A 576716-nucleotide genomic window follows, 5' to 3' on the forward strand; every position below is an offset into this window, starting at 1 on the left:
TGGATTTCATGCAACTTTCTCATCTCATGGAAATAAGTTTGTGTTAGTCAATGTGCCTATGTTATCTCACTGGACCACAGCTTTCCCTTGTAGAAAGGCCAATGACTCTTGTGTGGCTAAAATCCTGTTAGAAAAAATTCTCTCTCCGGGAAAAGCTCTCTTGAACAGCACAATGACCAGAAAACCCATTCTACCGTGCAGGCATTTCACTGAGTTTGTGATCTTTGGCCGGTTTTACAATACTTTCATTGTACATTACTATCCCCTAACCTCACAACTGGTCCAACACCATAATGGCAACACTGGGGACCCAATTGGCAAAATATGCAGAGACTTTCCAATGACCTGGGCCAAAGGCATTGCCAATACTTCTTCTAAATCTCAAGGCCATCCCCTTTGGAGCTCTGACTCCCAACCTTGGAGATAGTCACTGGATATCCATGCATTTGACCTCTGCCCCCTTTTGACCTGGAGTTGAGAAAAGGGGATATATTTCAATAATGCAAAGATCTAGTTGCTTCTATCAAAATGAACATTGTTGTAGCAGAGCAATCTTTTCAGTGTCCACTCCCAGGGGATAATTATCTTGACCATCACACCCTGCAAGCTGGGGATTCTTTCTCTTGGGAAAGACACTTCCACAGAGATTCTCTTCAACCTCCCTTGAGAGGACCTTATCGGATACTGCTAACCAAACCTTGTGCTGCCAAATCCCAGGGAATGGGCTCTTGGGTCCACGGGACACATTTAAAGAAGGCACCAGACCCTGACTGGACCTGGACACCATCTGGTCACGAGAACATAAATACTTCCCAAATTGAAAGAGAAAACATCTGGGGAGACAGCTTTCCCCCACATGTCCGGACCAGGCCTGCATTCCTTTTCTCACTGTTGCTCCTCCTACCTCTTTTGTGCAAGGAACATGCCTTTTTCTGCATTTCCCAGTCTCTTGCAAAAGGAGGAAACCTCTTTGGAGTATGACCTTTCCAGAAATAGCCTCATTTTTATCTTGTGAGCATTTCTAGAGTTTTAGAAGTTTCAGAATTCAAAAGTCTTTCTTTTACCTAAACTATTAACTGCACCCTGATTCCTTTTGTTTGTTTTGTTTTTGTTTGGTTTCTTTAAAGAAACAGAATTTTTAATTTATTAAAAACATTAAAGACAAATGAAAAAAAAAAAACCATGCCGTGTTTATAGACAGAGAAATTCAAAATCATAAAAAAATGTCAATACTTTTCCAATTGCCTTGTATATTTTATGCAGCAGCAATTAATATCCCAATATGAGTTTGCAAGAAATATGACAGGCTAATTCTAACCTTGATACGGAAGAGCAAAGACCCATAGACAGCCAAGATGCTTCTGAAGAAAAAGGAAAGGGGAGGGCGCCTGGGTGGCCTCATTCGGTTAAGCATCTGCCTTCGGCTCGGGTCATGATCCCAGGTCCTGGGATCCAGTCCCACATCGGGTTCCCTGCTCGGCGGGAGCCTGCTTCTCCCTCTGCACCCCCTCCCATGTGCACAAAAATAAGTAAATAAAATCTTTAGGGGGGAAAAAAAGGAATAAGGAAAGGAGAACTGCCCCACCAGATATCAAGAATTATTATGAAGCTGTAAGATTTAGGATAGGGTGTTATTCATGCTGGGAGACTAATGACTACCACTAGTGCACCCAGACCAGAATCACAAATGTATGAGAACTTCATCCATGACACAGGGGGCACTACAGATCACTGGGGAATGGTGTATGAAATACATGATGTCAGGACAACTGGTCATCCACATGGTAGATCTCTATCTCCTGCCATACACAAAATCTAATTTCCAATGGATTTACCGACTTCAAAATGAAAGATAAAACTGGTTAAACTTGCAGAAGAATATATAGAAAGATATCTTTATGATCCCAGGATAAGAAAATACTTCTTCACCAAGGCAAAAAAGCATTCTTCAGAAAGAAAATTGGTAAGCATGACAACGTTAAAATTAAGAATTTTTGCTGGGATGCCTGGGTGTCTCAGTCATTGAGCGTCTGTCTTCAGCTCAGGGCGTGATCCCAGAGTCCTAGGATGCAGCCCCACATCCAGCCCTGCATCAGGCTCCCTGCTCTGCTGGGAGCCTGCCTCTTCCTCTCCCACTCCGTCTGCTTGTGTTCCCTCTCTCACGGGCTCTCTCTTTCTCTGTCAAATAAATAAATAAAATCTTAAAAAAAAAAGGAAAAGAACTTTTGCTAACAAAAAGATACCTTAGAGAAAAATTAAATTAGAAACCAGAAAAAGATACAGGCGTCCCAGGAAACAAGAATATTTGAATGAAATCTTTGAATTATACTTTATCATTCAAACTCCAGCTAACTTTTATATGAAAATCAGGAACCAAACAGATTCTGAAATCTAGGTAGTCTTCATTATTTTAACTCAGCTATCTGAATTCAAAAACTGATAACAAAGAATGTTTTATTCATAACACGCACAACCAACCACAGATCAATATCCAGAATATTTGAAAAGCTAATTCCTACATAACAAAAAGAGAAAAGCAAATAGCCCAATGGCAAAACTAGAATTTTATGGAAGAAAAAAATCCTAGTGGTGAATAAAAACATGAAAAATGTTCAACCTCAATAATAATCATAAAAATTCACCTTAAGGCCACAAAGAGTAACCCTTTTACATTCATCAGGTTGGCAAAAAATTAAGCTTGGCAAGACCAGTTATTGGTGAAGATAGGAATTCTATGCAGTACTGGGACAAGTACAATTGGTACAACTATTTTGAAAGATACTCTGCATTATCTTACAAAACTCTACGCGTTCATTCTTACAAACCAGAAATTCCAATACTAGAAAATGTATATGCCCTATTGAAAATCTTGAACCTACACACCAGGAAACGTGTGAGAATGTCCGTTGCAGCATTGTTCAGAATAACAAAAAACTGGAAACAATTATTCACCAAAAGCAGAATAAATAAATGGTGCTATACTTATATAATTACATAGTTTGAACATCCGGATTCTAATCCAAATGCATGGTTTCTGAATTTATAACATAACAGACCATTACTGATAACACATGGAGTTTTAAACAGCTCTTTTGAGATAACAATACTGTTTTGAAATGTCCCGGAAGTATTTCTATTCTTGCAACAAGTTCTCTAATGCTTCATGTTCCCCAGTGTATCTGTATTCCCAGATGTACTCAGTGATTTCATTTAGTGCATTCTCGCAGTATTTCACTATTTTGCTCCCAGACACTTGAGGAAGACACTTCCAGGAGGCACACGTGACTCCGGGTTTGCCTTCATAGGGAGAAACCTGTCTTCAGGTAAACAACTGCCAATAAATATTTTCAGTTGACTCCTTTCAAACCTAGGGTCCTGGGTTAGAACCAACACATGGTTTGGAATTGTCATCTTGCTTTTGATTCTGTACTTGCTGTCTGTCAATCCTTTGTAGAAACAGTGTCCCCAGTGAGGTGATGCTGGCTCACTGGTCTCAATCTCGAGCAGATACAGACTTCACACAGGAAGTACATGAGAGTTTCTCCCTTCTAACCTTCCCAGTTCTTCAAGTGTCACTTGAGTAGTTTACAACTGTGATGCACATTTCCTCCAACATGAGACACACCACCAGAAAAAGACCTTGCTGGCACTGAAACACAAAACCACTAAATACAAAGAACTTGACTGCTGATCAGAAATTCTTCCAGGGACACCTGGGTGGCTCAGTCGGTTAAGCATCTGCCTTTGGCTCATGATCCAGTGAGTCATGATCCCAGTATCCTAGGACTGAGTCCCACACTGGGCTCCTTGCCCAGCGGGGAGCCTGTTTCTCCCTCTGCCTGATTCTCTCTCTCTCTCTCTCTCATACACACACGCACAAATAAAATCTTTAAAAAAAATTCTTCCATGGAAACTTTTTTAAAGTTTTTTAAATTACAATTACCTCACAGTTATATTCATTTCAGGTGTGCAGTCTAGTGATTCAACACTTGTAGGCAACACCTGGTGCTCATCACAAATGCATGACTTAATCCCTATCACCTATTGAACCCATCCCCCCAAACATCTCCCCTCTGATTACCAACAGGTTGTTCTCTATAGTAAAAAGGCTGTTTTCTTGGTTTGCCTCTTTTTTCTTCTCGTTGCTCATTTGTTTTATTTCATAAATTCCACAAATGACTAAAATCATATAGTATCTGTCTTTGACGGACTTATTTTGCTCCTCAAGGCAAATCTTGATCAGAACGGGGAAATGTGAAAAGTCGTAACGGGAAATGCCACAAAACAGTCAGGAGGTTTTGGCAGGGGGAGCTCGGACACACTATCACTCTGAATAAACTGGGGACCCAACAGGAAGACATGGACTTGACCTCGCACGTGAATACTCCACTATTCCAGCTACAGGAACTCTATTCTCATCTCTCCATCCCCTCCCCCCAGCCCCCACCTCCCAACAGGACTCAACCATGAGAAGCCACAATGATTTGAACTACCAGATGCCTCCAATGGACTTTTGGTTCCTAACAGCCTTCTAAACTGCCCCCTTTTCGCCTGAAAACAGTGAGCCTCTCTGATGCTCCCCAATGTGCCTAAGGGTTAGTCACTGCTTCTTTGTCCTACATTCTATTCTTCTTCCTTCCCAAACAAAACCAACTTCGGCTGATAAATCCCTCAGAGTTTCTACCTTTAAGGTTACAAAATGGAGGGCAGTTTGTGTTTCTACCTGGGTCTCAGGTTCCAGCAGAATTAGGGAAGTGGGACCCCAGCTCATTCTTTTAGGAAGTCCTGAGAGTCAGCAGTTAGTGCATTCAAGTCCCCACTGAAAGCGGCTCCCATTCCTCTGAATTTGGCTCAGGATTTCTCCCCAGAAACAAGCCTGCATCTGTAACAAGCCAACCACAGCATCTCTGATGTGGTGTCGCGGGACCCCTCAAGCCACGGATCCCTGAGTAAAACAGGTCTGTTCAAATACCCGCAGGGAAAATGAGGACTGAACCAGGGGAACAGCCCTCAAAATGCAAGCGACTGTGCTGCTCACTTACCAGCATGTCCTGGGAAGCCGCCCAGAGCCGCCCCCTCAGCACTCAGCCAACAAGGCAGCTTCTTCCTCTACCTCGGGAGGCGACAAGTTGCTGCAAAGGCCCCAGGGTCTTCCCAGGGTGGGGGCCGAACCTACTGAAACCGCAGCTTTGGCGCTCTATCCCCTGCAGCCAGAGAGGGGCCAGATTCTTGGGAGGCTTCTGGAGCCCTTCCTGCTCTGAGGCGCCTTGGGTCAGAAAAGGCCATTGGCGCGCCCTCTGCTGGCCGTGGCTGCGCACGCAGAGAAACCGCCCCCTTCCTGTTGGAGGTGCGCGCGCGCCCTCTGCTGGCCTTCCTGGTATTCCCTGCAATGCTCAAAGTCATGACCCCTCAGATGGAGGGACTGAGTGTGCTCTGGTCCATCCAAGCCATCTCTCTCCATGACAGATCGTGAGGCTCGGCCCCACAACGCCATGAAAAGGAGGGGTGCCCATCTTCCCAAGTGAAATGGCCTCTGCACAGCTCTGCCCCAGAGAGGTCGGAGCTTTGGGCTCAGGGAAATCTGACGTCCTGGATTCCCGCCTTCTCCGGTCCCAATGCTCAGAGCACCTACCTAGACCTCCACCCCCCTGGTCCATGGTCCACCTCCACACACCTAGACCAGCAACTGCTTTTCATCCTTCCAACTCCTCTTTGTCTCTGCTTTTCTCTACCCCCTCTCCCTCTCTTGGTTCCTCTCACTTTCCAGGACTTGCCCAATCCCCCCAACACCCACTCAGTGTCCCTCTCCCTGACAGTCTCTTTCTCTATCTCTCCCCAGGCCCTCAGACCTTCTGCTCTGTTCAGTCCTGTCCAGGACCACCACAGGGGACCACCTCTCCTGTCTCCCCCTCTCTCCTGCCATCATTCGGCCCAGTCCCTGCGCACAGGGCATGACAATCCCATTTACGAAGGAAGCTCAGGCTGACCTGAGGCGGGTAACTGCCTCTCCAGGGCAGAATGTGGACAGACAGACCTTGACACCTTGGCCCAGCCATGACCCCAATGCTTCTGGAGGATGGCTGCTTCAACAACCTGGGAAGAAGGAGGGCTTTGCATGATCCAGGAGCTCTGGTGCAGAATGGACTGGAGTAAAGGACCTAAGAAGCAACAGACACATACACCCAACTCCTCCTGCGTGGTGAGGGAGGAATGGGTCTCCTGTCACTGGCCTCTTCCCTGCCCATCCCTCAACATGGAAACTGTGGGGGATTATGGGGCATCAGGGGTCTTACCAAGAAAACTGCCACCATCAGCGCCCCTCAGAGCCCACCCGCTGTTGCGAGGCAGCTGGTGAAGTGAAACCAGCGCACAAAACCTGGATTAATGCAGGGCCTCCTCACAGGTCTCCCGGGGCCACTACTGACCATTCATTCCTCACAATCACAACTGACCACTGCCTGGGGACAGACACCTGTCCTGCTGATCACCACACACCCCTGAAACTAGCAGACACCATGTACTCAAGGGTATCTATCACCAGAGTTAATACAACCACCAACAGATCTAAATACAGGGTGTGTCCACCTGCCCAGAAGGACTGCTTGGGCCCCTTGCAGTAAAGATGCCACAAAGGGTAATCTTGCTACTATCCTCCATCACCACCACTGCTGCCAGTTTGTTTCTGTGTGTACAGGATTCACACTGTGCTCTTGGAGGGGAGTGACTGTAGGTCCTCGTGAAGGCAGACGTTGACACACAGACAGAACCGTGAAAGGTTTATTGGGGGGATACGAGGAGAGACAGAGCACAGGGGACAGGATGGGCAGGGAAGGCATTCAGACCATTAGGCTCATCTGACACCTTTACAACATATATACTCTGCACAGCCTGGTTGTTACCGCTCAGGGAGATCTTCAAATTTCAAACTGACTGTCCTGTAAGTCAAACAGATTTTGGATTATTTCAATGGGATCTTATGTTCTGCCATATGCAATTTGCCTCCTATAGTATATCTGAGGCCTTGGATGAACACCTGAGTGTGTGGCTGCCTCTGTGAGTCCATATGTAATAGAAAATAATTGTCTTCACATCTCAGACATCAATGTCTGAATGTACCCATTCTCAAAAGTATCTTTTATTTCCTTCTTGGCTAGGACCTGAAATTTAATAGAAAAAAAGGAGGTCATGGCTTTGTCATTGAAATGAGGATCCTCGCTATCTGGGCTGAGATGTTCTACTCCAAGTGCAATTTCAAGGTCTTAAATGAACACCTTTTGATGATCATCTGCATGGAGCTATTTTTTTAAACAGTGAGTAGGGTGAGTGGCCAAAATCCCAGATATTTGGCACATTTTTTTTTTTGAAACAGAGAGAAAAAAACAAAGACAGAGAAAGGGTAAACTTGTGAGCGAACAGGGAAGGGGGAAAAGGAGAGGGAGAGAGAGAAACCCTAAGGGTCTCCACACTCAGCGTCAAACCCGACTTGGGGCTCAATCTCAGGCCAATAGTACCTTGATCCCCAAACCAGGCAAAGACCCCTTCAAAAAGGAGAATTACAGACCAATTTCCCTAATGAATATGTATGCCAACATCTTCAACAAGATCCTGGCTAATAGAATCCAACAGTACATTAAAAGGATTATCCACCATGACGAAGTGGGATTCATACCTGGGATGCAGCGTGGTTTAACATTTGCAAATCGATCAGCGTGATACATCATATCAACAAGAAAAGACTCAGGAAAAATATGAGCCTCTCAATTGATGCAGAAAAAGCATTTAACAAAATACAGCATCCTTTCCTGATTAAAACCCTTCAGACTGTAGGAATAGAGGGTACATTTCTCAATCTCATAAAAGCCATCTATGAAAAGCCTACAGCAAATATTATTCTCAATGGGGAAAAGCTGGAAGCCTTTCCCTTAAGATCAGGAACACGACAAGGATGCCCACTCTCGCCACTATTATTCAACATAGTACTAGAAGTCCTTGCAACAGCAATCAGACAACAAAAAGGGATAAAAGGTATCCAAATCGGCAAAGAAGAAGTCAAAATGTCTCTCTTTGCAGATGACATAATACTCTATATGGAAAACCCAAAAGAATGCACTCCCAAACTATTAGAAGTTATAGAGCAATTCAGTAACGTGGCGGGATACAAAATCAATGCTCAGAAATCAGTTGCATTTCTATACACAAATACTGAGACTGAAGAAAGAGAAATTAGGGAATCCATCCCATTTACAATAGCACCAAAAACCATACGTTACCTTGGAATTAAATTAACCAGAGACGTAAAGGACCTATATTCTAGAAACTATAAATAACTCTTGAAAGACATTGAGGAAGACATAAAAAGATGGAAAGATATTCCATGCTCATGGATCGGAAGAATTAACCTAGTTAAATGTCCATGCTACCCAGAGCAATCTACACTTTCAATGCTATCCCGATCAAAATACCGAGGACATTTTTCAAAGAACTGGAACAAATAGTCCTTAAATTTGTATGGAACCAGAAAAGGCCCCGGATCGCCAAGGAACTGTTGAAAAGGAAAAACAAAGCTGGGGGCATCACAATGCTGGATTTCAAGCTATACTACAAAGCTGTGATCACAAAGACAGCACGGTACTGGCACAAAAACAGACACACAGACCAATGGAACAGAATAGAGACTCCAGAAATGGACCCTCGACTCTTTGGGCAACTAATCTTTGATATAGCAGAAAAAAACATCCAGTGGAAAAAAGACAGTCTCTTCAATAAATGGTGCTGGGAAAATTGGACAGCTACATGCAAAAGAATGAAACTTGACCAATCTCTCACACCATACACAAAAATAAACTCCAAGTGGATGAAAGACCTCGATGTGAGACAGGAATCCATCAAAATCCTAGAGGAGAACATAGGCAGCAACCTCTACGACATCAGCCAAAGCAACCTTATTCATGACACATCTCCAAAGGCAAGAGAAACAAAAGATAAAATGAACTTGTGGGACTTCATCAAGATAAAAAGCTTCGGCACAGCCAAGGAAACAGTCAAAAAAACTAAGAGGAAGCCCACGGAATGGGAGAATACATTTGCAAATGACACTACAGATAAAAGACTGGTATCCAAGATCTACAAAGAACTTCTCAAACTCAATACATGAGAAACAAATGAACAAATCAAAAAATGGGCAGAAGATATGAACAGACACTTTTCCAATGAAGACATACAAATGGCTAATAGACACATGAAAAAATGTTCACAGTCATTAGCCATCAAGGAAATTCAAATCAAAACCACACTGAGATACCACCTTACGCCAGTTAGAATGGCAAAAATAGACAAGGCAAGAAACAACAATTGTTGGAGAGGATGTGCAGAAAGGGGATCCCTCCTATATTGTTGGTGGGAATGCAAGTTGGTACAGCCACTCTGGAAAACAGTGTGGAGGTCCCTTAAGTAGTTAAAAATTGAGCTACCCTATGACCCAGCCATTGCAGTACTGGGTGTTTATCCCAAAGATACAGACGTAGTGAAGAGAAGGGCCATATGCACCCCAATGTTCACAGCAGCATTGTCCACAATAGCTAAATCGTGGAAGGAGCCGAGATGCCCTTCAACAGATGACTGGATTAAAAAGATGTGGTCCATATATACAATGGAATATTACTCCGCTATCAGAAAGAATGATTTCTCAACATTTGCTGCAACATGGACGGCACTGGAGCAGATAATGCTAAGTGAAATAAGTCAAGCAGAGAAAGACATATATCATATGATTTCTCTCATCTATGGAACATAAGAAATAGGATGATCGGTAGGGGAAGAAAGGGATAAAGAAAGGGGGGGTAATCAGAAGGGGGAATGAAACATGAGAGACTATGGACTATGAGAAACAGACTGAGGGCTTCAGAGGGGAGGGGGGTGGGGGAATGGGATAGACCGGTGATGGGTAGTAAGGAGGGCACGTATAGCATGGTGCACTGAATATTATACGCAACTAATGAATCATTGAACTTTATATCGGAAACCGGGGATGTACTGTATGGTGACTAACATAATATAATAAAAAATCATTAAAAAAAAAACAAAGAAAACAAAGCTGAGGCTCTGAGTAGGCCCCACGGAGAGCTGGCATTCGGGCTGAGACATCAGCAACACAGGCAAATCCGCAGGATACTGTGGCAGAAGTTCTGGGAGATGCAGGCGGGGAGGGGACTCAGATGCAGAGGGTGGTGACAGGGCTCGAGCTAGGGCGGCTCCTGGTCAACCCCGAATTCCCCACTAAGAGCCTCACTCAGGCTGAAGCCAAGGCAGCAGCTCTCTGATCTCAGTCCTGTCTTCACTTTCTCACACGGGGGCACACAAACTGAGGCAGACAAGAATCCCCAAAGAACCAAGTTAAATTTCCCACATCTCCACGGCATTCTTTCACACAGTTCAGAACCTTCAGAAATTTAGGGAAACAATATTTTTATAGATTATGAATGAACAGCTTTATGCCAACAATGACATTTTCATGCAAATAACTGCATTATTCACACTGTGTGACAGACACACGCAGCAACTCGGTGTGGACCTCACTCTGCCTTCACACTCACTGCTTAAGCTGCTGGCCTGCCAGGAATGGCCTCCGCTCTACCTGAGAGAGACCATCCACTCCCCTGAGCACCTCCATCCTGCTTCTCATCCACAGTCTCCTGTTTCTGTGTGACCCACGGCTCCCTCTCTTGTCCTTCAGATACATCGCTGGTGCTTCCCTTATACGGAACACAACGTCTGTGTGGTTTAATGAACGTGTCCCTCCCTTCTCTTAGACACCCTAAATTCCTAATGTTAAGACTAGACCTCATCCCTTCCAGAGTGCAGGATATGGTCTCTGTACAGCGTCCCTGCGCACACCTGCTGTGCTGAGCTCTCGGAGAAGAGAGGCTCTCCTTCACCGCAAAGGGACCTGCCAACCACCTCAGTAGGAGTGAAAGATGAAGTCCATCAAATGGATCTCCTGAGCAACTTGGAGAAAGTGATCACCTCCTCAGCAACATTCACTCCCCCATGACATGAGACGCCTGCATGAAGGACTGCTATTCCTTATGGGGGACGCACCAGCGTCTGTCTCTGACCCATGCCACAGAAAAGACAGAGGACGAGCCCATAGGAAGTGACTGAGCCACATTCCCACAAAACCTCCACACCTGCCTCCAGCATCTGCCACTGTCTCTCATTCTCACCTCCCTGAGCCGACAAGAGGGCTTCCCCCAAGTATCCACAGGCTGCAGAGGAAGGGGCAGACCCCAACCCTAATGATGAATCAAGGGACCAGAGACCTTCCTCAGTGGTTTATGTAACTAATGAAATGTCAGCTCAAACTCAACACACTGCACATGAAGTGAGAGGTGTTTCATCCCTCCAGGAACAACAAATGTGGACTCTGGACATGCACAACAGTAAGAAACACATGTCTGCCATTGTGCAATAGAGACACTTCCTTCACACCAATGGCACCTAACCCACTGCTCAATATATGGAAATAGTTAAGCACAATGCATGTATGACGTGAGAACTTCAGGATGTTACAGTGTCCCCAGCTGGGTTTCCCTTGCAATGTCAAGACATCAGCACAAACTCTGCATTTGTTCCATCCACACATCCCTAAGGTGATGATCTGGAAACACAGAAGCCTGTAGGCTCCGGCATGAAGACTTGGCATTTTAAATGGTAAATGGCACCACACAGATCCCAAGATATACCTAACGGATACAAGGCCACACACGGTGCTGCCCAGACAGGAACAGGATTCCAGAAATGGTTACAACTGGAAACAGCCACTGTATTTACCTCCTTGGGCGGCATGCCGCTGTTGTCCCCTTGAGCGCCACAGGCGTCTGAATGGGACCAAAGCCCTAGAAGAGACAGAGGTGGATTCAGATGGGTGTTGACCACACAGGATTCAAGCCAAGCCTCTACACCTGCCCCAGCCTGTTCCACTCTCCCACTCTCAGGTCCCTTCCAGATGCAGAGCGTTTCTCACAGGTCTCCGCTGACCTCTGTGGACAAAGGAGAAACCAGTCCCTCACTCTTGGGGATATGACCACTCCGCACAGTAGAGATGATTTCATAACTAATCAATAACGCTGGACAACTGGGGCCTCCACACGTGCAAGTGATGTGAAGACTGTGCTCCATTAAGCCCAGAGCCCAAAACATCATGTCTGTGCAGTGCACCTGGGCAATGCTTTTATGTCTGTCTATTGCACAATGTCACACTTCTTCTCAATGGCAGACCCCTGCTGCCCAGTTCTGTATGGTGAAACGAGACAGTCCACGAAATGGATGTCCACAGAAAGTTGAGGAATGTTCCTGTGTCCTCACTCAGGTTGATCCTTGCATTGCAAAGCCTCGTGGTACCTCCTCTACATCTTCTCCACCGACACATGTAGTCACACGATGAATACGCGCTACAACTCACATCATGCAATCCAGATCATCTTACCACATGGTGGCGGAACGAGGGGCAGGGGAGGCCCGCATGTCGACCAAGGTGGAGGAGGCTGAGGTGGCCCACAGCCAATGAAGCCTGGTAAAGTTTGGTCCATAGGGCAGGGCATGCAGGTGGGCCGAGGAAACCCTCTCACATCTGGACCCACCTGCAGACAGACAGGAAAATAGTTTGGTGAGACAGACAGAAGTTGTAACACCAAGAGATGAAACCCAAAGAAAGAGCTCTCAGCATCTGCCTCCTTCTCCAATACCACGTTCCAGCAGAGCCGCATCCGTGCTAGAGAACTTGACCCCTCCCCACTGCTGCCAACTATAACAAGGGGGGAGAGGGGAATGGGTATTACAGGAATAACCTACTGTCACCAAACATCACTAACCATGTCTGCCAATGGTCACTAGCAAGAAGTAGCATCTTCAAAGATGAAAAAGGAGCATGGCAAACTAGTGAAGGCAGGACACTCCAGACACGGAGGCATCGGGATCCTGGACAACACTTCATCTTTCCTCCTCAACCACACAGAATATTTTGGTTTGTTAACAAGAGAGAGAATGTGATGAAACTGCCCTTTCTTCTCAGGAATCCGAGCCACTCGAGGTGAATCCTTTGCCTACAAGCCCGTGACTGTCCCCACGCTGCCTCACTTCCTGACAAAGGCGTCTTTTGCTCTCTGCAGTTTCTGTCCATGGCCACAAAGACGCTTGAGGAATTAGGGGCCTGTGATCTGACAGGGGAATTGGAAAAGTGTTTTCTAAAAGACACATGATACCAATAACCTTTATATACACTCAGCAGCTGTGCTTATCTTAACACACAATAACTCAGACATTTCAGCACACTGAGTTCCAGGGTAATTTTGTTCAACAGGAAATTAAGATGGGAAGTATAAATAAGAGAATTCACAAAAATGTATACGCTTTCCAATGGAAAACTCCAGAACATGTGATGAGAGAAGAATCCTGCTCTCACTGTGACTTAGGACCAAACGACCTGCTCCTAGAAGCCCAACTGAAGGGCTTGTGGGGCAGTGGTCATAACATACCCCCTTCAGAACGTGTGTCAGAGTGCATTTGCAACAGGACACCGACAGGTTTGATTATTCAAAATAGTTGTAGAAGGGTATAAGTAGAGGGATTCTTTTTTTTTAAATAATTTTTTATTATGTTTTGTTAGTCACCATATACTACATCCTTAGTTTTTGATGCAGTGTTCCATGACTTATTGTTTGCGTATAACACCCAGTGCTCCATGCAACATGTGCCCTCCTCAATACCCAGGTCAGCCTATCCCAATCCCTCACCTCCCTCCCCTCTGAAGCCCTCAGTTTGTTTTCCAGAGTCTATCATCTCTCATGGTTCATTCCCCCTTCTGTTTACCTCCCGCTTCATTCGTTCCTTCCTTCTCCTACCGATCTCCCCGCTATTTCTTATGTTCCATAAATGAGTGAAACCATATGATAATTGTCTTTCTCTGCTTGACTTATTTCACTTAGCATAATCTCCTCCAGTCCTGTCCATGTTGTTGTAAATGTTGGGTAATCATTGTTTCTGATACCTAAGTAATATTCCATTGTATATATGGACCATATCTTAATCCAGTCATCTGTTGAAGGGCATCTCGGCTCCTTCCATGATTTAGCTATTGTGGACAATGCTGCTATAAACATTGTGGTGCATATGGCCCTTCTCTTTACTACGTCTGTATCTTTGGGGTAGTGCAATTGCTGGATCATAGGGTAGCTCAATTTTTAACTTTTTAAGGGACCTCCACACTGTTTTCCAAAGTGGCTGTACCAACCTGCATTCCCACCAAGTGTGTAAGAAGGTTCCCCTTTCTCCACATCCTCTCCAACATTTGCTGTTTCTTGTCTTGTCAATTTTTGCCATTCTAACTGGCGTAAGGTGGTATCTCAGTGTGGTTTGGTTTGAATTTCCCTGAAGGCTAATGATTTTGAACATTTTTTCATGTGTCTGGTAGCCTTTTGTATGTCTTCATTGGAAAAGCATCTGTTAATATCTTCTGACCATTTTTTGATTTGATTATTTGTTTCTCATGTATTGAGTTTGAGAAGTTCTTTGTAGATCTTGGATACCAGTCTTTTATCTGTAGTGTCATTTGCAAATATCTTCTTCCACTCCGTGGGCTGCCTCTTAGTTTTTCTGACTGTTTCCTTGGCTGTGCAGAAGCTTTTTATCTTGAAGAAGTCCCACGAGTTCATTTTTTCTTTTGTTTCTCTTGCCTTTGGAGATGTGTCATGAAAAAAGTTGCTGTGTCTGATGTCAAAGAGGTTGCTGCCTATGCACTCCTCTAGGATTTTGATGGATTTGTGTCTCAAATCAAGGTCTTTCATCCATTTGGAGTTTATCTTTGTGTATGGTGTGAGAGAGTGGTGGAGTTTCATTCTTTTGTATATAGCCGTCCAATTTTCCCAGCACCATTTATTGAAGAGACTGTCTTTTTTCCACTGGATGTTTTTTCCTGCTTTGTCAAAAATTAGTTGCCCAAAGAGCCAAGGGTCCATTTCTGGGTTCTCTATTCTAATCCATTGGTCTATGTGTCTGTTTTTGTGCCAGTACCATGCTGTCCTTGTGATCACAGCTTTGTAGTATAGCTTGAAATCCGGCAACATGATTCCCCCAGCTTTGATTTTCTTTTTCAACAATTCCTTGGCTATTCAGGGCCTTTTCTGGTTCCACACAAATTTAAGGGCTGTTTGTTCCAGTTCTTTAAAAAATGTCATTGGTATTTTGATCGGGGTGGCATTGAAAGTGTAGATTGCTCTGGGTAGCATAGACATTTTAACTATGTTTATTCTTCCGATCCATGAGCATGGAATATTTTTCCATTTTTTTGTGTCTTCTTCAATGACTTTCAAGACTGATCTGTAATTTCTAGAATATAGTTCCTTTACGTCTCTGGTTAAGTTAATTCCAAGATAACATATGATTTTTGGTGCTATTGTAAATGGAATGGATTCCCTAATTTCTCTTTCTTCAGTCTCATTGTTCATGTATAGAAATGCAACTGATTTCTGAGCATTGATTTTGTATCCTGCCACATTATTGAATTGCTCTATAAGTTCTAGTAGTTTGGGGGTGGAGTCTTTTGGGTTTCCATATAGAGTATTATGTCATCTGCGAAAAGAGGCAGTTTGACTTCTTTCCCGATTTGAATACCTTTTATCCTTTTTTGTTGTCTGATTGCTGTTGCAACGACTTCTAGTACTATGCTGAATAATAATGGCGAGAGTGGGCATCCTTGTCATGTTCCTGATCTTAAGGGAAAGGCTTCCAGCTTTTCCCCACTGAGAATGATATTCGCTGTAGGCTTTCCATAGATGGTTTTTATGAAATTGAGGTATGTACCCTCTATCCCTACACTCTGAAGGGTTTTAATCAGGAAAGGATGCTGTATTTTGTCAAAAGCTTTTTCTGCATCAATTGAGAGGATCATATGGTTCTTGATTCTTTTCTTGTTGATATGATCTATCACACTGATCGATTTGAGAATGTTGAACCACCCTTGCATCCCTGGGATTAATCCCACTTGGTCATGATGGATAATCCTTTTAATGTACTCTTGGATCCTATTAGCTACAATCTTGTTGAGAATTTTGGCGTCCATATTCATTAGGGATATCGGTCTGTAATTCTTTTTGATGGGGTCTTTGCCTGGTTTGGGGATCAAGGTAATACTGGGCTCATAGAATGAGTTTGGTAGTTTTCCTTCTGTTTCTATTTTTTGAAACAGCTTCAGGAGAATAGGTATTATTTCTTCTTTGAATGTTTGGCAGAATTCCCTGGGGAATCTGTCTGGCCCTGGACTCTTGTTTTTGGGGAGGTTTTTGATCACTGCTTCAATCTCTTCATAATTAATTGGTCTGTTTAAATAATCAATTTCTTCCTGTTTCAGTCTTGGTAGTTTATAGGTTTCCAGGAAGGCATCCATTTCTTCCAGGTTGTTTAATTTATTGGCATAAAGCTGTTGATAAAAGTTTCTAATGATCCTTCCTATTTCATTGGTGTTGGTCGTTATCTCTCCCCTTTCATTCCTAATTTTATTAATTTGGGTCCTTTCTCTATTCTTTTGAATAAGTCTTGCCAGTAGCTTATCTACTTTATTTATTCTTTCAAAGAACCAGCTTCTATTTCTGTTGATCTGCTCGACTGTGCTCCTGGTTTCTAATTCACTGATCTCTGCTCTAATCTTGATCACGTGCCTTCTGGTGGGTGGGTTAGGCCTGTTCTTCTGTTCCAGCTCCAGCTTCTTGAGGTGAGAATATAAAAACTGCATTCTAGATTTTACTCTTCTTTTGAGTGAGGCTTGGATGGCTCTGTATTTTCCCCTTAGGACTGCCTTTGCAGTGTCCCATAGGTTTTGGACCAATGTGTTTTCATTTTCATTGGTTTCCAAAAATTGTTTAATCTTCCTTCTTAATTCCCTGGTTTACCCAATCATTCTTGAGCAGGATGGTTCTTAGTTTCCAAGTGTTTGAGTTTCTTCCAAATTTTTCCTTGTGATTGAGTTCCAGTTTCAAAGCATGTGGTCTGAGAATATGCAGGGAATAATCTCAGTCTGTTGCTTTTGGTTGAGACCTGTTTTGGGACCCAGTATATGGTCTATTCTGGAGAAAGTTCTATGTGCATTCGAAAAGAATGAGTATTCTGTTGTTCTGGGGTGTAGTGTTCTGTATTTATCTATGAAGTCCAGTATATCATTCAAAGCTCTTGTTTCTTTGTTGATTTTCTGCTTAGGTGATCTCTCTATTGCTGAGGGCAGAGTGTTGAGGTCCCCTAGTATTAACGTATTATTATCTATATGTCTCTTTATTCTGGTTAAGAGTTGGCTTGTGTATCTAGCTGCTCCCCTGTTGGGGGCATAGACACCCACAGTCGTCATATCCACTTGTTGGATACATCCTTCAAGAATAATACAGTGTCCCTCTGCATCTCCAACTACAGTCCTTAGTTTAAAATCCAATCCGTCTGATAAGAGAATTGCCACTCCAGCTTTCCTCTGAGGTCCACTGGCATGAAAAATGGTTTTCCATCCCTTCACTTTCAGTCTGGATGTATCTCTAGGTTCAAAATGAGTCTCCTGCAGACAGCAAACAGATGGGTCATGTCTTTCCATCCAGTCTGTAACCCTGTGGCATTTTATGGGAGCATTTAGGCCGTTCACATTGAGAGTGACTACTGAGAGATATGATTTTAATGATGTCATGTTGTCTGTGAAATCTTTGTATCGATAGATTGTAAATTTCTTTCCTGTATCACTCTTGGGGTTTTTTTTTCTTTTATAGAACCTCCCTGAATATTTCTTGTAGGGCTGGCTTGGTGGTCACATATTCTTTCAGTTTCTGCCAGTCTTGGAAGGTCTTTTTCTCTCCATCAATTCTGAATGACAGCCTTGCTGGATAAAGGATCCTTGGCTGCATGTTCTTCTCAGTTAGAGCTCTGAAATACCTTGCCAACCTTTAATGGCCTGCCAGGTTTCAGTAGACAGGTCTGACATTATTCTGATGATCCTCCCTCTGTACGTAAGGATTTTCTTCTCCCTGGCCGCTTTCAAGACTGTATCCTTGAATCTAATATTTGCAAATTACACTATGATGTGACGTGGTGTAGCTCTGTTCTCATTGATCTTGGGAGGGGTCCTCTCTGCCTCTTGGACTCGAATGTTTGTTTCCTTTGCCAGATTAGGGAAGTTTTCAGCTACAATCTGTTCAAATATCTCTTCTAGACCTCTCTCTTTCTTCACCCCCGCAGGGATGCTGATGATTCTGACATTGGAACATTTCATCAAGTCAGTAATCTGTAACTTACATTCTTGAGATTGGATTTTTTTTGAGCCAAGTTTCCATTTTTTCCTTCTCTTCCACCATCCCATCTTCTAATTCACTAATTCGTTCTTCTGCCTCATTTACCCTGGCCGTCAGAGCATCTAGTTTAGACTGCATTTGATTCATAGCATTTTTAATTTCTGCCAGATTCGCTCTCATTTCCACCCTTAGAGATTCTATATTTCTTGTTAATATTTTCGTTAATTTTTTTTCAAGCCTACACATCATCTTGACCATTGTTACTCTGCACTCCATTTCTGACAATTTGGTTATATCCATATCCATCAGTTCTATGGCAGAGGCCACAGACTCATTATCTTTTCTTTGCTGGGGGGATTTCTCTTCCTCGTCATTCTGATGAGGAAAGGTTGCAGGGATGTACAGAACCCAAATTATTGACCAGGACCCAGACAGTGTGCACTTGTTTTATAGGGACCTTAGGGATGTGGGCTTCTTGAGTTTTCAGCCTGCCTTCAGGGGGGAGGAGCCTGCCGCACTGATATTCAGGCAACCCTTTTTGGGTAGAGTCACTCTGTCCCCTGTGAGGGGGGATGGAGATGGGCACAATGTGAACCGGTATTTCTGGGCTTTTATTTTCTGGTGGCTTTCCCTGGTGGTTTTCTGTGCCTCTTCTGAGAGTCAGAGCAGCAGTGGCCGTATCCTAGCCTCTGTCTCAGAACAGAGAGATCACAGTCTGCCCTCCACTGAGCTCTCCTGGCCACTTTAATTCTGTTTCTGTCGGTGCTGCTAAAAACCCCCGCAGCATCCCAGGTTGTGCGCCCCACAGCCACTCTCCCAGCCCTCGGTTCCAGGGCTGACCCATCTCTGTCCTTTGTGCTTTTAACACTGCCAGCCACCACCCCTGTTCCCAAGCGCACTCCCGAGTTTCCTGTTTCAGTGTGGTTCTCGTGCACTCCAGAGCGCCAGTTTTCAGTCTGGTTGTGTGCATGCGCTCCCGAGCTCCCGGTTTCATCGAGTTCAAGCTCCTGGTTTCATTGAGTTCGAGTATGCACTCTGGAGCTCTGGTTTTCAGTCTGGTCGTGCACGCGTTCCCAGGCTCACGGTCTCAGTCTGCTTTCCTGTGGGTGCCAGTCCACGAGTCCAGCCTGCTCACCAGTGCAGGTGGCTACTAATTCCCGGTGCCCGAGTGGAGTGGCTCCCTCCCCCTTCCATTTATCTTCCGATATCTGTGCACAGATTCATGGCTCCCCGCTTCGTACCTCAATACTCAGTGCTGGAGATGTTCGTTTGTAAAGATCCAGATGTATCTTCCTATGTCTCGGGCTGATTTCATGGGTGTTCAGGATGATCTGGTAGATGTCCAGCTCAATTCAGGAGACCAGCTGAAAAAAGGTCCCCTATTCCTTCGCCATCTTTTTCCAACCCCCCAAGAAGAGGGATTCTGTACAGCATGTTTACCAGCAGAAGTAAAACAGGGATGACTTATGAAACTTGCCCAATCTAAGAACATTCCAAATGGCAAAGCAGAGAATATAAAATGGAGAGAGAGTTTCCCCTAGTTTCCAGTCGTGAGGATGACCACAGACCTTGTCACAGGTTAGTCATCTAACCCTAACATGAACACAACACCAATCGCACCTGAACGTACCCTAATGGGAGTCAGGCTGGCCAGAGACTTCAGTGTGTAGTGAGGCGTCATCCTCCTTGAGTTATTTCCCCCCACATGCATTGTAGGCGGGCAGGGGAGCACACACACACGTGTGCACACACATGCACATGCACACACATGCACATGCACACACACATACACACACATGCACACACGGTGAGCACCCTGCCATTCTTCACCTCTAACCACCTGTGGCTTCAGGAGGGGCCCCTGAAGGTGATGATCTGTAACGGAGAAGCCTGTCAGTCCCTGCGTGAACTGCCTGTATTTTGAGAGGTGAACAACGCCACAGACAAACTAGAGGATCCACCCAACAGACACAAGGCCAGGACAGGGTGCTGCTCAGAAAGGGAAAAGTTTCTGGAACAACTGGAAAAGGCCACAGTAATTACCTTGCCCATCCCCGGGTCTCTATTGGGCTTGGTGCCATTGTTCCTCATGGGAGCCCCACCAGCTTCAGCATCAGACCAAAGCCCTAGAACGCATGGAAGTGGATTCAGACCGGCATTGACTGTGCGGAATTCAACCAACCCTCCAAACTTACCCCCACCATGTCCCACCCTCTCCCACTTTTGGGTCCCTTCTCAGACACAGAGCATTCCCACATGTCTCTGGTGACCCCTGACGACAAGGGGGACACCTGCCCCTCCCCCTCGAGGAAGGGACCACTGTCCCCCCACCTTGCTTCAGGTGTTTTCATAGCTAAGGAAATAGCAGTAGGCTGCTCTGGGAAAACCGGCTACAAATGAAGTGAGCGGTGTGCCTCAATCCTCAACAGCCCAAAATGTAGTCGCTGGAAATGGTCTGGCTGAAGAATGTTATGTCTGACTTTCTGTAAAATGTCTGTCTCTCTCTACAAGAAACACCTGCTACCCAGATCAAAATGAGAAAATGACATGCCCCACGGTGTAGTAACAGTGTAGAAACTAATGAATCTTGGTATGTCTTTAGCCAGGTGAACCCTTGCAACGCAAAGCCCTAGGGCCCCACCTCTACATCTTCTCCAAAGTTTCCTCGTGGAGAAAGATGGATATGCTTTGCAGGCCAAGTCCTACTGTTCAGATCACCTTACCAAATGTGGGCAGTGGAGGTGGTTGGTGAGGTCCATGAGGCCAGCAGGGTGGAGGCGGTGAATGTGGCCCATAGTACAGGAACGGTAATAAGGTAGGGTCCTTGGGGTAAGGCCCACAGGGAGGTCCTGGGAAATGATGAAGCCCCGGTGCATCCATATAGACCTACACACAAAAAATAAACCATAGGCTGACATGAGAGAGAAAGGTAGCAACACTAATGAAAGCTGAAAACCAAAGAAACAGGTGTCATTCCCCGAAACCTTCCCCACCACCAAGTTCCAAGACAGTAACATCAGTGCCAGAGGTTACCCGTCTCCTGCGTCCCACCTACAGCCTGTAGTGAACAGATGCCGTGGGGATAAACTACTGTTACCACATGTAATATATGCCTGCAAATCTAGAGAGGCAAGGAGTCTGCCCCAAAGTATTGACAGAGTTAATACTAAACTAATAAAAATGTCTATGCCAGATGGGCCGGCATCTATGTTCAGGACCACACTTCACCTGCCATGACAACCACAGCATCTTCTTCTGTACATTGAGAACAGACAAAATGAGAGGCAATGGGAAGCCCAGTATCCACAATGGAAGCACAGTCATTCGAGGGTCAACTGGCAGCCTACCAGCCCCCACCTGACCCTGCCATGCTTCTCTCCCTGACAAAGGGGTCTTCTACTCTCCACAAGTGCTGTCATGGCCTCAGACTCCACTGAGGAGACATAAATGTCTGGAGTCCTGCAGCGGACTTGGAAAAGTGCTTTCTGAGAAGAGCACCATCCCGGTGAGTTAGTGAGACCCAGCTCCGTGGGTCTGCGTCACTGACATTCAGATGCTCCTTGGCTCAGGCACAGAGCAAATGCATCATCCCTGGTGCCGAGAACCACTGAGCGGCCGAGTCGACATCCCCAGATGTGAACCAGCGTGTCTAAGGAGCTGGTGTGACACTCTCAGGATGGATCAGGAGAGACGCTATTAGCCTCACAGCCACCAAACCACATCAGAATCCGCTCACAGGAGCACAACTGAAACGTGTGTGAGGTGTGGGCCCTGCAGGGAGTCACCGGGATTCCCTCTTCGTGGCTGCTGCTCCAGGGGTGTTTTCTACTACACACCGGGCGCCTGGCAGAGCTATCCGTCCTCTCACCCAGGGCACAACTGGAGGGATTCTGGGTTGCATCTTTATTCACACATATGGAATGCACATGAGGTCACAACTCACCTTCTCTACCAGCATCAGAACTGCCCAGAGCACGGGGCACAAAGTGTGAGGCAGGGATGGCTTTTCCCATTTTCCAGTGAGGATTAGTGCAGACACTCTCCCAGGTTAGTCTCCTGTCCCGAACCAACAATGCTACCACTCCCACGGGAAAGCAAACTGCAAGGAGTCAGCCAGACTGGCCAACTTCAGTGTGGAGTGAGGTGTCACCCTCCTTGAGTTATTTACACACACACACACACACACACACACACACACACACATACACACACACACCGACACATAGAAGAGGGGAATGCTCTCCTGTCCTTCAACTCTAAGGGCCTGGGGCTTCAGGAGTCCCTGTCTAAGGTGATGATCTGGAAACAGAGATGCCCGTAAGCTCCTGCATGAACACTTGGCATTCTCAAAGGGGAGCAAAACCTCAGACAGATCACAGGACACACCCAACAGCCACAAGGCCAGGACCAGGTGCTGTTCACACAGGAATAACATCCAGAAACGGACACAACGGAAAATGCCCATAGTGTTTACCGTAGCCATCTCTGAGTCCTTTTTAGGGCTGGTGCTGCTGTTCATCCTGGGAACTGGTCTAGATTCTGGATCTGACAAAGGATGGAGGTTTATTGTGGTTTGTATACCCTCTATGCCTTCCTCCCCATCTTACACTTTCCCAATCAGAATAGAGGATTTCCCACATGACTCAAGCAACTCCTTTGCTAAGAGAGATACCAGCCACCTGACTCTTGCGGGACACACTCGAAGACCCTGGATCCAGTGTTCCATAAGTAATCAATCAACAGTGGATAGGTCGGGGTACAACTGGCTGGAAATCAACACTGAAACTGGGGTGCTCAATACACATCCAGCAAAATCAACTTTTCTTCAAAGATTAAAAATCTAAGTGAGAAAAGCCTTGGGTGGGTGATATCAATAAACCCTCAACAGGCAGAGCATGCATTCTTTTCTCAGGCCGCAGACTGATGGTTCAATGTTTGTGTACAGATGAGACCTAGCATGTGTGACTGGCTATTATGTAAATATTTAAGAGAAGAAATGCAGTAGATTAACTGTATAATCACAAGCAAAGGAAAAAAAAGGCATATTGAGCAGTAAAGCTGTGGCACTATACTGATAACATTAGAGGAGTAAAATGCACGAATTTCATTGACGAATGTAGTATGGTAGACTACAAATAAAACAAAAATAAAGAGTAAATCCAGATTAGGGTTCCAAGATGGCGGAGGAGCAGGAAACCTAAAGTTCATCTGGTCCCGGGAATTCAGCTAGAGAGCTACCAAACCATTCTGAATATCAATGAATGCAACTGGAGAACAAAGAAAAGAGTAGCAGAAACTCTATGAACAGAAAAGCGACCACTTTCTGCAAGGAGGAGAAAAGGTGGCGGAGGAGTAGGTGACCCCTTTCTCAGCTGGTCCCCTGAGTCGAGCTTGATATCTACCAGACCATCCTGAAAATCCACGGAATCAGCCTGAGATGCAGGAAGATACATCTGGATCTCTACAAATGAACATCTCCAGCGCGGAATACTGAGGTACGAAGCAGGGAGCCGTGAATCCGCACACAGATGTCGAAAGATAAACAGAAGGGGGAGGGAGCCGATGTGCTCGGGTGCCGGGAAGCAGTAGCCACTTGCACTGTGGAGCAGCCGGACTCACGGGAGCGGTGTGCACTCACAAGATAGCAGACTGAGACTGTGAGCCCGGGAATATGTGTGCCACCAGACTGAAAACCAGAGCTCTGGAGCACTCACTGGAACCGCACTAAAACCAGGAGTTGGGGAGCACGCGCACGTCCAAACCGAAAACCGGACCTCCGGAGTGCTCACTGGAACTGGACTGATACCAGGAGCTTGGGAGCGTGTGTGTGACCAGACTGAAAACCGGTGCTCCGGAGCACACGCGAACCACACTAAAACAGGGAGTTTGGGAGCATGCGCGGGAACCGGGGACGGCTGGTGGTGTTAGAAGCACAAAGGACAGAGACGTGCCAGACCTGGAAGTGAGGGCTGGGACAGCAGCTGTGGAGTGCACAACCCGGGATGCTGCAGGGTTTTTAGCAGCACTGACAGAAACAGAGTTAAACTGGCCAAGAGAGCTCAGTGGAGAGCGGACTGAGATGTCTCTGTTCTGAGACAGAGGCTAGGATACGGCCACTGCTGCTCTGACTCTCAGAAGAGGCACAGAAAACCGCCAGCAAAAGCCGCCAGAGAAAAAGCCCGGAAATAACAGCTCACATTGTGCCCATCCCCATCCCCCCTTGCAGGGGACAGAGCGACTCTACCCAAAAAGGGTTGCCTGAGTATCAGCGCGGCAGGCCCCTCCCCCCAGAAGGGAGGCTGAAAAATCAAGAAGCCCACATCCCTAAGGTCCCTATAAAACAAGTGCACACTGCCTGGGTCCTGGTCAATAATTTGGGCTCTGGGCAGCCCCGCAACCTCTCCTCATCAGAATGACGAGGAGGAGAAATCCCCCCAGCAAAGAAAAGATAATGAGTCTGTGGCCTCTGCCATAGAACTGATGGATATGGATATAACCAAATTGTCAGAAATGGAGTGCAGAGTAACAATGGTCAGGATGATATGTAGGCTTGAAAAAAATATTAACGAGAATATAGAATCTCTAAGGGCAGAAATGAGAGCGAATCTGGCAGAAATTTAAAATGCTATGAATCAAATGCAATCTAAACTAGATGCTCTGACGGCCAGGGTAAATGAGGCAGAAGGAGAAATTAGTGAATTGGAGGATGGGATGGTGGAAGAGAAAGTTAAAACAGAAACTTTGCTCAAAAAAATCCAATCTCAAGAATGTAGATTATGGGAGATTACTGACTCAATGAAATGTTCCAATGTCAGAATCATCAGCATCCCCAAGGGGGTAGAGAAAGAGAGAGGTCTAGAAGATATATTTGAACAAATTGTAGCTAAGAACTTCCCTAATCTGGCAAAGGAAACAAACATTCGAGTCCAAGAGGCAGAGAGGACCCCTCCCAAGATCAATGAGAACAGACCTACACCACGTCACATCATAGTGTAATTTGCAAATATTAGATCCAAGGATACAGTCTTGAAAGCGGCCAGGGGGAAGAAAATCCTTACATACAGAGGGAAAAATATCAGAATAATGTCAGACCTGTCTACAGAAACCTCACAGGCTAGGAAGGGTTGGCAGGGTATTTTCAAAGCTCTAACTGAGAAGAACATGCAGCCAAGGATCCTTTATCCAGCAAGGCTGTCATTCAGAATTGATGGAGAGATAAGGACCTTCCAGGATTGGCAGAAACTGAAGGAATTCGTAACCACCTAACCAGCCCTACATGAGATATTAAGGGGGGTTCTATAAAAGTAAAAGACCCAAGAGTGATACAGAAAAGAAATTTACAATCTATAGAAACAAAGACTTCACAGGTAACATGACATCATTAAAATTATATCTCTCAATAATCACTTCCAATGTGAATGGCCTAAATGCTCCCATAATATGCCACAGGGTTGCAGATTGGATAAAAAGACATGACCCATCCATTTTCTGTCTGTAAGAGACTCATTTTGAACCTAAAAATATATCTAGACTGAAAGTGAAGGGATGGAAAACCATTTTTCATGCCAATGGACCTCAAAAGAAAGCTGGGGTAGCAATTCTCATATCAGACAGATTGGACTTTAAGCTAAAGATAGTTGTTACAGATACAAAAGGACACTATATTATTCTTAAAGGATGTATCCAACAAGTGGATATGACAATTATAAATATCTATGCCCCCAACAGGGAAACAGCTAGATACAGAAGCCAACTCTTAACCAGAATAAAGAGACATATAGATGAGGGGCGCCTGGGTGGCTCAGTCGTTAAACATTTGCCTTCAGCTCAGGGTGTGATCCCAGAGTCCTGGGATCAAGCCCCACGTCGGGCTTCTCCGCTGGGAGCCTGCTTCTTCCTCTCCCACTCCCCCTGCTTGTGTTCCCTCTCTCGCTGGCTGTCTCTCTCTGTCAAATAAATAAATAAAATCTTAAAAAAAGAGAGAGAGACATATAGATGAAAATACATTAGTAGTAGGGGACCTCAACACTCCACTCTCAGAAATAGACAGATCACCTAAGCAGAAAATCAACAAAGAAACAAGAGCTTTGAATGACATACTGGACCAGATGGACCTCATAGATATATATAGAACAATACACCCCAGAACAACAGAATACTCATTCTTTTCGAATGCACATAGAACTTTCTCCAGAATAGACCATATACTGGGTCCCAAAACAGGTCTCAACCAAAAGCAACAGACTGAGATTATTCCCTGCATATTCTCAGACCACATGCTTTGAAACTGGAACTCAATCACAAGGAAAAATTTGGAAGAAACTCAAACACTTGGAAACTAAGAACCATCCTGCTCAAGAATGATTGGGTAAACCAGGGAATTAAGAAGGAAGATCAAACAATTTTTGGAAACCAATGAAAATGAAAACACATTGGTCCAAAACCTATGGGACACTGCAAAGGCAGTCCTAAGGGGAAAATACAGAGCCATCCAAGCCTCACTCAAAAGAAGAGTAAAATCTAGAATGCAGTTTTTATATTCTCACCTCAAGAAGCTGGAGCTGGAACAGAAGAACAGGCCTAACCCACCCACCAGAAGGCACGTGATCAAGATTAGAGCAGAGATCAGTGAATTAGAAACCAGGAGCACAGTCGAGCAGATCAACAGAAATAGAAGCTGGTTCTTTGAAAGAATAAATAAAGTAGATAAGCTACTGGCAAGACTTATTCAAAAGAATAGAGAAAGGACCCAAATTAATAAAATTAGGAATGAAAGGGGAGAGATAACGACCAACACCAATGAAATAGGAAGGATCATTAGAAACTTTTATCAACAGCTTTATGCCAATAAATTAAACAACCTGGAAGAAATGGATGCCTTCCTGGAAACCTATAAACTACCAAGACTGAAACAGGAAGAAATTGATTATTTAAACAGACCAATTAATTATGAAGAGATTGAAGCAGTGATCAAAAACCTCCCCAAAAACAAGAGTCCAGGGCCAGACAGATTCCCCAGGGAATTCTGCCAAACATTCAAAGAAGAAATAATACCTATTCTCCTGAAGCTGTTTCAAAAAATAGAAACAGAAGGAAAACTACCAAACTCATTCTATGAGCCCAGTATTACCTTGATCCCCAAACCAGGCAAAGACCCCATCAAAAAGAATTACAGACCGATATCCCTGATGAATATGGACACCAATATTCTCAACGAAATCATAGCTAATAGGATCCAAGAGTACATTAAAAGGATTATCCATCATGACCAAGTGGGATTCATCTCTGGGATGCAAGGGTGGTTCAACATACGCAAATCGATCAGTGTGAAAGATCATATCAACAAGAAAGGAGTCAAGAACCATATGATCCTCTCAATTGATACAGAAAAAGCATTTGACAAAATACAGCATCCTTTTTGATTAAAATCCTTCAGAGTGTAGGGATAGAGAGTACATTCCTCAATCTCATAAAAACCATCTATGAAAAGCCTACAGCAAATATCATTCTTAACGGGGAAAAGCTGGAAGCCTTTCCCTTAAGATCAGGAACACGACAAGGATGCCCACTCTCGCCACTATTATTCAACATAGTACTAGAAGTCCTTGCAACAGCAATCGGACAACAAAAAGGGATAGAAAGTATCCAAATCAGCAAAGAAGAAGACAAACTGTCTGTCTTCACAGATGATATGATACTTTATAGAGAAAACCCAAAAGAATCCACCCCCAAACTACTAGAAGTTATAGAGCAATTCAGTACTGTGGCGGGATACAAAATCAATGCTCAGAAATCAGTTGCATTTCTATACCCAAACAATGAGACTGATGAAAGAGAAATTCGGGAATCGATTCCATGTACAATAGCACCAAAAATCATATGTTATCTCGGAATTAACCTAACCAGAGACATAAAGGATCTATATTCCAGAAACTACAGATCACTCTTGAAAGACATTGAAGAAGACACAAAAAGATGGAAAAATATTCCATGCTTATGGATCGGAAGAATAAACATAGTTAAAATGTCTATGCTACCCAGAGCAATCTACACTTTCTATGCCATCCCAATCAAAATACCAATGACATTTTTCAAAGAACTGGAACAAACAGCCCTTAAATTTGTGTGGAACCAGAAAAGGCCACGAATCGCCAAGAATTGTTGAAAAGGAAAAACAAAGCTGGGGGCATCACGTTGCCGGATTTCGAGCTGTACTACAAACCTGTGATCACCAGGACAGCATGGTACCGGCACAAAAACCGATACATAGACCGATGGAACAGAATAGAGAACCCAGAAATGGACCCTCGACTTTAGGGGCAACTAATCTTTGACAAAGCAGGAAAAAACATCCAGTGGAAAAAAGACAGTCTCTTCAATAAATGGTGCTGGGAAAATTGGACAGCTACATGCAAAAGAATGAAACTTGACCACTCTCTCACATCATACACAAAGATAAACTCCAAATGGATGAAAGACCTTGATGTGAGACAGGAATCCATCAAAATCCTAGAGGAGAGCATAGGCAGCAACCTCTACGACATCGGCCACAGCAACCTTTTTCATGACACATCTCCAAAGGCAAGAGAAACAAAAGATAAAATGAACTTGTGGACTTCATCAAGATAAACAGCTTCTGCACAGCCAAGGAAACAGTCAAAAAAAACTAAGAGGCAGCCCACAGAATGGGAGAAGATACTTGCAAATGACACTACAGATAAAAGACTGGTATCCAAGATCTACAAAGAACTTCTCAAACTCAATACACGTGAAACAAATAATCAAATCAAAAAATGGGCAGAAGATACGAACAGACACTTTTCCAATGAAGACATACAAATGGCTAACAGACACATGAAAAAATGTTGGAAATCATTAGCCATCAGGGAAATTCAAATCAAAACGACCTTGAGATACCACCTGAAACCAGTTATAATGGCAAAAATTGACAAGGCAGGAAACAACAAATGTTGGAGAGGATGTGGAGAAAGGGGATCCCTCCTAGACTGTTGGTGGGAATGCACGTTGGTACAGCCACTTTGGAAAACAGTGTGGAGGTCCCTTAAAAAGTTAAAAATCGAGCTACCCTATGATCCAGCAATTGCACTACTGGATATTTACCCCAAAGATATAGATGTAGTGAAGAGAAGGGCCATATGCACCCCAATGTTCATAGCAGCATTGTCCACAATAGATAAATTGTGGAAGGAGCCGAGATGCCCCTCAACAGATAACTGGATTAAGAAGATGTGGTCCATATATACAATGGAATATTACTCAGCCATCAGAAAGAACGATTACACAACACTTGCAGCAACTTGGACAGGACTGGAGGAGATTATGCTAAGTGAAATAAGTCAAGCAGAGAAAGACAATTATCATATGGTTTCACTCATTTATGGAACATAAGAAATAGCATGAAGATCGGTAGGAGGAGGAAGGGAAGAATGATGACGAGGGTAAACAGAAGGGGGAATGAACCACGAGAGACTGTGGACTCTGGGAAACAAACTAAGGGCCTCAGAGGGGAGGGTGGTGGGGGAATGGGATAGGCTGGTGATGGGTATTAAGGAGGGCACATATTGCATGATGCACTGTGTTATACGCAAATAATGAATCATTGAACATTGCATCAAAAACTGGGGATGTACTGTATGGTGACTAATATAACAAAATAAAAATTATTTTAAAAAAAGAATGAATCCATAAAGAGTAACAAAAATAAAGAGCAAATCCATATTTACTCCATAAAGAGTAAGTAAATGCCTTTTTTCTCAAATGGTCTTTTTTTTTTTTCTTTTTCAAAAAAGTCTTCGCCAAGGCACTTGAAGGCTCAGATGGTTAAGGGTTGGCCTTCTGCTCAGGTCATGATCTCAGGCTCCTGGGATCAAGCCTCACATTGGGCTCCCAGCTCAGTGGTGAGTCTGCATCTCTCTCTGTCTCTCCTCCCCTACTCATTCTCTCTCTGTCCCAAATGAATAAATAAAATCTTTAAAAAACAAAAAGGTCTTCACCACTGAGTCAAAGTGGCAAGGAAGTTGGGGCCCATGACTCCTCCAGCCTCCTCTCTTCAGTAGGGGGTGGCGAAGGGGCGGGTCTGCAGTCAGGGGAGGGGTGTGAGCTCCACCTGTCACAGGGACAGGTGCCTTGCTGCCAGGGGCATCTGAGGAAAACACCCTCATGTCACCCCTTCAGACAACCTGTTGTCCTTAGGCAGTGCTTGTGATTTTCTCCAGGACACACAATGACCACCCACAGGAATGGGAAGGACACCGTGTGCTTTCCCAGCAGAAGTCAGGCTGCCCCGTTTCACAGCGCGCCCACTACCTCTCCGTGGAGGGCTCCACATCTCAGGTCTTCCCAGTATCGCTTCCTGTCTCATGCATCCTTCAGGCAGCATCTGTCCTTCCATCATGTGCAGTCTTGAATACAGAGAAAGAACAGACGTCTATAAGAATTACATCACCACGTCCTCTCCTGGACACCAAACAGTGTAGCCGTCACCCCTCAAGACACCCGTAAAAAGGCACATCAGACTTGCACACCTGTGTATCATGTAGGCGTTCTCCCTTCTCTGCTGCTGTATCTCCCGCTCCCAAACCCGAGCCTTGATCTGCGGGAGAAAAACCCACCCACCTTCAGTTGTGCGGGACTGTGCCCCAAACGGAGAGCAGGGAAAAGAAAACACTTACCCAGTTCTCTAGAGCATTCTTTTCATAAACTGCAATCTGAAAAAGCCAACACACCAAAAGCGCATGTTCAGGGATCTAAGGGCCACTTCCGTCCCCTGCAGGAGGCGCTAAGGGGCCTGTTGGGGCACAGCTCAGGTTACCTTGCGTTCAAAGGTGAGCTCTGCCTCCTGCAGCTGGTCTTGCATCTCTCCGATCTGTTGTCTGTCAGGTACAATTGCTTTCGTCAGATAAAGCCCAATATTGGGTGTGATTTTAAATCATCGGCCCATGTGGCCGTCCTCCAGTTATCTGTCCCCTCATCCAATTGATCCTCACACAGGAAACACTTCCACATGACTATACGTGGACAGCAGGATCAAAGCTATTGTCACATCCTTTCCTTACTCATTTCTCCACACATGCAGGGTTCAGAGTTGATATAATTTCCTTACCCGTTTTCAATCTTTCCCTAATTTATCACATGACAAGTATCTTTCGTCATGAAGCTCTATTCTCCTTTAACTTCTATCCTCGCCACGTTTGCCAGGGTTGCAAAGACCAGCGCCATCAGATGGCACCACCGTGTTTATGGGTAGGATTCATCCTACGACAAACTGCTTTCCTCAAGATGAGGACCGCTGACATCACCCCCAGGGATGCTGGTGTGGAAGAAGTTTCCACAGAGTCAGACCAGCGCTGGGAATCAGGACATGTTTACTAACATGGTTGTTTTGCTCTTTCTAAAACTTATCTCTTTGGGTCTGTTTTTTCCCTCTGATTATGTCCTGTGAATTTTTGGTTATATTACATGTTAATGGAGTCTAAACATTGTACAAAGGTGAAAAATACAAAGTGAACAGGAATTTCAGGAACCGCTAGTATGGAGTGTCTGAACTCACTTGTACTTGTCCATTTCTTCTTTGATTACTTTCAGATTTTCCTCGGCATCTGACAGCTGATTCTTTGTTGCCTCCAGTTCATAAAGTGTCTTTTCCAGCTTCCTAAAATGGGAAAGGTATATACATAGACCAGTAGCCAAGGTCCAGAATTTCTGCCATTTTTCTTCTCAGCACACTTGACGGCCTAGATTAGAGTGGTTCCCATAAATGCACAGACTGACAACACAATCGGAAATGAATTGAAGGCCCCATTTAGGGTTAAAGAAAAATCAGACTCTGGCTGCTGCCATGTCCCCTGCAATCGGAGCTGTCTTTATACTTCTCTACTTCAATTCATTCATCACCAAGTCACCAAATAACACTGCACTTTGTGTCTTTCTTTGAGACAGTGAAGGCTCATTTCGGTTCAAAGTGACCAACCATACTCATTAGGATGAAGCAGGAGACCATCATTAGTCCTACACCTCCATGGGGAGCCCCGATCCTCAGACCAAGGCTGTGCCCGACACGGACAGCCCAAAAGGAAGCCTTCCAGAGTATGGCTTCATCAGCATGGTAACTCACTCCCAGACATCTCTAGGGTTTAGAAGTACAACCCCTGCCTCCTCCTTCAAAGATCTCGGTGGAGGAAAAGGCCAATCTTAGCGCTGACAGTATGTCCTGAAGTATAAAATGATGTGAACTGTCACACAGTCAGGGTGTTATCTCCAGGCAACAGATGTCAGATGGACAACTATCAACTGCATGGAGTCAACCTACTTTAACAGAGTCCACTGATAGTGAAAGCAGCAAAGAGCGATGCTTAGAAAGGCTGGTTTCCTGTGTTGCCCTCAGACTCTTTTGTTCATGGTGTTGATTTAAAGGGTTTCAATGTGACTCTTGATTTACTCAAGAATCACATGCAAAAAGACTCTTAGAAACTGAGACAAAAGCTCTAGACAGAGAAGGACTCATGCATTTGCTTCTGGTCTCTCAGGCAATCCTTCAGCACATGCTCTGTGGAGTGCCTGTGATGTAGTGGCTTGGTTGTAAGGTGTTGAAGAGAGAAAGGTGGTCAGGACACTGTACCTCCCCCAGAACAAACTTACCAATGAACAGAACCAAGATGCCAGTGAGTCAGAGCGGCCCCTACCCCCGGTGTGGGAAGGAGTAATACAAAGCTGAGTCTCCAGGAAGAGAGGGAACAGTTTTGCTTTTCAGCATGAATGAGGGACTCTAAGGTCCTGATCTCCTTTTGAGAAAATAGAGGAAACACTGAACAAAATAGGAAACTCATGAGTAAATGCACCCAATTTCTAAAGAGCACATGAAGAAACACGAGAACCAGATGCAGAAGAAGGAAGCCCAGGAGAAAGCCAGCCTGGAAGTGGGGCCAAGCTCCCCAGGGCTCATCAATGAGTTCTGGAACAGGCAAGTGAACTGCAAAGAAACTGAATGACTTTATGAGCACAGTCTTAGAAGGAAACAAGTGCTGTTCAGGGTCAGCCAGCAAAGGTGAGTCCTAGTGAAACTGCAGGCTTTGCTTGGGACCCAGGAGAGTTACACGTAAAAAATCGGGTGGACAGGAAATACTCCGGCCTTCTTAGGGATTGGGCCGCAGTGAATGATCTCAGTTGTACACTGGATGAAGGGATCCAATATTGCTGGAGCCCCAACCCACTTTCCACAAAGAAATTCCCATTGTTTCTGCAGCAAGAGAATTCCATTTTTCTCTACACATTCTTGACCCAAATTTCATACTGAACAAAATTGACCGAATTCAGGGCTGATAAGAACATGTGATGAGACTGAAATCAAAAGGACAATGTAGATGGACCCAGAGGGGATACAGGTGTCAAGGTGATTAATGCTGGTACCTTCCCTCTTCTGCCCCAATGAATCACACCACAACGTGTGACAAGCAGTTGGAACAGAAACAAAAATGCAGGTTGCACAGATCAAGGTAGGAAGGGCAGGTACTTCTACAGAATGTATTTGGCAAAAATACTCTAGATCCAATTCCCAACGAACTACAACTATCTAGCCTGGCTGCCACATAAATTCATACAACAGTGTTTGTGACGATTAACACAGGAATAGCTTACTCTTCGGCAGCCACTTTTCTTCGTTCAGAGAAATCCACCACGATACCCAATTTCTTCCTTAGCAGCTTCAATTCCACTTCCTTAGCTGCTTTCAAAGAACTCAGGGCGTTGCACTTCTGTTCCAGGACCTTTTTGCTTTCTGTAAAGGATGAGTTTTCTTTTGTATGAGTGGGCACGTGACCTGAGAACTTGGTTTTGTTGGGGAAAGGAGAAGGGCAAGACCTTGAAGGCAGGAAGGCATTCTTTCCCTTCCCAATGCAAACTCATTGCCAGCATCTGGGGATTTCTTTCCCCAAAAATAACATACCCTTCAGTACATGTTTTTTGGACTCCAAGGCTCCCCACTCTCGATCTGCCAATGCATCTTGGGCCTTGAAGACAGATATGAGAAAAGACATTCAAGAAATCATGATCACAGAACAATGTGAGTGCACCTAACAGAACGGGATCATGCAGTGCAACAAAGAAAGCCCTTGAGGCATAAATAGAACAAGGAGAAAGTAAGGAGGGTGGAAACTAGTTCAAGAAAAGAACTCACAATGGCTTTCTTAGTGGAATATATATTTTAAAAAATCTTCCCTTTTTCACATTGAAAAGTCTCTGTTCAGCATTAAGAGTGGAAGGGACTGTACAATTTGGCTGGCTATCGCCCTTCGTCGTTTAAGTATCTTGTGGGATTTTCTGCATATCTTGGAGGGCAGGGCTGAACGATGTGATAATTACCTCGCTGTGAAATAAACCATACTTCCTAGTCCTTGAAATAGCAGACCTCATCGTGATGGTCCTAAGTGAAATTCCAGCTCACTGTTCAGTAGGAGTTTCAGTTCCCAGATGCCCACTCTCTACTGTGGTAAACAGCAAGCGAATACGCTGCCCTCCCCTCACCCAATGACCAAAAGCCTCCCGAGCCACATTACAGTAAAATGCAACAGTCAACTCTTTTTTAAAAATTTGATTTTATTTAAATTCATATAATTAATATATAGTGTATTATTAGTTTCAGAGGTAGAGTTCAGTGATTCATCAGTTGCATACAACACCCAGTGCTCATTACATCACGTGCCCTCCTTAATGTCCATCACTCAGTTACCCCATTGCCCCACCCACCTCTCTCTCCAGCAACCCTCAATTTGTTTCCTATAGTTAAGAGTCTCTTATGGTTTGACTCCCTCTCTGATTTCTTCTTATTTTTCCCTCTCTTCCCCTATGACCCCCTGTTTTGTTTCTTAAATTCTACATATGAGTGAAATCATATGATAATCTGGAGTTGGGGTTAAGGGTGGGTGCTGAAAGGAGGGGAGGGCAGCAGTAACACCTTACCCAAGAGGAACAAGGATAAGAACTACATCACACTTCTTCTCATAAACCATGCCATCAAGAAGGATGAAATGTTTAAAGTGTTAAAAAGAATCATCAAACTAGAAACCTGTGGTCAGTGAAATCACCCTTCAACACACACTACAGATTAAGGAAAACTGTCAGGCATATTTCAGTGGTAAAGCAGTCAGTTCTCTGAAAAGACAACAATTTCTAATGTGCGTGCATTAACAACAGAGAGTCAAAGTACATGAGGCAGAAACTGAAGGAATTGCTGATGGAAATAGATGAATCCATTACTACAGCTGGAGAATTCAAAATCCTCTTACTGGTCATTGACAGATCCAGCAGATACAGAAGTTCCATGAGAACACAGGTGAACTGAACAGCATCACCAATCTACTGCATCCATTAACATCTGCAGAATACTTCATTCAACAACAGAAGTACAGACATTCTTCTCAAGCTCCCATGGAACATTCACTGAGAGAGGCCATATTCGAGGCCATAAGATACATCTGAACAACTAAAGGAATAAAATCACAGGAAGTATGTTCTCAGACCACAAATGACTCAGACTAGACATCAAGAAAAGAAAGATAGCTGGAGAACGACAAAAAAAAAAAAAAAAGAAGATTAAACAACACACTTCTGAAGAACACAGGGGTTAGAGTGGATTTGGGTGGAGTGATGGGTGAAAGAGGTGAAGGAGATTGAGAGTACACTTATTGTGATGAGCACAGAGAAGTGTATAGAATGGTTGAATCACGTTGTATGCTTGAAACTAATATTACACTGTTTGCCAATTATGCTTGAACTTAAAAAAAAACATATGGATCACAGAAGGCACTTCAAGAAAAATTATAAAATATCCCAATCTAAATGATAATGAAAATTGAATATAATAAAGGGAAATTTGTACTACTGAATGCATATTAAAGGTCCAGTGACTATAAAATTTTCTGCTTACTTATGATTACAAGTGTATCTATAAGGTACTTTAGTATACTTACAGCAAGGATGGTTCTCCAGATGTAAATGAGAAAGGCACAAAGTCCCAGGGAGGCAGTAATAACGGGAAGGTTCCACATTATTCCAACACCATCAGGGCCAAGAATGAAATGGTCAAGCAAAATGTGGACAAGCTGAAATAACATTTGAGATAATGAGGAAATCTCAAAGACATTACAATATATCTGTCACAAAGAATCACCTTTACGAACCCTCACCAGCCTCTAAGAGGTAAGCACACCTCTCAAATTCCTCCTCATGGAGGAGGAGGACAGAGGGATTACAAAGGAGCAGGTGCAAACTGTTGAGAGTGAAGAATGTGTTTACCATCTTACTGTGGTGATGGTTTCATTGCTGCTTACCTATGTCAAATATCAACAAACTGTATTCTTTAAAAAGCTGTTGTTATCATACATAAATTATATCACACTGAAGCTGTAGAAAAAATTTAATAGGCAAATCTTAAGAGATTTTCTTTTGCCTACAAGCACATTGCAAATATTTTTTGTATGGCTAACAGAATTTAAGAATTTATAATCCAACATAAAATAGACAAGATAAGTAAATGTAAACTTAGAGCAGGTAAGAAGTCAGTGACTTCTATTGTACATCCATGAAGGACCTGGATAAACTCCTTTGGAACGTTTCCAAAAATACACCCAAAATTTATGGAAACACAAGAGAAAGCAAGAATAAAACATGTACTAGAGATACAAATGAGAATGTTATATGGACAGCTGTTTATAGATTAGGACATAAGTGAGACAGACAGGAGGCTGCTCATTAGCTCACTAATATAACATGGGATTGTTATTCCAACAAAAATAAATTATAGTTATTGTTTGGTTTCTGAAAACATTGACGTTTTCTTTCAATGCTCACTTTGCTTCTGAATCACAGCCCAAAATGTCAGATTTCTGAAGTACATAAAGATCTGCATCATCAGGTGATCTTGTATATTTTGATGAAATCTGTGAGATTTTAAGTTACTTGAACACTTATCTCCAAAAATCCAATGAAAGGAATTCATGCTCCTATTTCTTACTATTCTACCTAAATCTATCAGCAGCAACTATGAAATTTAACTTCTAAAAGAATACAAAATTCCTGGATATGGACACCAAAACAAAGAACACATCTCATTTTTAAAAAGCTAGACTTAGAAGTATTTTAGGAGACAAGACACTCACCGTACAATTCATACTCATTCACACCAAGCATGAATTTTGTGCAAACACAACTCTCTAGAAAGTAGCCCCTGAAATCTATAACATTTCCATCTTCAGCCTCATCACAGCTGAGGTCAGGAAAATGTGTGCTGGTGGAAACATACACTGTCTTTGAATAGCCACTGTCTGAAAGAGAGCAGTAGCTGTCAGCACTATGGTTGATCACGGGGATCAAATGCACAAAGGACAGAGGCCATCTTGTCATGAATGTAAAACACCCCCAGTCGTGGGCACTCGGTACATCTGGCAGCTGTCTGGATGCTGACCAGTAGCTGACTCTTAACTGGATGACATCCAATGGGGCCAATAACACTAGGTTTTCAGAGACAGTGGCCATGAGCAGGTGGGGGGGTGGAAATGCAAGACCAGTGAGTTTATGCAAGAGCCCAGAGATGAGGCAGGGTGAGAAAGCTGAACTGATCTATGAGATGCGGACTGGGTAGAGGGGAATAATTCCAATCAAGACTACTAAGAAATGTCCTCCTTTGAAGACTCAAAAGAAATGGAATAGAGTCTATTTTGACTGGAGGTATTCGTGTGGGATGATTCTGCCTCAATATAAGGATCCTTCCTGACTACTGACACTTTTCACATCCCTCTGTAAGAATCTGGTGCAAGCCGATCTAAAGAAGTCTACTTATTTCTAGGGGTGTTCCCTGTTTGTCTGTCTGTCTCTTTCTCTCTCTCCTGGGGGTATGGTTTTCACTTTTTAATGATAGAGTGAAACATTCACACTGGGAACCAGGTATTTCTGAATATTTGGACAATCCTAAGGACATTCAGGACCTTTTTACTTTGGGGAAATCAATACTCTGCACATACATGGCCAAAGAAAGGACAACAACTCATTCATGTCCTGATCCCACCACTCCTAGTGATTTTCCTATGACAAATGTCCCAGCAGGATGTGGTCACTTACTATCTGCTGGGCTTCTCAGGGCTCTCATGGACCTGGTGGGACACAGGGTCCCTGGGGATAGCCTCCAAGACCAGAAGGAAAGGGCTGACTCAGAACTTGTTAAAAGTCAACAAACCAGGAAGCACAGAGCACAAAGGACATTTCACTTTTTAACACTCTAGTCCCAAAACCAATGCTTGAGATACCACTGTTCCCAGGGCTGCCAAACTTCACAAATATGAACAATGTGCTGATAGGAAAACAAACTACCCTTAAGATGGACCCTAAACTTATAAGGCTTGAAGCACGAGCTTCACCAGGCTTCCAGAAGCTAATCTAATACCCATAGTTCCTATTAAATTCTAGTTCCTGACATTTTTAAAGACAATTTTAATGAGATAAAATGTACATATCATACAAGCTCCCAATTTAAGACAAAGAGCTCAATGGCTTTTCGTATCTTCACAAATCCTTTCTTCTTGACACCATAAACCTAGTATTTTCAGGTTTCCATCCTGCTAGCACTGCGGGTTTTGGACCAAGCAGCACAGACAGGATGTAGAACTTGGTGTGGATGGCCGTGGCCACAACCCCTTCAGGCTGACCTAGAAACCTGCCCTGTGGTGCTCGGTCTTCAGGGAAATGTGAAGTTCTTCTGAAGTTCCCATCGAGAAGCCCATAAAAAAGCTGTTATTTAACTACCATGGGGAAAAACCCCACCAGGAAGGAAGACACTACCAGCAGCTTTGGGGCACCTGGGTGGCTCAGTCAGTTAAGTGACAAAGTCTTGGTTTGGATCAAGGCATGATCTCATGGTCCTGAGATTGAGCCCCTCTTCAGGTTCTGGGCTCACTGCACAGCTGGCTTGGGATTCTCTCTCCCCCTCCCCCTCTGCCCTTCCCCCCACACCTGTGCCCTTTCTTTCTCTCTTAAATAAATCAAATCTTAAAAAAAAGAAAAGAAGGAAGACACCACTGAAGTGCCATGTTTACTCACATTTGTGTTTGGGTAACTGGGACATTGGAGCAAGAGAAGCCAGAAGAGCAGCCTCTGCATCTTCATCTCCTGGCCCTTTCAAGGGGTGCTGGGGCACCAGGGAGGAGGTGGAGATGGTGAAGGGGACGATGTGGGGATGGTAGGGGTAGGGAAGGGTGGGAAAGGGGACAGGGTGGTAATTAGGGATGGGAATAGGGTGGAAATAGAGGGTAGGATTGGGGAAGACGTTTCTCAGAGTTGGTCAGGGACAGTGCCAGTGTCAGATTAAGTACTCAAAGGAAGGGAGGAGGGTTCAGAAAGGTTAGTAGGTCAGCAGGTTAGTAAATCACTAGGTCAGCAGGACACATTAGCAGGTACAGGGAACCTCAGGAGCAGTTGGAGTGGAGGAGGATCCATCTTCCTCCAAGCCTTCCCCTGGTTCAACGTTTCCTTAGCAACCCAGAACCTTTATAATCTCTCCACCAATCAGCTGCCTTTGCCCCTAGATCAACATGGATGCCACAGGTAACCTCATTTTCAAAAAACACTTCCCCGCTGATGCCCCACCACGCGCCATCCCAACGACAGTTCCTCTCTAGAACTTTGGCAGACCTTCTTGTTTCTGCTCCCTCCCAACCCAGGTCCCTGTTCCCTCTTCTGGGCGCTCTGTCCTTCCTTTCCCAACTCCCGTCCTAAGGCCATTGGCTGAACAAAATATAAAGCAAAGGAGAATAGAACTGCAAAAACAATCAAATACACAAGCAGGATGGGAGGTTTCAGCCCCCTCTCAGCAACTCAGTGCAGATAGAACATCCATAAGATGTAGGTCCTGAAAGCAAACCATCTGAATCCCACAGCTATCTCCATATATCTGTCCACATCCATATACCACTGTGGAGGACACATTAACTGTAGGCACACAGATTGCAGTTACAAAAATACACCCGATTTATTTTGTCCACAGGGGAAATTTCAATGTTTCCAGGGAGTGAAATCACACAGAGTACATTTTGGTAATAAAATGGGCTAGAAATCACTATAAAAAGCTAACTAGAAATTCCCGTATGTTTAGAATTTGAGAAGTACCTCTGTAAACAAAATATAAGTAAAGAAATCCCAAAGAAAAAGAGCGATGTTGGAACTCAATGAAATGAGCATCATAAAATTATAATCAAATATGTCTTCTGGCCAGAAATTCCTGGAATATTGGTATGATATTGGTGTGGTCTCAAATCATCCCTAATTGACCAAGATATTTTAATACCGCAAATAGCGGTGGAACTGTCACTTATCTCTATGACCCTCCTACCCATTAGCTTGGGCTTTACATTATGAACCACACAGGGAATCAATCCAAGCTGACTCTCATGAGATCTCCTGGGACCTACAGGAATGAGAGCATTTTAAGAGAAAACGTTCACCAGCTTCTCTCCTGGGAGATCCAGGGACAACACCCAGAGAGCTGGCAGCTCCAGGTGTGCTGAGTGGGGAGAGCCAAGCAGGTGGGCAGGCCCAGGGGCCCAGGTTACTCGATGAACCCCTGTGATCATCTCTCCTGGGCCCTGTCCTGAGCAGCACTTCCTAAACTGTTTCTCTCTAGGACTAACACAATGTTTCCCCAACTCATTCAGGCCCAAGGCAGCTGAAAATCAGTGCTCTACAAACCACCACTTCATTATTTTGCAAATTTCTTGTAAATAGGAACCATTCTAGCTCTGCTAAACTAGGAAAACAGTATCTTTAACATAAATATAAAGAAACGATAAAAAAACAAGCAAACAGAAACAAAAGAAGGATCACAAAACATTAGTATTAAATTCTGTTTAGATGCCGCTGCCCACCTCAAGAGCCCCAGAGTTGGGCTGTCCTGGTTATAGAAGGAGAGACCAGCTACAGAAGGGGTGGAGTTAGACTAACCCAAAAGTGAATGGGAGAGAGACCCAGCCTATAAGGGGGACTAGGGAATTCCATGAAGGATGGCCAGGGTCACCCTGATTATAACTGGAACAGGGAGCAGGGAAAGAAGAAGCAGTGAACAGAGTTTGGGGGCATCAAACAGGTGAGATCACTCATGGTGGTGAGGAAGTGTCCCCAAAGCCAGTGTCAGCCTCCCATTCACCTAGCACACATCATCTCTCAGGCTCCAGATGGCAGGAGGAGGTCATGAAGTGTGGGGAGAGTTATGGGCCCCTGGCGAGCCTGAGGGATTCCTGGGCCCTGGGAAGGGTGAGTGAGTGGGGTCCCTTAGGGAGGGCTGAGGAACGGAGCTCCTGGACTCCTTGCAAGGAATGGGGGATTGGGCACCCCTGGAAAGGGCTGGAGGAGTCTTGCAGGATTCCTGGGTCCCCACAGGGCAGATCTCTCCCACACCTGTGCTGATACAGGGTGGGATCTGGAAGCAGCAGCAGTAGCAGCATTGAGAGGCAACAGAGGCAGCAGATCCATGGGAGGCTGGATGGAGCAGTGAAGAATGGTCTGGCAGCCAAGTGGACTCACCAGGCTGGGCTGCCCTCGGCCCCTTCCCCTTCTCCAGCCACCTCACTAGCTCTGGCCCTGACCTCACCCTCAAGCAGGGCATGGGCAAGCCAGGCAGAGGTGGACACCTGGGGCCAAGGAAGGGTCCCTCCCCAGATCTCTGTGTCCTGGCTGTGGAATAGACAAAAAGGAGTCACCCAGGGCCCCTAGAACCAGGAGGAGAATCTGGCCCGAGAGTCCTCTCTGCTGGGGCTTGGGGAGAATCATGGAGGGACAGCATTTGGCACTGGTTCATTCACAGAATAAAAGCACAACACAAGTCCCCTTGGATGCTGATGTCACTTTATTACCCCAGCCACATTCTGAGCGCTCACTCGGGGACTTGGAAGCAGGAGAGTAACTGATATTAATTTAAAAGAACAAAAATGCTGGAATGTGATGCTCTTACAAATCAATGTCCATCACTTCCCTCCTCATACTTTCCATAGTGGGGAAACTGAGGCAGCCAGGGATTTGGCGAAGATGACACAGTGGTTTCTGAGGGTTTTGCTGATTACATCTGACCAAACTCCTTTTTCCAAAGGTCACTTCTTTTAATCTTGCCTGATGGTTTTGGGCAGCTCTGAGACAAATTCCACCTGGTCAAGGATAAAGCAAACTCATCCTGACTTAGTCCTGCCGTCATTTCCTACCAATGCCCCATGCCCCCCCTCTGCCCCTGCACAGTCCCCTAGAGGGGGTGGCACCATGTGGTGGTCCCAATAGGCTCCACCAAGCATGTCAGTGTGTCATCTGACCCTGGAAGTTAGATGCATCCCTGTGACATGCTCTGGCCAGTGAGATGTGAGTGGGAGTGAGGGGTGCCACCTCAAACAGAACACTTGGGACAACTGAGTCTGGCATCCCCTCTGTCCATCTCATATAGCACCTGGCAGTTACCTACGGTGGGTCTGCTTTTATCCTGGTCCCAGGAAGACCATGTGGGTGTCTGGCAGGAGCAAGAAAGATACTTCCCTCATTAGAAGCCGCTAAGACACAGGGCTCTTAGTTACGCACAGTAACATCTGGCCCATGCTAACTGGCAGGCACCCTCCGGTCTACTCTCTATGAGGCAGCACAGCCTAACATGCGAAGCATGAACTCTGTTGTCAGATACACACGGCTTTGAGCTCCAGATCTGCTCAAATTTATCCATTTTTTTCTAGGTTGTCCAGTTTGTTGGTGTATAATTTTTCTAGTAGTCTCTTATGATCCTTTCTATCTGTGATAGCAGTTGTAACTTCTCCTCCTTCATTTATGATATTATTTATTTGAGCCCCTGTTTTTTTTCTTATGAGCCTAGCTAAAAGTTTTGTCAATTTTGTTTATATTTTCAGTGAACCAGCTCCTAGTTTCATTAATCTTTTCTATGGCCTTTTTAGTCTGTATTTCATTTATTTCCATGCTGATTTTTAACATTTCCTTCCTTCTATTAACTTTGGACTTTATTTGTTCTTAATTTTCTAGTTCATTTAGGTGTATGGTTAGATTCCTTATTTGAGATTTTTCTTGTTTCTTGAGGTAGGCCTGTATTGCTATAAGCTTTCCTCTTAAAAGCACTTTTGCTCCATCCCCTAGATTTTGGACTATTGCATTTCCGTTTTCTTTTGTTACCAGTCATTTTTTAAAATTCCCCCTTGATTCCTTCTTTGATCCAATTATTGTTCAGTAGCATGTTGTTTAATATCCACATATTTGTGATTTTTCTAGTTTTCTTCCTGTAATTGATTTCTTGTTTCGTACCATTGTGGTCAGAAAAAAATTCTTGATAGGATTTCAATCTTTTAAATGTATTGAGACATGTTTTTTGGCCTAACATATGATCTCTCCTGGAAAATTTCCCATGTGCACTAGAGAAGAATGTATATTCTGCTGCTTTTGGATGGGAGGTTCTCTGTGTCAAATAAGTCTACTTGGCTTAAAATGTCATTGAAGGCCAATGTTTCCTTATTGATTTTCTGTATGGATCCATTGATATAAGTGAGGTATTAGAATCCTCTACTATTGGGGCACCTGGGTGGATCATTCGGGTAAGCATCTGCCTTCGGCTCAGGTCATGATCTCAGGATCTTGCGCTCGAGTGCCGCATTGGGCTCCCTGCTCAGCAGAGAGTCTGCTTCTCCGTCTCCCTCTGCCCCTTACCCCCACTCATGCTCTCTCTCTGTTGCTCTACTCTCTCTCTTGCTCAAATAAATAAATAAAATTAAAAAAAAAAAGAATCCTCTACTATCATTGTTTGCTGTCAATTTCCTTTTAGGTCTGCTAATATTTGTTTTATATATTTAGGAGTTCCTATGTTGGGCGCATAAACATGTAATAGATTTTTGCTTTGTGATTAAAACAAGCTTCACATACAACATACTGCATATATATAACAGTCTGGAAAACTCTTTATTTCTCCTTCAAATAAATTTTCCACTCCTTTCTCTCTCTCTTTTCCTTCTGGAATCCTTATAATGTGAATGTTATTAAGATTGATGTTGCCCCACAGTTCCCTTAATCTAGCTTTACTTTTTAAAGTTCTTTTTTCTTTTCACTGCCCTTTTGGGTGTTTTCCCCTGCCCTATCTTCCAGGTCACTGATCCATTCTTCTCCTTTGTCTATTCTGCTATTGAGCCCATCTAGTGTATTTTTCAGCTCTGTGACTTGTTTGCTACTTTATCATGTTTTCTATCTCTTTACTGAAACTTTCACTGTGTTCATTCATTCTTCCCCCAAGTTTGGTAAACATCTTTATGACCATTACTTTCAACTCTTTATCAGGTAGTTTACTTAGTTCCATTTCATTAAGGTCTATTTCTTTCTCTTTTTTTTAATAATAATTTTTTGTTATATTATGTTAGTCACCATACAGTACACCCCTAGTTTTTGAAGTAAAGTTCCATGATTCATTACCTGCTGTGTTTGTTTCTATGTATTAGGTGAAACAGCAATTTCTCCCAGTCTTGAAGGAGTGGCTATAGAAGATGAAAGTTATCATTCAACCTTGCTCTGGGTTTTATTTCTTGGACCTTTGTAATTGTCTAAGTAACCTGATTGCTCTTGATAGATCCCAGTTGTTGAGGGTGTGCTAAGACCTGTCACTGTTCCAAAAGGAGGGATCTCAGGTGTCACCTAGTTTCCGGCTAATTGTAAGCCAGATCCTAAGGCAGCAGCTTTTAAAGCATGTGAATATATGCAGTCTCGTGAGTCCACAATTGTAAACCCTGATGACTTCCAGAACAGGAGTTCTGGGGGTGTCCTCTGGGCAATAGTAGCAAAAATTGTGGCTTTATACTGTGTATAAGCTCATTTCTGGGAGATGTCAGCAAACTGTGGCAAGGCCAAGGAAGGATGCTAATATGGTATCTTTCTACCCATGTTCCCTGGGAGCTCCTCCGGAACTTCTAGATGTGTGACACACCTAAAGCCTGCCCCTCACGCTGAAGCTTCAGGACAAGAAAATAGGCCTTTTCCACAAAGACTGGGGTATGTTTCTGTCTGCTGTTTGTGCAGTGCCCTGGGGAAGACAGCCGGTCAAGCGCTATCTCTCTGATTATTTCAGACCCTGCAATCCTTCCTGGCCACCAAAGCCAGGTGCCCAAGAGGCATCCCTTGTGTGGGTTGCATGTGCCTGCTGGCTGTGGCAGAATAGGCCATGCTGTGGTGCATGGGGACAGCATGCTCAGCCAGCCTGGTTGGGATGGTCGGCTACAGCTGGGATGTGCCAAGTAAGGCCCTCCCACTGGAGTTAGTGGGCTGGGAGTGTGGAGGTTGCAAAAATGGCCCAGAAGCACTGGTACCTACAAGGCAAGAGAATGCAAAAATGGTGACTGCCAGCACCTTTATCCCTATAGAGAGTCCCTATGAATTCCTGCCTCTCTGGTAGAAGCTTTAAGATTAACAAACGAGTCCCCTTTGCATTTGGTCTAGGCAACTTTCAAATTCTTGCTTTGGTGCTGGGTCCCAGGTGAATGTGCATTTGTATGTGAGCCCATTTAGAGCAGATTTCCTTTTCCTTAAAGCCCTATGGTTCTTCAGGAAGTAAGCCTTATTTTGTATAAGGTGAGATGCTTCAGAGGCTCATCTTTCTGGTGTAGGTCCCAAGAATTGGAGTATCTGATATGAGTCACAAACCCCTCACTCCTCAAGGACATCCTCTGTATTATGAGATCCTCCTGACTATGGGTCACCACATCTGTGGTAGGGTTTCTTGTGAGACCGTGTCTCTGCCTTTCCTACCTACCTACTTGTGGCCCTTTTATCCTTTGTTGTGGAGACACTGTTCAGCTAATTTTCAGGTTATTTTCAGAGGGAACTGTTCCATATGCAGCTGTAGAATTGTATTCATGGGAGGTGGTGAGTTCAGGACTCTTCCATGCTGCCATCTCGACCCCAGCTCCACAGTCCATACTTTTAACCACATGTAAAATAATACTTTTTTAAAATGTTTTTTTATTATATTATGTTAGTCACCATACAGTACATCCCTGGTTTCTGATGTAAAGTTCGATGATTCATTAGTTGCGTATAACACCCAGTGCACCATGCAATACGTGCCCTCCTTACTACCCATCACCAGTCTATCCCATTCCCCCACCCCCTCCCCTCTGAAGCTGTCAGTTTGTTTCTCAGAGTCCATAGTCTCTCATGCTTCATTCCCCCTTCTGATTACCCCCCTTTCTTTATCCCTTTCTTCCCCTACCGATCTTCCTAGTTCTTATGTTCCATAGATGAGAGAAATCATAAGATAATTGTCTTTCTCTGCTTGACTTATTTCACTTAGCATTATCTCCTCCAGTGCCGTCCATGTTGCAGCAAGTGTTGAGAACTCGTTCTTTCTGATAGCTGAGTAATATTCCATTGTATATATGGACCACATCTTCTTAATCCAGTTATCTGTTGAAGGGTATCTCGGCTCCTTCCACAATTTAGCTATTGTGGACAATGCTGCTATGAACATTGGGGTGCATATGGCCCTTCTCTTCACTACGTCTGTATCTTTGGGGTAAATACCCAGTAGTGCAATGGCTATTTCATAGGGTAGCTCCATTTTTAACTTTTTAAGGGACCTCCACACGGTTTTCCAGAGTGGCTGTACCAACTTGCATTCCCACCAACAAAGTAGGAGGGATCCCCTTTCTCCACATCCTCTTCAGCAATTGTTTCTTGCCTTGTCAATTTTTGCCATTCTAACTGGCATAAGGTGGTATCTTAGTGTGGTTTTGATTTGAATTTCCCTGATGGCTAAGGATTTTGAACATTTTTTCATGTGTCTGTTAGCCATTTGTATGTCCTCATTGGAAAAGTGTCTGTTCATATCTTCGGCCATTTTATGATTTGTTTATTTGTTTCTCACGTATTGAGTTTGAGAAGTTCTTTGTAGATCTTGGATACCAGTCTTTTATCTGTAGCATCCTTTGCAAATATATTCTCCCATTCCGTGGGCTGCCTCTTAGTTTTTTTGACTGTTTCCTTGGCTGTGCAGAAGCTTTTTATCTTTTTTTTTTTTTTAAAGATTTTATTTATTTATTTGACAGAGATAGAGACAGCCAGCGAGAGAGGGAACACAAGCAGGGGGAGTGGGAGAGGAAGAAGCAGGCTTATAGCGGAGGAGCCTGATGTGGGGCTCGATCCAGAACGCCAGGATCACGCCCTGAGCCGAAGGCAGACGCTTAACCGCTGTGCCACCCAGGTGCCCCAGAAGCTTTTTATCTTGATGAAGTCCCACAAGTTCATTTTATCTTTTGTTTCTCTTGCCTTTGGAGATGTGTCATGAAAAAAGGTTGCTTTGGCCAATGTCATAGAGGTTGCTGCCTATGTTCTCCTCTAGGATTTTGATGGATTCCTGTCTCACATCGAGGTCTTTCATCCATTTGGAGTTTATCTTTGTGTATGGTATGAGAGAGTGGTCAAGTTTCATTCTTTTGCATGTAGCTGTCCAATTTTCCCAGCACCATTTATTGAAGAGACTGTCTTTTTTCCACTGGATGTTTTTTCCTGCTTTATCAAAGATTAGTTGCCCATAGAGCTGAGGGTCCATTTCTGGGTTCTCTATTCTGTTCCATTGGTCTGTGTGTCTGTTTTTGTGCCAGTACCATGCTGTCTTTGTGATCACAGCTTTGTAGTACAGCTCGAAATCCGGCATTGTGATGCCCCCAGCTTTGTTTTTCCTTTTCAACAGTTCCTTGGCGATTCGGGGCCTTTTCTGGTTCCATACAAATTTAAGGACTATTTGTTCCAGTTCTTTGAAAAATGTCCTCGGTATTTTGATCGGGATAGCATTGAAAGTGTAGATTGCTCTGGGTAGCATGGACAGTAAAAATACTTTTTAAAAAAGATTTTATTTATCTATTTGAGAGAGAGATCACACACACAGATGGTTGGGGGGAGGGCAAAGGGAGAGGAAGAGGGAGAAGCAGGCTCCCTGCTGAGCAGGGAGTGCAACGTAAGGCTTGATCCCAGGACTCAGAGATCATGACCTGAGCTGAAAGTAGATGCTTAACTGACTGAGCCACCAAGGTGCCCTGTAAAACAATACATTTTAAAAACCACTATTTGGGCAAATAGCAATGATATAGGTTTTTCGTTTTTTGGGGTTTTTATTTTTTTGGGTTTTTTTTTTTTTTTGAGACTGATTAAGAGTGCATGAGTGGGGAGCAGAGGCAGATGGAGAGGGAGAGAGAGAATCTTAAGCAGGCTCCATGCCCCAAAGCTGGGCTCAATCTCACAACCCTGAGATCATGACCTGAGTGGAAATCAAGAGTTGGGTGCTTAAGAAACTGAGCCACCCAGGCACCTCTAATATGTTTCTTCTTAACACTTATACTGAAATGTTATCAAAAGTCTAGAGAATGAAAATCACTGAGCTAGATGCCAGTGTTATAAAGGTGAATGAGACAATGTTCTTACCCTTAGAGTGGCTGAAAGACCCCTAGGGGAGATGAGATCAATGAAGGAGCAATTTAATGCAATCAGGAAGATCCTAGATAAATTGCTAAGGAGTTCAGAAGGAAGAGAAACTTCTTTCAGCTAGAGAATCAGGAAAGAATTCTGTAAGAAGGTAGCACAACATTCACCTTCCCACCGCAAATAACTGGGGGAGGGCGGGGAGCCTATACCTTTGTTTTAACAGTATAGCTTCTGCTTAAAAATATTTTATGATAATTCTTTGGGAAAGGGTCACCAAGAAAAGCAGTCTCATTACTATAAAGTTTATTTTTGTATTCAAAAGTATATTCCCCAGTTGGCTATTTCAATACCCCAGTTTTATTAATCATCACTAGAACAACTAGACAAAAGATCAACAAGGAAATAGGAGAGTTGAATAACACTGTAAAACAACTATGTTGACATAAAATAAACAAACCTATTTAAAAATTTTAAAGAGAAAGGAGAAGAATTTTATTTGAGCCCAAGATACCTGTCCAGGATACATAATCTTCACAAAGAAGAAAATACTCCAAGGAAGGAACATTTGGTGCAGGGTTATATATGGGTTTTTTATATAAAGAGTTATAAATCATCATAACCAAGAACATTCCAGAAAGTTACAGACTTTATCTTATGTTTTTAGTATGTGCAGCAAGGCTGTAGGACTTTAATCTTATGGGGACTAGGGTTTTGCTTTGTTTTTTTTCTTTTTCTTTATGTTTGGAATTTTCCTTTTTGGTAATATTTTTAATAAAACAGATATACAATGTGTGCTGGGGACAGAAACTGAGCCCACGCTTAGAGGTTTTGCTTAGTCATTTTGACCTTGGTAAAAGTTAAGGTATAGCTTTCCTAGAAGCCCAGAAGCAGGGCCCACATACATGAAAAGTTGAAAATTTCCTTTATTTTATCAACTAGAATGAATAGATCTATAGAAAATTCTACCCCACAACAGCAGAACACACATTTTCCTCAAGTGCACAAAAAACATTCTCCAAAACAGACTATATGTTAGTAAGGAAGCAACTCTCAATAAATTTAAAAAGATTGAAATAATAAAAAGCATGTTCTCTAATCATAATGGAATAAAATTGGAAATCCACAACATAAAGAAATTTGAAAAATTTACAAATATGGAAAAATCAACGTGAACACACACTACTAAATGATGAATGGGTCCAAGAAGAAATTACAAGAGAAATTTGAAAATACCCTGAAATGAATGAAAACAAAATACAACATACCAGAACTTATGGTATGCTACTAAAGCAGTGCTAAGAGGGAAATTTATGGTTGTAAATGCCTACATTCAAAAACTATGAAAGATCATGAGTCAATAGCCTAATCTTTCATTTTAAGAAACTGGAAAAAAAAAGAGCAAACTAAATCCAAAGCAGCCATAAGGAAGGAAATTATAAAGTTCACAGTAGGAAATAAATGAAATAGAGAATAAAAAAACAATAAGGAAAGTCAACTACAGTACAAAGGAAAAAAAGAACAAAAGAAAATCAACTGAACAAAAAGTATTTCTTGAAAAGATTAACAAAATTGACTAATCTTTAGAAAGGATGATCAAAATAAAAAGAAGACTCAAATTACTAAAATCAGGAATAAAATAGAGATGCTGTGTTTATACTCCTACCACAGTGGAATTTGAATAAAAGTTGAATAGAAGTTCCATTTGCATAATTATGCTAAGTGAAATAAGTCAGTCAGAGAAAGACAAATATCATATGATTTCACTCATGTGTGGAATTTAGGAAACAAAACAAATGAGCATAAGGAAAAAGAGAGAGAGGCAAACCAAGAAAGAGACATACTACAGAGAACACACTGATGGTTACCTGAGGTGCAGGGATGGGTGGGCAGTTGGGTGAAATAGGTGATGGGGATTAAGGAGCGTACTGTTGTGATGAGCACTGGATGTTGTTTGGTGTGTTGAATCACTAAATCCTATACCTGAAACTAATATTATACTATATGTTAACTAACTGGAATTTAAAGAAAAACTTTTATAAAAAGTTCTATTTACTCCATACCCTCAACAACACTTGTTATTATGAATCTTTTAAACTTTAGTCGTCCTGGTAAGCATGCAGTATTATTTCATCATAGTTTTCATATAATTTTAAGGGCCATGTAGTAGTTCATTCTGTCAAGATGATAAAATTTTTTAATTTACTAATCCCTTATTGTTGGAGGTTGGTTTTTGTTTTGTTTTTCAGTTTTTTACTTTACAAAACACTTGGACAATCATCCTTCAACATAAAATTTTTTTGTGTGCCGATATCAGAAATAAAAAAAAGAGTTATCACTATAGATTTTACACATATTAAAAAGATATGGGCGCCTGGGTGGCTCAGTTGTTTAAGTGTTGGCCTCAGCCGGTTTTGGCTTAAGTTGTGATCTCAGGGTCATGGGATAGAGCCCCACGTCCGGCTCTGCACTCAAGAGGGAACCTGCTTGAGATTCTCTTTCTCCTTCTCCCTCTACCCCTCTACTGATCTCTCACACTCTCTCTCTAAAATACATAAATCAGGGAGTTAAGATGGCGGAGGAGTAGGAGACACCGTTTTCAGCCGGTCCTCCGAGTCGAGCTGGATAGGTACCAGACCAGCCTAAACAACCACGGAACCAGCCTGAGACGCAGGAAGACGCATCTGGATCTCTACAAATGAACATCTCCGGCGCTGAGTATTGAGGTACGAAGCGGGGAGCCATGAAACCGTGCACAGATATCGGAAGATAAATGGAAGGGGGAGGGAGCCGCCGCCTTCGGGCGCTGGGAAGCGGTAGCCACTTGCACAGGAGAGTGGGTGGGGCTCACGGACTGCACCCGCAAAACAGCAGACTGAGACCGTGAGCCGGGTGCGTGCCACCAGGCATCTCGCGGAACACCGGAATCCCGGTGCGCTCACTGGATCCAGACTGAGACCGGGAGATCCGGGAGCGGGCGCGGGGCGGCTGGCGGCTGGCGGCATTAGAAACACAAAGGACAGAGACGCGCCGGCCCTGGAAGTGAGGGCTGGGACGCCGGGTGTGGGGCGCACATCCCGGGACGCTGCAGGGTTGAGCAGCACCAACAGAAACAGAGTTAAAGTGGCCAGAACATTAGTAGAGAACGGGCCGCAATCCCTCTGTTCCGTGACAGAGGCTGAAATTTGGCCGCTGCTGCTCTGACTCTCAGAAGAGGCACAGCAAACCGCCAGGGAAAGCCGCCAGACAACAAAAGCCTGGAAATACCGGCTCAGGGAGTGCCCATCCCCATCCCCCCTCGCCGGGACGCCGAGACTCTACCCAAACAGGGCTGTCTGAGTATCAGCGCGGCAGGCCCCTCCCCCAGAAGGCAGGCTGAAAAATCAAGAAGCCCACAACCCGGGCGCCTGGGTGGCGCAGTCGTTGAGCGCCTGTATTCGGCTTAGGGCGTGATCCCGGCGTTCCGGAAAGGAGTCCCTCATCGGGCTCCTCCGCTGGGAGCCTGCTTCTTCCTCTCCCACTCCCCTGCTTCTGTTCCCTCTCTCGCTGGTTGGCTGCCACATAAATAAATAAATAAAATCTTTAAAGAAGAAGCCCACATCCCTAAGATCCCTATAAAACAAGGGGCACGGCCTGGGACCCAGTCAATAATTTGGGCTCTAGAAACCCCGCAACCTCTCTTCATCAGAATGACAAGAAGGAGAAGCCCCCCCCAGCAAAGAAAAGACAGTGAGTCCATGGCCTCTGCCACAGAAATAATGGATATGGATGTAACCAAAGTATCAGAAATGGAATTCAGAGTAACGATGGTCAAAATGATGAGTAGAATTGAAAAAACTATTAACGAAAAGGTTACTGAGAATATAGAATCCCTAAGGACAGAAATGAGAGCGAATCTGACAGAAATTAAAAATTCTATGAGCCAAATGCAGGCAAAACTAGAGGCTCTGACGGCCAGGGTCGCAGAAGCAGAGGAACGGGTTAGTGAATTGGAGGATGGGTTAATAGAGGAAAAAATGAAAATAGAAGATGGTCTTAAAAAAATCCACGCCCACGAATGTAGGTTACGGGAGATTACTGACTCAATGAAACGATCCAATGTTAGAATCATCGGCATCCCCGAGGGGGTGGAGAAAAACAGAGGTCTAGAAGAGATATTTGAACAAATTGTAGCTGAAAACTTCCCTAATCTAGCAAGGGAAACAAACATTCGTGTCCAAGAGGCAGAGAGGACCCCTCCCAAGCTCAACCACGACAAACCTACGCCACGTCACGTCATAGTGCATTTCGCAAATATTAGATGCAAGGATACAGTATTGAAAGCAGCCAGGGCAAAGAAATTTCTCACGTACCAAGGCAAAGGCATCAGAATTACGTCAGACCTGTCTACACAGACCTGGAATGAGAGAAAGGGTTGGGGGAGCATTTTTAAAGCTCTTTCAGAGAAAAACATGCAGCCAAGGATCCTTTATCCAGCAAGGCTGTCATTCAGAATTGATGGAGAAATAAAGACATTTCAGAATCGCCAGTCACTAACCAATTTTGTAACCATGAAACCAGCCCTAGAGGAGATATTACGGGGGGTTCTATAAAAGTAAAAAGGCCCTAAGAGTGATACAGAACAGAAAGTCACAGCCAATACAAACAAAGACTTTACTGGCAACATGGCAACATTAAAATCATCTCTCTCAGTAATCAGTCTTAATGTGAATGGTTTGAACCATCCCATAAAACGCCACAGGGTTGCAGATTGGATAAAAAGACATGACCCATCCATTTGCTGTCTACAAGAGACTCATTTCAAACTCAAAGATGCATTCAGACTGAGAGTAAGGGGATGGAGTACCATCTTTCACGCAAATGGACCTCAAAAGAAAGCTGGGGTAGCAATTCTCATATCAGATAAATTGGATTTTAAACTACAGACTATAGTTAGAGACGCAGAAGGGCACTATATTATTCTTAAGGGAAGTATTCAACAAGTGGATATGACAATTATAAATATATATGCCCCCAACAGGGGAGCAGCAAGATACACAAGCCAACTCTTAACCAAAATAAAGAGACATATAAATAAAAATACATTAATAGTAGGGGACCTCAACACTCCACTATCAGAAATAGAGAGAACACCCTGGCAAAAACTAAGCAAAGAATCAAAGGCTTTGAATGCCATACTCGACGAGTTGGACCTCATAGATATATATAGAACACTACACCCCAGAACCAAAGAATACTCATTCTATTCTAATGCCCATGGAACATTCTCAAGAATAGACCATGTTCTGGGACACAAAACAGGTCTCAACCGATACCAAAAGATTGAAATTATCCCCTGCATATTCTCAGACCACAATGCTCTGAAATTGGAACTCAACCACAAGGAAAAATTTGGAAGAAACTCAAACACTTGGAGACTAAGAACCATCCTGCTCAGGAATGACTCGATAAACCAGGAAATCAAAAATCAAATTAAACAATTTATGGAGACCAATGAGAATGAAAATACAACAGTCCAAAACCTATGGGATACTGCAAAGGCAGTCCTAAGGGGGAAATACATAGCCATCCAAGCCTCACTCAAAAGAATAGAAAAATCTAAAATGCAGTTTTTATATTCTCACCTCAAGAAGCTGGAACAGCAACAGAGGGACAGGCCTAATCCACGCACAAGGAAGCAGTTGACCAAAATTAGAGCTGAAATCAATCGAGCAGAAACCAGAAGTACAGTAGAGCAGATCAACAGGACTAGAAGCTGGTTCTTGGAGAGAATCAATAAAATGGACAGACCACTGGCAAGACTTATCCAAAAGAAAAGAGAAAGGACCCAGATTATTAAAATTATGAATGAAAAAGGAGAGGTCACGACGAGCACCATTGAAATTGGAAGGATTATTAGAAATTTTTATCAACAGCTATATGCCAATAAACTAAGCAATCTGGAAGAGATGGAATCCTTCCTGGAAACCTATAAACTACCAAGATTGAAAAAGGAAGAAATTGATTCCTTAAACAGGCCAATTAATTATGAAGAAATTGAGTCAGTGATAAACAACCTTCCAAATAACAAAACTCCAGGCCCGGACGGTTTTCCTGGGGAATTCTACCAAACATTCAAAGAAGAAATAATACCTATTCTCCTAAAGCTATTTCAAAAAATAGAAACAGAAGGAAAGCTACCAAACTCATTCTATGAGGCCAATATTACCTTGATCCCCAAACCAGGCAAAGACCCCCTCAAAAAGGAGAATTACAGACCGATTTCCCTAATGAATATGGACGCCAAAATCCTCAACAAGATACTTGCTAATAGAATCCAACAGTTCATTAAAAGGATTATCCACCACGATCAAGTGGGATTCATACCTGGGATGCAAGCGTGGTTCAATATTCGCAAATCAATCAGCGTGATACATCATATCAACAAGAAAAGACTCAGGAACCATATGATCCTCTCAATCGATGCCGAAAAAGCATTTGACAAAATACAGCATCCTTTCCTGATTAAAACCCTTCAGAGTGTAGGAATAGAAGGTACATTTCTCAATCTCATAAAAGCCATCTATGAAAAGCCTACTGCAAATATTATTCTCAATGGGGAAAAGCTGGAAGCCTTTCCCTTAAGATCAGGAACACGACAAGGATGCCCACTCTCGCCACTATTATTCAACATAGTATTAGAAGTCCTTGCAACAGCAATCAGACAACAAAAAGGGATCAAAGGTATTCAAATCGGCAAAGAAGAAGTCAAAATGTCTCTCTTCGCAGACGACATGATACTCTATATGGAAAACCCAAAAGAAGCCACTCCCAAACTATTAGAAGTTATAGAGCAATTCAGTAACGTGGCGGGATACAAAATCAATGCTCAGAAATCAGTTGCATTTCTGTACACGAATAACGAGAACGAAGAAAGAGAAATCAGGGAATCCATCCCATTTACAATAGCACCAAAAACCATACGTTACCTTGGAATTAACTTAACCAGAGACGTAAAGGACCTTTATTCTAGAAACTATAAATCACTCTTAAAAGACATTGAGGAAGACATAAAAAGATGGAAAGATATTCCATGCTCATGGATCGGAAGAATTAACATAGTTAAAATGTCCATGCTACCCAGAGCAATCTACACTTTCAATGCTATCCCGATCAAAATACCAAGGACATTTTTCAAGGAACTGGAACAAATAGTCCTTAAATTTGTATGGAACCAGAAAAGACCCCGAATCTCCAAGGAACTGTTGAAAAGGAAAAACAAAGCTGGGGGCATCACAATGCCGGATTTCGAGCTGTACTACAAAGCTGTGATCACAAAGACAGCATGGTACTGGCACAAAAACAGACACATAGACCAGTGGAACAGAATAGAGAGCCCAGAAATGGACCCTCAGCTCTTTGGGCAACTAATATTTGATAAAGCAGGAAAAAACATCCGGTGGGAAAAAGACAGTCTCTTCAATATATGGTGCTGGGAAAATTGGACAGCTACATGCAAAAGAATGAAACTTGACCACTATCTCACACCATACACAAAAATAAACTCCAAATGGATGAAAGACCTCGATGTGAGACAGGAATCCATCAAAATTCTAGAGGAGAACATAGGCAGCAACCTCTACGACATCAGCCAAAGCAACCTTTTTCATGACACATCCCCAAAGGCAAGAGAAACAAAAGATAAAATGAATTTATGGGACTTCATCAAGATTAAAAGTTTCTGCACATCCAAGGAAACAGTCAGAAAAACGAAGAGGCAGCCCACAGAATGGGAGAATATATTTGCAAATGACACTACAGATAAAGGACTGGTATCCAAGATCTACAAAGAACTTCTCAAACTCAATACATGAGAAACAAATAAACAAATCAAAAAATGGGCAGAAGATATGAACAGACACTTTTCCAATGAAGACATACAAATGGCTAACAGACACATGAAAAAATGTTCAAAATCATTAGCCATCAAGGAAATTCAAATCAAAACCACACTGAGATACCACCTTACGCCAGTTAGAATGGCAAAAATAGACAGGGCAAGAAACAACAATTGTTGGAGAGGATGTGGAGAAAGGGGATCCCTCCTACATTGTTGGTGGGAATGCAAGTAGGTACAGCCACTCTGGAAAACCGTGTGGAGGTCCCTTAAAAAGTTCAAAATTGAGCTACCCTATGATCCAGCCATTGCACTACTGGGTGTTTACCCCAAAGATACAGACATAGTGAAGAGAAGGGCCATATGCACCCCAATGTTCATAGCAGCATTGTCCACAATAGCTAAATCGTGGAAGGAGCCGAGATGCCCTTCAACAGATGACTGGATTAAGAAGTTGTGGTCCATATATACAATGGAATATTACTCAGCAATCAGAAAGAATGAGTTCTCAACATTTGCTACAACATGGACGGCACTGGAGGAGATAATGCTTAGTGAAATAAGTCAAGCAGAGAAAGACAACTATCATATGATTTCTCTCATCTATGGAACATAAGAACTAGAATGATCAGTAGGGGAAGAAAGGGATAAAGAAAGGGGGGGTAATCAGAAGGGGGAATGAAACATGAGAGACTATGGACTATGAGAAACAAACTGAGGGCTACAGAGGGGAGGGGGGTGGGGGAATGGGATAGACCGGTGATGGGTAGTAAGGAGGGCACATATTGCATGGTGCACTGGGTGTTATACACAACTAATGAATCATCGAGCCTTACATCGAAAACCGGGGATGTACTGTATGGTGACTAACATAATATAATAAAAAATCATTATTAATAAAAAAAAAATAAAACACATTAGCCATATACATTTCGGGTAAGGGACTTCATCAAGATAAAAAGCTTTTGCACAACAAGGGAAACAGTCAACGAAACCAAAAGACAACCGACGGAATGGGAGAAGATTTTTGCAAATGACATATCAGATAAAGGGATAGTATCCAAAATCTATAAAGAACTTATCAAACTCAACACCCAAAGAACAAATAATCCACTCAAGAAATGGGCAGAGTACATGAACAGACATTTCTCCAAAGAAGACATCCAAATGGCCAACAGACACATGAAAAAAGTGCTCCACATCTCCTGGCATCAGGGAAATACAAATCAAAATCACAATGAGATACCACCTCACACCTGTCAGAATGGCTAAAATTAACAAGTCAGGAAAGGAGAGATGTTGGCAAGGATGCAGAGAAAGGGGAACTCTCTTAACACGGTTGGTGCGAATGCAAGCTGGTGCAGCCACTCTGGAAAACAGCATGGAGGTTCCTCAAAAAGCTGAAAATAGAGCTATCCTATGACCCAGCAATGGCACATCTGGGTATTTGCCCCAAAGATACAAATGTAGTGATCTGAAGGGGCACCTGCATGCCAGTGCTTATAGCAGCAATGTCCACAAGAGCCAAACTATGGAAAGAGCCCAGATGTTCATTGACAGATGAATAGATAAAGAAGATGTGGTATACATATACAATGTAATATTACACAGCCATCAAAAAAACCAAAATCTTGCCATTTGCAGCCACGTGGATGGAACTAGGGGGTATTACGCTAAATAAAATAAGTCAATCAGAGAAAGACAATTATCATATGATCTCACTGATCTGTGGAATTTGAGAAACAAGGCAGAAGATCATAGGGGAAGAGAGGAAAAAAATGAAATAAGACGAAACCAGAGAGGGAGACAAACCATAAGAGACTCTTAATCTCAGGAAAAAAACTGAGGGTTGCTGGAGTGGAGGGGGGGTAGGGGAATAGGATGGCTGGGTGATGGACATTGGGGAAGGTATGTGTTGTGGTGAGCGCTGTATACTGTGTAAGACTGATGAACCACTGATCTGTACCCCTGAAACAAATAATTCATTATATGTTAATAATAATAAAAAAGATTTTACATATAAATAAATAAATAAATAAATAAATAAATAAATAAAATGTTGAAAAAGAAATAATATTCAAAGGTATTTCATAAGTTGCAAATGAGAAAATGTTCACAAAGCACCCAGAACAGTGCCTGACATCTGAAAAAAAGGAGTTCCATTTTCTTCTGCCCGTGTTTTGCTTGTGTGAATAAGGAGCCCTTCTTCAGAAATGAGCTCCAGGCAGGTTAATGGGGGTCAGATATTACAAATGAGGTATTGAGTGAAAATTCTGCAACTTATATAACAGACATAGATATATCCCTAATATATCCAGAGTTCTTTTTTTTTTTTTTAAAGATTTTTTTTATTTATTTATGTGACAGAGAGACAGCCAGCGAGAGAGGGAACACAGCAGGGGGAGTGGGAGAGGAAGAAGCAGGCTCATAGCGGAAGAGCCTGATGTGGGACTCGATCCCGGATCGCCAGGATCACGCCCTGAGCCGAAGGCAGACGCTTTAACGACTGCGCTACCCAGGCGCCCCTATATCCAGAGTTCTTAAAGAAGAAAAAAGACCAAACTTGGTAGGAAAATAGGCAAAATACATGAATAAGTTTATAGGAAAAGATAAACAAATGTTCCTTAAACATTAAAAAAAAAAATGAACTCAGGGTTACAGAACAGAGGGGATGGGGGAAGGGGTAATCGGGTGATGGGTATTGAGGAGGGTACATGTGGTGATGAGCACTGGGTGTTATACGCAACTAATGAATTGTTGAACACTACATCAGAAACTAACGATGTACTATATGTTGGCTAATTGAACATAATAAACAAACAAACAAACCACCCTTGGGCTCCTGGGTGGCTCAGTTAAACATCCGGCTCTTGATTTTGGCTCAGGAATGATCTCAGGGTCGTAAGAGCCCCACATCGGGCTCTATGTTCAGCAAGGAGTCTGCTTGGGATTCTCTCTCCCTCTCCCTTTGCCCCTCCCCCTGCTAGCTCTCTCTCAAATAAATAAATCTTTTAAAAAAACACAAAAATTGTAATGCTAAATTTGATTTGGAAATTGTTTTTCCCAGTTCTGTGTACTAAAAAGGTCCTCAAAACAATGGCATCTAACAGTAATGAATCAACATAGAGCCTAGATCATGACTTCTAAATACCATTTCTTATTCAAGGAGATCCTATGAGACACTGATGTTCCCAAGTATAGAGCAGAGCAAATACCAGGTAAGCCTGGGACCTCTTGTTAGATCAGAAAGTAAAGAAGTAATGAAATAATGATGGGGTCATGTCAGAGGGACACAAAAGTCTGTTAAAAGGGCTCTCATTGATCAAATTTGAGAAAATGTAGGCATCAAAAAGAATAATCACTGCAACTGGTTAAAACATTGAAGTTTTAAAATTCCATGACTCAATAGTGATACAGGGGGTAGGAGGAGGAAGGAAAGTTCTTTTTAGAGCAAATGGCAGTTAGTAAATGTAGAAAAAGGACAGAATTTGGAAATCAACATTTTGTAACCTCCAATGCAGCGATTGATTGAGATAAGGATCATTTTTGGACACTGTATCTTCTAAATGAAAGTTATTAGGAAATAGGATATTCACACAGACCCAAGTATTATCCCACAAATTACATGCTTACCTAAACATACCTTTAATTGAGAAATGTGTCTTACACCATCTAAACCAAGTAAACCCATTTAATATCATTAACAGAGGAACAATCTGACAGCATATGCCTAGTGACATGATGCAATGTATTGTATGTGGATTGCCTATGAAATGTTCTTGTCAAAAATATTGATTCTGGAATCTGATCTATTCCAATATAAACCTAATCTCCAATTCACATTAACAAGTTAAATGATACCATGAGGGTCTTAGTCCATTTGGGAAGCCATAATAAAATACCACACACTGGGTGGGCTTATAAACAATAGAAATTTATTTCTCATGGCTCTGGAAGCTCAAAGGTCGAGATCAGGGTGCCACATTGTTGAGTGTGGGCCCTCTTCTCATATCCTCACACAGTGGAAAAGGCAAGAAGGCTCTCAGGCCTCTGTCATAAGAGTGCTAATCCTATCCATAAGGGGAAATCCTCATTAAAGTAAACTATTAGCCTCAAAACTAGTAGGCTCAATTAAACTATTAGGTCATCCCTAATAACCTCCCCGAATTCCCACCTCCTAATACCATCACCTCAGGGGTTAGGATTTCAACATATAAATTTGGGGTAGGGGATGCAAATATTCAGACCACAACAATAAGGAAACAATCACACACATGCAGTATGTGAGATATTCAACAAGACAAAGGCAATGTCATGGGAATAAAAGCAGAAGAATTCCTCCAGGTTCGAGAAGACCGACAAGGCATAACAACAAAATGCATTACATGGATCTTGTTTGGATCCTGGATCTTAAAAAAAGACTATAAAAGATATTTTGAGATAACTGAAGAATTTTCGGTGTGGAATGGATATAAAGACATTCAGAAACTCTGGTTAATTGCCTTAGGTGTGAAAACAGTATTATTGTTATACAGGAGAATGTCCTTATGTTTTAAGGATGAATGCAGAAGACTTTAAATGTGAAGAAAGTAATGTCTACAACTTACTTTCAAATTGTTTAGAAAAAAAATGTGTGTGTATACATATATAAACATATGTATATATTCATATGTGTATGTTTGTGTGTATATGTAAATAATGAGAGAAATAATGTAAATAAGGTAACAAGTTAAAGTATGCCAAAATGATTCTGATTCTAAAGATCTCCAAAACATACTTTGAAAACCATTAAGCTAGGCAATGTTCAAACTGGATTCCCCAAATTAGTATTTGATGTAATTAATTAGATGGTGGCTGGTGGAAGCTCCTAGAAGCCAAAGTATAATCCATCTCTCCATCTGTGTCTCTCCTAGTGCCTCAATCATGGTAATATGTGAGCTTTCTTAATGCAGTTTCATGAATGGACTTGTTCCCACTGGTTCTCTTGTCTGGCACGTTGTGAAAGCTTTTATAATCTTAGCTCCTGCTTTATTTCTCCTGCTTTGTTTTTAATCTTACATTAAAAAAGACTTCCCTCATCCTGTATATCAATACAGAGAAAGTCTGATCTGCCTCAGAGACGTGTCTCAGGAAAATCAGTAATTCTTGACTGCAATTGAGGTGTGGGAGCAGGTGACTTTTTCCTTTGACTTCACAACCTCTCAAGGTAAATAGATTATTATTTCCTTCTCTTCTGTAAGCTAAAGGGTCTGGAACTCTGTGGTGCCCTCTACTTCTAAAGGTCCATCCCTCAACACCAACTGATTCAAGAGAAAACTGTACTACAATGAGAGAGCATGAACAACTTCCTGAAACATGAAAATAAAATACACACACTTTTATACAATATTTTAGAAGAGTAGGATGGTATAGTGGAAGAGATCAGAATTTATGTTTATGGCCCAGAGGTGGGAAGGATGGAGGCAGGGAGACTGTGAAGGAGTCCCTTCCCCCATTCTTATACAACAGCAAGAGGGACAGAAAGAAAATGGCAAATCTAAGTGGCATTTGAGTGGTATATTCTTTTTAAACATATTTGCTGAAATCCCACAAAATACAAGGTAATTTTACCTACGGCGTATCATTTTTTTAAAAAGATTTCATCTATTTATTTGAGGAAGAGAGAGCACAAGCAGGGGGGAGGGGCGGAGGGAGCGAAAGCAGCAGACTCCCCACTGAGCAGGGAGCCCAACATGGAGCTAGATCCCAGGACCCCGAGATCACAACCTAAGCCAAAGGCAGACGCTTAACTGACTGAGCCACCACCCAGGCGTCCCTCTCCCTTTATTTTTATACAGTTTTTTTGAGATAGGAGCTATTAGTGTCCTTACTTTGTTAACAGGCTTGGGGAGTTAAACGGTTTTCCCTGATAAGCTGCTGAGTCAGAATTCAAACTCAAACTTCTGACTTCAAGTCCCATACGTTTTCTTCTTAATGTTCATTAGAAAGAGTAGTTTAAGGGAAAGAAACCTCAATGCTTTCCAACCCAGATGCACTCCAGGCTAAGGGAACAGTGCATGCAAAGGCCCTGAAGTAGGAACAACTTTTGGCATGTTCAATGAACAAAAAAGATGCCTGGAGCATGGTGAGCAAGGGAGAAAATGTGATGGTAGGTGAGGCTCGAGAGGTGAGCAAGAGCAAGAATATGAAGAGCAGTGGTTCTCAAAACCTCTCTGTTCATTAGACTCACTAGAGGTGCTTTCTAAAAATACAGATGACTGGGTCCCCTCTCAGAGAATCCGATTTAATTGGTCTGAGGTGGGACTCAGACACAGGTGCTTTGAAAAACACCCTGGAGATTCTGATAGCTATCCAAGGTTCAGGCTTTAAAATACTAAGATTTCCAGAGAGTCTGAAGTAAAGAGAATACATGTGTAAGATTGAGGGTGGACACAGAAAATTAGTGAAATTTAAACAAAGTAAGCTGAAGAATCATTTCAAAAGAACTGCTCTTTCAAGAACATCCTCCACAGAGAAATGTGAACAATCTTAATTGCCTGACCTCCTGAGAACATAAAAGCATTGCCTGCCAAGAAAACTTAGCCCAAGAGGCACCAACTCATAAAATATCAAGGCATTCCAACTTTCAAGCTAGCTAACGTATATTGAATCTGAATGTGCCAGACGTGGTGTGCTTGGCACCTCTGTACAGAATTTCACTTTATCTTCACAATAATTTCATCCTATCTGGTAAATATTTTAGAGATGATAATACTAATCTTGGAGAGACTAAGTGTTTTACATAACGCCACACAGACACTAAGTGGCAGAGCTGAAATTTGAACTCAGTTCTCTCTGATTCCAAAAAGTCTATGATTGTCACCACTCTCCTCTATGTGAACTCTAGTTTGCTAAGGTTACAAAATGGTCTGTCTTTACCTTTTTTAAGTACTGCTCCTCTAGGAAAGTTCTTTTGGGTTATGTTATGAAAGACTTTCAGAAATAGAAAGAATCTAACATATTCTGGTAAAAGGACAACTATGGTAGTCATTACCCAACTACCCAACCCCCAAGTAATGCGAGAATATGCACTCTGGCCAAGTGACAAGTTCTGGCCAATAAATGGGAATGATGTCTATCATTTCTAAGCTAGAACACATAATTGCTCACTCTTCCACACCTACTGGCAACCCTTCAAATAATGGTTGTTCCATCAGCCAGGTCACAGAAGACCCACGATAGGCAAGTAGCATGCGCAAAAAATAAGCAAACCTTTGTTGTTCTATACACCAGGGAGATCTGGGTGGTTATTTGATATACGGCATAGCATAGTTTATCCTGGTACAAACGGGATTATCTCTCAGTTTTATCAGGGAGGATAAATTACTAGTCCTACTAGGGAGGACAATTCACTAGTTCTATTTATGTAAGATACAGGCCTGCGAAGACCATGTGTATGCGTGTATATGTATGTGCATGTGTGTGTGTGTGTGTGTGTGTGTGTGTGTGTGTGTATGTTGCTAATAAGTACATTCAAAATTAAAAACTCCAAGTCCATTAGTGGAAAACACTCCTATAAATATTCTTTCAGTATGATCAGTTATTCAACCTGACAAGGCAGTTGATAAATGAAAAACCAAATAACAGCCGCATTCAGACCACAAACACTTTCCTGGAAGGAAAATGTGTATGTGAGCCAAGCAAGGGGAAAAAGAAGGTCTCCCAAAAAAGAGCCTACCCATATTAATGTTTCTGTGGGAGAAATACATGAATTCAGTCAACAAATACTGGGAAAGCTACTATGTGCTAGGCATTATCCAAAGTGCTGTCCCTCCTTTCATGAAGCTTATATTCCAATGGAGTAAGGGAGGATAATGACATGGCTCCAAAGACACTTAATTGTGCCAGTATGTTCTCTTCTTATTTCTCATGATCTGAGCATCCAACCAAACAAATGAGAAATGTGGTCAGCCCAAAACCTCCTTCTTGACTCAACATTTAGGGAAAAGTGTGAAGCAATACGTGTGATAATCTAACCTACACTGTCTGGGGCCCTGAAATGCAGGTCACTAATTTGGCTTAAACTCTTAAATACTGGTTTTCATTTCCCTTCATAGGAAACAATAGCTCTTTCTTCTTCTGGCTGCACCTGGTGCCCTGCCCACTGGACTAGAGAAAGAAATGGAGTCAATGTTTTGATCATTACACCTGGCATCTAAGGTTCCCTCACCCCCTTGGGAATCCCTGAAGAAATGACTCTCCCTAGGGCAATTACCCACTCAGGCCAGAAGGCTCAGGGGGTAGAGTTTAAAGTCAATGTTAACACCATTTTTTACTCTAACTGGTACGTTTGCATGAAAATACTGCAACTCAAGGTCAGGTATGGTTTAATGTATGTGCCATCTCATCCAAGGGTGAGAAAGACAGTAACAAACCCACCTCATTTCTTTTATTCTACTCTGAGCTGTGTGAATCTGCAACACGTATATGCCCAGGATCCTGCACAGAGTCTGGTACAAAGTATGTTAATGAGTAAATATTTGAGGAATAAATGTATCCTAAATAATCGTAGGTGTGTGTGTGTGTATTTCAGTTTATAATCTTACTTTAAAAATTCGTTAGTCCAAAAAATTCATTAGTCACCATTACAGGTTGCAAGAGCACCAACTCAATAGGCTGACAATTGATGATGATAACATAGAGAAAGAATCAAGTATTAAAATACGTGGCCTGAGGCAACTACTTAAACTCTCTGAGCTCCAGTTTCCTCATTTATAAAGTAGTACTAGTTGTACCTACTTCATAGGATTTTTGTGAGGATTACCTGAACTAACAGCATATGAGATCTCAGGAAATTATAAACTGCTGTACACATGTAAAGGATAGCTGTTATTACCATGTAAACAGTTTCTGTGCAAAACAGATCTCTGAGGATTTTTAGACTCCTCACATTTGGATTGTTGTGCTTATACAACCCTGAGGAGTGATTCAACATTCCCAGCCTCTGATCCAAGCAGTTTACCTAAGTGGGTAAGTATAGCTTCTCTATTCTGATAGGATGTACAATCTCCCCCTTAAAACCTATGCTGGTGATCAGAAGGGGGAATGAAGCATGAGAGACTATGAACTATGAGAAACAAACTGGGGGCCTCAGAGGGGAGGGGGGTGGGGGAATGGGATAGACTGGTGATGGGTAGTAAGGAGGGCACGTATTGCATGGTGCACTGGGTGTTATACGCAACTAATAAATCATCGAACTTTACATCAGAAAACGGGGATGTACTGTATGGTGACTAACATAATATAATAAAAAAACATTAAAAAAAATAAAACCTATGCTGGATTATAATTACCATCTCACTTGTCAGGGATGAAGTATGCTCCCTAAAGGCCCAGCTAATGGTCCAAGCTGCATTGTTCATATAGTCCCTGAAGTCTTCTGCATAACAAGGTCCCTGGTGATTGTCAACACTGGAAGAAATCTTGGCCCTTCCAAAGGACCCATTAGAGGGCTGGTAGCAATTTAACAGTGGTGGCTTGTTATCTTTCCTTCCTAGCTTAAGTAAAAGGCTCCCATAGGACACCTGTGTAACCAAGTAAGAAAGCATAGAATACATAGTACCCCTTGTAGGAGGGAGAATTCAGCTCTTACAATCCAAACAAAGCATTCAAAGACCTCAGAGATGTTCAAAGAACCAAATGGATCCCAAGTGACTATGGCTGGATGACTGCACTCCAAATTTTGGATGAAAGCACTAAGGAGAGAGAATAACTAAGAAGTGGAATTCAGGAGTGAGTTGTCCGGGAATTAGTGATTGTTTTTCATGACATCCTTGGGAGAGAATACTGAGTACTATCTCATATCCCCAGGTCCTGGCCCTGATATTGGTGTATAACAAGGATTTAACAGGTGACACAGATAGCTAGGATTGTCTGCCTAGCAACCAACTTCTGAGAATAGCCTATCTCCTCAACTATATGACTATCATGACAGTGTCCATATGGAGAAACCTGAAAAACACTACCGCAGCCAAGTGATCAAGGTTAACATCATCAGTGACAAGTCACATTAATAGCACGCACCCTTGATATGATGCAATGAGAATGGCATTTCACTGCTCTGACCTTCTTCCCCAACACCAGTGACCCCAGTCTAACCATGGGAAAAACATTCCCTGCAACTCTCTGTACTGTCTTTGCAACTTTTCTGTGAATTAAAACTATTCTAAAGTAAGAATTATTATTACAATTTTATTTAGGGAAATAAAGAATGGATTAAATCTGTTTTTTAAAAAGTACTGTATGAAAATCATTGTGGAATGGGAAACAATGGTAGGTATTGCCAATATAATGCCAAGATTTGAGGAAGTTGTGCAGGGTCTAACAGGTAGATACCTCCTATCAGGAAATAATTGTGCTTTCTGAGGTATGGGATAAAATATTTTTCTTAAAAAAAAAAAAAGGGGAGCTGAGGAGGGGCACATGGGGGGGCTCAGTCGGTTAAGCATCTGCCTTCGCCTTAGGTCATGATCCTGGAGTCCTGGGATTAAGCCCCATGTCAGGCTCCCTGCTCAGTGGGGAGTCTGCTTCTTCCTCTCCCTTTTCTCCTCTAGCTCTGCTCCTCCTCCCTGCACCACCTCCTTCCTTGCTCATGCTAGTGCTTTCTTCTGTGTCTCTCTCAAACAAATAAAATCTTAAAAAAAAAAAAGGGAACTGAGGAAATGAAGATACATACAAAGTAGAGTAGAAAAGCAAGATAAAAAACTAGAGTAAGATAAGGCCATAAAACACATGCCACAAAGACCTCTCCATTTGCTAGAAGTGTGTCGGAAACTTGGCTAGCGCTTTCCGCCAACGAGCTGAAAGAGGGAAGGAAGCACGATTGGGCACAATGAGTGTCCATGCAACAAATACACACCAGTTGCCTAGAAAAATCCCACTTTTTCCTGATATTTAGGCCAGAGAGAAAGTTTTCTCCTGTATCTTTCTGTGAACATCATCTTCAATTATCATTCCCATGCCAAATTCAGCAATGAATTTCTGTTTGGTTCGTTTCTATGCCCAAGGCAATACAGCATTTCAGCAGTATACAATTTGATAAAAGCAAATTCTATGAAGGTTTAGGGGCAGAGACATAACTGGACCACATCGACAAAGTTCAGATAGTCTGCTGAGGTGGGAGTTGGATTAACATCCTCTTCAGAAAGTTGAGGAAACTGATAAGGATCATATCACCTCTACATAGAGACAGGCCAAGGGGGGGGGGGCGAATAATCACCGGACACTCCAATATTTCAGGCTATGCACTAGGAGCAGAGGTGTCACAGATGAATAAGACATGCACCTGTCCTGAAGGACATTACATTCTAGGGAAGAGATATGTAAAGAAGTTAGTCACCAAAGTGTTGCATGTGGCATGTGAATGGTTTAAAGAGGGAGTAGTTGTTTATACCCTGGCAGTGGTGAGGAAGGCGATATGTAAGCCAGAAACTGACATTCACAAAGGTACAAGCAGGCAAAGTTTAAGGGGAATCTCTTGCACTGTTGATGAATGCAAACTGGTATGGCCACTCTGGAGAACAGTTTGGAGGTTCCTCAAAAAGTTAAAAATAGAAAACCCTATGATCCAGCAATTGCTCTACTAGGTATTTACCCAAGGGATACAAAAATGCAGATTTGAAGGGGTACATGCACCCAGATGTTTATAGCAGCATTATCAACAGTAGCCAAACTATGGAGACAGTCCACATGTCCATCAACTGATGAATGGATAAAGAAGATATTGTATATATAATATTACTCAGCCATCAAAAAGAATGAAATCTTGCCATTTGCAATGACGTGGATGGAGCTAGAGTGTATTATGCTAGGTGAAATAAGTCTGTTAGAGAAAGACAAATACCATAGATCTCACTTATATATGGAATTTAAGAAAGAAAACAGATGAACATATGGGAATAGGAAAAAGAAAAAAAGGACAGAGGGAAACAAGTCATAAGAGACTCAATAATAGAGAACAAACTGAGGGTTGATGGAAGGAGATGCTGGAGGGTGGGGAAGATGGGCTAGATGGGTGATGGATATTAAGATGGGCACTTGTGAGGAACACTGGTGTTGTTACGTAAAGGATGACACACTAAATTCTACTCCAGAAACCAATATTGTACTCTATATTAACTAACTAATTTAAATCTTAAAAAATGAGGGGAAAAAAAAAGAATATATTGATCAGCCAAACCACAGGAAAATCCAGGTACAGCTGGGCTTCTCCATGTTGTGGTCCCTTTCTGAGATGCCTGTTAGCTCTTCTTTCCACCTACTCATAGTCTTGCCATCCTCCAAGGCCCAATTCAAACTTCATATCCTCCAGGAACATCTCTGCACCCACCCCGCACACCAGCTCAGCCTGTGTTGAGCTCTATTGTTTCCTGTAGGACTAGGGGAATAGAATGTCTGGGGTGGGGGGGTGGGGAAGGATGCCACCTCCTAATGAGCACTATTATTTGTTGAGCCTGTGCTATTGGCCAGGGGCTTTCTTCCCTCTTATGATTACATCAGACCCACCAAGATAAACTAGGATAATCTCCCCATCTCAAGGTCCTTAACTTAATCACTTCTGCAAAGTCCTTTTTCCCCGGATAAGCTAACATATTCACAGTTTCTGGAGGTTAGGACATGGATATCTTTGGAGAGCCTTTATTCAGTCTACCAAACTGGTCTTAGCCTCGGGACTTCATTCGTTAAAGGACCAAGGAGCCCTGTTGATGTCTGACCCCATGAGAGATACACTCTTCTGGATATCATGTGGTGTACCAATGAATACTGAAGGTGAAAAGTGTCACTGTCTGATCACTGTCATCGACAAGCAACACTTAGGCACAGACTTCACTAAACTCAATTCCTGTTCCCAGCAACTGACATGCACAAAGGTACAAGCAGGCAAAGTTTATGTCCAAACCAGTCAGCAACACGGTCTCAAAATTATTTCCAAATGAGATCATGTCAGGACGGACACCTTGTAGTGGCTAGCGCATAGTCAATGCTCAATAAAAGCCAGGAGTTTGAAGGATTTCTCATAATCTACTCTAATCAATGAGTTGAGACTTCAGTTATGATTCCATTAGCTGTCCTTTGCCAGGATGCCAGGCTATATCCAGCTATGCCACAGAGTCAAGCATGCCAATATTCCAGGCTACTTGAAAATCATGGGAGACTCTGATAATAGGCCATTGAGCAGTATGGATCTTGATATCATCAGCTCCATGGACAAGAATAATCCGCTAATGTGCTGGGGCTTAGCACTGAACCGTAAGAGGAAGTTGCTCCTGCATTTCCTCTCTCCCCTCCCGGCTGTGTCTTATAAATTGCTGTTGCTTTAACCACAGGCTGTCCAGAGAAACATCAACTCTCCTCCCACAGGATTATGATCCTCCCGACTGTGCACCAGAGACTCGGGACTATAATGGCATAGATGCCACCAAAAGAAAAGAAGAAAGGAACCAATTTTTTGGCAGATACGGAGCTGAGTCTTTGTGAAGAAGCTGAAGCCCTTTCGGGAGCAATAATACCATTTTTTGGTAAGGAAAAAATGCAATGTGGTAACATATAAGTGATTCTAGTGAATGAGAAGTTGTGAAAGTGTGTTTAAATGTATAGAACAGAGCACTAAGAGTCCCATCGTCTTGCCGTACTTGGATAACTGCTGATTCAACCCTGGATAAATGTCTCTTTGACAGGAAAATGGACTGTTCTATTTTACTAAAGTTGATAGAAATATAGCAAAAATCTGTGATAGCATTTCCTTGCATTGGCTTTGGAGACAACAAATGCAGGCTAGAATTTGTTCTGCGTGTTCCATGAATGGCTTTTGTTAACTTCTCACCTCTCAGAACCTCAGTCACTTTATAGGTAAAACAAAATGCCTAGGGTGCCTGGGTGGCTCAGTCTGTTAAGCGCCTGGACTCTTGATTTCGGTTCGGGTCATGATCTCAGGGTTATGATCTCAGGATTGTGAGATCAAGCCCCATGTCGGACTTGTCAGCCTAGCCTGGAGCCCACTTAGGATTATTTCTCTCCTCCCTCTACCCTCACCCCACTCCACTCACTCTCTCTTTCTCTCTCTCTCTCTCTAAAAATTAAAAAATAAAAATAAAACAAAATGCCTGCCTCCGAAGGATGTTGAGAGAATTAAACAAGATGGTGCATAAAAAATACAGTGTTGAGTGCATACCAATTGCTCAAACATCTTTCCACTGGTAAAGTTTCCCTTAACACACTGGAAATCACTAAGACTTTAGAAATCACCTACTGAAATTCTCTCACCTTTTAGATATCTTCAGGAAATATTTTGTTACATATGTGTATATACAAATTTCTACATAGATAATGTCTTGACCTAAGAGTCAGTAATTCTCATATTTGACCCTGGAATCATATGAACTTCCCACAGGATCCAAAGTCAGGAAATGGCTGTGTTCAATGCAAAATGGCAGCTCTTCAGAGTTTCATGGTCTCCCTATAGGCCTATCTGTACAAATCTACCCAGAAAATCAATAGCAGACCAAAGAGATAGAAAGAAGAAATGTTACTGGCAAAAAAAATTTTAGTTTAATTGAAAAATCCTACTCTGTGATATCTTGATTAGTATTTTATTAGTAATGATTGTGTTTGCATATGCAAGACCTATTTCACTGATTATGCACATAATGCAGGTAATGCTGAAGTGTATATTCAGATCAGGTCTATTTTATGATATTTAGTTTTAGATTTGTTGGTATGTTAATCTGATGATATGGCAAATTTATCTATGGAGGTATGGGAAATCAGAACAATTCATGAAAAATAATTTTTCAATTTGGAGGAGAAGATGAAGGAGATTTGCATTAAAAACTATCTGCTCTATTATCTGCACTATTCTCCTTAGGAAGCAAGAATGTTCCAGGTATCCCATGTCTTGATAATTTTTCCAATTCATTATTAAACCAGGACCAAAAAAGTTCAAAATGATGGAAGTGAAGACTAGAATGCTTCAGACTGATGGGGGCTGAGCCTGGAGCCTGGAGCACAGTGACAGGGCATTAAAAGAGGCAAAAATAAGTCACCAAAATGTTGGTGGCTCCAATCCAATAGCTTTTCTAGTTTTTTGGGATATCGAACAGTGAAAGCCTCTGCCATAAACAATTGTGAAGATTGATTTTTAACATGCAACGTTTACTGAGTCCTAGCTACCCACCAGGCACCGTGCTAAGGTGCTCACTTAAACGCCACAACTAGCCAATGAAGAAGGTACTACCATTACTCTTATTGCACAGATGAAATGAAACTTGGAGATATTAAGCAATTAGGCAAAGGGCATCCAGAGAGGCAAGTATGAATGCAAGTATGTGTGTTGTATAAGTGCACATGCACGCATGTGTGTGCGTGTGTGTGCGTGCGTGCGTGTGTGTGTGTGTGTTTAGGAGAGAAAGGGGTCTCACTTTCAGCAAAATGCTAAATTATAAGCATGGCCCCCACTACTTTCCCTCTCCCCACCCTTCTCTATTCTTGCTACTTCCACCACGCTTGCCCAGGTGGTCCTTCTTCTTTCTTCCTTGACATAATGGAGATTTTAATACCAATGGTATTGCTAGAAATAGCTCTTCCTGAGCTATGGTAAATTGCATTTGCACCAAATGGGCCTCTTGCTTCTCCAGATGTCACTCTGAGCAGCAAAGAAGGTTTGACAACAACAACGAGGGGATGGTACACCCTGCACCCTTTGTTTCGCTGTTTATGTTATTACCATGCGGCAGACTCAGGCACTCTTTGCACCTGCAGATTTTTCCATTCCATACAAGGCAACTAAGTCGGACTGAAAGGCAAAAAGATAAGGGTATTCATCTTCAGCAAGAAACCTTTATCAAAGAAGGCAACACAAAGGAGGCTGAATAGCAGAGAGGTTGAGTACACAAGCTCTGAGGTCAGACCATATGGGTCGAAACCTGGCCTCTGCCACTATGAGATTGAGGACCTTGGGCAAGTTACTTAAGTCTACATAGGTCTCAGTTTCCCCGTCTATAAAATAGAGATAATAATGGCACCAACCTCACAGGTTTGTCATGTATGCTAAATAATATCAGGAATGCAGAATGCCTGGTCTACAGCAAACACTTAATAAACCCTGGCCTCTGTTATTGAAGACAGCTCTGTAAGTCATATTAAGTGCTAAGGATGAAATGCACAGCCTCTACCCACACCATCTAGGTAGGTTAGGGAGACAAGGCACATATATTGAAAACGATTAATAATATAAGGTAGAAAACTGTCACGTGAGGAATATTGATGCATATTATGGAAATTCAGAGGAGGAAATAACAGTATTATAAAAAATATGTTAAATTACAGATGGCAGTAGGAAGGTGACTTTACCAATGTCACAAAGCTAGTTTTGAAGAGTTCAGAGTCAAGTCCAGGCCTCCTGATTAATAAAGTAAAACTATTTCATGAACCTATGCCACCATGGTACTAATGAAAATAATCTTAACAAAAGCATTAGTTAACACTTTGAGGGTACGGTCTACATGCTGGGCATTTTACACACATTATCTTATTAAATCCTCATAATAACCCTAGGAGATAGGTATTATATTCCTCCCCTCCCCCATTTTACAGATGAGAAAAATGAGGTGCTGGAAGGGTATGCGATTTCCCCAAGGTCCTACCATCAGGAAGTTGCTGAGGCAGGACTTTAATCAAGGTTCCTAACCAATTATAATTAAGAACTGAGGGGAAAGGAAGGCAGAGAAGCCAGAAGGAAGGGGAATGACAGACTAAATCTTAGAGCTAGAAATGGACATTCATGAAAAGTGAGTGGACTGCTTTTACTGGAAGAGGAAATTCAAGGAGAGGAGTTCGAAAATACAGTTAGAATAGAGCATGAGGCAGACAGAAGTGGGGCTTGAATGTCCATTGTGGCAGCAAATATTCTGTTTGTCTATAGTTTTGTTCGGGGAGAGGGTAGGGACACAAGATGGGAGCCTGACAATTCTATAGTCATTGGTTTTATTTTGTTTTTAAGTATAATCTGATCATAGAATGAAGAGGGAGAGGCCAGTGGCAGGGAAACTGGTGAAAAGCTGACTGCCACAGCTCTAAAGAAGAATGGGTCTTTTCCAGGTGTTCCCCAACTTCCCTGGGGGTGGGGGGAAGCACACAGCCACAATCCACTTCCCAATCTCACCACACAGCATCCGGAGAAACTAACGCTCTCCACTCATCTATCCCCACAGGCTGCAGAACTTCCACATCCATATCAGTTGACAAAGCCCTTCGGGAATCATGATGATTTTTTTCCGCTACCAGACATTCAGATTCATCTGGCTTGCAAAGCCAACTGGCCGGTACCTTCACAAAGATCACCAGCTTTGGGCACCTTTGACTCTTGCTGACTTTGAAGCCATAAATCGCTGTGAAAAGTCACTGCCTAAGAACTTTAACTTTGCTGGGGATGTGCTGGACCAGTGGTCCCAAAAGGAGAAGGTATGGCATGACAGGCTTCTATTAGATGCTTGGTATCCACATACATCTCAGGCTTCCATTTCTTGTTCCGTGGTCCATTTACCACTCTTAATTCATTTCTTTCATCCTTCTTGGTTTCCTTTGTTTGTTTTCCCCTTGCCCTCCTCTCTCCCCAGGGAAGATCTTTGATCCACAACTACACATGCTGTCTTTCTCTGGAGCCTCCTCGGTCTCCCTTACAGTGGTTACTTAAAGAATCCTGCCTCTTTTCCTTCATTTTCTCCAAGTCCCACGCAGCAGCTCTTTGCTCTCTATTCATCTGTCTGGGCTGGTCACAGGCTTATCCAAAAAACAGTAATTTGAACTTTGGTGTCATAATGATAGTCATCATTGGAGTGATTAGGAAAGAATCAGATGTTGAAAAGAATGAAGCAAAAAGCCTTGCATGTTTGCACTGTAGCCTCAGGTCAAGTCCCTGCTTACTGACCCCACCCCATGGCAGGCACGGAGCTAGATACTTACCTATCAGTGCTTACCAAAATTCACTGCAAGGACCTGTGCCTCAGAAGGTATACAAGGTTTCAAATAATGTTGAATCAATCTTTCCTATTAAATTGAGGGGAAAGTCTTCCTTTAAATCCATTTACATCTTTAACAGCTCTCTTATACTTGCTAAACTCTCTTTTGAACAAAAGAGCAGGTAGAAGTTGAAAATCTCTGGGCATATTTTGTTTTTAATATACTTATTTTTCAGTAACCTACTTTTAACAAGCAGTACTGGTTCTCCAATTATGGTGACGAGTAAATGCATTTTCCTTCTTAAGTAAATGTGTACAAGAAAAGCGAGTGAATGTAAAGAAAAATACAAAGAACAATAGCACAGGTGTAGACAGATCTGGCAAAAATCGTGATACTCCAATGACTAAAGATTGAGAAATATTGACCTATATTATTTCATCAAATCCCCATCGCCACCCTGGGGGGGGGTTGCAGATAAGGAAATTGACCTCACAGAAGTTAAGCTCCTTATCCAAGCTCACCAGTCCCAAGGGTACAGGAAACAGCCCCTGATCTTAGGGAGCTTATACCCATAGAGCAGGGCCTATGATACAGTGCAATGGAGTCATCTGGCATTTGAGCATAATGCTGGAGAAACACAGAGAAGTCAGAGAGGAGAAGAAGGGGAGCCTAAGGAAAGCTTCCTAGAGGAAGTAAAATGGAAATTAAGTTTTGAAATATTTTCCAACCAGGGAAGGTAAAAGGAGCATTCCAGATATTCCAGGTAGGGGAAGAAAGGAGAAGTAATTTTTTTCCCCAGGTAACACATAAAGCAAAGAGGTTCTGCAGCATAGACAGTGTACTTGTAGAATCATATGAGAAGTTTCCTCCAGAAATCAATCACTTGATGAACTCCCCCCAAAGGCCCACTATTTTGTTCTTTGTTACCTATGAAACCCATACTTCAGCCTTTTGGGTAAAAAAAAAAAGGATGTTAAGTTCCTAATCAACTTTAGCACACAAATTGTGGTTATTTGGATGGAACAGAATCTAAGTTAAGCAAGAAAAAAAATTTATTGGACAAGGGAGTGCTCACAAAACTGGGTTGCAAGCTGGACAGTCAGTCTCAGCAAGACCAGGAAATAAGGACAGCTTCCTGGAGATACGTAAGCACCAAAAGCCCATACACAGGTTTTGTTTCAACCATATTCTCTTTTGGTTCTTCTCAGAAAACTCAAAATCCGGGAGAGAAGGTCTGACTCGTCCAACATGAGTCACATGCCACCCACTGGTGGGTGGGCAATTACCCTGATGGGTTGCTCACCTAGGTTGTATTCAACAGGAGAGTTGTTCCCCCAAAGACAAACTGGGGTGCTCTTACCGGAATCCACCACCACGGGTACTGAGGGGAAGTAATGGCAGATGTCCCATCTATTTGGTAGACCAGTCATGTAAGCTTTTTTTCTTTCCCATGTGCCCATGGCCAGACAGGAGAGAGACCAGCCAACCCAGCCCTGTGGTGGGTGAACGGCAGAGGGGACGAGGTCAAATGGAGCTTTGAAGAACTGGGCTCCTTGTCCCGAAAGGCTGCCAATGTGCTCACCAAGCCCTGTGGCCTAAAGAGAGGAGACCGAGTGGCTGTGATTCTGCCTCGTATCCCAGAGTGGTGGCTTGTAAACATGGCTTGTATGCGAACAGGTCAGTGCCAATATTTAACATTTCTTTAAAAAAAAAAAAAGATTTTATTTATTCATTTTAGAGAGCACGCGCATGCAAGTGGTGGGGGGAGGGAGAGGGAGAGAGAATCTCAAGTAGACCCCGCACTGAACACAGAGCCAGACTTGGGGCTCCACCTCACCACCCTGAGATCGTGACCTGAGCGGAAACCAAGAGTCAGATGCTCAACCGACTGTGCCACCAGGTGCCCCAATATTTAACATTTCTAAATCATGCAGAAAGAAAGAATGAAATTTGAGGTTTTTCTGAACTGTTAGTTCCGACTGAAGCTATGCTTACAAAGAACAGAAAAATAAGAGTTGAGATGAAGAACAACCATGATGGAATAATAATAGCAACTATTATTATTATTATTAAGAGGTGGGTGTTGCCAAAAAAAAAAAAAAGAGGTTTGCGAGAGAGGAAACTGAGGTTCAGAGATGTTAAGAAGCTTGTCCAAAGTCACACAACTAGAAAGCTATGGAATTGGAATTTATTTATTTATTTTTAAAGATTTTATTTATTTGTTTTTTGAGAGAGAGGGGAAAGGGGCGGGGAATCTCAGCATGGAGCCTGATGGGGGGCTCAATCCCACAACTGTGAGATCATGATCTGAGCTGAAATCAAGAGTCAGACACTTAACCAACTGAGCCACCCAGGAGCCCCGCAATTGGGATTTAAACACAAAGCTCTATCAAAGCAAATGTGGATAGTAACGTCTCTTGGTAGAGTTGGTTATGATACATTTCTCTAGATGATCCAGAATTTACTTTCTTGAATATAGAATCTCTGAAGCCACTGATCTAAGGATCTCCTGGTGACCAGGGGCCTGTGGGATGTCCCTGGGGACAAAGACAGGAGTAGCTAAAGGCTGTATTCCTCACCCAAGCACGAAGCCTGTTTCCACGGTACATAATCTTACCAAAGGGACAAGAGTTCTATTTCAGCTCAGGGCTCTCTCTCCTTCCCAGGGCTGGTCTTCATGCCAGGAACAACCCAGCTGAGAGCAAAAGACATTCTCTATCGGCTACGAACATCCAAGGCCGTGTATTGTGGCCAGTGACGAGGTGGTCCCAGCAGTGGAGTCCATCATGTCAGAATGTCCTGACTTGAAGACCAAACTCCTGGTGTCTCCACGCAGCCAGAATGGGTGGCTCAGCTTCCAGGAATTATTTCAGTGAGTATCTTCTCCTGCCTCATCTGCAGTACCAGCAATAACATCAATTCCAACTGTATCTCGGAGTCTCCTTGCCTCCAAGGACTTAGCAATACTGTCAGTTGATCCAGACTCCTTCCCATAAAAGAATCACCTAATGGAAGCTTTGATTGGACTTAGAGAATGAAGGAAGGAGTCAAAGTTGATCTGCTTTTTAAGATGGGTGACTGAATGGGTGGGCAGTATCAGCTGAAGAAAGAGTTTAAAGTTGGACATATTAAGATTTGAGGGGTCTGTGAACATCCAAATGTTCAGCAGGTGGTCAATACATGAGTGTCAGACTTAAGGACCTAAAGATACAAATCTGGAAGTCATCAACATATAATCAGTTCTGAAAAATCCAGAAAGATAAAACTCAGGCGTCCAAAGAAACAGAGTCAGTCAGACAGTGAAATCACTAATTGAAAATCTCCTTGTCACCCACAGATTGTAATGTGTCCTCTTTTGGTAAAAGAAAAAAGAAAATTTAAAGCCTTACATTAAAGGGTTCCACACTGGATTGAGAAACATTAAAAATAATAGTATTTTCCCCCCCACAGTATTAGATACTGTGAAGAAATCCCCCTTTCTCCAGCCCCCACACACCAGCTTCACTATCTATAGATCTATCTATCTATAGATCTATATATATCTCTATATATATCCCATGAACATAGTTTGATGCTCTTTATTGATTGCTGAATTATAGAATATCTTTAAAAATAATTATTGAGGGGCGCCTGGCTGGCTCAGTTGATAAAGCATGTGAGTCTCCCGGTCGCCCATGTTAAAAGCAGATCAGCCTTGCCTCCTTCCTTCACCCTTCAAGTCCAATCAATCTCCAAGTCCTGCTAGTTCTTTACTTTGCCTCCTTCCCTCCATCCCATTCGCTCTGGTGAATCAATAAAATTCTTTTTAAATTCTAATTTTTCTTCTAATTTTTAAATTAGAAAAAATTCTAAATTTTCTTCTAATTTTTAAATTCTAATTTTTCTTCTCATCTTCAGTGGATTACCTTGCAGAACTCACTTTGGAGACCCACATCTTCTCCCACCTAGATTAGTCCCTCGGGTGGTTCCTCTGATTCCAATTTGGTTCTTCTCAAATTCAGTGTGTGTGTGTGTGTGTGTGTGTGTACACAATATACACATACATACACACACACATATATATATACACATGCATGCATATATATATATATATATTAAAAATATATATATATATACTGAAAAATATAACTGAGTGATCTTTTTTGGGGGGGAGAAGGCAAATTGCCAAGAAAATCATATTAGTATTTCATGAAACTATGTTTGACAATATAGTGTATGTTTATATATTAATCCTCATTGCTTTACCATTTTAATGACAATCTTATTCACTCATCATCAAGATGAATTAAAATAGCATCCTTGACCCTATTTCCTTAAACTCAGGAAATGATACACGAGTCTCCAAAATTCTCAGGTATTCTATCAGTTATCCAATACTGAGCTATAAAATATCCCAGAATTTAGTGGAATAAACCAACAATCATTTCATTTGCTCAGGATTCCGTGGGTTAGAAGTTCATGCAGGGTTCAACAGAGGCAGCTTGTCCTTCTTCACATCAGCTTGTCTGAAGCTGGAGGACACAAGAAGGGGTTCACTCGCAAGTCTGAAGCTTCTGTGTTAGCTGAAGCACCTCACTTCGCCTACACATGGTCTCTCTCTCCAGCAGAACAGTCTGAACATTTTTCTATGGTGGCTGCGTTCCTCCCAGTGAAAAGTGAAAACTATAAAGCCTAAGACCTAAGCTGAGAAGTCAAAGAAATTCTGTCACACTCCACCCATGAAAGCTAGCCTTAAGACCAGCCCAGAGTCAAGGAGAGAGGACATAGGCTCCATTCCTCAATGAGGGAGTGGCATGCTTACACAGGGATGGAAGGAAATGTTGAAGCTGTCTATACAGACAATCTTATACAGATACTGTTATTGTTATCTATTTAGAGAATGCTCTTGTCTTTAGTACTAGGAAACCCAAGCATAAGTGGCTTAAACAACACAATTTTATTATATGACAAATAAGAAGTACGGAGGTAGAGTGGAATGAGAGTTGGTTATTCAGTACTATGATGAAGTTAGCATGGACCCAGATTCAGTCATCTTTCCATCGTGCCATCCTCAGTGTATCTACTAATCCGTCCCTACCCTTCCTGCACCCCACGCCCTCCCAGCGATTCCAACATACCTAGGGTAGTTCCAGATATAATATACTTTCACAACAATATCCAAAGTCCAGAAAACAAGATGGGTGGGGAGGAGAAATGCAGCATTCCTTCCTCATGACTCTTCTGAGAACAAGAAAACATTTTCTTCCTTTTTGTTTTTTGTTTTTTTAAATTTAAATTCAATTAACATATAGTATATTATTACTTTCAGAGGTAGACTTCAGTGATGCATTAGTCTTATATAATTCCCAGTGCTCATTATATCATGTACCCTCCTTACTGTCCATCACGCAGCTACCCCAACCTCTCATCCCCCTTCCCCTCCAGCAACCTTCAGTTTGTTTCCTAAGATTAAGAATCTCTTATGGTTTGTCTCCCTCTCTGGTGTCATCTTGTTTTTTTCCTTTTTCCGCAATGATCCTCTGTTTTGTTTCTTAAATTCCACATATCAGTGAGATCATATAATTGTCTTTCTCTGATTGACTTATTTCGCTTAACATAATACCCTTTGATTCCATCCACATGGCTACAAATAGCAAGATATCATTTTTGATGGCTGAGTAGTATTCCATTGTATATATATACCACATCTTCTTTATCCATTCATCTGTGGATGGACATCTGGGCTCTTTCCATAGTTTGGCTCTTGTGGACATTGCTGCTAGAAACATTGGGGTGCAGGTGCCCCTTCGGATCACTACATTTGTATCTTGGGCTAAATACCTAGTAGTGAAATTCCTGGGTCATAGGGTAGCTCTTTTTTCAACTTTCTGAGGAACCTCCATGCTGTTGTCAGAGTGGCTGCACCAGCTTGCATTCGCACCAACCGTGTGAGAGGGTTTCCCTTTCTAGGCATCTTTGCCAACATCTGTTGTTTCCTGACTTGTTAATTTTAGCCATTCTGACAGGTGTGAGGTGGTATCTCTTTGTGGTTTTGATTTGTATTAAGGAAACATAAATCCTTTCCATAAAGCCTTTAAATTTCATTGACTGTAACTGTATGTGTGCCCATTCCTAAATCAGTCTCTGGCATGAGAATTACCACAATTGGTTTAGGATAATCAAGATTCAACCCCTGGAGCTATATAAGGAACAGTCTCCCCTGAAGCATATAACTGCTGATACCAGAACAAAATCAGAGTTTTATCAGTGCAAGGAAGAAGAATGGTATGCTATATGGTAAGCACCTAACTGTGTCTGCCAGTGATGAAGATGCTGAATAAAAAGTATTAAAAAGTTTGATTCAAATGCCAAAGGATCTTCCTTTAAATCATAAAACCTCCTGAAATGTTAATAAACAATTCACAGACTCATGACTGATTTTTAAAAATCACAGATTTAAAAAAAAGCACTTAGAAAAAAAATATTTAAGTAAATAAAATACACATCTTTTTGTCACTGATACTGAAAGTCATCTTGGTTATCAATGTGGCCTATACAGAGGTGGTGCTTAAAAAGAGAGAGAAATGAGTTGTTAAAGCTTTGCATTGATCTCCAAAATCCCTTTAAGATTTATTGAGAAATTCCTTTCAAGGAGGCTTTGGATTAGGTTTTGTTCTATTAACTGTTTTCTGATATTAAGAGGGCACAAGTAGCAAAGGAAAAGAGAAAAAAAAATATATATATAGTCTCAGAGTTAAACTTGTCTGCCATCTTCAGCCACCATGTTGGGTTGGGACCCATATTTTACAGATCTGCCTCTGCAGAGCATAGCTGTGTGGAGACAGGAAGTCAAGAACCAATGGCCATTTATTTCACCAGTGGGACCACAGGCTCTCCCAAGATGGCCCAGCACTCTCAGAGAAGCCTCAGAATTGGGTACACCCTCTGTGGAAGGTAGGGAAGAAAACCGTTTTTGCTAAACTCTCCCCTGAGCTGCCAACATGTATATTCAACTGCCTAGCTCACACCCCCACTTGGATGACTATTCGATTTCTCCAGTGTAACATCTATAAAACAGAATCCTTGATGCCCCTGCCCAGCCTTAGCTCAGTAAATGGCACCATCTCACCAGCGGATCAAGCAAGAATTTATGGGTTAAATAGGTCACGGGATTAAGGAGTGCACTTGTGTGATGATACACAGGGTGATATACAGGAACCAACCTTGACCCCATCTCCACAACAGCATGCCTGGTTCCTTCTCATTGCCAGGTAAATTCACCCACCTAGAAAGACTTTCCTAGGTATCCTAAAACTATCACTTTACCTTGTTTTATTTTCCTCAGAGCACTTATCACTATTTGAAATTATGATACTGATTTATATTCTTACTCATTTTATTGTGTGCTTATCCACTATCTGTCTTGCTAAAGTAAGAGCAGATATCTGGTCTATCTCACTCACTATGCTAGGGAGAACAGTGCCTAGCATATATTTGCACAATAAATATTTGTTGCATTAATGAACAAATATCATGTCAAACCCAGCCTCCCTCTCTACTTTCAGATTACCTAGATTCTGAGAAAGTCCTCTAACAAAAGTGGGAGATAGAATCACTCATCCTGCCTTTGGGCCTCTCTCTTTTGATGCTTCTCTGTAGCCATTGAGATTCTAGCCAGTTCTCAAAGATTCCAGTTTGTTTGCTTTTCTGCTTTTTGTTTTGTTTTGTTTTGGGGTTTTTTGGTCTGTCTTGTTGCTTCTCCATATCATTTAGGTATTGGCTAGACCTGAAGTCCTCAGATATCATATGGAATATGTTTGACACTGGTTGGATCAAGGCTGCCATTGGCAGTGTGTTTTCATCCTGGCTTCAGGGAGCCTGTGTCTTTGTACATCGGATGGCCCAGTTTGACACTGATACCTTCCTGGATGTAAGTCATGGTTTCTAGCTACATCCTTCCCTTGTCTTCCCCCCACCCCACCCCACCCCCTGCCAAAACCACAAAGAAATGATTCTTCAGAATACAGTTTCCTGGGCTTGTGGAAATCACTCCTTTCTAAAAAATGAAGTCTCTGGGGATTTGGCTCTTGAATGTATTTAACAGAGAAGGAACACCCACAACACTCTCATGCTTCAAACTATTCAGGACTCTAAAGGTTCTGAATAACAGATTACAAGACTCAAGTCTAAACAAATCTTTGATTTCTGATTCCGTGAAACAAAAACAATAGATGATAAATCCAAAACCCTATGTAGAGAAGACTGAAGGTGGGGTCACCTTTCTCCCAGAGTAGCTCCTTCCATTCTCCCCTCACCCTGTGCTTTTCACTTTGTTAATTCTCAGAACCCAATACTTGTCTTGAGACCAGGTATGTCCCTCCTTCTTAGCCAGACACAGCTAGACTGAGGTATCAGATTGCTCGATTTCTTTAGCCTTTAGAAAGATGTGATTCAGGCCAATTATTTTTCAACCATGAAAAACCAATTATGTTTAATGAAATACATATTAAACACCACACCTGTGTGTGAGTAAAAGCTATACTCACCCTGTTATTTTGCTAACTGGTCTGACAAGATGGCTTGAGGGTCTTAACAGAAATGGTGGGTAACATAAGAACTAGGATCCTTATGTCAGGTTTACAAAGTGCCCTGAGTAGATAAACTAACTTTGCAGTTCTAAATCCTGCATTTTTAAAAATAAGAATATTATTTTTTATAAAACAGTAAATACTATATAATATTTAAGTAATAAATATAATATATTCTTTTTTAATAGTCTTATTTAATATCATACTAAATAAGATATATTAAGATATATGGCATTTATATTAAATAAGTCTATTAAAATAAGAATACTCTTATTTTACAAAGATAGTATGTGTATTTTAAATGCTCTAAGAACTACACTATTCTTAGTTACATGCATTTACACTTATTAAGAACAGCTGGAATCCAGGGAGCAAGTACAGATAGTAGAAAGGCTCACTTATGAATCAAAAGTTTTTCTTGATCTTTGACAATCCAGATAGCCTAGAAATACATCTTGAAAATACTCTCTCAAATGCTTAAATTTAATACAAACTGTCAATTCATTATGTGACATAGTAGAATCTCTCTAGATATAGCACATCTAAAACATGAGTATCTCTCTAGATTTAACATGCCTAGGTCATTATTTTTCTGTGAGGAGCTGGAGGTAAAATGAGCCCATCAAATCTTAAACAGTTAAGGAAAGTCCTGAAAAATGGCCTTACTAATGCATTTAATCAATCCACTCAAAGGGATTGTTTTTGTTTTTGTTTTTTTAATTTTAGAGAGAGAGAGCACACAAGCAAGGGGAGGAGCAGAGGGAAGGGGAGAGGGAGGAGGAAAGAATCCCAATCAGACTCCGCGCTAATTGCGGAGCCTATGCAGGGTTCAATCTTGCGACCCTGAGATCATGACCTGAGTGTAAACCAAGAGTAGGAGGCTTAACCAACAGCACCACCCAGGTGCCCCGGGACTGGTGTCTTTTATAGATAAAGTGTTGGAAGGTTTTGGTAGGTTAATTTACATCCAGGGTGAGTACTGTGTAGAAATATATGGGCAGAAGGTTTCTTTTTTTGTTTGTTTTTAAGGTTTTATTTCTTTATTTAAGAGAGAGAGAGAGCGCACAAGCAGGGGAGAGAGGGAGCAGCAGGGAGCCTGATGCGGGGCTCAATCCTAGGACCCTGGGATCATGACCTGAGCTGAAGGCAGCCATCCAGACGCCCCAGGCAGGGGGTTTCAAAATTCCACCATGAAAGGTAATTTGCAGCCCTAAGGTAGAATAAACCAGTTCATACTTTGGGGCTGGTCTCAAGTTCAACAATTTACTTTCTGTTGAAGTTGATTGTGTATGTCTGTTACTGTAAGATACACATGTTCTTTCCAATAATTGGAAATTCCCAACAGACATACAGTCACTAGTGACAACTAATAAATACTTGCTTTCTTATTCCTAGTAGTGATCATATGATGGAAACATGTCAATGAAAGAGGATGAGGGGTTGCAGACGTCAGCTCTAGTTGTGGCCTCTAATCAACCGCTTCTGACAACTGTCTTTCTCCATCATCCAGACGTTCACCACTTATCCCATCACGACCCTGTGCAGCGCTCCCACTGTGTACCGGATGCTTGTGCAGAAAGATCTGAAAAGGTACTTGAGTGGAAATCTCCATTTGAAGCACAAACAAAAGCTGCAGTCCAGCATCACACATCTCCCCATTTCAGGCCAGGTTTCCTCAGTCTTGCCACTATTGACATTTTGGACTGAATAATTCTGTGCTGTCGGGAGCTGTCCTGTGCATTGTAGGATGTTGAGTAGCATTCTATGTGGCCTCCACCTACTAGATGCCAGTGGAACCTCCCTGGTGACCGTCAAATATGTCTCCAGATACTGCCTAAATCACCTCCCAGTTGTCCCTAAGGATAGCCTCTAGGGGCAACTCCATGTTTTCTCAGGGACAACCAGAACCCTACAGTCCGAGAACTAACTCCCCTCCATCCCAAAATACAACTGCACTTATACTGCCTTGAAGAAAAGCTAATGAAGTCTTATGACTTGAAGATTATAATCAATTTATTGAAATCAACTGAACCCCTAGAGGACTTGCAATGTACATTTACTTAACCAATATGAATTGAATACATGAGGACAGAAAGGAAGAGAGAAACAATGTAAGTAGTAACAATTTAAGTAGTGCAGACTGGCACATCCTCTATCCCCCCACGTGTGGATGTCCAGGAGGGAGAGTGCTATGAAACAAAATAAAGCAGATCTGAACCTTCTCTTATCCTAGTCAGGGTCAACGCCCTTGTGGCCCTCAATATATGAGCATCTTTTTTTTAAATTTATTTATTTGACAGAGAGGGAGAGAGGGAGCACATGGGGGGAGGGGCAGAGGGAGAGAGAAACTCAGACTCCGCACAGAGCATGGAGCCTGACATAGGGCTCGATCTCACGAACCCGAGATCCTGAGAAAACAACCCTGAGATCACGACCTGAGCCAAAAACAAGAGTCGGACAGTCAACTGACTGTGCCACCCAGGTGCCCCTCAAAATGTGAGCATCTTGCTTACATCTCAAGAGTAGTTCAAGGGCTTTCAAGCATTATTTTGAATAAGCACAATTCTGGTCCTGCCCATTGGACCCTCAATACATTAGAGCCAGGCTGTTCCAGACTTTCTCACTTGAGAAAGCGGGAAGCAGAGTAGTAAGGCCAGTGGTGAAAACAAGTGGGGCTCTGTACCTCAGACATTCGAGATGACTTTGCTAAGTAAGCCTCCCTTAATTCCATCCACAAGAGAGGATTAAGAGCTGCCTCATGTGTTTGTGTTGAGAATTCAATGTAAGTGGCCTATTTGATTAGACACCCAACAAATGGTAGGGGAAGAGTAGTCAGCTCAGGCCTTCATGAGGCCTTGGTCAACTTCTTTAAGTTCTCCCAGCCTCAATTTCCATATCTGTAAAATAGGGCGTGAGGATTATGAGAATGCTCCTAAAGCCCTCACAGTCCTGTAAATGCTCAATTAATGTTAGTTGTTTTATCACTTTGTTCATAATAAGTGCTTAAGATCATTATCAGCATTTTCTCTTACCTTCACCCCTCCTTTAACAGCCTGCTAAAATGCAAGCTCTGTCAGGAAATTTACTTTAATCACAAATATGCCCCACACAACCTACAACCATATCTGGTAAGATAGTAGGTGCTCAAAAATATTTGCTGAACAAACCTTCCTAAAACTTGCCTTTCCTAGCTCGTTTGCTTGTTGCTAGAACATCCTAATAATTTTTTAATGAAAGCCACTCAGATTTCTTCTCCCCAAAGACCCCATGAGACTCTGTGTCTGCAGATACAAATTCAAGAAGCTACGACACTGCTTGACAGGAGGGGAGCCACTCAACCCAGAGGTGCTGGAACAGTGGAAGGCACAAACTGGGCTGGAACTGTATGAAGGCTACGGACAGACAGAAGTGGTATGTTTAATGGGCAAAGTTTAAGCTTAGCATATTGGGGGCCTTTCTACCCCAGGAGGAGCCCCTAAAGAGCCCCCTTGGTGCTCTAAATTTTTATGTAGTTTCCCAGAATACCTTACCTTGCCAGTGACTACCAAAACCTCTGAACTGCCCAGTTTGGCTTGGCCAGAGGGGAATTAGGATTATTCACTGCAGTCTTCCTGTCTTCTACCCATGCAGAAGTCTCAGAGGTGTTAGGGGTTGGATAGGGTCAGAATCAAGTGGCTCATCTTCTCAGCAGCACTGAGGACCCCAGAGAGCCCCAGTGGGGAATTTATCCCAAGGTGCATTAAATGGGATCTTTAGTCTAAAGAAGTAGTTTTCAAAGTGTGGCCCCAAAACCAGCAGCAGCAGCAGCAGCAGCATGTGGGAATTTGGTAGCAACACAAATCCTCAGACACCCCACCCCACCCAAGCCAGAGCTACTCAATCAGAAACTCTGGGATGGGGCCTGGCAACCTGTGCTTGAAAATTAATGTTCCAGGTGATTCTGACACACATGTTTGAGAAGTACTGGTCTAAAATAGTGTGTGTGTGTGTGTGTGTGTGTGTGTGTGTGTGTGTGTGTCCAGAAGACAAGCATGGGAAAATCAATCCAGTCAAAACGGAGTCTTATATTGTCATGATATAAATAGCTACAGAAAATGAATTTTTACATTCTTATATAAAACATGTTCTCTCAATAGGGAATAATTTGTGCCAATCAAAAAGGACAAGAAATTAAACCGGGTTCAATGGGGAAAGGAGTACTACCCTATGACGTCCAGGTGGGTAATATCTGACTATTTCAATAAAGAAGAATGTTTTACAGTTTTCTGCTAGTCATTGTACAACTATTCATAACCTGTTTTCATTTTGTAAAAAGAAAATTTTAGAAACCTAAATTGTTTCTTTCATTCTAGATTGTAGATGAAAATGGCAACATCCTACCACCTGGCAAAGAAGGGGAAATTGCCCTCAGACTGAAGTCCACACGGCCCTTCTGTTTCTTCTCTGAATATGTGGTACAAAAACGTAGAATGAGCTCATCACAAGTTAATAGAAAGGCGGTATAGGGAGTCATACAGACTTGGGTCCAAATTTCATATCCACCATATGTTGCTGCGTAACCTTGGGCAAGTCACAAAATCCAAGTCTATTTCATCAACTGTAAAATGGGGAGAATATCACCTATCTCCTAAGAGTTTTGTAAAGATTAAATTCTATGTGTAAGAAACAAGTTGCTGTGCTTGTCCTCAGAAAAGACAACTAGGCAGGCTGCAGGGGGCAGGGAGGGGGCGATACAGGGCAGAAGAGGTGCAAGAGGGGTTTCCTTTTCACTATATTCTTGAACCTCTGGTATTCTACAGTAGGAACTACCTTTTTTTTAAAAAATGAATTTTTTAGAAATAGAATGTGCAAGGTACTAGTCACTTCATGGGTGTCATACACCTTTTTCTATCTGACCAAATTAATGTCCAAAGTCATCTTTGATTCCTAGGACAATCCAGAGAAAACTGCTGCCACAGTAAGAGGGGATTTTTATGTCACTGGAGACAGAGGAGTGATGGACAATGATGGGTATTTCTGGTTTGTTGGCAGAGCTGATGATGTCATCATATCTTCTGGGTTTGTACATCTGCCACTCTTAGAGAGTAACAGATTGCCAGGGGGGATCTCCTACTTGGGTGATGTAGTGATCAAGGGCTTCTTTTCCTCTTCTAGGTACCGTATTGGGCCGTTTGAAGTGGAGAGTGCGCTAATTGAACACCCAGCAGTTGTTGAATCAGCTGTTGTCAGTAGTCCGGATCCAATCAGAGGAGAGGTAGTGAATGTCCTTAAACTAGCAATTTCATATTTTCCAGTTCTATCCATTTGACTCCTCTGGAGAATCAAGTAGTAGTCATGTAATTCTCATGATGAAGCACACATGTGCCAAAAATGTATACTAGGCACGCAACTTTATTTTTTTCTCATTTTTTTAAAAGATTTTATTTATTTATTTGACAGAGATAGAGACAGCCAGCGAGAGAGGGAACACAAGCAGGGGGAGTGGGAGAGGAAGAAGCAGGCTCCTAGCGGAGAAGTCTGATGTGGGGCTCGAACCCGGAACGCCGGGATCACGCCCTGAGCCAAAGGCAGATGCTTAATGACTGAGCCACCCAGGCGCCCCTTCTCTTCATTTTTTTAAATTATGTTCAGTTAGCCGACATACAGTACATCATTAGTTTTTGATGTAGCGTTCAACAATTCATCAGTTGCGTATAACGCCCGGTGCTCTTCACAACACATGCCCTCCTCAATACCCATCATCCGGTTACTCAACTTTACAAATGAGTTGTGTTCCAATGGGGATGTATTAGGATTCATTTAGTGGTAAGTGACAGAAACTCAACTCAAAGTGACTTAAGTTAAAAAAAAAAAAAAAGGAATTTACTGGCTCACACGTAAGTGAGGTCTTCAACAGCTACATCCGAGGGTTCATGTGAAGTTAGCAAAACTTTTTCTTCATTTCCTGGCTGTTGTTCTTTAGGTTGGCTCCATTCGGGCAGGTTCTTCCTACTTGGTAGCAACTGATTCCAAACGTACATAGCTTCACAACCAGTAAAGGAGACAGTTCCTTTACCAACAGTTTCAAGCGACTCCCAGAATAACATTTGCCTATCTTAGATCACGTATCTAACCAATGTGGTCCAGGGAATCGTATATGCTCACTGGACAGACCAGGATCATATGCTGGTCATTGAAGGTAGAAGTTAGTGTCAACACCACCAGAGAGAGGTTAGGGTAATACTCTGTAGGAAAATCAGGGTACCATTACTAAAAGGGGAGAACAGATGCTGCATAAGAAAAAGCAGATTTTACTGTACGTATGATTGTCATGGAAATCAGAATGCATTTTCTCACAGAAACAATGCAAATAGGAGACTGTGGCCAGGTTCCCAAATAAGTCCCACAAGCCTACCCAGGACCTAATGAAAAGGAACTTGGGGAATGACAGTAACAGCCTCAGTTTTAGGAGGAAGCCATGTAGTATGGAAGGGAGATGTTTCCTTTCCTCATGGAAGTTTCTTACAGACTCAGTAATAGCAAAACTTCAAAAACAGTTTGTATATCAGCATCCTCCCACACCTCTTTCTCTGACACCTTTTTTTAAAAAAAGATTTTAGTTACTTACTTGACAGAGAGAGCACAGCAGGGGGAGTGGCAGATGAAGAGGGAGAAGCAGGCTCCCCACTGAGCAGGGAGCCCACTGTGCCGCTCGATCCCGGGACCCTGGGATCATGACCCAAGCAGAAGGCAGATGTTTAACCGACTGAGCCACGCAGATGCCCTCTCTGATGCCTTTTACACACCAGTGACCCTCTGCAGTGACTCTATGGACCCCATACTGAAACCTCCATTACCACCTCCACACCCAATGGATTCCATTCTCCAAAGTACTTTTCTCCTGCTACCATATTCTCATTCTCTCCATATAGTTGGTTTCATCTGAATATTAGAAGTAAATACCAATTGGAATCAATGTATGAGTAATTAATAACTTAAACTATAATTAACTAATCTCAATAATTATCTAATTGGTGGGTTTTGAATAGTATTCCAAAGAGAAGCAAGAAATATTAGGCAAAAAAGACCTTTTACGGGTAGATCGATCCTTCCCAAGAGTTCATCTCCCAGCATACAAAATCCCTCCACCAAGCCTCCTCAAGTCCCTTTAAAACCATATTCTCTGGAACCTCCATTTGTCTCCCTATTACACACATCTAATAGTGTAGGTTTGAGGGGTCATCTGCAAATCAAGGACTGCCCGTATAATATATAGGACTAGTCTGACTGAAATGTTAAATACATGTGTGACATGTAAATAAAACTCAACTTTTTAGCTTTATTGAAACACTGCACTCCTCACACTCACAAACCACTCAAACCCCACTTGTACCCAAGCTGTGTTCAGAGGTGATCTCTGGATTTGCATTCATCACTCAAGCTGCTGTTAACAAATAATTATAAGTACCTGTGTTCAGCATTGATTCCAAACTCCTGACGTGTCTGAAAAACAAACATCGATATAAATTGACTTTTCTCCTGCAGGTAGTGAAAGCTTTTGTTGTCTTATCTGCACCCTTTAAATCATCCAACCCAGAGAAATTAACTCTTGAACTTCAGGATCATGTGAAAAAGTCAACTGCACCTTACAAATATCCAAGGAAGGCAAGTATTTTTTGCCCAAAAGTTAAGTGTGTTACCAAACAAGGGTCTAAGCTATTGAGTACATAGATTTTATTAGCTTTCGACTTTATGGTAGCTCATTATATAAGTAGAAGACACCTATTCCAACTTGCTTAGCCCTAACAATTTTGCTTTAAAAAATTTATTTTGAGACACTTAGATGTTTGATAAACTAGTTTTGACCAGCTCTGTAATACTGAATAACTACTAAGGATCCTTATAAGACTAATCAGTCCCATTTCGTGAGGGAAAAAAAAAAAAAAAAAAAAAAAAAAAAACAACTGTGGAAAAATTTTAAAGACAGCCCCTGATTCAGCTATCGGTACTCTCAAGCCATAATACTCTTCAAAGCGCAAGCCTTTATGTATTAACTGACCAAACTTAAGGCTCAGAAAAAAAGATGTTATCCAAAAAAACGGAATCTTCCCTGAAAACTTCAAGGGAGGATTTAAGAATAATTCTGTATAAAAGAGAAGACACTGCAACTTCTTTCCTTCTCATCCTGGAATACTGTTGGTTGATATTGATCCTTAAGATGAGAATTCCATTTCAATTGGTATTGCAACCAAAAGGTAGTTAACTTCAACCTAAGAACTAGCTATATTTTCTCCATTAAATTTACTAAATCAGTCACCAGTTGATTTTCAGAAAAACGTTGTTTGAGAAAATTTTAAAATAGTAACATCTTGAGGGAGGGAAACAAAGAGAGGATTTTTACCATGGGCGTAAGGGGAAACTTGTACTCAAAATTAAGTATCAAAATTCTCCCTCCGAAAGGGGGAGGACCCAGCTCTTTAAAGCCCAAAACCCAAGAATTAACTTGTTTCTTTGTGCATTTAGGTGTGGCTTCTATTTCTTTAGGGCAGTAGAGGCCCAGGTCTAGTTTCAACTAGAAGCAATGGAGTAAGGGGTTTATTATATTCTTCTGACAAAGCATATAGCCTCTGCACTAAAAACTCCTGGTGTAGGTCCAATGTCAACTGGACGATAAACACAAGAATTTCAATGAGTTTAGACTAGACATCCCCAGACCCAAACTCGCCAGTTACATGAAAGCTCTCCCTATTGTACTGACAACTGGGATTGTCACAGTGGCATCAAGTGTCTCATAGTATGTTTCTCTATTAATTAGGTGGAATTTGTTTCAGAACTCCCGAAGACAATCACTGGGAAAATCAAACGCAACGTTCTGAGAGACCATGAATGGGGTCGAACATAGCCTGATAAGAAATTATAGCATTAAGGAGTTACAGGCTTACTTTTAGTCCTTGCTTCCTGATAATTTAGTGACTACTCTCTTACAGTGCTGAAGACTTTTCCTGGCTGAAAAACTCAATTTTTTGTTCTGTACTTAGCCAAAAATTAAATAAATAAAAATCCAAAAATATTTGGAAAGAAAACGGTTATGATGACCAAACTGACAAAGGCAATGATTTTAATGACTTGCAGGGTTCAAAACAGCACATGATTACTTAGAAAAGCACAGTGGACAATGAATTTATCTTGGGTCTGATTAACTCAAAATAAAGTTTAAAACTATTCTAAGGAGTGTTCAATACAGAATTTCTTCTGCCTAACATCTTATATTACTAGTTCTTTAAAGTGAATTAAAGGGGTGCCTGAGTGGCTCAGTCGGTTAAGCATCTGACTCCTCATCTCCACTCAGGTCTTGATCTCAGGATCATGAGTTCAAGCCCCACGCTGGGCTCTATATGATAGGTGTGAAGCCTGCTTTAAAAAAAAATAGAGTGAATTAAAATACTAACTTTAAAATAAGGAACATAAATAATTCAAAACCAGTAAGTGAATTTAATTAAGTACTGTATTACTATATCTTTTTTAAAAAGATTTATTTATTTTAGAGTGGGGGGGGGGCAGAGGAAGAGAGAGAGAATCCCAAGCAGACTCCCCACTGAGCAGAGCCCAACATGGGGCTTGAGCTCACAACCCTGATACCAAGACCCAAGCTGAAATCAAGAGTTGGACGCTTCACCAACTGAGCCACCCAGGCACCCCTATACCTCCTTTTGAAGCAAGTTCACTGTAAAATATCTAAAGTTTGGATTACTTAAGAGTAATTAATCAAGAGCAATTATTAAAAGTTTTATATCTGTACTTTTTTAGGACAATGTACATGATTTTTGATACATAATTTGGCATGTAAGTATCTTTTATGAGATATCTATTATAAAGCCAGAGATTTACTAAAAGGCAGGAAGAAAAGGCACAGAACACCAATCTTTAGGGAACAAATTTATTTTGATTTTTCTGAAAATATCAGTAACTATGAAAAACAAGCTAAATATTTGGCCATACCAAAAGCAAAATACAAGTAAAAACAACATTTAGAAATCATGTTTAACCTTAAACAAACATGTTTCAAGATACCAAGTTTAACACACTTTCCTCCACAGAGCAAAACAAGTTTACTAAACCACAACACTGGAGTTTTTTTTTAACTGACATAACTTTAAAAAAAAAAAAAAAAAAAAGGAAAGAAAAGAAAAGAAAAAAATCACTCAATTCCCACCCTGGAATCTTGTCACTTATAAAACAACATGCTCAAATGTCAACGACAATAAAGTTGGGAAACCTGAAAATACATCAATGAATGAATTCAGATTCCAACAGAACACAGTGCTTCACAGCTGGGGAAGAATAGCTTTTGTTGCACTCAGGTCTTACCAAATACGAATAAACACAAGATTAAAAACAAACTACTAAATCAAAATCTTTCTGTAGAGTAGCAGCTTCCACAAAGCAAAAGGAATCCAGTTTTGCAGAGTTAAATATTCGAAAAGCGTATGTATGGCCAACTTTATTCCCAGAGTCCCAGAGTCTTGCACTATCAAAATAAAAGTATCTTTGTCTTGGAGCAAGTCTGATGAAGGCACCAAAATCCTATCCTCCCTGTTCATGCAAATGACACTTAAAATGCTCTTATCATCCTTTCAAGATGACCTCAACACTCAAATACCTAAGATCTAGAAGAAAGTTCCAGCCTCATCTGCATTACCAAGGTCCAGTCCATAGCCTTTACCCCTCCCCCAAATCCTTCTAGTCTGGACCACTAGTTTAGGAGGATAAAAATATATTCCCATATTCCCTAGCCATTAAATAAACACAGACATTGGTGCAGGAAGACTCAACATTTATAATACTACTGAACTTTTCAAAACTTAGTAAACCTATGTCCAAAAGTGACTTTCACAGCCTCTTAATATTTATTCTCAATATGGACTTAATATGCAGCCCTCTTTGGTGTCTGTCTCTTCAGCTTTTTTCTGTTGTTTTACCCTGGAGGAAACCTTGAAAAAACTTCCAAATTAAGGGAACCCTCATTGCATGGGAGTGTGAGCACTAAGTTAAGGATATTCTTACTTCACGGAAACCCAGAACTATCAGACTATGACTCACAGAGTTCTTTTTCTTCTGGGGAAAATCTCAGGCTGAGATTCAGAGAAGAGGTTCCTCACCCAGTCATACACCAGTTTTAGGAAAAGGAGGGAAAATGCCATTTAATTTGGCGTTGCAGTTCTTCATGGAGAGTTTTAGTAAAGGCTTCAGACTTGTTGCTATCTTTTCTTCATTCTCAAGCCCAAGGGCTGTGGAAACATTTCAAAAGTTTGGCAAAGTGATAGTTCCAAAGAGACTGTTTCTTTTTAATCTGAGAATCTTATCACTTTCAAGAAAACATATTTTATCCAGGACCTTGCAGAAACTTGTTTTATTTGTTCATGTGAAGAAAAATGTCTACTAAATAGCCTAGTTTTTGTAGCCATCCTTCATCTCCAAAGCACTCAGCAAAATCTGGCCTAGTAGCTCCTTGTGTGTACTCTAGCAATTCACCTTTCAACTCAAATATCCTGTTGAGAACTCTTCCTCTGACAATCCACTGGATTTCTGTATGTAGATTTATGTGCCCTTTGTTCAGACTTTAGTTTTGTTTCGTTTGTTTTTTTAAACATTCTTGTATAAATGGGTCTTTAATAAAGTTAACAATTTCTGCAGCATTATCCAGAACTTTCTCCATTTCATCTCCAAGTGTTTTATATCAGCACCTCTCTGTGAAGAAACCGGTGTGCTGTAACATCAACATCAGATTTTCTTTTACCAAAATCAGCAAAACTGATGAGCACCAGGAGTACGGATGGCAGACCTTCAGTCTTCAGATATAAATTTATACTGCCTTTGTTTTGAGAGGCTCCTCACAGCAGAAAAAGCTTTCTTGAATTTCATCATCATTTACCAATCTTACTAAGGCTCCAGTATGACAAATATTCGTGAACTGCTAACGCATCAACCCAAACAAAGAAGCTGCTGCTTTTCAGTTAATTACACAAACCTCGTTAGCATCAGGTGGCATAAGTTATTAAACTGAAAGTGAAGGCTTTTCAATTTCTCGTACTGTTTCTTGCCCTAGCATTTTTTTTTTTTTAAAGATTTTATTTATTTATTTGACAGAGATAGAGACAGCCAGCGAGAGAGGGAACACAAGCAGGGGGAGTGGGAGAGGAAGAGCAGGCTCCCAGCAGAGGAGCCTGATGTGGGGCTCGATCCCAGAACACCGGGATCACGCCCTGAGCCGAAGGCAGGCGCTTAACCGCTGTGCCACCCAGGCGCCCCTTTGCCCTAGCATTTTAACATTATGTTGGTACTAGATTCTTACCGACTATGTGAAATTTTCTTTTCCTAGTATAAGTGCTGTTACTAAATAATTTGCTTCCTAAACCTTTCACTGAATGTGATTTTTTATTAAGATTTTATTTTTAAGTAATCTCTACACCCAACACGGGGCTTGAACCTACCACCCCGAGATCAACAGTCTCATGCTGTACAGACTAAGCCAGCCAGGGTGCCCCTGAATGTGATTTTTAAAACAAAACTTCACTGTTTTGATATTCCAGATGCCATTTAAAATAACGAACATCTTTACTCATCAAATGGTTATGATTTATAGTTACAATTGCTGGAGCAAATGCTAGGTTTGTAAGTTGCATTCCACCGACAATATATAATGCAATAAAATAGCTTGGATTTAAGTCCATATAAGACCACTGAAAAGTAGCTTTCACTATAAAGAAAGAATTTGTGTCTCTTGTTGCACTGGCATACTGAAGAAACTCAGAAGACTAATTCTTCATCACTAACCTTATCAGCAATGTCTATAGTTCTATGTCTAGAATGGTCCTCTTCTATCTCACACCATGCCTTCAAAAATTGCAGCACTGGACCATCAGATTTGTAACAAATGTTAGTAAAATATAACTGGCATAATAACTAACATAATCGCAAAAAATAGAAAGGTTCATAAAAACAATTCAATTCTAAATCTGTAAGACCCATGTTTTTGCAATGTTTACAACAAAGTGGGAAGGGACAGCTGAGTTGCAACACATAAAAATTCCTTCCTTAGAATGAAAATGTCCCTATGTGTTTCTCTTTTAGAGTTTGTTTGCTCCCATAAGTCAGATGGCAGCGCAGAAGGGGAGGCTGGGGAAGGTAATCAGGAAGGAAAGGCCAACATTATCTTCCTTCCACCCTCCCCACCACGAAAGTGTCCATCATTATCCACAGCTTCTCCTAGCTCAACCAAATGCATGTGGGCCTAACTGTACCTGGCACAGGGGGCTGAAAAGATCTCCAACAGAACTGTTAATGGGGCTGCTCAATCACTGTTCACTATTGTGAGGTCAGCATTATGCAGTGCAGAAAGGTCAAAAACAATATATTTTTAGTCACAATTTTATACGGAATCCTAGCAATATCTCACCGAACACCATCTGAGAAACCCACCTGCAACACCAAATGAATTTTTTTTTCTTATGAGATGTCATTTTCATTCGACTCAGATCTTTCTGTGACTTGACTTTCAAGTTCAGGTTTAGCTCCTCCGTCATTCACCACCTGTGTCTCAGATCTTGGTTTTATCTGCCCCAGTTCCTCATTATTTTCTGGTACCACCTGCTGGTTATTTTTTCCTTCTACTGGGTCATGTTGACTTGATTTGTCACCAGATTCCAATTTAGCTTCTTTCCCATTTCCTGCTTGCACTGGCTGCTTTGGGTTAAGTTGTGATGGGTCCTTAGCACTCTTCACCACCTCCTGGAGATTATATTTTCTGAACAACATATAATCTTTCACAACACTCAGGCAACAGACAGCTTTAATGATTTCTACTACCACTGTGTACTGTGGATTGGTAAGATCCACTTTATTTTCCGAATTGAGGCTGCCTACTATTCCTGTAACAAGAAGAGGGAAACACTTAGAGGGAGAAGGATACCATGAAGCTTGACAGATACAAATACAATCTTTCATCTTTCCGTTTGGGACTTTCTAAATCAATATATATACTAGTCTACTCTTCTACATGGACCTCAATCAAATTCTCTGGGCCCCTGGGTGGCTCAGTTGGTTAAGTGTCTGCCTTTGGCTCAGGTCATGATCTCAGGGTCCTGGAACTGAGCCCCATATCGGGCTCTCTGCTCAGTGGGAGTCTGCTTGAATCCCTCTCCTTCTCCCCCCACTCCCAGCTCGTGCTGTCACACTAATAAATAAACAAATCTTTTAAAAAAATTCTGTGAACGCTTTCAATAAATAAATAAAAATGAAATCCTGAGACATTTAATCAGAGTACTTTTTTCCCAAAGAAAATTCAATCTTGATGTGGAAGATTTCATATCTACCTACCAGAAAGTCTCATATCCAACATATCACAATCTGTTAGGTTTGATATTATTTTAAGGATTTTTTTTTTTTTTAAATAATCTCTGCCCCCAACGTGAGGCTTGAACTCACAACCCTGGGACCAAGAGTCACATGCTCTGCTTGCTAAGCCAGCGAGGCACCCCTATTTTAAGGACATTTTAATATACTTCTTTTACACCCAAAAATAAAAGCCTTAAGTTGTAAAAAAAAAAAAAAAAAAAAAAAAAAAAAAAAAAAAAAAACCATAAAATCAAGAATAAGTATTTAGTATTGCATACTAATGTAAAATTACTAAAAAAAACATACCTGCCAATTCTTTGATAACTTCTTCTCTATTCGTGTGACTGTTATTTCGAGATTTATACACAATCTGAAATGTCCCTTTGTTTGGAGCTTTAAACCAGGGTTCCAAAAATGTTTCTGCATATTTTTTCATATCTTCTAAGAAAGCCTTGCATGTGCCTGAAATGGGTAACATATGTAGAATAACCCGAGTCTTCTTCTTTTTGGTTTTGTACATACCCTGGAGAATATGATGTACCAATTTCTCAGGTTCTAAAGGAAAAAATAAAAGAGTCAGCACAAAGCAAACAAGTTAAGAATATAAACTCTCGGGCATTTTAGAACCTCTTCAAACTCTCTAAAATGAATTGTCATTGGCAGTGACCCACATCAACAGTATAGAAGAAATTACCATAATGAATATTAATAAGTCTAATCAAACATTTTTTCCAACTTTCTCCACTGCCTATGATGATTATTACTATATCTAATATGTTAACTCTTCAGCATTGTTACTGCTTTCACTAAAAACAATCGTTCATGAAGACACTGGAGTTAACATTTTTGTGATGTCTCATTTGTCCAACACCACCATACTACTTTCTTATAACAATAGCAACTACAAATGTAACATTAAACAGTACACTTTTTTACAAAACAAAAAAACCTGCAAGTCACTTTAAAAGATTTAATTCATCCACTAGTTAAGTTTGTACAATAATCTAGATCTCAGAACTCAGAGAAGCCCCAAAACCATGAATTACACAAGATCATGAAATGGTCCTTCAGCCATCCTCACTACCTACAAGTCTGTTTGGGGCCACTCAGTGTTTTCAATACTTTTAAATTAGTTAACAGCATTAAAAATCTAGAACTTCTTCAAATTTCCAACTTCTTTTGAAAAACCAGAAGATCTAGCCCTACAGGACTACATTCCAGATGGCTGGAGCCATTCCAAATTGGCTGGCACTGAAGAGCAGCTGCTCCTCTTAAACAAAGTATGTACTCTTGTCTCACCTAAAGTTACAAAGAAAATGGCAAAGCCAGGTTTCCACTCTTAAGCCAATGTGACGTTCACCACCCATTCTACCTTTCCGTATGTCTAGTGCTAGAACAGTGTGGAAAAGATCAATCAAATGATTAACTGAACCATAACCATCAAGCCATTTTGTAGGCAGTGTTCTGAGGCAAGGAGATGTCCAGATATTATAGGCTTAATAATCTTAAGGTTTATTAGTCAGACATACCTATTCCAAGTGTCCTGATGAAGACTACATTATTTGCTCCCCTCTCCACTGACTGGAATCTTCTTAGCTTCATCTCTGTTGATGCTTTAATGTCACCAACTTCTTTCTTCAAGGCAGCCTCCATATCATCATCTTCTCCCTCACTTCCAGAGGGATGCTGATCTTTGTCCATAAACTGCATGAAACAGATGAGCAGAAACGCAAAAATAGCTCAAGTTAAAAGGATAATTAAGTACCTATGTGAACTCTCCAGTGGCAGATGGATCAATACTGACAATAAAGCTTTTTATTAAGAAACTGACACATCGCTTCCTACAAAATGTGGAGGAAAAAGGGAGTTCCCTCAGACTGGCACACAGAATTTGAAAATGTTTTCAAAAACATCTTAACATTCTGGGACACAGGGTAATGTGCTCACCAGATGAATTAATTCAAGACAGACCTTAATCCTATCACTAGGTATCTTTGTGCCTAATAAGACCATCTCCTTTTGGTGAGATTATGATGAGGGAGCAGAAGGCAGACAGAGGACAAAGCCCAAGCTGACACCCCACAAACCCCAGCCCCCACCCAGGTGGGATATGTGTGACAAATCTCAGGCACTCCTGGCTGCCCTAAAGCTAAGGGAAGGAAAAACAAATGGTTAACTAACAGAGATCGCAATACAACAAGACATGAGTCTCCCTTGGTTTACAAAATGTCTGAGTGATTTACCAGAAAAAAAGCATTCTTATCAATAACTTAACTTCCAGAAGGAAACTCCCAACTGTCTTACTATTAACGCTTTACTAGAGGGGAAAAACCCTAACTCGATAAAGGCAAGGTCTCTAATCTTGTAGGTCCTCTTTAGCATACAAAAGCTCTTTTGAAAACCTCCCTTTTCCCTTACCTCCCCTCAACTCCCAAGTATATAATCAGTCACCCCTCACAGCCCCCGTGCAGCAACTCCTGCCCACAGGTCCTGTCCCCCTGCTTTAGTAAAACCACTATTTGCACCAATAACGCCTCAAGAATTCTTTCTTGGCTGTCAGCTCTGGACCTTACCTACATTAAAAAACTACATCAACTAGACCAAAGAGTTATGGCATAAAAAACCCCTTACCTCTAGTCTACTAAGGAACAGGGAACAGAAACAGTAAAGAATTTTATCAAAGTACCAGTGTTAACAGGGAACTCACTTGTTGTCCAGTTCTCTGCCCCACCATTATTAGTCTGCAAGACATGCACTAATTAATAATTATACACATTTATGGAACCTTTATGCCAGTATGTATTTTATATACATAAGCAACTTTTAGGCCAACATTCGGTACATTATCATTTTTCTTTTTTATTTAGCTCAGCAAAATGAAATAATACGCCCATGACCAAGCCCTAAAACTAGTAAATAATGGAACTTGAACCCAAATCCTCACTGTATTATCCTCCCCCTTTTAATTCATTGAGGTGTTTGTGTATGTATTAGTCCAGATCCTAAGCCAAGACTATAACGATTTCCAAACTGTGATGGGAAAATTAGGTTTTAGGTGGTATGAGTACAAAAGCTTTTACTTTTTAAAGTGTATTTACATGCGCATTTGAAAAATAACTAGCACTAGTACTAAATCCACTATTTCAGACACTGCTTAGGACAAACATCATTACAACCATGGTGTAAAAGTCGTGGTAAGATATGGCAAAAACTACGAGGACAAATTAAGTTTCCCTTACGAACTTGGACCGTTTACTTAACCAACTTGCGCTTCACTGTTCTGGTCAACATTACTTCACAAGTCTAGTAGTAAACGTTTGAGAGCTTCAGAAACACAACACGTGGACCGCAGAATCAACCTATAAATAGGAACCACTATGATTACTAATGGGGGGAACCCCAAAGCTCCTAGTTTTTCAAGCACACGACCCGGCAGGGGTCTGCAACCCAGATATGGCAAAGAGGCGGCAACACAGGCGAGGCCACACCCCTTAGCCAGCTCGGCCACAAAACGCGCGCACGCGTACGAGAAAGCCGGCCTTGCAGCATTCCCTCACTACTCAAAGGCTGCTTGCACTCTCCCGGGCGCGTACCTTTTCCGGCCCATACATGTCGTCGCCGTATTCGTTGAGCAGGCTGTAGGCCTCCTCCACGCACTTGAGCTCGTTCATGTTGCAGGTAATGAGAATACCCTGTAGCCCGGGTTCCAGCTGCCGGGGCCCGCCGCCGTCGCAGCGCCGAGCCCGCTTGGCCTGCACATATTGAGTTTTGCCTTTGCGCTTTCCGCCGCTAGACTGAGGAGGCTGCTGGACGGGGGTCAACATGGCGCGTGAGAACGGAGGCTAGCGAGAAACGTGTTTCTCCACTGTTCCCGGCTTCCTCGCCTCTGCCGGCGCGAGCTGGCTTACGTCATGCGTGCGCGACGGCCTCCCCTAGTCCCGCCTCCAAGTTCCAGCCGGTGCTGCGCGGGGTCCTAGAGCCGGTAGGTGGCAGGCTGTGGGGAGGTGGTGCGAGGCCCGCCTCTCGCGACGGTTGACGGGCACTTCTTACTGCTCACCAGCCCGTGCTCTCTGGAGTTCCTGGGAAAGCGGCCTTTGGGTGGAGCCGCTCTGTAAACGTACATGCTGGCCTCCAACTGGATGTAGATAGTACTTGTAAAGAACGGTTTCATTTACCATTCATATTCTCTGATTCCTTCAGTTAATGTTTATTAAGTACCTATGTGCTAGTTATGGACCTATTAAATACTAAGGTTGGCAAAGCAAGACACTTCATATACATCTTGTCCTTCTAGGCCAATGTTTCTTAGAAGTCACTGGGGGCCTTCCAAACCTATTCTACTTACTTTTTGCTCCTGGTGGAATGTGCATAATCAATAGACTTTAGTACTCCTGTTGAAGGACCCCCCCAGAGGTACAAAGAAAGGACAGAAAGTATAAGGAACTCCTAAGTCAGAGACTTGATTACCAGAATGAGAAATATAAAATACAGGGAAACCTGGACAAACTTCTTAGCATTAAATTGTCACTACGGGAACATTTTAACTTGTAAAATATATTTCCATTCATACCCAAGATATTGTCTGTATCAATTTCTTCACATACTTTTGTTTGACGCCGATGTTATAACAAGTGACATTTTGGTGAATTATGGTTCCAAGTGCACTTGGTTGTGGAGTGGATGGTAGCAGAAAGTCAGAAATAAAGAATAAAAAAGTCAGAATAAAGAGCCTGCGTCTCTCTAATTGACATTCTTGTGACTCCCATGACAAAGTAATGCTGATATGAAGTAATAGTCTAGAAATCCATATACATATAAAAGAATTTTTGCTACTAGTAAGGGGAAGTATTCATATTCTTTTCTCCAATGAAATATATCTTGCTATTTTCTTTTCTTATCTGTCCCCCAAAATGTTTAAGAATGCACTTATTAGTCCGGATAGGTAAGCAACCCCTTCATAGTTAACATCATAATATCCCCCATACCCGAAAGTCAGGAATCCAGCTCCTTATATTTCATGCAATTAAAAGTCAACTTGAACTTTATAAATCCCTTGTGTTGGTGTTCTGCCTTTGACAGTGTATTGCTTTGGTGAGCAAAGGCAGGAACACTGTGCATTTTGCTGACCTAGATATTTCAATCTCACATTCTGAGATTTAATTGTTATGTGTGAAACAACAAAATACTAGAAAGAGGAAAAGTAATTAGCCTGATGTTGAACTTGATGGTTAACTGGTTTTTTTCTTCATTATATGTATATGTAAGCACGTATGTATATGTATGTGTATAGTTGTATATATACATATATATGTATGTGTGTGTATATACATATTCTTTGTATAACCGTATCTTTCCTGAGGTTCTTTCCCTTAAATTACTAATATTAATACTACTGTTCCTGATTAGTGCTAGGTGTTAACTGCCCTATTCCACACTGCAGAGGACAAATGGAAAACATTAATCTCCCTTTCAGGGTGCCCCCTTCTGGCCAAATATGGAAGCGATTTCATAAGAAATGGAATCTGAGGAAGTGTTTTCCAATGTCTTTATTTAATACTGTTACTCTAGGGGCGAAGGTAGAGAAATAATGAGATTCTGTCACCAACAGGGGAAGACTGGGGTAGAACACATACAATAACCACCTATGACTACTTCCTCTTGAGTTTTTGTCTACATTATGGTTGACATTTATTGTTTTTGTTTGCTCAATAAATGAACCCCCTTCTGTAGAAGGAGGTAGAATCCATCTTTGGATAAATCTGAGTGGAAAGCAGGCCCACCTTGCATCATGGAAGCTTGAAATCTCAGGTATCCCTTCTTCCCACCCTGTAAAGTGAGCACATCACCACAGCTTCATCAACTGGATGCTTCTGTCTGGGACTGAGAATTGGAAGCAAATGGGTAAAGAGGCAGTGCCTGTTCAGAATTCATCCCGCCAACGGCAGCGGCATCCCAAATCCAGTATCAACAGCTTTGCAGCCACTCCAGAAGTGGTGGCAGTGCCAGACTTTCTAGAACAATGATCTAGTTGCAGCCTCCTAGCTCCCCCAGCCATCCTTGGCACCTGTTCCTTCAGCCTTCCCTATAATTCTGTCAGCTTCCCACAGGATTCCAATAAGTACCTTTCTAGCCTAAATGTGCCGGAATACGTTTCAATATTACTTACAACCAAGAATGTTGGCTTCTGTAAGTGTTTCACACTGCTTTCTCTGGGGTCTTTTTATCCATAACTTTAGCAGCTTCAAAAGTGCTCCCCGTACTCACCTGCAGCTACTCCTCAGACACAGAGTTGCTGCCAGATTTGAGTTCAAAGAAATTCTAAAAGAGGGAATCTAAAATTGCACAGGGGCACTGAAATAATAGTCACTAATCTTTGGTTCTAACCCTGGATCTACCACTATTTCCAAAAATCTTGTCATCATCTTATTTTTTCTTCCATCTATATAATCAGTACAGCCTTTACTTTTCAGAATGGAAATTTCATAGCATAGAGTTCTGGAGGTCCTCAGCTGATTATGAAGAACAGTTTCATTATGCTGGCATTGCTGGTGGTATTTACAGGCATAGAGCTGACTGAAACTCGTTCTTATTTTTCTTTTCATGTTCAGTGCCTAGCGTAGTGCCTGGTCTATAGTAAGTACTCAAAAAATGCTACTGAACATTTGAACTCAACCCCAAAAAATGTTCAGTAAAGGAAAAAGGTTAAGACTCATGCTGTTAAGAAGGGAAGTATACCAAATCCAGATCACATAAAGCCCCACCATAGGAGCTAAAAAAGAAGCTAGGAATTAAGAGAGAGATTTCCCTGACAATGCTGGAAACACATTTGTGTAAAGTTTCTAGTCATGTGAACTTTCACCTCCTTCGGTTACCAGTCATGGTCAGTGGTCTGGTGTCTATCACTGGGCACCAAGGGCTCTGTGATATGGCTTGTAATGGTTTAAGGAAGGAATGGAGGAATGGTTTAAGACATTCTAAATTCTCTTTCCCTTTCTCTTCCTAACCTTAAAAGTTACTGCCATGTAGTTTCTACTTGTATGTTGAGGACGGAATCCATCCTGGTCCTGAACACAAACAGCAGACACTCATAGATTTTGCTTGTGTTCTGACTGCACTATCCACCCAGCATTTCCTGCCTTATTCTCTTGTTACCCAGCATTTTCAGGGGATAGATGTCTTGACACAGTAACCCTGGTCACCTGCTGACTTGATTTTTCTACACCTGCCACCCTCAGAGTTGGTATTATGTGTTTAATCAAGAATCCAAATTCTAAAGCCAAACCAGGTTCAAACCCCAGTTCTGCCATGTTCTGGCTGTGGGACTCCAAGCAAGTTTTAAGTCAAATTTCCTTATTAGCTTAAAAAAAAAGTATTTATTTATGAGGGAGAAGGGATAGAGGGAGAGAATCTCCAGCAGACTCCATGCTGACTGCAGAGCCCAACATGGGGCTCAGTCTCACAAGCCTGAGATCATGCCCTGAGCTGAAACCAAGAGTCAGATGCTCAACCAACAGAGCCACCCAGGCGCCCCCCCCAATTTTTTTAAATTAAGGTAATAATAAAATACCCATTTTCTGGGTTACTGGGAGAATTCATTAAGATCAGGCATGACAAGTGCTTAGTTCATAGTCACAGTTCAGTCAATGTGGACTTAAAAACAGCTGGTTTGGGGCTCAGTTGTGACTCACTGAGGTCTAGTATTTTTGGTATTAGTATCCATTCCTCAACCCAACCCCCTGAATGCATTATTTGTCCCCTAATCTCTTATCTCAGTGTGTCACTTATTGAAAGCAAAATTTAATCCTTCTAGGAAGGAGGCCAGAAGGGAAATAAATTTTAAAAATAATATAGTGTGAAGTGAAATAGGATAAAATACATAACACCTGCATGCCCTTACCTCTGCCACCTGGCTCCTGCCTTCCATTTGATTGAATGACACCCCACACCTTTCACTGGTTCTGTGCCCACAGCACTTGTGCCACACATGCACTTTCATTACACCTCAAGTTGCACAGGAAACATGCCCAACAGCCTGAGCCCCAGATTGGAGCCTGACTCTCAAGCCACGTGAACTTGGGTCTATCCGTGGGGAAGCCACATTTGGTCTGGTTCTTTGTTCCCTCCTGCATCTTTGCTCAGCCCTGCTGCGTGTCCTGAGCTCCTGATCCCAGCGTCCCTCAATGTGCTTCATCCCACCACTGCTGGAGACTCATTTTGACAGGTATGCTTCTCTAAGGCAAACTTGGCATTTTACAGACATAGGTTCTTGAGGGCAAAAGTGAATAAATCTCTTTCCCTCCAATTTTCTTTTCCAGTTTTATACCCTACACTGCATGAGTCTTTCTCCCTAAAACTTTTCCTGAGGATTCATGGGTACTTCCTTCCTACTTCTCTGAGATTTGGTTAAATAATTTATGTCTATGTTAAAATTGAATTGTTTTACTATTTAGTTCCACTTCTTTGACCACTTCTAGATCCTCCTCCTGCTCCTCTTACTTTCCACTTTAGTCAGTGCTCCTAGAATGGATCCCTAAAGGTGGAATTTCGGACAGTTCAACAAGTTAGAAATATATCCATTTGGAACTGAAATCATCTATGAACTGCACACTCCACCAAAGCCTAACCCTAGCACTGGATAAAGTACAAATGCAAGAAATATAAATTTCAGAGTAGGTACAGTACACGTTTAAGAGTTCAGGGTGACTGAGGTTTAGAGGATCTTTCAGCACAGATGAGACCTACATAAGAATCTACATGAGTGGTCAGGCTGAATCATTTATATTTAAATTAAAACTTGGAGGGAAGTCAATGAGAATACAGCATTCAGTGTACAGATGAACAGAGACAAATTGATTAAGAATATACATTGAGAATCAGAGAGTTGGTTTTTTTCATTTGAGAGAGAGAGAGCAGGGAAGAAGAAGCAGACTCCCCACTGAGCAGGGAGCCCGACTTGGGGCTCTGATCCCAGGATCCTGGGATCATGAACTGAGCTGAAGGCAGACACTTAACTGACTGAGCCACCCAAGTGCCCCAAGAGAGTCAGATAGTCTTGTGTTTAAATACGAACTCTACCACTTTCCTAGGTCTCAAGACAGTCTTGTGTTTAAATACTGACTCTACCACTTTCTAGCTCTATGACCTTGGGCAAATTAACTGTTCTAACCTCATATTCCTCATCTGTAAAATGGAAATAGCTATAATATATATCTTATAGGCCATTGTGAGTATTGAATAAAATAATTCATACTAATCACACATGGAAATATTCAATAAATGTTAGCTACTGCTGTTTTGTTGTGACTGTTGGTAATTGGGAGGTTTGGTGAGGTTAATTTATAATCAAACAAGAGTTGAGGTGAAGACCCAGGCTTTTTGTGTTGCTCAGTTCGCTTGGAAGGGTCTCCAGCCATCCCTTATTAATTTCCAGTACCCAAGAGAAGCCTTATTTTATCTAAATGTGCTAATATGGAAAAATCTATAAGATACACTGGAAAATGAAGGGGAAAACAGTAAGGTATGCGTACTGTAAGCCGATTCATGTTTTAAAAGGGAATACACACATCCATATGTGAGTATACACATAACATATACACTAACATATATATGTTTTAATCCTACATGTATATAAAAATGATGCTTAGTAAGACTTCAGGTGTTTCTTCATATTTCTCAACTAAAGCCCAAAGCTAAGGATTAAGAGGCATTAAGGCACTGCCCTTTCCATTCTAAAGAGAGAACTATCAAAAAAGACTAAGTTAGGTAACTCTACCTGGTTTGTGAAAATGTGGCTCAACTGGTCCTGCAAACCTGACACCACTCTGCTTTGGGACCTACATCAGAAGCGTGGTAATGGGAGAGCAGAGAGTACTTTCACACCCTTTGCTGAGAAGGACACTAAGGGAATCCCTCATAAGGGTTACAGGTGCCTGGAAGAAGACGTTGGCATCACATTCCTGGGACAATGTCCCCTTCTGCCTGGACAAGTGTTGAAATGAGCCAGAAAGAGAAATAGAGACACATGGCAGAGCACAGAGAGAAAGATGGGGTGGAGAGACAACAGAGGAGAGGCCTGCAGCCCAACACACGGTGTTCTAAAGATGTGTGAGTACTTTGTGTGTCAAGTAGACTCCTAGGAGGTACCTGGGCTTGAACAGGTAGACCCAACAAAGGATTAAAGTCACAGCCAGCATGATAAATCCTCTTGCCCTAGTCTTTTCTCCTTACCCCAACAACAGAGTATCTAGAGCTTAGAAGTGGGAAGGGGAAAGGTGTCTGGGAGACAGACAAGCCATTTGTCTTTATTCGAGGTGACAGAGTGGGAGGAGTGCAGAAGAGTGGCCAGTGCTCCTGTCCACTGCTGGTCCCCAGAAGCACAGAGCAAGCCTATGTTGGGGAGAAGGGAACAGGTGCAATGTACATTGAGTTTGTGATTAACAGTTTTAAGTGGGCAAACTTTTGTAACTAAAAGTGATTGTGAATTGAATTGTGGGATCATCACAAGAAGTCACTAAGGGATAGAAAAGGGATATTGGATACAGCAGGGGGAAAACAGAAATTGGGAGGAAGAATAAAGTTTTGATTTAAGAACTGTTTGAAAAATTAGTTACATATAGATTCTACCCCTTCCCTGCATACACACAAGCCAACCCTTGTTCTGCAACACATTTGGTAACTACTCTTTTATATCATTCTCTTTTATTTTTATCCATATGCGTGTATTATTTTTATGTTAAAATAAACTGTTGCTTTCTTGATGTGGATGCTCACCGAAGTATTTCTCTTCATCCTGGGTCCACAGCTAGGCTAATTTCTCACCTCCCTATAAGTGAAGGTGGAGCACCGAAATGTGGGCAGAAGTGACTAAATTCATATGAGATCCTCCACAGTTCCAAGTAATGCAAGGAGAGGGAGGAGTGGGTGGGGGTATAAATGAAACAAAATTGGCCATGTGTTGACAATTGTTGGAGCAGAGTGATGGATACATAGGGATTCGTTATACTATTCTAGCTACTAGTATATATGGTTGAAATTTTTCCATAGTAATGTAGGAAGAGAGAAAGAGAATAAAGAAGTAAAGATAACAAGTTGGATAACTATTTTGAGAAATTTTGCTATAAAAAGAAGAGGAATGAAGAGGTGGAAGAGGACACGATATTTTAATAAAGGAGATATTACCATGTTTGTGGCTGACTCTCTTTACCACAATTCATAGTCCAAACAAAAGGAAGAAATGGATGGTACAGGAGAGAGATAGAGAGTAATGTTCTTGAGTAGAGGAGAGCAGATGATGTCAAGGACGCAGTTGAGAGGGTGGCCCAAGCTAGGAGCTTGACAATATTCATTGTCACAGGAAGGAATGCAGAGGATGTGGGCAGAGTTGTAGGAGTACAGGTTGATTAGGTGCTATGGGGTTGAGGACATTCTCTTCTGGCTACTTATAAATCTCAGTGAAATAAGGGGGAGAGGAGAGGTGAAGGTTACAGAAACAGAAGGTGTCAAATGGTTATCTCCAACTACAGATATGTAATGGGGTTATCAAGCAGTGAGGAGGGCCTGCTTGGATTTTTTAAGACCATTAGCAAGTGTGATCAACAGCCTAAGTGCAGAACCACGTTTCCGCAGAACCATTTCTCCAGAACCATGTTAAGCTGCTCATGTGCAGTCCCAGAGTAGGGAGATAGCAATCAGTTTTGCAGAGAACTGGGCTCTGCCAGATGAGTATGGTGAGGGAGAGCAGTGCAAAGTCGCTGAGTAGTACCTAGAATCCAAGATGGGCAAGAGGTAAGTGAGGGTATAAAGAAGGCAGTGTTGAGGTCAGTGGACTAAAGATTTTAGTGGTATCGAGGAATTACTGTGATAAAAACAGTAAAGGCCAACAAACTGGGAAGACAGGAAGAAGATACAATTAAATGTCCTTATAATCTGCAGCCTTCAGGAAGTTCCCAACTATCTTCACGTTAATTCCTTACTAGACTCCTAAACAACCTTAACTTGACAATGGCAAGGCCTCCAGTACCCTGTGAGTCTTCTTTAACATATGAAAGTATTTTCTCAACCCCCCTTTTTCCTTACATCCCCCAACCCCATAGTATATAATCAGCCACCCCTCACAACCAGAGGCAGCAGCTCTTTCTGCCCACAGGTCCTGTCCCCGTGCTTTAATAAACCACCATTTTGCACCAAAGACGTCCCAAGAATTCTTTCTTGGTCGTCGGCTCCAGACTCCATCCCACTGAACCTCACCTATATCCCACAACCTCATCACTTTGTGGGTCTCCCTTGTGCTCAAGCATAAGCCACAATAAGAGCCCTGCCTGGAAATTCCCATTTGGCCCCAATTTGTATTGCTTGCAGAGCCCTAGGACCCAAGTCAGTAACATTACCAACAAGAATGATGGAGAAATTATAATAGAAAATGACCATAAACTAGCACAACAGAGAAAGAATCTGCAGAACAATAGAACACATTTTGTTCCAGGTAAGACCTGATATAGTTCTAACAACATCAAAACATCTCTGGCTGAAATTAATTAATTTATGAATAAAGAAAGAATTACATAATTACCCAGGCAGAGTAAGTGAGGCTCTACAATACTACATTTGAATTCAGTTCTGACACTAACTGGCATTAGCGTCAGACCCCACAGCTTTAAAGGCACAGTCCCCACAAGACTTCCCTTACTTCAGATGTTAACTGCGAGTTCAGGGGTCCCCAGCCACGCAAACCTCTGGCCAACTGGCTACAAAATCAGCGAGTCCCAGAACTCCTACATGTTCCTTAAGTCACTAGAACTCAAAGAAGTGTTATACTTAGGATTACAGTTTTATTATAAATGACATAGATCAGGACCAACCAAATGAAGAGAAACATAAAGTCTGAGAGGGTCCCAAATGTAGAGCTTCCATGCCCCTTCCCTGTGGAATCAGGGCATGTCACCCTCCCAGCACATCCGACATGTTCACCAAACAGGAAGCTTCACCGAGTTTTTATCAGGGAATCATTAGCCAAGTGACTGCAGTCAATCTCCAGTCCCCCTTCTCTCCCCAGACACTGGGCTAGCTTCAAAACTCCAACCCTGTAATCACATTGTTGACCTTTCTGGTAACCAGACCCTTCCTCCTGAGTCACCTTCTAGCATAAACTCTCAGGTGTCATTTAAGGGGTTTCATGAATAACAAAGGCACTCCTATTACTCAGGAATTCTAAGGGTTTAGTCTCCTGTGACAGGAACCAAGGACAAAGGCCAGTCAAATTTTTTATTATGCAACAGACACATACCAGGAGAAAAGAAATTGGTTGACCTTGGGCTTCTCCAAAGTAATATTTAATGCCAAATAACAAGGTCCACAATTTTCTGAGGGAAAGAAAATTTAACATAAGAAACTCAAACCCAGCCAAGTTATTCCCTATATAAAGTCAGAGGATAGGCATTATCAACTAAGCAAGGGAACACAGTCATAAGCTCTTGTGAAGAAAAAAAAAAAAAACTACTAGATGTCAAATTCAGCTAATGAAGAAAAACAGTAAAGAATACAAGGAAAGAGAAGCTATGTGAAAAAGGCTCTTGGTGAGCATTGACTCCCACTTACACATTAGGTCAGGGTTTCTTAGCCATAGTTGCACTTAAGTTTGGGGCTGGGTAATTAATTCTTTGTTGTAGAGGCTGTCTTGTGCATTTTAAGTTGTTTAGCAGCACTCCTACTCTCCACCCACTAGATGCCAATAGCAGTCCCCCCAAGGTGTTACAACCCGAAATGTCTCCAGACATTGCCCTACATCCCCCTAGGGCACAACTGCCCCCAGCTGGGAATCAGTGACATAAACTAAGGCTTCATAATTGAGGAAGTTATGGTTACAGAAGAGAATGCACAGGTCTCCAAACCTGACAATAATATAACAAAAACCGAGGGGCTAGGGGAAGGGAGATAAGAGAAACAGAACATATCAATTGATTAATTTCTTAAAGTCGATATTGATACAGTTTAACTAGAAAAACGTAGTTTTTAAAATTACTCCAGTCACTTAACGTTTTCTTAACTTTGGTGGGATCTTTTAGGAACTAATGACATGTCTAGTTAAGAAACACCTACCTGGGGGGTGCCTGGGTTGCTCAGTCAGTTAAGCATCCGACTCTTGATCTCAGCTCAGGTCTTGATCTCAGGGTCGCGATTTCAAGCCCCGCACTGGGCTCCACACTTGGCATAGAGCCTACTTAAGCAAAAATAAAAAATAATAAATAAATACCTCCCTGGTATTTGACTATTTTTTAGTTTTACTTCAATTGTTTTTCCATGGGTTAAAGTTCAATATCATTTTACTTTAAATATTATGTGTATCCCAGATCCATTTTTTATCAGTTTATCTACCTACCTTCCATCTGTAAATATGCCTGGTGTAATATGTAAAATGATGTGAGCCCAGAGTTATGAACAGTTGTTTCTTCGTGGTGAGATTTGAAATTGTTTTTTACCATCCTCTTTGTATTTTTCTATGTTGTTAGAATTTTAAAATCAACATGAATTACTTACACGTAAAAACACTTATTCTCCATTGTTTTCCTGGTTTTTTTTAAAGTATATCATTTTCATAGATATGGCTTCTTCACTCACTCATTTAACAAATATTTACTGAATGCCTGTTATGTGTTGTGCCCTGTTCTACTATTTGAAATTCAGTCATGAGTAAACAGTTAAGTACTTGCATTCTAGTTGGCCTGGAATGGGCTGACAAAGACCTTTGGTATAATATTAATTAGGTATAGCGATTACAGCCTTATTCCTGATTGAATGAAAGGCCTCTAACATTTCACCATGAAATATTTCTAATGTTTCAATATCAAATTAAGTTGTTGATGTCCATTATTTACCACATACAGAAATTCCCTTCTATATGTATTTACTTTTGGAGGCAATGAGCCCCCCACTTAACTGACTGAGCCACTCAGGTGCCCCTCTTTTTACCTTTTCTTAGGATAAACTCAAACTGGTCGTAATGGATGTTTGGTTTTTGTACATTGCTGATTCCAGTTGTTAATAATTTACTTTTGACTTTTTACTTATGTTCACAGTTTTTCAGTTGCCTGTGATTTTCTTTTTAGCAGTGTCCTTGTCTAAAAAATGCTATCAATGGTATTCTAACCTCAAAAAGTGAGATGGAAGCACCTGGGTGGCTCTTGGTTAAGCATCTGCCTTTGGCTCAGGTCATGATCTCAGGGTCCTAGGATCAAGCCCTGCATTGGGCTCCCTGTTCAGTGGGAAGTCTGCTCTAGATTCTCTCTCTTCCTCCACCTCTGCCCTCCACCCACTTGTGTGCACGTGCACTCTCTCTCGCTCTCTCTCTCAAATAAATACATAAAATCTTTTTAAAAATGAGGATGGGATGACTTCTACTCTGGGAAGATTGAGTTGACAGACCTTTCTCTTTTCTCCTGCTAAGTACAACTAAAAGCGCTGGACATTATATATAAAACAAACATAAGAAGACTCTGGAAGGTATAGAGAGGAAGGCAGACTGGTTACAGACTTTGGGACCTAAGGAATGACACAGAGGTCAGTTCCCTGGGTTTTCTTTTGGCCTCACATACCCTAGACTTGGGAGTTGAAAAAGCCAAAAACCTGGAAACACCAATGGTACCAACAATAAAAGCCACAGAAAAAGCCTGCTGTCTTTCACCAAAGGACCAAGTAAGGAGCAGCCAAGCAAGACAAAAACTTTTAAACATCAACTGCTCTACTCTAGCCAAATACCACAGAAAAAAAATCATGGCTCTACTCATCTTTATCTATGCCAACAAAGGTAGAGTGGGAAGCCTAGACTTCTACTCTCATGAATCTGTAACAAGGTGTCCCAATACCCTCCACTGGGATAGTATCAGAGAATGCCAAGTAGGGGACAAGCCAGTGTCAGTAGAGACCCCATGAGGAGTTGGAACTCCTATCCTATCCAGCACTAAAAAGGAACTCCTCCCAATCCCAGTTTCATTGGAGACTTAGCAGAGAATCTGGACTTCTATATTCATCTGGCATTAATGAGGTGGTACCCTCTCACTTCCCCTGCCAAAACAGTGTCGAATAAAGCCAGCTAAAAAGGAAGCTTTAAATGAGATTGAGAATCTGTTTACATAATATAAAAATATCCAGGTTTCAAATGAAAATCACTCATCATACCAAGAACCAGGAAGATCTCAAACTGAATTAAAAAAATAATCAATAGATGCCAACACCAAGATGACAAAGATGTTAGAAGTATCTGACAAAGTTTTTAAAGCAGCCATGATAAAAATGTTTCAACAAGCAATTACAAATACATATGCTTGAAATATCAAAGCCTCAGCAAAGGAATAGACAGTATCAAAAAGAACCAAATGGAAATTCTAAAACTAAAAAATACAATTAGAAAATATGATAAGAGAAATAAAAAGCTGATTGGATGGACTCAACAGCAGAATGGGAGGAAGAGAAGAAAATAATCAGTGAAACTGGAAGATAGAACAATAGAAATTACCCAATATTAACAACAGAGAGAAACCAGGCTGAATGGAAAACAAAACAACAAATAATGACAGAAAACCCCCACAAAAAACAAAAACAAAACAAAACAAAACAAAAAAAAGAAAAGAAAAAAAAAGGAATAAAAAGAACGGAGCCTCAGAGAACTGTGGGGCTATCACAAAAGATCTAACATTGTGTCATCAGAATCCCAAAAGGGGAGAGAGAGAGGGAGGGAAGCCAGGGCTGAAAAAGAAATAATGACTGAAAATTTCTCAAATTTGGCAAGAGATATAAACTATAGAAGTCATCAATATATATAAAAATATATATACACAAGAACCAACAGGGGTTTATTTCAGGGAAGCCAGGTGGTTCAGTGATTAAAAATCAATCAGTGTAGGGGTGCCTGGGTGGCTCAGTTGGTTAAGCACCTGCCTTCAACTTAGATCATGATTCTAGAGTCCTAGGATTGAGCCCCACTTTGCATCAGGCTCCCTGCTCAGTGAGGAGTCTACTTCTCCCTCTCCCTCTCCCTCTGCCCCTTCCCACCACTCATGCACTCTCTCTCTCAAATAAATAAACAAAATTAAAAAAAAAACAACAGTGTAATCCACCTTACTGATAGGCTAATAAATAAAAATCACATGATGATATTAATCGATGCAGGAAAGGTATTTGCCAAAATTCAAGGCTTATTCATGATAAAGACTTTCAGAAAAACAGGAAAAGAGGAGACCTTCCTCAACTTGATGAACAGTATCTACAAAAAACCTACAGCTCACATAACCCCCAAGCATTAAAGACTGAATGCTTTCCCCCTAATATCAGGGAAAATGCAAACATATCTGCTCTTACCATTCTTATTCAACATAATATTGTAATTCTAGCTGATGCAATAAGGCAAGAAAAGGAAATGAAAGGCACATAGATCTGCAGGAAGAAGTAGGGGGAAGTGTTAAGATGGCAGAGAAGTAGGGGACTCTAATTTTGTCTGGTTCCTGAAATTCAGCGAGACACTTATCATATCATTCTGAACACCTGTGAAATCAACCAAAGATCTGAGAAAAGACTGTTAAAATTCTACAAATAGAAAAGCAACCACTTTTTGGAAGGTAGGAGGTGTGGAGACATGAATCTGAGGCAATATATCAGAAGATAAATGCGGGGGGAGGGAGCCTCCATAAGCTGGGTACTGAAAAGTATTATAAGCAGCAAAGCACAAAATCAGAAATTTTAGAAGTCTTCCTGAAAGGTGTTCAGGGTGTGAAGTAGGGGTGGAATCCCAGTTGAGATAGCATGGTCTCGGGATCCCCAGGGTCACAAAAAGAATGGGGGTGCCTGAGTGTGGCAGAGTTCCCCAAGCACTGCAGTAGGGAAGCTGGCTGCAAACAGTGAGTCCAGGTGCCGGCTTTCTGCTCAGTGTTCCATAAACCTCAAACCGCTGCACCTCTGGTGACTGCATTCTCAGCTGGGGCGCAGCAAGAGGCAGAACCCTGGAGAGCCCCCCCCTCCCCTGGGAGGACTGGCGCAGGTTTGTGCCACAGGAGTCTGTAAGTTTGGAGATTCTAAACAGGGTCGTGTGCCTGAGCTAAAAACGCTCAGTCACAGGCTGAGTGAACCCAGAGTTCAGACAGAAATCAGGGAGACTAGAGTGATTCACTGTTTTCTGTGAGGGCCCACTAAAGGGGGGTGCACAAACTTTCAGCTCTGGGGCTTGAGATCCAGGCACCGCTATTTTCATCCCCGATATTGGCTCCGGAGCTACTTGCACTGAGCCCACCCCCCTGGCAAGGTTGTTGCAATTCCGCACAGGCAAAGACACCTAAGAATCAGTGCAACAGGCCCCTTCCCCAGAATACCAGCAGGAACTTCCAGCTAATACCAAGTTTACCGATCAAATAGAACTGCAAAACTCTAGCTCTTGCAGAAAGCAGTATTAGCATTCATGCTTTTTTCTTATTATTCTTTAGTTTCTCAGTTTTATATTTTTTTTCCTTCTCAGCTATTTTCTTATTTTATCAATTCTTTTTTTAATTCTCATTTTTACATTTATGTTTTATATATGTATTTTTCATTTGTGGTTTCCAACATTGTATTCAATTTTATTTTTGTATATATATAAGTTTATCTTTCTTTCCTATTTTGGGATCTAGTTTCTTCTAACAAACACACCAAAATACACCCAGGATCTAGTTTATTGTTCTATTCTGTTCAACTTCTGTTTGATTTTTTAAAAATTTGGGGGGGGGGTTCTGTTCTCTTTTGATTTGTTTAGTGTATATTTTTCTGGTGTTGTTGCTATTTTTGTATTTTCTCTCTCTTCTATTCTTTTCTGGAAACAATGACAAGATGGAAAAACTCACCCCAAAAGAGAAAACAAGAGGCAGTACTCACTGCCATGGATTTAATCAATATGGCTATAAGATATCAGAACTAGAATTCAAATGATTATAAAGATACTAACTGGGCTTGGAAAAAGCATAAAAGACACTAGAGAATCCCTTACTGGAGAAATAAAACAACTCAAATCTAATCAGGTCAAAATCAAAAAGGTTATTACCGAGATGCAATCAAAAACAGAAGCTCTGGGTGCCTGAGTGGCTCAGTTGGTTAAGCTTCTGCCTTCAGCTCAAGTTGTGATCCCAGGGTCCTGGGATTGAGTCCCATATCAGGCTCCCTGCTACATGGGAAGCCTGTTTCTCCCTCTGTCTCTGCCTCCCTTTCTCTCTCTCTCTCTCTCTCTGTCTCTCATGAATAAATAAATAAAATCTTTAAAACAAAACAAAACAAAACAAAACAAAAAAACAAAACAAAAAACAGAGGCTCTAACTGCTAGGATAAACAAGGCAGAAGACAGAGTCAGTGATACAGAAGACAAATGATGGAGAATAAGGAAGTTGAGAAAAAGAGAGATAAACAACCACTGGATTATGAAGGGAGGATCTGAGAGATCAGTGATTCCATAAATCAAAACAATATTAGAATAATAGGGGTCCAGAGGAAGAGGAAAGAGAGAGAAGGAGAAGGTTTATTTGAACAAATGATAGGTGAGATCTTCCATAATCTGGGGAAGGAAACAGGCATTCAAACCCAGGAGGCATAGATAACCCCCTTCAAAGTCAATAAAAATAGTGCAACACACCTCAACATATAATAGTGAAGCTTGCAAATTTCAGAAATAAAGAAAAATCTCGAAAGCAGCTCAGGACAAGAGGTCCTTAATCTACAAAGGTAGAAACATAAGGCTGGCAGCAGACCTGTCCACAGAGACCTAGCCGGCCAGAAAGGACTGGCATGATATATTCAAAGTCCTAAATGAGAAAAATGAGCAGCCAAGAATATTTTATCCAGCAAGGATGTCAGTCAGAATAGGAGAGATGAAGCACTTGCAGGACAAACAGAAACTAAAAGAACAGAAAGGAAGGAAGGAAGGAAGGAAGGAAGGAAGGAAGCAAACAAACTAGAAGAATTTGTGATCATTAAACCAGCCCTGCAAGAAATATTAAAGGGGATACTTTAAGCAAAGAGACAGCCCAAAAGTAACAAAGACCAGAAAGAAACAGAAACAATAAACAGAAGCAGTGACTTTACAGGTAGTACAGTGGCACTAAATTCATATCTTTCAATAATTACTCTGAATGTAAATGGGCTAAAACTCCACTCAAAAGACACAGGGTATCAGGTTGGATACAAAAACCAAGAGTCATCAATATGGTGCTTACAGGAGACTGATTTTAGACACAAAGACACCTCCAGATTGAAAGTGAGGGGATGGAGAACTATTTATCATGCTATTGGATATCAAAAGAAAGCTGGGGTAGCAATCCCTATATCAGATAAATTAGATTTCAAACCAAAGACTGTAATAAGAGATGAAGAAGGACACTATATCAAAATAAAAGTGTCTATCCAACAAGAAGATCTAACACTTGTAAAAATTTATACTCCTAACATGGGAGCAGCCAAATATATAAACCAAATAATAACAAAACTAAAGAAACATATTGATAATAATACAATAATAGTAGGGGACATTAACATTCCACTCACAGCAATGGACAGATCATCTAAGCAGAAGATCAACAAGGAAACAAGGGCTTTGAATGACACATTGGACCAAATGGACTTCACAGATATATTCAGAACATTTCATCCTACAGCAACAGAATACACATTCTTCTTAAATGCACATGGAACATTCTCCAAAACAGATCTCATACTGGGTCATAAATCAGGTTTCAACCAGTACCAAAAGACAGGGATCATTCCCTGCATATTTTTGGATCACAGTGCTTTGAAACTTGAACTCAATCACAAGAGAAAATTTGAAAGGAACACAGATACATGGAGGTTAAAGAGCATCCTAATAAAAAATGAATGGGCCAACCAGAAAATTAAAGAAGAATTTTAAAAATTCATGCAAACAAACGAAAATGGAAACACGACAGTTTAAGACCTCTGGGATGCAGCAAAGGCAGTCCTAAGAGAGAAGTATATAGCAATACAAGCCTTTCTCAAGAAACAAGAAAAGTCTCAAAACACAACCTAACCTTACACTTCAAGGAGCTGGACAAAGAACAGCAAATAGCAAATAAAGCCTGAATCCAGCAGGAGAAAAGAAATAATAAAGATTGAGCAGAAATCAATGAAATAGAAACCAGAAGATCAGTAGAATAGATCAATAAAACTAGGAGCTGATTCTTTGAAACAATTAATAAGATCAATAAACCCATAGCCAGACTTATCAGAAAGAAAAGAGAAAGGACCCAAATAAATAAAATCATAAGAAAGAGGAGCAATCACAATCAACATCAAAGAAATACAATTATAAGAACATATTATGAGCAACTATATGCCAACAAACTAGGCAATCTGGAAGAAATGGATGCATTCCTAGAGATGTCTAAATGACCAAAACTGAACCAGGAAGAAATAGAAAACCTGAACAGACCCATAACCAGCAAGGAAATTGAAGCAGTAATAAAAAATCTCCCCAAAAATAAGAATCCAGGGCCAGATGGCCTCCCAGTGCAATTCTACCAAACATTTAAAGAGGAAATAATACCTATTCTTCTGAAGGTGTTTCAAAAAATAGAAATGGAAGAAAAACTTCCAAACTCATTCTATGAAGCCAGCATTACCTTGATCCCAAAACCAGACAAAGACCCCAACAAAAAGGAGAATTACAGACCAATATCCCTGATGAACATGGATGCCAAAATTCTCACCAAGATACTAGCCAATAGGATCCAACAGCCATTAAAAGGATTATTCACCACGACCAAGTGGGATTTATCTCTGGACTACAAGGGTGGTTCAATATTCTCAAATCAATTAATGTAATACACCACATTAACAAAAGAAAGGACAAGAACCATATAATCCTCTCAATAGACGCAGTAAAAGCATTTACCAAAATACAGTATCCGTTCTTGATTAAAACTCTTCACAGTGTAGGGATAGAAAGAACATACTGCAAGATGTTAAAAGCCATATACTAAAAGCCCACAGCGAATATCATTCTGAATGGAGAAAAACTGAGAGCTTTTTCCCTAAGGTCAAAAACACGGCAGGGATGTCCACTCTCACCACTGTTGTTCACCATAGTACTAAAAGTCTTAGCCTCAGCAATCAGACAAGAAAAAGAAATAAAAGGCATCCAAATCAGCAAAGAAGTCAAACTTTCACTCTTCACAGATGACATGATACTCCATGTGGAAAACCCAAAAGACTCTACCCCAAAATTGCTAGAGCTCCTACAGGAATTCAGCAAAGTCACAGGATATAAAATCAATGCACAGAAATCAGCTGCATTTCTATGCACTAACAATGAGACAGAAGAAAGAGAAATCAATGAATCAATCCCATCTACAAATGCATCAAAAACCATAAAATACCCAGGAAAAAAACTAACCAAAATGGTAAGGATCTGTACTCCAAAAACTACAGAACACTTATGAAAGAAATTGAGGAAGACACAAAGGAATGGAAAAACAATCCATGCTCATGGATTAGGAGAACAAATATTGTTAAAATGTCTATCCTACCCAGAGCAATCTACACATCTAATGAAATCCCTATCAAAATATCATCAACATATTTCACAGGGCTGGAACAAATAATCCTAAAATTTGTATGGAACCAGAAAAGACCCTGAATAGCCAGAGGAATATTGAAGAAGAAAACCAAAGCTGGTGGCACCACAATTCTCGACTTCAAGCTGTATTGCAAAGCTGTAATCATCAAGACAGTATGGTACTGGCATAAAAACAGACACATAGATCAGTGGAACAGAATCCAGAATCCAGAAATGGACCCTCAACTCTATGGTCAACTATTCTTTGACAAAGCAGGAAAGAATATCCAATGGAAAAAAACACAGTCTCTTCAACAAATGGTTTTGGGAAAATTGGTCAGCCACATGCAGAAGAATTAAACTGGACCATTTTCTTACATCATACACAAAAATGAACTCAAAATGGATGAAAGACGATGTGACACAGGAACCCATCGAAATCCTAGAGGAGAACATAGGAAGCAATCTCTTTGACCTCAGCTGCAGCAACTCCTTGCTAGACACATCTCCAAAGGCAAGGGAAAGGAAAGCAAAAATTAACTATTGGGACTTCATCAAGATAAAATCTTTTGCACAGCAAAGGGAACAGTCGACAAATCCAAAAGACAACCAACAGAATGGGAAGCCATATTTGCAAATATCTTTTCAGATAAAGGGCTAGTATCCAAGATCTGTAAACTCAATCCAAAACTTACCAAACTCAACACCCAAAAGAACAGAAAATCCAGTCAGGAAATGAAATTTCTCCACAGAAGACATACAAATGGCCAATAAACACATGAAAAAATGCTCAACATCACTCAGCATCAGGGAAATACAAATCAAAACCACAATGAGATACCATCTCACCCCTGTCAGAATGGCTAAAATTAACAAGTCAGGAAACAACAGATGTTAGCGAGGATATGAAGAAAGGGAAACCATCTTACACTAATGGTGGGAATGCAAACTGGTACAGCAATTCTGGGAAATAGTATGGAGGTTCATCAGAAAGTAAAAAATAGAGCTACTCTATGACCCAGCAATTGCAGTACTTGATATTTACCCAAAGGATACAAACATAGTGATCTGAAGGGGCACCTGCACCCCAATGTTTATAGCAGCAATGTCCACAATAGCCAAACTATGGGAAGAGCCCAGATGTTCATTTACAGATGAATGGATAAAGAAGATGTGGTATATATACACAACGGAATATTTCTCAGCCATCAAAAAAAAAAAAAAAAAAAATCTTACCATTTGCAATGACATGAATGGAACTAGAGGGTATTATGTTAAGCGAAATAAGTCAATTGGAGAAAGATATTTATCATATGATTTCACCCATATGTGGAATTAAAAAACAAAACAGAGTGGGAGGGAAAAATAGGACAAAATCAGAGAGAGAGACAAACCATAAGAGACTTTAACTATGGGAAACAAACTGAGGGTTGCTGGAAGGGAGATGGATAGGGGAATGGGGTAAATGGGTGATGGGCATTAAGGAGGGCATGTGATGTAATGAGCACTGGGTGTTATATGCAACTGATGAATCACTGAGCTCTACCTCTGAAACTAATAATATGCTATATGTTAATTAATTGAATTTAAATTAAAAAATTAAATTGTTAAAAAAAATGAAAGAAGTAAAACTGTCCCTATTTGCAGATTATGTGATTATCTACATAGAAAATCCCAAGTAATCAACAACAACCAAAAACTCACAGAACCAAAGAGACCAATATATTCCTCATTCTGTTTAAGTGACTCTAAATTGGGCTTCTGTCACATGTAATTGGAAGCGTCATTTATTTATTCATTAACCCATCAAATATTTATTGAATGCCTAAAATTTGCCAGTTACTGTTCTAGAAAGTAGTGATGCATCAGCAAACAAAACCAAGTTCTTACTCTTAAGGGTGGTGGTAAGAGATATAAAAAGTTAAAACAGATTAAAGAGAAAAATTGAGGGGTGCTATTTTAGAAAATGTAGAAAGAAAGACCTCTTTGATAGGCTGCCTCATAAAATGGGGATTTAGCCAAGGGGGTATCTAAGGTAAGTGCATTCCAGGCACCGGAAAAAATCCCAAGGCTGGAACATGCATGGTATGTTCAAGAAAAACCAAGGGTACTAATGTGGCTGCAGCAGAGTAAGGGAAGGAGGAGCAGGTGGTGGGTCAGAGAGGACCCTGTGCCAGATCACGCAGTTCCTTGTGGTCCATGTAAGGACTTGAGATTTTACCTGGAGTGAACTAGAAAGCATTGAAGGGTTTGAGCAAAGGAGCAACCTGAGTGCATTTATGTTTAGTCCTGACCAGTTCAACAGATAAACAAAGCAACTGGTTCTCTGAGACCTAGAGCAACCCAAACCTACCATTTAACTTCTTTCTTTTCCATTTCAAAACCCTTCTACGTTCTCTTCCATCCTTTTTTCTTTCTTCCTCTATCCCTTCACAGGACCAAACCCTCCTGCAGCTCCATGGGCACTTTCCTACTTTCCTTCCTGTGAATAAATCACTTTCCCAGCAACCCCCCCCCCCCCCAGCAAAAGGTTGCAATGTATTTAAATCATTAACTATGATTGGAGGGTGGCAGGAGATTGTGTAAACTTTCAGCGTGAACTTAGCCCAGCATTCCTGCTCCTCCCTCAGAACGTCTCCACCAATCCAGGAAAGGCCCTCTGGCTATGTCTTGCTTCTTCCAATTGTCAGACTACTACTTCTCCCTCTTTTGGCTACTACCAGGACTAAGCAGAAGTGAGAGTTCAAGTTTCAGGGCTGCTCTTCTAGGACACCGGTCTACCATCACCTCCAGCTGTGTCGGAATCTGTCACTTCAGTGAGTACTTCCTTATCTGTCTTCTCTGAGAGGTTTGCTGGTTTGGCACGCAGGCTTTTGAGCAAAGATAACAAACGAGCAACCAAAACCAACAGATCAATAATGCTCTCATGGAAGTTTTAGGCAGCCCAAGTGTTTCTATCAGAACTTCTCAGCTGTTGTGTAATCCTATCTAGTTAGTGGCCAGGAGTATGTACACACAAAAAGCTACAAACATAGCAGCTAATTTTTTCATTTTAAGTCTTTTGGTACCATGTAATTTTTTAAAAACTATGTGCATGTGGTAACTTGGTAAAATGTCCTGGGAAAAAAATTGAATTCGGTCCAAGGAGCAGCTGAGTTTTGCACTGTATTGTCTACTTCGCTCTCCACCTTGCTCAGTGGCAGATTGGAATCCATCTTCTGCATCATCTGGGAAGTATGCATATATGTCTAGGGAAATTTCGGGGAATATATACATGAAAATCCAAGGAAATAATCCTGGGGTAGCCCCTCTCTCCATGAAATGGTCAAGAGAAGCTCCAAAAATCCTGTATAGAAGTTTAGGGTAGGATCTTGTTAGGGCTGGGGGGAATAGTAGGGTCTTCACCTTGCTTTGAGGCTATATATACTGAGCCAATGTTATTACTTGGATTATTTGGTGGGAGAGATGTTTATGGCAATGTAAGGAGGCTAAAACTTCCTGTGCACTGCTGTTTATATGCGTGTAGAGCTTGCATTTCAGATGAGACCTTAAATACTTTCAAGCCCCACTGACCAGCAGTGGTACTTTCTTTCTTAGAAGAGTTTTCTGTGGCTCGGTACAAACATCTGGACTCATATCTCAGCTCTTTCACCTACAAAGAATATTGGAAACCTGGGAAATAGATGTTGTGAAGTGCTAAGATTACTGAAAAAAAAAGTTTTGTTGAGGAGAAGGCAATCTTATTTTCTCTAATCAGGAGGATGCTGATATCTTCTTTTCGGTAGAACAGAATGGTTAGGCTCATTTTAAGCTCCAACTGACTGGTCAATTTTCTTTTCAATGTATATTTGAAGGATTCTAAATGTGGTAAAGGAAATAGTTTCAAAATTTCATCTTAACTGCACAATAATGGAAACAATTCAAATAACATCAATAGGGGACTGGCTTAAGAAATTATGGTGTAGTTGTTCTTTGGAATGCTGTGCGGCTCTTAAAAAAAAAAAAACATAAAATAAAAACAAAACCAAAACAAAATGATAAAGATCCTCATGTATTGACATGGAAGGACCTTCAAAAATATGTTGTAAAAAATTTTTTTTAATGGGAAGAATAGTGTGTATTCTAGGCTACCTGTTGTGTCAAAGTGGTGGAGAAATAAGAATTTATAGTCATTGGCTTAAATACATGGAAAGAAATCCTGAAAAGATCCATAGAAGTAATCATAGTTCGTGGAGGGAGTAGGTTGGGATAAAACTGGGCTGCTGTGAGATGGGGGTGGGAGGGGGCAGATGTTTTTTAGAGAGGGTGGAGGGGCAGATGGAGAGGGAGAGAGAGAACCTTAAGCAGGCTCCGTGCCCAGTGTGGAGCCCGATGTGGGGCTGGACCTCACAACCCTGAGATCATGACTTGAGCCAAAATCAAGAGTCAGGTGCTTAACAGACTGAGCCACCCAGGCAGGGGGCAATTTTTCACTGTAATTTTTATGTTTTTGGAACCATTTGAAGACACTCTCTAAAAAATTAAAAAGAAAGAGAAAAGTTACAACACTAAAAACATGTTTTAAGTACTACTTAACTTCTTCCTTCAGTTGAAGGAAACCTGATGCTAATTCCGTAATAAGGGAGATAACTGCCAAATGGGTGGGCTATAACTTGCTGGCAAACAGCAGAGAAGGGTGGTTCCCTCTCTACTCAACCCCACTGCCAAACAAGACAACAGTGAAGGCAGTGCTTTACTAATCCTGAACCCTTAAAAAAATCTTATCTGGGAAAACCTTCAGCTCAATTTTCCTGTATTTTAATGTTTCATATCGTCCAGTTCTGAGCTGTTATCAGTATAGATCAACACTGTCCACAAGAATGTTTTGCAATGATAGAAATGTTTTGTGTCTGCAGTTGCCTATATGCGGTAGCTACTAGTCACGCATGGCTGTTGAGCACCTGAAATGCAGCTAGTGTGACTAAGAACTTACTTTTAAATAGTATTTAAATTAATTTAAATTTAAATAGCCGTTTAGGAACAGTGCAGGTAGTCATATAAATCTGGTTAAGCAACAGAGGCACTTCTCAGGTCTACTATAACCCTGAGCTGTTGAAAGAAACCATATACAAAGTTCTCCCTTCTGAAAACATCATTTATTCATTCAACAAATAAGCACATACTGTGGGCCAAACACTATGTTATTTCCCAGGGATAGTACCATGAACATAACAGACAAAACACCCACCCAAGTAAAACCTACACTCTAGCACCAAAGATCAGCAAAGTATAGCCCATGAGTTAAATCCAGCCCTCTATCTGTTTTTATACAGGCTGCAAACCAAGAATGGTTTTTATTTTACATTTTCAAATATTTCAAAAAGCCAAAAGAGGAATACTAATTCATGACATATGAAAATTACACATGGGGCACCTGGGTGGCACAGTCAGTTGAACGTCCAACTCTTGGTTTCGGCTCAGGTCATGATCTCAGGGTCAAGAGATAGAGCATGTGTGAGGCTCCACCCACAGTGGGGAGTATGCTTGAGATTCTCCCTCTCCCTCTCCTTTTGGCCCTCCCCCTGTGCGCTCTCTCTCTCTCTCTCAAATAAATCTTAAAAAAAAAAAATTACATGAAGTTCAAGTTTCAGTATCCATAAATAGGTTTTGTTTGGAACACAGCCATGCCCATTTAGTCATGTATTATCTGTCAATGGCTGCTCTCTCAACCAGAGTTGAGGTAAGCAGTTGCCACAGAGACTATACGGCCCACAAAGCCATATTTACTATCTGGACCTTTACAGAAAAATTTTGCCAACGACACCATCATAAGCACTTTGCATGCATTATCTCATTTAATCTTCAGGACAATTCTCTGATAGACGTTTTATTAGTCATTACATTGGTAAAATGGGAAACGAGGGTCTGAGAATGTGCATTTCTAACCAGCTTCCAGATGATGGTGATCTGCTGGCTCACAGATCCCCATCTCTGGATCAGTGATTCTCAACTTTCATTGACATTAGCATCCTCTGAGGAAATTTTTAAAAATATGATGCCCTGGCCTCCCACCCTCAGAGATTCTGATTTAATTGGTCTAAGCCCCGGGCATTGGTTTAAAAAAAAAAAAAAAAAGCTTTCCTGGTAATTCAAAGGTACAGCCAGGGTTAAGAATCACTGCTCTACTGAATCGAGAACATTGAAATGGGAATCCAAAGATATGAGTTCTAGTTCTAACTCTGACATGACCTATTGAAGCGAGCTGCTTCCCTCTCTGGGGCCCTATTTTCTTTGCAGGTGAAAAATAAGGAGCTCAAACCAGATGATCTCAGAGGGCTCACGCTCAGTGACTTGTCAGGTCCTCACATAAAGAGGTGGGCAGGTCAGAAGTACCGGGGTCTCCCAGTGTATTGGGTGCAGCAACACGATGCCCAAACACCAGGCCCATTTAGGATAAAACTCATGGGTGACATCCATTATTTGGCAACGCATCAATATCAATATAGAAACTCTTCCACACAGCCATGCTGCCTTACATACTACACAGAGTTGCAGTTAAAAATGATTTAATGATAGGGTGCCTGGGTGGCTCAGTCGGTTAAGTGTCCCACTCTTGATTTCGACTTAGGTCATGATCTTAGGGTTGTGAGATCGAGCCCTGCATTAGGCTCCATGTGTGGAGACTGCTTAAGATTCTCTCTCTCCCTTTCCCTCTGCCCCTTCCCCTCCCTCTATAAAAAAAAAATGATTTAATGATTGTGAGAGTAGTATTTCATTGTAGGAAATTTGGAAAATTACAGAAAGTATGAAGAAGAGAACTCTATAATCTTTAGAACCATGTTTTTAACAACCTTGTTTATGAGACCTCAGCCAAGTAAATGACATCATGATCAAATGATTTCCCACAGAAGCAGGGAGGGCTTTGTGGCCTGGAGGATCCTCCCCCACAAAAGTCCCAAAGGTTAAAGCCCTATTTTGACATCTCTGGTAAATGCAGCTCCAAGTCTGGACTCGAAGGTTGTGTGGGCTCCTATTGGGAGCATGGGAACCACAGCCTATAAACTAAATGATTTTTGACAGTTCTTTCATGCCTAATTGGTACTCAGTTACTCTATTAATTCACTGTGGATTACCCACTGTGGAAATTTCTCCTTAACATGTCTGTATGACTTTTGAAATGCAGGTGAAAGAGATTAGATATCTTTGCTTTCACTGAGAGTAACTGGGTGACCCAGATCTTTACTTCTTTAGAAATGCATAGGGGAAACAACAGCATGTAGTACATAGTCAGGAAAATGGGCTGGGACCAGACAGTTCTAGGTTCAAATCCAACCAATGCCTTTGTTGTGGACTGAATGTTTGTGTCTCCCTCCAAATTTATATGTTGAAACCCTAATCCCCAAAATGTCATGGTATTTGGAGGTGGGGTCTTTGGGAGGTAATTAGGTTTAGATGAGGTCATAGTGTGAGGCCCCAATGATGAGATTAGTATTCTAATAGAAGGGGAAGAGAAACCAGGACTCCCACATGAGGACATAGAGTAGTCATCTGCAAGTCAGGAACAGAGCCCATATCGGGGAACTGAATTGGCTAGCACTTGGTCTTGGACTTCCCAGCCTCCGGAACAGTGAGAAATAAATGTCTGTTGTTGAAGCCATCCTGTCTATAGTATTTTGTTATGGTGGCTGGAGTTCACTAAGACAGTCTCTTATTAGTCATTTTCTCCTTCTGTAAACAGAGATGATAATATCCACTTCACAGAGTTACTCTGAAGATTTAGTGATAATTTGTATGTAAGTAAAGCACTGAATACAGTGTTCAAAACATATTGAGTGCTCAGAGAATGGCACTTGTATGATGATTATAAAGAATAATAATAATAATAATAATAATAATAATAATAATAATAAAACTTAGCTACTTTGGGGTCAGGCTACCTTTAGGACAGAGACAAATGTATGTCCTTTTGCTTGTCTTTTAGATGGATTGGTTTCTGTGGAAATCCTGAGTGCTAACACATCCAGCAAGACTGATGCTAGCTCTTGTCACCATGGAGACATTACTTCGTGCCAGGTGTTTTTGGCGCCTAGCAAGCCCTGGTTCTATGACAGTACTACATAAAGATTATAGAACAGTGCCCCCTCAGAACTTTTCCAACTACGAATCCATGAAACAGGAATTCAAACTGGAGATTCCAGAGTATTTTAACTTTGCTAAAGATGTCCTGGACCAATGGACCAATATGGAAAAGGTATGGAGCAAGGGCCAGTCCAACTGCAGTTTCTCAGATGGAAGTGATTTTTGCCCCCAGGGCAAATGTCTGCAAACAATTTTGGCCGGGGATGCTGCTATGTATCCTCTAATACACAGGACAGTCCCCCATAGCAAAGAATTATCTGGCTCAACATGTTAATGGTTCCATAGTTGAGAAAGCCTGGGTTATAAAAATGTATGATTATAGGTTAACTTCTTTAAAAACCCAAAAAGTAGTAGTATGAAAGTCAGAAATGGTCAAAAATGGTAGGGAATGAGGCATAGACATAGCATTGAGAGAATATAAAGGGATGCAAGAATTCTAACTCTTTGGAAAAACAATGAGGCTAAATGAGAAATGACATGGCTCCCAACAGCTAAAAAATAAAGACCCCGGAGTTATTTTCAAATATCCCATGCGTGTCCTAACTAATGACCTGTGAATTTTCTTCTGAAAAAATATTCCACTGAATTCCACTTAAAATAGAATTAAGCTGCATAATGACCTTTAAATCATCTGGTCTGTCTTTCCTCAGGCTGGAAAGAGACTTTCCAATCCAGCCTTCTGGTGGATAAATGGAAATGGAGAAGAAGTGAGATGGAGTTTTGAGGAACTGGGATCTTTGTCTAGGAAATTTGCCAATATACTTACAGAAGCCTGTTCCCTGCAAAGAGGAGATCGAGTAATTGTGATTCTGCCCAAGATCCCAGAGTGGTGGCTTGCAAATGTAGCCTGTCTGAGAACAGGTTAGTAGTATTTGCAATCTGATTACATTTAAAGTAGGCTGGATGGGAGATCTTCCAAAACATCTAAGTAATCATGAGACATTTATTTGGGTAAATTATTTGAGGAACTGCACACAATATAGTATTATTCTCAGGAACCTTAGAAATGTGTTGGAAACATGCCATATCTTTTGACCTAAACTATGAGTTGCGTTTTTCATAATGAAATAGGTTTATTAACCAAATGCCAATCAACAATTGAATACCCTCATACCTACCACTTTTCTCTTCCTATAGACCCATGGTCATCTGAAACTCAGTGCAGCCACAAACTCAAAGTTCTTATTTCACACCTTTATTTCTCTCGTGGTCAATTGCCATTCATCTGATGCCCAAAGCAAGCAGCTGCTACTCCTCCTTCCAAATCAGTTCCTCCATCCTGTAAATTTGACTTCCTACATGTCCCCAGAGTCCCTCTTCTTCTCCAATCCCATTGCCATTGCCTTACTTCACGTTTACCATCTCCTGAATGGATTTGCCCAAAAGTCTCCCTAATTCTGATCTTGTGTGGGCCCACAACTTATTCCAATCCAATTCATCCTCAATATCTAGTTTTATTTCTAGAATGCACATTTTATCCTGTCAATATGCTGCTTGACATTATTTAATAACTCTCCATTGCCTACCAGGTAAAATCTGAGCTTCTTTAGGTGTATCATGGAAGGTCTGAGCTATCCTCCCTTCCTTGTTTTCATACTCTCTGCTCCAGCTATATCAAATGGTTTCCTATAAGGTTCACGATCTTTCTCATTTCCTGGATTCTGTGCACACTGTTTTCTGTGCTTGGAAAGCATTTCCCTCACATGTAACCACCTGGACAACCTCTATTAGATTTTTAGGTCTCAACTCTAATGTCACTTCTCAGGCAACCCCACCCTGACATCCCAATTCAGGTGCTTTCTTTTTTGACCTCCTCTAGAAAACATGTATGTATTTCTATGTTAACCTGTACTATATTATCTGAGTATATTATTTTTTTAAAATTTGGCATTCCCCTAGGACTTCGTATGTTTCTAAAAGCCAATGACTATGAGATAGCCATGTCTGTACCTCCAATTATTGGCATATCGTAAATGCTCAGTAAAATATTTGTTGAATTAATATCCCTACTGTTATAATCAATCATTATGTTGAATAAACATTCTTAATTCACCATAATTACTTGCATTTGAGAGTTACATGTTCTCATATCATATGTACCTATAAATTGTATACTGGAGTAGCAGAGCCCACTTTTAGAGTTTTATTTTAACAAAACGATAGCTTTCATGAATGCTGCTTAAGCTCACTTTCTTAGTAAAGGGGCAACATGTTGGACTGCCAGGACCAGAAATCCATTCATATTAGTTCAATAAGGAAGGAGAATTATTGAACGTCTACTGAAGAATCTACAGGGGAAAAAAAAGTGCAGACAGAGCAACTGGCTTCCTTCTCTATTTCTTTTGCTCTGAAGCCATAGGGCCTCTTGTCTCTGTCTCTCTTAAGCATCTGTTCCTTTGACTTTCTGCTGACACATGATTTCTTTGCTCCCCTTCATTTTGACTGACACATGGCTTGGTTTGCTACACAGATACCTTGGGCCCTAATTTTGTATGTCCCAATCCACTGAGTCTCTTAAATTAAATACTTGAGGCAGAATCTGACTGGCACGGCTTGGGTTAGGCTAGTCAGAAGTGGTCAGAGGCAGGTTCATTTGATAAAAAACATGGTCACTGGGGCTGCAGAAAGGAAGGCAGATTCTCTTAGATGGGAGAAAGAAAGGGAGAGAGTAAATGGTAAATCTAATATACTAACAATGCTGAAAATAAGCATTATCTACCACCTAGAGGGATGGGTGGATGGGCTAGGCTTTCAAATCCTGTTGCCAAATTGAATTATGAAAGTTACTTCTTTTGTCCACCAAACAAACTCCTGGAAAAACTTTGTCTTTTCATGTAGATCTGTTAACAGGGAGAGAAGGGGCTACTAGTGCCAGTCTTTTGACCCTTCATGCAAATGTATATGTTGGTAATATCATTTTGTACACCCTGTATTATCAACATGGTAATGAGAGGCCTCCCCCAAGATTTCAAGTAACATTTTAGAATGGAAAAAATTGACAAGGCAAGAAACAACAAATGTTGGAGAGGATGTGGAGAAAGGGGATCCCTCCTACATTGTTGGTGGGAATGCAAGTTGGTACAGCCACTCTGGAAAACAGTGTGGAGGTCCCTTAAGAAGTTAAAAATTGAGCTATCCTATGACCCAGCCATTGCACTACTGGGTATTTACCCCAAAGATACAGACGTAGTGAAGAGAAGGGCCATATGCACCCCAATGTTCATAGCAACATTGTCCACAATAGCCAAATCATGGGAGGAACCGAGATGCCCTTCAACAGATGACTGGATTAAGAAGTTGTGGTCCATATATACAATGGAATATTACTCAGCTATCAGAAAGAACGAGTTCTAAACATTTGCTGCAACATGGACGGCACTGGAGGAGATAATGCTAAGTGAAATAAGTCAAGCAGAGAAAGACAATTATCTTATGATTTCTCTCATCTATGGAACATAAGAACTAGGAAGATCGGTAGGGGAAGAAAGGGATAAAGAAAGGGGGATAATCAGAAGGAGGAATGAAGCATGAGAGACTATGGACTCTGAGAAACAAACTGAGGCCTTCAGAGGGGAGGGGGGTGGGGGAATGGGATAGACTGGTGATGGGTATTAAGGAGGGCACGTATTGCATGGAGCACTGGGAGTTATACGCAAACAATGAATCATGGAACACTACATCAAAAGCTAATGATGTACTGTATGGTGACTAACATATCATAATAATAAAAAAAAGTAACATTTTGCTACTTGGCAAGAAACTATGTAATGCTTCCCTAAATGATTAATTTGGACAGGAAGTAATTTTAATAGGTAAGACTGATCACTATTAATAGGTTCTTTTATTTTTTATTTTTATTTTTTTTTAAAGATTTTATTTATTTTTTTGACAGAGAAAGAGACAGCCAGAGAGAGAGGGAACACAGGCAGGGGGAGTGGGAGAGGAAGAAGCAGGCTCCCAGCAGAGAAGCCTGATGTGGGGCTCGATCCCAGGACTCTGGGATCACGCCCTGAGCTGAAGGCAGACGGTTAATGACTGAGCCACCCAGGCGCCCCTATTAATAGGTTCTTTTAAAGATAGGGTATGAATAATATATTAGCAGAAATTAATTATCTAAGGGTGATGTGTTTAAATAAAGTGCTTCTACTAGGCATGAAATGCTGGCAGTGGGCTTGTTCTTAGAGAGTGCCTCTAAATTATAGAAAACTGTTAAGCCATGGTAGGCTAATTACTTATTCCCAGATGGAACATCGCTAAGGAATAACCATTGGAATTAAGGACTATAAACATTGCTGCATTGCCTGATTAGAAAAGAAAGATATTCTGAAAACTTTGTGTTTTGGTCCTGGTTGTCTGTTTCTTGAAGAACTCCACTGGAGGGGGTTATCCTTCCCCAGATGGAAAGACAAGCCAGTGTCCAGGGATGACCAGGTATGTGTTCTTCAATCTTCTTTTCCTGAATTGTGAAGTGCATACCTTCCACCCTCTCTTTAGGGTCTGGACTTAACAATGGTAGAGCCCTAATGATGTACTGTATGGTGACTAATGTAACATAATAAAATTAAAAAAAAAAAAAAAGAGTGGTAGAGCCCGAGATATAGATATGGACACATATAACTATAGAGATACATATTCTTGAAAGTCCATTAATCCTTTGAGAAAATAATAGCTAAAATTTATTCAGCCTCTTTACACATTTTAACTCATTTACTCCTCATTAATCTTATAGAATCCCCAATATACAGATGCAGAACCTGAGACTCATGGAGATAAAGTGGCTTGTCCAAGGCGAAGCTATAAGACTGTTTGGCTCCAGGACAGACTCTTAACCATTATACTACACTTACAGTATAATTTATGGCAGGGAGAAGTAGAAGCACAGAAAAGATGCATGACTCAATTGTTCCCTTTGGAAAGAAATCATACAACATTTATGTATGTTTTAAAAGGTGCTGGACTGAAGTAGTTAAGTGTGCAGCTCTGGCGTCAGGCTACAGGGTTCAATCACTGGACTGCCACTTTCCACTCCAGTGATCTTTGGCAAATTATTCATAGATTTTATGTTTTTTTTTTTTTTTTGGTAGGGATTAAATAAGTTAAAACATGCAAAACACTTAAGATAGCATCTAGCATTTAGCCAATAAATATTGGCTAATATTACTCTTCAATAAAAACTCTCTTCCAAAGAAATGAAAGGAAAAAAATACCTGTCTTCAAGCTGAATGTTATGAATGGTCTCCAGATAGAAGAAAATTATCCAGCATTTAACATGCTTTCATATTTGGTCAAAAGGGCCACAGATATTGAGATGCCTTGAAAGGCAAAAGCAGAATAATGAAAGGAAGGCAAATAGACAACTAGAATAGTAAACTCATTCTGGGACATTGAGAGTACACCTGAGCTCTCTATTCTACTGTAACTAATATGATAAAGAAAATCCTTCCTTCTAGACATCGTTTCTTTTCTGCTCCTTTAGGGACAGTTTTAATTCCAGGAACCACTCAGCTGACCCAGAAAGACATTCTCTACAGACTACAATCTTCGAAAGCAAAGTGCATTATCACCAACGAAGTTTTAGCCCCAGCAGTAGATGCTGTTGCGCCTAAATGTGACAATCTGCGCTCCAAGCTAATTGTGTCTCAGAACCCCAAAGATGGGTGCGGGAACCTCAAGGAGATGATGAAGTGAGTAGTCATAACTGTTGTAAACAGCTTTCCCAAAAGAAAGGCAACATTGAAAAGATATTCAACCCAGAAGTGATCAGAAAAATGAAAATTAAAACAAGGCAAAGGGAACAACTGGTGATTATTACTGCACTAATCACCTGCAAAGCTCTGAGGCAGGAAGGAGTTTGGAGTGGTTTTTGTATGTTAGGATTTTTTTTTTTTTTTTTAAGATTTTATTTATTTATTCGACAGAGACAGAGACAGCCAGCGAGAGAGGGAACACAAGCAGGGGGAGTGGGAGAGGAAGAAGCAGGCTCATAGCAGAGGAGCCTGACGTGGGGCTCGATCCCATAACGCCGGGATCACGCCCTGAGCCGAAGGCAGAAGCTTAACCGCTGTGCCACCCAGGCGCCCCTGTATGTTAGGATCTTGAAGGAAGTAGGCCCTGAGATAGATATTAGTTGTGTAAGAAGTTTATTAAGGATTTGTCCTGGGGTCAACACCCGTGAAAAAAGGGGAAGGATGTGGCATTGGGCAAAAGAAGAAATTCATCTGCCATGCACTCCCAGAAAAACCTTCAGCTAATCCACTAGGACCTCTGGGGCTTGGATAGTCTTTCAAAGCTGTTCTCAGATAAAGCAAAAGGTCCTGGCCTTTATATATCCTTACTGATCCATAACTGAGTGTGGGCTTTCCCTAGAAGGAGGGGTGACCTTGAGCGAGGCAGCTCTCTTCAGCCAAAGCAATCTCCAAATAGGGCTCCCAGCACCTGTGGGGAGTAAGTCCTTTGTTCCGGCAGCAGGATCTAAGAGGGGCATTCACAGCACCAACCACAGAACTGTTATCATCTCCCAGAGAAACTGATCATAATCAATTCTTATGTGTAGGCTACATCATTTCCTTGCAGATAGCAACACTTCAGGTTATAAATAAGAAGAACACTTAATGTTAATGGATGCAATTATAAAACTAAGTTACACTGATGTTCAGCCCCTGCTATGGAATGCTTCCAGGGGTCACTTAGCACTCTTGCCAGGTATTGGTTCTACCTTAGCTTTAGGTTGGCAGCCAGTTTCCTCTCTAGAATGAGCTTCCCACCTTTACTCAAGGATTTGGGAGCATATCTGCAACTATAGACTTATTCCTACCTCCTCCAAAAGAGCTAACATTTATTGAGCTCTTACCGAAAGCCAAGTACGTTCTAATTAAAAATGTTATAATTGCAACTTGGGTAACATTTATATGGCATTCGTTATGTGCCAAAAACTGTCCCAAGCATTTCACACATATTAACTCATTTACATGTCACAATAACCTAAGAAGCGGGTACTACAGTAATACAGATGAATAAGGTCAAATGCTAGGATCTGGCAGAGCTGGGTTTCAAACCCAGGGAGTCTGGCACCTGAGCTCACGCTCCTAACTGCTATGTTTACTGCCTCTGATGGTGAGAGATTGGTATGATAACCTCGCCTTAGGCTTCTATCTACAATAGAAGTGATAGGTACCCAGCTATAGGTACTATTTTTAAGGAAGAAAATTATGGAATCATACACTAAACACTTAGTCTAGCTTTATTAGACTTTTAAAACAGCTTTTCTATAATTCTTGTGGCCTGGATGTTTTGAATTCTAATGTTTCATTCTCAGCCCAATACTCCCAGATAAAATCTCTATGCTTCTTAGGCACTGTGTGTGCGGAATTCACTGCCTCTCAAGTGCCCTAATGTATGACCTATTAGCAGCCCAGTTATCCTTTGGAACTACAGCTGATTCTTAAACAATGTGGGAATTACCAACCTGCCTTATACCATTATCCATGACTTCTATTCACATATTTACTCTCTTAAAAAAAAAAAATCACTTGAAAACATCCACAGTAACAGGGAAGGAGGAGTTCTCACATAGCCTTGATTCTAAGATCACAGACTCCTCATTCTGCTGACGGAATGATAAACCACTGGAGTTTTTAAAAATGCTTCAGCTCTTCTTCATCATACAATAAAAAGCTATGAAACCAACTATTATAAATGGGCTTTGATGATAAAATTTAGTGTAATTCCAGAAAGCACCTATGAAGATGGAGAAAGAGATGACTTTTACCTTGGAATTCAACCCAAGTCCCTGGGGCCTGAGCCATGAGGTGAAGATGTCCGAGTAGATGGTTTCTTGAATTCTCTTCTGGGGTAACAGTTTATGACGCCACATGCAATGGGCAGAATCATTGTAGTTCTTCCTTTGTAGACACGCCAGTGACAACCACACCTGTGTGAAGACAAAACATGATGAGATGATGGCCATTTACTTTACCAGTGGAACAAGCGGATCTCCTAAAATGACGGGACACACGCATAGCAGTTTTGGTTTAGGATTATCTGTAAATGGAAGGTAACTTCGCAGAACTCCAGCTTGACATGTCAAAACTACAAAGGGGATGATTCGTTTATTGGTCTTATAAATGTGTTTTCCTTGTACATATCATGACTATTCTTTGTTTTCCCAGGTACTGGCTGGATTTGACTCCTTCAGATGTGATGTGGAATACCTCAGACACAGGCTGGGCGAAGTCTGCATGGAGTAGCGTCTTTTCTCCATGGATCCAGGGAGCATGTGTATTTGCACATTATTTGCCACGTTTTGAGCCAACTTCCATCCTGCAAGTAAGGCAGATCACAAGAGGTCACCATTTAGGAATGCTTTAGCAGCATCCCTGATAGGACTGATGAACAAAGTAACCTGCAGAAATCAGAGTAGCCAAAGTGATTTAAGATATTTCACATCTGGAAAGTCAATTATCCTGAAAAGACATACAGAAGAAAGGTGTGAATGCATTTATGTTAGAATAAACAACGTTTAAGTTGTGCTGTGCCTACCATAAGCATTTAGGGACTTATTACAGTTGTAGGAAGACTAAGAGTTTACTTCTAAATTGCAGACCCTTTCCAAGTTTCCCATCACAGTCTTCTGTTCAGCACCAACTGCATACCGAATGCTTATACAGAATGATATGACCAGGTAAGAAAGGTTGGTAAAGAGGCACTTAGTGGGGGTAGGGGAAAGGAAGGGGAAGCCATAAAATAAAGGATCTTTCTGCCTAAAAACATAGTTCCACATTAGTAGGTATGGAATTTAACAATCTCTTGTCCCCCTTCTCCTTCTTGCTTTCATTCTTTAAGTCATAATTGTTACGTCCAGGGCAGGCTTCCCCAAGCAAGGAGAGGAAAGAGAAGGTTCAGCCATAGGTATACCCTTGAGCCCAGTGGTTATGGATAAAAAGGTGTTTAATCTTTTGGATGATGAATGTTACCTGAATTGAGGAACTACAGAAATGACCCCCTATTTGGAATCCTATCCCAGCAAATAGGAAAAAGGATATAAGTCTTTTGCTCTATTACTGATTCCATTTGAAAGAGTGCATTGGTAAATATTTTTAAATTGCTAAAACTGAAATTTTTTTGAATAGGAAATACTTCATATGACATAAAATTCAATAGGCATATAAGAATATAGAGTGAAAGGTCTTCCTCCAAGCCTTATTCTCAGTCTCTGTTCTCCTTTTCCATGAAATCTGTGCAAACACAAGCCAATATGCCAGTATTCTCACCCTTTTAAAAACATTAATGGAAACATAACATGTTCACGGTTCTGCACCTTCCTTTTTTTGCCTAACAATACATCCTGGAACTGTGTGCTATCCAATTCTATCCAATAGGGTAACCACTTGCCACATGTAATTACTTAAATTTAATTTTAATTAATTAAAAATTCAGTTCCAAAGTTGCACTAGCCATGTTTCAAGCACTCAATAGCCACACAGGGCTAGAAGATACTGCAGTGGATAGTGCAGATAATAGAACACTTTGTGGCAAAAATTTCTATTGGACAGCACTGTCTAGGAGCTCCCTTATTCTTTTTTTTTTTTTTTTTTTTTTACAGCTCTATAGTATACCATTGCATAAAATTCCACAGTCAATTTAACCATATAATTGATAAATTTTTAATCACTGATTTAAAATGTTATCATGCAGCACCTTCCCTGAGGATGACATGGCTTTTTTTTTTTTTTTTTTGCAACAGATCACACACTCCCAAAAAATAAAAGTGGAAAAAAATGGATGTCTTGGGGGTCATTTTATGATGTTAGAATTGTTTGTTGATTTTGTATTGGAGAGGGGAGAAAGGAGGGAACTAAAACACACTCTATGTTGAATTTCATTAGAAATAACTCTGATTTTCATTCCTCCCCATTTTTTCTCCTAAATTTAACTTATCTGCTTTCTGAGAAGCTATAAGTTCAAAAGCTTAAAGCACTGTGTGAGTGCTGGCGAACCAATCAATCCTGAAGTGACTGAACAATGGAGAAAAAGGACGGGTCTGGATATCTATGAAGGATATGGACAGACTGAAACGGTATAGGACCTCATTGAAAAGACAGGGCTGGACTTGACTTAGCTGGATAAATAAAAACTGATAAATAAATGTAAATAACTGATAAATAAATTTTAAAATAAGTATTTATTATATCCTTATGATTATGTGAGGGATAGGGAAGTAGATGAGTGGTTAGAAGAATAGTCAGGAAAAAAAAAGTTGGGAGAGAAGCTAGTTGCAAAAAAGCTCTGTAACAGACAGTTATTTCACCATTCATTGAGAAAAGCCACTATAGAGCTGATCAGAGTGAGAGCATTAAAATATATTTTAAGTGAAAGAATCTATAGTGAAAGATTTCTCCTTACGTAAGAGGGAACTCTCTTAGTCAGGGCTGCCTCAAAAATGGAAAATGCTGAGTTACTTGAAATATTATAAGTTCACTAGATAACTCCTTGGCAAGAATACTCTAAAAAGGGTTATTTAAAGAGCTTGTAGAAATAAGAATAAGAAGAAATTCTAGAGGAAGTGAATAAACTACTAACAAAACTGGTTATTATGTAAGGAAAAGGAGGCATACAATAAAGCAGATAAGGGAAAGGCTGAAAGAAATTTTTCATAGTTTGCCTTTTTATAGTGCTTCTATTTATAAACCACGAGAATGTAGTACCTGGTTAAAATTAAAATTGACAGATGTATTAAATAGGAACAGCATAACAAGTATCATGCTAATATGGGTACAAATGTTTTCATAAATATGGATATTTTAGTAATTATCAATTTATTAAGTGTTATCACTTTACTATATGTATTTATTTAGTGTCTCTCTCTACATTTCACGAGAGCAGAAAATTTGTTTTATTTCGAGCCTCGGTCATCATCATAATGATGATCATCAATAAATATTTGTTTAATGAATGCATGGTAGATGAACAGAATTTTAAGCTACCTGTAACGTTACTTTCTCCTTCTGAACTAGGTGCTAATCTGTGGAAATTTTAAGGGAATGAAGATTAAGCCTGGCTCAATGGGAAAGCCGTCTCCTGCTTTTGATGTTAAGGTTTGCACATCTCCTTCTAGGAGAATATTTAACAACCCAATCTGTTTACCATTTACCCCACTGTGCCCTCCCCTACACTCCTACTTTTGGTGATGACTTCATGCTACTTCTATGATATTTTAATTTCCATGTAATGGAAATGGATTAGGGACATTAGTTTAATGGTCTCCATTTTTTTATTTTTTGCAAAGTAGTTTCTTGTGCCAAGCAGTTCTAGGCATTTTATAAATATCAATCTATTTGATTGCCAGAAAGAACCTGTGAGAGACATACCAATATAAGAACCATTTTACAATGGCTAAAGGGAAGTAGGAGACACAGGCTTCCAGTTATAGAATGAGTAAGTTGCAAAGATAAAAGATACAGCATAGGGATATAGTCAATGGTACTGTAATAGTATTGCATGGTGACAGAGGGTAGCTACACTTGTGGTGAGCATAATACACAAACTTGTTGAATCACTATGTCGTACACCTGAAACTAATATAACATTGTATGTCAACTGTACTTCAATAAAAAATTAAAGAACCATTTTATAGATGAGGCACAGAGAGGGAAAGAATTCACCAGAGGTCACACAGCTAGGAGCTACTAGTGCTGGGATTCAATCCCAAGCAATCTGGTTCCAATATCTGTACTCTTAACCACAACACCACATTGCCCTCTCTGATAAGGGAGGTCAAGACCTTCTAAGGGGTTCAAGTAGGCCAAAGGAAGGTACAGTTTACAGTAGCTGAAGTATTTTTTTCCTTCCCCAGCCCTTCCTGGCCATTTCCTGGCTCTCTGTAACCATGGCTGTTATTACCACCTGATCCCTAGGGAGCATCCTATTATCCCATCTGCACACTTAGTACAGGGTTAGAATTGTTCTCAGATCAGCAGACCCAAAGCTAGGTATAGCCAAAGGAACTTACACTAATACATAAGAGAAAACCACAGCATAGCAACAAAAACACAAAATGGATGAATTTACAGAATGGAGCGCTCAAAATCAAACCTAAATGAAGGGTAATTATAGATGAAATCAATGTTCCCAAGGTTTTCTGATCATAAGGATTACATGGACACTTGTTAAAAAATACTAATTTTCAGGCCCCTTCTAGGTGGGACCCTGAAATCTGTGTTTTAAACAAGCATCCCAGTTCTTATGATCAGGTAAGTTTGAGAAAGTTAGAGTAAGTTTGAAATGGATTGCTGATATCAGTGTATAGAATAAGCCAGATCTGAGTTCTTTCCCTCACTTTAACTTTGCTGAGAACCTTGTCTAAAGATGGGCTGGCCTGGTGGTTCAGGTCTGGCTCTGAGCTTCATGAGCTGAGTGTCTTTGGCTGAGTGTCTTTGGGGAAGTTATTAAAGTCTCAGTTTCCTGATTTGTAAAATAGGGAATAGGGTGACCAACTTGTCTCAGTTTGCCGGGGACTTACTTGGTTTTAGCATGGAAAGTCATACATCCCAGGGACATTCTCCTGCCTCAGTCCTGGGCAAACTGATGGTTGGTTGCCCTAATAATAATGGAACTGATACCATAGGTTTCTTGTGAGGATTAAATAAGATAATATCTCTAAAGAGCATAACAAAGTGCTCAGCACATAATAAAGGTCTAAAAGACAGGTGTCATTATTATCATTCATTTCTCCCTTGCATTCCCTTCCTTTGAAAAGCTTTTCTAAGAAGAGATGGTAGGGGAGCCCTGGTTACATTCTGTAAAGAGGCTTAACAATAGTTCATTGGTTTATAGGCTGCCTTAGGTTGGAGAAAGAAAAATTAGTAATTAAGCATTATCATGTCTGCATTATAAGTAATCAAGCTGGCATTTCACAAAGCTGTGTTCCTTTCTTCCCTCTTAATGACAATTCCCAATATGCATTGCTGTGAAGGTCTCACAGGTGCAGCTGTACTCAGAGCGATCCAACAGCAGTATCTCACCACCACCCCACTAATTCAAGCCCAGTGGTTTTCTGGGGCAATTATATTTGAATGCAGAAAGGGTGTGGCCAAGAGGAGAACTGCTCTGTCATGCATTCCCAGTTAGCATTACTACCTTCATTTTTCCCCAATCTTAAATTATAATAAAATACACATAAAATGTACCATCCTGACCATGTTTACGTGCATAGTTCGGTGGTATTAAATACATTCATAATATTGTGCAACTATTACCATGATTTATCTCCATAACTCTTTTCATCTTATAAAACTGAGACTCTGTATTTATTAAATAATAACTTCCCATTCCCCAATGCCCCTAACCCTGGCAACCACCATTCTACTTTCTACCTCTGCAACTACTATTTATAAGTACCTCATATTAAGTGGAATCAGTGTGTGTTTGTCTTTTTGTGACTGGCTAATCACACCTTAGCATAATGTCCTCAAGTTTCATCCATGCAGCATGTGTCAGAATTTCCTTTCTTTTTTAAGGCCGAATAATATCCCATTGTATGGCTATAACAAATTTTGCTTTTCCATTCATTTGTCGATGGGTGCTTGGGTTCTTTCCACATTTTAGCTATTGTGAATAGTGCTGTGATCAACATGGGTACACAAATATCTCCTCAAGACCATGCTTCTAATTCTTTTGGGTATATGCTCAGAAGTTGAAATGCTGGGGCGCCTGGGTGGCACAGCGGTTAAGCGTCTGCCTTCGGCTCAGGGCGTGATTCCGGCGTTATGGGATCGAGCCCCACATCAGGCTCCTCCGCTATGAGCCTGCTTCTTCCTCTCCCACTCCCCCTGCTTGTGTTCCCTCTCTCGCTGGCTGTCTGTCAAATAAATAAATAAAATCTTTAAAAAAAAAAGAAGTAGAAATGCTGGCTCATATGGTAATACTATTTTTAATTTTTTGAGGAATTGCCATACTGTTTTCCACAAAGTGGCTGTACCATTTTACATCCCACAACAGTGCACAGTGCCCAATTTCTCCACATCCTCACCAACACTTATTTTCTGTGTTTCTGATAGCAGCTATCCTAATGGGGGTGAAGTGGTATCTTCTTTTGGTTTTGATGTGCATTTCCCTAAGGTAGCTACTTTCATTTTTATCTTTTCCCCCAAGGGCTCTTATTACTGCTCTTGTTTATGTAGCTAAGAGCATCTGCAATGACAGCATGGCATCTGGGGATGTGCTCCAACCAGCTGGATATCAGATTCTTGCAACTTCAAAGCCCAAAGCCCATAATTTTCATGTTTAAAGATTTTTAAGGCCACTTGAACAATAAAGAATGAGAATCTCTCCAGAAATAGAACATTTTGCCTCTTCCCATCTATTAAAGAGTAGTCTAAGTATCTGGAACTCTGAAAACATCTCCTTTCCATCAGTAATTTCTTGATTCTGGAGCCAAATGTTCTTTAGATGACTGGGCGGGAATTTATATTTTTTTATTTACAAGAACTTTAAAGTAAGATTTTGCATTTAGAATTCCTCAGCCTTTCAAGTTTCCCTTTGGGGACACAGCCCATTTCCATTTGGAAAGTGCCAAATAAGTATTACACCCTATTTTCCGCACAAGCCACATCTCAGGTTTGAAGGCTCTTGGTGGATGTATATAAAGGCAAAGTAGAGAGTTCATATGTAAAGACAGCTAAAAGTTATTTAAGGCAAAATCTGGTACAGGAGTTAAGTAACCAATCTGAAAAATGTTAATCTGGGTTTTTAAAAATTGGATTGAACTCCCTGGAAAGATTCTATAGAGAAGTTTAGTGATAAAAAGGGCAGGATCTGGAGTGTGATTGCTTGAGATTTGAATTCCAGCTCAGTCATATACTGTGTTGCTTAAAGTCTGCACCTTGGTTTCCTCATACGTAAAATGAGTGTAGTGATAGTGCTAACCAGATAGGGCTGTTGTAAGGACTAAAGAAAACAATACATGTGAAGTACTTAGAGCTGTAGCATTTATTACTTGGAATGCAGTCAGGGCCTATGAAATGCTAGCTGCTGGAAGGTACTTCACTGTTAGGTACTTCGGGGAACCAGGAAGACTGGGGAAAAGGTAAGAAAGCAAGGCTTCTGGCATACTCACCAGTGTCTCAACCAGAGAACATTCCCCTTTCTCTGCTTACTTATATTGGGCTCCTGAAGTAAGGTTTTATTTGTTCTACAGTTAAACAAAGTTTGAAAACCACTAATGAAATATTTACTTGAGAGTAAAAGATAACCAAGACATATTGCAAATTGTAAAAGAAGGTTGTAAAACAGTATATTATAAAGTGATCCTATTTTTTCCTATGTCTATATTGTCTCAAAAGATATCACCAAAAATGCGATTATTGCTAGATAGACTTAAAGACAATTTTTATTCTTCACATTTTGCTAACTTGCATTTTATAATATATTTTACACTAAGAATTTAAATAAACACATTTTCTTGGGAATTTAAAGTATACTTAATTTTTTTTGAAGTCTGCATTCTTAAATGGCAAAATTCAAAACAAAACAAAGTAAAATTTTAACATGTACCTTTACATAAAAATCTCCTTAAATAAATTGTTCTATTTTATCCTAGATTTTAGATGTAAATGGCAATGTTCTACCTCCTGGACAAGAAGGAGATATTGGCATTCAAGTTCTACCTAACCGACCGTTTGGCCTTTTTGCTCATTATATAGTAAGAGACTTATTAAATAACCTCTTATTTCCTATTTATTTCTCAAAAGTGCTTGGTAACTATCCCTATTTGCCACAAAACACACCTAGGATAGGTGCTTGGACTTTTCTTGAGAGATTCATTGTCCTGAATAGTAATGCCTCAGAGAGGAAACTGCAGAAACACCTAAATGCTTGTTCTCCCTGGGCTAGATCATTGCTCCAGGCTCATGAAGGTAAGAGAAGTGAGCCCTAGAAAGACAGCCCTTTTTGTATACACTGATCCTCTACATGATAAAACAGCACCTAATCATTTTCCTGAAATCTGATTAGTGGTCTTCCTTCTTGAGTGAAAGGTATAGAAAATGTGCAGTGAGATTAAGAAATGTTTTTCACTAGAGGCCTTCCAAATTCCCTACTGTTTGCAAACCCATTTTCACCTCTAATGGAAGTATACAAATTGTAACAAAGTTTACATTGATATAATCAAAGGTCCAGGTTCTACTCGTCAGTGAATTTTTTAAGTTTTTATTTTATTTTTTTTAAGATTTTATTTATTTGGCAGAGATAGAAAGAGTACAAGCAGGGGGAGTGGCAGGCAGAGGCAGAGGGAGAAACATGCTCCCTCCTGAGCAAGGCACCCCATGCAGGACTCAATCCCAGGACCCTAGGATCAGGACCTAAGCCAAAGGCAGACACGTAACTGACTGAGCCACCCAGGTGTCCCAACTTGTCACTGAATTTTACATAATGTAACAATACTTCCTTTTTCCTCCTGCCAAAGTTACAGAACCAGTTCTCTGTTTTTGTGTAAAACAACAAAATACAAAAACAAAGTTTATTCTTTGGTTTATTAGGTGCTGGTGCTTTCATTTAACTCTTGAGTATTCACCTCTCTCTTTCCCTACCTGTATTAAACACCTAAAAGACTTAATTAGCCCACACTCTGGATCTCTGAACTCCTGCAGTGTTTAGTGATCCATCAAAGAAAATTCTCAGGGGGTGCCTGGTGGCTTAGTTGGTTAAGCATCCAACTCTTGGTTTCCTCTTAAGTTGTGATCTCAGGATCCTGAGATTGAGCCCCGTATTGGGCTTTGCACTCCACATGGGGTCTGCTTGAGATTCTTTCCCTCTCCCTCCCTCTGCCCCTTCCCCACTCCCATTCTCCCTCAAATAAATTTTAAACATCTTTAAAAAAGAAAAGAAGGGCACCTGGGTGGCTCAGTCAGTTAAGCATCTGCCTTCAGCTCAGCTCGTGATCCCAGGGTCCTGGGATGGAGCCCCATGTCGGGCTCTCTGCTCAGTGGGGAGTCTCCTTCTCCCTCTCTGTCTGCCCCCCCCCACCATTTGTGTTCTCCCCCTTGCTCTCTCTCAAAATGAATAAATAAAATCTTTAAAAAAGAAAAGAAAATTCTCACGATGGCAGCATGCCTAGTCTTTGTAACTGTAGTTTACCTTTCTTTGCTTGGGCTAGCTCAATGCTGGAATTTCATCCTTATTTCATTTGCTGGCTCCTCTTCATTCCAAGGTTTCTCAGAAAAACCACTTTTTTTCCCCCTTGAACATCTAAAAATCCAACCAAACAGAAGAATCACATTCACAGTAATACAAACAAAATGCTATTTGTTTCACAGGATAATCCTACAAAAACAGCTTCAACCCTACGAGGCAATTTCTACATCACTGGGGACAGGGGCTATATGGATGAAGATGGCTATTTCTGGTTTGTTGCAAGATCAGATGATATCATATTATCTTCTGGGTAATTTTTCATCTGCGTATATGTCTACATTAATTGATCGTCGTGTTCTGGAGTGGACCTGCTGCTCACTTTTATAAATTCCTGTCATATGTTTTATTTCCCAGTTACAGAATTGGACCATTTGAGGTAGAAAGTGCCCTGATTGAGCATCCTGCAGTTGTAGAGGCAGCAGTTGTCAGCAGCCCAGACCCCATCAGGGGAGAGGTAAAAAAAAAAAAAAAAAAAAAGATTCATTTCCATTTTATAATTTGTTGGCAGTCTAACGCATACTTTTCAACAATTCATCGAAACAGAATTACCCAAATGATTCACTCACTAACTGCAAGCCAGAGTCATTAGTAACTATGCTAGTCAGAAAGAACTGCTAAAAATAAGACTGAAAATACGTATAAGGAATTTGAATCCTTTCCATAGAGGGATGGTGTGAATGCCAACAACCCAGGCTCACAACAGGATAGGATGCCAGATGTCAGCTAGATAGGATTAAGTTATTACCCAAGTCTGGAAACCAACATGGTCTCTACTGTAGCTGAGGAGGATAGGCTGGCATCAGATATCAGGGGTGGAAGGAAGGTCAGAGATAGGAACTGAGGTGACCAGAAGTAGGCTGGGTACGTAGACAAGTGGAAGATTCAGGAAATAAGCTGTGAATAAGACAGTCCTTAAAAGCTCATTCCTTTTTTTTTTTTTTTTTTTTTTTTAAAGTAAGCTCTATCTATGCCCAATGAGGGGCTTGAACTCATGACCCCGAGATCAAGAGTCACATGCACCCTTGAAAGTTCATTCTTATTGGGGCTGATCAGAGGGTAGTTTGAGTTTAAAGTTTCCACGCTACTCTTTGGGTCCCCTTTGCCAAGCAGGGCCTCCAATATTCCAGATAGATGAGAGAGAGAATTGATTCTGTGATTACTGAAGTTTATCCTTTCACTCTGAACTCCACCGGTAGTATCACAATGTTCTTTGGAATTTGAAGACCATAAGTCACTATTGGACTTACGCAATGATGGAAATGTTCTATATCCACACCACTCGATACAATACACACGGCTATAAGGCACTTGAGATGTGGTTGGTGTGACGGAGAAAATGTTTATTTCATTTTAATTAAATTTAAATAGTTACATGTGGCTAGTGGCTACCATATTAAGTGGCACAACTGTAGACTTATAAAAATGCAGAGTTTTGCAGAGAATTTTACAGAAACTTTGAAGCCGATTTAAGGATTTTAGTTAAAAGAAAAATCTTGTACTTCTAATACTACTACTACTAATACATAATATTTCTGATGACTTATTCTGATGTTCCGGGTATTATAAGCCCTACACAGGGCCTGTATAGGCCCTATTTAATCCTTACAACCTCTCTTTTTGGAGAAGGAAACAGGCACAGAGAGGTATCCTAACATTCCCAAGATTACACAACGAAGTGTGATTTGAACCCAGGCCATCTGACTCTAGAGTTCATGCCCTTAATCATGTTAGCGTGCTCCATATTAATTTATGACCTTCTGTAATGGTGTATAAACATTTTTATAGGGGCACCGGGGTGGCTCAGACAGTTGAGCATCTAACTCTTGATTTCAGGTCAGGGTCATGAGATCAAGTTCTGAGTTGGGCTCTGCACTCAGTGTGGGGTCTGCTTCAGATTCTCTCCCTCTGCCCTTCCCCCGACTCTTGCGCGCACATGCACTTGCGGTCTCTCTCTAAAATAAATAAATCAGGGGCGCCTGGGTAGCGCAGTCGTTAAAGCGTCTGCCTTCGGCTCAGGGCGTGATCCTGGCGTGCCGGGATCGAGTCCCACATCAGGCTCCTCTGCTATGAGCCTGCTTCTTCCTCTCCCACTCCCCCTGCTTGTGTTCCCTCTCTCGCTGGCTGTCTCTCTCTGTCAAATAAATAAATAAAATCTTAAAAAAATTAAAAAAAAAATAAAAATAAAAAAAATAAAATAAATAAATCATAAAAAAAAACTTTTATAAAGATACAGTAGACCTTATCCAAGGTGTAGAAGTCATCAATATGCAAACCAGTAAGTATAAACATTAGTTCTTAAAATAATCTGCCTCTGAATGATTCACTTATAGCAAGGTTACATTTTTTTAATTCATAAAAATGTTGATAAAGCAGAAGAGCCAGTATAAACACAAAAACATTTTATGAAATATTAAAAAATGGCTTTGATAAAATTATAGAAAGATAGTCCAAAAACTGGGCAGGGCAGGATTTCCCAAAACATTTCAAGGAATGAAAACAGGATTTGTGAGCATAAAGTAATGAAGTCCTCCCTGTCTCCCTGTCTCCTGCCAATTAGAGAGCAAGGACCACCACCATTTTCTACTCTTGCTCCTCAGGTTCAGGTAAATTGGTCAGAATAATAGCAAAGGGGCTGTTGGAATCTTCACAGCCTTATATCAACATAAGTATCTCTGAAATGAGGAGTGCACAGCATCAATGAACTGTTCCTTTCAATAAGAATATAGCAAACTCAGTGTGAATACTCTTTACAAGGGCCACACTGAGAGGTGGGGACCAAGAAACTAGGCTAGATCAGGCTAAGATGTTACCCAAGAGGCTGTGCTTAGTGCATTGTTGAATTTCTAAAAGGAATTTTTTTTTTCTAAAAGGAAATTTTCTTGAAGGAGATGAAAGATGAGGCAAGAAGTCAAGAGCAAAGACAGCTCAGAAACAGAAGGTCAGAAAGCAGAGTTCAAGATGTAGTTAGATGAGAAAGTTCTAGTTCACCAAGATCATTAACAAAGCAGGGTTCCCAGAAACCCTCTTGTATTACAGAACAGGAGTTATGGGACTCAACTGGCTGACTTAAGAGCACAGAGCTGGGATCAAACCCTATGAAGCCTTCTGGCCCACCCCAGCAGGCACTTAGATTCCCAGTTAGAGAAAGTAAAGAAACACACTAAAACATAAAAATATACAACTCATCTTCCTGGTGTTTCAAATATTTTTTTCAGGTGGTAAAGGCTTTTATAGTTCTGACCCCTGATTACAAGTCACATGATCAAGAACAACTAAAAAAGGAGATTCAAGAGCATGTAAAAAAAACTACAGCACCTTACAAATATCCCAGGAAGGTAGGTATTCTAATTATGATGACAATTTGCTTAGTGTTCTGACAAATTTCAGCTGTTTTTTTTTTTAATTTTAATGAACACTCTCCTCAAACATGCTACACAAAATATTCCAAACTGAACTAATGACATGGATAAGAAGCAGAATCTTTGAGATTAAAATGGAACTCTTGACATAATTTGCTGGGTCATTTGGCTTCTGGACTTGTAGTAAATACTAAATATCAAGCAACATCTCCTCAACAATACCCCTCTCCCTTTTTGGTTGCTACCAAAACCCACCAGATGGGTGTCCTAATTCTTTCACCTAGAGATAATAAAACTGCTATATAACTGACTTTGTCTCAAGATGAAAACTTCTGGGCTAATTTTTTCCCTTGATACCAACAGGTGGAATTTGTTCAAGAGCTGCCAAAGACTATCAGTGGGAAGATAAAAAGAAATGAACTGAGGAAGAAAGAATGGGAAACAATTTAAATCCATTCTATTATTTATCACAGTATCTATAAAACTAAGACTCTGTCCAAACCACAAGAGTATAGGGAGGTGATTAAAACTGTGATAATATACTTACAAATTGTTGATTTAAAATATCTTGTGGTTGGGGCACCTGGCTGGCTCAGTCAGTAGAGCATGCACCTCTTGATCTCAGAGTTCTAAGTTTGAGCCCCATGTTGGATGTAAAGATTACTTAAAAAAATAAAATCTTTTAAAAAAGTAAAATAAAATATCTCATGGTTATAACATCAGAGGCTGAATTGTGAAATAAAATATTTAGTAAATTCCTCTGCATTAGTGTCAATATTCTTATGATTTTGGTAATATAAAAAGAATGCCATCAATTGCTGAGAAATTTTTAAACATAAAGTATCTGAACCAAATTTCTGACTTGTTGGTTTTCAAATTCTAGTTGAATAATTCTTCTGATATGTTGATATACAAATTAGAACGAATCTTCAAGTTTTGAAATAAAACTAAACAACTTATTATTAAAGTTTTTAGAAAAACAAAAAGTTAGAAAATGATCATAATTCTCAAAGTTAAGTATCTACCTGAAAACAGGCCAGGGATTTTTATTAGTCACATTTTTATTCAAGGAACTTAAAAATAGCTTAAATTCATTTCGAGGTCTAACTAAAAGAAGAACATCATACTACTGTTGCTTGTATCTAATCAAATGCAGTATACAAAATATTTAATTTGTGGTTCTTCAAGAAAGTTATGATAAATTTGGCAAGTGTTCATATATGAAATAAAAATAAAACAGTGTACAAGTATTATCAGAATACTCATGATGTTTGGAAATTCAAGGAACAATCAGAATTCATACATGAACAGAAGACAAATGTTGGATAACTGATGAATGAAATTAGAAGCCTGTGAAATTGATTTTTTCTCTATCTTCAGTGTGTGTGTGTGTGTGTGTGTGTGTTTAATAGCCCAATACAGTCTACAGAACTCAGATATACTAAGTCCCCATAACTTGTAGCCCTATACACTTTTTCCTGTTTATCACACAAAAAGTCATATTATAGTAAAACCATAGTTTGGATGTACAGAAAGTTTATCAATTCCTCATTGAAGGTCTGAGTCTCAATGAATTTTTAGTAGAAAAATTTACATTTCTGTCACAAATATGGCTTATTTCTGGGGAACTAAAAGTGAGTCCCCCTGGGGAATGAGACAGAACTCTGCTGTTGGCTCTCTCCTTTTGAAGTGTTTGTTCCCATTTGAAATAACCACAACATTTTCTGTTTTCTTGGTATTTCCCAACTGGGCAACAATAGAAGACTTTTCCATGGTTTGGGCCATTATTAGAAACAACAAGTCTCTTAGATCTTCGGCCACACTTGCATAAAGGCGGTGTCATTTTCCCACTCTTCCAAGGCTCTTGCAGGTTAACTGTAGAAGCTAAGATAGAGGGGAGGACCTTCTGGGAACAACTTCTCACTGGGGAGCCATCAGATGATGTAGGCTTTTCTTCATGAACAGTGAGGATCTGTTTTTTTGCTGATGGGAAAGATAGAGGACTGGACAGACTCCTTTTAGTACTCCTTTTAGTACTATCTAAAAGGAGGGGATATTTCCCCAATACTGAAGGATGGGACATAGTGGCATTAACACTGTTGAAGCTACTTGGTTTGCATTCAGGTAATTTAAAGTCAGAAACATCCGAATCTGGATCTTTGGCTTCTTTCACGTGATAAATAGTAGTATGTGGACTCATATACAACAGACTTAGAGGTCCCATATTTTTGAGGAGTTTCTTCTGTGCCTTCTTTTAAAACCATTAATCTTTCTATAGAATTAAATGAAGTGTCTAAGTTTGAGTCACTAATGGAAGGTACATAATCTATACTTTGCTCAGGCTGAGATGCTGGCAGTAAAGCTACATCCTCCCAATCAGCCAACATAGGTAAACAATCAAGAGCATAACTCATTTCTGTATCAGAAACATGATTAACAGATGAAATGGTAGTTGATACAAGTACCAATTCTGAACCAACTGCTGAAGACTTAGATTTGGCATTAAACGCAAGGTGTTTGTTTCTTACGTGCTTCTGCACAGGTGTATTCAAGCTGGCAGATGGCAACTGCTCCAGAGAAGTAGAGGATTTTGTATTAAAAAAAGATAAATAGCTTTTGCCATTGTGAAGACCTGCTTTTACACTGCTCTTTAGTTGGAACTGATCTTGCTGTACCTTTATAGGAGAATTCACACCAACTGACCTCATTTGAACTTTTCCATGAGAATTTTCTGTATTTTTAGGCTCCCTATCATATGTGCTCAGACCCTGAATGCTACTCTTGCAGGCTGATCTTTCTTCAACTTGATTCGTATTCAAATTTCTGGCCAAAACGCTGGAATTCTTCTTAGTGGGCACCTATGATTCCACAGACAAATCCAATAGCTTTAGAAACTATGCATTTGTAATCTTTTTAGTACACAGTATATGATTTGACAAAAAAGAAAAATGTCATCATTCATTGATTTATCAATTATTCCACACGTGATATTTATATTTCAATGAACCTATGATTACTTCTGGAGTTTGAGGTGACAGAATAAAGAGGCAAGACACCACTAACCTTGTTCAAGAACCTTGTAATTTTCATTAAGCAACCATCCCTGATCATTTTCCAAGCAAGTAGGGCAGTATTCCGAGAATCATCCAACCCTGAGGAAACAGATATCAAACACGGAATTTGGTAGTACCAGTGTAAAGAAATATAGCAAAAATAAGAAATCACAATTTATTTTGGAACATACTATTAGTTTTATGATCATCTACTAATTTTAATCGTGATAAATTGGATTAGCACATGCTGTTGCAACCTTACCAATGAGAGACAAGATCTCCCACATTTACAGAAGAGATAAAAATTTGTTACAGTTCTCAAAAAGGTAAGCAACATTCTGTAGGGACCATGCTTTGTGAGTAATCCAATGGCCTTGTTCAGTTTTTTCACGAATTCGCTGTGTTGTTTGGGCATTTGTTTAATCTCCATTTGATTTAGCTCATTTTTATTCTTTTTTACAACTAGAAAGCCACTAGATGGCAGTCTTTATCTTATACTACTTTACAGTAGTGTAATTTTAAAGTCAGAAATCTTTGAATTGTATAGATTAGGAACTTTTTTTTTTTAAAGATTTTATTTATTTATTTGACAGAGATAGAGACAGCCAGCGAGAGAGGGAACACAAGCAGGGGGAGTGGGAGAGGAAGAAGCAGGCTCATAGCAGAGGAGCCTGATGTGGGGCTCGATCCCATAACACTGGGATCATGCCCTGAGCCAAAGGCAGATGCTTAACCGCTGTGCCACCCGGGCGCCCCAGGAACTTTTCTTAGCTTGAAAGGATAGTCCTTATTAATGACATCACCAAAACCATGAGATTCATATGAAAGACTTTATAGAAATAAGATGACTTACATAGTAAAATTATTTTCAATTTATACTAACCAGAATGTTCTCGTCCTAAGAATTGTATTCCCACTTCCTGCAGGGCACCACTAAGTCCTTTTGGTTTTCTTCCATAGAAAATCTAACCAAACGAAAGAAACATATGCAAAAAAAGGTTACTATTAGAAAGGTTATGTATTAACCATTTACTTTTCATAATTTTTTGTTCTATTAGATTTGGAATGTACTTATTTTATTGTCATTTTTCATAGTTTAAGAAATGTATTTATGTGAAAATTTAAAATAACATTCTATTTATGTAACCTATACCATGTATGGGATGAAGTTTAATCATTTTTCAACAGAAGGAAAGTGACCATGCCCCCATCTTTGACCCTTACCTTGTAAGTGACTCTGAGATCAATCCAAGAATTTAAGAACACGGGTTTTAACAGTTGTTTTCTCTTACACTCATACTCCAGGCAAACCCCCAAGTCCCAGTCTGCATTAAGGATATTAAAATAGAACAAATTCAGTGATGCCAGCAGTTTTTACTCATGCTATCGTTTATAAATAAAAGAGAGAAATATTATATAAGATTTAGAAAGACGTAATATATATAATACTATATAGTATACTATCATCACGTGCTATATACTGAAGTGTAATATGTACTATATATAGAATGTAAGCTATACTGTATTGTATATACTATAACAATATACTATATAAAACAAGACAGTAGGATTTAATTGCTGTTAATATCTAACAATTATCCACTTTACATAACTTACCATTAAGAAATTATGTTGGTAACTAAGTTTCTAAATGATTTCTTAAACACCCAATTAAACATACTGAGTATTTCAGAAAGAAGAGTACGGTCAAGTTACAAGGCCACAAGGAGAAGGTTATCTGCTTTTAACATTCTAGAAAATACTAATGTAATTGGAAACCAGACATCTTATAGAAACCTGAAACCAAAAATATGACTATCGATGGCACAGCATTGCTATCAACGACTATTAATGGCAATGCTATAACACAGGCATACAAAAGATCTACTTTAATGGCCCATTTTTCCTAGTGTGAAAGTTTAAAGCAAAGGATGTGAGTTGAATGAAGACTCTTTTTATTCAAGGTTGTAGAAAGTAGCATAAGAGTTTTCATTAAATCATCTTTGCCTGGAGTCAGAAGAACAGGGAGGAACAATCCAGAAAGATTCTTAAAGTTAAGTCTTAAAAAATTTTTAAGTATCCCAGGATGGTAAAATTTGAAAAATATGAATAAATTTACTTTCCTTGGTTAACATCTGTCAGGCACTGAGATTTCTCTTCGGGGCCTAAGAGGTTAACAAGTACAATTCTTCCTACAGATAAAGAATTACATAGTGGTAACTCTACTCATTTATGATTGATAGATATGACTTATTTTTTACCTGACCAAGTAACAAATGCACATAATTTTACTTCGGAATTAGGCAGATCTGGAATCCCAGTAGCAAAAATAATTTTCTTCTCTTGCTGAATCTTCTGAATCCATTTACAGAACTGAGATAAGCAAATCCTCAGAGGGACTCCTTCATCAACCTGAGCCTGAGTAAAGTCACAAAATCTGAATTCAACAATCGAATTCCATAATTATTGAACACATCATTAGCACATAATTAGGCACTATAGGGGGATATAAAAAAGAAGAGGTTCTGGGTGCCTGCGTGGCTCAGTTGGTTAAGCATCTGCCTTTGGCACAGATCATGAGCCCAGAGTCCTGGGATCACGTCCCGCATCCGGCTCCCCACTCAGTGGGGAGTCTGCTTCTCCCTCTGCCCCTCCCCCCACTCGTACACACGCTTTTTCTCTCGCAAAAATAAATAAAACCTTTTTTAAAAATTTACAAAAAAAATATACTAATTAAATCCTGACTGACAGAAATTTGATGTCACTTAATTTCCATGAAGAAAGTTTGATATTCATTTTTACAACACTATTTTATCTAATTTTTAAAGATTCCAACAGAGTGCTGGAGGGAACATTATTTCCAGCAGTACACAAATCTAATTCCAAATGGTATATACTTTTTATTTTCTTTTAAAAACTGATTTCTGAATTTTAATATTTGCATCATACTTTCTTGGGTTTTGTTTGGGGGGGGGGCAGGGTGAGAAGAGAGGTAGGGAAAAGAGAAGGGCATACCTGTTTTATGCCTGTGAGTTCCATGCAAAATTCAGAAAGAATTGGATGTTCTTGAGGCTGAACGTAAGCATGGAACTCAGATTCAATCTCTCCAGTTGATGTGTTCAGCAATACTGCTGGAAATTCAACTACATGAAAGAATTATCAATTGACACTTAAATACAAAATTGTTAAATTAATGCTGTAATCACTCTAAACATATTTCGCCATCAGATAGCATTATTAAACAATCATTATTTCAGTAAAAGCTTATTAAAATGACCAAAGCAGTGTGATATAAGTTATAAAATTATGCCAAAGAATAAGCCAGAATATTAAAGTTATCAGTATTTCTACTTAAAACTCTTGAATATATTTCCATAATTAAATATGAAGACCATATGGAAGTTAAAATATACTCCTTTTTGCAAAGGTATTTTTTCAGTTCCTATGCAATCGAGATTTTGTATGGAATTCTAAGATAATTATTTTATATGATACTTTTAGATATTAGGTTTTTGTTCTTTTTTTGTCGAGTCAGGTTTTACAGTAAACTACCAATTCACAGGGCATCTTGTTTTCTTTAAACTAATTGTTGACTATTAAAGTGACTCCTCCAGGGCTGGCTTTGGCCACTAGAAGTCCAGACATACTTATTTCTTGGCTCCGGTGGCGTTTCCCATCATTCCAACATGTGGACTCAAAATCAATGACAATTAAGTAGTCAAAGAACTGCTCTGCAAAAACAAAGGGTATCCTTATGCTTTATCAATGTTAAAAGTGCAAGGATACAAAATGTAAAGAAATGAAGCACACTACTTACTGGATTTGCTTCTTCCTAGATTTCCATTTGCTGGTGCAACTGACTTTCTTCTAATTAATCCAAGCTGCCTAAAAATGTAAAACAACCCAATATGTTCAACAAACTCAGTCACACTCCTGTTGGAATATGCTAACAAACTAATGGTATAACCCTCATTATTAATGTATTAATGTGAGTGACAGGAAATTGAACTAGGCTTTGAGAGCTGAAGACCTTGGTTCTTATATGGACTGCCACCCTCTCTTAATAGTCATTTCACCTGCCTCAAAGTTCATATTTGCAAACTTAGACTAATTCCTTCTGCTTTCCTTATTTTACAGTAAATACTGAGGAACTTGAGTGATTGCAGAGGTAAAGATGTATTGAAAAGCTTATTTTCTGCCTTTGCATTTTTCAAGCCCTTGCTACGTGCACAGCCCAGTTCTGAGGAGATACGGCTGATCCAGTCTTCCAGGAGCTCAAAATACGGCTGGGTAAAGAAACTAGACATCCATGGCAAACCACTGTAAGGTAATATATGACAAAGGATCCGCAAAGGCAATAGTTGAGTTCATAGAAAGGGATGAGCCTAATGAGGTGTTAAGTAAGACAACTATGAGGTACAGGTCCTAGAGGAACAGGTGGAGTTTAAGCAGACACTTCCTGTTGTCGTTTTTTGTTTAAAACGTGATGGGAAGTGCAAGGAGTTGGGAATAATTGCGAATATTTATTTGATTTCTTACTAAATAGCAGGCACTGAACTCTGGTGATCTCACTTAATCCTCAACACTGTACGAGATAATCACTTTTGCTACTTCTATATTATGGATGAGATAACGAATTCAGTAATTTGCGAAAGAACACAGATTTGGTATGTGAAACCCAACTCTGAAGCCCATGCTATTTACGAATACATTACAACAGTGCTTCTAGAAATCAGAAATGTGCACAGCGTGACCAGGAATCAGGGAGAAGGACACAATAAATAACATTACTAATTAAACGGATCACTAGGAAGTGGTGGCGTGTACAGCTTGACGGGTGAGGTGGGGGCTGCCTGAAACCTCGGAACGGCCTACGAGGTGCTGTCATGCCCAGTTCGTTTCCCGAGGCCTAGAACTGGCTGACAGTGGCTCAAGGCCACACAGCCCGAACCCCGGTTCTTCCACCCTCGCACAGAAAACTGCCTGAGGCTCGAGATCGAGATCCAAGCAGAGACCTTTCAGTCCGGCCACACAGTGCACGTCGGAGACGCCGGGGCCGCAGAGAATGAAGGCTGACACCGTGGATGCCCACTGCCCAGACCTACCGGGGGCGCCAGCACCCGACCAGGAGCCACCCCCAGCCCAGAAACCCCTCGCGTACCGACAAGCTCCTTGGTCGCCATTCCCGGGACTCCTTACTCCTCCCAGCCCAACTGCCGGAAGTCGTTGAACTCGCACTTCCGGTCTGTTCAAACGCCTGGCGCGTCTGGGGAGACGGCTGCGGCGGCGGCTCTGGCTGTGATTGAGGCGGCGGCGGCTGCGGCCTCTGCTGCCTGCTCGGCTTCTCTTCGGTGTTTTCGGGGATCGGGGGGCGCGGGGAGTGTTTTTTGGCAGGGAAGTCGCTTGGCAGCAACTTTTCCCCTCTTTTTCAACGGGCGGAGGCGCGTGTGCGCCGTTGGGAAACCGTTTCGAATCCGGCCTCCGGCGCGGACGGTAAAACCGTTGGTCTCCGTGCGGTTTTCTCCGCCGCGGAACAGGGAGGATCGTTGGCGCCCTCGCTTTTCCGGGAGGGTCGGGAGGGTTGGGAGAGTTGGGAGGGCTCCATACACTGAATTGAGGCGAGGATCTGAGGGAGGCTGTAGGCTATTGAAGCCCCACCTTCTCCCCCGTCAGGAGGCGGCGTTTCCTCAACTCACGCCGGTCTTTCTCCAGAGCCTCATGGATCCCGAGAGGGAGAGGACAGGGAGGCACCTCAAGAAGGGCAGGAAGAGGAGGAGGGCCCCGAACGCGCTGGTCGGAGCGGCTGAGGCGATGAGAGCGCGTTGGGATCTGGAGGAAAGGCAGCCCGAGGCCAAGGTGAGTAACGGGGAGCTGGAGTGGGCGGCCCGAGGAGGTTAGAAGCTGCCAAGCCCGCGCCCCAGCCGTCTTCGGGGCCCTGCCTGCCCTGGACGCTGCAGATCAGCCTCATCCACCCATTGGCCTTTCGGAATTCTGCTTTCCAGTGTGTAAAATGGGAACGATAATGTTAATATCTCCTAGCTCAGGGCTGATAATGGCTCTTTAAAACTGGTGTGGTGCGTGGGACCCAAAAAGAATGTTCACTCAACAAATACTTTATTGAGTCTTCCGTGTGCCAGGAATTGTTCTAGGTTCCGGGGATATCCCAGTGCACGAACCCACGGCCTTCGTGCAGTTTACATACCACCCCGGTAGGGGAATAATAAGGCAGATGAACATCCCTGCTGTGTATTGAGAACTAAATATACGTGGTCCATCTATTCAGTCATCAGATTTCTGTTGTCACGTGCTGGGCACTGCCCTAGGCACTTGGGGAACATCAGTGAGGTTTACTACTTCGTTCTAGTGGAAAGAGACCGAAAACAAACAATAGAAATTATATATAGGTTTCCCCCACTGTCTGAAAGTAGAGCGGTCCCGTGAAATCTTTCCAAGCTGAAATGGTGTAAAGCAAAGAAGCAGTTATTAATTTATGGGGGGGGGGATATTGGAGCGTTTCCATACTCCCAAAATAATCTCTGTTAGGTTTTCTCATATCTCAAGACAGATCTTGCTAACTGATGCACAAAATCAAGATAAAGCGCAGATGCTCACAGACACAATTCAAAGCTATGGGGGCTTCGTGCTAAGTGTAGTTCTTGGGAAAGGAGCTTCGCTGTACCACTCTGCTTGGGGTGTGCTGCCTTTATAACTGGCTTGTTGTGAAACAAATGCTGAAGATAAAAGTGAAAACAGGTACAGTGCTAATAGGTCCGCCCTAAAAGGGAAGTGGCAGAACACAAGCTTTCAGGAAGCAGGGGATACCTGTAGGGTGTAAAATGGAAAATAGTGCTATGAAAACATTTTTTATTTAAAAGGGATTCTTTTTTTGCCTATCAAATTGGCAAAACAACTTTTTAAAGGTTAATATGGTGAAAAGTATAAGGAAATAGACAATCTCTCTTTTATTTTGAAACAATCTCAAACTTACAGAAAAGTTGCAAGAACAGTACCCAAAACGACCCCAGACAGCATTTGAAAGTGATTGCTAACAATGCTCCATGACCACCCACCCATATTACTAAAATATGTATTTCCTGTAAACAGTCCTACATAACCTACATATGCAACCATCAAAATTAAAAAATAACATGGATATATTGCTGCCATCTTATCTTCACCCCATTCAAGTTCCTCAGTTGTTCCAGTAATATCCTTTTTAGCAATAAGAGCCAGTCTAGAACTATGTGTTACATTTAGTTGTCGTATCTCCTTCAATCCATACAATTCTTTGGTTTTTTCCTTAACATCTTTGGCCTTACTACTCTTAAGAATCCCAAATCAGTTATTTTGTACAATGTCTCTCAAGTTAGGTTTGTCTGTTTCCTCATTGATTAGTTTTGGGCTATACATGTTTGGCAGGACTATCACAGAAGTGACACTCTTTTCTCTTGTATTTTGTTAGGTTGTACATGATTTTGATTTGTCCCATTCTTGTTTTCTTTTTCTCTAATTTTGTGGAGAGATGCTTCCTTGTTAAACTTGTAATTCATTTTTTTATTAGTATGAACTAATTGCCTATTTCATTCAATGGGTTATAATCCATTACTATATTTATTTTGATGCTCAAAACATCCTATATTTGAACATTAAGCTAGCTTCTGTGTTCTTTCAACATGACCTCATAATTCTTTGAGCATTTCCTTACTTTTTTGGCACAAAAAGATGTTCCAGGCTCATCTGTGCTTTTCCTGCCCCAGCCCTGGAATCAGTAATTTTTTCTGGGTTGCTTGGTTCTTTTAGTAGAGAATGACATTTAGAAACTCAAGGTTCTGGGTACTAGAAGTACTCAGTGCTATTGGGATGTCAGTACTCCCAAAAAAGAGCTAGGAAATATGTGTTTATCTGTACACCCATATACACACACATACATATTTACATTTAAATATTTTTCTATCCATACATTCTAAAATCTCTGCTTGCAGTCTATTTCCACAAGGTTCATTCTGGTTTTCTCTCTTCATGGTTATAATTTCCTTCTCTCTCCAGTGAGAAACCTGATTTGTCATTATCTTCGGTATATTTGACCAGTTCCCCATGCTGCCACGGCCCCACACTCCCACACTGTCTTCACCTTGCTTGGGCTCTGTCACCCTGCACCATGTACCAGGCCACCCTCCTGTGTGACAGTCTACTATCCTCATCCTTCATACATGGACACACTCACCCTGCTCAGACTCTGAATCTTGTGACAGGCCACTGTTGTCCCTCAGTATTGATGCTGTCCTTAAAACCTTGAATACTTTCTGATATCTGATACCAGCCCTCACTGCTCTCCACTTCCCGCTGCATGGATGCCTTCTACCACTCAGGCTTTGACACCCCACAGTGAGCCATCCTTCTGCATGTGTGCCCTGGGTTCCTACCCTTAATCCTAGCTCTCTCCCCTATACCAATCCCTACTCCCCCTACTCAAGTTCTCCCCCCCCGCCAATTACCATGCCCTCCTTCCCCTACTGAAGCTCTGACCTCCCATGCTTGGCAACCATTACTCACTGCCACATAGACCCTACCTACCTCACTCAGTCTCACCTTATCAATCTCTTTTTTTTTTTTTTTTTTTTTGAGATTTTATCTATTTGACAGAGCAGAAGCAGGGGGAGCGTCAGGGAGAAGGAGAGGGAGAAGCAGGCTCCCTGCTGAGTAGGGACCCCCAACATGGGGCTCGATCCCAGGACCCTGAGATCATGACCCAAGGTGAAGGCAGTCACTTAACTGACTGAGCCATCCAGGCGCCCCATCAATCTCATATTTTTGATTGGTAAATATAAATTGGTGTATTCTTTCAGGAATTAATAGTACTTGTCAGAATTAAATAATTGACCTTTGAACAACATGGGGGATTGGGGTGCCAAACCACCATCTGCATGCCCTGTGTGGTCCAAAATCCATGTATAACTTTTCACTCCCCAAAAACTTAACTACTTAGAGCCTAGAAACCTTACCAGTAATATTGGTAACCAGTTGACCAGAGACCTTATTGATAACATAGACGGTTAATGCATACTTTGTAAATTACATGTATTATATATCGTATTCTTAGAATAAAGTAAGCCAGAGAAAATGTTACTAAGAAAAGCATAAAGAAGAGAATACATTCATGATACTATACTATATTTAACAGAAATGAACCACATATAAGTGGATCTGCACAGTTTAAACCTGTGTTGTTCAAGGGTCAACTGTAGGTGCTTATTTTGACCAGGACCTTATCTGGAGAATTTATTCTGGTAGACAGGGATGTTTGAAAGGATGCTCATGATATTATTTATATATTTTTTTAAAGTGTCATCAATAGGGACTTTTTTTCATATACATAGTAAGTGTTGAGATAAATTTAGAGAATGGACTATTAAAATTGGTGTTTGTTACATTTAACTGATGTGAAAAGATACTGATTTGGGCGGCGGTGGGGGGAGTGAGGGTTGCAGAGTTGGTTACCAAACAGAATGTATACTCTAATCCTTTGGGGCAGTCTCATATAGAGATGAAGAATTAGAGCTTTTTTAGGAGGGAGAAACTTTTCTGAGCTCCCTGTTTCCCCAGAATAATGTCAGACTCCTTAGCTTAGACCACATTGATCTATGACCTGACTCGCTCTTTTCTCTACTCTCAAATCTCCACTACTCTGCAACATGTCAACTTGGTTCCAGCCAAACAAAACTAAGTGTTTAGACACGATGTTTCCCCCCATCTGACTGACAAATTATTCTCAGGACAGCCCCAGTATTTTCAGTATCAGTGAAGCTATCCCCCAAACTCTCTAACCCCCAAGGCAGTTAGCCCCTTTGTTCCTACACCTTTATAATAGCACTTACCCACGTTGTATTGGAATGACCTATTTCTGCATTTGTTTTCTCTTAGTACTTAGTACTTAGAACTTTCTCTTAGTACTTAGAACTTGAGAGCATGAATCATGTTTAATTCATTCCATTATCCCTAGCAAGTAACCAAGTATCTGTAGTAAGGTTCTGTATCAACGTTTATTAAATATTGAATTAATAATGTCGTATCACAGGTTGTTTTATCATTTCCAATTAATTAGATTCCTCCTTATATTTGCATATAATTTGTTTTGCTTTATTACTGTTCTCAATGGTCCTAATTTTTTTTTTTTAAGATTTTATTTATCTGTCTGAGAGAGAGAGAGAATGAGCGGTGGGAAGGGCAGAGGAAGAGAGAGAGAAGCAAACTCCCTGCTGAGCAGGAAGCCTGACCTGGGTCTTGATCCCAAGACCCAGAGATCATGACCTGAGCTGAAGGCAGATGCTTAGCTGACTGAGCACCCAGGCACCCCCAGTTCTATTTTTTTTTTTTTTTAAGATTTATTTATTGGAGAGAGAGAGAGAGAGAGCGCACGGGAGAGGGAGAGAGGAGGAGGGAGAGGAGCAGACTCCCTGCTGAGTAGGGATCCTTACTCAGGGGCTCAATCCCAAGGCCCTGAGATCATGACCTGAGTTAAAATCAAGAGTTGGCTGCTTAACCAACTGAGCCACCCTGGTGCCCCAGTAGTCTTAATTTTTAATGCCTTTATTTATATCTTTGCAGAAAGCCCGCTTATCTGCCATTTTATTTGCTGAAAACTGTGAAGTAACCCATGACCAGTTATGTGAATTGCTGAAGTATGCAGTTCTGGGCAAATCCAGTGTTCCTAAACCCAGGTATAAGATGAACTTAAATAGTGGGTATAGACCAGAGTTTTCAAATTGGTGTCTAGAGAGCCATATATTCCTTAATTGACATTATTTGTTTGCCGTAGAGAGTGTCCTAAATTTTTTCTTTCTCTCTTTTTTTAATGGTGGGGGAGGGGCAGAGGGGGAGGGAGAGAGAAAATCCCAAGCAGGCTCCAAGTGGGACCTGTCTCACGACTCTGAGATCATGACCTGAGCCGAAAGCAAGAGTCAGACGAGAGTCAGACGCCTAACCATCCTAGCCACCCCAGTGCCCCCTAAATTTTTTTCTTTACAGGAGTTGCCAACATTTAATTTAGGAATTCCTTTATTAAAATCCAGATACTTTATTTCTTTGAAAAACTCTAAGATCTGGCACTTGTCCCTGTGGCAACATTTTGTCAAAGCTGAATAGGAGCCTGCCTCTTATTGATGTGGCAGATACACTCTAGTGTAGCACCTACTGGTAAATAAGGCCTGCTTCCCTTATTTACATTATCTCTCTGGCTGCTCTATGGTTTGCAACCCTCTTGGGAGCTTCCTGGGTATAGAGTGAAACCTGCCCCACTTACTTGGAGGTCAGGGAGAGACTGAAGAAAGAGGTAGGCTGCTCCAGGTTGGTACGTGGCAGCAAAGGGAACTTGCCTACAAGGCTTGTCTCGGGCAGGAGGAAGACAAATGGATCCCTACACATGCCTGCCAAATCTTAAAAAAGTTTATATAGAGGCCTTAACTGGGTTCAGTCATATGAACCATGCAGGTGTTTCAACACCGCATCACCGTCTCAAGGCTTTGTCTTTGGAGCAGCCTCTGGGATCAGGAAAGACAAGTAGAACCCACATTCCAAGGACAGAGGAGAAGGGGGTGAGGAGCCTGCAGGTGCCAGGGTCCAGCTGACAGGTTAGCTGGCAGTCATGTCTTTTCAATGACCTTTCCCAACACCACTTAAAGGTATTTTGGTTTGTAACCCCTAGTGGAGACCCAACTGAAATAACATGATCGTGTGTTAAGAATCCCAGTTAATCTTTTTTGTTCCTTTTACGTTAAGGGACAAAGAGAATTTTACTGTTCTGATATCTTCAATGCCATTGTTAAATGTCTAATGAAAATTGCTTTTGTATATGGACCAACAAAAAAATTTTCAAAACTTTTCAGTTTTTCAGACGTATCTGAGGGAGATTGGCTAGATACCTCAAAAGCCATCTTCCACATTAACAAATATTGCTAGTAGTCTGTCAATTTATCCCAAACTGGCTTTCTTAAAGCCAGTCGCATGATTACTAGCTTAGGAAGGACTCAGCAGCTTGGGATCTTGAGGATATGCCTTTGTAAAATGGGTTTATTTCCAATTTAAAACAAATCATAATAGGATTGTGGATTTGAATACATTGTGTTTCCCTTGGTATCCTACTTGATTTGAATGCAATAAACAATTATCTCAAGAGATCTTTATTTGAATTCTGTACGGTAATAGCCATTCTTTGCCAGGTTTTCATTGAGTAATGGTAAACTGCTTTTCTCCCCACACTTCCCTTTTGTATGTCTATAACTGACTTGATGGTATCACTTTTAGCTGTATTGGTTTGATTTTTCAACAGCTGGTGCCAGCATTTTCACCAAAATCACCTGAACAACGTGGTGGGTTTTGTACTGCAGGGAATGAGCCAGCTACACTTTTACAGGTTCTATTTGGAGTTTGGATTTCTCCGAAAAGCATTTAGACACGTAAGTTAAGAAAACTTTGTTTTAGGGCCTGAGTTGAGTCCTCTCATCCAGAGACTAGTGCTTGTCTCAAACTATGCTCTTTGGCACCCTGACTGAACAAGGAGTAGAGGTTGTAGAAAGCAAGAAAGATTAAGATTCAGAGATCTCTTGTTGAGATTAGGTTTGCCTCTGATTTTCTTTGATATTTGGGCAAAATATTTATTACCAGATTACAATCTGTATGTAGTTCCCAGGCTGATATTTCCTATTTTATTCGGGTTATGATGTTTTCAGAAATTATACACTTTATGTAAGTCTGTGTTTTTTGGTCTCTTGACAACATCACAAGATTGGACATTCTTAGAACAGTATCTGGAGCTGAATAGCAGTTGTCATCTTTAGAAGAGGCATGTGCTCCCCATTTTCCTTCCCATAGCCACTTCCAGTCTATTGGACTGTTTCATCCATTTACCACGGAGGGATTTGAGTTGGTGAGTCCTAATTTCCTTGGGTCTCCATTTTCTTTTTTGCTTTCATTTATCAAAGGCTACATATGTGCTAGGACCTACATCAATCATTATGCATGCATCATCCTTAATTCTCACAGTTCTGTGAGAGATATAAATATCTTCTGTACATAAGGAAACTGTGAGTAACTTGTCCAAGTTACAGCTAGTAAGTGGTGGAGCTGGAATTTCAGCACAGGTGAGCCTAAGGCTGGAGCTCTCAACATTTCAGCTTTGCTGTGTCATCTAGCCTAACTACCTGGCAAGCTGTCCACTAAAGTAATAGATACAGAAGTGCTTTGAAAAATATAAAGAACTTTCCTTTTCTGAGTTACACATTTTTGTAATGTTTGTCTTTGTTTCCAAAGTGTAATCAGAGCCAAAGAAAATATCTGGGGTGGGATAAAGGTGGCTTCACTTACTTAGTCACTTTTTTTTTTTTAATTACCTAGTCACTTTTACACATTAAGGAAACAGTCCTCATTTTGCAATACAAACAATTAAGGTCCAGACCTTTCATAGCTGACAGCTCATAGCTGAGCTGACAATAAAAGTGCAAGTCTTTTACAATATTTTAATTGCTTTCAAACATTTTTATAAAAACTTGGTATGTATTTTCAGAAATTCCGCTTGCCACCTCCATCATCTAATTTTCTAGCTGATATTATTGGACTGCAAAAGAAACAAACAACAGGGGATCTATCCAAGATGGTGGAAGGTATGGCTGTGACTCTAGTTTGATGATTTGCTCATTCTAAAAGACATTATGGATATGTTTATAAGTGGGTTTATCGGTCAAGTTTATTCTTTCAAACAACTAAGGTCAATTCTACAGCCTTAAACAGAAAAGCAATATGTTTTTAAAGAAAAAATGGGTAAGTACCTAGGGAGAATAGATAGCAGGAGCCCATATTCATGCCCCAGAAACCATCTTGCTAGGTGAAATAGCAAAGGCTGTCCCTGCGTATCACTCAACATTGGACTCTTACAAATTACTGTGAATAATTTTGAAACTGTCAGTAGGTCTTTGTACCCACGAGTGTACAGATGGGAAGGAAGATCTTGCCTTTGACTAATGTAAAGGACACCCTTAATAATACTCACAGTGGGGAATAGGCAGGAGGTTTAGATGCTGGCCATCTAAAAGAGAAATACCCACGATGGCAGTGTTTTTCAAATGTTGGGTTGTGTCCAGGAGTAAGTTGTACTGAACCTTCTGTTTTTGTAGGAGGAAGCAGGTAAGTGATGGAATAGAAAAGAACTTACTAGAGTTCATTGGACATAGTAAGCTAAGTACTGTTCAGTGATGCTTTTTTGTGTGTGTTCAGAAATAATTGAATAGTTAAACTGAGGAGACATGAAAAAGTGGTGAGGAATAGCCAGTGATTCCTTCCTATCTCCTCTAGGACTGTGCTTCCTATTTTCCTGTCTCAAAGACACCTGACTTCCTTCCTTTCCATTGTTCCCCTCTCCTAATAGATACCTGTATCTGACCTGCCTCTGTGTTTGATTTGACCTCCACTGTATTTTAAACATCTTTAAGTAAATAACAGAGTAGTCATTACTAGATTCAGAGCTCATGTAAGACATAGCTTTGCAAAAGAAATCATCAGAAAAAAGAAATTTGATATGGCTAAAGAATATCGATTGTTGGGGATAATTGGGGGAGGATGGTAGTGGTGAGAGACGAGGCCAAGAGGTAGGGTAAAGCTTTGTCCTGTAGGCTGTAAATGTCATGCTAAGAACCTTGGATTTTATTCTGTAGACTTTGAGGAGTCAGAAGATTATGGCTAGTTCTCTATCCTCTTAGGATTTCCTTTGTTTCCCATCCTAAATATCAGAGTCCCAAAGCAAACTTTAGAAATATTTATCTGTCTCTCCAAGTTGACTTATCACTCTTCTTTGGTTAACTCCTGTATCTTTATTTCTAGGTCTGATGTCCCAGATTCCAGGCTTGCATTTTCAGCTGCCTGCTGGATGGTGCCACTTGGATATTCCCCTGTCCCCTCAATCATAACATAGCTAAAAGCATTTTTCTCATCCTTAAATAATGTACAGTCTCCCATCTTCAAATCGCCTTTTCTGTTGGTATCATTTTTCTTTAAGACAACAATCTTTAATTTTAGAATTACTTTCCTTTTGGCTCCCTGTACCCAATCTGGATAGCTCCTTCCCTTTGCTCCTATGGGTAACTATTCATATGTCACTTCATCAGAGAGATCTTCCCTGATTGTAAAATAGATGACAGTAACCCTTTTCTTTCCCCAGTACACCCTCTCCTCTTTTCCCTCCTTTGATTTTCTCCACGGTCCTTATCCTTACCTGGCATATATTTGTTTATTGTTCATCTTCCCAACTAGAATTTCATTCTCCCAATGGAGAATTTTGTTGACTTTGTTCATTGAGGAATCTCTAGTGGCTAGAACAATGCCAGGCATATAATAAGTACTTAGTAAATATTTGTTGTCTGAATTGAATTATTCCATCACTGTGTTCTATCAGTTTTTCTTACAGACTGTTTAATATATTCCTTTTCCTCTATTCTTTCCACCATCTTGATTCAGACTCTAATCTTTTTTTTTCTTTCTTTCTTTTTTTTTTTTTTTGTTATCTTTTTTGGTCCAGAATTTCTGCAAAACCTTTTCTCATTTCTCTCCTCCATTTTCCACATTATCTCTGAGGTTGATCTTTCTTAAATACTGTTTGGTTATGCCATTTCCCATCTTAGGAACTTTCTGTTGCTCTCCATTATTTATTGAATAATGTACTAAAGTCCAAACTCTTGAGTCTAGCATTTGTAGTGGTCTATAATTCATTTTTATACTCCTCAACCTTGTTTCCTACACTGCTCTCCTACACAGACCTTTTTTTTTTTTTTCTCAGTTGGTCTAGTCACTACCATACCAAGTTTGCTTTGTACATTTCTGTCTTACCTGGAATCCCCTCTTTTCTACTTACAGTATTTTGACTTCTTTAGTTGCAAGGACCAGATACTCATTCAGGCCATCTTAAGCGAGAGGGATATTATTTAAAGGATGCATGTAGACTAGAAAGCCATCAGGAGTCTAAGTACCCTTTCATGGCATCTTCTCTGCTTTCTGTTCTCTTCTAACTTGTCAGTCCTCTGTATTTCCTAGTTTGATTTTGGAAGCAAGCAATCTGATCAGCTTAACTAATTGCCATTGTCCCTTTTGAGCATGTCTTGGCTAGGAATATCAACTTATTTGTCTACTTATAGATGGGTCTCTTTTTTTTCTCAAAGATTTTATTTATTTAGAGAAAAGAAAGAGCATGAGTCGGGGGTAGAAGCAGAGGGAGAGGGACAAAGAGACTCCATGCTGAGCACAGAGCCCAACACAGGGCTCGATCCCAGGACCCTGAGATCATGACCTGAGCCAAAATAAGAGTCGGATGCTCAACCGACAACCACCCAGGCACCTGTAGATGTGTCTCTCTTAAGCCACTTCCCACTCTCAAACCAATTGGTGACCACTCCTGCTTAAAGAATAGGCTGATGGTTGAGCAAGTGGCTAGGGGTGGAATAGACTGAGCTAGAATGGGCTGTTAGGAGTGGCAGGCACTGTGATGGGCAGGTCTAAGACACAAACTTTCTAATTTCTGCTTTTTAGACTCAGCTAATCTTTTCCTCTGTTGAACCATCTCTTACCACCCCAGCCAGTGTATTCTTCTTCCTTTCTTTTATAGCTTTTATTATTATAACCCATTTGAGACTTAAATTCTCTTTGTGTTCCTCTAATTATATTACAATACAGGCTTCTTAAAGTTGGGGCTGGGGCTTATACATCTTTTGATCTTCACTGTGTTTACCTGACACAAGGTTTAGAAACATGTCCTTTGAGGTTTAGGTTAAACACAAATATTTTCTTTTTTTTTTTTTTTTAAGATTTTATTTTAAGAGGTAGAGACAGAGAGCACAACTTGGTGGTGGGCAAGGGGAGTGTGGAGGAGCAGAGGGAGAGGGATAAGCAGGCTCTGTGCTGAGTGCAGAACCCAATGTGGGGCTAGATCCCATGACTCTGAGATAACGAATTGAGCCAAAATCAAGTCAGATACTTAACCGACTGAGCCACCCAGGTGTCCTTTCTTTTTTTTTTTTTTTAAAGATTTTATTTATTTATTTGACAGAGATAGAGACAGCCAGCGAGAGAGGGAACACAAGCAGGGGGAGTGGGAGAGGAAGAAGCAGGCTCCTAGTGGAGGAGCCTGATGTGGGGCTCGATCCCATAACGCCGGGATCACGCCCTGAGCCGAAGGCAGACGCTTAACCGCTGTGCCACCCAGGCACCCCCCAGGTGTCCTTTCTTAAACACACATTCTGACATACGTTTAATTGTTCTTTTTGTTTCAGGGTCTTTACCTTCTGCCAGTTCAAAAGTCAGCATTAACCTGCAGAATGACCCTATCATTCAAAAGTATGGCTCTAAGAAAGTGGGCTTAACCAGATGCCTTCTCACAAGGGAGGAAATGAAAACATTTCACTTTCCATTACAAGGTTGGTTTATATTTAATCTGAGGTTGGTAACAATGTAAGAATATTTAACAGTTTTTTCAAAACTATTACTGTTGAAAGTTCATTTTTTTGGCTGCTTTCCAAATGACTTAGTCCATCTTCTATTAATAAGGAAACACTGTAAGAGTAGATGTGTACCGTGATTGGTAAAGTGATGATTTCAGGTAGTGCATAAACATGACCTTAAATATCATTGAAATATTCTGTGAGAAAGTTATTCCTTTTTCAGTTTTCTTTCTTTCCTCCTTACTCTATTAGAAGGAAGTCAGTATGTCTTTAACACTTCTCTAGTACTTCCAGTCTTCCTCTTACCCTGCCATACCCCATCTTCTTTTTCTTCAATGAATAGATCAAGTCTAGGCTCAGAGCCTTGGTCAGTTATGTAACAAGAATTTAATAGAAATGCTGTAATTTCAGCTTATTTTCTTTATTACCTCTTAATCATAGCAATAATGTTAAATTTCTTTAAAAAAAAAACCACTCTAGATTTATGCTAAAGGGGATGCTGGAGAGAGTTAAGATGGCAGAGGAGTAGGGGACCTCTTTTTCAGCCGGTCCCGAGTCGAGCTGGATAGGTACCAGACCAGCCTAAATAACCACGGAATCAGCCTGAGACGCAAGATGATGCATCTGGATCTCTACAAATGAACATCTCCAGCGCTGAGTATTGAGGTACGAAGAGGGGAGCTGTAAACCGTGCACAGATATCGGAAGATAAACGGAAGGGGGAGGGAGCCGCCGCGTTTGGGCTCCGGGAAGCGGCAGCCACCTGCACTGGGGAGCGGGCGGACTCACAGAGGGCACCCGCGACTCACAGAGGGCACCCGCGAGAGAGCGGACTGAGAGCGGTGAGCCGTGAACGCGAGCCACCAGGCATGTCCCGGAACACCGGAATCCCGGTGTGCTCACGGGATCCAGACTGAGACCAAGAGCTCCTGGAGCGCGCGTGGGGCGGTGGCGGGCCACCTGCACGGGGGAGCAGGCGGACTCGCTGTCGGCACCCGCGAAACAGCAGACTGAGACCCTGAACCGGGTGCGCGCGCCACCAGGCTTCTCCGGAAACTCCGGAATCGGGGTGTGCTCACCGGGCATAGACTGAGACCGGGAGACCCGGGAGCGTGCGGGGCAGCCGGTGGCTGGCGGCATTAGAAACACAAAGGACAGAGACACGCCGGCCCTGGAAGTGAGGGCAGGGACGCCGAGTTGGTGCGCACATCCCGGGACGCTGCAGGGTTGAGCAGCACCAACAGTAATAGAGTTAAAGTGGCCAGAACATCAGTGGAGAACGGGCTGCAATCCCTCTGTCCTGTGACAATGCAGCCTCTGCTGCTCTGACCCTCAGAAGAGGCATAGGCGGCCGCCAGGGAAAGCCGCCGGAGAACAAAAGCCTGGAAATACCGGCTCAGAGAGTGCCCATCCCCATCCTCCCTCGCAGGGGACATGGAGACTCTAACCAAACAGGGTTGCCTGAGTATCCGCGCGGCAGGCCCCTCCCCCAGAAGGCAGGCTGAAAAATCAAGAAGCCCACAACCCAAGGCGCCTGGGTGGCGCAGTCATTGAGCGCCTGTCTCCGGCTTAGGGCGTGATCCCAGCGTTCCGGAAAGGAGTCCCTCATCAGGCTCCTCCGCTGGGAGCCTGCTTCTTCCTCTCTCACTCCCCTGCTTCTGTTCCGTTCTTGCTGTCTGTCTCCCTCTCTCAGATAAGTAAATAAATAAAATCTTTAAAGAAGAAGCCCACATCTCTAAGATCCCTATAAAACAAGGGGCACGGCCTGGGACCCAGTCAATAATTTTGGGCTCTGGACAACCCCGCAACCTCCCCTCATTAGAATGACAAGAAGGAGAAGCCCCCCCCCCCCCAGCAAAGAAAAGACAGTGAGTCAGTGGCCTCTGCCACAGAAGTAACGGATATGGATGTAACCAAATTATCAGAAATGGAATTCAGAGTAACAATGGTCAAGATAATGAGTAGACTTGAAAAAAGTATTCAGGAAAATGTTACTGAGAATATAGAATCCCTAAGGGCGGAAATGAGAGCGAATTTGACAGAAATTAAAAATTCTATGAGCCAAATGCAGGCAAAACTAGAGGCTCTGACGGCCAGGGTCATGGAAGCAGAGGAAAGGGTTAGTGAATTGGAGGATGGGTTAATAGAGGAAAAAATAAAAATAGAAGATGGTCTTAAAAAAATCCACGCCCACGAATGTTGACTACGGGAGATTACTGACTCAACGAAACGATCCAATGTTAGAATCGTCGGCATACCCGAGGGGGTGGAGAAAAACAGAGGTCTAGAAGAGATATTTGAACAAATTGTAGCTGAAAACTTCCCTAATCTAGCAAGGGAAACAAAAATTCGTGTCCAAGAGGCAGAAAGGACCCCTCCCAAGCTCAACCATGACAGACCTACACCACGTCACGTCATAGTGCAATTCACAAATATGAGATCCAAGGATACAGTATTGAAAGCGGCCAGGGCAAAGAAATTTCTCACGTACCAAGGCAAAGGCATCAGAATTACGTCAGACCTGTCTACACAGACCTGGAATGAGAGAAAGGGTTGGGGGAGCATTTTTAAAGCTCTTTCAGAGAAAAACATGCAGCCAAGGATCCTTTATCCAGCAAGGCTGTCATTCAGAATTGATGGAGAAATAAAGACATTTCAGAATCGACAGTCACTAGCCAATTTTGTAACCACGAAACCAGCCCTACAGGAGGTATTACGGGGGTTCTATAAAAGTAAAAAGGCCCCAAGAGTGATACAAAACAGAAAGTCACAGCCAATACAAACAAAGACTTTACTGACAACATGGCAGAATTAAAAGCATATTTCTCAGTACTCAGTCTTAACATTAATGGTTTAAATTCTGGCTTCAAACGCCACAGGGTTGCAGATTGGATAAAAAGAAATGACCCATCCATTTGCTGTCTACAAGAGACTCATTTCGAACCCAAAGATGCATTCAGACTGAGAGTAAGGGGATGGAGTACCATCTTTCACGCAAATGGACCTCAAAAGAAAGCTGGGATAGCAATTCTCATATCAGATGAACTGGATTTTAAACTACAGACTATAGTTAGAGATGCAGAAGGGCACTATATTATTCTTAAAGGAAGTATTCAACAAGTGGATATGACAATTATAAATATATATGCCCCCAACAGGGGAGCAGCAAGATACACAAGCCAGCTCTTAACCAGAATAAAGAGACATATAGATAAAAATACATTAATAGTAGGGGACCTCAACACTCCACTCTCAGAAATAGACAGAACACCCTGGCAAAAACTAAGCAAAGAATCAAAGGCTTTGAATGCCATACTCGACGAGTTGGACCTCTTAGATATATATAGAACACCACACCCCAGAACCAAAGAATACTCATTCTATTCTAATGCCCATGGAACATTTTCAAGAATAGACCATGTCCTGGGACACAAAACAGGTCTCAGCCGATACCAAAAGATTGAAATTATCCCCTGCATATTCTCAGACCACAACGCTCTGAAATTGGAACTCAACCACAAGGAAAAATTTGGAAGAAACTCAAACACTTGGAGACTAAGAACCATCCTGCTCAGGAATGACTCAATAAACCAGGAAATCAAAAATCAAATTAAACAATTTATGGAGACCAATGAGAATGAAAATACAACAGTCCAAAACCTATGGGATACTGCAAAGGCGGTCCTAAGGGGGAAATACATAGCCATCCAAGCCTCACTCAAAAGAATAGAAAAATCTAAAATGCAGTTTTTATATTCTCACCTCAAGAAGCTGGAACAGCAACAGAGGGACAGGCCTAATCCACGCACGAGGAAGCAGTTGACCAAAATTAAAGCTGAAATCAATCAAGCAGAAACCAGAAGTACAGTAGAGCAGATCAACAGGACTAGAAGCTGGTTCTTGGAGAGAATCAATAAAATTGACAGGCCACTGGCAAGACTTATCCAAAAGAAAAGAGAAAGGACCCAGATTATTAAAATTATGAATGAAAAAGGAGAGGTCACGACGAACACCATTGAAATTGGAAGGATTATTAGAAATTTTTATCAACAGCTATATGCCAATAAACTAAGCAATCTGGAAGAGATGGAATCCTTCCTGGAAACCTATAAACTACCAAGATTGAAACAGGAAGAAATTGATTTCTTGAACAGGCCAATTAATTATGAAGAAATTGAGTCAGTGATAAACAACCTTCCAAATAACAAAACTCCAGGCCCGGACGGTTTTCCTGGGGAATTCTACCAAACATTCAAAGAAGAAATAATACCTATTCTCCTAAAGCTATTTCAAAAAATAGAAACAGAAGGAAAGCTACCAAACTCATTCTATGAGGCCAATATTACCTTGATCCCCAAACCAGGCAAAGACCCCCTCAAAAAGGAGAATTACAGACCGATTTCCCTAATGAATATGGACGCCAAAATCCTCAACAAGATACTTGCTAATAGAATCCAACAGTTCATTAAAAGGATTATCCACCACGATCAAGTGGGATTCATACCTGGGATGCAAGCGTGGTTCAATATTCGCAAATCAATCAGCGTGATACATCATATCAACAAGAAAAGACTCAAGAACCATATGATCCTCTCAATCGATGCCAAAAAAGCATTTGACAAAATACAGCATCCTTTCCTGATTAAAACCCTTCAGAGTGTAGGAATAGAAGCTACATTTCTCAATCTCATAAAAGCCATCTATGAAAAGCCTACTGCAAATATTATTCTCAATGGGGAAAAGCTGGAAGCCTTTCCCTTAAGATCAGGAACACGACAAGGATGCCCACTCTCGCCACTATTATTCAACATAGTACTAGAAGTCCTTGCAACAGCAATCAGACAACAAAAAGGGATCAAAGGTATTCAAATCAGCAAAGAAGAAGTCAAAATGTCTCTCTTCGCAGATGACATGATACTCTATATGGAAAAACCAAAAGAAGCCACTCCCAAACTATTAGAAGTTATAGAGCAATTCAGTAACGTGGCGGGATACAAAATCAATGCTCAGAAATCAGTTGCATTTCTGTACACGAATAACGAGAACGAAGAAAGAAATTAGGGAATCCATCCCATTTACAATAGCACCAAAACCCATACGTTACCTTGGAATTAACTTAACCAGAGACATAAAGGACCTTTACTCTAGAAACTATAAATCACTCTTAAAAGACATTGAGGAAAACATAAAAAGATGGAAAGATATTCCATGCTCATGGATCGGAAGAATTAACATAGTTAAAATGTCCATGCTACCCAGAGCAATCTACATTTTCAATGCTATCCCGATCAAAATACCGAGAACGTTTTTCAAAGAACTGGAACAAATAGTCCTTAAATTTGTATGGAACCAGAAAAGACCCCGAATCTCCAAGGAACTGTTGAAAAGGAAAAACAAAGCTGGGGGCATCACAATGCCGGATTTCGAGCTGTACTACAAAGCTGTGATCACAAAGACAGCATGGTACTGGCACAAAAACAGACACATAGACCAGTGGAACAGAATAGAGAGCCCAGAAATGGACCCTCAGCTCTTTGGGCAACTAATATTTGATAAAGCAGGAAAAAACATCCGGTGGGAAAAAGACAGTCTCTTCAATAAATGGTGCTGGGAAAATTGGACAGCTACATGCAAAAGAATGAAACTTGACCACTATCTCACACCATACACAAAAATAACCTCCAAATGGATGAAAGACCTCGATGTGAGACAGGAATCCATCAAAATTCTAGAGGAGAACATAGGCAGCAACCTCTACGACATCGGCCAAAGCAACCTTTTTCATGATACATCCCCAAAGGCAAGAGAAACAAAAGATAAAATGAATTTATGGGGCTTCATCAAGATTAAAAGTTTCTGCACAGCCAAGGAAACAGTCAGAAAAACTAAGAGGCAGCCCACGGAATGGGAGAAGATATTTGCAAATGACACTACAGATAAAGGACTGGTATCCAAGATCTACAAAGAACTTCTCAAACTCAATACACGAGAAACAAATAAATCAAAAAATGGGCAGAAGATATGAACAGACACTTTTCCAATGAAGACATACAAATGGCTAACAGACACATGAAAAAATGTTCAAAATCATTAGCCATCAAGGAAATTCAAATCAAAACCACACTGAGATACCACCTTACGCCAGTTAGAATGGCAAAAATAGACAAGGCAAGAAACAACAATTGTTGGAGAGGATGTGGAGAAAGGGGATCCCTCCTACATTGTTGGTGGGAATGCAAGTTGGTACAGCCACTCCCGAAAACAGTGTGGAGGTCCCTTAAAAAGTTAAAAATTGAGCTACCCTATGATCCAGCCATTACACTACTGGGTGTTTACCCCAAAGATACAGACGTAGTGAAGAGAAGGGCCATATGCACCCCAATGTTCATAGCAGCAATGTCCACAATAGCTAAATCGTGGAAGGAGCCGAGATGCCCTGCAACAGATGACTGGATTAAGAAGTTGTGGTCCATATATACAATGGAATATTACTCAGCAATCAGAAAGAACGAGTTCTCAACATTTGCTACAACATGGACGGCACTGGAGGAGATAATGCTTAGTGAAATAAGTCAAGCAGAGAAAGACAACTATCATATGATTTCTCTCATCTATGGAACATAAGAACTAGAATGATCAGTAGGGGAAGAAAGGGATAAAGAAAGGGGGGGTAATCAGAAGGGGGAATGAAACATGAGAGACTATGGACTATGAGAAACTAACTGAGGGCTACAGAGGGGAGGGGGGTGGGGGAATGGGATAGACCGGTGATGGGTAGTAAGGAGGGCACATATTGCATGGTGCACTGGGTGTTATACACAACTAATGAATCATCGAGCCTTACATCGAAAACCGGGGATGTACTGTATGGTGACTAACATAATATAATAAAAAATCATTATTTAAAAAAATAAAATAAAAAAAAAATAAAGGGGATGCTGGAAAAAGAGTAAAAAAATATATATATAAAATAAAAAAACCCCACTCTATTGAGATACATAATTTACATACCATATAATTCACCCATTTAACATAATACAATTCAATAGTTCTTAGCGTATTTATAGAATTTTGCAACCATCACCATAATCAATTTTAGGATACTTTCATCACCACAAAAGAAACCCTGTACTGTTATTTTTCACACAACATCCATACCCCCTAGGCAATCACTAGTTTCTGTCTGTGGATTTACTTATTATAGGTATTTCATATAAATGGAATTAAACCATAGCTGGTCTTTTGTAGCTGGCTTTTTTCACTTAACATAAAGTTTTCAAGTTTCATCCATGTTGTAGCATGTATCAGTACTTCATTCTTTTTTTTTAATTTCCTTTTATTTTAAATTTAATTTTAATAAGATTAAATATAATTTAGTTTTAGGCGGTGTCTGACCGGCTCAGTCAGAAGCATGAGACTCATGATCTCAGGGTTGTGAGTTCGAGCCCCACATTGGGTGTAGAGGTTACTTAAATAAGTAAGTATTAAAAACATATATGTGTGGTGTGTGTGTGTATAAAATTTAGTTTGAAAATAATATATGTGGCTCCATCCATATATGAAAACTCGTATCTTTCTTCTTTCAGTTTGTCCTACTTATTAAAGCCTTATACTTTCATTTTTTTAAGATTTAACAAGCAATTATTTTTATTGAAGTATAGTACTTGACATACAATGTTACATTAGTTTCAGGTGTACAGCGTAGTGATTTGACAGCTCTGTAATTATGCTGTGCTCATTAAGTGTAGCTGCTGTCTGTCACCTTTATTTTCATTCAGATGATATTCTGTATATGGATATATAACATTTTGTGCATTCATTAGTTGATGGACTTTTAGATTGTTTCCACATTTTGGCTATTATGGATAATACTGCTATGAACATTCAGGTACGAGTTTTTGTGTGGACATGTGTTTTCATTTTGGGGAAGTATATACCTGGGAGTAGAATTGCTGGGTCATATGGTAATTGTTTAGTCTTTTAAAGAACTATCAGACTTTTTCCAGAGCAGCTGCACCACTTTACATTCCCTCCAGCAATAATAAGGGTTTCGGTTTGTGCACATTCTTAACAACTATTTATTTATTTATTTATTTATTTATTTATTTATTTATTTTTTAAAAGATTTTATTTATTTATTTGACAGAGACAGCCAGCGAGAGAGGGAACACAAGCAGGGGGAGTGGGAGAGGAAGAAGCAGGCTCCCAGCAGAGGAGCCTGATGCGGGGCTCGATCCCAGAACTCCGGAATCACGCCCTGAGCCGAAGGCAGACGCTCAACGACTGCGCCACCCAGACGCCCCTCTTAACAACTATTTATTCTGTCTTTTTGTTACATCCATTATAGTGGTGTGAAGCAGTAGCTCATGATTTTGATTTCTGTTTCTCTGATGGCTGATGATGTTGAACATCTTTTCATATGCTATCTGTAAAATGGAGTTAATAGCTCAGATATCATGGATTGCCATGGGGATTAAATGAGTTAATGTATACAAAAGTGCTTAGCATGGTGGGTGGCACATAGTGATTTTTAAAAGTTATTTTTTGTTATTATTGCTACTAATCATATAGATAAGGGCAGCAAGTATAAAGTCTCCCAGATTTGGGGATGCCTCTCTTTTTTGGTGTAGATCATATTTTAATTTTTTTAATTGTAATTAGTTGGCAATTTTGAGGTACGATGACATAGAAACTAGTCAAAGTTTCTCAAACTCTACTTTGTTTCTTGTCTTACAAGATCTAAGTATTTTTACTGTTTAAGCCTCTGTCTGAAGGTAGGAAATCTTCAATGGTTCAAACACTTTGGGACCTCTGAGCTGAATGTGCCTGGTTATTGACTAAGGGTACACAACGGAGGCGGTACCTTAAGTGGGTTCCTGTAGGGAATTTTCAGGCTTTGATTCCAGAAAAATGCAGGCATGTTTCTGAACAGAGATCTCAGGGAGGTCTTAAGGGTAGAGTTAGGTGCAGGGGTGCATGTGGTGAATGTTACTTTCTGCCTATGGTGAAATCCTTTTAGATCTCTACTGTGGTGGAATTTCATTCCTATTTTTTCTTTATTTAGGAAAGAAAGATGTTACATGCAGTTTTTGCATACTGTATTCATCCTCCTCTAGTCCAGTGACTTGGGATTTAGTCAAAATTTAGGTGTTTTTTGTTTTGGTTTGGTTTTTTTTTGAGAGAGAGTGCGTGGACACGGGAGGGGACAGAAGGAGAGGAGAGAGAGAATCTTAAGCAGGCTCTACATCCAGCACTGAACGTGTAGCCTGATGCAGGGCTCGATCTCACAACCCTGAGATCATGACTTGAGCCAAAATTGGGTTGGATGCTTAACTGACTGAGCCACCCAGACGCCCCAGCTACAATTTAGTTATAATCTCTTTTCTTATATGGAGGAAAAATTGTTACTTGGTAACTGCCAAGAAGTCTAGGCCCTATTATCCCCTATAAGGGCAGCCTGTAGTATTCTCCCATAATATAAAAATGAGCATAAGCGAAAAACTTGAGGACTGACATTGTCTCTCATATAATTTTTATATTTCAAGTGTCTAACAGAGAAGGTGACTAGTAAATATAGTATTTCAGTTTTCCCTCGGTGAATGAATCTAAGAATGATGTTTATCATCTCTAGTTTTAAAGGCAGATATTTTCTTTTCCTCCTAGGTTTTCCTGACTGTGAAAACTTTGTACTTACCAAATGTAATGGTTCTATAACAGACAACAGTCCTCTCTTTGGACTTGACTGTGAAATGGTAAGTACTACTTTTAATGTTTCAACTGGAGGATTACAAACTAGAGTCTAGTAGAAGATGATTTATTGAGTCTAATGCACCAGTGAACCAGTGCATTTAGTTCCAGTATTTCAGTTTAAATAACTGAAAGTAGACCCTTTTACTCACATTTTAGAAAACTTGGATATATGCTCCAGGATGAAGAAAAGATATCACATAAGTTTTCTAACTAGTTGTTATGTTTAACCAAATCTCTGGCAATTACCCTAACTTTACTCCTTCTGTCCTTTGAACAAGTGTTTTGTTACTGTTTCCCTAAAGACTTTGACTCAATTACCATTGGTTTGGCTTAGTTTCACACATTTAAGATTAGAAGTAGAATTTCCCTCAAGCTCCCTTTGTGTTTTACTTTGTCTAATTAGTAAGTCTCCTTTCGAAGACAGGGCATCCCCTGTCAGTACTCAGGTACCAGTCTCTCATTTCTTAATGAGTAGCTAAGAACTAAAGTTTTTGAGTCTCGCATCAGGTTGTGTATCCCCTGGCCTTGCCTATTAATGGCATTGTCACATTGGACAAATTCCGTAACCTCTCATTCTCAACTTCTCCCTCTGTGAAGTGGGGATAATAATAGAGGTACCTCATCATGTTATTATCAGGTGTTGTATGTAGAATGCTTAGTATTGCATTAGATGATAATGGAGTGCACTATTAAAAAATTACTTTCTAGTGGTACTCAGCTAATACTGGGATGTCATACACAATAAATGGTAAAATGATGAATGATGTTATTTCCACCCATCTTCCTTGAGCACATCCTTTTCAGAGCAATTAGATGAAATGTTCAGCAGTCTGCCTAGCTTTAATTTCATTCAAACTGGGCTCTCTAGTTAGCAAAGTCTCTGCCATTGTCACTGGGACTCCAGTAGATTACAGCTGATGGCGGTTGAGATAGTGTGAATAATGAGAGGAAGCAAGAGCTTCCGCAGTTCAGCAGTCTGACTATGGCCTGGTCTTTCAGTGCCTCACATCCAAAGGGAGAGAGCTAACACGCATCTCACTGGTTGCTGAAGGAGGCTGCTGTGTTATGGATGAACTCGTTAAACCTGACAACAAGATTCTGGACTACCTTACCAGGTATTTTTCACCTTGCCTTCTGCCCTCCCTAGCCCTGGCAGACTAGAGTGGAATGTGATAACAGGAATAGTTTGTAGTTTCTGTTTGTTTAGGTATAATCTACTTCTGTGTTACCAAAGACAAGGCTGGGGTAGCACAACTGTAAATTTTAAAACTGAAATTGCACAACGTCAGTGTATAAAGCTCTTAAACCTTCTTGCTCTCTAGTCTTCCTGTGACCTTAAGTAAGCAGATCTTCTCCCAGCTGTAATCATTATGTAGCAACTGCCAAACAGGTGGAGTTTTGCTCTCTGATAAGACCTCATTGGAAAAATCTGCGAATCACTATTTGGCAGTCAAATTTAGAGCTTAAGCTGCCTTGACCTCAAAAAATCAAAACAAAACAAAGTTTTTCCATAACAGAAATTGGAAGCTCAAAAATTTTAGTCTGTCTTTTTAAAGATTATCTTGTAATTTCAGAATGTACATATTATAGTGATTAGGCAAAGAAAAGCTAGTAAAACATTACTCTTGAAGTTGCATCTATGGATTCATGCTTACCTTAGGCACAGAGAGGCCATGATAGTGATAAAGATTGTCTTATTAGCAGACATAATTAGACAGTATTCTTAGGGAACAATCATTTGTGGCAAAGATGTATGTATAGCGTGTTTGTCACAGTATTTAAAAAATATGGGAATATAAACATCTGAAAGTAGGGGATTGGTTAAAATATGTGAAATCCATATAATGGAATACTCTAACCATTTAAAAGGATGTGTTGAAATTTATCGATGTGAAAACTTGATATATGGCAAATGATAAAATCGTGTTATAAAGTAATATGCATTATGATTGCATTTTTATAAAAATAAAATATATACATGGGGGCACCTGAGTGGCTCATTCGGTTAAGCATCCAACTCTTGATTTCGACTTAGGTCATGATCTCAGGGTCCTGGGATCGAGCCTTGCATCACGCTTCGTGCTCACCGGGGAGTCTGCTTGAGGATTTTCTCTCTTTCTCTCTGCTTCTCTCTCTCTCAAATAAATCTTTAAATATGTGTGTATATATATACATATATATATATATATATATATATTTGTATGTGTATGTATATATGTGTGTGTGTGTGTATATACACACACATGAATATATGTATCAAAAAATATGAAAGGATATTTACTAAAATGTAAAAAGTGATCATCTCTGATTCATGGGATTTGGGGTTATTTTAAATTCCCTCTTTGCTTATCTGTATTTTCAACCTTTTTTTTTTTTTTTCAACCTTTTTACACTGAGCATATATTAATTTTTTAAAATATTCTTTTTGAAATGACTTTTCAAGGAGGAAAACCTATTAATATCCTGACCTGTCCATTTCTCTTTTTTTATTGAAAGCTTTTCAGGAATCACAAAGAAGATTCTTAACCCAGTGACAACCAAACTCAAAGATGTACAGAGACATTTAAAAGCACTGCTTCCTCCTGATGCTGTGTTAGTGGGCCATTCCTTAGACTTGGATCTCAGAGCACTGAAAGTGAGTATCTGACTTAGTTTTTCCAGCATATATGCCTTTTCCATTTATTTCAAATCTAAAGTCTTGGGTTCTTCTATTCCCCAGCCCATTTGTTTTTTTCCTTTAGCACAGGATGCTACTCATTCTATTCTCTTTCCTCCTCAGATGATACATCCATATGTTATTGATACATCATTGCTTTATGTCAGAGAGCAGGGCAGAAGATTTAAGCTAAAGTTCTTAGCCAAAGCTATTTTGGGGTAGGTTATTTGCATATTATAATATTGTCCTGACAAGTTGCATGTAAGTTAGCATATAATTTCTTATTTAATGCATATTGCAGAATTCAGGGTCTCTGTTCTTCCTCTTAGTCTGTAAACATGATTCCTTTCATTTCTTATGAATCCTGGGATCCTAATTCCAGAGAAGTATGACTCAGAGATGAAGAAATTATGGGAATCCAGAAAGGGGTATACATTTATATCTGAAGGTTGATGGATAGAACTGGATAGAACTGCCAGAAAAGTTAACCAAAATTTGAAAACATAATGTTTCTATATTGAATGTATCCTATTATGTACAAACACATGTGTACAAAGATGTTCATTATAGTATGGTTTAAAACAGCCAAAAACTGCCAATATTCTATAGGAGTGGTTAAATAAATTACATTTATCTGTATTATTGAATACTTTGTTATTCTTAAAAGAATGTGATGGATCTGTAAGTGCTAATAAGGAAACCTCTTAAAGTACTAAGAATAAAATGGAGATTTAGAACAAGATCTGTATATGCCTAGATATCAGTATGATATAGATTAGATTTAGATAAATTTATAGACACAAACATATGTACTATTTTAAGGTTTTTGAAAACGACCAAGAAAAAATTTAAGTACATATAGACACTTGCATGGAAATATAAAATTTCTGGAAGGTAACTTTAAATAGTGGTTACATCTAAAAGAATGAGGCAAGGGGTTGGCTGGGGAGTGGCCAGAGCCTTTACTGGGTAGCCTTTTGTCCAGATGATACTCTTGCTGTAGACAAAGCCATTCCTGATCATTGTACATCGTCAGTGCCTCTCACTCCGGGTACTCTCCTGGCACTTAGGAATAAAGGAATTTTGATTATTGTGATAAAATCTGATTATCAGATTGCTGAAATTTTACATGGAACCAGAATATTAGAGGTGGTTGAAAGAACCTATCATTGAAAATGCTGTCGAGTGTGTCAGTTTTATCTTGGCTTTCCAGGAAGGATATACAGTGTCCAGATAGGCTTGGTCATGATGCCACAGAAGATGCTAGAACAACCCTTGAATTGGCTCGGTATTTCCTTAAGTATGGCCCAAGGAAGGTTAGTATCTTTGACCTGTATGTTTGCTTTCCTTAAAATTATGAGACTGGAACAGATAGTCACAGACACCATTTCCTGTTATTACCTTTCTTTACAAAAATAAGAGTGTAATTCAAGCTGAGCATTTGGAATTAAGACCTATATGACTAGCATAATGTAGTAGTTAAGTATGTAGTTTCTGAAGTTGGCCTTGTCTGTTTTTATTTTATTTATTTATTTTTAAAGATTTTATTTATCTGTCAGAGAGAGCAGAAGCAGGGGGAGCGGCAGGCAGAGGGAGAAGCAGGTTCCTTGCCGACTAAGGAGCCTGATACAGGACTCGATCCCAGGACGATGACCCGAGCCAAAGGCAGACGTTCAACTGACTGAGCCACCCAGGGGTCCAGGCTTATCTGTTTTTAAATAAAGATGGTACAGGGGCTCCTGGCTTGTTCAGGCAGTGGAGCATGTGACTGTTGGTCTCAGGGTTATGAGTTTGAGCCCCATGTTGGGTGTAGAGATTACTTTAAAATCTTAAAGAAAAAAAAAGATTACTACTATGTTTAGCTACATAATCTGGGTCAATTTCTCTGTGAAGAACTTCAGTTTCTACATGTGTAAAATGGAAACACGTGTCTCTGGGATATTGGTGAGGGTAAATGAGATCTCTTATATAAAGCTGGTTAGTACAGTACCTTGAATATATTAAGCACTATAATGTGTGGCTCATTGTATGCTGATAATTGTAATAATAATTATGAAAAATCTACATAGATTTTTGCTCTTTTGTGGTGGGGGGAGCATGCCATTGCTTCAGTAGCAGTTCAGTGGGTGTAGATTAGAACAGCACATAAGGGAAACCTTGAAGGAGACAGTTTCTTACAGACCTTGTTACAATGCATTCTAACTTATTCGATTGTCCCATTGCATGATATGTTCTGTCATGACTCCACTATGAAATAAATGGTAGTCTATGTAGAATCATAAGCATCCAGAATACTGTTTGTGTCACAGTGGTAGAAAGACACTCTAAAATGTCTTCTGGGACATACAAATAATGATAATAGTTTGGATCTCACTCTCTGCTTTGCAACTCCCAAATGGTCTCCCACTTTATGGAAGAATAAAAAAACATCCAGTGGAAAAAAGACAGTCTCTTCAATAAATGGTGCTGGGAAAATTGAACAGCTACATGCAAAAGAATGAAACTTGACCAATCTCTCACACCATACACAAAAATAAACTCCAAACGGATGAAAGACCTTGATGTGAGACAGGAATCCATCAAAATCCTAGAGGAGAACATAGGCAGCAACCTCTACGACATCAGCCAAAGCAACCTTTTTCATGACACATCTCCAAAGGCAAGAGAAACAAAAGATAAAATGAACTTGTGGGACTTCATCAAGATAAAAAGCTTCTGCACAGCCAAGGACAGTCAAAAAAACTAAGAGGCAGCCCACGGAATGGGAGAATATATTTCCAAATGATGCTACAGATAAAAGACTGGTATCCAAGATCTACAAAGAAGTTCTCAAACTGAATATGCGAGAAACAAATCATAAAAGGGGCAGAAGATAGGAACAGACACTTTTTCAATGAAGACATACAAATGGCTAACAGACACATGAAAAAATGTTCAAAATCATTAGCCATCAGGGAAACTCAAATCAAAACCACACTGAGATACCACCTTATGCCAGTTAGAATGGCAAAAATAACTAGGCGAGAAACACCAATTGGTGGAGAGGATGTGGAGAAAGGGGAAACCTCCTACATTGTTGGTAGGAATGCAAGTTGGTACAGCCACTCTGGAAAACAGTGTGGAAGTCCCTTAAAAAGTTAAAAATTGAGGTACCCTGTGACCCAGCCATTGCACTACTGGGTATTTACCCCAAAGATGCAGACGTAGTGAAGAGAAGGGCCATATGCCCCCCAATGTTCATAGCAGAATTGTCCACAATAGCTAAATCGTGGAAGGAACCGAGATGCCCTTCAACAGATGACTGGATTAAGAAGTTGTGGTCCATATATACAATGGAATATTACTCCGCTATCAGAAAGAACGAGTTCTCAACACTTACTGCAACATGGACGGCACTGGAGGAGACAATGCTAAGTGAAATAAGTCAAGCAGAGAAAGACAATTATCATATGATTGCTCTCATCTATGGAACATAAGAACTAGGATGATCGCTAAGGGAAGAAAGGTATAAAGAATGGGGGGTAATCAGAAGGGGGAATGAAGCATGAGAGACTATGGACTCTGAGAAACAAACTGAGGGCCTCAGAGGGGAGGGGGTGGGGGAATTGGATAGACTGGTGATGGGTAGTAAGGAGGGCACGTATAGCATGGTGCACTGGGTGTTATACGCAACTAATGAATTATCAAACTTTACATCAGAAACCTGGGATGTACTGTATGGTGACTAACATAATATAATTAAAAAACATTAAAATTAAATAAATAAATACATAAACAAAAAATAGAAAAAAAGAGGGAACAGGGACCTGGGTTGGGAGGGAGCAGAAACAAGAAGGTCTGCCAAAGTTCCAGAGAAGACCTGTCGTTGGGATGGTGTGTGGTGAGACCACATTGGGAAGGGGATACTTACAAACGAGGTCACACGGGGTGTCCATTATGATGTACCAGGGGCAAAGGCAGCTGATTGGTCGAGAGAAAGTATACAGCCTCTGTGTTGCTAAGGATACCTTCAGTCAGGTGAAGGCTTGGAAGAAGGTGGATTCTCCTCCAATCATTTAACCTGCTACTGTATCCTGCTGACCTAGTGATTTACTAACCTGCTGACCTACTAACCTTTCTGAACCCTCCTGCCTCCCCTTGAGTACTTGATCTGACCCTGACACTGTCCGAGACCTCCTCTTGTCCTGACAAACGCCTTCCCCAATCCTACCCTCTATTTCCACCTTACCCCCATCCCTATTTACCACCCTATCCCCTCCCACCACTCCCTACCCCACCCACCCCCACTCCCACACCACCCCCGATCTCCACCTCCTCCCTGGTGCCCCAGTGCCCCTTGAAAGGACCAAGACATGAAGGTGCAGAGACTGTTCTGGCTGCTCTTGCTCTGGTGTCCCGGTTCCCCAAACCCAAATGTGAGTAAACATGGCACTTCAGTGGTGTCTTCCTTCTTTTCTTTTTTTTAAGATTTGATTTATTTGAGAGAGAGAAAGGGCACAGGTGCAGAGGGAAGGGCAGAGGGTGAGGGACAGAGAGAATCCCAAGCCAGCTGTGTGGTGAGCCCAGAGCCTAAAGAGGGGCTCAATCTCAGGACCATGAGATCACGACTTGATCCAAACCAAGACTTTGTCACTTAACTGACTGAGCCACCCAGGTGCCCCAAAGCTGCTGGTAGTGTCTTCCTTCCTAGTGGGTTCTTTGACACGGTGGTTAAATAACAGCTTTTTCCTGGGGTTCTTGATGGGAACTTCAGAAGACCTTCACATTTCCCTGAAGACCGAGCACCACAGGGCAGGTTTCTCGGTCAGCCTGAAGGGGTTGTGGCCACAACTGTCCACACCAAGTTCTACATCCTGTCTGCGCTGCTTGGTCCAAAAACCACAGTGCTGGCAGGATGGAAACCTGAAAATACTAGGTTTATGGTGTCAAGAAGGAAGGATTTGTGAAGATACGAAAAGCCATTGAGCTCTTTGTCTTAAAGAGGGGGCTTAGATGATATGTACATTATATCTCATTAAAATTGTCCTTAAAAATGTCAGGAACTCGAATTTAATAGGAACTATGGGTATTAGACGGGCTTCTGGAAGCCCGGTGAAGCTCCTGCTTCAAAAGCCTTGTAAGTTTAGGGTCCATCTTATGTGTAGTTTGTTTTCCTATCAGCACATTGTTGATATTTGTGGAGTTTGGCAGCCCTGGGAACAAAGATATCTCAAGCATTGGTGTTGGGACTAGAGTGTTAAAAAGTGAAATGTCCTTTGTGCTCCATGCTTCCTGGTTTGTTGACTTTTAACAAGTTCTGAGTCAGCCCTTTCCTTCTGGTCTTGGAGGCTGTCCCCAGGGACTCTGTGTCCCACCAGGTCCATGGGAGCCCTGAGACGCCCAGCAGACACTAAGTGATCTTATTCTGCTGAGACATTTGTCATGGGAAAATCACTAGGAGTGGTGGGATCAGGAAGTGAATGAGTTGTCGTCCTTTCTTAGGCCAAGTATGTACAGAGTGTTGATTTCCCCAAAGTAAAAAGGTCCTGAACGTCCTTAGGATTGTCCAAATATAAAGAAATACCTGGTTTCCAGTGTGAATATTTCATTTTGTCATTAAAAAGTAAAACCTGTACCCTCAGGAGAGAAAGAAAGAAAGAGACAGACAGGGAACACCCCTAGAAATAAGTAGACTTCTTTAGATCGGCTTGCACCAGATTCTTACAGAGAGATCTGGAAAGTGTCAGTAGTCAGGAAGGATCCTTATATTGAGGCAGAATCATTCCACACAAATACCTCCAGTCAAAATAGACTCTGTTCTGTTTCTTTTGAGTCTTCAAAGGAGGACATTTCTTGGTAGTCTTGATTGGAATTATTCCCCTCTACCCAGTCATCATCTCAACTGCATCAGTTCAGCTTTCTCACCCTGCCTCATCTCTGGGCTCTTGCATAAACTAACTGGTCTTGCATTTCCCACCTCCACCTGCTCATGGCCACTGTCTCTGAAAACCTAGTGTTATTGGCCCCATTGGATGTCATCCAGTTACGAGTCAGCTGCTGGTCAGCATCCAGACAGCTGCCAGATGTACCGAGTGCCCACGACTGGGCGTGTTTTACATTCATGACAAGATGGCCTCTGTCTTGTGTGCAATTGATCCCCGTGATCAACCATGGTGCTGACAGCTACTGCTCTCTTTCAGACAGTGGCTATTCAAAGACAGTGTATGTTTCCACCAGCACACATTTTCCTGACCTCAGCAGTGAGGGCTGAAGATGGAAATGTTATAGATTTCAGGGGCTACTTTCTAGAGAGTTGTGTTTTGCACAAAATTCAAGCTTGGTGTGAGTTAGTACAAATTGCATCGTGAACGTCTTTTCTCCTGAAATACTTATAACTCTAGTTTTTGTAAAATGAGATGTGTTCTTTATTTTGGGGTCCATATCTAGGAATTTAGTATTCTTTTAGAATTCAGGGGCCTCTGGATGGTTCATGCAGTTAAACGTCTACCTTAGGCTTGGGTCATGATCCCAGGGTCCTGGGATTGAGCCCTGTCCGGCTTCCTGTTCAGAGGCAGTCGGCTTCCTCCTTTCCCTCTGCCCCTCCCCCAGCTCATGCTCTCTCTCTTTCAAATAAATAAATGCAATCTTTTATTTTAATGTTTTCTCTCTTTAAAAAGTTAAATTTTATAATTGCTACTGACTGATTTAGTTACAATACTAAGAAATAGGAACATGGATTCCTTTCATTGGCTTTTTGGAGATAGGTGTTCGAGTAACTAAAACCTCACAGATATCCTCAAAATATACAAGATCACCTGATGATGCAAATCTTTATGTACTTCAGAAATCTGATGTTTTGGACTGTGATTCAGAAGCAAAGTGAGCATTGAAAGAAAACATCAATGTTTTCAGAAACCAAACAATAATTTATTTTTGTTGGAATAACAATCCCATGTTATATTAATGAGTTAGTGAGAAACCTCCTGTCTGTCTCACTTATGTCCTTATCTAAACATCTGTCCATATAACATTCTCATTTTTATCTCTAGTACATGTTTTATTCTTGCTTTCTCTTGTTTTTCCATACATGTTGGGTGTATTTTTTGAAATGTTCCAAAGGAGTTTATCCAGGTCCTTCATGGATGTACAATAGAAGTCACTGACTTCTTACCTACTCTAAATTTACATTTACTTGCATTGTCTATTTTATTTTGACTTATAAATTCTTAAGTTCTGTTAGCTATAGAAAAAATATCTGCAATGTGCTTGTAGGGAAAATAAAATCTCTTAAGATTTGCCTATTAGATTTTTCCTACAGCTTCCATGTTGTATGATCACAACATCTTTTTAAAGAATACATTTGTTGATATTTGACATAGGTAAGCAGCAATGAAACCATCACCAAGTAAGAGAGCAAACACACTCATCAGTCCCCAAAGTTGGCCCCTGCTCCTTTGTAATCCCTCTGTGCTCCTTCTCCTCCAGGAGGAGGCAGTTGAGAGGTGTGCTTACTTCCTGGAGGCTGGTTGGGGGTCTGTGAAGTTGATTCCTTGTGACATATACATTGTGAATGTCGTTGAGATTCTTCATTATCTCAAATGTTATTTCAGCTTGTCCACGTTGTGCCTGACCGTTTCATTCTCGGCCTTGATGGGGCTGGAGTTCTGTGGAACTTTCCCATTCTTACTGGCTATTTGGGCATTTGTGCCTTTCTCATTTACATCTGGAGAACCGTCCTCGCTGTAAGTATACCAAAGTACCTGATATACTTTTATTCATAAATAAGCAGAAAATTTTATAGTCACTGGACATTTTTATATCCATTCAGCACTAAAAATTTCCCTCTAATAATGTCAATTTTGATTATCACCTAGATTGAAATAGTTTTAAATTTCTTTTTTTTGGAACATTACACAGTATTTTATTTTCCTTAATTTTTTTTTTTTATTATGTTAGTCACCATACAGTACATCCCTGGTTTTTGATGTAAAGTTCGATGATTCATTAGTTGCGTATAGCACCCAGTGCACCATGCAAAACATGCCCTCCTTACTACCCATCACCAGCCTATCCCATTCCCCCACTCGTCTCCCCTCTGAAGCCCTCAGTTTGTTTCTCAGAGTCCATAGTCTCTCATGCTTCATTCCCCCTTCCGATTACCCCCCCTTTCTTTATCCCTTTCTTCCCCTAGCGATCATCCTAGTTTTTATGTTCCATAGATGAGAGAAACCATATGATAATTGTCTTTCTCTGCTTGACTTATTTCACTTAGCATTGTCTCCTCCAGTGCCGTCCATGTTGCAGCAAGTGTTGAGAATTCGTTCTTTCTGATAGCGGAGTAATATTCCATTGTATATGTGGACCACAACTTCTTAATCCAGTCATCTGTTGAAGGGCATCTCGGTTCCTTCCACGATTTGGCTATCGTGGACAATGCTGCTATGAGCATTGGGGTTCATATGGCCCTTCTCTTCACTACGTCTGTATCTTTGGGGTAAATACTCAGTAGTGCAATGGCTGGATCATAGGGTAGCTCAATTTTTAACTTTTTAAGGGACCTCCACAGTGTTTTTGCTAGTGGCTGTACTAACTTGCATTCCCACCAACAATGTAGGAGGGATCCCCTTTCTGCACATCCTCTCCAGCAATTGTTGTCTCTTGCCTTGTCAGTTTTTGCCATTGTAACTGGCGTAGGGTGGTATCTTAGTGTGGTTTTGATTTGAGTTTCCCTGATGGCTAATGATTTTGAACATTTTTTCATGTGTCTGTTAGCCATTTGTATGTCCTCACTGGAAAAGTGTCTGTTCATATCTTCGGCCCATTTTATGATTTGTTTACTTGTTTCTCGCCTATTGAGTTTGAGAAGTTCTTTGCAGATCTTGGATACCAGTCTTTTATCTGTAGTATCCTTTGCAAATATATTCTCCCATTCTGTGGGCTGCCTCTTAGTTTTTTTGACTGTTTCCTTGGCTGTGCCGAAGCTTTTTATCTTGAAGAAGTCCCACAAGTTCATTTTATCTTTTGTTTCTCTTGCCTTTGGAGATGTGTCATGAAAAAGGTTGCTTTGGCCAAAATAGTTTTAAATTTCTATTGAGGTGCCTTCTTGATCCATACGTGTCTTTTTCTTTATGTTCAAGCATAATTAGCAACCGGTGTAATATTAGTTTCAGGTGTACAACATGATTCAACAATCCTATACATTTCTCAGTGCTCATCACAGTAAGTGTACTCTCAATCCCCTTCACCTCTTTCACCCTTCCCTCCTCTTACCCTCCAACCCATGTGTTCTTCAGAAGTGTGTTGTTTAATCTCCATTGTTTGGTCATTCTCCAGCTATCTTTCTGTTCTTGATGTCTAGTGTGAGTCATTTGTGGTCTGAGAACATACTTCCTGTGGTTTCTATTCCTTTGGTTGTTCAGATGTATCTTATGGCCCCAAATATGGCCTCTCTCAGTGACTTTTCCATGGGAGATTGTGAAGAATGTCTGTACTTCTGTTGTTGAATGAAGTATTCTGCAGATGTTAATGGCTGCCGTGGATTGGTGATGCTGTTCAGTTCACCTGTGTTCTCATGGAACTTCTGTATCTGCTGGATCTGTCAATGACCGATAAGAGGATTTTGAATTCTCCAGCAGTAGGAATGGATTCATCTATTCCCACCAGCAATATTTTCCGTTTCTGCCTCATGTACTTTGACTCTCTGTTGTTAATGCACGCACATTAGAAATTGTTATGTGTTTTTGGAGAATTGACCCCTTTACCATTGAAGTAATGACTGTCACTACCCCTGACAGTTTTCCTTACCCTGTAGTGTGTTTTGAAGGATCATTTCAATGGCCGGGTTTCTAGTTTGATGTTTCTTTTAACACTGTAAACATTTTGTCCTTCTTGATGGCATGGTTTCTGAGAAGTATGATGTAGTTCTTATCCTTGTTCCTCTTGGGTAAGGTGTTATTGCTCCCCTCCACCTCCTTCAGACACCTACCCCAACCCCTGCTCCAGATTTCCAGAATTGTTTCTTTGTCTTTAATGATCTGTAGCTGAATAGTCTAGATCAGGCATTGTTAGTGTTTTTTGTTTGTTAGTTGTTTGTGTGTTTGTTTTGGTATTTATCTGGCTTTCGATGTTTTGAGCTTCCTGGATCTGTGATTTGGTGACTATATTAATTTTGGAAAATCCTCAGTCATTGCTTCAAATATCTCTCCCTTCTCTCCTGAAGGAATAGGTATTCCTATTATTTGTGTGTTACATGTTTTGTATTTGTCCCACTAGTCTTGGATTTTCTGTGCCGTCTTTGTAATTTTTGTCTTTGTGTTCTCTTTTGGAATTTTCTACTGGAATTTCTTTAGGCTCAATGATTCTTTCCTCTGGTATGTTGAGTCTGTTAAGGAACCCATCAAAGGCATTCTTGATTTCTGCTATGGTGTTGTTGTCTAGAATTACATTAAAATCTTAGAGTTTCATCTCTCTGTGTACATTCACCATCTCTTCTTCCTATTGTCCATTTTATTCTGAGATCCAGTATCATACATGGAAGGGACTTGTAATTCCTAGCCTGCTTAATCCCATCATCTCTGCCATGGGAAGTGTGTTTCTAGTGCTTGCTGTTGTGGTTTTTACCTGTAGTGTGCCCTGTAAGGTTGTGTTGAAAGGTAGGTATTGTGTCCTAGTAAAGAAACTTAGATAAGTGGACTTTAGGGTGATGTTTTCTACTTAACTGGCTAGGGGTTAGACTGAGTTTACTCCCAGGTGAGACAGGGAGGAGAGAGCACTGGAGTTGAGTATTTGCCCTCAGCTCTATTGCTTAGTCTTTGGGAAACCCCCAATTAGGCTGTGGTGACATATTTCACTTGAGGGCAGACCTTTCTGAGAAGAACAGAAAGCTTTTGAGTTTATTTCTAAATGGGAATTTTCTCCCTGTCCCGGCCAATGGAGAAAGCTTCCCTTCAGAAAGAAAACAAAAATATTAAGTATTTGGTGTGCCCCATCCATCTTTTCACTTTTCCCGCCTGTGGGGCTGGGTGACAAGGGCCACGGAAGCTCAGAGGTTCCTAAGCAGCACGTGAAATTAATGGAATAGCCATGATTTTCTGTTTGCCCTCCACTGATGCACATTCCCCAACAACATTATCATGACTGGCTTGTTGATAGTGTGCTGATATTCCAATATCCTGGCAAGATTTGGGGGCTGGCCTCAGCCTCTCATCATCCTGTAAAACTTTTGAATGGGGAAATATGCTAATGGTGTCAAAATGGGGTCTTGCCTAGATTTTATTGAGCTATAATTTATCTGGGTGACTCGATTCTGGGGAGCCTGGTTCCCCTTTTTCGAAACATCAGCTGTCATTTCTGTTGTTGCTCATGCTTCATCACTCGCCACGTGCCACTCTTTTTCTCGTCGATGGCTTTCATTTCTTTTTGATGACCCTCCATTTGTAGTAGTCTGGGAAAATTCATAACACCTTGTGTGCTGTAACTGCATGTGAATTCAGCAAATAGCCAAGTCTTTGTAAGATTTCAGAAAGGCTTTCTAGAGAAGGAAAGAAGCATATCTTTCTCAGAGTTTTTGCTTGTTCGCCTTCCTCCCTACCGGCCTGCCTTCCTTTCTTTCTTCCTTCCTTCCATTTTATATCTTTCAGGATTGAACAATAATCCCAGGTTCTAAACTTCAGTGTGGATATTGGTTACAAAACAGTTAGGGAAACGATGAATTAATGATTATTTTTTAAATGTCCACCCGATCCCTTGTCAAAATTGAATAGGGTGAACGTTCATTTAATAGAATGTGAATAGATTTTGAGGTAAAACGTAAGTTATACACCTTTGTGCTCTTTATCAAAAATGAATTGTGAACTATGATGACTCAGAGAAAGTCATAGATGAGTTTCATAGTTAGAAATGCTAATTTTGTCTTCTTTCTAATCCTGTGAATTCATTCTGCTAAGTAAAATGATTACTGTAACTTCTTTGGATTACTATTTCAGTATTTATCTGAACTGTAGATTCTTTCTAGTAATATGTTTTGACATCAAACTTAATTTTGTTTCTTCCACTCTTAGATTGCCCCTCGACAATATGAAGGTAAGATTTCTGGCTTTAGTTTTCTTTGTAATAAATTCTCAGTACCGGTGTTTGATGTGGGTGTAATTTGACTAGGGATAAATGTGGTGACTTCTGATGTCTAATTGACTTGTTAAGTCTTGAAAATCTTTCTCTTCTCCATGTGGAGTCTAAGTGATAATGTGGAGGGTGTTGCCATCTCTTAGGAGACCAGGAGGAGGAACACCTCATGGGAGGAGGGAGAACAAAAAGGGTGTAATTTTGCAGAGAGAAGTTTAGGTGGCAAGTGAGGATAGGAGCCTGAGGTCTGGAGTGGGTACTTTGCCATGACCTGGCTCTTGGTGAAATGTGACGATGAGAAAACACTCTGAGTCTATCAAGCAGGCTACACTTGGAGAAGAAGACAGGTATTGCCAGGCAGAGTGTGTGTCACAAGAGAGGTTTAAAGCATGCTTTTGAGTCTGAAGTGGAGGGAGCCTTTCCTGCCAGGGGAGAAGGAGTGGAAAGGAACGTGTGCCAGGGGTGGTAATGTATTGTGTCCGGGCCTCATGGATTGTGGTGATTCCATGGTGCTGTCTGACGGCTGAGGTGGCTGCCTGGCACTTAGCAAACCCTCGAATGCTGGTGTTTGTCCCTGTGAGTGCAGCAGTGGTGGTGGTGAGAAGAGAGATCTCGGGGCACGAGAGCACTCACATTGGGCCAATAGAAGAGAATCTGCACTTGAGGTAAGATGAGAGACTTATTATTTTTTGAAAGATTTTGTTTATTCACTTGACAGAGAGAGAGCACAAGCAGGCAGAGTGGCAGGCAGAGGGAGAGGGCGAAGCAGGCTCCCAGTTGAGCAGAGAGCTGGATGTGGGACTGGATCCCAGGGCCTCGGGATCATGACCTGAGCTGAAGGCAGTCACTTAACCAACTGAGGCACCCAGGTGCCCCAAGATGAGAGAATTAAGTGCCTGTTAGAGGAGTCTGTGTTCTAGAGCTTACAGGTGTTATCCACTTGTGATAGGGAGGTTCATGAGGGTTGTTTTCCCTTAAGGATGGAGGGTAGCATTCTCAAGTTGAGCTGAGAAAACCTTGTGTTCTAGGAACTGTGAGTTACCAGGCGCTCCAGAGACTCTGTGTAACATGGAGAGTGTACCCAAGTGTGTTTGATTCCAAAGATCTGGTCCTCCAGAGCCCCCAGCCTGGGGTTCCTGAAAGGCAATCTGTGAGCAGCAGGAAGTCATGGAAGGCCTTTGAGTAGCCACTCAGTTGACATTTTGAGCTTTCCTTGTGTGGAATTCCAAGTAGGACCTGGAAGTAGACGTGGCGCTGAGCAGGAGCAAAGGATGGTTTTGTTCATTTTGGGTTGTTTGCAGGGACCTACTTACGTACCTTAATCATTGGAGGAGAGAGATGTTAGTTGAAAGAATGCTTGATTTTTCTGTTACATCTCTGGTGATGACATAAGTATTTGCAGTGATTGAATTTTCCAAGAATGATGCTTACAGATGGGAGAAAAATAGAAGACATTTGATTGTGTTTCTCTATTTCTGAAAACATTTTAAGTAGGAATCTCCCTGAAATAGGTTGTCTTAGGTTTCAAATGCTGCTAAACCTTGCTTTTTCAGGCACAATGGGAATGCTATCAAGTTAGTTACACCCAAGTGTCCGAGAATGTGTCTCTGGGGGTATTACAGTGGGATTATTCGATGTCACTGGTTTTGCTAATTATCTTAGAAATTCTTTTTTCTCCTTTTAGTTACTTTACAACAAATAGCTGAAAAGATCCATCGGCTTAAAAATGAAAACAGGGAACTTGCTAAAGAAATATCCATTTGGGAGGAGAAGGTATCAGTGCCCTTTCAAATATTTTTTGTGATTTCATTTTGGTTACTTCCCCCTCTGGTAGTTCATCCTATTGACCTATTTCACGTGACCCACAAATGATCGCGATTCAAGAGAAGCTTCACAAGTGTAGAGCACTGCCTCTCTATCCGAGAAAGGAGTCACACAGCGTTAGATAGCTTTGTCTAACACTCTGCTATTTTTGAATTCTGATTCCCTTTTCGTATATTTTATAGATCAGGGAAGGAAAGAAACATCGCGCAGAAATGAAGAGAGAACATCAGTTTCTCTCTGACAAAATTCTTAAATTGAAGGTAAGGATCCCTTCTTTGCCTGAATTGTGTTCTAACAACAGAAATAAAAGTAATGAATTATTATTATTATTATTATTATTATTATTATTATTATTATAAAGATTGATTGATTTGCGAGAGAGAAAGAGCGAGTGGAGGGGGGCAGAGGGAGAGAGAGAATCCCAAGCAGACTCCATGCTGAGTGTGTAGGCTGACGCAGGGGTCAGTCCCATGACTCTGAGGTGGGGACTGGAGCCAAAATGAAAGCAGGAGTTGGACCTACTGCGACACCCAGATGCCACCCATGTGCCCTAAGTAATGAATTATTATTACTCATTCAATATGTTTTGTTGAAGGAGAACATCGGAAAGGTTGAACGGGTTAATGCAAATTTAAATGTCGCCCTTCATTTCAAGCGGACTATCTTGCAAGCTATGAGAGAGAAGAATGTCAAGAATGAGGACATGGTAAGAGTTGGCTGTTGAGATTTACCTTAACGTGGCTCAGGAGGCTTTTGGTCATTGGGTGAGGGGAGGGCAGCGTATTCGCTTGCTGTTTACCACAGTAGAGAGTGGGCATCTGGGAACTGAAACTCCTACCGAACAGTGAGCTGGAATTTCACTTAGGACCATCACGATGAGGTCTGCTATTTCAAGGACTAGGAAGTATGGTTTATTTCACAGCTAGGTAATTATCACATCGTTCAGCCCTGCCCTCCAAGATATGTAGAAAATCCCACAAGATACTTGAGTTATGAAGGGTGATAGCCAGCCAAATTGTATAGTCCCTTCCTCTCAATGCTGAAGAGAGAATTTTCAATGTTAATAGGGGAAGATATGTACATATATAATTTATGTATATAATTAGGTATATGTGTTTGTGTGTGTTTGTGTATATGTGTGTATACAAAAGTGTGGGTCTCCTTACTTTCTCCTTGTTCTATTTATGCCTCAAGGGCTTTCTTTGTTGCACTGCATGATCCCGTTCTGTTAGGTGCACTCACATTGTTCTGTGATCATGATTTCTTGAATGTCTTTCCTCATATCCGTCTTCAAGGCCCAAGATGCATTGGAGGATGAAGAGCAGGGAGCCTTGGAGTCCAAAAAACGTGTACTGAAGGGTATGTTATTTTAGGGAAAGAAATCCCCAGATGCTGGCAATGAGTTTGCATTGGGAAGGGAAAGAATGCCTTCCTGCCTTCAAGGTCTTGCCCTTCTCCTTTCCCCAACAAAACCAAATTCTCAGGTCCCATGCCCACTCATACAAAAGAAAACTCATCCTTTACAGAAAGCAAAAAGGTCCTGGAACAGAAGTGCAATGCCCTGAGTTCTTTGAAGGCAGCTAAGGAAGTGGAATTGAAGCTGCTAAGGAAGAAATTGGGTATCGTGATGGATTTCTCTGAACGAAGAAAAGTGGCTGCCGAAGAGTAAGCTATTCCTGTGTTAATCGTCACAAACACTGTTGTATGAATTTATGTGGCAGCCAGGCTAGATAGTTGTAGTTCGTTGGGAATTGGATCTAGAGTATTTTTGCCAAATGCATTCTGTAGAAGTACCTGCCCTTCCTACCTTGATCTGTGCAACCTGCATTTTTGTTTCTGTTCCAACTGCTTGTCACACGTTGTGGTGTGATTCACTGGGGCAGAAGAGGGAAGGTACCAGCACTAATCAGCTTGATACCTGGATCCCCTCTGGGTCCATCTACATTGTCCTTTTGGTTTCAGTCTCATCACATGTTCTCATCAGCCCTGAATTCAGTCAGTTTCTTGTTCAGTACCAGACTTGGGTCAAGAATGTGTAGAGAAAAATGGAATTGTCTTGCTGCAGAAACAATGGGAATTTCTTTGTGGAAAGTGGGTTGGGGCTCCAGCAATACTGGATCCCTTCATCCAGTGTACAACCGAAATCGTTCACTGTGGCCCAATCCTAAGAAGGCCGGGGTATTTCCTGTCCACCTGATTTAGTAGGTGTAACTCTCCTGCGTCCCAAGCAAAGCCTGCAGTTTCACTAGGGGCTCACCTTTGCTGGCTGACCCTGAACAGCACTTGTTTCCTTCTAAGGCTGTGCTCATAAAGTCGTTCAGTTTCTTGCAGTTCACTTGCCTGTTCCAGAACTCATTGATGAGCCCTGGGGAGCTTGGCTCCCACTGCCAGGTTGGCTTTCTCCTGGGCTTCCTTTTTCTACATCTGGTTCTCCTGTTTCTTCATGCGCTCCTTAGAAGTTGGGTGCATTCACTCACGAGTTTCCACTTTTGTACAGTACTTCCTCTATTTTCCTCAGGAGGAGAAAGTTCTCAGGACCTTAGAGTCCCTCATTCATGCTGAAAAGCAAAACTGTTCCCCCTCTTCCCTGGAGACTCAGCTTTGTGCTAATCCTTCCCACACCGGGGGTGGGGGCCGCTCTGTCTCACTGGCATCTTGGTTCTGTTCATTGGTAAGTTCTTTCTGGGGCAGGTACAGTGTCTTCACCACCTTTCTCTCTTCAACACCTCACAGCTGAACGACTACATTACAGCCACTCCACAGAGCATGTGCTGAAGGATTGCCTGAGAGACCAGAAGCAAATGCATGAGTCCTTCTCTGTCTAGAGCTTTTGTCTCAGTTTCTAAGAGTCTTTTTGCATGTGATTCTTGAGTAAATCAAGAGTCACATTGAAACCCTTTAAATCAACACCATGAACAAAAGAGTCTGAGGGCGACACAGGAAACCAGCCTTTCTAAGCATCGCTCTTTGCTGCTTTCACTATCAGTGGACTCTGTTAAAGTAGGTTGACTCCATGCAGTTGATAGTTGTCCATCTGACATCTGTTGCCTGGAGATAACACCCTGACTGTGTGACAGTTCACATCATTTTATACTTCAGGACATACCGTCAGCACTAAGATCGGCCTTTTCCTCCACCAGGATCTTTGAAGGAGGAAGCAGGGGTTGTACTTCTAAACCCTAGAGATGTCTGGGAGTGAGTTACCATGCTGATGAAGCCGTACTCTGGAAGGCTTCCTTTTGGGCTGTCCATGTCGGGCACAGCCTTGGTCTGAGGATCGGGGCTCCCCATGGAGGTGTAAGACTAATGATGGTCTCCTGCTTCATCCAAATAGTTTTCAGGCCTAGTTTCTCACTTTGAACTGAAATGAGCCTTCACCATCTCAGAGAAAGAAAGACCTATTCTGAGAGGGCACAAAGTGCAGTGTTATTTGGTGACTTGGTGATGAATGAATTGAAGTAGAGAAGTACAAAGACAGCTCTGATTGCAGGGGACGTGGCAGCAGCCAGAATCTGATTTTTCTTTAGCCCTAAATGGGGCCTTCAGTTCATTTCCCTGATGGTGTTCACAGTCTGTGCATTTATGGAAGCCATTCAAATCTAGGCCGCAAGTGTGCTGGGAGGAAAAACGGCAGAAATTCTGGACCTTGGCTACTGGTCTATGTATATACCTTTCCCATTTTAGGAAGCTGGAAAAGACACTTTATGAACTGGAGGCAACAAAGAATCAGCTGTCAGATGCCGAGGAAAATCTGAAAGTAACCAAAGAAGAAATGGACAAGTACAAGTGAGTTCAGACACCATACTAGCGGCTCTTGAAATCCTTGTTTACTTTGTATTTTTCACCTTTGTACAATGTCTAGACTCAACAAGTAATATAAACAAAAATTCAGGGGACATATCCAGAAAGCATTAACAGACCCAAAGAGATAAGTTTTAGAAAGAGCAAAACAACCATGTTAGTAAACATGTCCTGATTGCCAGCGCTGGCCTGACTCTGTGGAAACTTGTTCCACGCCAGAGTCCCTGGTTGTGGTGTCAATGGTGGTCATCTTGAGGAAAGCAGTTTGTCGTAGGATGAATCCTACCCATAAACACGGTAGTGCCATCTGATGGCGCTGGTCTTTGCAACCCTGGCAAACGTGGCGAGGTTAGAATTTAAAGGAGAATAGAGCTTCATGACGAAAGATACTTGTCATGTGATAAATTAGGGAAAGATTGAAAACGGGTAAGGAAATTATATCAACTCTGAACCCTGCATGTGTGGAGAAATGAGTAAGGAAAGGATGTGACAATAGCTTTGATCCTGCTGTCCACGTATAGTCATGTGGAAGTGTTTCCTGTGTCAGGATCAATTGGATGAGGGGACAGATAACTGGAGGACGGCCACATGGGCCGATGATTTAAAATCACACCCAATATTGGGCTTTACCTGACGAAAGCAATTGTACCTGACAGACAACAGATCGGAAAGATGCAAGACCAGCTGCAGGAGGCAGAGCTCACCTTTGAACGCAAGGTAACCTGAGCTGTGCCCCAACAGGCCCCTTAGTGCCTCCTGCAGGGGACGGAAGTGGCCCTTAGATCCCTGAACATGCGCTTTTGGTGTGTTGGCTTTTTCAGATCACAGTTCATGAAAAGAATGCTGTAGGGAATTGGGTAAGTGTTTTCTTTTCCCTGCTCTCCATTTGGGGCACAGTCCGGCACAACTGAAGATGGGTGGGTTTTTCTCCCGCAGATCAAGGCTCAGGTTTGGGAGCGGAAGATACAGCAGCAGAGAAGGGAGAACGCCTACATGATACACAGGTGTGCGAGTCTGATGTGCCTTTTTACGGGTGTTTTGAGGGGTGACAACTACACTGTTTGGTGTCCAGTAGAGGACGTGGTGATGTAATTCTTATAGACGTCTGCTCTTTCTCTGTATTCAAGACTGCGCATGATGGAAGGACAGATGCTGCCTGAGGGATGCATGAGGCAGGAAGCGATGCTGGGAAGACCTGAGATGTGGAGCCCTCCACGGAGAGGTAGGGAGCGCGCTGTGAAACAGGGCAGCCTGACTTCTGCTGGGAAAGCACACGGTGTCCTTCCCATTCCTGTGGGTGGTCATTGTGTGTCCTGGAGAGAATCACAAGCAGTACCTACGGACAGCAGGTTGTCTGAAGGGGTGACAGGTGGGTGTTTTCCTCAGATTCCCCCAGGCAGCAGGGCACCTGTCCCTGTGACAGGCGGAGCTCACGCCCGTCCCCTCACTGCAGAACCTCCCCCGCCCACCACCACCGCCCAACTGAAGAGATGAGCCTGGAGGAGTCATGAGCCCCAGCTTCCTTCCCACCTTGACTCAGTGGTAAAGAGTTTTTGAGAAAAGAAAAAGACTATTTGAAAAAAAGTCATTTATTTACTCTTTATGGAGGTTCCTTTATTTTGGTTTTCTTTGCAATCTGCAGTACTGCATTTATCAGTGAGATGTGTGCATTTTACTCCTGTAATGTTATCAGTATGATGTCACAGCTTTACTTCTCAATCTCCTATTGTTTCTTTGCTCCCGACTATACGATCAGTCTACTCCATTTCTTCTGTTAAATATTTCCATAATAGCCAGTCACACATGCTAGGCCTCATCTGTAGACTGAAAGATTGAACCATGAGCCTGTGGCTTGAGGAAGAATGCATGCTGTTCATTTTGAGGGTTTATTCATTTGTAGCTGGTTTCCCCGGAGCAGTCTACTGCTGTTTCCTTAGCTATGAAAGCACCTGAAGCAGGTGGAGGACGGTGGTCCCTTCCTCGAGGGGGAGGGGCGGGTGTCCCCCTTGTCATCAGGGGTCAGAAGAGACATGTGGGAAATGCTCTGTGTCTGAGAAGGGACCCGAAAGTGGGAGAGGGTGGGACGTGGTGGGGGAGGGTTTGGAGGGTTGGGTTGAATTCTGCACAGTCAATGTCAGTCTGAATCCACTTCCATGCATTCTAGGGCATTGGTCTGATACTGAAGTTGGTGGGGCTCCCATGAGGAACAATGGCACTGAGCCTAACAGAGACCCTGGGATGTACAAGGTAACTACTGTGGACTTTTCCACTTTTTTCAGAAACTTCCAATTTTGAGCAACACCCTGTCCTGGCCTTGTGTCTGTTGGGTGGGTCGTCCAGTTTGTCTGTGGCGTCGTTCACCTCTCAAATACAAGCAGCTCACCCAGGGGCTGACAGGCTTCTCCGTTACAAATCATCATCTTTGGGGGCCTCTCCCAAAGCCACAGGTGGTTAGAGGTGAAGGATGGCAGAACACTCACTGTGTGTGTGTGTCTTGTGTGTGTTTGTGTGTGTGTGTGTGTGTATTTGTGTACCCCTGCTCACCCATAGCGCACGTGGGGGAAATAACTCAAGGAAGCTGACAGCTCACTGCACACTGAAGTCTCTGGGCTGCCTGATTCCCACTGGGGTATGTACAGGTGCGATACGTATTGTGTTCGTATTGCGGTTAGATGATTAACCTGTGACAAGGTCTGTGGTCATCCTCACGACTGGAAACTAGGGGAAGCTCTCCGTTCACTTTTTATTATCTGCTTTGCGGTTTGGAATGTGCTTAGATAGGCCATGTTTCGTAAGTCATCCCTGTTTTACTTCTGCTGGTAAACGTGCTGTACAGAATCCCTCTACTTGTACCCTTTCCACAACTATTTTGAATGATCAAAGCTGTTGGTGTCGTGTCGCAAAACACACTCTGACACACACTTTCTGAAGGGGGGATGTTAGCGATTATCTGCATGACCGGTGCCCCACAAGCCCTTCAGTTGGGCTTCTAGGAGCTGGTCGTTTGGTCCGAAGTCACAGTGAGAGTAGGTTTCTTCTCTCATCACACGTTCGGGAGTTTTCCATCGGAAAGCGTATACAGTTTTGTGGATTCTCTAACTTATGCTTCCCATCTTAATTTCCTATTGGACAAAATTACTCTGGAGCTCAGTGTGCTGAAATGTCCGAGTGACTGTGTTTTAAGATAAGCACAGCTGCTGACTTATATAAGGGTTATTGGTATCAGGTTCCTTTTGGAAAACACTTTTCCAATTCCCTGTCAGATCACAGGCCCCTAATTCCTCAAGTGTGTTTGTGGCCATGGACAGAAACTGCAGAGAGCAGAAGACCCTTGTGTCAGGAAGTGAGGCAGCGTGGGGACAGTCAGGGGCTTGCAGGCAAAGGATTCACCTCGAGTGGCTCGGATTCCTGAGAAGAAAGGGCAGTTTCATCACATTCTCTCTCTTGTTAACAAACCAAAATATTCTGTGTGGTTGAGGAGGAAAGATGAAGTGTTGTCCAGGATCCCGATGCCTCCGTGTCTGGAGTGTCCTGCCTCACTAGCTTGCCATGCTCCTTTTTCATCTTTGAAGATGCTACTTCTTGCTAGTGAACATTGGCAGACATGGTTAGTGATGTTTGGTGACAGTAGGTTATTCCTGTAATATCCATTCCCCTCTCCCCCCTTGTTATAGTTGGCAGCAGTGGGGAGGGGTCAAGTTTTCTAGCCCAGATGCGGCTCTGCTGGAACGTGGTATTGAAGAAGGAGGCAGATGCTGAGAGCTCTTTCTTTGGGTTTCATCTCTTGGTGTTACAACTTCTGTCTGTCTTACCAAACTATTTTCCTGTCTGTCTGCAGGTGGGTCCAGATGTGAGAAGGTTTCCTCCGCCAACCTGCATGCCCTCCCATATGGGCCAAACTTTATCAGGCTTCATTGGCTCTGGGCCACCTCAGCCTCCTCCACCTTGGTTGACATGCGGGCCTCCCCCGCCCTTCATTCCTCCACCATGTGGTAAGATGATCTGGATTGCATGATGTGAGTTGTAGAGCGTATTCATCGTGTGACTACTTGTGTCGGTGGAGAAGATGTAGAGGAGGTACCACGAGGCTTTGCAATGCAAGGATCAACCTGAGTGAGGACACAGGAACATTCCTCAACTTTCTGTGGACATCCATTTCGTGGACTGTCTCGTTTCTCCATATAGAACTGGGCTGCAGGGGTCTGCCATTGAGAAGTGTGACAATGTGCAATAGACAGACATAAAAACACTGCCCAGGTTTACAGCACAGACATGATGTTTTGGGCTCTTGGCTTAATGGAGCACAGTCTTCACATCACTTACACGTCTGGAGGCCACAGTTGTCTAGCGTTATTGATTAGTTATGAAATCATCTCTAGTGTGCAGAGTTGTCATATCGTCAAGGGTGTGGGAGTGGTCTCTGCTTTGTCCACAGAGGTCAGTGGAGACCTGTGAGAAACGCTCTGCATGTGGAAGGGACCTGAGAGTGGGAGAGTAGAACAGGCTGGGGCAGGTGTAGAGGCTTGGCTTGAATCTTGCGTGGCCAACACCCGTCTGAATCCAGCTCTGTCTCTTGTAGGGCCTCGGTCCCATTCAGAAGCCTGTGGCGCTCAAGGGGACAACAGTGGCACCGCTCCCAAGGAGGTCCCAGAGAAGGACAAGGTAAATACGGTGGCTGTTTCCAGTTGTAACTATTTCTGGAATCCTGTTCCTGTCTGGGCAGCACCGTGTGTGGCCTTGTATCTGTTGGGTATATCTTGGGATCTGTGTGTGGTGCCGTTTATCTTTCAAATGCCATGTCTTCATGCCAGAGCCTACAGGCTTCTGTGTTTCCAGATTGTCACCTTAGGGATGTTTGGGTGGAACAAAGGCAGACTTGTGCTGAGGTCTTGACATTGCATGGGAAACCCGGCTGGGACACTGTTACATCCTGAAGTTCTCACGTCATACATGCTTTGTGCTTAACTATTTCCATACACTGAGCAGTGGGGCAGGTGCCATTGGTGTGAAGGAAGTGTCTCTATTGCACAATGGCAGACATGTATTTCTTACTGTTGTGAATGTCCAGAGTCCACATTTGTTGTTCCTGGAGGGATGAAACACCTCTCACTTCATGTGCAGTGTGTTGAGTTTGAGCTGACATTTCATTAGTTACGTAAACCAGTGAAGCAGGGCTGTGGTCCCTTGATTCATCATTATGGTTGGGGTCTGCCCCATCCTCTGCAACCTGTGGATACTTGGGGGAAGCCCTCTTGTCGGCTCAGGGAGGTGAGAATGAGAGACAGTGGCAGATGCTGGAGGCAGGTGTGGAGGTTTTGTGGGAATGTGGCTCAGTCACTTCCTATGGGCTCATCCTCTTTCTTTTCTGTGGCGTGGGTCAGAGATAGACGCTGGTGCGTCCCCCATGAGGAATAGCGGTCCTGCGTGCAGGCGTCTCATGTCGTGGGGGAGTGAATGTTGCTGAGGACGTGATCACTTTCTCCAAGTTGCTCAGGAGATCCATTTGATGGACTTCATCTTTCACTCCTACTGAGGTGGTTGGCAGGTCCCTTTGCGGTGAAGGAGAGCCTCTCTTCTCCGAGAGCTCGGCACAGCAGGTGTGCGCACGGACGCTGTACAGAGACCATATCCTGCGCTCTGGAAGGAATGAGGTCTAGTCTTAACGTTAGGAATTTAGGGTGTCTGAGAGAAGGGAGGGACACGTTCATTAAACCACACAGATGTTGTGTTCCGTATAAGGGAAGCACCAGCGATGTATCTGAAGGGCAAGAGAGGGAGCCGTGGGTCACACAGAAACAGGAGACTGTGGATGAGAAGCAGGATGGAGGTGCTCAGGGGAGTGGATGGTCTCTCTCAGGTAGAGCGGAGGCCATTCCTGGCAGGCCAGCAGCTTAAGCAGTGAGTGTGAAGGCAGAGTGAGGTCCACACCGAGTTGCTGCGTGTGTCTGTCACACAGTGTGAATAATGCAGTTATTTGCATGAAAATGTCATTGTTGGCATAAAGCTGTTCATTCATAATCTATAAAGGTTATTGTTTCCCTAAATTTTTGAAAGTTCTGAACTGTGTGAAAGAATGCCGTGGAGATGTGGGAAATTTAACTTGGTTCTTTGGGGATTCTTGTCTGCCTCAGTTTGTGTGCCCCCGTGTGAGAAAGTGAAGACAGGACTGAGATCAGAGAGCTGCTGCCTTGGCTTCAGCCTGAGTGAGGCTCTTAGTGGGGAATTCGGGGTTGACCAGGAGCCGCCCTAGCTCGAGCCCTGTCACCACCCTCTGCATCTGAGTCCCCTCTCTGCCGGCAGCTTTGCATCTCCCAGAACTTCTGCCACAGTATCCTGCGGATTTGCCTGTGTTGCTGATGTCTCAGCCCGAATGCCAGCTCTCCGTGGGGCCTACTCAGAGCCTCAGCTTTGTTTTCTTTGAAATGGGGAGCATATTGGTTTCTGAGGTCATTAGAGGCACAGGAGTTGAAGTACATAAAGAATCTGCAGGGACCCCTGGGTGGCTCAGGCGGTTAAGCATTGGACTCTTGATTTCCGCTGAGGCTGTGATCTCAAGGTTCTGAGATTGAGTCCCAGGTCGGGTTTGACGCTGAGTGTGGAGACCCTTAGGGTTTCTCTCTCCCCTCTCCTTTTCCCCCTTCCCTGTTCGCTCACAAGTTTACCCTTTCTCTTTGTTTTTTTCTCTCTGTTTCAAAAAAAAAAAAAAAAAAAAAAGAATGTGCCAAATATCTGGGATTTTGGCCACTCACCCTACTCACTGTTTAAAAAAATAGCTCCATGCAGATGATCATCAAAAGGTATTCATTTAAGACCTTGAAATTGCACTTGCAGTAGAACATCTCAGCCCAGATAGCTGTGATCCTCATTTCAACAACAAAGAAATGACCTCCTTTTTTTCTATTAAATTTCAGGTCCTAGCCAAGAAGGAAATAAAAGATACTTTTGAGAATGGGTACATTCAGACATTGATGTCTGAGATGTGAAGACAATTATTTTCTATTACATATAGACTCACAGAGGCAGCCACACACTCAGGTGTTCATCCAAGGCCTCAGATATACTATAGGAGGCAAATTGCATATGGCAGAACATAAGATCCCATTGAAATAATCCAAAATCTGTTTGACTTACAGGACAGTCAGTTTGAAGTTTGAAGATCTCCCTGAGCGGTAACAACCAGGCTGTGCAGAGTATATATGTTGTAAAGGTGTCAGATGAGCCTAATGGTCTGAATGCCTTCCCTGCCCATCCTGTCCCCTGTGCTCTGTCTCTCCTCGTATCCCCCCAATAAACCTTTCACGGTTCTGTCTGTGTGTCAGCGTCTGCCTTCACGAGGACCTACAGTCATTCCCCTCCAAGAGCACAGTGTGAATCCTGTACACACAGAAACAAACTGGCAGCAGTGGTGGTGATGGAGGATAGTAGCAAGATTACCCTTTGTGGCATCTTTACTGCAAGGGGCCCAAGCAGTCCTTCTGGGCAGGTGGACACACCCTGTATTTAGATCTGTTGGTGGTTGTATTAACTCTGGTGATAGATACCCTTGAGTACATGGTGTCTGCTTGTTTTGGGGGTGTGTGGTGATCAGCAGGATAGGTGTCTGTCCCCAGGCAGTGGTTGTTGTGATGGTGAGGAATGTATGAAGGGTCAGTAGTGGCCCCGGGAGACCGGTGAGGAGGCCCTGCATTACTCCAGGTTTTGTGCACTGGTTTCACCTCACCAGCTGCCTTGCAATAGCGGGTGGGCTCTGAGGGGCGCTGATGGTGGCAGTTTTCTTGGTAAGACCCCTGATGCCCCATAATCCCCCACAGTTTCCATATTGAGGGATGGGCAGGGAAGAGGCCAGTGACAGGAGACCCATTCCTCTCTCACCACGCAGAAGGAGTTGGGTGTATGTGTCTGTTGCTTCTTAGGTCCTTTACTCAAGTCCATTCTGCATCAGAGCTCCTGGATCGTGCAAAGCCCTCCTTCTCTCCAGGTTGTGGTAGCAGCCATCCTCCAGCAGCATTGGGGTCATGGCTGGGCCAAGGTCTCAAGGTCTGTCTGTCCACATTCTGCCCTGGAGAGGCGGGTAACTGCCCTGCTGCAGTCAAGGTCAGCCTGAGCAGCCTTCGTAAATGGGATTGTCATGCCCTGTGAGCAGGGGCTGGGCCGAATGATGGCAGGAGAGAGGGGGAGACAGGAGAGGTGGTCCCCTGTGGTGGTCCTGGACAGGGCTGCACAGAGCAGAAGGCCTGAGGGCCCAGGGAGAGATAGAGAAAGAGAATGTCAGGGAGAGAGACAGCGGGTAGTGGGGGGATTGGGCAAGTCCTAGAAAGTGAGAGGAAACATGAGAGGGAGAGAAAAGCAGAGACAAAGAGGAATTTCATAGATGAAAAGCAGTTGCTGGTCTAGGTGTGTGGAGGTGGACCATGGACCAGGGGGGAGGAGGTCTAGGTAGCTACTCTGAGCGTTGGGACTGGAGAAGGCGGGAATCCAGGGCGTCAGATTTCCCTGAGCCCAAACCTCCGACCTCTCTGGGGCAGAGCTGTGCAGAGGACGTTTCCCCTGGGAAGATGGGGACCCCTCCTTTTGCATTGTGGGGCCGAACCCTAGGATCTATCATGGATAGAGATGGCTTGGGTGGAACAGAGCACCCTCTGTCCCTCCATCTGAGGGGTCATGACTTTGAGCATTGCAGGGATTCCCAGGGAGGCCAGCAGAGGGCGCGCGCGCACCTCCAACAGGAAGGGGGCGGTTTCTCTGCGTGCGCAGCCACGGCCAGCAGAGGGCGCGCCATGGCCTTTTCTGACACAGGGCGCCTCAGAGCAGGAAGGGCTCCAGAAGCCCCCAAGGATCCGGCCCCTCTCTGGCTGCAGGGAATAGAGCGCCAAAGCTGCCATTTCAGTAGGTTCGGCCCCCACCCTGGGAAGACCCTGGGGCCTTTGCAGCAACTTGTCGCCTCCCGAGGTAGAGGAAGAAGCTGCCTTGTTGGCTGAGTGCTGAGGGGGCGGCTCTGGGCGGCTTCCCAGGACATGCTGGTAAGTGAGCAGCACAGTCGCTTGCATTTTGAGGGCTGTTCCCCTGGTTCAGTCCTCATTTTCCCTGCGGGTATTTGAACAGACCTGTTTTACTCAGGGATCCGTGGCTTGAGGGGTCCCGCGACGCCACATCAGAGATGCTGTGGTTGGCTTGTTACGATGCAGGCTTGTTTCTGGGGAGAAATCCTGAGCTAAACTCAGAGGAACGGGAGCCGCTTTCAGTGGGGACTTGAATGCACTAACTGCTGACTCTCAGGACTTCCTAAAAGAATGAGCTGGGGTCCCACTTCCCTAATTCTGCTGGAACCTGAGACCCAGGTAGAAACACAAACTGCCCTCCATTTTGTAACCTTAAAGGTAGAAACTCTGAGGGATTTATCAGCCGAAGTTGGTTTTGTTTGGGAAGGAAGAAGAATAGAATGTAGGACAAAGAAGCAGTGACTAACCCTTAGGCACATTGGGGAGCATCAGAGAGGCTCACTGTTTTCAGGCGAAAACGGGGCAATTTAGAAGGCTGTTAGGAACCAAAAGTCCATTGGAGGCATCTGGTAGTTCAAATCATTGTGGCTTCTCATGGTTGAGTCCTGTTGGGAGGTGGGGGCTGGGGGGAGGGGATGGAGAGATGAGAATAGAGTTCCTGTAGCTGGAATAGTGGAGTACTCACGTGCGAGGTCAAGTCCATGTCTTCCTGTTGGGTCCCCAGTTTATTCAGAGTGATAGTGTGTCCGAGCTCCCCCTGCCAAAACCTCCTGACTGTTTTGTGGCATTTCCCGTTACGACTTTTCACATTTCCCCGTTCTGATCAAGATTTGCCTTGAGGAGCAAAATAAGTCCGTCAAAGACAGATACTATATGATTTTAGTCATTTGTGGAATTTATGAAATAAAACAAATGAGCAACGAGAAGAAAAAAGAGGCAAACCAAGAAAACAGCCTTTTTACTATAGAGAACAACCTGTTGGTAATCAGAGGGGAGATGTTTGGGGGGATGGGTTCAATAGGTGATAGGGATTAAGTCATGCATTTGTGATGAGCACCAGGTGTTGCCTACAAGTGTTGAATCACTAGATTGCACACCTGAAATGAATATAACTGTGAGGTAATTGTAATTTAAAAAACTTTAAAAAAGTTTCCATGGAAGAATTTTTTTTAAAGATTTTATTTGTGCGTGTGTGTATGAGAGAGAGAGAGAATCAGGCAGAGGGAGAAACAGGCTCCCCGCTGGGCAAGGAGCCCAGTGTGGGACTCAGTCCTAGGATACTGGGATCATGACTCACTGGATCATGAGCCAAAGGCAGATGCTTAACCGACTGAGCCACCCAGGTGTCCCTGGAAGAATTTCTGATCAGCAGTCAAGTTCTTTGTATTTAGTGGTTTTGTGTTTCAGTGCCAGCAAGGTCTTTTTCTGGTGGCGTGTCTCATGTTGGAGGAAATGTGCATCACAGTTGTAAACTACTCAAGTGACACTTGAAGAACTGGGAAGGTTAGAAGGGAGAAACTCTCATGTACTTCCTGTGTGAAGTCTGTATCTGCTCGAGATTGAGACCAGTGAGCCAGCATCACCTCACTGGGGACACTGTTTCTACAAAGGATTGACAGACAGCAAGTACAGAATCAAAAGCAAGATGACAATTCCAAACCATGTGTTGGTTCTAACCCAGGACCCTAGGTTTGAAAGGAGCCAACTGAAAATATTTATTGGCAATTGTTTACCTGAAGGAAGACAGGTTTCTCCCTATGAAGGCAAACCCGGAGTCACGTGTGCCTCCTGGAAGTGTCTTCCTCAAGTGTCTGGGAGCAAAATAGTGAAATACTGTGAGAATGCACTAAATGAAATCACTGAGTACATCTGGGAATACAGATACACTGGGGAACATGAAGCATTAGAGAACTTGTTGCAAGAATAGGAATACTTCCGGGACATTTCAAAACAGTATTGTTATCTCAAAAGAGCTGTTTAAAACTCCATGTGTTATCAGTAATGGTCTGTTATGTTATAAATTCAGAAACCATGCATTTGGATTAGAATCCGGATGTTCAAACTATGCAATTATATAAGTATAGCACCATTTATTTATTCTGCTTTTGGTGAATAATTGTTTCCAGTTTTGTTATTCTGAACAATGCTGCAACGGACATTCTCACACGTTTCCTGGTGTGTAGGTTCAAGATTTTCAATAGGGCATATACATTTTCTAGTATTGGAATTTCTGGTTTGTAAGAATGAACATGTACAGTTTTGCAAGATAATGCAGAGTATCTTTCAAAATAGTTGTACCAATTGTACTTGTCCCAGTACTGCATAGAATTCCTATCTTCACCAATAACTGGTCTTGCCAAGCTTAATTTTTTGCCAACCTGATGAATGTAAAAGGGTTACTCTTTGTGGCCTTAAGGTGAATTTTTATGATTATTGAGGTTGAACATTTTTCATATTTTTATTCACGACTAGGATTGTTTTCTTCCATAAAATTCTAGTTTTGCCATTGGGCTATTTGCTTTTCTCTTTTTGTTATGTAGGCATTAGCTTTTCAAATATTCTGGATATTAATCTGTGGTTGGTTGTGCGTGTTACGAATAAAACATTCTTTGTTATCAGTTTTTGAATTCAGATAGCTGAGTTAAAATAATGAAGACTACCTAGATTTCAGAATCTGTTTGGTTCCTGATTTTCATATAAAAGTTAGCTGGAGTTTGAATGATAAAGTATAATTCAAAGATTTCATTCAAGTATTCTTGTTTCCTGGGATGCCTGTATCTTTTTCTGGTTTCTAATTTAATTTTTCTCTAAGGTATCTTTTTGTTAGCAAAAGTTCTTTTTTTTTTTTTTAAGATTTTTAAAATTTATTTGACAGAGACAGCCTTGAGAGAGGGAACACAAGCAGACGGAGTGGAAGAGGCAGGCTCCCAGCAGAGCAGGGAGCCTGATGCAGGGCTGGATGTGGGGCTGCATCCCAGGACTCTGGGATCACGCCCTGAGCTGAAGGCAGACGCTCAACGACTGAGACACCCAGGCATCCCAGCAAAAATTCTTAATTTTAACGTTGTCATGCTTACCAATTTTCTTTCTGAAGAATGCTTTTTTGTCTTGGTGAAGAAGTATTTTCTCATCCTGGGATCATAAAGATATCTTTCTATATATTCTTCTGCAAGTTTAACCAGTTTTATCTTTCATTTTGAAGTCGGTAAATCCATTGGAAATTAGATTTTGTGTATGGCAGGAGATAGAGATCTACCATGTGGATGACCAGTTGTCCTGACATCATGTATTTCATACACCATTCCCCAGTGATCTGTAGTGCCCCCTGTGTCATGGATGAAGTTCTCATACATTTGTGATTCTGGTCTGGGTGCACTAGTGGTAGTCATTAGTCTCCCAGCATGAATAACACCCTATCCTAAATCTTATAGCTTCATAATAATTCTTGATATCTGGTGGGGCAGTTCTCCTTTCCTTATTCCTTTTTTCCCCCTAAAGATTTTATTTACTTATTTTTGTGCACATGGGAGGGGGTGCAGAGGGAGAAGCAGAGTCCCGCCGAGCAGGGAACCCGATGTGGGACTGGATCCCAGGACCTGGGATCATGACCTGAGCCGAAGGCAGATGCTTAACCGAATGAGGCCACTCAGGCGCCCTCCCCTTTCCTTGTTCTTCAGAAGCATCTTGGCTGTCTATGGGTCTTTGCTCTTCCGTATCAAGTTTAGAATTAGCCTGTCATATTTCTTGCAAACTCATATTGGGATATTAATTGCTGCTGCATAAAATATACAAGGCAATTGGAAAAGTATTGACTTTTTTTATGATTTTGAATTTCTCTGTCTATAAACATGGCATGTTTTTTTTTCATTTGTCTTTAATGTTTTTAATAAATTAAAAATTCTGTTTCTTTAAAGAAACCAAACAAAAACAAAACAAAAACAAACAAAAGGAATCAGGGTGCAGTTAATAGTTTAGGTAAAAGAAAGACTTTTGAATTCTGAAACTTCTAAAACTCTAGAAATGCTCACAAGATAAAAATGAGGCTATTTCTGGAAAGGTCATACTCCAAAGAGGTTTCCTCCTTTGCAAGAGACTGGGAAATGCAGGAAAAGGCATGTTCTTTGCACAAAAGAGGTAGGAGGAGCAACAGTGAGAAAAGGAATGCAGGCCTGGTCTGGACATGTGGGGGAAAGCTGTCTCCCCAGATGTTTTCTCTTTCAATTTGGGAAGTATTTATGTTCTCGTGACCAGATGGTGTCCAGGTCCAGTCAGGGTCTGGTGCCTTCTTTAAATGTGTCCCGTGGACCCAAGAGCCCATTCCCTGGGATTTGGCAGCACAAGGTTTGGTTAGCAGTATCCGATAAGGTCCTCTCAAGGGAGGTTGAAGAGAATCTCTGTGGAAGTGTCTTTCCCAAGAGAAAGAATCCCCAGCTTGCAGGGTGTGATGTAATTATCCCCTGGGAGTGGACACTGAAAAGATTGCTCTGCTACAACATGGTTCATTTTAATAGAAACAACTAGATCTTTGCATTATTGAAATATATCCCCTTTTCTCAACTCCAGGTCAAAAGGGGGCAGAGGTCAAATGCATGGATATCCAGTGACTATCTCCAAGGTTGGGAGTCAGAGCTCCAAAGGGGATGGCCTTGAGATTTAGAAGAAGTATTGGCAATGCCTTTGGCCCAGGTCATTGGAAAGTCTCTGCAGATTTTGCCAATTGGGTCCCCAGTGTTGCCATTATGGTGTTGGACCAGTTGTGAGGTTAGGGGATAGTAATGTACAATGAAAGTATTGTAAAACCGGCCAAAGATCACAAACTCAGTGAAATGCCTGCACGGTAGAATGGGTTTTCTGGTCATTGTGGTGTTCAAGAGAGCTTTTCCCGGAGGGAGAATTTTTTCTAACAGGATTTTAGCCACACAAGAGTCATTGGCCTTTCTACAAGGGAAAGCTTTGGTCCAGTGAGAAAACATAGGCACATTGACTAACACAAACTTATTTCCATGAGATGAGAAAGTTGCATGAAATCCACTTGCCATATCTCAAATGGTTCATTGAGCAGTCTAAAATGCCCAGGGGAGGTATGGATTTGTTTTCCAGGATCGTATTTTGGACAAGTGGGAAAGGAAGGTTGGCACTTTCTGCAGTCTTCTTAGCATTTCCCCACCAATACTGGTTCATCAACGCTATCAGTTTGTCAGTAGACCAATGGTTTAATGTTTGTACAGTTGTCAGGAGTGGGAATTTTAGAATTTTGGAGATGGCCATATTGTTATTTGATCCAAACCAGAATTCTATCTTCTTATCAAACAGTCATCAGATTCCCAACATTGTTTCTCCTTGTCTGGGCCCAGTTGTTGGCCATGTCTGCTCAATTTTTCCCTATTGTCAGTTGGTCGGACAATCCTTCAGAACATGACAGAGGTCTGGCTCTCGGTGTCCTTTTGAGCAGCTTTTTTGGGCAGAACTATAAGCCAGGTGGTTTCCTTTGGCCTCCAGAAAGTCAAGTGCAGAATATCCCTGGGACCTTAATAATAGCTAGATCTGCAGGCAAAAGCATGGCATCTGATGAATTTTAGACCTAGCAGCCATTTTTAATCTCATCCCCATTGTAAGGAAGGAAACCTCGTTTCTTCCATAATATTCCAAAACCATGAGCTAGCTATCCAAAGCACATACCGAGTATCACCTTACATGTTTGCAGTGCTGCCCTCGGCTACAATAGAAGCTGCCTTAAGGACACAGAACTCATCCTGCTGGGCTGAAGTAGCCAGAGGGAAAGGTGCTGCCTCAGTGTCCTCAAAGGGAGTTGTGGTAGCTTAGCTGGCGAGATATTTATCATTTTCCTCCTCTAAGTAAGAACCATCAGGAAAGCATGAAAAGTCTGCTTTGGTTAGAGCAGTTTGCTGAAAATTGTCACAGGGAGTCAACAGGTGACCTGTCAGTTTCAAGCGGCTGTGGGGGGGTTTCATCTGTGAAGGAGGGGAGAAGGGTGGCAGGGTTGAGGCTTTTGGAACCAGAAAGAGTTATGTGAGGAGTGGTAACCAGGAGGATTTCATAGGAGGTGAGGTGACTGTCTGGAAAATGTTGAGTGTGAGGAGAGTTCAGAAGGGCTTCTAGTACATGGGGTGCAGGGATGGTTAAAGGGGATGTTGTGATGAATTCTTCAGTGGCCTTATCCCAGAGGGCAGTGGCAGGAATGGCTCTGAGGCAGGGGGGTATCCCCCAGCCATAGCATCTACCTGTTGACTCTAATACCTTATGGGGTGATGGTGGTCCCTGTGTTTTGGGGTGAGCACATCAAGGGCATTCCTTCCCTGTTACACAGAGGAAAAAGGGAAGTTGATCATTAGGAGGTCTGAGGTCAGGGGCTGTTGGTACACTTTTGTTTAAGGCTTCAAAGGCTAGGCCATCCCCCTTTTTCTGATTAATTGTGTTAGGTTTGTCAGTTTTTAGTAAAGCATATAGTGGCCGAGCCTTATGAGAGGTTTGGAATCCATTGTCGACAGTAAGCCTGGTCATTGGTGCTTAGTTTTAGGTCGTGAGAAATTGAGGATGCCTTGAGTCTGCCTGATCCAGATGTCGTCCTTGTTCTGAAATCAGGTGACCTAAATACCTAAGCTGAGTTTGAGCAAACTGCAGTTCTTCTTTTGAGACTGTATGTCCCTTTTAAGGCCCAAAGTTTTCCCAGGTGGATGCTGTCTTCAGTGAAGAGGTGAGAGGAGGGGAGCAGAGATGTCAATCATCTACGTGTTGTAACTGAGGAGACCCCACAGCACACTTTGTATAATCCAAATCAGCCACTAAGGTCTGTAGGAAAGAGGAAGCACTTTGGAAACCGTGGGCCATTACAGTCCAGGTGTATTGCCGTTATCTACAGGACAATGCAAATAATCCTGTCTGTCCTTATCAACTGAAATACTAAGGAATACAGCACATAAGTCAATGACAGTGAAGACTTTGCTTTCACTTGGAATGGATGTCAGAGTGGGAGGGTTGGGCATAAATGGATGGCAAGGGTTTACAGTGCTAATTATTGCTTGGAGGTCTTAGAAAAAGTCCCATCCTCAGCAGTTGGGCTTTCTGACGGGTATCATAGAGGTGTGACATGGAAAGGTGCAGGGGATCATGAGGCCTTGATCCTTGTAACCCTCTATTAGGGGGTTGATGCCTTGAAGGGCTTCTTAATTTATAGAATTTACTTTGCTGAACGACACCATTATAATACCATTAGCTTATGATTTTGACTGTTTTGTCATAAACTATATTTTTATTAAAAAATATTGTTTCTCCATGAAATTCAATTTTGTTTCTCCCTTCTTCTAGGTATAGACTCAAGTATTTGAAGGTAAGATTTCAGTGTTCTGTTTTCCTGGTAATTTTTTCTTGATAGAACTGTTTGATGTGGTTTCTAATCCAGCTAGAAGTTAATACGTGACTTGTCTGGTTAGCCCCTTAACTCTTGACAGTTACTTTTCCTGGTTTGCAGCCCCAGTGACAGCAGAGATTGAGTTGCCACCAATTGAGACAGGTGACCAGGTGGAGGAACTGACTGCACAGTTAGAAGCAGATGAGTTTACCTCTGGTTAGAAATGTTTAAGAAGCCAGTGACTTTGTGAGTGTGAAATCTGGCAGGAATACGTTGGCATGACCTGGCTATTGTGGGAAATGTACAAATTAAGGCACTCTCTGAGCCTGTCCGGAAGCTCAAGGCTTAGAGAAGAAGCCAAATATTGCCAGGCAAAGTGTATGTCATGAGAGGTTTAAAAAGCATGTGTTAAAAGTCTTGAGGGGAGGGAGGCTAAGGCCAAAGTGAGTGGAAGTGGACAGGACGCAAAATGGGGATCGTGAATTGTGTATGGGCTTCAGGGACTGTGGTGGTTAAGTGACCTGGCACATAGTAGGTCCTCAAATGCTGGTGTGTCTATGGTGAATACAGCATTGGTGGAATAGAAAAGGTGATCTCTGGGCAGCAGAGCTCTCCCATTGTACAGATAGGTCAGGTTGCAGTTTGGGGTCAAACAGTAGAATTAAATGCATGTGAGAAGATTCTGGAGTCACAGGACCTGTTCTGGGTGCTTTACATGTGCTATCCACTTATAAGGTGAGCATTTCCTGGGTGTTGTTTACCAGTAATGCAGGTGGTGACATTTGCATTTTGGCCCTTCAACATCTTGTGATTTAGGAAGATTAGGAATTAGCCAGGGCCTCTAGCCACTAGGTGGTAAAGCAGAGATTGTGCCCAAGTGTGTTTGATTTTCAGACCATGTTCCCCTGAGCATCCCACTCTGGTTTTCATGGAGGGGACTCTGCTGGGTAGCAGGAAGACATTGGAGGCCTCTGAGTACCAAAGAAGTGACATTTAGAATAATTACTTTCTTATTATTTTTCAGGGGTGGGGGTGAAAGTGGGGGAAAACCTGGAAGAATTTAGGTGGGTTATTTTTGTTTTTTGACCTTTGTTTTTAAATTAATTGCACTGATTTGTTTTTTCAATAATGGGGGACAGAATATAAGGAAATAGGGTACTTGATTTTTCTCTGTTTCTCCGCTGGTGATGACAGCAATTTGAACTGCTCGTATTTTCTAAGAAGAGTGTTGCTTAATGATGGAATATTAGGCTAAGAGCTTTTACTGTGTTTCCCCAAAAGATTAACCTCATTGAAATGAGGTCCTAATTTTCCTATTTGTTTCCAACATTTAATGCTACTAACTGAAACGTGCTTTTTTCAGGGACCCCTTTAATGCTCAAACATTACATGAGCCCATAGTGCCAGATCATACACCTTTGCTGTTGATGCAGAGGGTAATCTGATTTTATTGGTTTTGGAACTAATCTTAGAGATTGCCTTTTTATCTTTTTGGTTAATTTAGATCAATTTTCTGAGAAGATTAAGAATTGCATGAAGGAAAATGCAGAACTTGCAGAAAAAATAACCATTTTTGAACAGAAGGTATAATCATCCCCCCCTTCTTTTTCATTTTTATGGTTTCACCTGGAGTGTCCACTTCCTGTTCACTGATTTGGCCAGTTCCTCTTTCATCCTGGTTTCCCCTTTCATTCCATTCTATACGAGGCTGAATTCAAAGCAAGTATCATATACGTAAAGTACTGCTTCCTTTATTTCCATAATGACTTAACCATGGCAGATAGGTTTTGCTGTTACCATAATTAAGTTTTTGAATTCTGAATCCTCTCTTACATATTTGTATAGATCAATGAAGCAAAGAAATGTGCTCAAGAAACCTTGTGGCAAAATAAGCTTCCCTCTTATGAAGCCCACAGACTAAAGGTAAAAAAAAAAAATCCTTTCTTTGTCCTGGATTACACTCTAAAAACAGAGGGAAAAGTAATGAGCATGTATTCCTGATGTCTGTATGTTCTGTTGAAGAAGGATATGGAGACCCTTGAGAGAGCTAATGAAATCCTTAGTGACATCATTCAAAGTGTGCATGCTCAGTTGCAATCTGAGCGAGATCAGAATGTCTTAGTGTCATGACTGTCATACATCTGTCATTGTTTGTTAAACTGTAGATATTGGGTAGGAAATATCTGGAGGAAAACTGAGGTATACTATGATGGTATCTTGCTGCAGACAAGATGGGAGTTTATGGCTGGCAGGTGACTGGGGGCGCCAGCAGTCCCAAATCCTGTGAACTCAGTTTTCCTCTCCCTCCTTCCCCACCTCCAAGCTGAAATCCTTTCCCAGGAGACAATATCCCGACAGTGGAGCAATTCAGATCATTGTTTTTGTTGTTCAGCATGGTTTGCATTCTTCTCAACTCGTGCCTTTGAGGTAGGTGGCAGGAGTTCCTTGGGAACTGTAGGAAATGTCCAGTAGTTAACTGCCCAGTGTTAATGGCGCCATGTCCAGGAAAGAGGTCTCTATGGCAATGTCATGGCCCCAGGCTTGAACTGAAAAGTCAGGGCTCACAAGAGAAACTAGACATGTCAGGAAGCCGTGCTTCATCCTTATGTTTAATGAGTTGGTCAGGCCTGGTTTTCTACAATGTAATGAAATAAGCATATGCCATCCCAGTCACCAGAGCCTGGGCCTTGGTGGACACATACTGCATCTCATGTGTGCTTTTTATATTTATTTGATGTATTGATGAGTAGGAATAGAGAGCTGTGAAGAGAAGCTCAGAGTTGCTGAAGACTTGCCAGCAGGCTGAAGTCTGTTTTTAGTCCCTTATTTGGGGGGGGCGGGGGCATCAATTCTTCCCTGTGATTGGATTTGTGGATGTTCCATTTATGGGGAACATGAGTGGGGACATTTGAGTCCTGCCTTCACATTCTGGGGAGGGAAGAAAGGCAGAATTTCACATGGGGTACCAGGTAATAGATGTTTCCTTCTCCTCCTAGGAAGCTGGGACTGAAAGAATGTGAGCAGGGGAGAAACTGAAATTGGCTGCAGGAGAGAGAGGAGCTGAACTCGCTTGTAGTTCCCTAACACCAGCAGCTCACAGAACACCTGATGGCTTATTTTGAAACTGTATAATGTTTAGACCCAACTCACACACAAATAGACACCACTGTTCAGAGATTTTATGTACAAAAAAGTATTTTCCAGGTGTTCAGGTGAAAATATTAATTAAAAAATAAAGATTTCCTGATCCCCAGTGCTGGCCAGACTATGTGGAAATGTGGTTCCCGAACGTGCTTCTGGAGGTGGTATAAATTATTATAAACCTTAAGAAGCAGTTTGGTGTAGGATGAATTACATCAACAAATATGACCATGCCATTTTAGAGACCTGCTTGTAGCCCTGAGAAACAAGGTAAGGATATGAGGAAAAGGGGAATCAAACTTTGATGACAGATACTCATTGCAGGATAAATGAGGGAGCTGCCATGATTGGTAAGGAGGTCTTACCAGCTCAGATCCCCACAGGCATCAAAGAGTGAATACGACCTGATGTAGCACTAGCTTCGAGCCTACTGTATTTTGATAATCATGTGAAATATGTCTTCTATGATGGCAAGCTGTATATGAGAGTTCAGTTCTTCTAACAGGAACCTGGGCAGACTGAAGCCCTACTCCACGTGGGGCTCCACCTGATGAAAGCAACTGTCAGGCCCAGGAACAGAACAGAAGAAATGCACGGACAGCTGCAGCAGCAAGAGCTCCCCTTCAGACACCAGGGAGCCTGTGTTCTGCCCAGTGTTTTCCGAATCCTGTGCCACCTAATGCAGACCATCCGTGGACCCCTGACTCTCTGAGCGTGGGTTTTTGATGCATGTGCTGGCTCTTTCAGATCACTCTTCAGGAGAAGGCAGCTCGGGACAACTGGGTAAGAGTGTTTTCTCTCCTCCTCTTGTGCACACTCTGCCACAGCCGAACATGCGGGTGTTTCTCTCCCACATCTCAGGGCTCCTGATCCGGAGAGGGTGATGATGGAGAAGAGCAGGGAGGTGGCCCACTCGAAACACAAGTACAGGATTTTGACAGACTTCTTTTAAGGGCATTGTGAGGTTTTTAAGGTGAGGCTGTTTGTTTTCCAGTGGAGGCCTGAGTGTGGTAATTCTTAGTGAAATTGATTCATCTCAATCTTCCAAGACTGGAAGAAATCCAAAGACAGAGCCACCAGAGGAATCCAGGAGGACCTGACAGGGAGATCCCTCTGTGGAGAGGTAAGGAGCACATTGTGAAATGCAGCAGTTGAACTTCTGCTGCAACATCCCTACAATCGGCTGCTTCCTCCAGTGGGTAAACGCTGTGTCTCCTGGAAACAATCACAAGAGGTTACTAGAGGAAACAGGTTGTCCCACAGAGGTGACAGGACTCTGTTTCCTCAGGTGCCCCCAGGCAGCAGGGCTCTTTGGGTCTGGCCCTGAGTGGTGGATCTCACACCCCTCTGCTGACTGTGGGCCCCCGGGCAACCTGTCTGTTACATTTAACTGGAGAGTGGGCTTGAGAACGGACATGGGTCAGGGACCCTTCCATCTTGAAGGCTGTGTTTTTCTTTCATTTGAGAAAAAAAACATGAATTATAGATGAGAGGCCATATGTCCTGGTAAGCTTTCTTGATTTGTCTTTGTGGATAAATATTCCATAGAAAATCTGCTTTAAGAAAGCAGACATTTCTTTAATACAAAAATTTTTTGTACTGTGAACTATAGTACCCCATTAGGGAAGTGAATCCTTGTATAATTTCACTCCTCTACTGTTATTAGGTAGTGTCATGCTAAAAGTGTACAAGTATTAGTCTCTTTATTCATGAACAGAAATTACCTTAACATATTCCCCTGTCAGATACATAGAGCAGATAATATACAGAACATCTGAATAATCCACCCATAGCTTGTAGAAAGGACAGGTGCTATTCATGCTGATGGCTTACTGATGTAAGGATTCTTAATCTGTCATCAATTTTCATTTCCTGTAATATATATTAGGAACCCCTTGTTTCATTGTTGATTTCCACTTAGTTGATCTCTGACCTCTCCACAGTTGGATGATTATCAAATAGCTAACCAAGGCTTTGTAGAGCCTTCCTTAAGACTGAGGAGAGAGGTCTTCCCCCTAATCCAAAGGGGTCACCTGAGGCATGTGGGAAACCCTCTGTCTCTCACAAGGGAACTGCGTGTAGGAAGCAGTGGAAGATGGTGGAAGACATGGAGGTTTGTTTGTTTCCCCCACTCCCTTCTCTGGCCTCTATCAAATGCAGGACCTGGTACAGCTTCCCTGAGAAACAATAACTCTGGCCCTAGTATGGACACAGAGAAGGGCAAGGTAAGTGATATGACCATTTTCATTTGTAACTATTTCAGGAAACTTTTCGCTCTCTCCCGGCCGTGTCTCTAGTTAGTGTGTTCTGGGATGTATCTACTGTATTAATTACTTACTTACAGGGAGATATCAATGGAGTAATGACTAATCAGCTGATGATTAGTATGACTGTGATGTCATATACATTTGGTATCTTTTAAGTAAGTTTTAAGGGGGAAAAGTGAGATCACTCAGCTAGCACCAGAAGGTCTCACACAAATAACTTATAGCTGGACTTGAATTGAACATTACTTACCAACACCATATACCCATATACAACAGATAAAAAAAACCAACCCCCACCCCCGTAACCTTAAAAGATACAACAAATACTTACTGTTGTCCTCCCAAATCCCAAAAACAGAACTATGTATATGCAACAGAAGGTTAAACATCTAAAATTCTATATAATTGACTACATAATCCCACTTATAACACCAGCATATTTTAATTTAGAATCTAACTTCCCCTATTGAATAATCTTACCATTCTAAACAAGCAATACTTAAATTTCACAACAAATTAATATCATGAGTGACACCTGTTAATGTAGCTTAATAAATAAAGCAAGGCACTGAAAATGTGTGCATGAGTCATTAGACTGCATAAACACAAAGGTTTGGTCCTGGCCTTGTCATGAATTCTTAGTAAGATTACACATGCAAGCCTCTGCATCCTAGTGAAAATGCCCTCCAAATCACAAATGATTAAAAGAAGCAGGTATCAAGTGCATTATAGAAGCAGCTCACAACTCCTTGCTCAAGCACACCCCCACGGGATACAGCAGTGATAAATTAAGCCATGAATGACAGTTCAACCACGCTACGTTAAAATAGGGTTGGTGAATTTTGTGCCAGCCACTGCAGTCATTTGGTGTAAAACATGTTAAAGAAAGATGTTTCCATACAAAACTTAAGACTTAACTAAGCCATGAGAAGCTACAATTACCACAAAAATAAGCTGCGAAAGTGACTTTAATAATTCTGACTACACAATAACTAAAACCCAAACTGGGATTAGATGCCCTACACATAAAATCACTCAACAAAGTCATTCGCCAGAGCACTACTAGCAACAGCTGAAAACAACGGACTTGGCAGTGCTTTATACCCCATTAGAGGAGCCTGTTCTGTAATTGATAAACCTCACCACCCCTTGCTAATTCGGTCTACATACCGCCATCTTCAGCAAACACTTAAAAAGGAAAAAAAAAAAACACAAACCTTACACAGAAAGAACTTAGGTTAAGGTGTAACCCATGGAGTGTGAAGAAATGGGCTACATTTTCTGTGTAAGAACACAACACCCACAAAAGTTTTTATGAAACTAAAAACCAAAGGAGGACTTAGTAGTAAATTAAGAACAGAAAGCTTAATTGCATTGGGCCATGAAGCATGCACACACAGCCCATAACCCTCCTCAAGTCATAGAACCTAAATATATTAAAAGCAATTAAAATTTATTTAAAAGTATTAATACCAAAAATATTTAACTCCTAATCTATTAATAGAAGCAATACTGCTAACATGAGTAACAAGATTTCTCCTTCCATAAGCTTATATCAGAGCAGATAACCACTGATAGTTAACAAAATAAAACTAATCTAATAAATCACTTACCGAACTAATTGTTAATCCAACACAGGCATGCAATTAAGATAAGATTAAAAGAAGAAAAAGGAACTTGGCAAACGCAAACCCTGCCTGTTTACCAAAAACATCACCTCTAGCGTTTCCAGTATTGGACCTGCCCACTGACATTTGTTAAACGGCCACGGCCACGGGATCCTGACCCCGACCCCGCAAAGGGAGCATAATCATTTGTTCTCTAAATAAGGACTTGGATGAACAGCCACACAAAGGGTTAACTGTCTCTTCCTTACGATCAGTGAAATTGACCTCCCCGTGAAGAGAGGGGGGATAGAAAAAAATAAGACCAGAACACCCTTTGGAGCTTGAATTAACTAGCCCAGAGAAATTCAATCTAACTGGCCAGGGATAATAAACTTCTATTTGGGTTAGCAGTTTAGGTTGGGGGTGACCTCGGAGAACAAAATAAACTCCAAGTGATATAAACCTAGACTTGCCAGTCAAAATATCTTATTTGTTGATCCAAAAAATTTTGATCAATGAAACAAGTTACCCTGGGGACAACAGCACAGTCCTATTTGAGAGGTCATATTGATGTTTTACCAGGACATCCCAACCGTGCAGCAGCTGTGAGGGTTTGTTTCTTCAGTCCTGTGGGATCTGAGTTCAGACCAGAGTCATCCAGGTCGGTTTCTATCTATTAAATAATTTCCCCCAGTTTGAAAGGACAAAAGAAATAAGGACTATTTATGAAGCACCTTAGACTAATAGATGATATTATCTTAATCTAACCAGTTGACTTCAAATCATGCCCAAGAGAAGGGCTTGTTAGGGTGGCAGAGCCTGGTAATTACATAAAACTTAAGCCTTTATTCCCAGAGGTTCAATTCATCTCCCTAACATAATGTCTGTAGTCAACATTCTCTTGCTAATCATTTCTATCCTTCTCACCATGGCCTTAACCCTAGTAGAACGAAAAGTATGAGGGTAAAGGACCAAATTATGGAGGCCCATATGGCCTTCTACAACCCATTGCCAATGCCGTGAAACTTGCCACTCAAGAACCACTACAACCACTCACATCCTCTACATCCATATTTATTATTGCACCATTTTAGCCCTAACACTTGCTTTAACTATATGAATTCCCCTACCCATCCCATACCCACTTATTAATATAAACTGAGGTGTGCTATTCATATTAGCTATATTGAGCCTTGCAGTCTACTCCATCCTCTGATCAGGATGAGCCTCAAACTCAAGATATGCCTTAACTGGGGCTCTTCAAGCCATAGCTCAAACGATCTCATATGAAGGAACACTAGCAATTATCCTTTTATCAGTCCTACTAATAAATGGATCTCTCACACTGTTGACACTAATTATGATTAATCTTCCCTGCATGACCATTGACCAGAATACGATTCTTCTCAACCCTGGCAGAAACAAGCTGAGCCCCATTTGACCTAAGAGGAGGAGAATCAGAACTAGTATCTGGTTCAACACTGAATATGGAGCAGGCCCATTTGCCCTATTCTTCCTAGCCAAATATGCCAACATCATCATCATAAATATTCTCAGAACAATTTTATTCTTTGGCACATTCCACAGCCCATATATACCAGGACTACATACCATTAATTTCACTATCGAAACCCTGTTCATAACAATCTCCTTCCTATGAATTCAAGCAGCCTACCCACGATTCTGATATCAACTAATACATCTATGAAAAAATTTTCTACCACTCACACAGCCTTATGCATGTGACATGTATTCCTACCCATCATTACAGCATGTATTCCATCTCAAACATAAGAAATACATCTGACAAAAGATTTACTTTGATAGAGTAAATAGAGGTTTAAATCCTCATTTCTAGAATGATGGGAATCAAACCTCATCTTAAGAAGAAAGAGGGGGTAAACAGAAGGGTGAATGAACCATGAGAGACTATGGACTCTGGAAAACAAACTGAGGGCTTCAGAGGGGAGGGGGTTGGGGGAATGGGATAGGCTGGTGATGGGTATTAAGGAGGGCACGTATTGCATGGTGCACTGGGTGTTATACACAAGCAATGAATCATGGAACTTTAAATAAAAAACTAGGGATGTACTGTATGGTTACAGAATATAATGAAAAAAAATTTAAAAATTTCGTTCTGTTTCTACAATAGAAACAGAAGGAAAACTAACAAACTCATTCTATGAGGCCAGTATTACCTTGGTCCCCAAACCAGGCAAAGACCGTATCCAAAGAGAGAATTACAGACCGATATCCCCGATGAATACGGATGCCAAAATTCTCAACAAGATCCTAGCTAATGAGATCCAACAGTACATTAAAAGGATTATCCATGATGACCAAGTGGGATTCATCCCTGGGATGCAAGGGTGGTTCAACATTCGCAAATCGATCAGTGTGATAGATCACATAAACAAGAAAAGAGTCAACAACCAAATGATCCTTTTGACTGATGCAGAAAAACAATTTGACAAAATACAGCATCCTTTCCTGATTAAAACCCTTCAGAGGGGCGCCTGGGTGGCTCAGTCATTAAGCGTCTGCCTTCGGCTCAGGGCGTGATCCCGGAGTTCTGGGATAGAGCCCCACGTCAGGCTCTTCTGCTGGGAGCCTGCTTCTTCCTCTCCCACTCCCCTGCTGTGTTCTCTCTCTCGCTGGCTGTCTCTCTGTCACATAAATAAATAAAATCTTTAAAAAAAATAAATAAAAATAAAAAACCCTTCAGAGTATAAGGATAGAGAGTACATTCCTCAATTTCATAAAAACCATCTATGAAAAGCCTACAGCAAATATCATTCTCAATGGGGAAAAGATAGAAGTCTTTCCCTTAAGATCAGGAACACAACAAGGATGCCCACTCTCGCCATTATTATTCAACATAGTACTAGAAGTCCTTGCAACAGCAATCAGACAACAAAAAGGAATAAAAGGTATTCAAATCAGCAAAGAAGTCAAACTCTCTCTTTTTGCAGATGACATGGTACTCTTTATGGAAAACCCAAAGGACTCCACCCTGAAATTACCAGAACTCACAGAACAATTCAGTAATGTGGCAGGATACAAAATCAGTGCTCAGAAATCAGTTGCATTTCTATACATGAAGAAAGAGAAATTAGGGAATCAATTCCATTTATAATAGCACCAAAATCATAGGATATCACAGAATTAACCAGAGAGGTGAAGTCTATATTCTAGAAACTACAGATCACTGTTGAAAGACATTGAAGAAGACAGAAAAAGATGGAAAAACATTCCATGCTCATGGATAGGAAGAATAAACATAGTTAAAATGCTACTCAGAGCAATCTACATTTTCAATTCTATCCCGATCAAAATACCAATGACATTTTTCAAAGAACTAGAACAAACAGCCCTTAATTTTGTGTGGAACCAGAAAAGACCCCAAATCACCAAGGAAATGCTGAAAAGGAAAAACAAAGCTGGGGGCATCACGTTGCCTGATTTCAAGCTACACTACAAAGCTGTGATCACCAGGACAGCATGGTACTGGCACAAAAACAGACACACAGACCACTGGAACAGAATACAGAGCCCAGAAATGGACCCTCGGCTCTTTGAGCAACTAATGTTTGACAAAGCAGGAAAAAACATCCAGTGGAAAAAAGACAGTCTCTTCAATAAATGGTGCTGGGAAAATTGGACAGCTACATGCAAAAGAATGAAACTTGACCACTCTCTCACACCATTCACAAAGAGAAACTCCAAATGGGTGAAAGACCTCGATGTGAGACAGGAATCCATCAAAATCCTAGAGGAGAACATAGGCAGCAACCTCTACGACAACTGCCACACCAACTTTTTTCATGTCACACCTCCAAAGGCAAGAGAAACAAAAGAAAAAATGAGCTTGTGGGACTTCATCAAGATAAAAAGCTTCTGCACAGCCAAGGAAACAGTAAGAAAAAAAACAAACTAAGAGGCAGCCCATGGAATGGGAGAAGATATTTACAAATGACACTACAGATAAAAGACTGGTATCCAAGATCTACAAAGAACTTCTCAAACTCAATATACGTGAAACAAATAATCAAATCAAAAAATGGGCTGAAGATACGAACAGACACTTTTCCAATAAAGACATACAGATGGCTAACAGACACATGAAAAAGTGTTCAAAATCATTAGCCATCAGGGAAATTCAAATCAAAACCACAGTAAGATACCACCTTACGCCAGTTAGAATGGCAAAAATGGACAAGGCAAGAAACAACAAATGTTCGAGAGGATGTGGAGAAAGGGGAACCCTCTTACACTGTTGGTGGGAATGCAAGTTGGTACAGCCACTTTGAAAAACAGTGTGGAGGTCCCTTAGAAAGTTAAAAATTGAACTACTCTATGATCCAGCAATTGCACCACTGGGTATTTACCCCAAAGATACAGACGTAGTGAAGAGAAGGGCCATATGCACCCCAATGTTCATAGCAGCATTGTCCACAATAGCTAAATAGTGGAAGGAGCCGAGATGCCCTCAACAGACGAATGGATAAAGAAGATGTGGTCCATATATACAGTGGAATATTACTCAGCCATCAGAAAGAACGATTACCCAACATTTGCAGCAACATGGACGGGACTGGAGGAGACAATGCTAAGTGAAATAAGTCAAGCAGAGAAAGACAATTATCATATGGTTTCACTCATTTATGGAACATAAGAAATAGCAGGGAGATCGGTAGGCAAAGAAAGGGAAGAATGAAGGGGGGGTAAACAGAAGGGGGATGAACCACGAGAGACTATGGACTCTGGGAAACAAACTGAGGGCTTCAGAGGGGAGAGAGGTGGGGGATTGGGATAGGCCAGTGATGGGTATTAAGGAGGGCATGTATTGCATGGAACACTAGGTGTTATACACAAACAATGAATCATGGAACACTACATCAAAAAACTAAGGATGTACTGTATGGTGACTAACATAATAAAAAATTTTAAAAATTCAGAAATTTCTGTGCTACCTGTTGACACCATATTCTGCAATAAGGTCAGCTAAATAAGCTCGTGCCCATACCTTGAAAAGGTTTCTATCCTTGGTTCCTATCCTTCCCTACTAATAAAACCTCCTATTCTCATTACTATTATAGCAACTGTTATCTCAGGAACTATCACTGTAATATTAAGTTCTCACTAATAATCTGAATCAGTTTTGAAATAAACATATTAGCTATTATCCGTATTCTTATAAAAAAATTTAATCCACAAGCCATAGAAGCATCTACAAAATACTTCTTAACAGAGGCCACTGCATCTATGCTCCTTATAGGAATTATTATTAACCTATTATTCTCTGGACAATGAACATTCTCAAAAATTCCTAATCGTGTTGTATCAACCATAATAACTATTGCCCTAACAGTAAAACTCGGATTGTCCCATTCCACTTCTGAGTTCCTGAAGTAACACAAGGAATTTCATTTTCAGGCCTAATCTTGCTAACATGACAAAAACATCACACTACTAGCCATTCTATATCAAATCTCACCATCCATCAACTCCAGCCTATTAAGAGCAATAGCCATTACAGACATAGTCCCAGGAGGTTGATGAGGACTTAACCAAACTCAATTATGAAAAATCTTAGCCTACTCATCAATTGCCCATAGGATGAATAGCAACCATTAGAGTGTATAAACCCTACTATAATGATCCTAACCTTATTTCACATCATAGTAACACTCACTACATTCATATTATTTATATAAAATGCATCCACAACACTACCATATCCCACACATGAAATAAACTACTGCATATTACCTCACTAACCTACATATTAATACTATCACTGGGAGGCCTGCCCCCCACGTTGTTTTCATCCCTAAATGAATACCCAAGAAATAACAAAATATGATAGAATTATTATCCCAACACTAAGAGCTATTACAGCATTACTAAACCTGTTTCTACATGCAACTAACATATACTACAGCACGAACTATATTGCCTTCAATGAACAATATAAAACGACAATATGAAAATAAAAAAAAAACTTCTTACCTCCTCTAATTGTAATCTCAACTATATTGCTCGCACTAACCCTAGTACTATCAATTCTGGACTAGGAGTTTAGGCTAAAAAGACCAAGGGCCTTCAGAGCCCTAAGTATCATCAACTCCTGAACTTAAATTTAAGGACTGCAAGAATCTATCTTACGTCAATGGAATGCAAATCAAACACTTTAATTGAGCTAAGCCCTTAGATTGGTGGGCTTCCATCCCATGAAATTTTAGTTAACAGCTAAATACCCTAATCAACGGGCTTCAATCTACTTCTCCCACCATGTGGGTGGGGGGAGGTGGAAGAAGCCCCAGCAGAACTGAAGCTGCTTCTTTGAATTTGCAATTCAATGTGATATTTACACCACAGAGCCTGGCAGAAAGAAGACTAAACCTCTATTCTTAGATTTACAGTCTAATGATTTTCTCAGCTGTTTTATCTATGTTCATAAATCATTGATTACTTTCCACAAATCATAACGACATTGACACTCTTTACATTTTATTTGGTGCATGGGCTGGTATGGTAGGTACTGCTCTTAGTCTCCTGATCCATGCTGAATTAGGTCAGCCTGGTGCTCTACTGGAGACAACCAAACTTATCATGTAATCATAACCACCCATGCATACAAAATAATTTTCTTTGTAGTTCTAATTATAATTGGAGCTTTTGGAAATTTACTAAGCCCTCTAATAACTGGTGCTCCAGACATAGCATTCCTCTGAATAAATAATATAAACTTCTGATTACTCCCACCATCTTTTCTATTACTTGCATCTTCTATGGTGGAAGCAGGTGCCAGAACCAGATGGACTGTCTCCGCTTCTCTAGCCGGCAGTGTAGCTCACACAGGAGCATCCATGGATCTAAGTCTTCTCTCAACATCTAGGCACTATTACCTTTATTACTACTATTATTGATACAACCCCCCATCCCAATACCTAACCCCCTTATTCATAGGATCCCTCCTAATTACAGCAGTTTTACTACTCCTATCACTACCATATTGGCAGCTAGAATTACTATGCTACTAACAGATTGAAACCTTAATTACTACATTTTTTGACCCAGCCAGACGAGGGGACCCCAGTTTATATCAGCATCTATTCTGATTCTTTGGACACCCTGAAGTATGTATCCTAATTTTACAAGGTTTCAGAATAATCTCACACATTGTTACATACTATTCGTGCAAAAAAGAGCCTTTCAGGTATATGGCAATAGTCTGAGAAATAATATCTGTTGGTTTCTTTGTCTTTATCACACGGGCCCACCATATGTTTACTGCAGGGATAGACAATGAAACACGAGCATACTTTACGTCAGCTACTATAATTATTGCTATTCCAACAGGAGTTGATGTATTCAGATGACTTGCCACCCTTCATGGAGGAAATATCAAGTGATCTCCTGCTATCCTATGAGCTCTAGGCTTTATTTTCCTATTTACTATAGGAGGCCTAGCAGGCATTGTATGAGCTAACTCATCCTTAGACACTGTCCTCTACAACACATACTATGTGTTTTCACTATGTTCTATTGATAGGAGTGGTATTTGCTATATGGACGAATTCGTTCCCTGATTCCCTTTATTCTCAGGCTATACTCTTAGTAGCAGCTCAGCAGAAATTCACTTCACAATCATGTTTGTTGGCATCAACACAACATTTTCTTGGCCTATCCGGAATGCCTTGATGCTATTCTGATTACTCAGATGCATACACAACACGAATTATGGCCTCCTTTGTGGGCTCATTTATTTCATTAACAGCAGAAATATTAATGATCTTTATAGTTTGAGAAGCCTTCGCATCCAAACAAGAAATAGCAATAGAACTTACTACAACAGATATTGAATGACTACATGGATGTCCTCCTCTATATCACATATTTGAAGAGCCCACTTATGTAACCCTAAAATTAAGGAAGGAATTGAACCATCTTAAACTGGTTTCAAGAAAATGCCATAACCACTCTGTCTTTCTCATTAAAGAGATGTTAGTAAAAATTATATAACTTTGTCAAAGTTAAATTATAGGCTTAAGTACTTTATATCTCTATGGCATACACTTTCCAATTAGGTCTCCAAGATGCAACCTGTCCCATCATAGAAGAACCTTTACAATGTTCATGATCACACATTGATAATTATATTTCTAATAAGCTCCTTAGTCCTTTACATCATTTCACTGATATTAACAACTAAATTAACCCACACAAGCACAAGAGATGCACAAGAAGTAGAGACTATGAGCTGTTCTACTGGCTATTATGTTAATCACCCTACCTTCATTATGAATCCTCTATATAATGGACGAAATCAACAATCCATCCTTAACTACAAAATCCATAGGGCACCAATGATAGTGAAGTTATGATTATACAGATTATGAAGATTTAAACTTTGACTCCCAATGATCCCAACACAAGAACTAGAACCCAGAGAACTGCGATTACTAGAGGTTGGTAATTGGTTGTGCTACCTACAAAATTAATGGTCCGTATATTAATTTCATCACAAGATGTTTTACATTCACGAGCTGTACCATCTCTAGGTTTAAAAACTGATGCTATCCCAAGATGACTAAACCAAACTACTCTTAATAGCTCTATGACCAGGACTATACTATAGTGCTCAGAAATCTGTGGTTCTAATCATAGCTTCATACCAATCATTCTTGAGTTAGTGCCACTATCCTACTTTGAAAAATGATCTGCATTCATGCTGTAAAATCAAGAAGCTATTAAACATTAACCTTTTAATTTAAATATTGAGAGTTTTAAGTTCTCCTAAATGAAATGCCACAATTAAACACAATGATTTTATCAATGATTATTGCCCTATTCATCATGTATCAACTGAAAGTCTCAAAATATTATTATCCGGAAAATGCAGGACTAAAGCTAGTAGCAACATTAAAATATTCTGCACCTTGAGGAAAAAAAAAAAAAGAACGAAAATCTATTTGCCTCTTTCACTATCCCAACAATAGGTCTTCCCACTGGGAGTAGGAATTAAGATGGCAGGGGACTAGGGGTCCCCTTTTTCAGCTGATCCCCTGAGTCGAGCTGGATAGGTACCAGACCATCCAGAAAACCCACGGAATCAGCCTGAGATGCAGGAAGATACATCTGGATCTCTACAAATGAACATCGCCAGTGCTGAGTTTTGAGGTACAAAGAGGGGAGCCGTGAATCCACGCGCAGATATTGGAAGATAAACAGAAGGTGGAGGGAGCCGCTGCGCTTGGGTGCCGAGAAATGGTAGCCACCTGCACTGGGGAGTGGGCGAGAGAGCAGACTGGGACTGTGAGCCCGGGAATGCGTGTGCGTCCAGACTGAAAACCAGAGCTCTGGAGCGTTCACTGGAACTAGACTGAAACCAAGCATTCGGGAGCGCACGCACGACGTGACAACTGGAGCTCCAGAGTGCTCACTGGAACCAGACTGATATTGGGAGCTCAGGAGCGCGCATGCGCGCGACCCGACTGAAAACCGGCGCTCCGGAGTGTGTGCAAACCACACTGAAACAGAGAGCTAGGGGGCATGCACGTGAATTGGGGGTGGCTGGAAGTGTCAGAAACATAAAGGACAGAGTCGTGCTGGCCCTGGAAATGAAGGCTGGGACACTGGCTGTGGAGTGCACAACCTGGGACGCTGCAGGGTTTTTAGCAGCTCCAAAAGAAACAGAGTTAAGGAGGCCAGGAGAGCTCAGTGGAGAGTGGACTGCGATCTCTCTGTTCTGAGACAGAGGCTGGGATTTGGCCACTGCGGCTCTGACTCTCAGAAGAGTCACAGAAAACCGCCAGGGAAAGCCACCAGAAAACAAAAGCCCGGAAATACCAGCTCACATTGTGCCCATCCCATCCCCCCTCGCAGGGGACACGGAGACTCTACCCAAACAGGGTTGCCTGAGTATCAGCGCGGCAGGCCCCTCCCCCAGAAGGCAGGCTGAAAAATCAGGAAGCCCACATCCCTAAGGTCCCTATAAAACAAGACCATGCTGCCTGGGTCCTGGTCAATAATTTGGGCTCTGGGCAACCCCGCAACCTCTCCTCATCAGAATGACGAGGAGGAGAATTCCCTCCCAGCAAAGAAAGGATAATGAGTCTGTGGCCTCTGCCACAGAACTGATGGATATGGATATAACCAAATTATCAGAAATGGAGTTCAGAGCAACAATGGTCAAGGTGATGTGTAGGCTTCAAAAAAGTATTAATGAAAATATTAACGAGAATATAGCATCTCTAAGGGCGGAAATGAGAGTGAATCTGGCAGAAATTAAAAATGCTATGAATCAAATGCAGTCAAAACTAGATGCTCTAATGGCCAGAGTAAATGAGGCAGAAGGACGAATTAGTGAATTGGAGGATGGGATGGTGGAAGAGAAAGCTGAAACAGAAACATGGCTCAAACAAAATCCAATCTCAAGAATGTAGGTTACCAGGGGTAACCATTACTGTAGGTAACCATTACTGACTCAATGAAACGTTCCAATGTCAGAATCATCAGCATCCCCGAGGGGGTGGAGAAAGAGAGAGGTCCAGAAGAGATATTTGAACAAATTGTAGCTGAAAACGTCCCTAATCTAGCAAAGGAAACAAGTATTCACGTCCAAGAGGCAGAGAGGACCCCTCCCAAATTCAACCACGACAAACCTTAGCCACGTCACGTTATAATGCAATTTGCAAATATTAGATCCAAGGATACAGTATTGAAAGCAGCCAGGGCAAAGAAATTTCTCACATACAAAGGCAAATATATCAAGATTACGTCAGACCTGTCTACACAGACCTGAAATGAGAAAAAGTGTTGGGGGGGGGCATTTTTAAAGCTCTTTCAGAAAAAAACATGCAGCCAAAGATCCTTTATCCAGCAAGGCTGTCATTCAGAATTGATGGAGAGATAAGGACCTTCCAGAATCGACAGACACCGACCAATTTTGTAACCACGAAACCAGCCCTACAGGAGTTATTAAGGGGGGGTTCTATAAAAGTAAAAAGGCCCCAAGAGTGATACAGAACAGAAAGTCACAATCTATAGAAACAAAGACTTTACAGGCAACATGGCATCATTAAAATCATATCTCTCAATAATCACTCTCAATGTGAATGGCCTAAATGCTCCCATAAATGCCACAGGGTTGCAGATTGGATAAAAAGACATGACCCATCCATTTTCTGTCTACAAGAGACTCATTTTGAACCTAAGGATACATCCAGACTGAAAGTGAAGGGATGGAAAACCATTTTTCATGCCAATGGACCTCAAAAGAAAGCTGGGGTAGCAATTCTCATATCAGACAGATTGGATTTTAAACTAAAGACTGTAGTTAGAGATACAAAAGGACACTATATTATTCTTAAAGGATGTATCCAACAAGTGGATATGACAATTATAAATATCTATGCCCCCAACAGGGGAGCAGCAAGATACACAAGCCAACTCTTAACCAGAATAAAGAGACAGAAGATAATAATACATTAATAGTAGGGGACCTCAACACTCCACTATCAGCAATAGATAGATCACCTAAGCAGAAAATAAACAAAGAAACAAGAGCTTTGAATGCCATACTAGACCAGGTGGAATATATATATATATATATATATATAACACTACACCCCAGAACAAAAGAATACTCATTCTTTTCAAATGCACATGGAACGTTCTCCAGAATAGACCATATACTGGGTCACAAAACCAGTCTCAACCGATACCAAAAGACTGAAATTATTCCCTGCATATTCTCAGGCCACAATGCTTTGAAAATGGAACTCAATCACAAGGAAAAATTTGGAAGAAAGTCAAACACTTGGAAACTAAGAACCATCCTGCTCAGGAATGATTCAATAAACCAGGAAATCAAAAATCAATTAAAACAATTTATGGAGACCAACGAGAATGAAAACACAATGGTCCAAAAACCTATGGGACACTGCAAAGGCAGTCCTAAGGGGAAAATACATAGCCATCCAAGCCTCACTCAAAAGAATAGAAAAATCTAAAATGCAGTTTTTATATTCTCACCTCAAGAAGCTGGAACAGGAACAGAAGAACAGACCTAATCCACACATGAGAAAGCAGTTGATCAAGATTAGAGCAGATATCAATGAATTAGAAACCAGGAGCACAGTAGAGCAGATCAACAGAACTAGAAGCTGGTTCTTTGAGAGAATCAATAAAATAGACCACTGGCAAGACTTATTCAAAAGAATAGAGAAAGGACCCAAATTAATAAAATTAGGAATGAAAAAGGGGAGGTCACAACCAACACCAGTGAAATAGGAAGGATCATTAGAAACTTTTATCAACAGCTTTATGCCAATAAATTAAACAACATGGAAGAAATGGATGCCTTCCTGGAAACCTATAAACTACCAAGACTGAAACAGAAAGAAATTGATTTTTTAAACAAATTAATTATGAAGAGATTGAAGCAGTGATCAAAAACCTCCCAAAAAACAAGACTCCAGGGCCTGATGGATTCCCCGGGGAATTCTACCAAACATTCAAAGAAGAAATAATACCTATTCTCCTGAAGCTGTTTCAAAAAATAGAAACAGAAGGAAAACTACCAAACTCATTCTATGAGGCCAGTATTAACTTGATCCCCAAACCAGGCAAAGACCCCATCCAAAGAGAGAATTTCAGACCGATATCCCCGATGAATACGGATGCCAAAATTCTCAACAAGATCCTAGCTAATGAGATCCAACAGTACATTAAAAGGATTATCCATGATGACCAAGTGGGATTCATCCCTGGGATACAAGGGTGGTTCAACATTCGCAAATCGATCAGTGTGATAGATTATATCAACAAGAATAGAGTCAAGAACCATATGATCCTCTCAATAGATGGAGAAAAAGCATTTGACAAAATACAGCATTCTTTCCTGATTAAAACACTTCAGAGTGTAGGGATAGAGGGCACATTCCTCAATTTCATAAAAACCATCTATGAAAAGCCTACAGCAAATATCATTCTCAATGGGGAAAAGATAGAAGCCTTTCCCTTAAGATCAGGAACATGACAAGGATGCCCACTTTCGGCATTATTATTCAACATAGTACTAGAAGTCCTTGCAATAGCAATCAGACAACAAAAAGGAATAAAATGTATTCAAATCAGCAAAGAAGAAGTCAAACTCTCTCTTTTTGCAGATGACATGATACTCTTTATGGAAAACCCAAAGGACTCCACCCCGAAATTACTAGAACTCACAGAACAATTCAGTAATGTGGCAGGATACAAAATCAGTGCTCAGAAATCAGTTGCATTTCTATACATGAACAATGACACTGAAGAAAGAGAAATTAGGGAATCAATTCCATTTATAATAGCACCAAAATCATAGGATATCACAGAATTAACCAGAGAGGTGAAGTCTATATTCTAGAAACTACAGATCACTGTTGAAAGACATTGAAGAAGACACAAAAAGATGGAAAAACATTCCATGCTCATGGATCGGAAGAATAAACATAGTTAAAATGCTACTCAGAGCAATCTACACTTTCAATTCTATCCCGATCAAAATACCAATGACATTTTTCAAAGAACTGGAACAAACAGCCCTTAATTTTGTGTGGAATCAGAAAAGGCCCCGAATAGCCAAGGAATTGTTGAAAAGGAAAAACAAAGCTGTGGGCATCACATTGCCAGATTTCAAGCTGTACTACAAAGCTGTGGTCACAAAGACAGCATGGTATTGGCATAAAAACAGATACACAGACCAATGGAACAGAATAGAGACTCCAGAAATGGACCCTCAGCTCTTTGGGCAACTAATGTTTGACAAAGCAGGAAAAAACATCCAGTGGAAAAAAGACAGTCTCTTCAATAAATGGTGCTGGGAAAATTGGACAGCTACATGCAAAAGAATGAAACTTGACCACTCTCTCACACCATACACAAAGAGAAACTCCAAATGGGTGAAAGACCTCGATGTGAGACAGGAATCCATCAAAATCCTAAAGGAGAACATAGGCCGCAACCTGTTTGACATTGGCCACAGCAACTTTTTCATGACACATCTCCAAAGGCAAGAGAAAGAAAAGAAAAAAATGAACTTGTGGGACTTCATCAAGATAAAAAGCTTCTGCACAGCCAAGGAAACTAAAAAAAAAAAACAAAAACAAAAACAAAAACTAAGAGGCAGCCCATGGAATGGGAGAATATATTTGCAAATGACACTACAGATAAAAGACTGGTATCCAAGATCTACAAAGAACTTCTCAAACTCAATACACTTGAAACAAATAAATCAAAAAATGGGCAGAAGATATGAACAGACACTTTTCCAATGATGACATACAAATGGCTAACAGACACATGAAAAAATGTTCAAAATCATTAGCCATCAGGGAAATTCAAATCAAAACCACACTGAGATACCACCTTATGCCAGTTAGAATGGCAAACATTGACAAGACAGGAAACTACAATTGTTGGACAGGATGTGGAGAAAGGGGATCCCTCTTACATTGTTGGTGGGAATGCAAGTTGTTACAGCCACTCTGGAAAACAGTGTGGAGGTCCCTTAAAAAGTTAAAAATGGAGCTATCCTATAATCCAGCCATCGCACTACTGGGTATTTACCCCAAAGATATAAACGTAGTGAAGAGAAGGGCCATATGCACCCCAATGTTCATAGCAGCATTGTCCACAATAGGTAAATCATGGAAGGAACCGAGATGCCCTTCAACAGATGACTGGATTAAGAAGGTGTGGTCCATATATACAATGGAATATTACTCCGCTATCAAAAAGAACGATTTCTCAACATTTGCTGCAACATGGACGGGACTGGAGCAGATAATGCTAAGTGAAATAAGTCAAGAAGAGAAAGACAATTATCATATGGTTTCTCTCACCTATGGAACATAAGAACTAGGAAGATTGGTAGGGGAAGAAAGGGATAAAGAAAGGGGGGTAATCAGAAGGGGGAATGAAGCATGAGAGACTATGGACTCTGAGAAACAATCTGAGGGCTTCGGGGGGGGTGGGGGAATGGGATAGACTGGTGATGGGAAGTAAGGAGGGCATGTATTGCATGGTGCACTGGGTGTTATATGCAACTAATGAATCGTGGAACTTTACATCAAAAACTAGGGATGTACTGTATGGTGACTAACATAATATAATAAAAAAACAGTAAAAAAAGAAAAAAAGAAGATATGGTCCATATATACAATGGAATATTACTCAGCCATCAAAAAGAACGATTTCTCAACATTTGCTGCAACATGGTCGGGACTGGAGGAGATAATGCTAAGTGAAATAAGTCAAGCAGAAAAAGACAATTATCATATGGCTTCACTCATTTATGGAACATAAGAAGTAGGAAGATTGGTAGGAGAAGAAAGGGAAGAAGAAAGGGGGGGGTAAATAGAAGGGGGAATGAACCATGAGAGACTATGGACTCTGGGAAACAAACTGATGGCTTCAGAGGGGAGACGGGTGGGGGAATGGGATAGGCTAGTGATGGGTATTAAGTACCCATACTACAGTACTGGGTGAGTTCCGGTGGCTGAATTGTTACAATAATGTATTTTTAAAAGGTGATTTCTTATTTCCATTTTCTAGTTCTATATTTCTAAGCAATCTTTTGTAAAGATGTTTCCCTTCTCTCCAATCCCGATTTTTAAAGGTTTTCTTAAGTAGCACTCTAGACTCATGGATTATCATTCAAGTGTTGGGAAACTATTCCTGCCATGATTCGTTTTGATGTGCAGGTTGTCTTGATTTGGTCAGTGACGACCCTTTCACTGGTTCCTGAGTCCTTTTCACGTATCCCATTTGCTGTTGAAAATGACCTCATTCTCAAGCACAGTCAGGCACAGAAACCTGGAGCCTGAGGAAGGATTCACATCTGCTTGCTACAAAAACCTCTCAGTCTACACTGGAGTCCAGTAAGTAATGAACAACCTGAAGGGTCTGATAAAGACCCTGGTTGATAAGTAACCTCATCAGAGGTGGAATAAGAAGCCACTGGCCAGAGGTCAATGCTGAGTCTTCCCCTACGACAGGCACTCTGAATCTACTCTTTCCTAGGCAGGCCTGCTTTCATTATGTTTTCTCTTCTCCATGCAGAATATTTTGAGTTCTATTAGGACTACCTTGGGTATACACCTTGTGTGTAGAACAATGAACACTTCCCTCTTCCAGGAAAAATTTGATTCCATGGAGTCTTAGAAGGCATGGGATCTGAAGCTTAAGAGTGCTCACTATCCTTGAAATCAGTGTTACCAAGCACACTTTTCCAAGCTTAACAGCAATTGATAATATGTTTTACTAATGACAAAATAAACATCTAATCATATTTTCTTCCTCTAGACATTAACAATTAACTGTGTGTCTTTAAATCAAATAATTCATCCCTTCCAATAATCTCTATATAGTGCTGTTGGTATTATTCTATTATTATAATCATGATTTTTCTCCTCATGAATATTGATGAGCCACTGGAATATAGGCACCAACTCTTTAGAGAACCAAGTTATGAAACACCTATTCTAAATCAGAAAACTCTATTATAATCACTTAATACATAATATAACATTACATATGTGTTATTATCTTAACATAGAACTGTAAAATATATCTTTCTGATTTTTATATTATTGTCCATTATTCAATTTCTGTAACATTTATGTTTTATTTACTTAAATAAAACAGAATAGAATATGCGGACTAATTAATTAGGTCTAATTTTGCAAGACTATGTTAAAAAAATAAACAATGATTACTAATAAACTTTTCACTTTATAATAGGTTTAGATCTACCAAAAAAATGAAATATGACAGTACTGAGAGTTTCCATATACCTAAGACTCAGTTTTCCAACTATTTTTTTGTTTTAATTCCAGTATAGTTAACATACAATGTTACATTAGTTTCAGATGTACAATACAGTGATTCAACACTTCCATACGTCATCCTGTGCTCATCAGGACAAGTGTCCTCCTTAATCCCCATCATATATTTCACCCATCCTCCCAACCACCTCCCCTCTGGTAACCATCACTTTGTTCTCTAGACTTAAGAATCTGTTTCTTGGACAGAGTTATGAAAGATGGCAGAGGAGTAGGGGACCCTATTTCAACCCATCCCCTGAATCGAGCTGGATATCTACCAGACCATTCTGAATACCCATGAAATCAGCCTGAGATGTAAGAAGATATATCTGGATCTCTACAAACAGAATATCTCTAGCAGTTGGTCTCGAGGTATGAAGTGGGGAGCTGTGATTCTGTGGGCAGATATCAGAAGATAAACAGATGGGGGAGGGAGCCTCCATGAACTTTCACCAGGAAGGCAAAAGCCTCCCACACTGAGGACCAGGCACAGACTTGCAGACCAGTAGCGGCAGGGAAGGGACTTTAGGGGAGCCCCCCCGGATTGTAACTGGGAGCTACAGGTTTGTGTGTGTGAACAGGGGGTGGCATGCAGTTTTAGAAGCCCAAAGGGCAGAGATGTGCCTGGTCCTGGGAGCAACAGCTGGGAGAGCTGCTGTGTGGCACACAACCCAGGAGACAAGCTGGAAGAACAAGAGGCCAACAACTCTAACATCCTTATAAAACAGGTGCATCTTGCTTGGGTTGTGGTTACTACTTTGAAATCTGTACATTCCCTCAACCACCCCTCAAAAGAAAGACTAAAAGGAGGAACCCCCAACAAAGAAAAGAAGCAGAGACTGTGGCCTCTGCCACAGAACTAATGGAAATGGATATAACCAAGATGTCAGGAATAGACTTCAAAGTAACAATTATGAAGGCGATATCTAGGCTTGAGAAAAATATTAATGACAATATAGAATCTCTAAGGGCAGAAATGAGATCTAATCAGGCTGAACTTAAAAATGCTATGAATGAAATACAGTCTAAACTGGGTGCTCTGACAGCCAGGGTAAACGAGGCAGAAGAACGAATTAGTGAGTTAGAGGATAAGATGATAGAAAAGAAGGAAAATGAGGTGGTATAGGAAAAACAAATCATATTTCAAGAAATTAAACTGAGATTAGTGACTCAATGAAACGTTCCAATATCAGAATTATTGGGATCCCCGAGGGAGTGGAGAAAGAGAGAGGTCTAGAAGATATATTTGAGCAAATCGTAGCTGAGAACTTCCCTATTCTGGGGAAGGAAACAAGCATTCGTGTCCAAGAGGCAGAGAGGACCCCTCCTAAGATCGATGAGAACAGAGCGACGCCACAACATATAATAGTACAACTTGCAAATCTTAGATCCCAGGAACAATCTTGAAAGTGGTGAGGAGGAAGAGATTTCTTATGTACAGAGGGAGGAACATCAGAATAACGTCGGACCTGTCCACAGAGACCTGGCAAGCCAGAAAGGGCTGGCAAGACATATTCAGGGTACTAAATGAACAGGGTACATAGTGTGTAGTATGTAAATATGTGGTTTTCTGATCTTGAAGGAGTGTCATCGATTAAATAAAGTAGGTCATCCTAGGTCATGGGAAGTATTTGGGTTTTTGAGGATATGGTATTTCACCCCGTGGCTGAACCTATTCAGAACGTGTACAAATGGCCAGGTGATTCACTGTGGCTGACTCCCTTATTCTAAGGAATCTTTGTTTTTATCTTCTTCCCATTCATGCTTTTTAGCAGTAATAGAACAATAAGATACTCTGAATTTAAAAGGACAAAGACTGAAAGAATGTATAGTAAGTTCCGTGAGCTTCAGGCTTAAGGAGAAAGATGTGACCATGAGGTGCTAGTAACTTGCAACAACCTTCCTTTGGGGACTGACATGTTTGCAAGAGGAGAGGTCCACCACAGTATCAACCCTTCCAGTATCTACTACCCAAAAGTACAAGGAGGCAAGATAATGTCCTAGGAAGAGGGAAATTGAAGAGGGTGCTTATGTACCTAAGTGATGTCTTTTGCGCAGCCTGGCTGGGGGGGGGTGTCTCTGGGTCAGAGACTTAGAATGCCAACAGCAGTTTAGGGTCTGTTAGAGCTGAAGGGTTGATCTTACTTGATTGACTGATGGATGTATGGGTGGACTGATCTTATTTATTATTAGGAGATGTTGGCCACAGTTTCACAGGCTATGGAAATCAGGCAGGCAGTCAATGCCTAAAAATCTCTTTACAATTATGTTTTAAAAAACCTGGATGTGTAAAAACTAATTTTGAGTTTGGCACCAGCAGCAGGCTTTTGAGCTAATGGGTACCAGCCTGCCAATACACAGGGGCCAACTCTGGCTCATTGATATTACAGAATGGAAACAGAAGCAGTCACAATGAAAATATCATGTTTCATCATGATTTTTTTTTAAACAAAAGGGTTCAAAAATTATTCAAACTCATAATTATTACATTGTGCTTTGCAGCAAGGGACAAAAATATTTAAAAGTTAAAGAATATTTTGGGATGATTTAGATATTAAGTTCTACACAATAAACAATTTACATCTTAGGGTATCACAAGAAAATACTGAAAGCCCAAACACTGGAAAGTTCTGATTTTAGAGTATTACAGACTATTATGATGTTTATATAATCAGTCAATAGGTACTAATGGATGAGATCTAGTCGTTTTTTTTTTTAAGATTTTATTTATTTATTTGACAGAGATAGAGACAGCCAGTGAGAGAGGGAACACAAGCAGGGGGAGTGGGAGAGGAAGAAGCAGGCTCATAGCAGAGGAGCCTGATGTGGGGCTCGATCCCATAACACCAGGATCACGCCCTGAGCCGAAGGCAGACGCTTAACCGCTGTGCCACCCAGGTGCCCCAAGATCTAGTCTTTTTTTTAATTTTTTTATTTTAATGTTTTTTTTATTATATTATGTTAGTCACCATACAGTACATCCCTGGTTTCTGTTGTACAGTTCGATGATTCATTAGTTGCGTATAACACCCAGTGCACCATGCTATACGTGCCCTCCTTAATACCCATCACCGGTCTATCCCATTCCCCCACCCCCCTCCCCTCTGAAGCCCTCAGTTTGTTTCTCAGAGTCCATAGTCTCTCATGCTTCATTCCCCCTTCTGATTACCCCCCCTTTCTTTATCCCCTTCTTCCCCTACCGATCTTCCTAGTTTTTATGTTCCATAGATGAGATCTAGTCTTATTTGTGTAAGGAATTTGTAATACTAGTACAAAATTATGTCAGACCTGAAACACTTTTGAGAATATTTGAAGAAAAATGCTTCTCCTTGGTTATTCATAGTAAAACAGATGTAGCCCATCATGAAGAAAAGCTTCAATTACAAGAAATGTCATACTGAGAATAATGTATAAAAATAAATGTTTTATCATTGAGAAGAAATAGTTATATGTTTAGTATGAAATTAAATTGAAAAAAGTATACTATCACAACATTGCTCATATCCATGTACTATCTGTTAATTAACTAGAATTTTTTAAAAGATTTATTTTTTTTCCCAGAGAGCATGAGAGAGAGAGCACACACACACACAAGCAGAGGGAGCAGGAAGCAAAGGGAGAAACAGACTCCCTGTGGAGCAGGGAGCCTGATGTGGGACTCGATCCCAGGACCCTGGGATCATGACCTAAGCCGACAGCAGATGCTTAACCGATTGAGCCACCCAGGCATCCAACTAACTAGAATTTAAATAAAAGTCTAAAAAGAAAAAAATAATTGCTCATATCCAGATGTGTGACTGTGGCGCAATGATGCCATGTGTGTAAAAGAGAAGACATCCTTCCTTCCCCCAAAATGATTACACCGACTTGTGTCTTGCGCAGCAAATAACCCTAATTTAAGTGCTAATAATCTCCATTTATGAATTCAAATATGCAAGCCTCAAAAATTTCAAAACTAGGATATATACTTCTACCAAATTCAATAAACTTGTGAGATAGTCTCATGTTTCAGACATATACATAAAATATCAAATGAAGAAACACTATAATGAAATCATACTGATGCACGTAGGTTACATTTTTTATGTAACTTGTCAAAATTGGATAATATTTTCAACTGGGTGGGAAAAGTTAATGAAGACCTACAACAACAACAACTGAAGTGACACAAAGCTGCATGCTCATCAAAAGGCCTGTCCTCTTTCTTACAGTGACAGAAAGGAAACCTGAAAGTACGTGTGAGGAATGTAAAACTCAGGAAGATATATAATATCTTAATTAGAAAATAAAAAAGTTGGAAACGCAAAATCAGTGGATGGAAGCATCAATTTTAGCAGATTAAAGAATACCATCGTGCTTTTTCTTCAAACAGTGATTCACAAATTTTGTTTAGTACCATGTTACTCACATTGAGAAGTGGTCTGGAGACTTTCTTTGAACAGAAGTAGTCACAGTGGGATCCTGTGAATGAATTTAGAGTAACTGCAGTCAAAGTATGTAAGACTGTCATAATTTCATGAGAAATTATAAAACATGGCAATCTCAAGTGAAAAGGAGATAAGGTAATGAGTACATTTTTAACATATTTTTGATGAGTTTCCTTCCAGTGAAGACAAGAAAGGATGATTATAACCAATTCTGTTTCAGGTATAAATATTTTAACTGTAAAATAATGGAAGGTTTATGACACCAGGTACCTGTCAGGTTTTCAGTCACTTCCAACTACTACAACATTACTGGAAAAAATAAACAATGAAAAAGTAATACAAGCATGTTTAAGTGGAGGACACTCTGTGCTTTTACCTTGGGCAGCAGTTCCTGCAGAGCTCGGGAAGTGGACCGCAGCTCATTCTTCTAGAAGGTCCTGAGAATCAGTAGTTCATGTATTCCTGTCCCAACTGAATGCAGCTCCAGTTCCTCTGAATTTGGCTCAGGATTTCTCCCCAGAAACAAGCCTGAATCTGTAACAACCAACCACAGCATCTTTGATGTGGCGTCGCGGGACCCCTCAAGCCACGGATCCCTGAGTAAAACAGGTCTTGTTCAAATACCCTCAGGGAAAATGAGGACTGAACCAGGGGAACAGCCCCCAACATGCAAGCGACTGTGCTGCTCACTTACCAGCATGTCCTGGGAAGCCGCCCAGAGCCGCCCCCTCAGCACTCAGCCAACAAGGCAGCTTCTTCCTCTACCTCGGGAGGCGACAAGTTGCTGCAAAGCACCCAGGTGGCAAAACCTCCTGGAAATGAAGTTCTGGCTCTCTGAGTGGCAACGTGGTGGTTCTATGGCCCCACTGGAAGGCTTTCTTGTCTTCAGGTGCCCTGGGTCAGGAAAGCCCATGGTACGCTCTCTGCCAGCCTTTGGTGACAAATAGGTGACAGAGTCAATGCAAACCTAGAGAGAGCTACACATCTGTTATGAATTTACTGCATGTCTCCTTAGATAATATTTTCAATAAAAAGTGCTTTAGACATGACAGATGGATGAAATCATTTCCATCAGTCTGGTAAGGAACCCATTTTACCTTCAAATCCTAATTGCCATCTCTTCACAACCAGAAGAAGGCTTAGTGAAGTATGATGTTTCTGCTTGGATGTAAGACAACGCTGCGGGGTTTGAAACTGTCCACCTTCCGCCCTGCATCAGGATCCACAGTCGACATGAGGATAGCAATCCCTATCCTGCTGCACACTGCTAGCTAGCTACAGAGGGAGAATACGGACCTTATTCTCGAATACTTTGGGTTGAGATCAGCAACGCATCTGTGCCAGTTCCATGCTGCAGGACCTGGGGCCTGGTTTTGGAACATGAGCAAGGCCCCTCTGATACAGGAGGAATGCAGCAGGGACAGGGAGGGAGATGGCTCAAGGTCACCTCCCCACAGTGTAGGCTCTAGAAACTACCTCCCAAAGAGCAGCATGCTCTCTGTCAAGCTATCTCTCTCCCTGACATTTCCTGAGGCTTGGCCCCACAACCCCAAGCAAAAGGAGGGGTGCCCATCTTCCCTCTGTGAAATGGCCTCTACACAGCTCTGCCCAGAGAGGTCGGAGCTTTGGGCTCAGGGAAATCTGATGCCCTGGATTCCTGCCTTCTCAGGTCCCAACGCTCAGAGCACCTAGCTAGACCTCCTCGCCCGTGGTCCATGGTCCACCTCCACACACCTAGACCAGCAACTGCTTTTCATCCTTCCAACTCCTCTTTGTCTCTGCTTTTCTCTACCCCCTCTCCCTCTCTTGGTTCCTCTCACTTTCCAGGACTTGCCCAATCCCCCCACCACCCACTCAGTGTCCCTCTCCCTGACAGTCTCTTTCTCTATCTCTCCCGGGGCCCTCAGGCCTTCTGCTCTATGCAGCCCTGTCCAGTACCACCACAGGGGACCACCTCTCCTGTCTCCCCCTCTCTCCTGCCATCATTCGGCCCAGTCCCTGCGCACAGGGCATGACAATCCCATTTACAAAGGCTGCTCAGGCTGACCTTGACTGTAGCAGGGCAGTTACCCGCCTCTCCAGGGCAGAATGTGGACAGACAGACATTGACACCTTGGCCCAGCCATGACCCCAATGCTGCTGGAGGATGGCTGCTACCACAACCTGGAGAGAAGGAGGGCTTTGCACGATCCAGGAGCTCTGGTGCAGAATGGACTGGAGTAAAGGACCTAAGAAGCGACAGATGCATACACCCAACTCCTCCTGCGTGGTGAGGGAGGAATGGGTCTCCTGTCATTGGCCTCTGCCCTGTCCATCCCTCAACATGGAAACTGGGGGGGATTATGGGGCATCAGGGGTCTTACCAAGAAAACTGCCACCATCAGCGCCCCTAGAGCCCACCCGCTGTTGCGGGGCAGCTGGTGAGGTGAAACCAGTGCACAAAACCTGGATTAATGCAGGGCCTCCTTACCAGTCTCCCGGGGCCACTACTGACCCTTCATTCATTCCTCACCATCACAACAGACCACTGCCTGGGGACAGACACCTGTCCTGCTGATCACCACATACCCCCAAAACTAGCAGACACCATGTGCTCAAGGGTATCTATCACCAGAGTTAATACAACCACCAACAGATCTAAATACAGGGTGTGTCCACCTGCCCAGAAGGACTGCTTGGGCCCCTTGCAGTAAAGATGCCACAAAGGGTAATCTTGCCACTATCCTCCATCGCCACCACTGCTGCCAGTTTGTTTCTGTGTGTACAGGATTCACACTGTGCTCCTGGAGGGGAGTGACTATAGGTCCTCGTGAAGGCAGACGCTGACACACAGACAGAACCGTGAAAGGTTTATTGGGGGGATACGAGGAGAGACAGAGCACAGGGGACAGGATGGGCAGGGAAGGCATTCAGACCATTAGGCTCATCTGACACCTTTACAACATATATACTCTGCACAGCCTGGTTGTTACCGCTCAGGGAGATCTTCAAACTTCAAACTGACTGTCCTGTAAGACAAACAGATTTTGGATTATTTCAATGGGATCTTATGTTTTGCCATACGCATTTTGCCTCCTACAGTATATCTGAGGTCTTGGATGAACACCTGAGTGTGTGGCTGCCTCTGTGAGTCTATATGTAATAGAAAATAATTGTCTTCACATCTCAGACATCAATGTCTGAATGTACATGTTCTCATAATCTTTTTCTTATTTGTTAGCTAGGTTCTGAATTCAATAAAAAAGGGGGGTCTTTGCCTTCTCCTTGAAATGAGGACTGCCGATCTCTAGGCTGAGGTGTTCAGGTGTCGTGGTAGTTTTGTGGACTTAAATGAACATTTTTTGATGATCATGTGCATGGAGCTGTTTTCATTCAAACAGTGAGAAGGCAGAATGGCCAACAGCCCAGATATTTTGCATATTCTTTCTTTGTTTCTTAGAGGTGGGAAGGGGAAGAGGGAGAAGGAAAGGGAGAATCCCAAGCAAGCTCCACACTCAATGCTGAGTCCCACACGGGTTTGATCACATGACCATGAAATCATGACCTGAGCCAAAAACAATGTTGGATGCTTAACCGCCTGAGCCACCCAGGGGTCCCTGCAGATTCTTTATGTACTTCAACTCCTGTGCCTCTAATGACCTCAGAAACCAATATGCTCCCCATTTCAAAGAAAACAAAGCTGAGGCTCTGAGTAGGCCCCACGGAGAGCTGGCATTCGGGCTGAGACATCAGGAACACAGACAACAGGAACACAGGATACTGTGGCAGAAGTTCTGGGAGATGCAGGCAGGGAGGGGACTCAGATGCAGAGGGTGGTGACAGGGCTCGAGCTAGGGCGGCTCCTGGTCAACCCCGAATTCCCCACTAAGAGCCTCACTCAGGCTGAAGCCAAGGCAGCAGCTCTCTGATCTCAGTCCTGTCTTCACTTTCTCACACGGGGGCACACAAACTGAGGCAGACAAGAATCCCCAAAGAACCAAGTTAAATTTCCCACATCTCCACGGCATTCTTTCACACAGTTCAGAACCTTCAGAAAATTAGGGAAACAATAAAATTTATAGATTATGAGTGAACAGTTTTATGCCAACAATGACATTTTCACGCAAATACTGCATTATTCACACTGTGTGACAGACACACGCAGCAACTCGGTGTGGACCTCACTCTGCCTTCACACTCACTGCTTAAGCTGCTGGCCTGCCAGGAATGGCCTCCGCTCTACCTGAGAGAGACCATCCACTCCCCTGAGCACCTCCATCCTGCTTCTCATCCACAGTCTCCTGTTTCTGTGTGACCCACGGCTCCCTCTCCTGTCCTTCAGATACATCGCTGGTGCTTCCCTTATACGGAACACAACGTCTGTGTGGTTTAATGAACGTGTCCCTCCCTTCTCTCAGACACCCTAAATTCCTAACGTTAAGACTAGACCTCATCCCTTCCAGAGCGCAGGATATGGTCTCTGTACAGCGTCCGTGCGCACACCTGCTGTGCTGAGCTCTCGGAGAAGAGAGGCTCTCCTTCACCGCAAAGGGACCTGCCAACCACCTCAGTAGGAGTGAAAGATGAAGTCCATCAAATGGATCTCCTGAGCAACTTGGAGAAAGTGATCACGTCCTCAGCAACATTCACTCCCCCATGACATGAGACGCCTGCACGCAGGACTGCTATTCCTTATGGGGGACACACCGGCGTCTGTCTCTGACACACGCCACAGAAAAGACAGAGGACAAGCCCATAGGAAGTGACTGAGCCACATTCCCACAAAACCTCCACACCTGCCTCCAGCATCTGCCACTGTCTCTCGTTCTCACCTCCCTGACCGGACAAGAGGGCTTCCCCCAAGTATCCACAGGTTGCAGAGGATGGGGCAGACCCCAACCCTAACGATGAATCAAGGGACCAGAGCCCCACTTCAGTGGTTTCTATAACTAATGAAATGTCAGGTCAAACTCAACACACTGCACATGAAGTGAGAGGTGTTTCATTCCTCCCAGAACAACAAATGTATTTCTTACTGTCGTGCATGTCCAGAGTCCACATGTCTGCCATTGTGCAACAGAGACACTTCCTTCCCAACAGTGGCACCTGCCCCACTGCTCAGTGTGAGGAAATAGCCAAGCACAATGCATTATGTCCTGAGAAACTTCAGGATATTAAAACATCTCAGGCAGGGTTTCCCTTGCAATGTCAAGACCTCTGCACAAACTCTGCCTTTGTTCCACCGACACATCCCAAAGGTGACGAACTGGAAACACAGAAGCCTGTAGGCTCCTGCATGAAGACTTGGCATTTTAAAAGGTAAACAGCACCACACACAGATCCCAAGATATACCCAACAGACACAAGGCCAGGACACAGTGCTGCCCAGACAGGAACAGGATTCCAGAAATGGTTACAACTGGAAACAGCCACCGTATTTACCTTGTCCTTTTCTGGGTCCTTCTTGGGTGCGGTGCCACTGTTGTCCCCTTGAGCGCCACAGCCTTCTGAATGGAACTGAGGCCCTAGAAGAGACAGAGGTGGATTCAGACGGGTGTTGACCACGCAAGATTCAAACCAAGCCTCTACACCTGCCCCAGCCTGTACCACTCTCCCACTCTCAGGTCCCTTCCAGATGCAGAGCGTTTCTCACAGGTCTCCGCTGACCTCTGTGGACAAAGAAGAGACCAGTCCCTCACCCTTGGGGATATGACCACTCCGCACAGTAGAGATGATTTCATAACTAATCAATAATGCTGCACAATTGGGCCTCCACACGTGCAAGTGATGTGAAGACTGTGCTCCATTAAGCCAAGAGCCCAAAACATCATGTCTGTACAGTGCACCTGGGCAATGCTTTTATGTCTGTCTATTGCACAATGTCACACTTCTTCTCAATGGCAGACCCCTGCTGCCCAGTTCTGTATGGTGAAATGAGACAGTCCATGAAATGGAGGTCCACAGAAAGTTGAGAAATGTTCCTGTGTCCTCACTCAGGTTGATCCTTGCATTGCAAAGCCTCGTGGTACCTCCTCTACATCTTCTCCACCGACACAAGTAGTTACATGATGAATACGCGCTACAACTCACATCATGCAATCCAGGTCATCTTACCACATGGAGGAACGAGGTGCGGGGGAGGCCCCCATGTCGACCAAGGTGGAGGAGGCTGAGGTAGCCCAGAGCCAATGAAGCCTGGTAAAGTTTGGCCCATATGAGAGGGCATGCAGGTGGGCTGAGGAAACCCTCTCACATCTGGACCCACCTGCAGACAGACAGGGAAATAGTTTCGTAAGACAGACAGAAGTTGTAACACCAAGAGATGAAACCCAAAGAAAGAGCTCTCAGCATCTGCCTCCTTCTCCAATACCACGTTCCAGCAGAGCCACATCCGTGCTAGAGAACTTGACCCCTCCCCACTGCTGCCAACTATAACAAGGGGGGAGAGGGGAATGGATGTTACAGGAATAACCTAATGTCACCAAACATCACTAACCATGTCTGCCGACATTCACTAGCAAGAAGTAGCATCTTCAAAGATGAAAAAGAAGCATGGCAAACTAGTGAGGCAGGACACTCCAGACACGGAGGCATCGGGATCCTGGACAACACTTCATCTTTCCTCCTCAACCACACAGAATATTTTGGTTTGTTAACAAGAGAGAGAATGTGATGAAACTGCCCTTTCTTCTCAGGAATCCAAGCCACTCGAGGTCAGTCCTTTGCTTGCAAGCCCCTGACTGTCCCCACGCTGCCTCACTTCCTGACAAAGGGGTCTTCTCCTCTCTGCAGTTTCTGTCCATGGCCACAAACACACTTGAGGAATTAGGGGCCTGTGATCTGACAGGGGAATTGGAAAAGTGTTTTCCAAAATAAAAGTGTTTCTCTTAAAACACAGTCACTCGGAAATTTCAGCACACTGAGTTCCAGAGTGATTTTGTCCAATGGGGAATTAAGATGGGAAGCATAAATAAGAGAATTCACAAAAATGTATATGCTTTCCAAAATCTTCCTTGTGACTGAGTTCCAGTTTCAAAGCTTTGTGTTCTGAGAATATGCACGGAATAATCTCAGTCTCTTGGTATTGGTTGACACCTGTTTTGTGACCCAGTATATGGTCTATTCTGGAAAAAGTTCCATGTGCATTTGAAAATAATGAGTATTCCTTTGTTCTGGGGTGTAGTGTTCTGTATATATCTATGAGATCCATCTGGTCCAGAATATCGTTCAAAGCTCTTGTTTCTTTGTTGATTTTCTGCTTAGGTGATCTGTCTATTGTTGAGAGCGGAGTGTTGAGTTCCCCTAGTATTAACATATTATTATCTATATGTCTGTTTATTCTGGTTAAGAGTTGCCTTGTGTATCTAGCTGCTCCCCTATTGGGGGCATAGATATTTATAATTGTAATACACACTTGTTGGATACATCCTCAAGAATAATATAGTGTCCTTCTGTATCTCTTACTACCATCTTTAGTTTAAAATCTAATCTGTCTGATATGAGAATTGCTATCCCAGCTTGACCACTCTCTCACACCATACACAAAGATAAACTCCAAATGGATGAAAGGCCTCAATGTGAGACAGGTATCCATCAAAATCATAGAGGAGAACATAGGCTGTAACCTCTTTGACATCAGCCACAGCAACTTCTTTCATGACATATCCCCAAAGGCAAGAGAAACAAAAGAAAAAATGAACTTGTGGGACTACATCAAGATAAAAAGCTTCTGCACAGCCAAGGAAACAGTCAGAAAAACTAAGAGGCAGCCCACAGAATGGGAGAAGATATTTGCAATGATGCTACAGATAAAAGACTGGTATCCAAGATCTACAAAGAACTTCTCAAACTCAATATACTTGAAACAAATAATCAAATCAAAAAATGGGTAGAAGACATGAACAGACACTTTTCCAATGAAGACATACAAATAGCTAACAGACACATAAAAAATGTTCAAAACCATTAGTCATCAGGGAAATTCAAATAAAAACCACACATATTGCATGGTGCACTGGGTATTATATGCAACTAATGAATCATTGAACTTTACATCAAAAACCAGGGATGTACTGTATGGTGACTAACATAATAAAAAATATTATTATAAAAAAAAACAAACCTTGAGATAGCACCTTACGCCAGTTAGAATGGCAAAAATGGACAAGGCAAGAAACAACAAATGTTCGAGAGGATGTGGAGAAAGGGGAACCCTCTTACACTGTTGGTGGGAATGCAAGTTGGTACAGCCACTCTGGAAAACAGTGTGGAGGTCCCTTAAAAAGTTAAAAATAGAGCTACCCTATGATCCAGCAATTGCACTACTGGGTATTTACCCCAAAGATACAGACATAGTGAAGAGAAGGGCCATATGCACCCCAATGTTCATAGCAGCATTGTCCACAATAGCTAAATTGTGGAAGGAGCCAAGATGCCCATCAACAGATGACTGGATTAAGGAGTTGTGGTCCATATATACAATGGAATATTACTCAGCCATCAGAAAGAACGATTACCCAACATTTGCAGCAACATGGACGGGACTGGAGGAGATCATGCTAAGTGAAATAAGTCAAGCAGAGAAAGATAATTATCATATGGTTTCACTCATTTGTGGAATATAGGAAATAACAGGAAGATCGGTAGGAGAAGGAAGGGAAGAATGAAGAGGGGGTAAACAGAAGGGGGAATGAACCACGAGAGACTATGGACTCTGAGAAACATACTGATGGCTTCAGAGGGGAGGGGGATGGGGGATTGGGATAGGCCAGTGATGGGTATTAAGGAGGGCACATATTGCATGGTGCACTGGATGTTATATGCAAATAATCAATCATGGAACATTACATCAAAAACTAAGGATATACTGTATGGTGACTAACATAATAAAAATTATTATTTTAAAAAAAGAATGCCTTTGATGGGTTCTTTAGCAGACTCAACATATTAGAGGAAAGAATCATTGAGCCTAAAGAATTTCCAGTAGAAACTTCCAAGAAAGAAGCCCAAGAACAAAAACTACAAAGACAGCACAGGAAATCCAAGACCAGTGGGACAATTATAAAACATGTAACGCACACATTATAGGAACACCAGGAGAACGGACAGAGATATTTGCAGTAATAATGACTGAGGATTTTCCTAAATTAATAGTCACCAAGTCACAGATCTAGGAAGCTCAAAACATTGAAAGCAGGATAAATACCAAAACAAACACACAAAAACTAACAAAAAACACCAATGATGCCTAACAGAAAATATTTAGCTACAGGGGTGCCTAGGTGGCTCAGCCATTAAGCGTCTGCCTTTGGCTCAGGTCATGATCCCAGGGCCCTGGGATTGAGCACTGCATAGGGCTTCCTGCTGGGTGGGAAGCCTGCTTCTCCCTCTAACACTCCCCTTGCTTGTGTTCACTCTCTGTCTCTGTCAAATAAATGAATAAAATCTTAAAAAAAAAAAAAAAGGAAAATATTCAGCTTCAGATCTTTAAGAAAGAACTCTGGAAATCTGGAGCAGGGGTTGGGGTGGGGTTTGAAGGAGGTGGAGGGGAGCAGTAACACCCTACCCAAGAGGAATAAGGATAAGAACTACATCACACTTCTTTTCAGAAACCATGCCATCAGGAAGGATGAAGTGTTTACAGCGTTAAAAGAAACATCAAACTAGAAACCTGTGGCCAGTGAAATGATCCTTCAAAACACACTACAGAGTAAGGAAAACTGTCAGGGATAATGATGGTCATTACTGCATTGATAAAAGGGGTCAACTCACCAAAAAGACAAAACAATGTCCAATGTGCATAGATTAACAACAGAGTGTCAAAGTACATGAGGCAGAAACTGAAAGAACTGCTAATGGAAAAATGGAAAAAGATGAAACCATTAATATGCCTGAAAAACTCAAAATCGTCTATTAGTCATTGACAGATCCAGTAGATACAAAAACTCCATGGAAGATCGGTAGGAGAAGAAAGGGATAAAGAAAGGGGGGTAATCAGAAGGGGGAATGAACCATGAAAGACTATGGACTCTTAGAAACAAACTGAGGGCTTCAGAGGGGAGGCGGGTGGGGGAATGGGATAGGCTGGTGATGGGTAGTAAGGAAGGCACGTATTGCATGGTGCACTGGGTGTTATATGCAACTAATGAATCGTGGAACTTTACATCAAAAACCAGGGATGTACTATATGGTGACTAACATAATAAAAATATTATTAAAAAAATAATAAAAAATAAAATAACAAAAACAAAACTCCATAAGAACACAGGTGAAACGAACAGCATCACCAATCAACTGGATCCATTAACATCTGTAGAATACTTCATCCAACACCGGAAGTATATAGATTCTTCTCAAGCTCCCATGGAACATTCATTGAGAGAGGCCATATTTGGGGCCATAAGATACATCTGAACAACCAAAGGAATAGAAATCACAGGAAGTGTGTTCTCAGACCACAAATGACTCAAAGTAGACATCATGAACAGAAAGATAGCTGGAGAATAACAACAAATAAATGGAGATTAAACAACACACTTCTGAAGAACACACGGGATGGAGGGCAGGTAGGTGGAGTGATGGGTCAAAGAGCTGAAGGGGATTGAGAGTACACTTATTGTGATGAGCACTGAGAAATGTATAGGATTGTTGAATCATGTTGTACACCTGAAACTAATATTACACTGTTCACCAATTATGCTTGAACTTCAAAAAAAATATGGATCACAAGAGGCACTTCAACAGAAATTTAAACTATTTCAGTCTAAGTGATAATTAAAATTGAAAATATTAGAGCAACGTCTGTAGTATTGAATGCATATAAAAGATCCAGTGACTATAAAATTTTCTGCTTATTTATGAATAAAAGTATATAAGGTACTTTAGTATACTTACAGCAAGGACAGTTCTCCAGAGGTAAATGAGAAATGCACAAATTCCCAAGGAGGCAATAATAATGGTAAGCTTCCACAGAATTACAAGAACATCAGGGCCAAGGATGAAATGGTCAAGCAAAATATGGACAAGCTGAAATAACAGTTGAGATAATGAGGAATCTCAAAGATATTTACAATGTATCTGTCACAAATAATCAAGTTTACAGACCCTCAACCAGCCTCCAGGAGATAAGCACACCTCTCAAATACCTCCTCATGGAAGAGGAAGAAGACAGAGGGATTATAAAGAGCAGGTGGAAACTTCTGGGAGTGATGAGTGTGCTTACTATCTTACTGTGGTGATGGTTTCACTGCTGCTTACCTATGACAAATATCAACAAACTCTATTCTTTATTTTTTTAATTAATTTTTTTAATTTTAATTTTTAAAATAATGTTCAGTTAGCCACTATATAGTAACAGGGTGATGGGTATTGAGGAGGGCACATGCTGTGATGCACACTGGGTGTTATACTTAACTAATGAATCTCTGAACACTACATCAAAAACTAATTATGTACTATACAGTGGCTATAGAGTGCCTAACAAACCGTATTCTTTAAAAAGATGTGATCATACAGATATTATATCACACTGAAGCTGTAGGAAAAATCTGATAGGCAAATCTTGAGATTTTATTTTGCCTACAAACACACTGCAAATATTTTTTCTATAGTGAACAGAACTAAAGAATTTATAAGCCAATGTAAAGTAGACAAAATAAGTAAATACAAACTCACAATAGATAAGAAGTCAGTTACTTCTATTGTACATCCAAGAAGAACCTGGATAAACTCCTTTGGAATATTTCCAAAACTACACCCAAAGTTTATGGAAGAATGAGAGAAAGCAAGAAAAAAAATGTAATAGAGATACAAATGAGAATGTTTTATGGACAGATGTTTATAGATAAGGACATAAGGGAGAGAGATAGGAGGCTGCTATTAGAATATTTGGGATTATTATTCCAACAAAAATAAATTATAATTATTGCTTAGAGTCTGAAAACAGTGATGTTTTCTTTCAATGCTCACTTTGCTTCTGAATCACAGTGCAATATGTCAGATTTCTGAAATACACAAAGATTTGCATACTCAGGTGATCCTGAATATTTTGATGATATCTGCAAGATTTTAAGTTACTTGAACACTTATCTCCAAATAGCAAATAAAAGAAATTCATGTTCCTATTTCTTAGTATTGTACCTAAATCAATCAGTAGCAACTATGAAATTTAACTTCTAAAAGAATACAAGATTCCTGGATATGGACACCAAAACAGAGAACATATCTCATTTTACAAAAACTAGAGTTAGAAGTATTTTAGGAGACAAGACAATCACATACAATTCGTACTAATTCACACCAAGCTTGAATTTTGTGCAAACACAACTCTCTAGAAAGTAGCCCCTGAAATCTATAACATTTCCATCTTCAGCCTCATCACAGCTGAGGTCAGGAAAATGTGTGCTGGTGGAAACATACACTGTCTTTGAATAGCCACTGTCTGAAAGAGAGCAGTAGCTGTCAGCACTATGGTTGATCATGGGGATCAAATGCACAAAAGACAGAGACCATCTTGTCATGAATGTAAAACACGCCCAGTCGTGGGCACTCGGTACATCTGGCAGCTGTCTGGATGGTGACCAGCAGCTGACTCTTAACTGGATGACATCCAATGGGGCCAGTAACACTAGGTTTTCAGAGACAGTGGCCATGAGCAGGTGGAGGTGGGAAATGCAAGACCAGTTAGTTCATGCAAGAGCCCAGAAATGAGGCAGGGTGAGAAAGCTGAACTGATCTATGAGATGCAGACTGGGTAGAGGGGAATAATTCCAATTGAGACTACCAAGAAATGTCCTCCTTTGAAGACTCAAAAGAAAGAGAATAAAGTCTATTTTGACTGGATGATTCTGCCTCAACACAAGGGTCCTTCCTGATGACTGACACTTTCCAGATCCCTAAGAATCTCGTGCAAGCCGATCAAAAGAAGTCTACTTATGTCTAGAGGTGTTCCCTATCTGTCTCTTTCTTTCCTGGGGGTACAGGTTTTACTTTTTAATGATAGAGTGAAATATTCACACTGGAAACCTGGTATTTCTTTGTATTTGGACAATGCTAAGGATATTCATGACCTTTTTACTTTGGCGAAATCAACACTTTGTACATACTTGGCCAAAGAAAGGACAACAACTCATTCAGTCCCTGATCACATCACACCTTCAGATTTTCCTGTGACAAATGTCCCAGCAGGATGTGGTCACTTAGTGTCTGCTGAGCTTCTCAGGGCTCCCATGGACCTGGTGGGACACAGAGTCCCTGGGGACAGCCTCCAACACCAGAAGGAAAGTGCTGACTCAGAAGTTCTTAAAAGTCCACAAACCAGGAAGCACAGAGCACAAAGGACATTTCACTTTTTAACACTCTAGTCCCAACACCAATGCTTAAAATACCACTGTTCTCAGGGCCACCAAACTCCACAAATATGAACAATGTGCTGTTAGATAAACAAACTACATAAAATGGACCCTAAACTTACAAGGCTTGAAGCAGGAGCTTCGTCCAGGAGCCAGTCTAATATCCATACTTCCTATCTGAGTTCCTGACATTTTTAAAGACAATTTTAATGAGATATAATGTACACATCATACAAGCCCCCTCTTTAAGACAAAGAGCTCAATGGCTTTTCATAATTTCACAAATCCTTCCTTTTTGACACCATTAACATAGTATTTTCATGTTTCCATCCTGCCAAAGCTGCTGTTTTTGGACCAAGCAGCACAGACATGTCCCAGAACTTGGTGTGGATGGCTGTAGCCATCACCCCTTCAGACTGACTGAGACACCTTCCCTGTAGTGCTCGGTCTTCAGGGAGATCTGAAGTTCTTCTGAAGTTCCCATCACGAACCCCATGGAAAAGCTGTTATTTAACCACAATGTGAATGAACACAGTAGGAAGGAAGACACCCCCAGTAGCTTTGGGGCACCCAGGTGGCTTTGTCAGTTAAGTGACGAAGTCTTGGTTTGGATCAAGTCATGAGCTCATGGTCCTGAGACTGAGTCCCTCTCCGGGCTCCAGGCTAACTGCACAGCTAGCTTGGGATTCTCTCTCTCCTTCCCCCTCTGCCCTTCCCCCCACAGCTGTGCCCCCCCCAAGAAATAAATCTTTTAAAAAAAGAGGACCACAGAGTTGAGCTGTGGTTCACATATACAATGGAATATTACTCAGCCATCAGAAAGGATGAATACCACCATTTGCATTGACATGAATGGAACTGGAGGGGATTATGCTAAGTAAAATAAGTCAAGCAGAGAAAGACCATTATCATATGGTTTCACTTATATGTGGAACATAAGGTATAGCAGGGAGGACGTTAGGGGAAGGATGGGAAAAATGAAGGGGGGGAATCAGAGAGGGAGATGAACCATGAGAGACTATGGACTCTGGGAAACAAACTGAGGTTTTTTGGGGGGGAATGGGCTAGCCCAGTGATGGGTAGTAAGGAGCACTGGGTTTTACATGCAAACAATGAATCATGGAACACTACATCAAAAACTAAGGATGTATTGTATGGTGACATAATAATAAAAATAACTAAAATAAATTTAAAAATAAAAAAATAAATTCATATCTTTTAATAGTTACTCTGAATGTATATGGGACAAATGGACACATCAAAGGCACAGGGTATTGGATTGGATGAAAAAGTAAGACCCATCCATATTTTGTCTAAAGAGACTTGTTTTAAATCCAAAGACACCTCCAGATTGAAAGTGAGCAGGTGGGAAACCATTTATCATGGTAATGGATATCAAAAGAAAACTGGGCTTGCAACCCGTATCAGAAAAATTAGGTTTTAAACCAAGGACTGTAATAAGGGATGAGGAAGGATACTATAGCATACTTAAAGCATTTAACAAACAAGAAGATCTAACAATTGTAAATCTTTATGCTGCTAAAATGGGAGCAGCCAATTATATAAGCCAATTAATAAAATTAAGGAAACACATCGATAATAATACAATAATAGTAGGGGACTTCAACACCCCACTCATAGGAATAGACATATCATCTAAGCAGAAGATCAACAAGGAAACAGGGGTTTTGAATGACACAGGGATCCAGATGGACTTCACACATATATTCAGAAAATTCCATCCTAAAGCAACAGGATACACATTTTTCTTGAGCGCACATAGAACATTCTCCAGAATAGATCACATACTGGGTCACAAATCAGGTCTCAACTGGTACCAAAAGACTGGGATTATTCTTTGCATATTTTCAGACCACAATGTTTTGAAATTGGAACTCAAACACCAGAGGAAATTTGGAAGAACTCAAATACATGGAGGCTAAAGAGCATCCTACTAAAGAATGAATGGGTCAACCAGGAAATTAAAGAAGAATTTAAAAAATTCATGGAAACAAATGAAAATGAAAACACAACTGTTCCAAACCTTTGGGATGCAGCAAAGGTGGGCCTAAGAGGGAAGCATATAGCAATACAAGCCATTCCCAATAAACAAGAAAAGTCTCAAATACACAACCTAACCTTACACCTAAAGGAGCTGGAGAAAGAACAGCAAATAAAGACTAAACACAGCAGGTAAAGAGAATTAATAAAGATAAGAGCAGAAAACAAGGAAATAGAAACCAAAAGAATAGAACAGATCAACGAAACTAGGAGCTTGTTCCTTTAAAGAATTAATAAGACCAATAAATCCCTAGCTGGACTTATCAAAAAGAAAAGAGAAAGGACCCAAACAAATACAATCAGGATTGAAAAATGGGAGATCACAATCAACATGGAAAAAATACAAACAATTATAAGAACATATTATGAGCAACTATATGCCAACAAATTAGGCAATCTGGAAAAAACGGATGCATTCCTAGAGATGTCTAAATGACCAAAACTGAAACTGGAAGAAGTAGAAAACCTGAACAGGCCCATAACCAGCAAGGAAATTAAAGCAGTAATCAAAAATCTCCCAACAAACAAGAGTCCAGGACCAGATGACTTTGCAGAGGAATTCTACCAAACATTTAAAGAAGAGTTAATACCTATTATTCTGAAGCTGTTTCAAAAAATAGAAATGGGAGGAAAACTTCCAAACTCTTTCTATGAGGCCAGCATTACCTGCTCTCCAAACCAAACAAAGACCCTACCAAGGAGAATTACAGACCAATAAACCTGATGAACATGGATGCAGAAATTCTCACCAAAATACTAGCAAATAGGATCCAACAGTCCATTAAAAAGATTATTCACCATGACCAAGTGGGATTTATTCCTGGGTTGCAAGGGTGGTTCAACATCTGCAAATCAATGTGATACACAACATAAATAAAAGAAAGGACAAGAACCATATAGTCTTCTCAATAGATGCAGAAAAAGCACTTGACAAAATATAGCATCCTTTCTTGATTAAAACTCTTCATAGTGTAGGGATAGAAGGAACATACCTCAATATCATAAAAGCCATATATGAAAAGCCACAGTGGATATCATTCTCAATGGGGAAAAACTGATAGCTTTTACCCTAAGGACAGGAACATGACAAGGATGTCCACTATCACCACAGCTGTTCAGCACAGTACTAGAAGTCCTAGCCTCTGCAATCAGATAACAAAAAGAAATAAAAGGCATCTGAATCAGCAAAGAAGAAGTCAAGATCTCACTCTCTGCAGATTACATGATACTTTATGTGGAAAACCCAAAAGACTTCACCCCAATATTCTAGAACTCATACAGGAATTCAGCAATGTGGCAGGATATAAAATCAATGCACAGAAATCAGCTGCATTTCTATATAATGAGAGAGAAGAAAGGAGAAATTAAGGAGTCGATCCCATTTACAATTGCACTCAAAACTGTAATATCCCTCGGAATAAACCTACCCAAAGAGGCAAAGTTTCTGTCCTCAGAAAACAATAGAACACTCATTAAAGAAATTGAGGAAGATACAAAGAAATGGAAAAACATTTCATACTCATCGATTGGAAGAACAAATATTGTTAAAATGTTTATGCTCTTGGAGCAATCTATATATTCAATGGAATCCCTATCAAAATACCATTAACTTTTTTCAAAGAGCTGGAACAAATAATCCTAAAATGTGTACAGAACCAGAAAAGACCCTGAAAAGCCAAAGGAATGTTGAAAAAGAAAACCAAAGCTGGTGGCATCATAATTCTGGCCTCAAGCTCTATTACAAAGCTGTAGTCATCAAGACAGTATGGTACTGGCACAAAAACAGACACATAAATCAATGGAACAGAATTGAGAACTTAGAAATGGACCCTCAGCTCTATGGTCAACTAATCTTCGACAAAGCAGGAAAAAATATCCAGTGGAAAAAGAAACAGTCTCTTCAACAAATGGTCTTGGAAAAACTAGACAGCCACATGCAGAATAATAAAAGTGGACCATTCCCTTACACCATACTCAAAACGGATGGAAGACCTCAATGTGACACAGGAATCCATCAAAATCCTAGAGGAGAACACAGGCAGTAACCTCTATGACCTCAGCCGCAACAACTTCTTGCTAGACACGTCTCCAAAGGTAAGGGAAACAAAGGCAAAAATGAACTATTGGGACTTCATCAAGATAAAAAGCGTTTGCACAGCAAAGGAAACAGTCAACAATACTGAACAACCGACAGAATGGGAGAAGATATTTGGAAGTGATTTATCAGATAAAGGGCTGATATTCAAGATCTATAAAGAACTTATCAACTCAACAACCAAAGAACAAATGATCCACTCAAGAAATGGCAGAGGACATGAACAGACATTTCTCCAAAGAAGTCATCCAAATGGCCAACAGATACTTGAAAAAAATGCTCCACATCACTTGGCATCAGGGAAATAAAATTCAAAAGTACAATGAGATATCACCTTACACCAGTCAGAATGGCTAAAATTAACAAGTCGGGAAACAACAGATGTTGGCAAGGATGCGGAGAAAGGGGAAACCTCTTACACTGTTCGTGGGAATGCAAGCTGGTGCAGCCACTCTGGAAAACAGTATGGAGGTTCCTCAAAAATTTGCAAATAGAGCTAAACTATGACCCAGCGATTGCACTACTGGGTATTTACCCCAAAGATGCAAATGTAGTGATCTGAAGGGGCACCTGTAGCCCAATGTTTATAGCAGCAATGTCCATAATAACTAAACTATGGAACGAGCCCAGATATCAACAGATGAATGGATAAAGAAGATGTGGTATATATACCCAATGGAATACTACTCAGGCATCAAAAAATGAAAATGTGCCATTTGCAATGACATGGATGGAACTAGGGGGTGTTACGCTAAGCAAAATAAGTCAATCAGAGAAAGACAACTATTATATGATCTCATTAGTATGTGGAATTTAAGAAACAAAACAGACGATCATAGGGGAAGAAAGGGAAAAATAAAACACGATGAAACCAGAGAGGGAAACAAACCATATGGACTCTTAATCATAGGAAACAAACGGGGAGTTGCTGGAGGGGAGGATGGTGGAGGGATGCGGTAACTGGGTGATGGGCATTAAGGAGGGCATGTGATGTAATGAGCATTGGGTATTATGTAAGACTGATATAACTGACCTCTGTTCTAAAACAGGAAAGCAAGAAAATCTGACAGGCAAATGCAAATTTAAAAAGTTACATAAAATTCTAAGGAGAAAATAGTAGTAACATCTAATTGTTGGATCATGATAACATATAAGCCTATAATGGGGATTATGACTGCAAAGAATTCCAATATATTTTTATTGTTCTAGAAAACAATCGTCTACTTTTTGAAATTAAATAGATTACAGTAAAATTTCAAAATAAATCACCAAAAAATCAGAAATAGAGAATATACATTCCAAGTTATTGTAAGGGGGAAATTTAGTGAATAAATTTATCATTTTAAAATAACAATAGGGGCGCCTGGGTGGCACAGCGGTTGAGCGTCTGCCTTCGGCTCAGGGCGTGATCCTGGCGTTATGGGATCGAGCCCCACATCAGGCTCCTCTGCTATGAGCCTGCTTCTTCCTCTCCCACTCCCACTGCTTGTGTTCCCTCTCTCGCTGGCTGTCTCTATCTCTGTTGAATAAATAAATTAAAAAAAAATTAAAAAAAATAAAATAACAATAAAGGGGTGCCTGGGTGGTGCAGTTGTTTAAGCGTCTGCCTTTGCCTCAGGGTGTGATCCCAGCATCACATCAGGCTTCTGGGATCCAGCCCCACATCAGGCTTCTCCACTAGGAGCCTGCTACTTCCTCTCCCACTCCCCCTGTTTATGTTCCCTCTCTCGCTGGCTGTCTCTCTCTGTCAAATAAATAAATAAAATCTTTTTAAAAAATAAATAAAATAACAATAAAAAATAAAATATCAGAATATATGTTTTATAGAAATATTTTACATTTCTAAAGAACAGATGCACAAATTGTAAAAAGCATTGGAAAATCGAAAACACCATCTAATTTTAAGAGGCATTAATTATTGACACTAGATGAAAAAAATGTAATAAAAAAGTTATATGCCAACTCACGCTTATGATCACGAATACAAAGCATTTATACAATGCATTGGAAAACTTAATCAGGGGTGCCTGAGTGGCTCAGTCAGTTAAGCATCTGCCTTCGGCTCAGGTCATGATCCTAGGGGTCTTGGGATCGAGTCCCCACATCGGTCTCTCTGCTCCGAGAGGAGCATGCTTCTCCCTCTCTCTGTTGCTCCCCCTGCTTGTGCTCTCTCACTCTCTCTCAAATAAATAAAACTTTTTAAAAATCAGCTTAAAAAAAAAGAAAAACATATTCGGACCAGGTTTTAAAATCTAAGAGATTATAGCTAATTTAGTTTTATCCCTTATATGCTAGTTTGGACTAAGATTAGAAAAGCTATTAATGTTATCTTTCTGTAAAGTGATTAAAGAGAAACTGTGATCAAGTAAATAAAGATAATGTATCCCATGGAAACTTTTTTTCTTTAACCAACAGTCACAAACAAGAAAATTCATACCAGGTTTGTTTATAATAGGAAGAAACTCATAACAGCCAAAATGTGCCCCAAACAGAAGAATAGCCAAAAAAATTATCTATTCATCAGAATTACAAAAATATCAATGAATGAGCCACAGTCAATCAAATCAAATGGAATAATCTCAGAAATACGTGTAGCCTGACACTAACATTGTAATGAATGAATGAATGAGCAAGCAAGCATTTGGTATGGTGCCAATTACATAAAAATCAAAAGTATATAAAACTAAAATATATGCGTATTTATTTAACAAAAAAAAGACTGATATAACTGACCTCTACCACTGAAACCAATATTATATGCTAATTAACTGCATTTAAATTAAAAAAAAAAACCTAAAAAATAAAATGTACTGCTAACTACGACGAATGTTTTGAAAAACGTGTGGCAGTCATTGATTTGAATTTCTTTTTCAAATTTTTAAAGATGACAAATAGCCTTCACGGGCACCTCAGTGGCTCAGTTGCTTAAGTGTCTGACTCCTGATTTTGGCTCAAGTCATGATCTCAGGATCATGAGATCAAGCCCTGTGTTAGGATCTGTGCTCACTAGAGAGTCTTACCTGAGCTTCTCTCTCTCCCTCTCCATCTTTCCCTCTCTGCCTTCTCTCTCTCAAAAATAAATCTTTTAAAAAAGAAAGAAAGATTACACATAAACTTTTTGGATGTTTCTAGGCACTTGTCTGATTTTTTTTTTTCCTGTAGGTTGACATGCCAGCCATGGATTCCTTTTGGTTCTCTGCCACAGGAAAGAAATTTTCACTATTTTCAGATGACATGAGACTATACAGAGAGAACCCTAAAGACTCTACCAAATAACTACTAGAAATGCTCAATGAATTCAGTCAAGTTTCAGGATACAAAATTAATATACAGAGATCTGCTGCATTTGTATACACTCCTAATGAAGTTGTAGAAAGAGAAATTAAGAAAACAATCCTGTTTACAATTATACCAAAAAGTTTAAAACATCTAGCAATAAACTTAACCAAGGAAGTGAAAAGCCTGTACTCTGAAAGCTATCCAACACTGGTGAATGAAACTGAAGATGACAGAAACAAATCCGTGAGCAAATTCCATGTTCATCAACGAGGAGAACCAATATTAAAACATCCATACTACCTAAAGGAACCTACAGTTTTAATGTAATTCCTATCAAAACATCAAGAGCAGTTCTTCACTCAACCAGAACAAAGAATCCTAAAATGTGTATGGAACACAAAGGACCCTGAATGGCCAAAGCAATCCTGAAAAAAGAAGAACTGGAGGTATCACAATTCCAGAGTCTGAGATATACTACAATGCTGTAGTAATCAAAACAATATGGCCTGGCACAAAAATGAACACACAGATCAATGGAACACAACAGATAGTCCAGAAATAACCCCATTCGTGTATGGTCAATTCATCCATGACAAAGTAGACAGGAATACACAATGGGGAAAAGATTTGTCTCTTCAACAAATTGTGTCGGAAAAACGGACACCCACCCACAAAACAATGACACCGGACCACTTCCTTACACCATGCACAAAAATAGGCTCAAAATGGATTAAAGACCTACATGTGAAACCTGAAACCATAAAATTCCTAAAAGTATATAGGCAGTAATGTCTTTGATATCAGTCATGGAAACATTTTTCTAGATAGGTCTCCTCTGGCAAGGGACACAAAAGCAAAAAGACAACATACTGAATGCAAGAAGATGTTTACAAATGATGTGTCTGATAAGATGTTAATATCCAAAATTTATAAAGAACTTATACAATGCCACACCAAAAAAAAAAAAAAAAAAAAGAAAGAAAAAAACCAAAACCCAAATGATTCAATTGAAAAATAAGCAGAGGACACGAATAGACATTTCACTATAAAGAAATACAGATGGGCAACTGACACATGAAGAGATGCTTACTTTCACTAATCACGGGGGAAATTCAAATCAAAATAGCAATGAGATAGCATCTCCCACATGTCAAAATGGGTAGAAGAAAAAACATAAGAAATAACAAGTATTGCTGAAGACTGGAGAAAAAGGTACCCTCATGCGCTGTTGGAGGGAATGCAAACTGGTGCAGCCACCGTGGAAAACAAGATGTGGGTTCCTCACAAAATTTATAAATACCACAGGATCCAGTAATTCCACAGCTGGGCATTTATCTACCCAAGGTAAACGTAAACGCTAATTTGAGAAAAGAGATACACCGCTACATTAACTGAGGCATTATTACCACAGCTGAGATATGAAAGCAACCCAAGTGTCTATGAATACATTAGTGGATAAAGAAGATGTAGTATATATTCAAAAGAATATTACTCAGCCATAAAAAAGTATGAGATCTTGCCATTTGCAACAACAGGAATGGATATAGAAGATATAAGGCTAAATGAAAGAAGTCAGTCAGAGAAAGACAAATAACATGATTTCACTCACATCCGGAATTTAATAAACAAAGAAAAAAAGACGAATCAAAACAGACTCTTAAATACAGAAAACAAACTGATGGTTGGCAGAGGAGAAGTGGGTGGGGGGATGGGTGAAAAAGATGAAGGGGATTAACTGATGGTGATGAGCACAGAATCATGTATACAGTGGTTGAATCATATTGCACACCTGACACTAATATAACACTGTCTGTTACTTATACATGAATAAGAAAATTTTTTTAAAGAATAGCACCACAACAGATTTGTTGATTTCATCATCTTGGAATGAAGAATGAAGGGGGGTTAAACAGACGGGTGAATGAACCACGAGAGACTACGGACTCTGGGAAACAAACTGAGGGTTTCAGAGGGGAGGGGGGTGGGGGATTGGGATAGGCCGGTGATCGGTATTAAGGAGAGCACTCATTGCATGCATGGTGCACTGGGTGTTATACGCAAATAATGAACCATGGAACATTACATCAAAAACTAAGGATATACTGTATGGTGACTAACATAACATAATAAAAAATTATTATAAAAATTGTGACATTTGATAGAAATGATTTATCAATACCTTTATGAGGCTTTAGTCAAAAATATATTCTATCAAATATGTATAATAAGTTTTATATTTGTGTTGACTGAAAAAAAAGAAAATTGAAGGTCTGAACGTCAATCAAAGTCTTTTATCAGCCTCATCATTCAATTTATTTCTGTATTTTGTTTGGTTCCACAGAAATGGAGTCATACAATTAAATACTTTAAAGTAGTAAAAAAAAAAAAGAAAGAAAGAAAATGTGATATACTAAGTTTCTGAAATCATTAATAAATTGGAAAAATGGGGGTATTGTCATAAAATTGCTCCTATCCAGATACATAATAGAGTAACTATAGCAGGTCTGTGCAGTATAAGCCATTATTTCTTCCCCCAAATGATTATGCCCTCTTGCATCTTCTTCAGCAAGTTACCTCAATTTCATATGCAAAAGTTCTCCATTTATGAATTCAAATGTGCAAACCTTAAAATTGCATACATAGGATATATACCTCTCTTAAAATTCAATGAACTGGGGGGATAGTCTCATGTCTAAAATATACGTATATTTACTACATACATACAAATAAAATATCAAATGAAATACACTATGATGAAATGAAATCATACTGATACAGATACATTCTTTTTTTAAATGACTAGTCAATGTGGGAAGAAATTTTCACCTGTGTGGGAAAAGTTAGTATTAACCTGCAACAACAAATGCTGAAGTCACAGAAAGCTGCATTCTCCTTAGAAGATTTATCTTCTTTCTTACAACAAGCCACAGAAAGGAGCCTTGACAGTATGCCTGATGAATGTAAAACTTAGGAAGATATGTGAATATGTGAATTAGAAAATAAGCAAAACAGAAGAATGAATAAATTGGAAATGGATGAATCAGTAGACCCAAGCATCATTTTTAACATATTAAAAAATACCATCATTTTTCCTTCTGAAACACATTCATAAACTCTTAGTACAATCTTCTCCATATTTAGAAACTGTCTTGATAATTTCTTTTGAAAGATTTATTTTCTTATTTTAGAGAGAGAGAGAGAGAGAACACAAGCTGGGGGAGTGGTAAAAGGAGAGAGGGGGTGAAAGAGAGAAGCAGACTCCCCCTGAGTAGGGAGCCCAACACAGGGCTCAATCCCAGGACCCCGAGATCATGACCTGAGCTGAAATCAAGTCAGACGCTTAACTCACCGAGCCACCCAACACAACCCCGCCACCCCGACCCCAAACTGGGCTTTTCAGGGCAAGTTTTCTCCTAGATTTCAAGCTCCACATCCTGTGTCTGAGCTCTCCAAGCTTTACTTGGGATCTATTGAAGGTCTTTTTTTTTTTTTTTTTTAATCGTCCCTGTACTTTTTTGGCCTTCAGGTCTGATTCAGACTCTTGCTGAAGGATCTGTGCAGCCTTTGGTCTAATTCCTGTTTGGAATGGGACTGCTCCTAATGGAACTGGGCTAGACCTCAATTTGAGTCCCTTTAAAAGCAGACCTTTCCAGTGGGATCTGTGTCAGTTGGAATTGTGTAGGCTTTGGTCCTATTCCCCCTTTGCAACTGCACTCTTCCCTTTGGGACTGTGCCTGTTGGAACTGCACTAGCCTTCAGTCTCTGGTCTGTTTGCGACTGAATTGTTCTGAAACTGGGCTGGCCTTTGGTCTGATTCCTTCTGGAATCGGGATGGCCCTGAAACACTTCTAAGAAATGGGATCCCAGTCATCAAAATGCTTTGACAGCACTATGCCCACAGGACAGTTATATGTTTAAAAACTACAATACATGTACACACATGTGCGTGCACACGCACACACACACAATATTGCTCAGCCATGAAAAAATGAAATTTTACCACTTGCAATAACATGGATGGAACTAGAGGGTCTTATGCTAAGCAAAATAAATCAGAGAAAGAATTATCATATGATTTCATTCATATGTGGAATTTAAGAAACAAAACAGAGGATCATGGAGAAAGGAGGAAAAAATAAAGTAAGACAAAATCAGAGAGGGACACAAACCACAAGAGACTCTTAACTATAGGAAACAAATTGAGGGTTGCTGGAGGGGAGATGGATGGGGGCATGGGATAACTTGGTGAAGGGCATTAAGGAGGGCATGGGATGTAATGAGCACGGGGTGTTATATGCAACTGATGAATCACTGAACTCTACCTCTGAAACTAATAATACACTATATATTAATTGAATTTAAATATAAGAAAATTCATTTTAAAAGGAAATTAAATTTAAAAATAAAAATAGATGAGAGAAGCCATATGATAATTGTCTTTCTCTGCTTGACTTATTTCACTTAGCATTATCTCCTCCAGTGCCTCATCTATGGAACATAAGAACTAGAAAGATCGGTAGGAGAAGAAAGGGATAAAGAAAGGGGGGGGTAATTGGAAGGGGGAATGAACCATGAGAGACTATGTACTCTGAGAAACAAACTGAGGGCTTCAGAGGTGAGGGGGGCGGGGAATGGGATAGACTGGTGATGGGTAGTAAGGAGGGCACGTATTGCATGGTGCACTGGGTGTTATACACAACTGATGAATCATCGAACTTTACATGTGGGATGTACTGTATGTTGACTAACATAATATAATAAAAAATATTATTATAAAAATATAAATAAAATAAAAATAAATAAAAACAATGGTCCCTCTGCATACACATTACAAATAAATGGACTGACTTAACCAGAAATAATTTAGAACTTCAATGGCCATGATGGGGAACTTTCAATCATTAATGTCCTCAAAGCTGAACTGGACAACCATGGTTCTAAAATGGGACACCTATTTCAATCATATTTTGAAGCTTCTAAATGCTAAGAATTGAAAATTGCATCTAGCCAAATACAATTTATAAACTAAATGAGCCAACCATACAATTAGACAAAACAGAGCTTCTGAGTCCTGTTCCTCCCCTCCCCCACCTTCTTTGCCTATAGAAGGGAGGCAACAACCTTGTGCTCAGGCCACACCTCAGGCCCCACATCTGGCACCTTCTCCCTCAGTTCTCTCAGGCAACCTCTCATCTCCTCTGCTCCCACCCTCTTATCCTTTTACTGAACCTTCCTTTTCCTCTGAAGCTCCCTCTGCTCCCTCCTCTCCCAACCTGTTGAAACCTGCCCCTTTGAATCTAAGTGTTCTGAGGATTGAAAAAGACCCCACATTTCCAAGTTTCCTTTTTTTTTTTTTTTTGACTACAGTTGACACACAATATTACATTAGTTTCAGGTGTACAACTTAGTGATTTTATAACTTTATATATTAGGCTATGTTCACCACAAGTACAGCTACCGTCTATCCCATTACATCCCTACGAACCATCATTAACTGTATTCCTTATGCTCTGCTTTTTATTCCCGTGACTTACTCATTTCATTACTGGAGGCCTATATCTCCCTCTCCCCTTCACCCATTTTGCCCACCACATGATAGTGAGTGTGCTGTGGGCTCTCCTTTGTTACAATATGTAGATGATTGGCATCTCTGCTCCCCTCCTCTCACCTCTTCACAGGAAGACAGCATCCACCTGGGAAAACTTTTGGCCTTAAAAGGGACATACAGTCTCCAAAGAAAAACTGCAGTTTGCTCAAACTCAGCTTAGGTATTTAGGTCACCTGATCTCAGAACAAGGACGACATCTGGATCAGGCAGACTCAAGGCATCCTCAATTTCTCACGACCTAAAACTAAGCACCAATGACCAGGCTTACTGTCGACAATGGATTCCAAATCTCTCATAAGGCTCAGCCGCTATATGCTTTACTAAAAACTGACAAACCTAACACAATTATTCAGAAAGAGGGGGATGGCCTAGCCTTTGAAACCTTAAACAAAAGTCTACCAACAGCCCCTGACCTCGGACCTCCTAATGATCAACTTCCCTTTTTCCTCTGTGTAACAGGGAAGGAATGCCCTTGGTGTGCTCACCCCAAAACACAGGGACCACCATCACCCCATAAGGTATTAGAGTCAACAGGTAGATGCTATGCCTGGGGGATGCCCCCCTGCCTCAGAGCCATTGCTGCCACTGCCCTCTGGGATAAGGCCACTGAAGAATTCATCACACCATCCCCTTTAACCATCCTTGCACCCCATGTACTAGAAGCCCTTCTGAACTCTCCTCACACTCAACATTTTCCAGACAGTCACCTCACCTCCTATGAAATACTCCTGGTTACCACTCCTCACATAACTCTTTCTGGTTCCAAAAGCCTCAACCCAGCCACCCTTCTCCCCTCCTTCACAGATGAAACCCCCCCACAGCCACTTCACACCGACAGGTCACCTGTTGACTCCCTGTGACAATTTTCAGCAAATTGCTCTAACCAAAGCACAGTTTTCATGCTTTCCTGATGGTTCTTACTTAGAGGAGGAAAATGATAAATATCTCGCCAGCTAAGCTACCACAACTCCCTTTGAGGACACTGAGGCAGCACCTTTCCCTCTGGCTACTTCAGCCCAGCAGGATGAGTTCTGTGTCCTTAAGGCAGCTTCTATTGTAGCCGAGGGCAGCAATGCAAACATGTAAGCTGATACTCGGTATGTGCTTTGGATAGCTAGCTCATGGTTTTGGAATATTATGGAAGCAATGTGATTTCCTTACTACAATGGGAATGAGATTTAAAAAATGGCTGTAGGTCTAAAATTCATCAGATGCTATGCTTTCGCCTGCAGATCTAGCTATTATAAAGGTCCTAGGGATATTCTGCACTTGATTGCCTGGACACCAAAGGAAACCACCCTGCTGATATTTCTGCCCAAAAAAGCTGCTCAAAAGGACACCGAGAGCCAGACCTCTGTCATGTTCTGAAGGGATGTCGACCAATTGACAATTGGGAAAACTTGACCAGACATGCCCAACAACTGGCTCAGAAAAGGAGAAACAATGTTGGGAATCTAATGACTGTTTGATAAAAAGAGAGAATTCTGGCTTGGGTCAAATAACAATCTGGCCCTCCCCAAGATTCTAAAATTCCCACCCCTGACAACTGTACAAACATTAAACCATTGGTCTACTGACAAACTGATAGTGTTGATGAACCAGTATTCGTGGGGAAATGCTAAGAAGACTGCAGAAAGTGCCAACCTTCCTTTCCCACTTGTCCAAAATACGATCCTGGAAAACAAATCCATACCTCCCCTGGGCATTTTAGACTGCTCAATGAACCATTTGAGATTTGGCAAGTAGATTTCATGCAACTTCCTCATCTCATGGAAGTAAGTATGTGTTAGTCAATGTGCCTATGTTTTCTCACTGGACCAAAGCTTCCCCTTGTAGAAAGGCCAATGTTTTGTGTGGTTAAAATCTTGTTAGAAAAAAATCATCCCTCCCAGGGAAGCCCTCTTGAACTACACAGTGACCAGAAAACCCATTCTACCGTGCAGGCGTTTCACCGAGTTTGTGATGTTTGGCCAGTTTTACAACACTTACATTGTACATTACTATCCTCTAACCTCACAACTGGTCCAACACCATAACAGCAATACTGGGGACTCAACTGGCAGAGAATTTCCAACGACCTAGGCCAAACGCATTTCCATTACTTCTTCTAAATCTCAAGGCCATCCCCTTTGGAGCTCAGACTCCCAACCTTGGAGATAATCACTGGACATCCATGCATTTGACCATTGCCCCCTTTGACCCGGAGTTGGGAAAAGGGGATATATTTCAATACTGCAAAGATCTAGTTGCTTCTATTGAAACGAACCATGTTGTAGCAGAGCAATCTTTTCACAGTCCACTCCCAGGGGACAATTATCTTGACCACCACATATACAAGCTGGAGATTCTCTCTCTTCGGAAAGACACCTCCGCAGAGATTCTCTTCAACCCCCCACCTTGAGAGGCCCTTATTGGATACTGCTAACCAAACCTTGTGCTGCCAAATCCCAGGGAATGGGCTCTTGGGTCCACGGGACACATTTAAAGAAGGCACCAGACCCTGACTGGACCTGGACACCATCTGGTCACGAGAACATAAATACTTCCCAAATTGAAAGAGAAAACATCTGGGGAGGCAGCTTTCCCCCACATGTCCGGACCAGGCCTGCATTCCTTTTCTCACTGTTGCTCCTCCTACCTCTTTTGTGCAAGGAACATGCCTTTTTCTGCATTTCCCAGTCTCTTGCAAAAGGAGGAAACCTCTTTGGAGTATGACCTTTCCAGAAATAGCCTCATTTTTATCTTGTGAGCATTTCTAGAGTTTTAGAAGTTTCAGAATTCAAAAGCCTTTCTTTTACCTAAACTATTAACTGCATTCTGATTCTAATCCAAAATGCATGGTTTCTGAATTTACAACATATGAGACCATTATAGATAACAGAGAATTCTAAACAATTCTTTTGAAATAACAATACTGTTTTTAAATGTTTCACAAGCATTCCTATTGTTGCAAAAAGTTCTCTAATGCTTAATGTTCTTCAGCGTATCTAGTTTCCCAAATGTTCTCGGTGATTTCATTCAGTGCATTCTCGCAGTATTTCACTATTTTTGCTCCCAGCCACTTGAGGAAGACATTTTCAGCAGACACACAGTACTCCGGGTTTGCCTTCATAGGGAGAAACCTTTCTTCCTTCAGTCTAAACAAATGCCAATAAAAACTTTCAGTTGGCTAAAGATCTAGGGTCCCGGTTTAGAACCTACATATGGTTTGGAATTGTCATCTTGCTTTTGATTCTGTACTTGCTGTCTCTCAATCCGTTGTAGAAACAGTGTCCCCAGTGAGGTGATGCTGGCTCACTGGTCTCAATCTTGAGCAGATACAGACTTTTCACATGGGAGGTACATGAGAGTTTCTCCCTTCTAACCCTTCCGGTTCCTCAATGTCACTTGAGTAGTTTACAACTGTGATGCACATTTCCTCCAACATGAGACATGCCAACCAGAAAAGGCTTTGCTGGCACTGAAACACAAAGCCACTAAATACAAAGAACTTGACTGCTGATCAGAAATTCTTTCAAGGACACGTGGGTGGCAGTTAAATGTCTGCCTTCGGCTCAGGTCATGATCCCAGGGTCCTGGGATCGAGTCCCACATTGGGCTCCTTGCTCAGGGGGGGCCTGTTTGTTCCGCTGCCTCTCTCTCTCTCTCATACACACACACACATAAATAAATAAAATCCTAAAAAGAAAAAAATTCTTCCAAGGAAACTTCTTTTTATGTAAATTACAATTAGTTCACACCCACTGGTATAGTCACTTCAGGTGTAACGTAGTGATTCAACACGTCTAGGCAACACCTGGTGCTCATCCCCAGAGCATGACTTAATCCCCATCACCTATTTAACCCATCCCCCCAAACATCTCTCCTCTGATTACCAACAGGTTGTTCTCTATAGTAAAAAGGCTGTTTTCTTGGTTTGCTTCTTTTCTGCTTGCACATTTTTAAAAATAAATTCCACAAATGAGTAAAATCATATCGTATTTGTCTTTCTCTGACTTATTTTCCTCATCGAGAGAAATCTTGATCAGAAGGGGTAAATTTGAAGTCCTAATGGGAAATGTCACAAAACACAGGAGGTTTTGGCAGGGGGAGCTCAGACACACTACCACTCTGAATAAACTGGGGACCCAATAGGAAGACGTGGACTTGACCTCGCACGTGAATACTCCACTATTCCAGCTACAGGAACTCTATTCTCATCTCTCCATCCCCTCCCCCCAGCCCCCACCTCCCAACAGGACTCAACCATGAGAAGCCACATGATTTGAACTACCAGATGCCTCCAATGGACTTCTGGTTCCTAACAGCCTTCTAAACTGCCCCCTTTTTGCCTGAAAACAGTGAGCCTCTCTGATGCTCCCTGATGTGCCTAAGGTTTAGTCACTGCTTCTCTGTCCTACATTCACTTCTTTCCTTCTCAACAAACCCCATTTGCTGATAAATCCGAGAGTTTCTACCTTTAATGTTACAAACTGGACGGCACTTTGTTTTTACCTGGGCCTCTGGTTCCCGCAGAAATCGGAGAGTGGGACCCCAGCTCATTCTTCTAGAAGGTCCTGAGAGTCAGCAGTTAGTGCATTCAAGTCCCAACTGAAAGCAGCTCCTGTTCCTCTGAGTTTGGCTCAGGATTTCTCCCCAGAAACAAGCCTGCATCTGTAACAAGCCAACCACAGCATCTCTGATGTGGCGTCGCGGGACCCCTCAAGCCACGGATCCCTGAGTAAAACAGGTCTGTTCAAATACCCGCAGGGAAAATGAGGACTGAACCAGGGGAACAGCCCCCAACATGCAAGCGACTGTGCTGCTCACTTACCAGCATGTCCTGGGAAGCCGCCCAGAGCCGCCCCCTCAGCACTCAGCCAACAAGGCAGCTTCTTCCTCTACCTCGGGAGGCGACAAGTTGCTGCAAAGCCCCCAGGGTCTTCCCGGGGTGGCGGCAGAACCTGCTGGTAACGCAGCTCTGGCTCTTTGAGGGGAGCTGGGTCTCCTGTTCGCAGCACAAGCCTTTCCTGCCCTGAGACGCCCTTGGTCAGATAACTGCCAGGGCGCGCCCTCTACCCAATGGCCTTTGCTGCTCCCGCAGAGAAAGCGCCCCCTCTAGTTGGAGGTGCACTGGCGCCCTCTGCCGGCTGCCCTGGGAATCCCTACAATGCTCAAAGCCATGGCGGCTCCCCTGAAGGCACTGAAAGTGCTTCTGGTCCTGCCAAGCCTGTTCCCTAGACTGGGGCAGGGCTTTGTGACAGCGCCTCAGACACAAAGATAATCTTTTCCTTCTCCTTTCTGTGTGAGTGAAGAATGAAACCGACTTTGTCGATGTAATTACATGATTTGTAGTGCTTGCACCACTCCCCTCAGAAATAGACTACAGATTTACATAATGCAAAGTAACTGATAGTTGTGTTTACCCACCAAAATATTCGTAGTAAATAAAACATTGACACCCATTACACTATTTTAATTTTTCTTTCCTTCTTCTTCCTCTTAAGAAAAGAATAATTTCCGGTCAGGTCAGGATATATGAGATTCCATTTATACAAGACATCATCTAGCACCATCATGATCTTGATTGTGAGAGTTTATTTTCGACTTTGCCAATCAAGTGTCTGGTGACACATAGATGACAGGGTCAAAATGCAAACCTAGAGGGTGCTACACATGCGTCATGTATTTACTGCATGTTTCCTTAGATAATATTTTCAATGAAAAGTGCTTTAGAGATGGCAGATGGATGAAATCATTTCCATCGATCTGGTAAGGAACCCATTTTACCTTCAAATACTAATTGCCATCTCTTCACAACCAGAAGAAGGCTTGGTGAAGTATGACACTTCTGCTTGGATGTAAGAGAAGGCTGCGGGGTTTGAAACCATCCATCTACCATCCTGCATCAGGATCCACAGTGGACATGAGGATAGCAATTCCCTATCCTGCTGCACACTGCTAGCTCCAGAAGGAGAATATGGTCCTTATTCTCGAATACTTTTGGTTGAGATCAGCAACGGATCTGTGCCAGTTCCAGGCTGCAGGACCTGCAGCCTGGTTTTGGAACATGAGCAAAGCCCCTCTGATACAGGAGGAATGCAGCAGGGATGGGGCGGGGAGGGAGATATCTCAAGGTCACCTCCCCACAGCGTAGGCTCTAGAGACTACCTGCCAAAGAGCAGCATGCTCTCCTTCAAGGCACCTCTCTCCCTGACAGATCCTGTGGCTGGCCCCCACATCCCCAGGCAGAATGACAGGTACTCATCTTCCCAAGCGAAATGGCCTCTGGAAGGAGGTTGGAGTCAAAGAATTCTGATGCCCATGATTCCTGCCTTTTCTTCCCCCAACACTCAGAGCCCCTCCTCCCTGGCCCATGGTTCCCCCTCCACACACCAGAACCACCTCCCACCTTTCCTCCTTGCAATTCTTCTTTGTCCCTTCTTAGCTCTACCCCTATTGCCCTCTGATTCTTCCTCTTCCTCTCTCAGAATCCTGGTGGTGCTATACTCTCTGGGTGTTGTCGAGGAGTCCCTTGAGACAGAAGCTTATGAACTTTATGACTTAAAATTAACAAGCATCATGGAAATTCCACACAGATCAATCATGAGAATCAGCTTGGCATTTTTCCATTTATGTGCATAATTTAAACCCTAGAGACAGCTAGTGATGTGACAGAGACAGGTCTGTGATTCATCAGTCTTATATAATACCCAGTGCTCATTACATCACATGCCCTCCTTAATGTCCATCACCCAGTTACCCCATCCCTCTACCCTCCTCCCCTCCAGCAGTGCTCAGGTTGTTTCCTATGATTAAGAGTCTTGTACGGTTTGTCTCCCTCTCTGGTTTTGTCTTGTTTTATTTTTTCCTCTCTTCCCCGATGATCCATCTTGTTTCTTAAATTCCACATATCAGTGAGATCATATGATAATTGTCTTTCTCTGATTAACTTATTTCACTTAGAATAATACACTCTAGTTCTATCCACATCATTGTGAATGGCAAGATTCTTTTTTTTTTGATAGCTAAGTAATATTCCAGTGTGTGTGTGTGTGTGTGTGTGTGTGTGCGCGCGCGCGCGCGCACACGCATATGCCATACCTTCCTAATCCATTCATCTGTTGATGGATATCTGGGCTCTTTACATAGTTGGCTATTGTGGACATTGCTGTTATAAACATTGGGGTACAGGTGCCCCTTCAGATCACTACATTTGCATCTTTGGGGCAAATACCCAGTAGTTCAATTGCGAGGTTGTAGGATACCTCTATTTGTAACTTTTTGAAGAACCTCCATACTGTTTTCCAGAGTGGCTGCACCAGCTTACACTCCCACCAACAGTGTAAGAGGGTTCCCCTATCTCCTCATTCTAACTAACATTTGTCATTTTCTGACTTGTTAATTTTAGCCATTCTGACTTGTGTGAGGTCGTATTGCTTTGTGGGTTTGATTTGTATTTCCCTGATGCCAAGTGATGTGGAGTTTTTTTTTTCCATGTGTCTGTTGGACATTTGGGTATCTTCTTTGGAGGAATGTCTGTTCATGTCTTCTGCCCATTTCTTGATTTCTCTTGTGTGTTGTGTTTGGTAAGTTCTTTATAGATTTTGGAGACTAGCTCTTTATCTGATACATCATTTGCAAATATCTTCTCCCATTCTGTTGGCTGTCTTTTGGTTTAGTTGACTGTTTGCTTTCCTGTGCAAAAGCTTTTTCTCTCAATGAAGTCCTAATAGTTCATTCTTGCCTTTGTTTCCCTGCCTTTGGAAATGTGTCTAGCAAGAAACTGCTGTGTCCTAGGTCACAGAGGTTACTGCCTTTGTTCTCCTCTAGGATTTTGATGGATTCCTGTCACACATTGAGGTCTTTCATCCGTTTTGAGTCTATTTTTGTGTATGGTATAAGGAAATGGTCCGCTTTCATTCTTCTGCATGTGGCTGTCCAATTTTCCCAACACTATTTGTTGAAGAGACTGTCTTTTTCCATTAGATATTCTTTCCTGCTTTGTCAAAGATTAGTTGACCATAGACTTGAGGGTCGATTTCTGGGTTTGCTATTCTGTTCCATTGATCTATGTCTGTTTTTGTGCTATTACTATACTGTCTTGATGACTACAGCTTTCTTATAGACCTTGAAGTCCGGAATTGTGATGCCACCAGTTTTGGTTTTCTCTTTCAATATCCTTTGGCTATTCAGGGTCTTTTCTTGTTCCATACAAATTTTAGGATTATTTGTTCCAGCTCTGTGAAAAAAGTTGATGGTATTTGATAGAGATTGCATCGACTGTTTTAGATTGCTTTAGGCAACATTTTAACAATATCTGTTCTTCCAATCCATGTGCATGGTATGTTTTTCCATTTCTTTGTGTCTTTCTCAATTTTTTTCATGAATGTTCTACAGTTTTCTGAGGAGATCCTTTGCCTCTCTCATTAGGTATATTCCTAGGTATCTTACGGTTTGGGGTGCAATTGTAAATGGGATTGACTCCTTAATTTCTCTTTCTTCTGTCTCGTTGTTAGTGTATAGAAATGCAACTGATTTTTGTACATTGATTTTATTCTCTGCCACATTGCTGAATTCCTGTATGAGTTCTAGCAATTTTTGGGTGGAGTCTTTTGGGTTTTCCACATAGAGTATCATGTCATTTGGAGAGAGTGAGTATGATCTCTTCTTTGCTAATTCAGATGCCTTTATTTCTCTTTGTTATCTTATTGCTGAGGCTAGGACTTCCAGTACTATATTGAACGGCAGTGGTGATAGTGGACATCCCTGCCATGTTCCTGACCTTAGGGGACAAGCTCTCAGTTTTTCCCCATTGAGAATGATATTTGCTATGGGCTTTTCATACATGGCTTTTATGAAACTGAGATATGTTTTGTCTATCCCTACACTGTGAAGTTTTAATCAAGAAAGGATGCTGTACCTGTCAAATGCTATTTCTGTATCTATCGAGAGGATCATATAGTTCTTGTCCTTCCTTGTATTAATGTGTATCCCATTGATTGATTTGTGCAGGTTGAACCACCCTTGCAGCCCAGGAATAAATTCCACTTGGTCGTGGTGAATAATCCTTTTAATGGACTGTTGGATCCTATTGGCTAGTATTTTGGTGAGAATTTTTGTATCTATGTTCATCATGGGTATTGGTCTGTAATTCTCCTTCTTGGTGCAGTCTCTGGTTTTGGGATCGAGGTAATGCTGGCCTCATAGAAAGACTTTGGAAGTGTTCCTTCCATTTCTATTTTTTGAAACAGCTTCAGAAGAATAGGTAATAATTCTTCTTTAAATGTTTGGTAGAATTCCCCTGGGAAGCCATCTGGCCCTGGGCTCTTTTGTTTGTTGGGAGATTTGTGATCACTGCTTCAATTTCCTCGCTGGTGGTTATGGGTCTGTTCAGATTTTCTACTTCTTCCTGGTTCAGTTTTGGTAGTTTAAATGTCTCTAGGGATGCATCTTCCAGATTGCCTAATTTGTTGGCGTATAGTTGCTCATAGTATGTTCTTATAATTTTTTAGTATTTCTTTGGTGCTGATTGTGATATCTCCTCTTTCATTCATGATTTTATTTATTTGGGTCCTTTCTCTTTTCTTTTTGATAAGTCTGGGCAGGGGTTTATCAATCTTATTAATTCTTTCAAAGAACCAGCTCCTAGTTTCACTGATCTGTTCTACTGTTATTTTGGTTTTCTATTTCCTTGATCGTTGCCTTAATCCTTATTATTTCTCTTCTTATGCTGGGTTTAGGCTTTATTTGCTGTTCTTTTTCCAGCTCCTTTAGGTGTGAGGTTAGGTTGTGTACTTGAGACCTTTCTTGTTTATTGAGAATGGCTTGTATTGCTATATGCTTCCCTCTTAGGACCACCTTTGCTGCGCCCCAAAGGTTTTGAACAGTTGTGTTTTCATTTACATTTGTTTCCGTGAATTTTTTTTCTTTAATTTCCTGGTTCATTTTTTTTATTATTATTATTATGTTCAGCAGCAGTATCTACAATAGCCAAGCTGTGGAAGGAGTCGAGATGTCCTTCAACAGATGAATGGATAAAGAAGATGTGCTTCATATATGCAATGGAATATTAATCAGCCAGCAGAAAGGATAAATAACCACCATTTGCACTGACATGGATGGAACTGCAGGGTATTATGCTAAGTGAAATAAATCAGGGAGAGAAAGACAACTATCTTATGGTTTCACTCCTTTGTGGAACATAAGGAACCACACAAAGGACCACAGGGGAAAGGAGAGAAAACTGAGTGGGAGGAAATCAGAGACGGAGACAAACCATGAGAGACTCTGGACTCTGGGGACCCATTCATTCTTTAGTAGAATGCTCTTTTGCCTTCACATATTTGAGTTCTTTCCAAGTTTCCTCTGGTAATTGAGTTCCAGTTTCAAAGCAGTGTGGTCCAAAAATACACAGGGAATGATCCCTATCTTTTGGTACCAGTTGAGACCTGATTTGTGACCCAGGATGTGATCTATTCTGGAGAATGTTCCCTGTGCACTCGAGAAGAATGTGTATTCTGTTGCTTTAGGATGGAATGTTCTGAATATTTATGTGAGGTCCATGTGGTCCAGTGTGTTATTCAAAGCCCTTAGTTTCCTTGTTGATCTTCTGCTTAGATGATCTCTTCATTGCAGTGAGTGAGGAGTTAAATACCCTACTATTATTGTATTATCGATGTGTTTTCTTAATTTTGTTATTAATTGGCTTATATTATTGGCTGCTCCCATATTCAGGGCATAAATATTTACAATTGTTAGATCATCTTGTGGGATAGGCACTTTAATTATGATAAGTGTCCTTCCTCATCTCTTATTACAGTCTTTGGTTTAAAATCTAATTTGTCTGATATAAGGATTGGTACCTCAGCTTTCTTTTGATGTCCATTAGCATGATAAATGGTTCTCCACCTCCTCACTTTCAATCTGTAGGTTTCCTTGGGTCTAAAATGAGTCTCTTGCAGAAAGCATTATGATGGGTCTTGCCTTTTTATCCAATCTGATAGCCTGGTGACTTTTGATTGGGGCATTTAGCCCACTTACATTCAGAGTATCCATTGAAAGATATTAATTTACTGCCATTGTATTATCTGTAGAGTGACTGTTACTTTATATTGTCTCTGTTCCTTTTTGGTCTATGTTACTTTTGGGCTCCTTGCTTAGAGGATTTCTTTTAGTATTTCTTATAGGGCTGGTTTGGGATCACAGGTTCTTTTAGTTTCCATTTGGCCTGGAAGCTATTTATCACCCCTTCTAATTTGAATGACATCCTAGCTGGTTAAGGTATTCTTGGCTACATATTTTTCTCATTGAGTACCCTGAATATATCATGCCAGTCCTGACTGGCCTGCCAGGTCTCTGTGGATAGGTCTGCTGCCAGTGTCATGTTTCTACCATTGTAGGTTAAGGACCTCTTGTCCCAAGCTGCTTGCAGGATTTTCTCTTTGTCTCTGAGAATTGCAAGTTTCACTATTACATGTCCAAGTGTTGACCTATTTTTTATTGATTATGAGGGGGGGGGTCTCTGTGCCTCCCAGATTTTGATGCCTGTTTCCTTCCCCTGATTAAGGAAGTTCTCTGCTATAATTTGTTCCAATATACCTTTTTTTATAACAATTTTTATATTATTTTAGTCACCATACAGTACATCCCTAGTTTTTGATGTAAAGTTCCATGATTCATTACTTGCATATAACACCCAGCGCACCATGCAATACATGCCCTCCTTAATACCCATCACCAGCCTATCCCATTCCCCCACCCCCCTCCCCTCAGAAGCCCTCAGTTTGTTTCTCAGAGTCCATAGTCTCTCATGGTTCATTCCCCCTTCTGTTTATCCCCCCTTTCTTCTTCCCTTTCTTCTCTTATCTATCTTCCTACTTCTTATGTTCCATAAATGAGTGAAACCATATGATAATTGTCTTTCCAATATGCCTTCTGCCCCCCCTCTCTCACTTTCCTCTTCTTCTGGGATCCCAGTTATTCTAATTTTGTTTTGCTTTATGGTATCACTTATCTCTTGAATTCTCCCCTCGTGATTCATAGTTGTTTCTCTCTCTGTCTTCCTCAGCTTTTTAATTCTCCATCATTTGGTCTTCTATGTCACTAATTCTCTCTTCTGACTCATTATCCTAGCAGTTAGAGCCTCCATTTTTAATTGCACCTCATTAATAGCCTTTTTGATTTCCAGTTGGATTTTAGTTTTTTATTTCTCCAGAAGGGATTCTCTACTGTCTTCTATGCTTTTTTCAAGCCCAGCTAGTGTCTTTATAATCAGTATTCTGAACTCTAGTTCCAACATCTTACTTATGTCCATACTGATTAGGGGCCTGATAATCAGTACCGCCTCATGTTCTCATTCTTGAGGTGAGTTTTTCTGTCTTGTCATTCTGTCCAGAGATGAATAGATGAACAAGAGAATAAAATACTAAAATGGCAACAATGACCCCAGAGAAATATATAATGAAAAGATCGAAAGAGACCTGAATCCAAAGGAAAAAAAAAAAAGGAAAGAAAAAGAAAAGAAGAATATAATCAGACAGGTGAGCAGAATAGAGCAATACACTGGATTCCGTGTTTATTTTGCTCAGTTTGTTAGAAGAAACTGCATCTCAAAATTGTGAAGAAAGAAAAACATATATATACAAAAATAAAATTAAATACATTGAAAGGATAGAATATAACTTTAAAGTTGAAAATTTTAGAAAGACATTAACAAAACAAGACACAAATACAAAAAAAGGAAGAAGAAAAAAACAACAACAAAGAGAATATGATCAGACAGATGTATAGAGCAGAGCCATACACTAAATTTTGGGTGTATTTTGGTCTGTTAGAAGAAACTGCATCCCAAAATTGTAAAGAAAGAAAAACCTATATATATAGAAAAATAAGATTAAATACAATGAAGGGTCAGAATGTAACTGTAAAAATGAAAGTTGAAAACGATTTTTAAAAAAGAATTGATAAGTCTTGATTGAAAAAGGAAAGAAAAAATTGAAAAAAATTAAAGTTGAAAGACTAAGGAATCATTTGGAAAAAGCTATGAATTCTATGTGCTATATTCCCCTAGTTGCTGGAGTTTTATAGTTCCCATTGATCAGTAAACTTGGTCTTGGCTGGATGTTCTTGCTGAACGTCTGGGGTGTGATGCCTGTTGCATTGATTCTCAAGTGTATTTGCCCCAGGCAGAATTGTACCACCCTTGCCAGGGGGCCAGGCTACGTAATCTGGTCTGGTTTGCTCTCTGTGGCTTTTGTTCCTTGAAGGCTTTCCGCGAAGCTTTAGAGGATGAGAACGAAAATGGTGCCCTGCCAATCTCCAGCCCTGGAGCCCAAAGCTCAGGGTCCCACTCCTCAGTGCACCCTCAGAGAAAAGCAGTCAATCACTCCTGTCTCCCTGGTCTCCTGCAGTACTCCAACGTCACCCAGACTACTGACCGAGGGTTTCTATCTCAGGTACATGACCAATTTCGAGTCTCCAAACACTGCAAACTCCTGCGGGCATTCCTGTGCCACTCCTCCTAGGAGAGGAAGGGGGTTTCACTGGTTCTGCCACTTGTTGGGCCTCTGCTCAAACATGTCCAAACATGCTGCGGTTTGAGGTTTATGACAACCCCAAACTGAGAGCTCACTCCTGGGCTCACTGTTTGCCTCCAGCTTCCCTGCTTCGATGCCTGGGAACTCTACGGCATTCAGGCACCCCCAATCTTCCTGTGACCCCGAGCATCCTGAGACCACGCTGTCCCTGCTTAGCCACCTGAGTGACATCCCTCACTGGAGCAGAATTCTCAAAGTTCTGATTTTGTGCTACAGTACTATAGGTTTGCCTGTAGCCAGCTTATGGTGGCTCCCTCCCCCCTCCGTTTATCTTCCCATGTATCACCTCAGATTCACCTCTCTGCACCTCCTACCTTGCAGAATGTGATTGCTTTTCTATTTGTAGTGTAGCGGCTATTATTTTCTTAGATCTCCAGTTGAGTTCACAGGTGTTCAGAATGATTTGATAGCTATCTAGCTGAATTCCTGGGGCCAGACGAAATTAAGGTCTCCTACTTCTCCACATCTCGGACTCGTCCTGTGAACACCATAAATCTTTCTATCCGAAGATGAATTCCCAGGACAGCAGGAGGTCTATTTTAATGACATATATTCACTATCATTTTCATTCAGTTCAGACTTATTTTTCCTTTGAGATTTCCTTTTATACTTTTGTTCAAATGGCTACTATTCGTTTCCAAACATATTGGAAATTTTACATATCATTTCTTCATCGATCAAGCACATTTGCAATTATGATCAAAGAACATCCCTTGTGGTTTGTTTCTTCTGAAATATGTTGAGACTGGCTTTATGTCCAAACTCTGATCTAATTACATAAACATACATTGTGTCTTAAAAATAATGAATCTCCTTTATCTATTAGGTAAAATAACCTATAGATTTCTGTGTATAAATGTATCTATTACTATATATACATTTCTATATCTGTATCTATATTTATATTTCATTTTATATGTATTTAGAATATTTATATTACTTTTATTTATTTTTGAACTTATATTTTATCTTATCTAATATCTAATGTATATTATATATGCTATTTTATGTACTTATTTTCTATATACTTCTATATGATATGTTATTCTACATGATTATGTATCTATTTCTACATTCAGATGGTTTACTGTCCAAATCTTCTGCATCCTGACAAGTCTGGGGCTGCTTATTATCAGCTGCTGAGAGAGGGCTGTAGAAACTTGCAACTCAGAGGATTTTATTTTTCTTGCAGTTTTTTTTAAGATTTTATTTATTTATTTGAGAGAGAGCACAGAGAGAGAAGGAGAGAGAGCATGAGTGGGGAGAGGGGCAGAGTGAGAGGGAGAAGCAGACTCCCGATGAGCAGGGAGCTAGATATGGGGCTCAATCCCAGGTTCCTGGGATCATGACCTGAGCTGAAGGCAGATGCTTAACCGAGCCACCAGCCGCCCCTCTACTTGCAGTCTTGTCAAACATTCCTTTACATGTTTGGCATCCATGTAATCAAGATCCACAGTTTTAGTTTCCTGGGTGAATTACAGATTTTATCATTTTGTAGCAACTTTCTTTATATCTAATAATGGTTTTTGCCTTATGTATATTTTACCTGATATTACTATAACCAGAGCAGTTTTTCTTTGATTGGCGTTTGCATGATTTATTGTTTTTCCAGTGCCTTATTTTCAAAATGTCCATGACCTTATGTGTTAGATGAGTATCATGTCAAAAGCTTATAGTTGTTGGTTGGTTCATTTAGCAAGTTGTGGATTTTTATCTGGATCTTTTTGTCCATTCTCATTCAATGGGACCTTTTTCTCTTCAACTTTACATTCACCATCTCATGATGTGTGTTCTATTTGTCCACATTTCTCTATTTTTTCTTCTCTTTTTAAAATCTGTTACTATCTAATATTGTGCCTTTCACTTTGATCCTGCCCCATGAGCCACATGGAAATAGTCTAATTTCAGTATAAGTGGTGTTAAGTTCACTGTGGTTCCCACAGTCCCTACCTTTTACCCCAACATTATTTCACCCAAAGACCTTAGCATCTACTGATAACTGGTGGCTGAATTGTTTCAATGATGTCTTTTTTAAAGATGATTTCTTATTTCCATTTTCTAGTTCTATCTTTATTTCTGAGCAATCTTTTGTAACGATCTTTCTCTTCTCTCCAATCCCAATTTTTAAAGGTTTTCTTAAGTAGTACGCTAGACTCATGGATATCATGTAGTGTTGGGAAAGTATTCCTGCCATGATTCGTTTTGATGTGCAGGTTGTCTTGATTTGGTCAGTGGCGACCCTTCCAAGCTGGTTCCTGTGTCCTTTTCACATGTCCCATTTGCTGATGAAGACGTCCTCATTCTCTGGCACAGTCAGAAGTTCAGGCTCAGAAACCTGGAGCCTGAGAAAGGATACACATCTGCTCGATACAAAAATCTCTCTGTCTACATCAGAGTCCAGTAACTTTAAGGACCAAATGGAAAGGTCTTATAAATGTTTTGGTTGATAAGTAACCTCATCAGAGGTGGAGTAAGAAGCCACTGGCCTGGGGTCAATGCTAAGGCTTCCCCCAAGACAAGCACTCTGAATCTACTCTTTCCTGGGTTGGCCTCCTTTTATTATGTTTTCTCTTCTCCATGCAGAATATTTTGAGTTCTATTAGGATTTAAATACCCCTTTGCTCCCTTAACCAAAAAGGATCAAGTGGCATGTAGCTCTACAGAGGCTTATAGGGTCTGGAGTAGAAGGGAAGGCTCTCCCTTGGTTGGAATCTTAGCTCCCTCAGTCACTAGCTGTGCGCCTGTCTCTGAGCCTCAACATGCTCATCTCCAAAATGGGGATGGCAAAGAGATTTTTCTAGTGTGGAGCACTACTGCCTGAGAACAGAATGTTTGACAAAGATCTTTAAAGCACACCTGACATAAAGCACTCAATAAACATGACATCCTATTACTTACCTTTCCTTTCCTCTCATTTTTTTTAGTTACTGGCTTTATATCTGGACCATCTTTTGGGGCAAGGCCTAACCACCAACTGTGTCTCCTGACCTCCATCCTCCCCAAAATACACTGATGCTCTTACCAGTGCCTGGAAAAGCCTGGAGTTCAACATATTTTTGTTGAATTCCATTACTTCTTTGCTATAGATCAATATCCAGGCAATCCAGGACTCAAGACTGGGCCCATTCCTCTTGCAGTCCCAGGACTTAAGTAAAGGCAGAGCAGGACCTTCATTCATACTCATATCCCCTCCTACTAATCAGAGGGGATCAGGAGAGATGGAGGACCTAAGGAAACTCTGACACCTGAAGATTGGGAGTCTGGAGCTAAGACAGATTTTGGGAAACCCTGGGGAACAGAAAAGGAGGAAGTTATAGAGAAAGTGGCAACAGGGAAGGTGGGATTGGATGAGGGTGAATCTAGGACTGGAGACAAAGATAAGGACTGGGGATGTGTCTAGAGTGGGCATATAACCAAGAATTACCCTTATGGACAAAACAGGGGTCAAAGAAGAACCTTCAAAGAATAAGACATAATATTTGAACTCAATAATAGTGCTACTGATAATGATACTACAACAAATGTCTTCTTCCAGCCTGAGCATTCCATTTTGTGTGGCAAGCTGAATAATCTCACTATTATTATTTTAAAAGGTAGATTCTCTCTTAGGGCACAGAGGGACAATACCCACAATTCTTGGCGGCACCAGGAGTTATGAGTGGTTGGGTCCCACAGAAACTGACTCTAATACAAGAATATGAGGATAAATATTCTCTGGAAGGGTCTTCGGGAAGCAATGACAGGAGCTAAGAAGTGAAGAAGGAGTGGAGCCAACACACAAGACAGGGTGTTAGACTACAGGTCACTGCTGTGGGCAACCCTGTCTCCATCCCCTGGGAACGTCCAGGAGACTGTGCAGAATGGCCCTGAGTCATCCTGCCCCTGTGTGAAAAGACCTGCATGGGATGAGTGCTTTTCTCATGGACCCTAATTACCTGGCAGAAGAGCTCACTTCCACAGTCAAAGAAGCCAAGGAAGCCAATGGACACCCTCAGGCATAGAGCTGCAGGCAACTGCAGTAGGCAGCCACTGTGTGTACAAGATGGGGAGTGCCAGTGAAGACAGCAGGGCACCAATCCTCTCCTCACATGTATATATTCAACATCATGACCCAGGTGACCTGAAACATTGAGAAATTAGTGTAGTACTCCACATCATAAGGAAAATGACTGGTTGCTTACTTTTATTATCACTTACAGTCCCAACATGGATACTTCTTAAATAACAAATAAGACTTCTGTCCCACGACTACCCCAACCCTACTATTTCAGTCTAGAAGTTTCAATTCAAGCAACTTTTCTAATAAGCACTCTTCAAAATTTGCCAGGTACAAAGACATACACCTTTAACAAGGGATGGAGGACTACTTTGGGGGTATATCTTGTGCCAAGAACAGTGAACACTTTCCTCTTCCGGGAAAAATTCCCATTCCTTAGAGTCTCAGAAGGCATGGGATCTGAAGCCTAAGCGTGCTCACTATCCTTGAAATCGGTGTTACCAAGCACAGTTTTCTAACCTTAACAGCAAGTGATAATATGCTGCAGTAGTGACGAAATAAAAATCTAATCATGTACTCGCCTATAGAGATTAACAATTAGCCATGTGTCTTGAAATCAACTATACATAGATTTTTCTGAGAGACAGGAGATAGTTAAGTGTGAGTGGTGGGGAGGGCTAGAGGGAGAGGTAGAATCTTAAGCAGGCTCCATGCTCAGTGTGGAGCCCGATGTTGGACTCAGTCTCACGACCCTGAGATCATGACGTGAGCCAAAATCAAGAGTCCGATGCTTAAACAATCGAGCTACCCAGGCACCCCTAAGTCAACTATCTTTTATCCCCTCTGATAATCCCTCTATAGCCCTTGTTGGTATTATTCTTTCTATTTTTATAATCATGATTTTTCTCTCCAAGAATATTAATTAGCCACTGGAATGGTAGGCACCAACTTTATAGGGCACCAAGTGATGACACATTCATTCTAAATTACAAAACTACTTATCATAGAATACAAATATTACATATGTTTTATCTTAACATAAACTATGTAAAATAGATCTTTCTGTGATTTCTATATTGTGTATTATACAGTTTCTGTAACATAAATGCTATTATTTAAATAAAGCAACAGAACAGAATATGTGTCAATTAGTAGTAAGTAATGATGGGACTGATTATGCAATGTTATGTGTTAAAAACTAAAACAATGATTACTAATAAACTTTTCATTTTATAATAGGTTCAGATTTACCAAAAATATCAAATAGAAAAGACAGTATTGAGCATTTCCATATACTTAACAGAGTTTGCTAACTTTTTTCTTTTCTTTTAATTCCAGTACAGTTAACATACAGTATTATATTCATTTCAGGTAATCAATAGAGTGATTCAACACTGCCATGCGTTATCCAGTGCTCATCAGGACAAGTACACTCCTTAATCCCCATCACCTATTTCACCCATCCTCCCAACCATCTCTCTTCTCTTGTTCTCTATAGTTAAGAGTCTGGATGAAAGACCTCGATGTAGACAGGAATTCCTCAAATCCTAGAGGAGAACACAGGCAGCAACCCCTTTGACCTCAGCCACAGCAACTACTTGCTAGACACATCTCCAAAGGCAAGAGAAACAAAAGCAAAAATGAACTATTGGGACTTCATCAAGATCAAAAGCTTCTGCACAGCAAAGCAAACAGTCAACACAACTAAAAGGCAACCTACAGAATGGGAGAAGATATTTGCAAATGACATATCAGGTAAAGGGCCAAGATCTAAGATCTATAAAGAACTTAACAAACTCAACACCCAAAAAGCAAATAATCCAGTCAAAGTGTGGGCAGAAGACACGAACAGACATTTCTCCAAGGAAGACATCCAAATGGCCAACAGACACATGAAAAAATGCTCCACATCACTTGGCATCAGGGAAATACAAATCAAAACCACAATGAGATACCACATTACACCAGTCAGAATGGCTAAAATTAACAAGACAGGAAACAACAAATGTTGGCGAGGATGCAGAGAAAGGGGAACCCTCTTACACTGTTGGTAGAATGCAAGCTGGTGCAGCCACTCCAGAAACCAGTACGGAAGTTCCTCAGTGAGTTGAAAATAGAGCTATCCTATGACCCAGCAATTACACTACTCAGTTTTTACCCCAAAGATGCAAATGTAGTGATCTGAGGGGGTACCTGCACCCCTGTTCACAGCAGCAATGTCCACAATAGCCAAACTATGGAAAGAACCTAAATGTCCATTGACAGATGAATGGATAAAGAAGATGTGGTATACATATACAATGGATAATTACTCAGCCCTAGAAAGGAATGAAATCTTGCCATTTGCAATGACATGAACAGAGCTAAAGAGCAGAATGCTAAGCAAAATAAGTCAGAGCGAGAAAAATAACAGATGATTTCACTCATGTGGAACTTAAGAAATAAAACAAATGAGCAGTCTACTGAATATTCACATCGCACCAACTGCTACAACTTCACGACTAATATCCAAAACTGATAGAGTGTTAACTAAAATCTATAGTTTTATTCAGATTTGGTTAGGTTTTAACCTTTTCTGTTCCAGGCTCATCCCAGCTGGCACATCACATTCAGTCATTCTATCTCCTTTGGGTCCCCTTGGCCATGACAGTTCTCAGACTTTCCATATTTTCCATCATTTGAAAAGTTTCGAGGAGTACAGTTCATGTACTTTGTAGAAGGATCCTCAGTTGGTTTATGTCTAATGTTTTTCCCAAATGACTAGACTGCAGTTCTGGGTTTGCAGGCGGGAGATCACAGAGACAAAACATTCTTATCACTTCACATCAAGGACGTTTACTCTCAAGATGGCTTGTCACTCTTGATGTTTATCTTTGATCACCTAGGTGACAGGGTGTGTTGGCCAGGTTTCTTCTCTGTCCACAAAGTATGTTTCCTCTGGTGAAATCGCTATATGCACAACTCAAAGAGTGGCAAATAATGTATCACCTCTGTAAGACCTCGGTATCTACATAACACAAATATTTTCTGCATAGAAAATATTGCCTCATTTATGGACTCATTTTTTTGGTAAATCTAAACCTATTTTGAATTAAAAGTTTATGAATGGTAACTGTTATTTTTTCTAACACATGTGATTGCATAATTAATTCTACTAGGACTACTAATAACTGACAATTATTCTTATTGTTCTCACAGTTGTTTTACTTAAATAACAGCATGCATGTCAGAGAAAACTGAATACACCATAATATATAATTCACAGAGATCTATATCACATTTTATATTAAGATAATAACATATATTTAACATTATATTGTGTAGTATGTAAATATGTGGTTTTCTGATCTTGAAGGAGTGCCATAGATTAGCTCTGCATAAAGCAGGTCATCCTAGATCATGGGCAATGTTCGGATTTTAGAGGATGTGATATTTCACCCCATGGCTGACCATGTTCAAAAAATGTATGTATAGCCAGGTGATTCATTGTGGCTGGCTCAGTTGTTGTAAGGACCTTTGTTTATATCTTCTTCCCATTCATCCTCTTTAGCAGCAATAGAACAATTAAATATTTCAAATTTAAAAAGACATTCAAAGACTGAAAGAATGTAAAGTGAGTTCAATGAGTTTCAGGCTAAAGGAAAAAGATGTGACCATGAGGTGGCAGTAACATGCAACAATCTTTCTTTGGGTACTGACAGGTTTCCAAGAGGGGAGGTCCATCACAATATTAATCCTTCCAATATTGGGGACACTGAAGAGGATGTTTATGTGCCTAAGTGATGTCCTTCTGCAGCCTGGCTGCAGGATCTCTAGATCAGAGATTTAGAAGGCCAACAGCAGTTTAGGGTGTTTTAGAGCTAAAGGGTTGATCTTGATTGATTGATTGACTGGGCTTATTTAGGATTAGGAAATGTTGGTCACAGTGTCATGGGATATGGAAATCTCACAGGCAGTCAATGCCTAAAAAGCTACCCTTCAGGGTTATTGTTTTAAAAAATTGAATGTGTAAAAACCAATTTTGAGTTTGGCACCAGCAGTAGGCTTTTGAGCTAATGGGTACCAGCCTGTCAATACACAGGGGCCATCTCTGGCTCATTGATATTACAGAATGGAAACAGAATCAGTTACAAGGAAGATACCATGTTTCATCATGATGTGTTTTTTATAAAAAAAAAAAAGGGTTCAAAAATTATTCAAACTCAATTTATTCCATTGTGCTTTGCAGCAAGTGAAAAAAGTTATTTAAAAATGAAAGAATATTTTGGGACTGATTTAGATGTTAAGTTTTGTGCAATAAACAATTTACATCTTAGGGGATTCACAAGTAAATATTGAAAACCCAAACACAAGGAGGATTCTGAATATTACAATGTTACAATGTCTATATGCCTATTCATATAGGTGTTGACATTTGTGTAATAAAATTCAAAAAGAATTTGTAATACTACTGTGAACTTATGATAGACCTGAAACACTATTGAGAATAATCAAAGAAAAATGCTTCTCCTTGGCTATTGATTGTAAAACAAATGTAGCCCATCAATGAGGAAAAGCTTCAATCATAAGAGATGTCATATTAAGAATAATGTCATAAGGGGGTGCCTGGGTGGCTCAGTGGCTCTGCTCAGGTCATTTCTCAGGGTCTTGGGTTCGAGCCCCTAAGCAGGCTCCCTGCTCAGCGGGGAGTCTGCTTCTCCCTCTGCCTCTCCCGCACCAGTCATGCTCTCTCTCTAATTAATAAATAAAATCTTAAAAAAAAAGAATTGTGTCATAAGAACAGATAACAGGTTTATTGATTTTCTTAATGGAGAAGAAAAAATTATATGTTTAGTTTACGAAATTAATAAATTGGAAAAACAGGATACTGTCACAAGATTGCTCATATCCATACATTACATATAAACTAAGTGGAATTTAAATAAAAATTTGAAAAGAAAAAATAATTGCTCATATCCAGATATATGATAATGGAGCAACTGTAGCATGTTTGTAAAAGAACAGAAGACATTATTTCTTCCCTCAAAATGATTATGCCCATTTGCATCTTGCTCAGCAAATAACCTTAATTTAACAGGCAAATAATCTCCATTTATGAGTTCAAATATGCAAACCTTCAAAATTTCATACTAAGGATATATAATTTTTTCAAATTCAATGAACTTGTGAGACAGTCTCATATTTTAGACATAAACTTAAAAAATCAAATGAAGAAACACACTATAATGAAATGAAATCATACTGATGCACATAGATTACACTTTTTATGTAATTTGTCAAGGTGGGATGATATTTTCAAAAAAAGTTGATAAAGTCAATAAAAGTTAATAAAGACCTAAACAACAAATCATGAAGTGATACAAAGCTACACTCTCATCAAAAGGTCTGTCTTCTTTCTTACAAGTGACAAAAAGGAACCTTGAAAGTACATGTGAGGAATGTAAAACTCAGGAAGATATGTGAATATTATATCTGAATTAGAAATAAGCAACAAAGGAAAAAAGTTGGAAATGCATGAATCAGTGGATGTAAGCATCTGTTTTAATATCTTGAAAAAATACCATCATGCTTTTTCTTCAAACAGTGATTCACAAATTTTGCTTAGGACAATCTTCCACATATTTAGAAGTGGTCTTGACCACTTTGAACAGAAGTAGTCACAGTGGGATGCTGTGAATGAACTTTTAGTAAAAGGCAACCACTTGAAAACTATTGAAGATTGTTATGGGTTCATGAGAAATTATAAAACACGGCAAATCTCAACTGAGAAGGAGATAACCTAAGGTGCTTCGGTGGCTCAGTCTGTTAAGCGTCTGTTTCCAGACTTGATCTCAGGGTTCTGGGATCGAATCCCATGGGCTCCCTGCTCAGTGTTAAGACACCTTCTCTCTGCTCTGACTCCCCCCACCACCTTCGGGCTTGCATAAAATCTTTGAAAGGAAGAAAGAAAAGGAGATAAGGTAAAGAGTACATTTTAGAGATATTATTGATGAGTTTCCTTCCAATGAACACACGAAAGGATAATTATAACAAATCCTGTTTCAGGTGTAAATTTAACTGTAAAATAATGGAAGGTTTATGACACCAGGTTCCTGTCAGGTTTTCAGTTGCTTCCAACTACTATAACATTGTTGGAAAAAACGAACATTGAAAATTACTAAAAACACTCTGTGCTTTTACCTTGGGCATCGGTTCCAGCAGAGCTCAGAAAGTGGGAGCCCAGCTCCTCCTTCTAGAAGGTCCTGAGAGTCAGCAGTTAGTGCATTCAAGTCCCCACTGAAAGCGGCTCCCGTTCCTCTGAATTTGGCTCAGGATTTCTCCCCAGAAACAAGCCTGCATCTGTAACAAGCCAACCACAGCATCTCTGATGTGGTGTCGCGGGACCCCTCAAGCCACGGATCCCTGAGTAAAACAGGTCTGTTCAAATACCCGCAGGGAAAATGAGGACTGAACCAGGGGAACAGCCCTCAAAATGCAAGCGACTGTGCTGCTCACTTACCAGCATGTCCTGGGAAGCCGCCCAGAGCTGCCCCCTCAGCACTCAGCCAACAAGGCAGCTTCTCCGTGGTACCTCAGGAGGTGACAAGTTGCTGCAAAGCCCTCTAGGGCTCCCCAGGGTGGAGGCCAAACCTATTGGAAACGAAGCTCTGGCGCTCTGCTCTATCCAGGGAAGCCAGAGAGGGGCTGGATCCTTGGGCAGCTAAGGAAGCCTTTCCTGCTCTGAGGCGCCCTGTGTCAGAAAAAGCCATGGCGCGCCCTCTGCTGGCCGTGGCTGCGCACGCAGAGAAACCGCCCCCTTCCTGTTGGAGGTGCGCGCGCGCCCTCTGCTGGCCTCCCTGGGAATCCCTGCAATGCTCAAAGTCATGACCCCTCAGATGGAGGGACAGAGGGTGCTCTGTTCCACCCAAGCCATCTCTCTCCATGACAGATCCTAGGGTTCGGCCCCACAAACCCATGCAAAAGGAAGGGTGCCCATCTTCCCAAGTGAAACGGCCTCTGCACAGCTCTGCCCCAGAGAGGTCGGAGCTTTGGGCTCAGGGAAATATGACGCCCTGGATTCCCGCATTCTCAGGTCCCAAGGCTCAGAGCACCTAGCTAGACCTCCTCGCCCCTGGTCCATGGTCCACCTCCACACACCTAGACCAGCAACTGCTTTTCATCTATGAAATTCCTCTTTGTCTCTGCTTTTCTCTCCCTCTCATGTTTCCTCTCACTTTCTAGGACTTGCCCAATCCCCCCACTACCCGCTGTCTCTCTCCCTGACAGTCTCTTTCTCTATCTCTCCCTGGGCCCTCAGGCCTTCTGCTCTGTGCAGCCCTGTCCAGGACCACCACAGGGGACCACCTCTCCTGTCTCCCCCTCTCTCCTGCCATCATTCGGCCCAGCCCCTGCTCACAGGGCATGACAATCCCATTTACGAAGGCTGCTCAGGCTGACCTTGACTGCAGCAGGGCAGTTACCCGCCTCTCCAGGGCAGAATGTGGACAGACAGACCTTGAGACCTTGGCCCAGCCATGACCCCAATGCTGCTGGAGGATGGCTGCTACCACAACCTGGAGAGAAGGAGGGCTTTGCACGATCCAGGAGCTCTGATGCAGAATGGACTGGAGTAAAGGACCTAAGAAGCAACAGACACATACACCCAACTCCTCCTGCGTGGTGAGGGAGGAATGGGTCTCCTGTCATTGGCCTCTGCCCTGCCCATCCCTCAACATGGAAACTGGGGGGGATTATGGGGCATCAGGGGTCTTACCAAGAACACTGCCACCATCAGCGCCCCTCAGAGCCCACCCGCTGTTGCGGGGCAGCTGGTGAGGTGAAACCAGCGCACAAAACCTGGATTAATGCAGGGCCTCCTCACTGGCCTCCCGGGGCCACTACTGACCCTTCATTCATTCCTCACCATCACAACAGACCACTGCCTGGGGACAGACACCTATCCTGCTGATCACCACACACCCCCAAAACTAGCAGACACCATGTACTCAAGGGTATCTATCACCAGAGTTAATACAACCACCAACAGATCTAAATACAAAATGTGTCAACCTCCCCAGAAGGATTGCTTGGGCCCCTTGCAGTAAAGACACCACAAAGGGTAATCTTGCCACTATCCTCCATCACCACCACTGCTGCCAGTTTGTTTCTGTGTGTACAGGATTCACACTGTGCTCTTGGAGGGGAGTGACTGCAGGTCCTCGTGAAGGCTGATGCTGACACACAGACAGAACTGTGAACAGTTTATTAGGGGGAGACCAGGAGAGACAAAGCACAGGGGACAGGATGGGCAGGGAAAATGTTCAGACCTTCACTAAATACAAACTCTTCAGAGCCTCTTGTTACTGCTCAGGGAGTCTTCAAAATACAAAATGATTGTCCTGTAAGGGAAATAGACTTGTGTTAGTACAATGTGACCTTCTGTTTTCCTAAATCCATTTTGCTTCCTACAGTGTATCTGAGGCCTTGGGTGAATATATGAGTGTGTGGCTGCCTCTGTGAGTCTATATGTAATAGAACATAATTGTCTTCACATCTCAGATAGAAGTGTCTGAAAGCACACGTTCCCATAATGATCTTTTACTTCTTTTTTGGCTAGGACTTGAAATTTAATAGAAAAGAAAGGGGGTCTTTGTTTTTGAAAAGAGGATTGTCACTATCTGAGCTGAAGTGTTATACTCTGAGTGTAATTTCATACTCTTAAACGAACATCTTTTGATGATTGTCTCCACAGAGATATCTTCATTTAAACAGTGAGAAGGGTGAATGGCCAACAGCACAGATATTTTGCATATTATTTTTTTTAGAGAGAGGGTCGGGAGGAGAAAGGGCAAACTTGGGAGTGAATAAGGAAGGGGGAGAAGGAGAGGGAGAGAGAGAAACCCTAATAGCCTCCACACTCAGCGTCGAGCCCGACTTGGGGCTCAATCTCAGAACCTTCAGATCATGACCTCAGCTTAACTGACTGAGCCAACCAGGGGCCCCTGCAGACTCTTTATGTACTTCAACTCCTATTCCTCTAACGACCTCAGAAGTCAATATGCTCCCCCTTTCACAGAACACAAAGCTGAGGTTCTGAGTAGCGCCCAAGGAGAGCTGGCATTTGGGCTGAGAAATTAGGAACACAGGAAAATCAATAACGCTGGACAACCGAGGCCTCCACAAGTGAAAGGGATGTGAAGGTTGTGATTTATTCATCCCAGCGCCCAAAATATCATGTATGTGAAATGCACCTGGGCAATGCTTTTATGTCTGTCTTTTGCACAATGTCACACTCATTCTCAATGGCAGACCCCTGCTGCCCAGTTCTGTATGGTGAAACGAGACAGTCCACGAAATGGATGTCCACAGAAAGTTGAGGAATGTTCCTGTGTCCTCACTCAGGTTGATCCTTGCATTGTAAAGCCTCGTGGTACCTCCTCTACATCTTCTCCACCGACACAATTAGTCACACGATGAATACGCGCTACAACTCACATCATGCAATCTAGATCATCTTACCACATGGTGGAGGAATGAGGGGCGGGGGAGGCCCGCATGTCGACCAAGGTGGAGGAGGCTGAGGTGGCCAGAGCCAATGAAGCCTTGTAAAGTTCGGCCCATATGGGAGGGCATGCAGGTGGGCCGAGGAAACCCTCTCACATCTGGACCCACCTGCAGACAGACAGGAAAATAGTTTGGTGAGACAGACAGAAGTTGTAACACCAAGAGATGAAACCCAAAGAAAGAGCTCTCAGCATCTGCCTCCTTCTCCAATACCACGTTCCAGCAGAGCCGCATCCGTGCTAGAGAACTTGACCCCTCCCAACTGCTGCCAACTATAACAAGAGGGGAATGGATGTTACAGGAATAACCTACTGTCACCAAACATCACTAACCATATCTGCCAACATTTACTAGCAAGAAGTAGCATCTTCAAAGATGAAAAAGGAGCATGGCAAACTAGTGAGGCAGGACACTCCAGACACGGAGGCATCGGGATCCTGGACAACACTTCATCTTTCCTCCTCAACCACACAGAATATTTTGGTTTGTTAACAAGAGAGAGAATGTGATGAAACTGCCCTTTCCTCTCAGGAATCCGAGCCACTCGAGGTGAATCCTTTGCCTACAAGCCCCTGACTATCCCCACGCTGCCTCACTTCCTGACACAAGGGTCTTCTGCTCTCTGCAGTTTCTGTCCATGGCCACAAACACACTTGAGGAATTAGGGGCCTGTGATTTGACAGGGGAATTGGAAAAGTGTTTTCCAAAAGGAACGTGATACCAATAACCCTTATATAAATCAGCAGCTGTGCTTATCTTAAAACACAGTCACTCGGACATTTCAGCACACTGAGTTCCAGAGTAATTTTGTGCAATAGGAAATTAAGATGGGAAGCATAAGTTAGAGAATTCACAAAACTGTATACGCTTTCCGATGGAAAACTCCAGAACTTGTGATGAGAGAAGAAACCTGCTCTCACTGTGACGTAGGACCAAACGACATGCTCCTCGAAGCCCAACGGAAGGGCTTGTGGGGCACTGGTCATGCAGATAATCGCTGACGTCCCCCCTTCAGAACGTGTGTGTCAGAGTGCATTTTGCGACACAACACTAACAGCTTTGATCATGCAAAATAGTTGTGGAAAGGGTACAAGGAGAGGGATTCTGTATAGCACGTTTACCAGCAGAAGTAAAACAGGGATGACTTACGAAACATGGCCTATCTAAGCACATTCCAAACCGCAAAGCAGATAATAAAAAATGGACAGAGAGTTTCCCCTAGTTTCCAGTCGTGAGGATGACCACAGACCTTGTCACAGGTTAATCATCTAACCCCAACATGAACACAGCACCAATCGCACCTAAACGTACCCTAATGGGAGTCAGGCTGGCCAAAGACCTCATCGAGGTATTTCCCCCATGTGAGCTATGGGCGAGTAGGGGTGCACACACAAACACACATACACACACACACACACACACACACACACACACACACACACACACAGAGTGAGTGTTCTGCCATCCTTCACCTCTAACCACCTGTGGCTTCAGGAGGGGCCCCCAAAGATGATGATTTGTAACGGAGAAGCCTGTCAGCCCCTGGGTGAGCTGCTTGTATTTGAGAGGTGAACGACGCCACAGACAAACTGGATGACCCACCCAACAGACACAAGGCCAGGACACGGTGCTGCTCAAAAATGGAAGTTTCCAAAACAACTGGAAAAGGCCACGGTAGTTACCTTGTACATCCCAGGGTCTCTATTAGGCTCAGTGCCGTTGTTCCTCATGGGAGCCCCACCAGCTTCAGCATCAGACCAATGCCCTAGAATGCATGGAGGTGGATTCAGACTGACATTGACTGTGCAGAATTCAACCCAACCCTCCAAACCCTCCCCCACCACGTCCCACCCACTCCCACTTTCGGGTCCCTTCCTAGAGACAGAGCATTTCCCACATGTCTCTGCTGACCCCTGATGACAAGGGGGACACCCGCCCCTCCCCCTCGAGGAAGGGACCACCGTCCTCCACCTGCTTCAGGTGCTTTCATAGCTAAAGAAACAGCAGTAGACTGCTCCGGGGAAACCAGCTACGAATGAATAAACCCTCAAAATGAACAGCATGCATTCTTCCTCAAGCCACAGGCTCATGGTTCAATCTTTCAGTCTACAGATGAGGCCTAGCATGTGTGACTGGCTATTATGGAAATATTTAACAGAAGAAATGGAGTAGACTGATCGTATAGTCGGGAGCAAAGAAACAATAGGAGATTGAGAAGTAAAGCTGTGACATCATACTGATAACATTACAGGAGTAAAATGCACACATCTCACTGATAAATGCAGTACAGCAGATTGCAAAGAAAACCAAAATAAAGGAACCTCCATAAAGAGTAAATAAATGACTTTTTTTCAAATAGTCTTTTTGTTTTCTCAAAAACTCTTTACCACTGAGTCAAGGTGGGAAGGAAGCTGGGGCTCATGACTCCTCCAGGCTCATCTCTTCAGTTGGGCGGTGGTGGGGGGCGGGGGAGGTTCTGCAGTGAGGGGACGGGCGTGAGCTCCGCCTGTCACAGGGACAGGTGCCCTGCTGCCTGGGGGAATCTGAGGAAAACACCCACCTGTCACCCCTTCAGACAACCTGCTGTCCGTAGGTACTGCTCGTGATTCTCTCCAGGACACACAATGACCACCCACAGGAATGGGAAGGACACCGTGTGCTTTCCCAGCAGAAGTCAGGCTGCCCTGTTTCACAGCGCGCTCCCTACCTCTCCGTGGAGGGCTCCACATCTCAGGTCTTCCCAGCATCGCTTCCTGCCTCATGCATCCCTCAGGCAGCATCTCTCCTTCCATCATGCGCAGTCTTGAATACAGAGAAAGAACAGACGTCTATAAGAATTACATCACCACGTCCTCTACTGGACACCAAACAGTGTAGTTGTCACCCCTCAAAACACCCGTAAAAAGGCACATCAGACTCGCACACCTGTGTATCATGTAGGCGTTCTCCCTTCTCTGCTGCTGTATCTTCCGCTCCCAAACCCGAGCCTTGATCTGCGGGAGAAAAACCCACCCATCTTCAGTTGTGCCGGACTGTGCCCCAAATGGAGAGCAGGGAAAAGAAAACACTTACCCAATTCCCTACAGCATTCTTTTCATGAACTGCGATCTGAAAAAGCCAACACACCAAAAGCGCATGTTCAGGGATCTAAGGGCCACTTCCGTCCCCTGCAGGAGGCGCTAAGGGGCCTGCTGGGGCACAGCTCAGGTTACCTTGCGTTCAAAGGTGAGCTCTGCCTCCTGCAGCTGGTCTTGCATCTCTCCGATCTGTTGTCTGTCAGGTACAATTGCTTTCGTCAGATAAAGCCCAATATTGGGTGTGATTTTAAATCATCGGCCCATGTGGCCGTCCTCCAGTTATCTGTCCCCTCATCCAATTGATCCTGACACAGGAAACACTTCCACATGACTATACATGGACAGCAGGATCAAAGCTATTGTCACATCCTTTCCTTACTCATTTCTCCACACATGCAGGGTTCAGAGTTGATAAAATTTCCTTACTCATTTTCAATCTTAACCTAATTTATCACATGACAAGTATCTTTCGTCATGAAGCTCTATTCTCCTTTAACTTCTATCCTCGCCATGTTTGCCAGGGTTGCAAAGACCAGCGCCATCAGATGGCACTACCGTGTTTATGGGTAGGATTCATCCTACGACAAACTGCTTTCCTCAAGATGACCACCACTGACACCACCCCCAGGGATGCTGGTGTGGAACAAGTTTCCACAGAGTCAGGCCAGCGCTGGTTATCAGGACATGTTTACTAACATGGTTGTTTTGCTCTTTCTAAAACTTATCTTTTTGGGTGTGTTAATTCTCTCTGGATATGTCCCCTGAATTTTTGTTTATATTACTTGTTAATTGAGTCTAAACATTGTACAAAGGTGAAAAATACAAAGTAAACAAGGATTTCAGGAGCGGCTAGTATGCAGTGTCTGAACTCACTTGTACTTGTCCATTTCTTCTTTGGTTACTTTCAGATTTTTCTCGGCACCTGACAGCTGATTCTTTGTTGCCTCCAGTTCATAAAGTGTCTTTTCCAGCTTCCTAAAATGGGAAAGGTATATACATAGACCAGTAGCCAAGGTCCAGAATTTTTGCCATTTTTCCTCCCAGCACACTTGACGGCCTAGATTAGAGTGGTTCCCATAAATGCACAGACCGACAACACAATCGGAAATGAATTGAAGGCCCCATTTAGAGTTAAAGAAAAATCAGATTCTGGCTGCTGCCACGTCCCCTGCAATCAGAGCTGTCTTTATACTTCTCTACTTCAATTCATTCATCACCAAGTCACCAAATAACACTGCACTTTGTGCCCTCTCAGAATAGGTCTTTCTCTGAGAGGGTGAAGGCTTATTTCAGTTCAAAGTGAGAAACTAGGCCTGAAAACTATTTGGATGAAGCAGGAGACCATCATTAGTCTTACACCTCCACGGGGAGCCCCGATCCTCAGACCAAGGCTGTGCCCGACACGGACAGCCCAAAAGGAAGCCTTCCAGAGTACGGCTTCATCAGCATGGTAACTCACTCCCAGACATCTCCAGGGTTTAGCAGTACAACCCCTGCCTCTTCCTTAGAAGATCCCGGTGGAGGAAAAGGCCAATCTTAGTGCTGACAGTATGTCCTGAAGTATAAAATGATGTGAACTGTCACACAGTCAGGGTGTTCTCTCCAGGCAACAGGTTTCAAATGGAAAACTATCAACTGCATGAAATCAACTGACTTTAACAGACAGAGTCCACTGATAGTGAAAGCAGCAAAGAGCGATGCTTAGAAAGTCTGGTTTGCTGTGTTGCCCTCAGACTCTTTTGTTCATGGTGACGTTTTAAAGAGTTTCGACATGACTCTCGATTTACTCAAGAATCACATGCAAAAAGACTCTTAGAAACTGAGACAAAAGCTCTAGACAGAGAAGGACTCATGCATTTGCTTCTGGTCTCTCAGGCAATCCTTCAGCACATGCTCTGTGGAGTGGCTGTAATGTAGTGGTTCAGCTGTGAGGTGTTGAAGAGAGAAAGGTGGTCAGGACACTGCACCTGCCCCAGAAAGAACTTACCAATGAACAGAACCAAGATGCCAGTGAGACAGAGCGGCCCCCACCCCCGGTGTGGGAAGGATTAGCACAAAGCTGAGTCTCCAGGGAAGAGGGGGAACAGTTTTGCTTTTCAGCATGAATGAGGGACTCTAAGGTCCTGAGAACTTTCTCCTCCTGAGAAAATAGGGGAAGCGCTGTACAAAAGTGGAAACTCGTGAGTGTATAAACCCAACTTCTAAGGAGCGCATGAAGAAACAGGAGAACCAGATGCAGAAGAAGGAAGCCCAGGAGAAAGCCAACCTGGCAGTGGGAGCCAAGCTCCCCAGGGCTCATCAATGAGTTCTGGAACAGGCAAGTGAACTGCAAAGAAACTGAACGACTTTATGAGCACAGCCTTAGAAGGAAACAAGTGCTGTTCAGGGTCAGCCAGCAAAGGTGAGCCCCTAGTGAAACTGCAGGCTTTGCTTGGGACGCAGGAGAGTTACACCTACAAAATCAGGTGGACAGGAAATACCCTGGCCTTCTTAGGATTGGGCCACAGTGAACGATTTTGGTTGTACACTGGATGAAGGGATCCAGTATTGCTGGAGCCCCAACCCACTTTCCACAAAGAAATTCCCATTGTTTCTGCAGCGAGAGAATTCCATTTTTCTCTACACATTCTTGACCCAAGTCTGGAACTGAACAAAAACATGACTGATTTCAGGGCTGATGAGAACATGTGATGAGACTGAAACCAAAAGGACAATGTAGAAGGACCCAGAGGGGATCCAGGTATTAAGCTGATTAGTGCTGGTACCTTCCCTCTTCTGCCCCAATGAATCACACCACAACGTGTGACAAGCAGTTGGAACAGAAACAAAAATGCAGGTTGCACAGATCAAGGTAGGAAGGGCAGGTACTTCTACAGAATGCATTTGGCAAAAATACTCTAGATCCAATTCCCAACGAACTACAACTATCTAGCCTGGCTGCCACATAAATTCATACAACAGTGTTTGTGACGATTAACACAGGAATAGCTTACTCTTCGGCAGCCACTTTTCTTCGTTCAGAGAAATCCATCACGATACCCAATTTCTTCCTTAGCAGCTTCAATTCCACTTCCTTAGCTGCTTTCAAAGAACTCAGGGCGTTGCACTTCTGTTCCAAGACCTTTTTGCTTTCTGTAAAGGATGAGTTTTCTTTTGTATGAGTGGGCACGTGACCTGAGAACTTGGTTTTGTTGGGGAAAGGAGAAGGGCAAGACCTTGAAGGCAGGAAGGCATTCTTTCCCTTCCCAGTGCAAACTCATTGCCAGCATATGGGGATTTCTTTCCCTAAAATAACATACCCTTCAGTACATGTTTTTTGGACTCCAAGGCTCCCTGCTCTTCATCCTCCAATGCATCTTGGGCCTTGAAGACGGATATGAGGAAAGACATTCAAGAAATCATGATCACAGAACAATGTGAGTGCACCTAACAGAACGGGATCATGCAGTGCAACAAAGAAAGCCCTTGAGGCATAAATAGAACAAGGAGAAAGTAAGGAGACCCACACTTTTGTATACACACATATACACAAACACACACAAACACATATACCTAATTATATACATAAATTATATATGTACATATCTTCCCCTATTAACATTGAAAATTCTCTCTTCAGCATTGAGAGGAAGGGACTATACAATTTGGCTGGCTATCACCCTTCATAACTCAAGTATCTTGTGGGATTTTCTACATATCTTGGAGGGCAGGGCTGAACGATGTGATAATTACCTAGCTGTGAAATAAACCATACTTCCTAGTCCTTGAAATAGCAGACCTCATCGTGATGGTCCTAAGTGAAATTCCAGCTCACTGTTCGGTAGGAGTTTCAGTTCCCAGATGCCCACTCTCTACTGTGGTAAACAGCAAGCGAATACGCTGCCCTCCCCTCACCCAATGACCAAAAGCCTCCTGAGCCACGTTAAGGTAAATCTCAACAGCCAACTCTTACCATGTCCTCATTCTTGACATTCTTCTCTCTCATAGCTTGCAACATAGTCCGCTTGAAATGAAGGGCGACATTTAAATTTGCATTAACCCGTTCAACCTTTCCGATGTTCTCCTTCAACAAAACATATTGAATGAGTAATAATAATTCATTACTTAGGGCACGTGGGTGGCATCTGGGTGTTGCAGTAGGTCCAACTCCTGCTTTCATTTTGGCTCCAGTCCCCACCTCAGAGTCATGGGACTGACCCCTGCGTCAGCCTACACACTCAGCATGGAGTCTGCTTGGGATTCTCTCTCTCCCTCTGCCCCCCTCCACTCGCTCTTTCTCTCTCGCAAATCAATCAATCTTTATAATAATAATAATAATAATAATAATAATAATAATAATAATAATTCATTACTTTTATTTCTGTTGTTAGAACACAATTCAGGCAAAGAAGGGATCCTTACCTTCAATTTAAGAATTTTGTCAGAGAGAAACTGATGTTCTCTCTTCATTTCTGCGCGATGTTTCTTTCCTTCCCTGATCTATAAAACATACAAAAAGGGAATCAGAATTCAAAAATAGCAGAGTGTTAGACAAAGCTATCTAACGCTGTGTGACTCCTTTCACAGATAGAGAGGCAGCGCTCTACACTTGTGAAGCTTCTCTTGAATTGGGACCATTTCTGGGTCACGTGAAATAGGTCAATAGGATGAACTACCAGAGGGGGAAGTAACCAAAATGAAATCACAAAAAACTATTTGAAAGGGCACTGATACCTTCTCCTCCCAAATGGATATTTCTTTAGCAAGTTCCCTGTTTTCATTTTTAAACCGATGGATCTTTTCAGCTATTTGTTGTAAAGTAACTAAAAGGAGAAAAAAGAATTTCTAAGATAATTAGCAAAACCAGTGACATTGAATAATCCCACTGTAATAGCCCCAGAAACACATTCTCGGACACTTGGGTGTAACTAACTCGATAGCATTCCCATTGTGCCTGAAGAAAGCAAGGTTTAGCAGCATTTGAAACCTAAGACAACCTATTACAGGGAGATTCCTACTTAAAATGTTTTCAGAAATAGAGAAACACAATCACATGTCTTCTATTTTTCTCCCATCTGTAAGCACCATTCTTGGAAAATTCAATCACTGCAAATACTTATGTTATCACCAGAGATGTAACAGAAAAATCAAGCATCCTTTCTTTTTTTTTAAGATTTTATTTATTTATTTGACAGAGAAACAGCCAGTGAGAGAGGGAACACAAGCAGGGGGAGTGGGAGAGGAAGAAGCAGGCTCCCAGCGGAGGAGCCTGATGTGGGGCTCAATCCCAGGACTCTGAGATCACGCCCTGAGCTGAAGGCAGACGCTTAATGACTGAGCCATCCAGGCGCCCCAAGCATCCTTTCAACTAACATTTCTCTCCTCCAATGATTAAGGTACATAAGTAGGTCCCTGCAAACAACCCAAAATGAACAAAACCATCCTTTGCTCCTGCTCAGCGCCACGTCTACTTCCAGGTCCTACTTGGAATTCCACACAAGGAAAGCTCAAAATGTCAACTGAGTGGCTACTCAAAGGCCTTCCATGACTTCCTGCTGCTCACAGATTGCCTTTCAGGAACCCCAGGCTGGGGACTCTGGAGGACCAGATCTTTGGAATCAAACACACTTGGGTACACTCTCCATGTTACACAGAGTCTTTGGAGTGCCTGGTAACTCACAGTTCCTAGAACACAAGGTTTTCTCAGCCCAACTTGAGAATGCTACCCTCCACCCTTAAGGGAAAACAACCCTCATGAAGTGCGCTATCACAAGTGGATAACACATGTAAGTTCTAGAACACAGACTCCTCTAACAGGCACTTAATTCTCTCATCTTGGGGCACCTGGGTGCCTCAGTTGGTTAAGTGACTGCCTTCAGCTCAGGTCATGATCCCGGACCCTGGAATCCAGTCCCACATCCGGCTCTCTGCTCAAACGGGAGCCTGCTTCTCCCTCTCCCTCTGCCTGCCACTCTGCCTGCTTGTGCTCTCTCTCTGTCAAATGAATAAATAAAATCTTTTAAAAAATAATAATTCTCTCATCTTACCTCAAGCGCAAACTTCTCTTCTACTGGCCCAATGTGAGAGCTCTCGTGCCCCGAGATCTCTCTTCTCACCACCACCACTGCTGCACTCACAGGGACAAACACCAGCATTCGAGGGTTTGCTAAGTGCCAGGCAGCCACCTCGGCCGTCAGACAGCACCATGGAATCACCACAATCCATGAGGCCCAGACACAATACATTACCACCCCTGGCACACGTTCCTTTCCACTCCTTCTCCCCTGGCAGGAAGGGCTCCCTCCACTTCAGACTCAATACCGTGGTGTAAACCTCTCCTGTGACACACACTCTGCCTGGCAATATCTGGTTTCTTCTCTAAGAGTAGCCTGCTTGATAGACTCAGAGTGTTTTCTCATCTTCACATTTCACCAAGAGCCAGGTCATGGCAAAGTACCCACTCCAGACCTCAGGCTCCTATCCTCACTTGCCTTCTAAACTTCTCTCTGCAAAATTACACCCTTTTTATTCTCCCTCCTCCCATGAGGTGTTCCTCCTCCTGGTCTCCTAAGAGATGGCAAAACCCTCCACATTATCACTTAGACTCCACATGGAGGAGAGAAATATTTTCAAGACTTAACAAGTCAATTAGACATCAGAAGTCACCACATTTATCCCTAGTCAAATTACACCCACATCAACACTAGTACTGAGAATTTATTACAAAGAAAACTAAAGCCAGAAATCTTACCTTCATATTGTCGAGGTGCAATCTAAGAGTGGAAGAAACAAAATTAAGTTTGATGTCAAAACATATTACTAGAAAAAATCTACAGTTCAGATAAATACTGAAATAGTAATCCAAAGAAGTTACAGTAATCATTTTACTTAGCAGAATGAATTCACAGGATTAGAAAGAAGACGAAATTAGCATTTCTAACTACGAAACTCATCTATGACTTTCTCTGAAAGTCATCATAGTTCACAATTCATTTCTGATAAAAAGCACAAAGGTGTATAACTTATTTTTGACCTCATAATCTATTCACATTCTATTAAATGAACGTTCACCCTATTCAATTTTGACAAGGGATCGGGTGGACATTTAAAAAATAATCATTAATTCATCGTTTCCCTAACTGTTTTGTAACCAATATCCACACTGAAGTTTAGAACCTGGGATTATTGTTCAATCCTGAAAGATATAAAATGGAAGGAAGGAAGAAAGAAAGGAAGGCAGGCCGGTAGGGAGGAAGGCGAACAAGCAAAAACTCTGAGAAAGATATGCTTCTTTCCTTCTCTAGAAAGCCTTTCTGAAATCTTACAAAGACATGGCTGTTTGCTGAATTCACACAGTTACGGAACATAAGGTGTTATGAATTTTCCAAGACTGCTACAAATGGAGTGTCATCAAAAAGAAATGAAAGCCATCGAATGAGAAAAAAGTGGCACATGGCGAGTGATGAAGCATAAGCAACAACAGAAATGACAGCTGATGTTTCGAAAAAGGGGAACCAGGCTCCCCAGAATCGAGTCACCCAGATAAATTATAGCTCAATAAAATCTAGGCAAGACCCCATCTTGACACCATTAACATATTTCCCCATTCAAAAGTTTTACAGGATGATGAGAGGCTGAGGCCAGCCCCCAAATCTTGCCAGGATATTGGAATATCAGCACACTATCAACAAGCCAGTCATGATAATGTTGTTGGGGAATGTGCATCAGTGGAGGGCAAAGAGAAAACCACGGTTATTCTTTTAACTTCACATGTTGTTTAGGGACCTCTGAGCTTCCCTGGCCCTTGTCACCCAGCCCCACAGGCAGGGGAAATGAAAAGATGGATGGGCACACCAAATACTTAATATTTTTGTTTTCTTTCTGAAGGGAATCTTTCTCCATTGGCTGGGAGAGGGGCAAAATTCCCATTTAGAAATAAACTGAAAAGTTTTCTGCTCTTCTTAGAAGTTCTGCCCTCAAGTGAAATACGTCACCAGAGCCTAACTGGGGGTTTCCCAAAGACTAAGCAATAGAGCTGAGGGCAAATACTCAACTCCAGTGCTCTCTCCTCCCTGTCTCACCTGGGAGGAAACTTGGCCTAACCCCTAGTCAGATTAGCAGAAGACCTCATTCTAACCTCCTATTTACCCCAGCTGCTTTACCAGGACACAATACCTAACTTTCCACACAACCTTACAGGGCACACTACAGGTAAAAAGCACAACAGCAAGCATTAGAATCACACTTCCCATGGCAGAGATGACGGGATTAGCAGGCTAGGAATTTAAAGTCACTTCTATTTATGATATTGGATCTCAGGATAAAGTGGACAATAGGAAGAAGCGATGGTGAATATAAGCAGAGAGATGAAACTCTAAGATTTTAATGTAATTCTAGACAACAACACCATAACAGAAATCAAGAACGCCTCTGATGGGTTCATCAACAGACTCAACACACCAGAGGAAAGAATCATTTAGCCTAAAGGATTTCCAGTAGAAACTTCCAAAAAAGAAACACAAAGACAAAAATTACAAAGACAGCACAGAAAATCCAAGACCAGTGGGATAAATACAAAACTTGTAACACACACATAACAGGAATACCTATTCCTATAGGAGAATGGACAAAGAGATATTTGAAGCAATAATGACTGAGGATTTTCCAAAATTAGTTGTCACCAAATCACAGATCCAGGAAGCTCAAAACATCGAAAGCAGCATACATACCAAAACAAACATACAAACAACTAACATACAAAAAACACCAACAATGCCTAATCTAGACTATTCAGCTACAGATCATTAAAGACAAAGAAAAATTCTGGAAATCAGGAGCAGGGGTTGGGGTAGGAGTCTGAAGGAGGTAGAGGGGAGCAATAACATCTTACCCAAGAGGAACAAGGATAAGAACTACATCACACTTCTTCCCAGAAACCATGCCATCAAGAAGGATGAAATGTTTACATTGGTAAAAGAAACATCAAACTAGAAACCTGTGGCCAGTGAATGACCCTTCAAAACACACTACAGAGTGAGGAAAACTGTCAGGGATAATGACAGTCATTACTTCAATGTTTAAGTGGCCAATTCTCCAAAAGACGTAACAATTTCTAATGTGCGTGCATTAACAACAGAGAGTCAAAGTACATGAGGCAGAAACTGAAAATATTGCTGGTGGGAATAGATGAATCCATTCCTATGGCTGGAGAACTCAAAACCCTCTTACGAGTCATTGACAGATCCAGCAGATACAGAAGTTCCATGAGAACACAGGTGAACTGAACAGCATCACCAATCCACGGCATCCATTAACATCTGCAGAATACTTCATTCAACAACAGAAGTACAGACATTCTTCTCAAGCTCCCATGGAACATTCATTGAGAGAGGCCATATTTGGGGCCATAAGATACATCTGAACAACCAAAGGAATAGAAATCACAGGAAGTATGTTCTCAGACCACAAATCACTCAAACTAGACATCATGAACAGAAAGATAGGGGGAGAATGACCAAAATATGGAGATTAAACAACACACTCCTAAAGGAGGACAGGTAAGTGGAGGGATGGGTGAAAGAGGTGAAGGGGATTGAGAGTACACTTATTGTGATGAGCACTGAGAAATGTATAGAATTGCTGAATCATGTTGTACACCTGAAACTAATATTACACTGTTTGCCAATTATGCTTGAACTTAAAAAAAAAACACATATGGATCAACAAGGCACCTCAATAGAAATTTAAAACTATTTCAATCTAGGTCATAATCAAAATTGACATATTAGAGGGAAATTTGTAGTACTGAATGGATATAAAAATGTCCAGTGACTATAAAATTTTCTGCTTATTTATGAATAAAAGTATATCAGGTACTTTGGTATACTTACAGCGAGGACGGTTCTCCAGATGTAAATGAGAAAGGCACAAATGCCCAAATAGCCAGTAAGAATGGGAAAGTTCCACAGAACTCCAGCCCCATCAAGGCCGAGAATGAAACGGTCAGGCACAACGTGGACAAGCTGAAATAACATTTGAGATAATGAAGAATCTCAACGACATTCACAATGTATATGTCACAAGGAATAACTTCACAGACTCCCCACCAGCCTCCAGGAGGTTAGCACACCTCTCAACTGCCTCCTCCTGGAGGAGAAGGAGCACAGAGGGATTACAAAGGAGCAGGGGCCAACTTTGGGGACTGATGAGTGTGTTTGCTCTCTTACTTGGTGATGGTTTCATTGCTGCTTACCTATGTCAAATATCAACAAACTGTATTCTTTAAAAAGATGTTGTGATCATACAACATGGAAGCTGTAGGAAAAATCTAATAGGCAAATCTTAAGAGATTTTATTTTCCCTACAAGCACATTGCAGATATTTTTTCTATAGCTAACAGAACTTAAGAATTTATAAGTCAAAATAAAATAGACAATGCAAGTAAATGTAAACTTAGAGTAGGTAAGAAGTCAGTGACTTCTATTGTACATCCATGAAGGACCTGGATAAACTCCTTTGGAACATTTCAAAAAATACACCCAACATGTATGGAAAAACAAGAGAAAGCAAGAATAAAACATGTACTAGAGATAAAAATGAGAATGTTATATGGACAGATGTTCAGATAAGGACATAAGTGAGACAGACAGGAGGTTTCTCATTAACTCATTAATATAACATGGGATTGTTATTCCAACAAAAATAAATTATAGTTATTGTTTGGTTTCTGAAAACATTGATGTTTTCTTTCAATGCTCAGCTTGCTTCTGAATCACAGTCCAAAACATCAGATTTCTGAAGTACATAAAGATTTGCATCATCAGGTGATCTTGTATATTTTGAGGATATCTGTGAGGCTTTAGTTACTTGAACACCTATCTCCAAAAAGCCAGTGAAAGGAATTCATGTTCCCATTTCTTGGTATTGTAACTAAATCAGTCAATAGCAACTATAAAATTTAACTTTTTAAAGAGAGAAAACATTAAAATAAAAGATTGCATTTATTTATTTGAAAGAGAGAAAGAGCATGAGCAGGGGAATGGGTAGAAGGAAAGGGGGAAGCAGACTGCCCTCTGAGTGGGGAGCTGGACAGGACTCAATCCCAGGACCCTGGGATCATGACCCAAGCCTAAGGTAGACGTTTAACTGATTGAACCATCCAGGGTCCCCTGGATTCTAAAAGAATACAAAATTCCTATATATGGACACCAAAACAAAGAACACATATCATTTTACAAAAACTAGAGTTATAAGTACTTCAGGAGAAAAGACATTCATGATGCAATTCATACTAATTCACACCCAGCTTGAATTTTGTGCAAACAAAACTCTCTAGAAAGTAGCCCCTGATATCTAATACATTTTCATCTTCAGCCCTCATAGCTGAGGCCCCGAAAATGTGTGCTGGTAGGAAACATACACTGTCTGTGAATAGCCACTGTCTGAAAGAGAGCAGTAGCTGTCAGCACTATGGTTGATCATGGGGATCAAATGCACAAAAGACAGAGGCCATCTTGTCATGAATGTAAAACACACCCAGTCGTGGGCACTCGGTACATCTGGCAGCTGTCTGGATGCTGATCAGCAGCTGACTCTTAACTGGATGACATCCAATGGGGCCAATAACACTAGGTTTTCAGAGACAGTAGCCATGAGCAGGTGGAGTGGGAAATGCAAGACCAGTTAGTTCATGCAAGAGCCCAGAGATGAGGCAGGGTGAGAAAGCTGAACTGATTTATGAGATGCAGACTGGGTAGAGGGGAATAATTCCAATCAAGACTACCAAGAAATGTCCTCCTTTGAAGACGCAAAAGAAATGGAATAGAGTCTATTTTGACTGGAGGTATTTGTGCAGGATGATTCTGCCTCAATACAAGGATCCTTCCTGACTATTGACACTTTTGAGATCCGTCTCAAAGAATCAGGTACAAGCCGATCTAAAGAAGTCTACTTATTTGTAGGGGTGTTCCCTGTCTGTCTCTTTCCCTCTCTCCTGGAGTACAGGTTTTACTTTAATGATGAAATAGTCACACTGCAAACCAGGTATTTCTTTATATTTGGACAATCTTAAGGACATTCAGAACCTTTTTACTTTGGGGAAATCAACACTCTATACATACTTGGCTGAAGAAAAGGACAACTCATTTACTTCCTGATCACATCACACCTTCAGATTTTCCTGTGACAAATGTCCGAGCAGGATGTGGTCACTTAGTTTCTGCTGGGCTTCTAGGGCTCCCATGGACCTGGTGGGACACAGAGTCCCTGGGGACAGTCTCCAAGACCAGAAGGAAAGGGCTGACTCAGAACTTGTTAAAAGTCAACAAACGAGGAAGCACAGAGCACAAAGGACATTTCACTTTTTAACACTCTAGTCCCAACACCAATGCTTGAGATATCTTTGTTCCCAGGGCTGCCAAACTCCACAAATATCAACAATGTGCTGATAGGAAAACAAACTACACATAAGATGGACCCTAAACTTAACAAAGCTTGAAGCAGGAGCTTCACCGGGCTTCCAGGAGCCAGTCTAATACGCATAGTTCCTATTAAATTCAAGTTCCTGACATTTTTAAAGACAATTTTAATGAGATATAATGTATATCATATAAGCCCCCACTTTAAGACAAAGAGCTCAATGGCTTTTCGTATCTTCACAAATCCTTCCTTCTTGACACCATAAACCTAGTATTTTCAGGTTTCCATCCTGCCAGCGCTGCGGTTTTTGGACCAAGCAGCACAGACAGGATGTAGAACTTGGTGTGGATGGCTGTGGCCACAACCCCTTCAGGCTGACTGAGAAACCTTCCCTGTGGTGCTCAGTCTTCAGAGAGATGTGAAGTTCTTCCGAAGTTCCCATCAAGAATCCCATGAAAAAGCTGTTATTTAACCACCATGTGAAGGAACCCACTAGGAAGGAAGACACTACCAGCAGCTTTGGGGCACCTGGGTGGCTCAGTCAGTTAAGTGACAAAGTCTTGGTTTGGATCAAGTCGTGATCTCATGGTCCTGAGATTGAGCCCCTCTTTAGGCTCTGGGCTCACCGCACAGCTGGCTTGGGATTCTCTCTGTCCCTCACCCTCTGCCCTTCCCTCTGCACCTGTGCCCTTTCTCTCTCTCAAATAAATCAAATCTTAAAAAAAAGAAAAGAAGGAAGACACCACTGAAGTGCCATATTTACTCACATTTGGGTTTTGGGAACCGGGACACCAGAGCAAGAGCAGCCAGAACAGTCTCTGCACCTTCATGTCTTGGTCCTTTCAAGGGGCGCTGGGGCACCAGGGAGGAGGTGGAGATTGGGGGTAGTGTGGAAGTGGGGTGGGGTGGGGTAGGGAGTGGTGGGAGGGGATAGGGTGGTAATTAGGGATGGCGGTAATGTGGAAATAGAGGGTAGGATTGGGGAAGGCGTTTGTCAGGACAAGAGGAGGTCTCGGACAGTGTCAGGGTCAGATCAAGTACTCAAGGGGAGGCAGGAGGGTTCAGAAAGGTTAGTAGGTCAGCAGGTTAGTAAATCACTAGGTCAGCAGGATACAGTAGCAGGTTAAACGATTGGAGGAGGATCCACCTTCTTCCAAGCCTTCACCTAACTGAAGGTAGAGGCTTTACACTTTCTCTCGACCAATCAGCTGCCTTTGCCCCTGGTACATCATAATGGACACCCCGCGCGACCTCGTTTGTAAGTAGCCCCTTCCCAACTGTCGTCCCACCACACGCCATCCCGACGACAGGTCCTCTCTGGAACTTTGGCAGACCTTCTTGTTTCTGCTCCTTCCCAATCCAGGTCCCTGTTCCCTCTTCTGGGCGCTCTCTCCTTCCTTTCCCAACTCCCATCCTAGGGCCATTGGCTGAACAACATATAAAACAAAGGAGGATAGAACTGCAACAAGAATCAAATACACAAGCAGGGTGGGAGGTTTCAGCCCCCTCTCAGCAACTCAGTGCAGACAGAACATCCATAAGATGTAGGTCCTGAAAGCAAACCATCTGAATCCCACAGCTATCTCCACATATCTGTCCACATCCTTATACCACTGTGTAAGACACATTAACTGTAGGCACACAGGATGCAGTTACAAAAATGCACCCAATTTATTTTGTCCACAGGGGAAATTTCAATGTTTCCAGGGAGTGAAATCACACAGAGTACATTTTGGTAATATAATGGGCTAGAAATGATTGACAAAAAGCTAACTAGAAATTCCCGTATGTTTAGAATTTGAGAAGTACCTCTGTAAATAAAATATGAGTAAAGAAATCCCAAAGAAAAAGAGAGATATTAGAACTCAATGAAATGAGCATCATAAAATTATAATCAAATATGTCTTCTGGCCAGAAATTCCTGGAATATTGGTGTGAGAAGATTGTATGGTCTCAAAATCATCCCTAATTGACCAAGACATTTTAATACTGCAAACAGCAGTAGATCTGTCACTTATCTCTATGACCCTCCTACCCATTAGCTTGGGCTTTACGTCATGAACCACACAGGGAATCAATCCAAGCTGACTCTCATGAGATCTCCTGGGACCTCCAGGAATGAGAGCATTTTAAGAGAAAACATTCACCAGCTTCTCTCCTGGGAGATCCAGGGACAAGACCCAGAGAGCTGGCAGCTCCAGGTGTGCTGAGTTGGGAGAGCCAAGCAGGTGGGCAGGGCCAGGGGCCCAGGTGACTAGAAGAACCCCTGTGATCATCTCTCCTGGGCCCTGTCCTGAGCAGCACTTCCTAAACTGTTTCTCTCTAGGACTAACACAAGGTTTCCCCAACTCATTCAAGCCCAAGACAGCTGAAAATCAGTGCTCTACAAACCACCACGTCATTATTGTGCAAATTTCTTGTAAATAGGAACCATTCTAGCTCTGCTAAAATAGGAAAACAGTGTCTTTCACATAAATATAAAGAAACCATAAAAAAACAAGCAAACAAAAACAAAAGAAGGATCACAAAACATTAGTATTAAATTCTGTTTAGATGCCGCTGCCCGCCTCAAGAGCCCCAGAGTTGGGCTGCCCTGATTATAGGAGAGACCAGCTACAGAAGGGGTGGAGTCAGACTAACCCAAAAGTGAACAGGAGCGAGGCCCAGCCTATAAGGGGACTAGGGAATTCCATGAAGGATGGCCAGGGTCACCCTGATTACAACTGGAACAGGGAGCAGGGAAAGAAGAAGCAGTGAACAGAGTTTGGGGGCATGAAACAGATGAGATCCCTCATGGAGGTGAAAAGTGTCCCCAAAGCCAGTGTCAGCCTCCCATCCACAAAGCCCTTCGTGGCCCCTGGAGACAGGGCCCGGAGCCTAGAGTTTAATATCCAGCTGTGCTGCTTACCAGCTTGTGACCCTGGGCTGGTTTCCTTCAGTGAACTGCGAGTGTCCACGCCTGTGTCCGTAACTGTAGAGGACAAGTGGAAGCCACGTGCTGAGCACCTGTGGACATTAGCATCATCATCTCCATGGGGCAAGTGTTTTCCAGATCCGGTGCCTCACGTCTCACAGCTGTTAAAGGCAACACTGGTGACAACCACAGGTCCCTCCTGTGTCAGGCCTGTGCTCAGCCCTGCCCTTTGCACACATCATCTCTCAGGCTCCAGATGGCAGGAGGAGGTCATGAAGAGTGGAGAGAGTTATGGGCCCCTGGCGAGGCTGAGGGATTCCTGGGCCCTGGGAAGAGTGAGGGAGTGGGGTCTCCTAGGGAGGGCTGAGGAATGGAACTCCTGGGCTCCTTGGAAGGAATGGGGGATTGGGCACCCCTGGAAAGGGCTGGAGGAGTCTTGCAGGATTCCTGGGTCCCCTCAGGGCAGATCCCTCCCACACCTGTGCTGATAAAGGCTGGCATCTGGAAGCAACAGCAGCAGCAGCAGCATTCAGAGGCAGCAGAGGGAGCAGATCCATGGGAGGCTGGATGGAGCAGTGAAGAATGGTCTGGCAGCCAAGTGGACTCACCAGGCTGGACTGCCCTCGGCCCCTTCCTCTTCCCCAGCCACCTCACTAGCTCTGGCCTTGACCTCACCCTCTAGCAGGGCATGCGCAAGCCAGGCAGAGGTGGACACCTGGGGCCAAGGAAGGGTCCCTCCCCAGATCTCTGTGTCCTGGTTGTTGAATAGACAAAAGGAGTCACCCAGGGCCCCTGGAACCAGGAGGAGAATCTGGCCCGAGAGGCCTCTCTGCTGGGGCTTGGGGAGAATCATGGAAGGACAGCATTTAGCACTGGTTCATTCACAGAATAAAAGCACAACACAAGTCCCCTTGGATGCTGATATCCGTTTATTACCCCAGCCACATTCTGAGCGCTCACTCGGGGACTTGGAAGCAGGAGAGTAACTGACATTAATTTAAAAGAACAAAAATGCTGGAATGTGGTGCTCTTACAAATCAACGTCCAACACTCCCCCCCCCCCACACTCTCCATAGTGGGAAAACTGAGGCAGCCAGGAATTTGGCAAAGATGACACAGTGGTTTCTGAGGGTTTTGCTGATTACATCTGACCAAACTCCTTTTTCCGAAGGTCACTTCTTTTAATCTTGCCAGTGATGGTTTTGGGCAGCTCTGAGACAAATTCCACCTGGTCAAGGATAAAGCAAACCCACCCTGACTTAGTCCTGCTGTCATTTCCTATCAATGCCCCATGCACCTCCTCTGCCCCTGCACAGTCCCCTAGAAGGGGTGGCACCATGTGGTGGCCCCAGTAGGCTCCACCAAGCACGTCAGGGTGTCATCTGACCTGGGAAGTTGGATGCAGCCCTGTAACGTGCTCTGACCAGTGAGATGTGGGTGGGAGTGAGGGGTGCCACCTCAAACAGAACACTTGGGACAACTGAGTCTGGCACCCCCTCTGTTCATCCCATATAACACCTGACAGTTACCTACGGTGGGTCTGCTTTTATCCTGGTGCCAGGAAGACCATGTGGGTGTCTGGCAGGAGCAAGAAAGATACTTCCCTCGTTAGAAGCCGCTAAGACACAGGGCTGCTAGTTACACACAGTAACATCTGGCCCATGCTAACTGGCAGGCACCCTCCGGTCTACTCTCTATGAGGCAGCACAGCCTAACATGCGAAGCATGAACTCTGTTGTCAGATACACGTGGCTTTGAGCTCCAGATCTGCCCTTTTCTTCACTCTAACCTCAGGCAGTTTACTGTGAGTCTCTGAGCCTCCATTTCCACTCTGCAAAATGGACGGTTATACCATCTCAGGTTTGGAGGGGCTTAAACGAAATTATAAGTGTAGTAAAGCTTTGAGTCCAGCTCCTGGCACACATAGTAAATTTTCAATAAATATTAGCTGCATGCCTTTATGTCTCGAATGTGTAAACATTCAGAATGCACAGGAAGGTATTATTACAAGAGAAGGACATGTTAATTTTTTGGCCAGTGTATCCTTGCAAACGTTTTTCAACAAGTCAGATAACTTGTATATTTATTCATAGCCTGCTTTTTTCTCTTAATAAGATATTATTGTGATGTTTTTATGTTACAAATAAAAGATTTGCATCATCTTCTTAAATTATAGGACACCATTAAAAACCACGAATTATTTAATCACTTCTGTATTGGACATTTTCATAGTTTGCACATGGCACTGAAAACAAATGAGGTAGAATAAAAACTCTCAGAATATATTTTATGCTACAATAAATATTATTCTGTTAACTTTTGCTTGTTATATATCTATATATGTATTGGGCTTCAATTTAGAATATATTTCTTACACTACAAATAATGTTTTTAAAATGTGCGGCCGTTCTTGTCACGAATGTCTTTTTCAAATTGTGAAAGATGACAACCTTCTTGGATATTTCTAGGCTCTTGTCTGATTTTTTTTCTGTAGATTGACTTGCCAGCCTTTTCATTTTCTGACACAGGATAGAGTTTTCTCTCATTAAGCTGGATCTCCCCATAGCCCCTAAGTTGAATGCTTCTTTGGTGGAGAAAAATGCTCATTCCATTGGCTACATAAGCATCACCCCAGCCCCCCTGGGAGATTTGGGCAGCAGACCCCAGGGCCCACTGGCAGGGACCAGATCCCACCCCTCTGCCCTCACTCACCTTCCTGGGGTGCTTATACGGGGCTGTCAGTGACTTCACGTGCTGCTGCAGCTCCTTGGTGAGCTGGTCCCGGTCATGGGAGAGGAATTCCGGGGTCAGGACAATAAATGCCTTCACCACCTGCAGTGCAGAATCAGAGTGGAGGCTCAGGGTGAGTGGTGACCAAGTGTATACTCTAAAAAGTAAACATGTATTAAGTACATGGAAAAACAAGTTGACAGTTGAGCCTCTGGGAAAGAACAGAACCAGTTTCCATACTTCCAATTTCTACTCTTTGCCTTGGAAAATTACTTCACCTCTCTTAGCCTCCATTTTCTTCTCTGCGATGTGCGGACAGCATGGATTCATTCCTCAGGGCATGGATGTCAAGATTCATCGAGATCATTCATATAAACCATGAAGCTAGTTTAAACTGATTTTTATTCCTATCATTACCGTCATCGCTTTTACTATTATTGTAGGTAGAGTTCTGTGGGCATTAAATCAATGGTGGTAATTAACTATGTTCCTACTACTTATGTCCCGACTACAGGGCACAGGGCCTTGTACATAGTAGGTGCTCAGTGCCCAGTGAATCAATGAATGCACGCTCTGGAGCCGGACTGCTCAGACTCCCATTCCCTCTCCACCATTTAATAGCTTTGTGATCAGCAACTTATTTACTCTCCTTATGCTTGTTTCTTTCTCTGTAAAAAAGGGTCTGAGTCCTTAATTAATGAGGTTGCTGTGAGGGAAAATGAGCTGGCAGGTAGGAAGGGCTCAGTAATTAGGAGATGGGCAGCAGCAGCCCCAGCAGCAAGCCACACTCACAAGCATCATTTTCTGTCCCACAGGGTTGAGGCCACACTGCCCTCTGGTGACCACACAGTGTAAATGCACATGCACACCCACTGGGCCCTCCCTTCACCCTAGGTCCAGGGCAGGGTAGACAGGACAAGGAGGAAGGTTCCTCTGCACTTGCCTTAGTGCCCACACAGACACGATGACCTCTGCATCCTCCTCCTTACCTCCCTTCGAATCGGGTCCGGGCTGCTCACCACAGCTGATTCAGCCACTGCCGGATGTTCGGCCAGGGCATTCTCTACCTCCGCGGGCCCAATGCGGTACCTGCAGGATCAAGGGCTCCTTCTTGGTTTCTGAGCAGCTGCCACAGCCAGGTGACCCAGACCCTCAAGTCTCATGTTTTAGAGGGTCACACTGTCCCTTGTCACATAGGATAATTGTCACAGGGAGACAGATATCTGTGACCTGGCTCTGTCATGGACCCCAAACATGAAGAATGGGCACTCCGTACTGAGAAATACAACACTCTCGTGCTCCCCAGAGTTTCTCACCTCACTGCCTCCACTCGGGGAGGAGGGCGAATGTTTCGTTCCCCCCTGAGCTCTGGGGCTTGGCACAAGCGGCTTCCCTTGGCATGAAGCCTAGTAGAAGCCTCAACCTGTATCTTAAACATTCATGCAAATTCTGCATGCTCTTCCCCATTATATTAGCACGTTTTAGAAATTTAAAAAGTTAACACACTCAATTTCCCTGAAATATCCAAGAGAACTTGTTACTCTGGTATAATGTGTCATTTTTTTTTTCTTGTAAATCATGGAAGGTTTAGGGACAACTGAGTTGGAGCCAAACAACTTTGGTAAATCTGGATTGAACCCAGCACTTTTTGAAACTTTAGGGAACTTTCTTCACTAGTCAGTAACTCGGTTCCCTCATCTGTAAAATGGGTATAATAGCATCTACCTTCTAGCATCGAGAGGTGGGTTATATAAAGCACTGCAGAGCATGCTTCTCCATAGTAAGTGCCTGTAAAGGTTTTCATTGTTGTTATGTATTACTAAATTTTTCGGTGACATGTTGTGTCCCATTAGAGGAGCCAAAAATAGAGGAAGCTTCCTCAACCAGTAAGGGCCTAAGTAAAGTCTTCCTTCCAAATCCTTTAAATTGCATAATGCCTGATTATGGTTCCCCTTGCAGAACTTCTTGAACTACATTTTGATAGATTTTCTGGATGCAGGGCTTGGGGGAGGTGCACAGGTATTCCCAGAAAAGGGCCCCATAGACAGAGCTCTGTTCAGAGTTAGCCTGAGGGTCCCATCACCAAACTTAGATGAACGTCGGAACAAACTAGATCCCATGAGGCATGTGAGGGTGATGCCTCCCGGCTCACTCAGCCATACCTACCCAGAGGCCGTGATGATGTCATCCTTCCTCCCCAGGAACCAGATGTAGCCCTCTTCATCCATAGTTGCTCTATCTCCACAGTTGTAAAAGTCCCCACACTCCACTTCGGCTGTCTTTACTGGGTTGTCCTGCAAAGACAACAACACCCCTTTGTTGAAGGTAATGAGTTTAGAGATGATGAGCCACAACCTGGTGCTCAGATCTGGGTCTCGATCTTGCTCCTGGCTCTACCTGGCACCTGGGTGAGTTTTGTAATCTCTCTGAGTCTATTTTCATTATATCCAAGAACTCAACGAATACTATTTGTCAATTAGTGGACAATACTGAACCAATTTTAAGGATAATTTTTAAAAGTGACAACCCACTTTTGGGTGGCACTCTAGTAGAATAAAATTTCCACTAGCACATGGACCCTATGTATTTTATTTATTGTTCTCAGCTTAGCATTCACATAGTGTCTGGACAAATGAGAGGTGCCAATAAATTTTTGTTAAATGTATTTCCTTCCCAAAATACTACCTCATCCGATCCTCCCAGAAAACCTATAAGGCTTTTATATTTCTAATTAAACTGTTTATTTTAAGATCATTGTCTATTAGCAGGGTGCCTGGGTGGCTCAGTTGGTTGAGTGGATGACTCTTGATTTCAGCTCAGGTAATAATTTCAGGGTCATGAAACCGAGCCCTGTGGAGGGCTCTGCACACAGTGCGGAGCCTGCTTGAGATTCTCTGTCTCCCTCTGTCCCTTCCCCAACAGAGGTGCACATGCATGCACGTATGCTCTCTCTCTCAAATAAATACATAAATCTTTAAAAAAAGATAATTATATATTTGCATGCAGTTATAAGAAATAACAGAGAGATCCTGTGTGCTATTTACTCAGTTTTCCCCAAATGGTAGCATCTTGTAAAACTACAGTTCAATATCACAACCAGGATATTGACATTGCTACAGTCCACCAATCTCACTCAGATCTCCCAGCAGTTTACTTGTACCTTTTTCTGTGTGTCTGGGTGTATTTAGTATTATGCAATTTTACCAAATGTGCAGGTTTGTGCATCCACCACCAGAGTGAAGATACAGAAGACTCCCGTCATCCTGAGGATCTCCTGTGTTGCTCCTTTATATCTACACCCAGCTCCCTCATCTTTTCCCTCCACCTTCCTCCAAATCCCTAGGCCCTTGATAATGATTGATCTATTCCCTAGTTTTATAATTTTGTCACTTTAAGAATGTTACATAAATTGGGGTGCCTGGGTGGCTCAGTCATTAAGCGTCTGCCTTCGGCCCAGGGTGTGATCCCAGGGTCCTGGGATCGAGCCCCACATCAGGCTCCTCCGCTGGGAGCCTGCCTCTTCCTCTCCCACTCCCCCTGCTTGTGTTCCCTCTCTCGCTGGCTGTATCTCTCTCTCTGTCAAATAAATAAATAAATAAAATCTTTAAAAAAAAAAGAATGTTACATAAATGGAATCCTATAGTATGCAAAAAAGCTCTGTTTTTATTTTTTCACTCAGTATAATTTTCTGGAAATTCATTCAGTTTCTTATGTTCATCAATACTTTGATCCTATTTACTGCTAAATGGTATCTCATGTTATGGATGAACCACAGTTTGGGTGTCAACTCACTGAAGGGCATCTGGGTTGCTTCCAGTTTTGGGCTATTGTGAATAAAGCTACCCTGAACATTCACGTGCAGGTTTTACGTGAGACTAGGTTTTTATAGTCCATAACAGAAGACATGAATGTTCAGAGAAGCACAATAACTTGTTCACAGTCACTCAGCTGGTCAGTGGTAGAGTTGGTATTGGAATTTAATTCTTGCTCCACAGCCTATGCACTCAACCACTAAGCAATGTGTTGAGATGATCCCTCTTATGAAACATGAAATGATTTTAAGATGTTCCAGGAAAAAAAAATTAAAAAACATTGAATGACATCCCGTTTTGGCTCCCTTCCAATTGTTCTGATTGTATTAAGGAGACTCTCTGACATGTTTTTAAAAGCTCTGGAACTACCAAGAGTAAGTTTCAGGATTGGAGTTTTTAGTGGGAACAGGGTTTAGCTAGAATTCAAGAAAATATGTTTTGTTTGCATTACAGTTATGGTTATAATTGCCTTCTGTTTCTGGCAAACCATACTCTTTTCATTTGTGATACCAGATCAACTTTTTAAAAAAACAGATGTTTTAAAGTAAACTAATGATTATTGTGTGCATCTGTTCTAACCTATCTGGGTGGGGGGCTGCTTGAAGGACAAGTGCAAGGTACTCATTTTATGTAACTCAGAAAAAAGCAGCAGGCACTGCTCATAGAAGCTACCAGAAAAACTACAAAAGTGAAGGCATCTGAGGTAAGAGATTATGGGTGGAGATAAACAATAGACCATCAAGGTCTGGGGGAGATGCTGGGGTGAGGTTTTTTGTTTTTGTTTTAGTTTTTTTGAAATTAGGATGTTCAAGACAGCTATGTACATGGGGGATTTAAGACAGCCGTCAACATGCCTGGGCAAGATTCATGCTCAGCTAAGTCCTGAGAAGACCTTAAGCTTTCATTTCAGGCTGATCCCTAGGCTCAGAGCCAGTGCAGCTAAGTGGTGAAGGAGTGTCCCAGCACAGAGCCAATCTGTACAGGGTGTTCTCTCTCTTTTTTGGTTGGTGATTTTTTCTTTGTTCATTTGAGCTCCTGGCACTCAAAGAAATCTCTGTCAAAACATTAACTGAACATGAACTAAAGGGTCAGAAACTTCAGTGATCACACGTGACAAACAACAGTCTTAAAAGAATTTGCAAAAGTGTATCAAAGGACCACTATAGCCTTCAACAGTCCAAAATCAAAAACAAAACAATGAAACTCCAGCAACTTCAACCCCTAGGGAAATGGGAGAATCTAACTTCTAGAGTTCACGCATATGTGGAATTTAAGAAATAAAACAAATGAAATTGGTGGGGGGGGGGATGAGAGGAAAACTAAGAAAGGGGCTCTTAACTGTAGAGAACAAAGGGATGGTTACCGGAGGGGAGGGACAGGCGGGGTGGGTGAAATAGGTGATGGGGATTAAATAGTGCACTTGTTATGATGAGCACTGGCTGTTGTATGTAAGTGATGAGTTGCTAAATTCTATACCTGAAGCTAATATTGTACTGTATGTTGACTAACTGGAATTTAAATAAAAATTTGGAAGAAATAATAATAATAATAAGTCAAACATGTTAAATGTGATCAAAAACTAAGAGAAAAAAATGGACAAAGAACTAAAAAACAGAAAAAAATATATATGGACAAAAGAAATTCAGAAAACAATTCTATTTAGAATAGCATTGAAAAGAATAAAATACTAAGAACGAATTTAGTCAAGCAAATGAAAGACTTTTACACTGAAAAATAAAAATTATTGCTGAAAGAAATGAAAGAAGGCATCAATAAATGGAAAGACACACTGTATTAATTGGAGACTTAATATTAAGATGACAATACTACCCAAGGCCATCTACAGATTCAATATACTCCCTATCAAAATCTCAGTGGTATAGATACATTCATCCTAAAATTCATATGAAATCTTTAGGGATCTGAAATAGCCAAGAGAATCTTTTAAAGGGAGAAGTTGAAGAGCTTACACTCTTGATTTTTAAACTTACTGTGAAACTGCAGTAAACAAAACACTGTGATACTGGCATAAAAAAAAAAAAGACACACAGATGATTGGAATAGAACAGAGAACCCAGAAAGAAACCCTCACATATACTGTCAATGAATTTTAGGCACGAATGCCAAGACCATTCAGTGGGAAATGTCAATCTTTTCAACAAATGGCACTGAGAAACTTGGATGTTCAGATGCAAATAAATGCAGTTACCTTATATACCATATTCACAAATTAACCCAAAATGGATCAAAAACCTAAACATAAGAGCTAAAATTCTGAAACCCTCAAAAGAAAACACAGGGGGAAATCGTGATTTTGGATTTGGCGAGTATTTATTGACTACGATGCCAAAAGCACAGGAAACAAAAGAAAAAATAGATAAAATGTTCCTCATCAAATTTTTAAAATTTTACAATGAAAGGACACTCTCAAAAGAGTGAAAAGACAATGCACTGAATGGGAGAAAACATTTGCAAAGCAAAAATCTGATAAGGGGTTCATATCCAGAATATATAAAGAGCTCTTACAAATCAACAACACAACAACCCAATTTTAAAAATAGGCAAAGGACTTGCATAGACAATTGTCCAGAGAAGGTACACAAATGGCCAAAACGCACATGAAAAGATGTTCAACATTACTAGTCATTAGGGAGATGCAAATCAAAACCACAATGAAATACCACTTCATATGCACTAGAATGACTATTATACACACAAAACAAATAAACAATCCTGAAAATAACAGGGATTAGCAAGGATATGGAGAAACTGGAACACTTGTGCATGCTGATAGAAATATAAAATGGTGCAGCCACTGTGGAAAACATTTTGGCAGTTCCTCAAGAAGTTAATTATAGAATTACCACATGATGTAGCAATCCATTTTCAGGTATATATCCAAAAGAAGCGAATACCATACAATACCATTCAGCCTTAAAAAATGACATTTGGTCACATGCTACAACATGGATGAACCTTGAAAACATGTGAAAAGTGAGATAAGCCAGACACAAAAGGGCAAATGTTGTACAATTCCACTTAATAGAGGTACCTAAAATAGGCAAATTCTTAAATCCAAAAAGTACATTAAAGGTTACCAAATGCTATGGATACAAGGAGGAGGGGGGAGTTATTGTGTAATGGGAACAGAGTCTCCATTTGGGCTGGAAAAAATTTCTGCAGATGCATGGTGGTAATGGTAGCACGATGTGGTGAATTTACTCAATGCCACTGAATTGTATGCTTAAAAATGGCAAAAAGGGTAAATTTTTTATATTTTACCTCAGTAAAAGAAAAGAAACGAAAAAAGCAAACAAATCTCAGTGGAGGAGTGACAACATATCATAGTCAAGAGAGCACGTGAAATGGGGTATATAAGTACATAGGTGTGGGCATAGGGGAGGACATCTTTGTAAAATAAAATATGTTATTTCCAATCAAAAAAATGTTGTTGCTCTGGACCATCCCAGTTTAATTTAACCAGAATCTCTATGGTTGGATCCAAGAATTAATTTTTTTTCTAAATCTCCTCAACTGAGTACAGGCAGGGTTGAGATCCACTGATCTACATACATGTTACTCTGTTTATTTTCTCTTTTATCCAAGCCTAAAATTGTGCTACTGTGAATTAAGGCTAGGGCCTGCATTTTTACTTTTGGGCAATAACATCACAAAGGGAGCAGCATCACCAACTCCCGAGGCCATAGAGTGAGGCCAACAGTGACACCAATGGCTGTTGCTGTGGAGAAAGAAGATGGTTTGAGATCAACTTCAAGGTCTGTCCTCTCTCCTCTGATGAATCTTGGAAGCTGAGAATTTACCTGGTCAAGAGTTTCACATTTCCTTAGCGCCTATCACAGTTTTATGTAATCCCTGGATTTCTTCTGTAGGGTTTGGGAACCAAAAAGATGTGGGTTTGAATCCTAGACCTGCCATTTATTTGACATGGAGAAGATATACAAAGCTTCCAATCTGCAGTTTCTTCCTCTATGAAGTAGGGACACCAGTCTTCTCTGGAGGCTCAATAAGTTTAGCAGATGTGTGCACACCCTGATGGCAAGTGGGACTGTAGGATTTGAACCCAGTCAAAGCTTCTTGCGTACTCAACCTCAAGAGATCACTGGCACCCAAGTCTAGGGTGCTTCTTTCTACCCTGTCAGCACTTAAGTGTCAGATGGCTTAGGACAGGAAGGGTTGTGAAAACACACTAGAAGCTTAGAGATTAATTAGAAGAGGCTTCACTGAGTTGGGGGGACTGAAGAGAGGTGTGAAGAAGGCTCATGGTACAGAGTTGAATCCACCCCCTTAGCACCCACACAGCTCCCTGAAGGGATTTTTGGGGCCTGGAAGGGGACAGGCGAGGATCACCACTTACCTCATAGCCCATGAAGAGGCCAATGGGCCTGGTGGGCTTCATCCTGATGCCAATGTTGCCTTCAGTGTTGAACGGCAGGGTGTTGCCTTGGTCGTCAATGATCTGGAGCAAGAGGCCTGTGAATCCCACCCTGCAGAGCCACCCCAACACGCCTGCCCTACCCACACAGTACCTGACTGTTCTCGTGACACCAGGGAGAATAAATGGGGGGAGGAGCCCTGTCAGAAAATAGATTAAAACTGTCAGAAGTCTTTGAAATCAGGAAATGGTGAAACCCAAGTTATGGGTCTACTGGTCTCATGGATATGCAGAGATGGCAAATGTGTCTTCAAGCTAGAAAACACAGATCAGGAAAAACTAGAAGCACCAGCTGATGGAGAGAGCTGTCAGTGCTCCCTCCAGGTGCTCTGGTCCCGTCTGCTGTGGGTGAGGCTTCCGGCCACCAGGCTGAGCAGCATTCATGCCCAGGATACTACTGTTCTCAGCTGAAGCCTCTCCAGGAAATTGGAGGGAAAACAGAAGGAGAGGAAGGACAACAACTGGGGTGGGGGTGGGGTGGAGTGGGCACAGCTGGTTCTGTCACCTGGTGTCACACAACTGTCCAGTCCTAGCTGAGCCATAACTGCTCCCAGCAAATGTCTTTAGGACCAGACCTGGATGTCGAAGGGGGGGATGCTTTTCCCCATGGAACCCGGCTTGATCTTCATTCCCTGGGGAGTGCCACAGCTTATTCCCTATTCGCAAAAGAAAGAAAATGGGGTTGGTCAAAGAGTCCAGGCTGATTACAAAGCATCAAGAACCATACACAGCATCCTCGCTCACCAATGTCATTCGATGCTGCGCAAAGAGCCCTTATGGGGAAGCTAGAAGGCCCAGATTCTAGGCACAAGGCATTGACCCAACTCTGGTCAGCAGATGTTAACCGCACTGGACATGGACTGGGCCTGTGCTAGCTCCTGGAGCTACCGGGTCCAGTGGGAGGGGCCAAAAAAGAAGCAAAGGGGTGAGCCCGGGGCTGTGGGCATGTAATGTGAGGTGTGGAGTGCCCACTGTATGTCAGACATGTGTCTGTTTGGTATAGGAAGGCCATGAAATCATTTAACATTGACTCAGGCTGTTAGAGATAGGAACCCTGTCTCAATGACTCAGAGCTATGTTGAGAATATTCAGATTGTGTTGTTCCCTTTGCTAGGCAACTGCCTCACCCCCATTTATCTTCCTGATGAAACTTATTCCTCCTTTATGGTATTCTAAAATATCTTTCTAAAGCTAAGACAGATCAGGATTTGAATCTTTTTTTTTCTTTTTTTAAGATTTTGTGTGTTTATTTGGGAGAGAGAAAGCGAGAGACAGAGCAAGGGCAGAGGGGAAGGGGCAGAGGGATACAGAGAAGCACACTCTCCACTGAGCAGGGAGTCCAACCTGGGGCTCGGTCCCACGACTCTGGCATCATGACCCGAATGGAAGGCAGCCACTTAAATGACTGAGCCACCCAGGCGCCCCCAGGATTTGAATCTTGACTCCAGCTATGTCATTATACTTCTTTTTCTTCTTCTTTTTTAAAAAGATTTATCCATTTATTTTAGAGAGAGAAAAAGAGCTCCAGAGTACATGAATAGGGTGGGGGGCAGAGGGAGAAAGAATCTTAAGCAGACTCCCTGCTGAGCACAGAGAACTATGCAGGGGCTCAATCCCACAACCCATGAGATCACAACCTGAGCCGAAAACAAGAGATGGGGGCTCAACAAACTGAGCCACCCAGGAGCTCCCCATTATACTTATTTTTGCTTGTCTGTTTCCCTCAGCAGATAACGAGCATCCTGAGAATAGAGATTGCCCATTCATCTCTACTATCCTAGCATCTAATGCAACACTTACTTAAAAACAAGAGTGACTGCAAAGCGAGCATGTACAAGGGGTTGGACATTGTAGCCAGAACTTTATATACTTCCTTTCATTTCCCTTATCACAACCCAGCAAGGTTGGATTATATTTCCATTTTGGAGACAGAGAAGCAGAGACTCTGGAAGGTTCAAAGCTATGCCTATGGTCTTGAAGCCTGTAACTGGCCACTGGAGATTTGAAATGAGGTCTGAGTTCCTGAGAGGGAAAGCTCTTTCCCCTTTGCTATGTTGCTGCTCACAGTACAGGCATGTGGAAAATGTTCCATAGATGAGTCAGTAGCTCTGAAAATACTTTGAGAAATAAAGCACCAGCCGGGTATAAGGCAGTATTCTGTTGTTGCAAATAGTTGATGCAAAGGGACATGGGTCATGGGTGTAGTGTAGTTCTCATCCCACCCTCCTCCTTGTCCAAATATAAACTATGAACCATACAAGGACAAAACCAGAGACTTAATATTTCTTGGGCCTGGAAGCAGACCAATTAATTGATGATTTAAAAGCATGGGGCGCCTGGGTGGCACAGTCGTTAAGCGTCTGCCTTCGGCTCAGGGTGTGATCCCGGAGTTATGGGATCGAGACCCACATCAGGCTCCTCCGCTATGAGCCTGCTTCTTCCTCTCCCACTCCCCCTGCTTGTGTTCCCTCTCTCGCTGGCTGTCTATCTCTGTCAAATAAATAAATAAAATCTTTAAAAAAAATAAAAATAAAAGCATATATATAAGTATATATATGTATATGTATGTATATGTATATATATGTATGTATATATATATATATTATTTATTTATTTATTTACAAAAAGAAAGTCAGACAAGTATGTGAATTGAGGCCAAAATAGCCATTTTGTTCCAGCTCCTGAGACGGTAGTCATCCCTCTGTCAGTGCCTCTGCCCAGTAACAGAAATGACTTGAGAATTGTGTTGGAAGAAAGATGCCTGCTCCTGACCCTGCTATCATTGATTAAGTCTTTGTGGTTCAAGGCATGCCTGATACTTTGAATGCACTGCCACCTGGCTGCTCAGTGACATCTTTGGGAGTCACACTCTGTGTGTACATGTGTGTGTGTGTGTTTGGGATATGCAGAAAGTCTCTGTTCCTTCCTCCACTCCAGCTAGTGTCGCACAATCAAACCTGTGTGCTGTCCACATAAACACCCAGAAATGAACTTCTGGGGCCAGCTCCTAGCTGCCTGTGGTTGCCACCCCAGGAAGGGGTGGTGAAGTGGACAGGACTTGCAGATGGTGGTCTCCGTGTTACTGGAGAGAAGCTCCCATCCCACCACCCCTCCTGGGCTCCCTAGAGCTAATGATCACAGGGACGGTGGCACCATGTCCTTAGACCCCTTTCAACGTTTTGTCCAATAGTTTTCAGTACATTGGCCTCTTGACAAACTGATGAGCTGTGAATTGTCTTTGTGCAAATTGAACTGAGGCAAGTTCACCTAGAACTCTGAAGCCTCCCACTGGCTTTGGGCAATGCTGTGAGCAGAGTGGGGCCTCTGAATATACATGGTTCAGCTCATCAGCTGGGCTCAGTGGCTCACCGCATCCTGACTGACCCAAAAAGGACCATCTCCTTACTGTTTCTGTCTGTCCGTAGATCTCGTAGAGCAGAAGGCCTGTCCGTCTTCTCCACTCCTCTTGATCCTCCGGCAGCAGAGCCTCCCCTCCAGTAATACAGTGCTCCAGGGTAGGGAACCTGAGACTTAGGGGAAGACAAAGTGACAAGAGAACTTGCCAGCAGGCCTTGGATGTTCTGCCCTAGACCCAGAGTGTTAAGAGCTCAGAGCCTTGTCATCTGGATCATTCATGCTTCCACTTCCTCACATTCTTCCTTGCCTTTTGGGCAATTTGCTGGTGGCCAAAGCCAACTGGAAGTCACTCACTTCCTGTCGGTTCATGTTAACTCTTCTGGCAAGGGGTGGGGGGGTGGTGAGGCTAATGGGCTTGGATCAAAGGTTTGGATCAACTTTGGAAATTGACGTAAAAAGATGGCAAAGATTTATCAGACCCTGTCTTTGTGGCTAAGAGGGGTATTTTATAAACCATAATGTGGTGGGGGATAAGACCCCAAGAGCATGTTAGGATGCTAACAGAACTGCATTGCCTTCTCTGAAGAGTGGAGTCATGTGAATTGAAGGGCTTTTGTATTTCTGAGAAGAGAATGCAAGTTAGAGGGTGGAAATGAATTGCTCGGGACATCAAGGAAGACTGGGATGACTGTAGGAAAAGAGAGAAGGGTTGCAGGTAGCAGCCCCGACAGAAGGAATTTCAGAGGGAGCAGAAAAGTTGGCTGTGAACATCTATAGTAAGAACATTGCATGATGTAAATCTTCTTCTTCATTTCTTTCCCATAAAATTTTCTGTAACTAATAAAAAAAACCCCACAAAATAATGATAGATTCCCTGAAGGATGTGGGGAGAAGTGATTGAGGTCTAAGTACCAGGTGTCCTAGGACTAAGCCAGGTCAGCTCTTGGGGGTGAGGGAGGTAACAGACATCTGGTTCACCTTCTCTTGTCACCCTGTCCTGGTACATCAGAGTCAGAGTCAGGGATAGGAGGGCTGGGTTCACTTAGGGTGTCTTCCTCATTCTTCTGCAGCTTTATGCAAAGTAGATAAAATGGTCAGATTCTCTGATGTAATCATTAGCTAAGCTTTGGTTATATTTTTACTGGGTTTGGGCAAAGATCATCAACTGAGGAATGTTTCAAAAAGTAGCTTAGTATGAACTTTGAAATACAGATGGGAACAGAATCCAACCAGCTCGAGGCTTCATGAATAAAATCAAGTTGCATTTCGGAGTTAGCTTCATAAGGGTAGGCCTAGAACACCTTAATATTGTAATTCTATATTTAAGACATGTTATTCTGACTTTTGAAGTAGCCATTTTAATCTCAGACTCTTTAAAAGATACATAAATGCCCATAAGTTTCAAAGAGCAGATTGCAGTTTAGCTAAAATTAACCCACAAACATGGGGAAATGCAAAAATAAAACCTATGGGAAGATAACACTATGCATCCACCAGATTGACAAAAATTAAAAACTCTGACAATAACAAATATTGAACAATGGGAATTCTCCTGTCTTGCTAGGGGAAGCATAATTTGGTTCAATGCTTTCGAAAATTGCATGGTAAAATGTAGTGTCACTGTGAACTAGCAATTCCTCTTCCAGGAAAATGCTACAGAAATACATGCTTCTATGCACCAGGTTACATATGCAAGAATTCAATGCAGAATTAATCACTAATAGCCCCAAAATGAAAACTACCCAAGTATCCATTAATGGTAGAACAGCTAAAAAACATGCAATGGGATATTATACAATGGGATATTGTACAGCAATGAAAATTAGCTATAGCAACATGTAGCAACATAGACACATCTTAAAAACATAATGCTGAAAAAAGAAACCAGATATTACAGAATAATAAGTGCTTACACACATAAAGATCAAAGGCAAGTAAAATATAATAATTTGTTTAGAGATATTTCCTTAGGAGGTAAATTATAAGGGAAAACCAAGGAAATGAACACCATAAAAGTCAAGATAGTAAATTCCTTTAGGGGAGAAATAGAGCCATGAAGAGATCTCTGGGGTGTGGGCAATATTCTGTTTTCGTGATTCAGATGAACGGTGACACAGGTGTTTTCCAACAATCCATTAATCTATACATGTATGTTTTACATATTTTTCTGTATGTTTGTCCTTTCATAAGAAAAAATATTTTAAAAAGAATAAACCCACAATGATGCAAGGCTCACTGAATGTTTCATTTGGATCTTGGAGTCCTGCTTTAAAGAACTAATTATCGCAACCAACACTTGTCACACACACACACACACACACACACACACACACACACACACACACACCTCAAAGAACCACAGTTAAAAATAGACCATAGTACATTGGATTCCTTAAATTCCTACCCAAAGATTGTTATCACCAGCCACCACCACTTCTACTATACCTGGTAGAAGCGTGCCGTAGAATCATTCGATATACAAGTGGCACAGCAAGGCTGTGGGTGATCGGGTATTTTAATAACATCTAGAAAATGAGGAGAGAAGGAATTTTATTTTTATAGTAAAGATTTAAAATATCAGTTAATTATTAGCATTTTAGTTCTGATCTCCCCTCTAAGGAGAGCCCATTATTTATTTAATTCTTTCAATATATCTATATTGGGCATGAATTTTGTACATGGCATGCATCAAGCACTGTTGGGGGAATGCAAGAAGAGTAAGATAACATCTTACTGAGAGTAGGTATTAATAGAGGAGATAAAACAGGACTCATCTGGTAAGACAGAAGTTGGTAGATGTCATAAGAGAGATTGGAAGAAGGAGATCATAGCAGAGGGAAATACTCCTTTTAAATGGGTGATCCAGGGGCCTCACGGTACAGGTGGCATTTAGTTGGGGTATTTAACAAATGGAATGGTGTCGACAGGCAGAGGAATGGGGAAGTTTCTTGCAGATAGAAGAGTAGCAGGAGTAAAGTTTCCAGAGTTGAAGAAACATTTAAGTGAAGTCAAATAATATGATTTTTTTAGACAGGAGAGGAACAAGAAGTAAATTTAGGAAGACTGGGGTTAGGAGCCAGATTATATAGAGTCTAAAATGTCTGGTATTTGCTGTTGTTTTACTAGAGGTGGGAGTCTTTCAGTTTCAGATCAGGGTGGAGATACACTAGGAGAACAAAGGAACACTAAAGAGGGGAGAATGTGGGTTTGGGGTCTGCCTGCCCGACTTCAATCCTGTTACTTAATTCCTCCGCAACTCTGTTTCCTCATCTGTAAAATGAGAATATCTGTGCCTTCCATGCAGAACCACAGGGAGGTGTAATGGGCACATGAGGGAAATCTGCCTCCACTCTGAGTCCCTCCCTATCTGAGTCCAATCACCTTGCCCTTCCTTTCTTCCTTCCTTCCTTCTTCCCTCCCTACCTTCCTTCCTTCCTTCCTTTTTCCAGTATAATTAACATATAGTGTTACATAGTTTCGGATGTGTAATATAGTGTTATAATAAATCTATATATGACTCAGTGCTCATCAAGATAAGTATACTTTTAATCCTCTTCACCAATTTTACCCATCCTCCCACTCACCACCCCTCTGGTAACCATCAGTTTGTTCTGTATAGTTGAGAGTCTGTTTTTTTTGATTTGTCTCTTTTTTCCTGTGTTTTGTTTCTTAGATTCCACATGAGTAAAATCATATGGTATATGTCTTTCTCTGACCGACTTATTTCGCTTAGCATTATACCCTCTAGATCCATCCAAGTTGTTGCAGATGGCAAGATTTCATTCTTTTTTTATGGCTAATATTCCATCATAGCTATATCTATCTATCAATCTATCTATCTCACATCTTCTTTTTTCATTCATCTGTGGATGGATACTTGGGCTGCTTTCATATTAGCTATTGTAAATAATGCTGCAATAAACATAAGGAGTGCATATATCCTTTTGAAATAGTGTTTTCATATTATTTGGGTAAATACCCAGTAGTGAAATTATTGAATCATATGGTAATTCTATTTTTAAGTTTTTGAGGAAACTCCATATGATTTTCCCCAGTGGCTGCACCAGCTTGCATTCCCACCAGACAATGTATGAGAGTTCCTTTTTCTCCACATCCTCGCCAACACTTGTTGTTTCTTGTGTTGTTGATTGTAGCCATTCTGACAGATGTGAGGTAATATCTCGTGTGGGTTTTTGTTTTTGGTTTTTTTGTTTTTTATATAATAATATATTTTTTATTATATTATGTTAGTCACCAAACAGTACATCCCTGGTTTTTGATGTAAAGTTCCATGATTCATTAGTTGCATATAACACCCAGTGCACCATGCAATACGTGCCCTCCTTACTACCCATCTCGTGTGGTTTTGATTTGCATTTCCCTGATGATGAGCAATGTGGAGCATCTCTTCATGTGTCTGTTGGCCATCTGAATGTCTCCTTTAGAGAAATGTCTGCTCATGTCTTCTGCCCATTTTCAATTGGATTATTTGGGTTGCTTTTTTTTGTGTTGAGTTATATGGATAGTACATTTTTAATTTAACATTCCTTGTTTTAATCAGTATCTTTCATCTTCATTAAGAGGAGCTGAAGCTAAAAATGTTATCATTAAAACTTCACAAAAGTAACAAATGAAAAAATAAATCAAAATAATTAAACTTTCAAATGCTGGTGTGTGTGTGTGTCTGTGTGTGTGTGTGTGTGTGTAAATTTGTAGAATTAATACTTTGAAATAATTTGCACTTAAAGCACACTGAGACTTTGGGGATGCCCATGTAGTGGAAGTGGGGGGGGAAAGATGGACTCAGGGCTTTGGGTGCAGTTTTACGCCTCAAGGACTGGCAGGATGTACACAGTACAGTGACGGAGAGGCAGATATTGACATGAGGCAGGGAATAAGAAATGGAAAATGCGGTCTGATGTGCTGGAGGGATCATCAGATGGACTTGGGGGAGATAAACAAGGAGGAATTTGCATGGAGGGAGAAGACTAGACCTAAGGCATAGTTTTGAGAGCCCCTTGAATGGGTGTGCACGCTGGTGAAATGGATCGTTTAGAAGGAAGAGGAAGGGTGAGGGCAGACCCTCGGAAGAGTAATCTGGGTGAAGAGGATGTGGCTGCAGCAAGCGGAGAGTGTTCTATAGAGGAGTGTGATATTAAGGGAGGAAAGACAGAGTTGGTCTGGTGTGGAGCAGGGTGAAGGGAAGGTATTTTTTAGGATGGGGAACTTTGAATATGTTTATGGACTAAGGGTGCAGAGTTAATGAAGAATAAGAGGTTGAAACTATGGGAGAAAAGAGTTAATAAATGAAGATTAATGAAGAGGGGAAAAGTGAGAAATTAAAAATGCAGGAGAAAAGGTTTAATGGATGGAAGATTAATGAGAAGGGCTCCTAAGAGAAGGACAGAGAAAAGAGGAGGCTCCACAGAGGTTGTGGGGAGGGGACTGGACTTTGAGAGGTGGAGGGGCAGGTCTGCCTCTGAGATGGAAAACGAAGGTGTGCATGGAGACACAAAGAGCATTTTCAAGGGAAGGGAAGTACAGTGAGGGGTTCACGCAGGTGACTTGAGTTATCACCATGAGGTACATGTATCAGTAACAGCAGCCACCACTGCTTTTGTGGGTGCCTCCTGTGTGCCAGCTCAGGGCTAAGCACTTCACACACTTCACCTGTAACATCTCGTTTATATTCCAACAATTTTGTGATGCAGTAATTATTAAAACTCCCGTTTTACAGATAAAGAAACTGAGGCTCGGGAGTAGCAACTGAACCACAAATAAATGTTGAACGTGGAATAAGAAACTAGATTTGTCATTTTCCAAGGGCTCTGTTTTTAAACACTTCAATAAATTGAGCAATAACAACAATAACAACAACAACAACAACAACAACACACACACACACACACACACACACACACACACACACACACCAGCTACCTGGCTCTGGCAGATCCAAGATTCAGGATCCAGGATACCTGAGCTTGCTCTGGGTGCTTTAATTTCTTAAAATGTGTTTTCAGGGTTCCAAGTTCACAAAATCTGATCCATAGACCTGGGGGAAGGGCTTGGAATCTGCATTTCTTTCAAGGTTTCATCCAATGTGATTTAGATACAGTGATGGATTCAGTGCTCCACACTTTGAGAAACCCAGAACCAGGGTTATATTATGCTTATGGGACCCCTCGCTAAATAACATTTTTTCCAGCAGGGTCCAGCTTTTGAGTTTGAAATATGAGTTTCTTCTAGGAGTTTGTCGATACTGGAAGATTAGTCTTCTTACCTGTTCAATGACCTTGGGGTCAAACTGGGGCAGATGATGGATGAAGAGTGTAGCCCCTACTGCCCATGGTTCCATGATGCACCCACAGAGAGCCAGAATCCAGCCCGTGTCCGAAAAGCACCAGAGGATATCAGATGTCTTCAGCTGCAGCATTTTCCTGCTAACTCCAAAATACAGTGGCCTCAGCTATGTGATTGATCATGAGAGGATGTGATCAAGGGCTGGGGACTCTGGTTTTCAGGTGGTGACCCACCCCTCATTCTCAGTGCACATGGGGCTCCAGACACACTTCCACACCAGGTCTCTAGAGTATGCCAAATCCTATTTTCTAGTCATGTGTGCCTTCAACTGATTTAGTTATAATAATCCTTAAGGCTTGGAATATGGGAACAAAATCTGTAGCTCTTTTCTTGGATTTGACTCTGTTACTGATACAGTCCTAGATAATGCTGGCAGCCATATGGGGATAACAAGTGATAATAAGCCTTTCTGAGAAGAGCATCAAAACATAGCAGAAACATAGCTGACAGATGGAAAGATGAAAATCTAATCCAGAGACTCTCTAGCTATGTCTGAAGCCAAACCCTGGAGTGCCCTGCCTCATGATCCAATAAACTCCTATAGTTATTTTTTGGCTTAAAGAGGTTTAGGTTGGGTTTTCTGTTATTTGTGATGAAGAAAGAGAAAGGGAGAGAGAAAGGGAGACAGGAAGAGGGAGAGAGAGTGAGAGAGAGATTTAATTTTTAATATCCCATCTTGGCAAAGGGCTGGAAACAATTAGATAATAGGCAATGATTGGAAGGTGGAGTGGAGGTTTCTCATTTCTCTACCCTACCTTACTGCTTCTGAGGGACCTCTGTGTGCATAACTCCTTGAGAAAACACCCATTTTACCTCCCATTAGCATGCTATGGCTTTGAGAAACTTTACTATTAATAGGGAAGGGCTTTGATAAACAATCCACCCTCCCTCATCCCAGCTCTCTCAGGATTGTGGCTCACCCACAAGACGTTACTAGCTAGGAGGATCTGTCTTCTCCGCTTCAGACCTACTACCCACTGAACATCTCTTCTGGGGTGTCTCTCAGGCACCTTAAACCCACCAGATCCTAATCTCTCCTGACTCCCTTGGACTAATTTTTTCTCCTCCAGTGTTCCCTGTATTTCAGTGAATGTCATTACTGTCCGTGCAACTGTCCAAGCCCAAAATCTGAGAGTCAACCTTGACTGGCCCCTCTCTTATCTCCCACATCTAGCCAGTAGATCCTGCCCATTTTACCTCCTAAAATCTCAAATATGTTAACGTCCTTCATGTCTCTGACACCTTCGCCAAGCCACTGCCATCTTGGATTATTCTAAGACCCTCCAACTGGTCGATCTAACCCCATTCTGATTTTTCCCAACCCATTCTCCATATTGCAGCTACAGTGATCTTTTATTTATTTATTCTTTTCTTTTCTCTTCTTTTCTTTTTTCTTTCTTTCTTTCTTTCTTTCTTTCTTTCTTTCTTTCTTTCTTTCGAGAGAGAGGGAGAGAGAGAGTGCCCATGTGCCCAAGTGGGAAGCAGGAGGGCAGAGGCAGAGGGAGGGGGAGAGAGAGAATCTTAAGCAGGCTCCACGTTCAGCACAGAGCCCAATGTGGGGCTCAATCTCACGACCCTGGATCATGACCTGAGCTGAAATCAAGAGCCAGATGCTTCACTGGCTGAGCCACCCAGGCGCTGCCACAGTGATCTTTTCAAAAAACAAATCTGATCAGGTCTCCCTTGCTAAAATATGTCGCATTGCTCCAATACCTCCCTTCTCTCTCAAAAAACAACAACAACAAAACAAACAAACAAAAAACCCTCTAAACTCTACACCAAGGCCCACAAGACTCTACATGATCTGGACCCTGCTTACTTTTCCAACTCCTCCCATCTATCCCTTACCTCACACTCTGAGCACCAGCTACCCTCAAATCTCAGTAGTTCTATAAATGCTTTTTATTTTTATTTATTTTTATTTTTTAATAATAATTTTTATTATGTTATGTTAGTCACCATATACATGCTACTTTTTATATCTTTGTGTGTTTGCTCTTGTTTTTCAGACTGCACAGAAAGCCCTTCCCTTCTTCCCACCTCCATTCCTCCAGGGTTTTGCTATTCAGTTGTTATCATTGTATAACTTTGTATCAGCACAGATAGCAGCGGCCCACCAGAAACCTTGTGGTGCCCTCTGGTCTGGTTAATAAGTTAGAAAACATACAGAACTTGTTCTGGTCTGAATATTACTATCTGGGGGAGGGGCAGAGGGGAGAAGAGGCTTAGTTTAAAATTGATTAAATGATTAACCCAAGGCTACAGCTTCAGCCTCGATGATTGTTTGTTCTAGATTAGGGACAGTGGCATGGTGTGGCTTGGGTTCCAAGTATTATTTTCCCTAACAGCTCGTAATTGGGTAACTCCAAGTTTCATTTGTCCATAACTGGGGAGAGGAAATGATCTGTTGTTTCAGTTGACATTGTTAGCATATTCTGTCTTTCCCCACCAAACCCTGAGTCAACTGACAGGGACACAATGGCTTCCCTACACACCTCCTGTCAAGGTGCTCAGGCAGGACCTAAATGTGCCTCCTTTGTCTTCAGAGGCCTCTGTCAGCAAACCGTTAGGATTCCCAGTGTTGACCTCTCAGATTTTCATCAGTCTGAACCAGAGAGCACAGAAGGGAGAAGCAGGATGGAGTCAGTTCTGCTTAGAGCTCTTTTCCTAACCCACACGTGTCTCACACACATGCACACACTACCCCAGATCTGTGGCCCATCCCATAAGTCAATGCTTTCTTTCTTACCACGAAGGGAGAGAGGATCGCAAGGCAAATCCATGACAATGTTTTACCATCTTGGGGAAGCCTGTGGTCCCACTGGTGAAGAAGATGGCCATTGGGTCCACTGTCTTTGACTTAATACAGGTATGATCTGGGGATGCTGATCTGCAAAGGAATTCAGTACAAAAGGGGAGAAGTCACATTTCCTGATTTTCCATCCCCAGAGAAGCAAAAGGAACAATATGAGGCTTGGAGTCAGAAAAATGGAGGTTTCTAACACTGGAGGGGAAACCAGTTCTCCCAGTATTAGGAATTAAATGGAGTTTGAGAGTGAGTTGGATAAGTAGACTGACATTTCTTCATTTAAAAAAGGGGGAAAATACGGTGGATTGTTTTGTATGTAACAAACACCGAAATAGTACTTCCAGGCAGTGGTTTAAGTGATTTACAAATAAGAACTCATTCAATCTTCAGACCAACCCTGAAAGACAAGTACTTCTCTTATTCTGCCCATTCTGTGGATGAGAAAACTGAGGCTCAGAAATGTTTTCATAACTTGCCTGAAGACATGTAGCCAGCAAGTTGTCCAGCCAGAATTCATATTCACTCAGTTTGATCCAAAGACTGTGCTCTTAATCACACTGCTAAGCTTGTTTTTTTTACATGAACCAACTTAATAGGAATTTCACCCCACAATCTTGGCAATGAGGGGTGGGGAAGAGAAAATGAAGATGCACATTTGCCTTGGTGTAAGCTTGAGATGGAAGGTAGAATCTGTAGGGTACCCCAGTGTGCCTTGATTCTTGGGGGCTTCTCCTAGACTGGGAGTCTCTAGGGCTTATAAATGCAAGTTCCCTGTGGTGTTTGATCAGAGAAACTGCAAATTATCCCAAGGCTGCAGGACTCACTGACTCTTGCTGTGATATGATACCATATTGACTTTTGGCAATTTAGGGGAGTTTTAGAGAATATCCTTCATTTACACCATTTTTCTTGTAATTGTCTGACTTTAAAATCCAGTGTAAGATGTGACTGCAGTGCGATATTGCCTTTTGAGGCTGAAGTAAAGGATTTTAAAAACTGGGGGGTTACTTCAAGAAAACAAATCCAGTATGGTTTGTGGGTGATATGAAAAATGCCTGAAGGTTTACAGAATCAGAGTTTTGGAGGTGGAAGTGGTCTTACGTGCCTCCAACACTTCCCTAACTTTTCCTGCAAGGTATCCCTAAAGGTATGCAACCCCTAAAAGATGGAAAGTATTTGCTCCCCAAGCTGCCTGACAGCCACAGCCTCAATTTTTCTTGCAGTCTCAAGCTTTCCCTTAAAAATGCATCCCTTAATCTTTCATTCAACCTCCTCATATATTTATTTTTTATATAAACATAATATTTCAGATTCCCTACTTACAAGGAAGACACAACACAACAACCCTCTGACTTTATACATCTCCTTTGCACAGGGTTGATAATACTTTAGTGACAGAGGTGTGGAAGTTCAATACCTTATTTTACAGATAAAGCAACTGCATCCAAGAAAGGGGAAGGAACCAGCCCAGAGTTACACAGAAAATCAGTGGCATAACTGGGAAGAGAAGGTTTCTGCCATCAGACCTGGTATGTTTCCTCCCACTGGTTGTTTGTCTACCAGCACTTGGAAGTGAATGGCCTTCTCCTGCCCTTCCTTAGAAAGCACATTCATCAGAACAGAAACTCACTTAATCAATGATCGTAAGTCCAGCCACCCTTGATGGCTATGGTCAGACACCAGGAGCTTTGTTTTCAGAGTAGGACACTCGGAAGCTAAAGAATCCACCTCTGGAGCAAGGGTATCTGTGGTCACAATGCCTTTGGCTTTAGACGCTTGTAATCGGTAGAGAATGTCCTTGGCCTTCAACTGGATGGTTCCTGGCATGAATATTATTCCTGAGAATGAAAAAGGAAATCTTGTGTTTCAGGCTTGGCTTATCTGCATAGAAATCCACCAGCCTCCTGCTGTGCAGAGTATGGTCCACAGACCAGCACCATCAGCACCACCTAAGACACAAAACTCATGCCCCACCCCAAAATTATTTAATCAAAATCTGCACTTCAACAAGATCTCCAAGGGATTCCTATGCACATTGAAATTTGAAAAGGTTGCCCTAACCTCTTCTACTCTAGATGGATCTAGCCAGTAGACGGGTGGATCCTACTTTACACAGGATCTGGGACTATGCGTGTAAGTAGGACAGTGTCCCTGACATCAGGATTAACTGCATCCCTACCTCCATTTTTCTCCTCTCATTTCCTTCTCTATCAATCCTTTGTGTCATCCTGAATCTCCTCTCCCTCAGCCTGCATAACTAAATTTAACTACAGTATCCTTTGAACTTCCCTACTTTCCCTTCCATCTTCTATCACCAATTAGTTCAAGTCTTCATGTGCCCCTATTGGGTTCCAATCTCTCCAGCACGTGGGTTCTAATCTCTCCACCCGGTGCCTTGTCCTGACTCTTCCTACTACCCAACTTCCATATTATTACCTGTTCAGGTTCCACAGAACACCGACTTTTCCCACTCCACTCTTCTTCTCTTTACCAGCACTTATACCCTCTCTCCAGGAAAACACCATACTCTCCACCCAACACTGAAGGCACTGCCCACCCTCCACCTTTCCCTCCTGCAAATCTCTGCTCTATTTCAATACGGCTGTTCTTCACACAGGCTTCTCCTGACTCCTGCCCATTCTTAGAATGTCCTTCCTTTGCTTCTATCCCTCTTTAATTCTGCCTATACCAGAGGGTTCAGCTCATGTCTTGGATTTCCCATGGGCCATCTCTTAGCTCTACAGGTGACATGGCTTCTCTATACTCTCTCTGCCATTGCTGTTAATTCTTCATTCCACATGATCTTGATGGATTAATCTAGTATTTTATTGGTGAGAGAATATATGAACATGCATTATAAAGCAAATCAAAAGAGAATGCATGAGTCCCACACCAACACTAAGTATGTAGATAAATAGATAGGCAATTAAAAGGGAAAGGGAAATCTCCACAGAAGAATGCTAACTAAGAAATGTAGAAAGAATAATATAAGTAGAAAGTTCTCATATAAAACAATCATAATAATCAAGAACCATTAATGGATTCTCAAGTCATAGGGTGAAAGACAATTAGAGAACAGGATATTCACACAGTCACATTAGTATTATAGCATAGATTACTTACTAATTATAAAGGGCAAAGGTGCCTTGCAAAGGTGTTTATAAATATCACTGATGATAGGACAAACCAACTTGTTGTATGCCCTGATGTAAAGCACTGAGATAGGCAAATTATCCTTTTAGTACTCCTACTAAAAATGTTTCACTGAATGTAATCCTGAGGAAAGAGTCAGAAACACAAATTTTGTGGGACCTTCTGCAAAACAGAGAGCTTAGACATTTCCAAAATGTGGTCATACAAAAAAGTCCAGATTGAAGGAGATTGAGGAGACATAACAACTTAATGCAATGCATGATCCTCTATTAGATTTTGGATTCAAACAAAAAAAATTTCTACAAAAGACACTATGGGGACAATTAAAGAATTTTGGCTATGGATGTATCAGTGTTAGATGTCTTTGTGACAACTATGTTGTGGTTAGGTGAGGAGAATGTCTTGTGGATCATAGCAGATGCATACTCCAGTGTTTATAGCTGTTTATCTGGTGTTTATGGATGTCACAATGTCTGCAACTGATACTTAAATGACTCAGTGTGAGAGGAGTGCAAAACGTTAACAACTGATGGATCTTTTTTCTTTTTTCTTTATTTTTTAAAATTTAAATTTGATTAATTAACATATAGTGTATTGTTAGTTTCAGAGGTAGAGTTCAGTGATTTGTCAGTCTTATATAACACCAGTGCTCATTACCTGATGGATCTTCAAAAGCAAAGGATGAGATTGTGCAGGAGAAAGTGTGTGAATGGATGAACTAGAGAGTTATGACACTGTGTTTGAGGGTGTGTAAGAATGAGAGAGAGAGTGAGGGAGTGAGAAGGAGGAAAAGAATATTTGAGGGAGTCTGAAAAAGACAAAGACTGTGCAGAATATAAAAAAAGATAGAGGAATATTAATATTTCAGGACCAATTGGCTCTGGGCCAGATCTAATGTCTGTTGGGGTCTCTTTGAGTCACTGACCTGCTCGAATGCAGCCTATGACCACCAGCCACCACTCAGGCACTCGAGGCAGGATCAAGGCTAGACGGTCTCCCTGCTGCAGGCCACAGGTCTGGGTGAGGACATTGGCTGCACGGCGGGATAAGTCTGTCAACTCTCCGAAGCTCCACTTCAGTTCATCTCCTTGATTATTCACCAACCACAGGGCTGGGTTTGGACCTCTCTTACCCTCCTGGTCAAGATCATACACCATGTTTTACTTCCTACTTAAAGGAAAAGGGCGCTTTTTTGGCCAATCTATGACCATAGACACATTCAAGTGAAAATGTAGCTCAAGGACAATGATCCCATTTTGAAGCATTTATAGAACCAAGAAAAGCTGGGGATAGTGTGTGATCCAGCCAACTTCTTCTGGGCTACTGTCACCACCTCCTCTCGAGTCACATAAAACCATGAATAGCCTTCATGTCACCTATTAAAGCCTTAAAATTTCATTTCCCCATGTGTCTGTCTTAGTTTGATATGGACAGCAGGTCTCCTCTGTGCCTCAGTTTTCCCATCTATGAAATGGGTACATTTCTCATCTATGAAATGGGCACAATACTACCTAGAAGGCAGTAAAGTTTAAATTAGTTATTTAAAGAGGTAAAGTGTATATGACAGTGCTCAATAAAATTACTATCATTATTATGAAAACAGAACAAGAGATTAATTTAATTCCTGAATATTTGGGTCATTTATTTTTAAAATTAAGGTACCTCTAGAGGTGAAATAAACAAGAAGGCAGACCTGGAAGTTCCCAGATAACCCTTGTTCCCTCACAGAAACATCAAGTAATGAACAGACTAAAATAGCTTTGTAGAAATTCTAGAAACAGTCAAAGATCTCCAGCAACCAACAAATATCCAAACAATAAAAATTCATACTCAAAATGGTAAGAAATTTTATGTTGTTTTTGTTTACCCTTGCCCCATGCCCTCTCTTGGTGTTGTAAATTATGGTCAGGGGGAAGCCACCCAATTCCCAGCCCCTCCCTTGGGGCAGAAGAAAAGACTGGAATTCGTTTCAATATTCTGCCTTGTCAGGACTGGTTTCTGCCTCATCTGACTTGGAGCTCAGATAGGAATGGTGACCTAGTTTGAGTATCAGGTTGGAGGTGTCTGAAAGCAGTGGCAGATGCCACAATGAGTAACTGTAGACTGTGGCCACCTTGGGGCAGGGAGGGGGGAGGATGCTGGTGGTGGGACTACAGACACAGGAAGGCAAGAAAACATCTAGGGCCCCAAGAAGAAGGAGTGATGAGACTTTTAAGGAAATTAAAACATGAAAAAGCAGCAATGTATTTGGTAAAATTGAGAAAAAAGAAAGTACATGCATAGGCCTAGGAAAGACTCATGCCTGAGACCTTAAGTTTTCATATGGTTAGATTATTGAAGGCCTTTCTCTGCAAGAAGCCAGCTGTAAAGACAGAGGCTGGCTGCTTTTTTCAAATATCTAATTTTCAACAACAGATCACAAGGCCATGTTGCCCATTTGAAGGAATAAAAGAGATCTCCAGAAGCTGACCGTAAAGAGACACAGGTTTCAGTTATTGGACAGAGACTTTAAAATAATTGTCTTAAAAATGCTGAAAGAGCTAAAGGAAAATAGACAAAAAACTAAAGCAAATTAGAAAAACAATATATGAACAAAACGAGAACTGAACAGAAATTCTGGATCTGAAAAATACAATAACTGAATTGAAAACTTTACCAAAGGGATTCACAACAGACTCAGTCAGACAGAAGAAAGAACCAGTGAACTTGAGGGGCGCCTGGGTGGCTCAGTCGTTAAGCGTCTGCCTTCGGCTCAGGGCATGATCCCAGGGTTCTGGGATCAAGCCCCACATCAGGCTCCTCCACTGGGAGCCTGCTTCTTCCTCTCCCACTCCCCCTGATTGTGTTCCCTCTCTTGCTGGCTGTCTATCTCTGTCAAATAAATAAATAAAATCTTAAAAAAAAAAAGAATCAGTGAACTTGAACACAAGTCACTTTAAATTATGGACCCTGAGGGGCAAAAAGGATAAAAACACGAAGAAAAGTGAATAGAGCCCAAGGGACATAGTATACAAACAATCTGAGCAATATACACATTATGGGAATCCTGGAAGAAGAGAGAGAGAAAGGAGCAAAAACCTTATTTGAAAAAATAATGCCTGAGGAAAAGCAAAACCATATTTGCATTAAACACAAATTTATATAGTATTATTCATTCATTCATTCGTTTATTCATCCATACATTCAGTATATGGATATAAAAATACAAAAGGCTCAATGAACTCCAAGAAAGAAATACCAAAGAGACCCACACAGAGACACACTGTAATCAAACTACAAAAGCCAAAGACAGAATCTTGAAAGCAGCAAAAGAAAAGTAACTCATCATGTGTAAATCCTTAATAAGATTATTAGCAGGTAGCAGACCAGAAGACAGTGGGATTATAAGGGCACTTGGGTGGCTCAGCCATTAAACGTCTGCCTTCAGCTTAGGTCATGATCCCAGGGTCCTGGGATTGAGCCCCACATCGGGCTCCCTGCTCGGCAGGAAGCCTGCTTCTCCCTCTCACACTCCCCTTGCTTGTGTTTCCTCTCTTGCTGTCTCTCTCAGTCAAATAAATAAATAACATCTTAAAAAAAAAAAAGAAGAAGACAGTGGGATTGTTTATTTAAAATGATGGGGAAAAACCTGTCAATCAAGAAATTCTATATTCAGCAAATTGTCCTTCAAAAATGAGGGAAAAATTAGGTCAGTCTCAGATAAATAAAAATTGAGGGAATTCATTAACAAAAATTGAGAGTCTATAAGTTCATTTCTCTATAAGAAATGCTAAAAGGAGGGGCTGGGTGGCTCAGCTGGTTAAGTGTCTGAGTTTGGCTCAGGTCATGATCTCAGGGTTCTGGGATCGGCCTGCATTGGACTTCCCAGTCAGCAAGGAGTCTGCTTGTCCTTCTTCCTCAGCTCCCCCCCCAAACTCGTGCTCTCTCTCTAATAAATAAAATCTTAAAAAAAAAGAAATGCTAAAAGGAGTTCAAGTTGAAATAAAAAGATGTTATAGTGTAGCTTGAATACAAAAATATAAAGTTCTTTGACAAATACATGGACAAATATAAAAACCAATATTATTGTAATTTTGGTTTGAGACTCCAGCTGTTATTCTTCTGCAGTATTTAAAAGACAAAAGCATAGAAAAGAATTATAATTCTATGTTAACAAGTACACAATATATAAATATGTAATTTGTGACATCAATAACATAAAATAGGGAGGTAAGAGGGAGCCGGAAAAGATTAGGGGTTTTGTATGCAAATGAAGTTGCTACTAGTTTAAAATAGATTGTTATAACTTTAAGATGTTATATGTAATCCCTATGGTAACCACAAAATTATCTACTCAAAGGGAAAGGAGAAGGGAATCAAAACATCACTACCAAAAAAAAAAAATCAACTAAAGACAAAGAAAGGCAGTAAGAGAGGAAATGGGAGACCAAAAGCTATGACATCAAGAAAAGAATTAACAATATGGTAATAGTAAGTTCTTCCTTATCAGTAATTACTTTAAATGTAAGTGCACTAAATTCCCCATCAAATGACTTAAATTGGCAGAATGGATTAAAAAAAGAAAACAGGATCCAACTATATGCTATCTATAAAATTATTATTTCTGTATGATGGAATATGATAAAACCATCCAAAAACTTTCAGAAATAATTTTGGAATAAAAATTTCACAATACAGGGGCGCCTGGGTGGCACAGCGGTTAAGCATCTGCCTTAGGCTCAGGGCGTGATCCCGGCGTTATGGGATCGAGCCCCACATCAGGCTCCTCCGCTATGAGCCTGCTTCTTCCTCTCCCACTCCCCCTGCTTGTGTTCCCTCTCTCACTGGCTGTCTCTATCTCTGTCTAATAAATAAATAAATAATCTTAAAAAAAATTTCACGATACATTATTAATTTAAAAAAGCAAAACCGTATTTACATTAATCTAAATGTGTACAGTAGTATCCATTCATTCATTCATTCAATATATATTTACTAAATTCTCATTATCTGTTAGGCACTGTTCTTAGACCAAAGGATACAATAGTGAACAAGACATACATATACACACCTACGTACATGGTTTTAAATATTTTTTTAAAGATTTTCTTTATTTAGTTGAGAGAGACAGCAAGCACAGAGGGAGAGTGAAAGAGAGAAGCAGACTCCCGCTGAGCAGGGAGCCCAATGTGGGGCATGATCCTGGGACCCTGAGATCATGACCTGAGCTGAAGGCAGACGCTTAACCAACTGAGCCACCCAGGCACCCTGGTTTTAAATATTTACAGCCAATTTTCATTTTTTTGTTTAAGTAAACTTTCTTATTTTCCCTAAGCTTTCTCTAATGACCATGCTTTTTAAAAGGACTTTATTTTTTTAAATTAATTTCCAAAGCAAATTCAGAGTAAAAGTTTGGGCAATGCAGAATCCTATGAACAGAAAAATTTCTTATAAACAGAAAAACGTCTTCAAATATCTCATCACATTTTTGCTACCTGAAGGTCAGCACTGAAATTATCTGGTGCTTATTCTTCCAGCAATTTTTTTCCACGTATGTGCAAACCTGATCCCACCACACTTGCTCCATATGATTGGAACAAAAGAGTGTATCTCACCTGAGATAAGGTGAGGTTAATACATATGTATATTCACGTGTAAGTATTCATACCTATGGAAAAAATTAGTGTTACGAAAAAATTCTTGCCCAAAAGATTATGGAATATTTGGCAAGTGTAATGACTAGTTATGCACTGCTTATATAAGGGGAGCAGAGTATGTAATATTATTGTAGGAGTTTTAAAAAGGTTGGAAAAGCTGTTGTCTCAAGATAGAAAACATGGGTTGCTCAGAACTCAGGCTATTTTAGACCTAACTCTTACAACCTGAAGAAGATATTGCTTAAGCAGTGATGGATTTTTGTGTTAAGGATTAATCTGATAATGTGATGCTCAGATAAAGCTGTTTTCCCAGAAGACAGAAACACCCTCTACACTTGGAGTTGAAATTTAAATTTTTATGTGGTAATGTTTGAAGCCAAAGGAAATTATGAAATAGTTTCAAAAGATAAAATGCTTAGTATTTAACTTAGCAATAAAGAGGATAAACAACTAATTAACAGAGCAACAGGGACGAATCTCAAAAACAATAATGCTGAATCAAAGAAATCAGACACAAAAGGGTGCATCTTCTATTATTCCACTTCTATGAAACCCTAGGAAAGAGAAATATAATCTCCTGTAGCAGCAGCTCAGTGTGGTTGCCTGGGGCTCAGAGTGGGGTGGGTAGGGACCGACTAGGAAGGAACAAAAGGAAACTTCTGGGGTGATAGAAATGTTCTAAAACTCCAAGTTTACACTTTTTAGTGTAAAAGGTATGGATTTCATTCTATGTAATTCTATGCATATTCATTCTATGTATACATCAACATAGTTGATTTTAAATAAGCAAAAACCTACATAGCAACTCTTTGCTAATCTCTAACTAAAATATACCTTGAAGAAGGAAAATTGGAAAGGTAGATCAATTACTTTAAGTATTCAAAAATGAGATGATTCTTTCTGAATATCAAAACACGTGAGAGGGGCACCTGGGTGGCTCAGTCAGTTGTGTCTGCCTTCAGCTCAGATCATGATCTCAGGGTCTTGGGATGAAGCCCCACATAGGGCTCCCTGCTCACTGCGGAGTCTGCTTCTCCCTCTCCCTCTGCTCCTCCCCCCTGCTCGTGCTCTTGTCTCTCTCAAATAAATAAAATCTTTTTTAAAAATGTAAGGGTTTATGACCTATAGAAAAAAATAGCCTCAGTCTTATTTTGCATGAAATATAAGTTGAAATTCAATGTTTCCATAAATTAATGATGGAATATGACAGACTAACAGAATTTATATCCAAATTGACATAGATAGAACATTTTACCCAATAATGATATAATTCACATTCTTTTCCATTCCATTTGGAACATGTACCAACCTCAAAAAATCTCAAAAGTTTAAAATAGAGTATGTTTTCTGACCACAGTGGAATTAAGCTAGGAATCATTAACAACAAGGCAATAAGAAACCCACCCCCAAGTATGTGGAAACTAACCAATATGCTTCCACATAATCTATCAGTCAGAGAAGGAGCAAAGAGGCAAATAGAAAATATTTTCATCTGAATGATAATAAAATATGACCTACCAAAATTTGTGCAATGCACCTAAAAGGAATGCTTAGTGGAAAATTTGTATTTTTAAATGCATACATTAGAAAAGAAGGCAGGCCCAAAAGCTTCCATATCAAGAAGCTGAAAAAAGAAATCAAAGGAAATCAAATCAAAGGAAAGTAGGAGGAAGGAAATAATAAAGATAAGATGGTGCATCAGTGGAATGGAAAACAAGTAACACCATTGAGAATATCAGTGAAGCCAAAGCTGGTTTTGAAAAGGTAAATAAAATTGATAAACTCAAAGGAAAAAAGAGAATGAAGGTATTAACAATATTAGGAATGAAAACGTGTATGCATGCAATACGTATTGCATGGTGCACCAGGTGTTATACACAAGTAATGAATCATGGAACTTTACATCAAAAACTAGGGTGTACTGAATGGTGACTAACATAATATAATAAAAAATTATTATAAAAAAAAGAAAACGTGTATGCAATTACAATTCTTTTTTTAAAAAAGATTTTATTTATTTATTTGTCATAGAGAGAGGGAGAGAGAGAGAGCAAGAACGAGAGAGTGCACAAGCAGAGGGAGCGGCAGGCAGAGGGAGAAGCAGGCTCCCCGCTGAGCAAGGAGCCCTATGCCGCAGGTAGATGCCTAACCAACTGAGCCACCCAGGCGTTCCTGCGATTACAATTCTTACAGACATTAAAATAGCAACAAGAGAAGATTATGAATAATTTTATGCCAATAAATCTGACAACTTGCATGAAATGAACAAATTGCTAAAAAAAAAAAAACCAACTCAACTCGCCAAAACTGATAGAATCAAAATCTAAATAATCTTATATCTATTAAAGAAGTTAAATCCATTACTGAAAGTTTTCTTACAATGAAAACTCCAGATTTTATGTCTAAAAGCTTTGGTGTTAATTTGGGTCCTTTCTCTATTCTTTTGAATAAGTCTTGCCAGTGGCTTATCGATCTTATTTATTCTTTCAAAGAACAAGCTTCTAGTTCTGTTGATCTGCTCTACTCTGATCCTGGTTTCTAATTCATTGATCTCTGCTCTAATCTTGATAAACTGCTTTCTCATGTGTGGGTTAGGCCTGTTCTTCTGTTCCAGCTCCAGCTTCTTCAGGTGAGAATATAAAAACTGCATTTTAGATTTTTCTATTCTTTTGAGCGAGGCTTGGATGGCTGTGTATTTTCCCCTTAGGACTGCCTTTGCAGTGTCCCATAGGTTTTGGACCGTTGTGTTTTCATTCACTGTGTTTTCATTATCGTTGGTCTCCATAAATTGTTTAAACTGATTTTTAATCTCCTGGTTTATCCAATCATTCTTGAGCAGGATGATTCTTAGTTTCCAAGTGTTTGAGTTTCCTCCAAATTTTTCCTTGTGATTGAGTTCCAATTTCAAAGCACTGTAGTCTGAGAATATGCAGGGAATAATTTCAGTCTTTTGGTATTGGTTGAGACCTGTTTTGTGACCCAGTATATGCTATTCTGGAGAACGTTCCATGTGCATTCGAAAAGAATGAGTATTCTGTTGTTCTGGGGTGTAGTGTTCTATATATATCTATGAGGTCGATCAGTGTGATAGATCATATCAACAAGAAAAGAGTCAAGTACCATATGATCCCTTCAATAGTTGCAGAAAAAGCATTTGACAAAATACAGCATCCTTTCCTGATTAAAACCCTTCAGAGTGTAGGAATAGAGGGTACATTCCTCAATCTCATAAAAACCATCTATGAAAAGCCTACAGCAAATATCAGTCTCAATGGGGAAAAGCTGGAAGCCTTTCCCTTAAGATCAGGAACACGACAAGGATGCCCACTCTCACCATTATTATTCAACATAGTATTAGAAGTCCTTGCAACAGCAATCAGGCAACAAAAAGGGATAAAATGTATCCAAATGGGGAAAGAAGAAGTCAAACTCTGTCTCTCTTCGCAGATGACATGATACTCTATATGGAAAACCCAGAAGAATCCACGCCCAAACTACTAGAAGTTATACAGCAATTCAGTAATGTGGCGGCATACGACATCAATGCTCAGAAATCAGTTGCATTTCTATACATGAACAATGAGACTGAAGAAAGAGAAATTAAGGAATCCATCCCATTTACAATAGCACCAAAAATTATATATTATCTCGGAATTAACTTAACCAGAGATGTAAAGGATCTATATTCTAGAAACTATAAATCACTCTTGAAAGACATTGAAGAATACACAAAAAGATGGAAAAATATTCCATGCTCATGGATTGGAAGAATTAATATAGTTTAAATGTCCATGCTACCCAGAGCAATCTATACTTTCTATGCCATCCCAATCAAAATACCAACGACATTTTTCAAAGAACTGGAACAAACAGCCCTTAAATTTGTTTGGAACCAGAAAAGGCCACGAATCGCCAAGGAATTGTTGAATAGGAAAAACAAAGCTGGGGGCATCACAATGCTGGATTTCGAGCTGTACTACAAAGCTGTGATCACAAAGACAGCATGGTACTGGCACAAAAACAGACACATAGACCAATGGAACAGAATAGAGAGCCCAGAAATGGACCCTCGGCTCTTTGGGCAACTAATCTTTGATAAAGCAGGAAAAAACATCCGGTGGAAAAAAGACCGTCTCTTCAATAAATGGTGCTGGGAAAATGGGACAGCTACATGCAAAAGAATGAAACTTGACCACTCTCTCACACCATACACAAAGATAAACTCTAAATGGATGAAAGACCTCGCTGTGAGACAGGAATCCATCAAAATCCTTGAGGAGAGCATAGGCAACAACCTCTACGACATCGGCCACAGCAACCTTTTTCATGACACGTCTCCAAAGGCAAGAGAAACAAAAGATAAAATGAACTTGTGGGACTTCATCAAGATAAAAAGCTTCTGCACAGCCAAGGAAACAGTCAAGAAAACTAAGAGGCAGCCCATGTAATGGGAGAAGATACTTGCAAATGACACTACAGATAAAAGACTGGTATTCAAGATCTACAAAGAACTTCTCAAACTCAATACACAAGAAACAAATAAACAAATCAAAAAATGGGCAGAAGATGTGAACAGACACTTTTCTAATGAAGACATAAAAATGGCTAGCAGACACATGAAAAAATGTTCAAAATCATTAGCCATCAGGGAAATTCAAATCAAAACCACCTTGAGATACCACCTTATGCCAGTTAGAATGGCAAAAATGGACAAAGCAGGAAACAACAAATGTTGGAGAGGATGTGGAGAAAGGGGATCCCTCCTACATTGTTGGTGGGAATGCAAGTCGGTACAGCCACTTTGGAAAACAGTGTGGAGATCCCTTAAAAAGTTAAAAATTGAGCTACCCTATGATCCAGCAATTGCACTACTGGGTATTTACCCCAAAGATACTGATGTAGTGAAGAGAAGGGCCATATGCACCCCAATGTTCATAGCAGCATTGTCCACAATAGCTAAATCGTGGAAGGAGCCGAGATGTCCTTCAACAGATGACTGGATTAAGAAGATGTGGTCCATATATACAATGGAATATTACTCCGCTATCAGAAAGAACGAGTTCTCAACATTTGCTGCAACATGGACGGCACTGGAGGAGATAATGCTAAGTGAAATAAGTCAAGCAAAGAAAGACAACTATCATATGATTTCTCTCATCTATGGAACATAAGAACTAGGAAGATCGGTAGGGGAAGAAAGGGATAAAGAAAGGGGGGGTAATCAGAAGGGGAGCAACCATTCAGCTCTACTGATTAGTTGTTGTAATATAGGAATGAATGTTTAGTATTATGAGATGTGCCTTTACAAAAGAAACCCCAAAGCCCAATTCTGCTTCCTGTACTCTGTTGCTTTCTCTGGGCCAAAGCATTTCCTCTTCCACGTACATACTTACAACACATCCATGAGAAAGTTAACAGCCCATTGCTAAAACACAACCAAGTTATGGCCAGACACCAACATTGCTTATCTTGTGCTGCTGTTCAGGGAACTGATGCATTCAAATTCATTCAACAAATAGTTAAATGTGCCAGATATGTTCTACACACTGGGCATACAACAGTTAAAAAACAGTAAAAATTCCACTCGCTCATTGAACTTACATTCTAGTGATGCTGACCCTACACATGTATCAGAATTACAAAAGACACAGACTTTCTGTGAATACCATGGAGGATTCCTTTATGGGATGCTGGGATAAAAGTCTAATAGTTTCAAAATAACATGAGGACCCTCTTAAACTGTACAGGCTCTAGGACTGTTGCTAATTTTTTATGTAAAATTACAGAATTATGGGTGCCAGGCACCTGGGTGGCTCAGTCGGTTAAGGGTCTACCTTCAATCCAGGTCATGATCTCTGGGTCCTGGGATTGAGTCCTGAGTCCTGCTCAGTGGGGAGTCTGTTTCTCCCTCTCCCTCTGCCCCTCCTACCACCCCACTGGTGCGCTCACTCTCTCTCTTTCTAATGAAAAAAAAATCTTTAAAAATTGGAGAATTAAATTTAGGAGCGACAAAACATAGGGTCACTGACCCAGAGAAATCTAGGCAGACCAGACCATTGAATAATCAGGTGCTTGGAATGTTTGACAGTTCATAAATTAAATTTTTGGGGCAAATATTATGGGACAAAGAGCCAGGCAATATGGGGCAATTATTTATCTGTTTAGGGATGATTTTCAGCTTTGTGGTTAACAACTATTTGACTCTTTTTATTAAGCAATCTTTAATATTAAGGTGCATCCAGGGTGGTAGGAAGAATTTGTTTCTGTTATGATTTTTGCCAAAACAAACAAAATGTAACTCCACTAACATTGTACTCACCTCTCCTAAGACATGAAGTGGGGAATCACTGTCTAAAGAGAAAAAATGAAGAGTTGTACATTTTTTTTACTTTCCTACCGCCATTATCTAGAAAAGTAATTGGTACATGTAGGGGCTCGCTAAGTCTGATGGAGGGAAGGAGGGAAGGAGGGAAGGAGGGAAGGAGGGAGGGAGGGAGGGAGGGAGGGAGGGAGGGAGGGAAGGAAGGAAGGAAGGAAGGAAGGAAGGAAGGAAGGAAGGAAGGAAGGAAGGAATTTGTACAGAATGTGACCTCTTGTGAACAGATTTGGGAGGCTTCCCCAGGAATCAATTAAAGTTGTATGTACTATCTGAGGAGCCTAGAGTATCAAAGGATTTAATTTCCAAGAATAGTCAGGTGTTATAAATTGGTGGTCTGTATTCCATGCCTGTTCATATATTGTCTGGCTTACCAGGCACTATCTTTTGTCTTATAACATATTGTTTGCCAACACACACATGCACACACTCAGAAGATTTTGAAAAAAAAAAGTTGGATTTCTAACATATTTTATAAGTAAAATATGTTGAAATGAGAGTTAAAATAAATTCTATTTCTTTATTATGGTTTTGGTTGTGTTGTCATTTGGGCCATGGATCAGTTCTTGGGTGATATCTGTTAAGTTGTAAGGGAGGTCCAGGAAGTCAGAGGGGACTGCAGTGGACCCTCTGAAGGGTCTTTCATAGGAACAATGTCAAGACCTATGGGGCTTGTAAGGCAGGTTTCAAAATTTTTATTCCACCAATGTTAATCGAGGGACAGCTAGAGCTAGGTGACAGGTGCCATGCATCACTAGAGAGACACTGATCATGATCAAGGCAATTGGAAAAGTGAAAACAGACAGATGAGAAGTGTTGTGAGAATAAATAAATATTAAGTGGATGAGGATGCTGGGAGGTGGGAAGAATTTGGAGACATGAAGAAATTGGCAAGGATTGGTAATGAAATTATAAAACCCAACAAAGATGTGGGATCCCTGTGGTCATATTTACTTGGTGGTTATCTCCATGGGTTGATGTGTTAACTGACTGTAAAGACTACATAAAGATAAATCAGGGGAAAAGTGGTGGCATCACTTCTTCCTCTCCACCTCCTCCCTCTCCAGCCTGTCTCACGGTTCAAAAGTTCTTAACTAGATTACTGGTCAGGGCAGTGACGAAAGTCATTTTAGAGTCTGAAGGCAGAGATGTTGGCATCATCAGATTGTGAGACCAGGTTAAATAATGTATTATAGACTCAAACAACCTGGACCCAAATCCTGTTCCTTCATTTACTGGGTATGTGGTGGTTTCTGAGGGTTATTTAAACCCTTGGAACCTCAGTTTTCCTGTCTGGAAAATGGGAATGATGAGACTATCCATCTAATCATAGTATTAAATGCAAAGTGTTTGACATGGCATATAAAAAATGCTCTCGCTAATTGAGCCCTCTGTTTTCCTTGGTGTTACTATGTAAATTCAGAGAAAGGAAAAAGAAGGAGGTGGGGAGGAAGCCCACATGTTAGTTGAATACTAACATATAAGTGCAGGTTCATGGGAAATTTAAAATTATACAAACTTCCTTTTTATTTTGTAAAAATAAACCATTTTACAATTTATGACCTCCAGCCAAATATTACAAGTATAGGTTAAACATTTCTCTTACCTTTTCTTCTTAAAAAAATTTTATTTTGTTTTATTTAAATTCAATTAATTAACATAGTAACTTTCTACTCCATCTTATATTAACTCTCTGGTCTGTCTCTTGGGGAAAGACAACCCGATCACTTGGGTTTTCCTGCAGAGACGTGTAACCTCTAGACTTTATTTCTCTGGACAGACCCTAAAGCCGTGCTCAAGTGGGCAGTTGATAGGGAGGAATCCAGCTGCACTTGCCATCCTCACAGAACGACAGATGACATGACTTAGCTATAGATGTCAGGTGCTCATGTGTACAATCAGGTGATCTGTCCTTTCCCTATGAGTGTAGCCTGAAGTTAAGCCTACATTTGATGAGACAAATGCCAGTTAGGTTCATAGTCTCATTAGGTGAAGGTAAGAATTCAGACTAACATCAACTTGCTGACCTTGTGATTAGAAACTTTGCACTTGATCACAATTGTGTGATATTTTCACCCACTACCTTGTGTTTCTTAAATGAGATTATCCCCGTTTCACAGATAAAACCACTGAGGCTCAGAGAAGTGAGAAAGTAACCAGGCTGAGAACTGAATCCCCAAACATGAGCTTTTCCCACAACAATGGTAAGCTAAGACAGAAGCCATTCCTGGTTCTGTGCCCCTCAGCCTACTAGGAGCATGATGAGGTCAGTGAGGCCATTCCTGTCCTCACCTCCCATCATGGGTGGCTCCTTACCTTCTCCATTTGAGTCCAGTAGTCTAAGACATCACTTGCAAAGTTAAATTCCTCAGGTACGTCGTAGTCATTCCATCTCAGGGCTCCAACTCCTGAAAGAGACTGGCAGCGAAGGTACCCAGGGGCAGGGTGAAAGCCACGGTAGGGTTTGCGGATGCCCCAGAGGACACGGAACTTCATCAGCCACTGCATGGTGGACAGTCCTCAGGAAGGCGGCACAGAATTCTCAGGTCACCACCTGCCTTGGGAAGAGATGGCTAATAGACTGGTCACGGAACAGTAATTTCCTCCACAAAGGAGGGCAATGGCTTTGTTAGAGTAATAGCTTTGTTTTAGCTTACCAGAATTTGGAAGGCACAAGGCCCATCCACATCTCTACCCCCTCTCTTGTTAATATCCTGTCCTGGATTCTGTGAGCCAACAATTTTTCCCGCCTGAAACAGGGTTTCTGTCACTTGAGACTATCAAGATACTGACAAATACACATCACCACACTCAGGGAAGACCAGACTAATATCACAACACCCTCCCTAGTGGACTGAGATCTGGCTGAGGGGGTCTTTCCCAGGACAACATTCAGGCAGCTATTTCCAACCCATCAGAGCTGACCCATGAGATGAAACTCATTTTCCACTCCAGATCCCAACAAAGACTCCTTTCACGTGACAAGCAGAAACTTCATTTATTATTATTGAAGTCTGATTGTGAAAACTGCCTTAAGCTAGAACGATCTTTCCATGAGAATGTTGACCGAAGAAAACCACTTCACAAACCACTTTGAGATACAAGCACTTCGCCACCAAAACCAATAAAGCCTCCTCCCCCTTGGTTTCAGCAATCACATAATACCATTTGACAACAGACCACAGAACAGATCAATAAAACCTGGCTCAGTTTATTTTCAGCCAGTTTAGACCAATAATAACCTAACCCCAATTTTGATGCTGCCCCCAGAAGCCTACTTCACATTCCTAGCTGGGGGAGGGACTGCTACTTATGCAATTCAGTTAATGGCTGCAGAAAAGAGGATAGATACATGAAAAGTTCGTTCCTTAGAGTTTGCTTGTCAGCACGGATCCTTGGGCCACATGACTTAAAGTATGTCCCCTTTCTTTTTAGTGCCTCTTGATCAACGGTATCATCTCGTGTTTCATCAGAGCACTTTTGGGCAAGAAAGAGACACTAAGACCTCAGCTGGCCCAGATCTGGCCCTCAGACATATTCCTGTTGGCTCTCGGTCTTTGGAGGAAAAAATTAAATTGTCAACATTTAAACCTTGGGCGATTTCATTTAAAAGTTTTGAGGGTCTTTCTTGCAAACATAGAAAGTTTGGCAATACTGGGCCTTTCAAACTGGTACAAATCCCTGGAGCTGAGAATTTTTATATGCTTCATTGAAAAGGAATGTTCTCCAATTTCACATGGTTTCCACCACTCCTTATTTTGTTACACCTACTTTTTTCTCCATTTACTGTACCTGTCAAGCCTCTGATATTTGAGCTTAACATATTTATTTAGGCCAACATCCCAAAAGGGGATTTGGGTTGCAAGGCAAGTTTAGTTGCAGAGCTGGTTCTAGAAGTCTGCCTTCCCTGTTTTTTTGTCCAATACCTCCCTCCCTCCACGATCATGAACTGATTCAGAGCAGGAATACCAGATTCACTTGCCATTTACTCAGGATCTTCTTTAAAAGACCCAAAGTCAGTGCAAACAGCCCCTGAATAAGTGGCTAAAGACAAAAACCAAAGGGAGAGAAATAATGAGGAAATTAATTAATCCTTTATTATGGGCTAATTTGCATCCCCTCAAAATTCATCTTTGGAAGTCCTAACCCCCCGTACTTCACAATGTGACTGTATTTGGAGACAGAATCTTTGCAGAGGTGATTAAGTTAAAATGAGGTCATTAGATGGACCCTAATCCAATATGACCTGTGTCCTTATGAGAAGAAGTTAGGACACAGACACACATAGGGGAAAATGACATGTGAATATGAAAATAGCTATCCACAAGCCAAGGAGTGAAGCCTCAGAAGAAATCAACCCTGCAGATAGCTTGATCTCAGGCTTCTAGCCTCCAGAACTATGAGAAAATAAATTGCTGTTGTTTGAGCTCCCCATCCCCGCAGTCTGTGCTACTTCGTTATGGCAGCCCTAGCAAACTAACACTTCTTTTAACCAAGTAAAAATGAATTTGGTATCACCTTATAAATGTGTTTGCAATTCTAACTTCATCTTCCCCACATGAGAGGACCAAACACAGTGCCCAGCTGAGGACCGTGGTAGCCGAGAGTGTGCCCTTAGGAGTCATACATTATAGCTTCCAATTCCAGCCCCTTCCCTCACCACCTATGTAAATGGGCAATTTTCTTAACCTCTGTCTAAAATATGGAAATGCTGGCAGCCCCTATTTCCTAAAGTGGTGGTGATGGATGAATGACATCCCTCACAAAGCATTTAGGCACAGACTCAGTAGGGATGAGTACTCCAGAAATGGGAGCTACTATTAGTTACTGCACCCTCTGGGGAAACTCTCGCCAGCTTAATCTTTGGAATTAGGGTGTACAAAGAAGGAACAAGAATAAATTAAAGAACAATCTTTTGAATTGACTTATTTTTTAAAAGATTATTTATTTGAGAAAGAGAGAGAATGTGAGTGGGGGGAGGGGGGCAGGAAAGAAATCCTCAAGCAGACTCCCCGCTGCATACGCTTCATCCCAGGACCCTGAGATCATGACCTGAGCTGGAATCAAGAGTCGGATGCCCAACCCTGACTGAGCCACTCAGGCGCCCCTAAAGTGCTTTAAAGTGCATTTTGAGGTCAGATTGGCATTGTGGCTTTGAGAGGTGGTCAGGCTCAGCATTACTTGCCCAGGTACACAGTGTCTTGAATAGTTCCTGCAACAGAGCTCTAATTTCACAAGTCTTTGGACTGAAAAAGCTAATTATTTTATAAGGCAACATACTTAGTGTATAAGGGATCCTGGAGTTACATAGCCAAGTTTGGTTTTGCTGCTTAGAGGCTGAGTAATCTCGGCCACTGTTTATGTCTCTGAACCTGAAGACACACTAGTAATACCTGACTTCCCATAGGATTAGTGAGATAACCTGTATTGATTACATTGCCAGCTATTGTGCCTAATATACAATAAGGGCTCAATAAATATTGAAATGATCTCTAACTCCCAGCAAGTTCTGAAGCCAAATCCCCCAATTAGATAAAAACAAAAACAAAAACAAAAACAACAGCAACAACAACAACAACAAAAAACCAACCACAGTTGTTAAAAAAAAAAATGAAAGGCATTCACTTTATATAATATGAACCAACTTCTGCATCATGGAATTTTCTTTCACGTGTTCACTTTCTGGGTCTTCCTACTCTCCTCTGTACCCTCCTGCATGGTCCACCACACTCAGAGCTGCCTAACATTAAACAGATCACCCTCTATATGCCAGCCACTGTGGGAGGCACATCACACATATATTCTCATTTATCCTTCTCATTCAGTATCACCATTCTTATTTTGCATTAAGGAAACAAAGTGTCACAGATGTTAAGAGCCTTGCCCAAAGTCAACCAACCGATTAGTGACATTGTCAGAACTTGAAATTGGCCCTTTGGATTTTAAGTTCAGGGCTCTGTAAATATTTTATTGTCCTGTGAGGACACACACACACACACACACACACACACACACACACCTCACAAAGAAGCCGTCATTTACCTGCCAGTGTCTAGAAAACAGCTAGGCTTTGTCTTGGTCTGGTATAGAAATGGGGACTTCACATATTCTCTCTGATCAGAAAACTTCCTAGGAGTGTGCCCACACAAAGGACTTCCCATCTCTGGGGTGGAGCACTTGGCAGGAATTGGTCAATTCTGAAGTGGGAGGAGATGCTCAGAGAGAACAGGACAGAAAACAATTCCAGCCCTCCATGGAGAGACAATGGGTTGGAAAAATAAACTATATGACGCCATTCCAGTTCTTGTGGGACAGCTTGTGGTGTGAAGGAACAAACTCAAATGGAGAATTCTGACTAACTCTGGGGTTAACCTGTTCTCTTTCCCAGCCCCATACCTCCAGTGTTCACATTTAAATGACAGCCAAGTGGCAGTGTAGTCTAGTAGTTAAACGCCTGTGCTCTGGAACCAGAAAGATTTAAGTCTCCAGTCTGCCACCTACCATCTCTTTGACTTTCACTGATCTCCCTTCTCTACCCTCGTTTCCTTATATGTTAAACGGGAATGATAATAGTGACACCTGTCTCTTATGTTGTCGTTACTGCGTTGTTAGGATTGGATGGAATAATTCATGATAAGCAATAGCACAGTGCTTGGCCTAATCAATATTGGCTGTTTTTATTAATTTGGGATTCGGAGAGAAATAGCTTGGTATACTAACAAAATGCAGGGTCTTTGGAATCCCAAGGTCTTGGGCTTAAATCCTGGCTCAACCACTTACAAAATGGTTGATGGACAAGCCATTGGCCTCTTCTAACAAAACAGAGGAGTGTGGTTGTTAATAAGACTTGTTCCTTGGGATTCCTGAAAGAATAGCACCAGGTACAGTCTGCATGGCGCTTGGCTCAGACATGTAGATGCTGGGTTGATGTTGATGCTGCATTAAATAAGCCTGGACTGCTGCACAAAGTGGCTTGTATTGTTAGTCTTCTACTAGAGCCATCTTGGTGGTGCAAAGTATCAAAGTATAAAAGACCCTGATACTCACGCTGAAGAGGCAGACACTTTTGGGAAGAAAATAAAGACAGGAGGAAAAGTCTACAAGACACACTCTGGATCTCAACAGATCTCCCACGTGGGAACTCTAACACTGGTGTTGTGGGCAAAGACTGGCTCTGGGCCAGGCAGCCTGGTTCAGTCTAGCTTTCACCAGTTACCAGCTCTGTGACATTGAGCAGGTTTCTTATCCCCTTGTGCCTTGGTTTGCTCATCTGTAACAATGGGTCTGTGGTAGAGAGAGTGGAATTATCTGAAGATTACATTCACACTTCTCTTTTCATTTTGAAGCCTCTCTTGTAGTCAGAATGAGGCCACTGAATTCCAGGACTGGACAATGAACAACAGGCAGACACAAGTCACATCTGGTCTAGGGCATTTAAGAACAGTTATGAGTTCTCTATATTCTCTTCCCCAGACTCAGTAGTCCTGGAAACCCTGTACGGAGATAGTAACATCAAAATATGGCAGAGACAATATCAGCCTCATTTTCTGTTGTATTGTATGGATGGAGGTTTCTGTGATTTGTCCTGACTACCTGGACCTGCATGCACACAGGTGGGCTAAAGAATGTTGATTGTGAGATTCATGCGGTATAAGTGACCTTGGGAGGCTGGTTAGTAATTAGCTGGCTTCCAGGTCAGAATTGGCCCTTCTGGTCTGGACATGAAGAGCTATACATTTTGCCTTGCATCTCTTCTGGCTCCAGGCTGGGCTGGCCCCCCAGAATGGAATCCGGAGGGGAAGGGAGGCAAACACACCTAGCCCAGGCTCCTTGAATACTTAAAGACATGATAACATAGGAATTCAGCTCACTCCAAACTGCATCTAGGCAAACAAATGTTTAACCTCAGAACCTGTCATCTGCCCTATAAATATGGGCCTTATGTAGATGGTCAGTTGAAAGTCTCAGCTGAGGGGAGGACACTCCACCCAGGCCTCTCAATGGGGACCCCAGCCTAGCTGTCTCCACCGGGCTTCCCCAGCTAACAAGGTTGGATGTTTTAAGCACCCAGTTTGATGTAACTTTGTCTTATTCCTTTTTTTTTCTTTAAGATTTATTTGAGAAAGAGAGAGCATGAGCACAAGCTGGGGGGGGGGCAAAAAGAGAGTGAGAAGCAGGCTCCCCACTGAGCAAGGAGCCGGATGCAGGACTTGATCCCAGGACCCTGAGATCATGACCTGAGCCAAAGGCAGACACCTAAACAACAGAACCACCAGGTGCTCCAGGATCCACTTCTTTTCAGAGTATCCAGATCATGGAGGGATGTGGGAGATGGAATGATGGAGCAGATAGAAAAGAATGGCCAAAAAATAAATAAATAAAAAAAGACTGCATCAAAAAGCTGGATCTTAGTTTCTGTAAATACCTCTGCTCTTCTGAGCACATGCTCCCTTCCTGCTCACTCTTCCCCTCTATTCCTCCTGTTGGTGGCAGACTGGCTCTCTTGGCAGACTGAAGGTTTAGGTAAAGGTAACTAAAATTAAGAGGTTACTTCTGATCGGAGTTCTCACAACCAATCTGCTGTGCACCTTTGATTACAGCTGATTCTCTTGGCCCTCCGTCTGCCCCTCACACTGTGCCTCTCAAACATGAATCTCTTCCTAGTGCTTTGTGGGAACCCTGCGAGGGACCTCCATGGGGTGTCATCACTGCGGATCTCTACTGTACCCCTGTAGTGATGCTGGAGCACGACAGGTTCCCAGGGGGCGGGTCCCTGCAGCAAAGGAACTAGAACTCACGCTGGTGCCTTCGACTCTCAAAGTTGGCCCCCTTCTGGTAACCATCAGTTTATACACTACAGTTAAGAACCTGTCTCTTGGGGGCAAAGGTGGTGTGTGTGTGTGTGTGTGTGTGTGTGTGTGTGTGAAATAGGTGATGGGAAATAAGGAGTGCACTTGTGATGAGTACCAGGTGTTATATGTAAGTGTTGAATTACTGAATTCTATACCTGCAACTACTATCACAGTGTATGTTAACTAACTGGGATTTATTTTATTTTATCTTAAATTTTTTTTGGGGGGGGAGGTTCAGGAGAAAGAGAGATTCCCAAGCAGACTCCCCGCTGAGCCCGGAGACCTTTGCTGGGCTTGATTTCCACAACCACGAGATCATGACATGAGCTGAAATCAAGGATGGGACGCTTAACCAACTGAACCACCCAGGTGTCCAATTAACTAACTGGAATTTAAATAAAAACTTAAAAAAGAATATACCTTAAAAAGAAATAAAAAATTAAAATTAAAATTTGGCTCCTTTCACCACAGATCCTTGGCTGGCTACTTCCTTTTAGGTGAAGATGACACTACTTGCCTTTTCTTTCAGGTTTTCATTCTGGTCCCATTCCTTCCTTATTCTCTTGTAATCTTGCCCCATTCTTACTGTTTCTCAGACTTAGCCATACCAAACCTTCATGTCTTCTCTTTCTTTCCTTCTTTCCTTTTTTCTTTCCTTCTTTTCCTCCCTCCCCCCTTTCTTTCTTCCCTCCTTTTTGCTATAACCATGCACGATTACATCTATTCTTATTTATTCAATATTCTCCTTTATATCAATGTCCTTAAAAAATAAAAAAACAACAAAAAAAACCCATAGCAGTCCAAATGTACCATTACTATAACTAAGCAATTATTATTTTTTAAACATTTTTATTTATTTATTTGTCACAGAGAGAGAGAGAGGCTGAGCAAGCAGAGGGAGGAGCAGGCCAGGGAGAAGCAGGCTCCCCACTGAGCAAGGAGCCTGATGTGGGACTTGATTTCAAGATCCTGGGATCACGACCTGAGCAGAAAGCAGACGCTTAAGTGACCAAGCTACCCAGGTGTCCCTAATTAAGCAATTATTTTACTTGCCACAGGGAAGAAACTAAAAATGAATACAGTGAAAGCAAAAATCGTTGCCTGTTATTAAACCCCGTTTCCGATAGAGTTCCCTGCCAAATACTTGAGACCAGTCTTGTTCTCTTTTTGTTAAAAAAGGGAAATTAAGGTTTGATCAGTGGTTCATTGCTATGATAATATTGCGTAACAAACAGTGGCACACATTCATTTAACACACATTTCTCTCTCACAAATCTCAGACTAGTGGCTCTTTTCATAGTGGACAGCAGAGGCACCCAAAATCAAATCAAACCCTGTAAGTACATTTAAAACTTCTGTTTGCATCATCTCTGTTAACATCCTAGCTCCAACATCCAGACCAAGCTCAACAGCAAGGAGCAGAGGACCAAATTCCTCCCTGCAGTAGGGTGTGTACGGGGGCAGGGGTGAGTAGAGAGCAAATATTTGCTTGAATACAAGTCTACTCTATCACACAGGAGCAGAGGACATGGAAGTCACAAACTGAGACTTTATAATTGACTTAATGGAAGAGAAATGGGAAGGGTGAGCTTACCCTGGTTCTGGACAAAATTGGGGTTCCTTTAGCAAGGAACAAGGTGGTGTAGAGGTGATTGTGGGGAAGGCCACTGAGTGGATGTAGAAGTCCGCTAGGCTGCTGTAACAAAACACTACACACTGGGTGGTTTAAACAACAGACACTTATTTTCTCACAATTCTGGAGGCTGGAAGTCCAAGATCATGGTGCTGGCAGGGCTGGTTTCCTCTTGGCTTGCCAATAATCACCCTCTTGCTACCTCTTCTCATAGTCATCCATCTGTGCAATGCACCCTTGGTGTTTTTCTTTTTTTTTTTTTTTTTTTTTTTTTTTTTTTTAAGATTTTATTTATTTATGTGACAGAGAGACAGCCAGTGAGAGAGGGAACACAGCAGGGGGAGTGGGAGAGGAAGAAGCAGGCTCCTAGCGGAGGAGCCTGATGTGGGACTCGATCCCGGTACGCCAGGATCACGCCCTGAGCCGAAGGCAGACGCTTTAACGACTGCGCTACCCAGGCGCCCCACCCTTGGTGTTTTTCTGTGGGTCCTAATCTGCTCTTCTTTTAAGGATGCCGGTCAAGTTGCACAAGGCCCACTCTAACAACTTCATTTTAACTTAACTGCCTCTTTAAACACCTTATCTCCTAATACAGACACATTCTGAGGTAGTGGGGGTTAGGGTTTCAACATATGAAATTTGGGGGACACAATTCAGGCTGTAACAACAGGAGAAAAGTGATGTTCACCACACTTGTTCAAGTCCCTCCCTCCCCCAAAAGTTTCTTCCTTGATTATGTATCTTTTCTTCTGTTCCTTCACCTTCCAATTAATGTTTATTGGACAGAGTAGACTACATTAGCTGTTAGCAGTTTTTCTATCTGTCATAACCCATAGTTAATTTTTCTCCCCTTAATTACTCATTGAAACTGTTGTTTTGTTTTGTTTTGTTTGTTTTTTCTGGAAATCAGTTTTCTGATGTTCTTGCTGCAGATGAATGCATCCTCTCCAGTTCTGACTCTTCTTTCTGTTATCACACCTTGCCTTTTCTGAGTCTTCTCTCTCAATATTGTCCACAGGATCCTCTTTCTTTTTCTTCTCTTTAGATATCCTTGCCCTCCAAGGACCTATCTTCAGCAAATAGTTCCTCTCATTCCCTATGAACTTTCTATCTCATTCTCTTTCTCTGGATAATTTCTTAAACCACACTTAAAATCATGACCTCTCCCTGAGTTCAAACTTAAATACCCAACTGATTATTAAATTTACACCAGCCTTGTTATGAACTGTAGTAACATGACCACTATCAAATTAAATATTCCCACCTCAAACCTGTTTCTCTCAGAAAGTGTCATAATCACGTACCCAGTGTAACTAATCAAAAACCTACAGGTCATCCTTAAGTGCCTCTTTTCCCTTAACCCCACCTGCCTTATTTAGTCACTAAGTCACCAAGTTCCAAGAAATAGAATTTCTTCTTCTAGGAATTTCTCAAATTTGGGGTACCTGGCTGGCTCAGTCAGCAGAATATATGACTCTTGATCTTGGGGGAATGAGATCAAGCCCCATGTTGGGTATAAAGATTACATAAATAAATAAATATCAAAAGGAAAAAGAATTTCTCAAATTCACCTCTAATGTATTCACCTTTCAGCTACCAAGGTAATTATTTAGAAATACAATGTTGCCTGAGTTCATTACTCTCCAGATGAAGTCCAAACCATTTATGCATGTGTTATAATAATCCTCCTTTTATCACTTCAGAACTTGAACCTGTTGTTGAAATAATACTGAGTGTACCTTACCAGGCTAAGTTCCTCCTTCTATCTAGAAACAATGTCAGCAAGCCTAGGACACCTTATGCCATCAACACACACACAAATTGGTTAGTCTGGGGATTCCCCTAGAGCTCATGATTGCCATGGGGAGGGACACTTTCTTTGAGGTGCCTATACTGTTTTCACAGCTGTGTTCTGAGGTTTGTAGATGCCACACAGAGGGGAAACATGATAGTATTTATAAAATGGCTAGGACAGTGTCTGGCACATGGCAAGTGCTCAATAAATGGAGATTCCCCTCCTCTGGTCATGACTGTCCTGAGGTTTGGAGTGACTAGGGGAGGCCTCTAATGTCCTAACCACATGTGCATGCCTGTCTGTATGGAGACCTGCCCAAGGGTGAGATGGAGTGCCTTGACCTTTCATTTCTTTCCCAAGATCTGATCAAGGATTCTGCTGGACTCTGCCACTGTCTGTTTATCTATCTGTGGGAGTAATCATTAGTTGCTCTCCCTTCTCCCGTTTTCCATCATTTTTCTTTATCAGTCTTATTGTTTTTATTGAGCTTTTTTATTTCCTCCCTCCCTTCCTTCTTCTCTTTCTCTCCCTTTCTCCAATTTTCTTTCCTCCATCCCTCCATCCCGCCTTCCTGCCCTCCCTCCTTTTCTTTCCTAATGGCTTTCTTTTGCTGTTTCATTCTTTCTCTAATTTTTCTTTTTTCTCTCTTCCCCTCTCCTTTCCTCTCTTTCATTCCCTCCTTTCTTCTTTCAACATCTAATATGGCAAGATTTTGTGCTAATAATGGGAAAAACAGAAATCAGTTCTCTTGTCATAAGAAATCTCATATCCCCAGAAAAACAGAAATCAGTTCTCTTGTCATAAGAAATCTCATATCCCCAGAGGAAGGCAGAGGGCCCAAAGGGAAATGGAAGTAAGTAGAAGTGCAGCACCCAAAAGGATGCCCATGCAGGTCTCACTGGGCCCCAGCTTGCCTAGATGTCTTCCACTTCTTGTCTCGAAGCTTCGTCCGCTGGACTTTCCCTGTGATAGTCTTGGGCAGGTCCAAGACAAACTCCACCTGTTTCAGAGAAATTAGTCCAGGGTGGGCCATCTGTAACCTCAGTGGGGTCGGCTATAAGGTGAGAAAAAAGCTCTTGAGGCTGGAGGCTCCAGGTAAGTGAGGACTGAGCCTGGAACACTCCTAGGGCAGCCCCTAGGCAGTAAGAAGCTTCCAAAAGTGCTCTGGGACAAAGGCAAGAAAAGAATGGCTGGAATGGGACATAAAGGTCTGGTCAATGGGGTCTGACATACTCTAGGATAGGGGAGAAGCAGTACAGCAAATGCGAAATGACACAGTCCTCAGACACCTGAACTTTGATATCAGACTCCCTGGCCTGCAGTGTCCCTCTACCACCTGCCCGGCCTTGGACGGGTCACTTGGCTTTTATGAGACAGTTTCCCCACTGAGTTAACTGGAGGGTAGCAACAACTTTGTTGGGTTGAGGATAAAATGAAATCACGTAGGCTAAGTTCTTGGCATGGGTAAACACTCAAAAATATTAGCTGTACTTACAAACATGGATTACAGACAGTAAATATTTAAGAGTTAGGAAACCTGACTTTTAATTTCAGCTCAGTCATTTCCTGTTGGCAGAAGTATAAAGTCTCTCCAATTTCATTTTTCAAATCTGTGGGGGGAAATTTTTTATTTCAAGGACCCCTCCATCTCTAATATTCCTGAATCCTAAGATATGGACGATGAAGACAGTTCACTGAGACTTCCTATTACAAGGCTCAGCTTGCCAGGGCATTGGTGTAAGAGTCAGATGGCCGTGGGTTTGATAAAAATAATAACAATAGTGATACTGATATGGCAAAAGTTATCTTCTTGAAAGCTGATGTGGGGGTCTTCCACAGGCAAGACTGCACTTTGTTGTGGAAGGGGTTTATTAAAAATCATAATGGAATGGAGCAGGGATTGGGAAACAGTAACCTGAGGGCAAAATTCAGCCCTCCTCCTGTGTTCGTAAAAGAAGTTTTATTTCAACACAGCTACACCAGTTCATTCCCAATGGTCTCTGGATGCTTCAGCACTACAAGGCAGAACTGAGTAGATAGAGGGTAAAGGGTGTAGACAGAGGGTAAAGAGAAGCCACAGGGGAGATCTAGGAAGGGTTTGGTCTCAGGAAGGAGGGAAGAGATAGAAAGAATGCTGCCCAAAGCATTCTAGCAGACAGACTTTTAAAGAGAGACACATCTATTGAGGAATATAATGTTATACTGTGAATCCACTGGATCCTCCAAAATATTCAGTTACAACTCAAAATACATAATATTTTGGGTATGATTAGATTTCTAGTTTCCTTTTAAAATACTTATTAAATGCTTGATTTTTATCGTCTCACATCACCATATGAAGACAGATGAGGAAATGAAACAACTTACCCAACATCACTCAGTGAGTAACAGGCTCCACACCCAGCGTGAATAGAGCCCAATATGGGGGTTGGACTCATGACCCTGAGATCAAGACCTGAGCTGAGATCAAGAGTCAGATGCTTAACTGACTGAGCCACCCAGCTTCCCCTTTATGAAACATTTTATTGATTAGAAAGAGTCATAATCTGGATAAAGTGAATGAATATATAGTTCAATTTCGGATTGAAGAGTTACTGACAAGGTGATTTATTAACCTGCTCTTTTGTTCAAGATTGACCACTATCAATTAACAATATTGTTGTCAGTCCTGGGGGAGGAGTTAAGATGGCAGAAGAGTAGGGGTCCCCTTTTTCAGCCGGTCCCCTGAGTCGAGCTGGATAGGTACCAGATCATCCTGAACATCCACAGAATCAGCCTGAGACGCAGAAAGATACATCTGGATCTCTACAAATGAACATCTCCAGCACTGAGTACTGAGATACGAAGCGGGGAGCCGTGAAGCTGCGCACAGATATCGGAAGATAAATGGAAGGGGGAGGGAGCCGCCGTGTTCAGGCGCTGGGAAGTGGTAGCCACCTGCACTGGGGAGCGGGTGGACTCGCGGACCGGCACCCACGAGAGAGCAGACAGAGACCGTAAGCCAGGGAACACACGTGACCAGACTGAAAACCGGAGCTCTGGAGTGCGTGCAAACCACACTGAAACGGAGCTCCAGAGCGCGCGGGGGCGGCTGGTGGCTGGTGGTGTTAGAAACACAAAGGACAGAGACACGCTGGCCCTGGAAGTGGCGGCTGGGACACCGGGTGTGGGGCGCACATCCCAGGACGCTGCAGGGTTGAGCAGCACCAACAGAAACAGAGTTAAAGTGGCCAGAACACCAGTGGAGAACCATCTGCGATCCCTCTGTTCTGAGACAGAGGCTGAGATTTGGCCACTGCTGCTCTGACTCTCAGAAGAGGCACAGCAAACCGCCAGGGAAAGCCACCAGAGAACAAAAGCCTGGAAATACCTGCTCAGTGCGCGATCCCCATCCCCCCTCGCAAGGGACACGAAGACTCTACCCAAACAGGGTTGCCTGAGTATTGGTGCGGCAGTCCCCTCCCCCAGAAGGCAGGCTGAAAAATCAAGAAGCCCACATCCATAACTTCCCCATAAAACAAGTGCACACTGCCTGGGTCCTGGTCAATAATTTGGGCTCTGGACAACCCCGCAACCTCTCCTCATCAGAATGACGAAAATGAGAAATCCACCCCCCCAGCAAAGAAAAGACAATGAGTCTGTGGCCTGTGCCACAGAACTAATGGATATGGATATAACCAAATTATCAGAAATGGAGTTCAGAGTAACAATGGTCAAGATGACGTGTAGACTTGAAAAAAGTATTAACGAAAATGTTAATGAGAATATAGAATCTCTAAAGGCAGAAATGAGAGTGAATTTGGCAGAAATTAAAAATTCTATGAGCCAAATGCAGTCAAAACTAGAGGCTCTGATGGCCAGGGTGAATGAGGCAGAGGAATGTATTGGTGAATTGGAGGATGGGTTAGTAGAAAAGAAAGCTAAAATAGAAACTTGGCTCAAAAAAATCCAATCTCAAGAACGTAGGTTACGGGAGATTACTGACTCAATGAAATGTTCCAATGTCAGAATCATCGGCATCCCTGAGAGGGGTGGAGAAAAACAGAGGTCTAGAAGAGATATTTGACCAAATTGTAGCTGAAAACTTCCCTAAAATGGCAAAGGAAACAAGCATTTGTGTCCGAGAGGCAGAGAGGACCCCTCCCAAGCTCAACTACGACAAACCTACACCACGTCACGTCATAGTGCAATTCGCAAATATTAGATCCAGGGATACAGTATTGAAAGCGGCCAGGGCAAAGAAATTTCTCATGTACCAAGGCAAAGGTATCAGAATTATGTCAGACCTGTCTACACAGACCTGGAATGAGAGAAAGGGATGGGGGGGGGCATTTTTAAAGCTCTTTCAGAGAAAAACATGCAGCCAAGGATCCTCTATCCAGCAAGGCTGTCATTCAGAATTGATGGAGAGATAAAGACCTTCCAGAATCGCCAGTCATTGACCAATTTTGTAACCACGAAACCAGCCCTACAGGAGATATTAAGGGGGGTTCTATAAAAGTAAAAAGGCCCCAAGAGTGATACAGAACAGAAAGTCACAATCTATAGAAACAAAGACTTTACAGGCTACATGGCATCATTAAAATCATATCTCTCAATAATCACTCTCAATGTAAATGGCCTAAATGCTCCCATAAATGCCAGAGGGTTGCAGATTGGATAAAAAGACATGACCCATCCATTTGCTGTCTACAAGAGACTCATTTAGAACCTAAATATACATCCAGACTGAAAGTAAAGGGACGGAATACCATCTTTCACGCCAATGGACCTCAAAAGAAAGCTGGGGTAGCAATTCTCATATCAAACAGATTGATTTTAAACTAAAGACTATAGTTAAAGATACAGAAGGGTACTATATTGTTCTTAAAGGATGTATCCAACAAGTGGATATGACAATTATAAATATCTATGCCCCCAACAGGGGAGCAGCAAGATACACAAGCCAACTCTTAACCAGAATAAAGAGACATATAGATAAAAATACGTTAATAGTAGGGGACCTCAACACTCCACTATCAGCAATAGACAGATCACCTAAGCAGAAAATCAACAAAGAAACAAGAGCTTTGAATGCCATACTCGACAAGTTGGACCTTATAGATCTATATAGAACACTACACCCCAGAACAGCAGAATACTCATTCTATTCTAATGCCCATGGAACATTCTCAAGAATAGACCATGTTCTGGGTCACAAAACAGGTCTCAACCAATACCAAAAGACTGAAATTATTCCCTGCATATTCTCAGACCACAATGTTTTGAAATTGGAACTCAACCACAAGGAAAAATTTGGAAGAAAGTCAAACACTTGGAGACTAAGAACCATCCTGCTCAAGAATGATTCGATAAACCAGGAAATCAAAAATCAATTTAAACAATTTATGGAGACCAACGAGAATGAAAACACAACGGTCCAAAACCTATGGGACACTGCAAAGGCAGCCCTAAGGGGAAAATACATAGCCATCCAAGCCTCACTCAAAAGAATAGAAAAATCTAAAATGCAGTTTTTATATTCTCACGTCAAGAGGCTGGAACAGCAACAGAGGAACAGGCCTAATCCATGCACGAGAAAGCAGTCGATCAAGATTAGGGCAGAGATCAATGAATTAGAAACCAGGAGCATAATAGAGCAGATCAACAGAACTAGAAGCTGTTTCTTTGAGAGAATAAATAAAATTGACAAACCGCTGTCAAGACTTATCCAAATGAATAGAGAAAGGACCCAAATTAATAAAATTATGAAAGAAAAGGGAGATGTCACAACCAACACCAATGAAATTGGAAGGATTATTAGAAACTTTTATCAACAGATTTATGCCAATAAATTAAGCAATCTGGAAGAGATGAGGCCTTCCTGGAAACCTATAAACTACCAAGATTGAAACAGGAAGAAATTGATTTTTTAAACAGACCAATTAATTATGAAGAGATTGAAACAGTGATAAAAAAACCTTCCAAAAAACAAAACCCCAGGGCCTGATGGTTTTCCCGGGGAATTCTACCAAACATTCAAAGAAGAAATAATACCTATTCTCCTAAAGCTATTTCAAAAAATAGAAACAGAAGGAAAGCTACCAAACTCATTCTATGAGGCCAATATTACCTTGATCCCCAAACCAGGCAAAGACCCCATCAAAAAGGAGAATTACAGACCGATTTCCCTAATGAATATGGACGCCAAAATTCTCAACAAGATCCTGGCTAATAGAATCCAACAGTACATTAAAAGGATTATCCATCATGACCAAGTGGGATTCATCCCTGGGATGCAAGGGTGGTTCAAAATTTGCAAATCCATCAGTGTAACAGATTTTATCAACAAGAAAAAAGCCAAAAATCATATGATCCTCTCAATAGATGCAGAAAAAGTATTTGACAAAATACAGCATCCTTTCCTGATTAAAACCGTTCAGAGTGTAGGAATAGAGGGTACATTCCTCAATCTCATAAAAACCATCTATGAAAAGCCTACAGCAAATATCAGTCTCAATGGGGAAAAGCTGGAAGCCTTTCCCTTAAGATCAGGAACACGACAAGGATGCCCACTCTCACCATTATTATTCAACACAGTACTAGAAGTCCTTGCAACAGCAATCAGACAACAAAAAGGGATAAAAGGTATCCAACTCGGCAAAGAAGAAGTCAAACTATCTCTCTTCGCAGATGACATGATACTCTATATGGAAAACCCAGAAGAATCCACGCCCAAACTACTAGAAGTTATAGAGCAATTCAGTAATGTGGCGGCATACGACATCAATGCTCAGAAATCAGTTGCATTTCTATACCCGAACAATGAGACTGAGGAAAGAGAAATTAGGGAATCCATCCCATTTACAATAGCACCAAAAACCATACGTTACCTTGGAATTAACTTAACCAGAGACGTAAAGGACCTATATTCTAGAAACTACAAATCACTCTTGAAAGACATTGAAGAAGACACAAAAAGATGGAAAAATATTCCACGCTCATGGATCGGAAGAATCAACATAGTTAAAATGTCCATGCTACCCAGAGCAATCTACACTTTCAATGCTATCCTGATCAAAATACCAATGACATTTTTCAAAGAACTGGAACAAACAGCCCTTAAATTTGTGTGGAACCAGAAAAGGCCACGAATCGCCAAGGAATTGTTGAAAAGGAAAAACAAAGCTGGGGGCATCACAATGCTGGATTTCAAGCTGTACTACAAAGCTGTGATCAACAAGACAGCATGGTACTGGAACAAAAACAGACACATAGACCAATGGAACAGAATAGAGAACCCAGAAATGGACCCTCAGCTCTTTGGGCAACTAATCTTTGACAATGCAGGAAAAAACATCCGGTGGAAAAAAGACCGTCTCTTCAATAAATGGTGCTGGGAAAATTGGACAGCTACATGCAAAAGAATGAAACTTGACCAATTTCTCTCACACCATACACAAAGATAAACTCTAAATGGATGAAAGACCTCGATGTGAGACAGGAATCCATCAAAATCCTAGAGGAGAACATAGGCAACAACCTCTACGACATCGGCCACAGCAACCTTTTTCATGACACATCTCCAAAGGCAAGTGAAACAAAAGGTAAATTGAACTTGTGGGACTTCATCAAGATAAAAAGCTTCTGCACAGCCAAGGAAACAGTCAAAAAAACTAAGAGGCAGCCCACGGAATGGGAGAATATATTTACAAATGATACTACAGATAAAAGACTGGTATCCAAGACCTACAAAGAACTTCTCAAACTCAATACACAAGAAACAAATAAACAAATCATAAAATGGCAGAAGATATGAACAGACACTTTTCCAATGAAGACATACAAATGGCTAACAGAGACATGAAAAAATGTTCAATATCATTAGCCATCAGGGAAATTCAAATCAAAACCACCTTGAGATACCACCTTATGCCAGTTAGAATGGCAAAAATTGACAAGGCAGGAAACAACAAATGTTGGAGAGGATGTGGAGAAAGGGGATCCCTCCTACATTGTTGGTGGGAATGCAAGTCGGTACAGCCACTTTGGAAAACAGTGTGGAGGCCCCTTAATAAGTTAAAAATTGAGCTACCCTATGATCCAGCAATTGCACTACTGGGTATTTACCCCAAAGATACAGACGCAGTGAAGGGAAGGGCCATATGCACCCCAATGTTCAGAGCAGCATTGTCCACAATAGCTAAATCGTGGAAGGAGCCGAGATGTCCTTCAACAGATGACTGATTAAGAAGATGTGGTCCATATATACAATGGAATATTACTCAGCTATCAGATAGAACGAGTTCTCAACATTTGCTGCAACATGGACGGCACTGGAGGAGATAATGCTAAGTGAAATAAGTCAAGCAGAGAAAGACAATTATCATATGGTTTCTCTCATCTATGGAACATAAGAACTAGGAAGATCGGTAGGAGAAGAAAGGGATAAAGAAGGGGGGGTAATCAGAAGGGGGAATGAAGCATGAGAGACTACGGACTCCGAGAAACAAACTGAGAGCTTCAGAGGGGAGGGTGTGGGGGAATGGGATAGACTGGTGATGGGTAGTAAGGAGGGCACGTATTGCATGGTGCACTGGGTGTTATACGCAACTAATGAATCATCGAACTTTACATCAAAAAAAAAATAAAAATTAAAAATTAAACAAACAAAAATACTTATTAAATGCTTATTATATGCTAGCCTTCTGAGTACCTTATGTCTTACAAATATTAGCTCTTATTAACAACCTGGAAAGGGATAACACCATTTTCCCCATTTCACAGATAAGGAAACTGAGGCACAGAGAAATTGTTAAGTAAGTGATGGAGATGAATTGGTATACAACTATCTAATTCCAGAGACTGTGCTATACTGACTGCCTCACTATGAGTTTGAGGCTGAAAGCCAGTGTGGTGGACTCTTTGATGTGCTGCTCAGATTCCCCTCTAAGAATGATTTAACCCTCCCACCCCTCACTGCTAGACCTCCCTGGGGACAGCTACAGTCAAGGAGAGCTGACTCTCCCAGGGCCGCATCCCCATCCTAGCACAGCCTGCATCCAAGCCTGACCTACATGGGGCTACAGAGCACCCTACCAACCTTGCCTGTAGCTCAGGAAACTCTGAAAGGTTGTCCTAGCAGCAGAAGTCCCCATGGGGTTGGCTGAGGTCCCCCAGTGAGACTACATCACAGGGCACCTTCACCTTCTGCCCAATCCTGTCCCCTACACTTCCCTCCCCTTCCCTTTCCTTCCTTTTCTTTCCCCAGCTGTTGATCCCAAAGCACTCCCTAATAAACCTCTTGTATGTTAATCTCCTTCCCAGAGTCTGCTTCTCAGAAAATCCATCTATGACCATTAGCCTGTGCTGACAAAGCATCAGTGAGCTTCTGGGTTCTGTACACAGCTCAGTAGCTTTAGGCTTAACATAGTTGCTCTCATCTCTACCTGAGACTCAAAAATATATTTTTTTTCCTTCTCCCTGGGGCAAGCTCCTATCTTGTACCCACCTCCAAAACCTGGGTCCCACTTCAGTGTCAATCTGCATGTCTTAGATCCCCGCCCCAGAATGAAAACAGGTATAGTGGATTCTATGCTCTTTGCCTTTTCTGGTAAGAGCACTTCCACTTTCCTGTGGGAAGCCACCCCTCTCTCCCTCAGGCCATATCATAGGTGTAGGGCAGTCTTCACTCCATCTTTCCTGCATTTGCTTCAGCGGTGATCACATGACCCAGAACTGGCCAATCAGAGTGTTCCATCACCCTGGTTCTAGGGATTATTTAATGATGGGTCCATCACCTAAACTGGTCCAATGAGAATCAACCTGAAGACTTTTGATGGTGCCTTTGGGGGGAAAGGTGCTCTTTTATTACTGTGATTTGTTGAATTGCTAAAAACCTGTGTTTGGAGCTGCTGACCATTACGAAGGGGGAACATTTTAAGAAATGAAGCCAATACAGAAAGAGAGTCAAGGGCTGAAAGAAGCATCCCTGACTACATCAGTTGAATGCCTGTTACCAGCCACAACTAAAGCTGCCCCCATCTCTGGACTTTTCAATTGTGTGAGCAATAAAGTTCATGTTAGATTTCTGTTGCTGACAAGCAAAAGAATCCTGAATAAACAGCGAGACCCCAGTGCAGAGAGTAGGAATTTGGTTCGGTATTGACCAGAACTTATTCCCATAGGAGCACCCAACTTTCAGTTCGAAGCAAGCTACAGGCTGAGGCAAATTTTCAAGACTCCAGACAGTGACTGCATGGTCTTTTGGGGCTTTCTTGGTCATAATCAGGCAGAACTTTGGAATTATAGGCCTCATCCAGAGCCAGAAGAAGAGAAATACAAGAAGAGAATCACCTCTCCTTCCTCAGGTTGGGGGAGCAAGGAAGCTCAGAGGCCTCACCTTCCTTGGGTGCTTATACGGGGCTGTTACTGACTTCATGTGCTGCTGCAGCTCCTTGGTGAGCTGGTCTGGGTCATGGGACAGAAACTGTGGGGCCAGGACCACAAATGCCTTCACCACCTGCAGCAAAAATGAGGGCCAAGAGAGAAGGAAACAATGTGTTGTCATTTCCTGAAATAATGCGGAAACAGGGTTAAAGCTTCCAACACAGCTACCCCCTTTATATCCCCTCAGCTGTGCCTCCAGATATCTGGGCAAGAGAAAGGGAGAAAATAGGGATAACAATGGCTAAGGTCGCAGCTCTCTCTCAAGTGGCTTATTGGATGGGCAGGTAGGACTGTAAATTGAAACTACCCTCACCCCATATCCCAGGAATAATAGAGAGTGATAGGGAGAAACTCCCTATAAGAGAAGAGCAAAAAATAAAGACTGGGATCATAAATCTAAATGATTTGTTTAACCGCTCCAAAGTAGTTTGTACATCTATAAAATGGTGATCCAATTGTCATACTTAATTCATGCTAAATAAAATGAAATCACACATAGCAAGCATTAGCTCAGTGCTCGGCACAGAGGGATTTTCAGTAGGGGATCCCCTTTGGGCCTCCCTTGCCTAGTGGCTCCTGTGATTTCCATTGCTAATATGGCCCATACCTGCCAGAGATATGATGTTATTCAACTTGTACCCTGTCGAAAGGTACTTGGACATTGACCCACACCTCTGTACCTTACCTTTCTCTACACATATACCAAGCTCTGTTAGACTCCATCTGGGCCTGTTTCTATAACCCTAGCATGAAAGGGGTCTTTCTTTTTCCTTATATTTTCATTGTAAAGCCCATGGCTCAGGGGCTCTATCTCTTGGCTCAAATCACTCCTCTGTTCTGGTTAGGAATCAAATTCTGATTCAAATGCCAACCAGCAGAATGGAATCCCTGTGGCCTCATAATAATAGACCTTATATGTGCCAGGCCTTGTTAAAAGCACTTCACAAACATTAACACGTTCAATTCTCACAATAACACCTCATCTTACAGATGGGAAACTGAGGCCCAAAGAAGCTGAGTAACTTGCCCAAGGTCACACCACTGGTAAGTGGCAGGGCTTTCAGCCCCTAGATTCCATGATCTTTACCACCATGCAATGTGTCCTTGTTTTCAAAATCGGCACACCCCACCTCCCACCCTTGCAACACCAGGCTGCTGCTCCCATGTCACCTCTCCTCGGACAGGGTCCGGGCTGCTGATTACAGCTGTCTCAACCACAGCAGGATGCTCCATCAGTGCATTCTCCACCTCTGAGGGCCCAATCCGGTACCTGTAGAAGAGCCTGTCTTTCAGAGAACACTAGATATGCAACCTCTAGGCCAGCCCAGAAGTTCAGAACCAGCCAGAATAAAGATTCAGGTTACCCTTTCCAGCCCAGAAACCAAGCTCACCCGCTGGAGTTAATGATGTCATCTGCCCGCCCCAGGTACTGGAAATAGCCATCTTGATCCTTGACTGCCCGATCTCCAAGGATCCAAAAATCCCCTCGAATGTTGGCTGCTGTCTTCTCAGGATTGTCCTAGTGACCACAGCAAGTCATAGTCACTGTAACTGCATAGCCGAAATCCTCTGCCCCAGGGCTGGCATGAACAGATTTGTAGATTGAACAACTACACATGATGACCTTGCTCTGGACCCATCAACCTCAGCCCTCAGGTGGACCAGGAACTTTCCCCTTTACTTCAATTATTGTACCCAGTGTCTCTCACCTACTCCCCAGGGTCCAGTCTGATGGATAATACTGATGCATTTATTCACCTATGCTCTAGGACACTATCTTGTAGTAAGCACACAATAAATGACAGCAACTATTGGTATTTCATTTATTATTTAAGTGATTATTTCATCATCTTGGTATCAGAAAGTGTGTGTTTGAGGTCTTCCCTGTCCATTTTTTCAATAGTAGTGCTCTTGGCTGACTTTTATAATCTCTGACTTCACCATCCATCCTCACCTGTACAGCAAGGCCATTGGACTTAAGGATCATCTATTTCTAATGTTCCAAGGTGTAAAGATAGGGATGATTTCAACTATATGGTGAAGTCTCAATGTCATGTCTAGCATAGCTCTAAAGGAGCTCAATGGCCTAGAGCAGGGGAGAGATACTTGGAGAGGGGCAGGGCTGCCCCTGGGAGAGTACTGTTGTATGTAGTTTGGGGGCAATAAACTTTTTTGGCATGAAACAGTTTTGGGGGGGTAGAAAAGGGTAACGGGAGAAAGATAATTCTTCAAAAGGAATCTTAGGGGTAGGTTAAAGATGGCAGGGGTGAATACCCAGTTTTTTCTCTCTGCAAAGTGCCCATTCTTGGACACTGGACACCACTTGTCCCATGTCCTGTCATGGTTTACCTCTTGGGAGGTACATAACTTTGCCCCCCACCATCCCTCTCAGAGTCCACTATCCCTATAGGGAACAGAGGGGAGGAGTGGGTGCCTTACCACATAGCCAGAGAAGATGCCTATAGGCCTGATGGGCTTTACCCTGATGCCCACATCTCCCTCCGTACCAGGGGGCAAGACCTTGCCCTTGTCGTCCAAGACCTGAAGGAGAAAGCAGATAGGAAGTAGATGCTGCATAACAGGAGGGGGCTGGAGGGGCAGCGCGGAAGAGCTGAGCTGGTCTGATGGAAGACCCTCTTGCTCCAGCGGTGACCAAAAACAAGAACCAAAAACCAGGGGGAGCAAAGAATTTTACACCTCAACCTCTAATCCATCTGCCTGGGATGGTTGAGGTAAAGCCCCCTATGGAGATTGGACCAGATGAGCTTGGGAAGAATCTTTTGTCTGTAAGAGCTCAGTAAATACAATAGCCTCCCATTATCTTTGAGGGCTATGAACTTGGGTATCAGACAGATCAAAACTCAAATTATGCCTCTGCTACCTTACTAGTTGACTTTGAGCTGCCTGAGCTCTACGTTTCAGTGCCTTCATTGGTCTAACCGGGATGATAACTAAGCTTATGTCACAGAATTGTATGAGAATGAAGAAAGATATTTTTAAAAAGTATTAAAAAATGATTATCAAAGTCAGGGGGATGGAGAAGGAGGCAATTACAAATAACACTGAATAGAGTCTAAGTTGTTACACTTCAGATAAATATACCTATGCACATAACCATAGGTACAAATTATATTTCTTGGAATTTAGCCCAAAGAAATAAGGGAAAAGAGCAAAATTTTAGCTAAGACATCTTGCTTGTTGTTTTAACTATGAAAATTTTGGAAATCATCCAGCAAAAGGCATAAAGAGTACTGGAGCCATATGATTTACTGCTATGTAGTCATTAAAATTCATGTTGTTGGTAGGTATTATTTGACCTGGAAAGATGGTCACCCAAGATTGTTCAAGATAAAAGTAAGTTACAAAATGATATGTCAAGATTCACCCTTATTTTTAAAAAAATGTATATATTTATAGAAATGGCTGGCTACTTAATTTGCTGGCTATTCAAAGTGGTTTTCTCTGGATGATAAAAATATGATTAACTTTCTTTTGTCTTCCTTCCCTCTCTCCCTTCTTTTCATCCTTATCCTTCCTTTTTAAATATCATTTAAATATCTTTAATTTCAATTATTTTTCCTTAGTGAACAATGTAATAAATAAATTACTGAAAAATTAGTGCATTCCCTATTTTTCCCTCCCTCCTTAGAGCCCCTAACAAACCTGCACACCATAATGGGGAATAGCAGTTCCCAGGTAACCAGGTTTGATTTTCATGGTCTTGGAAACTCTGCAAGTGAGTCCCTGCAGAAGATTGTTAGACAGATTGGCAAACCTCAGGAGTCATATGGTCACAGAAAAAAAGCAAAAAAAGATTTAGCAGAGCAGATCCTAACACAGTCTTGAAGTTGCCTTTTCGTTGGTAGATCCCTCAGTCCCCTGCTCCTGGCTCCCTCCCCTTTACTGGAACCTCCATCCTGGGGGTTGCACTAAATTGTTTGGAAAGCAATCTAACTGACCCCCCCCCCACAGGGAAAAGGAACTGACAGCCACATTTTAATCTCTTTAGAAGGAGCTATACTTTAATAAGGGACCGTGGGCCACAAAAGTCCTTTAAAACAATATAGGATTAAATTATCTCCCATAGGAGGGCTAGCTCTGCATGAATCCTAAAATGAATCTTAACAGAGATGCTGGTATTTAAAGGAACATTCCCTAAATATGGATTCTTCTGAAAGGTTAGAAGCCCTTGCCACACATCCACTGTCCTCACCCATATTTGCAAAGCTCTTTCACATCACAGTGCTCTCATCCATAAGCTCTCTCAGGAATCCTGCCAGGGGCACCCATTAACCATAGAGGGGTGTAGGATAAAAGAGTGGAGAGGAGGAGGCCAGAGGTACTGAGGGTCACAGGTAAGAGGCACTGGAAAAGTTGCTGGGGAAACTATTTCTCAGGTCGTTTTGATAAAGCAGCAGAGTATAGAATAATGTGAATTCACCTTGTGCTCAAGGGGCCCCAAGAGTTCCAAGAAGACATCTCAGCGGGTAAGGTGGGGGTCTTAGTGGGTTCTTCTCCCCATTCCTCACTTTAGTCTGAGCAGTTTAGGACAGAGTCTGACATGCTTGATAAGTTTAGGTCTCTGCTAAAATGTTACCCCATTACAGAGGACTTCCCTGAAAACCATAACAGAAATACCAGTCCCTCATCCCACGTCACCCACCCCCTCTCACCTCTTTCCTCTATAGAATGTCTCACTGTCTGCCATGTCATATATCTATTAGTTTATGTCTCAGCCCCCCCACTCCCACTAGAGTGTAATGTCCAGGAGAGTAGAAGCTTTGGCTACTTTGTTTTTGTTCAATTGTCAATAACTATTCCACAGTAGGTGCTCAATAAATATTTACCAAATAAGTGCATGATAAGTGGTAGCTCGTATTTTTATTATCAGAGAGCCTTTTGAAGCCCACCATGTTCACTAGCCCACGGTTCCCCTAGCAACAAGTACCGTTTCTGTCTGGCCATAGAATTCTCGGATGTCCAGTCCTGTCTGGGCCCTCCACTTCACCAAAGTGTCTGGAAGGAGGGTCTCTCCTCCACTGAAGCAGTTCTGTAGATGTGGGAACTTGTAACTGAAGAAGAGAAGGGAGGTAAATGTTCCCCCTGAGGCTCCCTGGAACCAAACTCTGTCCAGGCCTAAAGAGGTTTCCAGGTATTTTAATGATGAGGTAGGCTTCATGGGGTAACCCATGCTTAACGGGTCAGAGAGATAAGCATATGTGTATGTGGTGGAGGCAGGAAGATGGACCAATAAACCTGGAGGCTCATTCCAACCCCCAAAGCCCCATCACCTAGAAAGATCCTGTTGTACCAAGATCCGGTAAATGATGGGTGCTCCTACCAGGCTGTTGATTGGGTTGCTGGACAGCACCTGGAGGGAGAGAGCCAGCTGACACTAACCACCAGGTTAGGTGCCGAACTTACCAGCATGCACAGTGGTTGCAAGCATGGGCCCTGGAGTTGGGCTCTGGATTTAAATCAGACCTTCTTTATTCTGTCTATTTCAGGCCAAATTCTCAAGCCAAAAATAATAGAGAAATAACCACCTATCATTACAGAGAAAGGACCCAGGACTAATTTGGAACATTTTTGTCAAATCCTGGCTCACTGTTCCTGCCTCTTTAATGACTCAACCCCATTAACACACCTACAGAATTATGTAGACCCCCAGTCACCAAGGGAAGGAGGTCAGTCACTGTTGCAAATTGGACGTGTGGTCTTGGTTAAGTCACTTAACCTTCCAGGACTAGTTCTGTTAACAGATTAATTCCAGCCCTATTTTCCTAAAGCTCTTTTGGGGACATAATTCAGGTAGAAAAGTGCTTTGAAAAGCTAAAAGCACCAGGGCACCCGGGTGGCTCAGTCAGTTAAGCAGCCAACTCTTGGTCTTGGCTCTGGCTAGGGTCATGATCTCAGGGTCCTCAGATCCAGCCGCTTGTTGGGCTCCACACTCAGCAGGGCGTCTGCTTCAGGATTCTCTCTCTTCCTCTCCCTTTGCTCCTTCCCCTGCTCACATGCACACGCACTCTGTCTCAAATCAATTTTAAAAAGTCAGAAGTGCCTCTAAACAATTCAGTAGAAGTGTTATTAAAAATAGCTAATACTGAATACTTGCCAGCCCCTGTGCTAGCTCGTCGAATTCTCACGATAACCTCATGGAGTGTGTACTATCACCCACATTTTAAGAACGGAAAACTGTTGAGTCAGAGGGTTAAGTAATTTGCCCATAGAATCAGCAGGGAGTGGAGCCAGCATTTCTGGCCTGTACTTTTAACTGTGATGCAACACCACCTCCGTCCCATGTTTTGCTCTGTGCATAATTTATTACAAAGAGTGATTCAGGCAAAAATGTCTAGAAAAAATGATTAACATTAGCACATCACACGATTATTTCCTCCAAGTGTTCTTTTTAAGAAAAAAAAAAGATTTTATTTGTCAGAGAGAGAAAGCATGTGTGCACGTGAGCACAAGCAGGGGGAGCGCAGGAAGAGGGAGTGTAGGCAGAGGGAGAAGCAGGCTCCCAGATGAGCAAAGAGCCCAATGCCATACTCGATCCGGGGACCCTGAGATCATGACCTGAGCTGAAGGCAGACGTTTAACTGACTGAGCCACCCAGGCATCCCTCTGACTGTTCTTGATGAACTGGTACAAGTGATAAAAATATTCACATTTCCCTTATTGCTTTGCCTTACAGGAAGCTCAAAATGCAATCAGCTACTTATTTGCTATACTTCCCCTTACTCTCCTTAATTCCACCCCCTCAACCCACAGACATCTCCACCCTGTATTTTTCTAATTTGCTTTACAATTTTACATCTGTTTTCATGTTGCTGTTTTCCAATTGTGACACTTAATAAAAGCCACTTCAAATCCTTTTCGGAAGGAAGGAGTTACTCTGTTTAAATTTGTTTAAAACAGAATCTCTTGAGAGAATCCAGACCATGTCTGACTTTTTGACCTTTAAGTATGCCATCCATGCCTCGGTTTGCCATCAACAGCTTCAGAGACCTGGAGGCCCCAAGACATCGATGGCCCAACTCCCCATCTTTGTTGTAGAATCCAACATAAGGTGTGCCTTTGCAAGCAAAATAAACCCATTTCCATTGCTTTGTTGCTCCAGGGTCATGTAATATGTAGATTTTATTTAATGGCTATCCCATTAAGTTCCACAGGAAAAAGTCTGATACTCGACACCAAACCAAGAGCCCATTAAATATGTTTTGAGTGAACGAATGGCCAATGTTAACTGCCCCCTGAATATATTCCTTTTATCTCTATATGGGTCTCTCTCCTTTCCTAGACCAGGAGCTCAATGATGGCAAGGACCACTTCCATCTTGCTTACCTAATACTATCCATGCATGTGGCAAGAGTTAGTAAACATTTGCTGAATTGAAAGAAACTGCAATAAACTGGAGCGTGCAAACCTTGAGCCACCTCTGACCTGGTGCAAACTGAGTCCTGTCTTACCTTTAGAATGACTACTGGGTCAAACTTTCACAAAAGATGGATAAATGTGCATGCTCCTGCTGTCCAAGGTTCCAGAAACGAAGCCAAGATTTCAGTATCCAAGCTGTGTCTGATATGGTCCACATTATGTCAGAGGCTTGCAGGTCTATCCATAGGCTGAGAATATAGAAGAAATACGTGTACATACAAGTAGATGAGTGCATGCTGGGGTGGATGGAGCATGACTGTGTGTGGGGGGTAGGGGTGGGTGTGTGCATAAGTATGTGTGTGTGTGTTTGCAGCACTGTACGTACGTATAAGCAGGCAGGGGGAAGGAGAGTTGTTCTATCCACATGTCTTATTTCAAGAAGGAGTGAATATTCAGAAGGTGTGACCCCAGCTTACATGACCTAACAGATAATTGGGTCTCATTCTCATTTTATTCTCAGAACTTAGTACAGTTTTTGGCATGAGGTAACCACCCAGAAAATGTTTACTAACAAAAGACATCTAAGTGAATATTCTAAAAAGTGGCCTTGCTAGGTTCAAGTTTGGTCAGATAGACCTTTGGTTCTCTTTTCTTGAAGAATCATTAACTGCCTATGCACAGTTGAAGGTCCTGTACAGGGTGAAATGTGTCTCCTTTCTCTCTTCAGACCAGAAGCCTGTGTTACAGGAAAAATGATTTAGGCTAGACACAAAGAACTTCCTTGTGGCTGGGAATCATCATAGTATGTGTCTCTTACTGAAGATGATTAATATTTTCAGCTCTGTAGGGAAATTGGGTCATAGCCTATCGGGACCAAATTTTGGGGTGATGGGTGGAAATTTAATATCTTACTTACATTTAAGTGATTTATTACTCCATCTTTTAGAAAGTGCATTTTTACTACAGTTCTTCTATTAAATAATTTCTATGAAATAATTTAATTTTCTGGTACTACAGACTCATAGATGGGGCATTTAAGTTTTTTAGATTTTTTGCATTAAAATATTTTTCCAGTTCTAATAGACTTAACATAATAAGCAGGATATCCTGGGGTTAAAAAAGACCCTGAATATCTCTTATTATTATTGCATGACAACCTTGGCACAGTATTTTCTGATTGCATTTATGAGGTTGATACACAGTGAAAGAAAATTCTGAATTATAGGATCTGAGATCCAGAAGTTCTGAGATCTCAGTTCATTTCATTACAGTTGACCCTTGAACAACATGGGGTTGAACTGCATGGGTCCACTTATATGCAATTTTTTTTCGATACAGTACAGTACTATAAATGTATTTTCTCTACCTTATGATTTTCTTAATAAAATACTCTTTTTTCATGAATACTTTATTGTTAGAAGACAGTATATAATGCATATTACATACAAAATAGGCATTAATTGATTATATTATCAGTAAGGCTTCTGGTTAACGGTACATTATTAGTAGTTAAGTTCTGCGGTAGTCAAAAGTTATCCCTGGATTTCAGCTGCACAAGGGCTAGTGCTCCTAACCCTTGTATTATTCAAGGGTAAACTGTAATCCAATTACAGTTTCCACCTCAACAGATCTGAAAAATAATTTGATGCTGACAACCAAAATGCCCTCTTGGAGTGTGGGTGACATCAAAGCAAATTACCAGCATTCCAAAGGACAAGATAGAGATCGGACTAGAAGGGGGAAATGCATATATACCTTGTGCTAATCCTATTAGACACACAGCTCAAAGCACTGAAACGGTATGGAGATCCCAAGTTATCTGAAACAAAAATGTCCCACCAATGGTCACTAGATACCCAGCTTGCTAAGCCATGCTCTCTCTTGCCCCCCTTCCCAACTGTCTTTCTCAGAAGCACTAGATGGTAGCCTATTCAAATAGAATTGGATTTGAGCTCAGAAAAGTCTCAAGCCCTGGTCATGTATTTCTCTGTAGAAAGAAAGGGTTTGTCTTACCCAGCATCCATCTTGGCCTTCATGCCCAGGCTTGAGTGCGAATGTTCCGTCATCTTGGGAAGGCCACTAGTCCCACTGGTGAAGTAGATGGCAGCTGCTTCTTGGCTTCCAGTCTCCACACAGCAATGAGTGGTAGATGCTTCCCTGATAAAGACAGACTATCACATTCTCAGATCTCTCTGGGACACTAGATGTCCCGGTGACTCATCTCCTCCTACCTTTCCCCATGCTGGCAAGGGCAAGTCAGCCAACGTACTTCAGAAGGGGTGCTTATGAATGGTTAAGATCAAGGGATTCTGAGTCAGTCACACTTGGGCTCAAAAACCCCTCAGATTTGGCATTTTATGTGACTTCAGACTATTTAACTTCTCTGAGTTTCACATTCTGTATTTGTGAAATCAATATCAATCATCTGTAACACCCATCTCACAGAGTTACTGAGAAAATTAACTAACACAAAGAAAATGAGCAACTTGCTCGGCAAAACTCAATAAATGTTAACCTGATTGTTGTTGGGAGCCCTCGCATGATACCAGGTTAATAGTAGGTGCTCGTTTAGTATCAGTTTTCACAATACAACCTCCTCTATTCCCTTGACTTCCTTCTCTTGAACATCTCCTCTAGTGTCTCAATTTCAAGTCTCTCAAAGCTGGTTGCATGTCGTCTCCTTCTCTGACAGTTATCTTTAAGACTATGACATTAGAAAAAGCTTTTGTTCTCCCTAGGGGTTTCCTAAGGTTTGTGTCTCTAATGGAGGGAGTCCAGACATGTGACAGGGAATTGCATCCCTCCAGCCAAGTTTGCCATACACTGTTGGAAGGACTCATAGAGTCCTCTGCTTCAGAAGCCTAGCTTAGAGATACAGAGGGTGAGAAGAAGATATTCAGTATATCAGCCTCCTCTGTGTTTACCTCATATGCTCTTGGCCTCACCTGATTCCTGCCAGGTTTGCAGTAAACAGCTCTGGGCATTTCAATCCACTTGGTGGTGCTTTTGGTGTGGACTATGGCTGATTCACTTTCTGCCCCAGGATTTCTCTGTTGTCACAATGGCATGGGACTCTGAGCCTGCTCTGTATGCATGCATGTGCAGCCCAGAAGTATGGGGCAGATGATACCCACCCCCTGTACAACCCTCCACCAATGGAGCTCAGGTGCTAATGGCTCAAAGCTTGCCGGTCCTTCAGTGGATAATCCTAAGAGGCATTCTGTGATGTCCCTGCAGATTAAGCCCACTTATCCCATGCAGTGACTCGATAATAAACTCTTAAAGTAGCTTTTCCTTCATCCCTGCTTCACACTCCCCAGTCCCACGCTCTGCTCGTGGGAGCTCCCAAATAAAGCACCTGCACATAAGTGCTTTGTTCAGTTTCCACTTTTGGTAAAAACACAGGCTGAGACATGTAGATACTCACCGTAGTAGTGTCTTAAAGTCCAGCCATCCATCCTGGCTTTTCTCAGATACCAGTAGCTACGTTTTCAGAGAGGGGCAGTCAGAGGCCACGGTGTCCACTACCTGGGCCACTTCATCCCCAGCCACGATGGCCCTGGCTTTAGACACCTGCAGCCTATAAATAATGTCCTTGGCTTTCATTTGGATAGTTCCGGGCATGAAGACAAGGCCTAGAGAAGCCAAATGTCTTAGAGAGAACTGGGAGGGAGGGTTATCTTCTTCCCTAGAGAAGCCTGATATAAACAACCAGTGGGGAGCAAATGGGTGAAGAGGGGTTGAGGAAGGGATGACCAATGGGGATTCTCAATAACAAGGCACCAAAGATCAGACAGTGATTTTTGAGCACCAATTTCCTAGGTGTGTTAGAACTATAAGGGGTCTACCAGGACTAAGGAGAGAAACTTAGTTGCCTGATATCATGCCATGGACAGTCTAACACCCCCCCTCCACACACACACACACACACAATGCCCTATGGGAGTTTCCTGTATCCAAAGATTTTCATACAGTAATTAAACAAAGGAAAGGCTCTTGGAATTCTCCAACCTGCAACACAGGTCCTGCTTGAGGGCCTGGTTACTTCTCCCAGACCAGGAACATAGAATTTTCTTGGGCAAGGGTGCTCTTAGTTTTGTTTTTGTCTTCTATCTTGATAAGACTCATGTAATTTTGTTTATTCTTCTCATGAATAACTAGACTTATATTTCACCCTCTACAAAGCTTATTTCACATGCTCCTCCTCATGAACAGCTTTTACCCCGGCTCACTTTCTTCCCACTCTTAACACTTCAGGATCCACACTACAGACCTGTCAACCACCTCCAGTGTGTCTCCACAATGGCCATGTTGAGTCAGGCCCACAGAAGAACAGACACATGTCCCCCACTAAATTCTCCTTCCCTTTAGACCATAATCTTTCAGTGTGTCATCTTCCTTCTGTGGCCTGTTCACTCTCTCCATGGGGCCTCAAGTTCCTATGATTGTTTCTACTTCCTCTGATTACTCCTACATCTTGACCACACTTACATCTTCCTCCTTACTGATGAGAATGCCTGTTACATATGAGGGAGGCCAGGAAGGGTAGGGGTGGGAATGAGGGTAGGTTGTGCAGGCCTTTCTGTGGCTCTTTCTTACACTTCTCCACTTCTCAACTCTCGAATCTAAAGGTTGATGACTCTTGAATTTCTGTCTCCATCTCAGACGTTGTGCCTTTCAATGCAATCTCACTTTCCATCCCTTCTTTTCTCTTTCCCATACATATTTTTGATTGAGATATAATAAATATATAACACGATACTAATTTTAGGTGTACCACATAATTATTTGATATATGGATGTATTATGAAATGATTACCATGCTTAGTTAACATCTATCACCATGCATAATTACAAATTTTTTTTCTGGTGGTAACAACTTTTAGATGTATTCTCTTAGTGGCTTTCAGATACACAATACACTATTGTTAACTATAGTCCCCATGCTGCACATTACATCCCCAGGACTTATTTATATTGTAACTGGAACTTCTCATCCCTTCTTGAACATCACATGGGTACCCCAGCTCAACAGTTACCAAATTGAACCTGCCATCTTACCCTGACAGCCCCATACCTGCTTCTCCCTTTCTTCAGTGAAAGACCAAAGCATCCACCCAGTTGCCAGAGTTTCTATGACTTCTCCATCTCCCTGGCTTTCTCTATCATATGTCATTCATCAAAAAATAGTGTTCTGAGTCCTCCTAATTGCCTCTTAAATCCACCCACTTACCTCCATCTCCACCACCCCATCTAAGGTTGAAGCCAGCATCATTCCTTGTTTCCTGTCTGGGTTTCCCACACCCACTCTTGCCCTCTCTCATCCCATCTCTATGTACCATCCAGGGTGACCTTTTATGAACAGAGTATGATCATGTCCCTCAATCCATCCATGCTTTCCCATTCCTCACTGGAAAAGGATGCAGAACCCTCACCATGCCCCCCAGGGTCCTGCCCATCTTTCCGGGCTCGCTTGCCACTACTTTCTCCTTGCTGCCTCTAAACACACCGTTACCCTTTCAGGTTTTCTCATAATTTGCAAGCTTCCTTCCTCTCTGTGCTCTTCCTACTGCTTGGGGCATCCCTCTCTGCTTCTTCTCCTGGCCGAACCCCAACTTATCCTTCAGACCCCAGTCCAAATATCACTCCACTTAGACTTCAGTGACCCCCTCAGATTAGTCAGTTCAGGTCTCCTTTTATCACAGAGTTGGCAAAATTTTTCTGCAGAGGGCCAAACTGTAGATGTTAGGCCTTGTGGGCCAGATGCTCTCTGTCCTAACTACTCCAGTGTGCCATTATAGTGCAAAAGCAGCTACAGACAATATGTAAACAGGGCATGGCTATGTTCCAATAAAATTTTATTTACAAAAACAAGCTGTGGACCAGATATGGTCTCTAGGTCATCATCTGCCAACTTTTTTTCTTTCAATGGGTTCTTATAAAATTCTCATGCCACTTATCAAAATTGTGATTCAATAATGATGTGTGCAATTAATAGTTTAAAGGCTATCTATCTCCAAAGATCTTTAAGCCCCATGAATGTACAGACCATGTTTTGTCTACTCTATATTAGCAGCTCTAGCACAGTGCTTGGTGCACACTTTACTTAAGTAACTGGAAGAAGGGTGGTATTTCCATATGACGAGAGACCGCATACTATGTAGAGGAGACATCTTTTGGGAGGGGTGGTGGAATTTCTCTGCCATCAGCTTCACAAAGGAGATAGTGACCAGGCCAGGTGGTCAATTACCAACCTGCTCGCATGCAGCCCAGGGTCACCAGCCACCACTCAGGCACTCGGGGCAGCACCACCGCCACACGGCTGCCAGGCTGCAGGCCACATGCCCCTGAAAGGACACTGGCTGCCTGCTGGCTGAATTCCCTCAGTTGGCTGAAGTTCCACACTATTTCATCACCATCACCGTTCACCCACCACAGGGCTGGGCCCAGAGGTCGCTTACCAGTCTGAAGAAAGAGAAGATCTGCTGATCAGGGTGGGCTGGCACACACGCATGTAGAATCAATCCTGTCTTGGAATTGTCACGTCAATGCTTAGCAGACTTGTTGATCTCAGGATCCCCTCTGCACTCCAAAGAGCTTTTATTTATATGGGTTCTATCTATCCCTATTTTTTTATAATAATATTTTTTATTATATTATGTTAGTCACCATACAGTACATCCCTAGTTTTTGATGTAAAGTTCGATGATTCATTAGTTGCATATAACACCCAGTGCACCATGCAATATGTACCCTCCTTACTACCCATCTATCTATCCCTATTTACTATATTAGAAATTAAAACAGAGACATTTTACAAATGTGTGCTTCTACAAATAACAGAAGCAAACCATTATACATTACCACAAATATTATGTTTTAATATAGAGGTAAGTATACTCTCTAAAAAAGAAAAGAAAAGAAAAGAAAAAGAAAAGAAAAGAAAAAAGAAAAGAAAAAAGAAAAGAAAAGAAAAAGAGTGGTTTCATTTTACATTTTTGCAAATCTCTTTAACAGCCTTCCTTAACAGAAGACAGCTGGATTCTGTTATCTGTTTCTATCACTTTGTTGCAGTGTCACCTGCCATGGAGCCTCCGGAAATACCACTATATACTTGTCAGAGCATGACAGAGAAAAAGGCAAATATTATTTTAGATTTATTTACTTGTTTTCCCCTCTCTATGCATTTATTTTCGGTTTTCTTTTTTTATTATGGTTAAATATAAATACCATAAAATTTACCATTTTAACCATTTTTAAGTGTACAGTTCAGTGCTATTAAGTGCATTTGCATTACTGTGCAATCATCACCACCATCCATTACCAGAACTTTCTCATCTTTCTAGACAGAAACTCTGTCCCCATTAAACAAGAACTCCCTAGTTCACCATCCTCCCAGCCCCTGAAAACCAGCATTCTACTTTCTGTCTCTATGAATTTGACTGCTCTAGGAACCTCATATAAATGGAAACACACAACATTTGCTTTTCTGCTTATTTCACTTAACATAATATCTTCAAGGTTCGTCCTTATTGTAACATATGACAGAAATTTCATTTTTTTAAAGGCTGAACAATATTCCATTATATGGATGTGCCACATTCTGTTTATTATTCATCCACTGATCCTACCTTTTGGCTATTATGAATAATCCTGCTATGAACATGGGTGTACAAATATCTCTTCAAGGCCCTGCTTTTCATTTTCATTAATTTCCATGTATTTTTTTATTTCTTTTTAAAAAATTCTTTAAAGATTTTATTTATTTGAAAGAGATAGAAAGAGAGAGAGAGCATGAGAGAGAGAGGGAGAAGCGGACTCCCTGCTGAGCAGGGAGCCCGATATTGGGCTCGATCCCAGGACCCCAAGATTATGACCTGAGCCAAAGGCAGATGTTTAACTGACTAAGCCACCCAGGCACCCCGTATTTTTTCATTTCTTCTTTGATTTCCTGGTTGACCCATTCATTGTTTAGTAGCATGTTGTTTAATTTCCATGTATCTGTGGTCTTTCCAAATTTTTTCTTGGGGTTGACTTCAAGTTTCATAGCTTTGTGGTCAGAAAATAGACAAGGTATGATCTCAATGTTTTTGTACTTATTGAGGGCTGACTTGTGACCTAGTATGTGATCAATTCTGGAGAACGTCCCATGCGCACTTGAAAAGATTGTGTATTCTGCTGCTTTAGGATGAAATGTTCTGAATATATCTGTTCTGAATATATCTGGTCTAGTGTGACATTCAAAGCCATTGTGTCCTTGTCGATTTTCTGCTTACATAATCTGTCCATTGCTGTAAGTGGGGTGTTAAATTTCCCTACTAGTATTGTATTATTACCACTGAGTTTCTTTATGTTTGTTATTATTTGATTTATATATTTGGGTGCTCCCATGTTGGGGGCATAAATATCACAACTGTTAGATCTTGTTGGATAGACCCCTTTATTATGATATAGTGCCCTTTTTCATCTTTTGCTATAGTCTTTGGCTTAAAATCTAGTTTGTCTGATATAAGTATGGCTCCTCTGGCTTTCTTTTGACATCCATTAGCATGATAAATTGTTCTCCATCCCCTCACCTTCGATGTGCCAGTGTCTTTAAGGCTAAAATGAGTCTCTTATAGGCAGCATACAGATGGGTCTTGCTTTTTTTTTTTTTTTCCATTCTGACACCTTATATCTTTTGATTGGAGCATTTAGTCCATTTACATTCAGAGTAATTATTGATAGAAATGAATTCGGTGACATTTTCTTACTTGTTTTGTCATTGTTTCTGGAGATTTCCTCTGTTCCTCTCTTGTCTTGTCACTTTTGGTCTCTCCTTTGCACTTTAATATTTCTTGCAGAGCTGACTTAGTGGTCATGAGCTCCTTTAGTTTTCATTTGTCTGGGAAACTCTTTATCTCTCCTTCTATTCTGAATGACAGCCTTGCTGGATAGAGTATTCTTGGCTGCTGATTTGTCCATTCAGCACGTTGACTATATCAAGCCACTCCCTTCTGGTTTGCCAAGTTTCTGTTGGGAAACCTGCAGCTAGGCTTATGGGTTTTCCCTTGTAAGTTAGGGACTTCTTTTGTCTTGCTGCTTTTAGGACTTTTTATCACTATATTTTGCAAATTTAATTATAATATGTCTTAGTATTGGCCTGCTATTGTTGATTTTGATGGGAGTTCTCTTTGCCTCTTGGATTTGGATATCTGCTTCCTTCTCCAGATTAGGGAAGTTTTCAACTATTATTTCCTCAATTAAATTTCCTGCCCCCTTTTCTCTCTCCTCTTCTGGGACTCCTATAATACAAAAGTTGTTATGTTTGATGGAGTCACTGAGTTCCCTAAACAAGATCCTGCTTTTGATTCTTTGGGGTATATATCTAAGAGTGAAATTGCTAGGTTATATAGTAATTTTATTTGAAATTTTTCTAAGGAGCTACCACACTGTTTTTCATAGAGGCTGTACCATTTTACATATCCACTGGTGATGCACAAGGATTCCAATTTGTCTTAGTTTTGTTCTGAGATAGTTTTGATTTCACAGATTACCCTGAAAGAGTCTCAGGTATTCTCAGGGGTTCCATAACATAGTTTGAGAGCAGTACTACAAAGTCAGAGAAAATATAATAGTTAATTGTGTTAGATATTTAAAATTTCCTTAGAGTTGTACCATTTTGCACTTTTATGACCAGTAATGTGTAAAAGTGTCATTTTCCTTATAGTCCTGTCAACAGAGCATGTTGTCAAACTCGTATATTTAACTGAACTGGTAGGTAAAAATTTATTTCAGTGAAGTTTTAATTTACATTACCCTCATTATGAATGGGGTTGAGCATTTTTTCCTCATATTTAAGGGCTGTTTGAGTTCACTTTTCTTTAAGATTTTATTTTTAAGTAATCTCTGTGCCTAATATGGGGCTTGAACTCACAACCTCAAGATCAACAGTCACATGCTCTACCAACTGAACCAGCCAGGAGCCCCTGAGTTCACTTTTTTGTAAACTGTCCATTCATATACCTTGCCCTCTTATATATTTGGTTGTGTCTCTTTATTTTTTATTTCAAGGCACTCTTTTTATGTTGGGAATATTAACTCTTATGCTGTCATAGAAGTTGAATATCTTCCCTCAGTTGTCACTAGTTTCTTTATTTTGTTTATGGTGTTGTAGTGGTTTTTTAATCTTTATGTAGCTAATTTATTAAATCATTTCTTTTATGGATTCGGGATTCTGAGTCATGGTAGTAAAGACCCTCATTATTCTAAGGAGGTATAACTTTTAAACAAAAGCCAGAAATCTAAATTTTTATCTGAAAAATTTCAATTTTAAAATGCTGACTTATTATTTTTCAAGATTTTATTCATGTATTTGAAAGAGAGAGAGAGAGAGAGCTCATGTGAGTGCCCACATGAGTGGGGGGAGGGGCAGAGGGAGAAACAGGCTCCCCTCTAAGCAGGGAGTCTGATGTGGGGCTCGATCCCAGGGCCCTGGGATCATGACCTGAGCCAAAGGCAAACACTTAACTGACTGAGCCACCAAGGTGCCTTATTATTATTATTTTTTAAGAGTTCCTGCACCATGGGCCATCTTCACCTAGAGGCCCAGATTTGTGATCTGCACATCAAGGTTATGTCATGGTGCCAGGACCTCAGGCCAACATCATGGTATGACTCCCTTTGAGAGCCATACTCCACCTCTTCCCCTATATTAGCCAGGAATTCATCTATGCTCTAGAAAGGTGCACAGAACTTCAGGTGAAGGCAATGATGGGACTGGCAATGAATGGGGTGGAATTCTAGAAGTCCGGGGAAAGAAAGGAAACAGAAATTTCCACATTGCTTTCTTTCTCTGATAGTGGCCACCCTGCTTATACACCCCTAATGATAAGGACACATAATTTTCTGAGAAGACTGACTCAGTCTTTGGTCAGTGCTGATTTTCTCTTACTAAACTCAAATCTACTTTCTTTATGACCACAGCTCCCTTCTTCTTGTTTTACCCTGGGAGGTCACAACAGAGCATGTATATATAGCCAAACTGTGTCGGCTGCCAGGGCCGGGGTGGAGAAGTATTCCAGATTGATCCACCTGGCACCAGCCCCCTGGGGCTCCTTTCTGCCAAGCCCATGCTCTCTTGTTCCTACCCATGCTGCCTTCATGGAAGATGGACATCTTCATAGCTCATCACAGCACTTGACACATAAGTGCTCAATGAATATTTATGGATGAGTGGGTGAATTAATGAACTTTGTTCAACTTTGTGCCCCTTTTCCATCCCATTACCTTCTCCATGCCAGCCCAGTGATCTATCACATCACTGGCAAAGTTAAATTTGGCAGGGACCTCCTGGTGACCCCACTGCAGAGATGCCAGTTGCTTGGTATGAAGGTGGACAGTGCGACCAGACACCTGGGTCCCCCATAGGATGCAAATCTGCTGAAGTTTCCACAGCCAGTGCATGGTCAGACCTATGAAGTAAAGAGGTCACAGTGGTAAGTCTTTCTGGTATAGACTGCTGTAGGTCATCTGCTTAAGGAAATTCATTGCAACCTTACAGGGCTCTTCCAGAAAGGAATTTGTGGTGGTTATGAGTGAATTGGCACTCAGCATTCAGTTCTGTTTCCCTCTGGTGTGCCATTTTGCTAAAGCACAACAGCCAGTCTAAATCCTATTTCTCCAGCCCTTCTGACAGTTCTATAAACGCCCAATTTCATGCAATAAATACTTTGGTGTTTAAAATACCATGGTGTGGTAGATCAAATTGTTTTTTCCAACAATTGCCTCCTCCCTGTAGTAGGATTATGTGTCCGCATTGATTTTCATGTGACATGCCCAGTGCATCTAGGGAAGAGGATGTATACACCTCTCATTGACTTTGGCTTGTTCACGGCATATGCTTTGGTCAATGAGATGTGAGTGGATGAGATTGTGTAGTTGGTCAGGAACTCTTGCATTTCTGCTTTCTATTATGAGAGCAGCATATCCCAGATAGGTGCCATACCTTCAGCCTGGGTCCCCGGATGATAGTGCATGTAGACCTGAGCTGAGTCCTAACAGCCACAGCCAACACACAGACCATGAGAAAAGATATGTATGGGTATAAGTTCCTGAGATATTTGGGATTTTTGTTACTATGGTATATGCTGACTAATATAAACAGCATCTATTTCCTTCAACGGAATCTTGACTGAGATATCTCTCTTTTTCCAGGCAAAGAAAATTTTAATTTAGGGAGTGTAATATTCATTACAGGTATACCTCAAAGCAATAAAGCACTTTACTAATAGTATAAAGGATCTGTTATTTACCCTACTTATTAACAATCATAAATAAGCAAGTCTCTATCATCCATCAGTCTCTCAGGTGGCTATCTAAACCAATGACATTCAAAATTCTTAATTAACTGAGGTATCTTGAATACTATGCACCTAGCACATGGGGTCTAATACCTATAATTGCTTAAGAAATTATAGCTGTTATAATTATTGTTTTCATCTATGTGTTGGCCCCAGGGAAAGTAGTTCCAAGGCTGTGTAGGCTGGTTTCTGAGTTCCAACATGTGTACCTTGATGGGGATTGCAGAATTTAACTCTAGCACCTTTGATTCAAGGAACCCAGCTAGGAGTCCTGCCAACGGCTGGATTTTTTTCTAGGCAGCAGGAGCCAGAATGCTCAAGGTCTCTGAATACTTGTGTCTCCTCTCCTATTTTCTACACAAACAAGTGTAGATATCCTTACCATGCTCCAAGGCCCGAATAGTTATTGCCTTTGTACATTCTGGTCCCTCTCTCTTTCCATGCCTGGCTCTTGCTCATCTTTCTGGCCTCACCTCCCCAGACAGGCCTCCTTTCCTGACTGCCATCCAACCCCCTTTGACTGCCCTTTTCCCAGCCACCTCAGTCCCTCCCTTTGTTGTGCTAAAGACACTTTTCCTTTGCCCAGTGCTGCCTCCCCACTAATACCGGGCCCTTTCAAGGTTCCTAGGGATTCGATGTGAGACAGGAATCCGTCAAAATTCTAGAGGAAAACATGGGCAGCAACCTCTACAACATCAGCCAAAGCAACCTTTTTCATGACACATCTCCAAAGGCAAGAGAAACAAAAGATAAAATGAACTTATGGGACTTCATCAAGATAAAAAGCTTCTGCACAGCCAAGGAAACAGTCAAAAAAACTAAGGCAGCCCACGGAATGGGAGAAGATATTTGCAAATGACACTACAGATAAAAGACTGGTATCCAAGATCTACAAAGAACTTCTCAAATTCAATACACGAGAAACAAATAAACAAATCAAAAAATGGGCAGAAGATATGAACAGACACTTTTCCAATGAAGACATACAAATGGCTAACAGACACATGAAAAAATGTTCAAAATCATTAGCCATCAGGGAAATTCAAATCAAAACCACACTGAGATACCACCTTATGCCAGTTAGAATGGCAAAAATTGACAAGGCAAGAAACAACAATTGCTGGAGAGGATGTGGAGAAAGGGGATCCCTCCTACATTGTTGGTGGGAATGCAAGTTGGTACAGCCACTCTGGAAAACAGCGTGGAGGTCCCTTAAAAAGTTAAAAATTGAGCTATCCTATGACCCAGCCATTGCACTACTGGGTATTTACCCCAAAGAAAGAGACATAGTGAAGAGAAGGGCCATATGCACCCAAATGTTCAGAGCAGCATTGTCCACAATAGCTAAATCGTGGAAGGAGCCGAGATGCCCTTCAACAGATGACTGGATTAAGAAGTTGTGGTCCATATATACAATGGAATATTACTCAGCTATCAGAAAGAACGAATTCTCAACATTTGCTGCAACATGGACGGCACTGGAGGAGATAATGCTAAGTGAAATAAGTCAAGCAGAGAAAGACAATTATCATATGGTTTCTCTCATCTATGGAACATAAGAACTAGGAAGATCGGTAGGGGAAGAAAGGGATAAAGAAAGGGGGGGTAATCAGAAGGGGGAATGAAACATGAGAGACTATGGACTATGAGAAACAAACTGAGGGCCTCAGAGGGGAGGGGGGGTGGGGGAATGGGATAGGCTGGTGATGGGTAGTAAGGAGGGCACGTATTGCATGGTGTACTGGGTGTTATACGCAACTAACGAATCATTGAACTTTACATCGGAAACCGGGGATGTACCGTATGGTGACTAACATAATATAATAAAAAACATTTAAAAAAATAAATAAAATAAAATAAAATAAAATAGTAAAATAAAAAGGATAGAAAAAATAAATAAAATAAAATAAAATAGTAAAATAAAAAGGATAGAAAAAATAAAATAAAATAAAATAAAATAAAATAAAATAAAATAAAATAAAAATTGCAGGTTACTTTTCCCGGGAAATTTTTAGTCTCCTCCATAGCCCTGACTTCTAGAGATCAGTTAGTGACCCATCAGTCCACAATTCCTGACAATAGTATTCACCTGCCAAGTTCTTTGGGAAGTTTCTCTGGGGATCTCTTGGTCCACCCTCCTCCTGACCAGACAGCTCCTGAATCCCTACCACTTTTGAAAATTTTAATTTAGGGAGTGTAACATTCTTTTGAAAAGAATGCAGCTAATCAAGAAGTTACCTGCAGAATTCCCGTGGCCTTCATGGAGAGCAGAGCTAATCATTAACTGTCTTCCCTGCTGCATTTATGGAATGCACAGCCCCAGAGCCTTTCCAGGCAGCAGGGACAGTTCTTTTAATCCAGGGGACAAAGAGGAGATTTATGCCCAGGACTGATAGCAAGTTCTAGCTCCAACCAGGAAGAGAGAAATACAGCTCCCAGGGGTTTGATGTACTTTCTTTCACCTCCTCAACCCTTTCTTCACTTTCTCTTTTGATGATTCTGCCTCATCTCCTTTATCCACACTCACTCCATACAAGGTCTCACCCAGTATGGTAGCTTGGACCCCAACTGCCTTGCCGATGACACTCACATGTGTCTCCAGCCTGGATCTCTCTGTTGCATCCCAATCTGCTTTACTTCTCCCCTTGGATGTCTTTCATGCATGTCAAACATACTTTGCCCAAAGCTTAGCACCTAATATTCTCTGCCTCTGCAAATTACCCCCACTCCACCTATATTGTCTTGCCCAACTCAATGAATATTAGCTCTTCTGCAGTTCTGTTTGGGTCATAGAGTCAGAAAAACAAAGACCTTCCCAGGTCATCGAGGGGTTAAGATCAAAGCCCAGAGTGGAACAATATTTCCTTAAGGAAATCCCAGACCCAGGCCTAAAACCCTAATCTCCCAGTGGAATGGCTCTCACCTGCCCAAGCTGCTGACTGGCAGTGGATCCTCAGACCTGGAGACAAGAGCTGGAAAGCAGAGGGCTCTCAGCCTCTGAGACAGGATGTTTTCCAGAAACACTCACCTAAGAGAAAAAATATTGCAGCTGAATAAGAGATGTCTGACATTACAGGTCACCTCAGAACTTGTAACCTCCCTGATGGAGAAAGTGCCCCAATGCCACAGAGCTTGCCTGTCTGCTCTCACTCTGGCCATTATGCACCCCAAGAATCCACTCTTAGAGAGTTAGTCCTTTGAGGTGTTGAACATCAGTGGTTCATATGCTAGAAGGGCCCCCATGATCAGCAGGGATTGGGGCTCCCTAAATGCCGAGGTCTCTCATGAGACTTCGAAATGGACAAGATTAGGGTGCCAGGTACCTGGCAATGACTAATCACTGAGGGCACAAAGTAACAGAGACCCACATCAGGAGACATTTGATATTCCTAAATATCTCAGAATCACATTGTCATGAGTCTCTTTATTCTCTTCCAGGAAGTTCCCCCCAGGGTCTGCCCTAAATACCTCTTGGTGTTGCTGTTCTGTGCCCTCTCATTACCTACCTACAATGGGGTTTCACAGCACCAGGAACAGGAAATCAGCTGGACAACACTTTCCCTTCTGTCCTGTCACTTCTTTTATCTTGATCACTTTGCCACAGAGGGGAGGAAAACAGGACCCCTGCATATAGAAACCTAAATCCTGCAGAGTTAGGTACCTGAGATGCTGTCCCTCTCTAAGGCTCTGTTAAAGGACTTTAAGAAATAGTTGTATCTGCTTGGGAAAGGGAGATGATGTTTTCCAAAGGAATCTGGTGGCAAGAAATAAGGATTTAACTCCTGGTTGACTCCTAGGAACCACAGGCTCTCTCCTGGTCTACGAGGAGTCCCAAATGATCAGATATTCTTCCTGATGCATTCTTTCCTGGGCACCCATTAGAGACATCAAAGCTGTTCACCTCTGCCTCATTTACTTCTCTAGTCTGGGGAGGGAGTACCAACTTTACCCCATCCCATCCATTCCTGTTCACTGCTACTCTCCCTGCCTTACAGCTCTCTTCTGAAGTCTGGATTTGTGCTTTCTCCTGCACCGGTGACCGCCTCTTCCCTGTACAAATACTCTGGTTCTTCAGCTCCAGTGGTGAACAACCTCTTTAACCATGACTATACAGTACAGCTATATAGAAGCTATCGAAGTTCATGGTTAAGGACTGAGAACCTGAAGTCTGTCTGGATTTGGATTTGGCTTCCCCTGCTACTGAGCTGTGTGCTCTTGAAGAAGTTGTTACTCCTGCCCCGAATTTCAGTCCTCTTACTTGAAAATGGGGGATAGTCCTAGGAGACCATTTAGGCATGTGAGAATTGACCTTGATAGTGCACATCAAATACTCAGCACATAAAGCTGTTTAGATACCTCTGGTAGGGAGAGCTAGAAACTGGGGTCACCTCAGTTGCTTCTGGAGAGAGGAGCCAGTTTAACTTAAACAGATCAAAGTGGGCTTTCTTATTAACTCATTCAAATTACATTTTTACTTATGAGGACTTCAACCACCTGCACTTTGACCTCAGTCTGTACTTTCTTATTAAATTCTTCTTTCCAGATTACCTTTTAACTCAGCAAAAGACCCTGTGGGCAAAACACCCCCTGACCTAACCAAAACTACACCCTCAAACAACAATAAGGACTGCACTGATGTGGCAAGACCCTGCATGACTGACTTCAAGGCAATGATCCACCTGACCTTCACTGCCGCCCTGCCCATACTCACTGACCTTTGTCCCACATTTTCCTTATATAAGCCTGGAAATATTTTCAACACTAGGAGACAGTTTCTGAGATGCTAGTCTGCTATCTTCCCGGTGTTGGCCTCACTGAAATAAATTCCTTTCTTGTTGACTACCACTTGTCTCTCTGCCTTTGGATTTTGTCAGCAGTGAGTGGCTGAACCTGGTCTGTCTGGGACACCCAGAGCCAGGTGCCCTTGCACACCTTCACCCCAGCTACATTTACTTTTTCAAAAAATTAATAGGTAAAAGTTTTTCTTAAAACAATGCATTCTCATATAGAAAAACACTTAGCAAACTATAGCAAGACTAGAATGGGAGAATTGGAGAACAGGCTTTGGACTCCACACAACTGCAGTGGATGGTCTGGGAGTCACTGACCATGCCTACTGATCACCTGGATGCAGCAGATTTGGCGAATGAAGGTCGTGGTCCTGGAATTGTAATTAGGGTCTCACAGATGGAAGGAAGCTCAAGAAAAAAATAATTCATCCTCTCAGAAATAGAGGCAAAAGAGCCAACAGACCTGTTTGGTTTGGAAGTTCTGGAGCCAAGTTCCCCTAGATAAGCCACGGAATACCATATTCCCTGGAAATATCTGGTTTTTCCAATTAGTCAACAGATACTTATTGACTGCTCTTCTCAGATGGTCACAAAGGTGACTCATTCAGATCTCTCCCATTTTGGAGGCGAGATAGCTGATGACATGGGAAATGATTACATTCATTTTAGATGCTGTTAAGGTTAGGTCAGAGGTTAAATCATGTCACACCTCTGCTCAGTACCCACCAGTGAATACCAGTTTCATGCAAAAGAAATGCCCAAGTGTTTACCACATTATCTAAGTTCCTGCATGGTCTTCACACATGTTACGGTCCTCTCTGGCTTGATGTGCTGTCCATTTACCACACCCTCCCACATCCAGGCCCACTGACACACCCTGCCAAAGGATCATTGTACCTGCCATTTTTTTTCTCAGACCACTCTCCCCCACGTAACTATGGATAACCCCCTCTCCTCCTTCAAATCTTTACCAAAGATTTTTCTCACCTTCTTAGTGAAGCTTACCTTCACCACCTACTTCAAAGGGCAATCCATCTCTGAAGTGGTTCTCCCTTCCCTCCCCAACCCTGATGCAGTATTACTTTTTCTTGAAAACTCGTCACTTTCTAACATATTATAGAATTTACTTATTCATTATTTTTTGCTTCTATCTCCTTCCATTAGAATCTAAAATGCATGAGGAAGGAGATCTTTGCCTGTTTGGCAGGTGATTTGGCTCAAGAACTTAGAACTGTATCTAGCACACAGTAGGTACTCAGTAAACATTACAGTGAATGAATAAGGGCTACAAAGACAGACTGCAGAAGCATGAAAAAACACCACACCCTGGGTAAGGCTGGGTTAGGAAAGAGAAGCCAGCTCTAAGCTGGATTTCAGTTTAGATTTAGATCAGATTAAACATTTTAATGCCTGAAAATGAGGTGTGAGAAGGAATAAAAAGATAAGGAACATGTCCAAGGGTATACAGTCCTTTGGGTGATGAAGAGAGAGTGGACATAGTGGGTCTGAATATCAGTGGCAGGAGGAAAAAAATACAAAGATATTGTCTGACTGTAGGCCATCAAGCCCAGCGTAATCAGCATCTCCATTATTTCTGCCACCACATGGTTAGGTAGGGTCTCCTGGGAGCTCTCAAAAAGATCCCTACAATGGGCAGCAGGGAAAGCTTTGCAAGAGAAATGACTTAAAAGCTGAGCCTTAGTATCCCTTAGTCCTCAGGCCAGGAAGAGGCAAAGTAGGTGAACAAAGGGACCACTTCCTTACACCATACACAAAAATCAATTCAAAATGGATTAAAGACCTAAATGTGAAACCTGAAACCATAAAAATCCTAGAAGAGAACACAGGTAGTAACCTCTTTGACAACAGCTGTAGCAACTTTTTTCTAGATATGTCTCCCAAGGCAAGGGAAACAAAAGCAAAAGTAACCTATCAAAATCATATCATATCAAAATAAAAAGCTTCTGCACAGCAAAGGAAACAAACAAAACTAAAAGAGAACCAACTGAATGGGAGAAGGTTTTTACAAATGGCATATCAAAAAAGGGTTATTATCAAAAATGCATAAAGAACTTAAACAAATCAACACCCAAAAAACAAATAATCCAATTAAAAGTGGGCAGAAGACATGAACAGACATTTCTCCAAAGAAGACATCCAGATGGCTAACAGACACATGAAAAGATGCTCATCATCTCTTCTCAGGGAAATGCAAATCAAAACTGCCATGAGATATCTCTCACACCTGTTAGAATGGCTAAAATCAACAACACAAGAAACAACAGGTGTTGACGAGGATGTGGAGAAAAGGCGAAAGGAACCCTCCTGCATTGTTGGTGGGAATGCAAACTGGTACAGCCACTGTGGAAAACAGTATGGAGTTTCCTCAAAAAATTAAAAATAGAACTACCTTAGGAACCAGCAATCACGCTACTGGGTATTTACCCAAAAAATACAACAACACTATTTCAAAGGGGTACATGCACCCCTGTATTGATAGCAGCATTGTTTACAACAGCCAAGATATGGAAGCAGCCCAAGTGTCCACGGCTAGATGAATAGGTAAAGAAGACGTGGTCCATATATACAATGGAATATTATTCAGCCATAAAAACAAATGAAATCTTGCCATTTGCAACGACATGGATAGACCTAGAAAGTATCCTGCTAAGTGAAACGTTAGTCAGAGAAAGACAAATACCACATGATTACACTCATGCGGAATTTAAGAAACAAAACAAAGCAGCAAAGGAAAAAAGAGAGAGAGAGAGAGAGAGAAATAAACCAAGAAACACATTCTTAACTACAGAGAACACACTGATGGTTACCAGAGCGGAGTTGGGTCGGGTGATGGGTGAAACAGGTTACGGGGATTATGGAGGACACTTGTGGTGATGAGCACCAGGTGCTGTATGCAAGTGTTGAATCACTATATTGTACACCTGAAAGGAATACAACACTGCATGTTAACTACCTGGAATTAAATAAAAAGTTATAAAAAAAGGAAAAGGAATGGGGTGAAGAATACGAGAAGGAGAAAGAGATGGGAACCTGGAGAAGGTGGGCAGGGGTCTTGGCAGAGACAGCGGGTGGAGACCCAGGGAGGGGCTGCTATGCAAGATATGTCCAGTTTCAGTCCTTCCCTCTGTTAAGTGGAGATTCTAATACTTTCTTCTCAGGATTTGAGTGAGAAATTGGTTGGATCTATTTTCCCCAATGTGGGTTTTGCAAGGTGACTTTGGTTGAGCAGCGTTCATGTTCATGGTTCTTTTGGTGTGCATTGGAAAAAAAACGAACAGAATGCCAGACTCATCCTCTAATGCATGTATATGCATTATATGTATATAATGCTTAGGGCGAAGATGCTTGCTTTTAAAAGTGAGTTGATTTATAGCACACATGGTATGTGGAGAGAGCCACAATCCCAAAGGCGGCACGGGAGTGAGTAAAGGTGGGGAATAACAGAGTGAGAGGACCTCAGCAGAGCATGTAGCACAATGCCAGGCGTGGAATACATTGTCAACAGAGGGATGGTAACAGTTCTTGTCACTGCTCTGATTACTGATGACTTCTAGGGCTGGGGCTGCTGGTGGGGGAGTGTGGATTGGTGGTGCCTGGCTCCCGACCGTTCAGCTGCAGCTGGGAGTTCTGCCTTTTTCCTTTTGGAGCTGAGCAGGGCTGAGGCAACTGTGGAGGGCTGGCTGGTGGGGGGTGGGGTGGTCAAGTGCATCAGTGGAGTGGAGAGGGGGCTTGAGGGAGAGTGGGGGGAGGGGTTGTGGGAGGGTGAACAGGGACGGGTGGGGGTGGGTGGGCCTCCCCGCCCCCACTCCCACCTTTCATCATCCTTGGCTTATGCTGACTGCAGTCTGGACAAAGGCCCCTGGGTAGGCAGCTCTGATTACAGCTGGAGAAGAACAGACTGGTTCATCCCAGGGCCTTAGAGGAGAAGAGGCCAGGGATCATCTGCCCTGCATCTAAGACTGAGTGAGAGAAGGGAGCAATGTAACCACAATGACACAGTGATGGCAGGGGCCACTTCCCCCAGGTGGCGTTTCCATCCAAGCCCCTGGCTTTCAAGGAACTGATATTTTGGGGGGCTCATTAGGAATTCCAACAGCATCTGATGCACAACTCCAAACCCCAGTCCAAGAGCGCTAATGAGACTGCAGAGTCAGACCTATTGGGTCTGGGGTAAATCAACAAAGCCCTCTGAATTTCCGCTTTTAACTTAAAATTTACCCAGGAAGGCCACAAAAACAAAAGACTTAAAGAACAAGTAAATCACTTTGACAAGCTTTTTTTTTTTCTTTTTAAGGGCTATTGAAACTTTAAGAGGATCATTTCTCTGCCATAAACCTTCAGTGGCTCCCTAGCACTCACTGAAGATAAAATTCCTAAACCCAGTCGTCCTGAACTACAAATTGCTTAACCTCTTTGTTCTACCTGTAGAATGAGAATGTCATCAGTACCTGTTCAACAAGATGGTTGAGAGTTAAAGTATTTAGAACTGTGCCTGGCTGTAGCTGGTGCTGAGTGTGCTGTTCTTAGAAACACAAACCTATCTCTCCCTCCTCAGGACCTTTGCACACTCTGTATCCTTTGTTCAGAATGCTGGGCCCCAATCTCTTTACTTAGTTTACTTCCACTTTTCTTTCAATCCCAGTTCATCAAGGACTTCCTTATGGAAGGTGTCCTGGTACCCTGAGTCCCCCCAGTCTTGGTCAGACCCCCCAGTCTGTTTTAACTAAACTCTTTCCTTCACGGCATTTGTCACAGTTTGCATTATTTGTCTTACTCTTTGATGAGTAACATCAACCTCCCCATTCAACTGTGCACTCCACAAGATTGGTGTCATGGGCTGAACTGTGTCTCCCCAAATTCATATGCTGAAGTCCTAATCCCCAGTACCTCAAAATATGGCTGTATGGAGGTGGGGCCTTTAAAGAGGTGATTAAGTTACAATGAGGTCATCAGGCCCTCATCCAATCTGACTGGTGTTCTTATGAGAAGAGGAGATCAGGAGACAGACACACAGAGGGAAGACCACGTGAGGATACAGGAGAAGATGGTCGTCTACAAACCTAGGAGAGAAGCCTCAGAATTAAACTAACCCCACTGACACCTTGATCTTGGACTTCCAGCCTCCAGAACCAAGGAAATAAATTTCTGTTGTTAAAGCCTCCCAGTCTGTGGTACTTTGTCATGGGGGCCCAAACAGATTAATACAGGTACTGATTAGGTTGGCTTTTGCTTATTGTTGTATTCCCAGAGCCCAGCACTGAGTAGGTGTTCAATAATTATCGATTGGTGGGTGAATGAAGGTCCTGGGGGTTGAGTTTCCATCGGCTTCGTCTCTGCATGGCTGGTCCTAGAGCCACCTCTTTCCGTTTCTGGGTCTGAGATATGGTTTGGGGTCCTTGTGTCTTTCGTGGGCACAACGTAATACACTAGTCTTCGGGGGATGATGTGTTGGAGGCAGAGTGTGGTTTGGGGGAATTGTTTCTTTAAGATAATTTTTTCATTATAATAGTTATACATGCTCACTGAGGAAGCTTGGAAAATTGAGAAACGCAGAGGAAAGGAGAAAACTGTCATCCACTATTTTCAATCCCCAGGAATACTGTTTTTAACATAAGTATTTCCTTTCAGGCTTATAGTTTTCCCCTTACCTTTCAAAGTTATGGTTCTCCACACATATATTATTTTTATTCTGATTTAAAATTAATTTAGCTCGAGTTTGCCCCAAGGCATATTTTTAAAGGTCACATAATATGTTATTGAGTTAATCTACTACAATTTAATCATTGTCCTATTGATTAAACATTGATCTTTTTTTCCTTTTTTTTTTTTTACCAGTTTTAAACAATGCTCCAGTAAATATCCGTGAATCCTTTCTTTTGTAGTGATTGCCAAAGATGGAATTTCCGAGCTAAAAGGTAGGACCAATTCTTTATAGCCCTGGGTATGATTACCAAATGACTTTATCAAAAAAGGGTCAAGTGGTTACACCCCCACCGGCAGTGAATGAGATCACAGGAGCCCTGACTTTATGGTGACCTGTCCTTCAGAGCGTCAGCTGGAAGTAAGACCAGTGGGCAGCTGCTGAGGATGCCTTCAGACAGAGGAGGGGGAAGTCAAGCCATCAAACACATGCTAGACTGACAGGGGCTGTGCATTCTGGGTTAGTGACATTCTTCTGCTCTCTTCCAGGGTCCTCCAATGATGCCGGAGATGTCCATTCGGAACTGAAAGCCTTGATGTCTATCGGGTTGAAGGGATGATGCTCCAAACAGGACTAACCAGTGATCCCACCAGCTCCTCTTAGAAGCTTCAGAGGCCTATGGGGCCTTTTGGAGGTTGCCTCTCATCTCCCCCCACTCTTGGCTTCTCAATTTATTCCTTTGAATCTTCCCAGAAACCGTCTTGGGCAGTTCTGAAACAAAGGCCACCTAGTGACCATAAAACAAAAACAGTTTGAAATCATCATTTCCTAGAAAGACTTCCGATGTGAAAGAGTCATTACCCTCTGCCACTTTGTTGGAAAGCTTCCCTGATTCATAGTCTTCTCTAAATGGCAACAACCAGAACGGCTAGAGCTGGGGCACATGACCTTGTCTGCAGAGATTCAGCACCATCTCCCCCACCCTCCATCCCCCAAATCTGGTTTCTGTCACTTCTTAGAATAGGAACAAAATGTGGTTTTGGGTGGGCCCAGTGAGAAAACAGGGAGAAAAGGCTGAAGGAACAGCTCAGTTATATGTACACTCATCCCTTCCCCCCCACCCCGGGTTGGCCCTGATGAGAGCCAACATAGTGTGTGGTCAGGTGATTTCTCAGCTCATCAAGTCCTAGAACCCCCAATGTTTACCTTCCTGGGGTACTTGTATGGAGCTGTCACACTTTTCACATGCTCCTGGAGCTCCTGAGTTAGTTTCTTAGGATCTTGAGAGGAGTAAGCTGGAGAAAGGACAATAAATGCCTTCACCACCTGCCAGAAGAAAACAAAAACAAACCCTCCAAAACCAGAAAGAATCAGGTACTTTATACCAACTTTCTGTCCTTTTGCCAGCCAAGCATGAAAGTCCTACCAGCTCCTCTGGCTCAGCCAGCAAAACGGGCAACACCATTTTTTTTCCTGTTCCAGGACCAACTATTGGAAGCACCGGCTTTTGTGGAATGATTCCAGGATCCTACCTATTTCCCAAACTGCTCCCCTTTCCTGAAATAACACTGTGAGCAGCCAAGGAGCTTATTTTCTGATGCAAATGCTTTGTGGAGAAAGGAGTTTCACAAACTCCTCAGGGTCCGTTATTTCCAAGTTTTTCTGACTGGAAAAGTAGCTGGCAGCGGCTTGGATAGCCAGGATTCCAAGGGGAGGTGGGTATTTCTGAGCCTGCATGCATAAGTGTTCGCAATCAGCAAACATTTTGTTGCACAGCTTCCATGCCACGTGTCCTGAGGGACATTGTGTACTTTGACTGTTTCTGCCTGAGCCTTCCTTGCAGGCTGCCTTCCACCAACAAGGAGGAGTCCTGAACTCAGGCACAAAATGGAACAGGGTTTCTAACAGGAGTGGAAGAGTTCAAAGATCAGTAGCTTGCTTACCTACCCTAGCATACAGTTCTATCAACGACATCTTGTTAGGTCTTCCATGATTCCTAAAGGTGGACATCTCACTACATTTCACATTTAGATAGATCTGGTTATTAGGAAAGGCTCTCTCTGACTGTTAAAACTACCAAAAATTTACTGAGTACTTTCTATGTGCCAGGCTCTGTTCTGAGTACTATATGCAGATTAACTGCACACAGCCATTTGTCACAACCCCAGCTAATCTGTGGTATACAAAACTAGGTATACTTTTCCAGGTGTGATCTCTCCAGAACGTATATGGGGCTCCCACCTTCCTTATTCTAAATCATTGACCTCAAAGTTTAATGGGTATCAGAATCACTTGGATAGGAACTTCTGGTCAAAATGAAGAGGCCTTGGGCTGCATCCTTAGTCACTCTGATTCAGCAAGACTGACTTGAGGTCTGGAAATCTGTATTTTAAATAAGAATCCCAGATGATGCAGCTGTGTGTGGTCCAGGGCCCAGACTTTGAGACTCATGCCTCTGGCCCTGGTGCTTCTGAGAACACAGCCTGATGTTGTACTCACTTTCACAAAGTAACTACACTATACTGTAAGATTATGTTGGATTTACAGCCAGTGAAAAGCGCACAGGCCTGCCTATGAGCTTCATTTCTCCCATTCTATCTATTCCTCTGGGACCCATGGGAAGGAATTTGCATTTCTCTGAGAAAGGTCAGCTTATTAAATTTGGCCCATCCTTCTGATACATCAAGGTCACTCTGGATACTTATTCTGTCATCCTTTAAGGTGGATATTCCTCCCAGGTTAAAACCATCAGCAGCCATGTCTGGTGTGCTTGCTATATCCTCATCTGCAAATGGGAAAGGACTCTATTGGCCAGGATGGATGACAGGGCCTGCACCCACTGCCAAGATCTCCTGTCCAACAGTCCACCTCTTTTGGACCCGCTTCTGGGTCCATTTGACATGAAAGTGTTGGTATCTCCTCATTGTGTCCCTCTCAAGAGTACGTCTCTAAAGACATGAGGGTAACGCTTAACCGAAAGGAATGTGTGCCTGACAGTGGCATTTCACTCTGTAGTACCTGGGTGGAGTGAGAATGGGGGAATCTAGGTCTTCCAGCTTACTCTGCTGTGTGCGAACAGGTACAGAACCAGGAGGCAATGTTCTTGGCTGGACTAGTTACCTCTCCTCTGATGGGGTCCGGGCTGCTGACCACGGCAGCCTCCAGAACAGCAGGGTGCTCAGCAAGGGCATTTTCCACTTCAACGGGCCCAATCCGGTAGCTGGAAGAGAAAAACAGACTTCCAAGTGACCCCCCCTCCCCCACGAAGGTTCAAAGGGAGAAAGACAAAGCAGACAGCTTGACCTTGAGGAATTGATCACATCGTCACTTCTTCCCGTGAACCAAAAGTAGCCATCCTTATCCTTGTGGGCTCGGTCCCCCGTGATGTAAAAGTCCCCTCGTTCTGAAGCCTCTGTCTTCTCAGGATTGTTCTGGAAGACAAAGTAAGCCTGTGAAGGGCCATCTTGGCACAGCCACTCAAGACAGCTATGGCCCTCACAGGCCCATGCAGGAGGCTTGGGGACCCCCAAAAGCAGTTTCTAAAGACCATGCTGGCCAGAATTTCCCACTGAATGAGGAGCTGTGAATTTGTGCATTTTCTCTCTTTTAAATGGGAGGAGATGGGGCGCCTGGGTTGCTCAGTCGTTAAGCGTCTGCCTTCGGCTCAGGGTGTGATCCCAGGGTCCTGGGATCGAGCCCTGCCTCGGGCTCCCTGTTCCGCTGGGAGCCTGCTTCTTCCTCTCCCGCTCCCCCTGCTTGTGTTCCCTCTCTCGCTGGCTGTCTCTCTCTCTGTCAAATAAATAAATAAATAAAATATTTGATAAATGAATGAATGAATGAATGAATGAATGAATGAATGGAAGTAGATGTCAGGACATGATTAAGGACAGCCACTCACTATCATCCCTTGGAAGGGTCCAAGGAAGCATAGTTGAATGTAGGAGGGTGAACACAGGGCCACTGGCTCTGTTTTGTAGGAAAAAAGAGCTCGCTGATATTCTTTGTGATCAGAAATCACTGAAGGTAGAAAGTGAGCAGTTGGCCAAAAGAGAAGAGTAGAGAAAAGAGGAAAAACGAATCAAACTCTGATTCTCAAAGCTTTCAAGAAGCTACTACTCAACAGGAAAAAAACAAATTACTGCTGTGTGCAACTATCCAGGTGTGTCTCAAAACCATTATGCTGAATAAATAAAACTAGACAGGGAGTTAAGATGGTGGAGGATTAGGGGAACCCTAAGCTTGTCTCGTCCCTCAGATACAGCTAGATAGTTATCAAATCATTCTGAACACCTGAGAAATCAGAGGTCTGAGAGAACAAAAACTACAAGTCTACAAGTAGAAAAGTCGCCACCATTTGGAAGGTAGGAGGTGCAGAGACTTGAATTTGGGGAGAGAGAGCCCATGGGTGGAAGCTACCACAAAGTATTATAAGCAGCGGGGTGCAAAATCGGAACTTGTAGAAGTCTGCTGCCATGGGGATGTGCCTGGCTTACAGGTGCTCAGGTGGTAAAGCTGGGCAGAGCTCACATGTGACACTGTGGTCTCAGGATCCCCTGGGTCGCAAGAACAGATGGCACCTAAGTGCTGCACTCTTCCCAGGCAGAGGAGCGTGGAAACCAGCTGAGAACAACCAGTCTAGGTGCTGGCTTTCTGCTCTGTTTTGCCAGAAACTGCGAATTGCTCCAAGGTCTTGTGACCGCTTTCCTGGGACAGGCCTGGCAAACAGCAGAAAGCTTGGGGAGAGCCCCCTTTCCTCCCCCCACTGCTCCTGGGAGGAACAGTACTGTCCAACCTGCAGGAGTCCCCCAAATTTGGAGTTTTGAAATTCAGTTGTGTGCCTGAGATAAAAGAGCTCAGACACCGGCAGGGTGAATGCAGGGTTGTGATGGAAACCGGAGACACAAGAGTGATTGACTGCTCTTCTGTGAGGGCTCACTGAAGAGCAGGGGGCATGAACTTTCTACTGTAGGACTAGAAGTAGGGGGGCTGCCATATTCACCCTGCCCATCATCGCTGAAAGCCTTCAAGGAGCAAAACAGCACCACCTAGTGGAGTCCGGAGCTGCTTACACCAAGCCCTGTCTTCCAGCAAACTGGAGGCCTGTTTCCACTAAGGCAAGTCCACCTGAGAATCCCCACAACAGGCCCCTCCCCCAGAAGACCAGCACAAACAACTCACTCATACAAAGTCTACTGATTATGGAGGGCTACAAAGCTTCAGCTCTAGGGGAAAATAATATCTAGTCTACTTTGTACTTTTATTCTTTTTTTTTTCATTAATTTTATTTTTTAAATTCTTTAAAAATTTTTTTATTAATTTTTAAAATTTTTTGTTTTTATTTTTACCATATATACGTATACTATTTTTTTGTTTATTTTTATTATATTTTATTATTTTTCTTTCTTATTTTGGGATCTAGATTCTTTTAACAAGCAAACCAAGACACACCCAGGATCTAGTTTTTTTTGTTTTGTTGTTGTTATTTTTTTTTTCTTCTTTTCTTTTCTGGACAAAATGACGAGATGGAGAAATTCACCCCAAAAGAAAGAACAGGAGGTAGAACTCATGGCCAGGGATTTAATCAATACAGATATAAATAAGATGTCTGAACTAGAATTTAAAACAAGTAAAAGGATACTAGCTGGGCTTGAAAAAAAGCATACATGACACCAGAGAATCCCTTACTGCAGAGATAAAAGAACTAAAATCTAGTTAGACCAAAATTTAAAATGCTCTGAGATCCAATTCCAAATGGAAGCCATAAAGACAAGGACGGATGAAGCAGAGGAGTGAATCAGTGATACAGAAGGTAAACTTATGGAAAATAATGAAGTTGAAAAGAAGAGGGAAAGAAAGGTGATGGACCATGAAGGTAGATTTAGGGAACTCAGCGATTTATTAAAACCTAATAGTAACATTCCTATCATAGGAGTCCCAGAAGATGAAGAGAGAGAAAAAGGGGCAGAAGGGTGTTTTCTTAAAGATTTTATTTATTTATTTGACAGAGAGATAGAGAGAGAGCACAAGTAGGCAGAATGGCAAGCAGAGGGTGAGGGAGAAGCAGGCTCTCCGCTAAGTAGGGAGCCCAACATGGGGCTCAATCCTAGGACTGTGGGATCATGACCTGAGCTGAAGGCAGACGCTTAACCGACTGAGCCACCCAAGCACCCCAAAAGGGCCAGAAGGTTTATTCAAACAAATTATAGCTGAAAACTTCCCTAATCTGGGTGAAGGACACAGACATCAAAATTCAAGAAGCACAGAGAACTCCCATTCAATTCAACAAAAGCCAACCACCACCAAGGCATAGCACAGTCAAATTCACAAAATACACAGACAAGGAAAGAATTCTGGAAGCAGCAAGGGAAAGGGGGTCCTTAACCTACAAGGGAAGATAGATCAGGTTCTCAGCAGATCTGATCACCAAAACATGGCAGGCCAGAAAGGAGTGGAAGGAAATATTCAACATGCTGAATGGGAAAAATATGCAGCCCAGAATTCTTTATCCAACAAGACTGTCATTCAGAACAGAAGGTGAGATAAAGAGTATACCAAACAAAAACTAAAGGAGTTCCTGACCACTAAACCAGCCCTGCAAGAAATTTCAAGGGGGACTTTTTGCTTGGAGAAAAAAAAAACCAAAAGCAACAAAGACTAGAAAGGACCAGAGAACATCACCAGAAAAACCAACTCTACAGGTAACACAATGGCACTAAATTGATATCTTTTAATAATCACTCTGAATGTAAATGGACTAAATGCTCTAATCAAAAGACATAGGGTATATCCATAGAACGGATAAAAAAAACAAGATCCATCTATATGCTGTCTATAAGAGACTCATTTTAGACCTAAAGACACCTGCAGATTGAAAGTGAGGGGATGGAGAACCATTTATCATGCTAATGGATGTCAAAAGAAAGCCAGAGTAGCCATATTTATATCAGACAAACTAGATTTTTTAAAAGATTTTATTTATTTATTTATTTATTTGAAAGAGAGAGAGTGAGAGAATAAGCAAGGAGGAGAGGCAGAGGGAGAAGACTCCCCGCTGAGCAGGGAGCCCAACACAAGGCTTGATCCCAGGACCCTGGGGTCATGACCTGAGCTGAAGGCAGCTGCTTAACCAACTGTGCCACCCAGGCACCCTGACAAACTAGATTTTAAACAAAGACTGTAGGGGCGCCGGGGTGGCTCAGTTGTTAAGCGTCTGCCTTCGGCTCAGGGCGTGATCCTGGAGTCCTGGGATCGAGACCCGCATTGGGCTCCCTGCTCCACTGGGAAGCCTGCTTCTTCCTCTCCCGCTCCCCCTGCTTGTGTTCCCTCTCTCTCTGGCTGTCTCTCTCTCTGTCAAATAAATAAAATCTTTTTTAAAAAACATAAATAAATAAACAAAGACTGTAGTAAGAGATGAAGAAGGGCATTATAGCATAATTAAGGGGTCTATCCAACAAGAAGATCTAACAATTGTGAATATTTATGCCCTCAACACGGGAGCACTCAAATATATAAATCAAATAATAACAACCATAAAAAAGCTCATTGATAATAATACAATAATAGTAGGGGACTTTAACACCACTTACAGCAATGTACAAATAATCTCAGCAGAAAACCAACAAGGAAACAATGGCTTTGAATGACACATTGGACCAGATGGGCTTAAGAGATATATTCAGAATATTTCATCCTAAAGCAGCAGAATACACAATCTTTTCAAGTGCACATGGGACATTCTCCAGAATAGATCACATACTAGTCACAAATCAACCCTCAACAAGTACAGAAAGGTTAAAGGGGGGGGGTAAACAGAAGGCGGAATGAACCATGAGAGACTATGGACTCTGGGAAACAAACTGAGGGCTTCAGAGGGGAGGGCGGTGGGGGATTGGGATAGGCCAGTGATGGGTATTAAGGAGGGCAGGTATTGCATGGAGCACTGGGTGTTATACGCAAATAATGAATCATGGAACACTACACCAAAAACTAAGGATGTACTGTATGGTAACTAACATAACATAATAAAAAATTATTATTAAAAAAAAAAGAAAGGTTGAGCTCATACCTTGCCTATTTTCCAACCACAATGCTATGAAACTTGAAGTCAACCACAAGAAAAAATTTGGAAAGACCACAAGTACATGGAGGTTAAAGAACATCCTATTAAGGAATGAATGGGTTAACCAGAAAATTAAAGAATAAATTAAAAAATACATGGAAGTGAATGAAAATCAAAACACGATAGTCCAAAACCTCTGGGATACAGCAAAGGCAGTCCTTGAGGAAAGTATATTGCAATATAGGCCCGCCTCAAGAAGTAAGGAAAGGCTCAAATATACAACCTAACCTTACACCTAAAGAAGCTAGGAAAGGAGTAGCAAATAAAGCCTACAGCAAGAAGAAGGGAAATAGTTAAGATTAGAGCAGAAATAAATGATACAGAAACAAACAAACAAGAAACCCCAGTAGAACAGATTAACAAAACTAAGAGTTGGTTCTACGAATGAATTAATAAAATTGATAAACCTCTAGCCAGAATTATCAAAAAGAAAAGAGAAAGGACCCAAATAGAGAAAAATCACAAATAAAAAAGAAGAGATCACAATCAACACCACAGAAATACAATGATAAGAGAATACTATGAAAAATCATATGCCAACAAACTGGACAACCTGGAAGAAATGGACAACTTCCTAGAAACGTACAAACTACCAAAACAGAAACAGGAAGAAACAGAAAATTTGAACAGACCCATAACCAGCAAAGAAATTGAATCAGTAATCAAAAATCTCTGAACAAACAGAAGTCCAGGGCCAGATGGTTTTCCAGAGAAATTCTACCAGACACCAGTCTCCTCAAACTGTTCCAAAAAAAATAGAAAGGGAAGGAAAACTTCCTAACTCATTCTACAAAGCCAGCATTACCTTGATTCCAAAACCAAAGACCCCATGAAAAAGGAGAATTACAGGCCAATATCCCTGATGAACATGGATGCAAAAAGTCTCAGTAAAATACTAGCAAATCAAATTCAACAGTACATTAAAATAATTATTCACCACAATCAAGTGGGATTTATTCCTGTGGGGATGGTTCAATATTTGCAAATCAATCAACATGATACACCACATTAGTAAAAGAAAGAATAAGAACCATATGATCCTCAGTAGATGCACAAAAAGGATTTGATCAAATACAGAATCCTTTCCTGATAAAAACTCTTAACAAAGCAGGGATAGACAGAACTTACCTCAACATCATAAAGGCCACATACAGAAGATCCACCACTAATATCATCCTCAATGGGGAAAAACTGACAACCTTTCCCGTATGGTCAGGAACAAGACAAGGATGTTCACTGTCACCATTACTATTTAACACAGTACTGGACATCTTAGCCTCAGCAATCAGACAACAAAAACAAATAAAAGGCATCCAAATTGACAAGGAAGAAGTCAAACTTCCTCTATTTGCAAATGATACTCTACGTAGAAAACCTGAAAAACTCCACCAAAAAACTGCTAGAACTCATACATGAATTCAGCAAAGTTGCAAGATATAAAATCAATGTCCAGAAACCTGTTGCATTTCTACATACGAATAATGAAACAGCACAAAATAAATCAAGGAATTGATCCCATTTGCAATTGTACCAAAAACAGTAAGATACTTAGGAATAAACCTAACTAAAGAGAGAAAATATCTGTACTCTGAAAACTATAGAACACTTATGAAAGAAATTGAAGAGGACACAAAGAAATGGAAAAGCATTCCATGCTCATGGATTAGGAGAACATTGTTAAAATGTCTATCCTACCCAAAGCAATCTACACATTTAATGCATTCCCTATCAAAATACCAACAGCATTTGTCACACACCTAGAACAAACAATACTAAAATTTGCATGGCAACAAAAAACACCCTAAACAGCCAAAGCAATCCTGAAAAAGAAGAACAAAACTGGAGGCATCATGATTCCAGATTTCAAGCTATAATAGAAAGCTGTAGTCATCAGGCCAGTACGGTACTGGCACAAAAACAGACACATAGATCAATGGAACAGAACAAACCCAGAAATGGACCCAAAACCATACGGCCAACTAATCTTTGATAAGGCAGGAAAGAATTTCCCATGGGAAAAAAGTCTCTTCAACAAATGGTGTTGGGAAAACTGTACAGCATTCTTACATAATACACAAAAATAAATTCAAAATGGATGAAAGATTTCAATGTGAGACAGGAAATCATCAAAAATCCTAGAGGAGAACACAGGCAGAAACCTCTTTGACTCGGCCGTAACAATTTCTTACTAGACACATTGCAAGGAAGGAAAACATAAGCAAAAATAAACTAGTGGGACTTCATCAAAATAAAAAACTTCTGCACACCAAAGGAAATAATCAACAAAACTAAAAGGCAGCCTACGGAACAAGAGAAGATATTGGCAAATGACACACCCGATAAAGGGTTAGTATCCAAAATCTATAAAGCACCTACCAAACTCAACACCCAAAAAACCCCCAAATAATCCAGTTAAGAAACGGGCAGAAGACATGAATAGACACTTTTCCAAAGAAGACATTCAGATGACTAACAGACACATGAAAAGATGCTCAACATCAGTCATTGTCAGGGAAACACAAATCAAAACTACAATGAGATACCTCACACCTGTCAGAATGGCTAAAATTAACAACACAGGACACATCAGGTGTTGGTGAGGATGTGGAGAAAGGGGAACCCTCTTACACTGTTGGTGGGAATGCAAACTGGTACAGCCACCCTGGAGAACATTTTGGAGGTGCCTCAAAAAGTTGAAAATAGAACTACCCTATGATCCAGCAATTGTGCTACTAGGTATTTACCCAAAGGATACAAAAATAGAGATTCAAAGGGTTACGTGAATCCTGATGTTTATAGCAGCATTATCAACAATAGCCAAACTATGGAAAGAGCCCAAGTGTCCACCGACTGATGAATGGATAAAGAAGATGTGGTGTGTGTGTATACACACACACACACACACACACACACACACACACACACACACACCTATGTATACAGGTATATATGGTATGCATATATATAATGGAACATTACTCAGCCATCAAAAAAATGAAATCTTGCCATTTGCAATGATATGGAAAGAGCTGGAGTGTATTATGCTAAGTGAAATAAGTCAGTCAGAGAAAGATAAACACCCTATGATCTCACTCATATGTGGAATTTAAGACAGAAAACAGATGAACATAACAGAAGGGGGAAAAGAAAAAAAGAAGAGAGGGAAACAAGCCATTAAGTTACTCTTAACGGGGGAGAACAAACTGAGGGTTGATGGAGGGAGGTGGGTGAGGGATAGGCTAGATGGGTGATGGGTATTAAAGAGGGCACTTGTTGTGATGAACAATGAGTGTCGTATGTAAGTGACAAATCACTGAATTCTACTCCAGAAACCAATATTGCACTGTATGTTAACTAAGTAAAATTTAAATTAAAAATTAAAATAAAATTAAAAAATTAGTTTAAAAAAAGAAACCAAGAGTGCCTGGGTGGCTCAGTCAGTTAACGGCCTGCCTTCAGCTCAGGTCATGATCCCAGGGTCCTGGGATTGAGCCCCACACTGGCTCCCTGCTCAGCAGGGACCCTGCTTCTCCTTCTCCCTCTGACTCTCCCCCTGCTTGTGTGCTTTCCCTGTCAAATAAATAAATAAAAATCTTTTTTAAAAAAAAGCAGACACAAAAATGAAATGCTTTATGATTCCATTTATATAAAGTTCTTCTAAAAAAATAAAAGGCAAAAGTATTATATTAGCAACAACAAATGATTTAGCAATTGCCGATGGCTTGGGGATTGACTGCTAGGGGGCACAAGGGAACTTTTTGGGGTGATAAGAATTCTCTATCTAGATCGTGGTGGTGGTCACACAAGTGTACACATGTGTCAAAAGTCACTGACCTATATACATGTAACATAGGTACATTTTTTGTATGTAAATTATGCCTCAATTTAAAAACTGCATTCTGAGAAAAAAGAAAAAAGCTAAGCTGTCAATACCTAAAAACAAATCTCACACAAAATCTGAAAGAAGTATAAAAAGAAAACTTAGAACTCTACAAAACAGTAAAGAAGATATAAATAAATGGAAGGATAGAAAGACTTAGTATGATAAATATGTCGATTCTCCCCAAATTGATCTATAGACTTAGTGACACTCATTAAACATTTCTCATGGAATTGGACAAGTTGATTCTAAAATGTACATAAGAGAGTAGTGAGCTGAGAGTAGGTAAAACATTTCCAAAGAAGTGGAGAGAGAAGGAGAGCCTTGCTCTAGTAGATACTAAGACTTAGGAGAATGTTTTCCTGGACGAGGCTCTATGGTATCAGTACAGGGATAAAACAAATGACGAACTAAACAGAAGAAACTGCCAAAACTTAGCTATGTATGAATATCTCAAACTTTTATTTCTGATCAAGTTGACAAGACAGATCACTTTTTCTCTCACTTAGATTTAATGTTTTCTTTTTCCCTTAGCTAAAAATGACCCAAGAAGAAAACTAACAGCTGGTGCTGAAAAGAAAAAGTTGAAAAAAGTAAATGTTCTTGTCCAGCAAATAACTCTACAAATTTCTTGACTGTCTCAATGGAATGATCACAGACCCAGTATATCTACTGCTGTAAAACTTAGTGGCATGAAGTAGTCGCTCAATAAATAATGAATGAATTATCCAGAAAAGTCAAGGATTTGCTATTGTTTACAAAAATTAGAAGGAAATACATTAACATTTTACAATTACCTCTGCTTGGTGTATTATTGTGTTGTTGTTTGGGTTGTTTTTTGTTTATTCTGGTAGGTAAGTTTCTGTGACTTTAAATGGAATACCATGAAAGACTCTCTCTCTTGTAGTTACAGAAAAGCCACTAAAATACATATCCACCATTCTAAAAACAAATGGACTGATTTTTATCTGTTCCTTCCAGTGTTGCAGCTGACTGACGGTGTCATATACACGGCAGACGGAATTCCTAATAAAGCCATGGTTCTCAACTTTGGCTGCACTTTGAATCACCACATGATTCACATCATCAGAAAGTTTGATCTCATTGGGTGGGGCTTGAATATCAGTCATGTTTTGAAGCTTCTAAGGTGTTTCTAATGTGCAACCAAAGTTGAAAACCATGTCAGTAGAGCTTTATAGAGAAGCGTCTGGCGAAAAGAAAGCCCATCATAAACACCCACCACATCAGGCACAAGGGAGAGGTCATTCCTGGATTATCACAGAAACTTAGACTAGAATCCTTGGACATAAGCTTTGCCAGCAGACCTCTCTCCACATAAGACTCAAGACAAAAAGAATCCTGAAACTAGGCTCTGATACAAATTGCAGTTTGACTTTTGTGAAGTTCCTTCCCTTCTCTGAGTTGCAATTTTCGCATCATTAGGGACACCGGGGTGGCTCAGGCAGTTAAGTGGCTGCTTTCAGCTCAAGTCATGATCTTGGGATCCTGAGATCCAGCCCAACATCGGGCTCCATGCTCAGTGGGGAGTTTGCTTCTCCCTCTGCCTGCTGCTCCCCCTGCTTGTGCTCTCTTGTGCTTGCTCTCCCTCTCTCAAATAAATAAATAAAATCTTTTACAAAATTTTCTCATCATTAAAATGATGGGGTGTGCCCTGTTATAAATTTCCACTCTCAGACATACCCATGCTTAAATTCATGTCCTGGACATACTAGTTGCTTGACATTGGATAAGTCACTCTCACTTTCTTATCAATACTAGCACCTTATCAATAATAGCACCAACCTACCTCATGCAGTTATTGCAAGGGTTAAACAAGTAAGTGTTTATAAAAAGTGTTTACAATTCTCGGCACACAGAAATCACTGTGAAAATGGCCATTCCCTGCCACTTACCAAATAGCAACTGAAGAAACAGAAGGGCCGGGTGGGCCTGACTCGGACAGCAATATTACCCTCTTCTCCTGGAGGCAGGACGTTGCCCTCATTGTCCACGATCTGGCGGAGAGATCATAGGGCCATGTCTGGCTATTTGCACAGCCAGACCACCCCAGCAGCTGAGCTTGTTGTTGCTAACCAGGAAGGGCATTTTGCTCTCCTCTTTGAACCAAGCCTCATCAACAGTTGGGGAAGGCTGCCTACCTGCACATCGTAAGGTGGGGATGCTTTCCCCATGGATCCAGACTTGATTTTCATGCCTTTTGTATTGGCACAGATTAAAACCTGGAGAGAAAGCAGTTCCAGAAAGGTGGAGATATATCCCTGTAGCTTCTTCCTTCCCGGTACCTGCCTTTTCTCTCACTCTGCCTTCTACCTCTCCTTCCCTCTCCCCTCTCCTTACCCACTCTTCCTTTCTGTCCCTTCCTTCTTCCTCCCTTCTCTTCTTTCCATAGTCAACAAACATTTATTGAATGCCCTACTGGACACTGACACATAAAGACCCAAATGTGTTGCTAAGCCAAAAGATTCAGTTGACCCCCAACTCTCTGCTGCCCAGATGACTGTGGGGAATATGGGATAAGATCTTGGGCTCTGATCAGAGACAGATGGAGGGTGTCCTGATGGAGACAAAGGATACCTCCGGCCATGAGAGTCAGGCTGCTGGCTATGGTGTTGTGAAATCACTTTATCTTTAAACCAAAAGGGAAGAAAAGCTGATGAGGGCTGCTGGCTATGGTGTTGTGAAATCACTTTATCTTTAAACCAAAAGGGAAGAAAAGCTGATGAGATTTTGTTATCAGCTTCTCCCAGGGGGCAGGGCAGTCCCTGACAGGTGTCATACCCAGGAAGGCAGGAGGCTCTGCAGGCTGGTCATCTCCACCAAGTGAGTGAGGGTGCAGGTGGAGGTGACCTGTGGCAGGGAACCGGGCCCCCGTAGCACTCACTGTTTCAGACTGGCCATAGCCTTCATGCAGCTCCAGGCCCACCTGGCTCTTCCACTTCTCTCTCACGTCAGGATTCAATGCCTCTCCTCCAGTCAAACAGTGCCTCAGGCTCTGAAACTGGTACCTTTCTCAGTTGGAAAACAAGACCACCCGTGTCAGGACCCCTCCACTCCCCACTGCACCCCCCCCCCCAGCCCTGCTGCTCAGATCTACACATCTAAAGCCACTGGAGGGTAAAGGCCAGGCTTTGTTATCTGTTCCAAGTGCCCCATCCTCTGGCTGTGCAGGCATATTCCTCATGGGCAAACAATTTTTTAAAAAATCAATCCTACCTGATTTTGGAATAAAATCAGAACCTCATTCAGTAGGTTTTGGCATAACATAGTGAACTCCAGGTGAACTGGCCAAAATAACTTAGTTGAAAACAAACTGATAATAAATTGGTTAGGACAACTACCTGATTAAAAAAGATAAACCGATTACATGGGGCACCTGGGTGGCTCAGTCGGTTAAATATCTGTCTTTGGCTTGGGTCATGGTCTTAGGGTCCTGGAATTGAGCCCCACGTCTGGCTCCCTGCTCAGCAGGGAGCGTGCTTCTTCCTCTCCCTCTGCCCCTCCCCTCCTGGCTTGTGTTCTCTCTCTCTCAAATAAATAAATAAAATCTTTTTAAGAAGAAAAGATACACTGATTACGAATTTAAATGGTAGAAAGTAGCCCCCTAGGAATCTGACAATTCTGAAAGATAGGCCAAAAATTCCTACATATGTTGTAAAACTATCCCTCCATTCAACAAATTATCCAAAATGTAAAAAACTGGTGGTTGCAAATACATTTCAACCATTTTTTCCCTTTGGATAAACTTGGTTTGACTATTAATTAGTATTACCTACTACTTTTCAACCAAATTGTTCTTAAACAAATCATTAAGAGTCTGCTTGCAGTTAAAACCTTGACCTTGAGGTATACACAACAGATCAATGAATGCGATAAATTCTTACATTAGAGAAGAATTCACCAGGGGAATCATGTAAGAACTCCCCCTTAGATGCTTCATGGACAGATACATGGGACGAGGGGAGAGAATAGAAGAGGCAGACATAGATCAGAGTCAGTAAGCTACTGAAGTGTCATAGGTCTCTCTCCACACACCTCAGTAACTAGACTTGTCCTGCTAGCAGATGTTTCTTTGGATTCACCCAGGATAGGAACCACATGCACAGTGTGTTGTTGCCTTCTTTGGGATACCCAATGGCATTCACTCAGAGAGTGGCTGAATGGGCCAGTTCACCTGGAGTTCACTATGTTATGCCAAAACCTACTGAATGAGGTTCTGATTTTTTTTAAAGATTTTATTTATTTATTCGACAGAGATAGAGACAGCCAGCAAGAGAGGGAACACAAGTAGGGGGAGTGGGAGAGGAAGAAGCAGGCTCCTAGCAGAGGAGCCTGATGTGGGGCTCGATCCCAGAACACCGGGATCACGCCCTGAGCCAAAGGCAGACGCTTAACCGCTGTGCCACCCAGGCGCCCCGAGGTTCTGATTTTATTCCAAAATCAGTCTGGGGCTGAGGGATGGAACATCTATTGTGGTGAGCTTGCTGGTCCCACCAGACCTAAGGCCCTGGCCACAAATCCCATTCCACAGGTGGCTAACAATTATCCTACAATTTCTCTAACTTCATAGCAGACATACTGCTGAGAGATGGCCTTGTGGGTGTATGATAGAGAGACAGCCCACCTCAAGTGCTAAAATTTCAGACTATCTTACATCTATCCAATTCCATTTGGATGCAAATTCCTGGGCAGGGGATGGTGGTGCAGAATTTCATTTTTGTGGGGAATCTGCAAAGGATATAGATGTGTATGCTTGAGTGTGTGTGAGATAGAGGAACATATATATATATATAATATTTTAGATATATATTCTGTATAGAGAGGATCACAGATGTATGTGTATATGTATGTATGTGTGTGTATATATACATATATATATATACATAGATATACATGTGTGTGTATATATATACACACACACACACATATATATATATATATATATATATGGAGAGAGAGAGGGAGACAGAGACAGAAATGAGACAGAGACACGGAGACAGAGACAGAGTTGGTACGAGAGGGTGGCGTATGCATCTGTACGTATACGGCTGTATATTCACATACTTAGGTCCCCAAAGATGGGCTGTACCTGGTGAGATCCTCCTGTACCAGCAGCCGGAAGATGGTGGGGACACAGCAGAGGGTGGTGATCGGGAACCTGGAGAGAGTCTAAACAAAAACAAAGGGTAGAAGATCTTCTTAGAGGAACTGGGGTGGGATTTTGTGGAGGTGGAGCAGGTGAATTGGGTCTTCATACTTTCATTACCAGAGGAGAGAAGGTGAAAACTGTGTGTGGCATCCATCCTCCAAGATGGTCCTGAATGATGTCACTTCCTAATATTTGCACTCTTGTGGGATCCCTTTCCACATTGAACCAAGTTTGGTCTGTGTGACCAACAGCATACCACAGAGGTGACAGATGCCACTTTTGAGATTAGGTTATACAAGAGACCTATCTTGAGTCACCTGCTCTGGGGAAAACAGGCCACCATGTAGTGAGTATACCTGAGTGTATATAGTAAGAAACTGAAACCTTTGGCCAATAGCTAGTGAGAAACTTAAGTCTTCTAAAAACCACATGAGTGGGTTTTCAAATAGATTTTCTAGTCCCAGTCAAACCTTAGGATAATTGCAGTCCTGGCAGACATCTTTCTTTTATTATTATGGTAAAATATACACCACGTAAAATTTACCATCTTAACCATTTTAAAATGTACACTCTAATGGTATTAAATACATTTACATTGTTGTGCAACCATCACCACTATCCATCTCCAGAACTTTTAAAAATCTTCCCAAATGGAAACTCTGTACCCATTACATGATAATTCCCCATTTCTTCTTTCCCCCAGTTCCTGACCATTCTATTTTCTGTCTCTATGACTTTAACTACTCTAGATACATCATATAAGTGAACCATACTGTGTCCATCCTTTTGTGGCTGGCTTAGTTCACTCAACATAATGTCTTCAAGATTCATCCATGATATAGCATGTGTCATTCCTTCTTTTCAATGGCTTAATAATATTCCATTGTTTGTAGGTACCACATCTTGTTTATTCATTTATCTGCCGATGGGACTTGGGTTGCTTCCACCTTTGGACTGTTAGGAATAATGCTGCTCTGAACACAGATATACCTAGCTGACATCTTGACTACAACCACATGAGAGGCCCTGATTCAGAACCAGCTATTAGGCTGCTCCCAGGCTCCTGACCGCCGGAAACTAAGATAATAAATGTTTGTTTCAAGCTGCTAGGTTTGGGCGTAATTGACTACCATAGATAACTAGTACACCATGAAAGGGCCGGGGGCAGTAGAGGGACAAGGCACATACTGGCTGATCAAGCCCTCAGTTGAATAATGATGATGGTAAGCTTGATTGTGGCAATAATAATCAGTATGTGTTAAGAACCCACTCTGATTATGATTTTCCCCAAAGTTTTGAAAAATAACTAGGATTTTAACAGGAGCATAGGGAAGAAAGTGGTGGAGGGAGAGGCACCCAATGCAGAAATAATTGAACATGCAGATGTTCAGAGATATGAAATGGTCTTATGTCTAAGGATCTAGCTAGAGGATAGGGAATAATTGAAGGTAGACGGGTGGGCAGGAATCAGATTATAGAAGGTCCCGGGAGCCATTTTGTTTAATATCCACACCAAAGAAGCCTTATGGTCACTTATTCATGCCTTTTCTCCTGCAAATTCAAAACCTATATTCCACTCTTCTCATTTATATCCAATTTTTGTTTCTTACATTCAGAATAATCTTGGCATCAACTCGGGGCAGCTCATGCACAAAAATACAAGATCCATTAGGCCAGGCAGAGAAGAGGGTCCAAGCTGCCTTTACCCAGCCAGTGTCAGACGTGTTCCAGAAGATGTCCGATTTGGTCAAGTCCACCCACCACCTGCCAAAAATTAAAGAAAGTCAGAACCCTCAGCAATGCTTCTACCTTTAAAAAGGATTAAATTATCCATGTAAACTTATTTGGAACCTTGCCCACAATGGGTACTCACTTCTAGGTATCAAATCTGTACAAGAACCATAAAGTCAATCTTTGTCTTGACAAGCATTTATTGAGCATGTTCTAGTATTTATGCCCTAGGTGAAGGATATAGAATTAAAAAAAACAGATCCCATGCTTTTAAGAGTTCATAGTCTAGTGGGAGTGATTTATAAGGAAACATATAATCTCAGTACAATGTGATGAGGGCACTTTCTTTATTCAACACTTATTCTGGACCTGGCATCAGAGTGTAGGAAAGAACGATTAGTCTTGCTTTGTAGGGCTTATAGGTTAGTAAGTATAAACATCCAGGAGGTCCCTGGAGGGCAAGCTTTCATAGGGTTAAAGAGTGCTTTATGCAATTACAGAGAATGGGCACCTAACCCAGAGACAGGATGGAGATGGGGTCTGAGAAATGCTTCCCCAGAGGAGGTGAGGTCTGAGCAAGCTGTAAATGACGCAGAGGAGCTACACAGGGAGGCAGAGAAGGAAGGCCATCCCAGGAAGGGGGAGCAGTGCCTGCGAGCACAGAAAAGTGATCATGTTCTGCACTTGGATTCTGGGACACTTGATCTTCTGGTCTTCAACCTACTCAATGGCTGCTCATTCTTGGTCTTCTCCTCAGTTTTCCTTGCTTATCCCTTCATTGTGGAAAGACCTCAGGCATTTGGTGCCGAGGCCTCTTCTCTTCTCAGTGTCCATTACTTTTCACTGATCTCATCAAATCCAATCTCATGGCATTAAGTATCACCTTGCTGATAATTCCAACATGAATCTTTCCCACTAACTCTACACATGAATCTCCAACTGCTTCCCCAGTATCTCCATTCTTAACTCGGGGTATGGAGATGTCTATGAAGCATCTCAAACTTACAATGCCAGCCATGGACTCCTCATGTTCCTCCCACCAGACAGCTCATCCCAGTCTTCCCGCTATCGGTTAATGCTTCTGGCTGTTCAGGCCCTAAAACCTAGTGTCATCCCTGACTCTTCACTTTCTCTCTTGCTTCATGTCAAACCTGTCAGCAGATCTTATGAGGACTCCATTTGAAATACATTCAGCGTCTTAGCTCCTCTCACTCCCGCTGGGGAAGCCTCCGCCTTTGCCTCTTATTGCACTGGCCCCTGACGTGGGCCTCTGCTTCATCTCTTGCCCCCTATAGTTTACTCTCAAGCCAAACTCCTGAGAGATCCTTTAAAAAAACAAATCAGATCACATCACTCCTCTGCTCAAAATACTCCAATATTCCTCAGAAAATTAAACATAGAATCACCATACGAACGAGCAATTCCACTTCTGGGTCTATACCCAAAAGAATTAAAGGCAGAGTTTTGAATAGATGCTTCTATGCCCATGTTAATAGCAGCACTAGTCACAAAAGCCAAAAAGTTGGGAAGCGCCCCAAGTGTCCATCCAAGGGTGACTGGATAAACAACATTAATATGTCACATACCTGGGAATATTGTTGAGCCTTAATAAGGAAGGAAATTCTGACACATGCTACAACATGCATGAAACTTGAGGACGTTATGTAAGTGAAAGGAGTCAGACATAAAAGGTGTATAACTCCACCTATAGGCAGTTCCCAAAGTAGTCAAATTCATAGAGACAGAAAGTAGAACAATGGTTGTCAGGGTGGAGGGGGGAGGGAATGCGGAATTACAGTGTAATGTGTATTGTGTAATGTGGATTCAGATTTACAAAATGGAAGAGTTCCAGGGATGGATGGTGGGGATGGTTGCACCACAATGTGAATGCCCTTAATAACACTGAAGTATACACTTAAAAATGGTTAAAATGGTAAATTTTATGTGAAGTATCTTTTACCACAATTAAAAACTAAAATAAAAACAAAAAACCTCCGATGGCTTCTCACCTCACTCAAAGTAAAGCCCAAAGCCTCCACTTTCTTGGCTCTCTGACCTCACTCCTCCCACTACATCCCTTACTCAATTCCTCCAGCTCCTTCCCTACTTTCTGTTCCTTGGACCCAGCAGATGAACTGTGCCCTGGTACCTTCCACTGGCCACAAAACCCAGTCCGTAGCTGGCCTGGGAGTGCTCAACCATCTTGGGGGCCCCAGTGGTGCCACTTGTGAAGTAGATGGCCAGAGGGTCTTGACTCTTGGTCCTCACACAGTTGTGCTCTGCGGATGCCTCGCTGTAAAATATGAAATCCTTGTAGCATTACAAGTAGTAAAAATAGTCATAATAATAATCTTTACACAATACTGGCCACCATTTTAAAAAATACTACATGTGAGGCACTGTGCTGGAAGCTCCAGCTTGCATATCTGAGCCCCACAATGACCACCCAGGGTAGGTACTATCGTTAGAAGCCTTTGTAAATAAGGAAATGGAGGCTCAGAAATGGTGCAGTGACTCACTCAAAAAGCTTGTGCTCCTCCACCAGGGCCAGAGGACTTTCTGGTGGAACACGCATGTTTCTGTGCCTATGCTTCTGCACGTTTGGGCACAGCATCACGCCCATCGCAATCCCTGATAATTAAGGGCTGAAGGTTCCCTCAATTCAGAGATTTGAGATCTGAGTAATTCCAAAAGTTTTGTCATCTGGAGCATCTTCTCCCTGACTGGTTCTCAACCCTGGCTGCACCATGGTGAGTTTTTAAAAGAAATACCATTGCTTAGACCCCACCTTGGTGAAAAACCAGAATCTTCAATGGTGCGTCTAGGCATTGGGGTTTTTTGTGTGTGTTTTTTTGTTTTTGAGAGAGCGAGTGCACGCATGCACTTGAAGGGCAGTGATGGGGGGGGGCACAGGGACAAGGAGAGAGAGAATCTTAAGCAGGCTCCATGCCCAGCGCAGAGCGCAACACAGGGCTCTGTCCCATGACCCATGAGGTCATGACTTGAGCTGAAATCAAGAGTCGGATGCTTAACTGAGCCACCCAGGTACCCCTGCGTTTTTTTGTGTGTTTTTAAAGCTCTAATTCTAATGACAGCCGAAATTGAGAATCACTGATCTAGGCTCATCAAAATCATCTGGGCAGATCTCTTCCAACACAGAGTCCCAGGGCCTCTCCTCAGATATGTCCGGTTACATAAGTCAGATGGGGGGCCTTGGAACCTGAATTTAAAACAGCACCTGAAGATAAATAAATAAAATTTTTAAAAGAGAATTTTCCATAATTTTATGGTAGAAAGTTTGCATTCTAGGGTAGGCAAGAACAATCTGAAGAGTATTTACCATGTCTACAAACTTAGAAATAGATCTTTTGCACTTAACTTTATTACCTACACATTAAGTATTTTCTGTTTCAGTTTCTGCTGCTAATCATTACATCGAAATATAATAATAGATGATAAAAATGTCGTGTGTTGGAAATATAATATTTTGGAAAATAGAGGATACATTATTTATAATGCATGCTTGTGGGTCTTATCATCCTAAAAATTGTGACACATTTAAGAGAATGTGGCACATAGTTCTTTTTCAAATGAAGCTACTGATAAGAGACAAATGCTGATATTAGTAAAAAGTAAATAAATAAACAAAGTAGAATAACACCCAGGTGAATGTGAGGCAGTTGGTCTATGGGATGGGCATTTGTGACTTAATGGTGCAGGCCCCTGACAGGGCCCCTTCTTGCTTCTGCCTCTGATCAGGACAAAATCTCAAATTCCTACGTAGGCTTCCACCACGGCATTGCTCAAAGGCAAAGGGCTTTTGGTTCTGCCCCAGTCTGCTGTAACTGCTCGTTAGCATCTTGCATAAGTGACTTTACTTATCAGTTCTTCACCTGTAAAATCTGGTTTAAGTGCATTTCATAGGTTTTTTTCCCAAGGATTAAATAAGATGATGTCTGATTCATTACTGGGCTCTGAGCACCAAACACAATGCTTATCACGAACCAGATGTTCATTACATCTTTGGTTCATGAATGAATGTAGATAAATGCTTACCTAGCACTATGCCTCACATACACTAAGCACACAATGCATGGTAGCTGCTATTATAGTACTAATTGATCACCTACTACGTACTAAATGCATCATATGGATTATCTTGTTTACTCTGGCAATAGCTCTGCAACCACTACCACCATTACTGAAGCAAATGACGCCTAGAAAAGCTAGCGACAATTCTAGTACTACCTCAGCGAGTGACTCTGAAGGATCTTAAGGTGGTCACCAGGATTAGGTCTCAGGTCCATCTGGCCCCCACAGTGAGGGCTCCTTTCTGGTTTACTCTCTTCCTATACAGTCAGTAATGCATCCATCTCCTATTATTTAAAGAGGAAAAGCCTTGGCCTCATCTTTATGTTTTTCTCTGGAGAGCCCCAACTTACCGGAGGAGTTCCCTGAAGTTCATCCAGCCTGGCCGACTGCTGTCTGACACCAGTAGCTTGGACTGGAGGGAGGGACAGTCGGCGCTAATGGCGTCCACCCGCGGAGCCAGGGAGTCACTGGTGATAATGGACTTGGCCCTGGATGCCTGTAGCCGATATTTGAGGTCCTTCTCTGTCAGCTGAGAGACACCTGGAATCATGACAGCTCCTGGCATCACACAGAGAAGGAATGTTGACTAGGCACCAGGGGAAGACCCCTGTGAAGAGGTCTAGACCAGATTTCCCCATTAGAGACAGGAACAGGAAGGGACTAGAAAGGGATAGAATACCTGAACAGGAAAAGGTAACAATAATGATAATAATGAAATTCAGAACATGGATTTCATTTTTTATTAGTTTATGGAGCACTTATATGTGCTAAGAACTATACATGCATTATTTCATTTAATTCTCGCAACCCTGGAGAGTAGGTGCTATTATTACACCCATTTTGCAGATTAGAACAACAACAATTAAGACAGACCCTTATGCCTTAATTAAATGGAATAACTTGCCCAAGATCACGCAGCTGACATGTTGTAGAGCTGGGATAGTGAATTCAGGAGGTATAAGCCTAGGGGTCCATGATCTTGAACATTACTATTATTCTGCCTTAGAGATGACCTAGCTCTGTGGTTTTCCCTGCCTGCAAACAAAGGGCTACAACAAATCCTAGTGTTGAGAATATAGTATATACTCTCAGGTATAGTAGGTGGGAGCTCTAGGACTCATATAACCTCAACCAAAGCCATTCTGAAAGAAGCTGAGTCCATCTTTTCCCAAGGGGAAGGGATTGAGGAAGTGGAAAGCGGGACAAATTTTAATCAGACACCTGAAAAACCACCTGAGTATCTCAGAACAGAGAATGTAAACACCCCCATTGAACCCAGCACTCTCATTTCACAGATGAGAAGAAGGAGATCCTAAAGGAATCAGTTATCCTGCCGTGCCCAGTGAGTGAGGCCAGTAAACAGAGGAAGGGGCCATTCCCAAATGGTGTAGGAGCCAAACCAGAGTTCTCATTACCCTTCGCTTTAGCTCCTAAACTTTTACAGGATTTAAACCCCAGCATGAACACTTTTGGAGCTAAACGGTATTTCTTCAGTTCATCTCCCTGCTTTAGCTATTTCCAGAACAAGTCTGTACCACCTGGAGTTGTGCATGGTATTTTGGGAGCCCAGTCAGAGGGCAGACAACTGGGGCTTTCAACAAAAGAAATGAGTCCATTACCTTAGACTGGAAGAGAGGTGATTAGTGCACATCAGGAGAACATGGGAATGCGAGAATGTGAGGACATACAGCTTGGGTATCCTCTAAGATGTTGGAGAGGATGTTGGTTTTGACATAGTCATGTATAATGTCATCTTGAGTTATTTACTTGGACATCAAAGAAATGGGTGAATCTGCATAATTGGGGGAACTGGAGACATTTAGGTAGCAGGAAAAGAATGAAAATAATACCCCAAAAAGAAGTTTTGATCATGCAAACTGCCCAACACAGTGCCTGGCACATGGCAGGTCCTCAAGAAAAGTATGAGGGCTCCCTTACCTTGGCCCTCATTTAAATAAACCTTATATGTCATGGCAGAATATGCAGAACTCCCCAAACCTGTGTGTCTGTTTCTCATCCTCTAGCTGGATACACTAGAATGGTGTTCACTTTTATATATTGTGCAAAATATATACAAATAAAATGAAAGTTCCTGCCTTTCTTTCTTTCCTTCTTTTTTTTTTTTTTTTTTTTTGACAACCCAGTCACAAAATGGTTGACTAAACTTGTTCATATAAAAAAGATGATTCTCTGGTATGAGTTTGTATCTCTCTGTTCTGCAAACATTATTTGTGAAAACATCTGTATTTCAGGTAGATTGTCCTATGGACGTGATTGGGAGGGGGCGGACAACATTCCGAGTGGTGGTAAGTTCCCAGTGGGTGGAGAAACCAGCTCTCCACCAAAAGTAGTTGTCTCGCTTTTGTAAAATCAGCAATAAATAAATAAATAAATAATTTTTTAAAAAACAGCCCTTTCTTTTTTTTTTTCGGATTTTTTTTCCTTTTTTCTTTTAATGTTTTTTTATTATATTATGTTAGTCACCATACAGTACATCCCAAGTTTTTGATGTAAAGTTCCATGATTCATTAGTTGTGTATAACACCCAGTGCACCATGCAATACATGCCCTCCTTACTACCCATCACCAGTCTATCCCATTCCCCACCCCCCTCCCCTGAGGCCCTCAGTTTGTTTCTCAGAGTCCATAGTCTCTCATGCTTCATTCCCTCTGATTACCCCCCCGCTTTCTTTATCCCTTTCTTCCCCTACCGATCTTCCTAGTTCTTATGTTCCATAGATGAGAGAAATCATATGATAATTGTCTTTCTCTGCTTGACTTATTTCACTTAGCATTATCTCCTCCAGTGCCATCCATGTTGCAGCCCTTTCAATAAGAGCATCAGACAGGGTCAGCAGAGGCCCTCTGAGTTCTATGGACTGTGTCCTTTTGCCTCCTCTCTTCTGCTGGAAAAATCATTCCAGGAAGATCAATTGTCCACTGCCTTGGCCATTCATAACAGCAGGAGGAGGAACCCTCAAGGGCTAATCTTATTGCTTTGATTATTTTGTCTTTCTCTTCCTTCCCTTGGGAGCTGGTAGATGCTGTGGTGGTGAGAGCCATAAAGTCTAAGACTGAAACTAATGTAGATTGATTATGAAGGTCTCTTATCCATAACTGCATTACTCTCCACACACTAGCGGCTCCTAAACCACAACCAGCAAAAAATATGTTTGGTTTGTCTAACTCAGAATTTTTTAAAAGTTTATTTAGTTCTCAACATTAAAAGATTAGAATTTTTTCCATAAAAATCCAGTTTTCTATCACAAAGTCAGAAGTGCTGGCAACACTGGCCCTCCTTCACACATGGAAACATCTGGCTGGGGTCAAGAAGCACTTGCCCCCCTGTGATGAGGCATGTGAGCTCCAGTCTACTTCCATCCCCAGTGCTCCCTATTGCCTCACACTTACCTACTTTCATCAATTACATTACCATGTGACCCCTGTGCACAATCCAGTTTGTGACTGTGGGGCAAAGGGGAGGTAAACAAAACCCCACATTGGGTTCACTTTGCTCCACTCCCCCAAACCATATGGACTCCACAAAGCTCTGGCAGGTGTGTCTGCCCCAACTGGGAGCCTCAGCCCTGCTCACTGACCTGTCCGTATGCATGCCACGCTGACCAGCCACCACTCTGGGAGCCGAGGGAGCACCAGCATCATCCTGTCCCCAGGCTGAAGGCCACACATGCCCTGGAGCACATTAGCTGCCTTCCTGGACTGCTCCCCCAGCTCCTCAAAGTTCCACTTAATCTCTGCTCCCTTGCCATTGACCCACCAGAAGGCAGGGATCCGGGGCCGGTGCCCAGCCTAGACAGCAGTGTAGACAGAAAAGAAACAGAAAAGATTTGTTGAGGATTTTTGCTTGTTGTTTTTTAATTTTAGTTTTATAGTAGTTATTACAGTCGCAAGGTTTAAATTCAAAACAATGAAAAGATGCATTGAGAAGGCTTACCCCCATCCTTGTGCCCATCTATCCTCTTCCCCACTTCACCTGCCTCAATGTGTAACCAATATTATTAGTTTCTTGCATATCCATGCAGTGTTTTTTCAGGAAAACATTAAGTATATTCTGTTTTCCGTACCACCTTTTTAATGCAAAAGGTAGCATATGATTCATACTGTTCCATGTCCTCCTCTTTTTTTGAGATACAATTCTCATGCCATAAAATTCACTATTCTGAAGTGCACAATTCAATTGGTTTTTTTTTTGAGATATTTAACACTTTATTATAAAGTAGTCTTTGTGTTAGATAGTTTTGCCATCTAACTAACGTAAGTGTTCTGAGCACGTTGAAGGTAGGTGAGGCTATGCTATGATGTTCAGTAGGTTAGGTGTATTAAATGCATTTTCCAATTACGATATTTTCAACTTACAATGGGGTTTTTTCCACTTTATTTTTTTATTTATTTTTTATGTTCAATTTTATGTTTTTATGTACATCATTATTTTTTGATTTAGTGTTCAATGATAAAAGAAGATCTAACAATTGTAAGTATCTATGCCCCTAAATGGAAGCAGCCAACTATATAAACCAATTAAGAACCAAAATAAAGAAACATATTGATAATAACACATTAATAGTAGGAGACCTCAACACTCCACTCTCAGCAATGGACAGATCATCTAAGCAGAAGATCAAGAAAGAAATAAGAGCTTTGAATGACATATTGGACCAGATGGGACTTCACAGATATATACAGAACATTCCATCCTAAAACAACAGAATATTCATTCTTCTCAAGTGCACATGGAACTTTCTCCAGAATAGACCACATACTGGGTCAAAAATTAGTTCTTAACCAATACCAAAAGATTGAGATTATTCCCTGCATGTTATGGATCACAATGCTTTGAAACTGGAACTCAATCACAAGAAAAACAATTGGAAGGAATTCAAACACTTGGAAGTTAAAGAGCATATTGCTAAAGAATGATTGGGTCAACCACGATTTTAAAGAAGAACTTAAACAATTCATGGAAACTAATGAGAATGAAAACACATCAGTCCAAAACCTATGGGATACTGCAAAGGCGGTCCTAAGGGGGAAATACATAGCCATCCAAGCCTCTCTCAAAAAAGTAGAAAAATCCGAAAAGCACAAGTTAACCTTACACCTAAAGGAGCTGGAGAAAGAACAGCAAATAAAGCCTCAACCAAGCAGGAGAAGAGAAATAATGAAGATTAGAACAGAAATCAATGAAATAGAAACCAGAAAAATAGTAGAACAAATCACCAAAACTAGAAGCTGGTTCTTTGAAAGAATTAATAAGATTGATAAACCTCTGGCCAGACTTATCCAAAAGAAAAGGCAAAGGACCCAAATCAATAAAATCATGAATGAAAGGGGAGAGATCACGACTAACACAAAGGAAATAGAAACAATTATTAGAAATTATTACCGGAAACTATAGGCCAATATGTTAAGCAACCTGGAAGGAATGGATGCATTCCTAGAAACTTATAAACTGCCAAGACTGAAACAAGAAGAAATTGACAATCTGAATAGACCAATAACCAGTAACGAATTTGAAGCAGTAATCAAAAACCTCCCAAAAAACTAGAGTCCAGGGCCAGATGGCTTCCCAGGAGAATTCTACCAAACATTTAAAGAAGAAATAATACCTAGTCTACTGAAGTTGTTTCAAAAAATAGAAATAGAAGTAAACTTCCAAATTCGTTCTATGAGACTAGCATTACCATGATCCCAAAGCGAGGCAAAGACCCCATCAAAATGGAGAATTACAGACTGATATCCCTGATGAATATGGACGCCAAAATACTCAACAAGATCCTAGCCAACAGGATCCAACAGTACATTAAAAGGATTATCCATCACGACCAGATGGGATTTATTCCTGGGATGCAAGCGTGGTTCAACATTGGCAAATCAATGTGATAGATCACATTAATAAAAGAAAAGACAAGAACCATATGACACTCTCAATTGATGCAGAAAAATCATGTGACAAAATACAGCATCCTTTCCTGATTAAAACCCTTCAGAGTATAGGGATAGAGGAAACATACCTCAATATCATAAAAGCCATCTATGAAAAGCCCACAACGAATATCATTCTCAATGGGGAAAAACTGAGAGTTTTTCTTTTAAGGTCAAGTCAATGGTTTTTAGTATATTCACAAGGTGGTATAATCATTGCCACAACCTAATTCCAGAACATTTTCATTATCCTAAAAAGAAATACCATACAGGTTAGCAGGCACTCCCTATTCCCCCTTTGCCCCAGCCCTTGGCAACCACTAATCTACTTTTTGTCTCTATGGATTTGCCTATTCTGGATATTTCATGTGAACAGAATCATACAATATGTGCCAGCACCACTAGACGGAAGACGATTCTTTCCCCCTTAAATTTATTGGCACCTTTGTTGAAAATCAACTGACCACAGATTTATGGGTTTATTTCTGTACTCTCAATTCTATCCCATTCATCCATATCTATCTTTTTACCAGTGCCACACTGCCTTTTTTTTTTCACACAGTCTTTATTACTGTCACTTAGCAGTAGGTTTTGAAATACAGAAGTGTGAATCCTTTGTGTTTCTTTATCAAGACTGTTATTATGGGTTCCTTGCCTTTCCATGTGAAGCTTTGGACAAGATTATATATTTCTACAACAACTCTACTGGGATTTTAATAAAGGTTACTTTGAATATCTCAATCAATTTGGGATATGTAATCTTTTTTTGCAACTTTATAATTTCTGCTTTAATGGCAATCAAGTCTAAAAAATGTACAGCTCAACTTTGTCAAAGACAGACTTCAGTAAGCTGCTAAATGCATACATAATGGAGAGGCTAATATTTCCTGGCAGTTCCTGTTTCCTGAACGTTGAAATCCATCAGATGTGTTTTAGACTATCCCCAAAATTGTCACTGAGGGATATGTTATTTTTGCATAATGAGGTAATATCTCAAGGGCATTCTGAGATTCAACCAAATCTTTGGCGAGTGCTTCTTTTAATAAACACTCCCTAAGCTATTCTAGCCTTTGTTTAATTTCCAGAGTTCTAAGAAGTAGATTCTGGCAATTTTTCCAAGGTTTTTTATTGTTGCTGTTTTTATAGAGGATAAAATTTTAGACAGTCCTTATTCCACCATTTTTGCTGATATAACCCTATTTGTATATATCTTTAGGAGAAATCCTCCAAGGACGATCCCAGGTGGAAAAACAGCTCAGGTTTTGTAGACAGGAATTGTCTACAGCTCCATCTCCTACATACGCTTTTCATCTTAAGTCTTACAACAATTCCAGGTGGCAGATGGTGTGACTTCCATTTTACAGATGAGAAAACTGAGATCCAACGAGCTTAGGGCATTTGTCCAAGGAACCATGCCTATCTGACTGCAGTGCCACCTTCATACTTTACTATATGCACTAATAGTATACTTTTACTGAATCTACTAATAGTATTATTTTCCTCATTGTTTTTCTTTACACAAGCTCTTCTTAAAATTAACAGAAGTAAATTGCGTTGAGATAAAGTTTATAGTCTCCTACTATAAAATAAAAGGTTAGCATTTCTAACATAAAAAGTGAGTATAAAATAGAGAGAGAGACACAACGGACACCTAATGAAGAGGAAAAAAAAAAGGCGGCAGTATATGCTCAGAGACACACAAAGAAATCAAGATAATCTTAATTCAATTTTACATATCTGCTGTGATCTGTGAAAAGCTTTGAGCCTCAGCCACGCTCTCTCCTTATTTAAAAGGGAAGTACAGGATGCCTGGGTGGCTTAGTCAGTTAAGCGTCCAACTCTTAATTTTGGCTCAGGTCATGATCTCAGGGTCGTAAGGTCAAGCCCCATGTGGGCTCTGCACTGGGTGTAGAGCCTACATAAGATTCTCTTTCTCCCTCTCCCCCTGCCCCTCACCTCTGCACGTACTCTCTCAGAAAAAAGGGAAGTACACAACAGTGAGAGAAATATTACCGACAGAATAGAATCAAAACAAAACTTTCTCTTTTGCTTGATCAGAATGACAGAAAGGGAATCAAAGGGGGCATAACTGTCTCAACTATGTGATCTGTGTTCAGGAATATGAGACACATCAGGAATTGGGCTAAATGTCTAAAGCTCACGAAACTTGGTCATAATTCTTTTTTCTCCCTAAGGCTTAAATGCTAACAGTTTTAGTTTTAGGACATGCAAAATTCGCAGGTCAAAATGTCCACCTGTGTTGTAGCCTTGAATCACACTGGGGTAACTGAGGGCAGCTCCTGAGGCCCAAAAGGGACAGTAGGACATAGTGGGCTTCACCTTTTCCAGCTGACTCCACATGTCCAGCACATCATGGGCAAAGTTGAAGTACTCAGGCACTGGCTGCCTCCCTAGGCTGATGGCTTCCCAGGTGGCCACAATCTTCTGAGGGTCAGATAGAGGTGGTTGCTGCCTGTGAGGCCCACAGAATCCCCGGGCATTTCTCAGCACCTGGAGGACCCATCCTCTTAGCCATGGCATCATGTTATTGCCTGCAGCCTGTTGCCAAAGAGAAGAGAGAGAACACGATCCTGAACTCTGGGCTCTGTCGAGAGATTGAGCTGGACTTGTAAACACAGTCTTGGACCTTAGTCTGAATTCCACTGTGTGATTTTGGTCATTTCTTCTCTCTGAGCCTGAGATCCATCCCTTCCGCCTCTCACCGCCTATGGATCTCTGTGGGTCTGAGGTCAGTAACTCAGAGCCCACGTCTCAAGGCTTTCCAAGACCACTTTCCCAAGGTAAATCAATCCTGAACTGGCCTGACCAAGCCAAAGAAAGCTCTAGGGCAACACTATCCAATGGAAATATAATGTGAGCCACACCTGTAATGTACAGTTTTCTAGTGGCTTCACTCAAAAAAAAAAAAAGAAAGAAAGAAAGAAAGAAAGAAAGAAAGAAAGAAAGAAAGAAAAAGAAACAGGTGAAATGAATTAAAATAATATTTTATTTAGCCAGTATGAAAGACGAAATAAAATGGGGTCATACATGTTAAGGGGTTTTAAAATGAGTCTGGAGGCCATGAAGGACGTGGGCCTTATACATGTCCTCACCGGTAGAACCATGAACTTTTGAACTGCGCCAAACCACAAATACTCCAAGGACTCAGCCTGAATACCTGCAACTTGCTACAGCAGAAGACTTTGTTACTGATAGCCTTAGCAATCAATCATATTCCGTCAAGATTAGTTTTCTGCCACCAACAGCAATCAAAATTCTTTGTAAGCAACATATACAAACATTCCCTTTTGTCTTTAAAAACCCTTGCCTTTCGGGCACCTGGGTGGCTCAATTGGTTAAGTGTCTGACTCTTGATTCCAGCTCAGGTCATGATCTCAGGGTCATAATCTAAGGGTCATGAGATTAAGCCCTGCCTCAGCCCGGCAGGGCCTCCCCGCTGTGTGTAAAGCCTCTTTAAGATTGTCTTAAGATCTCTTTCTCCTTCTCCTTCTGCCCATCTCCCCTCTCTCTTAAAAAACAAAACAAAACAAAAACACCTTGCCTTTTGTTCCCTGGAGTAGGGGGTGAGGGGGGGGGGGGGGGGTGGCACTATTTGGGTTGCTGCCCAAATCTGTGTTCTCTGAATTGCAATTCTGAGACCCCAAATAAACGTTTTCTTTTTAGCTTTGCCTGTTTTCTTGGTCAGCATGTAATCAATGTAAAAAGAAATTACTAAAGAGGTATTTTATATTTTTTTTTGTACTAAGTCCTCACAATCCAACATTTATTTTACACTTATGAGCACACCTCAGTTTGGACTAGCCACATTCCGAGGGTTCAACGGCCGCAGGTGGCTAGTGGCTGCCGTACTGGACAGGGCAGTCTCAGCGTCCTGCTATTCAAAGTCTGCTCTACAGAACAGCAGTATCGGCATCACCTGGGAGCCTGTGACAACTGCAGAACCTCAGACCCCACCCTAGACGTGTGGAATTAGACTCCGCACTTCAACACGAGCAAGAGAGTTGTGTGCACGTTGTTTAAAGAGCACTGAGAAGCAGAGGCAGATTCTTTCCACCAAATTCCTCTTGGTCATAATAATAACAACAGAATATGGTACTGTAACCGCCAGAGATTAAGCTTCAGTTTCCCCCAGATTCTTTTATTAAATCCTAACCCTCAGTGTGATCGTAGCAGGAGGTGGGGGCCTTTGGGAGGTGATTAGGTCCTGAGAAGACCTCAGAGAGCTCGCTTGCTCCTCTGCATGGGGAGGACAAAGCAAAAAACCGGGTGTCTATGAACCAGAAGCGGGCTCTCAGCAGACATGAATCTGCCTGCTGCAATTTGATCTTGTACTTTCCCGTCCCTAGAACTGTGAGAAATAAATGTTGCTTAAATCACAGCGCCCAAACAGACTAAGACAGTAACCAATAATAATAATGTGTCGCAATAACAAGAAAAACAATAATAATCGCCATCTACAGAAGGCTTACTGTGTACCAAGCATTTGGAAGGTGCTTTTTAGGTGTCATTTCCTTAAATCCTTACAACTCCTCTATGATATAAATGCTATTTTCTCTGTTTTACAGACAAAGAAGGTCAGGTTTTAAGAGGACAAGTGACTCACAGGTCTCGCCTCCAAGAAAGGCCTAGCCCCAGCCTCCATTGTGGCTGCGACCCCTGGGGCCTCAGATGTCCCTTCTCTGACCCTCCCCACTCCTCCTCTCCCCTCCACTCTCCCCCTAGCCTTTTCCTCTTCCTCTCTCCCCTGGATTCCTCCTCCCCTTCACAGCTGATAATTAGACTCTGCCTCCAGCTAACCCAACTGCCATTTTCATTTCCGGCATGCCCCTTCTTGGTTGAAGCAGCAAAGGCCTCAGAGGCAGCTGACACCTGTCCTTGAAAAGATTTCTCTCTACATTACCTTAATCTTGAATGCAAGAAATGCAAAAGGACTTCCACGTTCTGTTTCAGCTGAATGCAGGCCTTAAACATTCAGTTTCCTCCAGGACACTGGAGAAGGCAATTTGCTGACTTGGCCTCCCACCGGGAACTTGGCCCCAAATGCAGCCAAGAGAGCAGAGCCTGAAGCCAGCAGAGGACACAGCGGCTTCAACTGGCCAGCAGGCTTGCAGCCAGTGAGAGTGGCCCCGCCAAGCTATTCTCACAGCTCACAGTGGCTCTGGTTGGTCTTCCCTGAAAATTCAGGTCACCATCTAGCAGAAAAAAAGAACAGGAATTTCCTTATGTTTTACCAGAAAGGATACAATAGTAACAATCATATAAGCTAACCATGTTCCTTTTCTCCTCCAAACCCTCCAATGCATAGAGACAGAAATTAGATTAGTAGTTGCCTGGGGCTGGGTATGTGAACAGGGAATGACTGCAAATGGACACAAGGGATCTCTTTGAGGTGATAGAAATGTTTTACATTTGGACTGTGGTCATGGCTGCACAAATCTGTAAATGGATTACTACTACTACTACTGATGATGATAATGATGATGATGATGATGATGATAATAATAATAATAATAATGGCGTACTTGAATGAATTTATGATATGTAAAATTAAACCTAAATAAAGTGTTTTTTGTTTTTTGGGTAAGCCTCCTATGGCTCCCTATGTGGCTCACAGTCTAAGCCAGTGTTCCAAGAGCAGTCTGCAAGGCCCCACATGACTTCCTGGCTCTCCACTCCTACCCACTTGCCAGCTCTGCTCCATGCACACTGCACTGGTCTGCCTGCCCTTTGTTCTCCCTGGGGCTGGTAAACTGAATCTCTGAGAACAACAGCAAGAAAGATCCTATCTTGCAGTGTTTGCTCATATCTGCGGTTAAATTTTCCCATGGTGGCACGGCCAACTTCAAGGGACCAAAGTTTTAACAATGGGCTTGCAAAGTTCCTGATTATTAATGGTCCCTGGTACGCCCCTGCGAGCTGGCTCCAGCCAGTGCTGCTTCAAGCCTTTGTGCTTGTCGCCTTCTCTACATTCCACACAGTTCACTGCCTCACCACTCACACACAGGCCCTGCTCAGCGTGCCCTGGGCCACCGCCCCAATCCCATCTGACACTTCCCACCCTCCCTTCTCTCCTTGATTCTCCTCCTTAGCATTTATCACTTTCTAACATTCAATGTACTTTATAAAAAATATTTTTTTCAGTTTTATTGTGGTATGACAGACAAAATTTCATACATTTAAGGTATACGACATGTACATTATGCAGTTAAGCTAATTAATACAATCATCACCTCTCATACTTGCTGTTCAATATTTTCTATTTATTCACTGTATCATCTGTCCCCTGCCACACACGTACGCTAGAAATATGAACTCCACAAGACAGAGATTTTAGATTTTCGGTACAGCTGTATCCTCAGGACGGTGCCCCGCCACACAGTGAGAGTTTAGTAAATATTTATTGAGCCAGTGAAGAGTAAACGACAACTAACAGTTAGTGAACATTTTTTATTTGCCAGACAGTTGCTATGTGTAAGAGGTAAAAACTGACCTCTGGCATTCTAGGTACAAAGTTTGTTTTTTTGTTTTTTCCCCAGAATCACATCGAAGCTGGTGTCAGCTCTCAGTCTCCAGGATCTGTGGGAACTCTAGGCTCTCCAGATCACCTTCCTTACCTATCCCTAGAAGTGGCTCAGAGTCCTTCCGATGGAAGAGAGGCTATGGGTGCCTCGCAGAGAGGATGCTTACGCATCAGCTCCCTTATTTTGCATTAATTAGTGTCACACTGGGTGTTGGTCCTTCACTGTGTTTTGTTTCCCTGTCAGGGTGGCCCATTTTCATGGAGGCAGCTCTTCTCTCTCCCCACCAAGCGTGGCCACAGAGAATCATCTCTTCGGCCTTCAAATTCCATTTCCCCTCAGTGCCCAGACCCCTACTGGGTCCCGGGCAAACATTCTTATCTGCAAATCTGCAACCCCGATCTAAAGATACAATCTCTGCCCTCAGGGAGACAGATGGACAGATGACCTGCTCTTCAGGCAGCCTGATCTCAACATCACTGTTCTCTATCAGTATTTGATAAGAATCAGGCAGCACAGAACTGGGGGCTGCAAACTGACCAAAAATGATGATGATACTAATAATAGCAGTAACTGCCTTTTGTTTAGTCATTCAACAAAGATCTTGGAGCACCTGTTACCTGCTAGGCAAAGTAAATTACAAGGAATTTAGAAGGTGGTTAGTCCTGTGAAGAAAAATAAAGCCTAGAGAGACAGAAAGTACCGGAGAGTGGGTTGGGGAAGTTACTGGTTTTAAACAAAGTGATCGGAAAGACCCTGGCTGATAAAGTGATATTTGAGCAAAGACTTGCAGGAGATAAGAGAGCGAAGCTGAATGCACCCGGGTGAAGAAATGTCAGCAGAAGAAACCACAAATGCCCCTGAGGTGGGAGTGTGACTGTCATACTGGAGGAATGACAAAAAGGCCAGTGTGTCTGAAGCAGGGAGTGGGACGGAGGCTAGGAGGTGGGACGAGGGCCAGCTTTCTGCCCTCCCGCCCCCGGGTGCCCTGCGGCCCACTTGGCCCCTGTCAGCTCAGCTAACCGTTCCAACAGCCCTGCGAGTTCTACCATTTAACACGTGAGAAAATGACTCAGAAAGGGTGAGTGACATGCCCAGGGCCACACAGCTGATTAGGAACAGAGCTGGGATTCAAATTCTAATGTTCAGGCACTGAGTTCAGAGCCACCCTCTTGTGCCACACCCGGGACACCAGGGTGTGTTTTGTTTCTGGCGCTCCCTGTGACCTCCAGCCCCACCCCTGTCCTTGGGCTCCTCTAGGCAAAGGCAGGGCAGGGCCTTCTTACCCAACAATGGCCATTCTTCTCCAGGGCCACCCTGGTCTTCCAGAACCCCAGAACTTGGAACACTGCTGCTCAGGCTGTTGCAGCCCCAGTGTGTCCGGGAAGGAGGGACTTTATTTCTGACTCTGGATTTCTTTAGAAGACCCAGCGGCCTGCAAGTCCTTCTCTGTTGTAAGGGGAAGCCAGGAACCTGCTCTTCAGGCCACGACCTGACTTCCCTCCTCAAGCGCCCCAGAGTTTGCTGCCCAGCTGGGCCCCAGCAGGCCTGAGTGTAACCAGGCTTCCTACAGGTATGGGCTTGAGTGAAAATGGCAGTTCTGACCGCCGGGCCCTGCTCTGGCCGCCTTCCTTCTGCCAAGGTGGTTACAAATTGAAGTGTGGTTTACTGCGTAGATGGCTACACATTAGTATTACCTAAGGTGCTTTAAAAAAGAAAGATGCCCAGACTCACTCCATACAGACCAATGAAATTAGAACCTAGTATGTTTGGGTTTGAACATCAGTATTTTTTTGAGGTTCCCCAAGAGATCCTAATGTGCAGTCATGGTTGAGAATCACTGAAATGGACCATAGGGTTTGTGTGAGAATTAAATTAGGTCATTTTGTTCATTCATTAATTCAAAAACATTCACTGAGCTCCAGATCCGGACCAGGCACTATTCTAGGAGGTGGGGAGACAGCTGTGAACAAAGGCATTTACAGGAAGAAGTTTAAAAACATAAACAATGGCTACTCAGAAAGAATAATACAGGATTCGAAGCAAACAGGGGCCAAGAGCGCTGGAGGCAGAGGTGTTGGTGGGGAGTCAGAGCGGCCTTAGAGACCCATCCTCGGGGGAGCTGGTGTGTGTGCTGGGATCTGAATGACCAAAAAAGGCTGCAGATCAGGGTCACGGTGTTCCAGGCAGAAGCAAAGGTCCCAGGAAGGGTGTGCCTGAGGAAAGGGAAGGAACCAGAGTGGCTGACACACTGTGAATGGGAGGGAAAGCAGAGTGCTGAGCTCAGAGGGTGAGGATGATGGGGTGCAGAGCCGCCAGTGGACTGCATGTGATGACAGGCCCGTGGACTCTTCCATAAGACAGTGATGTGATCTAGGCTATGCTTTAGAAGGAAATCTCTAAATTCTGTGTGAGGAATGGACTGGGGGAAGGCAGAAAGAATAAGCAGAGAGGCGGCCACTGCTCTGACCAGACCAGCGACAATGGTGGCTGCGACAGGGGGCTCTCAGTGGTGGAGACCAGGGACATTTAGTGCTCAGAGCAGTGGCAGTTGGTAGCAAACCCTTCTGCATTAGCTACTCCTATTATTATTATTTATTCTTACTAATAAAAGTTTTCTATCATGGCACTCCTCCCTTTGTGGGGGTGGGGGGTAGGCTTGGAATTTGTGTGGCTGGGGCTGAGGGTTCCTCAGAGGGACACAGAGGAGCCACAGGGTTGTCAGGCCAGAGGGGTGGATGCAGGGAGTGGCTGGGCTCCTGGGCAGGGGCAGGGGTCTGGGTAGGGCAGAGGGCACAGGGACAGGGGTTGGAAACAGAATGGGGTCCAGAGTTTGAGAGGGAGCCCTGTGATGAGCTGAGCTGTTGCCAGAGAGGGTCTCAGGAGAGAGAGCAAGGGGTTATGTGTAGAAAGGGGGTGAGGGGAGAGAGACAACCTGCCCCCTCCCACTCTTTTCCCAGAAATGCATATAGTTTACTTCTTTGCACCCTTCAGTCTGTTGAACAAAATAAATTTTAAAGATCTTATTGGCTTTGTTCAATGATTCATGAATCAGGCAGCGTCCCATCTAGCAGACGGAAAGGAGCTCTGAGGAGCTGTACAAAACAAAAGACTTTTATAGGCTGAAGGGAGCAGGAACAAGGAAGTTATATTAGACAAAAAGTCTGGTTGGTAATTACAAGGTCGCTCTCCTTTAGGGGGTGGCAGATGATCTCACTAGTGCTGATCAGGTGACTCCTGATTGAGTGGTTTAATATTCCATTTTGGGGAGAGCCGAAGACTGTAATTAAGTTAAGTCTCAGTTTGGTGACATGGGACCCACCATATGCAACTCCATTTGAAGCTTGTCATCTTGCTTTTAAGGAGCCAAACAGCAACTTCTGAGTGAAGTTCTCATGGTCACCCTATTTAAAGTGTCAGCGTGCCCCCTTTCACCTTCTCACTTTCAAATCTTCCCTGATGGGCTTTTTCTCCTTAGCACTCATCAGCATCTGCCAGATAGTAATATATTCTGTTCCTTTATCTCATTCTCTATGTTCCCCCTCTTGTAGAGTGTAAGCTCTGCGAACACAAGGGGTGTTGTCTATTTTATTCGTTTCTCTATCCCCAGTACCTACAATGGTACTTAGCATGATTTATCAGACCGCAAGATATATTGACCTTGTTATATATATAAATGAATGAATTAGGAAATGAACGAGTGAATGAATAGGAGTTGTCACCAGGGTCCACAGAAGGCTGACCACGTAGGGATTTCCCCAACAGTCGGGGGGCTTGGTCTCCATCCTGTGAGGCCTAAAGCACTGGAAGCCTTCTAGGCTTGTACTCAAACCTGCCCAGGTGAGCAGGAAACCTGTATTAGTTTCATACATTTCATACAGTATTAGTTTCATTAGTGTACAATATGATTCAACATTTCTATACATTACTCAGTGCCCACCATGATAAAGGTACTCTTAATCCCCGTCACCTGTTTCACACATTCCCCAGCCTCCCCTCTGGGAACCATCTGTTTGTTCTCTGTATTTAAGAGTCTGGTTTTTTGTTTGTCTTTTCTTTTTCTTTGTTTGTTTGTTTGTTTTGTCTCTTAATTGCACATATGAGTGAAATCCTGTGGTATTTGTCTTTGTCTGACTTACTTCACTTGGCATGATACACTCTAGCTCCATCCATTTTGCCTCAAATAGCAGGATCTCATTCTTTTTAGTGGTTAATATTCCATTGTGTATATATACCACATCTTCTTTATCCATTCATCTATGGATGGACACTTGAGCTGCTTCCAGATCTTGGCTATTGTAAATAATGCTGCAGTAAACACAGGGTTGCATTATCTTTTCAAATTAGTGTTTTCGTTTTCTTTGGGTAAACTGGATCATATGGTGATTCCAGTTTTAACTTCTCGAGGAAACTCCATACTGTTTTCCGCAGTGGCTGCACCACCAGTGCACATTCCCACCAACAGTGCACGAGGGTTCCTTTTGCTCCACATCCTCGCCAACACCTGTTGTTTCTTGTCTTTTTGATTCTAGCCGTTCTGACAAGGGAGAGGTGATAGCTCATTGTGGTTTTTATTTGTATTTCCCTGATGATGGGTGATGTTGAGCATCTTTTCATGTGTCTGTTGACCATTTGTATGTGGGAATATTCTTGTCAAAGGCCTGTGAGGGGAGAATGGGAGGGGGAGCCCACAGTAGCCCTGACTGGCCTGGCTGACACTTAAGATGCTTTACCGTCCACTCCAGCTGGATGACTTGCCTGGGTTGATTTCATTTGACTGTGTGGTTCTCAACCTACAGACTGCAAGACAGCATTACGTGGGGCTATCAATGACAACACAGGGATCTCATTTGGACCCCGACTCAAACGAACTTTAAATTATGATATGACGAGGGTAATTCTCACACAGTCTGGATATTTGATAAGAAGTTATCATTCATTCTGTTAAGTAGGACAATGGTATGGTGGTTATGTTTCATTTAAAAAAACAGCCTATCTTTTAGAGATTCATAGTGGATTATTTATGGATGAACTAATGTAATACATGGGACTGGCTTCAAAATAGTCCAGGGCAGGAAGTGATGGAGTAAGTAACACTGGTGGTGACAGTAACGCAAGTTGAGTGACAGGTACGTTAGGGCGCGTAACCATTTTCTCTATTTTTGCATACATTCAAATTTTTTCAAATAGTTAAAAAAAAATCATTTGGGGAGCTTTTAAAACATACAGATAACTGGGCCACACCCTGAGTGATTCTGAATTAACTGGTCTGAGTTGAGGCCTAGCATCAATACTGTTTAAAAAAGCTCCCAGGAGATCCCTTAAAAAGTTAAAAATTGAGCTACCCTATGATCCAGCAATTGCACTACTGGGTATTTACCCCAAAGATACAGACGTAGTGAAGAGAAGGGCCATATGCACCCCAATGTTCATAGCAGCATTGTCCACAATAGCTAAATCGTGGAAGGAGCCGAGATGCCCTTCAACAGATGACTGGATTAAGAAGATGTGGTCCATATATAAAATGGAATATTACTCAGCCATCAAAAAGAACGATTTCACAACATTTGCAGCAACATGGACAGGACTGGAGGAGATAATGCTGAGTGAAATAAGTCAAGCAGAGAAAGACAATTATCATACGGTTTCACTCATTTATGGAACATAAGAAGTAGGAAGATTGGTAGGAGAAGAAAGGGAAGAAGAAGGGGGGGGTAAACAGAACGCGGAATGAACCATGAGAGACTATGGACTCTGGGAAACAAACTGAGGGCTTCAGAGGGGAGGGGGCTGGGGGAATGGGATAGGCCGGTGATGGGTATTAAGGAGGGCCCATATTGCATGGTGCACTGGGTGTTATACGCAAGTAATGAATCATGGAACTTTATGTCAAAAACTAGGGATGTACTGTATGGTGACTAACATAATATAATAAAAAATTATTAAAAAAAAAAAAAAAAGCTCCCAGGGGGATGTTACTGTGTATTCCGGGATAAGAAGTGCTAATGGAGCACCAGTTCTTTATCATATCCTCACAACTACCCTGGGAGGCAGGCACTATTCACCCATTCTACAGATGGAGAGCTAAGCTCTAATAGTGGACTCACAAATTTGAGAAGTAAAAGATCTGAGGGATGAGTGTGAGGTACGGGCACATAGGCAGTGTGGTATGGTGACTTAGACCTGAGGTTTGCAAACTTTTCCAGGAGAGGGCCAGATGATAAGATTTTTGGCATTGCTGACCCACATACGGTCTCTGTTGCAACTATTTAACTTGGTCAGAGTAATAAAAGCAGCCGGACAATAGCAAAAGAATGGGCATGGCTGTGATCCAATAACACTGTATTTACAAGAACAGGCAGAGGGCCAGTTTGCCAAACTCTGGTGTAGACCACAGACATTGGGCTTAGAGGCACCTGAGCCCATGTGCTCCTTCATCAACTTGCTGGGTGGTCTTGTAGAAATCTCCACATTCATGAAGGGGGCATCATAATTATACCTACTGATGTAGGAAATATTGGGTTCAGAACCAACAGCCAAGAAGGAATTCTTGAGACATCTTTGGTGCAGAAAGGTGGTTTTATTAAAGCATGGGGACAGGACCCACTGGCAGACAAGAAATGCACTGGGGTCACAAGGAGTGATCGATTATATATTTTCAAACTGGGAGGGGGTTAGGGATAGCTTAGGTCTCTAAGGAATTTTGGAAGCAAGATTTCCAGGATCCTGAGGGGGCTAGCTATTGTTAGGAAAACGTCACTTATTACTGTCCAGTAAAACCTTAGTCATGAGACCCTTCAGATGTGTATCAGTGGATCATATGCTTGGAGGATGATTGTCAACATATATCTTGGGGGTAGAGATAAAGGAAGTTTCCAAAGGAATTTTTGTATGTTAAAGTAGACTCACAGGATCCTGGGGACCGGGCTAAGATTGCTTTTCGCCCTAAACAAAATATTAACACCAAGGCAGCTGAGTTCCTAAAGGAATGTCACTCTGTTTTAAGGACTTGTTAATGGACCATAAGTAGTAAGGAAATTTAATTTTTCTTTTGCCTTTGCTTCCCATATCACCTACCTCATAGACATGCTGTGATGGTTAACAAGATGGTTAAGTGTAAAGCTCAAATACTAGCTTAATACATAGTGATGTGTACTTAGTATTATGGGCTGGCATGGTACTGGGTCTGTAACGGTCAGCAAAGAATCGAAGTTGGGGTTTCAGTGCAGAAGAGAAACAGGGTAGAGCCCCTGTGATACTGTGATTTGTGTCAAACAACAAAATTCATGAATTTTAAGCAATTCATGAATTGGGCAGCATCCAATCCAGCCAGTAGAGAGATGCCCCCAGGGGCTGTACAAAGTGGAAGGTGGTTATAGGCGGGGGTGGGGGGGGGTGGAAAGACGTTATTAGCAAAACAGAAGAAAGGATTTTTTCAGGCAGGGACATCTTTTGTGGGAGAAAGGAAAGGCAGGGGTTTTATTTGTTTGTTTTTTCATCATGCAGATTATTTTACCACTGCTGAACAGGAAATTTCAGATTGACTTTTAAAAGGCCATATTCCTGGGATAGGTTGAAACTGTAATTAAGTCTTGTTTGCCACTGGCAGGGGGAGGGGCTCAAATGATTCAATTTGGGGCTTTTCAAAAAAAATTTTTTTTAACATAAGAAATATATATATTTGGGCATTCAGATGACCAAACAGATTTCTCATGTAGATTTGGTCTTCATCCATAGTTCCTGGCTCACAGCTCTCAAAATCCTTGGAATTTCCTGAGCGATAAAATAAGAGCAATGGAGCATCTTTTGTTACAGCATTTGGTCTCTTGTCCTCAGTTCCTGAAAAAAACGCTTCAGAGCATAAACTATGGGGAACTCAGAACCTCTTTCAAAACAAAAACAAAAACAAAACACATGACTCATTTTTGCAATTGAGCCCTGGCTTGCAAGTACCTGGTCCCTGCTATGAGTTTCAAAAGCCTGTTTTGCAACCCCAAGTCAAAAATCTGATTCTGTTCTCTGCTGTCACCTCAGCCTCCTGATGCAGGACTCCACTGAACGATGGAGCGTAAAGGGTATCAGGGTGGGAAGCCTCCATTAATGTCTCAAAATATTGTTCACAGCATCCATTTTTTTTAAAAAAGGATATTATTTATTTTTGAGAGCGCACACATGCGGTGGGGGGGGGAGGGGAGAGGGGATAGAGAGACAAACAGACTCGGAGCTGAGCTTAGAGCCCCACGTGGGACTGTCTTACAACCCATGAGATCATGACCTGAGGTGAAACCAAGAGTCAGATGCTTAACAGACAGGCGCCCCTGTTCAATGCATCCACTTTGCAGTGGGGCACTAGAGAGGCAGTACATCACTGTGGTTAGGGGCATGGATTCTATAGCTAGATTGTCTGCCCCAAATGTGGGGCAACGATGGGGTGGAAGCTGGTGGCACAGGGGCTGACTCACCTGAGGCAGAACAAAAAAGAAGTTTACTGAATACACCACAAGGGAGCAGAAGTCAGGACAGCAGAGACTATCTGCAAGGAGGCGGCGGGTGGGGGCTGTTTTTAAAAGGGAAGTATGAGGAGGTATGGCAACGTAAGTAACTCCCCCTTGTTTGGTAACTGTGCCTGGCTTTAAGTAGCCCATTGATTAGTTAAGGCCTATGGATATTTTAAGGTGGGTCATCTAATGGGCCTGTCTGTATTCAGCCAAGGGGGCCCCTATGGGCTCTGTCTACATTCCATTGCTCAAAGCTGTTTGCCTGAAAGCGGCCTCAAGGGGCACAAGCACCCCAATGTTTATAGCAGCAATGTCCACAACAGCCAAGATAAGGAAAGAGCCCAGATGTCCATCAACAGCTGAATGGATAAAGAAGATGTGGGGTGTGTGTGTGTGTGTGTGTGTGTGTGTGTGTGTGTAATGGAATATTATTCAGCCACCAAAAAAGAATGAAATCTTGCCATTTGCAACAAGGCGGATGGAACTGGAGGGCATTATGCTAAGTGAAATAAGTCAGAGAAAGATACCATATGATTTCACTCATACGTGGAATTTAAGAAACAAAACAGATGAACATAGGGGAAGGGAAGGAAAAATAAAATAAGATGAAAACAGAGAGGGAATCAAACCATAGGAGACACTGAACTCTAGGAAATAAACCAAGGGTTGCTGGAGAGGAAGTGGATGGGGGGATGGGGTAACTGGGTGATGGGCATTAAGGAACGCACTTGTTAGAATGAGCACTGGGTGTTATATGCAACTGATAAATCACTAAATTCTACCCCTAAAATTAATAATGCTGTATATGTTAACAAAACTGCATTTAAATAAAGAATTTTAAAAATAATAGTAAATAAATAAATATGGCTACTCTACACCTACTAGTTGTGTGACTTTGGGCAAATTACTTAACCTCTCTGTGCCTTATTTTATACTCATTAAATGAGGATTATAATAGTACTATTCCTACATCATAGTGTCATCATAAAAGATGCAACGGTATGGAAAGCACTAGAACAGTACCTGGCACATGATAAGCATGTTAAACTATAGATACTTATAAAATTTAGTACTAGAATTGGTTATAATTCTTTATATTTTAGGCCAATAAATTACATAGATCTATTTTTTAAAAACCTTCAGATAGTTTGACAAACATATTTCCCAGGCAAATATCATTTATTCATTCATTCACATATTTATTCATGCCACTTGTTCATTTTCCTACCATAAATGCCAGCAGTCAACAAAGAAGTTAAGATCCTTACAAAGTTCATATGAAGGTGTAACCTAGAATATACTCCTATAGGTCTTCTTATTTAAGACACTCATATAGTCTATGCCACACAGAGAAACAGCTCTATGCTTGAGGAATACTTACGAAGATCTGAAGAGGTGATTCTATGCTCTAAATTGTTAGGGAAGACATAATTAGGGAAAGTCAGAAAGGAAGCTTCTGACCCAGACCATTCTAAGAGTTAAAATTGTAAAAAAAAAAAAGGGGGGGGATTAGGAAAGGAAATCATGTCATAGATCTAAAATGTACTTTTATACTTTTGTAGGATATATATAGGATATATTTCATATTATTAAGACAATCAGAACACTGAACAATATGCATTAGCTGACTCCATTTGCATTTAAAATTGTACATTCAAATGTGCAAATGTGCATTTATATAGGAATTTTCAACATGTATAGGAATTCATTTCAAACTGCTAATAGTAGCTTTCTCAGGGGTGGGATTATGAGAGAGATTTTATTTTCTACTTAACATTTTTATTGTATTGTTTGGAATTTTTACAAGTGTGACTTTTTATGTCACTTTTTGTAATGACTTTTAAAAGAAATATTTACAGTTGAGAAAATCTGTTCAAATAAGAAATAACAGGGAGATCGGTAGGAGAAGGAAGGGAAGAATGAAGGGGGGTAAACAGAAGGGGGAATGAACCACGAGAGACTACGGACTCTGGGAAACAAACTGAGGGTTTCAGAGGGGAGGGGGTTGGGGGATTGGGATAGGCCAGTGATGGGTATTAAGGAGGGCACGTATTGCATGGAGCACTGGGTGTTATATGCCAACAATGAATCATGGAACACTACATCAAAAACTAAGGATGTACTGTACGGTGACTAACATAACATAATAAAAATTATTTAAAAAAAAAGAGAAAATCTGTTCAAATATCAAATGGGGTACATGAATGGGAAGTGAGATAGTGAGCTTCCCATCATAAGGGGGCATTCAAGTAGGAGTTGGAGGAGCATGAAGCAGAGGCTGTGATGGGGAATTGGACTAGTTATCTCTGAGACTCAGAGGCTCACCCTAGGACTCTGGAGTAGGACTCATCTCTGCAAAAGTCTCACCTTTTGTCTGGGGAGCCAATGGGCTCAAATAGCTGTGTGCAATTTGGATTCTTGCTGCTCTGAGTGGGGCCCTGCTGGTCTGAGCTATCCCTGTGTAGGTTACACAGGGGCTGAGGTTAAGCTAACACTTTGTCTCTTTTCCAGTGCCCTGCCAAGCTGTGGGTACCACTAGGGAGGCAGTGGGCCATGCTCAGGCCAGGTTCTCCATACATAAACTGGCTGGGCAGAGAAGGTACGGGGGAGGGAATGATGACGTGGTGCCCTGCCACCTGCCCTGATAAGGGCTCCTGTTCCTCTTTGTGCCCCTGAAGGACAGCCATGAAGCTACTCTGGATGTCCCTGCTGCTAGTGGCCTCTTGCGTCTCCACTGTCCAGGGCTTGCCAGAGGAGGACATCAAGGAAGCCAGTATCAACATATCCCAGCCCTTGCATATCGTGGAGGAAGGCAACCTGCTAGTGCTAACACCTGCTGGCCTGACCCAGATGCTGAACCAGACCCGCTTCCTCATGGTGCTTTTTCGTGAGTGTCCCCCACTCCGGGGTGGTGGGCAATGAGTGGGGTGAGATCTGCCTCCTTGCTCCTGGCAGCCAGAGAAGTGTTATATATTGCTAAACACATGAGAACACATACTATTAACATATTTAAAAATAATACGTATATACTATCATTCCCAATTTGCAGATGAGAATACTGAGGTCCAGGGAGGTTAAGCAATTGGCAAGATACTATGTTGCCACTTTAGTCTTGATTTATATGTTGCTCCTTAGCCCCACTGAATGTAAAAAGCCAAGCTTTACTCTTAGGTATCTTTATGCTCCGAAACTCAACTTTCCCCTCTGTAAAATGGGCAAGAGCATCATGGCCATATTGGATTGTTGTAAAGATTAAATGAAATAGTATGTCAAGTAGCTGGAACGCAACCAGAGAACAATAAATGGCAGCAGTTACGAGCAAGCTCTTGAGCAAAAATTTGCAGACCATCACATTTGTCTGAACTCTGCCTGTCCACTTTTGTTCTTTGGACTGTTGTTCTTTGCATCAGCAGGCATTTCTTCTTTTCCTTAGTCACTGGGCACGGAGCTGTGCCTTGTTGCAGGATAGGACAGATTTTCATATCAGCTTTCACAGAGTCAGTGCTTACCGTGTGCTGGGCATTATCCTTAGTGCCCCACCACATGTTAAATCAGTTAATCCTCACAACAAGCCGGTGTGGTGGCACTGTTTGTCTCCCTATTTTATAGCTGAGGAGACAGGAGCCAAGAGATTTGCCCAAAGTCACCCAGCTCACAAGTGGGGACCGCAGACCCTGTGCTACACCACTTCTCACCTGCAAGAATTGCAAGGGTGCAGAAAGCAGATGTGAACACTGGATTCCAGAATCCTTCAGAACCTCTCCTGGGAAGTGTCTGTCTCTGTGTCAGTCCCCAAAGTCTGCTTCTAGGATGTACCTAGCCTGACGAGCACCCAGGTTCCTGGAGGCCAGGCAGTACCTGACGTTCCAGAGCTGGGCAGGGAAGTGCAGGATAGGTGCTGCTCCTTTTTGGTTTCTGCCCCTTTCCATGCAGCCCCTCTGCCCACATTCTCCTCCCCTCTTCTTGGCTACTGCTCTGGGGTAGCCTCTTCTCCCTTCTGTCAGTTTGCCCTCCTTGAACGCTGACCCCACACAGCCTTCCTTTTCTCTCCCGTCTGACCAATGCATGTACTGGGATGATTTCAGCTTTACAGGTTCACAGTCCTAGGCTCAAATGCTGGGCTCTGCCACTTCTTGGCCAGGCGACCTTGATCACTCTGAGCCTCTCTTTACTTGGCTGCGAAATGGGGAATTTAATAATAGGATATAATTCCTAGGGTGCTTAGCACAGTGCTTGGTGCATAATAAGAGCTTAAGAATATATTGACTGCCATTCTCTTTATCATCATTATTAGATTCCTCCTCCCCACAAAAGCGTTAATGATTTTACCCTTACAGGTTGTTGTGGTAATGAAAATGGGCTCAAATATGCAGTCATTAGTGCCTACTGAGCATTCATTGGGCAGAAAGTGTTATTATTACATTCTGATTCACCCCACTTTTACTCAGCTCTGCTCAGTGCCAGGCCTTGGGCGGGCCCTTTCGGAGCACAGAGAAAAGGGGTCTTGGTTTCTGCTCTCAAAGACTTTGTAGTTGAAGTCATGAATGTCACAAAGCAGGAGAAACTCTTTACAATGATATTCATGCCAATAGAAGAGTCTAAAACGGGACACACCGGGTGCCTCATGGAGGGAGAAGTGACAGCTTGGACTTGCCCTCAGAAATGGCAGTTCTGGCTGCAAACCAGTTAAGCAGCCTCCTTGGTCTTGGCTCTTGCATCCTTGCATCCTGGAATGCACATGGGTCTCCAAATGCATCTTGAAGCTTGAAGTTTGGCCTTAGGTGAGAGAAATCTTCATTATTTGTCCTCCCAGTGATGCCGAGTGATAGTAGGTAATCTTCAGCCGGAGCAGTGGAGTGAGCACTCTGGAATCTATCATTGCTGACATCAATAATTATCAATGACCACATGCCAAGCACTGGTAAATCCTAAAGTGTTTTATTTTTTTTAAAAACTTGAATCACCCACACACTTATGTCTGTAAGTGACATCAAGGTTTGGGGTAAAGTACACAGGTTTGGGAGCCAGGCCAGCCTGAGTGTGAAACCCAATACTGCCATGATCTAGATAGGTGGCCTTGGGTACATTTCTTTGTGTCTCACCTTCGTCTGTGGAGTGGGAATAACGAAAGTGGTGGAGTCATTGTAGGGATTGACTAAGAGTGTCTATGAAGGATCCGGCACACGGAAGATGCTCCATAAATGAGTCCTCATCCTCCTGTGTCCCTGAGGCACAAAACGGATCATCAACTATCAGTTAGGACTGGGTGCAGCTTCAAGGAATAAAGAATGGCAATGATGACTTAAAACCAAGATTTATCTCATATGCTCATATGTAGACCAGGGATAGGCAGTCAATGGCTGTCCTAGCAGCTTCATGGTGTCAACGACACAGGCTCCACCTGTCTTCTTGCTCCATCACCCTGACTTGTTGTAGCTTGTGGTCACAAGAGGGCTGCGGCACCTCTTGTGTTGTACTGTGGATTTTGCTAGGGGAAAAAAGGGACAGGCAAATAGCAAAAGGACAAAATATATGTCAGCCAAGTATGTCCCCTGAAAAAAACCAAAACTTTTCCAGAAGCTCCACCAGTGACTTTTGTTATAACTTATTGGCTAGAACTGGGCCATGGCTGTTCCCGACTGAGGAGTCTGAAATGGTAAATGTTTAAGGTTTCTATCTCTATGGTCCAGGAATGGTTGATTCACAGTATTTGCCACAAGATCCAAGATTGCAGGCTAACTTAAATGGGCCAAATATCTTGTTAGTTCTTTGCATATTGTAGCTCAGTTTTTAATGTTAGATGAATGAAGTCCTTTAATGAAATAAATTCTAAAACTGATAGCCTACTTTTGTACCCAAATTCTTTTGCTGTTCTGATTTTTTAAAATATGTATGTAGAGAGAATGTGTGCAAGCAGGAGGAGGGGCAGAAGGAGACAGAAAATCTTAAGCAGACTCCATGCACAGCATGGAGCCCAAGGGGGGGTTCAGTCTCATACCCTGAGATCATGACCAGAGCTGAAATCAAGAATTGGACACTTAACCGACTGAGCCACCTGGGTGCCCCTCGTTGCTCTGATTTTGATTAGATATTTTAAAGATCACTGTGTTAAGGTGAGCTAACTGCTATACCAACTCCCAAATCTAGGTTTGTAAAGGGTGACTTCTTAAATCTTAGTCTCAGGCAGGTCTGCAGAGGAACTTTGCTCCATACAGTCATTCAGGCACCCAGGCTCCTTCCATCCAGTGACTCAGGCATCCCTTAGGGCCTAGAGTACTCCACTGAGTCCTCTGCCTCCAGCCAGCAAATGGATTGAGAGGCTGAGGAAATGCTTCTGGGCCAGGCCAGCCCCGGAAATGGTGCACATCAGTATTACTTCAAGCATGGTCTGTGGGCCAGCAGTGCCAGCATCACTTAGGAGGTGATTAGAATTGCAAAATACCAGGCCCCGCTCTAGACCTACTGAGTCAGAGTCCCAGGTGATTCACATGGACATTACAGGGTAAGAAGCATGTGTAACTTCTGCCCATGTCCCACTGGCCACAGCTCTGCAGGAAAGGCTGGGAAACACAGTGTAAATGAAGAGGAAAAAGAAACAGGATTTGGGGAACATGTGGCATCATCTGCCTTAATCACACTGCACCTTATAGGAGCCTTGAAACAGCCTTTGATTCAAACACAACCTGAAGCTGGGCTGGCTGAGAGGCAGCTGGGTGGTTTAAGTTCTTCCAGACACTAACCCACCATGAATAGGTTTCTCTTCTGGGCAGCAAGGTCAACAACTATTTCCTGCATGGGGTTGACTTCACGGACTATTTGCTCAGGTTAACGTTCCAAGGACACCTGGTTCCCAAATCCAATAGGCACTTGTCAGTCCTCACCTTCCTTGACCACTTTACAACCTCAACCTGAGACCTGTTGCTCCTTGGTGCCCACAAGCCCATTCTCTTCTGGTTCCCTTTGATCCCTCTGACTCACTTCTCAGTTCTTTATGGCTCCTCTTGTTTCCCATAACCCTGAAACCAAGGATGTAACTGGCAGCCCACGGACTGAAGACAGCCAGCAGGGGGTTATGTTTGGGTCACACAGCGTTTTAAAAATTGAGACATTTCACAATTAAAATTGAATTTACATCTGCTCTTGAAGAAAACAGAAGATCTAGAGGCACGGGCCCATATTCTTGCAATGTGACAACTGGCTGGAACTGAGTAATGATTTTTGATCAGAAAACATGCCTGTCAGTTTGCCACATCCCTACCCAGCCAAGCCCACACAGTCACTCTCTCTGCCTCACCCTTGTAGCATTTGAGTCTGTGTCCCCTGGTCTCCTGGTCCCTTCTTACTTGGTGCAGTCTCTCTGAGCATTGTAACTTTAGTGGGGGAGTTTGGGTATGTGACAGCCTCAGCAACTCAGTTGCCCTGGGTCCCAGAGCCTCCTCTGCTGGCTTGTGTAGCCACTTTATAACAATATGGAACAAAAACGTTCTTTTTTGTGCCCTTAACCTTGATGGTTCCCAGAAGGGAAAATCTCATTGGGTCATTTTTGCTTCCATCCAACATAGAGCATGCCTGACGCATATAATTCCATCAAAATAGTTCCAAGCTTCTGACATCCATCTAGCCCAAGCTGTTAATGGTTTCTTTCATTGTGCTGGGTTGCATGCTGGATTTTACTTCAAGCCTATGGAACAAGACCTTATAGGGGTGATCCGGTTTGGGCCACATTTTTTTATACAAGCCTGTCAGCAGGGCAGGTGTTTCCACTTTGCTGATTGACCCCTCCAGCCAATTCCCCGCATCCCTCAGCCACCCCAGGACGTGGGCCACCACTGACACATCTGTTTCATGGTTCCCTTCAGGGAAAAACTGAGAATCCTGCAGCTCTAGTCTGCCTGGTGTAGAACTGGAAGCTGATGGTTTGCATAGGTCAGACATCCAAGAGGACGTCGTCTTCTCTTTTTTGACTGCAGTCCTAATCTCTGATCCTGGACCCTCAATGTTGAAGGAACTAGAGCCACACACTTTGCATGACACAACACCCATCTCAACACACATTTACCCTTCCAAAAATGCCGCAGCAGGTGGACAAGACAGAGGAACCTGTCCTGTTTGCATAAGAATGCAAATCTCTGCCCAGTGACTGTTTTAATCAGGGCAGAAGGGGGAGTCCATGGCTCTTTGGGGCTTTAACTGACATAACTCGGGGACTGACACTGAATCTGGGGCTACAGAGACAGCCAATCAATTTTACATTCTTTAATAACATTAAATGAAAACCAATTTGAAGACTTGAAACTTAAAGCATTCCCACTAGTGGTATTTCAAAGCAGTAAACACCAGCAGAGATTTTGTTATCTAAAAGAAACACTCAGGCTCATTACATCTGAATATCTGATTCCTTCCAATACACAGTTTAAATCAAAATGAGTTCTCAAAAACTGGCAGGCCTTCTAAAGTGACCTTTGGAAAAACTAATCACTTGGGGAAAGCATTATAAATGTTTTCTTTTTCCCCAGCAATAAATAGGCTCTTTACAAAAAGCATTTTTTCAATATTGTCCCAGGGACATACTGTATATAACTCTCAAATCCTTAGCTGATGCCCATTGTCTTACCTCTCTGAGGACTCCAGGCTCAAGAGCCAATGGTTAGTGGGACCTTTCCTCTTGCATGTTCCTCCCATGTCTCAGATGCCACGTGTGTTCAAAACAGAACCCAGCATTTTTTATTTACTCCCTACAACTTGCTTTTTCTCATGCCGTCTTAACTGACAGCACCTCTCTCTACCCAATGTCAAAATCAGAAATCTCAAGGTCATTCTTGACTCCTCTCTATTCTCCCAACTAACCCGTCACCGGGTCCTTGTTGATACCACCTCCTAAAGCCCTCTGCGATCTCCAGTTTTCCCACCCCATGCCACTGATTTCGTTCCAGCCAATGTTCCCCACGTGAAACACTGCAGCAGCTCCCTAGAGCGTCTGCCCACCCCCTCCATTGCTGTCCCTACAGAGCACCCAGAGATTTTTTTTTTCTAAAATGCAAGTCTGATTGGGTAACTTCCCAATTAAAAACCCTCAGTGATTCGCTGAGACCCCAAACTCCTCAACACGGCTATAGCATGCTCTGCTTGATCTAGCCTCAGCCAGCTTGCCCACCTCATTTGAGAGTTATGGTCTAGCTCCTGAGTGATTTGTGGTTGCCAGATAGGTCACACTGGCTCAAGCCCCAGGGCCTTTGCACTTATAATTCCCTCTGACCATAGTGTCCTTCCTACACTTTCTCGCCTGGATTGTAAGGTTTAAGCTCATGAAGCCACCTTGTCAGGAAGCTGTGTCCACCCTTTCTCCCTCCTGCACTAGCCAGCAAGCCCTTCCATGCTGATGCAATCCTCTGTACTCTCCCTTTCATAGCATCTATCACACTGTATTGAAACTGCTTTCAATCTTGTGGGCTCCATGGGGGACAGGGGTCAAATCTCATCCACCTCTTGATTACTAACATCTGGCATTGTGCTTGGTAGGCCTGCATGAGATGTTGAATGAATGATTGAATGAAATAAGCTTTCCTTTGGCCCATAATGTTCTGCATGAATGAGGCAAAGAGAAAAGGGTAAGCTACCTTTAGTGGGGAGAAGTCAAAATGAGGTTTATCAGGAGCTGTCTCTAGGGTCATTTAGGAAGTACCCCTAAAGCAGAGATGGCAAGAGTCCTGGGAGCAAGTTAGATGATGATCATGGTGATGATGAAGATGGTGATATGGATGAAGATGGTGATGAAAAAGATGATGATGGTGGTGGCCATTTATTGAGCATCTGTATTCCATCTGTATTCCAGGCACGGTACTTGGTCTCATTGTCCCCATCTTACATATGATGCAAAGACTTCTCAGAAAGGTTGGAAAATTTGCCCAAAGTCATACAACCGATAAGTAATACAACCTGAATTTTAGACCAGGTCTGACACTAAACGTGGTGTTCAATCCATCTTACAAAACTGTGCTAATAACTAGAATAGTTATTTATTCATCATTTATCTATCCATTCACTCAATATTTTTTGAATACCTGTTATATGTCAGACTTCTAGGCACAAAACAGATGGACATCCTTGCTTCAAGGAACTTATATCCTAAAGAGGGAAGACTAGATAAACAGATAAGTAAGTAAAGAATGTAATATGTCTTTGGGTTAACAGCACTATGGAGAAAAATAAAGAGAAACAGAGAGAGCAAAGAGTTAGTGGAAGTGGGGCTGCAAATTTATACAGGGTGGTCTGGGAAAGTGACAATTCAGCAAGGACCTAAAGGCAGGAAGGCAGCCACCTATGCAGATAGCCGGGAGGAGAGCATTTCGTCAGAGGGAATGGCAAGTGCAAAGGCCCTGGGGTGGGAATGTGCCAGGATGGCTAAAGCTGAGATGCTGAAGAGCAGTGGGAGACAGGATCTGAAAGGAGTTACAGTCCTTTAGGGCCTTATAGGCCATTGTGATGGTCAGAGGAATTTGTTGGTGGGTGCTTGAGGAACTAGAAGGGATTGATTACCATCCCATAGTTCCTATCACCTGTGAGCACCTCTATATACTATAATGTTCCTATGGGATGGGGAGAGAATTATTCTCAGAATATTTTTCCATGCTTGATCTAGAGCTTGGTCTAAAGTAGGGTTTCTCATCCTCAGCACTATTAACACTTTGGCTGCCTGGGTAATTCTTTGTTGTATGTGGGGGTATGTTGCATTATAGGATGTTTAGTGGCATCCCCGACCTCTACCCATTAGATGTCAGTAGCACTCTAGTTGTGACAACCAGAAGTGTCTCCAGATATGGTCAAATGTCCCCCATTGAGAACCACTGTCTAAAGAAAGGCAGACTCCAGCTCCCTGTGCTGAAAGCTAATTTCCAGTCCCTACAGTCTCACTTCCCATCCACCACCCCCTCCCCTGACTCACACTGGTTGCTCAGAAAAGGGAACCTGACGTTATCTACTAAAGACCCAGGCAAACACTGATTCTAGGTCCATTAGCCATTAACACATCTACACATCAGGCAGACATTCAGAGAGACATTCCCTCTTCTAAGATGACCCTGGGTTCCATTTGCTTACCCCAAAACCCATGTGAGAGCCACACAATAGGCCCAGGCTTGTGTTGGATGACTTGGTGTTAATCACCCTTGTCTCTCTTTCCCCAAGAACCAGAAGATCTGCTGAGGATCCTGACATTCCCATTAAGACCCTCCCTTCCATAGAGAACCTGGTCAGGGCAAGATCAAGGGCTCTCCACCTATGCCATCATAATGGTTAGTCTTTGGGGCTCTTCTGTGCCAGAGAAGAGCCTTGTCTTATTATGTAGGATCATCTTAAGGTGTAGGATCAATTACTCCCCATTCTGCAGATGAGAAAACAAAGGTACAGAGATGTTTAAAAAACAACCTGCCTGGGCCACAGGTGCTGTAAACCACCATAAGTGCCCCTGTTTTATGAGACAACCTAATGAAGTTCATTGAACGCCATATGCCAGTCAGACAATGAGCTCCATCTAGATAGAGCTTGGGACCCAAGCAGGAGCTCTCCACCTCCCAGCAGAGGGCTCCCTGCCCATCCCAACCCACTGGGTTCCACTCTGCCCAAGCAACAATGCACATCAGAATTGTTCCCATACCCCAACCAAACTGGCATTTCCAGTTGGCCAGGGCAAGACATAGGCACCAAGACCTAAGACGTGTATGCATTCATTTCACCTCTGCAAACTTGGTTTGCAGAGCCCCAGGTGTAAAACCGATTTGCAAATTTTAAAAAGAAACCAGAAGACAGGAGTGTAAATCATAAAGAGTGGATTTGCTTCTACAGATTCTCTCTGCTCTGATGGAAACCACCCAGAGCAGAGGAGATGGAAAACCCATCCCATCCCTCCCCTCCAGGAAAAAGGAAACTTTTTTAGACCAGCTTAGCCATACTGTCAGTTAGAGTGTGAATCTGGGAGTCAGTCAGCCTTGGAGTTGAATCTCAGCCTAACCGCATACTAGCTGTAAGACCTCTGGGCTTCTGTTTCTTGTCTGTAACATTCCTCAGCTGGAATGGTAGATAACTCAGAGGCTGTTCTGAGGATTAACCAGGATAATGCATTAACACTTAGCAACGTGGTTGGCACAGTAAGTGCTCAATAACTTGTCATTGTTGTTACTTTGTTATCATTACTGTCACCATCACCATCAACACCATCATCATCACCATCATCACCATCATCACCATTAGCAGCAGCAGCCATAGGGCTGCTCCGGTCAAAACCTCAGAGTCATCCTTGACTCCTCTCATTCATTCATACTCCCCATCCAATTTGTCATTTCCTCCCATCTATCTAATCTATCACCAGTCATCTCCTCCTTCAAAATCTCTCAAACTCTGACCACTTCTCACTCGCTCTATTGCCACTACCCTGGCTCAAGCCATTACTATCTGTCACGTGGATTATTACAGAGGCCTCCAACTGGTCTCCCTGGATCCACTCTTCTTCCCCTTTGGTCTAAGATTCATATAACATTTAGTACAGTCCAGTTAAAAAAGTAGGATCATATTTAACTCTGCACAAAACCCTCCAGTATATTTCCACAATCCTCAGAGAGAGGGGCCAAAATCTATTCAGTGGCCCTATGTCATCTGACCCCCAGGCCCCTCATTCTGCTTCAGGCCAAAAAGACTTCTTGTCGTTCTTCAAACATACTGTACATACTCCCACCTCAGGGCTTTTGCACTTACAGTTCCCCCACCTGGAAACTCTCTTTTCCACCTATCTGCATAGCCTGGTCGCTCACTTCCTTCAGTCTTTATTAAAATGTTTCTTCTTGGTGAGGCCTCCTTTAGCCTCCCTACTTAAACTCAATCCCCCTGACACTCCTAACCTCCAGCTCTGCTTCAAAAGCAGCAGAAGTCTCCACAGCACTTAGAATCTAATATAGCATATATTTTACTTCTCTACTTATTTTCTGCCTTCTCCAACAAGAGCAGGGATTTTTATCTGTTGATTGTTAAATCCCCAGTACCTAGAACCATGTCTGGCATGTGGCAGATCCTAAAAAAAGATTTGTCGAATAAACGATAAATGACTGGATGAATGGATGGATGGATATGTGTATAAATCTCCATTACTATTATTGTTAGATCCTATCCAGCGAACTTTAGGATACCAGTATTCCTGTTATCACAGGCTATTTCTCTCACTTCCATTCCAGATACTCAGGAGCAGTGGGCTGTGTGGAACCTCTAAAAGCTCCAGCATTTGAACAATCATTCCATGTGTTTTTCTTGCCCTGAGCTGCTTCCCTTAGAGATTAAGATTTGGACACAATGTCAATCAGCCACCCTGAGCCAGGCAGGGCCAGATCCACAAGGAAGCCGGGGAGAGGCCTGAGGGCCGGAGCAGCTGGCAACAGGCCAGCACCTGCTGGCGATGATGGATGGGGGGTATCGAAGACAATGATGGTGACAAAGCAGGCGGTGGAGAGGCAAAAAGTCCCACTTCCTGTGCATTGATTGGGAATTTAATGAAAACAATCATTCACTTTCGGGTTCCATCACAGGAGCAGGTGTGCTGACTGATGGTGGGGCATGTGCCAGTTGTCCTGGAGCTGGCTTTCTGGGTTTTGCTTTACAAAAGCCCTCTCTGTTGGACTTGGAACTTGCCCAGGCAGTGGAGGTGATATGCACCTTCTCCAAGTGCGCTCCAGATGGACAGGGGAGAGGGGTGGGGACTGACACAGGGAATGCATTCTGACTTGAAAGGAAATCAATGACCCCTTGCCCTGGCTTGGCCCACCTGCTGCAGATATCGGGCCGGTGAGGGGCCTGCAAACTCTCAGTGTTATCAGGAAGAAGGAAGGCAAATGTGAGCGCCTTTTAGTCCTCTCTCATTTAGGTCAGGAATCCCATGCCAGCTCCCTGAGGCCGTTTTCCAGAAAGGGGGCTCCCCACTCCTACCCCCACTTCACTGCCCAGCAATATGAGGGGCCAAGGAATCCTAATCAAGAGTGTGAGGTCTCTTTGAGACCACTTACCCCAGGGGGCAGGCTCTGAAGGGGAAGGGGAGCATGGTAACCTCTTCCTACACCTGACCTTCCTTGAGAGTCCCCTGATGTATTCATGTTACAGGGCAACAGGAGCAGCTCAATTTGGCCTGTAACTCCAGAACTTTCCACCAGATGGCGCGCATGCTCCCTCATTCTTTCTCCTCTGACTTCTGACCACAAAAATTGCACAATAATAACAGTAGTAACAATAATGCATTATGTCTTTATCATGTGCCAGGCACTGTGCTGAGGGTTTGACACACCAGCGCTGGTTAGAGAGCCAATTGAGTGGTTCCAGGTCCCGGCTATACCTCACTGCCACAGGACCCTGGGCAAGTAGAACATTTTGTTTTCCATCAGTAACCGTCATACCTACCCCACAGGGGTGCTGAGAGGATTAGATGGCTCAATCCATGGAAAGCTTTCAGAAATTAATAAGCACTGTATAACTGATTGTTCAATAAGTCTTACTTGGCTGACCCTATGGCATAGTTGATACTATTTTTTTTTCATTTTGCCCATGAGGAATGTGGGATTCACAGAGTTGGAATGAGTTGCCCAAAGTTGTATTGCTTCCAGTGTTGGTGAACCCAAAGAACCCTGATGTGCCTCCCAAATGGCCAATTTCATGAAACATGTGCCTCCCATCCTGTCACATTTCTGAAAATCTACCTAGTACAGCAGAGCATGAGGAAGGCCCAGGAGCTAAGCGGATGAAACCCAGCCTCCTTCTCAGGAGATTTATGATTTATACTGGCTCTTTCAGACAACCCATCCTCCAAGCAATCCAGGAACCTGGCTGAGGAACTGGGCAAAGCGGTGGAAATCGTGGGCAAAGGCAAGAACGGGCTCGGCTTTGGCAAAGTGGACATCACGGTCGAGAAGGAACTTCAGAAGGAGTTTGACGTTAAGAAGGCTCCAGAGTTGAAGCTGTTTTTTGAGGGCAACAGGTTGGAACCCATCAGTTGCAAAGGTAATAGTCCTTGTGTGTCAATCAAGGCAGTGCTAACTATGGAAACACAAACTCCAGCATTTCAGTGACATAACAGAACATCGAGTCTATTTTTTGCTCATGTAGAGCCCAGCTGGCAGCCAGAGGGTGGGGGTGGGTGGCTCAGCTACACATAATCTTTCAAGGACCCAGATTCCTTCCAGCCTGTGGCTCTGCCTTCCCTTAGGGCCTCTGAGCTCCCTGCCATTTTCTCTGTATCTAGCCAGCAGCTGAGGCAAGGAGGCAGAGGATTGCCACTGGTGGTGTTCATGACCCAGGCTTGGAAGGTGCAAACATCACATCTCATTCCACTGACCAAGATTCTATTACATGGCCTCACTCAACTGAAAGGCTGAGCAATATGGCCCTGATCTGTGTCTATAAGGAAAATAAAATTTTGGTGAACACATAGCTGCCTCCACCACAGCTTGCATCTCAGCTGGTAGGCCCTAGAAGCACCGTGAGGTGGGATAGTGAGATGCATGGCTCATAAACGGCCAGAGGCCAGACAGTGAGTTCCTAACTCCACCTCCCACCTCCATCTTCTACTTTAGAATGGCTTTAACAGGGTCCCAGGCCGAGGAAAGGGACACTGGGAGATGATGAAACAAGACAAATTTGGGATAGGATGACTATCAAATACTTTAGCTTCTGTCATCATCCACTTCATTCATTAACTTGTTCATTCACTTATTCAATGCTTTTATTGGGAAACTACCATGTGTCCGGCCCTTAGTGTCAAGAATGCTTGAAGAATTATGTGACTCAGTGCGGTACATGGTAGGTCCTAATTTTTAAAAATGCTAATTATATAAATGCGTAAATGTGTGTAAAACTGATGGACAGGTGGAATGAAACTGACAAATGCCAATGTACCCAGCACAGCCCATACTATGCTAAAAGAATGTTCCCATTATATGTGTGAATGATTGAATCAGGAAACTGAAATAGTGTTTTGCAGGGTCTGGCATTTAGAAATTCTGCAATAAGCGTGTTTGAGGTTTTTTTGCCAAAACCAAAAGGGCCCAGAGAGAGCTACCACCTGCAGTGGCTGCCGGATGCCTTGCAGTTCTCAGAGCAGACACAAGGGGGCATGAGACACAGACCAGACTTGCAGGGGCTGGACTGCTGGGGAAGGTGCCGCAAAAGCGCCAAGCTCAGGGTGGATTGCGAAAGAGACCAGGCAGTGCAGTGGCTCCCAAGCGGCTTGTGGGACCCTGGTGGCCTGGGGTGGGGGTGGGGTGGCAGGTGAGGTCTGACTCCTCTTTGAGGCAACAAAGGTGACAATGTGGCAACTTCCAGACTGAGTCCCTTTTGGTAGGAGCCAGGGCCTGGGACCTCCACTGCCATGCAGGAAGCTGCATCACCGCCTTCCCCAGGAAGTCCCCTTTGACTGCCCAGATCAGGGTGCCTGCTGTTCCTCTGGAGTCCCACAGCACCTGCGCTTCCCCCTCAAGGCCCTCACTTCACAGAACTGATTCTGTTAATCGTTGTCTAGTGAGAGCACAGGGCAGGAGCTGATCTCACTTCTTTTCCTGGGTCCTCCGAAGAGGATGCCAGAACTGGCAGACACCACCTGGCTTTAAATCCTTACCACGTGCCTGAAGGACAATCACTTGCTCTTGTCAAATCTTCTTTTCCTCACCTGTGAAATGGAGATGGTGGAAGTATCTACCTCCTAGGGTTACTGATGTGATGAAACAAGTTTCACAAGCCCTGACACCTATCGGATCCGTTTACTGTGCTCTATCACTATTCTGGGCCCCTTTACATATGTTCCAACCACCCAGCATAGCAGGTGATTTTACAGATGGGAATCTGCATAGAGAGATGGAACAACTTCCTCAGCTCCCCAGCTAACAAGCACTGCAACCCACAAATGCTTTCTGCAAAGGGCCAGATAATAAATATTTTAGGCCTTACAGGCCAAACAATCTCTTTCGCAACTACTTAATGCTGCTGATACAGTGGAAAAGCAGCCCTACAAAAACCAGTAAGTGTCAAAACTTTATTTATAATGTCAGTTGGCAGGTCAGAATTGGCCCATGGGCTGTCATTCACCAACCCCTGCTCTAGGTTGTGCTGCACTCAAAATAAACTGCGGATATGGCTCTTGTTATTATCAAACAATTAGTTTTCTGACCCTTGAGCAGTGCCTGGAACACTTAGGTTCTTTTGAGTTTGAATGAGATGGAATTGCAAGGACCCACTGTAGGCAGACTTGGGGTAAGGAGCCAGCCCATATTTCTACCAGGTTTGCCCATCCCTCCTCTTCTTCAGTGTTATCCCCAACCAGGGAAAGAGGCAGTGGGTGCTGGCAGGGAGCCAAGGCCTGGATTTAGGACAAACACTAGTTAGAGAATTTGAGCCAGCCATCCCATTTCTCATTTCCTAAACAGGATGAATAATGCCAGTTCTGCCAACTTGACAGGGCTTCCCTGAGCTAAGAGGGGCGACAGAGCTTTACTGGTCTCCTGCACCAACTTTTATGAAAACCTTCCCAGGAGGCAAGTGGGGTTTAGTCCTTGTTGGGTCAAAGCTAGAGTTCTGGTTCTCCTCTAGTCTCCCAAGGATTGATGATGGGAAACTTGGTCATGGCCCCCTCTCTGGAGGGAGGGAAACTCAGGCTGGCTCCAGGGCCTCAGTTAATGATGCATCATAGCTTGAGCTTGGAAATATGCAGTGGAGCGACAGCCCCAGTCAATCATTGACAGAGCGTTCACACCTCAGTTGTTACCCCGTCCTCTGGCTCAGAGCCAAGTGCCAGGGGAGACACCAGCCCAATGGGGGCTGTGACCCATCTGCAGGCACTCAGAAGCAACCTATCTGTCAAGTTCAGAGCTACCTCAGCCCCAGGGGGTTCAGAGGGGCAAACAGAGCTCAGACATCCCAGAGAAGATGGCGCAAGACCAAGTTCCTTCAAGCCAGCTTATGTCATGATTCATCCACCTCATTCATTCATCCTGTAATTATTTCTTGAGCACCTACTATGAGCCAGACATTACAGGAGCTAACAAGCAAACTAGCCAAAAATCCTAATTTCAGGAAAAGACAGATTCAATGAAGAAAATGAAAGAGGTCATAAACCAGAGAATGATATGATTGATGGGAGCGGGGTGGGGTGGTAAGAAAAGTCCAAACCTCGAACTAAATAAGCTGGAGATGTTGTGCTGACTGCTGAGGAAAAGGCAGCCCAGGTGGAGGGACTGGCGGACACCAAAGCCCGGTGTGCTGGAGGATGAGGGTGTGGCTGCAGTGTGGACCGTAGGAGACAGCTACACAAAATGAGATCAGAGTGATGGTTCTGATGACCTGAAATTCAAATGTATTTGGAGGGGTTTGTTCACCTTTTTTGGTATTTTCAGGACTTTGGAACCTATTCCTTCCAGAGCACTTATAATTTTTTTTCAGACAAATGCCTACAAGAGAAACTGTTCCCATGATACGTGCTTGTTTCTTCCTGGAAGATGGCTGGGAACACTGAAAATAGACACTCAGCCTTGGCGTTGAAGCTAGGAGGAGAGGGGAACTGCAGCAGGGTGGAGTGCTGTGGTCTGCGGTGGCAATGAAGCCTCCCCCATCCCTCTTTGTCCTTTGAGGCCAAGACATCGTCCTTCTATGAACTTCTATGGGCCTGACTCATTGTGGCTTTTCAAATGGCCTAATTGGTATCTACTAAGGTTGAACGCAGCATCCCCTATGACCAGAAATTCTACTCCTGGGCATGTACCCAACAGAAGTGCATCCAACGTGCCCCAGAGACATGCACGAAAATTAATTCTTAATAGTCCCAAACTGAAAACAACCCAAATGCTCACCAACAGAGAATGGATAAATAAATTATAGAATATTCACACGACAGACTGCTACACAGTACATGCAACAATATGGATGAATCTCACAAACGTAACAAAGCCAGACCCCAAAACACACACTGTGTAACTCCACTTGTGTGAAGTTCAAGAGAAGGCAGACTAATGCATGCTGTTAGAAGTTACAGTAGTGGTTACCCTCAGGTAGCGGTGAGTGAGGGGCTGGGAGGGGGCACAATGGGATTTCTGAGGGCCTGGTAATGGTCTGTGTCTCTTGATCTGGGTGGTACTCAGGTGTGTTCATTTTGCAAAACTCCACCAAACTATACATTATAATTTGTACACCTTTCTGTATGCAAATATACTTCATTTTAAGTTTTTTTAATAGCCTTAAGTTCTTTAGAAATGTAAGCAAAGACACCCAAAATAGAGTCCTTTCCAGTCGATTTACCAACTCAACATGCATTCATCAAGCCCACTGAAGCAATTTGTCCTGCACAGGCTGCTTGCTCTGCCTGGAAACCTTTCCCTCTCCCCTTCCTTGTCCTGTTCCATTCTTCTTATTGTTGCCTGCTTATTAACTCCTATGCTTCCTTCAGTATTCAGCTCATAAGTGATCTCCTCTGGGAAGCCCTCCTTGACTTCACAGTCTAGGTCATGTGTCTTTGCTACAGGCTCATAGAACTTTGCTTTTTAAAACTTACTTTGGGGGCGCCTGGGTGGCAGAGCGGTTAAGCGTTTGCCTTCAGCTCAGGGCGTGATCCCGGCGTTATGGGATCGAGCCCCACATCAGGCTCCTCCGCTATGAGCCTGCTTCTTCCTCTCCCACTCCCCCTGCTTGTGTTCCCTCTCTCGCTGGCTGTCTCTATCTCTGTCAAATAAATAAAATCTTTAAAAAAAAATAAAACTTACTTTGGGTGTGATTATATACTTGTTTGTGTGATTACTTGACAACTGTCCTACTCAACAGAATGAGAACAGTAAAACAGTGAGAATATGTTTGTTTCTGCTCACCATTATCTTCCAGGACCAAGCACAGCACTTGATAACATAATAGGTACTCAGTACGTATTTGTCAAATGAATAAATGAGTGAAGGAATGAATGGTGAATGAAGGAATAAAGGCCTATAGATATAGTCCAAGTTACTCACGAAAAACACTACTTTATCTCAAAAATTCAGTTTAAATTCTCCATTCTATTCTATAGCAGTCTTTGATAGAAAACAATATTTTACATTATCTACCATCATGTGGAATTGATGATCCTAGCAAACACATGTCTATCTGTAGCCTAATGTAATTCTAGCACACTGTTACCTCTCCCCAGATATGGTATGTGTTTCCCAATTTTAAAAGCTAAGATTTTTGTGTGCTTGGCACCTCATACGATAGCTGAAAAATGAAAGTCAGGATCTATGACCTTAGTGGACATTGGAAGCACAGGTGATAATGGAATTTTCCCAAGGTCACAGAGCTAGCTAGTATTTTTATTTACATTTCATTCATTTATATTTTTTAAAAAATAAATCCACCTTCCTGTCACTTTGGAAAGTAGATAAGAAAAGAAGACTGGGCATGCTTCCTCCTGGGTTATTCCCAGGTTCACTAGTGGGTGGCCATTGGCAAGTCTAACCTCAATTTCCTCATCTGCAAAATGGGGAGAGTGAGAATGTCCCATAGGGTAGAGTTGTTCTGGGGATGCAAATCGCTCAGCGCAGCATCTTGTCCTTGATAAGTGGTCCATGACGTTTAGCTGCTGCAGTTAATGTTCATGCCTTGGGGCTGAGGTGGGAGTGGAAGGACTGTCCTTGGCCTTCAATGGGTGGGAGCCCAAAACCAGGTGCTTCTGCTCCTTAAACCTGGAGAAAACAGGTCTTGCTCCATTTCAAGAGAAAACTGCTATGCGATCCATTGAACTGTCTCTCTCTCCAGGAGTGGTTGAATCTACTGCCTTGGTCGTTTGGTTGAGAAGACAAATTAGCCAGAGAGCATTTTTGTTCAATGACACCCAGCAGGTGATAGAGTTTGTGACATCTAGGCCTTTGGTCATCATCGGCTTCTTCCAGGTACTGGGGGCAAGAGGTGGGAGGTGGCTTTTTGACTGGGAGGAGTCCTATTGTCTGGGAGGGGGTGGGGTAAGGAAACATCTTCCACTTGGGTTAATGCCATACCCATTCTTCCTTTCCAATGAGCTAGTTTTCCAGGTAACTGCAGTGTTAAAATGAAGGCGGAAAGAATGGAAGGTGATGTGGTAGGAGAAACTAACCAGAAAGGTGGACAGGAATGCAGAGAGAGGAAAGGAGACTGACATTTATTAAATTAGCTTTGATAGTATAACTGATCTTAGAATATCACTGAATAATAAATAATTTGGAAATTGTTTTTCCTTGTAGAGAATGAGTTTCTTATATATCTTTACTCATTTCCTGTAACTTGCATGGCTCCTCTCTTCTCCCAGTGGAAGACAGAACTTGGGCATTATATTTTTACACGGGGAGAATATGTACCTCTTTCTGTCTCATCTCACTTTTTGACAGCCCCAATTTTCTTTCAAGTTATAGAATGAAGGCTCCAACTACAGCCATATCTTGATACCAAGTTTATATTTGGTGATCCATGTGGTCAAACCAGTTTCCTCTTCTGAAATCAATTAAGGAATAAATGTTTAAAAGTCTCAACCTGTGTGTTAGAATAGCCTTACTCTAAATACTTGGAAAAAATTGAGTTTATCAATTCTTTTCATTAATCTCTGTGGATTTGCCTATTTTGGCCTTAGTCATAGCCACAGAAGTATTCTGAGTATGTAACATACATGAAAGGGGACTTAGGGAACCCAGGAAAACCCCAGAACTTGGAAAGGCAAGGAGATGAATTGGTCACCATTTCTATCTTGACTTTAAATAAGCCAGATGTTTTGCTTTCTACCAAAGCCTCACCAAACATCCTTCCCCAAACAGGATTTAGAGGAAGAAGTAGCAGAGTTGTTCTATGATATGATCAAAGACTTCCCAGAGCTAACGTTTGGAGTGATATCAATTAGCAATGCCATTGGACGTTTCCACGTCACCCTTGACAGTGTTCTGGTGTTCAAAAAGGTAAGACTTGGATTCTATTGCTAGTGAAGGGTCTCCATCTCAAAATAGTGGACTATGCATGTATCTATAGGCTTTGGGTACAAATTCTGGTTCTGCCATTTATGAGCTAAGTGGCATTGGACTAGGCAGCTTTTGTGAGATCACAGTCTCCCAGAGTTTCTCTGGCCTTTCTAGACATCTTCCATTGTAAGCTCCTCCTCCTTTTCTTAACCAGTAAATGCCATTCATTAAGGCTCAGTCCTCTGCCCTGTGTTTTCTTCTGGTCCCTATTCCCCTACCCACCCTCCATCAGCAAGTCATATACCCATAACTTACAAATCTCCCATTTCCAGCCAGACTGCTCTATCTCCAGACTTTCATATCCATCACCAGATGTCTCAACATGACCAAGCCTAACATCATAATCTCCCCTCCAAATCCTCATTCAGTGTTTTTTTCTCTCTCTCAATGAATGGTGTCACCATTTCTCCAATGTCCCATCTGAGTAAAGCCAGAATACCCAGGCATTATTCTAACCCCTCCCTCTTCTCCACCCTTCACAACCTGTCCATCACCCCAAACCGATTGATTTTAAATCCAAAATATCCCTTGAGTCTATCTATTTCTCTCTACTGCTACCATCCTAAGGCAAGTAACTATCATATCCCATAGCCTAATGCAACACCCACCCAACTGGTCTGCCACATTCTCTCTTATCCCCTAAAAAGTAATCTTTCCAAAACTCAAAAGTGATTGCCACCTGCCTCCTTCCCATCAAAAGCCCTTTAATGGCTTCCTATTATTCTTAGGATAAAGACTCAAGTCCCTAATAAGGCCCACAAGGCCTTCCTCACTCTAGCCTCTGTTACACATCTTCTTCCTTTCCCTCTCTGGGATCTGAGAATAGATCATCCAAGCTGTCTAGTAGGACATTTAATTAAATTAACATTTTAGTTCCTCAAACTAGCTACATGTGGATAATGGCTACTGTACTGAACAGCATAGATATACAGAGCATTTCCATCATCACAGAAAGCTCTATTAAACAGTATTATTCTAGACACAGTAATCTGGTTCCTGGAACATGCCTTACTGCCTCACCACACAAAGCCAAATCCTTACAACAATCATGTTATTTATAGAAATGGCTTAGAGAGGTTAGGTTACTTGCCCAGGGCCACATAGGAGGTGGGTGAAGTGATAGCTAGACCTGCTTAAGACTGTGAGCCACTACATTTTTACTTGGGCTCTTAGAAGTCATTGTAAGGTTTTAAGTTGGAGAATAAAATAACCTGATTTGTGTCTTTGAATGGGATAACATAGAGTCCAAAAATAGATCCAAATACATATGGAAATCTAGTACAGGATAAAGATGATATTTTAGATCAGTAGGGGAAAAATATTATTCAATGACTAGTGTTGAGAGAATTGGGTAGCCAGTTAGGGGGGGAAAAAAGCTAAATCCATATATCCTCCTTCCATCAAATTAAATTGCAGATTGATTTCTGATTTAAAACTATAACAAAGAAACCATGGAAAGTCTAGAAAATGCCACAGGGGACTTTGCTTTCTAAACTTGGAGCTGGAAAGCCCTTTTATAAAGCATGACTATGCTAGAAACTATGAAAAGAAATGCTGATACATTTGGACCACATAAAAAGTTAAAAGTTCCACAGAATAAACCTCATCACAACATCAAAAACCAAAGAGCAAACTTAAAAAATGCACTTAGGACAGAGTCAGTCTATTTTAATGGTTAAGAGCATGAGCTCTAGAGTCAGACCTCTGGGTTGGAAGCTTGGCTCCCCCTCTCACTAGCTTAGCAACCTTGGGCAAGTCACTTCACTTTTCTGTGCCTCAATGTCCTCAAACTGTACAATGGTAGAAATAATGATTCATAACTCAGCGGAATGTTATGAAGATTAAATGAATTCTTGCATATAACATATTTAGAACTGTGGCTGGTGCAATATGAGCTCTCCATAGTCCGATTAACATTATCAGACTATTGTCCTGACCAGAAAAGAGTTCCAGCTTTGTCCAAAGGACAACAGGGGCTGTGAAGTATTTGAGCAAGAAAATGACATGAGTTGCTTTCTAAGAACATCACTCTGGCTAAAGATGGGGGTTGGGTTGGAGGGAAACAAGGGGAGAAATTGGAAGACCATTAGGCAGCTTTTGCAGGCGTCCAGGGAAGAGGTTTGGACTAGAGGGTAGGCCAAGAGAAAGAGACAGAGTAGGGAGAAATCAGCCAGAGAGAGCTACATCTTCGTTCTCCTTCCCCCCACAGATTTTGATCCTGATCTACAGAGAATTATTTCCTTCCCTGTGTTAATCCCAGTCCTCCTGAGAAGCAGTCATCAAGCAGGATTAGACATGCAAAAGATTAGGAAAATGCCTGTGAAGGGAAACAGAGGGAGCTGGGGGTGACTCATCAGGCCACGATGTAGGTCTAACCCTTTGGAAGGAAGGAAGGTCCCCTTCCTGCAGCAAAGTTCTAAGAAAGCTGGTCAACGTCACCTACCAGAGAAGTTCTGCATCTGCCTTCCAGAAATGGGCTTGCCTTAGTATCCCTGACACAGTGTCACTGGTTAGGAGCAGTGTGTAAGAAACTGCTCAGCATCAGCACAACTGTTTGGATGGATTTCAAAATGAAGCGACTGGCTGCCCATTTGACCACACTCCCCACTCTGTAGATCAGAGATTTTCACAGCTGCCACATACCCATATTCCATGCACAGGCCGTTCATATTTACCAAGTACCTAGATTATGGATTACACTTGTCACTATAGCGTTCTCCTTTTGTCCACGGGGAAAACTGTGCTATTTCTATTTATTATGTGTCTACGTTATGGAAGCTACTGCCCTCCAATGCTTTTCTCCTTTTGTCCAAGGGAAAGATTGTGAAACGTGAGGAGCTCATTAATGACATTACCAACAAACAAGTCCTCAATCAAGTCATAAAACAGCACCTCACAGATTTTGTTATTGAATACAACATCGAGGTCAGTGAGCCAAAGGGTCACTGGGAGAAGGGTAGGTGCGTCAGCTGTGTGCCTGGATGACCTGTTTCCCCGGTAATTTCAGAACAAGGACCTGATTTATGAACTGCACATCCTGAATCACATGCTGCTCTTCGCCTCCAAAAGCTCGGAGTCATTTGGTATGATAATGCAGCATTATAGGCTGGCATCCAAGGAATTTACAAACAAGGTTTGTGGAAAGTGCTATTGCCCTTGTTGGACGGGTGTCCAGGACCTGTAGACGCTAATGCCATTTGCCTGCCCTGCTGATTGTAAATTAAGCCTAGGGTGATTTGCATATACATTTGCATACCAGTATCCTTACTTGCATATTGATGCTACATATTATTTCCTACTTAATTTTAAACCAGCTTCCTCCCTTTTTCCTGCCCAGTGTCTCTTCCTTTCTATACCTATGCTGCTGCTTCCCTCATCTTTTTGCAAAGTCTACTATGGGAACATGATGGTTTGGCTCCTTTTTTGATGGACGATGCTCTAGCAGGAGTGAGGGGCTGCAGTGTGGGTGGTCTTTGGCCTGGAAGTGAGGGGGAGGAGAGCCACCCCTGCCTGAGGTCAGGGAGTGTGAAGGAGCACAGACTGTCTGGTGAGTAACTGCTGAGACTCAAGGCTTCAGCATTGCACAGACCTGGGTTCCAATTTTAGTCCTCTTAGAAGTGATTTTGTTTGTGAGTTTCTTCACCACTGAGTTTCAATCGCCTTATGTAAAATGGAAGAATTAGAGGTGTTACAGGTAAAGCAATGAGCAAATGTACAGTGAACAGTGCTATTATTACTGCTGTCGTCCTTGTTTGAAACAAATCTGCCATACCTACATGTACCACCACCTGGACCATGGAGGCAATTTACTTCACTTTTCTCTTTATTTTTTATAAGTATGGTAATGGCAGATTATTTTCTTTTTGATGAAAATTACTCTGAAATTCAAATGAAACAATTAAAAACTTTGAAACCCGAAATAAACACGCAGTAAAGCAACTAGGGCATGAACATATTTAATGTTCATGCTACATCCCACCACACTATTCTCCAGGGAGTTTGTTCCAATTACAGAAATACCTCTTGTAAATATATTTCCTGTTTTATCCAATTTTAAATTTTTGATGTAATTCAGCTGATGACAATCTGATTGCTTCCTTCTATTTCTCTTATAATAGTCAATATGTAGCCATAGTTCTTCCAGATTATTATTTTTTTTATTTAACTCTTTAATCTAGGTGGAGATTGTTTTGGCTTATATTGTGAGATAAGGTCCTAAATGGCCTTTACCCCAGCTATCTAGCTTCCCGAGTGCCAGGTGATTGTGATCTAGTTTAGAGCCAAAGATAAAAGGATGAATATCATTCAGACAGGTCATTCCCTCATATCTTATCTTGTTCATGGCTAGTCAATATTTGTTGAAAGTATACAAGGATGGTTCAAATGCATTGGTTTGTTTTCCACTCCCCAGCAGAGGGAAGAGTGTCGAGCGCATAATAGGGCCCTTAGTATTTTAACAGATGAACGACCTGAGGGTATCAGTGTTTGCTGTGAGCCTCCCTGCTTCCCCTCTTGCTTCTTCTCTGCAAACAGAGCCATCTTTTAAAAATTATTATCATAGTACTTTCTGGCTCTCACTATTCTTTAGTGGCCTTCCACCTTATTCAGATAAAAGCCAGCCTCCTTCCTCGTCTGATCTCATCTCTGACACATCTCTAACTTTGTGTCCCATGACTCTCCCTCATGGTGCTGAAGCCACACTGGCCTTTCCTTTCTATTCTAGAATTCTAAGCTCCGGACCCTAGGCCTTTGCATTGACAGTTTCCACTGCCTGATTCAATGTTCCCCTGACTTGTTAACTCATTACTCAGGTCCCAGCTAAAATGTCACCTCCTCAGGTACTCCTGACCTTCCTACCTAACACTGGGTTCTGACCTCACTCCACCTGAATGGTCATTCTCTATCAGGGTACTCTGTTTTACTGTCTAATTGGCACTCGTTGCTATCTGAATTTATTAATTTGTTTACTACTTTGTTGTCTGTCTTTTCCACTAGAACATAAACTCCATGAGGGCAGATCTTATCTGCCTTGGGCAGTTTATATCCCCAGTGCTTAGCAAAATGCCTAGTAGGCACTCCGCGAATTCTTGTTGAATGATGAGTGAATGAAGTCATGAATTTCCTTGACAGAAGAATAATCCAAATAATAATGAGTTGACAATAATAATGAGTATTGAGCATTTTTACCTCCCACTTACTAAACCAAGCCTTTATACACATTTTCCTTTTAATTCTCTCAGCAACCCTATAAAGTGGGTACTCTTATAATCACTTTACAGGTAAGAAAACTGAGGCACAGAGAAGGTCAGTCACTGTTTTGCCCAAGGACCTGGATGAAAGCTCAGGACCTCCTGACTTCCTATGGTTGTGTGGATGGCACCCTGCGCAAGGATGGTGAAATGAGGCTGGTGGCCGACCCATCTGTGCCCTGGGGCACAGGGCTGCCCCTGCCTGATGGAAAGGAGCCTGTTCTGTCTTTTCGATGGAAATAGCCACAGACCCTGCTATTCATACTCCCTTAGTGGTCTCCCAAGGCTTCCCAAGTTTTTCTTCCTCAGTAAGGGATTCCTTGGCCAATTTCAATCTTTACCCTTTCCATGGCCTCCAATCCCAGAGAGACTCAGGTTTCGTTTGATTTGGCAGATCCTTTTCATCCTTGTGGATGCAGATGAACCCAGAAACGGACATATCTTCAAATACTTCAGGATCACGGAGGTTAATATCCCATGTGTCCAGATCCTAAACTTAAGCTCTGACGCAAGGTACAAAATGCCTTCTGAGGAGATAACCTATGAAAATCTCAAGAAATTTGGCCGCAGCTTCCTGAATAGAAGTGCCAAGGTAAGTTTGTTCTTGGACAAGGTTTACTCAGAACCTCAAAATTTCATAATTTTTCTGACTTTAGTTATCTGAATGGGGAGGCAGAATTTCATGGTTCAATGTGGGGAAATACCTGTATCTCTCCATCTCCAATCTTTTCAACTTTTCACCTGTCCTGACGCTATAATTCCACCATTAATTCTTTATTTTGGAAGGCATTTCCTTTACAGGAACTCCCAACTGAAATACAGGAGCTCCCAGGAGTCCCAACATTCTCTGAAAGGAGACACTTTTCCTCCTTTCAGACTCTCTTGTGAAAGATTTAAGGATAGATGGATTTTGGGAGAGGAGATAGGGTAGGGATGTATTAAGCAATCAGGATTTAGCCTCAAAGGTTTTACATACCTTTTATTGGGAGGTTAGAAAGGAGCTGTTTTGCTGAAAGGAAGGAGAGGCTGTAGAAGGATCAGACATAACACAGTATCTCCTGCTGTTTATGCAGCACTTGCAAAGTCCCGCAGCCAGCCTGCTGAATTAGGTGACCATATTTTTTATTTCCAAATGGGACCACTTTTGAGACTAACGGGGTGGGGGGAGGTGGGCATTCTTTAAAAGTATTCTGGAACAACGGGAATAAACTGGAACTTTCCAAGGCAACCAGAATGTTTTGCCACCTTCCCTCTGAGGATTCCCATTACCTTCTGTCCATTCCTGCACAGACACTCCTTCTCAAATGAAAGCCATTTTTTCCCTGATGCACAACATCATCACAGGCCAAGTGGTGAGGCTGGTGTCTCCCTGCCATTTCTCCTCCTCCTCCCTTCAAAACCCCAGATCCCATGCATTTGGACTTTAGATTGTCTGCTCCCTCCCTCCATTGCTGTCATTCGGTCATGTCCCTTTCACTGCTGGGGGACTTAAGCTCCTCATTGCAGACTTGCCCTCCGTCCCTTCTCTGCCATCATTTCCAGAGATGCCAGTATCCAAAACCCTGGTCTCTCTCTTCTCTCATAATTGGTGTGTCCATGCCATCCCAGCCACCTGCTCTTGTGGCCACACACTAGAGATGGCAGCCCCTCTGAAAACCTGATTTCAAGCTTTCCATCCTCTTAATTCCTTTTTCTAATATCCACATTGCTACAATTCTTTACCCTTCTCATGGCCTCCAATCTCCTGATCTCATTTCACTATCTCTCTTCTGCCTTCCTTCATGAACTTCGATTCCATGGTTCATAGCTCTGCTGATGATTCCCTTAACTTCTTTATCCCTTTATTCCTTTATCCACCTTCTACCTTCTTTACACCCTCTGGAATTTACAAGGCAAAATCACAATCCTGGTTGAAACCACTTAATGTCCCTACTTCTTCCGGGCCAATGCTGGAGAAAAAGATCACCACCATGAGGCTGGCTGGCCTCATGGAATCACAAACCTCCCATGGGCTCTTTGAAATGTCCTGACATCTCTGTATAAATTTCTCTTAGTGTGTTCATTCTCTAAATCTCCAAGTCTCTTTGTCCTCATACCCCATTCCTACTTCCAGTCTCAGCTGAGTATAAGACCATGTGTCATTAAGACAGAGGGCCCTCACTTTTCATCACCACATGTACAAACCTACCTGGAGCTCTACCCATTTTCTCTCTCTTCCCTCCAGTTTACCTCAGGAGGTGTCTATCTCCTCCTCAAAGACCAATCCTCCCATGCTCTTGCAATAGAGATGAGCACCCTTCACATGACTTATGAGATGTCAAATGCCTAATCTGGCCCATTTCTAATTTCCATCTTTTTCATCATTTCCCATCTCCATGCCCAGCCTCCACCCCTTTATGCTCCCTCAGAAAGAATCTTCAAGTCCTTTCTAGAGGCTGTTGTGGGGATGAGGGAAGTATTATAGGAACTGGGAAAGATGGGCAAAGGCCAGACAGTTAAGCATATTAAGGATTTGGGTCCCAAGAGCAACAGAAAGCCAAATTTGCATGGTGAAAATAGAACCCTGCTGGTAGAATCAAGGTGTGGAGAAAGCTAGGAGATGCAGAGAGAACTCTGTGAGGCTATTACAGTGAGTGATCTAGGTGAGAGATGAAAGCTACCTGGGCTGGGGTAACAGCAGTGCTGATGGAGAGAAGGAAGTGGATTCAAGAAATTGCAGGAAGCAATGGTTGTAGAAAAAATGTATGTTCTGAGATTTCCACCACTTCCTTCAAAGAGAAGCAGAACAAGCTTCATTCTTTCACACATTCATTCACAAAGTATTTATTGACATCCTACAATGTGCCAGGTTGTGGATACTAAGTGATGAAGAAAGAAAAATCCCTAGTGACATTCTGTCTAGTGTCATAGAGACACGTTAGTCAACTAACCAGAAAAATAAGATTTAAACGATAAACTTGAATAAGTGATACAAGGAAAAGTACCAAATGTTATGAGAACTTATGGTAGCAGGATCTGACCTTGTCTTGGGAGAGTCAGGGAAGCCATCCCTTGAGATCATTCTGAAGGGTAAATCTGAGTTAACTGGATGAAGAATGGAGAGCAGGAATGAGGAGTGGGGAAGGCCCTCCAGGCAGAGGAATGGCATAAACAAAGGCCTGAGTTGGAAGAAGGCTAGCTCTTTGGGTAAATAGAAGATGAGTAAGGCTGAGGAAAGCAAGGGAAGGATGGTAATGAGCTTCATGAGGCTGGTAGGAGCCAAAGTGTGATAAAGGTTTTATAGATCACATAAATTATCTTGGTTTTGATTCTGGGAGTAATTGGGAACAGGTAAATTTTGGGGGGAGAGAAGGACAAACTACATAAGATGTTGAAGACATGAACCCCACTCTCATCTAAGAATCTCAAGAATTATGTATTTGGAATGCTAGAATTGAACCCAGTTTGAAGCCCTTCCTCCTCCCCAACCCTCTGATCTCAATTTGCTGTGAATAATCCAGGCTGGACATCAAGCATTTCAAACTCTTTCCCAAGGTGGTTATAAGAACAAGAGAAAACCTTCCACTGTTTCCCATCATGGCAGGAGCTTCAACTGCCAACCCCTTTCTGGAGATTGTTAGACCTCTCAAATTTGCTTCCTAGAAACATCAATCCAGTGAAGACATCCCAAAATATTGGGACCAGGGGCCAGTTAAGCAGCTCGTTGGGAAGAACTTCAACGTAGTGGTCTTCGACAAGGAAAGGGACGTATTTGTGATGTTCTGTAAGTATCTCTGCAGAGGCTGCCATTATTGCTCTCACTTTGCATAGGACTAAACAGAGTCTCAGGGAGGTGAAGAAACTTCCAAAGTCAGGCAGCAAGTAAGTGCTGGAACTGGGATTGGAGCCTAGGCAGCCTGTCCCCAGTGCCTTGGCTGGCCAATGCTGTACAGAATGGCAGTTCTGGCTTTATGTAACTTATCAAATGGCCCGTATTTAACCCACCTGAGCTGGTGTGGCCAAACTGGAGACTCAAATCAGGCAAGTCCGGCATATTGCAAGTACCTGATAAATGACAGCTATTATTATTCCTATTGTTGTAATTATTTCCAGTGCTTGCCTGAGGACTATTGCCCTTTCTCTCCTGTTTCTGATTTGCACATGAGAGTCATAGCCAGGGACCGCTCTCCTACCCCGAGACACAGAGAAGGATGACGCTGAAGTTACTTCAGACACCTCTTGTATTTTACCATTTATCGAGCACCCACAATGAGCCAGGAATGAGCTGGCTGTGTACACATCCGCTCTTATTTCCTCCTCAAAACAAGTGTCTTAGGAAGGTCCAGTGGATTTCCCCATGATACAAATCAGGGAACTTAGCCTCAGAAAGATTAATTACCTCACCCCAAGTCACACAGTAAATACGTTGCAAGGCAAAAAGTTCAAATCAAGCTCTGATGCCATTCCTTCCTGAGGGCTGCACTGCATCATGCAGGCCTTTAAAAACTTCACTGAAATGGACTCTCATCCACAGGGTGAAGTGTTTAAGGCCCATGTGGTTGAATAAGCATGATCTGTTGCCTTTAAGTGAGAGGCGGGGCAGTTTTTCTATACTTAACTGACACCAGAGCTAGAAGAATGCCCATTTGGGTCTGGTAAAAGGCAAAAGCAGCCTCATTTTCTTGGAAGCAGGCCTGTCAGATTGGCCCCCTGGGACTGCAACCATTATGCCCCCTCCTGCTCCAACCCAGTCCCATCCGGCTCCTGGGGAGCTGCGGGGAGAACAGATGGTCATGGGGGCACTTGCTTTGTAAATGGAGGGATGATCATCCAAATGTGGAGTGTCAGGGCCCTTGAGGCCACCCCTCCCACAGAGCCAGAAACTTTAAGGGGATGATGAGCAGGGAAGGTTAGAGCCGGTCCCTGATTCTCTCCCCCTAAGTGCCTGGGCCAGACTCAAAGCTAAAGAAACGGTCCCTCAGGACTAAAAGGCAGTGTGGTATAATGGTCTCAAGTCAAAGCAGCCTGACTTCAAATCTCACTTCCTGTGCTTAATTACCTGGGTGACCTTGGGCTGTGAGCTTAACCTCTGTTGGAAAACTCTTGTGCTCTCGCTCTCTCTCTCTCTCTCTCTCTCACACACACACACACACATACACACACACCGAGATTTCTGGCAGAACATGAGGAATCATCTAGTGTAAATATTTTTCTTGTTTTTTTTTTTCTTCAACTAGAGTGGAAAGCTATGTTAAAGGAAAAATAGAGAGCAGAAGAAAATGTCCCAGCATGCTCAAAGTGTTTGTGTCTGGGTAGAGGGGACTAATTTTTTTCTAATTTATTTAATAATGACCAGGTACTGTGGTTGAAATGTAAAATAAGGTAATATACTATTCAAAGAAAGAAGGAATACAATTTGCAAAATAGCAGAACCATTGGTAGAATTCGGTGACAGTGTTTCTGAGGTAGCATTGGCTTTCAGTCTTTATTAGTGTGAACTGGCACAACGGCCCTTCTCTTCCAGATGCACCCTGGTCGGAAAAGTGTAAGGCGCTGTTCCCAGTGTTGGAGGAGTTGGGGAGAAAGTATCAAAACCACTCGACAGTCACCATTGCCAAGATGGACATCATGGCAAATGACATTCAGCTGACGTACCTAGACCGGTACCCCTTCTTCAGGCTCTTCCCCATCGACTCTCAACAAGTGAGGGGCTCTTGGGGCCCACATACCTGGAAATACCATTATGTTATTATCATGGACCCAGTTTCTCCTGATCTCCAGCTCTCCCTTCTACCAAATCAGCTTCATTCTCAGCTCCAGCCCCCATTATCCTCTCATGTTCAGTTTGAACAGTGTTCTCCATTAGCTTCCCCCAAAGTCCCAAGACTTGCTAGAATTGGGTCCAGCTTAGGTCACCTGCTCTTCCCTGACCCAGTCATTGTTGTCAGAAAGGTGTCAATGTCTTGGTAAGTCAGGCCCAGGTTCCTCTGGTATTGGGGCTGAGCTCTACCCAGACTATATGGACTAAGGTGGGGGGGAATCTTCATGTGAATCTTGGGGGTGGCATGCTATGAGAAGAAGGAAGAACACATGATAGAAAAACAGGTCAATGTCTTTTACACACCAGTATCACAATCACCAAGCATCGCCAGTGTCAAGGAACATACTCTCCGTGCTGCTCTGACACGTGGGAAAGAGTGTCCATCAAACACTGAAAGCCAAGGTTCCTGTCCCAAGAAGAGTACGACGAGTGTGGGAGAGAAGTCATGACGTGGGCCCACCACCACTTGCAACTGGAATTGAAGGGGACAGATTCTGGAGGGCAGATATGCCATGCAGATATGGGATTTTAAAGAATGCTGAAGATTTAAATCAGATTAGAAGACAGGTGTGACTACAGGCAGGAAGTATAATAGGCATGAGGAGGTGGGCAGAAGGGTGACCACAGCACTGTGAAGGAAGGGCCATCCTTCTGGTATAGAACATGCACGTGGGAGAGTCGTGGAAAATGAGGCTGGGTTGAGAGGGTGGAGCTGTCATGGATCTTCCATTATCTGAAAAGGAGTGTAGACAACCAGTGGACAGTAAGCAGCTTCATAATCTTAAAGATTGAAAGACGAAAGGGAACTAGGGATAGCTGAGCAATGATCATGTATCAGATGCTTTGTAAAATAATAACTAGCCTTACTCTTCTTGTTATAATAATAATAATAATAATAATAGCAATTATATACAGCACTCACTATGAGTCGGGTACTGTTTTTCATATAGTAACTCATTAAATTCTCAATAACATATGTCACAGGTACTGTTATCATCTTTACATTACTGATAGTGAAACTGAGTCATAGAGAGGTTACATAGGTTTGAGCCCTGACAGTGTGCTCTGAGGTCTGTGCTCTGAACCAATTACGCTGGAGGAATTTTTATTACTCTTATCTTAGAGCCATGGTAATGGAGGCTCAGAGAGGCTAAGGAACCTGCTCATTGTACTCAGCTTGTTAGGAATTTGACCGTGGCTTTATCTTATCTCTGAATAATACCTGACTATTTTGCAGGAAGAGGCTACCATTTTGATCTTGTTCTGTTTTCTTCCTAGGCTGTACTGTATAAAGGAGAACACACCCTGGAGGGCTTTTCTGACTTCCTGGAAAGTCAAATCAAGATCAGGATGGAGGATGGGGATGAGGTAAGGCAAAACGGCAGTACCCAGGATTATTCTGTTCCACACAGAATCATCAAGAGCTCAAACAACTAGGAAAGAGTGTGCCAAGAGTCCCATAATCTTGTGCTTTCTGGAGCTGGCTGACCACAGGTGAAAAATGACCTATTCTGAATGACTTTATTTCAAGGGCACTTAACTACAAGAAAGCAGAAATGGCAGACTTCAGAAACAGAGGGAAAGGCTGTGAGGTCTCCTAAGACTGCTTCCCTGGGTCCACTGTTCCCGAGTTGGTAACCAGATGTCTTGACAGGATCCAGTTCTCTGGCATTATTTTCCTGATGGATGGGATAACCATCCCCATTCTCTCCAAATCCCCAATTCCATTCATGCCTCAGTGAGGCCATCTGCAAGAAGATGCCATCTGTACTAGTTAGGACCCTTTCAGTTGCAAACATCAGAAACACTACTCTGGTTTAAGCAACAATGGGAACTTAATCCACATAACTGGTAAGACCATCAGGCACAGGTGGATCCAGGAGCTCAAACTCATTTTCTGTCTCCCCATCTCTGCTTCCTCTCTATTGGCTTTATTCCCAAGCAGTCACTTCCCCATTGGAGGGTCAAAGATGGCTGCACAGCTCTAAGCTAATATCCATCCAGCTTAGAAAGCAAGCGCCTACTTCCTCGAAGTCCTAGCAAATGTCCTGGATAGGTATCTCATGAGAGGCCTGGGTCACATGTCCAGCCCTGGAGCTAGACCTGGGGCAGCCACACCTGTAGCCTTTGAATAGAGGAATGGGGTTCTCTAACGGCCCTATTTCTGGACAGGCAAGACTATGGTTAGGAACTTCCTCACCTAAGCCCAGTGGGCCTTTACATCTATGAGGATCCTCCAAGTGCCTCTCTCTGGGCATTTCCAGAAAAAGAAGTCTTGGTGTAATCATAATCACAATTATCATGTATTTCTTGCCTCTTTATTTCTTTATCCTATTTCTTCCCTCTTTCCCTTCTTTTCTTGAAAAGCTGTTGTCTGTTGAACAAAGTGAAATGACAGAAGAGGAGGCATTAGCTGAGGAAAAGAAGGTACCTTTTATCAAGGAAGAGTTACCTGACCAGAAGTTGCCAGAGCTGGAGAATGTGACAGTGCTGGAAGAGCCCGCTGGACAGAAGGAAACAGCGCAGGAGGAGGAGGAAAAGGTGGCTAAGCCAAAGGGACCTCCAAAACAAGAGAAGAAACCACAGGTGAAGGAAGAACTGTAGCTTCTTCAAAGCCAAGAGCCACTTCCCAGGTCCTGGCATCATTTTCTAAGGGGATCTACTCCAAAAAAAGTATATATCATTGTGATGGGTGGAGGCTGGATGATTAAAAACTCCTGAATGTCTTTGGCCCTGTTCTACTGGTTTCCTCTTTTTCCTGGTTGGGACTGCCTTAGAAGAGCTGTTTAGCCTGGAATTTATACAGGGTTGCAAGCAAAGCCATAGCTGCAACAATTAATGAGTAGTCACAACATGCTGCTCAGTTATGCAATTTTCACGTCACTTTCATTATCCCCATTTTACACATGGGGAAACTGAGGCAAAGAGAGGTTAAGCAACTAGTCAGGATCACACAGTTAGGAAGCCCTTGAGATATGATCCCAGGCACTCTCACTGCAGAAACTGCATTTAACCACTATGTACACACCACCTCCACTAGCCTGGAGTCCCCAGGGTGGGGACTGATTTGTCTATGCTGCATTTTGACACAGTAAGAAAGAGATCCAGCCCCAACCATGTCCCTAGTCTTTATCTCAGTAAGTGACCCACTCTTTTAAGCAGCAACGGGTTAGTGCTAGCATAATGCTCAAGCCCCTTCGGTTACTACCCTAAAAATTAATCCACCAATCTGTGTGACTCCACCCACTTGCAATGACTCCACCCACTTCCATCCGGTGACAAGCTCCACTGATGTCCGCATGACTCCACCCCGCTTCTTTCCATGTGACCACCTCCTCCACTTCCCTCCACCTCCTCCCACCATTCTCAGCCCTAGAAGTCTTCTGAATGGTGTGCTTCCGCTGCCACTCTGTATCTCCCTGCCCACCCCCATCCATATTCCATAAAGTTGCTGAAATGATCTTTTAAAAAGCCATAGTCTTGAAGGCTTGCAACACTACCTGTTTTAACTCTATAATGGAATCTTCATTGCTTTTAGAATAAGATACAGTCTGCTTACTATGCCTTCAAGGCCTGGAAAGTTCTGGCCCCACAGATCTCTTCTGCTTTTTCCTCTCTCCCACTCATTTTCTAGGCTCCAGCCATGCTTCCTGTCTATTCTTCGAACAGTTCAAGTGCTCTCTCTCCTCATGATTGTTCCTTCTGCTTAAATGTACACACAATACACTCCCACAGATCCTCATGCAGATGTGTCTTCTCCATCCTTCAAACCTCAGTTCAAATGTGACCCCCTCAAAGAGGACTTCCTAGATACCAATATCTGAAAGCATCTTATTTTGCTGTGCACTAATATACTGCTTGCTTCCCCCACTGGGTGGGTAAGCCCTGGAGAACAGATATATCTATTTTGTTCCACTGTATTTCCAATGTCTAGAACACTGCTTAGACACACTAGATGCTCAGTAAGTAAGTATCCATGGATCAAATGAAATTTTATATCAGGCAGCACCCCATCTCTGAGATACATGATTTCACTGTCATCCCAAAAGGGGGAGGTGCTGACAATGTTGCCTGGAGATGCAAATTAGATTCTGTATTAGTTTCCTATTATTGCTCTGACAAAATGCCACAAATTTAGTGGCTCGAAGAAGTACCAACTTACTCTCTTAAAGCTCTGAAGGCCAGAAATCAGAAGTCAGTTTCACTGAGCTAAAGTCAAGGTGTCATCAGGGTTGGTCCCCTCTGGAAGAATCCCTTGACTTGCCTTTTCTAGCTTCTGGATACTGCCTGCATTCCTTAGCTCATGGGCCTGCCCAGACAACCTTCCATCACGATCTTGAACTTAATCCTACTGCAAGGTCCCTGTTGTCATGTAAGGTACCATTCATAGCTGCTGGGACTAGGACATAGACTATTGGGAAGTCATCATTCAGCTGACCAGAGATTCATGCTGCTGATTTGTGATAATCATTTTGGCCAAGTGGTAACAGGACTCCTCTTGGAAAAAGAGGGTGTATTATTTTACAGACCAATGTCTCTACAAACCATCTGGGCCTTTCCACTTCCCACCTGTCATGTAAGAGAAAGGCTGTTTGTACTCCTTCAAGCCTCCTGATCCAGCTCCTGGGCCTCCCTCTCCCACCCCGAAACCTGGCCTGTCCATATCCAGATGAAGCAGGGTATAGCTGGGGGCCCTGGAACTCACCTGAGCCAGTCTGCCCCAACAGGAGCAGGTGTTAGTATTCAGGACACGGTGTGAGGCTCACCTGCCTCAGCCTTAAGGCTATGTGGCTGCTGGTCAAAGGAAGGGTTCATGGGGGCTGCTAGGAATAAATCATGCGGAACGGAGTCCCTGACTGGCCACCAGCCACAGAATGCATGTGGCTACCTGCAAGTTCCTCATATGTATCTGGGGCCTCAGGAAGTGGGGGCTCAGGTTGGGATAAGCAGTTATAGGTAAGGCCAGTGATGACCCTTTTGTTGGGACAGTCATCTCCCTTGGCCCATTTTCTACACCCTCCAGCACACACCACTCTCACAAAAATCCTTGTATTCTGTTTGATCAGTTTTTCAAATTTCAAATTAGCTTCACCCCCTCAAAAAAAGACCTGAAACCACTTACCCCTCATGGCTGAGCATGGTATGCTTTTTATCCCCAGGAGTGCAACGCATCATAGGAGTAAATCTGAATAAGATAAGAGCTGTAGTATGGATTTAACACGGGCTAGCTGGGTAATCTCAGGGAAGCAACTCATTATTTCTGAACTACAATCTTCTTGGTAACGTGCTGCTGTGCCTCGTTGTATGAGACAATAAATATAAAAGCATTCAATATAGTGTCTGACCCAAGAGTGGCACTCAGTAAGTGAGAGCGGTCAAGATTATTAGGATCAAGTTTCTTACCCACGTCTAAAAGTTAAAAGAAAGGCATTCCAAGAAAATGGGAACTTCTGGTAAACTGAGTAAGGTTTGTTCAGAAACAAATATTTTTTGGCTACTTTTCTGGAAGTAAGATAAAGAAAAACATAGTGCTTGAATTTGGCAACACGGATGTCTTTGGTGATCTTGATGTGCAATGTCAATGGAGCTGGCAGTTCTGGAAGCATATCAGTGTGAATCTGAGTGGAAAGTCCGCAGATAAGTCTTTTGTGAAGTCTGGTTATGAAAGGATGGAAAATAGGATGGTGGCTGGAGGGAGTGTGGGGTCAAAGGAAGGTTTCTATAGAAGGGACTAGCAGAAAAAGAGAATGAATGAATGAATGAATGAATGAATGAATGAGAAAGAAAGAAAGAAAGAAAGAAAGAAAGAAAGAAAGAAAGAAAGAACAGACTAGCAGATGAGAATACTCCAAGTGCCTATGAGAAGAGGAAGAAACAGGAGGAAGGGGTAGGTGAAGGTAAGGAAGAAAGGTTATCAGCCCAGGACGAAGGGTGCTGCTTCCATCATGGCAGAAGAGATGTGGAAGATGAGTCCAGAGACAGGAAGACGGAGAAGTTGAGGGAGGCAACGCTTAGTGACTGCAGTGAGAATGTCATGATGTCATTAAATGTGCAGGGCTGGGAGACAGTAGGAATTTTGAAAAAAGAGTGGAAAAACACCCGATTAGAGAAACACCACAGGATGCTCCAGCTATGCTGAGGGCAGGTGATGCTTATTGTTTTAAAATGTAGGTTTTGTTATTATTATTCAGATATGGCAAGGCTAACAGATGAGAAGATGAATGCCATTGAAAACATAGCTGGTTATATTCCCAGATCCCAAGAGGAGGGGGCACATGAGGAAACACCAGGGTCAATCAGGAGGCCAAGGGAGAGGGGAAACATGAGCGAGAGCCTTTCTTGTGGTTTTCATGGGAAGGAACAGGAGAGGCAGGGTAAGCAGGTTTAGGACTGGATAGTCTGAACAATTTCAGCAGGTCCTGAGATGAGGGAACTGTCCTCAGTTGTCTGGTGCCTGGCTCTGGGGTGATGAGGGCAGGGGAATAGTGGTCCTGAGTGTGAGACCCCCCAGCAAAGGAGAGCTGGTTTTGGGGGGAGGGGTGGCCCTCTGGGTGGTTGGTTTGCATACAAAAGGCAGATCTCTAGCAAAGGGTTTGCAATCTCTAGGAATTAGTTAGCCTGGGAGGGGCAATCCCTCCAGGGTCAGCAAAGCCCCAAGATGTACAAGTATCAAATACAGAAATTAGAAAAATGTGGTTATTAGGCTTATGAATAATCTCCAACACAAATGCCCCATATTCTTGCCTGTGGCCTTTCTCTGGACAACTCCAGGAGCCACCTGGAGCCTCCATTTTAATCCTTTAAAGACACCCGGATTTGGGTTTAGACAGGGCTTCATATGCACCAACCAGAAATGATATTCACCATCCAAAATGGAGAAAAAGAATATTAAGAACTTTCATTTTCTTCTTAAGTGGGGGGGGGGGGGGGAGGACACATTACTATAGAAAAAAAAAGGAAAAAAAAGGACACAGTCAGTTCCAAACACACACACACACACACACACACACACAAAGGAAGAGATAATGATTTCCCTTTTTGTTGAAGAATTACAAAAATAAGCAATTAGATTTCTCACTTAATTTTTTTTTTTTTAAAGATTTTATTTATTTATTCGACAGAGATAGAGACAGCCAGCGAGAGAGGGAACACAAGCAGGGGGAGTGGGAGAGGAAGAAGCAGGCTCATAGCGGAGGAGCCTGATGTGGGGCCCGATCCCATAACACCGGGATCACGCCCTGAGCTGAAGGCAGACGCTTAACCGCTGTGCCACCCAGGCGCCCCTCACTTAATTTTTTAAAATATTTATTAATTTGAGAAAGAGAGAGTGCTTGCACATAAGAGTGGGGGGGAAGGGCAGAGGGAGAGGGACAAGCAGACTCCCCACTGAGCTGGGAGCCCAACACAGAGCTAGATCCCAGGACCCCAAGATTATGACCTGATCCAAAGTCAGATGCTTAACCAACTGAGACACCCAGGCACCCCTAAACTAGTTTATTTTTAAAAATCTCCCTCTGGGGTGCTGTTTGGGAAGAGGTATCAAATTCTTAAAATTGCACCACCTTGGGGTGCCTGGGTAGCTCAGGTGGTTAAGCATCTGCCTTGGCTCTCAGGTCATGATCCCAGGGTCCTGGAATCGAGCCCCATATCAGGCTCTCTGCTCAGTGGGGAGCCTGCTTCTCCCTTTCCCTCTGCCACTCCCCCTGTTCATGCTGTCTCTCTCTCTGTCAAATAAATAAAATCTTTATATTTATATTTATCTTATATTTTAAAAAAACTGCACCACCTCTTTGACCCAGAAATTTCACTCCTACAGAATTGTCCTGAAGAGATGATTGCACAGTGCTGAAGGTTATCCTACCACTAAATGAGACAGGATGAGAAAGATCCTGAAAAAGTAAATGCAATGGGTCATTGTTCTATTTCCTGCTCAGCCCAAGTTTACACACATTCAATTTTTCTCAACGGGACTCTTAGACTCGACAGCCATCTCCATGGAACTGGGTCAGGAGCCATGGGGTTGAGCCCAGGCTCTGCCCTTTCGACCCCTGTGACTGTACATCAGCAAAGCAACATCGACAGTGACTTCCACGGGTAGAATCCTTACACCCCCTCTATTCTCACCTCTTCTCCTTTAACCACCATAACAACTCTAACAGATGGGTACTTTCCTTTTACAGACAATGAAAATGACCTCAGAAAGATTATTAAAGAAATGAGTCCTCTGGCACACAGTAAATGGCTGATTGGGAACCAGCAGACCGACTTAAAAGTCAGTCTACTTAGTCATAAAGTTACCCACCTCCCAAGGGGGCCTATCCTCATGGGAACTCAGATTCTTTGTTTCACAGAGTGGGTCTGGTCTGGTGATGTCTGAATTATCTTCTGGCTTTGACATTCGACCATTTTTACCTCCTCTCCTGCTCACGTCCAGACCACAGAGGTGTTTGCTGAGCCCATGAGGATGAGTGTGCTTCAACAGGGTGCCCTCCCCAGGGCAGGGACCCCAAATGGCCACAAGTGCATGTCCTAATGGGGGCAATAAAAACCCCCTTTTGCCCCAGCGCTGCCTGGTTTTGAATACTGTCCTCTGCCTGGCTCCTTGGGTCCACCTTGTCCTTCTCAATGACCAAGAAAAGGCCTAGTACCTTGGCACTGCTTTTCCAGTTAATTTCTAACTAAGGAATCTCTTTATGCCAAAAGATGCAAAACAGAGGCTTTATATTTGCGGGCACAAGTTTGACCCCCAATGTCAGTCATTTGGGGTGTCCACATATTAGGAAAAAGAACAACAATCTGACAGCCTAGGGAAGGAAAACACTGTGCCCAAAGGGGAAAATACTCCACCCTCAAGAAAACAATCTCAAAAAACAGAACCAGAGGCTAATTGGAGGAGAGATTGCCAGCCAGGGGCAGATGTATATATAGGAAGCACATACTTGTAAGCGGACTAATTCTACCTCTCTGGCTTCAGGTAAGGCTATCTACAGCTCTCTCTTCTCCTAGCCACTTCTCCACCACCTAGTTCTCTGCTAATTCCCATTCTGCTTGGGAGAGGGGGGAAGGAAATGAAGTTTGGACACCTGGGTCGACCTAGATTGGGCCATTCCTCTGCTGACTCTTGGCTTCATTATCTTTGGTTGGTCAATCTCCCTCTCTTCGAGGCTGTGCTTTTCTAATAACAATGACTACTGTTTCTTCACTCATTCAACAAATATTAGTGAAGTGCCTACTGTGTACCAGCACTGGGGACACAGCAGTGAACAATAGCATTTGCTGTGTGCTATGCCCTGCTTTGCTTATATCATCTTAGTTAATCCCCATGACAAAATGCAGTCAGTTACCATCTGCCACAGTGCTTTCAAAATACAGGTCACGACCCATTAGTAGATCATGAAATCGTTTGTGGATTATATCCAAAATTTTCTTTTAATTAAATGTTATAGACTATGTCAGCAAGCAATGCCTACAGTAATAAGAATTTTTTTATAAAACTTCTATTTTGCGTGTGTGTGTGTGTGCGCGTGTATGCGTGCATGTGTGCACCCATGCATACACACAAGCAACTACACCAGGTTATGGCAAAAAATATTTTCCTTATAGCAGATTGTGGTCACAAAGGCTTGGAAAACACAGCTCCAGAACACAAGTTCTTTGATCACGGGGACGTCAAGCTGAGCCTGGCACATCACAGGCACTCAGTTTGTGAAAGCAAAGATCCGTATTTCATAGATGAGGAAACTAATTCTTAGCGAACTGAAATACCTTGCCCAGTGTTATATTGTTAGTGATTAGTAAAACAGGGATTTGGATCCTGGCGGCAGGCTCCAGGTGCCACACATTTAACCACGAGTTACTACCCTAGTTTGCTGCTGTAAAAATTGAGGCTATAGTAATACCCACCTAGGATTATTTCACCAATTGAGTGAAATAATAAGTGACTGCTCTGGAAACACTAAATCCACCGTGAAGATTAATCATCTCTGGAGTTGCTTATCTAAAGCAACTTCTTTACAATACATGGGTTGCCATGAAGTCAGGGATCTTGCCTGTCCTATTCGTTGCCTTCCTTGGTGTGGATGTGTAGTTCCCTGTTTGGCACATGGTAGCTATTCAATAAATGTTTGTTGAATGGATAAATGGATCTGGGCAAGTTGAAAGTATCCCAGCAGGGGATCAGGAATGGGCTGTGAAAACCCAAAGCTGCCTCCAAAAAGATGGTGAGTCCAGAACACACTACCCCTGATGCTTCCTGTTCCAAATGAGACTCGGTTTTCCAGATGCACTGAGACTGGGGGAGCAGAGGCTAATATGTGGGTGGAAGTAAGGGTGGGGTCACAGATGGGAAAACCACCAAAGCAAGGGCTACAACACTGTACACTTTTTGTAGTTCATATAAATGGCATCTTCTGGAGTTGTGCGGTGCACGACCAAAGCACTCCTCCCAACTGTGGGGAAGTGAGTTAGATCATGCATTTATCCCATCCATCTCTGTTCCACAGGACTCCAGCCATCACAGACAGGGAGGAAATCTCAAGGGGTCAACCTGTCCTTGCCTTTGGGCAGGTCCTCCCCAGATCAGAAGTAGCTGTGAAGAGCAGAAAGAATGGGGCAGCTTTCCTCCCCGACCTCGGTGTGGATGGTACTCATGGTAACCTCTTGGGTCCTCAGGGCAGCATCCACTGACACCTTGGAAGCAAGTAAGTGTGGTGTGTGTGTATGTATGTGTGCAGGGAACGATGCTGCTGTTAACAGAGGAGATCTGGCTCCCTCTCTTATCATGCTTAGAATTTGATTTATTCTAAATCCATTTTTTATACTTCAATGTATACAGGGACTCGGATGGGAGTTTTGTTAAAATGCAGATTCTGATTCAGTAGGCCCTGTGTAGGGCCTGAAATTCTGCATTTCTGACAAGCTCTGAGGTGATGCTCATGCTGATGCTGTGGTCCTCGGATCACACATTGAGAGGCAAGAGTCTAGAATACCACTACGGTCCCCTGGCACTTTACTGGAAGGTCAGGAACATATTCAAACACACGGGAGGGAGATTTGAACACACCTAAGTGGCTCCCAAACACCTCCCCCTGCACTCTTAAGAGGTCATTCCACAAGGGGCACCTGGGTGGCACAGCGGTTAAGCGTCTGCCTTCGGCTCAGGGCGTGATCCCGGCGTTACGGGATCGAGCCCCACATCAGGCTCCTCTGATGTGAGCCTGCTTCTTCCTCTCCCACTCCCCCTGCTTGTGTTCCCTCTCTCGCTGGCTGTCTATCTCATAAATAAATTTAAAAAAATCTTTAAAAAAAAAAAGAGGTCATTCCACTAGGTCTTGCATTATCCTCATCTAGCTCTCAGTTTCTCCCTGGAGAAGGGAGCTGGGCATCTGCCCTGAGCTGGAGTACCTTGGGGCACAGTAAATGCCATTTCACTATCATGGTTAAGAGGTTAAGAGCATATACTCTGTGGTCCTGCCACCTAGGTTTGTGTCCTGGCTCTTCTGCTTACCAACAGAGTAAGTGGCTGAAACTCTCTAAACCTCAGTTTGCTCATCTTTAAAATAAGGGTAAATACAAAGGCGATCCCATAGGGCCATTGGGGAGGATTCAATGGGACAATGAGTCAAAAGCACGGATCCCAGTGTCTGGCATATAGTAAGTGCTTAAGAAATGACAGCTTATTATCTTTATTGCTTTTATTGTCATGGAGGATGTCACATAAAGTGTGACTGCCCCTGTCAGGGAGAGTTGGGGAAGTCTTCAGAGGGGAGGCAGGGAAGACCTGAGCAAAACGCATTAAATGTTCAAAGATGGGGAAGGGGCGACAGGGTTACCTAAATCCTACCAAAGTGTCAAGAACTCTGTAATATTCCTCTGGATGTGGAAATGTGGGTATTTTAAAAGAAGACACAGTTTGAAAGCAATGCTTAACACAGAAGAATGCACAGTGGAATCATCGGGGGAGTTTTGTTTAGTTGTTTTGGAGGGAGTCACCCAGGGACCAAGTCTTAAAGAACATGGTACCCTAAGGGATGCAGGAGGACTCTCGGAGTGACCACTGGCCCAGCTGCCCCACTCAGGCTGGGCTCTTCTGTCCACAGGAAGCTGCTCTGACTGTCACAGCAATGCCACCTGCATGGAGAATGGGACTGCCACAACATGCTCCTGCCAGGTGGGTTTCACTGGCAATGGCCTTGTGTGCGTGGACCTGGATGAATGTGTCATTCCTGGGGCCCACAACTGCTCTGAGGACAGCAGCTGCGTGAACACGCCGGGCTCCTACTTGTGCACCTGTTCTGACGGCTTCCGTCTCACGCCCGGACTGGGCTGCACCGATGTGGACGAGTGTGCCGAGCCTGGGCTCAGCCACTGCCACGCCCTGGCCACCTGCATCAACAGCAAGGGCAATTACTCGTGTGTGTGCCCTGTGGGCTACCTGGGGGACGGGCAGCACTGTGAGTGCTCCCCGGGCTCCTGCGGGCCGGGATTGGACTGCGTGCCCGAGGGTGACACGCTCATGTGCGTGGACCCGTGCCAGGAGTACCACATCCTGGATGAGTACTGGCGCAGCACTGAGTATGGGGCAGGTTACACCTGCGACTTGGGCCTGAGCGGCTGGTACCGCTTCATGGGGCCGGGCGGTGTGAGCCTGGCAGAGACCTGCGTGCCTGTCCTGCACTGCAACACAGCGGCGCCCATGTGGCTCAACGGCATACACCCGTCCAGTGACGAGGGCATAGTGAACCGCACAGCCTGCGCCCACTGGAGTGGCCACTGCTGCCTGTGGGAAGCGCCTGTCCAAGTGAAGGCCTGTGCCGGCGGCTACTATGTCTACAACCTGACTGCGCCCCCCGAGTGTTATCTGGCCTACTGCACAGGTGAGTGGTCGTCTCCCCCTAGCCCCCACCACAGACCTGGGTGGGCACCATGGGAGACCGGGGAGCATCCCTGTTGACTGACAGTGTCTGTGATTCTGCAGACCCCAGCTCCGTGTTGGGGACATGTGAGGAGTGCAGTACAGAAGAGGACTGCAAATCAGATGACGGCACATGGAGGTGCCAGTGCAAACAGGACTTCAGCATCACTGGTGAGGCCAGGGGAAGAGGGCAACATGTTGAGAAATGTCAGCAACTGGGGGAGGGACACATTCCTATGTGTGGGCTGGGGACACGTGGGGATGATGCAGGGATGCATATCATCCCATCTGAGTGAAAAGTCGGTCCAGTAATATGTCAAAACCAGGAGAAGCTCTCTGGGCTCCTGCACTCCCTTTAGTCGACCCCAAAGCTCCCAGAGCTCGGGGGACCTCCTTACCCCCAGCCTTTTTTCTGAGGCTCCCACACCACAGGGCAGGTGGCTGCCACTTTTGGCCTCAGGCTGCTTAAGCCCAGTTTCTGCAGCTCAAGAACACAGGACTGGTGGTGACCAGCCTGTAGTTTCTAGGGCTAGGGCCCTCCACTGACCAGCAGAGGATCCTGAGCAGGGCTCTGTGGGTCTCCAAGCCTCAGTTTCCCCATATATACAATGACTGAAGCAGGACAGTATCTCTCAAACTTCAGCCATGATTTTAGTTACATTCAAGTACCAATTTTACAATTTTGTTTTATCCAAGTACTACCTAGACTGTGGTTTTTATTATTAACTTGTTCTTCTTTAAATTGGCTGACTCCTTCTTTTAAATAAACTTGGGACATTATGGTCACTGCTGCATCTATCTGTGGCAAATAACACTTACCTTAGATAGAAGGTAACAGTAAAAATGAATACAATGAAAGAAAATTATTAAATTCCAGCAGCTGTGTAATACTTCAATTTTAAAAAGTTAAAAAAAAATCCAGCTGGATGTCATTGCGTGTCCCAAACATTTAGCCTGATTTCTGCATTCTGTTGTTTTAAAAGGGAAATTAGCAAGTATATAGCATTAAAAACATTAGTAGCTAGTGTGGACTATTTGATATAGGGAGGATGGAAAAATACTGTGATTAATGTGTTAGTTTGTTTGTTGTTTTGTTTTATTGAGATTCAGTGTATTTAATGCTGGGGGGGTGAACAACCTGAAAATAATACCGTTTTTTTGTATACAATCCACACTTAGGGTAACATGGAGCTGTTGGTTGGCCACTTGAATCCGTCCAGTGATGCTCAGAATCCAATCTTGTGTCTCTGTCCCTCTGAGAGAGGAGACCACAGCAAGATGAGATAGAGGCTAATCTGAGTGCCCCTAGCTGGTGGCCAGCCTGACCAGCTGGGCCTGGGCCGTGGGGATGTGCTGGATCCTGAATTGTGGTCACGGGTTTCCAATCCTGCCTTCCCTGCCCATTTCAGATCTCTCCCTCCTGGAGCGCAAGCTAGAGTGTGGAGTCAATGACATCAAGGTGTCCCTGAGCAAGTGCCAGCTGAAGAGCCTGGGCTTTGAGAAGGTTTTCATGTACCTGCGTGACAGCCAGTGCTCAGGCTTCAGTGAGAGGGGTGACCGGGACTGGCTATCTGTGGTGACCCCAGCCAGGGATGGCCCCTGTGGGACAGTGATGATGGTATGTCCTTGCTGACGTGGGACAGGGTTGGAGCACCGCCTGGTTCAAGCCCCAGCTTTACCATTTCCTAGTCATATGAGCCTAGTTGTGACTCAGTTTCCTCAACCCTAAAATGGAATAATGATACTAGTACCTACTTCACCGGGTTGTTAAGTTGTTAAGAGGATTAAATGAGCTAATGTGTGTGAAGTGATTAGGACATTGACTGGCACAGTGTAAGTGTTCAATAAACGTTAGCTTTAAATAAAGAGAATGATCCATGATGACACTTTCCCACTTTACAGATGGGAATGGAAGGGCCCAGACAGGGCAATGATTCTTCTAAGCCAGCAGGTATCAGCATTGGGCTCAGAAGCAGGTCTGTCTCTCTTGGGTGGTGTTTGAAGGCAAGGTCTGAATCACTAGTGTTCAGAGAACCAGGACCTCACCTTCAGAAACCCCCTCAAAAGGGACCCAGAGGTCAAAGTTTGAGTGGAACACTGCTTCTCCAACTCCCTCATCCCCCAGAAAGAAAAGGAAAGAAGACAAAAGGAAGGAAGAAAGAAATTATTATTTGCTTAGCACAGCATTTGAAATTCCGACATTAATAATGAGTCTGGACGTGGTTTTTAGTCTTTTTGGTGTTTGAGAAGAAGCATGGCCTAATTTGAAGAGCTGAGGCTTATTAGATCCCACGTATTGTGGGCGAGTTACTCAAGAGTTACTCAGTTTCTATGAACCCCCATCTCCTCATCATGAGGCAGGGAGTTAGTAGCCCTGCCTCTTAGGTCATTGAAGAAGCTAATGCAGTCATGCAGGAGGAGTGTTTACCTCAGGGCCTAAGTCATAAATGGCTGCTGTCGTTGTAACTTTTGATTATGACAGCTGAAGGGGAAGCTCACAGGTGGCCAGAGAAACTCCTTTGGTTTTGAGTCCTACTCAGATTCTCATGCTCCTTTCTCCTACCCCCCCCCCCAATACAGAGGAATGAAACCCATGCCACATATAGCAACACCCTCTACCTGGCAGATGAGATCATCATCCGTGACCGCAACATCAAAATCAACTTTGCGTGTTCCTACCCCCTGGACATGAAAATCAGCTTGAAGACCTCCCTGCAGCCAATGGTCAGGTGCGGCCAGAAAGGGTACTCAGTGTCCCTGGCCATCTCTACCCCCACAACCACTTAAGCACCAGGTCCTCAGCTTCCCTGTTAACTGCCAGCCATAAGGAGCTGGGTGGGGGGCCTGGGAGGCAGTATTTCCAATGGAGAAGCCCAACCAGAAAGTCCGGAGCCCAGATTCAAATCCAGGCTCTGTCACATACTAACCAGATGGCTCTGGAAATTGATAGCCCCACTCTGGGTGTCAGTTTCCTCATCTGTGAAATGGATTTAGCAGTACCTGTACTGCCTTTCTTAGAAGCACAACAGTGCTTGGCATGTGTGAATTAAATATTAGGGTCTCTGGCTTATCAGAGGGGCAGGGTGGTTGGACCAGATGGAAGGAGGGAAGGCTCTTGTCCAGACCTGCTACTTATATGATATATAAATCATATGCCATTTTTGGACCTTAGTTTCCTTCCTTCTCTATAAATAGGAATTTGATTAAAGAGGGGTTTACAAATTATGCCTCTTAGAGTTTGAAGGCCTTTAAGGAATTACGTTTGGGGATGCCTACAGGGTGAACCAGAGAAGTTCCACCCATATTGGGTGCCACATGAGGTTTTATTAAAAGAATAAAAGGATCTTGTTGCTAAATAAAACTGAAAATCTCTGAGTAGGATGAATCACAGGCCAATGATGCTGATGAGATGTTGGAAAAAATTACAGTTGTAATTATAACAAGCATTTATCAAGAGCTGACTATAGGTCAGGCATTGTGTTAAGTGCTCTACAGGAAACATCTCATTGAAATCTTAGAGCACCTTAAGAGGTATAAATATTACTATTATTATTCCCATTACACAGACGTGGACATTGAGGCTCAGAGAAGGCTGAGTAACCTGTCCAAAGTTAGAGTCTAGTAAGTGGCAGAGCTGGGATTCAAAGCCAGGCCATCATGCCCAGAGCCCCCATCCTACCATGACCTTCACTATGAAGCTCAGCCATGGCTACATGTTCTCTGGGCCATCTAGACTCAGGGAAGGGCACTAGGCACTGATGAGGGTGCATGGCTGACCTGAGGGAAGAAGGCTGCTCGTTGTCTGCCTTTGGCTGGAGCATCATATGGCCAAGCAGTGTCCTGGAGCAATGTGGCCATATCTCAGACCTGACAGACTTCAGGAAGCAACACATCTATATGGAGATGTCTCTCCGGTTTGAGCTGGAAATCTTGCCCTAGTCCAAATCTGAGTCCAAACCAATAACCCAGTTCTTACCTGCAAAATGGACTTCTACATTACTGAGTTTTTATCATGTGCCTTATTTCCTAACGTATCAGTCTTACAGTGTCCTTTATTGGCTCATTCTGCGAAGTCTCATCAGTGTAGCTGTTTTCAATGTGGTTAAAAATAACCCATTTACAAAAGCCCTATCTTCTGCTTTAGGTGGACCCAGAACTCTGACCTAGGCTGTAGGGACTCAGAGACATCCCTTTTAACTGTTCCAGGTTAAGACCAAAGAAGGCATGTAGGTGACTCCCTTGAGAATTTGTTTATTGGACTCCTTGAAGGCAAGGGCCACCAAGTGAGGGGGATGGACATGTTACAAAAAATGTGGTCTATGGATCAGCAGCATCAGCATCACATGGGAGCTTGTTAAAAATGCAGAACCTTAGGGCGCCTGGGTGGTGCAGTCATTAAGCATGTGCCTTCGGCTCAGGGCGTGATCCCAGCATTCTGGAATCGAGCCCCACATCAGGCTCCTCCGCTAGGAGCCTGCTTCTTCCTCTCCCACTCCCCCTGCTTGTGTTCCCTCTCTCGCTGGCTGTCTCTGTTAAATAAATAAATAAAATCTTAAAAAAAAAGCAGAACCTTGAGCCCCATCTTAATCTACCAAACCAGAACCTGCATTTTAACAAGATCCTGAGGTGACCCATGTCTGCTCATCACAACTGGCAGCCATTGCAGTGGTTGGTGGGTTCCAGTCCTCCTGCTATATAAACATGCAGAGAGCTGCCAGGGACCACCTGGGACTGCAGACCAGAAAGGGTGGCCCATCTGTTGCTGTTCTCAGCTCTGGTTTTCTCACCAGCCCTTCTCCCCCTACAGCGTCCTAAACATCAGCGTGGGAGGGACAGGCATGTTCACCGTGCGGATGGCACTCTTCCAGACCCCTGCCTACACACAGCCCTACCAAGGCTCCTCTGTGACCCTGACCACAGAGGCCTTTCTCTACGTGGGCACCATGCTGGATGGGGGCGACTTGTCCCGGTTTGCACTGCTGATGACCAACTGCTATGCCACACCTAGCAGCAACGCCACCGACCCCTTGAAGTACTTCATCATCCAGGACAGGTAAGGCCCGTGGATGGAATTCTGGAGCAGGAGGGGGCAGCCTTTGGATTTGGATTTGGAGGAAAGTACATCTTTATATTCATTAACCCCTAGCATCACCATCCGTTATGAACATACGCAACAAACCACAGAAGTATTAGCAGGACACGTGAAAACATTTACACATGTCAGTACTTTTTAGTTAGTAGAATATTAGAGCTTCTACTAGAAATTATTATTTAATGTATTACCAAATATATATCCTTATAAATATATGTATATATAATAGATACATAGATATATAATGCATATATCAAATGCTCTAATATTTTGAGAACTATGCTTCAGTTGAACTGGTTTCCTTTATAATCTTAGGTACTTTATGCATTTAAAACATTATTTTTGAAGAGGGATGCACGGGCTTCACCAGAAGGCTCTAGGTATCCAGGACTCAAGAAAAGATTAAGAAACCTGACTGAAAGGTGCACCCACCCAGAGTAGGGAGCAAGCTGGCACTTGGCTGGGAGGACTGAGCTGGAGACACAGTTAACCAAGGACCAACTGTAAGAGGGAGGACACAGGTGTGCTGCTTTTCACTCCAGGGGCACTGGAGAACCGTGGACCACACTGTGAGGAAGTAATTCACATTGCCATTCAAATTGGAATAGATGTCTTTGGAAGCTTACTGTGTGCCAGGCTCTGTAGATAGCACAGTGAATAGAAGGGACAAAACTCTCTGCCCTCATACAGCTGATACTCTAATAGGGGGTCTAACAATTAAACAAGATGAAATGTGTAGCATGTCAGTGGTAAGGGGGCTATAGGAAAAACCCAAATCAGGGAAAGGGGAGGGTCATATGCTATTTAATAGTATAGTCAGAAAAAGCATTCCTGAGAGACCTATTCCTGCTTTGGTTCTTAGAATCTGTCTGGTTACATCAAGGGAAAAGTATCAGCTGGGTGCTCATCTGACATGTATACCTCTCTGTTATTGCTAATCCCCTTTGCAAAAGAAAGAAGTCTGTTTTAGGGCCTTCCACTGTGACAGGAGCTAGCTAAAATTTAATAGCACTGTTTTACTTTGTATTTTTCTGTAAATGGTCATGTTGTGCTTATGGCAAGTGATGCTGGTTTGCTATTTGTGGTCAGGATCCAAAGATTCTGCTAAAAAATAGATGTATTCCAATAAAAATCTACATATATTTAATGCAAATAGCAAGCAAATTATAATAATACAGATGCTGGGAAACACGGGAAAACATACATGAAGGTAGTTTCTAGGTAAGGCCAATAAAGCAAATTTGGAAAGGGGCACTGATGGAGACTGGAGCATCACAGAGATTTGGGTTCACATCTTGGCTTTGCTATTTCTTAGTCTGCAGACACAAGTCATCTCTTCTCTCTGAATGTTCATGTTCTCATATGTGAAATGGGCATAAATAATTCCTACTGTGCAGGGATTTGTAAACTTTTTTTTTCCTGAGTAAAAACATTGAGACACTTGAAAAGTTTTGAAAAAGAAACAGGGAGAAATGCTGGGTGTGCCTGTGTTTTTCTGTCTGGGCATGTGTGGGAGGTCGGTTGGGGAGCACCAGTCCAGGAGGGGTGCCGAACATCTCAGGACGTGTAAGGAGGAGCCAATGAGGGGCTGGAGGGGACACCTGGATGCCCTGCTCAGGTAGCATGCAATCGGGTTTTCGGGGAGTGGGTCCCCTTAACCTCAGGGCTTTTATTTTGCCAAGTGGGGTTTGCACTCTCATAAACATATCTGAATTGTTTGAATAAAGCAGAGAGTTCCCATCTCAGTTCTTCCTCTGTGAAGTCAGCATTTAGCCCCTCTCCTAAATCAATTTTGAGCAAATCGTGTAAAATAGCGGAGAAAATGCCCAATCTGCCTGCCCTTATATTCTGATCCAGCCCAGCACACACGAGTCTCTGAAGGGGCAATTCTGAGTTTCGGTGCAATTGTGTATTTCTATAGATGGGCACACATGCACGCGTGTGCACGCGCGTGCGCTCTCTCTCTCTCTCTCTCTCCCTTTTGGTCACTGCCCCTTAGGACTTAGAAGTATCCACTGTTACCATTAGAACCAGCACATAGGAAATAGCCAACAAATGGTAGCTAATGATCCTGAATGTCACTTCCTGGGAAATCAGAGGTGCTGACTTTATAGCATAGTTTCAACCCTGTGCTGATGACATTTTTATTTCAGCATTATATATACACATCATATATATGTAGCATCTACTATGTGTCATATACTGTAGTATGCACTTGGAAAAGTTAACTCATTTAATCTTCCCAGCTATTTTATGATATGGGTTACAAATAGCATTTCCTGTATACAGATGGGAAAACTGGGGCACAGAGAGATTATGTTGCTCAACGACACATAGCTAATAGGTAGTGGAGTGAGATTTGAACCCATGAAGTTTGGCCGCAGAGTGTTTGCTTAACCAACGTTATATGACTTAACCCTCCCAGATGTCCACGTACTAAGGACCCAACCATCCAGGTGGTGGAGAACGGGGAGTCCCCTCAAGGCCGATTTTCTGTCCAGATGTTCCGTTTTGCCGGGAACTACGACCTGGTCTACCTGCACTGTGAAATATATCTGTGTGACACCTTTACTGAAAAATGCAAACCTGTGAGTTACCTTCCCTCCCTTAGGCTGCCTGTCATGACCTCCCCCTCAGCTGTCTCCCATAACCAAAGACATTTGGCCACAAGGCCTAAAAGAAAACAAACATTTTTGCTGTGTTTCTCTTTTAGTCCAGGAATTAAATGAGCAGTAAGATGGGGTGGGCAGAGCCAGGTAGAAGACCTGAGCCTTTGGGAAATCAGGCTGGATCAGTGCAGTGGACAGGCTGGTAAATGCTCTGGCTTATCTCTAAGCTTGCGTTCTGATAACAGAAGCTGACATTTTAAAGCACCAGGTGCACCTTACCTGTGTTAACTTTTTATTCTTCGCAGTAACTAAAGGGGAGGCATTTTATTAGCTCCCTTTTCTATATGGGGAGAGCAGCTCAGAGAACTTGTGACTTTCCTAAGATCATACACCTAACGAATGGTAGAGGTGGGGCATGAGTCCAAGTATACAGATCTCCCAACAACTCCTGCCTTGACCATCCTCAAACCCCAGCCTGAGGCAAGAGGAGACCCCCGTGAGGAGTGCAGCTCACTCCCCGTGGCAGGAGCACATTCAGTCTCCCTCATGGAAGGGTTTCTTTGTTGCCCTCTTCCTGCAGACCTGCTCTGGGACCAGATTCCGCAGCGGAGGCATCACAGACCAAACCCACGTCCTGAACCTGGGTCCCATCACCCGGAAAAGTAAGAGAGCCACTCCCTCCCCTACATTTCTGGTGGGGAATATTCTCTGGAGAGGAGAAGGGATGACAGAACCTGGCATATGGATCTTACTGGGTTCTAAAGAAACGGAGCAAGTGGATTCTGTGGGGCAAGGTGGACTACAAGCTGCCTTCCTTTTACCAGTTCCTAGTCATTCATTCATTCTATTGCACAAATTTGTTCTTATACCTCCTGTGTGCTAGGCCCTGTGCTAGTAGTTGGGGATCTTGTGGTGAGCAAAAGCAGATACAGACTTGATTAACATGTAGCTTATAGACCAGTGGAACAGTCATTATTCAGTCTGAGGAGGGATTAACCAAGAGTGGTCAGGGAAAGGGGGTGAGGGGCAGGGAATCCCAGGCAGAGGGTACAGCATGGGCAAAGGTCCTGTGGTGGCAGGGGTGAGGGAGTGGGTAGCCCAGCCTGTTAGAGGAACTGAGAAAAGGCCAGGCAGGCTGGAAAGGGGAGGAGATTGGCATGGGATGAGCTGATGCAGGTGGGCCCAGACCATGTGGGGATTTATAGTTGTTGCTAAGGTTTTGGGCCTTTCTCGTGAAAGTAGTGGGGAACTCCTGAAGGGTCCAAAGCAGGGAAGTGACATGATAAGATCCAGGTTTCAAAAAGACCACTCTAGCTGCAAAGAGAAGAACACACTGAAGGGATATCTCTCAGGCTTCTTGCCATCTCCATGCCTTCTCTTCGCACTGATCCTTCTCTTTCCCTTTGCAGATGTCCAAGCAGTAGTCTCGAGGACTGCCTCCAGCAGCCTGGGTAAGTTCAGATTTGCTTTTCAGGGGAACCTCCACTAGAACCTTCCTCTGGGGCTTTTACATGTGGGTCCAGGATATGTTAGAGTGCCTGGCCTGCTTGGCCTGCGCTCTGAAGAGGTGACTGCATCTGTAGAAATGCCTGGTCCTGGGGCTGTACATATGCACATACACTTGCACTGTCTCACAGTAGTGCATACGTGCAGACAGACACAGGTGTGCACGGACAGGCACACCAGAATGTACATCATCCAGACATGTTTGTGCACGCACACACACACACACACACACACACACCAGGTCACATGCATATGCTCATATTTGCACATATAGATACACAGATAGCTGGAGTTGCATGCATGCATGCATATTTGCAGGGACACATACTTACACAAACTTACACCCAGTAGACATGCACACACTAGATCTATACCTTGGGTGCTTCCTGAAGCTTTGTGATTCCTCTCTAACACCTTTTTTAGGATTCACTCAACAGGTGACAAATATATGTTGAGTGCTGCTACATGTCATGGACCATGCTTGGTTCCGAGATGAACATACTAGAAAACAAGAAACCCTGTTTCTCTGCCTCTCTGACCACAAAGGCCAGTGATGGTGGCATTTCATGGCCTTTGATTTTCACAGACAGACTTGTCTGAAAATCTGGATGAAAAGTGAATTTATGTAACTGTTATCTTTTTGGCTCCGGGCATCTAGATATGAAGGAGTTGTTACACCAACCTAGTGTTTTACCTGAGCTAGGCCAACCCTGTACCAGTGAGCTTGGAGCTGAAGATTCAAGAAGTTCCTAAGAGGCTTATCCTCTGTGAAAATCCCAAGGTCACCAAGGATGGTTGAGTAGGTTGGGCACTGCACGTGAGTGTCCTTTTGAGAGGCTAAATCCTAGTGCCAGAGGAAAGGCTGTCTTCTTCAATATGGTCCATCTGGGAGGGCACCTTTTTCTAATTGGTTTTCAGGGAAGATAAAGAGAAAGGTTCCCTTTTCTAACTGATCAGGCCAGAGAGGGTGCCCTTTCCTAACTGGTCAGTCTAAAGGTGTTATAGGCACATCAGTGCTAGCAGCAGCCCTGTAATTGCTTTCTTTGCAGAGTTCCTGAAGGTCTGGTTGCCTCTACTTCTGTTGGCCACCTTGACGCTGATGTCTCAGTGATTGGCAGCTGGAAACCCTGTGCTCTGTGGCTTCATTTCCTGCTGGCTGGGGATGATGCAGCTTAATGCTCCAGCCACAGAAAAGGGAGCTCACACGTCAGTCAACCTGCTCCTCTTTCCCCCACTTTAATCCTCGCTATCGCAAAACATCCTGTACCTTTAAATTCTGCCTTCTCTCAAGATGGGACTTGTGATGTGTCTGCACACAAGGCCCCATGTCTCCTTAAAGAGTGTGGCAAAATAACAATAATTTTAAAAGCTCAGTCTTTGAAGTTACTCATTCATTCCACAAGTATTCATCAAGCACCTGCTATATGTAGGAACTGGTCAGAGTGCTGAGGATCCTGTGGTGAGAAAACAGGCTGCATCCCTGTACTCATGGAGTTCACACCCTGGTTGGAGACTGGCTTCAACTGGTTCTGCTGTGTAACCTCAGATAAAATACATGATGTCTCTGAGCTTCATCCATCCATTCTTGCATTCACTCATTCATCCATCCATCCATCCATCCATTTATTCAAGAAATATTTGCTGAGCACCTCCTATGTGCCAGCCCTGTGCTAGCTTCTGGGGTAGAGCAGGGAATGAGCCACATACAATCCCTCCCCTCCTGGAGCTTACAGTCTGGCAGGAAGAGGAGAACTTGAATGGTGATCACAAGTGTGGCAGGCATGGCAGAAATGGAAGGTGTAACTAGGGGCCGCTGCTGCTGTATAATGGGGATTATAATGATGCTTTCACAGGGTCCATTCAGCTTTGCAGAAACATTTATGTGAGCACCCAGTATGTGCCGGGGACCACGACAGGTGTTGAGGAGACATGAGTGAATAAGACAGACACAGTCCTTATCTTCAGAAGTCTCACAGTCTTTAGAGGTGATATACTGACATGTCCTAGGGACCTCCTCCCTCTACTGCACTTGTCCCTCTCCATCCAGAAGATGTAGGTCTGTGTACATAGCTGCAGCAGCAGCAGCAGCAGCAGTGGAAAGCAGACCCGTTACCCTCATTGGGCAGGGTTGCTTCATAAGGGGGCCTCCAAGAGGCTCACTGAAGGCGCAATCAGAAACCAAGAGGCTGCTGGGCCCAGGAGACCCAAATATTCCGAGGGCTCTGGACTTCTTTGTCAAGGCTAGTGGAAGCCAATGCTGATGGGAAATGTCTTCTCTGACACCAGCTGCTTCCCGGGACTCCAGCTGTGGTTTTCCAGGACAGACCAAGGCCCTGTTGCGTTAGTAGAGCCTTCTGACCTCAGGGAAAACCACACGTGTGTATCAGCAAACATGGACTACGGGGACGAGTATCTTGAGTTAAAGGACCTCACAGGCAGACACGCAGATATGTGCCAAATCCCCATGCCTGCTGCCTTTATAGAAGAGCTTTATGTAGGAAGACTTCAGTGCTGAGCCCGGCCCTGTCTATGGTCAATCCGCGGTCAGTGGAGCCTGGCTGGATTGCGTGCAGATTCACTTTGACCCAAGTACAACAGAACACGAAGAAAAATAAAAACAGGGGCCAAAGGCAAGAGCCAGGAAAAAGAAAACACATCAGAATTAATCCCTTTATCCCTCTGTTCCTTTTCTTTTCTTTTCCTTTTCTTTTTCTTTCTCATTTTTTTAATCAGGCATTTAGTTCAATATTCAATAGATATTTTAAACATAAATTCATTGCCACGTACTTTTATAGGCACCACAGAAAAAGCAAATAATCAAAACAGAGCCCTTGCTGGTAAAGAGCTCATGTTTATAAGGGGGGAATACATTTAAACAATAATTATGTAAAATGCCAGATGGGGACAAGCACTTTGGGGAAAAAAACAAGGAAGAGAATAGAGCTATGGGGGTATTATTTTATATAAGATGGTCAGGGAAAGTCTCTCTGATAAGCAAAAGCCGAGAGAAGTAAGAGAACAAACCAGGGGTATCGGAGAAAGAACATTACAGGCAAGTGCAAAGGCCCTGAGGCAGGATCTTGTGTTTTCTCAGCAAGGTCTCACTAAGACTTGGACAGCCATAAATTTTGAGGCATTACTCATAGGAGAGGCTCTGAAGCATGCATGTTATTTTTTTTCCATTTGTTTACTCAGTAAGTACTTACTAGGTGCTGGTTAGAACTGCAGACATGATCCCTGTCCACAAAGATCTTACAGCCTTCAGAGGGAGACAGCCAAATTAGTAGGTAATTGAGTGGGATTGGAATCAGCCCAGAGAGGCGTAGGAGCAGAGAAAAGATGCACCAGCAAGCCTGTGGTGTTCAGGAAAGTCTTCCTGGGAAAGGTGGACCTAAATATGTGGTAGAAGGCCGGGCACAGTATGATCTAGGCAGAGGGAATAGCACACGCAAAGATTGGGAGGTGGGGAAGAGTTCAGAGAGCCACAGATTGGCTGGAGCACAGAATGTGTGGGGGAGAAGCTGTAGGTGAGGTAGGAGCTGTGGCCAGGGATCAGATCCCAAGAAGCATGAAGTGACAGGAGTGGGGGATAATGCCAAGAGGTGATACTATGGCATCTGGCTGCAGGAGAGGAAACAGAATTAAAAGGGGCAAAAAATGAAAGCAAGGAGACCCACTAGGCACCTGTTAAAACCACCCTCATAAGAGGACAGTGGCCTGAATTAGGGTTGGTGAAATGGGACTAAAGAAGGCAAGACAGATTCAAGAAATACTTGAAAACTGAGTGACATGTTGTGGTAATTACTATAAGTGTGAGACAGAGGAAGAAAGGAAGGAGTCAGGTTTCCAGCTTGGGTGACCAGGTGCATAGCAGTGCCATGGATTAAGACAGATGATGCAACGAAAAGGGAGAGATTTGGAGAATGGATGAGTTCAGATTTGAGCCTGCTGAAATGAAGGTGTCTCAAGCATCTCAGCCCAAGGAGAGAGGCCCAGCAGGCAACTAGCTGGATGGATCTGATGTTCAAGGGAGTGGTCAGGGATGGAGATACAGATTTGAAACTCACCAGCCTATAAAAAGGTGTTAGAAACCAGGAGATAACTTGACACCTTCCAGTGAGAGTATATGGAGTGACAAGAAAAATGGGATCTATCGGCATTCTCAAGGACTTCTGAAGGAAGAGGATAATGACAGAACAAGAGGATCCAAATTGTGAAAACAGTGGCACAGAGCAGTCAGGGAGATGCAGTGTCTGGAGGAAGTAGCAAAAAGTATACTGACAAGGGGCCAGAAAAAAATGCCTTAACACATGGCCTTAGCAGGGCAGCTCTAGCCACATGGTTCAGATTGGAATGGAGGAGTTGGAAGAGGGAAGAAGAAACTGATTGTTTTGTGAGTCCAGGTGAATTTTGGAATCCTGCATTCGTGGTGGTTATTAAGTTCCACATTTAGGGGATTTTTCTCCAAATGCACTAGGAGTAGAGAAGGTGGCATGTAGCACCTTTTTGCTGCCCAGGTTGGGGTTTTGCTGGAAGGTATTACCAATGCCAGGACTCCTATGCTCCCTGCCTTCAATAGCCTTGGCTCTTTAAGGAGTCCCAGAGAAACACAGAACAGGTAGTGACCACTTGTTCTGAAAAAGCTTCGACTCCTTTATTAATGCCACGATACCACGCCATGGAAGCCAGGACCAAGCCTAACACTTCCAAGTCCAAGATCTATGGCTTCCTCTCCGTTCCATACCTTCCAATCTCTTAGCCCACATACTAGGAGGGATTGGAGGAGAGGTGATTCTGACACTTATTTGGTCTGTCCTTTGGTATTATTCCATGATTCACCATCACCAAACTGGCCCTTCCCAGACTCTTCAACACTGAGTACCTGAAAGTGGGTAGAGTCTATGTGCCAAAAATAGGAAACACCCATCCCCCACTTCCTTATTTATTCCCTTGCTCTAACTAGCCCCAAGTGGAGTGGCATCCAGACAGAAGCAGAAGTGTTCTAAGGTGATTAGCTAAGAACACAAGGTACAATTGGAAATCTATTGTGCAAACAAGTGCCTGTTTGATTTCTCTCACTTCCCTTTGGATGTTAAGCTCCCCTTTGATTAATGTTTGGTTTCTGGTAATAAATATGGCACCAGCTTCATTGGTTTATGGAGGGGGGCATTCTTCTGCTATTTTCTGTGGCAAATCACTTATCTTACCTACACCCAACAAGACCAATGCATACCTGGGAGATTAACTCCAATCCTATCTGGGCACCAATCATGGAGAGCCACGTGGATGGGAAACTGCAATAAAAGTATGGTACACTGCAGGCTTTCCCACGGCTGATCAGAGGAGGACAGCTCTGTGTTCTTATCCCAAGGTAAGTCCTATTTCAAGTCCCAGCAGGCTTTCTTCAGATCTTGGGGGGGGGGGGAATCCCCCACCACCCTTGACCCACTGGATGTGCTAGGTATGTTCATTTCTGGAAACTTTCAGAAGAACTTTCAGCCCAGTCAAGTGCTCCAGATGCCACTCTGTGTCCAGCTCAACCATGATTCCAGCTACCCGCCAGCTACTCCAGGTCTAAAGATGCCCCCTCACCCTGTCCCTCTTCCAGGAACACAGGCCCCTACTTGGGATCTCATCCCTAAGAATTACCAGTCCTGGGTGCTCTCTCACTACATATTCGTGGTATCCCCTCCAGAAACAGATCTCTAGCTTGAGTCTTCCAGAGGCTTTAAGAAGTCACCAAAGACTTGCCCATTGGAGGAAAGTTTCCCAGAAGAGGGAATGTTACCAATTTGAGTGTTGGCAGGCTCTTCACAGCTCTTTGTTTCTTCCCTCCCCACCCCCCATTTACTTATTCATTTATTGCTCAGACCTCTATTGAGCACCCCTTGCGTGCCAGACACCATGCTAGGAGCAAGCAATGTGGGCACAGTCTGATCGCACCCTCATAGGAAACCTGTATGCATCTAGGACACCTCAGGAGTCTCTTAGGACCATGCCCAACACACCAGAACTTAGAAAGCAGCTGTTACTTTTGTCTGTAGATATTCATAGCACTCTAACTTTCCCTCCATCCAGTCTCCCGGAGCCTGTACCCCTACTTGAGTAGGAACCAACCTGAGGACTTCTAGGACATCCTGTAGTGCCAGCCGGCTCCAAGCTTGCCTTTGGTTCTCTTGCTGTTAACCTCATCGCTTTGGCAAGCCTCCTACCCTCATTACCCCACCTCCTCTTTGCAAGTCACGCCTGCTTTAAAACAATACAGCCCTTCACGAAAGAAGTCATGGGCCCGTTTCTGTGAACATGGGCCTCTGGCCTTAAGCAAGCTATTTAACTTCCAGCATAGTGCCTGCATGTAGGAGGAGCTCAGTCAATATTTCTGGGATTAATATGCTCTGAGTCCCATCTCCCTCTTCATCCATAAATGGGAACAAGAATAGTACCTTCCCTGGCAGGTGGTTCAGAGCCTTAAATGAGCTAACATATGCACGGGGCTGAGTACAAGTCACAGTGCTGAACTAACGTGAATTCCCTCCTTACCCTCATCCCCAGAGTAATGACCTCTGTCGCCCTGATTGTATCTGAGTCTCTCCCTTCCCCTAGCTGCATGGAGAATCTACACGCTGCTGAATGACCTGCACATCTCAGCTGATGGAAAGGATGGTGGGCTCTTATGTCTCGTGGCTGGCCTTGGCCTCCTGCATTCTGACCCTGGCATCTACAGAACAGCAAGGTGTGTGCTCCGCTCACCTGGCATCTCAGATGCCCCACAATACCCAGGGGAAGGGGAGTGCAGAGAAGGTAGTTCAGGGTCAGTGAGGGGAACAGGGACAGGTCCAAAGCGAAGACTCAGCAGCTAGAAGTCAAGGGGTACAAGGTGAGGGAAACCAGCATGCAGCCATAATCTCTCAAAGAGCCAAACTAGAAATCCCCCCTGCAAGGACCACAGAGCCAGTTAACGTAACTTCCCATGCCCAGAATATGTGGAGCTCAGAGAGCCCTGATTCATGGGGACATAAATCACCTAGTCACTCTGTACGCTCACTTTGGCAAGCACCTTCTCCTTCCTCTGAAGGTTTGCTCATCTGTAAAAAGAACGGACTAGAGGTAGTGATCTTTCTGTGATCCTTTCAAAGTTCTGTGGACTGGGCATCTTAGAGGATGGTAGGAAGGGTCCTTAGGCCTGACAGCAGGCTGAAATTTCCGCCTGTGTCACCTGTGGAGGGGACTGTGGGGAGGGGAAGGAGGGACTCAGCTCAAGGCCTCCCTTGGGAAAACACAGTGTGTGTGCGGGGAAATAATCCAAGAACAACAAGTGCTGTGACTCCTTTCCTTAAAACAAGTACGTATATAAACAAGGCTTGAAAATCTCTTTTTCAAAAAAGTCCCTCTAACACGTATTCCAAGAAAGCGATCCTGTGTGTGTACTTTAGTCCATAATTCAGGCATTCACGCTGTTCAATAAATCAGAAATGAAGAAGAGAACCAGCCTGAACTCCTACTAGGCCTCCGGTGCTGTGTTTGACATTTCATATTTATTATCTCATTTAATCTTCTAGCAATGCTTTAGGGTTTTATTTCCCCAAAACAGGGGATACCTCCTGAGAGGACTACAGTGGTGGTGCATGGCAAACTCTTCAAGAATTTTTTGATGGCTACGTATATTTTTTCATGTGTATTAGAAATGTGTAACTAGTACATCATACCTATGGTATCACAGATATTATTCCTTAAGATGAAACAAATTTATAGAAAGTCACTGAAAGAAACACATTAAGTAGATAATTGGACAGGGGGACACAGATGTGGCAAACATCGTGACTCGAGGCTTAGGAATGGAGGGAGTCTGGGAACCACTACCTTACAGGTGTTGTTTTGCAGACAAGTCTCACAGGAGTCAAACCACCTGTCAAGGTCATCCAGCCAGTAGGTGTGGAGCTGGATCTAAACCCAGCCTGACCAACCCACGGCTTCACTTCTCCACCTCCCCACACATCATAGTTCCTGAATCTGTTAAAAACCATGAGATCAGGGCGCCTGGAAGGCTCAGTGGGTTAAGTGTCTGCCTCTGGCTCAGGTCATGATCCTAGGGTCCTGGGATCAACCCCGTGTCAGGCTCCCTGCTCAGTGGGGAGTCTGCTTCTCCCTTTCCCTCTGCCCCTCCCAACTCATGCGCTCTCACTCTCTCTCACACTCAAATAAATAAATACAATCTTAAAAAAACCCAAACCAACCAACCATTAAATCAAGGGCTCCTGGATGGCTCAGTCAGTTAAGAGGCCAACTCTTGATTTCAGCTCAGGTCACGATCTCAGGGTGGTGGGATTAAGTCCCAAATGGGGCTCTGCACTCAGTGGAAGTCTCCTTGGGATTCTCTCCTTTTCCCTCTCCCCCTGTCCCTCTCCTCACCTCTGTCTCTCTCTCTCTCTCAAAAACAAATAAACAAATAAATCTAAAAAAAAAAAAACAAGCCCCATGAGATGAGCAAAATCAGAAATGGTCCTGTTAGAGCATGGTTCTCCATTGGGGGTGATTTGGACAATGCCTGGAGACAACTTCCAGTAGGAAGTTGGAGGGGGAGGATTACTGGAATCTAATGAGAAGGGCCCAGGAAGGCTGCTAAACATTCTTCAATGCACACGACAGCCCCCCATAACACAGAATTATCTAGCCCCAAACATCAGTAGTGCCGAGGTTGAGAAATCTTGTGTTAGATCTATATCTATTCATAAGGGGGAAATGTCTATGATATATTAAGTAAAATACGTAAGTGGGAAAAAAGTTGTACAGCATTAAACCCATTAAAAAAACCCTTATATTTTAACATATGCATAGAAAAAGTCTGAAGACTATACAGCAAATATATGGTTACTTCTAGGAATGGAATGGGCTTATGACAACTTTCATTTCTACTTTATTCATTTTAGTGACATCTGAGGTTTTTCCAGTGAGCCTGTATTACATTTATGATACATTGGTCAGACAGGGCCACAGTGTATGGTTGCACAGGGGAGCACTGCACAACTCTAGAGCCAGAGGGAGGATACCAAGCTCAATGGAAAGGATGCCCCTTGGAATTGTGCAGGGTGGAGACACTGGTATTCTTAATGCCTATAAACTACCACACAAAGTCCTCACTACTATTCTGACCCTAAGGTGATGAAGGCCAATGTGTAATGAATGGGTTGTGTGCCTCATTTCCTCATTAGGGTCCTGAAGCACACTCAAAATTCAAAACAGAGTGTGTGGGGGACACCTGGGTGGCTCAATGGCTTAAGCATCTGACTCTTGATTTCGGCTCAGGTCATGATCCAGGGTCATGAGACCGAGACCCATGTTGGGCTCCACACTGAGTGCGGAGCCTGCTTGAGATTCTCTCTCTCTCTCCCCCCCTGCCTGCCTCCTCCCTCTCTAAAACAAAACAAAGCAAAACGAGTGCGTGTGTATGTGTGGAGGGAGAGGATTAAAATCCTGTGGGCTCTGAGGATGCTCAGTAAACCCAAGCACACTGTTGCTTTCCAGGTGACAGAAACTTTACCAACATTCGTTCCTATGACCCCTGCCAGAATTATACCCGCCTGGATGAACCCTCACGAAGCACGGAATACAAAGGACAGGACCGGGTGTGTGACAGTGACAAGAATGGCTGGTACCGCTTTGTGGGAGACGGAGGAGTGAGGATGCCGGAGACCTGTGTCCCAATGTACCGATGCCAGACAGACGCTCCCATGTGGCTAAATGGGACCCACCCCACCATCGGAGAGGGCATCGTCACCCGCACTGCTTGTGCCCACTGGAGCAGCAACTGCTGTCTCTGGAAGACAGAGGTGCAGGTGAAGGCCTGCCCGGGCGAGTTCCACGTGTACCAGCTGCAGGGCACCCCCAAGTGTAGTCTGAGATACTGCACAGGTGAGCGGCAGAGAGCTGGAGCCGGCTGTGGGGTGGGGCTACCTGGTGACGAGCCCAGGCATCAGCAGTGAGTGAAGCAGACCTGGAGACTAAGCAGAACGGCCTGGATTCAGCTGCTGCCTGTTACTGCCCAGTGGGGATGTCACCCAAGGTTGCCAGGCCTACCAACATTTCAAGTAAAGCCAGAAATTCAGAGTTGAGGGCAAAATCTCCTGATGGAGATATATATATAATTCATGGAATATATATATAATTCATGGAATATATATATATCTCCATATGTGTAGCGTGATATGAGGAACTCAGGCTCATTCAGATTTAGATTTCATTTGGGCAGTTTAATTTACCTCTCTGAGCTCTAGTTTTCTGATCTGAAAAAATGGCAGATGGCAAAAGTCACAGCCAATGCATAGTGTCCCTGCTCCAATCCAAGGTGCTTTAGACTATGAACTCATTTAATGCTCTCACCAGCCTCATGAGATATAGGTACTATATAACTACGCCTGATGAGAGATCTGGGGCACAGAGAGGTTAAGCAGCTGTCCCAATGTCACAGAGCAAGAACATGACAGAGCTGGGATTTGAACCCAGACACTCTAGTTCCATGATCTACATACCTAACCATTATGCTACCCAGTTTCATACACTTACCATGAGAACTGAATGAGCTAATTCATGGAAAGTACTCAAACAGTATCTGCCACGTAGTAAGCATTAGGATGGCAGCCTCTGGGTTCTCACTTCACTGGACTGGGAGTCAGAAAATCTGAGTTTGAGGCTTGACCCTTCCACGATGTATCATGCACCCTTGGGCAGGACTTCTGGGCCCTGGCAGAGTAGGCTTTGGTGGCCTCAGATCGCTTTGTTCTGCTTTCTGACTCCCTTCCTCTGTGCCTCACCCGCTAGACCCTTCCACTGCGACAGACATGTGTGAGAACGTCTGCCGCCCAGTGGAGGAGTGCAGCTTTCTCAATGGCACCTGGGACTGTTACTGCAGACGGGACCTCAACAGCTCTGGTGAGTGGCTCAGCAGGGCCAGGCAGTAGAAATGATGCTGGTCTGAGTGGGCAAGGCAGCGGAGAGGGATTTTGAGAGGGTCGGGACAAGGTGTAGACCGGAGTCAGTGGGGATGGAACTGAGGTCAGGGAATGAAGGTTCTCAAAGCCGTTTCCAAGGATGGGAGAGCAGGGATAGAACAAATTGCCAGGTCAGTCTTTGGACAACAGCCTCAGGAAGCAGCTCTGGCATAGGTGAGCTTGACCCAGGAAGAACAAAGGTATTAAGGACTAGAACTCTGCAACTGTGGGAGCTGCATTCAAATATCTGCAGAGTCTATATGTGAAAATATGGGCAGACTCCTGTGCCAGTCTTGGATCTGCGACGTAGTAGCTCTCTGGGCCCTGGGACAAGGCACCTAGACTTTCTGAGCCCTAATGTCCTCATCTGTAAAATAGGAATAAGATAATAGTAAAAATAACCACCATACAGGGCAATTGTGAAAATTAAATCAGAGCAGTCCAAATGGGCAGGCTTGGAAGGTGATGAGGTTCTTGTCCCAAGCAGAGCCATAAACAAGCCCTAAGCCCTGGATGGGGGTTGGATGAACTTTGCATTGAGATTATTTCCTTCCCGCCTAGGACTCTAATGAGGTCCTTTGACTCTTGCCCTTGGCGTAAGCATGCCTTCCTCTGAGCACACTCCCAGTCCCTGTGGAAGAGAAACTTTTCTAGACAGTGGGCCAAGAACAAGCATATGTTTGGAAAACTGGGCTGGAGTGTGGACCAGGTGGTGCTTGGGTATGCTTAGCAGGAGTTGGGTAGGGATGAGGGGCAGGAAACTGGAAGGAAACAACCCTGCTCTCTGCTCACTGGGTGAACAAGGCCCCACAAGCTCAGAGTTGTCTCCCAGGATTTGGACCATCACAGAATCAGATGTCAGACTTCAAGGATGCCCTCCCTATACCTGGAGACTCCAAGGGTGTCCTTGGCAGGTCCTCTCAGCTAATTGGGTGGGTGGGTGGCCTGCCTCAGGTCTTCACTGGTGGCCACTCAACAAGTCCCCATTGCTTCTAGGCACGACCCCATTGTGATCTGGCTTTTGCTTACTTCTCCATCTCTCACACTCCACCCCCACCCATTTTAAGTTCCTGTACCTCTGAGCTCTGCATCTCTGTAAACACACCATCCTCTCTCCCATCGCCATGCTTTTGTCTCTGCTGTTCCCTCAGCCAGGGGTGCTCTCACTTGCCCTATGCACCTGCAAAACTCCTACCCCCGATCAAGTTCCAGCCCTCCATGAATGCTTCCCTGACTTAACTGACAGACTCAGATATACCTTCTTGTGTTTCCCTCTGCACCTAGAACATACTTCAGTTAGTACTTTCATCATATTGCATCTTAATAAGCTGTTGACATGTTGGTTCTGACAAAAAACCAAGAAATCCTCATGGGCTGGGTCCATGTTTTCTTTATTTTTGTGTTGAATGTGCCTCGTACATGGAGAAGGTGATTAGTAAATGTATTTGAATCAATGCATTCATGAATACAATCAAAATGGTATTTCTCTTCATTTACCATCTATTTCCCCTATCAGAATGTTAGCTCCATAAATAATGGTGGGGATTTCACCAGTTTTGATAAACACTGTATCCCCAGTACCTATAACAGTGCAGAGAGCAATTGCTCAAGAAGAATTTGTTCAATAAATGTTTAATGAATCAGTGAATGAAACAAATGAACAAAAGAAATACAAAGGCTCTGAACCTAGTCAGATGTTCTGGCTTCACAAAGCCGGGGAGTCAGAGTAGTATATATCTACCCCTGATTCTAGTCTGGAATGCAGGATAGTCCTACTTCTCTAGAGATCCCGATCCCCAGAGACCCTGATCTCCAATCCCCAAGACATGAAAGCCCTCCCCACACCTGTACATAGGATGCTTAGAAATCTTGGACCAGGGACTTTTTTGCCAACCTCACCCACCAGAAGCCTGGGTGTGAATACCACCTGGGTCCCAGGCCCCTACTAGTCTAACCCATCTCCCTGGTGGGTATGATGGCTTTTCCAAAGGGCAGGGAATGTGGGCTCTGCCCATTCTTCCAGAGCCCTGTCCACTCCATCTATCCCCTTCTCAACTTTCCAGATATCCACAGTTTGCAGCCTCAGCTGAACTGCGGGGCCGAGGAGATCAAGGTGTCACTGGACAAGTGTCAGCTGGGAGGCCTGGGTTTTGGGGACAAGGTCATCGCCTACCTGCGAGACCGGAACTGCAGCAGTGTCATGCAAAGACAGGAGAGAAACTGGATATCAGTGACCAGCCCTACCCAGGCTAGGGCCTGCGGAAACATTCTGGAGGTGAATAGTGTTTATACCACTGCTGCCAGAGGGTGGGAGTTGGGCTGTGGAGCTATCTCAGTAGCTGTGAGACCTTAGACAAGTCACTTAGCCTCTCTGGGCCTCTAGTAGTATGTGAGATTACACAAGTTGCTTCACTTAAAGAGCTTAGAACAGGTTTGCTGCTTGAGCTCAATAAATGTAAGCTATGATTATGATTATTTTAATTAGGGGTGACATGGGAGGGGTCAACATGGGAGCAAGCATGGTGGTTGCTGATTCTCCCCAAGGGCTAAAAATTATTGTTCTAGTTTTTGATCTGGGATTCTCACTCCCCCTCCCATAATGCATTAGAGCCACTGAGGGAAGAGGCCCATGTGCTTCCTGGAGATCAGAAGGCAGGGTGGCAACATGATGGAGAGCATCAACCTTGCAGTCAGGCAGGCCTGAGTTCTGGATACAGCTATACACTCATAAACATATATATGGCCTTGTTTTTCTGCTAAAGAGAAATGGAACCCATGCCATCTACAAAAACACCCTCTCCGTGGCCAATGAGTTCATCATCAGAGACACCATCCTCAACATCAATTTCCAGTGTGCCTACCCACTGGACATGAAAGTCAGCCTCCAAACTGCTCTGCAGCCCATTGTAAGGTATGGCACTGACCCTTGCCCTTTGATCCGTAACCCTGACACTGATCACATTGACTTTAAGCAAAGCTTAAGATGTCCTCAGGATGCCACCAACCTCCTACAGGAGCTCTCACTCTTTCCATCATTCATTCTGCAAATATGTGTTGATCGTAGATTAATGTTCAGCATGCACAAGGCAGACATAGAATATTTTGTGGCTATTAAAGATTATTACTATGAAGCAATGCAGCAACATGAAATAATGTTAATTAAATACACTAAGGAACAAAAACACACCATAGTTTCATTTATCTTGAGGAAGAAAGGAATTAAGCAACTAATTATACCAATCATTATTTACAAGTGAGATGAATGCAATATGGGAGAAGCACAGGGTGCTGTGGGATCAGGGAGCAAGGGTCCCTGATCTAATCTTGGTGGGGTGGGGATGGTGGGAGCAGGAAGGCTTCCCCGCAGATGTGGGATTTAGGGCAGGATCAGCTTTGATTGGATAAACAGCATCCCCAATTCACTAGAAATAGGACGAAGTAGCAATCTGGGTGGGGGTCCATTTGGAAGAGGCTTTCATGTGTTTTGGTCACTGCTGTCTCACTGTGCCCGGAATGGAGCCCTGTGGAATGGATTCCTCAGCATTCCTAGACATGCTGGGGGATTTTCTGAGAGTGTCAGAACTGCCCTTTTCATCCCCCCATTGCCTTCTGGACTCACAGAGTAGCAGGATTAGGACTAGAAATTTTCTAGTTCAATGGTTTTCAGACTATATTGTGTTGGGGGCCAAGTTTCATAGCAAACATTAAAGCCATTCCTCTTTTAAAATGGATGTTTCACTGGATGATTCCCTGGTGGAGGGAAGAGACTGCTGCTAAAAATGTTGAACCTACAGGATTGATCCCATTGTGCAGTGGGGAGGATGGAGGTGTGCACTTGCACTTATTCTGTGAGTGAAGGAGATACGAGTGATCTGTGAGGCAGGGAAAACGGGTGGAGATCGCAGAGACACACTTGTCTGCTTGTCAAGTTTAGTGCCTAGCAGATACTAAATGCTTGATTTAAATGGGCGATTGAATAGTTCCCTTAGGAATCAAAGATGTGGCTTCACCTTCATAGCCTCACACAAGTGCAGGGCTGGATTCATTTTGTCCTTGCTAGTGGAAACCTAATGTTCTCACTCTAATGGCTTTCGTCTTTTCAGTTCTCTGAACATCAGTGTGGACGGGGATGGAGAGTTCACTGTCAGGATGGCCCTGTTCCAAGACCAGAACTATACATCTCCTTACGAAGGGGCCGTCGCTGTGCTGGATGTTGAATCCATGCTCTATGTGGGTGCCATCCTGGAGAGAGGGGATACCTCCCGGTTTAACCTGTTGTTGAGGAACTGCTATGCCACGCCTACTCAAGACAAGACTGACCCTGTGAAATATTTCATCATCAGAAACAGGTAACGGGTAACTCTGGGTTATCTTTTGGCCTGAATAAGGTTTTGGAGGAAGAATGATCACCTTGGCCCTGCCTGGCAGTTGTGTAAACTGGCTTACCTTTTTTGGAAAATAATTTGGCATTACCTATCATGACTATATTTTTGACCCAGGAATATCACTCCTGACATTTTAGCCTAAAGCGTTAATATAAAATAGGTCAGCAAGATAAAGAAATGCCAATTATTTTTCATTTCAGTATCCTTTATAACTGTGGCAATAGGTTCATAGTTCAAAAACAGGGATCCGTTAAGTAATGATGGGCTATTATACAGATATTGACACTGACTAATCAACATGAAAACAGTACGACAAGTGTTATGGGACAAAATATCATTGAAATTGCTAACTGGCAAAAACAAAGGGAAAATACATATCTATAGATCATGATTCAAACCACGGTAACAATATTAGCTAATACTTATCACTGAGTTTAGTTATGTGCCATGCACTGTGTCACTAAATGCTCCCATCAACCCTAGGACGTAATGATCAGACAGGTTAAGTCATCTGCTCATGATCACTTAGCTAGAAAGTGGGTCTCCCTGGAATTTAAAGCAGTCTATTTCACCTCAGAGACTGTACCCCACAAAACTGAAATCACATGGCCTGATGAATAAATGTCTTGGAGGGGGCACCTGGGTGGCTCAGTCAGTTGTCTGCCTTTGGCTCAGGTCATGATCTCAGGGTCCTGGGATCAAGCCCCCTGTCAGGCTCCACACTCAGCAGGGAGTCTGCCTCTCCCTCTCTCTCTGCCCCTCCCCGCCCCTCATGTTCTCTCTCTCTCTCTCTGTGTGTCTCAAAAAAATAAACGTCTTGGAGCAAACCCAGAGGAATAAAAGTGTATGTTAAGATGGAGGGAACTGAGGAACTCTTTAATTCTCTATGATGATGTTTTTATACTGGATACAGATTAAAGCCAAGGGTCTCAGGTTCCTTGAGCTGTTCTCAAAGTTACACCCTTGCCCCTGTCATCCTTCCAGCTGCCCAAATCAGTATGATTCCACCATCCACGTGGAGGAGAATGGGGTGTCCTCAGAAAGCCGGTTTTCAGTTCAGATGTTCATGTTTGCTGGAAATTATGACCTAGTTTTCCTGCATTGTGAGATTCATCTCTGCGATTCCCTTAATGAACAGTGCCAGCCGGTGAGTATCTCTTTAGAGTGAACTATTCAGAGCTTCACATGGGGCCTGGTACCTGGTAGTCTCACCATATATATTTACTGGAATTACAGATGGATGGAAAGAAGGAAGGGAGGGAGGGGAAAAGGGAAGGAGGAGACGAAAGAAAGAAAGATGAATGGATGGACATTAAACCTCCAAAAAGCCCTCATTTATGCAATTATTGTGTCCCTAGGAAGCAGATCAGACAAAGGAGCCTGCCCACTAGGTTTCCTTGGTACAAGACATATTTTGAATGATTTCATAATTGTTGGCTTTTTAAGGGCTTATTCCATGTCAGGAATTACACTAAAACTTTCATATGCCTCATCTAATTAAATTCTCACAACAACCCTTTAAGTAGATTCTTTTATTGACCTCATTGTACAGATGAGAACACTGAGCTTCAGAGGGGTCTTTTGCCCAAGAGCAACACAGCTAGAAAGCATCAGAGCTGGGAGGTAACGCCTCCTGTCTATGCCCTTAACCCCTGTTTGGTACTGCCTACTAGTAGTTGGCATTTGCTGAGTGCTGACTATGTGCCGGGGTGTTGCACACACGCTCATTTTAACCTTTACAACCAGGAAGGTAAAAGGTATTACTTAATAGTCATAGAGTAGTGAAGCCATTAGTCCCAAATTAGACAGCTAGGAGAGAGTGGAGATGAGATTCAAACCCATGTTTGTTTGACTTGACAGTAAGAATTGTCTAGATTGAGAAAACTGCAGCCTTCGAGTCAGGGCCACATGGTAGGTGGGATCCCATTCTTGGGCCGGATTCTTATCCCACTGCAGGGACAGCCTGGAGAGGTCATTTTAAATTTTGATATAATGAGATTTCTCTATCTCCACAGTCCTGCACAAGAAGTCAACTCCGCAGTGACGTAGTGGCTATCAACCCAGCCCAGGTTCTAGATTTGGGACCCATCACTCGGAGAGGTGAGTGGCCAACTTCTGGTGAGAAGGCCAGCTAGTCAAGTGCTGACAGTTAACCACAGATGCCTGGGGTCACCACCCTAACAATCTAGAGCCTTTTCTGCCTCCTCTCTGCAGCCCCCACCAGTGAATCTATCTTCCCATGAGGTGCTTTGGGTAATAATAATAGCATTTGCCATCTGTGCTGAGCCTCCTATGTGCTAGAGACCACACTAAGCTCTCAGTATCCATCAACTCACTTCATTCTCCTGACTGAGTCCATTTTACAGGCAAGAAACTGAAGCTTAGAGAGATCAAGTGGCTCACCCCAAATCACTCAGCTCATGAGCAGCTGAAGTTAGAACTGAACCCAGCTCAGACGGATTCCATAGCATATGTCCTTTCCCTTACTCCTCCTGCCAGGTCCCCTCACCTCAGCCCCTTTTCGGTGAAGTCTAGGTTCTAACCCAACTTTGTTTTCTGGTGAATGACTATGTTTTTCAAAATCCAGTTATAATATTCTGGGGTATGATGTAGAGGAAGCTTTCTAACTGGCCCACAAATGTTTACCCATCCTACCCATGGGTTAGCACTACTGTTGTGGTTTTTCTTCCTGCTGGAATGCAGGAGTCAAAAAACCCAGAAGAATGAAAGCAATTTTTTTTTTGTCCTAAAGAAATTAGGGCACAGTAATGTTAATAACGACAATGACAGTAATAGTAATAACACATGTGGCTGGCACCATACAAAACATTTATATGCATATCACATGGAATGCTCACAACAGCCTAAGGAGGTAAGCATTATTACCACTTCCATTCTCCAGGTGAGTAAACTGAGGCTGTTTTGTAAAGTAGGCTCTGCCCTGAGTTGTCCTACCTCTTTACTGAGCCCTCAACTTGAAGCTGCATGTGGCATCACAGGATAGTTGGAGGGTTAGGAACTTTCACTGGAATCAAACAGATGGGGATTCAAATTCCAGCTTTGCTACCTACAACAAAGGTCAACTTGGCCTTGGTCAACTGAGCCCCAGTCTTACCATCTGTTGAACGGGGATACAAATACTTTCCTCACAAATCCGCTGGAAGAACTAAGTTTCAAATGCATGAAATGGGCTTAGAAAGGGAACTGCTAAATAACAGATGCCCAACAGCGTGGGTGGCCACGTCAGTGGCTGTGGTGGCCAGGTCCAGGAGGACTTGGCCAGTCACCGGCACATGACTGAGGAAACCTTCACTTCTGCTCTTGTCCCCAGGTGCTCCATCTCTTGGCAGCGCAAACGGAACCCCCAGCTGTGCAGGTACATCATTATCTCCTGCCTATCTCACCGCCCTCCCTTCCAATCCTCTCTTCTTCCTCTTTTCAATTCAGTGCATATTGATTTAGCCTGTGCTAGCAACTGTGGACACTGAAATGAATCAGTCCCAAGTCCGGCTCTTGAGATGCCCATAGTCTAGCACAGGGGCCAGTCATTTGACAATAAATACTTACTGGTTGCCTACCATGTGCCAGGCATTGTTTCAGATGCTGAAGATATACTGGTGAACAGGACAGATCAGGTGTCTGCCCTCATTGAGCTTATGTTACAGTGTAGGAAACAGGCAATAAAAAGTTAACAAGATAATTTAGAAAGACAAGAGGGTGATGTGATAGAAAGTTACCAGCATGGGTAATAGCATCTTTAAAAAGATAGTCGTTTATTTTACTCACATGTAAATGAAGTCCAGAGGCAAGCAATCCAGGGCTCCTGGGGTGGCACCACAAGGTCATCAAGAATCCAAGTTCTTTTAAGCTCTCCCCTCCACCTTCTTCATCCTCATGGTCCAAGAAGGCAGGCAGAGCTCCAGTCTTCATAGCTAGTCAGCAGGATGAAGGGAATATGGAAGAAGTCACAGAGTGTTAAGGAATATTCCTGGAAGCTGACATCTTATACTTCCACTTACATCTCATTGGCCAAAGCTTAGTCACACCTGGCTGCAAAGGAAGCTGGGAAATGTAATCTTCATGCTGGGTGGCCATGTCCTGAACCAATGTTCGATGGTTCTATTCATAAGGTAAGAAGGAAAAATAAATACCAGAAAGGGTAAACGGCCAGAAAAATGTTCAGAGGAGGTGATATTTGAATGCAATGAGAAAAAGGAGCCAGGCTTGCAAATAATAAAGGAATAAGCCCTATAGGCAGAATGAACAACAACTGCAAAAATGAGACAGTCATATAAGCAAACAAATCACAAGCAGTGATAGTGTGGCAGTAGATAGTGTGGCAGGAGCACACAGAAGAGTAATTAACTGTACTGGATAAGGTTAGGCAAGAATTTCAGCAGGTGGCAACATCTGAATGGGGTTTTGGTGGGTGACCTGCAGTTTAACAGGGAGACCAATCCAAGAAATGTATTTTGGACCAAAGGGAAAGCAATGCTATTAAGATTTTACCGTCCCCTCTTCCCAACACACAAATGACCTATTTTGATGAACCCAGACGTGAAAAAGTTCTTTCCATCCTTAATTCTCTAGCTAGATAACAGTCTAAAAGTTTCCAAATAAGGTCAAGATGGCCTCTCCACACTTAGTGCTAATATTCAGACAACACTCAGAAAAGTAGTGCTCATCAGAGGGGTTAGAGCTCAGACTAAAACGAGCTTGAAAGCAGACCTCAGGTCTCATTCACTTCTTCCAATACTTCAGGTTAGCACAGTGCCTGGAGAAGCCTGGTTTCCCAGTAGAGTCTGCCAAACTGACTAATTTCTAGGGTGGGCGTGGATTCTGGAGCCTTCTGGAAGAGGACAGGAGCAATCTTTTGTGGTATGAGACTGCCACAAGAGGGCACTTACCGTGTTCATTGTCTGCTATCTCCCACAGACATGTTTGATGTTTTAGATCCACACCCTTCATTAATACTGAGTGCGTGGTTATTTTCAGAAGAGATATGATCCCAACCCCCCCAGATCTTAGAGTCTAATATTCAAAACCAACACTGACATGGTGTTTATTACATGCCAGGCACTGTTCGAAACGCTTGATATGAATTTACTCACTTAAGCCTTACAAAAGTCCCATGAGGTAATAGCTGTTGTGATATTTCTTTTTTTTTTTTTTTAAAGATTTTATTTATTTATGTGACAGAGAGACAGCCAGCGAGAGAGGGAACACAGCAGGGGGAGTGGGAGAGGAAGAAGCAGGCTCATAGCAGAGGAGCCTGATGTGGGACTCGATCCCGGTATGCCGGGATCACGCCCTGAGCCGAAGGCAGACGCTTTAACGACTGTGCTACCCAGGCGCCCCTGTTGTGATATTTCAATTTTGCATACAGATAAAGTAGCCACGGTGAGGCTCAGTAATTTGCCTGGGCTTGCACAGCTAGTTGTAAAGCTGGGATTATTTTTTCTTTTTTTTAAGATTTTATTTATTTATTTGACAGAGAGAGAGAGCACCCACGCACACGAATGAGGGGGAGGGGCCGAGGAGAGGGAGAAGCAAACTCCCTGCTGAGCAGAGAGCCCCACACGGGGCTAGATCCCAGGAGCCTGAGATCATGACCTGAGCCAAAGGCAGATGCTTCACAGACTGAGCCACGCAGGTGCCCCTAGAGCTGGGATTCTAAGCTAAGCAGTCAGGCCTCAGAGGCTTTTTAACCTCTGTGTCTTTCTGCCTCTTTAGTATTAGTCAGCATAAGTAATGTTACCTGCTGTGACAAACAATCCTCAACTTTCTGTGCCTTTACACAATTATTTATTTCCCACTAAATCACTGGGGGATGCAGTTCTGCAGTTTGAGTCATTAGGAAGTCAGGTTCTTACCTTCTGGTAACTTCTGGCAATTCCACTGTCCCCGGCAAGTCCTCTTCTGGATCCTTGGCATCTGGTCCCTAGATGGTGGGTGAGAGAGTATAGAAAATTATGTAGGAGGTTTTACGGACTGGGTCTAGAAATGGTATATATGATTTTTACCCACATTGCACAGGCCAGATTCAATCATGTGATCTCACCTACCTGCAAAGGAGGCTGGGGGAAAATTGTCCTCCCATGTGCCCAAAGGAATATGAAAAAGTATTTGATGATTAGATAGCTTTGGCTCTACCACATGACCACTTTGCCACTTCCCAGGGGCTGTAACCTACAACAGATATTAAGGATACTTTGCCTTTATTGTTGTTGTAAGGCAGAGGATAGAGAGGCTAGCTTGCTTTGGCTGCTGAGTTCCAAAGCACAACACTTGACAGACATCTCTCTTATATTTCAGGGTTCCTGGTGGTCTGGCCCATGCTTCTCCTGCCTGTCCTCCTGACTGGGCTGTTCTGAGAGCACAGCTGAGCATCTGGCCTTGAAGCCCGTGTCCTTCCCTCTGGTGATGGCTTCCAGTCACCCACTGGCTATGCTGGTTCTCTCTCCAAATCAAGTAGACAGTCTTGGTGTTCATAGACTCCGGGCCAGGCCAGGTTTGGGGAAAGGGAAGAGATTTCCCTTGTTCAACAGTCTCTGTGCCTTTGTATTCCTCTTATTCTCATGGTGGGGGCCCTGTTGGCCTGACTTCCTCATTTATTAGCAGGATCTTGGGGCCAGACTTGCTCCATGCCTCTGTGGCTTCAGCCTTCACCAGAAATGTAGCATGCATTAGGTCTGTAACTCAAGGGAAGAGGGGCTGTGTCATTGGGGGAGGGGGAGAGAAAGGGGTTGAGCTTGTAAAAAAGACACCTCCCATGGTTCCTTCCCAAGTACCCCCTGTTCTTACTGCTGATGAATTGAACAGACTGATCCTTGCTTTAACCCTGTGTCCTCTGATGTATTTCCATCATGGTCTCAATAGTGGTCATGGGAATAAGTTGTAAAGGGTCCACTTTTGGAGACTCTACTCCAGGGAAGACTGGTTCCCATTGCTCCCTTGTTCCCCACCATACTATAGATATGCTTTGATGTGCCTTGGAGTAGGCAAAAACCTACCCTTGGATCCAAATGCTGGAGGAACTGCTTCACTTGGATGCAGAGATGCTGTCACTCCAGAGTACACTTCTCAGTGTAAATAGTGGTGTGCTTGCTCTGAAGTAAGCAAGAATTCCCAGCGGAAAATGCTGTGCCGATACTGTCATGGATGTATGAAGTGAAGTCCCTTTCTGGGGGGATGAGTGAAGTCCCTTTCTGGAAACCTCTGATGGGCCCTCACAAAACACTCCACAAAGATGCCACAAATGCAAAACTCTTCCCCTTTCCATGGCTATACACAACGCCCCTCCAACTTGGCCTCAGGGAAAAATGATCAGATCAGGAGCAGGCCACAGGCGAGTGGAGCCTGTTTATCTGCCAGGAGGAGACTTTCTAAAGTGCTCTCATGTTCAGAGATAGTGTGGTTGCAAGAAACAGAAACCCACTCCAGTTAAATCAGGCTAAGGGAGAATTAATTATCAGGATATAGGAGCAAAAAGTCCACGAACAGAAGATACAACCTGGCTGTATGAGGAAAACCACCAGAAACCAAGGTTTGTCTGTCTTTCCATCTGTAGGCCTTCCTGAAACCACACAGCCTTTACATCTGCTTATCTTTGTGTGTCTTCGTTATCTGTACCCTCCACCCCTGCCCTGAAACTAGCTTTTCCTGTTCATTCATCATGCCTTAATTAAATACGGACATTGCAGCTTCATCTCACTTCCCAATTCAGGGACCACAGAGACCAACTAGCACTTGGTATCCTACATCCAAATTGTACAAGGGAGAATGTGATTTCCCTGTTTGGTCAGAATGCTTCCCTTGGTCCAAACATCTGAGGCCAGGTGAGTGGCCTCATCTAATGCAAACATAGCCAATGGGGCCAACCTGAGGAGGCAGGTCTCGAACAAATGGCAGTGTTTCTTGGACACCCCAAAAGTCTACTATAAACAGTGACTTCTTTAAAAGAGAATGTCTTGGGAAGAATTGCTTCTTGTTTCCCAGTAAGTCAGAGGATTCAGAGGTATTACATTTCAAGGGAGGGGGGTGCACTGGGAATGTACGTGAAAGAGAGGTCAGGGGCCCTAACCTTTTCCCTTCTCGGAGGCTCATCTTCTCCCTTCTGTAGAATAAAGGGGCTGGACTAGAACAAGATTCTCTTAACATTTACAGTGGAACCCTTTCTTTAAATATAATTCTACATGAACACCCAATATATAGACATTAAATGCAAATAGACTCCCATCTGTGATTCCCTCATCCTCTGGCCCTGAAAGAAACTCCATGATAACCCATAGGATTACCAAGGGCAAAGTTCTGGAACTCCCTGGGACATATCACATCTGATATCTCTTCCAGTGTAAAGTACATGGGATTCTACTTAACCAGAGCCAACCCTGGCTGTCTGACTATCTGTCTATGTATGTATGTGTATATGTATCTGCCTATCAGTGAAAACAGACTCTGGACTAGAAGGATGACAGAGACCATGAGAAAGGACCTGACCCATATTCAGGGAAACTGGCATCTCTGTCCTGGGGGAGCACCTAGAAGCAGCAGGTAGAAGATGCAAGGAAGGTAGGGCAGCCCTGCTCTCTAGCAGCTTAAGGTCTGCTTGGGAAAACAGGGCATACAAACTGTAGGCCGCCAAAGCTAAACAGTGTGAGATCAAGACAGACATTGCTGCAAGATATGTAAAAGGGAGAACTCCACTCTTCCTCTGGAGAAGAGGGAAGGATCTGTCCCATGGAGTTTAGTCCCTTCACTTTCCAGATGGAAACAGATCCAGAAAAGAGAAGTAGGATTCTTAATCCTATAAAGGATCCTATAACATGTGCTATCACTAGCTGTGCATGAGAAGATGGGGAGAAAGGGGACCTCTGAAAGCTGGTCATCTAAAGGAGATTTGGAATGGGGACCCCAGAGGATAAGTTCCACCCAACCTAATTCATTTCATAATCTCTCCTCACCCCTTCTTCTTCTTGTTCAAACTCTTCCTCCTATAAAAGGCTAGAAATCACCCTTTTGCTTTCCTTCCTCAACACAGTAGATTCTCCTTTCTAAAACTTCACTAAATCCATCCACTTTTCTTCAACCCCACTGACCCTGATCATCTCTAAACAATGTCCTCTCTTACCTGACTGATATATTAGCTTCCCAGGTGGGCTTTCTCCAGTCTCACCCCTCCCAATCCATTCTCTACCCAGAAGCTAGTAAGCATTTACAGCAAGCTCACTTCTCTCTTTATATCCCTCCAGCCTCTCTTAACCTTCTATCGGATGAGGTTGGCCTGCTGGAGGGCAGACAAAATCCTCCACCGTATGAGCCATGACTGTTCTCTTCAGCTTCAGATCTTACACTTACTTATCCCTTTCATACCTCATGTTTCAGCTGTCCTGAATTTCCACAGTTCCCTGACTGGTCCTATTTCACACCGCTCTGCCTTCACATGTGCTCTTCTTGCTGCATGGAAGGCCCCTCCCCCAGGAGATGACACCCCTAATCAGCTCTAGGGTCATTTCTCCTGTGAAGCCATCTTAACTCTCCTCCCTGGCCTATATCAGATCACACTTCCTCTTTGTAACCCCTTCTCTACAGAACCTTATTATCACATGGACCATCTGCGTGTGAAATGATCTATTTTTACATCTGCCCCCTAACTCCCACCCTAGACTGTTAGCTCCTTGAGGACAGGAGCTTTGCCATAATCAAATATTACCGGCTGACTAAATGAAGACACAGGCTACACCCTTTCTTCTTTATTCTTTTTCTTCTAGCATAATCACACGGTCATCTATCAGGAGACAAGGAAACCACTTAATTTCAGAAATAAAGGAGACCTTCTCACTTGGATAATCATGATGAAAGGACCAAATCAGAACCTGAGACAAGATTTCTCTGTGCCCACCCTGACTCTCACCCAATCCCATGGTTAGGTGATCTTCCAAAGTGTTGCTTTCCTTCCCACTTTAGTTCCCATCTTCCATCGCCTCAAGGGGCTATTGACTGAAAGTCTGGGTGCTTTTTCTTTTTTCTTTTTTTTTTTTTCTCATTGAGAACGGCTGTAATGGAGCTGATAAAGTAGTTATTGGTGGGGAGTAAATTGAGAGAACTCAAGAGTAATCACTACTTAACAGCAGGGGAAAAAACAAAAAAAGCAAAACAAAACCTGTAAAGAGCTTGGGAGAGCATTAACCTTAAAAGTAAAACATCTAGTTATTTACCAGCAAAATGGGCTTATTCAGGAATAGCAGAGGAATTGCAATTGGGGTCCTGGCAAGCTATGGCAAACCATAGGCAAGGGGGGAGATCAAAGAAGAGGAAATAAGAAAAGGAGGAAGTTGGGAGGGGCTGCTTTGAAAGGAAGTCCATTGGAGGAAAATGAGAATTCAGGGTGGTGATGGCTTCTCATTGGCTGAGTTGTGGTATTTTCTCATTGGCTGAGCTTGTTGCTGGGCAGGGAGACATTCTTCCTTCCTCCTGATGGGAGCAGTGAAATATAGGCTTCTTCCTATACTCTAGGAATGCAAGATATATCTCTTCCTTTTAGGGTCGCAAATGAGGACAGTGGTAGGGCATTAGGGCTCCACCCTCTGGTGTCCTGATTCCATTTAAAATGAGGTCTCCTTTACTCAGTTTCACAAGACTAAGTCCAGAACTTAATGCATATCACAACTGCAGAGGAGGAAACACAACTTTCCCTCTATACTTCTAGATTTTGGCTGAAACAATTCCCCTCAATTAAAAAAAAAAAAAAAAAAGATTAACAGGAGAAAAACAGATTTAGTAACATGTATACTTCCTGTATATATGGGAGATACCCAGGAAAACTAAGTAATTCTCTGATATGGCTCGAACCATCACTTTTTTAAATGATTTTTTTTATTTCAGAGTGAGAGTGTGTATGTGGGCATGCGTGTGTGCATGAGTGGGGGGAGGGGTGAGGGAGAGGGGAAGAGAGAGAGAGACAGATTCTCTGCTGAGCACAGAGCCCAACGCAGGGCCCTGAGATCACGACCTGAGTGGAAATCGGATGCTCAACTGACTAAGCCATCGAGGCACCTGGAAACCATCACTTTAAATATCGTCTCCAGCTAAAGACGAAAGAACATGTTCAGGGTGGGGATTCGGTTATGGGAAGTTATCAAGAAAAGAACAGTAAACAAGGCTAAGATTGTTATGCAGATTTAACTCTTTGCCTTCTCCACTGATAAGAGGTTCTGGAGATTTAGAGTCATCCCCCTTTTTGACACAGAGACACCCTTTCAAATGTAGATTTCCTTATAAGTGTTAATGTCTTACAAAAAGGGCAATTCTATCAGTTTTTAGAGCTGCTTCTGTGCCTGCAGGTTTTTTGTTTTTGTTTTTGTTTTTGGTCTTAAAAATAAATAAATAACTAGCTCAAAATAATCCTTATGCCAAAGAGGCATATTTTGGGGTGGCAAATTCTACTCTCCTTCACAGCCTATCAGCAATCAAATCTTAGAAAGTCACAGAGAGGGACTTCCAAGCATAGAAAGCATTTGCTGTGGATTCCATCTTAAAATACCAGATCTGGGAAACCTTGTCTGAGAGGGGAATTAGTTTTGTTTCATAGAATACTTTATGTGGCGATTTGGGTTTGCAGGGAAAGGGAGGGGTCTGGTTGTACACACTTCCATTTCAATGCCTAAACCTGGCTCCAAATTCACTGAGAAGAGCTAAAAGGCAGAACCCTTTGCTCTGGATTGCCAACTACCCATGCAAACACTCCCATTCCTTATATTTCATGATGGCAGTAGTAGGTTGCTAGATAAATAAAGGAGATAAAGGATGTGAAGTCACTTTGCAATGCATGAAGTATCATACAGATGATAACTGCAGCAAAATTATCACCATCAGATTTCCCTTATAAAATGATAGGATTATGCAATGTATTAAGCTGCTTCTCACATCTTTTTATTTGCCCTTTTTTAGGGGGGGAGGGGTAGAGGGAGAGAGAATCTTAAGCGGGGCTTGATCTCAGGACCCTGAAATATGACCTGAGCCAAAATCAAGAGTTGGATGCTTAACCGACTGAGCCACCCAGATGCCCCTCTTTATCTGCCCTCTTACCTCCTAAATGTGACCAAGAGGAGACCATTTTTTAAAAACTCCGTGTTTGCCAGAAACAGGACTCCAGGGAGCATGTGGAAGGGACCATTCCCTCCCTCAGCACGTGCAATACTATTTCATGATCACTTAATATGTATAAACCAGCACACCAAACATTTTACATTTATTAGCTAACTTAATCCCCACAATAATCCTTTGAGAGAGGTGATGTTCCCACTTCACAGAGGAAAAAACTGAGGCATAAAGGGGTTTAAGACGCTCTTCAAAATCATATGGATAGCAAATGCCTATCATTTACTCAGTGCATATAGGTGAGTTCAGGACTTCCAATTTCTCATTTTACAGATGAAAAAGGTGTGATTAGGAACATTACATAACTTGCTCAAGGTTGCAGTGAGGAGGTGACAGACTTCATGATTGGAACTCAGATTTGTTTAAATTTAAAATATGTGCTCCTATTTCTATGCTACACAACCTCCCTGCAGGACCCGTGATGCTCTGCAATGACAACTAAAAACCTACCTCAGAATCATAGCAAGACCTACGCATGTGTATTTATATGTATGTGTGCATGGAAGTCTGTGTGTGTGTGTGTGTACACGTGTGTGTGCCACTAATTAACTGTGGCAAGGCTAAATCATAAAAAAAAAAAAAGCCACTCTTCCTGAGAATCCTGAAGCTCCTTTCACCCTCAACAGGAACTCAGAAGAGGCAAAGAACCTAGGAGACCCAAAGGAGATTTACAGATGATCTAATCCTACCCCCTTTGTGATCAGAGTGCCCTGAACCAGGAATCAAGACATTCATATTTCAGGCTAACTTCTGCTGATGTGTGAGTTTAAGAATGCCACTTAACTTCCCTCAGGCCATCTGTAAATTAAGATAATAACATCCCCTCCACTACACTTAATGGTCTTATGACTCTGTCATTGACAGGCTGTGGCTGTCAAACCTTCTGGCCCCAGCATGGCCCTCTTTTGTCCAGCCTGGGGCTGTCTCAAGGCAGATTCCCATTGACAAACTTAGCCTCAAAACCCTTGGATTGTTCAGAACCCAGGAGAGTGCCTCGCTGGTCCTGAAATGCCAGGCAGGGAGGCAGCTCCAAACTCAAGAAATGGCTTGGGAGCAGACTCTTCCTCCCTTGTTCATTCAAGCACTTTCTGAAGAGCCTGGTGTGCCAGACCTTTTGTCAGTTTTTTTTTTTCCTCTTCGGGAACTCAGTGGAACTGGTTACCTTGTCAAGTGTTCCCCTCTGGTTGCAATTTGTCAGGTGGAAAAGTAGCACTTAGGTCCTTGTCCTCAAAATATTCTTGGCTGTGTTGCTCCTGCTGATGGTGACAGTCATGTGACTGTGATGAAAAAGGTGATGTCACTTTGTAGCCACAGAGTGCTTTTGCTATATTTGATTGGTGCATAATACATCGTGTACATACCCCATGTCCACAACTTGATGAATTTTAACAAAATGAACACATGCAACCAGTACCCAGTTTGAGAAATAGAACAGAACCCACTCCCCAAGAAGCCCTCTTCCTGCCCCTCCAGTTACAACCCCTCCCAAAGGCAACCACTATCCCAACTATTAGCACCACATAGTTTTGTCTTTTTTTGAATTTTATATTATATTATATTATATTATATTATATTATATTATATTTACACACCCACCCTATATATATATATACACACACTATATATATATAGTATATAATTTATATACTCATATAATATCTACCTTTTGAGGCTGACTTCTTTATTTTTTTAAATCAATTAATTAACATATAATGTATTACTAGTTTCAGAGGTAGAGGTCAGTGATTCATCAGCCAAGCCTGACTTATGTTCAATATTATCTTTGTGAACTTGAATCGTGTTGTTGTGTCTAATTACAGTTTGATGATTCTAACTGCTGACGTTAGTCTATTGGAAGAATATGACCTAATTTATTGATCCTTTCTATTGTGGATGGGCATATGGGTTGTCTCCAGTATTCTGTTGTGAGGCATGCTGCTTTCTTGTGTATGTCTTTCAGTGAGCACAGGTCCCCATTTCTGGTGAAGTGTGTATATTCAGCTTTAGTAGATACATCAGGCAATTTTCCAAGGTGGTTGTACTTTGACCAGACATGTTTTTAACATTCAAGATGCTTTAGCCTCCAGTATCTGGTCTCTCTTGACTCAACTTCTTTTGGCTCTTCGAATACTCCTTCAGGGACTTCACGCAAGCTATTTTCATGCTGTCAAAATCTCTGCCCAACTGAAAGATGGGCAAGCGCTCATTCTTTGGGCCTAAAGGCAGAAGTTGGCTTCTTTCAGGCAGGCCCTGTGCCTGTTACACTCACCACTTTACATGCAACATCTAGCCCATGCCTGGTAAATAGTCAGCACTAAACAAATGTTAGCTAACACTGTTGTTGCAACTAATAGTCTCTAAGTTTCTCTCTTCAAAATTCTGTGACTGTGGGAAGTCAGATTTCCTGACTCTTATCCTAGTGTGCTGATCCGTATGTGCCTCCAAAGCTCTAAATCCTCCAAGGAGAGAAATAGCAGTGAGCACCTGTCTTTCTGAGGTTGTACGGTCCCTGTTCTCTACTGAATGGCCAACAGAGGGCACTGTGGGAACATGTCTACAGAAGGAAGGTTGTATTGGTCAGAATTAGAAAGAGCCAGAAGGGAACTTCATTTTGAAGACCCAAACCTTCATTTTACAGATGAGCGAAAAGATGCTTAGATGGAAGACAGGACTTGCCCAAGGTCACCCAGCTACTGTGTGGCAGGCAGAGATGACTCTTAGCCCCTTGGCATTCTCCTCTACAGGGGAGTCATCAAGCACTGAATGAGACAGCGGTCCGCTGATGCTGTAGCCTTGAGCCTGCCAAGGCCAGTAGGCCAAGCCCCTGACTTCCCCAAATTGTCTCCCTATTCCATGGGAGAAAGGATCTAGATTTTGGAGGTGGGACAAAGCATGCTGCTCCTTTGATTCCACAATGGCCTTTACGGGAGCATTTTACTTTTCTTAATAATAGCTACCAATTATTGAGCACTTCCTAGGTGCCAAATATGCTGCATGCATTGCATGCATTACAAGATTTAATCATCAAGCCAGGATGGTGTGAGGGTTCGTTGTTTCCCTGTCTTTGAGAGTCCTTTCCTGATCACTCCATTAGAGAGATCTTTCTCTACCCATTTCCTCTCTATGGTATAACCCACTTCATTTTAAACAGCTCTTAACAATTATGTTTATAATAACTCTGCTTATTTACTTGTCTACTTACTTATTGTCTGCTTCAACTCCTCCACTCCTCCCAAGAGACTCGGAACCCAGTGAAAGAAGGACTCTGGAGCTGGACAGGTCTGGGTTCAAGTCCCAGCTGGTCCATTTACTTGAATTAGTCACTTAAACACTGTTTCTCCCTTTGTAAAATAGGGATTCATGCATGTATTTTACAGGTATATAGAGAACTGTGCCAGTCATCTCCTTTTCAACATTGCCACCATGTGGTCATCCATCCTATATTTGATTACCCTCGGTGATGAGAAACTCACTACTAAGCAGCACAGAGAAGGCAGCACATCTGAGCATTCCAAGTTTGGTCAGTCATAAGTTATACGCCTTTTGGAAAATCCAAACTTTTCTGAGCCTCAGCTTCTTATTCTGTAAAGTGGAGATGGTGATGATAACACCCATCTCACAGAGTTGCTATTGTTAACATTTAAAAAAGTCATTTTACCAGCAAAAATGGGTTTACTTTGGGAATAGCAGAAAATTGCAATTTGGGACATGGAAGCTACAGCAAAACCATAGACAAGTCCAACAAACAAAGGAGAGGAAACATTATTTTATGGAGAAGAAGGAGGAAGTTGAGAGGGGTTGTTTTGAAGGAAAATACCTTGGAGGAAGCAGGAGTTCAAGGTGATGATGGTTTCTCAGTGGCTTAATTGCAAGGATAGTCAATTTCTGGTAGGAGATGTACTTCTTTTCCTGTTGGGGCTTGCAATTCATGATTCTTTCCTAATGAGAACTGTTTCCTTGGAGTCTGTAACTGACAATGCTTCGTGTAATTGACATTGAGTGGTATGGCTCCCTCTTCTAGATTCCCACTCTACTTTAGTGAGGTTTTCCCATATTAATTTTCACATTATGAAGACGAAATGAAACTGCATATGACTTAACAGGCTCACATACGATAGGAGCTTACTAAATGTTAGTTTTCTCACCTTGTTCCTTAGAAAGGGAAAATGACTCTAAAAAACATTTTTTTCACATTTAATGAAACCTGAGGTAGTTACATGTTTTATAATTGATGGCATGTCATAGCTTTCTTTTATTCTTGGTGATATATAAAAAAATGGTGTGTTTTATAACCAAAGTCATATCAGAGTCAAAGAGATGTGACAGTAGGTGACAGGGACAATATTCAACTTCAGGTTTGCCTGACTCTCAAAGGCCATTTTATACGACTCATTTCCAGGAAGAAGAGTTGGGTCATGGGGGGAAGCAGTTGAGAAGGGAACAGACAGTGGAAGGCAGGGAGTATGTTCAAACTAAAACTTGCCTAAACACAGCTGCCCTCACTGCTCAGCTGGTAACTGAATTTGGAAATGTTTTACCATGCAGGTCTGTCTGCATAAGACTCTCATAATCACTGGTGAATTGGCTCCTCTACAACCCCAGCCCCAGCCAAGCCAAGCAAAAACTTAAAAACTGCTAGGGGTCATATTAATATGCTGTATTTATGTGCCTGGGGCAATGAGGAGAATCTGGGACTGGATAAAGTAAAGATGTTCATCATCTGCTACTGTCAAAAGTAAGTCTGCAGACTGTGCATGTGGCCATTTGAAAGGACATAGCATTTATTGAGTTTCTACTAAGTTCAAGGCATTGGGCTAGGAATTCTGATGAAGGTAAACAAATTAGCTCCTCATGACAACCTGATGAGGTAGTTATTATTACTAATGGAGCTCATTTACAGACAAGGTAAATAGAGACAAGTTTAAGAAATGTGTCTAAGATCACATAGCTAGAAAGCAGTACAGCAGGGATTGGAACCCAGGGTTACTCAGGACCTCGAACTTCAAGGAAATTGGCTGAAATTATTAATTATATGCCTTGAATGGGCTATCATCCCTCTTCTTGGCTCCCAGTGATCCCCAAATTCTGATGCTGTTCTCTCAGCAACATATAGCTTGTATTAAAAAAAAAAAAACTTGACAAAGGGATGTGAACCCCAATATACAAGCATTAATTCACTTCACACTTTCCCGAGAATAAGCCACTTTGTTGGGTAGACTTTGTAGCAGAATGTACCAGCTGGACCTCCTGGGCCTGAATTCTTCACAACTTAGTGCCCCGTTACCAAATCCAAAGGAGGATGACAACCCTTCATTTGTTAGACAGAAGAGCCTGATAAGATGCTCTGAGGTCTGGGATGGATGGTCAAAGGAGAACACATTGGCATTGTCCCAGCTGTGGAGCCATGACTTTGGGCACATGGTTTTCTGGACCCAAATGGAGCATAAATGAAAGCAGAAGAAATTAGAAGATTTGAGCCCAGGAGGTCAGGTTCCAGAGTCCACACTCAACCATTGTTGCATGCCTTTCTGACCCTTGTGGCTTCTATCCCCTCAAGTTTCTTTGCTCCACTAACTATGTGCCAGTCGCTGAACTTGGGCCTCAGCTACTTTATTCCAGGACTTCTCAAGCTCAGTGCTATTTACCACTTGAAAGTTAAACCAACTGGGCTCAGAGAGGTTGAATTACCTACGCACAGCTGAGCAGCTTGAAACAAGTCTGACTTCCAAACCCAAGCTTGCTCCACTACTGTATACTTCTACCTACTGGAACAAGGGGCAGGCAGAGGGACAGTCTTGGGAATGACTGACAAGGTACTTGGAACAGGAAGTAAGTCATTAAGGCAACCATTCCAAGGAGCTTTGGTTTAATGGGAGAAAGATACAGATTTCTAACTGACCCAATACAACACCTGATATCAGCACATTCCATGGTTACCCCTGGGATGCAATTCCCAGGTCCCAGTCCCTTGGAAGCCAGAGAGCACATGGTATCACCCTGAAAGTCTGTCTACAGAGCTGAATGGAAGAACTAAGGGCAGATCTTATTAACAAACACATACAGTGTCTATCATATTGCAGGGACTGATCTGAGTATTGTAGGAATATTAACCCCTTGAACCCTCACAAGGGAGGTACAATTGTATTCTCCTGTAACATAGGAACTAAGTCACACAGACATTAAATAACTTGCCAGGTCACAGGGCTAGCAGACAGTAGAGGCAGGATTTGAATCCAGGCAGTTGGGTTATAGAACATGCATCCTTGACCATTATGCTATACTGCCTATCTGAACCCATCTGTTTTTGACCCCATGGTTTCTCTGCTCCCAGAGCCTTGGCACGCTAGTTTGAAGGGTTTGTTTGATGCCTACAGCAGAGATAGCCAGTCCTGCTCTCACTGACAGCCACTGGAGTCCAGCCATTAAATTACCAATGGGCTGTCAACAAGGAGGCCTCAAACTCATGCAGAAAGACCCTGTAGGATAAATTCATAGGAAAGCTCAATCTTCTCTGGATGTGTCTACTTCCTAGCATTCTGGGATTTTTGTCTATTCCCAAGCTAAATTCCAAGGCTGTCAACTCCCCCTTGTCTTGCTGTTGCCCTCAAATGTGTTTATTTCACTGTGGCCCAGAAAAGTCCTCACCCTTGGCAACCAGAGTTGTGAATCACACTGTGGCTTTTCACCTTCCACTGGCATGAGGCAAACAGATCACCACTGGTAAGAGTCACTTCCCACACCTCTTGGAACTCACTGCTATTATGGCCTGTGCTGAACTGCGATGATTTGTTTGTGTGTCTCTACCTTTCTAACTTGCGAACTCCTAAAGGGAATAAACCATCTTATTCACCCAACACATCTAGCGTAGAACCTGGCACTTAAAGACACTTTATAAATGTTTCTTGAATGGGTAGGTGGGCGGGTGGGTGGATGGATGAATGGATGGATAGGTGGATGGATGGATGGATGGATGGATGGATGGATGGATGGATGGATAAGTGGACTGATGCATGGATGGATGAGTAGGTGGCTGGGTAAATAGACCAGACAACTCTCAATGAAACCAGTTTTCATTACCACCCCCATCTAAGCCCTGTTCAGCTCCTATTCAGACAGATGCAACAGCCTTCTCAAGGGCTCTTCACCTTCACCCTCCCCCTCCAAATCTTTTATTCATACAGCATCTAGAGGTTCTATAAAGATGCAGACTTGATTATATCAGCCTTGTCCCTCCTCTGCCTAAAACACACCAATGACTTCCCATTGTCCTTAGAATAAAATCTAAATTCCTTCCCAGAGCCTACATGGGGCTGCAACTGTGGTATCTACTGACCACTCCATCCTCATTCCACGTCAGCCTCCTCCTCACTGATGACATTTGGACACCCTGGCTATCTTTCATTTCCTAGAATGAGCCCAGCTCTTTCCTGCCTTAGGGCCTGTGTCTGAACTTGCTGTTCTCTGTGTCTGGAATGCACTTCCTCTGACTTTTTGCAAAACTGATTCCTTCTCCTTCCGGTCTCAGCTTCAAAATAAAGTCTTGGGGAGATTTTCTCCACCTCCTCCATCTATTATACCCCCACATCTTCTTTATAGCACTCATGTAGTAATCCACTTTCATTAGAGCACTTTACTGAACATTTGTAACATTATTTGTTAATTTCTGTCTTCTAGCCAAACTGTAAGCTCTAAGAGGGCAAGAAGAGCAGGGACAGCACATCTATCTTATTCATGGCTGTATCCATAGTACTTAGCGGATGGCAGGTACTCAAAAATATTCGTAACAGGTGTCTTCATGAATGGATGGACAGGCTGAAATAGATTCTGACATTTCCTAAAAGTGAGGACACCTGGAGTACTGCATGAGAGTAATATCCAGGCCTTTTTTGTTTTCCCTGAACATCACTGATAAATAAGTTTAGATACAAAGTCATGAAATCTGACAGCCTTGGAACTGAGTGGGATCTCTTTGATCATGAAGTCCAACTTCATTCTGTATTTGCTGAGATGGAGCCCAAGAGTGGAAATCACTTGCCCAGGATAACTGAGTTAAGGACTGCTAGTTATCTGCACAATAGACATTTTCTTCTTCATCCTCATGAGCAGAACCCAGATTTCATTGGTGATGATTATTTACACAGTTTTTAAAAAGACAAAAGTAAACCTTTATTTCCCAGCTTCCCTTTTAGGGAGGGATGGTCATGTGACTGTGTTCCGGCCAATGAAATGTAAGTGGAAATTGTTAGCTTCTAGAAAATCTTCTTAAAAGAGGATTTGATTTAGGCATAACCTTTGCCTTTTCCCTCTTTCTTCTCCTGGAACACAAGCATGAAGGCCAGAGCTGAGGTGGATACTTTGTTCATGAGACAATCTCACGAATTAAAGAAAACAGCAGAAAGTTAGGAGTCTGGAATATTGATGACATCTAGAACCTACCATATTAGCCCTGGATTACCTACCTCTGCATTTTAGGTCACATGAGACCAAAACAAACCCCTATTTTGTATAAGTCATTGTTATTTGGGTTTTTCATTATAAGCAGCCAATCCAGTCCATAGCAGATATAGTCACTAATGGAGCTAGCTGCATATCCAGGATTTGAAACCAGAAATCCTGACTCTATACGGACTACCTTTTTCACTGGGAGAACACGTAAGCCAGTGCATCTAACCACAATGGGCATGGTGAAGGAAATGCTGTCCTGGATACTGCTGTAATATAGCCCTTCTCAAACTGTGGTCCCCAGACCAGCAATATCAGCATCACCGGGGAACTTGTTAGAAATACAAATTCTCAGGCCCTGCCCAGACCTGCTAACTTGTAAACTCTGGGATGAGGCCCAGCAATCTGCATGTTCACAAGCCTTCCAAATGACTCTACTCCATGCTTAGGTTTGAGAACCATACTGAGAAAATACTGTAGTGTCACTTAAGGGAAGCACAAATAAAGCAGGTCATTTCTGAGGCATGGGGGGGGCTTCTATGGGATGCAGAGGTGTGGAAGTCACTCACAGGGCAAAAAGAAGGGAGCTCTCTCCAAGTTCAAGCACACATGGGCTCCCACAGATAGAAAACACACATACACTTGCATTTTTATTCACTTGCTACTTAGATCAGCAGAGTAGCTGCTGGGAGCTACTGGGAGTTTGTTGGAAATGCAGAATCTCAGGGCCCATCCCAGACCTACTGAATCAGAATCTGCACTTTAATAAGATCCTTTCTGTGGTGGTTCATACATATGCTTAAACTTGAGTGCCCATTTCAGTGAAGTCTGGGGCTAGGGACAAGGCAGCCTACTTCCTGATCTCTAGAAGCACAGGCTGGAAATATCTGTAGGAAGATGGCATCCACGCCTGGTGTCCCAGGAGATGGGGTCATGAAGCTGACAATCAGAATAGAGCCCAAATGGCACCTATTACCCACCCACCCACCCCATCCTTTCCATCTTGCTATCTCCGATTTTCTCCTTAACACCCTCTTCTCCATCCTCAGCATAATGGTTAAGAAGGTCCTGGAATCAGATCTGCCTTAATTCAACTTTACAACTTTTTTTAAAACAAATTACAACTTTTTTTAAAAAAAATTATTGACCTCTCTGAGCCTTGGTACCAACTTCATAGAGTTGTCATGGAAATTGGATGAGTTAATACTTCTAAAACACACAGACCAGAGCTTTGCAATCCTGGATTTGTATCTGCATCACCAAAGGAGCTGATGGCTGGGCTACCCCAGACCAATAAATAAGAATCTCTAGGGATAGGGCCCAGCATTCATAGTAAAACAGATCAAATACAAACCCCTGCAGGTTTTTTTAAACGTACAGCCAGGAGGGAAAACCACCGACCTAAAGGATGCCAGGCACAGTAAATACTACATCAACACTGCTACTGCTATTCACACTGTGCCTCCTTCCTCACACACACGCTCTAGTCCGCCTCACGCCTTCGCTCCAGATGAGTCCTTTGCCTTAGATAACCTGCCCCTCCTGGACTGCCTGGCACAGAGCCATTCCTCTGAGATTCTGCAAGAGCCTCACCACCTTTCGGGTAGCCTTTCCTGATTCCTCCAAAGAGACCTGACTGACCACTTCCTTCTCCCAGCTCTAGTGTAACTGAGCTGCTAATAAAAATACTGACTTTGCCCTTTTATGGAGGATTTAATCTATCCTGGGCATTGTGCTGGGTCGTGTGTACATTTTTTTTTTTTTTTGATCTTCACAACAGCTCTGTAAGGTAGGTTCTACTCAAAGCCCCACTGTATAGATGAGGAGTTGAGGATCCAGAAAGGTACCATGATGTGCGTAAGACCACTTAGCTGGTACCTTGGGCAGGTGATATTTGTACTCAGACTTAGTGTCTCCAGAGCCTAGGCTCAAACCCCTATACCACACTGTTGGTATCTGCATGACGTCTCCTGCTACAGCCTCTTAAGCCTTTCAAGGACAAAGATTGTGTGTAATTTATCATCGTAGTTCTAACACCCGGGACATGTTAGGCACATAACAAATGATTTAATTAATTAACTGTCAGGGTAGGGTGTGATAGATACCCACCACCTACTGTGTGCCAGGCAATCTGCTTGCCACTTTCCTAATACTAGGTGCAAGAAAGGATAGAGTTCGAACCCAAGAACCCTGGTTTCAGTCCCACTGGGACCAAAGACTGCCCACAGGATTCCCGGGCTGGTGACCTTTAGTGAGTTACATGATCTTTCTAAGCTTTAGCTCTTCATTTATAAGTGGGCACAGCAAATGTGGCTATTTCACAGGACTGAGTGACACATACACAGTGCCTAGCACAGTGCCTGGTACATAGCCAGGGCTCAGTAAATGTGAGCTGCTATTGGCGTCTCATTTTATCCTCACGACAACCCGTTGAGGTGGCTACTGTTACCATACTGTTACTTTCTCTTTTAGCTGAGGAAACTGAATCTCCCAGCAGTTGCAAAGCTAGTAAGTGGCAGAGCAGGCACTAGAACCCAGGATGGTCTGACAGTAAGTCTGTGCTCTTTTCTCTCCAGGTTCTCTCAGGCAGGCAGAGTGGTTTAGTGACCTTGCCTGCTCCCCCGGAGAAGGCTGCCTACTGGGGAGCAGTGGGGGGAACAGCCTGCTGGAAGGAAGAGGCTGCCTCAAGCATCCAGGCTCAGAGAGAAAGCCATTCTTTCCCATTCCCTGCATCTCTCTGTGTGCCCAGGAGAGAGGTGGCCCTAAGGCCTGCAGGGGTGATGACTGGTGGGCAGAGTTCAGGGAGAGAAGAAATGGGGAGGGGATGAGAAAGGGTGGTGGAGGATGATGGAGGGGAGAAGGGTGGTGGCAGCACAGGATGACTGTCCACACCAGACAGAAAGGTGACTAGGACAGTTGGGGGTAGGGAGCAAGGCAGCTAGGAGAGGGAAGGGTGGCCTGGGAAGGGGAGGGGGCTGAGAAGGTCTCCTCATGGTAGTGAGCTGATCTCTCCCTGAGTGGAAGAGCTGTTGCCATGACAACACCCAGAGCCAGATCGATGCTTGGCATTGGATGGAGCTCTCAGTCACTGCCATCTCCCTCCCCCTCTCTCTCCCCTGAAGTGGGGAACATGTGAGGGAGTGTGTGGAGGGGCGGGTGGGGGATCATTCCTCCTGGGATGATCATGAGCCTTCTGAAGTCATGACACGGGTCCCCAGAGCCCCCAACCTAGTACCAGAGAGTGGGCCTGGTGGGGGATAGGAGAGGATCCTTCCGCTTCCCTCCCTGCTCCTTTGAACATGGGGTGAGGACGGAGGACAGGGTTCCCCTGAGAGCTGGAGGAACCTCCTGGCCCCTATCACTGGGGCTCAAGGGTGCAGAAGCCAAATGTCACCTTTTTCCCTCAAGTCATACAGAGAGGCCTACAGAGGGGATCACAAGGCATGGGTTCAAATTCCTTTCTAGGCTTCCACTTCATCAGTTGGAAAGTACCAGCAGGGAATAAATTTTCTGTGAGGTTCCTTCCAGCTCTAAAAGCAATGACTTTTTTTTTTTCTTGTTAGCTTTATGAGGCTAGGTCACACTTCTGATATGACTGTAGAACCCCCATGGAATGCTTTCCTGACTCAATGTTGGTCAACCCACTGACCAGTTAAGGAAATCTGAAAGTCCACTTGAGGGTCCACTTTTTGAGCTTCTTGTAAAGAAGCAAATACCACAGGGCAGGACAATGTGTTGGCATATTACCAGGCCACAGGCCAGAGGCTCTGGAGCTCTCATGCCTGAGTGGAATGCTGAACCCACCGCTGACTGACTCACTGATGCTGGCAAGCTACACAACTTCTCTGAGACTTAGTTTCCTCCTCTGAAATGTAGAGTTTGGGGGAATATTAATACAGGGGCAGGTACTGCTACTGTGGGCATTAAATGAGATGCTAGAAATGAAAGTACGTTTAAAAAGTAACAATCATTATGTAGATATTTTAAATCATCATCAGTCGTACCCGAGTGACTCCGCCCATCAGCCCTGATAGAAGAGAGGGCTTCATGAGCATGGTGACTGTAGGAACAAACCCTGAGCACCTATTAGGTGCCAGGTACTTTACTATCCCATTTGATCTCCTCAACAACTCTGGTGGGCCTATTATTCCCATTTGTCAGTTGAAGAAACAGTCCCAGAGAGGTTAGTTAAGTGTATTTCCAAGGTTACACCAAAGGTCAGGGACCAGTCTGGGATGCAAACCCGGGTCTCTCTGACTCCAAAATCCTCAATGAAAGGATAGTTCTTGAGCTGAGTCTCTTGTCCAAGGAGGCCCAGGCTTGGGGACTGTCTAGGCTTAGGGATGTAAGGTTTTGGCAAGAAAGGTAGTGGGGAGCAGGTTGGTGAGAGACTGGAGATCAATTTATCCACATCCCCTCAGGGGGTCCCAGAGGAGGACTTCCCAGTGAGTCCAAGTTCAGGGGGATCTATCGGAGATTAGCAGTTTGTCACTGATTTCAGCTAAGGGAGGGAGAAAGGAAGGAAGGAGAGAGGGAGGGAAGGAGAGAGAGGAAGAAGGAGAAAGAGAAAGAGAAGAAGGAATGGTGAACAAGAAATCCTAGTTGTAAAACAATGAACTTTCTCTAGTCTAAAGGCTACACGATTTGTGAAAAGGAAAAACAAAGCTGGGGGCATCACAATGCCGGATTTCGAGCTGTACTACAAAGCTGTGATCACAAAGACAGCATGGTACTGGCACAAAAACAGACACATAGACCAATGGAACAGAATAGAGAGCCCAGAAATGGACCCTCGGCTCTTTGGGCAACTAATATTTGATAAAGCAGGAAAAAACATCCGGTGGGAAAAAGACAGTCTCTTCAATAAATGGTGCTGGGAAAATTGGACAGCTACATGCAAGAGAATGAAACTTGACCACTATCTCACACCATACACAAAAATAAACTCCAAATGGATGAAAGACCTCGATGTGAGACAGGAATCCATCAAAATTCTAGAGGAGAACATAGGCAACAACCTCTATGACATCGGCCAAAGCAACCTTTTTCATGACACATCCCCAAAGGCAAGAGAAACGAAAGATAAAATGAATTTATGGGACTTCATCAAGATTAAAAGTTTCTGCACATCCAAGGAAACAGTCAGAAAAACTAAGAGGCAGCCCACGGAATGGGAGAATATATTTGCAAATGACACTACAGATAAAGGACTGGTATCCAAGATCTACAAAGAACTTCTCAAACTCAATACACGAGAAACAAATAAACAAATCAAAAAATGGGCAGAAGATATGAACAGACACTTTTCCAATGAAGACATACAAATGGCTAACAGACACATGAAAAAATGTTCAAAATCATTAGCCATCAAGGAAATTCAAATCAAAACCACACTGAGATACCACCTTACGCCAGTTAGAATGGCAAAAATTGACAAGGCAAGAAACAACAATTGTTGGAGAGGATGTGAAGAAAGGGGATCCCTCCTACATTGTTGGTGGGAATGCAAGTTGGTACAGCCACTCTGGAAAACAGTGTGGAGGTCCCTTAAAAAGTTAAAAATTGAGCTACCCTATGATCCAGCCATTGCACTACTGGGTATTTACCCTAAAGATACAGACGTAGTGAAGAGAAGGGCCATATGCACCCCAATGTTCATAGCAGCAATGTCCACAATAGCTAAATCGTGGAAGGAGCCGAGATGCCCTTCAACAGATGACTGGATTAAGAAGTTGTGGTCCATATATACAATGGAATATTACTCAGCTATCAGAAAGAACGAATTCTCAACTTTTGCTACAACATGGACAGCACTGGAGGAGATAATGCTAAGTGAAATAAGTCAAGCAGAGAAAGACAACTATCATATGATTTCTCTCATCTATGGAACATAAGAACTAGGATGATCGGTAGGGGAAGAAAGGGATAAAGAAAGGGGGGGTAATCAGAAGGGGGAATGAAACATGAGAGACTATGGACTATGAGAAACAAACTGAGGACTTCAGAGGGGAGGGGGGTGGGGGAATGGGATAGACCGGTGATGGGTAGTAAGGAGGGCACGTATTGCATGGTGCACTGGGTGTTATACACAACTAATGAATCATCGAGCCTTACATCGGAAACCGGGGATGTACTGTATGGTGACTAACATAATGTAATAAAAAATCATTAAAAAAATAATAATAAAGGCTACACGATTTGGCCAGAGGTCCCACCTGGATGGTCTGAAGAAGACCCACTCCGTCACCTCCACTTTCCCTCAAAGTCTGGCTTCATGGTAGTGCATGAGTGGGGGGGGGGGAGCATTTCAGAGCAAAGCAAGAAGTTGACAGACTGGGGCTTTCCAGGAGGGCAGCATGAACCACACAGGTGGACCTTGAAGCCAAGAGATTTCAAGAAATTCCAAGCCGCCAAAAGCCTGGCAGTGGCTCCCCAGCATCCAGACTGGAGCTGTTAGTGTCCAGGAGGTTGTGGGTGTGAGCTGGCCCCAAAGGATGGAGATGGGGGCTGGGGAGAGGGCTGGCACTGAGGAGAAGGCAGCAAGCTCTGCTCACTAACAGCGCTGGGGATGCCAGCCTCCTGCTGTCTGCTTTGGTTTGGAAAATGAATACATTTTTTCAAAGGAGTGAGTTTTTCTCTTACTTTGAAAGTGAGCAGATTTGCTGGCACACTGGTCATTTTGCCTGTTAAGAGTATGGTCTCTGCAGTGAGACAATCCCGGGTGCTACTCCTGGTCCAGCCCCTCGTTAGCAGTCCAACCCCCAAGTATCAGTGCCTCCTTCTGAAAATGGAGAAGGGGATGTCTATCCCGGAGCGCAGCTATAGGAATTAAATGAGATGATGTGTGAATTTTAGCTTAAAACAATGGTCTTCTAACTTGGGACATGCAAGTGGCTGAGAGAGATTTCTTCTAGAATCGCCAGGTCCGGGGAGGGGGGTGCTGGAATGGTCTCTGAGGGGCCATCGGAGGACACATCACTGGAGCTGTCAGGAAGCCAGTGTGTGAAGTGACAGGGATGGACATGGAGGCCATGTAGGAGCAGAGCATTTCCTTTCTGTGGGGTGAGATACCATCAGCCCCATTTTACAGATGATGGGCTGAGGCTTACAGGAGGGCTGATACTTACTCAAGTTCACCTGGTCACCAAGTCCCACCAAGTGATGGAACAAGAATGCAAGTTCAGGTGTTTCTGCTTTCAAAGCCAAGGCCTTTCTCATACTCCCCTCAGAGAGGGCAGCAGTTGAAGGTAGGTGGTACCGGCACCCACTCAGGCAGGGGACTTCCCCTCTCTGAGCCTCAGTTCCCTATCTGTAAAGTAAAGGTTAGATATGCTAATATATATAAAAGAGTCTAGCAATTTCAGGTGCATGATAGTGTATGGGGAAGACATTGTTCTGAGAATCCTGGGCTCCAGTCTTGCCTCTGCCTCGTTGTGCTGTGTGACCTTGGGCAAATCACAACCTCTCTGGGCTTTAGGGCATTAGAATTTTCAAGGCAACTTTAAATACAAGAGTGACTCAGCCTCTCCTTTAGAGATTCTGATTCGGTCTGGGAGGGAGTCTGCATATCTGGGTTCTTTTAAGCCCCCAGGTGCTTTGGATGAGCAAACAGGGTCCAGATGACAACACCGGTCCTCAGATGTCCTCCCTGAACCAGCAACATGGGCATCACCTGGGAACTTGTTAGGAATGCAAAATCTCAGGCCTCACAGGGACCGATAAAATCAGAAACTTCAGTGATCTGTTTTTACAAGCCCCCCCTCCTACCTCCCCTGGTGATTCTTTTTTTTTTTTTTTTGAAGATTTTATTTATTTGACAGAGATAGACAGCCAGCGAGAGAGGGAACACAAGCAGGGGGAGTGGGAGAGGAAGAAGCAGGCTCATAGCGGAGGAGCCTGATGTGGGGCTCGATCCCATAACGCCGGGATCACACCCTGAGCCGAAGGCTGACGCCTAACCGCTGTGCCACCCAGGCGCCCCTCCCCTGGTGATTCTGATGTACGTTCAAGTTGGAGGGCCTCTGGACTAAAGGATTCAAGCCAAAGAGCCTACACTTTTTAGGTTGTGCATCAGAGGAACAAGATGAAAGAACTGGGTAAGAGCAGGACAAAGTGTGGGCAAAACTGGGAAAACAAAAAGAGATGGGAGAAAAGACCGAAATAATCCAGAGGCAAAGTTGCCTTTGTCCCTGGGTGAGTTGGCATCACAGCTATGAAATCTGCTAAAAAATTTAAATGTCCTCCAAAGACATGCTTCTCAAAACAGGGTATGCAGTGGGGGTGGTTGAAGCCACAGAATGAAGATGGTGTCTTCCCAGAAAGTCAATTTACCAGAACATGTTTTAGGGGGAAAAGTTAAATTATTTCATCAGTGAGTAATTGAAAACATGACTGTCAGAGTAAAGGAAACAGATCTATGGTGCCGCAGAATACCACCTGCTTGTACACTTCTCAGATAAAAGGAAAGCCTCAAAGACATTTCATACTTGCATTCGGGAGCTTTAGACAACAGCTTCAGACCCCTGGGGACCAGTTCTCTTTTCCTTGACCTTTGGTGGAAAACACAACCTTAATGAATGAATTAATGGATTGATTGATTAGATAAATAATTGAGTCCCCACCTTGCGCCAAACACTCCACTAGACACCAGGGATGTACCAGTCACAAAAATAGGTGGAGTTTCTGCTCTAGAAAAGCTTATAGTGTAATAGGGGGTGGTGAGCAGGCTTCAGCAGTAATCCAATTAGCACACAAGTAAATACGAATTACAGACTGTGATAAGCATTCTGAGGGAGAGGGGGAAAAAAGGCAACAAGAGAGAGAGAGAGAGAGAGAAAGAGTGAGACAGAGAGACACGCAAGAGCGTAAGACGGGGGCCAGACCTGCAGTGAGGTCAGGAAAGGCTTCTCTGAGGAAGCGGCACTGGAACCCAGATGGGGAGAAGGGTGTGGGAAGCCTGTTCCAGGGAGGTTGGCAGAGAGCATGCCAGGTCTCTGGCTTCCCTCCCTGGAACTTTTCCCTTCTTCTTTCACCCCTAGATCATGCCTAGCCCCCTCCAGGAAACTTCTCCTGACCCACTCTGGCCACTCTGACCCTCCTCTGAATTTCCACATCTCATTCTTCCAGCACCTCTGGAATCATGACTCACTCTTACTTTCTGTCTTTCCGGTCCCACCTTCATAATGTTTTCTCTACCCAAGAAATACCAACACGAGAGTTGACTTAATCTTTTATCCAATACCATTGTAAGAAAACCATAAATAAATAATGCCATAAATATGCCAGAGAAAAACGTATACAGGGATAAGGTACGATAAAGGTATAATTCTCCCTTTCTTATGAAGGGAGATTTGCAAATGTTAGAAGGGTGTTCAAGGCAAATCAGTACTACCTGAGATATTCTCCTTGAGACTTTAGAAAGACCAAAGAAGATATGAGAGGGGAAATGCAGGCACTTTGTGATCTGCCCCTTGTCTGTGTAGCTCCTGAAATAACTTCATGAGTTCCACTAATAGTACACAGTATTGGTTTTTTTTTTTTTTTTTTTTTTTTTTGCATGTTTCATGTTTTGTTTTCGGGAGGATGTTAGGGCTCTGTAACAAAACTAAAATCTGCAGGGATAAAGGCTCCTTTACATACCCCATGGCACCTACGGTATGTGTTTGAATGTTTCTTGATTCAGAGGACATTTTCTGATGAGCCACAACCCATGAGAGCTGAGGTATGTTACATCCTTAATGTCTTCCTTAAACTGTCCTAGACCCTTTGCATGTGTCACCTTATTTTTTCTCACAGTATCTCCGGCGACGTAGTGTTGTCATCTCAACTCTACAGAGAAGAAACTGAGGCTCAAGAGACGGAAGGAAATGACTCGGCTGGGCTCATCCAGGAAGGAAGAGGCTGGACCAGGTCTGACGCTGAAGTGCTCAGGGTCATTGCAGCCAGGGGCTCAGACCACGTGGACACAGTGGGGCTGGTTCAGGTCTGAGTCACAGACACATACTCTGATTAACAGTGCCTACTTTTGCAGAGGTGCCCCAGCACATAGGATTCTTAAGAAAACAAGATGAGAACATAGATGTGGAAAGGGATCAAAGGAAAGAAATGAAGCCGAGCATTGCACACAACTGAAGAATTCAGTAAAACCCATTATGAAACTCTCCTCACCTGCTCAGCTCTTCTGTGACTCCCCACTGCCTCCACATGGGTCTCAGACAACTGACTTGCACATTTTGCCACGATGACCATCACCACAGATATGACCTGTGTGCATTAATATTAGGTAACTGAACTTTGTTTTGAATGCACTTATATGGTTCAAAATGCAAAAATTAAAAAAGGGTACATAGCGAAAACTCTCCTATCCTCCCCTTTCACTCATCGACTTCCCAGAGACAACCACCATTGCTACGGTGTGAATGTTTGTGTTCCCCCGCAACATTCACATGTTGGCATCCTAGCCCCCATGTGATGGTGTTAGAATGCGGGGTGAGGTCATGAGGGTGGAACCTCCATGAATGGGACTGGTACCCTGCTAAAGGAGGCTCCAGCGACATCCCGAGCCCCTTCCACCATGTAAGGACACAGCAGAAAGCTCGAGCTGTGAACCAGGAAGAGGGCCTCCTTTACCAGAACCGAACCATGCTAGTACCTTGATCTGAGACTTCCCAGCCTCCAGAACTGTGAGAAATAAATTCCTGTTGCTTATAAGCCACCCTGTCTATGGTATTTTGTTACAGCGGACTGAGCAAACTAAGACAACCAGCATCAGTTTCTTGTGTGTCTTTCCAGAGGACGTCTACTAATTTATGAGCAAATAGACCCATACATACACATACACATATACACAAACACACACACCCATGCATACACATATACCCTTTGTGAACAAAACTGAAGCATATAGGACATAATGTTCTTCCAGTTGCTTTTATGACTTAACAGTACACCTCAGAACTTGTTTTACATCAGAATATAAAAAGCTTCCTCATTTTTTAGGGCTGCTTTTGTGTTCACTTGCCCCATTCTTCAGCCAGTCTTCAACTGATGAGCAATTAGGTGGTTCCTAATCTTTTGACACTGCAAACAATACAGCATGAATATCTATGAAAGCACAGCTTTGATGAGCTAATGATATATTTTTCTAATTCACATTAACATGAATAGATAAGAAATTCACAATCATCTAAATCAAAGTGCTTGCCTGTACATCACCTGTAACCATTCTGCTTAGTGCCTGGGCCATGCATCCGCTATTTAGGGGAACACTGGCCACCCAGACATTCTAAACTCCTTGGCCAGACACAGGGGCCCTTGAGGATCTGCCCTCTGCCTCTGTCTCCAAACTCATTTCCCTTGTCTCCTATGCTCCAACCTTGTGGAGTCACAGGCCGTTTTAGGTCCATGCCAAACTGGATCATGCCCCAGTAACTTTGCACATGCCCCTCCCCTGCCTGGAACAGGGTCTGCACCTTGTCCCCTGGGGAACTCCTATTCTCTCCTCAGGTCACAGTCCAAGTTCTCACCCTCCAGGAAGCCTGGTCTGCCTTCTCCCATCCAAACCTGCATCCACCCGCCTGGCCTGTGCTTGCTTCTACTTTAACCCTCAGCCACAGAGTTAGTAGGGCAGAGTAGTTGAGAAAGTAGGGTCTGCATTGGGTTGCCTGGGTTCAAGGCCCAACTTCACCACTTACTAGAAGCTTGACCTTGGGCAAGTGGCAATGGCCTCATCTCTTAGGGGCGTCACTTTTCGCACTTGTAAATGGTGATGATGGTAACATCTGCCTCGTAGTGAGGATTAAAAGATGTGTTTAGCAGAGTAAATGCTCAATAACTGTGCATTATAGTGATTACCTTTATAGCTCTGTTTCCCCTGCTACATTATTAGCTCTTTTTAGCCTCCAAGCTCTCCAGTTTCTAATCTTGTCAGGACTACCTTCAAAATAGATCTCGTTTCTGAGCACATCTTACCCCAACCAGCTGAATGCGAGCCACCGTTCTCTCCCATCTGGGCATCAGCCTCCCAACCGCCTCTGTGTACCACTTCCTATCCCTTCAGTCTATGCCTTACAGCAGCCAGAGGATCAGAGTCCCCTTTAAGATAGAAGTCAGATGGGGTTGTATCCTGCTCTGAACCACCCAGAAGTTTCTATTCTTATTTTTATTCTTAAAATAAAGATTTCTTATTCTTAAAATAAAAGCCAAAGTCCTTACTATGGCAAAAGAGGCCCGTGCTATCTGGCCCCTGCCTCCCTATTCGTGGTGCTCCCCCTTCTCCAGCCACACTGGCCTCTCTGCCCTTCCTTGTTCCTCATTCCTCAGGCACAGAGAGGGAGTCCCCACCTCATTCCTCAGTCTGTTCCTCCCCCCCAGGTAGCCGCTAGGCTCACTCCCTCCCTCTATTCAGGCCCTAACTCTTATCCAGAATGACTGTTAACAATCTCTCTCCGGTCCTTCTCTGTTAAAACACTCATGGCTTCCTGACACGATGTTTATATATATGTGTGTGTGTGTGTGTGTGTGTGTGTGTGTGTGTGTGTGTGTGTGTCTATCTGTCCCACTGAAACACTCCATAAAGACAGGGACTTCATTTTTTTTTTACCACTATCTCCCCAACCCCCAAGCCAGTGCCTGGCACATAGTAGATGCTCAATAAATATTTGCTGAGTGACTGGACAAATGAGCGACTGCAGTGCCCAGAACAGGGCCAGGAATATTTCTGAGGTTTAGCAAATGTTTGGAGAGGAATGGAGAGCCAGGGAGACAGAAGAACCAAGCAAGGAATGAAGAAAGGATGGAGAGAAGGAAGCCCAGAGGATTTTGGGCTTTACTTGTCATGTCTCTTTATTGAGATATAATTTACTTATCATGAAAAGTAGCCACTGCATGTGTACGGGTCAGTACATTTCAGTAAATTTCCACGGTGAGGAAACCATCACAACCACCCGGTTTTAGATCTATCCCTCACTCTCCTGGCCCATTTGCTCTCAGCCCTGCTCACAGCTCCAGTCCCAAACCACCACCGATCAGCTTCTGTACTAATTTTGCCTTTTCTAGAAATTTCATATAAATGGAATCATACATTATGTAGTCTTTTCTGTCTGGCTTTTTCCGCGACGTTTCATAATTATTTTTAGGTTCCCCCATGTCATGCATACATCAGTGGCTTGTTCCTTCTTATTCCTGAGTCGCATTCCATTGTATAGATATGCCACACTTTGTTTATCCATTTTCCAGTTGATGGATATCTGTGGGGTTTCCTGTTTTAGGCTATTATGAAGAATGTTGCCATGATTTTCAGGCACGTGGGTTTCCAAAGGTCTGGGGTAGAGACCTAGCAGGGGAATTGCTGGGCCATACAAGAAGCGTGTGAGTCCAAAAGATTTTGATGCCGTAAGACTTTTGGGAAGCTCCACCAAGGCTTGTAAGAAAATGCTCCAAATGTGGTAGAGGAAAACGCACGTAAAACTCAGTTTGAGCTGCAAGCTCAGCTCCAAGTCCTAAGTACCCGGCCAATTCATTATGCCTGTGTTTGAAGCCCATTTGCAGTTGTGTTTGATGTATTGTCTGTGGGGAGACAGTGAAATTTGCCAGCCTTCAGACTAACAACTGAGCCTCATTTTTCACCCAGTGATTCTAAAGAAGTTTCTTCTTGGCAGAGGTTTGGGCAAGGAGCAGTTGAAATTGATTGTGGCAAATGATGTGGGAAGAAGTGATACAGTCTTTACCACCGAAAAACACAAGTGAAAGGTGAAGTGAACATAATCATATGGAAGAGTCCCCAGCCGTCTGCGAGATTTTCGTCCTTGCCAAGCATCCTGGACCCCTCTCATCATTCCCAACGACAGAAGCCTCGAAACCTGAGCCTCCAGCACCCAAGATCTCAGATCCTGCCAGGTACATCCTGGTAAATCCTCGCTTCAGGTTTTAAACCTCATTGTGATGATGTGATTCATCATGACTCGAAGCTTCCTTGGGCTGTGATGGCATTTACAGAAAGCTTCCAGGCTTTCATCTCCTGCTTTGCCACCTCGCCCTCCCCCTCCCCCCGCTTTGCTCTGCTTTGCTTTAGTTTCAAAGACTTAACCCAGTGAGGGAATTGACCTCCAGGTGAAAGCTTCAAGGGCTGGCCCCTCTTGGTCTCTATCCCCATCCTACCCCATGAGAAAATGAAATGTTCATCACAGCTCTCTTTAGAGATCTTCTGTAGCATAAAATCAGAGTTGGTCCTAGGATATAATTTCAGCTTCAAAAGTCAATCTCTGATGTTCCTAATTGAACAATGCCCATTTGAAAAAGTTTTTTAAAAAAGCAGAGTTCACAGAGCTTTGGGTAAATAAATATTCTCTCTAATGGGCTCCAGCCTCCCTGCAAAGAGAGAGGACACTGGGAAAATGGTCAAGTGGGCAGATTTTGTAGGCGTTCTTGTTGCTGTTGTTTGTCTGATGTAACAGGGGTTCCATCTGAGAAGAAGAGACTTCAGGCCATAGCTCAGGTCTGATGAGGGGACAGCACCCCCTGGGTGATCCATGTGCAGGAACTGACTGACATGGGTGGAGATGGGAGAAAGTAGTGGGGCCACCACTGGCCTCAAGCCTGGGGTCTGAATCCCAGGGAGAGATGCTGAAGGAGCATCTGTGTGACTCAGGGGGCCCAAACAACACAGCTTTGAGGGCCAGGGGACAAAGTGAGGCATGTGCAAGGCAAGGCAGCATTTGACTCATTCCAGCACAAGCATGCAGTGAGGCTTCTGCTCAGAAAAGAAGGTGGGGCAGGCTGCAGTCAATAGGCCAGTTGACCTGGGTTCAAATCCTGCCTCTGCTTCTTTCTAATTGACTTTGGACAAGTTGCTCACCTGTCTGTGCCTCAGTTTTCTTGTCTGTAAACCAGATATAATAATAATGACTACCTCCTAAGTTTGCTACGAGGAATAAGTGAGTAATACACGGAGAGGGCTTCTCTGGGTATATAGAAAGTGTTTGCTAAATATGTTGGCATTGCTGCTGTTGTTATGGATTTCCAGCTTGGAGAAGCACTGGCTGACACCATCTGACATATACGTTAATGTCAAGGTGATTCCAGCAGGAGCCCCTGAAAAGAAGCCTGGAACAAACATACCCTGAAAAAGTCATTTGAGAACTGATGTGAAACCTCCTTGGGACTCCCAGCAAATCCTGGGTGGACTTCGCTGGAATGAGGGGGGAGCACAAAGGCCTTTATTATACAGATGGCGTGCCAGCCAGTGGAGCAGTTATGACCACTGTTAGTCATGACCTCGTTAGACTCAGCTTTGGGAGCCTGGAATATCTGAGTTACCCAAAGAAGAGACTGGCAGAAATACAGAGGACACAGCTGCTGAATGGTTTAGCACATCTACGCTCCCCAGGTTCAAATCCTAGATCTGCCACTTCCTAAACATGTGTTTTGAGTGAGTTAATGAAATTTTCCTATGCCACAGTTTGACTCAACTATAAATAAAATGAATATAAAATAAAATAAATAATAGTCCATACTTCATAAAGTGAGTGTTGGGTTTTTAAGAGCTCATTAAAAGAAGACCCTTAACATGAGACTGCCCAATAAACATCAATGAGCCAAACTAGCAGATTAGGAGCATGAGGGTCTCATGTGGTGGGAAGAGCATGTGCAAAGGCCCAGAGGTGGAGAGAGAGCAGAGGTTCAGGGATCAGTGAAAGGCAAGGTGTGAGGCTGCAGCTGCTCTGGGAACCACAAGCATGTCCTGGGCTCACAGGACTTCACTACACAAATGGAGTGATGATGAGCAGGAAATGGATTTCTGGGACATTGGTAAATGACCTTGATTGTGTCTGTCTCATGAGCTAAACTGCAAGCCTTTTGAGGGCTGTTTTTCCATCTTTGTACCCATAGCACCTGCCACCATGCCCAGCACAGAGTGAGTGCTAAGTTGGTGTTTATGAGATGTTAAAAGCACTGGGAAAAGCTCCAGGTCAGGAATCTGGTCTAGCCTTAGCTTTTACTGATTCTCTCTAGGACCATGACCAAGTCATGCCATTGGTGCCCAGCTTTTGTTGGACGAACAGAAATTATGGGAGGGACTTTAGAGATGAGGAAATAGAGGTCCAGAGGATAGGAAGAACGCAGTTAATGTCAAACATTAAGTTAGTAACAGAATAAGGGCTGGAAACCATTCCCTCTGCTAAGTCCAGTGCCCATTCCCACCTGACTTCTCACAGGGAAGATGAATCATTTTTGCTGTAGAGTTGAACTTCATATTCTCTGTCAAGCTTGCATATTTATTTTCAATGAGTTGGCCAATTCATCTCAAGACTGTATTCTTCCAAACCAACTTAGGGATTAATAATAAGCACTTACAACAGTGATATGAAGAAGATAGTAATCCTATATTACAAACGAAGAAACCGAGCCTCAAAAAAGTTGAATTTACTTGTCCAAGTTCACACACCTGGTAGGGAAGTTGCAGAGTACAAATTTAAACTCAGAGCTTCCTGAATCCAAAACCCCTATGCTTCTCTCTCTACTGAAAGTGGATTCTGGGTACTAGTTAAGGCACTTTGCCTTGAGTGCAAGGCTTCTGTTGGAGATCTGGGGTTCTGCCCTCACAGAAAGGCCTCCAGGACAGAAGGCTATAGTCTAGGGTGATAGATCAACCACTCTGAAGGTTCGAGTCCATCCTGGTGTACTTGGCTACTTGGGAAAACCCATGAAAATCTGAAATTCTTCCTTGGTTTTCTCCCTCTCTCCTTCTTTGAAGGGCAGTGGGCCTGTAAGAATAACCTTAGCTCTCACCACACCCCTCACTGATTCAGATAAACAGAAGTCAAACAAACACAGCTTCATAGATTCATAACTTATGATCACTGGGGGAAAGTAGGGCAGGCTCTGGGCTGTGACATCAGATGCAGCACAGGGGGATGCTGGTCACCTTCAAGTTAAACAGCCTCCAGAGACTCTCCACAATTCCCCCCTCCCAGCCCCAGTCCCTTTCAAGAGAATCAATGCTTTCATTTCGCTGAAACTGAAATTCACATTTAAATCCCCATTACATCATAAAATATGTCTCGTGCATCCGCACACATTTACCAAATGTATTACTGTCTTTTGCGTTTTTTTCCATAAAGATCTATCTTAATCCAATATTGCTCCATCTCCATTAAGGCATTTCCTTTAAAGGCTATTCCTGTATGAACACTCCTGAAGTGCCTGCAATTTTGTTCCCACTGTCAGGTGGAGAACTCTAGAAATAATTGGTAGCTACAATTTAGTGAGCACCTACTATGTGCTGTGTATCTTATACAGTGATAAATTATGTTATTTACCCTGAAAGTTTAGTTCCTAAAACAGAGAACCCACATTACAGTAGTCAAATGTTACTGAAATTTATTTCTCTCTCATTTAACTGACTAGGAGTAAGCTAAGGTGAGTGGGAAACTCAGGACGTCAGAAATTCCAGGTTCCTTCTATCTTGCTCTGCCATTTTTGGGTGTTGCTATCATTCACCTCTTCCAGGATGGTGCATTGCTACCTTCCAGCCAGCTAGTAAGAGGAATGTAGGAAAGAAACTCCCCCTTTCAAGACATGAACTTCTAGATGGCGGAGCTGCACATTTCCCATTGGCCAGAACTTAGTCAAAGACTATGCCCAGCTGCAAAGGAGGCTGGAAATTATAGTCTTTAATCCAGATGTCATGGACCCAGTTAGAAATGTGAGGCTCTATTACTATAGAAGAAGAGGAAAATGGATATTGGGGAAACACTAGTAATATGTGCCATACAATATGATCCTAAATGAGACTAGACCCCAAGATCTTTGAACCTATGTTTTTATCAGGTTCAAAATAAAATGCTCTGACAGAGGAACAGCCTCATCTAGACTGGGATATCCATGCCCCATTTCTAACTTTACTTAATATGAAATAACCCACAATATGGGACGTAGGATTGTTCTACCTGTGTGGCAGGGACAGATTACACAACTGTGGGTGGGGATAGGGTTTCCCCTGAAAAGGGGGAATGTTCCCACAGTCAAATCTCTTCAAGAGTGGTCAATCCTGAAGCAAGAAATGAGGATTCTGAAAATAGGCCTTCAGTGAGAGGGATGGAAAACTGCCTCCTCTCTCTGAACTGGAGGTCAGTCTGGACTGGACTCCACAGTGTTGGGATGTCTAGAATATTTCTGGTGAGGGAAGGTGGGAACTTAGGCCCAGCCATGGAGACGCACGCTGAAAGAGAGAAGAAAGCCAGGCAGTTAAGGGAAGCTGAGAACACATCTGGACCTGTTCGCTCATTGTAAATAATTTTCTGTTTTGGTTCTTCTCAACTAGTCCCAAATTGTCAGTAAAAGCTTGTTAACAGCTCTATCTTGGTCTCTGTTCTAATGTGGAGAATAAAGGCAAAGTACCTACCTCACACTTAGGATGAAGTAGACATGCCACTCTGGCCGTTCTTCAATTACTCAAATATGCCACATTTCTTCCTGCCTTTGCACACACCTTCTCTCTGCCTGGAATGCCTGCCCCCAGCACCTTTGACTGTACACTCCTGCTCACCCTGAGCTATCATCTAGGATGTCACTTCAAGAAAACCCTCCCAGGCTCTCCTAACCCTCACCTACCCCCCCCAAGACTTAGTAGGTTCTCCCTGATACTCTCTAATTATCGTATTTTTAATTTGTAATAGCATATTACTCATGGCATTGTTTCATCAGTGTCCTTCTTCTCTATGAGATTATAAATACCACAAGGGTCGGGAACCATGTCTGGTTTTTCCTAGTCCTGAATGTTCAGCACCTAGGACATGACCTGGCACATGGCAGGTGCTCAGTTAATACGTGTTAAATGAATGAATGAGACAGTGCCCCTCTCCTAAGGCCAGAGTAACACAGGAGTCATCAGCAGAGGACAGCTCTGGCCACCAGAGTGTTGACCCTCATGGGGCTTTGACAAGGAGGCAGCACTGTGGTGGCATGAGGGAGAGACTAGCATAGAAACATTAGAAATTCAGAAGGGCCCCTAAGGCCTCTCAGAAATACCTGAGGAGACACACTGGGGCATAAGGAGCTTAAGCTGGTGGCTCTCACATTCTCATCATTTGGATTACACACATGGATATAATGTCATCTAATTATCTATCCATACTATGCGGGGGATTTTTTTTTTTTTATCTCTAATGAACAGATGTGAAAACTGAGGTTCAGAAATGTTTGGAAACATTTGTTTGGAAATGTTTGGAAACCCAAGGTCACACAAGGGAGTAAATGGAGTCTGATTCAAACCCAGGTCTGCCCATCTCCTAAGACCACCGTCATTCCCCATGCCCCGTGTGCTGCCTAGAGGGAAAAAAAAGGAAATGGGAAAAAAACCCACAAAAGTCAATTCACAGAAACGACTCCAATGATAATTTTTTCCAGCTGATGGCATCTCCAGGACAACTTTTCTTCTGCATGGATGTCTCTTTGGCTGACCGCTCCCAGGCCACTCTCTGACAGCCTCCACCATTTAAACATAACACTGATTACTTTTCATGAAGTTTGGTTTCTGTTATGCCCTTTGTCTTCTGCAATCAGACTCTCAGGTTTCCAAATCTGAAGGCTGATATTGGGACCCCCTGAACTGCCTCTCTCCCAGCCTAAGTGGGAGGTTTTTTTTTCTCTCTCTCTCTCTTTACTCACATAGCAAGTGTGCTTTTGGGTTCTGCCCTTTGAAACACACAGCACTTTATTCATGCCCCTCAAGGGTTAGCATCCCAAAAGGAACATGCTAAAATGGACCCAGCTTTTCCAAAGGGCAGTCTGTGTCTCCAAAGCTTCTAAAATGTGCATCCATTTTATCCAGTATTTCCACGTCAGGGTATTTATCTCAAGAACAAATCAGACAGATGTGCAAAGATATAAGATTATGGATTTTTTTTATCAGCGAAAAGTTTGCAATAGTAATAATATGGAAACAACCAAATATCCAATAATAGGGGATTGGTAAAATAAATGGAGATAATGATATGTGAGGCAGCCATTAGAAATGACAATGTAGACTTTTACTGATGATGAACAATATTCACAGTGAGAAAAAGTAGGTCCAGAAGCTAATTGTAGGATATGATTTCATTTGTTAAGATACAGGTTTATTTGTTCATACAATAAAACATACTGAGTGGTTGCTATTTATCAGGTGCTATGCTAGGAGCTGGGTATATAGCAATGAACAAAATAAAGGCTGTCTATCAGGAGATCACGAATCCACTGACCATTCTCTGCTGGTGATCACTGAGGTCAGTGGCTCAAACTCTCTGAGCCTCAGTCTCCTCATCAATCAAAAAAGGATAATAACAGTTACTTAAAGCGATGTAGGAAGGTCAAATATGTATGAATATAAGGGCTCAATAAATGTAAGGTACACACTATTTATCATGCCAAAATTTACTACTTCCTACTATTCCCAATCTACCAGGGATTACTGTGATTTTCTGTAAAGACCCTGAGGCTACATCTCAAATTCTAGTCTCAACACAATCATCAGATATCTATACAACTCAGGGTAAATCATTGCATTCAGTCATTTCAATCAGTCAGTCATTCAACAAACCCTTACTGAGCACCTATTATGTGTCTTAGCATAGCCTATAGGATTCTACACCCTCTAGCCCCCTCTGCTCCTACCATTGGCCTCCCAACACTGACCTTCTTGAAGTTTCTCAAACATGTCAAGTTTGCTCCCATTTCAGGAACTTCACTCTTGCTGTTTTCCTCCACCTGGAATGTTCTTTATTCTGTATGTCATGATTGGATCTTTCTCTTTCCAGTTTTACCTTAAATATCTCCTGATATTTAGCAAAGTCCTGAGCATCCCAGGGCATCCTAGACCTTCTGCTCATGACTCTACTTTATTGTCTTCATAGTGTTTACCACAATCTGATATGATAAAATTAATTTTCTTGTTTATTATCTGTCTTCCCCACTACAATGGAAGCTCTAGGAGAGCAGACACCTAGTTTGTCTAGTTCATTGCTGTACCCCAGATCATAAAACTGTACCTGCCACATAGTAAATGTTTAATACATTTTGTCAGATGAATGAATGAATGAATGAATGAATGGACATGACTTAACTAACAGTGAGCAATGCACATATAATCTTTTATAATCATCACCTTGCAATGCCTGATTTCTCAGTCCTCCAAGAGGGAATTATTCTTGTCCCTGTCTTACCTGAGGATTCTTTATAGTTATGAAACCAGCATTCATTTAAATATGCACAACCCCCTATCAGATCCTTTCTCCAGGACTCTCCTCTGCCAGAGTGCTGAGTAATTATCCTTTAGAATCTACGATGGCTCCAAATTTTGATTAAATGCTTTCTTGGCTTTCGAAATTCCAGGCCAGACTATTAGGCTGTGCTCTGCTATGGCATTACCCAGTGCAGTGATTGACTGAGACAGACTTTGTCCCCCTCTTACTTTGCAGCTATTTCCTTGAGTATTTTGATCTGGGTGAGAAGTATGACATTATTGATTTGCTCTGCTCCACTCACCAACTGCCTCATCTGCAAGAGCAGGAATCTTTATGGCTTCAATAATTTCCCGGAGTGCAAAGAACCCTTTTATATTTTTGCTTGGTGCTTTGCAATTCTGTAAATTTTTTATGGACTCTGAGGTTAAGTTTCATCCTTCGTTCTCAGGCTCATTGGGATGTCTGCTTGTGCTCCAAGAAAGAACCTGACCCTTTTGTACCCAATTATGTCCCACCCCATCCTTATCCTTAGAGAGGGAGGGAGAAAAGAGAAGAGAGAAAAAATAAAAGAGAATTTTAGAGTTAAATCCTATATGTTTTTTTTTATTTTTTAAAACTTTATTTTTTAAGTAATCTCTATACCCAACACAGGACTCGAACTTACAACCCTGAGATCAAGAGTCACATGCTCTACCAACTGAGCCAGTTAAGCACCCCAATCCTATGCTTTTTTTTTTTAACTGAAAAGGGAAAAAAAGCAGCTCAGAAAGGTTTAGTGACTTGCTTAAAACAACACAGCCAATAAGTGGGACATGCTCTTCTGTTACTGGTGTGGTCACTGGTCACCAATATTTTAGTTCTCTTCCTGCTGAGCACATAAGAGAGGAGTCCTCTTCTCTGCTCCATAAGGACATATGACTTGCAGTGGCCAATGAAATCTGAGTGGAAGTGAGCTATGCCAATTCCAGATGGATGCCTGTAAGAGCTGGTAAATAATTCATCACGTCCTTCCCACCTCCAGATGGTAGAGGCTCTATCTACCTGCAACCCAAAATGAACTCTGTGGCCTAAGAACTCAGGTAATGTAATCAAGTAGTAAATCCTTGTCATTTTAAGCACTAAGATATGGGGCTATTTGTTACTACACATAACCTAGCTCATCCTGATACAGCCTTCAGTTTCAGAGCTTCCCAGAAAAGGTCATTTGGAAATCTTTAGGAAATAAAAGCTGAATTTATCTTGAAGATTTGGACAAGCAGATGTTTTAACACCACAGATTTCCCTTTTATAGTTTTGTTCAGCTCCAGAGTTGGCAAAGCTATGATACAAGGAAAAGTCAAATTCATAGGAAAATATTCAAATCCCTTCATAACTTGACCCTAGGCCTACTTTCTACCTCCAACTTTCCAAATCTCCCCTCTAAATAACTATCTAGCTATTCATTCAAATATCTATTGGGTTTCTGCTATGTTCAAAACATGCTATGGACTTTGGTGTATCAAAGCATTACATATACTTCTCATTCTTTGAATGTCCTTGCCACCAATCCCCAGCCTTTCTTTTCAACACAGTGAAGTTATACATGTTTCAAGATCCACATCAAAATCCTTTCTACTAGGGAGACTTGTCCGACACCACTTTTTCCAAAGTACACTGAGCCTACTCTTTCTCTGTGTTTATCACATTTTGTATGTCTTTGTTTTACCTACTGGGCATGCGGTACTATAATTGCCAGTTCACATATTTATCTCCACCACTGGACTGTGAACTCTTTGAGGGCAGGGATCATACTTCAGTCATTGCTGAAGGTCTAATGCCTGGCTCCTTGTCTATGCTCAATAAATATTTGGTGAATGAATGGATGAACTATTCTTTCTGATTCAGTTCCTAACATCCCAGCATCTTAGCTTTCTATAGGGGAAAATGGCACCCAGAGTCCCAAAAACTGGGCTGAGATGGAAGTTTGGGTGGGTGCTTAATTTATTTCTTTTTAAGATTTTATTTATTTATTTGAGAGAGAGAGAGAGAATGAGTGGGGGGGCGGGCAGAAGGAAAGGGAGAAACAGACTTCCTGCTGAGCAGGGAGCCTGGCACGGAGGCTCATCTCAGGGCCTGGGGATCATGACCTGAACCCAAGGCAGACGCTTAGCTGACTGAGACACTCAGGCGCCCCATGGGTGCTTAATTTATAACATACCTGGGTGGGTTGGTGGGATTGGGGAGCTGTTTAGCTTCTACGTGCCTGCCTGCCCTGGGAGAAGCAGAGACTCCATGGGTGTGTTAATATGTCTGTGTGATAGACAGCTACCAAGACTGGCTTGCTTAGGAAAGCAAATGTCACTTACTGAGTAGGAATCACCCTCTTAGAGGCCCCAGAAAAAATCATGCCAATGGGGATGTCCTCCTTCTCTGCTTGCATTTCAAACATAATAAATCATGTGCAACCCTCATGAGCCCAATGCTTGGATCTCAACGGTGGAGCATAATAAGACTCAAGCTGTGTAGCAAGGCCTGCCATTTCTGCAACAACATCAATGCCATTGATCTGTGGAAGTAACCCCGAGTCAGCTGAACCTTCAGATGGCCACCCCCCACTTTGGTTACCCTCCTCCTCATGCTTGTGTCTGCACACAGCCTGGGCTTTCTGTGTTGGTTTCCTCAACCACATTTGACATAATCCATATTTTCCACTTTAAATATTTATAGCCAACTTGGAGGGAAAATATCATCTTTTCAACAGGCCTTCTAATTTCATTTAACAGCAAAGGTCAGAGCAACGAATGCTCTGCAAAGGAATTTCTCTCCTGATTTTCAGCCCATGGCAACCAGAGTCAAGGGCAGGAAACCTAGAATCATTTTACCCAGTTTCATCCTCTATGCTCTCCACTATCCATCACCTGAATGCTCCTGTTGAGGGGAAAAACAGCTGAGAAATTACTTTTTAATAGATTTATAGTATTTTTCTGATTATGAAAATGCACATTCCTTGTAATAAGTTCAGGACACATATAAAAGTATGAAGAAGAAAATAAGGTCACCTTTACTCCACCACCCAGAAAAAAAGATTATTAACAATTTCGTGTCTAATCTTAGATCTTTCTTCCAAAAAAAGGATTATATTGTTTCTTACTAAAATGGATTATATTATGCATACTGTTTTTTTGCAACATCCATTGTTTCTAATTATAATTATAGTGTGGAGATCTTTCTTGTGTGGGAGTGTATCTGTTTGCCTAACATATCATAATTTTTAACACTGCATAATATCCCTGGACACTTAGGCTGTTTCCACTTGCTCGTGATTACTTAAAACATAATTTAAAGATGTTGTGACCCTCCCTCTACAGACAGATGAGTACTCTTCTTTTACTATTTCTTTCATATAAATTTCCCCGATGTGGAATTGCTCTTTGAAAAGATACAGGTCTTTTAAAAATCTTTTTTCAGGCGCCTGGGTGGTTCAGTCGGTTAAGCGTCTGCTTTCAGCTCAGGTCATGATCCCAGGGTCCTGGGATTGAGCCCTGTTGGAGACCCCTGCTCAGCAAAGAGCCTGCCTCTCCCTCTATTGGCTCCTCCCCCTGCTTGTGCTCACGTGCTCGCTCTCTCTCTCTCTGACAAATAAATAAATAAATAAAATCTTTAAGAAAAAAATATTTTTTCAGAAAAATCCCAGATTTTCATGTATCTATTCTTCCAGATGAATTTTAGTATTTTGTCAAGTAATAAAATTCTCCTAATATTTTAATTAATATTGCATAATATTTATATAATTTGGGATAAATTGGCAAGTATCCAATACCAAAAACATAGATTTCATTTATTTACCTTTTATAGCCTTCAATAAAAATTTGTAATGTCATACAACACAGCATATATATATTTCTTATCGAGTTTATTTCTAGATATGTTACATTTTTACTGTGATCAGTATTTGATTCTAATTTTACTTTATTACTGATTTTTACTGATCAGTAGGAAAGCTATTGGGGATTTTTGTGTATACTTTGTACCTGCAGTTGTTTTTGAAGATGATTTGGTGACTAAAGCCACCTCATAGTACTTCACGGCTTCGGTTGTATTACAAATAAGCATAAATCATGCAAATTCATTTGGAAACCCCCAGAATATGAGTGGCTGTGTCATTTGGAAAGTTCACCAAGGTTATATTAATCATGTTCTTTATTTTCTGTATTTTATGATGCTTTGAAATCCTGAGGCCTTGCTAACCTGGGCAAGACTGCTCCCCACCCCCAGGGCTAGCTAATTCCTGGAGACACAAACAACCACCCTACAGGCAAGCACAGCTTTCATATGCAAACCAATCAATCCAAAACCCAAGACCCCACCAAACCACCTTCTTTACTGAGTTCTTAAACTCCCAGTGATCCCCTTGTCCTAATTTCCCCCTCGCCTGGTATGGCACTCAGGACAGTGCTAACACCCCAGATCCCAATGAAATTATTCAAACTAGCCAATCCTAAATCTGCTTATCATGCCTCACCCATTTCTTCCCAGGGAAACCACAGTAAAGGCTCACGCCCATGCCTTCCTCCTGCTCCTCTGCCACCTGACCAAGTCTGGTGCTTCCCCACATGGCCCTGCGTGGTTTGGTGCACCTCGTCTTCTTGGGAACTGAGTGACAACCTATCTTTTCAATGGCAGTTGTCTCCTGATCTGTTGGCCTCACCACAGTTGAATAATGAAATCTACATTTTAAAACCATAGTTTTAATAAACTGCCAGAGAGTTTGATACAGGAGCAAGAGACTGGGCTTTAGAATCAGACCGTCATGGGGTTGAATTAAACTGCTTGGCTTATTGCTATGTGACCTTTGACAAGTATCTCACTCCTTTGATATTCCACTTCTCTCTGCAGGGTGGAGGTTCTAAGAAAAGGAATGACTCACTGAAGTTCACCCAGGCAGTGGGTGGCTGAACTGGGATTCAAACCCACATGAGTCTGAACCCAGGCCCGTGCCCTTGTCACTAAATCACATTATACTTCATCTCATTGTGATGTGCAGAAGTCCTGCAGGGCCACCGCCACAATTTTGAGTTCCCGATACCATCAACCAGGTTTGAGGCCAGAGTCTAAGACACAGAAGAGAAGGAGAAAAGACAAGGGCTTCCTTCCACAAGCTGAAGGTTACCATTCCCATTAAGTGAGGGTCCTGGTAAGTTGGACCCTTATTGATTAAGTGGGGCTACTCTGAGGCCAAGACATGCTTTACATACTCAGTGTATCATGGGACACGATGGCAGCCCTCCTGAAGAAGCAGGAGAGCAACAACAAGAGCGCTACCTGGATTAAAATGCCTACTCTGATTCCTGAGCAACTCCAAGGACCCACAGCCTCCCCCCAGCTCTTGTGAGATGTGCAAAAGAGGAAGAACCATGCAGGCCCTTCTCATTTATAGGCACTTGCCACTTACTGAGAGCTTACTTTCTGCCAACACTACATTGAAGAATTCATAATCACAAATTCATGTAAACCTCACAACAGTCCTATGAGGAAAAAAAAAGCTATTATCTCCATGTTACAGATTAGGAAACTAGGATTGTGAGAATAAAGAGTCTAACTCAAGGTCACATATCTAAGAAGTGGCAGAGTCAGATTTTGAACCTAAGCTTACCTGGTTTTTAATCACTTTTGCTCTACTGTCTCCCTTGTGGTATTCTTGCTGCCCATTCACATCATGACATTGATACTGTTCTGACTGGCTATTTGCTGGTGACTGTATTGGTCTATAACAAGTCACTAATAAACATCTGTAACAGTGCATGTAGCATGATCAGTAGTATTGCAGAAACTTCATATTGCCCGTGTTCTATATTTTAACTATTACCGTTGGTTGCTCTCCTTGTTCAAGATTGCTGCTGGTATGTCCTATGATGCACTGGGTACACAAAGCATGTCTTCGCCTCAAGGCAGCCCCACCCCAGTATATAAGAGTTGATACTGCTTATAAGGAGACTTTGAACAATGCCCAAGACAATGGGTTGTGCAGATGAAGTGCTCCTACACCCACATATCCCCTATAAAATAACAGAGAGAACACACATTGGATGTTAACCAGTGGGGGAGAAACTGTGCAGAAATATGTTGACATATAACCCATAATTGGGTGTTTCTCAATGGTATTCAGGTGGTGGGTGGTCACTGGGACTGAGCTGGGCCCTCACTAGAGGAGCTAGCTCAGTGCAGCCCCCATCTGCGCACTCATACCCATTGTCTCTAGGAGGCTCTGAAGTCAAAAGAGCTGTTAAGGGTCCAGATATTTCCAAATGCCAGGCACAGTGGGTTCCAAGTCCCAGGCTCTGAGTTGGCTACCCCTATATATCTGGAGCACAGCATTCTCCCTGGGAGGCTGCAGGAGCAGCACTGGAGTGAACAGGAACAGAAAATCCCTCATCCGAAATGTTATGCATTAATGTGAGAACAACATCTGGCCCAGAAGCCAAGGACCCCAAAGCCTTTGGTTTGTGTGTGACCTCAGGGAGCCCAAGGCTGCCTCCGGAAGGGTGAGCCTTACTCATCACAGACATTGCCACAGAATCACATCTGAAAGGACATTGGTCTCTGCTAAGGACACCAGGTCACAGAGCCCACAGAGCATATGGTGAAGCAGATTAAGAGGGCAAGAGAGATTTCCTGTGCCAAGGCATTGGTCTCATTTACATGGATTACCACCTATGGCTGAAGTCACTTCCTCTCAGTCAAAGGCTGAGGAGCTTGGAGACCAAAGCAGGGACCAAGGCAAGACGTCAGGAGAAGGGGCGAGTCACATCTTGTCACTTCTCTGGTTTGGACCTTTCTGATGAGCAAAAATCCATTGTTCTGACAGTGCCAGAGACAAAGGGGTGTCTGCATGTGGGTATGGTATCTCATAGCCATCATTTAGATGTGGTTTGGACTTGACCATAGGGATTTTCTGGTAAAGCCTCAAAAGCACTGATTTCTTCATTGCCAGGTAATGGCACCCAACAGGCATCTCTGTGCCCATCCCAGACCCTGACCCCATCCATGAGTTCCCCACCTTCTGACCCTCACCATGCTAAGGGGCTTTGGTGTACTGTCTCACTCAATCCTTAAAACTACCTGTAAGGGGCAGCCTAGGGGAATGAACACAGCATAGTGGTTAAGGGTATAGACTCTAAGCCAGGTCACTTTGCCATCTAGTTCTTGCGTGATCCATAAAATGGGGTGCAGTTGGCTGAATGGAGACTCCCAAAGATGTCAGGTCCTCAACCTTGGAACTTTGACTATTGCCTCATACGGTAGAGCTTTTGCAGATGTAATTAAATCAAGGATCTTGAGATGAGGAAATATCCTAGATTATCTGGATGGGCCCTAAAGGCCATCACAAATATCCTAATATATAAGAGAGAGACAGAGATATTTGACACACAGAAGAGGAGAAGTCAATGTGACCACAGAAGCAGAAATTGGAGTGACGTGGCCACAAGACGTGGGAAGCCAGCAGGCAGCAAAGTTGGAAGAAAAAAGGAAGCTATACCCACCCAGAGCCTCTGGTAGGAGCATAGCCCTACTGACACCTTGATTTTAGACTCTGTCTCCAGAACCACAAGAAAATACATTTCTGTTGTTTTAAGCCACCAAGTGTGTGGTGATTTGTCACAGCAGCCGCAGAAATTAATCCATGGGGATTATGCGTGCTATCTCTTAGGGTACTGTAAGAATTAAATGATTTAGTATGTCTACAGTATTTGTAATTGTGCCTGGTATGCGGTAAGTGCTATAAACAGCATTTACCAAGTAGGTATCAGAACCATAATCACTTTTCTAATTTTCTATTTGATAAATTCATACCCCCTTCACCCATTTCTCCCATCTCCATCCCCCTGCCTCTGGCAACCACCAATCTGTTCTCTGTATCTATGTTCATTGCAGTTTTATTTGCAATAGCCAAAATATTGAAAAAACCTAAGTGTCCATTGATGGATGAATGGATAAAGGAATTATATATACATATATAATGGAATATTACTTAGCCATAAAGAAGAAATGAAATTTTGCCATTTGCCACAATGTGGATGCACCTCGAGGATATTATGCTAAGCGAAATAAGTCAGACAGAGAAAGACAGATACTATATGATCTCTCTTATATGTGGAATCTTTAAAAAAAAAAATCAGCACCATCATTTGTAAATGGAAGGAGAAGCTGAGGCTCAGGGAGGCCAATGGGACACGAATGTCTGGGTGCTAAACCACAACACCACCACATTGTTCTCTTGACTGAACTCAAGTTGGAGGGTCCTAAACCCCAGCAGGAGCGTGAGAAGAAGATTCCAAAAGCCAAGGGTTAAAATAAAATCATATGGTGAGACTCAACTCAAAGCCAGGCTGGAAGTCTGGGGCAAGCAACATAGCTCCAACCCCCCGCTCCTGTGTCTTTGGTCCACCCATGTGAGCCAGACCAATAGCAGGGACTCTTCTCTCCTTTAGGTTGTCCACATTCTGCTATTCGCTCTGGTTACATCTGAGATGTCCCCCGCTGAGCCTCATAATAATAAAACGAATAACAATTACCATCATTTATTTTTATTTACAATGTACCAGGCTTTGAACTAAGTGCCTTAGACACTTTACTATACTTAATCCTTAATTATTATACCTATCTCACAGATAAGAAATATGAGGTTCAGATACATTAAATGGCATGCCCAAGGTCAAGTGATATTCAAATCCAGGTCCATCTGTCCCAATATCTTTAGTTCTAGCAATCTTCCTCACCCATGATAACAGCTTAATATGTGGCAGGCGCTTTGCCAGGGCTTCCCTGCACACTTTCCTTGAATCCTGTTAGGATCCCTGTTTTACAGGTGGAGAAGCCGATGCGCTAGCAGGGCAAGCTGCCCAAGTCACCCAGAGAGCAAGCAGCTGAGCCAGGACCTAAATTCCAATCTCTTGACTCTAAAGCCCCAGCTCAGCCTTCTGCCTGCCTCCTTCCTCTTCCATATGGCTCAGACCCACATGCAGACAACGGCAACTCGGAATTAGGGAGGACATTAAATTCCCTCTCTACCTACCTTCTTCCATCAAACTGGAGAGGCGGCCAGCTAGTGGGAAGCCATAAACCTGGATGTGCACAGAGTATTTCTAACCTATGTTGACATTAACTAAGTCCTCGAAATGCACAGGATTATCCCATCTGCTGGAAAACCAGGGGAAGCTTTACAGTAACCAGCAATGATGGGCTCTGCCAGTGCTGGGTGGTATAGTCTGACAAGGCTTTCCTTTTGTTGCAATCACAGGGGCAGTTAGTGGTGACTGTCTCCATAGGAAACAGACACCACAGTCCCTTTCCAACACCCCTAAGCCCAACTGCTGTGGGGAGCCCCCCAGCCCACTAGGAGATCCTCTCCCTGGGCTTTGAGATATGTGACTTCTCTTCCCTGCAGCCATGAATTTCTGCTTCTGACTGAAGCTTCTCTTAATCTCTCCCATACTTCTGTCTTCCCCAACCAGGACTCAAACAGTTTAAGGGCATGCACTGGGTCTCTCCCTCTTTTTTTCAGGCAGGAAGAAGCTTATAGAAGTGGCTAGAAGGGGCACCTGGGTGGCTCAGTTGGTTGAGCATCTGCTGTTGGCTCAGATCATGATCCCGAGGTCCTGGGACTGAGCCCCACATCGGTCTCCCCCTCATCAGAGAGCCTGCTTCTCCCTCTCCCTCTGCCTCCTGCTCCCCCTGTTTGTACACTCTCTCTCTCTCTGTCAAATAAATAAATAAAATCTTAGGGGAAAAAAAAATAGCTAGGAGAGGAGAGCTGATAAGAGTTTGGGGAGTCACCTGCAGGGTCGCTGAGCACTCACTATGTACTAAGCACAGCTTAAAGCATTTGGCAAACATTTTCTCCCTTTATTCTCACAAAACCCCTGTGAAGTAGGTCTAATTCCTATTTTACAGCTTCAGGTCCTTTCAGTGATGCTGAAGATGATGGTGATGCTAGTAATAATGCCATTTGGCTCTGGCCCCTGACTCTAAGGCAGAGCTCTTCATGCTTTAACTCATTTATCCCCACAACAACTTTGTAAGTTATAATTATGATGATTATTATGAGGTATTACTATTCCCATTTTACAGATGAAGAAACTGAGGCAAAGGGGATTAAATAATGTCACACAACTCTTAATTGGAAAAGGCTACAGTTAAACCCAGGGGATTTACTATAGAGATTGTCTAATTAGTGCATGCTAGCTGGCTGCCTGTTTTTGTAAATAACGTTTATTAGAACACATGCCCATTTGTTTACTTATTGTCCCCTGCTACCTTCCTGTTACAATTGCAGAGTTGATAGCTGGAACAGAGATCCTACGACCTGCAAAGCTTAAATTTTTATAGAAAAAGTTTGCCAGGGCGCCTGGGTGGCTCAGTCGTTAAGCGTCAGCCTTCGGCTCAGGGTGTGATCCCAGGGTCCTGGGATCGAGCCCCGCATCAGGCTCCCAGGCTTCCTCTCCCACTTGCCCTTCTTGTGTTTCCTCTCAATGGCTGTCTCTCTCTGTCAAATAAATAAATAAAATCTTTAAAAAAAAAAAAAAGTTTGCCAAGCCCTGGTCTTGGCACCTGAAGGAGTTGGCATGCGGCATGCTCTGAGAAAGCCAAATGCCACCTCCTTCAGCATGTCTTCCTAAGGCCAAAGGTGGGGTGGTGGAAAACACCAAGGCTTCAATGTAAGATACTGAAATTCCACACTAATATATTGTCTCCCTGCAGCATCCTGAATTCCTCATCTGTGAATTTAAGGATAACTTAAATTCATTCCTGGGAGGCTGTGTGTGGAGAGCATTGTAAAAGATGCCACATGTAAAGTGCCAAGCAAACAGTAGGTATGCAACAGGTGCTCAGAAGTCTGCAATGGCACACGTGAAGTGGGAGACTCCCTTCACCTCCCCTACATCCCAATGGAAGAGAAGTGTCAGTTCCATCCTCCACCATCCATGGAGAAATAACACCTGTTATCCCACTGAAGTGCAAAGCAGTTCCCATCTATTTCACATTTACAGGCCATCATCAATATGCTGCTTCAGCTTGGCAGATGCAAAGAGAATCGCCAATCTCCAGCACAGCCAGCTGCCTCCCTGGTGGGCAAGGAGGACAGGGAGGAAGGAAGAAGGGAGGTACAGGAGGGAGAATGAAAAGAGGAAGAGGAGGGGGAGGGGAGGGAGTAGAGGAGGAGGAAAAGTGAGAGAACAGGAGTAGGTCCAAGGCCCAGTACCTCCCCAGACAATGGGGGGCCTCCGCCACTTCTCTGGCCCTCCTCAGTGCCCAAGTGGCCCTCGTATTCGTTGGACAAGGAGCCTTTTAGAACCTGAAAGTGCAATTCTCAGAATCCCAGGAGCTGCTTGCTTCTACAGAATGCTTTAATAATGGAAGCTTTGTATAGGACAGAAAGACCTGGAATCTGCCTGCAGGAGCCAACACCAGCCCATCTCATCTCTGGAACTGCCGGAGTGAGAGACAACTGGGGGTGCTTTATCAGACTGGCTTCCCTGAACAGCTTCCAGCCACCATCAATAGTAAGAGCCAACAACTACTGAGCACCTACCATTTAACATTCACAATAACCCAGTGAAGAAAATGCTAGAATCTCCATTTTACAAGTAAGCATACTGAGGCACAGAAAGGAAGAGTCAAGACCATGAGAAAATAAACTTGTGTTAAGTCACCTAGTTTGTGGCAATATGTTACAGCGGTCACAGGAAACTGATACAAGTGTTTTGCACATGGTTTGGCACATGGTAATCAAACAAGTCATTAGATCCCACTACACTCAACTAACGCCGATGCATCGGTAATGCCTGGTCTCCTTGAGAAAGATGACAGTGATTGGTTGGTGATGTCTACCATAGGTAAGGAAACCAGTGAACATGAATACTAGGTATTTGTATTTCCTATAACAATGTTCAGTAGAAAGCTTTGAAAGTAATTAACAAATGAGACTTCCGCAAAGGGGGTCCTCCTGAGATAGAGTATCTGAGATTGCCTAAATGGCCAGAAGTCTCTAAACCAGCTCAGTCTCCAAAAATTCTAATATCCTGGGAAGCTCCTACAAAGACAAGGAGCTCAGTATCCTCCCTCCCCACAGCTTCTTGTGGGGAAGGGGAAAGAGACCAGCATATTTCTCAAATCTATGTCTTTCTTTCCTCACTATACCTACAATCACCGTCGTGGCTCCTGTCCTCATCACCTCAGACTCACATCATGGTATCAGCCCTGCCCACACCTCCTTCTCCCAGCTGTCCCTGCCAGCTTCTCCCCTGTAAGGCTGCAGCTCATCTCTGAAATATCACTTGCCTGCTCTTACTCCGCTCATAACCTCTTTAGGGCCTGCTGCTTGCCTTCAGTACAAGATCTAAACTTTTCTGCTTGACAATAAATATGGTCTTTTTCCCTTTTCCCTAGTTCATCTCCACTTCAGACAAGCTAAGCTGACAAAATGAATGTCTTGGGTCAAAGAATCCAGGTCTTTGGCCAAGGAAAGCCCTGGGGTGCCTAGTAGTTTTTCTTGGTGTGTATTTGGGAAAATGCCAATTATGATGTTCTCAGCTGTGAGTAGCAGAAATCAGGACTCCAACTGGCTTCAGTGGTTGGGAAACATCTCATCTCACCTACAGGTTAACACGAAGACAGTGGGTTACAGGAGTTGTTGATTCAGCCACTCAGGAGTTCAAGGACCCAGGTTCTTTTCAATTCTCCCTTCAGTTATCCCAAGGGCTAGTGTCCTC

At 42.5% G+C, this 576716-nt stretch overlaps 15 protein-coding genes and 1 long non-coding RNA gene across 35 annotated transcripts; 7 read left to right on the forward strand and 9 right to left on the reverse strand.

The window, feature by feature from the left end:
• Positions 1-2967: 2967 nt before the first annotated feature.
• LOC148110525 (uncharacterized) lies at positions 2968-7551 on the reverse strand. The gene is made up of 2 exons (XR_015726220.1): positions 5043-7551; positions 2968-4882 (listed from the first exon to the last, which is right to left on the reverse strand). It is a non-coding gene; the product is annotated as an uncharacterized LOC148110525 (long non-coding RNA).
• A 2690-nt stretch (positions 7552-10241) lies between these two features.
• LOC148110526 (transport and Golgi organization protein 1 homolog) lies at positions 10242-96795 on the reverse strand. The gene is made up of 16 exons (XM_087865598.1): positions 96693-96795; positions 90682-90716; positions 36296-36427; positions 34273-34336; positions 33966-34104; positions 31882-31983; positions 31144-31204; positions 31004-31039; positions 30857-30924; positions 30639-30733; positions 22786-22856; positions 21035-21197; positions 20355-20437; positions 12485-12638; positions 11805-11894; positions 10242-10360 (listed from the first exon to the last, which is right to left on the reverse strand). Exons 3-16 carry the CDS (start codon positions 36371-36373, stop codon positions 10242-10244), a joined length of 1323 nt encoding a protein of 440 aa, XP_087721724.1. The 5' UTR covers positions 36374-36427; positions 90682-90716; positions 96693-96795.
• On the forward strand, positions 73969-92115 carry LOC148110527 (acyl-coenzyme A synthetase ACSM4, mitochondrial-like). The gene is made up of 12 exons (XM_087865603.1): positions 73969-74169; positions 76134-76344; positions 81471-81600; positions 82420-82576; positions 84745-84824; positions 86522-86645; positions 87371-87451; positions 87587-87733; positions 88165-88292; positions 88389-88488; positions 90759-90878; positions 92029-92115. The coding sequence occupies exons 1-12, from the start codon at positions 73969-73971 to the stop codon at positions 92113-92115; spliced, it is 1566 nt and encodes a 521-aa protein (XP_087721729.1).
• Positions 93137-101742, reverse strand: LOC148110528 (THUMP domain-containing protein 1-like). The gene is made up of 4 exons (XM_087865746.1): positions 101201-101742; positions 99137-99311; positions 97914-98162; positions 93137-97141 (listed from the first exon to the last, which is right to left on the reverse strand). The coding sequence occupies exons 1-4, from the start codon at positions 101429-101431 to the stop codon at positions 96720-96722; spliced, it is 1077 nt and encodes a 358-aa protein (XP_087721872.1). The 5' UTR covers positions 101432-101742; the 3' UTR covers positions 93137-96719.
• Positions 101743-122813: 21071 nt separating this feature from the next.
• Positions 122814-149599, forward strand: LOC123793860 (acyl-coenzyme A synthetase ACSM3, mitochondrial). Of its 4 annotated transcripts, XM_045799880.2 has the most exons (15): positions 122816-122993; positions 128138-128407; positions 128946-129156; positions 133772-133979; positions 136205-136348; positions 136464-136620; positions 136896-136975; positions 138247-138370; positions 139308-139388; positions 140481-140543; positions 143891-143992; positions 145605-145732; positions 145837-145936; positions 148698-148817; positions 149205-149599. In XM_045799880.2, exons 2-15 carry the CDS (start codon positions 128189-128191, stop codon positions 149289-149291), a joined length of 1824 nt encoding a protein of 607 aa, XP_045655836.1. In that variant the 5' UTR covers positions 122816-122993; positions 128138-128188; the 3' UTR covers positions 149292-149599. The 4 variants fall into 4 exon arrangements, with proteins under 4 accessions (XP_045655839.1, XP_045655836.1, XP_045655838.1 ...); XM_045799881.2 differs by lacking the exon at positions 140481-140543 and having other exon boundaries at positions 122817-122993; XM_045799883.2 differs by lacking the exons at positions 136896-136975; positions 138247-138370 and having other exon boundaries at positions 122814-122993.
• Positions 149600-150833: 1234 nt separating this feature from the next.
• Positions 150834-157614, reverse strand: LOC148110529 (ERI1 exoribonuclease 2-like). The gene is made up of 10 exons (XM_087865615.1): positions 157610-157614; positions 157056-157502; positions 155712-155779; positions 155542-155625; positions 154910-155037; positions 154156-154312; positions 153119-153219; positions 152778-152859; positions 151905-151993; positions 150834-151699 (listed from the first exon to the last, which is right to left on the reverse strand). The coding sequence occupies exons 1-10, from the start codon at positions 157612-157614 to the stop codon at positions 150977-150979; spliced, it is 1884 nt and encodes a 627-aa protein (XP_087721741.1). The 3' UTR covers positions 150834-150976.
• On the forward strand, positions 157259-206807 carry LOC148110530 (uncharacterized). 4 transcript variants are annotated; one of them, XM_087865640.1, is made up of 27 exons: positions 157259-157387; positions 157607-157750; positions 162500-162612; positions 164220-164346; positions 165453-165549; positions 169201-169344; positions 179032-179120; positions 180118-180233; positions 181615-181753; positions 181898-181992; positions 182988-183090; positions 189364-189495; positions 193813-193834; positions 195558-195646; positions 195880-195957; positions 196293-196403; positions 196993-197056; positions 197224-197362; positions 199382-199483; positions 200155-200215; positions 200320-200355; positions 200435-200502; positions 200626-200720; positions 201663-201745; positions 203337-203490; positions 204078-204160; positions 206632-206807. In XM_087865640.1, exons 2-27 carry the CDS (start codon positions 157613-157615, stop codon positions 206650-206652), a joined length of 2499 nt encoding a protein of 832 aa, XP_087721766.1. In that variant the 5' UTR covers positions 157259-157387; positions 157607-157612; the 3' UTR covers positions 206653-206807. The 4 variants fall into 4 exon arrangements, with proteins under 4 accessions (XP_087721766.1, XP_087721767.1, XP_087721773.1 ...); XM_087865641.1 differs by having other exon boundaries at positions 157273-157387; positions 157568-157750; XM_087865647.1 differs by lacking the exons at positions 157259-157387; positions 157607-157750; positions 162500-162612 and adding an exon at positions 164675-164816 and having other exon boundaries at positions 164217-164346.
• Positions 206808-209439: 2632 nt separating this feature from the next.
• LOC123775570 (uncharacterized) lies at positions 209440-294440 on the reverse strand. Of its 4 annotated transcripts, none has more exons than XR_015726211.1 (9): positions 294308-294440; positions 275367-288250; positions 275048-275206; positions 255055-255186; positions 250276-250426; positions 249604-249686; positions 244559-245113; positions 244164-244216; positions 209440-220222 (listed from the first exon to the last, which is right to left on the reverse strand). XR_015726211.1 is itself a non-coding variant. In XM_087865751.1 (5 exons), the coding sequence occupies exons 1-5, from the start codon at positions 275093-275095 to the stop codon at positions 247170-247172; spliced, it is 435 nt and encodes a 144-aa protein (XP_087721877.1). In that variant the 5' UTR covers positions 275096-282954; the 3' UTR covers positions 247015-247169. The 4 variants fall into 4 exon arrangements, 1 of the variants encoding a protein (XP_087721877.1); XR_015726208.1 differs by having other exon boundaries at positions 244559-244716; positions 244877-245113; positions 275048-288250; XR_015726212.1 differs by lacking the exon at positions 255055-255186 and having other exon boundaries at positions 275048-288250.
• LOC123775572 (transport and Golgi organization protein 1 homolog) lies at positions 217379-219613 on the forward strand. Of its 2 annotated transcripts, none has more exons than XM_087865754.1 (4): positions 217379-217450; positions 217712-217789; positions 218190-218293; positions 219513-219613. In XM_087865754.1, exons 1-4 carry the CDS (start codon positions 217400-217402, stop codon positions 219556-219558), a joined length of 279 nt encoding a protein of 92 aa, XP_087721880.1. In that variant the 5' UTR covers positions 217379-217399; the 3' UTR covers positions 219559-219613. The 2 variants fall into 2 exon arrangements, with proteins under 2 accessions (XP_087721880.1, XP_087721881.1); XM_087865755.1 differs by lacking the exon at positions 219513-219613 and adding an exon at positions 218863-218999.
• Positions 294441-296354: 1914 nt separating the features above from the next.
• LOC123775569 (transport and Golgi organization protein 1 homolog) lies at positions 296355-316868 on the reverse strand. Of its 6 annotated transcripts, XM_045770877.2 has the most exons (16): positions 313911-316868; positions 310617-310748; positions 307478-307499; positions 305461-305549; positions 305149-305226; positions 304700-304810; positions 304047-304110; positions 303741-303879; positions 301621-301722; positions 300883-300943; positions 300743-300778; positions 300596-300663; positions 300378-300472; positions 299353-299435; positions 297626-297778; positions 296355-296505 (listed from the first exon to the last, which is right to left on the reverse strand). In XM_045770877.2, the coding sequence occupies exons 1-16, from the start codon at positions 313971-313973 to the stop codon at positions 296485-296487; spliced, it is 1317 nt and encodes a 438-aa protein (XP_045626833.2). In that variant the 5' UTR covers positions 313974-316868; the 3' UTR covers positions 296355-296484. The 6 variants fall into 6 exon arrangements, with proteins under 6 accessions (XP_045626833.2, XP_087721857.1, XP_045626842.2 ...); XM_087865731.1 differs by lacking the exons at positions 296355-296505; positions 297626-297778; positions 299353-299435 and having other exon boundaries at positions 299521-300472; XM_045770886.2 differs by lacking the exons at positions 296355-296505; positions 297626-297778; positions 299353-299435; positions 305461-305549 and having other exon boundaries at positions 299521-300472; positions 316052-316868.
• Positions 316869-316968: 100 nt separating this feature from the next.
• ACSM1 (acyl-CoA synthetase medium chain family member 1) lies at positions 316969-363637 on the reverse strand. 3 transcript variants are annotated; one of them, XM_045770875.2, is made up of 14 exons: positions 360789-363637; positions 357063-357304; positions 343660-343870; positions 341212-341419; positions 339522-339662; positions 336693-336852; positions 332855-332934; positions 330459-330582; positions 327628-327708; positions 326975-327076; positions 320954-321081; positions 319777-319876; positions 318770-318889; positions 316969-317285 (listed from the first exon to the last, which is right to left on the reverse strand). In XM_045770875.2, the coding sequence occupies exons 2-14, from the start codon at positions 357252-357254 to the stop codon at positions 317199-317201; spliced, it is 1734 nt and encodes a 577-aa protein (XP_045626831.1). In that variant the 5' UTR covers positions 357255-357304; positions 360789-363637; the 3' UTR covers positions 316969-317198. The 3 variants fall into 3 exon arrangements, with proteins under 3 accessions (XP_045626831.1, XP_045626832.1, XP_045626830.1); XM_045770876.2 differs by having other exon boundaries at positions 357063-357319; XM_045770874.2 differs by having other exon boundaries at positions 357063-357300; positions 360789-363636.
• Positions 363638-365474: 1837 nt separating this feature from the next.
• Positions 365475-400041, reverse strand: LOC123775571 (acyl-coenzyme A synthetase ACSM2B, mitochondrial-like). The gene is given in 15 exon segments (XM_045770889.2): positions 365475-368026; positions 377408-377527; positions 378625-378724; positions 378846-378973; positions 379894-379995; positions 381118-381198; positions 382403-382526; positions 382746-382825; positions 384924-385015; positions 385018-385079; positions 386845-386988; positions 388259-388466; positions 391086-391296; positions 396100-396284; positions 399411-400041. Coding segments are annotated over 15 exon segments (1806 nt in total). The 5' UTR covers positions 399475-400041; the 3' UTR covers positions 365475-367921.
• A 7605-nt stretch (positions 400042-407646) lies between these two features.
• Positions 407647-441669, reverse strand: ACSM5 (acyl-CoA synthetase medium chain family member 5). 3 transcript variants are annotated; one of them, XR_015726189.1, is made up of 14 exons: positions 441478-441669; positions 438897-439115; positions 434213-434423; positions 430964-431171; positions 428671-428814; positions 426401-426554; positions 424731-424810; positions 422526-422649; positions 421783-421863; positions 421537-421638; positions 410928-411055; positions 410745-410844; positions 408831-408919; positions 407647-408411 (listed from the first exon to the last, which is right to left on the reverse strand). XR_015726189.1 is itself a non-coding variant. In XM_045770894.2 (14 exons), the coding sequence occupies exons 2-14, from the start codon at positions 439098-439100 to the stop codon at positions 408301-408303; spliced, it is 1767 nt and encodes a 588-aa protein (XP_045626850.1). In that variant the 5' UTR covers positions 439101-439115; positions 441478-441669; the 3' UTR covers positions 407647-408300. The 3 variants fall into 3 exon arrangements, 2 of the variants coding, with proteins under 2 accessions (XP_045626850.1, XP_087721848.1); XM_045770894.2 differs by having other exon boundaries at positions 408831-408950; XM_087865722.1 differs by lacking the exon at positions 438897-439115 and having other exon boundaries at positions 408831-408950; positions 441478-441667.
• Positions 441670-454275: 12606 nt separating this feature from the next.
• On the forward strand, positions 454276-487367 carry PDILT (protein disulfide isomerase like, testis expressed). Its single transcript, XM_045770915.2, has 11 exons — positions 454276-454480; positions 466414-466620; positions 472384-472517; positions 473409-473546; positions 476421-476531; positions 476614-476739; positions 479250-479447; positions 482498-482618; positions 484359-484537; positions 485934-486023; positions 487023-487367. The coding sequence occupies exons 1-11, from the start codon at positions 454279-454281 to the stop codon at positions 487257-487259; spliced, it is 1743 nt and encodes a 580-aa protein (XP_045626871.1). The 5' UTR covers positions 454276-454278; the 3' UTR covers positions 487260-487367.
• A 6026-nt stretch (positions 487368-493393) lies between these two features.
• UMOD (uromodulin) lies at positions 493394-508148 on the forward strand. The gene is made up of 11 exons (XM_045770905.2): positions 493394-493629; positions 495158-495355; positions 496754-497530; positions 497632-497739; positions 498978-499186; positions 500149-500297; positions 502376-502621; positions 505086-505248; positions 505850-505931; positions 506679-506720; positions 507825-508148. The coding sequence occupies exons 2-11, from the start codon at positions 495262-495264 to the stop codon at positions 507884-507886; spliced, it is 1932 nt and encodes a 643-aa protein (XP_045626861.1). The 5' UTR covers positions 493394-493629; positions 495158-495261; the 3' UTR covers positions 507887-508148.
• Positions 508149-511935: 3787 nt separating this feature from the next.
• GP2 (glycoprotein 2) lies at positions 511936-528984 on the forward strand. Its single transcript, XM_045770912.2, has 11 exons — positions 511936-512146; positions 513379-513508; positions 516298-516684; positions 517591-517701; positions 519824-520035; positions 520523-520671; positions 521864-522109; positions 523130-523292; positions 524161-524245; positions 525477-525521; positions 528461-528984. Exons 2-11 carry the CDS (start codon positions 513406-513408, stop codon positions 528517-528519), a joined length of 1560 nt encoding a protein of 519 aa, XP_045626868.1. The 5' UTR covers positions 511936-512146; positions 513379-513405; the 3' UTR covers positions 528520-528984.
• Positions 528985-576716: the final 47732 nt, after the last annotated feature.

This window comes from Ursus americanus, chromosome 2, assembly GCF_024610735.1.
Source record: "Ursus americanus isolate L20-20 chromosome 2, mUrsAme1.1.p, whole genome shotgun sequence".
In the NCBI taxonomy this organism is placed as follows: Eukaryota; Metazoa; Chordata; class Mammalia; order Carnivora; family Ursidae; genus Ursus; species Ursus americanus.

Bases quoted from the DNA above. Each gene is read 5' to 3' on its own strand.
- ACSM1 (XM_045770875.2), bottom strand. From the start codon at position 357,254: ATGCAGTGGCTGATGAAGTTCCGTGTCCTCTGGGGCATCCGCAAACCC. The intron at 343,871-357,062 runs GTAAGGAGCCAC...GATCTTGACCAG, and splicing joins ACTGGACTCAAATGGAGAAG to GAGGGTAAGAGAGGTCCAAA. The intron at 341,420-343,659 runs GTCAGTGACTCA...TTTCATTCTCAG, and splicing joins CATAGGCTGCATTCGAGCAG to GAATAATATTCATGCCAGGA.
- LOC148110527 (XM_087865603.1), top strand. From the start codon at position 73,969: ATGATGATTTTTTTCCGCTACCAGACATTCAGATTCATCTGGCTTGCA. The intron at 76,345-81,470 runs GTCAGTGCCAAT...CTGCCTCTGCAG, and splicing joins CATGGCTTGTATGCGAACAG to AGCATAGCTGTGTGGAGACA. The intron at 84,825-86,521 runs GTACTTGAGTGG...CTGTGTCTGCAG, and splicing joins GTGCAGAAAGATCTGAAAAG to ATACAAATTCAAGAAGCTAC.
- ACSM5 (XM_045770894.2), bottom strand. From the start codon at position 439,100: ATGATGCCATGGCTAAGAGGATGGGTCCTCCAGGTGCTGAGAAATGCC. The intron at 431,172-434,212 runs GTCAGTGAGCAG...GTGTGATGCCAG, and splicing joins CGTGGCATGCATACGGACAG to GAGCTGTCATGATTCCAGGT. The intron at 408,412-408,830 runs GTAAACATTGGG...TATGGTCACTAG, and splicing joins CATACAAGTACCCCAGGAAG to GTGGCCTTTGTTTCAGAACT.
- LOC148110528 (XM_087865746.1), bottom strand. From the start codon at position 101,431: ATGTTGACCCCCGTCCAGCAGCCTCCTCAGTCTAGCGGCGGAAAGCGC. The intron at 99,312-101,200 runs GTACGCGCCCGG...TGTTTCATGCAG, and splicing joins ACATGTATGGGCCGGAAAAG to TTTATGGACAAAGATCAGCA. The intron at 98,163-99,136 runs GTATGTCTGACT...TTTTTCCTTTAG, and splicing joins CATCAGGACACTTGGAATAG to AACCTGAGAAATTGGTACAT.
- LOC123775569 (XM_087865731.1), bottom strand. From the start codon at position 313,973: ATGAAGGTGCAGAGACTGTTCTGGCTGCTCTTGCTCTGGTGTCCCGGT. The intron at 304,111-304,699 runs GTAAGAGTTGGC...TCCGTCTTCAAG, and splicing joins ATGTCAAGAATGAGGACATG to GCCCAAGATGCATTGGAGGA. The intron at 300,779-300,882 runs GTAACCTGAGCT...TGGCTTTTTCAG, and splicing joins AGCTCACCTTTGAACGCAAG to ATCGCAGTTCATGAAAAGAA.
- PDILT (XM_045770915.2), top strand. From the start codon at position 454,279: ATGAAGCTACTCTGGATGTCCCTGCTGCTAGTGGCCTCTTGCGTCTCC. The intron at 454,481-466,413 runs GTGAGTGTCCCC...TGGCTCTTTCAG, and splicing joins CTTCCTCATGGTGCTTTTTC to ACAACCCATCCTCCAAGCAA. The intron at 484,538-485,933 runs GTGAGGGGCTCT...TTTTCTTCCTAG, and splicing joins TCCCCATCGACTCTCAACAA to GCTGTACTGTATAAAGGAGA.
- LOC148110529 (XM_087865615.1), bottom strand. The intron at 155,780-157,055 runs GTACGCGAGGGG...TTACATTTTTAG, and splicing joins GGCGACCAAGGAGCTTGTCG to GCAGCTTGGATTAATTAGAA. The intron at 152,860-153,118 runs GTAAGGGTCAAA...TCGTTTGGTTAG, and splicing joins ATCTCAGAGTCACTTACAAG to ATTTTCTATGGAAGAAAACC.
- LOC123775570 (XM_087865751.1), bottom strand. From the start codon at position 275,095: ATGAGCTGGGGTCCCACTCTCCGATTTCTGCGGGAACCAGAGGCCCAG. The intron at 250,427-255,054 runs GTAAGTATACTA...GTCTGTCTGCAG, and splicing joins TCTGGAGAACTGTCCTTGCT to GTGGGTCCAGATGTGAGAGG. The intron at 247,191-249,603 runs GTAAATACGGTG...TTTGTCTTACAG, and splicing joins AGGACCCAGAAAAGGACAAG to GACAGTCAGTTTGAAGTTTG.
- LOC123775572 (XM_087865754.1), top strand. From the start codon at position 217,400: ATGAAGGAAAATGCAGAACTTGCAGAAAAAATAACCATTTTTGAACAG. The intron at 217,451-217,711 runs GTATAATCATCC...ATATTTGTATAG, and splicing joins TAACCATTTTTGAACAGAAG to ATCAATGAAGCAAAGAAATG. The intron at 218,294-219,512 runs GTAGGTGGCAGG...TTCTTCTAACAG, and splicing joins TCTCAACTCGTGCCTTTGAG to GAACCTGGGCAGACTGAAGC.
- GP2 (XM_045770912.2), top strand. From the start codon at position 513,406: ATGACCTGCACATCTCAGCTGATGGAAAGGATGGTGGGCTCTTATGTC. The intron at 520,672-521,863 runs GTATGGCACTGA...TCGTCTTTTCAG, and splicing joins GCTCTGCAGCCCATTGTAAG to TTCTCTGAACATCAGTGTGG. The intron at 523,293-524,160 runs GTGAGTATCTCT...CTATCTCCACAG, and splicing joins TTAATGAACAGTGCCAGCCG to TCCTGCACAAGAAGTCAACT.
- LOC148110530 (XM_087865640.1), top strand. From the start codon at position 157,613: ATGGATCCCGAGAGGGAGAGGACAGGGAGGCACCTCAAGAAGGGCAGG. The intron at 179,121-180,117 runs GTAAGTACTACT...CTGGTCTTTCAG, and splicing joins TTGGACTTGACTGTGAAATG to TGCCTCACATCCAAAGGGAG. The intron at 204,161-206,631 runs GTAAATACGGTG...TTTGACTTACAG, and splicing joins AGGTCCCAGAGAAGGACAAG to GACAGTCAGTTTGAAGTTTG.
- LOC148110526 (XM_087865598.1), bottom strand. From the start codon at position 36,373: ATGTGGAACCTTCCCGTTATTACTGCCTCCCTGGGACTTTGTGCCTTT. The intron at 31,984-33,965 runs GTAAGCTATTCC...TTCCCATTTTAG, and splicing joins AGAAAAGTGGCTGCCGAAGA to GAAGCTGGAAAAGACACTTT. The intron at 11,895-12,484 runs GTAAGATGATCT...TGTCTCTTCTAG, and splicing joins CCTCGTTCCGCCACCATGTG to GGCTTTGGTCCCATTCAGAC.
- LOC123793860 (XM_045799880.2), top strand. From the start codon at position 128,189: ATGCTAGCTCTTGTCACCATGGAGACATTACTTCGTGCCAGGTGTTTT. The intron at 128,408-128,945 runs GTATGGAGCAAG...GTCTTTCCTCAG, and splicing joins AATGGACCAATATGGAAAAG to GCTGGAAAGAGACTTTCCAA. The intron at 139,389-140,480 runs GTTTGCACATCT...ACTAATTTTCAG, and splicing joins CTCCTGCTTTTGATGTTAAG to GCCCCTTCTAGGTGGGACCC.
- UMOD (XM_045770905.2), top strand. From the start codon at position 495,262: ATGGGGCAGCTTTCCTCCCCGACCTCGGTGTGGATGGTACTCATGGTA. The intron at 499,187-500,148 runs GTATGTCCTTGC...CCCCCAATACAG, and splicing joins CCTGTGGGACAGTGATGATG to AGGAATGAAACCCATGCCAC. The intron at 506,721-507,824 runs GTAAGTTCAGAT...CTTTCTTTGCAG, and splicing joins GACTGCCTCCAGCAGCCTGG to AGTTCCTGAAGGTCTGGTTG.